General features: G+C 41.0%; 6 protein-coding genes across 38 annotated transcripts; 2 read left to right on the plus strand and 4 right to left on the minus strand.

The window, feature by feature from the left end:
* Positions 1 to 32,654: 32,654 nt before the first annotated feature.
* PRKRA (protein activator of interferon induced protein kinase EIF2AK2) lies at positions 32,655 to 51,505 on the minus strand. Of its 3 annotated transcripts, XM_041723076.1 has the most exons (8): positions 51,299 to 51,505; positions 50,677 to 50,846; positions 47,486 to 47,567; positions 45,305 to 45,383; positions 44,022 to 44,139; positions 42,293 to 42,387; positions 36,410 to 36,584; positions 32,655 to 33,336 (listed from the first exon to the last, which is right to left on the minus strand). In XM_041723076.1, exons 1-8 carry the CDS (start codon positions 51,361 to 51,363, stop codon positions 33,179 to 33,181), a joined length of 942 nt encoding a protein of 313 aa, XP_041579010.1. In that variant the 5' UTR covers positions 51,364 to 51,505; the 3' UTR covers positions 32,655 to 33,178. The 3 variants fall into 3 exon arrangements, with proteins under 3 accessions (XP_041579010.1, XP_041579012.1, XP_041579011.1); XM_041723078.1 differs by lacking the exons at positions 50,677 to 50,846; positions 51,299 to 51,505 and adding an exon at positions 46,297 to 46,406 and having other exon boundaries at positions 47,486 to 47,565; XM_041723077.1 differs by lacking the exons at positions 47,486 to 47,567; positions 50,677 to 50,846; positions 51,299 to 51,505 and adding an exon at positions 47,437 to 47,460.
* Positions 51,506 to 53,529: 2,024 nt separating this feature from the next.
* Positions 53,530 to 58,813, plus strand: PJVK (pejvakin). The gene is made up of 6 exons (XM_041722899.1): positions 53,530 to 54,143; positions 55,042 to 55,237; positions 55,964 to 56,105; positions 57,165 to 57,282; positions 57,903 to 58,001; positions 58,224 to 58,813. The coding sequence occupies exons 1-6, from the start codon at positions 53,933 to 53,935 to the stop codon at positions 58,514 to 58,516; spliced, it is 1,059 nt and encodes a 352-aa protein (XP_041578833.1). The 5' UTR covers positions 53,530 to 53,932; the 3' UTR covers positions 58,517 to 58,813.
* Positions 58,814 to 61,673: 2,860 nt separating this feature from the next.
* Positions 61,674 to 72,881, minus strand: FKBP7 (FKBP prolyl isomerase 7). 2 transcript variants are annotated; one of them, XM_041721885.1, is made up of 4 exons: positions 72,538 to 72,881; positions 70,697 to 70,848; positions 65,445 to 65,575; positions 61,674 to 62,002 (listed from the first exon to the last, which is right to left on the minus strand). In XM_041721885.1, exons 1-4 carry the CDS (start codon positions 72,744 to 72,746, stop codon positions 61,841 to 61,843), a joined length of 654 nt encoding a protein of 217 aa, XP_041577819.1. In that variant the 5' UTR covers positions 72,747 to 72,881; the 3' UTR covers positions 61,674 to 61,840. The 2 variants fall into 2 exon arrangements, with proteins under 2 accessions (XP_041577819.1, XP_041577818.1); XM_041721884.1 differs by having other exon boundaries at positions 65,445 to 65,578.
* A 2,730-nt stretch (positions 72,882 to 75,611) lies between these two features.
* Positions 75,612 to 103,640, plus strand: PLEKHA3 (pleckstrin homology domain containing A3). 2 transcript variants are annotated; one of them, XM_041721882.1, is made up of 8 exons: positions 75,612 to 75,946; positions 79,729 to 79,845; positions 86,536 to 86,691; positions 90,004 to 90,140; positions 91,615 to 91,779; positions 95,294 to 95,337; positions 97,872 to 97,987; positions 101,060 to 103,640. In XM_041721882.1, exons 1-8 carry the CDS (start codon positions 75,907 to 75,909, stop codon positions 101,185 to 101,187), a joined length of 903 nt encoding a protein of 300 aa, XP_041577816.1. In that variant the 5' UTR covers positions 75,612 to 75,906; the 3' UTR covers positions 101,188 to 103,640. The 2 variants fall into 2 exon arrangements, with proteins under 2 accessions (XP_041577816.1, XP_041577817.1); XM_041721883.1 differs by lacking the exon at positions 75,612 to 75,946 and adding an exon at positions 75,957 to 76,474.
* A 13,841-nt stretch (positions 103,641 to 117,481) lies between these two features.
* Positions 117,482 to 398,639, minus strand: LOC121501618 (titin-like). 28 transcript variants are annotated; one of them, XM_041773855.1, is made up of 321 exons: positions 398,433 to 398,639; positions 395,689 to 395,792; positions 393,115 to 393,318; positions 391,374 to 391,661; positions 390,778 to 390,863; positions 390,442 to 390,686; positions 385,670 to 385,949; positions 384,291 to 384,443; positions 383,520 to 383,660; positions 381,813 to 381,944; positions 380,477 to 380,611; positions 379,730 to 379,867; positions 379,064 to 379,201; positions 377,917 to 378,075; positions 375,431 to 375,724; positions 375,201 to 375,323; positions 373,734 to 374,015; positions 373,419 to 373,484; positions 372,268 to 372,526; positions 371,992 to 372,052; positions 371,665 to 371,880; positions 370,603 to 370,745; positions 368,514 to 368,719; positions 367,689 to 367,922; positions 367,343 to 367,587; positions 366,120 to 366,376; positions 365,833 to 365,997; positions 365,570 to 365,738; positions 363,773 to 365,466; positions 363,345 to 363,626; positions 362,483 to 362,749; positions 362,109 to 362,381; positions 361,717 to 361,980; positions 361,362 to 361,622; positions 359,164 to 359,424; positions 358,367 to 358,630; positions 358,014 to 358,274; positions 357,618 to 357,878; positions 356,922 to 357,182; positions 356,241 to 356,382; positions 355,986 to 356,151; positions 354,634 to 354,865; positions 352,485 to 352,769; positions 352,139 to 352,264; positions 347,133 to 347,321; positions 341,718 to 341,774; positions 327,727 to 330,513; positions 326,663 to 326,941; positions 324,331 to 324,894; positions 323,433 to 323,714; positions 323,058 to 323,336; positions 322,322 to 322,600; positions 321,944 to 322,222; positions 321,556 to 321,843; positions 321,162 to 321,440; positions 320,790 to 321,071; positions 320,416 to 320,694; positions 320,025 to 320,303; positions 319,645 to 319,923; positions 319,234 to 319,521; positions 318,825 to 319,103; positions 318,389 to 318,670; positions 317,999 to 318,277; positions 317,601 to 317,879; positions 317,210 to 317,488; positions 316,817 to 317,104; positions 316,296 to 316,574; positions 315,791 to 316,072; positions 314,239 to 314,517; positions 313,835 to 314,116; positions 312,324 to 312,602; positions 311,915 to 312,202; positions 311,473 to 311,751; positions 311,101 to 311,379; positions 310,714 to 310,992; positions 310,313 to 310,600; positions 309,893 to 310,180; positions 309,080 to 309,361; positions 308,543 to 308,821; positions 308,144 to 308,425; positions 307,715 to 307,993; positions 307,309 to 307,596; positions 306,848 to 307,126; positions 306,475 to 306,753; positions 306,091 to 306,369; positions 305,662 to 305,949; positions 305,233 to 305,520; positions 303,539 to 303,820; positions 303,005 to 303,283; positions 302,290 to 302,571; positions 301,897 to 302,175; positions 300,896 to 301,183; positions 300,494 to 300,772; positions 300,101 to 300,379; positions 299,732 to 300,010; positions 298,848 to 299,135; positions 298,424 to 298,711; positions 297,439 to 297,729; positions 295,163 to 295,450; positions 294,482 to 294,574; positions 294,060 to 294,345; positions 293,022 to 293,205; positions 292,748 to 292,837; positions 292,385 to 292,652; positions 292,021 to 292,281; positions 290,157 to 290,366; positions 289,868 to 289,945; positions 289,731 to 289,757; positions 289,264 to 289,323; positions 288,878 to 288,961; positions 287,149 to 287,217; positions 286,135 to 286,182; positions 284,877 to 285,281; positions 284,410 to 284,472; positions 283,909 to 283,986; positions 283,666 to 283,743; positions 282,969 to 283,055; positions 282,651 to 282,731; positions 281,551 to 281,634; positions 281,023 to 281,106; positions 278,962 to 279,045; positions 278,652 to 278,732; positions 278,428 to 278,508; positions 278,163 to 278,240; positions 277,759 to 277,860; positions 277,233 to 277,340; positions 275,308 to 275,388; positions 275,040 to 275,117; positions 274,729 to 274,806; positions 274,487 to 274,570; positions 274,123 to 274,206; positions 273,813 to 273,896; positions 272,991 to 273,071; positions 272,475 to 272,690; positions 271,461 to 271,541; positions 271,176 to 271,250; positions 270,875 to 270,967; positions 270,024 to 270,101; positions 269,656 to 269,820; positions 269,338 to 269,421; positions 269,074 to 269,151; positions 268,509 to 268,592; positions 268,166 to 268,249; positions 267,874 to 267,957; positions 267,344 to 267,664; positions 266,939 to 267,022; positions 265,787 to 265,861; positions 265,552 to 265,635; positions 264,924 to 264,998; positions 264,195 to 264,287; positions 263,561 to 263,638; positions 262,561 to 262,629; positions 262,186 to 262,269; positions 261,744 to 262,049; positions 260,802 to 260,882; positions 253,740 to 253,823; positions 253,350 to 253,433; positions 253,159 to 253,242; positions 252,968 to 253,051; positions 252,772 to 252,855; positions 252,569 to 252,652; positions 252,287 to 252,373; positions 250,264 to 250,347; positions 250,072 to 250,155; positions 249,881 to 249,964; positions 249,685 to 249,768; positions 249,490 to 249,573; positions 249,274 to 249,357; positions 249,054 to 249,137; positions 248,835 to 248,918; positions 248,626 to 248,703; positions 248,133 to 248,216; positions 247,364 to 247,453; positions 247,015 to 247,092; positions 243,767 to 243,880; positions 242,373 to 242,441; positions 239,670 to 239,750; positions 238,654 to 238,725; positions 237,951 to 238,043; positions 237,436 to 237,498; positions 236,534 to 236,623; positions 234,711 to 234,761; positions 233,771 to 234,172; positions 233,317 to 233,595; positions 232,685 to 232,960; positions 232,397 to 232,536; positions 231,966 to 232,092; positions 231,610 to 231,873; positions 230,494 to 230,760; positions 230,090 to 230,353; positions 229,862 to 230,001; positions 229,576 to 229,702; positions 229,186 to 229,452; positions 228,811 to 229,077; positions 227,723 to 227,989; positions 227,490 to 227,629; positions 226,935 to 227,061; positions 225,996 to 226,138; positions 221,781 to 221,904; positions 220,991 to 221,257; positions 219,228 to 219,325; positions 218,451 to 218,619; positions 218,088 to 218,354; positions 217,721 to 217,987; positions 217,354 to 217,632; positions 216,852 to 217,260; positions 216,623 to 216,747; positions 216,252 to 216,518; positions 215,218 to 215,487; positions 214,825 to 215,127; positions 214,431 to 214,733; positions 213,982 to 214,169; positions 213,766 to 213,880; positions 213,375 to 213,659; positions 213,120 to 213,271; positions 212,128 to 212,275; positions 211,798 to 211,975; positions 211,373 to 211,494; positions 210,991 to 211,278; positions 210,582 to 210,878; positions 210,235 to 210,421; positions 209,758 to 209,873; positions 209,362 to 209,661; positions 208,868 to 209,167; positions 208,673 to 208,778; positions 208,380 to 208,576; positions 207,991 to 208,296; positions 207,618 to 207,896; positions 206,744 to 207,043; positions 206,323 to 206,625; positions 205,847 to 206,209; positions 205,230 to 205,532; positions 204,794 to 205,093; positions 204,053 to 204,349; positions 203,664 to 203,948; positions 203,284 to 203,577; positions 201,757 to 202,056; positions 201,333 to 201,641; positions 201,048 to 201,238; positions 200,231 to 200,660; positions 198,766 to 199,074; positions 198,492 to 198,640; positions 198,369 to 198,401; positions 198,155 to 198,284; positions 197,557 to 197,856; positions 197,147 to 197,464; positions 195,907 to 196,203; positions 195,499 to 195,798; positions 195,096 to 195,410; positions 194,864 to 195,012; positions 194,391 to 194,541; positions 194,020 to 194,301; positions 192,374 to 192,676; positions 191,578 to 191,880; positions 191,196 to 191,477; positions 190,801 to 191,100; positions 190,407 to 190,709; positions 190,004 to 190,312; positions 189,607 to 189,888; positions 189,187 to 189,486; positions 188,807 to 189,100; positions 185,736 to 188,702; positions 185,096 to 185,416; positions 184,711 to 184,995; positions 184,314 to 184,613; positions 183,700 to 184,002; positions 183,178 to 183,453; positions 182,776 to 183,075; positions 182,381 to 182,683; positions 181,926 to 182,225; positions 180,941 to 181,228; positions 180,288 to 180,584; positions 179,895 to 180,197; positions 172,795 to 173,100; positions 171,625 to 171,912; positions 171,242 to 171,532; positions 170,864 to 171,151; positions 170,101 to 170,688; positions 169,905 to 170,009; positions 169,269 to 169,466; positions 168,875 to 169,171; positions 168,198 to 168,785; positions 167,804 to 168,106; positions 150,585 to 167,690; positions 149,629 to 149,925; positions 148,932 to 149,519; positions 148,536 to 148,838; positions 148,122 to 148,418; positions 146,495 to 146,782; positions 146,085 to 146,384; positions 145,524 to 145,826; positions 145,120 to 145,425; positions 143,233 to 144,999; positions 142,616 to 142,909; positions 141,635 to 141,922; positions 141,220 to 141,519; positions 139,071 to 141,137; positions 138,668 to 138,970; positions 138,237 to 138,542; positions 137,852 to 138,142; positions 137,455 to 137,751; positions 137,023 to 137,328; positions 135,371 to 135,676; positions 135,007 to 135,288; positions 134,223 to 134,816; positions 133,815 to 134,102; positions 133,416 to 133,715; positions 132,676 to 132,978; positions 131,793 to 132,095; positions 131,101 to 131,685; positions 130,669 to 130,974; positions 130,249 to 130,548; positions 129,067 to 129,642; positions 128,652 to 128,957; positions 127,681 to 128,274; positions 121,903 to 127,550; positions 121,413 to 121,569; positions 120,010 to 120,701; positions 119,752 to 119,905; positions 118,936 to 119,238; positions 117,482 to 118,802 (listed from the first exon to the last, which is right to left on the minus strand). In XM_041773855.1, exons 2-321 carry the CDS (start codon positions 395,777 to 395,779, stop codon positions 118,504 to 118,506), a joined length of 103,803 nt encoding a protein of 34,600 aa, XP_041629789.1. In that variant the 5' UTR covers positions 395,780 to 395,792; positions 398,433 to 398,639; the 3' UTR covers positions 117,482 to 118,503. The 28 variants fall into 28 exon arrangements, with proteins under 28 accessions (XP_041629789.1, XP_041629790.1, XP_041629792.1 ...); XM_041773856.1 differs by lacking the exon at positions 250,264 to 250,347 and adding an exon at positions 250,484 to 250,567; XM_041773858.1 differs by lacking the exon at positions 249,881 to 249,964.
* Positions 243,902 to 247,008, minus strand: LOC121501621 (titin-like). 2 transcript variants are annotated; one of them, XM_041773885.1, is made up of 5 exons: positions 246,759 to 247,008; positions 246,466 to 246,549; positions 245,203 to 245,286; positions 244,886 to 244,966; positions 243,902 to 244,363 (listed from the first exon to the last, which is right to left on the minus strand). In XM_041773885.1, exons 1-5 carry the CDS (start codon positions 246,826 to 246,828, stop codon positions 244,212 to 244,214), a joined length of 471 nt encoding a protein of 156 aa, XP_041629819.1. In that variant the 5' UTR covers positions 246,829 to 247,008; the 3' UTR covers positions 243,902 to 244,211. The 2 variants fall into 2 exon arrangements, with proteins under 2 accessions (XP_041629819.1, XP_041629818.1); XM_041773884.1 differs by having other exon boundaries at positions 244,337 to 245,286.
* Positions 398,640 to 414,251: the final 15,612 nt, after the last annotated feature.

The following is a 414,251-nucleotide window of genomic DNA, read 5'->3' on the forward strand; positions in this document are numbered from 1 at the left end:
AAAACCATATTTTATATTCTCATCAAGTGCTCTGCGTGATATGTCTTAGGCATTTGCCTTGCTTTTGGCAGAGATTAAAACAAACAAACAAACAAACAAAAAAAAAACAAGCTAAGGATTTTATCAATCCCAACAAAGGCAGGGTGGGGGTAGGGGCAGAAATATGCTTTTACCTACTTCAGGATTTGTTTTGTTTTTTTTTTTTTCTTCCAGTATACAGAGGCTTTTGTAAGAAACTTGCATCAGTGTTCCTGAGTTTCTGCACGTAGACGACTATATAAAAATGCCTGTATGTTTAAAAAAAAATCTCCTGATGGAGCTTTTCCTAGAGAATTAGAAAATGACATATATTTTATTCTTAGACTCTTACCATCGGATTTTAAGCGCTATTTTAAACTCTGATAACAAGGCTATTAATATCTTATATTTCGTTACGAGGTGTTGATTTTCGTGTTCTCTCTCCTCAGCCAAGCATCCCTAATCGGTGGCTAGTCCGCTCTCAACCACCGCTGCCCTGAGAGCCGGAGGGAGAAGCCTGCAGTGTCCACTAGGTGGAACGGTGTTTTAGTTTTGAAACTCATCCCTCCTCCTACCTGAGTGCCCTACATTATGTGTACCGTAGGGTTTGAAGTGAAATTTCCCTTCCAATGAACCCCCTAACCCCCAGACCTTAGCCTTCCACTGGAGCAACACCCTCCCTCGGATTCTCGATGCCTTTAATTTCCATTTGAAATCCATAGGTGGCTTGCCTCGAGGTAGTACAGTTATTCCCTTTGTTACTGATTTTTTTTTCCTGTGCATTCATCTTGAGGTCTTTTTTTATCTGCGTCCTGAGACCCAGGCCTTTAATTTTAATTAGAATTTCATCTGAATTCCGTGGTCTTCCCCTTGGAAGTCTGTCCTCCCGCAGTCGGTAAAGCTTTAAATATGTTTTAAAGTGGTTCTGGTCTGTACTTATTGGCACTTCCCTGAACAGCCTCAAAATAAGACAATTCTGCAACACAAAGGTACTGCAAGCAGAGAAGCAGGAAGGCCAAGCACTAGGTGACCACGGTCGCATCAGTCAGACGGTCAGACGGCTGAGAGAGGACCCAAGGCCCATCAGGGAAGCAACTGCTGTACCCCCACATTCCGCTGTAATTGAGGAAACAAGTGACTGCTAGAGAGGCCCATCGCTAGATAATAAGTTCAAGCTACAAATCAAGTAGGTAAATGTTGGTCAGAGCAAACCTGAAACTCTGATTGGGATTTCAAGATGAGGATGAGAAGAATGTCACATCATGGAAAGCACCGCATTTTATCATATCCCAGGTTTAGAATCTGTTTTGAGTTCTAGATATCCCGATTGGACTTCCAATTCAAGCAATCAGTTCAGTTTAGGTGATATTCCTATGATACCTGAATCTCTCTATTAAGTACTCACACCCATGTAATGGCCTCATCCCTACCCCCCCTCTTTTTTTTTTTTTAACTTTTTATTGATATCACCGTTTTAGAATTGTGAGACTTACTCTGTTTGGGATTGTCATCTGCATAATTTGGGGACTTTTGAGACTAGTTTAAACAGCAAACAGATAAAAAAACATTAGATCGTTCCTGATAAAACCTGACTTATTTCTTAGAATTGTAAATAAGGCTCTTTGTTTTAAGGGTACTTTTCTTATTTGTTTTTCCCTAAAACAATCTAAAATAAAGACTTAGTTTATCTGTATACCTCCGCCTTGATTTAGTCATAAGCTCCTTCCTTCATCTTTCTGAGCTGGTCATTAAGGAAAGCAGTGATAAGTGATGATGGTCCCATGGATGTGGCTAGACTGAACAGATCTATGGCACACACCAGCACTCATCAAGGTCGACCAGAAACTAATTATTTTGCTTCCACATGCTGCCACCCAGGGTGCAAATTTACTCTCAGATTTTGCTGTTACTGTTTTTTTTTTTTTTTTAATTAAGTCGTTGTTTTTCACCGGTTACTTAAAGTTCCCCATAAGTTCCAGGCAGTTGTAAAAATAAACCTCTTTTAAGATACCTTTTAATATTACCTATCAATTATATGTGATATGAAAACTACCAAACATATTTTCCGAGTAAGAGAAACCAAGGGGGTATCAATACAAAGGATGCCAGGCTGTTGATTTTCCAAACCTTTTGCTCCTCTTCATTCGTCTGGTCCTGTGCCTTGCAGCAATCCCACTAATCAGTCATTAGCCCCCTGCCCCAAGGGGTACTTGGAAGGCAGGGGTTAAAAAGAGGAACCCAATCAATGGTTTGCTTAGTTCTGTTACGGCTGTGACTGGAGAAGACTTTATAATCATAATCTAATGTATGATTTTGTTATTAAAAAAACTAATTATCCATCTTGTCTAATCTTGTTCCCTGTCATCCTAGATAATGAAGTGTTTGGGGGAGCAGAGCTCCTCACACGCCAGGGGGTGTAATAAATGTTTGCACTTGGTTCAAGTCGTTATATTATGAATGTGGCACAGTAAATAAAGTTTGTGTACAAAAGACTAGTTTATTTCTATGGGAGCCATTATGTTCAGGATATATATAATGTATCTAATTAAACAATTATGAATCTATTTTGTGCTCCAGAAATGTTCTTTTGGGGGATAGATGGAAAAAATGTAATTGGAGCTAAGATTAAAGTGTCTTCGGTTTTGTGGGGGTTTTGTTTGTTTTCAAAAAGCTTCCCAGTCATTTAGAAATACTGCTTATCAAAACATGATTAAACCCTCTAATTTTTAACTACACACCTCTTGTGCAGAATTGACAGCTTATAAAGAGTACATTGCATGAATCATTCTGTTAAGCCTGACTTTGTTCAGCTTTAATACATGACCATGAGGACACAGCTTACATACCCGTGTGAGAACTCTTCTGTGTCCCTGAATTGTAAGACTTCCATTGCAGCCTTCGCTATTAGAGAAGATGGCAAATTGCTTAAGAAGGGGTTAGCTTTAATTCTTTCCAAATGAGATCTAAAAACAGAAGTCTTTAAAAACCGTTGTGATGAAGCAGGATGCCCAACATATGAAGCAAGTGAAGCCCCATGATTAAGCCAACTTACATGTGGCGGTTTCCTGTTACCTGCATCTTTTTGTTTCCCAAAAGCCCCAACATTTTTCTCTTTCCTCTGGTCCTAATGTGCTGAGGGGGAGGGATACAATGTCTGTTCTTTTGCACTGTGTCATTGAGTATGGGAAGAATCTGCAGTATTTATGCACAGTTGCAGGGAACCACTGCATTTAGCCTCTGTGGAACACTATTCAATGCCTGTGGATTAAAAATTGCCCCATAATTATATATTATTTGTTTCCTTGGTTTCTTCATTGGTAAGAAAAAAAAAACGTAAAACAAGAATTTATTTTCTGCCATTTTTTTCCTATTATACCTTCCTTCTAAATATAGACTTCTAAATATAGATAAAAAGAATTCCAGTTTTCAGAAAATAAGGTATAATTCTATTTGAGTCTTCTTACTTTAAGTTAATAAGGTAAGCAGCAATTTAATGCTGTGAAACAGAAGAATGCTAAAACTATTTTGTCTTAGGCACCAACTTCCTGCACCCTGTGTTTGTCTTCATCCAGCTATTTCTTTAGGAAATGGTATGTTGCTAGAAATTTTTTTCAGTCACTTCAAACTTTTATTGAGATATCACTGACATGAGCTTTACATATATGAATAATTTGGTACATTTTGACATCTATGTACACTCTTGACACCATCACCACCAAACATGTCCTCTGCCCCTTTATCATGCCTCTTCTGCCCTCCACATTTGCCACCCTGAGGCAATCTTTGATCTGCTTTCATTGCTTCTTAAAGTCTGCATGTTTTCTTGTATTTATTACATATGGGACTTTTCTAGAAGACTGTGCGTAAAGGTATATGGATGCCTCCAAACTCCTCCCGTGCCACTGCCGCGGTGTCTACCATCAGCAGCGACACATTATGAGACGATCTCATTAAGTTATATGTCTGGTAGCCCCGTAGAAATTTTAGATTTTAAAAAGAAGACAATAATTTTTCATATCAAAATGGCCGTGTAAGTTAATGGATTCATTTCCACCTCTGCAGTGTGTGTGTGGGGGGGGGATGGTCTCCAAAATAATGGTAACAATGAACTTGTTGGCATTGCTGCATAAGCCCTGGGAAGTATTTTCCTCTTGTTTGTAAGGAACAAATCACTGACAAAGCCATGGGTATCCAGAATGACCGCTCTTGAAATGATGGCATCTTGATAATGATGACAAAGGAAGCAGGCTTTGCTGCTTTATTATTTGCCACATTGGAAAGTTCCAGGGCTCAAGGAGGCTAACTTCCCATCTTTTCTAATGTGCCTATTCCTCATCTAGAGATCAAGTTGTTAAACCTAACTTTCAGAAAGAAATGGAAATGAAGTAGCTGCGGTCCAGGGAACTTCTGCCACTGGCAGCTGTGCAAGTTGAAAGCTTATTCCTCATTTCTTGCCCCGCAAAGCCTATTGCTTAAAAGTAGAAAACTTTTCCAGAGACTCTCAAATACAGCATGATTGACATTAAATGCTACTGAAGAAAAAGTCAAGAATGAGTAAAAGAAACGGAATCTGAGAACGAGAAGTAGGCTCCCTGAGTGGATGGGTCCCAGAGGGCCAAGTTATCGCCTTGGATTTTTATTTATAAACAGATACCTGAGCTCCCCTCTGAAGATTCTGAGTCCCTTGATATGAACCAAGAATCTGCATTTTACCAAGCACCCATAGCCCCCAGGAAATTTTAAGGCAGAGGGGAAACCTCTATGAGCATGGGCTGGCCCAACCACCTACACTCCCTGGCCCCTGCTCCAATCTCAAGATTTTGGTTTTTTGTTGTCTCATAGTGACATTTAGGAGTCAACAAGAAAGTCTACTTCAGGCAATAAAAACTGACTCGAGCTTGGTGACTTGTGACTCACATTGCTGTGCTTGGCTTCTTGGCATTTTGATTACTTCTTTCCCGAGGACAGTGCTGTGATATGGAGGTGAAGAGGGAGGACAGAACTCTGAGATCTGAAAGATGAGGCTGCGTTAACCAGAGACCATCAAAGTCTGTTCTGGGGCATTCTGACCAACCCAGGTAAACAGAACTTCGCTCTTCAAAGCCATGGATCAACCTCTCCTGCCTCACCCTCCATTCCCTCCTAAATTTGGTTTATGTCTCCAAGGGAAGTTTCAAAATTGGGCTGAGGGGGTCTTCCTGGCTGGTGGAAGCCCACAGGGAAATTCCATGGCAAAGCGGGCTCTTGATCACCTGACAGAGTTTCATAACGAGGTATAGCAGCAAATTCTTTATCCACGTCAGCTTGTTGCCTGAAAATATAACATTTTTAAATTTTTCATTTGAAAAGGCTCCACTGTGAAATTATTCCACTTATAACTGAATGTACAAAGGCAATAGTCATACTGTTTGTTTGCCTATGGTCATTTTGAGATAGAAAAATTAAATTTTATCTTACATTAGGGGTAGAATTTCAGGCAAATTTCTACAGAAAAAAATAGCTTATAGTTAAATTTCCTATTTAAAGAGGAATTATTCATTGAAAAACATTGTCCAGTCTGTGTCACCTCGAAATAAGAATTGTGTCTCTTTGATGAATGCTGTGTACCCAGAATGTTACCTTTGTAAGAACACAGGAAACTCAACAAATTTTAAACTACATAAAGAGGCTTGAGTTTTGTGGGTAGTATGTGCTAATGACCTGACAAAATGAGTAAATATTGGTATCTCCAGGAAGAGACTTCAAGTTGGATTTAAAGAACATTGAATATTCTGACTGCATTTCCAGCTCTTTTTTCTTGTGGTAACAATGCAGAAACTGTTTTCCGATCACATACCAGGACAAAGGACTCCCTGAATTTTGAACTTATTTATACGAAGACCTAGAAAGCTGGTTTCAGCTTTCTATTTTGTTTCTATATTATAGGAGTAAAACTGTGTGTAGTTCTTAAAAGCTGCAGGAAACTCAAGCCCTCACAGATGAGTTTGTCCATTGCTGGGCTCTTGGGAAAGCTCCTAGGGATTGGCTTTTCCTCATCCAATTGTCCTCCCTCAGAAAAAGACTGTTCCTCGGCAGGATTTTCTGTCACTGAGGAAAGCCGTTCCAATAAAATAGTGACAGTATATTTTGTTTTTCATCATCGTACACATTGTAAGCAGAAGATTTCTCAGTCTTGACTTCCAAGTCTCGAATTTCTTATAAAGAAGTGGAAGAGAAATATTTTCAGAGGCGGTGTCAAAGCAATACACCAAACCTTTGGTCACTCGAATCCCCAGATGTTTCCTCTAAAAATATTGGCAGTTGGCCTATTTTCAACCCTGCTGGAATTTGCTAAGCACATAGGCCCTGGGACCTTTTCAAGAACCCCCCAAGAATGTCCCAAGAACGTTCATTGGGGAGCGGTCATGGGGTGGGGCCTTGTCACAACGCCGTCCAACCCCAGAGATGCGAGGGTCTTGTCGAAGCACCTCCTGGGGATGGGCTCACAGGATTACACTGAGAAACGTCCATGTGGGTGGCAGGAGCGCACAAAGAAACCTTCCTTCTTTGTGTCCTTCTCTGCGCACGCACCAGAAGTCCTTAACTAGACAGATGGAGGGAAGGAGGGAGGGAGTGACTGATGGAGATTTAAGAACTCCAGACGCCAAAGAAATGCCCCTCCCCTTGCTCTAGAATAAAGCAACCGGAAAGCAAATTGAGAACAAGTAGCAAAGAGACACAGTAGGTGAGACTTTGAGTTACCCTGAGTTTGTAATTGTATAATCATGGTGGCCATGTCACTTCCCTGGCCCAGGGATGAACTCACGCCAGAGAACGAACCTCTTACCAGTCACATAGTCCAGGGTACGTGACACTCCGGGGGTGGGGGTTTGTAGGTAGTGATTCTGTGATTTCATTTTAGCTTCCCAGGTACAAAAGTTAGATGCACACTGGGATAAACACTAAGGAGCACCTCACTAGGCGGCGACGTGGTATCTGATTACAGGGGAGATGGCAGGCCAGGGAGCACTCCCAGCATGGCCCTCCAGTCAGTGACGTTCTGCCCTGAGAGTATCAGCCCTGAGAGTTCAAGCCCCTTTTCTAAATTCCTCACAGTTTTGCCAAATACAGTGAATATTTAATGGAATATTCTAAACTTATTTTGTTCAGAAAAAGATGTTTTTTTCCACAGGCAGTCTAGCCAAACTGATGAAAATGCCTAGAGCTAGCATGGTTAGAACCCCTTAGATTATTCATTTAGATGCTTTATTTGTAATTTGTTAGCATCTGGGACAGATCCTGAGGACAAATCTATGTGGGTGGTATTATCTATGCTCTAACGCTGACAATTCTGGGAGAGCCTCTTTCTAATGCACCACCTCACGTGAGGCTGCCTTCCCAACGGATTTGAGGAAGCAGAAGAATTTTTCTTTTTTCTAGTCAGTGGGGGAAATTTGCAAAGCTGCTAATTTATGACAACATTAGTGATTGTAGAGATATCGCAGGCTCTACTTTTGTAAGTCACAATTATGAATTCTAAAACCTAGGCCTGTAGCTGTAGGAGTTTCCTATTGGCGCTCTAACAAATCACCATAAACTTAGTAGCTTAAAACAACAGATATTTATTCTCTTACAGGTTCTGGAGGGGCAGGAGTTCAAAATGAGTCCTACAGGGCGAAAACGAAGGCGTTGACCAAGCTGTTTTCTTTTGGAGGCTTCGAGGGCGAGCTTGTTCCTTGTCTCTTCTGGCTCCTGATCGCTGCCTGCAGTCCTTGGCTCGTGGCCACATCCTTCTAATCTCTGCTTCTGCAGTCACACTGCCTTCTCCTCTCACGTAGTCAAATCTCCCTCCCTGCTTTTATGAACACCGTGATTATACTTAGGGCCCACCCAGATAACCCAGGATAATCTCCCTATCTCAAGATCTCTAATGTAATCAGATCTGCAAAATCCCTTTTGTCATGTGAAGTAGCATTCACAGATTCCAGGAATTAGGACAAGGACATCGTTGGGAGCCATTATTCAGCCTACCCCCAACGGATTGACAAGCAGGAGGTGAATTGCACGATGCAAATGCAGAGGAAGTAAAAAAAAAAAAAAGCTATCATTGAATAATAGATTTTAAGAGTGAAGATTTTAAGATGTCCAGTGAAGACATCTAAAACGATTCTTTTTTTTTTTTTTAAGATTTTATTTATTTATTCATGAGAGAGACAGAGACACAGGCAGAGGGAGAAGCAGGTTCCATGCAGGGAGCCCGATGACGTGGGACTCGACCCCAGGTCTCCAGGATCACGCCCTGGGCTGAAGGCGGCGCTAAACTGCTGAGCCACCCGCGCTGCCCTAAAACGATTCCTTTACAAATCTACCATCATTCCCTAATACAGTGCTTGGCATATCGTAGGTGTGCAAGAAATATTTATTGAATGGATGGATGGGTGAATACAGTTCCCCCATGGAGACTGTAGACAGAAGAAAATGAAAATCTTTGAAGAAAATAACTTTGGTTTTTTTTTTTCCATTATATTGAAACCAAACAAGCAAGTATGTGTTGAAATCTTTTTTGTAAAAAGGATTTTCCAGTTCCATAAAAGCGATTAATTCAGTTAATTAAATGGGAAAATAGGATAGGTTGCAGTCAGGGGTAGGGGGCATCAGTAGCACCCAGTCCTGAGTAGACTCATTCAGTAAGACGTACACGTTGGTAGACACAGGGGGCACAGAAGACACCACATTCTCAGGGGTCCATGTTCAACGACAGCCTTGTCCCTGGGCTCTCCATCACACTGTGTGGCACCTGGCCGCTCCTCCTACAAGGGTGGGTGACTAGAGGCATGGCTCTAAAGTTAGACTCAGTGCAATGCCTGGATGACTTCATACAGCATTAAGTAGATCTGACTTTGGACCAGCCAACCTCTGCCTCAATTAAACCCTGGTTGTTGTTTTTTTTAATTTTTTATTTATTATATTATTTTTTTAAAAACCCTGGTTGAAAGCAGTATGGAAACTAGGCTCCTGTGACTTACCTAAGTCGAAAGGGGGAAAGATTTGCTTGAATCGGAGAAGTCCCATCATTTGTAAAGGAGGAAGGCTTCCCTCAGCCCTCCTCTCTAGGCAAACCCCCCTGGTTCATCTCCTGGGCATGTGAACTTGTGCCAAATGAGACCGTTGGGATGAAAAGGTGGCCTTGGACGGATTTCATTCTTGGCCTTGGATGGATGCACAAAAAATCACAAAGAAGCCTGAGAATTTTAAATAAAGCCCTTGTAGGTGAGAATGTACAGGTAGTGCGGGAGCCACCCGGTGTCCCAGCAGCCGGCAGCCGTCCAGGAGCGGAGTCCACTGCCAGTGTGCTCTCAAGGCCGGAGCCCAGAGTGGTTCTCGACGAGCAAGTGACATCTGTTGTCTCTCACCACGAGCAGAGATCTGAACAATTCTGCCAATACAAGTGGGTTTTGTTCTGATGACCCGTTGGTGAAACAAAAATCCTGATGTTGCACCAAAGTGGGTTTTTTCCTCTACATTTTTCTCTTGGCAAAAATCCAAAAGCCTTAGAAAATTGGCTTTTCCATTAATGACAGGGGCACCTGTCAGTCTGTTAAGCATCCACATCTTGATTTCATCTCAGGTCATGACCTTGGGGTCCTGAGATTCAGCCCTGCATCTGGCTCTGCCCTCAGTGTAGACTCTGCTTGTCCCTCTCCCTCCCGCCGCTTGCTCTTGCTTTCTCTCTCTCTTAAATAAGTAAATAACATCATTAAAAAATAAATGATAATAGAGAATGCAAGTGTCTATGTATTCCTTACCTTTCCCACTACTTTTACTGCCTACAGCCATCGTACTAATACATTTCTCTGTGGAGTCTCTTTATTCCAAGTGGAGTCTTTTCCATGCTGAAGAGTCAAAATGTGAAGTAGGAACTTCCATTTCTCAGGAAATTTGATGAAGAATATGTGACTTTGACAGGATGTTAATCAACATTTAGCCATCCACCATTGGCAATTTCATCCACCGTGGTGAAAGCAATGACCGCCTTGTGGAAATAAATGAAGCTCATCCACACAAGAACAGAGGCTGTTTATTCATAGTTTATTTTAGCAAGGGAGCCACCATCACTTGTGTCTGGCAGAGACCGACTCAAAGGCAGACAGGGGAGTTGGAATGTTCCATACTGAAGAAAAGCTCAGATATGCCTAGATGGAAAGGCATTGGCCTGGGGAAGATGGAGGTAGGCTCACTAGAAGCAAGATAGCGTGCGTGGTTAGCTTGGGAGGCAGATTTGGCTTTCTCTGGTCCTGAGTTGGAAACTGAGGCAAATATGGGGAAGCTGGAGCCATTGACTAAGTCCTGATGGTTCTGGGCCCATTGGGCCAATGGCTGCAGAGGTCCTAGGTGAGAGTTCTATTTTCATATGCAGTCTGGCTAATGTCTGTTTGTACATTCAGTCTTTCAATAGAGAAAGCCAGAATATTAAAAATAAAAATGACAAAACAAAACAAAACCCCAGAAGGTTCAAATCTGCTGAAGAGCCGTCAGCATATACTTGAAAAGTTAGTCGTTATTTTAAGAACATTGTGCCTGAAGATCACGACTTAACAAACAGCTGAGCAGAAAGTGCATTTTCATATTACTCTGCGAAACATAACTTTTCATTCAGGTCACACGTCTCTGCTTCTAAATTACTTTTACTCATTGTGAGTCCAAGTTTCTGTGTGCATGCTCACGTGAAGCAATAGCTGTTAGGGTGTGCGTTGGCCTCGTTAGCAATGACGATTTTATACCAGGGTCATAAGAGGCTGCAAGTAGAAAATCAATTGAGATAATTCCAAAAGCAGTTCAATGTTTTCATATAATTCATGTAATTGAAGTTAAGCCTTTAGGAGTTAATTATGTCAAAAGTGAAATACCTGACCCCCATTTTTTGTGAATGTCACTATAAATTCAGTTTTAAGGGATCCCTGGGTGGCGCAGTGGTTTGGCGCCTGCCTTTGGCCCAGGGCGCGATCCTGGAGACCCGGGATCGAGTCCCACGTCGGGCTCCCGGTGCATGGAGCCTGCTTCTCCCTCTGCCTGTGTCTCTGCCTCTCTCTCTCTCTCTGTGACTATCATAAATAAATAAAAATTAAAAAAAAATTCAGTTTTAAAACTCCATTTTCCTTTGAAAATGAAACTATTGGGGATTACAGTATTGTGATGACAAAATTGTTCTTAATAAGTTAAGAAATCTCCAGAGTACAGATAAGCCAAGAATTGGCTATCGTACAAATAGTTCATAATTGTGTTCAAACACATTGAGAAATTTTACCAATAAAAGAGTTGTCAAGTGGGGCACCTGGGTGGCTCAGTGGTTGAGCCTCTGCCTTCAGCTCAGGTCATGATCCCAGAGTCCTGGGATTGAGTCCCATATTGGGCTCCCTGAAGGGAACCTGCTTCTCTCTCTGCCTGTGTCTCTGCCCATCTCTGTGTGTCTCTCATGAATAAATAAATAAAATCTTTAAAAAAAAAAAAGAGCTGTTAAGTTTAGAAATATATCTATATATAGAGTTAAGGTAACTGAATTACAAAATTAATGTAACAAAACTGATGTTGAATTTTTTTAAAAATCCAGTTTTCAGCATGGTTATATGCCATTTACTATCTGTCATCAGTGGCATTTTAAAATGTCTAAGTGGTACTTCGAAGCACTACTTTGTGACTGATTGTAAGTATCCTACAATGTATTGAACATTTTTGTAACGAGTTCTTTAAATTTTGGTCGCACTATGCTCAAAATAAGTTGGAAATTGTTCCTATAAATAGTCAATGAGTAGAGTACCAAAAACTTCAGCTTTTGAAGTTTTTAGTGAATTGCAATTATTAAAAACAAAATTTCCAAACAGAAGACACTGGATTTCATCCCTTCAAGCACAAGGTAGGAACTTAACAAATTTAATGATGAGAACTCAAACAATGTAGTTGTTAATTCTTAAATTCTCTGAGCATTGGAATACCTAGACTTGAGTCTTTTGTCGGAATTCCTATTTTTAATTGGATAAATGTATATTCTTTACCTGAATGGAATGAACAAAAATACCCAATGGTTTCGCAGCATCTAAATTTGGCAAAACTTTCCACATAATCATAAATAGAGACGGTTTATTTGAGACATTTTGTCTTGTAAAACTTTTTCATAGGGGGGCCTGGGTGGCTGGCTCCGTCAGTTGGGCATTCGACTCCTGATTTTGGCTCAGGTCATGAGCTCAGGGTTGTGAGATAGAGTCCTGGGCTCTACGCTGGGCATGGAGCCTGCTTAGGATTCTCTCACTCCTCTGCCAACATCCCCTCCCACAACCACTCTTAAACACGTGTTCTCCCTTTCTAAAAAATAAACCAAACAAAAACAAACAAACAAAAAAAATCCACCACCTTTTTGTTGCTTGTGGCACTCAGATATCTGGTGCCAAATGGACAATAGCAGCCAAAATATTTGGGCCGAAATTTTAAACATTTCACAACAAAGAAGTATTCAATCTTAGAATATCCTTCACATAACAAAATCTACTCCAAATCTACCAAGTTCCTCAGCACTTAGAAAAAAGTTTCTCAGTTAAAAATATGGTCTATCAAGAAGAAGCAATTGAAGATTTCAATATAATCGTAAATAACCTACGACTTCAAAGAATACTGCAGGCAATTTTAAGAAAAGAAGAAAAAGAATTAGACCATACTAAAAAATACACACTTCAGAAAATGCCAGTGACTCAGTATTAGAACAAGAGATCTTTAAGAAACTGATTACTGTACACAAGTATATGCCAAAAATCATGGGTTTTTTAATGTGTACATAACCAATTTGAAGACATTTTAAAATATTTTTATTTAAAAGTACCTAGATACATATTTTGTAGAAAGAATGTGTAAAATTTTCTAGATTCTTATATTTTTAAAAAGAATCTTATTTTGAATTAAAATTTTAAAATTTTTTACAAGTTTTAATATCATAGAAAATACCATTTATGGTAAGGTAAAAAAGCTGAATATAATTATATACATAGAATCAAATCACAAATATGATTTAAAAATTGAAAAGAGACATCCTGGAAGTAAGTGAAGAAAAACATCAATTATGATTTTCTTGAGGTGGAAGATTTGTTTTTAAACTGTTTTTGAGTTGGGGCACCTGGTGGCTCAGTTAAGCATCAGACTCTTGATTTCAGCTCAGATCATGATCTCAGGGTCTTGAGATCAAACCCCATGACAGGCTCTGCTCTCAGTGTAGAGTCTGCTGGAGATTCTCTCTCTCTGCTCCTCCTCCCGCACTCACACGTGGACATGCGCTCCCTCCCTCTCTAAAAATAATCTTTTAAAAAATTGTTTTTGAGCAGAAGTATTTTATAGGTCCACCAATACAATAAAATAAATTTGTTGGTCAATAAATAAACATTTCAAAAAACATATAATTGTAATTACTTTTAGCACTCCCTTCTCAAATATATCCTGGTTTGGACAATAAATTATACAGTTATCCTATACAACTGTATCCCCCACTCTTTCCAAAATTAGGATCCTTGAAGCCCTTTCTTTCTGTTGGCCTTTGGTTTTTTTGAGGGTGTAGTCCTAAAATAGAGGACTTTTAGAAGATAAGAAGAAAACTTACAACTCAATAACAAAAACACAAACAACCTGATTAAAAAATGAGCAAAGGAAAAAATAAAAATAAAAAACAAATAAATAGATAAATTTTTTAAAAAATGAGCAAAGGACTTGGATTGACATTTCTCCAAAAAAACTACACAAATGGCCAACAAGCATATTAAAACATGCTCAGCATCACTAACTAGGGAAATGCAAATCAAAACCACAACAAGATGCCATACATACTTACTAGGATGGCTATTCTTAAAACAAAAAATAAAAACAAAATAGCAAGTGTTGACAAGGATATAGAGAAATTGGAACCCTCGTACACTGCTGGTAGGAATGTAAAATGATGTAGCTTATATGGAAAGTAGTATGGCAACTCCTAAAAAAAATTAAAATTGAATTACCACATGATCCAGCAAATTCTGCTTCTGAGTATACACCTTTAAAAGTTTGCTATGGCTGCCATAACGAAATGCCACAGACTGGGTGTCTTAAACAACAGAAACTTATTTTCTTATAGCTCTTGAAGCTAGAGGTCGAAGATCAAGGCATAGGTGAGTTTGGCTTCTTCTGAAGCCTCTCTTCTTGGCTACAGATGGTCACCCTCTTGCTTCCTCTGCACATGTTTATCTTTCTGTTGTATAGGCATGCCCCTGTGGTGTTTCTCAGTGTGTCCAAATTTCCTTTTTAAAAGGAAGCCAGTCAGACTGGATCAGAGCTCATCCTAATGGCTTCATTCTGAGTTAGTCACCTGTTAAAAGGCTTTCTCTTCAAACACAGTCACACTCTTAGATACTGGGGATTAGAATTTCAATATATGAATTTGAGGGGGACAAAATTTAGCCCCTAACAATACCCCACATAATTGAAATCAGGGTCTCAAAGAGATATTATGCATCCATGTTCATAGCATTATTCACATAGTTGAAAGGTAGAAGCAACACAAACGTTCATCAATAAATTAGTTGATCAACAAAATGTGGTATATGCATACAGTGGAACATTATTCAGCCTTAAAAAAGAAAGAAATTCTGATAAATGCTACAACATGGATAAAACTTGGGGATATCATGCATGCTAAGTGAATTAAAGCAATCACAAAAAAGACAAATACTGTATTCTACTTCTATGAGGCACCTGTAAAATTCATAGACATAGAAAGTACAAGGGTGATTGCCGGACATTGAGAAGAGGGAGGAATAAAGAGTTGGTGTTTATCAAGAATAGAATTTCAGTTTTGCAGGATGAAATAGTTCCAGAGATTGGTTGCACAACAACGTGAATGTACTAAACACTACTGAATTATACACCTAAAAATGATTAAGATGATACATTTTATGTTATGTACCTCTTACCACAATTAAAATTTTTTTTAAATAATAAAATGGCATAGATGTACACACACCTTGTGCCATTGTTAAATTTCCTTGATTTGATATGATGCAATCATTACGTAAGATGTAACCTTCTAGGGACATGGGGTGAAAGCTACTGGGAACCGCTCTGTACTACTTACTGTCTTTGCAACTTCCCATAAATCCCCAATCAACTCCAAAGAAAAAGGTTTTTTTGTTTGTTTGTTTGTTTTTTTGTTTTTTGCACTCTTGTGTTTACAAAGAGGGAAGTTAGAGATTGCCAGTTCAATCTCTTGGACCAGCATAACAGAACTTCACAGAGACAGAGATTAAAGAGCCTATTTAACCACAGCTTGCCTGTGAGGATAACTTTGATCGGAAAGAAGCTCACAAGCTGGGACTCAGCAGGACCAAGTAACCCATGTAATGATTATTACAAGTTATTAGCTGTCAAGGAAAGGCGAATTAACACACTGTCTCTTTGGCATTGGGACCTTGGTAATGGCTTCCTACTGAGAAGATTCCCCAACAATAATTCTGCATGTCGAATGCCTCGTTTACCCAACAGTAAACCATGAACTATAGCCCAGATTCTCTTCATGCACATCACTCAATATCACACTGTGAGGGCAGGTTCGGTACGTTGTTTCTAGCCAAGGCCGAAACGCAGTGGCAGGTTTTCCCCTCCAAACTCAGACACTAGATTTACCTCTTCCCTTGGAAAAAAAAAAAAAAAAAGTCTCCCTTCCCCTAAACTGGAATCCAGAAATGTCTTGAACTTATGGGGGCAATCTGTCTCAACTACTGACTTTCTTAATTAGGGCAGTCCCGACTTATTAATGACAGGATTGGAGGTGTTATCTAGGACTTGATCTCGTTCTCTCACCTATGATTCAATTCTCAAATTCTGCAGTGTAATGACTGCCTCTAGAAGAAGTATTCCTGATTGCCTGGCTCTGAAAAGAACTCTCCCATAAGGCTAGTTATAAAGAAAACTAAGAAGTTACAAAGAAAACCTTCTTTCAAGGCCAATAAACCAGGTTTGTTTCAAAGGCATAGGAAAGAGAAACATACTTTCCCATCCACCACAAAAAACATCCCCATAAAGGGCTCAATAACAGGGCTTAACAAAGAAAAATAGATGACCCATCACTTTTTTTTTTTTTAGGTTTTTATTTATTTATTTGAGAGAGAGGCAGAGACACAGGCAGAGGCAGAAACAGGCCCCATACAGGGAGCCCGATGTGGGACCCGATCCCGAGGCTCCAGGATCACGCCCTGAGCCAAAGACAGACACTCAACTGCTGAGCCACCCAGGCGTCCCTAGATGACCCATCTTGTGTGATCTTACAGTGCCATAGACTGAATGTTTGTGCCTCCCCCCACCCAGAATTCACGTTTGTTACGGGTGAGAGAGTCTGCATTGTGTGAATGGAGGTCTCAGTCCTTGGATTCCCCGTGAGATTTTATGGGGATCCGTGCTCAGAATAAGTGGACCATGGGATGCCTGTGTGGCTCAGAAGCAGGGAGCCTGCTTCTCCCTCTGCCTGTGTCTCTGCATCTCTCTGTGTCTCTCATGAATAAATAAATAAAATCTTAAAAAAAAAAAAAAAAGGAATAAGTGGACCAGGTGGAACCAGTCCCTAGGTTGTTTTGAGATCTGATATCTCTGGAAGGAGCTGTGACCTACAGTGGGGTGGTCTCTAATGGAGGCTGTTTCCAATCATTTGGTAAACTCCTCCCACAGGTTGGGTGGAGGGGGTTTGACCCTACAAGGTTTGCACCAAAGCATTATGGCAGCCTTTCTCCATAGGAGGGGAGGGTTGCAAAAGCATTATAAAGAGTCTAGGTGTTACCCTGGGGCAGAGGTGAATGAGAAGAGGACTTGTTAGGCATCTGTGGCTCTTGATCTGTTAGGCTCAGGTCTTGGAAGGCACAAGGTCAGGAGGTTGTGTCCTGGGGCTTTTAGTGTATAATGTATTTATCACGGCTCCTGCCTCCAGCTCCTGTCTCTATCATTCCCCTTCAATGACTTGGGACTCCGCCTCGGGGTATTCCTTCCTGCTTGTTCCTAGCTCCTACCTAAGCTGTTGAAACCGAATCTCCAAAGTGCTGGGAAGTAGGGGTGGGAGGTGATTAGGTCACGAGAGTGGAGCCCTCACTGATGCCCTTAAAATGAAGCGGGCTCTCTCACCAGCACCTGGATCTTGGACTTTCCAAGCCTCTTGGACTGTGAAAAATAAATGTCTATTGTTTATAGGCCACTCAGCCTAGAGTACTTTGTTATAGAGTGGCCCAAACTGGCTTAGACATGTAGCACACACACCCCGAAAATTAAGCAATAATACCTGGACTCTAATCACAAAGTTAAAACTAATCCTTGTGTAAGTGTTCAAAATAAACACTGAAAATTCTTCTTCGTTTTTTTTTTTTCTGAAAATTCTTCTAAAGCCACTTTAGGGCCTGCCACAATAATGTGAATTAGGCTTCCTTATCTTTCCGTCTTCCAAAGTATGCCCCCCCCCCACTCCTGGCGTTCAATATTTATACAATAATAATAATGATTATTAAAAACCTCTGCACCAGGTACTTCAAAACATTATCTCTAATGCTCCCACAACAGACATGGGAGGGATCATTAAAGTTATGGAAACTGAGGCTCAAAGAATTAAGTCATTTGCCCAAGTTCAAAAGTAGAAGAAAATTGAACAAGCAAACAAGTATGGGCAGTAGCGAAGGAAAATAGATTTTTTTTTAAAGATTTTATTTATTTACTTGAGAGAGAGAGCAAGAGCTGTGTTGAGGGGCACGGGGGAGGGAGAGGCCGACTCCCCGCCGAGCAGGGAGCCCCATTCAGGGCTCCATCCCAAGACCCTGAGATCATAATGTGAGCTGAAAGCAGACACTTCACCGACTGAGCCACACAGGTGCCCAGGAAGAAAAAAAAAAAAGGATTTTTTAAAATGATGTGTATGAACGTGGTTGCAACAAAAAGAAGGAAAACGGTAGATATAAAAGGAGACTAAAATTTTCAGTGCAAACAGCGGCAATTAGGAAAGGGTTTTTTGTTTTCCATTGTTGCTATATTAAAAAAAAAAAATGCCACAAAAGTAGTGGCTTAAAACAACACGCCTGTGTTATCTCACAGCTTCGCAGATCCGAGTCCCAGGTGATCTCACTGTGCTACATCCACTTCTCAGCAGGGCCCAACCCTTCCAGGAGCCCCTGGGCCGGATCCATTTCCAGGTGCTGGAGGCCCCTTTCCTTGGCTCGGGGGGCCTCTGCCACTGTCAGCCTGTGACGTTAAGCCAAATCCTTTCCTTTTAAAAGTTAGTTGACTGGCAGCCTGCATCCCATCTGTGAGCTTGCGTCCCCTCGGGCGGCCAGCATGCTGCCCAGACAGGGAGGCCTGGAGCCCCCGGATGGGCCTGGATGGGCCTGGTTGGGCCTGGATGGGCCTGGGTGTTCGCCTCCAGCCGCCACTATTGAGGGTGCCCTTCCGAGGCATCGGGAGCCATTCTAGGCATGAAACCACTCACCAAACTGAAGGGTCAGCAGGACTAATACCGTGCAGCTGCAACGTTTTACTCAGGCCCTTCCTCTTCTGCCCTTGGAACACCTGGCCGCATGGCTATGGGTGCCCTTCACGCAGGGCTCCCCCGGGGGCCGTGTCCTATCAGAGCTGCCTGAGGGAGTCATGGCAAGGTAAGATCCAGGGCGCCTGGGGGGCTCCGTGGTGAAGCGTCTGCCTTTGGCTCTGGGTGGGATCCTGGGGTCCCGGGATCCAGTCCCACCATCGGGCTCGGGAGGGAGGTGGTGGGATTAGTGCATGGAGCCTGCTTCTCCCTCTGCCTGGGTCTCTGCCTCTCTCTGTGTGTCTCATGAATAAATAAATAAAATATTAAAAAAAAAAAAAAAAGGAAAGGAAAGGTAAGATCGGAGCTTTGGAAAGAGAGGAAGTAGGATGAGCAAAATCAGCACATCCCTGACTCTCCCCCTGAGGGGAGGCTGGCACTCCGTCTCCTTGTCAGGCAGCCTCTCAAATAAACACGTCCCTTGCTGCAAACTCTGTGTCTCTGCACTTGGCTTTGCTCAATGGGGAGTCAACAAACTTGGGTCAGTTACTGGTGCTGCAGACAAAATAGACCGGGGGGCAGGTTGTTCTGTTTTCACTGGGTCTGCAGTAGAGTGCCCGAGCACTTGCAGTACAGCTTTAAAAACCTCTCTGTGAAAAGGAAACAGCATAGCCGTATAAATGACTTTTACTGAAAAACTTTAGCTCCCTGGGTTCAGAAGAGAAACTGCCTACAACTACCTTGTCTTACCCTGACCTGATCTGATTTGGTTTCAAGGTTACTTAACAGTAGTTGCCCCAGGATGGTAGTTGAATAGTTTTCATTCCCTCTATTTTCTGGAATGATTCTTATAAAATAGCAATGATTTGTTCTTTGAAAATTCGATTGAGCTCATCTCTGAAATTGTTCAGCCCTGGGTTTTTGTTTTGTTGAGGTTTTCATTCCCAATTCAATTTCTCTAGTGGTTATTAGTCTGTTCAGGTTTCTAAGATTTTGTTCTGGATATTTGTCAATTTCATCTAGGTTTTGAAAGTTATTGCTGCACCATTGCTCGTAATACTGGTTTATTCTTAAAATTTGCTGTGTCTGTAATTACTTCCCCCTTTTTATTATTCATTTTGTTTCTGTGCATTTTTCGCTTTCCTGGTTGGCTTTTTTTTTTTTTCTTAAATTCTGCCAGAGGTCTATTAGGGTTGTCTTTGGTTTCATAAATAATCCCCAATGTTTTTGGTTTGACTAATGAATTGCCTCAGCCTTATGTTTATTATATCCCTCCTTGTTTTCGTTGCTCTATTGTTTGGTCTTTTGTAATCTCTTATTCCCTAAGCTTATTTCTCGTGTTTTCAATCAAATATACTTAAAGCTGTACATTGCTCTTTAGGTACTGTTTATTGTGTTACACAGATTTTCATACACACTACTTTCATGTCATCTGCTCTAAATATTTTGGGATTATTCTCCTAATTTTGTTTTTAAACCAAATACTATATTTTTAAACTTCTGGATTTGTGAGATTTAGCTCTCAACCTGCTGTTGATTTCTAATTCTTCTTCATTATGGTCACAAAGAACAGTTTGTGTGATGCTGATTCTTTGGAATTTAGTGAGGTGATGTGTGTGTGTGTGTGTGTGTGTGTGTGTGTGTGTAATCATAGAAGTTTTCTGTGAATGTCCCACATGTAATAAAAGAGTGTGTATTCCCTAAAGGAGCTGGAGAAAGAACAGCAAATAAAGCCTAAACCTAGCAGTAAAAGAGAAATAATAAAGATTAGAGCAAGATCAATGAAATAGAAACCAAAAGAACAGTAGAACAGATCAATGAAACTAAGAGCTGATTCTTAGAATTAATAAAATTGATATACCCCTGGCCAGACTTATCAAAAAGAAAAGAGAAAGGACCCAAAATAAATAAAATCATGAATGAAAGAGGAAGGATTACAACCAAAACCAAAGGAATACAAACAAAAGAACATATTATGAGTAACTATATCCCAACAAATTAAGCAATCTGGAAGAAATAGATGCCTTCCTAAAGATGTGTAAACTACCAAAACTGAAACAGGAAGAAATAGAAAACCTGAACAGACCCATAACCAGCAAGGAAATTGAAGCAGTAATTGAAAAATCTCCCAACAAACAAGAGTCCAGGGCCAGATGGCTTCCCAGGGGAATTCTCACCAAACGTTTAAAGAATTAATACCTATTCTTCTGAAGCTGTTTCAAAAAATAGAAATGGGAGAAAAACTTCCAAATACTATGAGTCCAGCATTACCTTGATCCTCAAACCAGACAAAGATCCCACCAAAAAGGAGAATTACAGACCAATATCTCTGATGAATATGGATGCCAAAATTTTCACCGAAATACTAGCCAATAGGATCCAGCAGTACATTAAAAGGATTATTCACCACAACCAAGTGGGATTTATTCCTGGACTTGCAAGAATGGTTCTACATCTGCAAATCAATCAGTGTGATATACTACATTAATAAAAGAAAGGACAAGAACCATATGATCCTCTCAGTACGTGCAGAATAAGCATTTGACAGAGTACAGCATCCTTTCTTGATTAAAACTTTCACAGTGTAGGAATAGAGGGAACATACCTCAATATCATGAAAGCCATATATGAAAAGCCCACAGCGAATATTATTCTCAATGGGGAAAACCTGAGAGCTTTTCCCCTAAGGTCAGGAACATGGAGGGATGTCCACTTTCACCACAGCTGTTCAACAAAGCACTAGAAGCCCTAGCCTCAGCAATCAGACAACATAAAGAAATAGAAGGCATCTGAATCAGCAAAGAAGTCAAACTCACTCTTTGCAAATCTCATGATACTCTATATGGAAAACTCAAAAGACTCCACCTCAAAATTGCTAGAACTCCTACAGAAACTCACCAAAGCGACAGGATATATAATCAATGCACAGAAAACAGCTGCATTTCTATACACTAACAATGAGACAGAAAGAGAAATTAAGGAGTCAATCCTACTTACAACTGCACCCAAAACCATAAGGTACCTAGAAATAAACCTAACCAAAGAGGCAAAGGATCTGTACTTAAAACTATAGAACACTCATGAAAGAAATTGAAGAAGACACAAATAGAAAAATGTTTCATGCTCATGGATTGGAAGAACAAAAATCGTTAAAATGTCTATGCTAAAAAAGAAAAAAATGCCTATGCTACCTAGAGCAATCTATATATCCAATGCAATCCCTATCAAAATACCATCAACTTATTTCACAGAGCTGGAACAAATAATCCCCAAATTTGTATGGAACCAGAAAAGACCCTGAATAGCCAGCCAAAGGAATGTTGAAAAAGAAAACCCAAACCGGTGTCATCACAATTCCAGACTTCAAGCTGTATTACAAAGCTGTGATCATCAAGACAGTGTGGTACTGGCACAAAATCACACACGTGGATTAATGGAACAGAATAGAGAACCCAGAAATGGACCCTCAACTCTATGGTCAATTCATCTTCGACAAAGCAGGAAAGAATATCCAATGGAAAAATGAGTCTCTTTAACAAACGGTGTTGGGAAAATTGGACAGCCACATACAGAAGAAGGAAACCAGACCATTTCCTTATACCATACACAGTTTTCTTATGAGGAATTTTCCAGAAAGAATTACCTTCGCTGTGAAATGAGTACAGTAAATATCAATATTGTCCTGATAATCGCAGATAACTATAAAGTCTAGTATCCATAGGGGTTTTCCTGCAGCTTATAGGACACTATATAAAGGGCCAACACCAATCCTTCGATGGGAAATTGCTTCACAAAGGTACCTGTGTGGTTGTTGATTGATATAGTAAAGTATATCACCTTGCCTCACCTAACTTGGCTGGTGTTGACTCTCTCTGGCAGGGCCTGCCTTAGGGTCAAAGACTCATAATAACTATCCTTAAAAAGATGAAGGTCTGACATAAGGAAAGATGAGATTTGTTCTTGGATTCATAGAGCATAGAGGAATGATTAGTGAGAAGATATACAGAGTTTTTACTCAACTATAAGAAAGGATTTACCGTTTTAAAAATTCTTTCATTAAATTACACTGGAGGAAAGACTGACTTCTCTTTCTATTCTGTTTACAGAAAATATTACAAAACTGTGTCATTCAATGGGTTGTTTCTGTGAAGGTTCAAAGTGAGTTTGATTATTAGATGATTATTAGATTATTAGATTATTAGATGGGGTGTGGTAAAGTGGAACCCAAACATTAGAGGGGAATTGCACCTGATAACCTCTAAGTTAATAATTTAAGAGTGCTGGCTCAGAAATAAAACATACTTGGTTCAAATACCAGCTCTGCCATTTTCTGTCATGTGTAGTTTTAAGTAGTCTTCACTCTGAAAGTTAGAGACTGCATATGTGTTGCCACTCTCATTTTAATTATGGTGTTTAATCATTTATATTTAATATGAGTATCGATATGGTTGGATTTAGTTCTACACTTTTATTCTGTGTTTTTTGTTCCATCTGTTTTGTTTGTTTGTTTGTTTTTTGGGGGTTTTTTTTTTTGTCCTCTGTTCTTCTTTGCCTTATATTGGGTTAATTAAACATTTGGCCAAATACTAAGCTGCATATGTGCGAAGTGAGACTCTGCTAGGTCTAGCAGGGAACAAACAGCTGCTGGGGAGCAGTAGCTGAACAGAGATTCCAGAGGTTCCCCAGTGCTAGGAGACCTAGGCATTTGGACCAGCCAGGATGGAGAGAACTCACAAAACACCAGGCATTTACTTGGCATCTTGGAGGGACTGTACTTTAGGAGTAGAGCTACTCTAGGATTTAGAAAAGAGCTATTTTAGGCCCATGTTAACAAATCTTTATAACAGCCTCAAAAGAATCAAGGTGATCCATGAGTAAACTAACTGCATTCCAGAAAAATAAAAAGCATTACTCTCAAAACGAAGACAATAAAATCCAGATTCAATGCAGAATCATCCAAGTCCAGTGAGAACTGCAAAATCTTGACATGGACAATTTCATCCAAACACTCATCCACCTTTACTGAGAGACCTGATCAATGTACAATTGTCCATCCTTTCTCTGTCCCATTGAGATGTATATGAATCTGCCAAACCCCAGAGTTGTCCTTTTCAAGGCCCTGAGAGCCTTCCTTGGAAATGTAGTCATCCAGTGAGGGGGGCACTTGACGGGATGAGCACTGGGTGTTATTCTGTATGTTGGCAAATTGAACACCAGTAAAAAATAAATTTATTATTAAAAAAAAAAAAGGAAATGTAGTCATCAAGAGGGATAGGGCCCCTGTCTCCCAGGCCTTGTGCCAGGGTAGGGGCATATGTCAGTAGACCCAGATGGCCTAATCACTCCTTTAACCCCCTTCAGTGCTTTTCCTTTCAGCCTACTCCAGTGTTTAAAAGCCTTTTGCTTTTTGTTTCAGATGAGTAGAGCTCAGGTCATAGTGGGGTCTCCCTACTATTACAGCAGTACTAAATAAAATCTGTCTAACAGCCTTTAACTAGTGCTTGAGACACTAGTTTAGCAGCTAGCTTTGTTTCTCCTTGACAGCAGCATACTGTAGATTAAAAAAATTATGAGAGGTTAAAAAAAAAAAAAGAAAGCAGGAAATTGTGACACCTTCTGAATATGTGTCACATATGCGAGACAATATTGATCACCAATGGCTATGCTTCCCAGCACAGGAAGGCATTTGGAATCACTGTTCTCTGCTGGGCCTCACAGCATCTTACCCTGCACATGGATGCGTTGGTGTTTGGGTCCCCGTGCGGATTTAGAGGCTTCTTTCTTCAGCTTCCTTCCCTGATACCTGGCCCTACAAACTCTCACCAGCTCAGCCTCTCTGCTGTCTGGAATGTGCCCTCGGGCAAAAAGCTAGAGCAGCGGGGCTTACCTCATGCATTTACCCTCTCTCGGGTTAACAATCTGTGCTGTCATCCAATGTCTGAAAGCAGCCTTGGGTCTTCCGTGCAGTTTTATAGTTGCTTCAGTGGGAAGGCCAGCCCAGAATCTGTTGTCACCATGTTGGAAGCAAAAATCGATTACTCTTAGAGATGAGAAAACCGGGGAATGGTAAGGTTAAGCACCTTATCCAAAATCACACAGCAGTTTAAGTCCTGGAGCTGGAATTCAAACCTGGGCAATCTAACTTCAGGGCTGCTCACATAATTGCTGAATGAAAAATGGCCTTATATACGTAAGATGTTTGCTTCAGTATCGGAAAGCACAGCATGTCCTTAGTAAACTCTAGCTGTATTATTCTTAAAAACCCTAAATCGCAGTATGAATTTATATCAAGCCCAGAGCTTCAAAGCGGAAGTTGGTCAATAGGCCATTAGTAATACCAAATGAGTTGTATTCTTGATTAACACTAATCTTTATTGCTATCCTACCATTAGTAAATGAAAAGAGGGCATTTGCTTAAATCCTTTATTGCTTAAGTCCTGTTTATTTGCATGAACAAAATACTAAATCCTTAGTCTGCTTTCTTTTGCCATTAAATTCTACCTTTTTCATTAGAAATATAAGGCAAAACAAATAAAGCAATCCAAGCAATCAGGCATGGAGGGGGACTCCTTTCAATTTCTGAATTTCAAGTCACTAAATACTGTGCAGTACCACCCCCATCTGGCCATAAAGGAGATTGCAGCAGAAGGAAGATACAAGCCCCTGAATAGGAATGCAGATACTGGTAATAAAACCTGCTCTTAATCTACCATCTAATTCTTAATCTACCACTGAAATGAGTTCTAAATTTCCATCTTATACAAAAGTTATAATTATAATTCTTTAAGCCCTGCCTTTCCTTGGTTTTAGCCCATATACTTGAAAACGGTTTGCAGAAGACATGAACAGACATTTCTCCAAAGACATACACATGGCCAACAGACACATGAAAAGCTGCTCAACATCCCTCAGCTTCAGGAAGATACAAATCAAAACCACAATGAAATATCACCCCATGCCAGTCAGAGTGGCTAAAATTAACAAGTCAGGAAATAACGGATGTTGGTGAGGATGCAGAGAAAGGGGAACCCTCTTACACTGTTGGTGGAAATGCCAGCTGGGATAGCTACTCTGGCAAACAGTGTGGAGGCTCCTCGAAAAGTTGAAAATAGAGCTACCCTATGACCCAGCAACTGCACTACTAGGTGTTTACCCAAAGGAAACAAACGTAGTGATCTGAAGTGACACCTGCGCCCCAATGTCTATAGCAGCAATGTCCACAATAGCCAAACTATGGAAAGAGCCCAGCTGTCCATCGACCGATGAATGGATAAAGAAGATGTGGGGGAGACATGTAATGGCATATTACTCAGCCATCAAAAAAAAGGGATTTTACCATCTGCAACGACGTGGATGGAACTAGAGGGTATTATGCTAAGCAAAATAAGTCAATCAGAGAAAGACAATTACCATATGGTATCAGTCATATGTGGAATTTAAGAAACAAAACAGAGGATCATAGGGAAAGAGAGGGGAAAATAAGATGAAATCAAAGAGGGACACAAACCATAAAAGACTCTTAACTACAGGAAACAAACTAAGGATTGCTGGAGGGGGAGGTGGTGGGTAGGGGGATGGGGTAACCGGGTGATAGGCATTAATGATGGCACTTGATGTAATGAGCACTGGGTGTTGTGTACAACTGATGAATCACTAAATTCTGCCTCTGAAACTAATAACATAATCTGTTAATTAATTGAATTTAAATTAAAAACAGTTTGCCTCTGTCTTCTGCCTCTTTTTTCTAAATTTCAGTTATACCTACTAGCACAAAATGCAATAGACATGTTGCAGTTGTGTACTCAGTCTGATTAACCTAGGAAGGAGAACTACCCTGTTCAGGTCATCTTTCTACCCCATTCTTGCCCCAGACCACAAACAAAACAAAACAAAACAAAACAACTCAGACAAGCAAAACAAAACAAAACAACTCAGACAAGCAAATGAGGTCCATTCTGTTGACCCTGGCCTCTCTGATGTTCAGATTTACTAAGTAGCAGCGGTCTAACCACTGCACATGTTCTCTGTAAATGTCCTTTTGATAAATCTTAACCCTAAAACAATGGAAAAGGAAATGAAGAAATCAGGAAACGGTAAATTTAACATATTAAATCAAGACTTGCTTTACTGGTATCTTCCAACGAGCCCAAACTTCCTTTTCTTTTGTTCCTTTGCTCTTTTTAAAAATTGGGGTATAATCAACATATATTGTCATATCCATTTCAAAGTATAGCATAAAAATGTGGTATTTGTATATGTTGCAAAATTATCACAATACATCTAATTAATAACATTCATCATTACAGTTACACATTTTTTCCTGTGATAAGAACTCTTGTCTTAAAAAAAAAAAAACTCTCTTAGCAACTTTCAAATACAGGCGACAGTATTCCTAACTATAGCCAGCATGTTTTATATTACATTCCCATGACTTATTTATTTTCTAACTGGAAGTTTATAACTTTTGACTCCTTCATGAACTTCACCCACACCCACCCCTCACCTCTGACAACCACCAATCTGCTCTATGTATCCTCAGGTTCAACTGAACTTCCCTTTTTTGAAATCAACTTTACCTGGGGGCACAAAGCCACCATGATTGACCTGTGAATAATTCTGAATATGCGGTCAAGCTAATAAAATGTTCAGTGTGGACCACATCTTCAATAATTTCCACAAGTTTGCAATTTTTCAGGTAAAGCTATACTATAATGCATCTGGATAGATTCATTTTTCTCTCAATCTATAAGAGCTACTTCTTTGTTCTACTAATACTCAAATGTGTTCAGGCTGGGAATCTATACTTTTTAGAACTCCTATTACAGCATGGGTGCTTTCATGATTTTTTAAAACTCTTCTGTGGCCGTTGAAGTACATTATTCTCAATGTAGGCTTACGTGGTGGGCTTTGTCCTCAAATTAGGATCATTTCTATTTCATTTCCTACATATCCTTTTAGATGGCAAGAGGAATCTTTTCCAAATGCATATATGCCTCGCCATGGGAGCATATCCACAGACCACCCACAGAAACCCACAAAAGAAAAAAACTGCCTCCAAATTCATAATCAGCCCTTTCTGTAGAAATTTTAATCAAAGGCAAAAAATATATCTAAAGAGAAACTAGAGTAGTTCAGAGTTGTAATTTTGTGTGATTTGTAAATTGCATGATTGATCTGATTTTTTTCTATTTGTATCTTTTCTCACTAAGCTATACTCTCTTTAGTGGGGCTCCTGAGGGGGTGGACTCTGAGAAGGAGACAGTAGGGCTGGAGCAGGAGGTTTATTTAGGAAATGTTTTGGGGATCACCATCCCTGGAAAGAATGGGAAGAAACGGAGGTGGGGCAGAGGAGTTGGCTTGTGATATCGTCTCCACCAAATTCTCAGCTGATCCCATGAAAAACTCCGAAGCTAAACGGCCCCTCAGAATTGTCCCAAATTAGAGCAGGAGGGTCAGATCTTTGCCCATCATTGGATTCAGCCTCCCAAAAGAAGGAGATGGGACTAACCTTGAATGAAGTGACTCTTGACAACTTCTGAATTACTTCCCAGGGCTGACAGCCAGGGCCCGCGCCTTCATGGATGTGTGACTTGTGTAGTTGTGTGCTTACCAAGGCCTCACACTCCGTTTAATACTCTGCCGCCTCTGTCTTAAAATTTTTAATATTATTCTATCCAGGAGGCCCCATATTTTCATTTTGCACTGGGCCCTACAAATTATGTCATTGGTCTTATGCAGACCTCTTCTCCTTGGTGACCCAGACTCTCCTTTTAGTCAATGGGTCTGGGCCCAACAAGTGGCTTAGGTCTGGAAACTGGGCAAGAGATGATGTACAATGACCATCATTCTTGTACTATTTTTATAACTTTGGCCTTCATCTATCTACTATCTGTTCTATCCGTGTCTTTAATGACATAGACTCTTAAGTACTTTTATTTAGAAAGGAATATTCTAATCACCATCATAAAATGGAAAACACAAATCACTTGTCATAAATAGAAAATGACCTTAAAAATAAATACAATGAGGGGCACCTGGGTGGCTCAGCCATTGAGCGTCTGCCTTCAGCTCAGGGTGTGATCCTGGAAACCTGGGATCGAGTCCCACGTGGGCCTCCCTGCATGGAGCCTGCTTCTCCCTCTGCCTGTGTCTCTGCCTCTCTCTCTGTCTCTCATGTATGTATGTGTGTACATATTTATTTATGTGTATATATATTTATTTATGTATATATTCATGTATAAACATTTATGTATATATTTAAATACATAAATAATATTCTTGTATTAATATATTGTATAAATAATATATTTATGCATTTAAATATAAATACATAGATGTAAAATACATTTTATACATAAATATTTATTACTTAAATATGTATATACATTATGTATATACACAAATAAATACATACACACATAAGTACATAAATAATGAAAACAAAGTGATGTTATCAAATCCTAATTAGATTTTCCTCCCTTGCCCAAGGCTCAGAACCTGAGGTTCCCTTCCCCTCTGTTACAAAAAAGATCAACAACTGTATGGAGGCACTAAAAACTAGGATCAAAATGAGAGCGTTCTCTTCAATGCAGTCAGAATTGAAAGGGAGTCAAAAGGGGAATAATTTTCTCATTTCTGACTAAATATTATGTAAAGCAAAAAAAAAAAATTTTTTTTCTTTTCTTGCGGTGAGTGCCTTCGGCCTCCTGCCCGTCCATCCTGATTTGCCTTGATTGTACCGACTGAGCAGTCCCTTGCTCACTGAGCGCGTGTCACCACGTTCTGTCACCACGTTCTGTCTCCGTCTCCGTCTCCTCCCGCTGGCTACTGCTGTGCACCCTCCACTACGTGGGCTTCCATCATGTCTGTTGCTCTTAGGGGGCCCAAGTCTCTGATGAGTCTCTCCTCCTCATTCCTGGCCTAACACTTCCTGGGGCCCCTCTTGCTTGGGGGGGTGGAGTATCTCCGGGCTCCCCAGTGGGATGCAGCCATGGGGGGGTTCCCGGCCTTACAGTGTACTCACTCCCGCGTGTGCGCTCCTGCCCTGCGGTTCTGGCATTTCTGCCTCGCCTTGTGTGGGCTGTTTCTTCTAGAAGCCAACCTAACTGCAGGCTTGCACCACCACCCTGGTTCTTGCCAGAAGATTAAATCCAAATGGTTAAAGGTCTCCCTTCTCCAACCTGATATTTTGACTTTACCACCAACTTTAGCAATCTTACCTGATGTTTAGATATTACCACCACTCGGGTCTGCCACCCCGTCGTCCCTACCCTCACCCCCTCCCCTGACCCCCGCTGGTACGTGTCAGCGATGTCCTACAGCTCTTTGGGGGAGTATATTACTTTTTCCCTCTCTTACCAGGTCTACATGTCTCTGGTTGGGTTGACTGAATCCTTTTCATTGGCTTAGTTGTCAAGAGAGAAGGTGGAGGCAGATCCTCAGGCGTGCAAACGTTGTCCCGGGGGAAAGAGCTGTTTACTTTCAAAGAAGCGACATATTAGCCCTTATTAGGGAAGAAGGCACTTTTGTAGCCTTAGAAGGTTCAGGAGAACAAGGAGAACTGAGGATTCAAGGTTTTCAAGTGCATTGACCCAGACAGTCCCATCCCATGGGAACTCTTTCCTTTGGGCACCGTAGAGCTGCTCACGTCGAATTTTAACTTCTTTGGAGTTCTGCTGTGAATAGCAGTCCTGAGCTTGGTCCCCAGCTTTCTCTGCTCCCTGGCTTCAGAGGAGAGCCTCATGACACGCTACCTCGCAGGCCTTACACTTAGTTTTTAAATGCCAATTAATCACTTTCTTCTGTTATCTTTTTCCAAGACGTCAGTGGAGCTTAGCAGGAACAATCAATGCTACTGTCCTCAGTTACTGTTTCACTTCGTATTTCCCAACTGATACATTGTGCCCACCAGTGCTTTCTGGTCCGCTGGCATCTCGTCCCAGTTCACTACTGGTGATGCTGTTGTTAACTGCACTGTCATGTGTGCAAGGGGATATCTGTGTCCGGGGGAGTGGGGTGGTTGTCTCACCCTGTAAGCCAAGTGGCAGAAGAACCAGCTCCAAAATCCAGCTCTAATATCTGCTTTCCTGTAGCACTTCTGGTACAAGCGTCACAGGTTGGGTTCCCTGGAAAGCAGACTCTGGGATGGAGAGTTTATTGGGGGAGTGCTCTTGGGATTGTCACATGTGAAAGGAAAGGAACTCCACTGGGCAGGGGAAGAACATGGGTTAGGATGTAATTTCAGGAAGGCCTCAGCTGACCCTGTGGGATGGGTCTCTGAAGCTGAACAACCTTTTAGATCATCCCCAAAGGGGCGAGGGGACCATTTCTTGAATGCAGGCTGCTGGGAAGGGAGTGTGACACCGGGAAGGTTTGCCAGCAGCCCTCCCAGAGCCCGGAAACAAGCCCAGTACTAGAGGGGAACCTGTGTGGCAGCTCACAGCACTCCCGGAGAGCAGGCCAGTGGGTCCTTCTTACATAACGTGGGTCAACACTGAATCTCAGAGCCTGTTGTAGTGCCAGGCACATTACTGCTCATAATTTATTGAATTCGTATTATCATCATATTGGGCTATTGCAATCGTTATCATGTTTTCATCGCTCGGTGCCTATCACAGGTTAGAACTGATGCCACAAGGATGGTTGTGGCAGGGTTGCCCGTTCAAAGCCTATTTCGAAAATTGACCTAATGGGGTGAGTAGGTTAAGACCGACTCAATGGGCTAAGAGCCTTACCAATGGGGTAACCAAAGTGCTATCAAGGATCACCTGATGGTGCAGCCAACGCCCTAGAAAGTTCCAACAGAGGTGATATTTGAACAGTATCTTTAAAAATGTATGTTTCCTCCAGAGCCAAAAGCAGGGAAAACCTAGGCAGCTGGAAAGTAGGACTTCTGGGCACCTTATACTCAGATCCCATTGCATTAGTACTGTTTAGAACTGAATTATAGTCTCCTTTCCCCCACTTGGCTCTCTCCTTATTCTATTGCTTTATGAACTCTTTCCTCAATGTACTCTCTCCAAAGTCAGCATTGGGCTGCAGAAGACGTTCATCTCTAGCTCACTGTGCCCTTTCTACATTCCAGAGCGGTCATAAAACTCTAGTCCAATCTCAGTGACCCACAAGCTCCTGTTCATGCCTTTGTTTCCAGTCTGTGTAGTCCTTAACCACATCAAAAATAGTACCTAAAATTTCATGACCTAATTGACGTAGGTAGCTGATGATGTGAAACTAAGCACTCTTTAGAGGTTAAGTTACAGTGCATTGGGTTTATCATGTTATGCTTCTCAAAGGATTCCACTCAGGTAGGATTCTTTTTTCCAGACAGAAAAATACCTGTCACATACTTCCTGCTGGATTAACACTTGAGATTGTCAAGACCTACCTTTACTATTCAGAGCTCTCTCACTCTCTGAAGCTTTCCCCGAGTTCTGAAAACAGGCCTGAGACTTCCATCTAATCTACAAAGTAGTACTGTCCCCGGACACTGGCAGATAGAGGTCTTGAAGCGTTACAAGATGAAATATGGCAACATAAAAGGCAAACCTAAAATTTGCTCATGAGGCTGCTCTCCTTTCACTCACTCATTGCTTTGCTTGAAACATTCCTGTAGCTGAACTGAATGCCCTGGGAAGTTTTGTTTTTGTAATTTTTAAAAAATATTTTATTTATTCATGAGAGAGAGACAGAAACACAGGCGGAGAAACAGGCTCCATGCAGGAAGCCTGATGCGGGACTCGATTCTGGGTCTCCAGGATCACACCCTGGACTGAAGGTGGCGCTAAGCCACTGAGCCACCCAGGCTACCCTGTTTTTGTAATTTTTCTAATGCTTTTTCAACTGCTAACTCATTTAGTAGCGATGAAAGAAAAAGAAAAAGACAACATTGCATTTGCTTAGAGAAAATATGGAAGTGATTCATCCCATGTATTGGGAGATTTTTGCGTAGGCCGTGGGTTTTTTTTTTTTTTTTCCAACTCTGACTTTCAGAAGTACACTAGAGATAGCGAAGTCACAGAGCACCCGTATCACATCATGTCACTCCCAGAATGGCTAAAAAGAAGGGGCGAGTCAGGTCAGTAACACTTCAATTAAACGAGCAGAACCCGTTACAACAGCAGCTCTTTATTACATGGATTCAAAAGCACAGCAGACCAATCATGTTCCCTGAAATTCAACAATCACATTCAATGAACGCCTGTTCGTGCGTTCCACAAAACTCTAATTCTAAAGGGCTCCCTTCGAATTCCCTTTACAAAGATTTGCGCAAAGAAGAGGTTAAGCACCAGTAAGAACAACTGTTGCTAGCAGTAGTTCTGTTTCTTCGCCATCTTCCTCCTCCTCCTCAACATACATGCAATTTCTTCCCTCTGTGTACATGGCATTGTAACATGGGGGCTACACTCTGCCTATGGTACAAAGTTTATAAATACAATATACCAGTACAAAGTTGAAGCCATTAAAAAGAGCTTAGTAACTACTAGGAGATCCTTAAATCTGGAGTGTTGATGGAATCTAGGAAGAGATTTAGAAACAACACACAAACTCGAACAGTAAACATTTTACTTGGGAAGAGGTGAAAGGGGAACTTCTTATGTGCCACCGAGGGCTTTCGGAGTTGCTTCAGGCTCACTTTCTTTCTGCTATTATCTTCAAATACTGCAGGGCGTTGTGAGCGGCATCACTCTGTGCATTGCCACAGGAGATCCCGGAGCCATGGCAGACGGTGATGGGGCTGGTGGAGAGTTCAGCGAGACACTGATACTGTCCATTGGCGCTCAGCTCTTCTGTAATGATATATTCAAACATGAGAGTTAATGCCAAGTGTGTAGAAAGCGGATCCTTCACAAAAACAAGTCTTTACTGCAGTCTTCCTCTATAAATCTCAGGTCTAGGACTCCACTTCCTCATCACCTTTATCATTCTACAAACAAAAACCCAAACACAACTGCTCAACTACAGTAGTTCTCAAACCCAGCCCTGCTCCCTAATCATCTGAGGGAATTTAAGAGATGTGCAGGTGCCTCGGCCTCACTCCAGCTTGCTCAATTAGAAACACAACTCCCACAATCTGGGAGTAGCCAGATTCTTGCATTTTCTTCTTAAAGCTCCCATGGTGATTCTCATGTGGCCAGTTGAGCGGTGTTTGCAAACTGAACCACAACCAACTTTGCTGGAGAGGAAAAGACCATTTGCTAGAGAACCAGAGAGATTGTGTTTTTCACAACAAAGCCCAGGGTTTTGTTTTGTTTTGTTTTGTTTTTTTTCAGGAGACCTCTGAACCAGGAAATAACATGGCTCAGGGGCAAGACCTCTCTGCCTTCATGTTCTTTCATTCTACATCTATGCAGATAGTCTAGTTCCATACGGTGTACGGGTTAGGGTGTTTCAAAAGCAATACCTAAACCCAGGAAGCAAATGTTCTTCTCATTAACTGATGAACCACTGTCACTTAAGATGGTTAGAGGACACAGGGGAAAGAGGTAGAAACAGGTGAGTTACAATTTGTTAAAAGTGGTCATGATTCAATGTTATTTCAGCTAGTCAATATAATAGGAAACATCCAGATACAGTGCAAGTGTTTTAATGTGTGAAGAGGCTTTCTAGTTCTAGCCTTGAGGCTCTTTTTTTTCTCTTTTAAATTGAGTCAAAGTTCACATGACATAATATTAACCATGTTATACCATGTAGCATTTAGTACAGTCACAATGTTGTGAAACCACCACCTCTACCTAGTTACAAAACATTCTCATCCTTTCATTTTCCCAAGAAGAAACACTGTACAAGTCAAGAAGTTGATCCCTATCTCCTCTTCTCCAAAGCCTCTGGCAACCATCAATCTACGGATTAAACTATTTTGGTTATTTTATTTAAACGGTATCATAGAGCACTGAGGAAGGCACTTGATGGGATGAGCACTGGGTGTTATACTCTATGTTGGCAAACTGAATTTAAATAAAATATTAAAAAAATAAATGGTATCATATGATATGACCTTTTTGTGTCTTTTCACCTAGTATGTTTTTGAGGTAAATCCATGTTGTAGCATTATCAGAACTTCACTTCTTTTCACGGCTAAATATTTAAATTGCACACATATACCACAACTGACTTATTCATCCATCTGCTGATGCACATTTGGCCTGTTTCCACGTCTTGCCTATTGTGAATTGTACTACTGTGACTATGTACGTACAGGTACTTGTTTGAATAGCAGTTCACAGTTCTTTTGGGTACATACCTAGCAGTACAGTCGCTAGGTCATGTGGTAACTCATCTGAAGAGCTGTATAACTCCTGTTTTCCACAGCAGCTGGGCCATTTTGCATTCCCACCAGCAGTGTAGAGAGGCTACAATTTCTCTACGTCTTTGCCAAGACTTGTTATCTTCTATTTTCTTCATCATAGTCATCCCAGTGGGTATGAGCTGGTACCTCACTGTGGTTTTGATCTGCATTTCCCTGATGACTAATAATACTGAGCGTCTATTTGTGCTTGTTGGCTATTTGTATTTCTTTTCTGGAGAATGTCTGGGTTCTTTTGAAGGTAATTGCATAGAATTTAGCCAAACTGGCTGATTGTGGTTTTTAGACTGCTGTTCTATATTTACAAGAACTTAGTTCTTAAAATTGGTGAGATGTATTTCAAAGATGTCATTAATTCCATAATCTCAAAAGCCATCTCAAGTTCCCTTCTTTTCCTAGATTCAACCATCCACAGCCCTATTCATGACATGGCTTATTCATCTATGCATTTTAAACACCCAACAAAGTGTAGATACTTAATATTTATTGAATGAATGGTCTCCCATCAGCCACCTCCTGTGACCATGTGTCTGTGCTAAATTCCCACGTTCTGCATCATTCTCAGTAGGTTAAGACATTGCACCTGACCCATCATTCAATCCTAAAGCAGCAGAGAAAATCAGAAGTTCTCTAAGCACCTAAATGCCAGTGCTGGCAGCTCCTTCAAGCTGGGTCCCCACAGCCCACTGAGGATGGAACAAGGGATATCAAATTCTTCACAAATTACATTGATGTTAAATCAAGGCACCAACCATGCACGTGCATGTGCACACACACACACCAGCTTTATAAAGCAAATTAAAATCCAAAGTGACTTGCTTTCTAATCTAGCCACATTGGTCTATCTACATGATTAAGGGTTAGAGGAAATATAGAAGAGGATAGCTGGGACGGAATAAAGCTATAAGTATTTGTCCCCCCTGACGTCCTTGAATTGGTGAACGGTGACAAAGTGGAGAGAAGGGGTCTGACTCTCACAAACTTAGTGCTTGTTCTAGAAATGTGGGTGCCTTTTTATTTGTCAAGCTCTCCATCAGGGCTAGTCTAACAGACACTGTATCTGCAGGGGCTCTTCCCCCGACCTGACTCTACCTGACTCTGTTTCTAAACCTCTCTGTGCTTTACTTTCTTTCCTTACATGTAAGGATAATAGACCTACTTCACAGGCTTAGTTTGAGAATTCAGTTAGTTGAAATATGTAGTATCCTTAAAACAGGGCCTATAGTAAAAACTATAGATATTAGCTACTGCTTTTATTATTATAACTGCATAGATGTTAGCTATTATTATCTATAAGAATGGGATATATCAGTGCTAAATATTACCACTTTGCTAATTTTATATAAATATATAAATATTCTATATAGACATTATATATACATATATGTGTGAGGTGTATTATATATACATCATACATATACATATATGACATATATATATGCATGCCATTTCAGTATCCCTGGTCAACTAAATCAACTGTAATACAGGCTTTGTTTCTGAAATACATTTTAAAAAGAAAGTAGTTTTGAGGTAAGTCAGAGGGAAAAAAATCATACCTATATCCAAATATGTTATATTAAAACCTTGTTCCTTGGCGATTTCACTAAGCAGCTGGATGTAATCTGTATTTGGAATACTGAGGAGGCTCCTTTTCAGTAAGTTGATCTTTTCACCAGGAGAATTCCGCAAGGAATGCCAAGTACATCCTAAAGAATGTCCTACTACATTTGTCTGAAAAACAGAGATAAAGATTAAGACTCTTAACTCAGACTGAGTTCTAATGCTATAATTTATTTTTTTTTATTTTTTATTTTTTTTTTAATTTTTATTTATCTATGATAGTCAAAGAGAGAGAGAGAGAGGCAGAGACACAGGCAGAGGGAGAAGCAGGCTCCATGCACCGGGAGCCCGATGTGGGATTCGATCCCGGGTCTCCAGGATCGCACCCTGGGCCAAAGGCAGGCGCCAAACCGCTGCGCCACCCAGGGATCCCCTAATGCTATAATTTAAAGTATTTATTAGGCACTCACATTTAATACTCCATAAAGCATGTTTATCTTTTAAAAAGATTTTATTTATTTGACAGAGAGCAAGAGAGCAGAAGCAGGGAAAGGGAGAAGGCTCCCCACTGAAAAGGGAGCCCAATGCAGGGCTCCATCCCAGGACCTTGGGATCATGACCTGAGCTGAAGGCACACGCTTAACCAACTGAGCCACCCAGGTGCCCCTAAAGAGCATGTTTAAACGGATACCATTTGGTTAACTTTCCCATTTTTAAATGAGATAACACTAATAAGCACACATTTAACAAACACCACGACGTCAGAGAATAAAGAAGCACATGTGATAATATACCGGAACTATTTAAAAATACTTTTGAATGGGACAAAGGTCTCTCAGCCAAATTTTCTGATGGCCACATAAGATGTAGAAGATATTTAAGAGCAGTAGAAACCAACCTGCAAATAACTGAATCTGCCTAATGGAGCAATTTACAAGTTAAAATACAAAACGATTTTGTCTTTATGATTTCTTATATTAAATATCAACCAATCACTCTGACAGCTGTGAAGCAGAAACAAACTGCAGAAAAGGTGCAACGTACAAGTTAGGCTTGAGAAGAACAAGTCATTCAAATGAATGGTGAGAGGTCATAAAGTTCTCATCAGACTTTGCCCACAACCCAATTGAGCTTATTGTTTTCATTTTCTTTCTCCTTTTCCTCTTTTCTTTATTCTCGCCTATATCCTTCCCTTCCCACCTCTGTTCTTAGAATACTTTACATTTCCACGTTATTTTTCTCAAATCGCCTTCATATGTTATGCCAAAACCCCACAAAAACAAACAAACCCCACTCCTATCCTCTGAAGTAGAGCAACCCATTCGTAGTTTTATTTATTAATGAGCCTGGCAGCAGTTAAGGGATTTGCAAAAAAGATCACAAGGATGGCCGGTATATAGAATTAATAACCTGCAAAATTTGCTAAATAGAATTTTGTATTCCTTGGTTGGAACTTTAAAAATTTTTGGTTTTTAAAAACTGTAATGCATTGATAGAGTAACTGCAATAAGAACATATAATGAATAGTCTCTTTTCCTTACCACTCCTTCCCAGAAGACTTGTTTTACCCCCAAAAAATACCATTAAAACATTTCTTCAATATCCTTCTATAAGTCTAAATTCAAGCACACACACATAATCTTTTTATTTTTTTTACTTTTCCTTCCTTCCTTCTTTCTTCCTATCCGCCCTCTTTCTTTTACCTCCACACAGAAACATGGGGCTTGAACTCAGAACTCTGAGATCAAGTCACACTCTCTACTGATGGAGTCAGCCAGGCGCCACCATCATCTTCTTAAACAAAAATGATAGCTTACTCTTCTAGATCTTGCTTATTTTTCTCGTATCAATGCACATATAGGCACTATATTTATCTTACCAGTTTTCAATTATGGCTTTTGGGTTATTTCTGATTTCTTGCTTTTACTAATAATGTTACAATAAAACTCTTGCACTCAGATGACTTTATTTGTAGAATAATTTCTGGATGAACTGAGCCAAATGACATGTATACTTTTAATTTTGATAAATACTTTCAGACTGATTTTTAAACCAATTTAAACTACCATCAACAGTCTTGGAGGGTGCTTGTTTTCTGATACTCTCACCAACAGCAGGTACTATCAGTACCTGCTTTCATCAGTCTAAAAGGTGAAACTAGTCTCATTTCCATGAATGAAGCTGATCATTTTTTTTAACCCTCTGTACCACTTCTATCTGTTTTATTGGTGTGTAAGAACGTTTTATGTGGTACTGTGAACAGTCCATTTACAGACTGTTTAAAAATAGTCCATTTGCAGACCTTCTTTGTTTTTATTCTTGGTCTTATTTATAGATTTTTTTTTTTTACTGTGTAATAGGTTTTATATAGTCAAATTTAACTGTCTTTTATTAGTTTACATCTTCTAGGTTTTAAACTATGCCAAAAAGATTTTCCCTGTTTAAAAAGGAAAGCTCTTCCATGGTTTCTCATACTTGGTTTCAATTCTTATGTTCAAATTTGTGACCCTATCTGAAACTTATTTTGGTTTTTAAATTTTTTAAAAATATTTTATTAATTTATTCATCAGAGACACAGAGAAAATGCAGAGACATAGGCAAAGGGAGAAGCAGGCTCCTCACAAAGAGCCTGATGTGGGACTCGATCCTGGAACTCCGGATCATGCCCTGAACCGAAGGCAGATGCTCAACCACTGAGCTACTCAGGCGTCCCTGAAATTTATTTTGATATAAGGAATAAGGGAGTAATCTAAATACGTCACACACACACATTTCACTCCCCCGGAAATGTGGCTGTAAGTTGTTTCTATATCATTTACTGAATAATCTATCCTTTTGCCCTTTGAAGTCTCACTATTGTTATATACTATGCTCCTATGTGGATTATTGTCTATACCAATCCTCTGTCTATCCCTGTACCAGTACATGTGTTAATACTGTCGATTTATAGTATGTATCATTCTCTGGTAGTTATAATCCTGCCTCCTGCCCTCTTTTCAGTTTTCTTGGCTCTTCTTGAGAATTTATTTTTCTGGATAAACCTAGTAAAGCTGTATTGAGGATCCAAAATGAATTCTGGTAGATTTTGAGTGAAACTACATTACCTTTTTATATTTCAGAATATTGAGTCTTCCTATTGAAAACAGATAGCTTTACATTTATTCAATTTCTGTTAAATCCCTCAGTAGAGTTTTAAAGTTTTTTTCACATGGGTCTTGCACATTTTAAGTTTATTCCCCAACATATTATCTCTTTTCTATTATTGAAAACGAAGTCTTTTTCATTCTACCTCTTAATATTTGTAAACAGAAAAATTGATTTTTTTCTAGTACACCTTTTTAGAGCAGATTTCTATTTTGCTATGAAATGATCAATGTTACCAAGCTTCATAAATTTTGTTAATACAACACATACCACAAAAAGTCAGAGGACAGAATATAAAACAACAATCCTGAGCCTCATTCCATTCCTACCTTCAGTCCTCTTTCCAGAAAGCAATTTTTAACTTTCTTCTTTAATTTTTCTAGTGGTTACCTTCATAATTCTAAATATGAAAAGCTATTGACTTTATATATTAATTTTATGATCAGTTACCTTGATGAATTCTCTTCTAATAGTTTTTCTTTTACAGGGCTTTACAGGGATACAATCTTAGTTATTTGTAGTTAATGATCATTTATATCTCTTCTGTTTAAATTTTCAACCTGTTATTGTTTTTTTCCTAATTATATTAATTGGTACTTCTAAAACAAGATTTTAAAAATGGCATCAGTGGATATCCTTGTCTTTTCCCTGAAATTAATGGGAAGGGATGTAGTATGTAAACATGTAAATATGATTCTGATCTTTTTTGCAGTGTATGTCTTGAGTCACAATAAGGATATTTTATTTTTTTAATTCTTTACTGAAACTCAATTTAGTTAACATATACTGTATTATCAGTTTCAGGGACAGAATTTAATGATTCATCAATTGCATATAACACCCAGCACTTATCTCCTTAATGCCCGTCACCCAGTTACCCCATCCCTTCACCTATCTCCCCTCCAGCAACCCACAGCTTCCTAGAATTAAGCATCTCTTACGGCTTGCTTCCCTATTTTCATCTGATTTTACTTTTCCTTCCCTTCCCCTATGTTCACCTGTTCTGTTTCTCAAAACAATAGTTATTTTAAAAGTGTTTACCAATGACTGCCAAATATCTTTTTGGTATCCATTGGCTATTTTCTCCTTTCACCCATTAATGTGATTAATTATGGTTACAGATTTACAGAACCTATCCTTGTATTCCCAATTTGTTATTCAAATAAGCCCAATTTGTCTGTGCCATACTATTCTTTTACTGTTCTACCGGATATTTTATTAAGGTGTTAATAATCTCACTATAAGGGAGATTAATCCATAATTTTTTCCATTGGGATTTGCTATTGTTTGGTTTTAGGGTTAGTGTTATATTGGTTTTGAAAAATAAATTTAGAAGCTTCCCCTAGGTTTGATACTGCCTGGAAGCGTTTAAATAGCATTGGAAATTATCTCTCCCTTGAAGATTTAAAGGAATTCACCTATAAAACCACTTATAAATCTATCTGTGCTTTGTGATTTTGGTGTCATCTCTGATCCAATTTTGTAAGAAGTAAATGCACTGTTTTATCTTTTTCTATTAGGGTAAAACCAAAATTGTATTACTTTGTGTACAGTCTTTGATTTTTTTTTTCCTACAGAATGAGCCCTTATTATCATAAACTAGGTCACTGCTATAGTCATTTTTCATTCACCACCTAGTAAATGCTCAGATAACATACAATGAGACATACCTAACTATGAATATCATAATCTCAAATAATAATGTCAGGTGTAGCTCAGTCTCATAAGCTCTGTTTGCCTACCTGCCTACTCAGTACCTTTAGTTAAAATATTCTATATCAGATCCAATATATCCTACATTTAACTCCTTATCTTTTTTCCCTCAATCCCACTCATCTTCTGTGTTTTCCCATATTAGCTCAGTACAGGCCACCATCATTTCTCATCCATTTTCTGTAACAACATTCTACAGGTGTCTGACTCTAAGACTCATTTACTCACTACAGTGCAGCCAATGATTCCCCTTCTAATCCTGTCCTTCGTTGACTAAAATCCTTGTTTGTTTGTATTAACAACCAAATGACTCTGCTCTACCCTTAGGATAAAGTTCAATCTCTTGACTACAGAAGTCCTTTCCAGATTGAATCCCTTTGTCCTTCTGGCCTCATTGTTTGAGAAACCCTTCTCCAACCCTATGCTCTAGCCACACCAAACTATTTCGGGTTCCCAGATGGCATATACTATTTTACTCCTGATCTTTGTAGGTGCTCTTTTTTCTTTGAAATTCTTGTCCTCTGCTCTCATCCTGCAGGTCTTGGCTTAGATATTACCCCCTCCAAGAAGTCTTCCTTAAACTGCCAGTCTTGGTTGGACCTTCTTCTATGTTCCCAAGCCCTCTCTGTTAGGACCAGCCTATTGGGTTCTCATGGCAGACACTGCCTTATTCAGTGTGCACAGAACCTGGCACAAAGTTTGGCAGACAGTATGAACTCACTAAATGTTTAATGAGTGGATAAATTAATGAAGGCATTGTCAATTTGAAGGCAAAAATGGCACTACTGGCCTGTCATCTTTAGATCACATGATGTGATTCTGAATTTGACTGTGTCTCCCAAGCCCTCTTACCTGGTCACCCTTGTGACAGCTAAAATTAGGTCGTGTACATCTGGACAGTGAAGGGACTTTTTAAAAATTGCAACTCTACAGTGTCTATACAACAAGGAATCCAGCGACGTTTCCTACAGCATGAGATGCTTAATCATATTGACATCATAGGTGTTTTGATCATTACTCACTAAAGAAATGTGGTTCTCTGGAGAAATATTACTGAATTTGGCAAGAAATTTCTCAGCAGCGTTCCTCTTGGCCTGTTTTTTTGATGCCCCCTTTCCTAAATTAAAAAAAAAAGGAAAAAGAAATGGCAGGTTTAGAAAAGTATTAGTGTCCACAGAGAGTAATCAGATATATAAGGTATTATTTCTGCTCAGAGAATAACTTCATGATCTTTATATGCTCATCTTTGCTTATTGTGCTTCAAACAATGATTTTTTAAAATATTTATGTATTTTAGACAGAATACATACACCAGTGTGGGGGGAGAAGGGCAGAGAGAGAGTCCCAAGGAGACTCTAGGCTGAGTGCAGAGCCCAATGCAGGGCTCACAACCCTGAAACCACGAACTGAGCTGACACCAAGAGTCAGGTGCTTAACCAATTGTGCCACTCAGGTGCCCCAATACAACTATTAATTCTTACGTTTATGAAGGCACTTTTTTTTGACAGTTTATCTTTAGTAGTTATACTTTCTGTTTTTTTTAACAGGCATATTTCCTTATGCCTAGCTATAATGAATCATATTTGGTTTAATTCTAAGTATTCAAATCTATTTAGGTACATTTGAATCACAGCTCTTTCCTTCTTGATGTCTACTTCTTGCTTAAAATCTTCTATAAACTGACAACTATGTGGAATTCTTCTTTAACATGAGTAAGAAGGCATAGGAGATCTGTAATTAAAAGACAAAGTATTATCTACTTCCATGCTTTTTGTTTTACAGATTTAAAAACTGAGGCCTAGAGAGATTAAGTAATTTGCCTACCTTTGCAAACCAAGGGCTGCATCAAGAATGGAAGCTAGGTGGGGTGCCTGGGTGTCTCAGTCGGTTAAGCATCTGCCTTCAGTTCAGGTCAAGATCCCAGCGTGCTGGGATGGAGGCCTGCATCAGGCTCCCTGCTCAGAGGGGGATCTGCTTCTCCCTCTCCTTCTGCCCCCCCACCCATTCATACTCTTCTCTCTCAAATAAATAAATAAAATCTTAAAAAAAACAGAAGTTGGGGTTGCCTATGGTCCAGTGCTTTCTATATTGACCTGCACTGCCTCTCAAGGGGCTTGCTGATTACTTGCTTGATTACCTGAAACAGATAGCCAATTCCATTTGGTGCCATTTTAAGAATGCTAGAAACACGCTAGAGAAGCTACAATAGGAACCCTCACTAGTACTCTATTAAGTGACTTTTTTCCATAGTTTCTAGTCCTCACAACATGGAAGTTGCTATCATTATAAAGGATAATTTCTACTTTATTTTTATCTCACACTATTTTTTGCCATCTACCCTCTTATTAATCATCTTGTTTTCAAATGTGATCTTCTAGTCTTCCAATCTTCTAGAACAGCTGTTGAAACTTCCAAGATATTTGCTATTGCTTTTTTCTAAAATAATTTTTAAGCCACTAACACATCAATGCAGACTATGTAAAGTCAATTATTTACTTTGTTCTGTTACCAAGCTTTTCCATGATTTTTAAAACTATCAAATTAAGTGTAAGTATTCTTAAGCCAAATATTTTTTTAAGCCAAATATTTATACTTAAATTCTACTGCAGAAAGAGACAGTAGAATAAGAGTGTATCAAATTTTTCCCCACAGAAATATTTGAAAGGAAACCACAACAGAAATTTCTATGGTCATTTATCATCTGAAAATATTTCAAACGCCTTCAGTTGTATGAGTAAAAAGAATAACTACCAGTTTCCATAAATGACTCTAGCCTGCAAATTGTGGTATATTCTCTCTTATGAGCAGGTCCTCCCTCTTGGGAAAGGGTATATTCAGGAAGTCTCCAGCCATGATGAATAGCCAACTCCTAGAAAATGGAGATGAGGCTTCAGTAGTAATTTTTATTATGCAACAGCTTCATCACATAAATGATAGTCTTTCATGATTTCTATCCTATTTCTATTTCTATGTTTGAAAAGAATAATGATATTCTGCAATAGAAAAATGGGAGAAGACCCTGTATTTCCCACAAATATTCCTGCATTTTGTATCTTGCAGGCCCACAATACTGAAACTGAAGCAGTTTACTGCTAGGGTGGGAATGGTGTTCTTCCATTAAGCCACAGCGAGCAAATATCAAAGAGCTCAAAGAGAAAGATGAGCTACTATCGCCCTTTTGGGGAACATCGACAGGTCTCACTGTCATCAGTTCCTAATGCCTCTCCCTCCTAGCTACAGACTTCCTGCTCACAGCTGGCTAACTACTGCACTGGAACACGAGCAGATGAGCAAAGGCAGCAAATATACAGACTTGGACAATCAGGAAAGATCAGGGGAAGAAAACTATAGAAAAGACAGCAAGAAAGGGACCAAAGGCCTGGCTGGGTAACAGGGAGGAGAGTTGTCCAATAGAGCACATGGATAATCTGCAAGAAAGATATTCGGCATGCAGAACTTCAAAGCTGATTTTTTTTTTTTTTTTGGGTAGAATAAGCAAATAGATGACTTCCCCTTTTTTTGAGGTAGGTTACCCAATTTGGGTTTTTATTTATTTTTATTTTTATTTTTTTATAATAAATTTATTTTTTATTGGTGTTCAATTTGCCAACTTACAGAATAACACCCAGTGCTCATCCCATCAAGTGCCGGCACTGAGCGGGGCCAATTTGGGTTTTTAATAAAATCTTCTGTCTTAACAGAAGTGGAAAGAGGTTTGTCACAAGAGTGGCAAGAAATATTCTTAAAGTATAAAACACTCTACCCATGTGCACTGGGGTCCTGTTGATCTCAAATGAGAATTCCACAAACCAAAGGCAGATACTGTATATGGAAGAAAATCCAAAACATAAATAAACAGGAGAATAATTTCAAGTTAGTGCTGCAATATCCAATGATCATACTGGGAAAACAGAATATTATACATCTTATCTTTAAACTATCTGTTCCTTGTTTCAGCCCTTGTGATATTATTACTTTATGACACCTTTCTTCAATAGACAAAATGTTACAGAAGGAAAAACCATGTGACTTACCTGTAATGAACCAATAGGATTAAGCTGGTTCTTTGGTTGCTTAGAAGGGTCAGGCATTAAGGGGTCAGGAACTGCAAAGCTGAACATTTTTTTAAAGTGTTATAAAACAAAATAATTTTCTCCAAACTATTAAATAAATGAATGCATTTCTTATCTAATCTTCTACGCCTTTGCTCTTCTCCACGGAATGCCTTTCTCTCCCACCTCTCCTACGGAAATATGATCTATCCATTATCCAAGATGTGTCTCAAATGCCGCTTCCTCTAAGAAACCTGTTACTTGGAACATAATTTCCCCCTCCTCTGAACCATTATTTGCATTTAGGTTGACCCTTTCCTAGGCAAATTATTTTACCATTAAGTTATATGCTCTTACAAATACATGTGATTTGTCCATCCCTCACATCTGTCCTGTGTTCAGACTGTAAAATCCTTGATGGCAAAGCCTAGGTATTACTTACCTTCATAAGCTTTATAGTACTGTGCATATAATGGGTGCTCAATAAAAATGTATTTAAATAAAGCATACTACTGTTACAACTACACAAAAAGGGAAGACTAGCAATTAGTCAGGAAATTTAGTCTGGTAATGTGAATGATACAGGCCACAAAGTTGTTTTTTCACTCAGACAATTATGGAAGAAAAATCTATTTGATCTATCATCTGTTCCATGCTGGAAAAATCCTCCTAAGATTTATATGTATCCTGCATAAAATAGATGGCCTGCATGAACCTGGTTCCAGGATGTGGGGATTAAGATCAGGGAGAAAGAGAACAAGCTCTGTGAACTAGTTTGAAATTACTAATTAGTTGGGCGATGAGTGTCTAACCCTGAGAAAAGCTACGTTCAAGGTTACTTGAACCTAGGCGACAGAAGGGTCATTTCTTCCATGACAAAATAGGTTCAGTTATTGCCACTTCTTCAGGTTGCTTTTCCACCTGCTAGAATTTCAAGCTTTACATAGGCTGATGAGATATGAATATTCACTTACAATGTTGCACGCCGAAGCTACCCAAATAATTGTGATGGAGAAGTGAGAAAGTCTCTGTATTAAATCAGGCCACTTTAGGCCTGATTACAGCTTAGTAATTCCCATCTTATCTGTCAAGAAGCACAAATATATAGTAAAGTTTGTTAGCCTTTTTTGCTGACAAAGTGAAGTGCCCATGTGCAGAAAGGACACTCCAGACACTCATTTCTACAAATCTACTCAACACTTTGGGCTGAACTTTGGGCTGCACAGAAACAGCATGGTCATCACCAGCGAGGGGAGGAGCCACTACCTGCCATGCCATTTGGCGCGTCTACAAAGCCAGCATAAATCAACTATTAATGTATGACCTCAGAGAATCAAGCATCACTTTGTGAGATCCAAAGCTTGTCAACGCTTCGTTCTAAACTACTCAAACGGTTTGGAAGGGCTTAGAGAGGGAAGAAGCAATGCAGGAGAACCTAAGCATACGCCAGATGAAAAGTTTTGAAGCTGGAGAAAAACCTGTCCTAAGTTCCCATGGGGCTCTGCTGTCAGCTATGAGCAGATAAACCAGACTGTACTCCAGAATAACTGAGTGCATGGAAAGAGAAGAATGTAACGCTCAGCATGCTCCAGAGTGTGTCCATTAGAAAGCAAAGGACATCACTCCGGATACATGAGCTGCTCCAGGACCAATACTCTCCAAAAGCACCTAAAGTGACAACAAATTTAATTTGGAAAAATTCCACCAGGATTTTTAACACTCCACGTAACATCTTCTTGTAGTTGGTGTACATTCTATAACAAAAGGAAATCTGTCTCCTTCCAAATTAGAATTTTCCAAAGGGTATTTTCCATTTATCTTTTTCCACTTCATAACTTATTTTATGTGGTGTAGAAGTTATTACAATCTTTACACAGTAGAATATTTGCCGGAAAAACTGGGATTTTCTATTGGTGCATCCCACTGAGGCGGGGGAAATGCCTAGTTCGTGAGAGCTTTCATTTAACAGTTAATTGCTGGACTGAATTTCTTAAGGATAAAGCGGTCTTTAATGGAGGACAGTTATTTCACAAGGAAACAAGAATTTTGGAGCTAGATACTAGCAACTGTTCACTTTGTTGCTTTTGTGAGCACATTCAAACTTTTAATCTTACCTCAGCCATGATATTTTTGAGCTGCAGAATACAAAGAAATTTAGCTCACCAAATACTTGCATTGGCTTTCAAAATGTTTATGGCAGCCTCTGCAGCTCTATGTTTCGCCAGCTTCTTACTTGTACCTTCACCTGAATTAAGGTTAAGAAAAAAATGTCTTTACATGCTGTGAAAATGTGAGGCTTGCATAGATGTTTGCATAATACAAAACAAAAGCACTACAGTTTATATATATATATATACACACACACACACAAAGGTAATACAAATATATACTACGTTCTGTAACAAAATAGTCACCACATAAAATTCATAGTTTTATGTATAACTCCATGCATACCTACATTAAAAATCCTTGCTTATGTTATATATGTTTATTATATAAAATGGTAATAAAGTAGACCATGTCACACTTTCTGAAAAAAAAAATGCAACTTAGTATTTTACTCTTCCTTATTCCTAGAGGAAGAGGAAATTCCTCTGTAGCAAGAAGTTCTTTTAAGGGAGCCACTTATACCAACACTGACAGCAAACTGCACAGTTTTATTCTAATAGTTCATCCTATGCTGCACTAAACCCCTGTTTGGCTAAGCACCCATGGCTACACGTTGGCTACAGTGGGAGAAGGTTTATATGGGGAACGTGAGAGATTGTTATGTGTCTTCCATACAATCTGTATCCCTTACCTAAGTAGCTAACAGGGTGGTAGGGGATAGGCCCGACTAACCACTGAGACTGAAACCTAATTTCAGTAAGCCATCACACCTGTTAAATGGTTAACTCCAATCTTTTTCCTTTTGAGTTCAAGCTAGGTGTTGAGAACACTTCAAAAGTGGAACCAGAGTGCTGATGTCCATTTCTCTGGTGTGGAGGATAGAAAGAGGATACGGAATAAATTTCAACTGTGACCCCCACCCCCAAATGTCAGAGGACATACAAATCATCCGCCTTTATCCACTAACCTAGGTATGAGGGATACAGGAGAGTATGAAACAGAATCCCTGCCCTTAAAGAGCACACAGCCTAGTGCGGGATTTTGTCTGGAAAGATCCATCTGAAATATAGTCATGTGTTACAACAAGCCTAAGTGCAGGCTATAGGGGAGGCACACAAAAGGGGTCGCTCCCCTCCTCTTGGTAAGGATTGGGAAAGGTTTCACGAGGGAAGAGATAACGGAAGGAAGACATAAAAGATTAGTAAAAGCTAGTAAGGCAGGTTAGGAAGAACATTCCAGGCAGAGAAAATCAGCACCTGTTAGGGCTTAGAGGCAACACAGAGCATGATATTCTCCAGAGCCCCAAGCAGCTGGGTAGGTAGGAGTTTAAGGATACGAGCTCTGAGATAAAAGGCTACAGGGTTGGGAGGGTAGGAAGAGAGGTCAAAGAACCGCCTTCTAAACCTGTGCTTCTCAAATTTTAATGTGCATAGGAATTGCCTGGGAATTTTGTTAAAATGCATACTCTGATCCCACAGGTCTGGCATGGGGCTGGATATTCTAGAGCAGTTGCATCAAGTGCCCAGGTGATATTTATGCTGATCACATTTTGAGAGGCAAGCCTGTCAAGTCATATTAAGACGCCTGTATTTATGCAGAGGGTGACGGGCAAACCACCGGATGGATTTAAAGAGCAAGAAACACATGAGCAGACTTGACTGCCAGCATCCAAAGGGGAATGGCCAGCCCAAGCCTAGAAGCTGAGAGAGCAGCAGCAAGTGGCAGCTACGGTTTCAGTGTGAGACACCGATGGCCCAGACAACAGCAAGGGGAAGACAAGGTAAGCTGCTTAAGAAGTAAGACTTGGTGGGAGAGTGGGCAAGGGGTAGAGGGGGAGAGAAAAAGGTCACCAAAATGACAGCCAGTGTTCTACTGTGGGCAAATAGGTGATGGTGGTACCTTTAGGGAGCTAGGAAATGCAGGGGCAACAGACTTGAGGGAAGAGAGATGGAGTCAGTCTGGGACAATGAGAGACCGAGGTGGCTTTGGATCATCCAAGTGAAGATGCCCGGCAAGCACAGGTTGACAGATTGTTCTAGAACCGGGCTTGGGCTGAAGACAGATTTCAGGATTAGCAGCCTTTAGATGGCATTTGAAGCTGTGGAGGTACATAAACTTGCTAGGAAGACAGGACAGCGTGAGGGGAGAAGGGGATCCAAGCAGAATAGGTGGCTGCCACGGACTGTTAATTCCTGGTCTAAAACACCTTGAAGGAAAAAAAGACTATTTCTTTTCTTAAATTTTCACTGAATATTTAAAAATAGACCTGTTCAATGAGTAATGCAATGATTCTATGGTTCATTATGAGGAAACTTCCAGCTAGCACCTACAATCCACCTGCTTCATATAGATTGAAAAAGCCTCAAAATGTCCTTAAAGAGATTTCAAAGAACATAGTGGACTCCCGATTTTCAGGGACCTAAACAAATGTTGCCTTTAGATTACCAGATGGTGCAACTCTAGCCTTCTTGTCGAATTGTTTTCTTGGCATTCTTCCAAATTAAATTTAGTTATTCATTATTTTCTGTGTTTGCAATTAAATAGATACATAAGGCATAAAACGCCTACATTTGCAAATGGCCAACTTCAGTTATCATTTATTCAAGCTCACAGACCACACTATGGGGAGTCTGAACTCTGAAACTTCATTGCTATGTGACTTTGGATATGTTAACTGATAATCTCTCTGACCCTGTTTCCTCATGTGTAAAAAAGGGAGATGACATCTTAAAACCTGTACAGTCAGGAAGTAGAAGGTGCTATGAATTATGACATTTGAGCCATCTTTCTCATTTTGTTTGGGTACAGAATCAAGTGTGGTACAATGGGCCCCAAGTGCCAGATGAGCCCATACAAAAAGCATAGAGGCTCAGAAAATTTTGGGGTTATGTCTCCCAGCATCTTCTATAATCTATGAAACTTGTCAGCACCTACTGATCCCGCTATGGTTCCTCCAAGAACCTTCCCTGCTTCTCCTTCATTCTTGGAAGAACCCTAGGAGGATCCTAGGGCATGTTTCTGAGCTTCTCTTGGTATCTGGAGAAGAGAAAATTAGGGAGAGAATCAGATGAAGTTGGAAAGTCCCCATGACCTGAGATGGGAGGTCTCAGTTTCAAGAGCCTGCTCCTCACGGCTGTCCCTGGGTTGGAAAAAAAAGGGGGGGGGGGCACTTTTCCGAACTGAAAAGCAATACCAAGTCTTGCCGGCCCACCCACATGACCACGGGGCGAACTGTGCATACAGACCTGTGCAGGTTATGTCCCCAACGGTTACTCTGAAGGTGAAAGTGGGCACGTGTATTTGCACATCCGATCTTTCACATTCATAAACCGGGATGTTCTTGGTCTTCATGCCGTATTCGTGTAGTACCTGAATTGGTGTTTTCCCTGGCTTAGCTGTGATCATCTTCCCCAAACTGCAAAAACCAGAAAAGGGTGTGCTTTGCATGCCCAAGCGCGCAGGGAAGCAGGAGCAAACAGAGGCGAGCGGGGACTGCCCCGACGCCGATGCGGGGAGCGCCGGGATGGCGAAGCGCCCCAGGGCCCGGGCCCCGCTGCGAGGGCTCCGGGGAGCGGACGTGGGCGCGCGCCGGGGGGGCTGCCGGGGGGCTCCCTGGGGTCCCGGCGCCGCAGCCGCTCAGGACCCGGCCGCGCGCACCCCCCCCCCCCCCCGCGCAGCCCGCGGCCCGGGAGGGGCGGGGCCAGGCTTGCAGCCCCGGGCCCGCGCGCCGCCGAGACGGCGAGAGGCGCGGAGGGGGCTTTACCCAGAATGCCGCCGCACGCGCTCCCCCGCCCCGGCCCGCCCGGCCCGCCCGGCCCCGCCGCTCCCGGCCCTGCCCGCCTCGGCCGCGGCGATCCGCGCGCTGACCTGAAGGTCCCGCTGTCCTCGCGCTCCAGCGGCGGGGCCGCGGCGCGATGCCTGCTCTGGGACATGGCGAGAAGCGGCGGCTTGGCGGAAGAGCGCTGCGGAGCGACGTCCTCGCTCCCCGGGCCGGCCGGTCCCCCCCAGGAGCGCCCCGCCGCCGCCGCCGCCGCCGCCGCCGCCGCCTCCCTCTCCTCCCGGCTTGCGTCCCTCCCGCGGCGGGGCCGGGCGGGGGCGGAGCCTCGGTGCGGCGGCGGCGCCGGCCACGCCCCCTGGCGGCCCGGGCAGCAGCCCCGACTCCAAGCCGGGCCCCGCCCTCCGAGGCCACGCCCCTCCGAGGCCACGCCCCCTTCCCATTCCCGCTTCCCCCGTATCCCCCCGCCCTCCAACCCCGGGCCTCGGCGAGGCCGCAGTTCTCTGTCCTTAAAAGGAGGCGGCTTCCGGCCGCGGGGGGCAGCCTGTTGGGCTCCCAGCCTCCCGCTGTGTGAGGCCTGCCGCTCTGCTTCTGTTTCGGTGGCTGGGGGCGGGGGGTCGGGGAGCTGAAGGGGGTTAGGGATCCGGGCTGCATCCTTTTAAGAAAAAGACTTCAGAATCCTAAATGCAGGATCGCTGCGGAAGGTCCCGGGGCTCGGCCCCGGAGCTTGGGAGTCGCGGTCCGTCGGCCCCCGGGGCTGGCGTGGGCTCCCTTGGGCTGAGCCCTGCGTCGGGGGGTGGGGGGGCTCGCGGGGATGCCCGGGGATGCCCGGGGGCTGCACCCCCCGCCCCCCCAGCTTCTCCCGCCTCGCGGCTCCCATTGTCTCCATCTAGGCGTTCGCCGCGACAGGAAGGCTGGGCCGGCGCATCCGAGCAAGGCCCCTTAGGGGAGGGAAAACGCCTGCTTTTCCGTGGGCTCCCGTTAAATGCTGCCTCCGCACGCCTGTGTGGTTAGTCGCTGTTGCCTTCCCCTGGGATGCACCCCCCCCTTCGGCGGGGAGCCGCCTGCGACGGTAGATGTGTCGCCCGGGGGTTTGCTAGCCACTTGCAGAAACGGTGCCCCGTGCTTTCTCTGCGTCGTGGAAGGGGGCACGGTGCTGTCCACACAAAGGGACGTTATTAAAAACTTTTTTTGGGGGGGGGTTGGGGTTTGCTTTTTGGGGGGGTTACATGAGAGCTTGGTTGTATGACACCTTGGATCCTTGCAAGCAAATGAAAACAGCATCCAGAATCTAATCAAGGTGATTTATATTATTTGGGACTTGGGCCTATTCTATCTTCCACCCACTGTCCCCTCTGTGCATGTATCGAGTTTACTACCTGCTGTTAAGCTCTAAGGAGTATCCAACTATAAGTGAACATAGCTATTAAAAAAAAAAAAATATATATATATATATATAAACCTCCACATATAAACCTTATATATATATAAACCATATATATATATATAAACCATATATATATATAAACCATATATATATATAAACCATATATATATATAAACCATATATATATATAAACCATATATATATATAAACCATATATATATATAACCATATATATATATATATATATATATATATATATAAACCTCCACATAAGTATGGTAATGCAATATTTCAGCTCTCAGCTTGGTCTCTAAAATTTATTTTTTTGCCACGATATCTTAAAGACAAGCCCAAACTTCATATAGCTCTCTTTATTTTTTTATTTTTTTAAAAAAAATTTTGAGTATATAGCTCTCTTTAAAGGTTGAGCAACGGAGATAATGATGAAACAAGACAAGCCCAAACTTCATATAGCTCCCTTTATTTTTTTAATTTTTAAAAAATTTTTTTTGAGTATATAGCTCTCTTTAAAGGTTGAGCAATGGAGATAATGATGAAACAAAATAAATACAGCGCTATTTCAAAGAGTTGTCTGTGTGCCAGCTTCAGAATAAGAAAACCCCTAAGTCATAGTTATTTATATATGTATTAGTCTTATACAGTTATCTGTCTACGTGTTTATATGTGTAATATGGCTTTTGTTATTTCATAAAAATCTGGATACAATTGTTTCTCTATATTCTGTGAATTTATATTTTGTATTAATCATGAATAATTAATGTTTTACATTAATACAAGAAGGAAAGCATACAAGAAGGAAAATGAATGAACTGTATAGTATAAGGATTCAAAATAGCACTTGACTGTTGCCACAATTGGCATGATGAAGTGAAGGAATTCCCTTTGGACCATGTCCACTGTAGATGATATCCAGGGCCAATGTTAGTGTCTAAATTGCATTATTGCCATAGGGCTACAGGTGTCCTTAAAGCTGGCAAACTACTATCAACAGTAACCCTCATCAAGGACATTGGTCATGTTTTAAAATTAATAGTTTTCTGTATATGTTTTAGTGCTTATGGGCGGCAATTCCAAATTGACTTGCTTTCAGTATATCATTTTACACTGTTGATCTATAATTCATAACCTGAGCACACCAGGGGAGGCAGTGTTGTGAATTGTACACTGGCAAGCTACGTGGTGAAACCATGCTTTGTATTTTTAATGTGTTTAATTATATTTAAAATCAAGCAAGGCTGAGGGTTGTGTCTGGTTTTCTGTGAAAGTATGGATTGTTTTCTGAGGGTTGCAGTTGATGACGTTTTGATACCGTATTAATATGTTTGCTGCTGCTACCAAGAGTTTTGTCAAGCAAGTTGGAGATGGAGGGAGATTAGTTCCTGTTCCAAGCCTCAGTGAGGCTGACAAATACCAACCTCTAAGTCTGGTGGTAAAAAAGAAGCGATGCTTTCTCTTTCCTAGATATAAATTTACCTCAACACCTTTTACGCTGAAAGATATCCTTCTAGGAGACAGAGAAATTTCAGCTGGTAAGTTTAAATATCTGTTTGGGAGTGACTACTCATTCAGCTATAGTATTGATAGTCTAAACATAGGTTGTATATGCTAATATGTGTAATATTTGCACATTGATAAAAGCAAACTTATATGATAGTAGTAATAATACTAGGATTAATATATAAAATTTGCATAGTATCAAATCTCTTATTGGTTGAATAATTTTCCAACCTATTTGGTGAAATTATTGTATAATTTTATTGCAATTGCTTTATCGATTGTTTTAACTGAAACAACTTAGAATAGGACAAAATAATATATTTCTTCATCTATAAAATGGGATATTACGCTTTCCTATCTTACAGGGTCAAATGAAAGTAATTGACATTTATTTCTTATGACTCAGTTATTGCAACTGGTAAACTGAAATGTATTTTACAGGCTAGATTAGAAAACATTGATATTTTGACAAATAATTTGTTATAAACACTTGTTTTTCTTTCAGCCACTCAGTGGATCTTACAGCTTTGAGAATTCTTTTGGTGGAACAAAAGAACTTGAGTTCTCTTTTTAAGTACTCTATTTTTTGTTGTTATATGACTTGCTAGTTTAAGTCTTGGCATGAAGTGTCACCTTTCTCAACATCTGTGTAATGGAATCTTCAATAGTAAATTAATACATTATTATATGTAATCTGTATTAGATGAATTTGAGACATTTAAAGAAATATTGATTTCAGGGCACCTGTGTGGCTCAATGGTTGAGCGTCTGTCTGCCTTTGGCCCAGGTCGTAATTCTGGTGTTCTGGGATCGAGTTCCACATCAGGCTCCCCTCCCTCTGCCTATGTCTCTGTGTCTCTGTGTTTCTCATGAATAAATTAATAAAATATTTTTAAAAACAAGTAAAAAATATTGATTTCCTTCATAAAGGTATTTCATCTTATCAGTTACTGAATTATGAAGATGAATCAGATGTTTCCCTTTATGGAAGGCGAGGCAACCATATTGTGAATGACGTTGGGATTAATGTCACTGGATCAGATTCTGTTGCAGTAAAAGCTTCATTTGGTGTAGTGACCAAACACGAAGTGGAAGTATCAACATTGCTCAAGGAAATTACTACACGGTCAGTAGAATAATACTTAATGTACTTAAATGTGTTCATTAAGTATTTGGATTGTATGGACTTTGTTACAAGGAATTCTGAAAACATTCAGGTGATGTATATCATCTAATGTAATTTATTTGTTTTATTTTTTTGGAATACTTCAAATTAGCAATATATCCAGACTTTAGATAAGGGTAGATATCCAAAATCATTTGGCTTAAACAGAATTTTTAGGTGTTCCACAAAATTGCTTTGACCAGGTACACATTTGCTAAATTATTAGATTGAAAGAATACACTGGGGTGCCTGCGTAGCTCAGTTGGTTAAGCAGCCAACTCTTGATTTCAGCTCAGGTCGTGATCTCAGAGTCCTAGTTGGGCTCTGTGCTTGGCAAGGAGTCTGCTTGAGGATTCTCTCTTTCCCTCTCCCTCTGCCCCTCCCTCTGCTTGCACATGTGCTTCTCTCTCTCCAAAATAAAAATAAATCCATAAAAAAAAAATGCTAATCTGCTTGTAACAAATATACTAAGGGAGTCTCTTCCAACAGACTCCTATAATAAGCATGTTTTAAGAAAAGAGAAAAAAGAGCCAGATTATTAATGGCTTTTGAGCAGACTTTCTGATTTGTAGTAGACCTGCTTTGATTTACTTTTAGTTACAGTGCACAGGACAGCAAAAAAATGTACTCGATTGTATGTAACTGGGTGTGACAGATTCTTGTGAATATCTCTATTCTTTATTTTAGAAAAATTAATTTTGACCACAGCTTGATACGTCAGACAAGGAGCAACAGAAAGGCAGTATTGTGTGTGGTCATGGAAAGCATTCGGACCACTAGGCAGTGCTCGCTGTCTGTGCATGCTGGAATTCGCGGGGAAGCCATGCGGGTAAACCACACTCATTAGGTTTCTCTTACTAAAAAGGTGCATTGGGAATTTTTTAAAAGTTCTCAATTTCTAATGAGATGTGTGCATTTTGTCAGATGTTGAGATTAAAGAACTACCAGTGCATATAGGATTTTGCACAGTAATGGTTTTGTTTTAGAATTAAAAAAAAAAAAATCTGAGAAAACTTTGATCCTGAGTGTATAATATAATTCAAACAAAACATGAATCCTAATGAAGTAATGCATACTGGAGTCCTTCTATTACTATTTAAATGATGTTGGAAGAATAAAAGTTGAATGCTTATGTTGAATTCTTGATTTTAAGTAATGTGCTTTATACTTGAATTTTTAAAAGTTGACTTTATATTAATTTTCCTAAAGTAAGACCATAATGGCCAAATGTGCTTTATTCAATGTTAAATACTTTTAGAAAACTCTTGGAAATTATTCGTGTTTAGTTCTCTGGCTCAGTATTATTTGTCTTTGTTAATCACATAGTAATGACACATAATCGTCATGGTTTTATTAAAATCAGTTGTTAGAGTTCAATGAAAAACTTTTTGAATTTTTGCAAATAGAAGTTCTGTTCAGTGGCTACATTTAGCTAGCTGTCCAGTGAGTTGTTTAATGGATTATTTTGGGGGCACAAACAAACATTTATTTAATGGTTGGAGATTATTTTGGTAAATAAGTTGATTGCTTTGGAAAACTGAAAACTCTGGAGGCTTTGGAATAGTAGACATAGTAGGCTAAAAACAACTGTAGCACTTAAACAGATGGCTTGTGGTTGAAAAAAAAAAAAGGTGTCTGTGTCGGAGAGCATTACTGTTGTGGTAGCACTAATCATTGGCCCTAGTGCCAGTGTTCTGAGAAAGTGGTGACCCATTCCTAGATTGTGAGACCTCCTTGACCCGTTTAGACTTCTGGTCTAAACAGTTAAATTCAATGGGATAATTTGTTTTTGTTTTAATAGTAAGATTGTATGAAATGTTTTGTTTCTCTAAAAAGCTATCCTTACATATTATGCTCCTTAATAATATTATTTACTTATTTACTATAGTTTCATTTTATGGATGAACAGAATCCCAAGGGAAGGGACAAAGCTATTGTTTTTCCGGCACACACAACCATAGCTTTCAGTATTTTTGAACTCTTCATTTACTTGGATGGTGCCTTTGGTAAGTGAATGATTTGCATGAAACACTGAGATTATATTTTTAAGAATTTCATGGGAAACAAACACACTATGTAATTGTAGGAGAATGATACTGTCAGCACTGTCAATCTTATGCTTGGGTAAAGTGGCTGGGAAAGACCATCTGGTCCCTACTACTTACCCACTACCTCTTTTCTCCTTTTTTTTTTTTTTTTTTAAAGATTTTTAAAAATTTATTCATGAGCCACACAAAGAAAGAGGCAGAGACATAGGCAGAGGGAGAAGCAGGGAGGTGGATGTGGGACTGGATCCCAGGACCCCAGGATCATGACCTGAGCATGAGGCACATGCTCGACCACTGAGCCACCCAGGTGCCCCAGGAAGTCTACCCAAGAAACCTAACAGTGGTGATCTCTGGAGTGGAAAACTGAGGCTGGGGTCCAGGATAGACAGGAGACTTGTTACTGTATCCCCTGCTTGTAGTCTGGATTTTGTACCTTGTGACTATTAGCTTCTCCAAAGATACATAAAATTTAACTTAATGCAGCGAATGACATACACCAGAATTTTCCAACCACTAAAACTCCCAGTAAAATGAACCGTTCACGTTATAACATCTTCTAAAAAAATTTTTTTTTATAGACCTTTGTGTCACTTCAGTGTCAAAAGGAGGATTTGAGAGGGAAGAAACTGCAACGTTTGCACTGCTCTACAGATTGAGGAATATTCTATTTGAGAGAAGTATGTCCATTGAAGAGTATTTCAAATGTGTTTTTTTTTTTTTTTCTCCTTGGATTAACATTTGAGTTTATCTAGTCGGTACTCCTTCTGTTAAGGAGGAATTTAAATCTAAAAGCCAAATGATTTCATGACCGATGGTTTAGATTCACGTACTTACAATGCAGTTTGGTTCTGTGTTACTTATTTGACTTCTAACACACTTCTCTGTGTTTGTGCTTTTAGATAGAAGAGTGATGGATGCCATTTCTCGTTCACAGCTTTACTTAGATGATCTTTTTTCTGACTATTATGACAAACCTCTCAGCATGACGGATATTTCTCTCAAAGAAGGGACTCATATCCGAGTTAACCTGCTTAATCACAACATTCCAAAAGGACCTTGCATACTCTGCGGAATGGGGAACTTTAAAAGGGAGACGGTTTATGGATGCTTTCAGTGCTCTGTCGATGGGCAGAAGTATGTGAGACTTCATGCAGTTCCTTGTTTTGATGTTTGGCACAAAAGGATGAAATAAAATGGAAAATGAAAGTAGTGTGTTTAGGTGCAACTGTGCCACACACCTTTCCAAAATCACCTACATATGCTTTGGTGAATTGTGGCAAGTTAAAGAGGGAAAGAGAAACTCACCTGCCTGGGCATCATTTTCTTCATCCATAAGCATGGAGATGATAATGGTGGCTGCCCTATAAATTGTCATAAAGATTATATTGTTTATGTGAGGATGCCTGGGTGGCTCAGTGGTTGAACATCTGCCTTCGACTCAGGGTCTTGGGATCGAGTCCCACATCAGGCTCCCTGCGTGGAATCTGTGTCTCCCTCTGCCTGTGTCTCTGCCTCTTTCTTTCTCTGTCTCTCATGAGTAAATAAAATCTTTAAAAATATATATATATATAGTTTATGTGAAAACAGGTTTATATATAAATTTTAAAATATAAATGCTCCTCCATGAAATCTACCAGTTACTTTAGAATTATATTTGGGATTAGGTTATCATTTTAGATAATTTTACATGCTGATTTTTCCAGATATCAATTCTATTTTTAATTGACTTTTAATTCAACATTAAGAATGACAAGAGGTTAAAAGTGATGACTTTATGGTACTTTAACCATTGCCTTAGATCTGGTAAAATGAGAAAAATGTGTTAATAATTTAATGTAATCCTAAATGTTTAATTGTGGTATCAAATGAAAAGCACATTGAGCACAGCATGGGGTTTTGTGTACACAGTTAACAGGGTGATTCATAGTATGCCGTCCTGTAATATACACATGCTCACTAGTTTTGTCTTTATAAAAACCCACTACTGTCATTTTAAAGGTAAGGCAGCTAGGACACCTTTATCTTTCTCCTTTGAAAATGCTTAAAATCGGGGGACGCCTGGGTGGCTCAGGGGTTTAGCGCATGCCTTTGGCCCAGGGCGTGATCCTGGAGTCCCAGGATCGAGTCCCGCGTTGGGCTCCCTGCATGGAGCCTGCCTCTCTCTCTCTCTCTCTCTCTGTGTCTCTCATGAATAAATAAAATCTTAAAAAAAAAAAAAAAAGAAAATGCTTAAAATACTTAACATATTTAGTTCTGAGAGACCTTTTTCATCTACTCTGTAAGATATCTGCCATTTTTCGGGATCCCTGGGTGGCGCAGCGGTTTGGCGCCTGCCTTTGACCCAGGGCGCGATCCTGGAGACCCGGGATCGAATCCCACATCAGGCTCCCGGTGCATGGAGCCTGCTTCTCCCTCTGCCTGTGTCTCTGCCTCTCTCTCTCTCTCTCTGTGACTATCATAAATAAATAAAAAAAAAAATTAAAAAAAAAAGATATCTGCCATTTTTCATACACAACCTCAATTATTAATTCATTATACAGCCTTCTTAAAATAATTGCAAAAGTAATGAAAATTCTAGAACTCAAAATGCAGTGATAGCACTCACTACTAGGTATATATGCCTGTGAAAGCATAAAGCAAAAAAAAAAAGCATAAAGCAATTGTGTAAATACAAAATACCTGATTATGAATGTAGAATGATTAAAATTTTATTTAAATGTGATTTGAGTTTTAGAATCAGTCTCCATTTAATATCATCCATGATTTTTAAAAACATAACTTTAAAAGCACTTTGAAAACAATGGGACAGAAAGGATAGAATTATGAACAGTTTGCATTATGGCATGATTTCCACGTATACCTTCTTCCACCGTACTTTTGAGAAGAATATGTAAGTCAAATGCAAGTCTGAGTATACTGATTGCAAAATGCTCTAGTGACTTTTTTTTTTTTTAATGTAGAGGGTGGGGACAGTTTCCAAACCAAAACATATTATTGAGCCACCAACTTAGTTCAATTCAGTGGAGGTTTTCCTGAGCGAAGTCAAGGAACAAGAATTGTCAAATGAGCAAGTGAGGAGGAGTTACAAAATTGGGTACAGGCATGAAGCACTGTTGGGAGGAAAGAAAAGAGAGTGAAGGGTTTGGTTTTATGAAGTGTCAAACTCTGTGCTATGCATACGTGATATCCGTTAATCTGGTGGTTTTTGCATTACCCACCCCTGCACTTTTTAGATAATAGAATTTCTGGCAGTGTCACTAAAGAGGTTAAAAGATGAACACTGAACAATGATTTGGAAAGAGCAAGTTTCAGAAAATGGAAAAGCTTTGTTTTTAACTCATTTTGAGCAGAGCTATTTAGTGCCTGACCATACCTTGCTACATCCGCAGGGGGCAAAACTGTACATGTTCCAGTAAATAACATGCACTATCTATGGCACCAGTAGGATCTTCTACAGCATCTCTTACCTCCTGTTCTCAACAGGTTGGATGTCATGATTTGCCCATGACACAAAATTGCCATGGGAGCATAGATCCCCGTTTGTATCCTCATCTGATATCCTCACGTGTAAATTCTGCACGTTTCCAAAAATGTGACGGCGTACCAGTGTAATGCTCATTTGTGATCAATAACAAGAACATCATAAAATGTAGTGACTTCAGATAGAGGTACATAGGGAAAGGGAACTAGAAACTAAGAAATACCATGGCATGAATCTAAGACGATGAAGACAAAAAGTAGGGATGGTGGATCTACAGGCCTACAAGAAGGAAGAGGAGATAGCACATGTATAATGATGTCTGAAGGAGTACAGACTCCAAGCAGTATAGATTTTGTTATGTCTGCTTTACATGAGGAACAAAGTCTTTGGTCTGAGCAAAATATCTTTAAACATTCCCCACTGGAATAATGACCAGAGGCCAGAGCTTGCACCAAAAATTACAGAGACTGTGTTAAGACTCACTGTGGGACACAGCTATGCAACTAATATTTTCCTATATGTATGCAAAAGGAAGATTTGTTTAGTTCTCTGTGATTTTTATATCCTATTTGTAATGCTATGAAATATATAAACAAATGAAATGCTAATTCCTGGGTCCTCTTGAATATTTTTAAGATATAGGGCATTTTAACAATTAAAATGTTAAAAATTGGTTATTTACATACTTACTTATACATGTTGTTAAGGTTAGAGGTGGGAAGAACTTGTAGATTTTGACATAGGTGTCCTCCTATCTCTGGAAAGGGGAGAACTGCCCACTGAGACACAGAGATCTATTTTCGTGGTGCTGCAATTCGTGTTCACAGAATAAAGCAATAGGGAAACACAATGATACTTCTCCTGAAGGTTAAATTTGCAAAATAACACACATTTATTATGCCAAATTACATGTATTGAGGATATTAAAATATGTTCTCGTGGGAGGAAAACAGAAAATACAAGTTCTAGAGAAGGGACTTTGTTTTATATATAAAGTACAGTAAGTAGCTAAGAAAACTTAGAAATAAAAATATACTATAGTTCATCATGTTGATATACATTGTATTCCTTGGAAGAAATGAAGCCATCACCATCATGGTCATTCTTCTTGAAAATATCTTCTAAAACTGCATTCTGATATGACTTGTCACGTGGCTTCTCATCTTTTTCAAATTCCCTTTTCAGGTAATGATTTATCTAGAGGGCCAAAATAATGTCTTTAATACAAAGGTACCACAGTAAATTTTCAGTAACCTTAAGGAAATGTTTACATAAGGAAACTCTAAGCCTGCTTATAATAAGTGGTAAAAAAATCTTTAAAAACTATTTGAGGCTTTATTCTTTTAACCTTTGAAGCAATTTTCTGAAAAGAAACATCTTCAAATTAGCTTCCCCTGAGGTTATAGATGGTTAGTGGTACATACTCAAAGATTAACACTGGAATTGAATTTTGTTGAAACTAATTGTCTTTCAATAATCTATACTGTCTACATTATGAAAGGAAAATCATTCTTAAGGATTTCTACTAGTAAACTCCAAATTGGCATTTTTTTGTAATCTCTAAAATTAATGCATGTTAATGTATTATCAACAAAACTCAACCATAGGTTTCGAAAAAAAAATTCAATTAATCTTCCTACATTTCTATAACTCTCCTTAAAATCTACATAACTATGACAACCTCTATAATAATAATGTCAAATAAAGCACAGGTATTAAGTATTCTTTCTCTGTGTAATATGACATTTCTACTAGCCACATGGGGACTCTCAGCACTTGAAACTGGCTCGATCAGATAGAGACATGCTACTCTAAGGGTTAAATATACAACAAATTTCGAAGACAATAAAAAATAATGATAATTTTTACATTGATTTCATGTTGAAAGGGAGGTATTACAGATATACCGAGTTAGGCAAAACATAGTACTAAAATTCATTTCACCTGTTTCTTTTTGCTTTTTAAGATGTGGCTACTAAAGTTTGTAAATTACGTATGTGACTCAACTATATTACCATTGGAAAGTGCTAATATACGATAACTAAAAAAAGCAATGTACAATAATCTGGAGATAATATTCCACAAGGCTGGGCACTTGAAAGGCATGAGTATTTTTGAAAGTTAAAGTTGAATTCTGAGAGGTTTTTAGCAGTATGTATCCCAACTCAGTCCACCATGACTAGACTTTATTTTAGAAAGATCAACAGCTCTTAATGAAGGACAGATCAACTGTTCGCAAGTGGGACTTCAGTCCTATCGAGGAAGATACATTTTCTTCCAGTTGAGCTTTAGCAATCCTATGTAGGTGAAAAGAGTTTTAAAGAACCTCAAATATTCCTCAGTTGCTAAGCAAATATATTTTCATAACCACTATTACCGACTCTCAAGATGTATTTTTCTAGTACACTGTGGTGGAGAGGTACAAAGAGGCAGTGGGTAAGAACATAACCTTAATTTTGCTGGTGGTAAGTTCCATACTGTCTCTACTTCCTAATTTAATAAAAATACTGTGTTCCTCTCCTCTCCCATCTTACACTAAAGAAATAATTGACTCAGTCTTTCTGACAATGAAGGGAAGTAGTTTCTTTTAGTTCATGTTTCAAATCTAGGCTTTGTCTTGCACTCGCTGTGTGGTCTTGGACAAATAATTTAGCCTCTCTGGATCTCAATTTTGTCCTGTTTAATAGGAGGGAAACAGTATCTCGATGGTAGTAATGATGTGAAGATTATTTTAACATTTACAGATGTCAATAAAAGACAGCTATTTTTTTTTAAGTGATCAACTACAAGATACAGTTAAATGGGTACAAAACAACAACAACAACAACAAAACATCTCTTATTGTCTCCCAGAATACCCTAAATCCTGCCAGTAGGAATTCATTATAAGTATTCTCTTAAAACTGAAAATTGCCCCTGGGTAGACAACAATATAAATTAGCTGACCATTAATCATTTATTGACTATTTTCAAGACAGCTATTATTATTCACACATGTGGAAGTCACTCTTACCATCTGGTGATTATGCAGCTGATACCCGAGAGACATTTGGGCAGACTGCTGCTAAGCAGGTCACTGTTTTTGGACTTTCCCTACTTTTATTTTCCAGAAAGAACTACAGAGCCCATAAGGTCGGTCTACTGAAGAGTATTCTTACTGCAGAACATGCCCCTTTGCATTTGATAAGGGATGGTCTGTGTGCACAGGCTGAGCTCTTGCTACGTAAATTCATCTGCTGCTGGTCACTCTAAATAAAACTCATAAGGAGTCAACATGAAGTACGTCCTGGGATGAATATGCCAACACTCTAATTGTCCTTCTTAAGGAATGGGGGATGTTTTCATTCACATATCCCTCTTCCCCTGCTGAGCAACAAAGGAACTGCAGGGGACCATCCTTACTGATATCCTGGAGGAGGAAGTGGAATCAGGGTGGAGGAAGGACTACAGAGAGAGAGAGGAAAAAGAAACAGAACAAGGGGGCTTACTTGTCTCTTGAAATCAACTACTCAGGTGACTCAGGTACCGTCTATTACTTGGGTGATAGAATCATGCATATTAAATTGTCTCCAAACAAGAGGGGGGATAGCCGGTCACTCAACGTAGGCAAAAAGGGTATAGTCAGTGGGTCTAAGGAAGGCACCAGTCTTCAACAGTACAAACACTTGCCCTGAAACATATATTCTGGAAATTCCCCAAAAGCAGAAGGGAAGGCCACGGTTAAGAGCACAGTAGTAGGGCAGCCTGGGTGGCTCAGCGGTTTAGCGCTTTGGCCCAGGGCGTGGTCCTGGAGACCGGGGATCAAATCCCATGTTGGGCTCCCTGCATGGAGCCTGCTTCTCCCTCTGCCTGTTGTCTCTGCCTCTCTCTCATGAATAAATAAAGTCTTTAAAAAAAAAAAAAAAGCACAGTAGTAGAGCCAGACTGCCAGGGTGCGGTCTGATTTTGCCACTTAGCGTGGTGTGACCTTAGGCCAGTTACCTAACCTGTCTGGGCATCATTTCCCCACCTTCTGTAACATAGAGATAATGACAAGTGTCTATCTCATAAACTGTCATAAAGATTAAATGACAGGCTGAGGTGCTTATAGTAGTACCTGGTACTGAGAAAGTATGAAAGAATATTATTATTGCTATTTGACATCTTTATTAATCCCTCAATTCATACACAAGGCTAACTGGAATGCAGAAGCAGTTAGTGAACTCCTGGCTCCCACTTACTAAGTTTCTAATGCACACAATTCAAATTCTTGCTAGCTCTTTTCATTATCCCATGTAATCCCCACAATCCTGTGAGGTAGAAATTACTGGCACTGTTATAAATTCCTACGGTGCTGCTTGAACAAGATCTGTTCTTGTAGTCTAGAAGCTGGAAATGCCCTGTACAGATTAGCTTGGTATTTTAATGACCCTCTGGCAGGGAGGAAGGCAACTGAACAGGATGACTCAGTTACAAAGTTTTATATTAAAAAAGCAATTTTCTTTCTTCCTGAAGCTCAGATTTTTTTTAGCAACCAGCTCTATAAAAGCCAAATAATCAGCCCATGCTCAGTAGAGCTAAAAAAAATAACAGATGTAACATAGACGTATTTAAATTGTGATGAAACATTAGGCCTTACGCATTGAATTTGTTTGAATTACCTCAGTTTTAGAGAGTTGCCGGTCATTGTCCGTGTCTATCTGTTTAAATGTTTCAATGCTTCGTGGTCCTTTGGTCACCGCATAAAGTTCAATCTCAAAAATCAATGTTGCATCGGGTGGAATCTTGCCTTCTGCTAAAGGTATAATTTTTAAGTTTAATTTACATGAAGAAAATGTTCAAATATGCATTCATGAATAGCCATTATAGCATTATGATTGTTATTTCCTGTTTATAAAAACCGCTTACTAAACACTTTTAAGGAAAATTTTTCAATATTTTTAAACCAAATCAGCTTTAAGAACCTAGTGGGCCATTACTTCCTAATTGAATTAAAATAGATACCACTCGTGTAATTTTTATTAATATATCCTGTCATTATACAGAGCTAGTGCAACGAAGAAATTCATGGGCAGAAAAATTTCAAAGTGTAAATCAGTAATCTTTTAAAAAATGATACTGTAGAGTTACTTGGAAGCATAAAGAAAACATCTATTTCAATACACTTGTTTGTCCAATCCTTTACAGACATTAAAAAAAATGAGTGCAATGACAGTAACACTTTTATGAAATCTCTAATCACATAAAAAGTGTTAAGTATTAAGTTGAATAGTCCTCCTGAATAAAGTTAACCTATTCACTGATGTCACAGATGATCTTAGCAAGCTATGGGCTCTTTCAGATGACCATTTCATGAAAATAACCTGCAGAAATGACTCGCTAAGAGGCAGGGGTTAGCTTGTGTCCCAGTATTGCCTAGAGTTTCATCCATTACAGGCACTCAGATATTTGTTGAATGAATGCCCCTGTGGTTTATTTTTTAAATGGCTGTTTGTTCTTTGAAGGAAATAGGAACTTCTTTAGTGAAACAGTGGAGAATTCTTGCTAAAGTATTCCTATAACCCAAAGAGAAAAGAGCTTGAAAGCTGTAACCGAAAGGAGAAATGATCAGTCATCTCCGAAGCCAGGACATAGAAAAATCTGCCCATGCATCCTCTGACTAATGGAGTTCCAAGCAATGTACCACCTATTACCTAACTTTAGAGTAAAAGAGGCAGAGATTAATTCAATGATCATTTTTACAAAATCCATTCCTATTCTGTCCAATTACAATCTCCTTATGACAGGGAAATAACTAATGACAATAAAGACAACCTAAAAACACAAATTTCTTAAGAAAAAATAGTACAAGTACATACAAAGTTTCCCAATAACTCTACTATACACACAGAAAATACTGCCAATCAGCTTTTGTCTTACAGAGAAATTAGAGCACAGGAAAGAGAAAAAAGGTGAATTTGCTATAGAATTACCTGTGTTTAGAGAAGCAGATCAAAGGCGTGGGAGTTAATGTAAAGAATCTATACATACCAGGTGTACTGTTAATTAAGCACTAAAAGTCACATGCATTTCAAGACATGCAGGGGTGCTTGTCACGTGAAGCAAGGATATTGCACAGAGGAAAGCCTTCTTCAAGTACCACCTAAAATAAAGTCATGCTTGACGTTAGGTCTCAATAACATCTTATTTAAAAAAGCTTATTCGAAAAAAAGAAAAAAAAAAAAAAGCTTATTCGATCAAGAAGCAGTTTGTTAAGCAGTTACCTAGGGTCTCCACTCAACTTTTTCCTAATCTAATCCTACCTATTGTAATGCAGATAAGCCAGCAGTTAAGTATGTTCCAAAGAACATGCTTTTATTGGGCCTCAGTTTCCTTATGTGTAAAACAAAAGTGCTGGTGGTGTTACTAATGAGATTCAACTTTTTATGTTTATGAGCGACACCTCAAATTGAATATGAACTAACTTCCTCAGAGTACATCTCTGTAGCAAGTATCTGGTGTATTAATAGCTTAGGCAGTTTATTAATAGCTTAATTAGCTTAGATTACCTTAGCCTGGGCAATCATTCATAGCTAAGCATAAGCTAGTTTACAAAAAGGATAACAAAGTGGTCATTTGCTACAGGGGAAGGGGGCCCAAGAGGATGGATGAGCACCTACTGACGACGCAGGATGTGGTTAAAATGAGATTGAAGAGCCTAAAAGGCAAACTTTGCCTGTGTCATCTTGCCTAGGATCGGCCTCAACCTATGACAATATTTTTGGGCAAGAATTGCATTCAATTTAATTTATCTTTAATTTTTTTCTCTCCTTCTCCCAGATTCCCCAACAACTAAAAATAGGATAGATAAATTATGGTTCCATGGGAGCTATTTTCATGGGACCAAATGATTGGCTGAAAGCCTTGAGAATGAAGCTGTAGTTACCTGGAGCTGTCTCTCTCCATAGGAGTTTTTGGTCTGATTGGGTCTGTTTTGTGCCGCTAGCTTCCCTGCAATCCAATTTGGGGCAGCAATCCCCTCCTCTTACTCGAAAGAACAGGTAAGAGAATCACTACTATTAATAAGTTAACCAAACAGCTTCAAAGATGGTGTGACCCTTCCAACGAAATATTTGGGAATAATGACAATATCTCTTGGTAGAAAACTAATCCTTAACGACTTTAATTATATACGAAATATTTCAAATAAGTGGAGATAGCAAGGGTTCTAAATAGGTGAGGAGGGAATAATTCTTTAGTTTTCACAAAGCAATAGAGAGCAAGAACCTAAATGAGAATGCAAAGTAAAAACCAACCAGGCTGACCATTTCCCCCCCTTTAAACACTTACCCTCTTTATTCAGCTCCACTTTTAATGTTAGCAATTAAAGAAAATTTTAATTTTGGAAAAAAAATTTTTAAAGATTTTATTTATTCATTAGGGACACACAGAGAGAAGCAGAGACACAGGCAGAGGGAGAAGCAGGCTCCCTGCGGGGAGCCCGATGTGGGACTCTATCCCAGGATCACGCCCTGAGTTAAAGGCAGATGCTCATCCGGTGCCCCTAATTTTGGAAGAACTGATACATGCGCATGGCAAAAAAATTTAAACAGTACAAAATATTAGAGAGTAAGACATCTCCTTACCCTCACCCTCAGGCTTCCTTCTCAGGAACACTTAATGTCATCAGATGACTGTGCATCCTTCCACATATAATATGGAGAGGAGATTCATGATGCATATGTGAAATCCTGCCCCTCCCATGTAAGATCTTTGAGGATAGGAAGTTGTTTCTTCTTTGTACACGGCTTTATGCTCAAGGCCTGGGACAGGGCTTGGCACTGATGCTCAATAAAGACTCCTTGCATGAATACATTCTATCCCATTTCATTTTATTATTATTTTTAAGATTTTATTTATTAAAGAGAGTATGTGCGTGAGTGGGGGAGGTGGGAAGGAGCAGAGGGGGAGGGAGAAGCAAACTCCCTCCTGCTAAGCAGGGAGCCCAATGGGGGGCTTGATCCCAGGACCCTGAGATGATAACTTGAGCCAAAGGCAGAGGCTAAACTGACTGAGCCACCCAGGCGCCCTATCCCATTTTTCTTTTAATATATTAATATATATGGCTCTGTGGCATTTTTATTGGCAGCACCATAATCCATTGTACCAATATACCATAATTTAACAAATTCCCTAGTTGTTGTTTTTTTTCTTGTTGAAGATTTTATTTATTCATGAAACACACACAGAGAGATGCAGAGACACAGGCAGAGGGAGAAGCAGGCTCCATGCAGGGAGCCCCACGCGGGATTCATCCTCCCCCTCCTCCTCTGACCCAAGGATCACGCCCTGAGCTGAAGACAGAAGCTCTACTGCAGAGCTACCCAGGGGTCCCTTAACAAATTCCCTATTGATGGATACTCAGGTAGTTTCTGTTTTTTTACCACCAAATAATAGCCTGATGAATGTCTTTTATATATACCTTTGTGTAACATTCCTGTAAATGGAACTATTGGGTCAGAGGGTATGTGCTTTTAAATCTTGATAGAAATTGCTAGAAAGGTCGAGTGATTTACATTCCCAGCAATAATGCATGAGACTGCTACTTTTCTATACCTGTGCCAACTTTTCTGCCTTTGAGAATCTGATCAGTGAAAATGGTGTCTCATTTTGTTTTCTCTTTCTTTAATTATTAAGGCAACTAAGTATTCCCATAGATTTAATTTAAAGGTCATTTGTATTTTTTTAGGACTAGATCATTTTTATTACTGGTAAGTGTCTTCATAGTAGTTGGAAAAAATTTCCCCATTTATCTGCTCTACTTAGGTTCTCAGATCTTATAGTGGGATTTTAAAAATAGGAAAGATATTGAAAGAAGCAGTTCATTTTTTCCACATTTCAAGGCTGCTCCTGAATTTGGGTAATAGTGACTGGCAGCTTTTTTATATTTAGGTGTTCTTTTTTTACTACATTTCTGTGCTGTCCTTTTACTCTACAATCTTATGTTTCAGTTTCCTGAGTATTATGAATTTGACTTTGGTTCTGCTTACCTTAGGTATATGCTATAGACATTTATGTAATAATAAAATAACATGGACTAAAACAAGTAAAAATGACTAAGGTAGAGCTTATAAAATACACAGGATCTTTATGAGTACTGCCACTACGTGAGGGAAAGAACTCTGGCCAGAGATCTGTCTTCCAACAATGTCTTATTTTCTTTATTTGTAAAAAGTGGGGACCATGGTGGACTAGACTAGAAACAGCTAAAGTTTATAGCTCTGTAACTATTTCTCTGTGATTTTTAAAATATTTTTATTTTTCTTAGTCAAAAATTTTTTTTAATCGTGGGGAATACATGTAACGTAAAATTTACCACTGGAACCATTTTAACCATACAGTTCAGTACAGTTTCCTACATTCACATTGCTGTGCAACCAAACTCCAGAACTATTTCACCTTGCAAAGCTGAAACTATATCCATTAAACAACTTCTCTCTACTCCACCCTCTCCCAGCGCCTTGGCAACCACTTTTCTTCAAATTTCTTCAAATGCAGACTATCCTGCATACCTTGTACAAATGAAACCATACGGCGTTTTTTTTTTTGTGATTGACTTATTTCATTTAATATAATGTACTCAAGGTTCATCCGTGTTGTAACACGTAGAATGAATGATAATTCTATTTTATGTGTATACATGTTGTTTTTCCATTTATTGGTTAATGGACACTGGGGTTATTTCCACTTTTTGGCTATCTTGAATGGTGCTGCTATGAACAAGAGTTTACAAATATCTCTTTGAGACCTTGCTTTTCTTTTCTTTTCTTTTTTTTTTTTTTTGAGACCCTGCTTTTACTCTTTTGGATATATACCCAAAGCTATGATTTATTTTTAAATATAACTTAGAGATGATAATATTAAAACACCTTACCATAGCCTTCCTTTCCATATGCAAATGAAGGGGGTATAATCACTTTCCGTTTCTCTCCAGGGCACATATCCATCATCGCTATGTCTAGGCCTTTTATGACTTGCCCAACACCAAGAACAAACCATTTGGGGTGGCCTTCGTTTTGTGTCCGGCTATAATAAAAAACAACACTTAGGTAAGCTGATTTTAAGAAAAATAAAAATTAGGGACACACGGGTGGTTCAGGGGTTAAGTGTCTGCCTTTGGCTCAGGGAGTGATCCTGGGGTCCTGACATCGTCCTGGGTCATCAGGTTCCCTGCAGGGAGCCCACTTCTCTCTGCCTATGTCTCTGCCTCTCTCTCTCTTTCACGAATAAATAATTAAAATCCTTAAAAAAACAGAAAAAGAAAAATTAAACTTTAAAATACACGGGAGGGGCACCTGGGTGGCTCAGTTGGTTAAGCTCTGCCTTCTGCTCAGGTCATGATCTCAGGGAACTTGGCTGGGGCTCTGCACTGGCTCCCAGTTCAGCCAGGAGTCTGCTTCTGCCTCTCCCTCTGCCACTTCCCCTGCTCATGCTCGTTCTCTCCCCCAACCCCATCAAATAAATAAATAACATCTTTAAAATATATATATATACCTTGGACAGTTAGTTACAATTTAAAATTGGGAGTCCTCTCTCTTTCCCCATATTAACATTCATTCTGAATCCCCTGGCGGGATGTTTGGCTCAAACTTCTTTCATAAAGCCAGAAAGAAGTATGATTTGCCCAAAGCTAGTCATTAGGAGTCATGTCATTATCTTTTTAATTGCCATCTTCACAAATACTATTCAGTAGTTCCCTTTTTAATAGATCTCCCGCCTCCAACTAGCTGCATGGCTTTGTACAAAGAACTCCTTTAACCTTTCTGGGTTTGTTCTAAAAAAAAATGATGGTGCAGGTTTAGCCTCAAAAAGTCATTTGAACAATTAAAATTTGTAAAAAAAAAAAATAATAATAATTAAAATTTGTATCTTTTATTACATGTATCTATTTTCTTCCAAATGTAAAAACTAACTCTCTCCCAATCCTATCTCTATGGGGCAATGGCACAGATGAAGAAAAGCCATTCTTCCTCTGAGTAACAAACGATCAATTAAATCAGAGCAGGCAGTGATTGAGATTAAGGGAGGGGGGGTAGAGATGGGAAAACACAAGACCCAGAAGACACCAGGGGGCAAGTTATTGGTGTTCTGGTTTTTGGATACAGTTGGAAAGTGGCCCTGAGCCTGTAAATACCGTGCTTCCGAAGGCTAGATAAAATCTCTCAAACTTTTTCTACCTAAATCTTTATAAAGTGATTCCAACAGGGCTGCCTGGGGGGCTCAGCGGTTTAGCGCCGCCTTCAGCCCAGGGCGTGATCCTAGAGGCCCGGGATCGAGTCCCACATCGGGCTCCCCGCATGGGGCCTGCTTCTCTCCCTCTGCCTGTGTCTCTGCCTCTCTCTCTCTGTGTCTCTCGTGAATGAATAAATAAAATCTTTAAAATAAATAAAGTGACTCCAACATACGGCAAAAAAAAAAAAAAAAAAAAAAGTTGAGAACAGCCTTGCAGACAATACCTTGACTTCTATAGATCCCAAAGGTGGTCTGGGTGTGTGTGGCTGTACCGGATTTCCGATGATCTCTTGGGCCAACATTTTCAATAGTTGAAAAAGTAACCGTTCAACAGGGGACTGCATATCGTGGGAGTCCACTCTCCCCCCGGGTTGAGATAACAAGAACAAGCCAATCACCAACCACTGAGGCTTCTGGTCGGTAAAGGGGAGCCTGGGTTCCATGCACCAGCTGCGCGCAGCAGCAGGTCACAGCATTGCCTACCTGCAGTAGAATTTCGAGCCGTCGCTCGCCAGGTAGCCGTCGTAATGCGCATTTAGCAGGTCTCCCTTCTTGCTGCTCTTCGAACAGTTTTCTGGACGATGCAAAACTTCGATTTTCACTGCCTCTGTGCTCCCCTCTTCCTTTTGTCCCTCAGCAGTAAAAATGCCCCCTACATAAAAGAAAATGAGGAATCTGAGTGGAAACGGCATGATTCCCGAAGCTGACCCCCCCCCGATGACCACGGCGTCCCCCACGCGTGTCACTCGCGCTCAGCTGCAGCGGCCAGGGCAGCCGAGTTCCGACGCGTGGCAGGCATTGTTCTACGTCACAGAGGGCTGGGGGCGGGGCCCCGAGGGGGGCGTGGCCTCGATGGGGCGGGGCGACCCGGGGCCACGCCCCCTCCGGGCTGCGCGCTCCGCCTCGGAATCCTCAGAGGTCCGCCCTCGGTTCGACCCGCGGGGGCCCGGCGCCTCGGATGGTTGTCACCGGTCGTGGAGGCACTTGCACCACTCCTCGGAAAATCCACGTATTTTACGGACTGTTTCCTCGGGCTTCGGTGGTCACGATCGCGTTTCCTAAAATGAAACCGGCCGGAGACATAACACACACAGCCTGGGACTGGGATGTTGTAGTCAGAGAATACATTTCTGGGCGTAAAAGGTTTGTCCTCAGTCCCCCGGCCATCGGGGGAGGCTCTCTGCAGCTGGGGGGGGGGTGTCCTTGAAAGCACCTCCTCGGGGTGGAGTCACGCATTACGAGGTTCCAGGCTAAGCCACACACTATCTGACGCCACCTGGTCGCCAGTAAACAGCAGGTGCTGCAGCTCCTCGCCCCGTCAAAGGCGTTTCCCACCAGCCAGCTCCAGCGATGTGGGACCTGCTGCTGGTTTGCATTTCTTTCCCCTCCTCCCCACTCGGGGCCGCCCTTCATTTGAGGGCTCGTGGGAGATTGGGGGGAAAACTTGACGGGGTCCTTTCTCTTACCAGCCCTGCGAGCCTGGTGACCATCCAGTGTACACGGATGAGAAAATGAAGTAATTGGAGTCTTCGGCCCTTTTGTTCCAATCTCACAGCTAATATGCAGCCGGGGTTTGAACACAAAGCCAGTTTTAACCCCGCGCAACATTTTATTTAGTATGAAAAACTTCCAAACATACAGAAAAATGGAATTTTATTACCCCCGTCACCGCGGCCTTCTAGCCACCCCACGGATTGTCTGTCTCAGCAACGTGTGACTATATTCATGACACAGCCATCCATCATCTATCGGTCTCCCTGCCCTTTCACCCAGTCACCTGGTTTCCAACTGAATACCCCAACACTTTCTACAGACCAAGTCAGAAAAGCTTCGGCGCAGGCCTAGATCAGGCTCTGGAAAGAGAGGTGCCGTTCTAGCTGGCTCGGGGATGCGAGGCTTGGCTCAACGCTTGCAGCATTTCATAAGTCTGAATTATTGTCATATTTTTAAAAGATTTTATTTATTTATTCATGAGAGAGAGAGAGAGAGAGAGAGAGGCAGAGACACAGGCAGAGGGAGAAGCAGGCTCCATGCAGGAAGCCGGGTGCAGGACTCGATCCCAGGACCCGGGGGTGACGCCCCCAGCCCAAGGAAGATGCTCAACCGCTGAGCCCCCCAGGCGCCCCCTGAATTATTGTCATTATGTAAGATGATCATTTCTTAAAATGAAAGCTAGGAGAAAGCTATTTCTAGAATGAAATAAATCCCAAAGTCTGGTTCCCTGTTTTATATTCCTTTTGTTTTTTATTTTAAAATGTCCCCCCTGTTTTATATTCTAAATGAAGCAGTGGCCATCTGAGGTTACTTGTCGGCGTGGGGACCGTCCCCTGGGGCGGCGCCTTCCCGGGGGACCCTCAGCGGCACACTGCCCTCCCAGGAGATCATTTCCTGGGCCCCCCGAGTGTGAGGAGGCAAGGAGCGAACGAGAAATGCGTGGTCTTTGACGTTCCTGGAACGACCACCGACCACCGCGGCGGGGGGGACCGGGAAGCCCGAGAGGCCCGCGCCTCCTGCGGGACGTGCGCGCGGGCGGCGGGTCCTCGGGGTTCCCCGGGGCTGAGCGCGCCGCGGGCTGCAGGCCTCCGCCCGCCGGCTCCGGCCTCTCCCGGGGGTGGGGGGGGTGGGGGGTGGACGGGGCCGGGAGACCCGGGGCGGGGGTTACAGGGGCGGGGGGGGGCGGCGGAGGAGGAGTCATTGGCCCCGCGGGAGGCCTGTCCTGGGCTGCACCCCCTCTCCCGGCCCCCTCCCCACGGGGTGCAGGCCTCCGCCCGCCGGCTCCGGGCCTCTGGGGGGGTAAGAGGGGAAGACCCGGGGCGGGAGTAGGGGGGCGGCGGCGGAGGAGGCCCGGGCTGCACCCCCCGCCGCCCTCCCGGAGGGCTGCAGGCCTCCACTCGGCTCCGAGCCTCACCGGGGCAGGGGGCGGGGGTGAGACCCAGGGGGGGGTGGGGGAGCGGAGGAGGAGGAGGCCCGGGCTGCACCCCCCGCCCCCCTCCCGGAGGGCTGCAGGCCTCCACTCGGCTCCGAGCCTCTCCGGGGCAGGGGGCGGGGGTGGGGGGAGCGGAGGAGGAGGAGGCCCGGGCTGCACCCCCCGCCGCCCTCCCGGAGGGCTGCAGGCCTCCACTCAGCTCCGAGCCTCTCCCGGGCAGGGGGCGGGAGGGGTGGGGGGAGCGGAGGAGGAGGAGGCCCGGGCTGCACCCCCCCTCCGAGGGCTGCAGCCTCCACTCAGCTCCGAGCCTCTCCGGCAGGGCGGGGGGGGCCAGAGGAGGAGAGCGGCTGCACCCCCGCCCCCTCCGGCTCAGCCTCATCAGCTCCGAGCCTCTCCGGGGCAGGGGGCGGGGGTGGGGGGAGCGGAGGAGGAGGAGGCCGGGGCTGCACCCGCCCCCCCCCGCCCCCTGGCGCCCGGCCCCCTCCCCGCGGGGCTGCAGGCCGCGCCCGCTCCTCCGGCCCCGCCGCCGGGGAGGGGTTTCCCGGGACGAGCCGGCCCCTTTCATCCAGGAAGTGAAAGCGACGTCGGGGTCAATGAAAGCAAGCGGGGAGCCCGGGGCGGGGGGGGGAGGGCGCAGCCGCGGGCTGGCAGCGCGAGCCGGGGCCGGGGGCGCTGGTGCCTGTGCCTGTGCCTGGGCCTGGGCCTGGCCGCCGCCGCCGCCGCCGCCCGGGGATGCGAGAGCCCGCGCGGGGCGGCCCCCGAGCTGCACGCGGCGGCCGCCGCCCCGGCCTCTAGGGGCCGCCACGTCCCGGCGGCGCGGGCTGAGCGCCCGGGGAGTCGGGCCGGGAGCGGCTGCCCACGCTCCGCGCCACCCAGCAGCGCGGCGGGCGCCCGGCCGGAGGATGCGCGGCGCGGGGCCCTGAAGCATGGAGGGGGTTCTGTACAAGTGGACCAACTACCTGACAGGTCGGGGCGCGGGGCCCCGGGGGGCGGCGGGACAGCCCGGGCCTGGGCGGCCTGGGCGGGGGCGGGGGTGCACCTGGCCCGCGGCGACCCTCGGACCCCCGCGCCGGGTGCTGCGGGCTGACCCGGCGCCCGGCCCCGCCCCCAGGAGCGGGCTCTGCGGGGCCGACCTCCAGGCCGCGCGCCCTCCGGGGCCCCGGGGCCCGCGTCACCCTCCCGGTTTCCTCCCGTGGCTTCCGGGACAGTTTCCAGCCCCGCCGCCCGTGTGGTCGCCGCCTCCACCCACCGCACCCTGCGCTCGGCGCCCCGTGGCCCACGGAGTCGTGCGCCCTGGGGCCGGGGTGGCGCCTCTCGGATCCGGATTCAGTGTTAAGAAATCTCTCCTCTATTTCTTTTTTCTTTTCTTTTTTTTTTTTTTTTTTTAGCACGGTCATTTAAAAAGTTCCCTGTGGGGAGTTGTTAAACTGTTCCCAGATCACGTTCTCTTTTAGGAGTTGGTTGTCGGATACACCTTTAGGTTTTGGAATCCAGGTAAGTGTGTGAGAAGTGGTTGGAGGCCAAGTGCAAATACGCACAAGTGGACCAAGTCAAGTCCGTGTCCCCCGGGAAGTGGGTCGGAAGGAAAAATCTCTGAACTTTGGAGTTTTGCAGAAATGAGAGACCAGCAGGGCCGAGACACCAACAGCCTCGCTCATTAAAAGAGCCTTAATTCCGAGTCCTAGGCTCATCTCTGCCGATGAGCCATCAACCCACACTGAAGACCAGACTCCTACCGTCTTAAGATCTCAGTCTGTGAAGCACAGGATGAGCAGTTCGTTTATCTTGAGGGTCCAGGATTCTGTGATCTCGCCACAGTACGGGAAAGGAAATGGGTTTAAAATAAGGTTACGTAGCAAACAGATTTCTTGTTCCAGTATAACAGGTGTCTTGACTTGCAAACCACTTTCTTACTCTGCCTGGAGTGTTGAACCCCTTTGTAACTGCATAGTGCACTCAACTTGTGCAAAATCTGCACATAAATACCCTGACCTTGTGCAAAATCTGCACATAAATACTTTAAAGCATAAGCCTGAGCTACAGTTGCCCTTCCTTCCTTCCTTCCTTCCTTCCTTCCTTCCTTCCTTCCTTCCTTCCTCCTTCCTTCCTTCCTTCCTTCCTTCCTTCCTTCCTTCCTTCCTTCCTATCACTCTCTCTTTCCAATTAGTTGGAATGCTAAAGCCTGATCTGTAGCAGCAAATGCTTTGGCATTTATGATACGTGCATGTTTTGTTTTGCTCAACCATAAAACGTAAAACACTTTGTTTCTAGAAATAACACGTTTTAGTGGGGAATGTTTAGAAAACGAGGTATTTTTTTCCTTAAGCATTTTCCTTTGGGCAGTTGTGAGAACAGGCTGTTTAGTTGAGATACGTATTAACTTTAAAGATAGTGGTTTCCATGCTTTGAAATGCAAATGATCGTCTCACTGCAAACATTCATAAGCATAGTGTCTACAGTGTCTTGCGAGGAACCGCTTATGCCTAGCCTAGAGCAATGGGTGATTACTGAGATGAGTCATAATTTATTCCTGGAGCCAAATGTCTTTGTGGCCATCTTTCTCATCTGGGGCACTGAACACCAGCTGGTTGAGCTTTTAACCACATGTGCTTAAGCTTTTAGTCTTTGTAGAGCATTTAAGCAAACTGCTAGTATGCATTGTAGAAGCTTGCTGAAATGAAATCTTTGGTTTGAAAGAATTCCACTTTAAAAATATAAATTTGACTCAGTGGCACGCCGATTATTAATTTTAGTTCATCTTAGGTCAGAAGAGTGAGCAGCTCTTCATAATGAATGATTTCAGTTTCGTGACAGTGTTCTTTGAGAATCCTTTGTAGAGAATAAGGATTTCAGTAACATTGAAGATAAAAAGACAGTGTTTTTTTTTTTTTAAAGAATGCCTATGAATCTTTCACATGTAGCCCTCTATTATATACCTGTATGAATCATTTAGATTGTTTTAATTAAATATGTCTTTGAAAAGGTGTGTAGAGATAACAGTCTTAATTACTTTAATATATTTCACCATGGTCACCTTTCAAGTTGCTACAAATTCTAAATGAGTCATTTTGCTCGTTATTTGTTTTAAAGCAATGTTGAATCACAATAATGAAGGTTTACAAAATCATGATTTGTCTTATAGGCACACTACATCTGGGGTGGAGTGTACTTTTACCACTCTGCTTATAATTTGTTTGCTGGTGGTGAATTAGTGTTTGGAAAGATAATGTTTTCATCATTTCTCTGTGCTCCATATTACAATATACTTTCATGGAATATACAGCATATCTTTACTTTCATGGATAAAGTGCATTATCTCATTTTTCTGGTATTTAATCACTCATTTAATTGAGATATACATTTTTTTTTTTTTAGCACCTGTTATGTACCAGGCACCATTCTAGGTGCTGGGAATGCAACGACAGACCAGATAAAGCTGCTGTACCGAAAGAACTTACCTTTTAATTTGATAGGCCTCATTAGGGGTTATAGTGTTTCATAGTAAGATTTTTCCAAGTGTTTGAAACATATTTTAATTATTTTAGATGCCCATCTTTCTGAACTATATTATGACATTCCCTCTTGTGAAATTTAACCTCTTTATGATGACTCGATGCTGTCATTTCAAAAGTGTTACAGGAAAAGCCATTTGGGGAGATAAGTCCTGGGTCTGTATTAAGATGTAAGAATGAATCTCCCATCTGCCACTGTCTTGCTACTATTTGGCCCTGGAGAAACTGAATTAAGCATATCGTGGGCCACGTCTAATGTGAGCAGGCCAAATTGTGATTTAATAGTTACAGAAAGAACAAGGACAGTCACCCTGTCTTCTGTGAGGTACTGTGGGAAGAGTCCACTGTGTTATTAATCAACGAAGTGTTGTAAGTTAGTAGCATGCGTGTTAAGATTTTAGGGAACATTGAGTTTGGCTTGCAAGAGTGGCAGTTGAACTCTGGGGAAAGCCATCAACCTTGTCCTCAGGTTTGCTTTAGAGCCAAGTCTATGACAGTTGTGTAATCTAGTCCCTGAATAAACACAACTGAAATGAATGATCGCAGTTTCTAGCATTTGTGCCTGAGCTGTGGAGCAGCAGGGCAAGGAGAGAGGGATTGTGGGGAGTCCATGTTCTCACACAGAGTATGCAGCTTCCGAGGAAGAGGGTAGATAGAATTCATTCAGCACTTGCTTGTGCATGGCAGTTTGCTTAGGCAACGTGGAAGAGAGGGGTCACATTGCAGAATTAAAGGGCTGGGTCGCTGACACCTGAGAGGTCATCTTGTTCAATCTGCTCATTACAGAGACTGAGAATTTTTGCTATTTGTTGAAATGAAAAGATTTGTTTCAGCTTATCTAACTAAAGAGTGAGACTAGAGCTGGGGCTAGAATCTGCGTTTCTGTTGCCTTTTCCATTACATTGAAACACAACTCTGTTCCCTTCAGGAAAAGGGGCTTAGTCATGTTTTACCCTGTGTAGGGTTATTACTGAGGATGGGTCTCATGGGTTGTTACTGAGAAGGTTGTGAGCCAGAATAAAGGTATTACTCCCTATATTTTTGCTGATCTATAGATTTCTGCAGAAGTGGGATTAAGGCAAGAATGTTTTGGGTGAGCGTTGGCCATGAAAAATTTCATTGTCAGAATGTTACTTTTAGAGCCAAGAAAACATGGGTGGCAAATTTTGAAACCATAGTTTTCTATGTGATTAAAGTCATTTCTTAGTAATCTTTTGTTATTTATAATCTTTGTAGGTTGGCAGCCTCGTTGGTTTGTTTTAGATAATGGAATCCTTTCCTACTATGATTCACAAGATGATGTTTGCAAAGGGAGCAAAGGAAGTATAAAGATGGCAGTTTGTGAAATTAAAGGTAAGCGAATACGTGGAATTAGAGAAATTTGAAGTTAGGTAAGTAAAATGTTCTTCATTGTAATCCAAAAAGAGGGAAAAAAGGATTTCTAGTCCAGTAGGGATCTTCTAATAGCATTTATTTCCTTAGTAATTAAGAGTGGCACTTAGCATTGTTAAGTTAAGCACAGTTTTTTTTTTGCATTTCTCCTTTTATACATGTACTTTGAGTTGAAATGGAAAATCTTAGTGTTAGTCTTCCAATTTGGACCTGAAAAACAATTTCTTGTGGATGCTACTTCAGTGTCCATACTGAGTTCACAATTGTGAACTGAGTTCACAATTCATTCTCATTATAAAGGTGCTGTGAAGATTAGAAAACTGAGCTCTAAAGATGATGAGGCAGGGCGCCTGGCTGGCTCAGTCAGGAGAGCATGCAACTCTTGATCCTGGGGTCAGGAGTTCAGGCCCCATGTTAGGCATAGAGCTTATTGAAAAAAAGAGAAAGTGGAAGATAATGAGGCAAGCTCTGTAGGGTTTTGATAAAACATGAAGTCAGAGTCATAAACTCTGGTTCTTTGCTGAATTGGAGATAAGCTTTTCTGGGTGATGTCGATATTTTCCTTTTCTTGCAAAGGAGAAGAGATAAAGCAGTAGGTCATGCTATAATTTTCGTGATGGAAGTTTTCATGGACCATTGATTCATTTGTATGTGTGGTTGGGTTGTGTGGAGTGGAGGTAGGTAGGAGAGATCAGATAAGATGATAATGGAAAGTATTGAATTCTTCAGGGCATTGAAGGAAAAAGCACTAGAGGAGTGACTATCAAACACCAACAGGCCTTTTTTTGTTTTTCCTCTGTAGCTTGAATACTTGTCCTTCCTGAAGGGTGCTTCCTTTGACGCGGTGAGCTCTTGGTCAGAGCTATCAAATACTTCAGAGTAACCTTACCGCTCTGTGCATTTTCTTATTTATGTTAAACTAAAGCAGCAACTAATGTGTTAATGTACATTTTCTAGGGCTGGATTGCTAAATTTGTATGGTTTTGTGGTACTTCTTAGTATGATTTAGCCATGGAGACAAAATAGAATTTTCTTGCTTGCTACATATCTGGCTCTTCACATTCATGCAAGACGTGTTAACTACTGGGGCTCTTTCACCAGCAGTGATTCATAGCTCAGGGTAGATCAGTGTCTCCAGGGTGCTTTCTCCAAGATGCACACGTCTGCCAAGTGATTGTAACACGCTCATGTTAGTTGAGAATTACTTCTTTTCTAATGGAAGGAAGTCATGGCTATCTAAGATATAAAAACACTTCAGCCTAGTGTATTGTCATTGTGTCTTCCCTGAAATATATGCGGTATAGTTTTGTTGTTTATTTTTATTTTTATTTCCTCATTTATTTTATTTTTTTTAAAGATTTTATTTATTCATGAGAGACACACAGAGAGAGACAGACAGACAGACAGACACAGGCTCCACACAGGGAGCCCGATGCGGGATTTGATTCCAGGTCTCCAGGGTCAGGCCCGGGGCCGAAGGTGGTGCTAAAGGGCACCTGGGCTGTCCTTGTTGTTTATTTTTTAACAAATATACCAAAATGTGTGCCAGTAAGTGTTGGCTTTCCAGGTACTCATTTTTGATGTACTTATTTTTAATTGCACCACCATCACCCGTAACACTTTATAGCTCCTCTTAGAATTGCCTTATGAACCAGTCGATAAATCCCACAGGAAAAGCACAAAGTATGAGTTTTTATTTATTTTTTAATGGTTTTATCTCGTTGTATACCCCAGGTTTGATTCCAAATGATACTTGATAAGAATAAAAAAAAATCAAACTACAAAGTTCAAAGATTTGCCACTCTTGCGGATATTTAAAAGATTTAGTGACAGAAGCCTAAGGCAATTCTAAAATGTTTCAAGCTATGGGAGCATTTTTACTTTTGTTGTTTGTTTCAAGTAATCATTCTATTCAAGAATAACATACAGAAAAAAAAAGAATAACATACAGAAAAGAGAACATATCTTAAATATTCAGCTTGAGAATGTTTACAAAGCACACACACTTGTGTAACCAGTAATCCGATTAAGAATTAGAATATAATCAGCATCCCAGATGCTGGGATATTATCATGTCTCCTCAGCCACTAATCCCTCTAAAAAGTAACTATTAATCTGACTTGTATCACCATCGATAAATATTGCCTATTTTGAACATTTTATAAATGGAATAAATCAGTATTTTTGGGTGTGTGTTGGCTTCTTTCAACAACATTGTGACGTTCACCCATGTTTTCTGTGTAATAGAAATTCAGTCATTGTTACTGAGTTGTAGTTTATTTCTGTTGTGAATATCCTACAATTTAGCTGTTCATTCTAGTATTGATGTATATATATATTTTTCCATGTGCGATTACGAATAAAGCTGCCACTAGATTTTTTTTTCTTTTAAGATTTTATTTATTCATTCATGATAGACACACACACACACACACACACACACACACACACAGAGAGAGAGAGAGAGAGAGAGAGGCAGAGACACAGGCAGAAGGAGAAGCAAGCTCCACGCAAAGAGCCTGATGTGGGACTCGATCCCAGGACTCCAGGATCACACCCCGGGCTGAAGGCGGCGCTAAACCGCTGGGCCACTGGGGCTGCCCTGCCACTAAAATTCTTATATATTTCTTTTGTTGAACATGTGTATGCTGTTTCTCTTCAGTATATGTCTGGCAGTGAAGTGGGATTGCTGAGGCATTGGGTATTCCTACGTTAGGTTTAGCAGAATTAAGGAGAAAATGATTCTTGACGCCTGTTAGTAAGGCTGACTTTATTCAAGTCTCTCACGATAGGTATAGGGACTACTGCAGTGGGGTTTTGTAGTGGGGGAGAGAGATTGGGTTCAACTCCAAATACGATAAGGAAAAGTGGGAATTTGTAACTAAGGAGCCAAGTGGAGGGATCAGTGGATGGAAAATTGCTAAGAGGAAACATCAGGGATTGGGGGGCATTCTGGTTAAACTGACCCCCAGGATTCTTGCTGACAGCAGGCAGGGTGATCACACATTACCCAGGGGATGTTGGTGGTAGAGGAATTTGTTCAGACATGAGGCTAATCAGATACTGACGGTATAGGATTCTGGCTAGATAGACTTAGGAGAATTCTTGCTAACATTGGGCTCTACAGGGATATAGAGATGGAAGTCCAAGGTCGGGCCTAGTCAAGCAGAGGGCTCCAAGGAACCTGACTGAGGTTTGATCAGGGAGAGAATCTTCGTCACAGATGATGCCAAATTGTTTACTAAAGTGGTTGTACCAATTTATTCTTGAACTAGCAGAGTATGAAAGTTCCAGTTGCTTTGTGTCCTTGCCAAAATTTGCATTATCAATTTGAAGATTTTGAATATTTCTAGTGTGCATAGTAGTATCTATCTCATGGTGGTCTTAACTTGTATGTCTTCAATAACTACTGATCGGTTTTTTTTTTTCTGGATATTAATTAGCCATATGAACATTCTTCTCTTTTGGAGTCCCTAGTCAGGTCTTTGACTTAATTTCTAAATTGGGCTTTCATGTTGACTTGTAGGAGTTCTTTATATAGTCCAAATGACTCTCTGTGTTGTATCTTCTTCCAATTTAGTATTTTCTCTCTATTAAAGGTATCTTTTGATAAACAGAAGTTCTTAATTTTAATAAAGTCCAGTTTTTCAGTTTTTTAAACTAGAACTTTTTATGTCCTTAGGAAATCTTTTTTCTTTTTGAAGGCTTATTGTTTTACCTTGTTACTTAAGTCCTTGATACTTAAGACTTTTTTTTTTTTTTTTATTAGAGACTTAGAGAGAGAGGGACTGAGAGAGAGAGAGAGAGAGAGAAACAAGCAGAGGGAGAGGTAGGCTCCATGCAGGGAGTCGGACATGGGACTCGATCCTGGGTCTCCAAGATCACACCCTGGGTGGAAGGCGGCGCTAAAACCGCTGAGCCACCGGGGCTGCCCTGTGATTGACTTAAAATTTACTTTTATATACAGTATCAGCATGGGTTAAGATTAATATATTTTTTAAGATTTTTATTTATTTATTCATGAGAGACAGAGAGAGAGAGAGAGAGAGAGAGGCAGAGACACAGGCAGAGGGAGAGGCAGGTTCCATGCAGGGAGCCCGATGCGGGACTTGATCCTGGGGCCTCCAGGATCATGCCCTGGGCCGAAGGCAGATGCTAAACTGCTGAGCCACCCAGGGATCCCCAAGATTAATTTTTTTAGAGGGATATTCAGTTGACTGAATATCAATTATGGACAACAGCAGCCTTTCACCTAATGCACTGTAGGAACATCTTTGTCACAGAGTGAGCGACTGTGTGCATTAGGCCATTTTCTGGACTGTTTTTTGTTCCAAGGGCCTACTTTTCCATCCTTTTGCCAATATCACAGTCTTAATTTGTTTAGTTCTATACTTCTTAGTATCTGATAGTCTAAGTCTTCTAACTTTGTTCTTTTTCAGATTGTCTTGGTTATTATTGATCAACTCTGCATTTCCTTAACACATATTAGAATCTACTTGTAAATTTCCAAAAATGTCTGCTGGACTTCTGACTGGAATTGTATTGAATCTATACATTAATTTGGGGAGAATTGTGTTCTTGACAATATTGAGTCTTATAATCTATTTACATGGTATATTCCTGTATTTAATGGGGTTTTAAATTTCAGTATTTTACAGTTTTGCATATAGAGGTCTTGTCCATTTTATGCTAAGAACTTGATGTTTTGGGAGCCTTGTTCTCAAGTTTATTGTCTTCTCAGATGACAACTGTGAATGGGATATCCTTAGACTATTACACCAATTTTGGTATATTTAAAAAGTCATCTTCAAGTGCCTGGATGGCTAAGTTGGTGGAGCGTGTGACTCTTGATCTCAGGGTTGTGAGTTCAAGCCCCACACTGGGCATAGAGCCTACTTAAAAAAAAAAGAGGAGTCATCTTATTTTCATTTGTAGCAATAATTATTAGAAATCAGAGCTTTGTTTTCTTTTGAGGTAGCTATTGGTGCTTTCACTGGTATTAACGAGTAGCCAAACGAGGGTTACTCTTGGAGCCTGGGGATTTCAGTAGTTCTATCCTAGCTTGGAAATCTTTTGCACCCATCACTGATTGTTGCATGTTTATGTATTTCATTATCTACATCCAAGGTTGGCCTTTATAAGTAGAATAATAAGCTAGCAAAGCTTTTGTGGCATTATTTGCCATAGGACATCTGGTCAATATTTTCAGTAATTAATCATATAAATTAGGACTTGTACCAGACTTTCAGGGCCCCTGAAGATTTGGCTCAACTCAGCTTGTCCATTCATGAATATCATTACCATGTTGTCTTCTTGGTACATGTTATGTTTATTTCCTCATCTAGGCCTTTTTTTTTTTTTTTTTAAATTTTTTTTTATTTATTTATGATAGTCACAGAGAGAGAGAGAGAGAGAGAGAGGCAGAGACACAGGTGGAGGGAGAAGCAGACTCCATGCACCGGGAGCCTGATGTGGGATTCGATCCCGGGTCTCCAGGATCGCGCCCTGGGCCAAAGGCAGGCGCCAAACCGCTGCGCCACCCAGGGATCCCTCATCTAGGCCTTTTTAAATGCAGTTTCTCTCTTACCTAAATCGTACTATTGTCAAATCCTTCTTCCTGAAGCCTTAGTTCCTACCTCTTCTTACTTTCATTTTACTTACAAATGATGTCTCTGTACTAAAGAGTTTATCATTTAGTTATTTCGATTACTTTTGGTGTGTCAGTTTGTTTCCCTGGTTAAATTGTCAGGTCTGTTAGAGCAAAGACTCCTTTCTTTCTCCTCTCCTCTCTTCTCCTTCTACCAGGCACTGCTCTGAGCTGAGTAAATGCTTGTTGATTAAGGACAATGTAACACAAATTTAGTGTTACAACAAAGATTGAGGATGGCTCAGTATAATTCTTGATTAGTTCTCTTTTGTCAGAGTATTGGGGCAGGGGGTAGTCTAGGAGAGGAGGAGGAGGAGAACACTCCAAAATACTCTCTTATGATGTGCCCCTTATTTGAGGACTACTGTGCTAATGGTGGCCATAGGTACCATTTATTGTGCTGCTTCTGAATGTCAGGCACTGTCCTAGGCTTGGGGGATACTAAAATGCAGACTTTGCTTTCAAAGAAATCAGTAAGAAATTTGTGATAAGGGGCATCTGGGTGGCTCAGTTAGTTAAGTGTCTGGCTTCGGCTCAGGTCATGATCTCAGGGTCCTGGGATTGAGCCCCATGTCAGGCTCCCTGCTCAGTGGGGAGTCTGCTTCTCCCTCTCCCTCTATCCCTCCCCTCTGCTTGTACTCTCTCCCAAATAAATAAATAAATTATGTGTGTGTGTGTGTGTGTGTGTGTGTATGAAGTGTGATAAGTGTGACAATATCTGTGTATTTAAAGTAGTACAGACAGCCCCAAGAGAGGGAGCATTTGGTTTTCATTGCTGTTTTCTTTTTCTCTTGCTACCACCGCTTTGGCACCACTGTTATATGTAAGAATGTGGTTTTGAAGGTGCCACTAGATAGCGCCTTAGGGAGAGGCAATGCCTGCATCCTGAAGCTCAACTTCTTGTTTTAGGTGTCTGAAACCTCTAATACTGTAAGAGTGATTGTTTGATTTGCCCCAAATTACTTAAGTTTGTGACTGTATTTCTCCTGTGTTCATCATCATAGTCCATTCAGCAGACAACACCAGAATGGAATTAATCATTCCAGGAGAGCAGCATTTCTACATGAAGGCAGTGAACGCGGCTGAAAGACAGAGGTGGCTGGTTGCTCTGGGGAGCTCCAAAGCCTGTTTGACTGATACTAGGACTAAAAAAGAAAAAGGTAAATGGAATTTTTTCTTTGTGACAAGAATATATTTTTTTTAGAATATTTTCTTAGACACAAATGTAAATTGTCCTGTTCACTACTTTTAACAATCTATCCTAAAGAGATAAGTAGAAATGTAGAAGATAATATAAAATATTTTTATTTTATTTATTTTATTTATGATAGTCACAGAGAGAGAGAGAGAGAGAGAGAGAGAGAGGCAGAGACACAGGCAGAGGGAGAAGCAGGCTCCATGCACTGGGAGCCCGACGTGGGATTCGATCCCGGGTCTCCAGGATCACACCCTGGGCCAAAAGCAGGTGCTAAACCGCTGCGCCACCCAGGAATGCCCTGTAGAAGATAATATACATGCATAGATATTCATCATAGTAAACAAATTTGTAAACGATGCAAAGGTTTAAATTTAGGGGAATGATTCAATAAACTATAGGTTGATATAAGCTGATATGTAGCCAGTTAAATGTTTACAAGGAATTTTAATAATGTGAAAAAATGCCCAACATTAAATGATAATTGCAAAAAAACAGGATTCAAAATTACCTATCCATTCATTTGGCCAGCTCAGGAAAGATACATAGAATTGGTCAAGTTGTTACCTTTGGAAGGGTGATTTGTGGGAAGGAGACTTACTTTTCACTATATATACCCTTTGGTACCTTTGACTTTATCATATATTTGCCAATTTAAATGGATTGAATAAAAATCAAAAGCAAAGCAAATAATTTATGGTATTGGTTCAGTCATATGCAGATATAATGTGAAAATACTACAGTATTTATAGGGGTGCCTAAATGGCTCCATTGGTTAAGCGTCTGCCTTCTGTCCAGGTCATGATTCCAGGGTCCTGGGATGAGCCTTGCATTGGGCTCCCTGTTCAGCAGAGTCTCCTTCTCCCTTTCTCTCTGCCCCTGCTCCCCTTCATGTGCTCTCTCCACCCCCACCTCTCTCAGGTAAATCAATGAAATCTTTAAAAAAAAAAATTATATTTTGATAGTGAGTTTGCAGTTATTTGGTTTTTCTTTTTTATAGTTTTTTGATTTTCCAAAAATTTTCATTGAGAATATATTACTTTTATAATTAAAAGCTAGTAGCAGTTAGATTACTGAAAACAACTAAATTATGGGTATTGAAAAATGAAGGCCCCGAACTAAATTTAGAATCATTTAAAAATATATGAAAGAACATCATGGGTAGCATGTGGCTAAGGGTAGGATAAGAAGGAATGGAAATTCACAATAGTCAAAAGGTGGAAATAACCCAAATGTCCATAGACAAAGAGATAAACAAAATGTAGTATTATATATACAATGGAATATTATTCAGCCTTTGAAAGGAAGGAAATTCAGACACATGCTACCAAATGGGTAGATCTTGAAAGCTAAGTGAAATAAGCTGGTCACAAAAGGACAAATATTACATGATTGCACTTCTTGGGATACTTAGAATAGTCAGATTTTTAGAGACAGAAGGTACAGTAATGGTTGACAGGGGCCAGGGGGTAGGGGAGATGGGGCTTTATTGTTGAATGGGTGTCAAGTTTTACTTTGGAAAGATGAAAAGGTTCTGGAGATGGATGACGGTAATGGTTGTAGGACACTGTGAATGTACTTAATGTCCCTCAACTATCTACTTAAAAATGGTTAAAACAGTAGATTTTATTATGTGTCTTGTACTACAGTTGAAAAAAAAAGAAGGAATGGACTTAAATTTGAGTAGAAGTTAATTTATGTTAGGTCAAATGGGCAGATAAAGCTTGTTTGGTCCACTGTGGCTAGAGTGACGTAGTGGCTGGTATCATAAAGCAGTGCCACTGATTCATGGTATATGGAGAAATGCCAGGATCTACTATGTGTATTTTCCCCTGCTTCCTCTGCTGTTTATTTTATTTTATTTTATTTTATTTTATTTTATTTTTTATTTTATTTTATTATTATTTTTTTTTCCTCTGCTGTTTATACTGCTAGTTTAGAAGGTACTGGTCAGCAAATGGCTGAGATTAGGGCTGGATTTTTAAAAAAATTATTTATTTATTCATGAGAGACACAGAGAGAGAGAGAAAGGCAGAGACACAGGCAGAGGGAGAAGCAGGCTCCATGCAGGGAGCCCAATGTGGGACTCAATCCCGAGACTCCAGGATCATGCCCTGGGCTGAAGGCGGCCCTAAACCGCTGAGCCACTCGGGCTGCCCAAGGGCTGGATGTTTAGTGTGCCTGGACATATTAAGGAAAAGAAGGTAAACTCTTAACAAACCAATTCTGAAAATAATAAAATGTGAAAACAAAGTTATGAGAGGAACAGAAGAAAATAGATGTTTATATACAGTGGTTTTAACTACGTAAAAATTGGAAAACTTCTACATGTCAAAATGCACAATAAAGCAAACCGGAAGAGAGCAGATAGATCTGGAAAAGCACTAGCAGTATATAGGACAGGGGAAGGATTGCTCTCTTCAATGTGTAAGAACTTTTCTAAATTATTAATTTGGATATTATTAAAATCGAACATCAGAACTGGAAAAATATGTAAAGGACAGAGAGAAGACAATTTACAAAAAAAGAAATATAAGCACTTTTAAAATGAAAGATGAGTGATGGAATGGGAATATCCTATATAAAACATCCAGTTTTGGGGGCACCTGCGTGGCTCAGTTGGTTAAGTGACTGACTCTCAGTTTCAGCTCAGGTAATGATCTCGGGGTTGTGGGATGGAGCCCCGAGTCACGTCAGACTCCATGCTCAGCGTAGTCTACTTGGGATTCTCTCTCCCTCTGTCTCTCCCCCCACTTGTTTTATTTTATTTTTTTAAAATTTTTATTTATTTATGATAGTCACAGAGAGAGAGAGAGAGGCAGAGACACAGGCAGAGGAAGAAGCAGGCTCCATGCACCGGGAGCCTGATGTGGGATTTGATCCCGGGTCTCCAGGATCGCGCCCTGGGCCAAAGGCAGGCGCCAAACCGCTGCGCCACCCAGGGATCCCTCTCCCCCCACTTGTGTGTTCACTTGCTCTCTCTCTCTTTCAAAATAAATAAAATCTTAAAAAAAAAATCCAGTAGTCATCACCCTGCCTCTGGAAATTAATCTACCTAAACCTCATGCCAGATATATGACTCCTATTTTTTTTCCCCAATTATTTGAAGAGAAGGTATTTCTTCAAGACCCTTGTAACCTACTTCCAAGGGCTCCCACCTCTTAAGCTTTAGGTATTTCTATCCATTGCCTTACTTTTTAAATGATTCTGTTTTGTTTTATTGCCCCAAAAATATGAATGCAATCTCTAACTGAATGTTTATATATGTTCCTTTCAGAAATAAGTGAAACCAGTGAATCTCTGAAAACCAAAATGTCTGAACTTCGCCTCTACTGTGATCTCCTAATGCAGCAAGTTCATACTATCCAAGAATTTGTTCACCATGATGAGAATCATTCATCGCCCAGCGTAGAGGTATACAAAGATGATCCCTTCATGTCCGGTTATGCTTTGTAATAACACTGGAGGCTGAGGTTCTTCCCATAGGGTGATAGAGAAGCGGTTTCAAAACGAGCTGTTTTTTAGCTCTTCTGGCCTGTCCCTACTACAGATTCTGGATATCTAGGATCTTCTAGATGGTATCTGTGCAACCAGTGTAAAGCTGGAAGCAGCACATTTCTCCAGGGAATCAAGGCTTATTTTTGTAGCCACTTTGATGATTTGGAGGTTGGGGTGGGGAAGAAGCATTCTGGGCTTGCTTTCTGGGCTAGCTGCAGGAATCCTTGGACAACTGCTCCTCTCCTTCTAAGGTCCCAGTTTCAGTGACTGAGAGTTGATAATTTAGTTTTTATCAAATAACTTTTTAAAAAAGTACTCAGGACAGCAATACAGGAATCAGGTGTCAGATTTGTGGGCCTGGCTATGATATAGGGTCACACTTTCAGATAAAGGAGGATCAGTGGGCCCTGCTGTTCTTTGGTTGAGAGGTTGGAATGGTTCCCAGTCCCCTTTTACCTAACTTGGGAGAAATGGGACAAGAAATCTTCCTACTTCTCCTGTGGCCTTCTCCTGGTGGGGAGCAATCTTCTGTGAGGTCACCTTTAGTTGCAGGCACATTAAACCCTAAGGCCATTTCCTGTTTCATCACAAGCTCTTCAGAGGTAGGTGTCCTCACATTTGCTCCTGCTGCTCAGTGACAGTATCAAGGACCTGGGCTTGTTCTGTCCTTCCACTCTGCCATTCTTGGTGTATTTGATTTTTATGCCCAAGGTGTTGGGGTGAAGACCAAGGTCACACAGATACAGGAGGCAGTTAGAGGTAACCGAGGTGGAAAGAGATCTTCTCAACTTGCTGTCCTGGGTTTTATCCAGTAACAAAAAGTCTCAGCAACTCCTCGGCAGACTTCACATCTCTTTTGTCTGGGTCAGAGGAAACTAAGATACCAATATTTGACCAAGGGTCATGGAATAGCCATGACTGGCTTAGACCAGTCCGTATTCATCCCCCAGGGTCAGGACACATTACTGTCATTTAAAAAAAAGTGTGGGGTTTGTATCTTACCAAGGAAGGGGTAGATATGAATTGTGCCTGCCTCTAAGTAACTCTCAGGGTGTTCCACTGCTGTGACCACCTTCAGAATTTTGATACTTAGAAAATTACTGTTTGGGTTAGGTCATGTACATTGTTGTGCATAGTTTTTCAATATGATTCATATTTGGTTTAAATGCAAAAACTTCATTTTTCTTGGAAATGAATTTCATACATTGCTTGATAGATATTTCTTCTTCATGTATTGCTTTAATTTTCTGAGGTAGTTTATTTTAAGTAGATTTGCACTAACCTAGTAAGGTGTCTGTTGGAGATAACGTTTAGTCACTTGATTGTAACGTGGTGCGTGGTTGCATATAGCTGTGTGTGGGTCTGTTTAACTCAGTGTGTAATTTTTCAGAACATGAATGAAGCCTCTTCTCTGCTTAGTGCCACATGTAATACATTCATCACAACCCTTGAGGAATGTGTGAAGATAGCGAATGCCAAGTTTAAACCTGAGATGTTTCAGCTGTCCCATCCGGATCCCTTGGTTTCTCCTGTGTCACCTTCTCCTGTTCAAATGGTTGGAACTTGTTTTTCTTCCAGTGATGTTGCATGTTTGTTTTGGGTTTTGGTTTTGTTTTTAAGGGAGGAAAGTGGCAATGGGAGGGAAATAATCAACAGATGGAACTTTTTTTTTTTTTTAAAGATTTTATTTATTTATTCATGAGAGACATAGAGGCATACAGGTAGAGGGAGAAGCAGGCTCCATGTGGGACTCGATCCCGGGACTCCAGGATCACACCCCGGGCAGAAGGCAGGGGCCAAACCGCTGAGCCACCCAGGGATCCCCCAACAGATCTTTTTAAAGGTTGTACTCATGTTCTTTTTGGAGGCTTTCCACTTTTTGGACTCAGCATGTGCCGCGGTTCTGATCGCCTCCGCTTGGAGGACTGTGCCGTTTACCCCCGTGTGCCAGGAAAATATTATGCTCCGTGGGTATTGTGACATGGAAAAGGTTGGGAGCACTGCTCTACTTGGAAAACATCACAGAGGGGTGGTGTTTTACCCACAAAACGGTAAAATTAGGCAAGTCATAAAGGAGTTGTAGGGGGTTTGAAGCAACATGTTATAGGGAAAACAGTATTTTGTAGTCAGTATTTGGATTTGAGCCCTCTGAGTAGGCAAGTTACTGAATCTTTCTGGACCCCATTTTCTTCATCTGTAAAATAAAGTCTTTTCCATCAGCAGGCCAATGCAAAAGGGCTGACCAATTTAACACAGGTGCTTTGTGTTAGTTTCTTTCCTTCTGATTGCCCTGCACAACAAGTACCCTTTGCTGGGGGCAGTGGACTAGTTGTCCTTCCCAAGCTAATAAACTTGCTCAGGCAAACTGTGCAGAACTGTAGGTGAGACAGAGTTCGATGAGACTTTACATTTTTTTCATCTAAGTGTTTTCAGGAGCCCTTTTATAAAAGGAAGAATGCTACCTGGCTACTATTTTTAGCAATTACTTGAAGGCTTATTTGTTAGAAGAAACAATAGGGTACAACTTATTCCTACGTGCTTGTATCCACCCCAGCCTATTTAAGCTATTTGAGATTAAGTAAAAATCATCACCTTAATTAATTAACTGATTTTAAAAGTTTTTTTTAGAACAGGGAACATGAGTGGGGAGGGGGGCCAGAGGGAGAGGCAGACGTGGGGCTCCATCCCAGGAAGGCAGACGCTTAATCAAGTGGTCCATCCAGGTGCCTCTATCCTACAGAGCATTTGTAACAGAAGGCATTTTCCTTAGAAATTCAATACAAAAATGAGGTAGCTTTGAGGTGGTTTTATTGCATTTCACTCTATAAAGTCAACTATAGTTGTTTGTAATAAAAACAAAAAAACAGTGTAGCCCTTATATATCAACCTCAGGAACATAACACTCCCAACACACATCTAGGGCCATACCATCCTGAATATGCCCAACGTGGGAACATAACACCATATATATACATCCGTCTCAAAAGATCTTTTCTTATTCAACCATATAGGTTATTCCCTAATCCTAACCCTATTTAACAGTATAACACATCTACAATTATTTTATAAATAATTGTGTTGTCAAATTGTTCTACTGAACACTACAGTCCTGCGAGATGTTATTAAGAATATGCAAGAAGGGTTGTCAAATAAGTTTTAAAAACAATGCACAGCACTTCTTTTCAAAGATTCATGATACATGTTAGTATAAAAGAGGTTCTAGGAAGACCTATGACAGAGAAACCCAGTTCATTTAAGTTAACCTAGCACTTCCCAAACTAATAAAACCCATTTTCATACTGCGCTTGGCCCATCATACATTGGTTAGAAAACAGTGATCTCTGTGCTTGTTCTCTCTCTCTCTCTCTCTCAAATAAATAAAAAAGTAAAAAATCTTTAACAAACACTCTGTAGTCCAGAGTTCATATATGTATTTTATGTATAAGAAACTGTAATAATTGTCTATTTTAAACCAAAACCTTTATCAGTAGCAACATTACAGGAAAGTCCAATAAGCTAATCTGAAAAAGATCAGTTAGAGGTTGCTTATTTTTACTTGTTTTGCCATTTTGCTTCATATATAAAGCAAAAATTGTGGCTTATGATAATTAGTTCTGGAGACACAGTATGTGTCTTTTGGGAATTTTTTTTAATAATATGAGTATGAGTAAATTTTTAAAAATAATATGAATATATGAGTATATGAGAATTCTAAAACTATTTTATTTAAGCTGATTTTTGAACTACTTTATGTAGTTAATCTCACTGTGTACGCCTTAGAATAAATTTGCATTTTTTTTTCAAATCATAACGAAAATTCAAACAATTGTCATTTTGTTCCACAGGTTGAGTGATAATTGTAGTGGGGATATAATGTAATTTAGATGGGTGAATAATCCCAAAGGAAGTGACTTCTGTTAAAGGAGATGTTAATGTCCATTTGCATCTTAATGTCAATCATGTAGATGTTCCTGGACTGCAAATTGGCTTCGTTATATCTGTTAACATTTCAGCTGGGATTTCTCAGAGCAACTGGTGGCTCATGTTTGTAAACACAGCAGGCATTTACATAACACAGACATTAGACTTGGACTTATGAGACCTTTGAGCCCCTGCATATAAAAACAACTATCCTTAGCCCTAGTATAAACTTTGCTTTTCTGCTCCCTTGCTAAACATTGAAATAATCTGTTTTAATTGGGGGCCTCCTTCTATTTTTTTAGTGGAGTAGTTGGATCTTTTAAATTGTGTTTAGTATTTGTCATATTTATTAATGCTTTTTTTAAAAAAAGATTTTATTTATTTATTGAGACAGAGAGGAGAGAGAGAGAGGCAGAGACACAGGCAGAGGGAGAAGTAGGCTCCATGCAGGGAACCCGACTGGGACTCAATCCCGGGTTTCCAGGATCACACCCCGGGCGGCAGGAGTCGCTAAGCCGCTGAGCCACCTGGGCTGCCCCTTTATTAATGCTTTTAATCAGTTTTTAAAACTTTAAAAAAATATGTTTTAGAGACCTATTTGAAACTTGGTTCTTCTTTCTTTAAAGACTCAAATTATTAATGCCATCTTCCATGAAAACCATACGTTAGGACGTCTGTGTAACACCTACTGAATAATGGATTATAAAGAGAAGCTTTACTACCAAAGACTCTCTTCTTGGTCTTTAAAAAAAAGACAGGGAGAGATATTTATTAGAATATTTTCTGACTTGCTAGATACTCCTTTAAATAGTTTTTTAGATGGGTTATATACATGTTTTTCATATTTCTATATATGTGCACATACATATATATGGTACATGTAAAATATGAAATTTGGTTTTTATTATTGAGAAAAGAACCTAGCATGTTTTTGATATGCATTGAGAAAGATTTCAACGAATGGTTATTAGGGACAAAGCTTGACATTGTGCTGATAGTGTTGCTTGAGTATGTAAGAAATAAATTTCTTGGCCAGTCATCTTTTCCTCTGAGCAGATTTCTGTTAATTATGATAGCGGATAATAAATTAGAGCTGCATTATTCTACTTGACATATGGATCATGCTCATTTTCTTTTTAAATTTCTAGATGAAGCGTTCTGTTAGCCATCCTGGTTCCTGCAGTTCAGAGAGGTAAAATAATCTTTCCTTTTAACCAAGTTCTCTCAAAATCATACCTACTTAGGGCGATTTGGGGGCCTTCAACATCAAGTGGTGTGGGATGGAAACTTTCTGAGCAGGGCCTGGCAGGGCCTGGTTCTGATTTGCTTAGCATTCTACCGAAGTGTAGGGCCTGGCCCCAGTAGGTCGTCAGTGAAGATAAAACAAGTGAATAAATTAACCAGCAAGGTAAGCGCCTTGCCAACTATTGTACTTTTTATTGGTGTTTGATATTATATCAAATTATGGTTAGTAGAAATCCATTTTTGAGGTATCAAAGGCCCAAAGTTTAGGCTCACTTCACAACAGGTTTTTTTTTTTGTTTTGTTTTTAGATATTTTATTTATTTATTAATGACAGACACAGAGAGAGAGGCAGAGACATAGGCAGAGGGAGAAGCAGCTCCATACAGGGAGCCCGATCACACCCTGAGCATGAAGGCAGACGCTCAACTGCTGAGCCACCCAGGCGCCCTACAACAGCTTTTTTGTTATATTCATCCTAATCCATTGTTTTATGAGGAATTAAAGATCTTACTGCAAAGAGAGAAAAACTAATTGATGTTTTAAAGTATATATTCATATCAGCACATTTGAGACATTTACCTTCTAGTAGATCTTGCTAACACCCGAGGCTACTAAAGTGTTCTTTATCTCGGTAGGTAATAGTCTTTGCAGTTGCTCTGATTGTCTTATTTGGTTCTTTGGAAAGTGATGAAATTGTAGTGACATATGCTTTTATTTCTCTACATTAAGAAGAAGTGCTGACTGAGCCTTTACTATTGTCATTCTCCCCTGCACCCCGCCATGATTATGTAATCTCTGAATTATCATGTACTCAGAGGAGCCCAGTGATGTATATATATCCAGTCCTGTCAGGGAATGAAAAGTTTCATTGGTTGAGTTTTCTAGAAAAATAGAAGCTTGATCCCTTTTATGAACTTTTATTTTTATGATAGAAATTTTTCTGAACTGTATTTTATCCTTTCTGCCTTATCAAATAAAATACAATTAGAATTTTTTTAAAAAATTACTTACTTGAGAGAATGAGAGCCCGAGTGTGCAGGGGGGAGGCACAGAGAGAAAGGAGAAATCGTTTTATATTAAGCGGACTCTGTGCTGAGCACAGATCCCGATGGAAGGCTTGATCTTACAACCCTGAGATCAGAACCTGAGCTGAAACCAAGAGTCGGACACTTAACCAACTGTGCCACCCAGGTGCCTCAAATATAATTAGAATTTTAATATTACTTTTCTCTTGATGAGTCAAGATTGTCATTACTAACAGAAATGTTGGGCTTTCCATACAGTGGTAGCTGGTGTCCTTTGAGGGGTTATGATTTGGTTCTACATTGGATATTTTATTTTTTATTTTATTTTAAAAGATTTTATTTATTTATGGCGGGGGGGCAGAGGGAGAAGAAGGCTCTATGCAGGGAGCCTGACATCGGACTCGATTCTGGGTCTCCAGGATCACACCCTGGGCCAAAGGCAGGTGCTCAACCGCTGAGCCACTGGGGCTGCCCTACACTGGATATTTTAGATGGATTTTTCTAGTTTTCTGGTTTCTACGACTTCTTATTCATGTTTTTACTGTTTTACTTATTAATTTATTTGAGAGAGGCGAGAAAATGCAAGCAGGGGGAGGAGCAGAGGGAGAGGGACAAGCAGACTCAGTGCAGAGTGCAGAGCCCAAACTGGAGCTCAGTTTCACCACCACCCTGAGATCAGGATCTGAGCTGAAATTGAGAGTGGACGCTTACCTGACTGAGCCCCCCAGGTGCCCCACAGACTGCTTTTACACCAGTGTCTGTAGCCTCCATTTGCCATGTTTATTTGTTCTTGCTGGTGTCAGTGAGTTGACCTCTAGCATGTTCCTAACCTGCTTGCCCCTCCTCTTCTCTCTGTCATTTTTGATAAGATACAGATTGACACTAGATGTACACACTTGTGAAGTCATGACTTAGTTTTCAAACATTTGTTAACAATCCGATACATCTACTGTCTCGCTGGACCTTCTCTATAAAAGAAGTTGCTTTTTTTGTACCCCCTTTCCATGTAGTTTGGCTCAGAGGTCATATTCTTCAGGTTACCAGCTGGATTCTAAATGATTTGACTTGCCTGTGGCCTGACATCTGAAGGAGTAGAATGTTGCTAACATAGAGCTTTGGGAATAAAAATAGTTCCTCTTTCATTTGAAGAAGTCATTTAATACATCAGTTAATGGGCACTTGGGTGGCTCAGTCGGTTACGCGTCAGAGTCTTGATTTCGACTCAGGACGTGATCTCAGGGTCATGAGGGTTGACGTCACGTTTGTGCTGCATGTAGAGCCTACTGAAGGTTCTCCCTCTTGGTCTGCCCCTCCCAGCCTAACCCCAGCCCCGACTCATTTGCAGGCAAGGGCACGTTCTCTTAAAAACAAACAAAAAAACCCCACTCCAGTTAAATTAAGGGTATTATCATTTGTTTAAGGCCTTACAATGTAATGCTTTTTATTTAATTTGTAGGAGTAGCCACTCTGTAAAAGAACCAGTGTCTACACTTCACCGACTCTCCCAGCGACGCCGAAGAACCTACTCAGATACAGACTCTTGTAATGATAATCCTCTTGAAGACCCAGATAGTAAGTTGAATGGGGCTCTGTCTCTTTCCTTGGCTTAATCTCCAGAATTGTTGACATAAATGAAGGATACTGAGAGCGAACCCTGTACTTCGCCCTTGGAATCATTCCTTAATTTAGACCCAGGCAGACAGCACACAATCAACAACAGCTCGTATTTCCTCTTACAGACACCTTTGTTATTAAGAAGCGGTGAATACCTCCACGTAAATGCCGTATCTTTCATTTATGTATATAACATCAAAATGTTTTCTTCCCACTACATTTTAGTAATGTCTTAGTAATGTTCTTCTCCCACTATATTTACATTTAAAAAACATTTTATAAGAAAGCATGAGTTGTGGGTAGGATTCTAGGGGAAAATGAAGGCAAGTTCTAAGTTCAGAGGAAAAAATAAATCAGCATTGTTACTTAAATCATTTGAAATGGCCAAGGAAAAGAATCTTTTTCTGGTGGTGGTGGTGGTGAATTATAGTAGCAATTTATTCATGTACCTTTTTTATCCCATTTTCTTTAAAGAGGCGGCAGACCATGATTGAATACTTTAGGAAAGGTTTTGTGTTTGATGTTCAGATTTAGTTATTTTTCTCTTCAGAGAAAAGGCTCTGAAAGTATGTCAGACTGTCTAGTTAGATGGTAGTGACCGTGATTTCCAGTAAACATAAATAGAGTCTTACTATTACAACTCCATTAGGAGACTTTTGCTTTCAGAGTCTTTACTGTTGCCCACGAAGCGTGTGTGATAGAAATTACTTACAGTTCCTAGTTAGGGGACGGGTCGCATTCCAAGAATTTGTAAGTCTCTTTGTTTGGAACAAACAAGACTTTTATTTCTCTTCTGGAAATGACATGATAAATGGTGTTTAGATTTCTTTAGGTGGTTTAGAAGAGCTCAGCTAATTCACATTGATTAAGATAGAGTTTTACTGAACCAGAAGGTTAAACAGGTTTAATGAGAGGGGAACACAGAGTTCATGAAAAAGGGGACTGCTGGCCATTTTCAGATTTTTCGAAGGAGAGGGCATCTTTTTGTTGTCCATTTTTCTTACAGGACTATTTATTGATAGAGAGCACTACTTGATGCTCATCCCTATTTTTGAATTTAAATTGGGACGGTGGGTAAAAAATGAAAGGAAACGGGATGAGGGTGGGAAGGGGAAGGGAGAAAGAAACTTCCTGGGCCAATTTAGTACAGCTTGGAAGAGATAAGAGGAAGAGGGTTAGAGGTTAGGGGTGGGAAGGAAAGTTACTAGAGGCAGGTATCGTAATTCTGATTTACCTTCTTCCTTCTGCTTGTTTATATGACCCTTTGAATCTAGAGCCCATGAAAGAGTTCTCGATGCCACCGTATACTTTTCTCTAGATGCTACTTCTTTTTACTTTGAGAGGATCATTTACATTAGTGATGGCAAAAATAATTTTTAAAAAAATCCAGCCATTTTCCTTCACTCTCTTTTAAGCACCGTGGTTTTGAATTTTTTTTTTAAGATTTTATTTATTTATTTATTCATGAGAGATACAGAGGGAGAAGCAGGCTCCTCACAGGGAGCCCGATGTGGGACTCGATCCCCAGACTCAGGATCACACCCTGAGCTGAAGGCAGACGCTCAATCACTGAGGCACCCAGGCATCCCTGGTTTTGAATTTTTTAAAACAATTTTCATAGGCTTTCGGTGAACATGCCTTACTCCATTTCGCCTTCCCATGTTTGGCTGTTAAAGAGTGTAACAGAACTAGTCACAAATACCTGCACAAACACATGCATACTAGCATACATATTATATACACACAGTATATCCCAGTTCTCTAGAATGTTCTTTAAGTTGGGAAGTGTAGCTAGGTTAGAATTTTTATCCTTAAGTTTCCTTCTGTTTATCCTAACGTTTAGTATCTCAGTTGACAAAGCAGAGATTGAATTAGTGCTCTTCAGTGCTCTTCTTTAGAAACTACATGTTTTGTGGGGCACCTGGGTGGCTCAGTAGTTGAGTATCTGCCTTTGGCTTGAGTCCCGCATCAGGGTCTGCACAGGGAGCCTGCTTCTCCCTCTGCCTCTGTCTCTGCCTCTCTCATCTGTGTCTCTCATGAGATATTCATCCACTGAGCCACCCAGGTACCCCAAAACTACTTCTGCTTTTTAATAACTAGATTTTAAAAATTATGAAGGTAGTTAGTGTAAATTTACTAAATTGATAAATTGAAATAATATGTACACATAAAAGTGTACTTGTTTTAGAAGGGGGCCGTGCCAGTGTGTTTAGCAGTGTTGTTGGAGCTGCAGTGGTAGTTCTGTGAGTTGCATTCCAACTGGAAATAAGAGAACTTTCAGCGTGAGGTATCTTGTCAGCTTTGCTCAGAAAGTCTTCTGATGAAAAGAGCAAGACCTGAGTTAGTCTTAGCTCCATTGCCGATTTGTGTGATCTTGGGTTAGACACATAACCTTTTTGGGGTCTTGTTTTTTTTTGTTTTTTCCCCTACAAAACAAGGAGGATTCTAACAGCATTAAAAGCATCAGGCTGAAAAAGCAGTAGTTAACTAAAATTACATTCAGTTCAGCGTATATTTATTGACTGGTGCCAAACCTGGTTGTAGCAGTGAACAGAACAAGTATCTCTCCTTCTGATAGCTTCATAATTTATTTCATTAACGATGAAGTTTCTCCTTATGACTGCCAATAGTAGGAAAGTTAGATTTTTCTCTATTTTTTTTTTAAAAATATTTATTTATTCATGAGAGACACAGAGAGAGAGAGGGGCAGAGACACAGGCAGAGGGAGAAGCAGGCTCCATGCAGGGAGGGAGGGAGCCCAACATGGGACTCAATCCCTGGGACTCCAGGATCACACCCTGGGTCGAAGGCAGGTGCTCAACTGCTGAGCCACTCAAGCATCCCCTTTTTTTTTTTTTTTAATTAGATTTTTCTCTATAAGCAAACAACCAAAACATTAATAGGAAGCCAAAGGAATTGGATGTCCCTAAATAGGAAATTTAAAATGGTTTTTCATAGAGAACTGGAGTTAATATCGGTAGGATATTAAAAATAATAAATAAATATTAATTTTAATTAATTTCTTAATAGGACCTGTTCACTGTTCAAGAAATACACTTAATGGAGATTTGGCATCAGCAACCATTCCTGAAGAAAGCAGACTTATGGCCAAAAAAAAATCAGACTCTGAAGATCCTCTTCCATCCTTCTCTTCCTGAGGAAACGGAAGTGTCCAACTTCCTCTAAGTATTGCTATGCAAAAGCTGCTGTAATTAAATTAGGTTATAGGGAGTAGTTTTTCCCTTAGGATTTCTCTGCACTTTATAGAATACTGTAAAACAAACAAACAAAAACAACCCACATACCTTTGAAGTGTATTTTATCTTTATATAGTTTATTTGCAAGAGTATTTTCCTAATAACTTCACAGTATGAATGTGCATTTTTTTTTTAAATAAATGATGGTGTAACATTTTGACCTCCATAAGGACAAATGTAGATATTTTTCTAAAAAAACTGTGAGGGACTGACAGGTAGTCAGTGTGTATTGTAGTTTATAAACATGAAATCTTATAAGGTTTCAGTTTGACAGAAGTGTGATATATGTAACTTGTGCCATGGACCAAATGGTCACTTTACCCCAGCTAAAAATGAGTTACAATAGCAGCTTGATGGTGATTCTATTGTATTCCTTTGAGCAAAAAGGAGACATTTAATATTCTAAATATTTTTATCCCAAATACCATGACGTGATGAGGATTTTTTAAAAACCAGACTGTGCTGTCCTTCATATGTGAAGTTGACACTACTGATTTGTCAATACCAAATGTTGGATGAAAGTATTTAACTTTTATTTATTTATTTTTCTGTCACAGCAAAAAATGATTACATCCTAACTTTTATGACCTACCAAATTTAAGATGTGTATACATTGTTATTTACATTGTTCTAGAAAAGAGGTTAATGTTGTAGTGACGTTGCTCACTTACACCAGAGAAATAAACGCCTTTCAATGGAAGAGGATTTTAGTGCTTTTTTCCTGAAATAGACATTAAGCTGCTGTTGTAAGGTATTAATGTTTGCAGCTCTTTAGACTATCTAGAGACATTTTTTATTTATGACTATTTATATACAAAAATGAATTCTGTCAAGATGATTGCTCTACATCACTTGAGAATGGCATTATTTAATTAAAGAACAAATAGCATTTTTTGGTAGTGCCTGTCCATACCTATTGTCAGTGTTTGCCTTGTAAACTGTTTTTTTTTTTTTTTTTTTTAATTCACTTTGAAGTGATGGTTTTGTCCAAGATCTTGGATGAGGAGCACTTTAAAACAAACTGGTTTGGTGTTTTTAAGTTAATCACATGTTTAATAAATATATGGTTTTTGCATTCAAACTCATCATATAATACATTGTATTTTTTACATTGTTGATAGTCTGTCAATTTATGAAGTGCTATTAGTGTTCTTTATTGCTTTGATTTTGTTTGTGTATTTGGACCTCCTAGGGAGTACACAAAGGAGGCATATATTTAGTTTTGTGGCCTATGAGCTTAGACCAGTGCAGCCTATTTCACTTTAAATTTCTCTTAGCAGTTTATGTGGAAAATTTTTTTAGAGACTTAATATTTGGTATTTACTTCACTAAAATAAATCTGTAATTGTAAGTTTAAAATGGACATAAATAATCTAAATACATTAATATGCATTTAGATTAACTGTATGCTACTTAAAAGTCTTTGTGATTTTAAATAGCACACAGGTCATTAGATTATATGAAGTGGAGTTTTTTTTCTACTCCTATGTTGTACTTCATATGTTTAATTTGAGAAAAGTTTAATAATGTAGTAAGTTTCATGTTGAGTGAGTAATCAAACTTTTTTGCCTTTTTTTTTTTGTGGTAGTAAGAATTTGCGTAGTGATTAGATCATGAAAGTCAAGGTGCTACTGATAGGGAGTTTTTCAGCTAGGTTTTTTTTTTTTTTTTTTTTTTTGAACCAGTAGGTTTATAATGAACTATAATAGGCTTTTGAACTCATAGGAAATAAATCCATTTTTTATTGCTTTATCCAAAAAGATGAGTTCCTGAACAGTTTTCTGTAAATATTTTTTAAAATAAAATATTGTCATTTCTGGGTCGTATCATTTTTTTCCCCCTTGAAACAGGTGCTTTGAACAGGTGTGCCATATTCCTAAGTATGGCTTTTATTGTCACTGGGACCTGCTTTTTTCTCTTTGGGAACCAACACATTTGTGAAATCATTTGAGGGGGGAGCTATAAATGTATCCTGAATTACATCTAGGTTTTGATGAGTGAATTAATTGATAGCATGAAGCAACCTGTAGGCTTCAGTGAACTTTGCACTTTGAGGAGTCCCATGTATGTTCAGGTATGGCCTGACTTTTCTGAATTTTAAGAAAAAGCTAAACCAAGTAATAATAAGCCTGTAAGAATTTGAGCTTGTCAGAATTCTCTGTAATGTATAGGTATTTGTTATTCCTTTTTTGCTTTGTCTAGGCCTTGGGCTTATCGAGAAATCTATGTATCATTGATCTAAGCAAAGCCAGTGCTTACTTTTCACGTGCCTGGTTTCTGTTGTGTGGGAACCCAGGCCTCTGTGGTGAAAGTGACTTTGATGCGAATTCTTTTATAAATGGACTACATCTGAATTCTGTTATATTACATTGAATTATTGTGTTATTTTCAATCAGGAGAAGTTGAATTTAAGTTCTCCTGCTGGGAGTAAAGTATCTTCACCTCTACAGTCACCATGAAACCTTTGACCCTGAATTACAGTTGTTCACTATACGTTATTACACTTAGTATTTAGCACTCACCTTTAAGAGCTCAGGAAATACATCTTTGTAATATATGACTGCTATACTGCTGTTAATACTAATTCCACGTACATTATTATATCATTAGTTTGGATTTTATCAGTTCTTTGCTTTTTTTATTAAATGAAGTGCCTCCAAGTCTGTCCTTTGAGCCTTGCTGTTGTCACTTAGAATAGAGGGAGTGTCCTGGCCTGAAAGAAAGCCTGGCTAGGCTGCTGGGGCTCCTTCTAGGAGGTCTCTCCTGCAGTAGCCCAGGTCGGGTAGAGAGGTTGTAGCTGGTAGATCGGGTTTCCTCTTCATGTCTTTCCAGTTTCCCAGTTCTCCTTTCTTTGAATTCATATTAAATTTGTCAGTGAAAAACATTAAAAAAAATTTTTTTAGCTCTTTTTATTACAGTAATCATGCACATAGTTTATTATGAAAAGAAAGTGTACCCCCTCTCCCCAGCATAGCGCCCCAGAGGTAGTACTCTCAACGCTTAGTGGTTCCCATTTAAAAATGAATTGTGTTCCTTCTTCTTGATTGATCCATTTCAGAAATGCGTTCTTGAGTTTCTCTCAGGGCAGGCAGGCAGTTTACTTTTCTTATATCCCTGCCTCCCCCATATTTCTTCCCCATCTCTTCCAATCTCCTAGTGTAGGTGAAAATCCATAGCTATACAGTAGTTGCCCGTTCTCTGCTGTTTTACTCCGGTGGCTTTGCTTTCTCTGGCTTCAGTTACCCACAGTGAGTCGTGGTCTGGAAGCACGTGATTATCCTTATGTCATCAGGTCAGTAGTAGCCTCACCTTTCATCACAATGCCTGCATCAGTCACCTCCCTTTCACCTCATCATGTAGGCACTTGATCATCTCCTGTCATCACAAGAAGGGTGAGTACAGTACAATAAGATATTAGTGGGACTACGGTCACGTAACTTATATTGCAGTATATTGTTATGATTGTTCTATTTTATTATTTATTAGTTGTTAATCTGTTACTGTGCCTAATTTATAAGTTGAGCTTTATCATATGTATATATGCATAGGGAAAAACAGTATATATCGAGTTCAGAGCTATCTGCAGTTTCAGGCATCCACTGGGGGTCTTGGAACAGGTCTCCTGTGGATAAAGGGAGGGGGGACTACTATAAATGTTGGTCAGTAATGAACCCCATGGTGATCTATCATTATTTCTTCTCTACTAGTACCTTATTTCCCCCAGAATTCATAACTGCTGGATTTTAAAATGTGCTTAGTTTTTTATGTACCTATCACAAAGATTATCCAAAGACTTTTTTTGTAAAGATTTTATTTATTTATTCATGAGAGACACAGAGAGAGAGAGGCAGAGACACAGGCAGAGGGAGAAGCAGGCTCCATGCAGGGAGCCTGACATGGGACTCGATCCCGGGACTCCAGGGTTACAACCTGGGCCGAAGGCAGGTGCTAAACCGCTGAGCCACCCGGGGATCCCCTTTGAGAAATTTAAAGGCAGTGCTGCATTGTCTTTTTACATTCATTATTTTTGTGAGAATTCTGATACAATTTTTTACATAGACCTGCTTTTACACTCTGGAAGCTTTTAGCAGTTCCTCCTTACCCCTGACATTTCATGATGTTTTGCGGGTCTTTATTTATTCATGTTGGTGTGTAGTTGACTTGGTGGAGTCTTTCAATTTGTAGACTTGTCTACTTCAGTTCTGGGAATATTTTTGTGTTATCTTTCTGACAATTTTCTCTCCTCCATTTTCTCCATCTTATTTTTTCTAGAATTTCTGTTATTTGAATGTGGGAGCTCCAGATTGATACTCTAATTTTAAAGAATCTTTCCTCTTCGATTGGTCATTGAGTTGTATTATGTGATATCTTCCAGCTCCCTTGAAGTTTTTTTAGCTAATTTATTTTAGAGAGAATGAGAGAGAGAGTGGGGGAGGGGGAGGGCCAGCGGGAGAGGGAGAGAGAAAGAGAATCTCAAGCAGACTCCCTGGTGAATGCAAGCCTGACATGGGGCTTGATCTCACAACCCTGAGACTATGACCTGGGCCAAAATCAAGAGTCAGATGCTTAACCGACTAAGCCACCCGGGCGCCCCTGTATTTTAATTTCTCAGATTTTTTTTTTCTCTCCATTCCTTTTGTATAATATCCTGTTGCATTTCAGTGGAGATCTTTTCTTTGGAACGAGTTTCCCTGGACTCTTGGGTCAGTTGGTACTAGGGGAGAAAAAGAGGGCTGAGGACCCTACAGTTTATGTGGTGACTTTTACTTAATATCTTACTTTCAGCCTCCCTATGCACTGTCCAACCCCACCCCAGTCTTCTTCTGTGGTTGGTGACACTCAGGTTCAGTTTCTCTTGTGGATGGAGGTTGGGGGTGGGTCGGTTGGCTGCCTGGAGACAGGACCTGGGGGTCCTGTTGCTTTTTATACATTCTTCTAGTCCTATATTCAGTCCATACTTCACCCCCTTTTTCTGTAATACCTGGTACTTTCAAGTCCTGAACTTGTTAGGTGCTTGGTAGGATGTATTTATTGGCTTCTCTCTTCTGGGTAGTAAGGCTTTAACTTCCTCCACTCTTCTAGGTTAGTCATTACACCTTCTCCTGGTTTTTATTTTTGCAAACTTTGTTAAAATCTCATGGCTGTGTAGTCTGTTTTCTTTGTCTTTATGGATTAATACCATTTATATTCCTTTCATGTCTTTGGTGGGGTTTGGAGGTAGAGAAAATAAATACAAGTGGTCAGTCTACCATATTTAACTGGAAGCCTAGGTTTGAATTCAAATAGCATGTCAAAAATAAAATTCCTTGAGTATTATTTTGTAATTCATTGTTTACACTCTCTAATGATTTTTAGTTACTATGACCGATTTTACTGTACCACCTACCTCATAGGGTGCTGTGAGGATTAGAAGAGTCAATGCATTTAGAACAGTGCCTACCTGGCACACGGTATGTGATAAGTCAGCATTAGCTGTTGTTAATATTGTTGTCATTATTACTTTTACGACTATCATGCTTAATTCAGTAATCCACTTGGACTTGGATTAAGAGGTTTTCATCATAGGAAGAATTATTGATATATGGGAAAATCTAATGTTTGATGATATTGACCCTGCATTCAACTAGACTCCACATGAAATGTTCAGGTATTAAAGGTTATCTTTCTAAGACATATTAAAGCCTTAAAAATCCAATCAGTAGTAATTACTGTGTAAATTTTTAAAAGCATATAATAACAATTGTGGTATGTTTTTAAGCTTTATTGGTATTACATTTTGGTCATCTAAATATGATGTATAGAAAATAAGCTTATGGAGATGATTGTCTATTATGCCTTACCTACAGCCAGTAGATGTAATACTCTGAATATATACAGTATAGAAATAGAGAAATGATGGACTCCGGTCCCTGGATCTATGACCTTGTGAGTGGTTGTATAGTTTTCAGAAAATGTGGATTTATACATGAAAATGTCTATATTTGCTCAATCTCCTTTGTATCTAGATTGAGTAAATGATAACACTGAATTCTAATTCTTAGAGGTGAAGTGGGATTAGACGCTCACACTTGTCTGTATGCATAGCGGGCTGCATACTTTGGAGAAGGATTTTTGTTTATAAGGAGATTTGAATTCTCTCTCACTAGAGTCCCATGGTTGTGACAAATGGCTGTAAATATTAATACCACTAGAGATGAGGAATTTTTCTATAAAAGAAATGGCCAGTTTCTTAGTGTGAATAAACTTCTTTGCAGATTATCAGGTTAGCTTTGGTAGTACAGTGAAACAGGGAGACATGGCCGGGTTGCAGCAATGCCGGCAATATTAGCTTGCTGCTGGCATTTCTTCCTTCCCTAGATGTGAATATTATTATGCCCCTTTATTATTTGCTTTGATATTTCATCTCTGAAGCTTTGATGTCTGTAGCTTTAGAGCCCTTATGCTGCCTTTTCTCCAAATGCAGTAACTAATCTAGTATATTTTCATAGGATAGAATTCTTCCTTTCTGTCCCATAACATGCTTTCTCCCCAAAAGTCTTTGTTGGTCTCTTTGATAATAAAACATTTGTAATGCTCACTATGGGCCGGTTCCTTTACCTCGTTATACCCTTGTAACAAAGATATTAAAGTACAGGCATACAAAAACATCAGAGCCGGGATTAACTCGTCCATGACTGATCAGCATGATGAATATTTTGTGACGATACCCTGAAATTCTAAGTGTTCACGTTATCTGTTTATTTAGTGTTTTTAGTTCATATGCTTCTGGACTAGTTTTAGTTTCGGAATAACCCACAAAAGCCAGGATTTATAGCAGGATGGATTAGATTTTTATTAATTGTGATGAATAAAACAGATGAATTAATTACAAAGATACTAACAAATTTAGCAATTCCTCTGACATCATCAAAGGATTAGTTTTATATGGGTCATGTATTCAGAATGTCAACGATGAATAAAACATATGACTAATGAATTCCTCCTTAGTTTTATTCCGTCAGCGTGAGAAGAGGATGCTATTGATGTTCACAAAGATGGTTTTACCCACTGAATTCTCAATATAAAGTATATTACCCGGTCTGGTAGCAGGGGCACAGTTAGGAACAGAGGAAAGAGAATAGTGTCACAAAGGGGGTCCTAGCCACCATGAGCTGTACCCACACACTCTTTTCTTTCCCGGCCTCTTTGGCATTAGCAGGCAGAGGTGGTCATTTTGGATGAGATCAGCAATTTGGGCATAAAGACTAACAAGTTCTGTGCAATGAAAAGGAGGCTTTCCAGGGAAACTTGTCAGCTCCGCCCAGTGCCAGCGAACTTTGTCCCAGGACTCAGGACTTCAGTTTCTGAGAAAGCTGGGTGATTTCCCATCCGTTCTCTTATTTTTTTTAAAGTGGCACCTGAATATTTTCTCTTTATTAAATTATCATTTAGACAATATGAATAAAGTGAAATTTCGCCTCGACATCCCTCTTCCCCCTGAGATCACCACTCTTTTTTGGGTGTGTTCCCTTATGGACCGTTGCCCTACGCATTACCTTATATTTTGTGTAGGTGTATATGTGGTGGTTCGGATTAGCTGTTCAGCAGCAAGGTGGCACATCTATATGCTACAGCGGCTAATATAGAAGGAGGTAACTATATATCTTCACAAATATTTTTTTGCGTGTGTGACAGGAGAATAATTCTAGCCTCTGCCGTTGACCAACTGGCATTTCAGCTCTTTTATTTTCTCTTTAATCCCCCTATGCAAGGGACTATGAATTGACTGCTTTTTTTCTAGGCAGCTAGAATGAGGCCATTTTCTTTGGAAAGATAATCCTAGAATTCCTAGTGCTTTTCTTTATTTTTAAAAAGATTTTATTTATTCATGAGAGACACAGAGAGAGAGGCAGAGACACAGGCAGAGGGAGAAGCAGGCTCCATGCAGGGAGCCCGACGTGGGACTTGATCCCTGGACTCTAGGATCACGCCCAGAGCTGAAGGCAGGTGCTCAACCGCTGAGCCACCTGGGAGTCCCTCTAGTGCTTTTCTTTAGTTGTGTTCATCTCTGTCTGGAGGTGTGGTTTCTTGGTTGTGAACAATGACACCTTGAATTGTTTTTTATTTTGAGATAAACTTTACGTTTAGTTTCACAATTGATTTTACAAGTTTAGCTACAAAGGATAAAACAAGTTTGCTGGAGAAATCACCACGACTCAGTCAAGACAGAATTGTGTTTTTTATTCGTTTGTCAGTAATCCAAAGTGTGGCCCAGAGACAGTGTTAAGTATCCAGATTTCTGTTTTGGAATGTATATGTGTCCGCGTGATTAAAACCAATTTTATTTGACAAATTTATATGGCAAATGAGCATACAATAAATAACTTTTAAATCTTATCACCTGAATCAGACTGTACTTGAGTTAAATAGGAAATTTCTCTACCGTGTCCCTTTCTGTGGTATTGGTGACTGCTAGGAGTTGCTAGGCTCCCCAGGTACTTCAGCAGGCCTTCGGAGGTGGCACGCCCAAAAGACTGTCTAGAGTCCCTTGTATGATGCCTCATTTTGGGTGAGGCCTTACCATACAAGTTATATGTATAACTGGTATTTGGCTTATTATTTTTTGTTGGTTTGTTTTCTGGTTTTGCAGTGGTTGGCCAGAGAGAAGTGTGCGGCAATAAATCCCTGTGGTTTAGCATTGTGACCACGGATGACATACTGTCTCCCCCCACCCCACCCTACCTTCTGTGCCAACTCAGATCAGTTAGCTGTAGCTTCCAGGGGTTCTGAGTTGGGGGCTGCGATCAACAGAGAGTAACCCACCTCCTTGATTAATGATGGGTGCTGTGGGCTTGGTGGGAGGGTGTGGGGAATGGTGGCAAGTTATCCAGAATATAGGGCAGTGATTATGGTTGACTTTGCAGAACTTTGCTAGATTCCATTTTTTTAAGCGCTCGCAATCAACAAAGTCTAACAACTCGTAATCGATTCCTTGTTTTCGGTTTACACTGTCACACCAGGATGAACTTAACCATATGTATGTATTTTAAATGGAAACAAAACCAGTCCAGCACCTATTCAGGCCAACTGTGTATATGTGCATAAGTAACACACACAATTCACTTACTGGTGGTGCTTTTGCGAATTCGAAGACCTTTGCAACCTTGACGGGGTGCTCAGTCAGGAAAAAGACCCCAAAACCGTGCCATGCTTTTAAAAAGCTTTAGAAAGTCTGAGGTTAGCAAATGAAATTCAGTAGTCTACTAGTGCTTTATATAAGTCACCTTTTGTGTTTTAATTGCCCTCAGTCATCACTTGAGGAAAGGGTTTTAGTTCGTCTGCAGTTTTATGTAAGTAGCAGCCCTCCTTAGGTTGTCCCTTCTCCTTGCTGTGTTTTTAGAATAAGGGCTCTGGTTTTTGATGGTGGGCGGGGAGAGGGGGCATTTGTAGATTGAAACTTCTTTCTTGCTTTTGTGAATCGGGCCACATTGGCCAGTGTCCTTGAATGTGGCTTGGGTCATGAAGCCTAGCAAAATGCACCAGTGACATTTTTTGGCCTCATAACAGTATATTTCGAGGGCACGTAGCTTCCTTTACTATAATTTTTGTCACTTTCCAATTCAACTCCCGTAGAGGTTTTTTTCTTTCTTTTGGGAGAATGTGAAGTGACTAAGGGAGTGGATATAGTTTTAGATGAGGTTTTTGATAGTTGAGATTAATTACTACCCTGCTCTAGAGAAAATAAAAGACTCATTATGTGATTTCTCCCCATCCTTTGGTTTTCAAAATTCTGTTATCTCAACTTTTCCTTTTTGCCAGCTCTGAAGAAATCATGGTTGTATGTTATGTTATAAAAATCATGGTTGAATGTAAAAAGTAAGTTTCTAAGAGCTTTCCAATATTATCTAGCCAAAGAGAAAGTCATAGGAATTTTCCCATTCTGCTTTTCCTTTTTAAATATTCTTTTGTTCACCTTATCTGTTTCTCCATTTTTTAATGGCTCAAACAAAATAGAAGTTTTTCGAAAATTGAGATATAATTGACATATAACATTATATTAGTTTCAAGTGTTTAATGTAATGATTCGATATTTGTAACTTTTCTCCATGTTCGATTAATGATATAGAGTCCTCCCAAAAGAGCCTCCTCAGTATCCACGTTTTTTGGTGGACTGTTTTGAAAAACAAAAGAATCACTTGGGAAGGGTGGTGAATTCAAAGGGCACTTAAATTTAGGATAGTTTACATGTGTATTCAACTTAAAATTTGTTCAGTCAATATTCATTGTCTACTGACAATTTTGTTAGCATTCCTCTTTACTTTGTAATTCTTGAGTGCACTTAAAACTCACTGCTTTATTTTCAATAGGTTCAATAAATTGACATCTTAACCATAATCGGCTGTCCTAAATTTTCACCTTTTTTAGTTAACTAGATAATAAATAGTATTTATTATTCACATTTGTACAATTCTTATTTTACCTCAACATAGATAAGCAAGCATTGCAAAATATCATGGTTGTTTTAAAATAGCTTTTTATGTGTATAAATATTATTAAAAACATAAGCACATGATTTTTTTTGCCTTTGAAATGTTTTTATTTTGGGTTAGTCATAACTAATACACATCATGGTTCTTGCAACGAGAGTTTGTGGGTCTTTAATGAACAGTTTGAAACTCTAAGTTAAATGACTTGGAAATACTGAAATTGATAGAAAAACTAGTCTCTAAATAAAACTTAATAACCTTATATCAAATTTGGCTTTAGATTGATAGAACTAAGCACTTTAGTCTTGAAACATTCTTAGAATAGGATTTTTGTTCCCAGGAGAAAGATAAACTTCATTTTAAAGTATATGTATACTTACTTTGTGAGTATTCTTTTTTCTCTTCCAAATGCCAAAAGGTGTACTCTATATTTTTGATATGAAAACTCTGCTTGTTTAAAGTATTGTAGCAAATTTTGTAAATCAATAAAACTGAGCCATGTCAACAGTGTGGGGGAAGCTTTAATAAATTTGCTACGTCACTAAGAAAAATTTAAGGACAGCATGTACTGAAAGTTTTAGGAAGGGTAACTCTTTGCTTTTAAAAGAATATGACAGCTGGTTTGCTGCACCGTTAAATGTAAAAACCGGATTGGCTAAATTTAAGTGCTGTGATGTGAGAAAAGATAGTAGTAGGAGATTTAATAGTTAACCTTTAAGTGAGAACATTTAATGGATCACCTAATTTGGTGATCAGGGGTTTTCCACCTCAACTGTACATTAGAAACTCCCAGGAGCATTTAAACTTGCCGATGGTTGGCCCAGACCAATAACAGCAGGATCCCTAGGCATGGGGCCCAGTTAGTGGTGTTTTTTAAAGCTCCCCTGCAATTCCAATGAGTAGCCAAGGCTGAAAACCACTGAGCTAAGCGGAAGCTCTCTAATGATTGTTACATTTAAGAGGTATAGTAGATAATGTTAAAATTTGGGGCCATCATCTAACAGCCAGAAAGGCCAGTTTTCCAGGACCCTAGTAGCATGGCCTGAAGATTAGCAGCATCAGCTTTACATGGACGCACATTGGAATTGTCGAATGTCAGGCCCCCACCTCAGATCAGCTGATCCCCAGGTTATTCTAATGTACTTTAAAGCTTGAGACGCACTGTTGGAGGTGGTCTTAGGGTAAGTGTAGCTCTTGATGCATCCCGCCCTCCGCTGCTTTCTCTGGTTTGCTGTCCTAAGTAAGTCGTGATATTTTCATACAGGGTTGGAAAATGAATCTAGTACTGTGTGCTCGCGTCAGCAGGTTATAAGCTAGGGATGGTTTTTCTGATCTGGAGCATGTGGGAAGGAAACGACACCCGCGATCACTATCACCACCGAGCCCCAGTCTCCCCAAGAAGTGGAAAGAGGCACTTAGTGGTCCCTGGGCTGAAGGCTGTGCTCTTTCAATCCCCGCACGCAGCTATCTTATGTATCCAGGAAAAGAAGTTGTCCTTGCAAGGATACGTCCTCATACACATCTTTACTTTGATAGTTCTTCTTGGAAGGAGAAATTTCCCTTTAAGTAACAAATGTGCTCATCTCAGTCTCCAATGGAAATGAAGAAAATCAAATCCTCCAAGTGTTCTGGAATAATGCCTGTCCGGCGCCCAGCTCTCGAAAGCCTCTCTCACCATAGCTGGGGTCCTCTACCTTAAATACTCTGGAGCTCTCTGTTGGCTTCCCTCCTTGAAAGCACCCACTGAGAACCTTGAAGGTTGGAAAGGTTCCTTTCTGTGACTCCTTTAGAGCCCATAGCATGGTTTACAGAGAACTTTCTGCTCTCTAACCCGTCTGTTCACATGACGTGTTGTGGGGTCAGATGGGAACCCTATTTCCAGGCTATATTGCAGATGCCAGTGAAGGGTTCTAAGCTTTCTCAGAAGAGGAATTGGCTACACTGGAACCGAGGAACCTTTTCACGAGGAGTGGCCTGAGGGCATCGTGCTGTCCACCCTGTCCTGGAACCATAGTGACCCTGAAAGTAGAGCAGAACAGGCCTCCTTTCTGCCCTCTCACCCGCCAGCAGGTTTGAATTTTGGTGTTGTGAGGGGGTGGTAAGAGCACGTGGGTCAATGGGAACCTGGCTTTCAGTTCTAGCTCTGCTACTCTGCGGCTTTGGGCACGTTAGTCTCAGACCCTAGGTCTCAGTTCTCCCCCTTGTGTCTTTCTGGTGGGTTGGCCCCATGTCCTTCCCCGTAGTGGTCCTCCCGTTCATCAGACAGGGCCTCCCATCTGGTCTCGGCCTGATGGCCCTGGTCGTGCCCCTTCTGTGCACCTTCCTCAGGTGGCCGTAGGCAGGGGCAGGGGTAGAGGAGGACAGCCGGCCTCCCTGTAGATGCGGGCGAGGCTGGCAGCAGGTGGGGGGAGGGGGGTACCCGCGTGCCTCACCTGCCCACTGTTCTCACACCAAACTGGCAGCTGTCAACAAAGAGTTGATTTCACTCATGTGTTGCAGCTGCAGCGAGGGCTCGGCTGGGAGACGCTGTCAGCCTTCTCTCTACATCCTTAGAGGCTTCCCCGTCACTCAGGAAGTTTTTGTGCCTCCTCCGTCCTTCGCGGGAAGCATTTGTCCTGGAGGCTGCTGGTTTGGGAGGGCCCTCAGAGAGGTCCTCGGCCTCACCGGCAGGATGGCCATCCCGAGCGCCAGGCCCCGGAAGGGGTGTCCAAGGTGGGGCATCGCTGCCTCTCTGCTTGGGAGCCAGCTGTGGGGATGTCCCAGATGCCTTCGCATCTATCTGCCTGTTCCCTTTGAAACATGTAGGGCAGTCTTTCTTTCTTTCTTTTTTTTTATTGCAGTTCGATACCCTTCCTCTTGGGTGCCCACAGGATCTACCAGCCTGACTTTATCGTTGTCTTCCTGAGACCCCCAGACACCCTTAAGAGGGGCCTTTCCACAAAGTTCAGCCCCGGAGGTGCAGCTACAGGGCCACGGCAGCCTAGAAATTGGGTGGTAGGTGAATAGGGTCCCTGAGGAGGATGGGCTCTTTGATACAGAAAGGCAAATAGCATCATAGCTACCTGCGAGTAGCTAAGGACTTTGTAAAGATAAAAAGTTTGATTGAGTGGCTACTTTGCTTCAATCTCCTTCAAGTTTCTCTTTACCTCTTAGGAAAAAGCCCAAACTCTGTAATGTGGCTTATGAGGCCTTGTGCGACCCTACCCTGCCTCTTGCCCCCCAGCTCTCCAGAGGCTATTGTATCAGCCTTACTGGTTTTTTTTTTTTTCTACTTTTTTGAAAGCCGTGTGCTCCCCCTCACCCCAGGCCTCTGCAGGTGCTCGGCTCCTCCTTGGCCTGGAAAGCCCTGCCCCTCGTCCCTACTTCAGGTCCAAGCTTTGACCAGGCCCTTCCTCTAACCTGATAGTTCTGCATTTCTGACCGGGTCAGAGGCCCCAGCACTGGGCTTGCAAGCACTTTGGATTATTATTTTTATTTTTAACCCTAGCACTTAATTTCATTTCTTAGGTGATACTCAGTTCCTCCTGTGAAGGTGTAATTCTGTTCACACCTTCCGTGTTTCCACTTGCCATAGCCCAGCCGGGCTCAGCCCGTGAAAACTGGCCCTTCCATCATCAATCAATACAATTTGGAGAGCACCGTCTCACCTCTCGGGGAATCACAACCCTTCTAGCTCATCAAAGACGGAGAAGTCAGCAACACCGAGTACACAGACCCAAGTCCCGGGTTTATACGGCCATGGGAACACTTTTTTCACGACATCTACCAACATCCCCCAGGAAAAGGATTTGGGAAATACTGATCCAGAGACATCCTAAGGCATAGAGTTCAACACTAAGCCTTCACTTTTTGTAGTCTTAGGCTAAGAATTGACGTGCTAATCTTATTTTTAAAAAATTCTTCTATCTAGCACTCTTTTTGCCTATTACAAGGAAACTGGACTTTGAATTTTTCCAAGTTCGATTTGGGGCAGAGTCAACAAATAACAAATTCCTTTCTCTCTTTGGAGCACAATCCTAAAACATTACTCTTGTATCGGTCTCCACAGACACTGCCAATTGAATTTGCTGTTTTATCAGTTGTTTGGAATTGAAAGTATCAATTTCCGTCCCTCCCTACGTGGTTCATCTATATAATCAGATTGATTATATTGAAGGCTGGTATTGAAGGCTGGTAATAAGATCCCGTGGCTGCCCCGGCTACCTGCCTGGGCCACAGGCTTCTGCTAAGGCATGAAGAGAGGGCAGACCTGGCCCCCAGCTGTGGCTGCCCTTGGCTATTGCCCGGGCCCCCCTCTCCCTCCCAGGCCCAGGCTGGCTGGGAGCTGCTGAACCCTTTGGGCTTTAGCCTTCTCGTGAGCATGGACTGTGTCTCAGCCACGGATGAGACCCGTGAGAGTATTAGCATGTCGGGGCTGGGAATCGTCCTCAGGAATCACCCAGCAAGCTCGGCCCTCATTTTCAGGTAAGGATAAGCTTATTCAAATGGTGACATGATGTAGTAGATGCTGTTGGTACCGCCCAGGTCACACAGGGTAGGTGCCCCCCGACCAGGTTTCTTGAGTGGTGGCTGTTTACCTGCCTGAGGCTGCAGAGACTGCTCTGGCCAACAGGTACCCTTCTTTGTCTGGGAGGCTATTTCCCGATGATCCTCCCTCTGCCCCCCAAGCTCACAGCCTGTAGCCACTGGCTGGCTGATATGGGGGTATGAGAGGCCAGCCCCCTTGCTCCAAGGTGGAGCCAACTGTGGCACAGATGATGTTCCCTGTGGGCTGGGCCTGATGTCCACAGTGAGGTGCCACGTTAGCCTTCTTCCTCTGTTCTGCCTCCCTCTGTTTCCCCGATACCAGCCCCACAGAAAACCACTTATACAAGAATCCTTGTCTCGGGCTCTGTGTCTAGGGAATCTGACTTGAGACAGAACAGTTGCTGGGTAAGTTAATAAAGTCTCACAATTTTTGTTTTGAAGAATAAAAGTTGATAGTATAGTACATGTGCTTGGCTTTAGCCATTCATACTTATGTTTAGGAAGTAATTATACTTGTATTTATATTTCAGAGGTAATATGTTAGTCCAATAATCAATTTTATTGGATTACGATTAGGATTATCCAATGGAGTAGATAAATACAGATTTTTCTGTCACTAGATATTTTATTAAGCATAGAATAATTGTTTAAAAAAGCACGGTAGGAGTGTATCGCTTAAAACATGTATTTTAGTTCTAGAACCTTTATTCTGTCTCAGTTTGGAGCTGCAGTAGGCAATGTGGCTTCAGTTGCTCAACTGATGAATTCCCCTGAAGCTGTCATTTTCTCTTCACTACGTTCCTTTAGGGATAGGGTCTATCTTATCTTGTTCATCTTTGCCTTGTTCCCAATGGTGTCTAACACAAAAAATCGTGAACTGTAGATGTTCAAGATTTTTGATGGATTTAGTTGAATCAGTCCCCCTAAAAAATATTTTTCTTGATGAGTTTAGAAGATTTTAAGCTGTGATTTTGGGGGATTTTTGTTCACTTTTGAGAATAAATTTATCCATGAGAGTCAAACCCGTGCTTTAAAAAAACTGTTGAATATAGTCAACACAATTCAAATATGTGCTTTAAAGAATGTATTGATACGGGCCATTTTGAACTCGATTAACTTTACCTTATCTGTGATCATTTCCGTGATTTGTGAAGTCCTATTCCCCAACCCCAGAGTGTCACAAAAAAACAACCAACCACACGTTTTTGAGGTGCAGATAGCTTGCTTTATTTTGTTGTTACTATTTCTCAAGGAGGTCCAACAATTGTAACTAACAATTGAATTTATACCTGCATGAAAGGAACTATATCAAATTGACGTTTTGGGCAGTTAGTAATGGTGTAGTTGTTTTAAATTTAACGACAGCTTTATTTTGTTGTTCTTTATTTTTGTGCTGTGGCTCATTGCTTAGTTGCCCCAGTTTCTTAGGTTTAAATTTAGAGCTACCACACGAAGGCGTTGGCTGCACCCCAGAACCTCCAAGAGTTGACACTGCTCTGGCATAGGAATACTTGAATAGCTTGGTGAAATAAAGGGATGGCCAGGCGATGTTACTTTTCCAAGCTATTCCCGCACTCTCTATGGTCAGAGACAGTGTAGAATGAGCGAACAAAGTGTTGGCCGTTACACTCTGCTCTGGTAATATTTAAGTCATGATAATTTTGAATGTGACATCATCAGAGAAAATGTAAGACGTTAAAGTGTTGCTTACAGGAGGGTAAATGCAAACATCACCAATGCCTTACATTTCTGATTCAATAGGTTATCAGTGCACATGTCCGGTTATGTGCATGGCATCATCTTTTAGGTGGATAGGACATCTTCAATGGGGAATTTCTCAACCCATTGAGGCATACTTAGACATCAACATTATGTTGAGGCACAAAGATTGGTTAAGTGTTGAGCAGGGTATTCATTCCATAAGAAATTTTCTCCTACCAACAGTTTCAAAAGTTACATTGTAAAATGTCATAAAATAAATGGTACAAAACTTTATAACCGTTAATCCGGCTATATACAGTATGTACATGTCACTAGAAAATGTATAATATTCTTAGGTCAACAATTATGAAAGATTGAAATGCATAATTTTGAACTTTGACTCATTTAGATTGATACACAACTACTTTTTTTTTTTTAATATTTACAGATCAGAAAGATTAGTCCATGTGAATCATTTGTGAAAGGTTAAGAATGAGTATGGATATGAGGAGCACAGGCCCTCTTAAATGGATCTAATGTTTATGTTCACAGTGGCAGAGTCAGACCCAAATTCATTCCCTAAACTCAGGGTATAAAGTCCACCATCTTGTTTCTGTACGTCCATGATGATCAGAGTTGTCAGGTCATCTGTGTTTTCAATGTGGAATCTCCCGTGTTGTTCTTGGTTTTGAATTTTTCTTCCAGCACGGGACCATGTTATTTCCGGGGTAGGCTCCCCCGTAAAAGCACAGGCTACTGTTAAAACTTTGCCCTCATCGATGCTGATGTCAGAGGGAAGAGCTTCAATTTTAGGTGGAATTCCTTTATGGGACAACAACAGAAATGTTTTAGGATCACTGAAAACATGATTTGCTTTCTACTAAATTATGTGAACTAAAGACTATACCGTGTTACTAGACTTAATCTACCTCTACTGGTAATTTTTATTGCTCACCTCTTATGCCTGCTTTAAGCATTCTACTAGTTGAGCTTTCCAGTTGTGTCATACTAGATTTTCCCATAAAACTGCTGGAACTCATTTCTACAAAGGACTCTTGCATGGAGGACATGCTTTGGGCAGACATGCTTGCAAATTTCATTTCAGTCATGCTGCTAGCACTGCTGCTGCTGAAACTGCTGAAGGAGGCCTCCTGCTTAGAGGCAGACATTTGGACTGACTGAGACGAGAAGCTTCCTTGCAAGCTTGTGTCACCACTTGTCCTCAATACTACCTCTCTGGGAGGTTCTTCAACTAGAGCTGTGGAGCATAGCAGATACACAGTGAACAATAATGACATCTGGTTAATGGGTGACATCTGACATTGACTTGCAGAAATGGAAAACTTACACGCACACACACACACAGACACACACGCACATGAACATAACCCAAACAATTTGCTGTGAAAGCATAAGCAAATACATACATTTGTCAAGAGCTAGCTCAATGTCTCCAAGAAACGAATCTTTACATTTCTATCATTACATGACATGCAGGTGCTAGAATGACTAGGAGAAAAATGATTAGTCATATAGAAAATCACATAGATATTGTGCATTCTGAAGATAAATGCAACAGGGCACTTGGTGGCTTGGCTTTGAAAGTTATTTTATCCACATATCTGTTTAGCTGCGAAGAAACATTGGCCATAAAGATGAAATCACATGGGAGGCTCCTCAGAGTTGGCCGTGCTCAGAAGACAAATGCCAAAAAAACCCAAAAAATGTAAAGGCCTTAAACAAGTGGGGAAAATGGGGAAGATATACTTACGAAGGACTGTTAAGGAAGCAGTAGCTGAACACTGGCCACGGAAATTTTTGGCCTTCACTGTGTACTTCCCACTGTCGCTTACTGATGCATTTCGGATTTCGAGAGAATAGACGTTTCTGGAGCGACTTACACTGATATTTGAAGAAACAGAAATCTAAAATGAAAGAGGAGGGGGGAAAGAAGTGTTTCTTTGAGCTCTTCAGGAATAGATGTGGCATTTTCGATTTTCTTCGGTGATATATTCGTAATTAAACTTACCGGCGAGTTGTTTTTAAACCATTCGATTTCTGGGGATGGCTCACCACTGATTTCACAAGAAAAGACAGCATTTTGCCCTTCGTTAATATTTTGAGATCTGGGCTGTGAGATGAAGGCTGGAGCATTGGAGAGTTCTTTGCTCAGGCTCAGATCGTACTGACATTTGATGATCCCTTGGCTGGTTTTGCCTACGCAGGTGAGGATCCCTTCATCTTTGTGACCCGCCTGCTTGATGGTTAGGGTCTGATCGCTGCCCGAGACACCGTATCTGTACTCCTCAGAGTTAGTGAGCTCCACGCCATTCAGAACCCATTTCACATCAGTGGCACCAGCAATGTTGGCTTTTAAGGTCACTTTCTGACCATCGGTTATGCTCATGTGAGTAGAAGACGCTTTAATCTCGGCATGCGTTCGGATTTCTTCCGACGCCTGTGATGTTTTAGTGATTTCCTCATGGACGATAGATTTTTCCAGAGAGATTGCTTCTGATTTCTTGACTTTTTCAGAAATCTGAACCTTTGAAGCTTCCTCCTTGAGGGCTAACTTTTCTTGAGATTTCACCTCTGAGATTTTCATTTCTTCAGAAATTAGGGCTTTTTGGGAAATTTCCTCTTGGACAATGGCCTTCTTTTGTGACACAATTTCAGAGGTCTTTTGTGTAGATATTTTCTGTGCCTCAGTGTCTTTTACAGCTAAAAAAGAAACCTCTGTAAGGCAAACTTAACCGGAAAGAGGCCCCACCCTCTACTCTTTTGTAGATTCTGCAAGTAAGTCCCAAAGAAAGGAATGTTGCCTTTTGTATGCAGTGCAGGTAATATTTAATTCTTTCTCAGTCCTAGTCTTGGAAAGTTGTCATGTATGACTATTGAGATCAGTATAATGATTCTTTAAATTAAAGATGATTCTTGGGACTTGGAAAAAAAAAGTCTTGAAAAGAATAGTCAAAATATTTAGGATCTGTGTGGATTTAGGAAATTTTGAATAATAAAAAAAATTACGTTTTAGAAGTCTGAATGAAAGCAACCTAATTTTAATCGGTAAAGTAATATAGCTCTTTTACTAACTGTACTGCTTGGGAAAATTAGCAAGAGTGAAGGTTTCTGGAAGCACTACCATTTTGTATGTTAACCTGACCTCGTTCCTAAATATTCCTGGGAGCAGGGGCTGCCTTTTTGGAATCTTATATACCACCGTGTATAATTGGGCACTTGATAAATTCTTTTTCTGCTAATATTACGCTTCCTTTAGCTGTGTGTATTTCTACATTTGTGTATAAATGGCATTTTGGAATTTGGAAGAGTTTTACCTTGTGTGTCTGTGAGTGTGTGTAAGGGAGAACGTTTAGAAAAGCTTCCTTAATATCATGTTCTGAAAAATACAGGTAAGAACAAAAGCCAACCTACCTTTTATAGTTAATTTGCAGCTAGAGGACACAGATCCAGCTGAATTTGTCACTGTGCAAGTATAAAGCCCGCTGTCGGAAGTATCAGTCTTCAGAACTTCTAAGAGGAAAACTCCTTTGTCTTCAGAGAGTTTATATTTACTTCCTTGTGTAACAGCCTATAGAATGCAAGTGATTTAGAATTTTATTTTTTAAAGATTTTATTTATTTATTCATGAGAGACACACACACAGAGAGAGAGAGAGAGGCAGAGACCCAGGCAGAGGGAGAAGCAGGCTCCATGCAGGGAGCCCAATGTGGGACTCGATCCCGGGTCTCCAGGATCACGCCCTGGGCTGTAGGTGGCGCTAAACTGCTGAGCCACCTGGGCTGCCCTGATGTAGAATTTTAAAAGTAGGTTGAGTTTAAACATTTCTGGGGAGATGGAGGGGAGGAGGGAAGAGGTTAGCTTTTTAGGTGACAAAATTGAGAGACCTTTAAGAACAGGCTACCTTTCCATCCTTGGTCCAGGTGACGGTCGGCCGGGGTTCTCCGGTAGCTTTAACTGCAAATTTAGCGACACCGTCTGAAGAAGCGGTTGTATCCTGCAGCCCAGTGACAATGACTGGTTTTGAGGAAACTGGTTCAGGAGCTTTTGGTTCTATTTTCTTGGTTTCCGTTGACTCAGCGGTCTTCTGAGCCGCTTTCTTAGTTTCGGATATCCTTGACACCTGCTCATGGACACTCTTAAAGGCTTGTCCCATAAACTGGAAGCTCGTTTTAGAAGTGCCACCTTCACTCGCTATCTCACAAATGTATTCTCCACTGTCAGATTCCGTGAGGTTATGGATTTTGAGTTCATAGGTACCATCTGCTGAGTAATGAAACTGGAAATGCCCATTTTCCTTCAGTTTCTTGCCATCTTTATACCAGGCGACCTCCTTTGCGCATAATACGCTACTCTCGACCGCACAGGTCAACTTTGCCACGTCTTTGGAAGCTTCCGCCTTCAGCGACTGAGTTATCTTGGGTGGGACGGAGACTGGTAGCTGCTGAACTTTCTCTGTTGGTGTGGGTTTTGTCTCCGGGGGGGATACGGCTTTTGGGTGAGAAGTGGCTGGTTCCGGGGATTTCACCCGTTTTGGAGACTTCACGGCTTCTGGAGATTTCACTCGAGGCTCTGGGGACTTGACTCTCGGTGGTGATGTCACGGCCTTTTCGGTTACCCTGGCCTTTTGAATAGTCAGAGTAAACTGCGCTTCTTGCCTCCCGTCGCTGTTTTCCACCACCACGCTGTAGTTGCCCTCATCGGAGGCCTGGACTGAAGAGATCTCAAAGGTGGATTTGTACTTGGCCGTGGTCACTTGGTGGCGGGCGGAGGTACTCACCGCTTGTCCTCCTCGCAGCCAGGTCACAGTGGGGACCGGCTCGCCATCCGTGTCGCAGGAGAACCTTGCGGACTCGCCTTCGTACACGGTTATGGACCTTGGCTTCGTTAGAATCCTTGCTGCCAGCGTCGTCTTGATCTTCCTGCGTGTGGACTTTTCCTCCAGTGCCATTTGCTCCACAGCAGCACTTCTCACTTCTGCAGATGCGTGGTGCTCGTAGGCTGAGATGCTTTCCCTCGTCTCTGTCACCTGCGACTTCATCTCCCTGACTGCGGAAGAAGCTTCCATCTCAGCTGTTCTCTTAAACGACGAAACAGCATATTCCTCTGTTCTCGTCAGCTCGGGGAAGACCGAGGGGGGCACCTGCTCGTCTCTGCGCCGGGAGGCGTAGGTAGTGTAATCCCCGCCTGTCACGTCCAAGGTCGCGTAGTCCGAGGCCTCACCTTTGTAGTTGGTGCACACGGCGCGGTAGGTGCCGCTGTCCTCAGCCTGACAGTCCAGAATCTCTAGGGTCAGGACCCCGCTCATGTTGGTGTAACGGATCTTACTGCTTTCTTGGAGTTCGACGCCGTTGTGGTACCACTTCACCTCGGCAGTTGGCTTGGACTGGACGTTCAAGATAAAATGTGTATTTTGGCCAACGGGCACCCTGTGGGAGCGCATTCGCAGCGTGACCCGGGGGGCATGGTCCAGCGTAAAAGGCTGCTGACTCAAAACTTCATACATCCTTTCCGACGTCTTCTGAGTTTTCAGAGCAGCTTTCATGGACTCGTACCTGGAAAAGATATCAAATCTTGCAGACCTCTCAAATCTCGAGAGTGACCTCTCGCTGGACACGGGACTGGGGGACCGTGGGCGAGTTCTCTCTGGAGTAGGGGACCTTCTTTCGGTGTCCTCTTCGTATTCGTCCTCTGGAGGGATCCGACGTGGCCGGATCAGCTCGGACACCGGCCTCATTAGCTCAATGTAGGTGGGCGACAGGGACCGCCGCCGCCTCAGGAGCCTGGACACGGAGGAGGACTCGGACTCGGATGCTCTCTGGGCGTGCACGGAGGCCTCTCGCTGAGCGTGCTTGGAGATCTCGTACTCTTCCTCGATTTCGGTTATTTCCATCACCTCTCTCTGTCGCCTCGATTTCCTTCTAGACTTGTCCTCCCTTGACATGTGGTCCAGCTGGCTCTTGTACTCGGAGAGCCGCTGGCTGGTGGCGACCGGGCGCAGCAGCTCCTCGTCCTCCCTGTCGGCGAGCATCCTCTGCCGCTGCCCGGGCGGCCTGTGCGAGGCCTGCATGTGGCGCTCCCGCAGGGCCGCGTAGCTCGTGCTCGTGTCCGCCCGGGTGGGGACGTGGTAGGTGGAGGAGCTGAAGTCTCGCCTCGCCGCCTCCACGCCGACGGGAGCTCGCAGACTCGAGAGCTCGAAGCGCGGGGGGCTCCGGCTTGGTGGGGACGCGGAGAAGCCCAGCTCGAGCTCCTCTTCCAGCCGCAGCCTCTCTTCCTCTGTTCTCTTCATGGCCAGGTAGTCGTCAATGGGGAGGAGCAATTCTTCATCCGACACGTCGCCGAGGGAGCGTCTCCTGGGCCTGTAATAGAAGTGGTAGTCATAGTCGTGGTCGGGAGACGGGGTGCGGCGGCGGGCCGGCCTCACCATCTCCAGGTCGTCCTGGGACAGCTTGGGGAGACGCCATCGGGGCCGGTACTGATCCGTGATGCGGGGAAGGGGCATCACGTAGAACTGCTCCCATCTCGACAGGCGGATGCGCTTGGGCCTCTTCTGGACGATCCTGTCGATCTTCCCGGGCATTTCAAATTGGTCGCGAATCTTTTTGTACCACTTCATGTCGGACATAGGCACGAACTGCTTGATGCGCTGGTCCTCTTCCACGCTGCCCTGCTTGTACCTGCGGGGCTCCGGGACCTCGTAGGGCATCCGGAGTCTCCTCTCTTCCTTCTTCTCTTCCGTCTCCAGGCGGAACTCCCCCTTCACGGTCTTGGTGCTCACAGCCGGCTTGTAGAGGATGGCGGCTTCCCTCAGGGCCTCTTGGGCCACCTGGGTCAGGGACACCGTCTCGGTGCCAGACAGGATTTCGGCCATTCTCAGCGTCTTGTCAATTTGCCTCTGCACGTGGCGCTCACGCTCCTCCTGGCTCTTGAATTCTTGTTTGACGTACCGCAGGCGTTCCACCTGGAGGTGAGCCTGGCAGCTGGTGGATCCAGCTGTGTTCGTGGCTGTGACCCTGTAGTAACCCGTGTCTTCAGGCAGAGTGTCCCTGATGTGCAGGGCGTAATAATCCAGGCCCTCGTGGATAATTTCGATGTTCGGCCCGAGGGACAGTGGCTGGCCGTCTTTCTCCCATTTTAACGTTGGTGGGGGGATGCCAGACACTCTGATCTCAAAGCAGACGCTTTGGCCTTCCTGGCATTCTGCGTTCGCCAGCAGCCGTTTGAACATGGGTCTTAGGGTCGTGTCTGTTGGCGGTGGGTGTGGGGTCACGGTCAGTTTCGCTTTACAGCTGTCCTCGCCGTATTTGTTCCTGGCCACGACAGTGTACTCGGCATCATCATCTATAGTTACGTTGCTGATTGTTAACTGGTAAAGACCCTTGTCAGACTCGAATGTGTACTTCGCATCGTCGTCGCCTGGTTTGATTTTCTGACCTGATTTGTACCATGTTACCCGGGGCTCCGGGTGGACAGTTATAGTTACTCCAAACCGGACGTTTTCACCCACGTAAGCCGTCTTGTTATAGAGAGGCAAGGTAAATTCTGGTGGCCTTTCCAGGAGTCTCATTGTATCAGTTCTGCGCTTGATTTTCTTCATGGTTCTCCGGCAGTAATAGTCATAAGTTTCTCTCACGCCCTTAACAAACAGCTCTGCGTAAGAACTATCTTCCCCGTAGTCATTGACCACTTTGCATCTGTAGGTGCCATCATCGAATTTGGTAATGTCTTTGAGGTACATGGTGGCTACTCCATCTTGATAGGTGATTTCATATTTCTCACTGTTCTCCAGCTGTCTGACTCCAAAGTACCAGGTCACTTGGGTAGACTGATCATAATTTTCAATTTTGCATACATATTTGGCATATCCTCCTTCTTCGCCAACCGCGTGCATTATCTGCCCAGAAACTGGGCCAATTTCGATGGATGCTACCTTAACTTTAGCAACACTGACACCCTTCTGAGATCGAATTGCACCACCACAAGAGATTCGGGCCGCTGACACAACCATATTGAGGTCTTTCTTGATCAGAGTGTGGTAGTAACGCCGGTGTTTTAATGTTCTGATAACTTTAGTGCTGACTCTTTCTATCTTCTGCTTCAGCCATGGATGCTGGAGTGCCTCAGATGCTGTCATGCGAGATTTTCTCTCTTTCACTAACAGCCGGTCAACAAAATCCATGGCTTCGAGGCTAATCTCTTTGAATGCTTCTTCATCAAAAGTATATTCGGCGTTCATGATGTTCTCGATCATCTGTTGGTTAGTTTCAGCCAGGAATGGATTCATACCGCTTAACAGCACGTACACTAGTGTTCCAAGGGACCACATGTCTGTGGCGGTGCTGACAACGTCATGCTGGTGGACTTCAGGTGCATAGTACTCAGGGGCGGTGAACAGAAGCCTAAAGTTGTCCCCTGGCTTCAGCTGACGAGCTTGACCAAATTCTATGATTTTAATGATGGAGCTCCTTCTTGTTTGGTAAATGATATTTTCCGGTCTAATGTCAAAATGTCCAATATTATGACTATGTAAGAACTCAAGTGCTTCGCAGACCTGGCGAACGTAACTGACGATTTCTCTTTCGTTAAGTTCAAAAGCACTTGTGTTAATGCGCTCAAATATGTCGAGTCCTGATATGAACTCAAAGATCATGACTAACTCTTCCATGCTCTCAAATGATTCATGGAGGTATAAGATGTTTCTGTGCCTAGCAATGTTTAGAATGGAGATTTCTTTCTTTACCAAAACCTGATCAGTCCCCTTGACTTTAACAAATTTGGCCATGTAAGTCTTCTTTGAGGATGTTTCAACGCAGCGGTGGACAATTCCAAACTGACCGCGCCCAAGATCCTCAGCAATCATATATTTCTCGTAGAGTTCCTTAGTCGAGGAGTGAGATGCTTTAGTCATGGAAACTTCCCTGGTTTCATCTACCTCTTCGTCGTAGTTCATGGCTCTGGTCTTGTCTTCTTTGGTTATGGTTGGTTCTGAAGGCTCCGAAGGCTTGCTCAGGCCAAATTTATTTTCAGCTATTACACGGAACTGGTAGCTTGTTTTTCCAAATAAGTTGATCACAGTGTAACGTGTTTCTCGGGCCTGTCCTACACGAAGCCATCTCTCTGCAGTAGTTGCACATTTTTCAATGATGTAGTTGGTGATTTTGCTGCCACCATCAGAAGCTGGCTCAGTCCACGTCAAGTTGACAGAATCTCGTGAGACGTCACTAACTTTGACTCCTCTGGGTGGGTCAGGAACATCCGCCACATCCAGTTCGACGGTCTTCTGATCAATTCCAAATCTGTTCTTAGCACAGACCACATAGAAGCCAGCATCTTTTCTCTCTACTCCATTGGGGAAAACAAGTGATGTGAAGGATCTTGTGACGATAACTTGGTAGTGGCCATTGTTGTCAATAAGATCTTGTCCTTTCTGCCAGGTGATCACAGGATCTGGTTTGCCACTGAAAGGGATCTTGATGCTGACCACCTCACCTCGGAGAGCATGAACTGCTCCCATGCCTTCGAGAGTTTTAGGCAAGTGTATCTTAGCCGGAACTGTATCAGAATAAAAGAAGAAAGAATATAATTTAGTGAACTATTTAAGCGCAACAACTCCCCCCCCCAACCCTAATTAACAATATGTCACCTAGCACCAAACTGATTTTTATAGATTTGAGATATTTACCTTCTACTTCCAGGGAAGCAGTGCCGGACACAGATCCCCCTTGGTTGGTAGCTCTGACTTGGTAAACTGTGGCATCATCATCTGTGACACTTGCAATGATGAGCTGGTGGTAGCCACCCTTAAACTCTTGAATCCGGTACTTTAAGCCATCTGCAATGATTTCTTTGCCTTGTCTGTACCATTTCACAATAGGTTTCGGATGACCAGTCACTTTGCAGACCAAAGTAGCATTGCTCTGATATCTGACGTTTAGATTTCTCAGTTCCTCTTTAAAGTGTGGTGCCTGAATTGGGACATCAGATTTGGGAGTGGCAGGTTCTGATATTTCACTCCATTCACTTTCCCCACCCAGATTTTCACATTTCACACGGAACTCATATTCGAGACCTTCAATAAGGTTTTGCACTGAAAAGACAGTTTCTCGAATTTCTTCTGTTGTCACAGCAATCCATTTATTCTGCTTCTTCTCACGTTTCTCAAGGTAGTAATTTCTAATCTTTGCACCTCCATCACTGGCAGGTGGCTTCCAAGCCACGACACAGGAATCTTTTGTGAGTGCAGTGATAGTTGGTTTGCCAGGAGCACCTGGCTTTTCTGTTTCAAAGAAACAACAACAAAAAAGATTTGAGTCATGAGTTAAAACAAGCAGCTTTATTAAGAGTTTATTAGTTTTTAAAACCTAAATCTTACAAACCCAAAGTTCTAAGAATAGCTATTTCAGAAAAATGAAATGGATCTCTTTATGCTAAGAAACTTATTACCAAAACACAAAGTTGTTTTTTGAAGAATAGGGTTTATAGTTGTAGATGTGCAAAAAATTCAATTTAAGTGATATCAAAGGCACTTGTGCTTTATCTGAATCTTTGGCTAGTCCCTTTCAAAAGTTATTTCTGTTAGTAGGAGTTTTATGTAAGGATAGAATTTTGCATACGGAGATAGTAGAGGTTGTTTGTTCAGGAGGTTGTACTCACCAAATGGACTCTTAATGATCACAACTGAGGCAACCTCTAGAGGTTCACTGATGCCAAAAGTGTTCTGAGCTGAAACCCGGAAGTAATAGCCAGCATTTTCTGTGAGGTTTACAATTCTGCAGGTTGTCACTGAGATGGCTGAAGACACCAATTGCCATTCAGCCCCTTCCTTGGCCTCACATTTCTCCACCACATAGTTGGTGATCCAGGAGCCTCCATCGTCTGCAGGCGGTTGCCAGCTGATCACCACAGAGTTCTTCAATAGAGCTTCTATCACAAGTGGCCCAGTAGGTTTGTCTGGTTTATCTGTGGGGAGAAAATACAATTGTAGGGTTTTCTGGTAGTAGGTCTCCCAAGATCTATTTTTTTCTTGAAAAATTAAAAAACAATCCCACTAAAAGCTAAAATAAAATACCTTGTATTTCCACATCAAGGATGGAATCAACTGTTCCAAAAATATTGCTGAGCTGAACTTTGTATTTTCCAGCATGAGTCTTACGTTGGACATTCTTCATGACAAGATGAGTATAGTGCTCAGTGTTTTCAATAGTAATGTTTTCTGAGTTTTGCAAAAGTTTCTGGCCATAGAACCAAGTGATAGAAGGTACTGGACGACCAATGTACATAACGTGAAGTCGAAGTGTCGAACCCACGGCACCATAATATTTTTCTTTCAGTGGGTAACCAGGATGGAATTGTGGTGTTGCTTGCAGGAGAAGCTTACTACTAGTTTCTACTTCTCCAACCTCATTAGTAGCTATGCAGGTATAAACACCTTCATCTTCTTGTTCCTCTGTCATTACTGTTAGCGTATGTGTGCGTCCGTCTGAAGACATTTTGTACTTCCGGCTTTGTACCAGCTCCTTGCCAAATCGGTACCATTTGATGTCAGGCAGGGGCCTTCCAACAATCTGGCATGACAACTGAGCAGCTTCGCCCAACTTGGTGGTCACATCCTTCATTTCTTTGCGCACTCCTGGCGCCTCTCCAGCTGAATGTTATGAAAGATATTAATGCATTATTATTACCACAGAATCTGTAATCCTCTGTCCTTGCATATCAGGAATGAATCTCTCCTTTTGACAACACTTCATTAGATACCATGATTTACACATGAGTTTAGTTCTTAAAAATGTCCTAGTGCTTTTCCTGGGGTCTTGTGGAAAATAGGGATTCCATGAGCATATCATCACATTATTATGTAGTAGAATGACATTCTCTTTATAACTGGGAGACATCAACAATGTACAGGGGCTTGGGGAAACATGAATCCTCTCTATAAATCTGTAGTATCTTTGTCTTACTTAGGTTTCCCCTAAGTGCAGTACATTTGTTGACCCTCAAGTCTTATTAGGAAGCATAAGGAACAAAACCAAAAACCTAACCATTTCATTTGAAGGAGAAATTGCTCAAGAATGTGCTCAGGTCACTGCACCTAAATCTACTGAGGTTACGTGCTTGGAATGACTTCCTCTGGAGCATAGCCCTTGCTCTGCAATAAGCTTTTCTGGACATTTACTTAATATAGAAGAAGAATTAGCCATAACTTAGTTGCTTAAGTTTGTAGGTCATAAGCAGAGAACTAATAGCTACTTACATGTTAGTTTAGTCCTTATAGACATAGCAGTTCTTCGAGGTCTGCTAAGCCCAGTCTCATTCTCAGCAAAAACCCTGAATTCATATTCAGTGGATTCCAGCAAACCCCCTATTGTGAATTGTCTATCCTTGATGCGGTCCTTATTGCTCTTCTTCCAGGCGCTGTCTCCAGACTGCCTGTATTCAACCCAGTATCCAAGGATTTCTTTGCCACCATCACATTCAGGTTTCTCCCATTGTAGAGTGACACTGTCTTTGGATATTGAAAGAATCTCAAGTTCCCCAGGTTGGCTTGGCTTATCTGAAATATTTTTAAACAATTGAAAAGGGAATCAGCTTTCCTGCTGAAGTAAAAGGAAAACAAAAAAACAAAGATGGCTTGCCTCCTTGGTTTGAACCCTTTTAGAAACTCTCTCCTTACCAAATGGATCTTTGCAAACAACAGGTTCAGAAGCCGGGCTGGTCTCACTTAGCCCAACATCATTCTGTGCGATGATGCGGAACTGATACTCAGCATCAGGAACAAGCCCCGTGACAGTGTACATTGTGGTGGTTATCTGAGTCTTGTTGTGCCTGACCCACTTGTCAGTTGATGTCTCCTTGCGTTCAATGTAGTAGCCTGTGACCCGAGAACCACCATCGTCTTTGGGCCGGGACCAAGACAGGCTGACCGAACTCTTGGTCACATCGAGTACCTCTGGAGGATTGCTTGGAGGCTCTGGAGGATCTGTGGGTATAAAGTAGAAAACACGTGTTAAGAGTACGGTCCCGTAGCTTGTAAGCTGATGACTTTCACTGCAAAATGAAAGTACTGAAAGAGTTCTTGCAGTGTTGTAGTTGGAAGAGTACTTACTCAGCGGGGTTTTTGGTATGACTGGTTCTTCAGATTTCAGGGATTTGCTTATGCCAAACTGGTTTTCAGCTGAAACACGGAAATGGTATTCCACGTTCTCTTTGAGGCCCTTTACCACCAGGGATGTACCTCGGACTCTGGAATCAATTGTATACCAGGCGGCTTTAGACACTTCCCGTCTCTCGAGAATATAGCCTAAGATGTCAGCGCCACCGTCATCGGCGGGGGGTCTCCAACTGACCCTTACGGAGCGAGCTTGTATGTCGTCATATTCAAGTGGCCCTTCAGGAGGGTTGGGATTTCCTATCACCCTGACTTTGATGTAGACAGTCTTCTTGCCACACTTGTTTTCCAGAACCAGGTCATAAGTGCCAGAATCATCCCTGTCTGCTTCTTTGATGACAAGCTCAGTGTGTGTTTCAGAGGTCGCAATCATGGCACGCTTACTAACATCTTGGCCTTCCTTGGTCCATTTACATATTGGGAATGGTTTTCCTTTGATTGGTATGGTAAGTCTGATGACTCCACCTTGTCTTACAAAGATACCTTCTTGGTATCTTTCATCAAGTTCATAATCAGGATATTCTAGGAAAAAAGATCCAGTTACAATTAGCATTTTTAAAAGGGGGGGGCATGGTAATAAAGGAATCTTAAGGCAATTATAGCAGAAAGTAAATGATCCTATGTCTTACCAAGCATTTCAGTGACTTTGACTGTTCCTGGTACCTCAGCGGGCTCCCCAGGTCCACCAGCGTTACAAGCTAGGACACGGAATCTGTATTCAGCGCCCTGAGGTAGATGTGTTAGGGTATACTCCCGAATCTTGGTTGGAGTGGTGTTACATTTGGTCCATTCATGTTGATCTACTTTTTGCATTTCAATCAGGTAGCCTGTGACTTTAGATCCTCCTTCATCTTCTGGAACACTCCAGGCCAGGGAGACTGATGTCCTTGTCGTATCAGTAACTCTTGGGTTTTGCGGCTTTCCTGGAGGAGCTGGGGATAAGAATAAGACAGCAAGATATTGTTAAAGTTGCTGCAAAGCTGAAAACCAGTTGTGCCACCTAACATTCAATGAATTGTGTATATACAGGCTGTTAGCATTAGAATATATATATATATTTTGATTAAAATGTTATTCATTTTTATCAGTTAAAAATACTTAAAGCTCTTGCTTTTTTCCTTTGTCTTAAATGTGCTTTATTTATGATCACTACTACCATCTTACATTTATCATCAGCTTTTATTTATTTATATATCATCAGCTTTTAAAGAAATATTGTTCAAAAAAGGTAAAGACTGATCTAGAACATATAAGTCCCACTTTAAAGCATGGGGAATAGATTCGAGAGGAGAACATAAAAAGTTACTTGCCCAAAGCTGCTGGGGCCTGGGGTGGGGCGGGGTACCACAGAGAACTTTTTGGGCTGATGAAAAAATTCTGTTATTTTGACTGTGCTGGTGGTTATACACAACAGGACCTTTTCAAAACTTAGAATTATATATTTCAGGAGGATACATTTTCCTACCTTCAAATCATACCTCAATAAATTGACTTATACAAAAATGTATTTACCAATTGGATCCATGGCAACGATGGGTTTGGAAGGACGACTTGGTTTTCCCGTCCCTCTCACATTAATGGCTGTGACACGGTGTTCGTATTCTAAGCCTTCAATAAGGCCAGTGGAACGGTACCGCGTCATCGTCACTGGTACTTTATTTACACGGACCCATCGATCTGCTCTCACTTCTTTGCGCTCTATAATATATCCAGTCACTTGAGAGCCGCCGTCGTTTTCTGGTGGATACCACGTCAGTGTCATGCCATCACGGGAGACATCAAATATCTGTAATGTTTCTGGAGGCCCAGGGATACCTGCAGTGAGACAGAGGTAAACACATTACGGCAATGTGAATAAATTAAAGACTCCTACATTTCCATAAGTGTGTCTTAGCTTTTCAAATACTATGGAAGACTTGTGACTATTTTTCCAATCTTTTATTTTTGTACTTTTCTTGAGGTTCCTCATTCTCTTCAATTTCATAAACATTTATCAAACACGCATTCTGTATTTTTTTTTCCCTCACTATAACCTGGCCAGTCCCCCCTGCCTCCCTTGCTCCCTCCTTTTCTCCTTCCTCTTTTTCATTAAAAAAAAAATTAACCTCCAGGAAAATTTAGAAACCTTGGAAAGATCCTGGGGTTAATTTGGGGACCTCCGTTCACTTAGGACATAGTGAAACCAAACTCCTTTCTGTTAACATTGAGAATCGGGTGGGGGAAATGGTGGCTTGAAGGGCCCGAGGACTTACTGATGCTGCTGCGACATTCTATGACCTCCGACTGCAGGTAAGAGCCGATCCCAAAGCGGTTGGTTGCAGCCACGCGGAACACGTACTCGTTTCCTTCAGTGAGTCTGGTAAACTTAAATGTCTGTCTGGTCACTGATTCGGACACAGGCAGCCACCCTGGACGGTGGGCATCACGCTGTTCTACTACATAGCCGCTCAGCGGCGCGCCACCATCCAATTCAGGTGGTTCCCAGGAAATGGTAATTGAAGTAGCATCAATTTCATCAATCTTGATAGGCCCAGTGGGAGGACCAGGCTTATCTAGGAGAGAGAAAGAAATCCGGAAATTAATTTTCACTGCAAATCACAATTGGGCAGCTAAACATCAACAACCTGCATGTGTCTGTCACACATCCTTACCGAGAATGATAACTTTAATGGTCTCTGAAGTAGTTCCAGTTACGTTCTTCAATTCCAGGGTGTATTCTCCAGTGTCTCTGATAGTGGTTTCACGGATGGTTAGCTTAGCTACTTTAGTATGAGTCTCAACTGTGACGCGCTCTGATTCTCTTAGTTTAGAACCGGCAAAGAACCAGGAAGCAGCAGGAGGTGGGCGGCCAGCGATCGGTATCACAAGCTCTACTGGTCTGCCGGCTGGGACATGGATGGTCTTCTGAGGCATTGTAGAAAGATCGATTGTTGGCAACACTAGGAAAAAGAAAGTAGGCATTAATTCCTAAGCATTATTTCTCATGACAAAACATCATGAATTCTGACTGTTTTCTTTACTTCACTATTCCTGATGTTTTTTGGTGATTTGGTACATACCTCTGAGGTCTTGTACAGTCACAGCCGTGACGATCTCTCTCGGTTCCGACACACCTTTCTCATTTTGTGCCCGTACTCTAAATAGGTACTGTTCGCCTTCGTTTAGGGAAATAACAGTGTGCTCTAGGACCGTGGGTTTTAAGGTGACAACCTTCATCCATCTCTCGGTGCCAGCTTTGCAGGCCTCAAGAACGTATCCAGTGAGTCGGCTACCACCATCGTAGAGTGGTTTTTCCCAGGCGAGAGTGACAGTTGATTTGGTAACATCGACCACTTCTAGCTTTGTAGGCACCAGAGGTACTTCTGAGACCAGAACCGCATCAGATGTTTCACAGGGTTCCCCAATGCCATAAATGTTTTCTGGCAACACTCTGAAATAGTACATGGTTCCTTCTACAAGTCCAGAAATTCGGTAGAGTGTCTTGCTGCATTTGGTAGTTACTGTTTTGAATGCTCTCATGGCAGCTTCACGCTTCTCAATAATGTAATTGTTGACAGGAGCACCACCATCAATTGTGGGAATTTCCCAGGTAATGGTCACAGAATCTCTTGATACTTCTTTGACTCTCACCGAAGGACAGGGACCAGGAGTATCTAAAAAAAAAGATGTAAGAGCCATACTTATTTGCCTGATTGGTTGATAGTTTTTTGCTTTGTGTTTTGCAGGAACCTGTATTCAACATGGTTTCCCTCTAGAGAGGTGACCAATCCTAGGTCAAGGTGTATTTTTTCTAAGAAATCTACTCACAGCATAGTTGTGACATAGTTTAAGACAAAGACTTACCATATACTTTAACAAGGACTGTTGCTGATTTCTTGCCAGATTGATTTTCAGCTTCAATAGTGTATTTTCCAGCATCGTAACGGTTAACTTTGTCCACGATAAGTAAAGAGTAGCTGTCAGTGGTGTCAATAATTGCCCGGTTTGCAAGGTCAATGCCCTTCTTAGTCCATGTGATGACGGGAGGTGGTCTTCCAGATACAGACACCATCAGGCGCAATGAGGCCCCGGCTCTGATGGTCACAGTCTTCTTCAAGTCATCTGCAAGCTCTAGGTCTGGTATTTCTGGAAAGTAAATGTCAAAACTTAATTTATGAACAGTTGTGACGAGAAAAATGATTCACCTAAAAGCATATATTATAAATACCTAGTCTTTCCACGGGCTCAATTTCAGCAGTTGACTCGCTGTATTCACTCATACCCTTCACATTCACAGCAGCAACCCTGAAGGAGTATTTCTGGCCCATTTTGAGGTCTGGCACGGTGAATTCATTATTTCTTATTGTGGCATTGGTATGCACTCGGTACCACTGATCCGTATCCTTCTCTCGCATTTCAAGAACATATCCCGTGATGTCAGTGCCACCATCATACAAGGGCTTGGTCCATGCCAAACTAATGCTGTACTTGGTGGTATCCACAACTCTTGGAGCAGAAGGTGGTCCAGGGGTATCTATGGAATTTAAGAAGGCGGGATTCAGACATCATACAAATAAGGAAGTTTGAGGTTTGTATTTATGGTTTTCAAGATTCACAAAGCCATTATTGTTCTTTCTGTGCCCCTCCCCCAGTATTTCAAAAGGTCTTTTAATAAGATTTAGAGGGAAAAACCCTGTGATTTATTAAACTCAATATTTTATTTATTTATTTATTATTTATTTATTATTTATTTATTTATTTATTTAAAAAAGATTTTATTTATTTATTCATGAGAGACAGAGAGAGAGAGAGATAGAGACAGGCAGGCAGAGAGAGAGGCAGGCTCCATGCAGGGAGCCCTATGTGGGACTCGATCCCGGGTCTCCAGGATCATGCCCTGGCCTGAAGGCAGGTGCTCAACCATTGAGCCACCCGGGTGTCCCTAAACTCAATATTTTAAAAGGTCTTTTTATAGTGTAGTAAAGGATTGAAATTTTAAAAAAGAAGAATTCATTGAAGATGTATCCTTACCGGCCATAAGAAATACCTTTTGATCTCAACCCACAAGTATGCAGTCACCTTCCCCTCTGATTCTTCTACCCCCAGAAGAGTAAGGCATTACTCCTTGTCACACTCCCTGAGATAATCTGTGTAACCAGGCTCTTCTAATCTTATAGGATAGCACTGTATGCTATATCATTACCAACATCATTATTATTTTATTTTAAAAATTTCACTTCTTTAGAAAGGTAGATGGTTTTTTCCTGCAACTTTTGGCTAGCTGTTCTGGGTTCTTCTAGCTCAGTTCATTGCTTAAAATACCTGTTCTCTGGGACTTTTCCTTAGTTGCTCAGCTTTCACAGGGTTAATCTCTTGTTACCTCTACATTTCTAATGAGTATAGCAAGTGGCTTCTTCTTCCTCTATTCCGTCACAATGGTTTCTTCCTTTTAGTACTTGGGCTCAAACTCTGTACAAGGATTTGCCACTTATTCTTGAAGCTCTTGTAACAATAATTTTGTTAGGTACTTATTAGAATACTAACCTTTTGCTCTTTCTAAAATACTTTTTAAAAAATATTTTTCCCATTCTTAGGAATACTTATAAAATATATCTGTTTCATACTGGGAGTAAAATAATTTATTTTTTTCCCACAGACTGGAAAATACTGTGATAATTTTCAGCAATGTAACTGCTATCTTATCAACAGAAATTGTAGTTAAAATGTTCTGGCTTAGGTATATTTAAGATCCTTCTAATAGGCATATGCTTTTCTAGATCATTCATAAATTCTACAAGTTCTTGGAAACGGTATATGGAAAAATTATTTATAATTTGGTTTTGACGGGCATTAGGTTTATGTGTGATTCTTGGGACTCACATGATGGTTCTCTGCATGCGATAAAGTTGGAAGCTTCGCTGGGTTCGCTGTTACCAGCAGCGTTCACCGCGGTGACCCGGAACTGGTAATTACAACCTTCCATGAGGCCAGTCACCTTCAGCCTGGTGTCATATATCACATAGTCTTTGTTGACACGTGTCCAGCGCAAGCTCTTTTTCTCACGTTTGTCTACTAGGTAGTTCTTGATCTCATTGCCACCATCAGATTCAGGTTTCGTCCACTCAATGATGATATGCTCTTTGCCAGCCCCCACTTCTTCGGGTATGCCAGGTTGTGATGGGATAGCTGTTTATATTTTTACAAAAATGACAATGGTCAGAATCTCACAAATAACTATTGATATGGTCGTTCCCCTCTCCCCCGAGCCCGGTATATGTAACTACCAAGTTGTTTAAATGTGTCAATACTCACTGAATGAGTTTCTGGCTACAATTGGTTCTGATTCGACAGGCACACCAGGGCCGTATTTGTTTACTGCCCGCACTCGGAATATGTATTCGTTGTTCTTGATGAGTCTGGTAACTACATAGGATAGGGTCGGGCATTCGGCTTCAACAATCACCCAGTTGAGCCTGCTTGTCTCCCGTCTTTCCACGATATAGTGAGTTATTTCTGCTCCTCCATCTTCCTGAGGAAGGTTCCAGGCCAAAGTGCACTTCTCTTCCGTTATTCTGCTGACAGTGAGCTTCCCACATGGGCCGGGGGAATCTGAAACAGGTGTAAATGGTGAGCAACGATTAAGAGTTTTTTTTTCCCTACCCACATTTAAAAATGGGATAAAAAATAAAAGAACATTTGAGATGCCTACCAAGAACTTTGACCAAGACAGACACAGACTTGGTCCCACTGGCATTCTTCACTGTTAAGGTGTATTTTCCACTGTCACTTCTGTCACAGAACTTGATCACAGCGGTTGCTCGTTTGCCTGTATACTGCAAGGAGACTTTTTCACAGAGATCTAGTTCCTTGTCCCCTTTGGTCCAGATGATTTTGGGTTCAGGTTTGCCACCAACTGCAGCATCAAGGACCAGATCCGAGCCTGCTCTGATGGTAACCAGGTCACCCTGCAGTCTGGCATCCAGTTCAGCTTTGGGCGGAGCTGTCATAGACAAAATGGATATGAGTAGATACATGACAGTTTATTTTCACGTAAGTTGTGATAATTTAAAGGGAGAACTTTTTTTTTTTCTTACCGTATTCATCTCTGCAAGTGACAGGGCCTGTAGATTCTGATCCTTTGCTAATTACTCCTGCTGCATTCTTAGCCAACACACGGAATTCGTAAGTGTCTCCTTCACTGAGCGCAGTCACAGTGAAGAAATTGTCGGATACAATGGTATAATTGCACTTTAGCCAGCGACCATCTCCAACTTCGCTGACTGGCTTACGCTCTATGATGTAGCCCACAACCTTGCTGCCACCATCATATACTGGGGCAGACCAAATCAGGGACACTGTTGATCTTGTGACATCTGTCACCTCCGGTCTTCCTGGTGCATCTGGAAGGGATGCAAAGATAAAGTTGAAAAAAAAAACAAAAAACAAAAACACAACTCTGAATTCTAGTATCAATAACGACGATGATGATAATGAACAAATGTACCCATTAAATTTTGCTACATACCGACTGGGTTTTGAGCCATCATAGGTCTTGAAGCCTCACTGGCTTTGCTAACACCTGCGGCGTTGAGCGCGTATGTTCTGAACTGATACTCTAGTCCTTCAACCAAACCAGTCACTTTGTAGTTGCACTCTAAGCATGGCACTTTGTTTTCTTTCACCCAAAGAATGGTGTTACGTTCTTTCTTCTCAACCCAGTAGCCAATGACTTTACTGCCACCATCGTGGTAGGGTTCTTCCCAACGAATAGACATGGCATTGGCAGACACGTAGTAGACTTCAGGTCTGGTAGGAGCACTTGGTGGGACTATAAATATAAACAAAGGTATCGAATATGAATACAATTTTATAAAATTCAGGAGAAAAATATTTAAAAATGGAGTTTCAGATATTTTCATTTTCCTTACCGAATGGATGCTCAGCAATGATTGGTGCTGATTCTAGAGGCTTGCTGACACCAAATCTGTTCTCTGAACTGACTCGGAAAGAATATTCCATGTATTTTGTGAGATGAGTGACTTTAATCTGAGTGCGCTTGACACTGGAATTGATAAGCTGCCAAGCTGTTGTACCCGATTCACGCTTTTCAACTATGTAATTAGTAATGTCAGTGCCTCCATCATCTTTAGGTTCAGCCCAGGACAGGACACATGATTCGGCTGAGATAGATGAGACCTCAATGGGGCCAGTTACCGGACCTGGCCTTCCAATGACCACAACCGTGATGGTAAATGTTTTAACACCAGCTGTATTTTCCAGGGTCAAGAAGTATCTTCCAGAGTCACCTCTCATGCTATCCTTCACAGACAGGGTGGTTCTGTCTTTTGTTGTTGTGATACTCACTCGATCTGTCTCCTTAAGTCTCATTTCTTCAAGCTTCCATGTTACTTTGGGAGCAGGACGACCGGTGATTGGGACATCAATGGTAAATGTGCTTCCCGCTTTGCAAGTTATGAGCTGATTAGTAATTCCAGTGAGGTCAGCGGTGGGCTCGATTTGAGGCTCCTTGATGATGACGGAAGAGAAGGCTTCCCTGGGCTCACTGTAGCCAGCATCATTCTTGGCCTTCACTCGGAATTCATATTCAGTGTTCTCAACCAGGCGCTCCACTGTGAAAGTCAGCTGTTTCGTGTGACCAGCCTCGACCCAGAAGTCAGATCCCTTTTGTCTCATTTCAAGAAGGTAGCCAGTGATCCGGCTGCCTCCATCGTGGTCAGGCTTAAGCCAAGCTAAGACTGCAGAGGATTTGCTTGTGTCAATGACATCAAGTCTCTTAGGTGGAGCAGGCTGTTCTGTGGCTACAATTGGTTCTGGCATTTCATAGGGTTCACCAACACCATACTCATTTTCTGCAGAAACACGGAAATAGTATGGAACACCTTCTGCTAGGTCGCTGACCTTAAGGATCTGACGAGTGCATTTTTCACTGATCACCTGCCAGCTACGACGACTTGCTTCTCGTTTTTCTACCACATAGTGATGGATTCGGGCACCACCATCAAGGATAGGAGCATCCCACATGAGCGTAACAGATCCACGGGTCACATCCTTGAAAGTGATTGGGCCAGGTGGGCCTGGAGTGTCTAGCACCTTTACAGTGAAAGTGATTGACTTATTACCGCTGCTGTTTTCGACGGTAAAGGTGTATTTGCCTGCATCGTTTCTGTTGCAGTTTTCCACAGTGAGGGTGCTGAAGGAGTCTGTTGTATGGATATCAGCCCGAATGCTAAGGTTGGAGTCAGGTTTGGTCCACACAGCCGTAGGAGTAGGTCTACCCTGGTAGGCGATGAAGAGGCGAATACTGGCTCCAGCTCTGACAACATGAGTCTGCTTGAAGTTTGCATCGATATCTAACTCAGGAGCTGCTAATCGGTCAACTGCTTTAATTGCGCCGGTCGCTTCACTGCTCTCTCCTTTTCCAGCACCATTGATAGCACTAACCCGGAATTTGTATTCTTCGCCTGCTTGTAGATCAGTGACTGTATACCTTGTTTTCACACATGCCTCTGCATTCACCTTGTGCCAGTCTCCTAAGTCAGCTTTGCACATTTCAATAATATATCCAATTATTTCCATGCCGCCATCAAACACTGGCTTAGACCATTCTAAGCTCACAGTTGTCTTGGATGTGTCTGTCACTTTGACCACAGTGGGAGCACTTGGTGGGCTGACTGGCTCTCTACATTTGATTAGTCTTGAGATACCACTTGGAGGCCCTATTCCTGCAGCATTTTCAGCCATGACATGGAATTCGTACTCATTACCCTCTATCAGACCAGTGACTTTGAATCTCGTCTCGGAGATTGGTCGTTTGCTGATCACTTTTACCCATCGTGTGCTCTTCTTTTCTCTCCTTTCCAGGATATAATGTTGAATTTCATTGCCACCGTCTGATTCTGGCCTTGCCCATGTCAGGGTAATGCTATTGCCTGTTACATTACTAGGTTCTGGAGTGCCAGGGGCATCGGGAATAGCTGTAAAATGAAAACAAATTAGTCTTGTCGGTTGCAAGTTAATCTTACGACATAGTACCACTTAGTAAAAACAGATACTTACTGTATTGTATTTGTGCAACCACTGGGTCAGAATCAAGTGGCCGCCCAACACCAAACTTGTTAACCGCAGAAACACGGAACTGGTATTCATTGCCGGTTATTAGTTTAGTGGCAGTATAGCTGTGGGCTTGACAATTGTCCTCAATTAGTGCCCAAGCAAGTCTGCTGGTTTCCCGTTTTTCAATGATGTAGTGAGTGATGGGAGCACAGCCATCATTGAGTGGAGCGTCCCACCACAGGGTCATCTTCTCGCCAGTAATATTGGTGAATCTTATTGGCCCAACTACTTTTCCTGGTGTATCTATAAGAAAAAGGTTCCAGAGTTAGTTTATTTTTCCTTGTCCGTTGAGGTGCAATCAGGCATGTCTCTAACCCAAGTCCTGTAAATGGTAAGATGAAGAAGCTATTGGAGGTACCTTGTACTTTCACGGTAATTTCTGCTTTTGAGGAGCCAGATGCATTTTTGGCTTCCACGCGGTATACACCACGGTGTTCCCGGGTAGCATCTCTCACGAAAAGGCTGGTGGATCCTAGAACATCAGTTATTTCCATGTTCATCTTCTTTTCAATTTCTACTCCATCTCTGAACCAAGTTACGCGAGGTACTGGCCGTCCCTGCACCAAAGCTTTAATTCTGAGGCTCTCTCCAGACTTAATAGTGATACCATCAAAATACTCTGGGCCAAACTCTACCGTTGGTGGAACTATAAAGGAAATAGAAATAATATGTATTAGTTTGGCTTAATGAAAACAAACATGTTTTTCATTAGTACCACATCTTAAAGCCTGGAAGAGGGATGTTTATCCTGTGTTACCAAAGGCTACTATGAAAGCAGGATTGATAAGTGAGAATTTAGATTGTGGGGCTGAACATCTGCATGCTATTAGGTTATCCCCTTTTATGTCTGTCATGTTATTAATCTTGCATTGACATTTGTAAAAAGAAAACCACTTATAGACCTTTACTTCCTGATGCTGCTGTATATTCAAATTCCTGTAAGGGGTCATCAGTGGCACTCAAGCAAGGTGAGGACTGTACCATTGGGTGTACGTTGTATTTTAGTAACTTGAGTAAAGCTGGACAATTATTTTTGGGAGTGTTTTTCTTTATTATAAATGATGACAAAACTAAAAACCCATTCCCATTTGCATGCTATTTATATGGGAACAGAGTGAAACAACAGTCATGGTAAAAAAGAATTGATGCCAATTACATTATTATTTTTTTTTCTTCTCTTCATCTGAAAGGTAGAAAATCTAAGTTATCCACATAACAACCCTGGGTAATCTGTATGAAATGATGTTCCTGTTCCACTTTTACAGGCCAGGGGCCAAAAGTATATTTAAAAAATGTGAATGTTTTAAATCATATTTGGAGATCATTTGTAAATGCTTACCATTTTCATCTCTTGTCATGATGATGCCAGAAGACTGTGAGGGAGGACTTATAGTACCAACGGCATTTCTTGCAATTATTCTGAACTCATATCGATCCCCAGGACTAAGTCCTGTGACTGTGTACTGACATTCGCTGACATCAGTAAAGTTGCATCTGACCCAACGATCGCTCCCTTGCCGTTTCTCAATGCTGTAGGCCACAATCTTACTGCCTCCATCTCGCAATGGAGGGTTCCATTTAAGTGTGATGGTTTCCCGGGTGACATCAATGTAGTCAGGAGTGCCAGGCGGGTCTAAAAAGTTATATGGACATTAACTGTATCATTTCTGTAATCAACTTCTGTTACCAGTTCATTCACAATGGAAGAAAAAATGAATAAATCCCCCAAGCTCATTTTAATTTCAACTGTCTTTGTAGTTAAACTTTAAAAAGAACTTTAAATTACTGTAGTAGACTGACTTAAAATTATCCCCTTTGCTTTGCCTGACCAGCTCTCTAGTGACCAGAAGATACATGAGAAGGTGATATGTGGAAGAAAAGCAGTGTTTGATTTATTTGTTAGTAACGTATTCAGTTGCTGAATTAAATATATTTGAATAATACTCAGTTACTTACCTACTGGAGAAACAGCTAAAGTAAATTTGCTTGGGTCACTGGGTGAGCTTAGGCCAGCAGAATTTTCAGCATATACACGGAACTGGTAATCTAGGCCTTCCATTAGGCCGGTGGCTCTATATTCTCTTCCAGATATTGGTGATGTGTTAACTCTTTGCCAGAGGATGCTGTTTCTTTCTTTCTTTTCAACATGGAATCCAGTAACTTCTGAACCACCATCATAAACTGGAGCATCCCAAGTTAGTGACATGCCATCAGAAGTCACATTGTATATAACGGGCTTTCCTGGGGGGCCAGGAATCCTGAACTGGTGTTTTGCCACAATGGTGTTCGAGACGAGGGGCTGGCTGACTCCATATCTATTTTCCGCCCTAACCCTAAACTGGTATTCAGCATCTTTGACTAGATTAGGAACTTTGAAGGTTGTCCTGGCAACACTTGAACACACCATCTTCCAATTAGTTTGTGAAGCTTCCCTCTTCTCAATGCTGTAACAAGTAATTTCTCCTCCTCCGTCATCTTCAGGCACGTCCCATGACATGATGACACTGTCAGCCTTGATTTCATCAAATCGAATAGGCCCTTTGGGCTTTGATGGCGGGCCAAGTGTGATGATTGTAATGGGAATTGAGGTTCTACAAACTGCATTATCAAGAATAACGGTGTATTTCCCTCCATTCTCCTTCTTGACATTCTTAATACTCAAAGTAATCTTGTTTTCAGTTTTACTGAAACGAACATACTCGCTTTCTTTCAATGGCAAACCATCTTTCAGCCAACTGATAGATGGTTTGGGTTTTCCTTTATAAGGTAATTCGAGGTGCACGTTATGCCCAATTCTCACGGCGACTTGTGCCCCAGGGATATCTGACAGGTCAACGTCAGGTGTAATCACAAGTTCTTTCACTGTAATTGGCCCAATAGTGACAGGATCACTCAGTCCTTTATCGTTTTTGGCAAACACTCTGAATTCCAGGAGTGACTGTTCCTTAAGTTGGCCAACTTCAATTTCACAGGTCTTACTTATGCCAGCATGTGACCACATTTGTTCACCTTTACCTTTCCTTTCCACAACATATTCTGTGATGACGCTACCACCATCAAAGTCAGGCTTGGTCCAACTTAGGGTAACAGATGTCTTTGTTGAGTCTTTCATTGAGAGATCACGTATAGGAGCTGGGACTTCAGCAGCCTTCACTGGTTCTGTAGTTTCACAAGGTTCCCCAATTCCAATTTCATTTTCTGCAAGAACTCTGAAGAAGAATGGTGTTTTCTCCGACAAATCTGTTATCTTAAAGGATGTACTGGTACATTTGTGTGACACCGAAGACCATGTTCTCTTGGTGGCATCTCTCTTTTCAATGACATAATTAATTATGGGAGATCCTCCATCAATGAGAGGAGGATCCCAGAACAAAGTGACTGTGCCTCGAGAAACATGTTTAACCTGTAGTTTTTGGCAGGCGGCTGGTGTATCAAGCACTTTAACACTCACGGTTGAAGACTTGGGTTGACCAACTCCATTTTCTATTGTGAGAATGTATTTTCCTGTATCATTGCGAGTGACTTGAGGAATAATGAGTAATGAAGAAGAATCGGTGTTCTGGATGTTGTATCTGGCATCACTGCCAAGATTCTTCTCATCTTTTCTCCATGTGACAGTAGGTGGAGGTCTGCCTTTAAAGGGAATCAACACTTGTACATCTTCACCAGCTTTAGCTATAACAGAGGTTCTGAGAGCCACATCTAGGTCGATCTCTGGTTCCTCTGTAGACATAAAATGGTCATATATTTTGAGTTTTAAAGCAAGAAAATGTTTTCCTAGAAGCACTCTAATAAAAACAAAACAAAACAAAACAAAACACAGCCATACCCATAGGTACATACCAAGTATATCTTTAGCTTGTACAGGTTCAGTCATTTCTATAGGTTCTCCTTGTCCAGCACAGTTTATGGCAGATACCTGGAAGTAGTAGTTGACTCCAGGTTTCAGATTAGATACCACATATTCTGTAGTTCTGACCTCTCCCTTGGTAGAGACAACAGTCCATTCCTCTTCCTCTCCTTGTCTCATCGCGACAACGTATCCAGTAACAGCACTGCCTCCATCATAGACGGGCTTACTCCAGCCAAGAGTGATGGATGATTTGGTCGAATCTGCGACTCTTATCTTAGCTGGTGGGCCTGGAGGGTCTGGAATGGCCATTCATAATATAGTCATTACATAGTCATGTACAATTCAGTGACACAAAAGAGACACGGGTGAAGATGCTGCATTTATGACCACTTACCAATAGGATCAGCAGCTTTGTAGAAGTCAGATGGTTCAGAAAATGGACCCTGACCAGCAGCATTGACAGCACAAACTCGGTATTGGTAGTCACTGTTTTCTGTGAGTCCCGTCACTTTCTCTCTGGTGTCACGGATAGTCTCCTTTAAGACTTTAAACCATCCGAGACTCTTCTTGTCTCTTTTCTCAAGGTAATAGCCACTTACTTCACTACCACCATCTGCAACTGGCCTGCTCCAGACAACGGTCATTGAATTCTTGGTGATCTTTGTCACCTCTGGTATGCCCGGGGGCCCAGGAGTAACTGTTCAGAAAGGAAAAGGAAAATGAGTTTGAAGGATCAATATCATGGATCAATTCTACCTTTCAGTCTTCAGATCCTATGCAAGAATATTGCTTTCGCTGATTGATACTTTCCCTTGTGACAAGGATGACAATGAGGAGAGAAGTGAAACAAAAGAAAACCAAAATCATTCTAAGAAAACATGCAAGCTAGCAGAATAGTTTATTTGTAAAATTCTCAAGCATTTGAGTTCAGTTTCCTAATGAAATCTTGTCTCACCAAAGGCATTCTTTGCCACCACTGGCTCGGATTCCAGTGGATCACCAATTCCGTATTTGTTCACGGCTCGAACTCGGAAGACGTATTCATTTCCTTTGATGATTTTGGTGGTTGTGATGATGCACTCTTCCAAATTTTCAGACACCATAGACCACACTACGCGGCTTGTCTCACGTTTTTCCACAATGTAGTGAGTGATTTTTGCACCACCATCATCCGCTGGAGGGCGCCAGAGAAGAGTTATTTTTTCAGCAGTGACCCTCTTAAATTCAATTGGACCACCCGGAGGTCCTGGCTTGTCTGTTAATGAAAGAAGATGACAGTATGTCAGTTCTTTTAAAAAGGCTACTGATTTAAAATTGCCAAGTTTTCAACAAACAAAATAAGATGCTGCCCTATAGACCACCTACCAAGGATCTGTACTCTGATGGTGGCTGAGGCCGAGCCCATGGCGTTCCTCAGTTTTAATTCGTAGCTTCCACTATTAAGGCGATTTGCATCTTTGATGAGTACAGATGCAAGGTCGGTGGTATTTTCAATGCATACCAGGGCGTTGGTTTGTAACTCTTTATCATCTTTATACCACTCAATTGTAGGCTCAGGTTTGCCGGAAATGCCGGCTCTGAGCTTCACAGATGTACCGGCTCTGTATTTGACAACTTCTGTGTATTCTAGAGGCAAATCAATTACGGGTCCACCTGTAGGAAAAACACACGAAATATTTAAAAGCTCAGAAGGATGGAAAAAATAATTGCTGCTTCAAAGTGGGGTCGTTGGCTTTTCTGAAGTCATATGTGCATATATGGTGGTTCTAATTTTATGTACCTATTATTTCAAACATTCAAATTTTGCAAGCCACGCTTCTATCCCAGACGGGGAAGAAAGGTGGTGAGGAAGCTCAGTCCTCCAGGGATGCTGCACTAATGGCACAGGGACTTCAATGCCTTTGAAATGTATATTAATATCTATCAGGTGTTTAATTCCAGGGACAAAATGGAATATGGTAGTGAGAACATCCCCGGAGAAGCGGAATTATACATTTTTTTTTTCATTCTAGGTCCTCCTTTCTTCTGACTACCTCCTATTCTTGTTATTTTCCCTTCCCAGTTCACTGACATCCAAGTATGGGCTGTTCATGTCTGACTCTCAAAGTCTGAATTCTTTACTTTTAGAACTCTACATTTCACTAGACAGATTTTTCTGCCAGGCTGCTTAGAACAATTGAGAAACAGAACTAAATTTGTTGACTTGCTTCGCAGCCTCACAGCAAAGCCTGATTCATAAAGAGTGGCCCTGGGATTCTAAGCATGGGGACAGGAGTGGAGACTTTTGCTCAGATACCAGAAAGACTCTTTAGACAGAGGGTACTTTTGAAAAAGTGTCACAGGGTACCTAACCCTCATGAAATTTTAGTTTTGAATCCATTGTTGAGTTGAACGTGTTTGTGATTTTCCAGAATTGCCAACTATGTGTATTTTGGAATGACTGCAAAGCAGAGAGAGTTCTGGAGTCTCTTTGAATTTCCACTGTACACTAAGGAGCTGCTCCCTGTTGGGGAAGTCACATAAACACTCTAAACCTCAGTTTCTCTTCTGTAAAATGGGCTAATTAAGGGAGAGAATTCATGAAAAATATCCAGTAAATGTTAGCTACCGCTAATACTATCATCATTAATGGCCCCCTTTAGTCTTATTTAAGAGAAGGTTCTCTGGGCACTCAACCATGGTTTTAATTGTCGACTCTGATAGTTTAAAATAGAAAAGGGAGAGCACCAACTCGTATGGTCAAAGACTTCTAAAGGTTGAAGTTGGAAAGGACTTTTCGATATCCTGTAGTCCAAATCTCACATTTTACAGTTAAGAGAGCAGGAAGGATTAAAGAATTTTCCTGTGACTCCCAGCTAGTTCACATAATTTCTTCCAAATACCTAATTGAGATGCATAGTAAAAGATATATTCTATAGACTAGGACCAGAACAAGTATGGAGAAATATTGGGTTAAATTGCTACTGGGACTTGAATTTCTAAAAATGCTTACCATAAGAATCAATGCATGTAATGGGGCCTACAACCTCGGATGGATTGCTGACCGAACCAACGGCATTTCTAGCAAAGACCCGGAATTCATACTGGGAATTCTGAGTCAAGCCAGAGACAACGAATTGAGTCTCGATAACATTGGTGAAGCTGGCCTTGGTCCATCTGCCATCTGGAAGATCTCGCCTCTCAACAATATAGCCTGTAATCTTGCTTCCTCCATCGAAAGCTGGCTGTAGCCATGAAAGGCTGACAGAGTTCTTTGAAATATCAGTGATACGGACATTTCTTGGAGGTTCTGTGGTAATAAGAGAAAGCAGATCAGTGGAACTTGCGGCAACATTATTTTGCTTTGCAGAAATAAGATGTGCATTTGTAAGTAGTCAAAACCCTCCTTCTCAAGAAAAATACATACCACAGGCGTCAATGGCTAGAACTGGTTCGGAAGGATGGCTGGGTTTTCCAATACCAGCAGCATTTTCTGCATATACCCTGAATTCATAAATAAGTCCAGCACTGATTGTTGTGACTTTGAAGTGAGTTGTGCGGATGACCAATTTGTTGGCTTTTTGCCATAAAATACTGTTTCTGTCTTTCATTTCCAGGTGATAGCCTATAACTGCGCTGCCTCCATTGGACACTGGTTCATGCCAGGCCACGGTGATGCTTTCTCGAGTAACGTTAGTGACCCATGGTGTAGATGGTGGTCCAGGTGTTGCTACAAAAGAGAGAAATCCCTTATGTTAGCACAGACCTTTAAAACATTTATGTGAATGAAAACCTGGGATCTTTGAAACATTTGACAACTTACTGTATGGCAGTTTGACAGTCACACACGCTGAATCTATGTGATCACTGATGCCAAAGCGGTTTTCTGCCTTGATGCGGAACTGGTATTCTTCTCCTGTGGTCAGTTTCATGACTTTAATCGTGGTTCTTGCAACTGTGGTAGACACCTCAGTCCATACTGTAGTACTTGTCTCTCTCTTGAGTACGATGTAATTAGTAACTTGACTTCCACCATCATACTTAGGTGGCTCCCATTTGAGAGTCACGCTTTCTTCTGTTATGTCGCTGATAACAACAGGGCCAGTTGGGGGACCAGGCCTGTCCAGTACAATGATGTTAATGAAAGCTTTGGTTGTCCCACTGGAGTTGGCAGCAGTGATCTCATATCTTCCAGCATCAGTGGTAACACTTTCTTTGAGATTGATGGTCAGGTTCTCAGCGGTAACTTCAGTGTTAAATCTCATGGTTGCTTTCAGGGGCACACCATCTCTTGACAAGGTCACTTTGGGCAACGGTTTACCAGAAATTGGAATGTCAACTTTAAGGTTTGAGCCAGCTCTAACATATACAGTATGACTTGGGAAGTTCTTCATATCAATGTCAGGTGGTTCTAAAAAAAAAAAAAAAAAGTACAGCAGATGAAGGTGAAAAAAGAGTTTCTAAAAATTAAATCAATACAAACCATCTCAAATTTGGCTTCTATAGAAAAGCAGACATACCTAGTTGTTCCTTAATAAGAACGGGAAGCAGGAGCTCTCTTGGGTCACTCAGACCAGCTTGATTTTCAGCAAACACCCGGAAAAAGTATTCAGAATTCTCCCTCAGACCAGAAACAATGTGATGGGTTGACTTCACCACTGCACATCTAACCCAGTTTTTCTGTCCCTTTTCTACTGCTTCAACGATATAGTGTACAATTCTGCTTCCACCATCGTGTTCTGGCTTCAGCCAGGTCAGGGAAACACTGTCTTTGGATACACCTGTCACTCCAAGTTTTTCAGGTGGGCTTGGCTTTTCTAAGAAAGTAAAACATCAAAAGAAAGAGATTAGTACATTTTTTCCCATGTGTGTTCCTTCTGCATCATCAAAGAAAAATTTTAAATGAAGGCCACATACTTCCTTTCCTTTGAGTCTCCTCCTTTTTACATAACTAGTTTGACTTCTGAGCCAAGCAAAGCTTCCCTAAGCTTTGTCATTACATGTCATAGGATGTCATAGCATTCATATTCAAATTAAGTGTCAAGCGACTAGATTAAAGGGTAAAATTTATCTCAAATTTGTCATGGGTATAAAAGGAATAAGATGAACAGTTTTATAAGAAACTTCATACAATTTCTGCACACACACTCTATCTGCAGTCATATTCAGTTATACTTAAATTCAACTCCAGCTATGTAAATTTTTACATTTTTTTTAAATTAACAAAGAACTTTCTCTTAGAGATTTTGTGTCGTGCTATAGTATGAACTATCTGAGGTATGAACCAAAAGCCTTTAAAATTAAGTGAGATTTTTAGGTAATTCACAATCAGACACCATTTACCAGATGAGGCTTGTGTAAATAAATAATGACTTCAGGTCAAAAAAAAAAATTAAGTGAGAGTAATTAAAATGATACATAGTATTCTAGGAAAATTAATATGGATATATAGATGTTCTTTGTTCTTAGAACATACCTGTTATTTTTACTCCTTCCTTTGTTTCAGCTGGCACACCGACACCAAACTCATTCTCTCCAGAGACCCGGAAGTAGTAGATGGCCCCTTCTTGTAGGTTGGTGACTTTGTAGGAGAGGCGGCTACAGTTGTTGGTCACAGAGACCCACGATTTCTTACTGGCCTCACGTTTTTCTATGTGGTAATTCTTCACTGGAGCTCCACCGTCGTTTTCAGGAACATCCCAGGATAACACAGCAGATTCTTTGGTTATATCATGTACGGTAATATTGGCTGGAGGACCCGGAGAATCTAAAACTTTGACAACTAAGGTCAGTGAAGCAGCATTCAAAATATTCTGAATTGTGAGTGTATATTTTCCAGAATCATTTCGGTTGGCATTTTCAATAGTAAGTGACGTACGAGAGTCTGTGGAATCAATGTAAGCTCTGGTGCGGAGGTCAGTGTCTGGCTTACTCCACAAGACGCTAGGCACTGGTCTTCCCCGGAAAGGTACGGTCATGGTAAATGAGGAACCGGCCTTGACAATCAAGGTCTTCTTCATTTCACTGTCAAGATCAAATACAGGTTCTTCTTCTCTTTCTTTTGCGATTTGGGGATCCGAGCTATCACTGGGATCACTAGCACCAATCTTATTGACAGATCTTACTCTGAAAACATATTCGGCTCCTGTAGTTAGTCCACCTATAGTATATTCTGTGCCTCTTAAGTTCTGAATAGCAGTTTCCCACTCAGTTTCATCAGATTTTTTGTATTCTACGGTGTATCCAGTTACTGGGGCCCCACCATCAAACAAGGGCTTAACCCAGCTGATAGTTATATTTGTCTTGCCCGAGTCCACGATCTTGGGTTTGGATGGAGGAGATGGCAAGAACACCGGGTCTTCTGCCCGAATCAAGGGAGAGGTTTCACTTGGAAGGCTCAGGCCAGCAGCGTTTTCTGCATAAACCCGATACTCATATTCACACCCTTCCCGAAGTCCGGTTGATTTCACTCTCAGGTCATAAACTGGTTTTTTGTTTACCCGCACCCATCGTAGACCGTTTTTCTCTCGCCTCTCAATTATATAGCCAGAGATCTCACTGCCTCCATCACTCTCAGGTCTCGACCAGCAAAGGGTCATGAACTCTTTGGTCACAGATGTAATTTCCAAAGATGTGGGTGGACTTGGAACCGTAAATGGATTTAGTGCCTTTACCGCCATGCTCTCCAGGGACTCACCAACACCATATTTATTAACACCTGTTACTCTAAAGATGTATTCGTTGCCTTTGAGTAGCTTGGTTACTTTACAGGATGTTGTCCTTAACTCTCCTTCACATATCGTCCACGCGAGGCGGCTTGTTTCACGTTTTTCTACGATGTAATAGTCGATATCTGCACCACCATTTTCTTGGGGTGGTCCCCAGGAAAGGGAGCATTTCTCAGCCGTGAGGCCACTTATTTCAAGTGGTCCTGCAGGTGGGCCAGGCTTATCAAGTACCTTGCAATTAACTGCCATAGACCGAGTCCCTGCAACATTCTTCAGGGTTAGTACGTACTGCCCAGTGTCTCGTCGGACACAGTCCTTCACCGTTAGCACAGTGTTACAGTCTGTCGAGACAATTTCTGTTCTTGCTCTTTCTTCAATTTCGACCCCATCCTTGGCCCAGGAAATTACCGGCAGAGGTCGCCCTGCAATGTCCGCATTTATCTTCAGGACCTCTCCAGCTTTGACAACAATGACGTCTCGGAACTTGACATCCATCATAATTCTTGGAGCCTCGACATCGTCTTTCACTGTAATCGGCCCAGTGGATTCAGATGGCTCGCTGACGGAGTCAGCCGCATTCTTTGCAAAAACACGGAATTCGTAACGCTGGTCTTCAGTAAGTTCAGTCACTTCAAAGTATGTTTCTTGTACATTAGTAAAATTGCACTTCAGCCACCGGCCATCCGGTAGCTCTCTACGTTCGATAATGTAGCCTGTGATCTTAGCTCCACCGTCATAACGTGGTTTGGACCACTTAAGCGACACCGATTTTCTTGTGATATTTGTGACTTCGGGTTGTCCGGGAGGATCACAAGGATCCCTTGCAGGGACCGGTTCACAGGATTTACTGCATTTACCGATTCCAGCGATGTTCTCGGCGTACACACGATACTCATACATCAGTCCTTCATCGAGGCCGGAGACTTTCATTTGCGTATCGGCGATGAGGATTTTATTTGCTTTGGACCAGAGAATGCTGCTTCTCTCTTTATATTCAAGGTGATAGCCAATTACTTGACTTCCTCCATCATTAACTGGCACTTGCCAGCTTACGATCATGGTCGATTTTGTGGCATGCACGACCTTAGGAGTACCAGGAGGGCCCGGGGGGCTGAATGGATACTCTGCAACAACAGGTGCAGACTCGCTGTAGGAGCTCCTGCCAAAGCGGTTTTCTGCACACACCCGGAACTGGTACTCACTTCCTGTGGTCAGACGAACTATTTTAATGGATGTTCTTGCTACTGCTTGTGAAACCACGTGCCATGTGGTAGAAGTGGTTTCTCTCTTTTCCACAATGTAATTGCTGATTTGGCAGCCACCATCATATTCTGGAGGATTCCAAGAAATGGTTACATTGTCACAACTGACCTCATCGATGTGAACAGGTCCTGGAGGCCCTGGTTTGTCAAGGACGATCACAGTGATAGGAACGGTTATGGCCCCGGCACTGTTTGAAACACACAATTCATAAGTTCCGACATCTTCCCTTGAAGCTTCCTTAATGGAGAGTGACGTTACGGTCTTTGAAGAAGAGACATTGACCCGTGTCGTTTCCTTAAGAATCTGACCGTCCTTCTTCCAGCTTACGGTCGCTTGAGGTCTTCCTTTAAATGGAACATCAATCTTCAGTTGGTCTCTAGCCTTTACATTGAAAGTATTGAAAGGAAGCTCAACTGAGGGCTTTATTTCAATGTCCCGTGCAATTACCGGCACTCCAAGTTGTCTCGGGTCACCTCTTCCTTTTTCATTCACTGCAGCTACCCTGAAGGTGTACTCTTCTCCTGCAGTTAGGCCAGATACAGTCGCCTCCAGAGTCTTAACTTGTGTGCAAGTGCTCCATTTTTCACTCCCTTTAGTCTGCATTTCAACTACATAACCAGTAATTTTGCTGCCACCGTCACTTTCTGGTTTCTCCCACTTAATTGTAGCTGTATTGCGGGTCACGTCGACAAGGGTCACTCTTCCGGGTGGGAGGGGTGGTTCAGAAACTTTAACGGGTTCAGTTGTTTCAGCTGGCAAACCAATCCCGTATTCATTGGAAGCCAAGACTCGGAAGTAGTAAGAACATCCTTCTTGTAGATTTTCAATTTTAAATGTGTTCTTGGTGCAGTTGTTTGTAACCGTAGCATATGCTTTTCTTGTAGTTTCTCGTTTTTCGACAATGTAGTTTGTAATCTTCGCTCCACCATCGATAAGTGGTGGCTCCCAAGACAAGATCACCGAGTCTTTCTTTACTTCTCTCACATTCAAATTCACAGGGGCGCTTGGCGAGTCAAGAACTCTGACGTTAACGAAAGCTGTCTTAGAACCGCTGTTATTTTCTAGCGTCAGGTTATACCGACCGCTATCAAATCTGGTGACGTTATCAATGACTAACATTGTGTATGAGCTGGTCACCTCGATCTGGGCCCTCTCAGTGAGAATGCCTTCGGCCTTCTCCCACTTAACCTCAGGTTCCGGTCGGCCTTTGATGGTGACAAATAAGCGTAAAGTAGCACTTGCCCGCAGAACGACTACCTTTCTCAGGTCAGCATCGAGTTCTATTTCTGGTGGCTCCAGCCTCTCTTTCGCCACAACTGAGCCAGGTATAGTTGCAGGTTCACCCACACCTTCAGAATTGATGGCACAGATACGGAAGTTATACTCCGTGTTCTCTTTAAGCTTGGTCACTGTGAATTGCTTTCCTTGTAATCCTGTTGGTGGAGTGCAAGTTGTCCATTCATCCGCAGAAGCTTCTTTGACCTCAACGACATAGCCCTTAACGGGGGCACCGCCATCATAAATCGGCTTACTCCACGCCAGGGAGACAGAAGATCTGGAAGTATCCGTCACTTTTGGATTACTTGGTGGACCTGGTGGATACAGAGCATCACAGGCACGGTAGAAAACAGATGGCTCGCTTGGTTCACCCACGCCAGCTGCGTTTTCGGCAGCAACTCTGAACTCGTAGGAATGACCTTCGGTAAGGCCAGTTACCCTGAACCGGAGATCTGTTAGAGTTTTCTTGTTGCACTTGGTCCATCTAATGCCTTCCTTATCTCGTTTTTCAAGAATGTAGCCCTCAATTTCGGCACCTCCGTCATCCACTGGACGTGCCCATGTTACCACCATAGAATCTTTGGTGATTGCTGAGGCTTCGGGTGGTGAAGGGGGACCTGGTAGTTTATAAGGATTACGGGCTATCACGGGCTCGGATTCCAAGGGCTCTCCAATTCCGTATTTATTGACAGCCATGACGCGGAAAATGTACTCATTACCAGGAAGCAGTTTAGTGACTTTGTAGTTGAGGGCCTGGACCTCAGTGGAAACCTGGGTCCAGGAGAGTCTGCTTGTTTCTCTCTTTTCAATGATGTAATGTGAGATATTAGCACCACCGTCCTGTAAAGGCGGGTTCCACGCCAGGTAACATTTCTCAGCAGTAACTCCAGAAACTTTCAGAGGTCCTTCTGGGGGCCCTGGCCTGTCAAGTACCTTTACAGTGATTGGTATGGACTTTGTACCACCAACGTTGCTGAGTTTCAGAATATACTGTCCTCCATCAGTACGTATACAGTCCTTGACAACAAGAGTGGTTTTCTGAATAGTAGATTTAATTTCCATCCTCGCAGCTGTTTCTTCAAGCTCTTTTCCATCTTTTGACCAAACGATATCGGGTATGGGCTTGCCGCGGATGTCAGCTTCAAGGACAAAAGTCTCTCCTGCGTGAACAACGATTACGTCTTTATATTTGGGATCCAGTGAGGCGTTCGGTGCATCAATTTCATCTCTTGCAGTGATGGCACCAGTGCTTTCAGACGGTTCACTAAAGTTGCCAGCTGCATTTCTTGCAATTACTCTAAACTCATATCTCTGGTCTTCTACAAGTCCACTCACTGTAAATTCAGTCTCTAACACGTTGGTGAAGCTGGCTTTCATCCAGCGGCCATCGGGTAGATCCTTCTTTTCTACGATATAACCTGTAATTTTGCTACCACCATCATAAGCAGGTTTCTTCCATTTCAGTGTGACATTGTTCCTTGTGATAACAATGGCTTCAGGGCGGCCAGGTGGGTCACATGGATCACGAGCGACAAAGCATTCTGACACTTTGCTAGGCTTGCCGATGCCAACAATATTTTCAGCAGAAACTTTGAACTCATACTCAAGTCCTTCATCAAGTCCGGTTGTTTTGAATTTGGTGTCTTGAATGGGAATCTTATTTAATTTGACCCATAAAATGCTGTTCTTTTCTTTCTGTTCAAGATGGTAGCCGATAACTTTGCTCCCACCATCGTTAACTGGCTCATGCCACTGCACAATCATTTGATCTTTTGAAATTGATGTCACAAAAGGAGTTCCAGGTGGTCCAGGTTCTTTAAATGGGTATTGTACAACAACTGGTTTAGAATCGAGAGGGGCACTCTTTCCATACCTGTTTTCTGCAAAAATTCTGAACTGGTACTCTGTGCCTGTTTTCAGTTTGGTTACTTTAATCGTTGTTCTCGCAACTGTTGCTGATACCATCTGCCAAGAGGTGGTAGTTGTATCTCGCTTCTCTACAATGTAGTTGCTTATTTGGCAGCCACCAGTATAGGCTGGAGGTTCCCAAGATATGACCACAAAGTCTGCGCTAACTTCATCGAACCGAACTGGTCCAGTTGGAGGTCCGGGCTTTTCCAAAACAATAATGCTGAGATTTTCTGTTGCGGTACCTGCACTATTTGTTGCTGTTATAGTGTATTTTCCAAAGTCATCTTTGTTACTTTCTTTAATGTGCAAAATAGTTGAAGTAGCTGTTTCCTCAACATTTACTCTTGTTGTTTGTTTAAGAGGCTCACCATCTTTGACCCATGAAATTTCAGGTCTTGGTCGGCCGATAACTGGGATTTCGATTTTAAGATCTTCTCCAGCCTGGACGGTATATGTGTTAAATGGCAACTTAAAACTAGGCTGTATGGTCAAGTCCTTGGCTATGACAGGAACACCGAGCACTCTTGGATCGCTTTTCCCTTTCTCGTTATAAGCCTTGACACGGAACTGATATTCTTGTCCAGAACTCAAACCAGTAATGACTGCACTACAGACTTTGGATTCGGCAACAGTACTCCATTTTTCGGTTCCTTTGGGCTGCATTTCAACAACATAACCCAAGACTCTGCTACCACCATCATGTTCAGGTTTCTCCCACATCAGCGATGCACTGGTCTGGGACACATCCGTGAGTGTCACTTTTCCTGGCGGGGAAGGAGGTTCAGCAGCTTTCACAGCATCAACAGTTTCCACTGGAATACCAACTCCAAATTCATTTTCAGCCATGACTCTAAAGTAATAAATGGCTCCCTCTGTAAGATTCTCAACTTTAAAGCTTGTTTTACCGCATTTACTACTCACATTAGCATATGCTTTTCTGGTTGACTCACGTTTGTCAATAACATAGTTCTTCACCTTTGCACCCCCATCAATGATGGGTGGTTCCCATACCAGAAGGACAGAATCCTTTTTAACCTCTTTGACTGTCAAATTCTGTGGAGGTCCTGGGGTGTCCAGAACCTTCACAGTCACGAAAGCGGATTTAGATCCACTGCTGTTTTCCAGCTTGAGAATGTATTTTCCGGCATCATTTCTATCACAGTTGTCTATTGATAGTTGGGTATAGTTTACCCCCTTTTCAATTTGGACCTTATCTGTGAATTCACCTTCCTCTCGAGACCAAGTGATCTCTGGTGTTGGGCGACCCTTGAATGGAATGTGAATTCTGGCCGACCCACCAGCTCTGACAACTATTCCTTTCCTTAATTCAGAGTCAAGGTCAAGTTCAGGTGCTTCAAGTTTATCTTCTGGTTTCACAGTACCAGGAACCGACGTAGCCTCACCTAAGCCAACTTTATTGAGGGCAGAGACTTGTATTTTATATTCTTGGTGCTCAATGAGTTTTGAAATTTCAAATCGAGTGGCTCTCAGGCCAGTCTGTGGAGTAACTATTTGCCATTCTTCTTCGTCTGCTTTACAGAGTTCTACTACGTAGCCTATGATCTCACTGCCACCATCATAGATGGGCTTACCCCAAGCGAGTGTAATTGAATTTTTAGTGGTGTCCACAATGTGTGCGTTGGTGGGTGGGCCAGGTTTGAATATAGGATCGCAAGCCTTATAATAAACTGTAGCTGGACTTGGTTCTCCAACTCCAGCAGCATTTTCTGCAGAGACTCTGAATTCGTATTCATGATCTTCTGTTAATCCTGTTACCCTCAGACGCAAATCTGTAATGCGGCGTTTACTACATTTTATCCACCTGATGCCACTTCTGTCTCTCTTCTCTACAATGTAGCCGATAATCTCACTTCCACCGTCACTATCTGGACGGTTCCAACAGACAGTCATGGAGTCCTTGGCAATGTTGGTGACTTCCAAGCTTTTTGGTGGTCCGGGAGGCACAAATGGATTTTTCATCAGTACTGGTGCAGATTCCAAAGGCTCCCCAACACCGTATTTGTTGACAGCCATTATGCGGAAAATATATTCATTCCCTTCTAAGAGTTTGGTAATTTTCAGAGAATTGGTCACAACTTCTGAAGCAACCACAGTCCAGGCAAGTCGACTTGTTTCTCTCTTTTCAACGACATAGTGAGAAATGTCACTGCCACCATCTTGAAGTGGTGGAGACCATGTCAAAGAGCATTTTTCAGAAGTGACTCCAGTAACCTGGACCGGCCCTTCTGGAGGTCCTGGCCTGTCCAATACTTTTACATTTACTGGGAAAGACTTAGAACCTGCAACATTGGAAGCTCTTAAAATATACTGTCCACCATCAATTCTAATGGCATCCTTTACAATAAGTAAAGCCTTAAAATCTGTGTTCTTTATCTCACATCTGGCAGATTCTTCAATTTCCTTATCTCCTCGTAACCACTCAATGGTAGGAAGGGGCTTTCCGTGGACATCAGCCTCAAGCCTGAATGTTTCTCCAGCATTCACCACAATTGTGTCTCTGAATTTTGGATCCATTGAAATTCTCGGAAGTTCAACCTCATCCCTGGCAGTTATTGGTCCAGTACTGTCAGAGGGTTTACTTATTACACCAGCTGCATTCTTCGCAATGACTCTAAACTCGTATCTTTGATCTTCAGTAAGGCCTGACACGGTAAATTGAGTCTCGATGACATTTGTGAAGCTGGCTTTCATCCAGCGACCCTCAGGCAAATCACGCTTCTCTATGATGTAACCTGTAATCATACTTCCGCCATCATATTCAGGTTTGGTCCACTGTAAAGTGATTTCATTTCTTTTAACCATTATTGCTTCTGGGGTTCCTGGCGGGTCACAGGGATCTCTGGCTACGTAGCATTCGGAATTCTTGCTTGCTTTACCTACTCCAACAATATTTTCAGCATAAACTCTGAACTCATATTCAATGCCCTCTTCAAGATTGAGTGCTTTAAACTGAGTGTCATGAATAATAGTTTTGTTGACTTTTGTCCACAAAATGCTATTTCTTTCCTTCCTCTCAAGGTGGTAACCTATGACGGGGCTTCCGCCGTTATTGATTGGTTCATGCCACTGAACGACCATGGCGTCTTTGGAAATGGCTGTGACAAATGGTGTGCCTGGAGGGCCTGGTTCTTTGTAGGGATATTGAGCTACAATTGGCTCCGACTCCAGGGCAAAGCTTTGTCCGTATCTGTTTTCAGCAAATATTCTGAATTGGTATTCTGTACCAGTTTTCAGTTTGGTCACTTTAAGTGTGGTTCTGGCGACAGTAGCAGAAACCGTGTCCCATACCGTGGTGGTTGTGTCTCTTTTCTGAACAACGTAGTTGGTGATTTGGCAGCCCCCTGTGTATGTTGGGGGGCTCCAAGATATTGTAATACTTTCAGCACTGACTTCATCAAATTTAACAGGTCCTTTTGGAGGATCAGGTTTATCTAGAGTTATAACTTCAATGGATGCTGTTTTCTGACCCACAACATTAGCAACTGTGATTCCATAGTGTCCACCGTCATCCTTATGCGTTTCTTTAATGCTGAGTACGGTGAGGTCAGGGGAATCAGTAACGTTGACTCTTGTGGTCTGCTTCAGTGGAAGACCATCTTTAGTCCAGGTAATGGTTGGCTTAGGACGTCCAGAAATTGGCACTTCTATTTTCAAATCTTGGCCAACCTGTACACTGTAGTTGCTGAATGCAGGTCTCACATCTGGCTCGATGACCAGATCTTTCGCAACTACTGGAACAGCAAGGGACCTGGGGTCACTTCTTCCCTTTTCATTTACGGCCACAACTCTAAAGAGGTATTCTTCTCCCTGAGTCAGGTTAGTAATTACCGCTTCGAGGGACTTGACTCGAGCACACTCTGACCATTTCTCGCTGTGCTTAGCTTGCATTTCCACAATATACTGAATGATTTTACTGCCACCATCATGTTCGGGCTTTGTCCAACTCAAGGAAACACTGTTTCTGGTGACATCATCCACAGTTATTTTTCCTGGAGGTTGTGGGACTTCTGCAACCTTAATAGGATCAGCAGTGTGGGCAGGAAGGCCAATACCGTACTCGTTCTCAGCTGTGACTCTGAAGTAATAACTGCAGCCTTCCTGGAGTTGTTCAATCTTCCAAGAATTCTTATGGCAGTTTGTTACAACCGCAGCATATGATTTTCTTGTGGCCTCACGTTTCTCAACAATGTAATTTTTAATCTTGGATCCCCCATCCAGCAGAGGCGGTTCCCATGTAATTGATACTGAGTCTTTAGTGATTTCTGTGACTTTCAGGTTAACAGGTGGACTTGGTGTGTCCAGGACTCTCACAGTAACAAAGGCAGACTTTGTTCCACTGCTGTTTTCTAATGTGAGAGTGTATTTTCCACTATCGTATCGGTTGACATTGTCAAGAACGAGAGAGGTGAAACTGCTAGTGACATCAATTATAGCTGCATCTCGGATTTCACCATCCATCTTCCCCCATTTAACTTCTGGTGTAGGACGACCTTTAATGGGAACAAATAGCCTTAAGGAGCCACCTGCCCTTATGTTTATAATTTTCCTTAGTTCTAGGTCAAGTTCAATGTCTGGTGCTTCTAATTTTTCTTCAACTATAACAGGTCCTGGGACATCCGCATGTTCTCCAACTCCAGCTTTATTGACAGCACAGATACGGAAATTGTACTCATGCTTCTCCAATAGCTTTTCTACTTCTATATTTGTTTTATTGATTCCGGTTGGTGGAGTGCACATGGTCCATTCGCCAACACTCACATCACATTTTTCGACAATGTAGCCTTGGATTTCACAGCCACCGTCATATATTGGTTTGCTCCAAGAAAGGAAGACAGAAGATCTGGTAATATCTATGACTTTGGGATTGTTTGGAGGTCCTGGTTTATAAATAGGATCACAAGCCTTTTGGTAAGCAGAAGGTAGGCTTGGTTCACTAAGTCCAGCAGCATTCTCGGCTGAGACTCTGAACTCATAATTGTGATTTTCTATGAGTCCAGTTACTCTCAAGCGCAATTCCCCAATCAGGCGTTTGTGGCATCTTGTCCATCGAATGCCTTCCTTATCCCGTTTTTCAAGAACATATCCAAGAATTTCACTGCCACCATCAGATGCTGGTCTTTCCCATACAACAACCATTGAGTCCTTGGTCACTGTTGTGATTTCTGGAGCCTTTGGTGCATCTGGCACTACAAACGGATTCTTGGCAATTACTGGCTCAGATTCAAGCGGTTCACCAACACCATATTTGTTTACAGCCATTATACGGAAGATATATTCATTGCCTTCGAGAAGCTTAGTAACCTTGTAGCTGAGAGTCTGCACATTGGCATCAACCAGAGTCCAAACTAAGCGGCTGGTTTCTCTCCTTTCCACAATATAATTTATGATGTCACTCCCACCATCCTGTAGTGGGGGTTTCCAAGCTAGTGTGCATTTTTCCGCTGTCACTCCTGATACCACAACAGGTCCTTCAGGTGGCCCTGGTCTATCGAGGACCTTGACATTTACGGTAACTGATCTCTCCCCTGCGACATTTTTGGCCTTCAGTATGTAATTGCCACTGTCAACACGTACTGCATCCTTTACGCTGAGACTGGTGGCAAAGTCCGTGCTCTTTATTTCTAATCGAGCTGTATTTGAAAGCTCCTGATCACCTTTTACCCACTGAGTGGTCGGTATCGGTTTGCCGTGAATATCTGCGTCAATCTTGAATGACTCACCAGCGTGAACCACAATTGTGTCTTTGTATTTTGGATCCATACTTATTCGTGGTGGATCTACCTCGTCTCTTGCTGTTATTGCTCCCGTGCTTTCTGAAGGCTCACTAAACACTCCTGCAGCATTTCGAGCTATCACCCGGAACTCATATCTCTGATCTTCAACTAGGCCAGTTACTTCAAACTGAGTGTCAATGACGTTCGTGAAACTGGCTTTCATCCAGCGGCCGTCAGGCAATTCTTTCTTCTCTACAATGTAGCCGGTGATCTTGCTTCCACCATCATAAGTGGGTTTCTTCCACTGGAGCGTCACAGAGTTTCGTGTGACAATAATTGCCTCTGGCCGTCCAGGCGGATCGCATGGGTCACGCGCCATGTAGCATTCTGACACCTTACTTGGCTTGCCGATGCCCACGATGTTCTCTGCAGAGACTCTAAATTCATATTCAATGCCTTCATCGAGGCCAGTGGTCTTAAACTTGGTTTGAGAAATGGGCGTTTTATTCAACTTCACCCAGAGGATACTATTTCTTTCCTTGCGCTCTAGATGATAGCCGATGACTCTGCTACCTCCGTCACTAACTGGCTCATTCCACTGTACTTCCATGCTGTCCTTGGAGAAGAGCGTTACAAATGGCGTGCCAGGAGGGCCGGGGACTTTGAATGGATACTGGGCTATGACAGGCTCCGAATTCAGGTATGTGCTCTTTCCGTATCTGTTTTCAGCTGCGATCCTAAACTGGTATTCACATCCGGTCTTTAATCTACAGGCCTTGATTGTTGTCCTTGCAACAGTAGCTGATACAATTTGCCAGGTGGTTGTGGAAGTGTCCCGTTTTTCTACGATGTAATTATTGATAGAACTCCCGCCGTCGTACTTAGGGGGGCCCCAGGAAAGAGTAATACTGTCAGCTGTCACTTCATCCATTTTAACGGGTCCTGTTGGAGGCCCTGGTTTGTCAAGAACAATAACATTAAGGGTTTCGGTAGCTTCACCAGCCGAGTTAGTCAGTTTAACTGTGTAATGTCCAACATCTTCTCGGCAGGCTTCCTTTATTGTCAGTAGTGAATTATTTTCTGTGCTCTCCGCATTTACTCTAGTGGTCTGCTTCAGTGGCACGTCGTCTTTATGCCAGGTTACAGCAGGTGTAGGGCGTCCAATGAACGGAACGTCAACTTTTAGGTCTTCACCGGCCAGTACAGTGAAAGTGGTGAACAGGAGTTTGAAGGCTGGTGGGATGACAAGGTCTTTGGCAATTACTGGCACGCTCAGTTGCCTGGGATCGCTGATGCCCTTTTCGTTCTGAGCGGACACACGGAAAGAGTATTCTTCACCCTGAATTAATCCGGTTATGGTGGCTTCGGTGACTTTGACTGTGGCACATGTGGCCCACTTGTCGCTACCTTTGCTCTGCATCTCCACAATGTAGCCTAGAATTCGACTGCCTCCGTCGTGCTCTGGTTTTTCCCAAGAGAGTGACACGCTGTTTCTGGTGACATCCACCAAAGTTATTTTTCCTGGTGGAAGGGGTCGTTCTGAGGCTTTCACAGATTCCGCAGTTTCGGCAGGCAGCCCGATGCCGTATTCGTTCTCAGCAAGAACCCTGAAATAGTAACTGCACCCTTCCTGAAGCTGGTCTACCTTCCAGGACGTCTTGTGGCAATTTGTTGCAACAGTTGAATATGCTTTTCTGGTTGATTCCCTCTTTTCAACAATATAGTTCTTTATTTTCGAACCGCCATCAAGGAGAGGAGGCTCCCACGTCAACGTGACAGATGTCTTAGTGACCTCCTTCACCTTGAGGTCCTGCGGGGGGCCTGGGGTGTCTAGGACTCTAACATTGACAAACGCAGATTTGCTGCCCGAGCTGTTTTCTACCGTGAGTATGTATTTGCCGCTGTCGAATCTGTTTACGTTTCCGACGATGAGCAGCGTGTAAGAGCTCGTGGATTCGATGCTGGCTTTATCTAAGGACTCTCCGTGTTCCCGGGTCCACTTCACCTCAGGGGCTGGCCTGCCTTTGATGGGGACAAACAGTCTCAGGGTGCAACAAGCTCTTATGGTGACAACTTTGCGCAGGTCAGCGTCCAGCTCAATCTCTGGAGGCAGCATCCTCTCTTCAGCCTTCGGGGTCCCAGGAACCAGCGCAGGCTCTCCCATCCCTTCGGAGTTCATGGCATAGATGCGGATTTTATATTCCTGATTCTCTACGAGGTTGGTGATGGTGTAAGAAGTTGCCTTGAGGCCAGCTGGTGGAGTGACAATCTGCCACTCATCTTCCTCGGGCCGGGCAATCTCGACAATGTACCCAGTGATTTCTGAGCCACCATCGTAGATCGGTTTATTCCAAGCAATTGAAATGGATGATCTGCTTGTATCTAGAACGCGTGGGTTCCCTGGTGGGCCGGGTTTAAACACAGCATCACAAGCTTTATAAAACGGACTCGTGGAACTCGGTGCGCTAATTCCAGCGGCGTTTTCAGCCATGATCCTGAACTCATACTCATGCCCTTCTGTTAGTCCAGACACCTTGTATCTCAAATCAGTAAGAGTTTTTTTGTTGCATTTCACCCAGCGTTGCCCAGCTTTATCACGCCGTTCTACGATATAATTGATGATTTCACTTCCACCGTCGGAGTCAGGATGTCCCCAGCAGACAACCATCGAGTCTTTAGTGATGGCTGTAACTTCGGGGTTTTTGGGTGGATCAGGGGGTCTGAACGGATTTACCGCAAGCACAGGCTCTGATTCCAGTGGCTCTCCAACTCCGTATTTATTTACAGCCATGACACGGAATATGTATTCATTGCCTTTCAAAAGCTTAGTGACCTTCAGCTTTGTCACTTGGACTTCTGAGGCGACATTTGTCCACGCCAATCTGCTGGTCTCACGTTTCTGAACTATGTAATGTTCAATCTTGGCACCTCCGTCGTCCAGTGGAGGCAACCACGACAGTACACATTTTTCTGCTGTCACTTCAGATACAGCTAAAGGTCCTTCAGGTGGGCCTGGTCTATCGAGAACTCTGACGTTGAAAATGTGTTTAGCAAACCCACCAGGATTAGTTGCTGTAAGGATATACGCGCCGCTGTCCCTTCTTGTTGAATCTTTGTTTATCAGATAAGTAGAGAAATCTGCAATTCTTATTTCTAGCTTTGCTGTGCCTTCAAGCTCCTTTCCATCTTTGGTCCATTCCATCGTTGGAAGTGGGCGACCTGAAACGTCAGCTTCTAGCTTGAATGCTTCTCCTGCTTTTAATATTATTGTGTCTTTAAACTTAACGTCCACCATTATCTTTGGTGCTTCGATGTCATCCCTGCACGTGATAGCATCTGATGGCTCAGACGGTGGACTAACAGCACCAGCAGCGTTTTTGGCAATCACTCGGAATTCGTAGGCAGCATCTTCTGTTAGGCCGCTGACTGTAAACTCATTCTCCAGAATATTGCTGAAGTTGGCCTTTAGCCACCGTCCATTGGGAAGGTCTCTCTTTTCAACTATATAACTGGTAATTTTAAAGCCTCCAGTGTATTCAGGCTTAGCCCATTTAAGTGTCACTGTGTGTCTAGTAATATTCAGAGGAACCGGTTTCCCAGGTGGGTCAATGGGATCTAAAGCAAGCATAGGTTCAGATGGCTTGCTTGGCTTGCTTTTGCCTGCCAGGTTTTCTGCAATCACTCGGAATTCATAAGCAATACCATCTGTAAGTCCACTAGATTTGAAAATGTTGCCTGGCACCAATGCTTTGCTCACGGTCTGCCAGAGAATACCATTTCGTTCTTTTCTTTCAATGTGATATCCTAAAATGGGGCTTCCACCATCAGAAAGAGGCTCATGCCAGCTTATTGTCATAGAATCTTTGGTAACTGCAGTCACCTGAGGGGTCCCAGGAGGCCCAGGAACCTTAAATGGATAGTTGGCAACTATAGGTGCTGATGTGATGCCTGGTCCAACTCCGTATCTGTTTTGTGCTTTTACCCGGAATTGATACTCCACTCCAGTAGTGAGGCGAGTGGCTTTATAGGTAGTGCGTATGACGGTGGTTGCTAGTTCAACCCACGTAGTGCTGTCGGTCTGTCGCATTTCTACTATGTAGTTGCTTATGGGTACACCTCCGTCGTTCTCGGGCGGGTCCCAAGAGAAGGTTACAAAATCAGATGAAACTTCATCGAATCGGATTGGTCCAGTGGGTGGCCCTGGGATATCGTGGACTTGAATGGTGATGACATCACCAACCTCTCCTACAATGTTCCTTGCTGTCAATGGATAGGGCCCACTATCACTTCTTACACACTCGTTGATATTTAAGATGGTTGAAGTTGCTGTATTTTCAAAATTAACTCTCTGTGTCTGTTTAAGAATCTGGTCTCCTTTTTTCCACGTGACTGTGGGCTTTGGCCGACCAAGCACTGGAATTTCAACTTTGATGTTGTCACCAGCTTTGGCAATGACCAATTTCTGATAAATGCCACGCAGATCCAATTCTGGAAGCATTGTCTGCTCCTTGACAATGACAGGTCTGCTTTCTCTAGGGGCACTTCTTCCTGCACTGTTCACAGCCATCACTTGGAAGGTATATTCCTCTCCTTCTGTTAGATTCTTCACCACACATTCTAGCCCTTTCACGGTTGTGATGTGAGTCCACTGGTCAGAGCCCTTTCTCTGGGCTTCAATTACATAGCCAGTGATCTTACTGCCACCATCGTGCTTTGGTTTAGGCCACGCCAGGCTGACTGTGCTCTTAGTTATGTCCATAATGTTCAGACTATCTGGTGGTGATGGTGCCTCAGAGGCTTTCACGGGTTCTGTTGTTTCTGCTGGCTCACCAATTCCATATTCGTTTTCTGCCATCACTCTGAAGAAGTATTCACAACCTTCGGACAAGCCGGTAACCTTATATGTGCATTTGTGGCACTTCGTGCTGACTGTGGAGTAAGATTTCCGTGTTGCTTCTCGTTTCTCCACGATGTAGTTTGTTATACGTGAGCCCCCATCTATCAGAGGAAGGTCCCAGTGCAGGGTGACACTGTCCTTTGTGATGTCAGTAGGCCTCAGGTTAAGGACAGGTCCTGGGGTATCCAAGACTCTGACATTAACAAAGCCACTTTTCTTCCCAGCAGCGTTTTCGATGGTCATGACAAATTTACCAGTGTCATATCTGTTACATTCTGGTATAATGAGAAGAGTAAATGATTCCGTATTCTCAATGTTAGCTCGGTTTTTCAGGTTGATGTCGTCTTTGGTCCACGTCACTTCAGGAGCAGGACGACCTTTAATTGGCACGAATATTCTAATACTGAGTCCTGCTCTAACAACGAGTGTTCTTCGAAGCTCAGCATCTAGTTCAAAATCAGGAGCCATTTCCCGTTCGACAATTTCAACGTCGGGAATCACTGCTGGCTCCCCGATCCCTGCATCGTTGATGGCTCTGATTCTAAAATTATATTTTTCTTTGGTCTGCAGATCAGGGACAACAAATTGAGTGATTCGGAGAGCAGTTCCTGTTGTATCTTTTATCCAGGCCTCATCTCCTACTTTTTGATGCTCTACAACATAGCCGGTGATTTCAAGTCCTCCGTCATAATGAGGCTTGCCCCATGCTAAAGAAGCAGACTTTTTGGTAGTGTCGGTGACACGTGCATTTGAAGGTGGGCCTGGGGGATCTGAAACAGAAGCAAAGACACCAAAGTGTATATTAGGAGTTTGGCTTTTGGATAACTTGGCTGAGATACTGGCACTTCCAAATGAGTGGTGTGGAAAAAAAATAAATACTAACATGCTACGTCTTTCATCAGGACAGGATCTGAGGCATCGCTAGGTGGACCAATTCCGGCTTTGTTTTCTGCGCTGACCCGGAATTCGTAGGTGTTTCCTTCTTGCAGTCCTGTTACTTTGCATCTGAGATCCGAAACTGGCATCTTTGTTGCTCTCACCCACCGTAAGCTTTTCTTTTCTCTCCTTTCGATGTGATATCCTGTGATTTCACTACCACCGTCATCCACTGGTCTTTTCCAACTGACAGTGGCAGTGTTTTTAGTGACATTTGATACCTCTGGTTTTCCAGGAGGGCCAGGGGGACCTGAAAAGGAAGCATATTTATGAGAAATCCATGCTTTCATAAACTGTGCTGCAAATGTTAACGTGTCCGCTCCCTCATGTGCTCTACGTACCAAATCTGTCCACCATTTTGACAGGTTCCGACTGTACAGGCTCTCCTTTCCCATACTGGTTTACAGCTGAGACCCGGAAGAGGTACTCATTCCCTTGGATAAGTTTGGTTGCCACATGCCTGCAAGCCTGAATGTCTTCAGCAACCACTGTCCACAAAAGTCGACTGGTTTCTCTCTTTTCAAGGACATAGGACTTAATTGGTGAGCCGCCATCCTCCAATGGTGGTGTCCATGTAAGCGTTGCTTTTTCAGCAGAAACGTTACTGATTTCAATGGGACCTGGGGGACCAGGTACATCGAGGACTGTTACCTTCACGTGTTCCTCCTTTGTGCCAAAAGGATTGGTAGCAGTAATGGTATATTCACCAGCATCTTTTCTAGTGGCATACTTGACAGTAAGCATGGAAGACGTTGGGGTCGAAGATATCTGAACGATATCTGATGGTCTAATGTCTTTTCCTGCCCTAGACCAACTCGACTTTGGAAGGGGCTTGCCATGAATGCTAATGGCACTCAAAACAATGGTATCTCCTGCTTTGATTGTCAGCCCGTCTTTTATTGTGGGATCAAGGACAATGGTCGGTGCCTCTGCAAAGAAAAAAATACGTTTTAATCAGAAAAGGAAGGAGGCTTAATTTTCTATTTTTTTACGTACATGAAAAGTAAAGTAGACTCACCGTATTCATCCTTGCAAATAATGGCTCCTGTACTTTCTGAGGGAGCACTGATAGCACCTGCTGTATTCTTTGCTCTAATTCTGAATTCATATTTTCCACCTTCAACAAGGTCAGTTACAGTAAAGGCACAATCTGGGACATTAACATGGTTGGCTTTCGTCCAAGATTTAGAGGGTAGATCCCGCTTCTCCACTATATATCCGGTCAGCTTATGACCACCGTCATATTTGGGTTCAGTCCAAATGAGGGTCACTGAATTCCTTGTTACATTAATAACCTCAGGTTTGCCAGGAGGATCTAAAACGAAGCAAAAAGCCAGTCAAATACCAGTGGGTTTTTTTTTTTTTTTTCATGCAGAACACACACATGGGCCTTTCTTTGTGTAATGACTTACCAATCGGATCAAGTGCCACAACTGGCTCTGAAGGCAGGCTTGGCTTGCCTACTCCTGCTAAATTGATTGCCATAACTCGGAATTCATATTCAAGACCTTCAGTTAATCCTGTCACTTTGAAGTCTTTCATCCTGATAGGAGTCTTGTTAGCTCTCTTCCACAGAAGGCTGTTTCTTTCCTTGAATTCAATATGATACCCTACAAAATAGAGCCGGTGAATTTGTCAATTCAGGTAGGAAACACAAACGCCAACCTGATTCTTGAATACGTGTTTTTGCCCAGATAGTTCCACATAATATGGAAGAAATAGTCATTCTTGATAGCATCTACACTTTTATTAGCTAAGGACTATTTTCTTTTCTCTTGGAATCTATGCATTTATTGCACCTTCTATTGAAAAATTCTAACTTACAAAAATAGGTGTCACTCAGAAAGACTTTTCTTATTAACTATTAGGAGATTTTCACTGAAATCAAGTATTAGCTTAATTCATGCTTGATGTACTGAAAGGCAAAAACGTTACCATCTGTGTGGGTAGTGCTATAAATTAGGAGCGTACGTTCAGCGTCTTTTCAGGGAGGATGATTTAGAAGAAACACTAATGTAGAAGCTATAGGATTAGAGCAAATTACATACCTGTAATTGGGGAGCCACCAGTTTTCCTGGGGTCAGTCCAAGTTAGAGATACCGAATCATGTCTGACTTCCACGATATTAGGAGGTGGGGGAGCATCAGGCACATCTGGGAAAGAGTAAATGATGCAAGATTTAGGAGTAGGGCACTTCCTCAAAAACATATTTTGCTTTGTGTTTTCTGACTCTGGGATACTTACCAAATGGATGTTTAGCAACCACTGGGTCTGATTTCAGGCCTTCTCCTACACCGTATTTATTTTCGGCACTGACCCTGAAGGTATATTCCATGCCCTCGTGAAGTCTGGTTACTCTGAAAGTGGTTTTCTGGACAGCTGAGGCACACGTCACCCACTTGTTGTTTACAGAATCTCTCTTCTCTAGGATATAGTTGGTGATCTCAGAACCTCCATCATCCTTTGGAGGACCCCACTTTAAGGTTATGGCTTCTGCTGTGACTTCTTCAAATTTGATCGGTCCTGTGGGGATGCCAGGCTTGCCAACAACTTTTATAGAGAGAGTTCCTTCCTTGGTGCCGGCAACGTTCTTCAGCGTGATTGTGTATTTCCCAGCATCAGATTTTTGGCAGTCGTGTACCACAAGAGTTGTGTTAACGGCAGTGGACTCTACACTGACTCTTGTGTCAGTTGCTAGAGGATCTTCCCCTTTCTTCCAGGATACTGATGGAGCTGGCTTGCCCTTTATGGGGATCTTAAGACGGAAGTTGCTGTTTTCTTTAGCCAAGTAGCACAAATCAGGTATGTCCTTTAAGTCAAGGTCAGGAGCCACTGTTAAATAGCAGAGATGAATTATTCTCATTTTTCAGGCCAGATAATCAATTTCTTTAGATCATTAAAATTTTTAAAAGGATTTCTTTAAAATAGAAGCCAGTGAGTGGGCTCAAGAGTGCATTTTTGATGACAATAAAAGGAAATTTATAAAGATGCGTGGCTAACGGCTTACCAATATCATCCTTTGCCACAGCAGTGATTTCACTTGGGGTTCCTTCTCCATTTTCATTCTCAGCACTCACTCTGAAGGTATATTCCTTGCCTTCAGTCAAATCTTTTGCGGAGTACTGTAAGCTTAATGATTTCATAACACGTTGCCACTTATTGTCCTCAGTCAGGAAATCCACTACATATCCAGTAATTCGACTTCCACCATCACTGCGAGGCTTTTTCCAGCCAATGTTACAGGACGACTTGGTTACGGATATCACTTTCAGGTCCACAACTGGTCCAGGAGTTTCTAAAGCAAAGGAGAAATGGTCAGTGTAAGCCTCAGAAAACCAAGGTAAGAGGTCACTCAAAATGATGGGGTAGTAGCTCATTTGCTTACCGGAAGCTTTGACGGCATCACGTGTTTCACCAGGATCACCAATGCCATACTCATTCTCAGCAAACACCCTGAAGAAGTAGGATTTTCCCTCCTCCAAGTTGGACACTCTGAAGCTTGTTTTTGAGCACTCAGTTGTCACCGTAGACCAGGACTTCCTCTCTGCATCACGTTTTTCTACCACATAGTTTATGATGGGACTTCCGCCATCAATAATGGGAGGATCCCAGGTAACATAAGCAGAGTCTTTGGATATTTCCTTAACAGTGACATTGACAGGTGGCCCGGGAGTATCTGGACAGATCGTGGGTAAATGAGAAATGAACATATAAAAAATACACAGACTACATTTTTAACATACGATTGTTTTTTTCAAATAGACTTACCAAGCACTTTCACTACGATGGTGTATTCCTTTTTACCACAGCTGTTCTCCAGAGTCAAGATATATTTTCCTGCATCATATTTGTTCACATTTTCACAGCGCAAGAAAGTGTCAAAGTCTGTTGATTTTATGTCAAGTCCAATCCTTTCTCTTAGATTGACATTTGGCTTAGACCAAGTTATCTTTGGAGGTGGACGTCCTTTTACTGGTACATACAGTCTCATCGTAACTCCGGCACGTAGTATGAGAGTTTTCCTCAAATCAGCATCGAGTTCTCCCTCAGGTGGAACTGTTCAAAGTTAATAATTTAATGGTCAGGTGTATTTCCAAGGACTAGCCTCATCACTCCTGAAGTAAGGTTCTTTTCCAGAACTGATTTCTTGGTCTTTAAAAAATTCTTAGTATGATCCTCAAAACTTCTGTCAACTATTTCAGCACTCCATCCATCTTCCAACATTCTACTTATCCTACAGGCTAGAACAAATTTTCCCTGAAGGATCTGTACCTCCTCTCTTCCTCTTCTCACGAACCTTCCACACTCTCAAACTCTGTATGTTAAATGTAGATAATTGATTCTTGGCTCTTTTTCATTCTTGTTTTTCTTTTCTAGATTCAGTAAAGACTCTCTGCTCTATATTCTGCTCTCTTTCTTTATTTCATCATGGGAAGAATAATACATAGGGGGTGAAGTATAATACCAAATAATTCAAAATAAAAGAAGAAATGGTTATGGGAAATAAGCAAATAGAAGAAATGATGAGAAGGGAAATTAAGATGGAGAGTCTACAATTACATACTTATGAAGAGAGGGGTGGATTAGAAGAGGAAAAAAAAAACCAATTAGAATGCCAAGTAGCTCACTACGTTAGTTTTTTTTTTTTTAAAAAAAACCTCTTTATTTTCAGACTAAAATTCCTATATTCCATATTCTTTTGAAGACATGAATTCTCACGTAAGCATGAAAGGCTTTTCAGAGCCGCAGATAAGCCTGCATTCCATTTGGTCCGTATACAATACCTTAAAGTACCAACCCAGCTCTCCTACAACGTACTCTGAGAGCTGCCAACTCTAATGCTCATAAATAAACAAGTCTACATAAGGGACTTCTGTCCTGCCTTTTATTACATGACCAATGAGAAAAACTCTATTTCTCGTGGTCATAGACACTTACTTAAGATGTCCTTGGGACAGTGTTTGTCTGGCACATCACTGGGGTCGCTGTATCCAATCTTATTAACAGCATACACACGGAACTGATATTCTGTGTTTTCCATTAGGCCAGTAACCTCGAAGCGGGTTTTCTGTAGCTTCTGTGGCAAATTGCACCTCACCCAGTTATCAGAGTCAGCTCGTTTTACTTCGACAAGGTAACCAATGATAGGGCTACCACCGTCATAGGCTGGCTTGCCCCACGATAGACTCACGGAGCTGCGGGTGGTATCGTATACTTTGGGAAAAGCTGGTGGGCCAGGAGGATCTGAGGAGAAGTAACCGAAAAATGTCATTAAAATCTCATTGGTGGTTGTTCAGGGTTGATTATTACATAAGAAATGGGACTCTTGAGGGGGAGGGGCAAGATGGCGGAGGAGTAGGGTCTCCAGGTCACCTGTCCTCAGCAAATTACCTAGAAAACCATCCAATCATCCTGAAAACCTACGAATTCGGCCTGAGATTTAAAGAGAGACCAGCTGGAACGCTACAGTGAGAAGAGTTCGCGCTTCTATCAAGGTAGGAAGACGGGGAAAAAGAAATAAAGAGACAAAAGGCCTCCAAGGGGGAGGGGCCCGCGAGGAGCCGGGCTGAGGCCGGGGCGAGTGTCCCCAGGACAGGAGAGCCCCGTCCCGGAGGAGCAGGAGCTGCACCGACCTTCCCCGCGGAAAGGGGCTCCCCGGGAATTGGAGCAGGATCCCCAGAAAGGCGGGGACGCCCTCGGGCTCCCTGGGACAGTAACAGAGGAACTGCGCCCCGGGAGAGTGCGCCGAGCTCCCTAAGGGCTGCAGCGCTCGGCGGGACCCGGAGCAGCTCGGAGGGGCTCGGGCGGCGGCTCCGCGGAGGGGGCTGCGGGGCTCCGGGAACAGCTCAGCGGCGGCGGCTCGGGCGGAGGAAGAAGCTCCGCGCGGAGGGGGCTGCGCGGCTCCGGGAACAGCTCGGAGGGGCTCGGGCGGCGGCTCCGCGGAGGGGGCTGCGGGGCTCCGGGAACAGCTCGGCGGCGGCGGCTCGGGCGGAGGAAGAAGCTCCGCGCGGAGGGGGCGGCACGGCTCCGGGAACAGCTCGGAGAGGCTCGGGCGGCGGCTCCGCGGAGGGGGCTGCGCGGCTCCGGGAACAGCTCAGCGGCGGCGGCTCGCGCAGAGGAAGAAGCTCCGCGCGGAGGGGGCGGCGCGGCTCCGGGAACAGCTCGGAGAGGCTCGGGCGGCGGCTCCGCGGAGGGGGCTGCACCGCCGGGAGCGCGAATCCAACAGCGCAGGCCCCGGAGCACAGGGCGCCGGAACACAGCCCAGGATCCGGCCTCCCCCGGGACAGGCAGAGGCCGGGAGGGCCCAGGACAGCGAGGACGCTCCTGCCTGGAACTGAGCAGATCAGCGGCCCCGCCCCGGAGCCCCCAGGCCCTGCAGAAGGAGAGCTCCGGGGCTACTGCGGGGGCTGGATCCAGGGTCCCAGAGCTGCCCCCGCCACTGTGGCTTCCTCCCGGGGCCTCACGGGGTGAACAACCCCCACCGAGCCCTGCACCAGGCAGGGGCAGAGCAGCTCCCCCAAGTGCCAACACCTGAGAATCAGCACAGCAGGCCCCTCCCCCAGAAGACCAGCGAGACGGACCAGTTCCAAGGGAAGTCAAGGGACTTAAACTACACAGAATCGGAAGATACTCCCCCGTGGTTTTTTTTGTTTTTTGTTTTTTTTGTTTTTGTTTTTTTTTTTTTTTTTTTTTTTTGGTTTTTTTTGTTTGTTTGTTTGTTTTGTTTTGTGCTTTTTTTTCTCTCTTTCTTCTTGATTTCTGATTGCTTCCCCCACCCCCCCTTTTTTCTTTTTTCTCCTTTCTTTCTTTTTCTTTCTTTTTCTTCTCTTTTTCCCCTATTTTTTTCTTCTTTCTCTTTTTTCTTTTTCTCTTTTCTTTCCTTCTCTCTCTTTTTCTCCTTTTCCCAATACAACTTGTTTTTGGCCACTCTGCACTGAGCAAAATGACTAGAAGGAAAACCCCTCAAAACAAAGAATCAGAAACAGCCCACTCTCCCACAGAGTTACAAAATATGGATTACAATTCAATGTCAGAAAGCCAATTCAGAAGCACTATTTTACAGCTACTGGTGGCTCTAGAAAAAACCATAAAGGACTCAAGAGACTTCATGACTGCAGAATTTAGATCTAAACAGGCAGAAATTAAAAATCAATTAAATGAGATGCAATCCAAGCTAGAAGTCCTAACGACGAGGCTTGACGAGGTGGAAGAACGAGTGAGTGACATAGAAGACAAGTTGATGGCAAAGAGGGAAACTGAGGAAAAAAGAGACAGGCAATTAAAAGACCATGAGGATAGATTAAGGGAAATAAATGATAGCCTGAGGAAGAAAAACCTACGTTTAATTGGGGTTCCCGAGGGCGCGGAAAGGGACAGAGGGCCAGAATATGTATTTGAACAAATCCTAGCTGAAAACTTTCCGAATCTGGGAAGGGAAACAGGCATTCAGATCCAGGAAATAGAGAGATCCCCCCCTAAAATCAACAAAAACCGTTCAACACCTCGACATTTAATAGTGAAGCTTGCAAATTCCAAAGATAAGGAGAAGATCCTTAAAGCAGCAAGAGAAAAAAAGTCCCTGACTTTTATGGGGAGGAATATTAGGGTAACAGCAGACCTCTCCACAGAGACCTGGCAGGCCAGAAAGGGCTGGCAGGATATATTCAGGGTCCTAAATGAAAAGAACATGCAACCAAGAATACTTTATCCAGCAAGGCTTTCATTCAAAATGGAAGGAGAGATAAAGAGCTTCCAAGACAGGCAGGAACTGAAAGAATATGTAACCTCCAAACCAGCTCTGCAAGAAATTTTAAGGGGGACTCTTAAAATTCCCCTTTAAGAAGAAGTTCAGTGGAACAATCCACAAAAACAAGGACTGAATAGATATGATGACACTAAACTCATATCTATCAATAGTAACTCTGAATGTGAACGGGCTTAATGACCCCATCAAAAGGCGCAGGGTTTCAGACTGGATAAAAAAGCAGGACCCATCTATTTGCTGTCTACAAGAGACTCATTTTAGACAGAAGGACACCTACAACCTGAAAATAAAAGGTTGGAGAACCATTTACCATTCAAATGGTCCTCAAAAGAAAGCAGGGGTTGCCATCCTTATATCAGATAAATTAAAATTTACCCCGAAGACTATAGTGAGAGATGAAGAGGGACACTATCTCATACTCAAAGGATCTATCCAACAAGAGGACTTAACAATCCTCAATATATATGCCCCGAATGTGGGAGCTGCCAAATATTTAAACCAATTAATAACCAAACTCAAGAAATACCTTGATAATAATACACTTATACTTGGTGACTTCAATCTAGCTCTTTCTACCCTGGATAGGTCTTCTAAGCACAATATCTCCAAAGAAACGAGAGCTTTAAATGATACACTGGACCAGATAGATTTCACAGATATCTACAGAACTTTACATCCAAACTCAACTGAATACACATTCTTCTCAAGTGCACATGGAACTTTCTCCAGAATAGACCACATACTGGGTCACAAATCGGGTCTGAACCGATACCAAAAGATCGGGATAGTCCCCTGTATATTCTCAGACCATAATGCCTTGAAATTAGAACTTAATCACAACAAGAAATATGGAAGGACCACAAACACGTGGAGGTTAAGGACCATCCTGCTAAAAGATGAAAAGGTCAACCAGGAAATTAAGGAAGAATTAAAAAGATTCATGGAAACTAATGAAAATGAAGATACAACCGTTCAAAATCTTTGGGATGCAGCAAAAGCAGTCCTGAGGGGGAAATACATCGCAATACAAGCATACATTCAAAAACTGGAAAGATCTCAAATTCAAAAGCTCACCTTACACATAAAGGAACTAGAGAAAAAGCAACAAATAGACCCCACCCCCAGCAGAAGAAGAGAGTTAATTAAAATTCGAGCAGAACTCAATGATATCGAGACCAAAAGAACTGTGGAACAGATCAACAGAACCAGGAGTTGGTTCTTTGAAAGAATTAATAAGATAGATAAACCATTAGCCAACCTTATTAAAAAGAAGAGAGAGAAGACTCAAATTAATAAAATCATGAATGAGAAAGGGGACATCACTACCAACACCAAGGAAATACAAACGATTTTAAAAACATATTATGAACAGCTGTACGCCAATAAATTAGGAAATCTAGAAGAAATGGACGCATTCCTGGAAAGCCACAAACTACCAAAACTGGAGCAGGAAGAAATAGAAAACCTGAACAGGCCAATAACCAGGGAGGAAATTGAAGCAGTCATCAAAAACCTCCCAAGACACAAGAGTCCAGGGCCAGATGGCTTCCCAGGGGAATTCTATCAAACGTTTAAAGAAGAAATCATACCTATTCTACTAAAGCTGTTTGGAAAGATAGAAAGAGATGGAGTACTTCCAAATTCGTTCTATGAGGCCATCATCACCTTAATTCCGAAACCAGACAAAGACCCCACCAAAAAGGAGAATTACAGACCAATATCCCTGATGAACATGGATGCAAAAATTCTCAACAAGATACTAGCCAATAGGATCCAACAACACATTAAGAAAATTATTCACCATGACCAAGTAGGATTTATCCCTGGGACACAAGGCTGGTTCAACACTCGTAAAACCATCAATGTGATTCATCATATCAGCAAGAGAAAAACCAAGAACCATATGATCCTCTCATTAGATGCAGAGAAAGCATTTGACAAAATACAGCATCCATTCCTGATCAAAACCCTTCAGAGTGTTGGGATAGAGGGAACTTTCCTCGACATCTTAAAAGCCATCTACGAAAAGCCCACAGCAAATATCATTCTCAATGGGGAAGCACTGGGAGCCTTTCCCCTAAGATCAGGAACAAGACAGGGATGTCCACTCTCACCACTGCTGTTCAACATAGTTCTGGAAGTCCTCGCCTCAGCAATCAGACAACAAAAAGACATTAAAGGCATTCAAATTGGCAAAGAAGAAGTCAAACTCTCCCTCTTCGCCGATGACATGATACTCTACATAGAAAACCCAAAAGCCTCCACCCCCAGATTGCTAGAACTCATACAGCAATTTGGTAGCGTGGCAGGATACAAAATCAATGCCCAGAAATCAATGGCATTTCTATACACTAACAATGAGACTGAAGAAAGAGAAATTAAGGAGTCAATCCCATTTACAATTGCACCCAAAAGCATAAGATACCTAGGAATAAACCTAACCAAAGAGGTAAAAGATCTATACCCTAAAAACTATAGAACACTTCTGAAAGAAATTGAGGAAGACACAAAGAGATGGAAAAATATTCCATGCTCATGGATTGGCAGAATTAATATTGTAAAAATGTCAATGTTACCCAGGGCAATTTATACGTTTAATGCAATCCCTATCAAAATACCATGGACTTTCTTCAGAGAGTTAGAACAAATTATTTTAAGATTTGTGTGGAATCAGAAAAGACCCCGAATAGCCAGGGGAATTTTAAAAAAGAAAACCTTAGCTGGGGGCATCACAATGCCAGATTTCAGGTTGTATTACAAAGCTGTGGTCATCAAGACAGTGTGGTACTGGCACAAAAACAGACACATAGATCAATGGAACAGAATAGAGAACCCAGAAGTGGACCCTGAAATGTACGGTCGTCTAATATTCGATAAAGGAGGAAAGACTATCCATTGGAAGAAAGACAGTCTCTTCAATAAATGGTGCTGGGAAAATTGGACATCCACATGCAGAAGAATGAAACTGGACCACTCTCTTTCACCATACACAAAGATAAACTCAAAATGGATGAGAGATCTAAATGTGAGACAAGATTCCATCAAAATCCTAGAGGAGAACACAGGCAACACCCTTTTTGAACTTGGCCACAGTAACTTCTTGCAAGATACATCCACGAAGGCAAAAGAAACAAAAGCAAAAATGAACTATTGGGACTTCATCAAGATAAGAAGCTTTTGCACAGCAAAGGATACAGTCAACAAAACTAAAAGACAACCTACAGAATGGGAGAAGATATTTGCAAATGACATATCAGATAAAGGGCTAGTTTCCAAAATCTATAAAGAACTTATTAAACTCAACACCAAAGAAACAAACAATCCAATCATGAAATGGGCAAAAGACATGAAGAGAAATCTCACAGAGGAAGACATGGACATGGCCAACATGCACATGAGAAAATGCTCTGCATCACTTGCCATCAGGGAAATACAAATCAAAACCACAATGAGATACCACCTCACACCAGTGAGAATGGGGAAAATTAACAAGGCAGGAAACAACAAATGTTGGAGAGGATGCAGAGAAAAGGGAACCCTCTTACACTGTTGGTGGGAATGTGAACTGGTGCAGCCACTCTGGAAAACTGTGTGGAGGTTCCTCAAAGAGTTAAAAATAGACCTGCCCTACGACCCAGCAATTGCACTGTTGGGGATTTACCCCAAAGATTCAGATGCAATGAAACGTCGGGACACCTGCACCCCGATGTTTCTATCAGCAATGGCCACAATAGCCAAACTGTGGAAGGAGCCTCGGTGTCCATCGAAAGATGAATGGATAAAGAAGATGTGGTTTATGTATACAATGGAATATTACTCAGCAATTAGAAACGACAAATACCCACCATTTGCTTCAACGTGGATGGAACTGGAGGGTATTATGCTGAGTGAAATAAGTCAATCGGAGAAGGACAAACAGTGTATGTTCTCATTCATTTGGGGAATATGAATAATAGTGAAAGGGAATATAAAGGAAGGGAAAAGAAATGTTGGGAAATATCAGGAAGGGAGACAGAACATAAAGACTCCTAACTCGGGGAAACGAACTAGGGGTGGTGGAAGGGGAGGAGGGCGGGTGTTGGAGGGGAATGGGTGACGGGCACTGGGGTGGACACTTGACGGGATGAGCACTGGGTGTTTTTCTGTATGTTGGTAAATTAAACACCAACAAATAAGAAAAAAAAAAAATTAAAATTAAAATTAAAATTCAAAAAAAAAAAAAAAAAAAAAAAAAAAAAAAAAAAAGAAATGGGACTCTTTCATGAAAACTTACACAGAGGGTCCTGGGCATAAGCAGCTTTGGATGCATCGCTGGGTTTCCCTGGTCCAGCCTTATTTATAGCTGTAACTCGGAACTCGTATTCGGTGCCTTCTTGGAGACCTGTTGCTTTTATTGTTCTTTCTATAACAGGTTTCCTGTTGACTTTAGTCCAGTTAACTGCATGGGTTTCTCTCTTTTCTACCAAATAGCCAGTGATAGGTGAGCCGCCATCATCTGCTGGTGGTTTCCAGCTGACTGTCATGTGATCTTTGGTTATGTTGCTAATAACAGGAGGATCGCAGCGCCCGGGTGGGTCTGCAGAGATTGATCGAAAAGTTAATATGGCCTTCTAACAGGTAACCTCTAAAAAAAATAAAATGAAAAACTAGAGGAAAACATTCCTACCATATGGGTTCTTAGCAACTGCTGGTTCCGTGAAGATTGGATCGCCCACTCCATATTTATTCTCAGCACAAATTCGGAACTGATACTCGTGGCCCTCTATAAGTTTCTCCACGCTGCAGCTGGTGATGGGCACAGTCGCCGAGACCTGTGCCCAGTTGGGTCTGCTTGTTTCACGTTTGTCAATAATATAGTTGGTGATTTCTGAGCCTCCGTCTTCAAGAGGAGGTTCCCAAGAAAGCATTGCACGATCTGCATACATTTTGTTGATTTTAACAGATGCTGGAGGACCTGGTTTATCTGAGAAAGAATGAGAAAGGCAAGTGAAGTCTTTCACTAACACATGTGAAATGGGGAATGAGTAGATTGGAGGTCTGGAGACCTGGCTGCAGTCTTTCTATTATCATTAAGTTCCTGTGTGACCTTCAAAGGTACATAGTTTTTCAGAATCTTAATTTCCTTATATGTAAGCTTTGTAACTGGACTTGTAATGCTCTTTTCAGCTCTAAAATGCCATTGCCCTGTGATGAGAATAAGTCTCTTATTACAAAAGATACATCAGGGTATGTGTCTTTTCTCACATAGGATTTTGTAAATTCTATTACATCACATTAACCAAAGTAGAACACCAGATTCTAAATAAGCACTTTAGTTACCTAACACTTTAAGCTTAATGGTGGCTGATTTGGAGCCGCTTGAATTTTCGGCAGTAATGGTATAGTCGCCTGAGTCCTTTCTGTTCACGCTGAACAGCTCCAGGGTGCACAGGTTCCGCTGCATGGCCATCTTTATGCCTTCTGATGGTTTCAGGAGTGTGCCCTCCTTCTTCCAAGAGACTGTTGGCATTGGTTTACCAAAAACAGTAGCATCCAGGCAAACATTAGTCCCAGCTTTCACGGTAAGCAAAGATTTCATAGCCACACTCAGGTCTATCCTGGGAGGAACTGGAAAGAGAGAAGATAAGGATTTTAATTTAAGCAAAGTGACATTGTATCATTCTTATTAATAAAAGTAGGAAATTCATATGCTCAGTCTCTTTCAAGATGAGATTTTTACAAATAACATTTATTATAAAATAATATATTTAGGGGTGCCTGGGTGATTTTAGTCAGTTAAGCAGCTGACTCTTGATTTCAGCTCAGGTTGTGATCTTGGGGTCATGACATCAAGCACAGCATCAGCTCCATGCTCAGGGAGGAGCCTGCTTGAGATTCTCTCTCTCTCTCCCCCCTTCCCCCACTTGTGCTCTTCCTCTCTCTCTTTCTCAATAAATAAAATCTTAAAGTAATATAGGTTTAATGTAGAAGTTTGATAATGCTAAAAATATAAAGAAAAAAATATCTTCTGTAATTCCAACATCCTTAAATTTTCACTATTATCATTTGCTACATTTCCTTGTCACCTCTCTGTGCCCATGTATGGTTGAAATTATATAGTCCTCTTAGTTTTTGTGTCTGTTTTTTTAGTTTAACATGTCAATAAGATTCCCCATAATCATAATCTTTAGTTGTCTGTATACAAAGTACCTGTTGTTTGACTTGGTTACCACTCCCCGCACCCCCATGATGTATATTTAAATTAGGAGGAATATACATTATAAGTACTTTCCACCTTTGCTTATAAGACTCAAAAGAATCTTACCATTTTCTGCCTGGATGGTCACTGGATCAGAAGGTTCAGAGGGCTGGCTAATGTTTACTGCGGTCTTGGCAATTGCTCTAAACTGATACTGAGCATTTTCCTCTAAGCCAGTGACTGTGTACTCCTCCTGGGGAATCTGGTGAGGTGAGGTGTTGCACCGTACCCACTTATCACCAGGAAGTTTGCAAGCTTCTACAAAATAGCCAATAATTTTGCTGCCTCCATCGTGTTTTGGACGAGCCCAGATGAGGGATACAGTACTCTTGGAAATATCGATAACTTCAGGCTTTCCAGGAGGATCTAAAACCAGAAGAGGTATTTTCAGCATTTATCTTAACAGCAGAAGGTACGAACTTCCATATTTCACATTATAACCCAGAAATATTTAGAATAATCTTCAAAGACTCTAAGATTTAAATATGCTCCCATAACGCACACTAACACAAATTACTTACCAACTGGCATTCTTGCGGTTACGTATTCTGTTGGCTTGCTGGGTGGGCTGGATCCAGCTTTGTTTAGTGCATAGATTCTGAATGAATACTCAAGACCTTCTACAAGGCCGGCACAAGGATATTCCAGTGACCGGACAGGAGTATCATTAGCTTTCACCCAGAGCAAACTGTTTCTTTCTTTGCGTTCAATCAGATAACCGGTAATGGGACTCCCTCCATCGCTGTCTGGTCTGTCCCATGCCACAAATATGCAGTCTTTGTTGACTTTAGTGACTCGTGCATTCTTTGGTTCACTAGGAACATCTGGAGAGGAAGTCAAAGGAAATGTCAGGTGTTTTTCGTAAGTAACAGACTGGAAAGAAACAATTTTTTTTTCTCCCTGAAAGAAACCTTACCAAATGGGAACTTAGCTAGCATCTTTGGAGATGTGAGAGGCTCTGAAATGCCAAATCGATTTTCAGCACGGACCCGGAAGATATACTCCTGGCCTGGGATCAGTTTTCCAATCCTGCAGGAAGTTTTTGTCACCGAAGCTAGAGCTGTCACCCAATCACCTCGGCTCACGTCACATTTCTCTACTATGTAGTTGGTGATGTTACTGCCTCCATCCTCCAGAGGGATGTGCCATGACAGGGAGCAAGCATCAGCGTCTATGTCAGAAATGTCAAACGGAGGCTGAGGGGGCCCAGGAGCATCTGCATAAACCAAGAGAAAGAAACATAAGAACAGGGGTTTGAGAGGAAAAAATGCTTCTGATCTTCATATTTAGATAGCCATTTGTCTAATGTTTAACCTACCCATGACGATAATTTTGATTTTTTGAGTGTCTGTCCCAGAACTGTTCTCTGCAGTGAGGCTGTAGTAACCACTATCTTTCCTAGTAATATCTTTAATGATCAGGATTGAAGAGGTGTCTGCTTTGTGCACTGCCAGGTGGCTGGAAGTGACGACATCATCTTCTCCTTTTTTCCATTTACAGACTGGATGGGGCTTTCCGTACACGTGGGCTTCAACCCGGAGTTTCTTCCCAGCCTTAATAGTAATTTGCTCTGGCATAAGGATCTTTGGAGGCACTAAAAACAAAATGAAAATTCATTACGTTTGAGGGGAGACGAAATTTCCTCTGGTGGAGACTATACTAGTGTTTCTCAAACGGTAGGTGGCACCCATCAGTAGGTTGGAATTAATCTTTGCATTACAGCTAATATTCTTTTTTTTTTAAAGAGTAAGATTGAACCAAATAGATGATATGAGTGTTCAGTCTCTATGTCAAAAGAAAAACTTTTATCACGTGATACAATGAGACAGTGGCCACTTACACAGCTGTTCTTTGGCCTCATATACTCCTTCAGCTTCTCTTGGCAAACTGACTCCAACAGCATTTCTGGCCGCTACTCTAAATTTATACTTCTTTCCTTCCTTTAGGCCAGTGACGACCAGGCTGAGATCTTTTACCACTGAGTACTCTGTCCAGCGATCTGCAGGCTGTTCCTCTTCTCTGTAACTTATGATGTAGCCATCGATTTTAGCACCTCCATCACGCAGGGGAGGTAACCAGGCTAACGTAGCACTGTTCTTTGTCATTTCAGTAACTTCTAGCTTCCTTGGAGGATCCGGCTCACCTAGAAGAAAGATGTGATTTTGAAGAACTGTCCAGGTAAACTAATCAAATCCCTTTGTTACTACACCGAAATGTTTGAGTATGCCACTTGCTTTGAAGCACGTGGAAACTAGCTCAGTGTGGTGAAAGTGAATAGTAACAGGATGGGGCAGATTTAAAAAGTCTTTAATGAGTCAGTTAGATATTCACTTGTACTGTTTGGGTCTCTACGAATTAAAGCCCTTTTGATGTGGTAGATTAAAATGTGTCTGTATCTTGACCTTGCTAAAGTAGGAGACTGGAGTTAAGAGGAGGAAGATGGATAGAACTTACACAGAGGATCTGATGCAAGCACTGGTTTGGGGACATCTGCTGGCACACCAGGGCCATACTCATTGACAGCAGTTACTCTGAAGTAGTACTCGTTCCCAGGGACGAGATTGGTGACTTGGCAGCTCGTTTTCTTGACTTCTGGGTTAACGGTCGACCACGTCTTTCTCTCTGCTTCACGCTTCTCCACAATATAATGTGTCACTTGGCTCCCACCATCATTCTCAGGAGGGGCCCAGGAAATGTGGCATGAGGTTTTTGTGACATCTGAAACTTTTAAATCAGTCACAGGTCCAGGAGTATCTGTGAAGAGCCACACCATCAGATACATGTGTCTCCTTGGCCTTATTATTAACTAATGTGTTTTTGAAGGAGGAGAAGGAACTCATTAGTCACCCACCTAATACTCTGACATTCACAAACACGGCCTTTTCTCCTGCTGGGTTCACAAGCGTCAAGGAATATTTTCCTGAGTCATCACGGGTAGAGTTGGGGATGACAAGGAAGGCCATGGTGTCAACCAGATCAACTTGTCCTTTTCTGACCACGTTGTCAATACCCACTCTTCGCCACGTGACTTTAGGAGCTGGTCGTCCTCTCACTATGGCAAATAGTCGAATAGGGCATCCTGCTCTCACTGTGACCAGTTTCCTCATGCTGGCATCCAAATCAATCTCAGGAGGTTCTGCAAATGACATGAAAACCATTAGTTGACTTTTCAGAACATGGGAGAGTCATGTGAGAAGTGTAGAGTGAATGAGTCCCATGATAAAATAGGGTCTCACCTAGGATTTCTTTAGGTTTAATAGCATCCTTTAGTTCTGCAGGGCGCCCAATGCCAGCTTGGTTTTGGGCACACACCCTGAACTCGTATTCCTGGTTTTCATCCAAGCTGGTAACAGTGAACTCCATGCGAACAAGTTGTGCTGCAGCATTACACCTTTTCCAGCCTTCGTCAGGTGATGTATCTTCTCGTTTCGGTCTCATTTCCACAACATAACCAATTATTGGTGCGCCTCCATCATACACTGGTTTTCCCCATCCAAGAGTTATGGAACTTTTGGTTGTGTCAACCACTTTGAGATTGGTTGGTGGACCAGGTGGTTCTGAAAATAAATTACATAAGAATGAATTTACTGGTCGTTAACTCCTACTAGTGGTATTCCAATGTGTAGTTTTATGTAGTCCACTCTCAGTTAATCAAAGATAGGACATTCAATTTCTTCATCACTGAATTCTTATTTTCCTTCATAAAATTTGAATCTACCATTGTTTGTACATCTTAGGTGATTTGGTAAAAGATCTATGTAGAAAAATATCGGCTAAGGTAAAGTTTCAATGTCATGGATTTAACTTATTTATCTAATACCTCTGTTCTTGAGATTAAGATTTGGCGTGATATCAGAAAAAGCAAGGATATCATACCTATGGGGTCTTTTGCCACCACTGGCCTTGAGGGCAAGCTTGGTTCTCCGATTCCAATTTCATTTTCTGCCTTGACACGGAACTGATATTCATGTCCTGGGAGCAGGTTCTGTACTTTGAGACGTCTCTCAGGGATCGCACTCTTGTTAACAGGGACCCATCGTGTTGAATGCTTTTCCTTTTTCTCCAAAAAGTATCCTGTGATGGATTTTCCACCATCATATTCAGGTGGATTCCAAACCACAGTCATCTCTTCTTTGCTTACTTTGGTGACTTCTGGGGGATCCGGGCGACCAGGTCTGTCATATTTGGTTTTTGCAATGACCGGTTTACTTTCTGTTGGAGGCCCTGTGCCTATTTTATTTTCTGCACGGACTCTGAAAATATATTCATTTCCTTCTATGAGACGTGTTACTGTAGTACCAGGAGTTAAGACATTAGCAGAATAGGTGGACCAAACCATTCTCTTACTCTCACATTTCTCTAGAATATAATTTTGGATTTCACAGCCACCATCATCCTCTGGTGGATCCCAGCGAATAGTACACCGATCACTGGACACATCTGTAATTTTCAGATTTCTTACAGGACCAGGCTTATCTAAAACATTGACAGTGGCATAGGCCACAAAACTGCCAGCCGTGTTAGTTGCTGTAATCACGTATTTACCACCATCGCTTCGCTTTGCTTTAGTAAGAGAGAATTTGGATGAATCAGCGCTGGTATCAATCTTGACCCTTGGTGATCTTGTTAAGTCTGTCGCGTCTTTGTCTTTGGTCCATAAAACTTCTGGGAATGGTTTGCCTCTAACACCTGCCTCAAGTCTAATGGTGTCCCCTGCTTTGACTGTTAGCACACCGCTTAACTTCAGATCAAGTACTGGTTTCTGTAGGTCTTCCTTCACAACAACTTCCTCTGTCTTCACCCAGTCACTTTCCCCACCTTCATTCTTTGTTTGCACTCTGAACTCATAAATCTGGTTTTCAACACATTTGTCAACCAGGTAATGGGTTTCTTTAATGCTTCCTTTATGCACTCTTTCCCAGTCATCAGAGCCCTTCAGCCTCCTCTCAACATGATAGGACAGATTTGGGCTACCACCATCATAATCGGGCCGTCGCCACTTGAGATAGACAAACGTCTTTCCTTTATCCGCGATGTGAAGGTTTTCAGGCTCACCTGGCCTATCAATAGGGTTAATGGCCAGAATTGGAGTTTTGGTTTCAATGGTCGGTCCAACACCGACTTTATTCTCTGCACAAACTCGGAAATAGTATTCATTGTTGGCTAAGAGGTTGGCCTTAATTAATCGCTTAGTGGCATCTGAGGCAACAATTGACCAGCCTTTCTGGTTTGGTTTGCGATATTCCACTATGAAATTTGTTATTTCTGAGCCACCATTATCTAGTGGGTTTTCCCAAGAAATTGTGCAGTTCTCTTTGGTAACATTGCTAACCCTTAAGTTCTGGCAAGGCCCAGGTCTGTCAAGAACATTAACAATGGTGAAACCTTGGGCATGCCCACTGGTATTCTTAGCTGAGATAATATATTTGCCATGATCAGCTCTAACAGCTTCTTTAATTTGTAACTCAACACGAGGTAGGTCTTGAATTATGTCAACCCGCTTTTCTCGGACCAATACTTTGCCTTCCTTGGACCAAGTTATGTCTGGATCAGGTCTGCCTCTGACTCGAGCAAGAATGCGGATAGTTTGGCCCACCCTAACGGTAATAAGATCACGACAAGTAACATCAAGTTCTACTTCTGGAGGATGAAGGATGTCTTTTGCAATCACAGATTCTGCTAGTTCTCTTGGCTCTCCCTCCCCCACAATATTAGCTGCCTTTATACGGAATCTGTACTCATTTCCTTCAATTAGTCCAGGTACCCTAAAGGCACACTGCCTAATGAGTTCATCTTTATTAATCCTATTCCACTGTGTGGTACCAGGTTTCTGACATTCCACTACGTAGCCTAGAATGGGGCTGCCACCATCACTGAGAGGCTTTGTCCACACCAAGTCAGCTGTTTCTTTGGTCTTGTCTTTCAGTTTAGGATTAATAGGTGGTCCGGGTGGTTTGATGGGCCGGCAAGCTTTTATTGGGTCAGAACTTGGGGATGGATTGCTCAGTCCTGCAAGATTTTCAGCAAAAACCCTAAATTCATATGTGTTTCCCTCATACAGTCCAGTCACTCTAAACTTCAGGTCAGCAATAGGTGTTTTGTTGACTCTCACCCATTTGCCAGTTATTTCTCGACGCTCCACATAGTAACCAGTTATTGGACTGCCACCATCAGATTTTGGCAGAGTCCAAGACACCGTTGCAGCGTTTTCAGTAATGTCAGTAACCACCGGCTTCCCAGGAGGAGATGGAGGACTGAACTTATGTTTAGCAACAGTAGGCGTGGAGTCAAGGGGAGGACCAACACCCATCTTATTCTCTGCTCTGACTCGGAAAATATATTCGCAGCCTTTTTGCAGATGTGGAATTTTCAGCTTTGTCTTACTGCTTCCTGATGAAACAACACCCCATGTGTCTTTCCTTGTGTCTTGTTTCTCAACAATATAATTTATCACAGGGCTTCCTCCGTCATCCTTAGGTGGCTGCCACGAGATAGTCATGTACTCAGGGGTAACATCCAGAATATTAATAGGGCCTGTTGGTGGACCAGGAACATCAAGAACAGTAAGATGTACCGCTACTGTTTTGCTGCCAGCTGCATTGGAAACTGTGATTTGATATTCCCCAGTATCTCTCCGTAAGCAGTTCTTAATGGTAAGCACTGATGAGAAGCTGTCCGTTTCAACTGTGTAGTGTTCATCTGTTTTAATCTCAGTGCCATCAGTTGTCCACTTTGCAGTGGGAACGGGTACACCTCTTATGATGGCAGGGAACCTGACAGTAGTTCCAGCTTTTACCACGAGGCCTTCAATCAATTTCACATCCAGCTCCACAGACGGAGGCACTGGGAAATGAACATGAGATAAAATTAGATTTTTGATTTTCCACAATCTGAACATTCCCAACATGACTTTCAAAAAGAAATAAAAACACCCGTCCAAAAGTTACCTAGCTTTTCTTGGCATTCTATTGGGATAGTTGTGTCAGGGAGACCAAGACCCACAATATTTTCAGCTTTTACACGGAATCTATAGGTCTTTCCTTGTTGCAGGCCAGTAACAACACACTCTAAGTTTGTCACAGTCTTGAACTTAATCCAGTCTTCGGTGCCCTCTTCTTGGTATTCCACCAAATAGCCAGTGATCGGGGAGCCACCGTCACGATCAGGCTTATTCCAAACAAGGGAGACTTCAGTCTTGTCGACATCTACATGGTGTAAGTCTTTGGGTGGCCCTGGGGGATCTTTTCAAAAGAAGAAGTTATGATAAATGAATAATATTCTCAAAGACTGTCAGAGAAAACTTTTGTATCCAGAGAAAGCAACTTACGTAGAGGATCCAGAGCCTTGATGGGTTTGGGTGTTTCAACAAAAGGACCACGTCCGTACTGGTTTTCAGCAGCTACTCGGAAGAGATATTGATTGCCTTCATTAAGGTGTTTAGCTAAGTGACTCTTTTTCTTCGAAGTAGCTGAAAGAGGTGACCACTGGGCACTGGCAACATCTCTCCTCTCAACCACATAATTTGTAATAACAGAACCACCGTCATCTAGTGGTTCCTTCCAAGTAAGGTAACAAGAATCTTTCCTAATTTCACTGACTTCCAGATCTCTAGGTGGCCCCGGCTTATCTGAAAGTGTTAAATAATGAAGTTATAATAAGTCATTTAATCCAGGTAACAGCTCAAAATGTATCAAAACTTATGTATTTCATGTAATAACATATTAAAAATAAGTATGAAAGTTTGTACCTAACACGAGTACTTTCACTGAGACAGTTTTCGAGCCAGCTGGATTCTCCACAGTTAAAGAATAAGTTCCACCATCTTCATGGGCAGCATTACGAATTTCAAGCTTGCTACCAACCGGAGTAACATCAATTCTTGCTTTAGTTGGAGCCTCTCTGTCTCCTTTTTTCCAAGTTACTTTTGGGAATGGCACGCCTTTGATGACAGCACTAAGTCTTAGAGTGTCACCAACCCTTATGTGTTGTTCTCTTGCCATGTTGGCATCAAGAATCAACTCAGGGGGTTCTAGAATAAAGCAAATGGTGCTTTCAGATTTGATTTGTTAATGTATTTTACAATGTAGCTTACACAATGAGACACGTATCTTTTTCGCTATTACAGCTGAGAAGATTTTACTCACCAAGTCTGTCTTTTACGAGCACTGGCTCGGGAACATAAGCTGGGTCCGATTCACCCGCTTCGTTGACTGCCATTACTCTGAACTTATAGGTCTGACCATCCCGAAGGCCAGTGACTTTATATTTAGTTTCAGGACATGACTCGGGAGTGTGATTGGCTCTCTTCCACTCTTCATCTCCAACTTTCTGGTACTCAACAATATAACCCAGAATCTTGCTCCCACCATCATGACGTGGTGGCTGCCAAGTTAGATCAACTGAATTACATGTTGTATCAATTGCTTCAGGATTGACGGGTGGACTTGGTTTAGCTATGTAATAAAAGAAGAAACAAAAAGGAGTTAGAATATAGCCGAAAATAAAATTGGATAATGTGAAAACTGAATGAATGCTTTAATATTATACCAATTGGATCTTTAGCAAAGACTGGCTTGGATGGAGGGCTGGGATCTCCAATACCGATTTCATTTTCTGCAGAAACCCGGAATTCATATTGACACCCTTCTAGAAGATCAGGAACCCTGAACTTAGTGTATGGATGGATGGGCTCTTTGGTAACTCTAGCCCATCGTTTAGACATAGTTTCCCTCTTTTCCAGGATGTAGTTTGTGATGGGCTTTCCTCCATCATTTGGTTTGTTCCAGGTTACTAATGCAGAGTCTTTGGTAACTTCGGTAACAATTGGCTGGTCAGGTGCATCAGGAACCCCTATAACAAACATTAGCAGAGTGTGTTAGAAATGTAATTTCCTATGAACGAGCTTAAACACTGAATCACTAAAAAGAAATGTAATGCATACTGAAACGATCTCTCGCTTTCATTGAATCAGACACCAGAGGATCACTTATTCCATACAGATTTTCAGCATGGATCCGGAAAATATAATCCTTTCCTTCAAGAAGTTTAGAAACTTTGCATGTTGTTTTAGCACTTGCAGATGTCACAGGCATCCAAATGTCTTTGCCCACCTCCTTCTTCTCAATAATGTAATTGGTAATTTCACTGCCTCCATCATCTAAAGGTGGCTTCCAAGAGATAACCATGTAATCTTTGGTCACTTCATCAAAAATAACCGGTCCTACTGGTGGTCCAGGACGGTCTGCAGAAAAAAGAAATATCACAGCCCAAGATGTTATTTCCACTTCTGCTTTGGAAAGAACGGAGTATCTATTCTTTTTGCTCAATGATACTTACCAACAACATTGACTTGACAGAAACCTTTCCTAGAGCCTGTAGTGTTCTCCACAACCACACAGTATTTGCCAGAATCTGAACGTTTGGCCTTGATCTTCTCCAGGGCAAGTGTCGTTGGAGTGGTCTTTATGTGAGTGCGATCATCTTCTAGCACGTCAGCTTCATCTTTGAACCAAGAAACTTTTGGTTTTGGTTTGCCTGAGTAACGGCCAGTGAGGGCAAAAGCTTCACCAACCCGAATCGTGATTTTGTCTCTGAAGTCGAGGTCAAGCGTTGGAGGAGCTAAAATTTTAATTATAAAGGCAAGTCAGTTTTACTCATGTCTTATGGTAAATCTATAAGCGTACAAGTTTTCAAAGTATGAATTGCATCAGCCACATACCCAGGTCATCCTTGCAAGTGATTGGCTTGGTACAAAACGATGGTTTGCCTTGTCCAACAATATTCACGGCGCTGACACGGTACTCATAGGTATCACCTTCTTTCAAGCCTTTAACAGTGTATTTCCTGCTAAGCAAGTTGTCCTTTGTAACTTTGTGGAATTTCTCAGTTCCAATGAGACGGCTTTCTAGGACATAGTTAATAATTTCTGATCCACCATCATATTTAGGAGGGTTCCAAGTCAAAGTAACGGAATCTTTAGTAACTTCTTTGACTTCCAGGTCTTCAGGACGCTCTGGTACAGCTGCAAGTTAAATACAGAATTACAATGAAAAAAGTATCATGTTAAAAAAGTAGTACATGATAATAAATAGTGAATGATACTTTTTGAGGATTGCACTTAAACATTAAATTATTTGCTTTGATAAGTAGCAGAAGGCTCTCATCATAGAACTTAGTCTAATTTCTGATAGATGAGCAAATAGAGGTTCGTTGAGGCCAAATAATTTAAGTTCTCCAGAGTTGTTAGTTTTAGAGTTAGGAAAATATGTCATATTTATGCCATTGAGTGGGGAAATTAAAAATGTGTAGTATATATGGAAGGATTTGAAAAATCCTATATTCCCATAATGTCTTTCACAATCACATTCAAATACTACCAACATCAGGTATCGAGCATTTGTCTACTGAATGCTTGTCAAAGGAATGAAACATTTGGCATCTATGTACCTATTTTGTCACCATACTCTTTTATTAAATGAGTGATTAAGGATGAAATTGTTTCAACTTGCACTTACTTATTGGATCTCTGATTACGAGTGCAGTTGGTGTCTCAGTAAATGGGCCTATGCCAACACTATTTTCTGCTGCAATTCGGAAAAAGTAGGCTTTCCCTTGAATGAGACCCTGGACAGTAGCATTTTGCCGGGTAACTGTATATGTCACAGGGGTCCATGCTCTGCGGTCAGATTCGCGCTTTTCAATGACATAATTGGTGATTGGAGAGCCTCCGTCATCTTCTGGAGAAAACCAGGTCAGTTTGCAGGAGTCATTGGTTAGGTTGTGAGCCTGGAATGGTATTCCAACAGGACCTGGCACATCTGAAAATAAGAGGAAACAATTTCTAGTTGTTTGTTTTCAATGAATAACAGGGCTCAATATTTGTTACCCTCTGTTTTTAAAAATGAGACAAAAATATAAGATTTTGTGTCTATTTTTTTCTCCCCATCATCATCTATATTCAACCATGTTTTTAAATGAAGTATGTTTATAATAATTACTGTTTGCCACTGCTTTAGTAGAAGCTAAAGGAGCAGTAATGTGTGTATGTATACATAATGTGTATATTTATATATTTATGTATATAGGTGTTTTTTTTTTTGTAATTTGTAAATCAGATAGGAGGAGGCTGCTGGAAGGAGAATGAACAGGAGGAGACAGGACAAGGGGTGATGGGTGGCATGGCTACTTTTTGTGTCTAGTTTACTCTTCAGAAGGGACAGGGGGAGAGAGTTTTTCTGGGTGACTAGCGAATCAATAAGCAGCACAGGAGTTCACAAATCTCAGAGGGAACTTTGGGAGGGTTAGCATTTAACCTTGAAAGTGTACCAATTCTTAAGTTAAAACAAAGTGTGTTTAGGAGCTTGAAAGTAACCTAAAAGCTTGTGGGACTGTTGGCTCAATGAGATCTTTTTCCTCATGCCATTTTCATTTTAATGAAAACATAACAAATTTACATAACATTAGTTATGTTCAATAGAGAACCAGTTATTTTCACATAACAACTCCTTGTTTGGAGTATGGTTGGGCTTAGAGATGTGCTGAGAGAAAAATCTGAGTGGGCTGGCTTTACTTTTTGAGCAAATCACTGGAATAGAGCAGCCATCAAGAGGCATGAAAAAGCCTTGCAGAGTCTACCTCTGTATTCAGTGACTAGAAATGCAATATTGATAACTGAATGTGACGATTTCAATTAGAATACTGAAACCCTTCACAGAGATTTTTGCCTTATTATGAAAATTAGCAAATAAGAATTGATCAACCTTAGCAAATGATTAGGTATTCACGTACATTTGCAGGAGAGTTTCTTTTTAAGAAAACTATATAAAACATAGTAAGTGCTTATGGTGGCATGTTATATAAAAGGCAATATAAAAACTTGTTATATAAAACTGTTTTTATATAGCATAAAAACATGACTTTTTAATGTCATATAAAAAGGCAACATAAAAAAACTCTATAGGAGTACAACAATATAAAATATGTACAGGACAAAAAACCCAGGAGGAAATATTTTTAAATGCAAATAGTGGTCAGTGGGATTGCGGGTGATTTTTCTTATTTTCCAAAATATTTGTAATAGTTTTATTATAACATGGCTTTGCTTGTAGAGAAGTAAAATTGTTATTTTTAAAAGCTGCATGGACAAATTAAAGGTATTTACCTAATACATCAACGATAATTGTCTTCTTTCTTTCTCCTCCTGCATTCTTGGCGAGAAGAGAATAGACACCTTGGTGGCCCCTCTGGCAATTCTTGATGACCATGGAGGAGCTAATGGCTGTGGTCTCAATGGTAGCTTCCTGAGGTAAAGCTCTCTCATTCATGTTCCAGGTGACAGTTGGAGGAGGTTTTCCGGACACATAGGCGATGATTCGGATCACCCCTCCAGCATGGACCACAATTCTGTCTCTGACACTGGCATCTAGCTGAAGGTCAGGTGACACTGGAACACAATAGAAAATTACAGATGTGATTTTCACGTCCAATCCAAAACACAAATGTTGATAAAATAATAGAAATGTAAATAATTACCAATTCTGTCCTTCATTTCAATGACATCTGTCACTTCTCCAGGTTCTCCAATGCCAGCAATGTTGACTGCTCTAACTCTGAATTTGTAGAAAGCTCCTTCTTTTAACCCTGTCACAACAAGCTTTGTTCCTCTCACTTCTTTATCTTTACCCTAGAGAAGGATCACATGCATTCAGTTCTTTGTAGCTTCTTATTTTAATGGCTTTTTGAAGTATAACCAACAGCATATTTAACTACTTCGGGAAAATTGTTGCCAATTTAAGTTTTGGGGATCAGATATTACAGGGAAACCCTGAATGAAATGTCTTGCCAGGAACTGTATTTTACTAATGATAATATAACTTTGGATTAAATTTCTGTTTTTTTTCTCATTTCTTAATAAAAAATACAAATAGAAATTAATGGGATTCAGAATAACTGCTACACTTTTAGTTTATTCATAATATATTTCCAGAATGCCAAGTGTTAGTCACCTGTTCCCATTCTTCTTTTCCTTCTTCTTTATATTCAACAATGTATCCAGTTACTTTGGATCCACCATCTTTCAGTGGCGGAGACCACTCTAAATCCACAGATGATTTAGTCCAGTCCGTGACTTTGGGAATTGGAGGACCAGGAGGGGCTGGAAAGAACCAGTATATATTAGTATTCTTGACTTCTCCATGGCATTTTGGGGGGCGGGGAAGAAATGGTCTCAAGGCTTACCAATTGGATCTCTAGCAGTCACTGGGTCTGATGGCAGACTTGCTGGACCCACACCAGCAGCGTTGATTGCATACACACGGAATTGATAATCAGAGCCTTCAATAAGACCAGTCACCTTATAAGAATTACCCAAAGTCATGGCTTTGATAGGATCTCGGTTAACTCTCTTCCATCTCTTTGAAGTGGTGTCTTTCATTTCTAGCCAGTATCCTGTCACAGGAGAGCCTCCATCATATTCTGGCTCTTCCCAGTTGACAGTCATGGAGTTGCGAGTCACACTGCTAACTGTGGGTTTATCTGGTGGTCCAGGGACAGCTATGAAAAAGAAATCATGTTGATTTATAAGAAATTATGAAAAACAACAGATAAGAGTGATTTTATACATAAAACACGCCCTACTTACAGAAGAGGTTTCTTGCTGTTTCAGGTTCACTGTCAAGAGGCTCCCCAACACCAAATTTATTCTGGGCCATGATTCGGAATACATATTCATGGCCTTCTAGCAATTTGGGAATTGTGTACGTGCACTCTTTAGGTTCACTGGAGACATGCACCCATGTCTTCCTGTTAGCTTCTCTCTTCTCAATTACATAGTTTGTAATCTTAGACCCACCATCATCTAGAGGTGGAAGCCAAGATAATGTCATTTGATCTGCTGAAATATTTTCAAACTTTATTGGTCCCACTGGAGGGCCAGGACGACCTAAAATGGTTTAAGAAAGGGAAAAAAGTTAGAAGGATGATTTTAAAGCCAAATAGTATATTTAGGAACAGAGAGACATGTAGTTTTAGAAAGCCATGCTCTGTTTACCGAGGACATTCAGTCTCATCTCCTTCGATGCCGTTCCCAGATTATTCACAGCTGTGATGGTATATAAGCCAGTGTCACTCCTGCGAGACTGTGGAATAACTAACGTGCAGGTATCATCCACTACCAGTTTGTTGACGTGGGTGTCATAGACAACAGGTTCTTTCTTATCAGGCTTCCTTGGAGGCGCTTTAAACCAGGTGAGTGTCGGGAATGGCATACCCTTAATTTTGGCCACAATGTTAACATCTGTTCCTTCTCCAACCTCCATGAATTCTTTTAGCTCAATTGAAGGTGGGCCTAGATTATTTTAAAAAAAATGGTGGTCACTAGGGACAGAAAGTAGAATTTACAGCACCTACAAAGCTATTTGCATCTCCTATAGGCAGGCTGTGTAGCCCAATATGAAGAATGGATTTGACTTCAACTGATTTATACCAGCTTGGAGAGCAGGTACATGTAGTCATCATGCTTTAGTGGACCTACACGTGGCTATGTATCAGCTATTGCCTCTCTCTCACCTGGTGTTACTATGCGTGTAGATCCTGAAAAGGGGGCAGAGAGAAGTGGAGATTATAGTAGCTTAGGCTTAGGAATTCTTTCATGATAGTCCCTTTAATATGTATGCATATTCCCTTAAATATGCAGAGTTATGAGAGGACTTACTATTTTTATTCTGAGAGGGACTCTCTTTTTTAAGAAATATAACTGCTAGTAGAGGCAAAGCAATTTTCCATTTTCCATGAATCTAGTAGAAGAATATGCAAAGAGGGTAGTGACTACAACCCCCTCCAGATTTTAGAAGAACGATCCAAACACACACACAGCAGTAGGGATGGTAACAATCACGGAGGAAGAATTATTACCATATTTGCCTATTCATGGTTTATCTATTAAGATGGATGTATCTTTTCCTTAAATAGAGAAAAGGAAACTTGATTGTGAAGATAAATGGGTCTCAGCAGTTGCTGAGCAAATAACTGCTTACTCTCTTCCCCTTTTGAGGATCATACAGAAAATTACAGTAAGGAAACTCCAAACAGCATCTCTTCCAAATAAGGGAAAGGTCACATGTAAGGAAATGTGTTAATTCTGCAGAAGTTGAAGGAATGAGTGGTTAATATGCTCAACTCACAGTAGCCTCCTGACATACAGATATTTCTCTTTTTATTTTGGGCTAATATTAAATTTGTACGAAGGCATTCATAAAGGGGACCATCTCTGTTAATATGTTGGTACTTACACGTCTGGTCTTTGACAGTCACGGGGCCAACAGTGGCTGAAGGTTTGCTGACTCCTGCAGCATTGACAGCCTTGACCCTGAATTCGTATTGTCCACCCTCGATGAGGTCTTCAACAGTAAATTCCAGTTCTTCTACATCACGCTTGTTGCACTGTTTCCATGCTTCTTTCTTTGTCCCAGTTGGGTCCCATGCAAGGCACTCAACAATATAGTGGGTGACAGGGGAGCCCCCATCATTCTTTGGGGGTTTCCATGATAGGTGTACTGTGTTCTTTGTTATGAGACCGATCTTGAGTTTAATAGGGGGGTCAGGAGGATCTTTAAAATTAGGAAAGGAAGTATTAGGTATTGTTTAAAATGATATAGTTCAAATTTGAGAAACTATTTTAATCTCAGATGAAGACACTTACATATTGGATCTCTGGCCGTGGTCCTCTGAATGGTTTCTACGGGTGGACCAATACCAAAACGGTTTTCTGCACGCACCCGGAAGAAATATTGCTGTTCAGAGATGAGATCAGGAACCACAAATGAGGTGCTTCCACAATTTGGATTGACTTTAGTCCAGGCTTTTCCATCAATAGTCTTTTTCTCTATAACATAGCCCTTGATCCTGTCTCCTCCATCATCATCTGGCATCTTCCATGTGAGTCTGCAACTACCCCTTGTGATGTCACTGACTTTCAGATCTTTGGGCGGCCCTGGTACATCTGTTGGATGCAAATCACAATATAAGGAATGTCACTTTGTTTAAAGTAATTGGTTCTTATTCTATGGTCACTTTCATTTTATTTTATTTTATTTTTTTAAGATTTGTTTATTTATTTGTGATAGACAGAGAGAGAGAGGCAGAGACACAGGAGGAGGGAGAAGCAGGCTCCATGCCGGGAGTCCCACCGTGGGACTTGATCCCGGGACTCCAGGATCACGCCCTGGACCAAAGGTAGGCGCCAAACCGCTGAGCCACTCAGGGATCCCCTCTATGGTCACTTTTAAAGTCTTTCTTACCCATGACTTTAACTCTACAATTCGCTGTCTTCTGTCCTGCTTTATTCTTGGCTGTGATGCTGTATTTGCCTGAATGAGATCGTTTGCATTCCGGAATAATAATGACCGATGAGTTTTCAGCAGTCTCCACCTATACAAAGAAAATAGTAGTCATACATCAGATGAAATAAAAGCAGTACTGCAGTCCACTATATCTAAATCGCTTTCTTCTTACCTGTGCATCCTCGGGTACATCATGAACTCCATCCTGTTAGAAAAGAAGATAGTTGCATTGTAAATATACCTTAGAGTGATTCAGTGGGAGACACAGAAAATTAAATATATATATTTTTTTTACCTTCACTGCCTTCTTTGCCTTTCCATCAAATTCCCAAGATGATTTTGGTGTTGGGCGTCCCTTGATGACAGCAGGAATCCTAATTTGGGAGCCAGCTTGACAAACCAGAGAGTCTTGTGCTCCAATGTCAATAAAAACTTCTGGTGGCTCTGTAATACCATGAATAACATAACAGGATTTAGCTTACCTTTTTCAAAAAAGTAATTGACGTATCTTCAGCAAGTTACTTACATAATCAGATCAAATGAACACAAATGCAATGAAGGACTACTACCTTGAATATCAGTGGCAAGAATCTCTCCAGTTGTATCACTTGGTTCAGATTCACCAGCTTCATTGACAGCTTTCACTCTGAATCTGTACTTCCTGAGTTCTTTCAGGTTTGGCACCACACATTCACAGGTAGTCAGTAGTTTGTCTGGCTCATTTACTTTTTTCCAGTCAGTACTACCTTCTTCTTGCATTTCTACAATGTATCCTTTGATTGGACTGCCACCATCTTTGGTTGGAGGTTTCCATGCCAGTGAGATGCTGGACTTTGTTTTATCTTTGACCTCTGGGCAAGAGGGTGGCCCAGGTGGATCTAATAAGAAAAAAAAAGATTATCAAATTGTGAAGCCAGTGGAATGCTAGATTTAATCTATAAATACTAAAATAGGGACTCCAAAATAACAAATTACCTTCTAGAGAAGAGAATATAAGAAATAATCTCTTTTTATTTAGCATTAATGTGAAAAGAAAGCAAGCAACTAACTGGGATTAAAAAGACTACAAAATCTTTAGATCTGTATTCTGTTATACACAATTGGTGAAAAGCTAATTTTAAGATCCCTTTGAAGAGACTGCAAAATTTAATTTACTTTAAAATAAAAAAAAATCATTTCATCATTGGTTGGTAAACGTCTGAACACAAAATTATATGCCCTATAGGGATGAGGTTGATGTCTATAATAATTACATAACAATCTTCTACATTTCTGACAGTGCTTCACAATTATAGAAAGTCTTTTTAACCCTGGCTCTTCCTCTCTAGTGCGTAGCACAATTCCTTGTACATAGCACATGTTCAATACTAGCTTGCTGAATGAATGAATATTGCATTTTATATATATGCTCCATATAAAGAACTTAGATTATTTTAAATCTTCTTCTTAACAAATGGCTGAATTTTTTTTCTACAGAGAATCTCTATCAGATATATAGCAAATATAATTAATCATTAAGGCCCTGGTATTTTACTTTTTGAATTGATCTGCTAAATAGATCTTTCAGAAGGATTTTTTTTTCTTTTCTTTGACCTCATGGACTGTGCTTGAGAATCTTGTATCTTTGATCAATATATATTATTGAAAAGTTAACATTTTACTTTTTGTTGAACTCCAGCTACAGGGTCTGTTTAGAGATGGAGATAATTTCCATTGTGTCTAATGGGATAGGAGTTTATTTAAGGTATGGGAGCAGAGAGGAGCTTATAGTCCAGGGTCTTTATTATGAGTAATCATAGGTGATTACTCATAAATACTAGGCTTAAATCAACAACTTAAAAACTATATGCTTTTATGTATGTGTGTGTAGTGTATATATATGTATATGCACATAAATGTACTTCTGATACTTTAAGTATGGAATTTTTACTTTAATAAGTAATTTGGCATAGAAAAATACAAGAAATCTAAGAGCAGAATTATGCCTTTAGTGGTTTTGCTCTTTGTAAACTCCAGAAATGGGAGTGTACTTACAGATAGGATCTCCTGCAACAGCTGGATCTGATGGTTCACTGGGAGGGCCAACTCCCGCGGCATTTATTGCCATTGCTCTAAACTGGTATTTAACACCTTCAATCAAGCGAGGAACGTTAAATTCCACGCCTTTCAATCCCACTTTGGTTATCGGTGCTCGGCTAACACGTGACCAGTAGGCACCTCCCTCTTCTCTCTTCTCCAGCCAGTAGCCAGTAATTGGAGAACCGCCGTTGTCCAGAGGAGGAGTCCAGCTCACTAGCATCGACCCTTTTGTGCGCTCCAGAACTTTTGGTTTTCCTGGAGGTCCAGGAGGGCGGAAGGGATCTTGAATGACCACTTTATCTGATTTGCACTCATCACTGATTCCATATTTATTCACTGCCCTAACTCGGAACTCGTACTGACCATTGGGGATAAGTTTCCAGACCTAGAAATGAGATGAATAATGATTTCTTAAAAACAACACACTTAATGTTGATTTTACTATTTTAAAATTCAAGTTATTTTGGTAAGCAAGATTATGAAAATCTATAAAATCAAGTAAGTATATAGTTTGAAAATACATAGACTCAAATGTGAAGAAAGCATTTAAAAATATGTGTCTCTTGTACCTAGTAGTGGATCTCTCAAATAAAAGAGAATTGGCTTACCAAATAGTATTTACCGAGTGGCCTAACGTGCATGGTGCTAAAAATTACAATAAATCTTTTCATGTGCAGTTTTGAGTTTAATCATTAAATTCTAAGGTTTTGCCAGAAGGGTGTTAATTTAGGGTCATGTCTTTTTAATGGGTACAAGAAAATATTTAGTTTACCCCATATCTCTTCTCTACAGCAGTGTTGGTGACTTCCTCCCATTCACTTTTCTTCCTGCTTGCATCACGTTTGTCAATGATATAATGGGTGATTTCACTGCCACCATTGTCTAGAGGGGCATCCCATGTCAAGTAGCAGGATTCAGCTTTAATGTCAGTAACAGCAAGATTTCTTGGTGGTGATGGACGATCTGGAAAGGAACCAAGAGAGGAGAATGGGAATGAGAAGACAATTCTTAAATAGACCTTGGGCTTCATTTTGATCTGAGAAAACAGGTCCCTTACCATATACTTCCACATGAACGTTTCGGAACACTGAGCCCAGGCGATTGGAAGCAGTAACCGTGTAAGTGCCTTTGTCTTCCCGCACTGCTTTGGGAATGATAAGCTCCGTCTTTGCCTCACTCCGGGATACTTCTTCCTTAGTTATCTTAAGTGCATCGGTGGGCTTTTCGATCACAGTTTCATTCTTGGACCACTCAATCTTAGGCATTGGAAGGCCTGTCACATCTGCAGGGATGTTAACGGGCTCTCCCGCCTTAACTTTGATAGTATCTCCTCGAACAGACAGGCGCAACTTAATAGTTGGAGGCACTGCAATGAGAAGGGAAAGGAAGAGAAAAACAAAAAAACCATAAGGGATGTTTGCTCAACCTCTAAGATAAAGGCAGCACATCAAGTGCCCTAAAATCATGCTCAGATTGCACACCTTCATCATCTTGTATGACCACATTCAGAGGCAGGGATGGTTCACTTTCGCCAATTTCGTTGACAGCTTTGACACGGAATTCATACATTTGGTGCTCATCAAGATCTTCAACCAGAAAAGATGTGGTTGGGCAGAGTCGTTTGTTAACTCTTTCAAAGTCGGGTTTGTCATGACGCCGTTTTTCAATGATATAGCCTTGGATGGGGCTGCCACCGTTACTGCGGGGCTCTTTCCAGTCAAGGGTAATAGTGGACTTCGTCCTTTCTGTGTATGTGAGCCTCTCAGGAGACGTGGGAGGACCTTTAACCAGAGGCAAGTTGAAATGACAAGCATCAAGTTAAATATTCGCATAAGAAATAGTATTTCACTTTAAATTAATTATGTGAAAATCAGGTTTCTGTTTGGCATAGTAACCTTACATCCATCTTTAAAATCCTTCTAAAAATATATCAGTTACCAGAACTATAGGCATTCATAATAGGCAGACTTTTTCTTAGCAAGCTTTACAGCCTAAATTGTTGATTAAAAATAAATTGAAGGGCAATATGTTTTTGTTATCTTTAGCATTTTCTGTCTTTTACACATCTGTCACTGGGAAAGTTTCTAATCCTGATGAAGTGGAAGAGACAGTCTGTGGAGTTTTGCTTTGGATGACCAGCTGAGATCAAAGTGTTTCCATTATTAACAGACAGCAGATATGTCTACTGAACACGCTTTGAACCAAGTTGCCTCTAAGTGTGGGTTTAAAATGGAGTGGAAAGAGAATTTATGTAATGCCGCTGTAGTTTTGTGCCCCAAAGGACAAAACAAAGAATACATCTGAATGCTCAAACAACATCTAATTCTTTTCTATTGACTATTATTGCAACCAGAAGCAGAGCTTTGTGGTGGAAGCTCAGCAATCTTCTAATACCTCTGGTACAACTTGAGCTCCAGTGGACATTCTTGAGATGAGCTATCATGGTGAAGATAGAATTTTCTTTTTTTGGTTGGTAGGGAGGTGGTGGTGGAAGAGGAATAGCGCCTCTGTCTTTTGGTGAAATGGGTCATCCTCATAGATTTTTGCTTTCTTGGATGGGATGTTAGTATGCATTTATAAGGGTGTGCAGTTTGAGGGTTTCACATTTTTTCATTTTGCTTATGGAGATTTCCTTTGGTTGGATTTCTGTTCTTTTGAGAGCTAAAGGAAAACTGAGGCATTTATCATAAGGCTGTCATCTATTCTGTAATATTTTAAAAATAATGAACTCCCTTTAATTACTTAGGTATTAAATGAATTACTCCAGTGTATTCTATTGCAGAGAGATTCAGGTTTTTCAGTACACAAAACCATACATGGATTTGTGCAAAAATTACATTGAAATGATAGCAAATATGGTACTCTTATTAAAGTTGCTAGTTGTTATTTGTTTTACTTTTCTTATCACTCTCTAGCTATAGATCATTGGACTGTTGGGAGTTTGAAGCCATAAGGCTCAATAAATAAATGACAGAGCTAGAAGCAAACACAATGAAAGCTGCTTTTACCTAGTGGATCAACTGCAAGAATTGGTCCTATTTCAACAGGAGGGCCACAGCCAAACTTGTTCTTGGCAATCACCCGGAACATATACTCTTGTCCCTCAAGGAGACCTGTGATGTCACATTTAGATCGCTCGGTCTCTATTGGTTGTCTCCAGGTATGCATCTTCGCATCTTTTCTTTCAATAATGAATCCTGTGATTTCACTTCCTCCATCATCTGCTGGATCAGACCAGTTAAGCAAACACATCTTCCTATTTGTTACGACAGGTTTTAAGTCAAGAACTGGTCCAGGAACATCTGAGAAAAAAAAATAACATAAAAATCAATGCGATCAATTGTATCACTTCCAAAAACCCCATGAAAATCCATGTAACATTCCTTACCAAAGACTTCTACTCTGGCTGCTGCAAATTTGGACCCACAGCTGTTGGTAGCTGTAATCACATATCTTCCATGATCTTTTCTCAAGGCATTCTTGATAATGAGCTCAGATTTTGTTCCAACATTCTCTATTACAACACGGTCTTTATCCAGCTCCCCTTCTTCTATGGTCCATACTTTGGTAGGCACTGGACGACCAGTTACCACAGCTGGAATTCTAAGAGTCTTTCCAGCCATTATTTGTATTCCAGCCTTGACAGAAACATCCAGTTCCACAGTTGGAGGCTCTGTTATAAAGAGAACAGTAATACATTAAGCCCAAGAAAGGGGGCGGGAGAAATCCCATACTAGGAAAATATCCATAATCTTATTCATGTAACTTTTAAGTTACCTTGTGGTTCAGCCACAGTCACAGGTCCTGTCTCCCCTGGTGGTCCTTCACCTGCAGCATTGACAGCACTCACTCGGAGTTTATAATCGGCACCCTCTCGGATTTCTTTGACAGTGTACTGACGGACCTTGATCATCTTCTCCGTGCAGCGTGACCATTCATTTGTGCCAACCAGCTGCTTATCAACATAGTAGCCAACAATTTCCCCACCACCATTGAAAGCTGGGGGTTCCCATTCTAGATCAATAGTTGTAGAGCTTGTGTCAGTGACTCTTGGGACAGGTGGCCCAGGTGGAGCTAGAATAAATGTGGATACACAAATCAAAACTCGCTGAAGATTTTAAAATGCACAATACCTTACTCTATCCACCTTATTTCCAAAATGCATCACCTATAATATGGGTAAGTACTGTTTTATGAAACTTTCAAGTTATATATACTGATGTTTAAAATTTTTTATTGTAATCTTAATATGCATCTGTAGTCATTGTTAGTATTTTGCTTGATTTTTTGGGCAAGTTTAAGGTATACAACATGATGACTTGATACATATATTGCAAGATGATTACTACAATGTTAGTTTATACCTCCACCCTCTTGCACAATTACCATTTTTTTGGTAGCTATAACATTCAAGATCTACTCTCTTAACAACTTTCAAGCATACAACATAGTACTTAATTAAGTAATTTAATTATAGCACTGTGCTGTACCCTACTCTCTTTGTAAGAAATTACTTACAGATTGGATCACGTGCTGTTTTGGGATCTGAAGGAGGACTGAACTTTCCAGGTCCAGCTGCATTTTCGGCACATACTCTGAAGACATAGGTGAGTCCTTCTAATAGGCCTTCTACATTGGTCTTCAAAGAATTCAGAAGGCTTCTGTTGACACGAGACCAATGTGTGCTATTAACCTCCCGTTTTTCAAGCCAATAACCCAAGATGGGACTTCCATTATCTTTTGGTTCATTCCATTTCACTAGCATACTGTTGCTGGTAACATCTTCTACAATGGGCTTATCAGGTGCATCAGGTGGTTCTGATAAGAAAAAATGCATATTTGAATGAATTCTCCAGTGAATTTTGATATAAAAATTCAAGGTTATAAGCTATGATAATGTATATACCCATGCATACGATAAAAAGGCAAAATGTAGATGCTAAAAGAACCTTACCAAATGGATCTTTAGCTATAAGTGGCTTTGAAACACACGGTGGTCCAGGCCCAAACCTATTTTCAGCTCTTACTCGAAAGAGGTACTCTTTTCCTTCAATCAGTTTTGTCACTGAATATTTGCAGTGTCTAAGTGTTGCAGTGATAATAATCCACTCTGAGTCAGGTTTTGTCTTGTCTTTCTTTTCCAAAGTATAGTTTATAATTTCACTGCCACCATCATCGAGGGGTGGTTCCCATTTACAGAGGACGGAGTTCTTTCTAATATCTTCAAATACAAAGTTGATTGGTGGTCCTGGTGTATCTAATATTTTGAAAGACAGCAGTGATTAAAAATTTGCATAGAAATGGTTGCAATGGAAGATGTAAATGTTAGCATGCACCTTTAACATAAACTTCTGCTTTTCCTACATCTGTCTTTGTATCACATTAGCTAACAAATAATAAGTTTGGTTGATTTTGTTTAGATAGCTGGGAGGAAAAAATGGGACTGAGGAAACCTTGCTGAAGCTATTTCCTACTTCTCTCCCCTGGCCCGGCCCAAACCCCATTTTTATGTTTTACTAAAACTCTTCTATAGACTTTCTTCCATTGAGAAGTATAGTTTTACCTACTTACCTAGCACACTGACAGTACAGGGAGCTTTAGCAATACCATGGTCATTCTCAGCTTTGATCATAAACAGGCCATGGTCAGGTCGGATTGAATCTCGGACACGTAGCTGAGACTCTCCTTTTTTACTGTTGTCAATACTCAAACGTTCTGTCAGAGGCAGGACAAATGGTTCTTCTTCTTGAACTTCACCCCTCTTCCTCCTAACTGTGGGTGCTACTCGCTTCTTAATTTCTTCGGGTGTAATGACTTTTTCATCCTTTAGCCACGTAATAGTCGGGTAAGGTGACCCAGAGATGGTTGCATCAAGTGCAATTTCATCACCACGTTTCACTTCGAGACTTGTTCTCATAATGACCTTCGGGGCATCTGTAATGAATAAAAACAATAATTGTTTTCAATTCTGATCAAAACATCTGACAAAACATTATTCTCTTTTATTGTACATTGGGAAAACAGTAAGCCCATTAAACAAAACTCACCAATAGGATCTACAGCTTTGGTTGGAGGAGTGGCCCGAGAAGGTTCACTAATGCCAGCAGCATTTTCTGCTCGCACTCGGAATTGGTATTCCTTTCCCTCTTCAAGTCCTTTGGCTGTGTAGGTCAGGACTGGTACTAGGTGTTCATTGCACCTCTTCCATTTGTCTTCACCCTTAGCAATCTTTTCTATGATGTAACCCATTATTTTGCTTCCTCCATCGTACAAAGGTGGCTTCCATGTAATAGTCATTGCATTAGCTGTAGGATTATGAACCTCAACATCTACAGGTGGATCAGGGGGCTCTGGAGAATAAGAAAAAAAAAACCTGTTAATATGTAGCTGAATAATATAAACTCATCTTTTTAAAATAAAAAATTGCATAGTAATTCCCAGCTATATTATATCCATGCCCAAACTTACGCTTTGGATCTTGAGCAATGACTGGATTTTTCAGTTCAATATATTCGCCTCCACCGATCTTGTTGACAGCTTTAACACGGAAGAAGTATTCACCATTTGGTATGAGATCTTTTACAGTCCAAGACAGTTTGTTTTCACCAGACATGACTGGTATATATGTCCTCCTCCCAGCCTCTCTGCGTTCTAGGACATAATGAAGGATTGGGCTTCCACCATCATATTCTGGAGGTTCCCAGGTTAATTTACAAGAACTCTTGGTCACATCACTTGCTTTAATATCTTTGCATGGTCCAGGTAGGCCTATTAGAAATAAAATGATAATTTTTATTGTAAGATGAAAAGTCAGCATGTTATAGTACACTCTTTTTCTAAATGGGACCATCCACATCTTGGGTGGGATAATCTTTGATGTGCTGGAGTATCCCCCCTTTACACTGCAGGCCATTTAGCACCTTTGGCCCCCAGTTACTAATGGTCAGTAGGTTCCCCCTCCAGTCAAACTGCCCCCTCCTTAGATTCTGTATGGGACAGAGCAGAAAATGTTACTGATTCTGGTGAAAACACTGGGAAAAAAATGCCAATACAATTAATAAATGAATACTGGCAATTTAAGCATTCTTTGGGTATACTATATTTTTTATTTAGTACTTCATGTGCCAGTTATTACAACAGAAGTAAATTAGTTTAATCAGAATTTTACTAGCAATTTCACATCTGTAATTGCATCGTTTCTCATATGGAAAGAAATCATCTGGAAGGACACTTAGTTTACAAACGGTCAACTCACGAAGCCATTTATATTAACACTGCCAGGTGAACTAGTTTCCTCAACACGTGAAGAAGAATATCTGGTATTTCATCAAAGAATGATTACCTATGACTTTGACATTGATTGAGCCAGTTGCTGAGCCGAGCTTATTCTCCAGCGTAATGGTATAAATTCCAGCATCTGCATGGACACTCTTGGGAACTTCAAGGTGTGCGGAGATGTGATCATTCTTCATTGTTAATCTATCACTTGCTTTGACTTCTTTGCCATCTTTATGCCAACTAACAGTTGGAACTGGGACAGCTCGGAAGGGGACAGGAATGCTTAACTTTTCACCTTCAATAACAACAATGTCATGAGTCTCCATATCAATTGTTGGCTGGCCTGTAAGATATCCAAAAGAGGATAAAAGATATGTCAAAATAAAATGTGTAAGCAAGGTGTGTTTTAGTAATTATAAAAGAAACTGTGTTCTTACAGTCTGGGTCTTTGGCAACCACATTTTCGGAGATTTCAGATGGCTCACTGACACCCACAGCGTTGACAGCTCTTACTCTCAGGACGTACTCCTTGTCAGGAACAACGCCTTCTTCAACTTTGAATTTCAAGTCTTTTATTGGGCGAGAATTAACTCGCATCCATTTCTCAGTGCCTACTGGACACATTTCAACATGGTATCCTATAATAGGACTTCCACCATTTTTCTCTGGAGGCTTCCAGGCAATGGCAATGTGCTTTCTCCCAGCATCAGTCACATGCAAGTCAAGAGGAGGTGAAGGAGGACCTGAAAGAAGAGCGAAATATCCACATCCACGATCTCATCATCAAGCTCTAGACAATATCTTTTGTATAATCGATACTACTTACCTTTTGGATCTTCAATTGACAGGAGTTCTGTGGGTTCACTTGGGTGACCAACTCCAGCTTCATTTTCTGCCCGAACCTGAAATTGGACCTCTGTTCCTTCAATGACATCAGTTACTCTGAAGTTACAGTCAGGGCCTGCGGTCTTTCCAGCTTTCACCCAACGGGTACCTAACTTCTCTTTCTTCTCAATGATATATCTATTGAAGTACAGCATTTCATTAGGATTCATAGGGAAAACAAGGTTAAGAATTTTTAACTGAGTATAAATTATTCTTCATGAATTAAAATTTTACCTCTGTATTGGTCTTCCACCATCATTTTTAGGTGGTTCCCACTTCAGGTCAACATGTCTCTTGGTTACATCAACCACTGCCAGAGCGTAGGGTGGACCAGGGGTGGCTAGAAGCAGAATATTCAATGGTTAGAAAATCTAGAGGGAAAAGTGATAATCCACCAACAATGGTATTACAAAGATGAAGTTAGCATACTGAAGGTGTCTTTGGCCAGGACAGAGTCCTCAATTTCACAGTAGTCACTTTGTCCGATGGCATTTTCTGCAGCAACTCGGAACACATATAAAGAGCCCTCTGTCAGTGGAGTTACTGTGCACTTGGTGTCCTTGACAGTTGTGTCCACTGTTTGCCAGCCTTTTCGCCTCACGTCTCTCTTTTCCACAATGTAGTTGGTGATAGGGGACCCTCCATCTTTCTCAGGAACTGTCCACTTTAGGTCTGCTGTATTTTTTGTGATATTAATAACTTCAAGCCAGCGAGGTGGTGATGGAGGATCTAAAGGAGAAAAAGATAATTCGATTCTTTCTATTGTCCAATATTTAATCTTCACTGAATTCTCTCATAGTCACTAGGAAATCACATGGCAAGGATGAAATGATCTAGTAATGAGTTTTTCATATTTTCTCCTATTGTAGTTCTCAGATATGTTTCAAAGAATTTACACACCCTAAACATCAAGAGTAACTTACATAGTTTTTCCCTACAAAGCACAGGGTCGCTGGGTTCGCTGGGCTCACTTTCCCCAGCCTTGTTCACAGCTCTAACTCGGAAGGAGTATTCTTGCCCTTCCATGAGACCAGTAAGCAAATGCTGAGTGGTGGGAACACCTTCAGCCACTCGGACCCAGTCCTCTGTTCCGGTCTTTAGCATTTCAATGATATAAGAATCAATCTTTGCCCCTCCGTCATGTTCTGGCTTTGTCCAATTCAACATCAGTGATGTTTTGCCTACATCTTTCACAGTTGGTTTTCCAGGAGGCCATGGAGGATCTGCAAACCAATGAAATGAAACCATTTATTTAGGTTTGTCAAAAAAGGAATCAAGAGAAGCTTCAAAATAACCACAGAAAGATATGTAAATAATACCTATGGGATCCTTTATTAAGATTGGTTCAGTTGATCTACTTGGTTTTCCAGGTCCAGCGAGATTTTCAGCCAACACACGGAATCTGTATTTTTTCTTATTGGTGAGACCTTTCACTCTGAATTAGGGACGAAGTATGAATTAGATACCATGATAACAGAAACCTCTGTGTATTTTACATAGAAAGGACTAATTTATTTAAATTGTAAAAAAAAAAACTGATATTGAAATTTAACTGAAAATATTTCAACATAAATTTAGATTTGGTCAAGTGTACCAATGTAATTATAGTATCTATAATAATGGTCATTACCATAATATACTGAAACACCACTTCGTAACTTAAAGTCAATTATTTTATAGTAAAGAAACTAAGAGATGTGTCCTTGAGTGGAATTTGTATAATCAAAAGGAAAGGTAAAGAATGAAAAATAGTATATACTGCTATCTTAACATTTTGGTGGAGATATTGGACATACCTATATGTTGTATCCTTCACGGGCATCTTATTGCACCTGACCCATTTATCAGTGTCAGGATCTAATCTTTCCACCCAGTATCCAGTGATTGGGCTGCCGCCATCATCGTCTGGCTCACACCATGTGAGAGTAACTGCATCTTTAGTGATATCAGAAGGTTCTAGGCGAGTTGGAGGTCCAGGTGGATCTATAGGTAGTATGATGATTGATATAAATGTTAAATGTCCCATATATAGTTATGACACCCAAATTCAAGTTTGACAAAAGAATCCTTTATTTTTATTTTTTATTTTTTTACAAGAATCTTTTAAAGGAACTTTTTGGCCAACTATTAATGAGAAACTTACCAAACTGATATTTAGCTGTTATTGGAGAGGCCTGAACCGGTTCACCAACACCATACATGTTTTCTGCAGCGACTCTGAAGATGTATTCTTTATTGGGTGTTAATTTGGTTGCCTTATAGTTTGTATCCTTGACAGTTGATGAGAGCTTGTGCCACACTTCACTGTCAGTTGCCCGTCTCTCCACAACATAGTTTGTGATTTTAGATCCACCATCATCACGTGGTGGGTTCCATGTTAGAAGGCATGATTCATTGGTCACTTCTGTGACATCAAAAGCAGCTGGTGGTCCGGGTTTATCTGTGAATGACATTATACACTCAGGAAAAAAAAAAGCATTTTTAAATCATGTTCTATTTTAAAAAGTACCTGAAGTGAATTTGCCCATTTTTTAAATGCCAGCCTCTCTCACCTAAGACATTCACTTCGACCACAGCAGTGGCCCGACCACAGACATTTACGGCCTCGATGATGTATGTGCCAGTGTCGCTTCTCTTACTATCGAGGATGGTCACTGTGGATTTTTTAGGAACGTTTTCAATGGTGATTCTTTTGTCCTGCTTCAGAAGCATATCAGCCTTTGTCCAAGTTATTTTAGGTTCAGGTTTTCCAGTTACAGTGGCAGGAAGTTCGATCTTAGTTCCTGCTTTTACAGTGAGACCAGCAAGGAGCTTCACATCGAGGAAAATTTCTGGAGCCTCTAAAATTGGAAAAGATTATTTACGACATTAGCAGGTTCAAACAGAATTAAAGGTGGAGGCCTGTTTAAGGATACAAAAATCAAAAGTAAATACCCTGTGTATCCACAGCTTGGATTTCATCCGTGGGTTTGCTTGGTTTGCTAGCACCTTGCCGGTTCAAGGCCTTCACACGGTAGGCATACCATTGGCCTTCTTCAAGACCTGTCACTTCCATTCTATCAGAAAACAAAATAGAATATTTTACTATAATGCACATAACCTACTGTATTCATGATCTTTCTAAAGGTTATACCTACTCTTGATACAATGGTACTATTCCTTAAATTAATTCTGGATTGCTTCAGTATTGTAACTAATGAGAGCCTTCAAGAGGGGATATGTTCAACACTTTTTAAAACTGGATAGGCACACCACAGGAATTCTCAGTAAAAACAAAACAAATAGACTTTCTAAAAGAAAAACCCTCATTTTCTCAAGATGAAATATATACTCTTTGCCAAATAATTCTAAAAACTTACTTTGTGTCTGCAACTGGTTCTCCACAGGCAACCCATCGATCAGAACCACGTGGACATTTTTCAACTATATAGCCTTTGATGCGTGAACCACCATCATATTTAGGCGGATCCCATGTTAGGAAGATACTGTTGGCTGTTCGATCTCTCCATTTAACATTCTCTGGTGGGTCAGGTACGGCTATAAACATTTTAAAGATGGTCAGTCTTAGATAGGTCATCCATGAAATCTCCATATTGCCAACCTGTGCGTTTCCCCCATAACTTCAACCCCTGGACTAAAGAAAAAAACATCTAAGAGGCTGGATAAGAAAGCATCAAGAATGTACTCACTTGCAGGAGCTGACATATTTACAGGTTCATCAACATATGCAGGTTCTCCAGGACCACACTTGTTACAAGCACAGACTTTAAATAAATACTCTTTTCCTTGAACAAGATCAGGAACTGTGAATTCTAGGTCAGTCACCAAGTCTATAACCTGCGACAAAGAAATACAATTACTTGTTTCCCAAAAACCCTTTCTCCAAGTCAAACAGATTTTTACTGAGCAGGGATACACACAGAAATTGTTTTTGAATGATAAGGATTATTTATTTCATATTAGGGGGAAAGTTGCAGAATAAGACACAATATTTGAAATTTAATATATTAAGGTAAAGCTTTCATAGTCTATACACATTGAAAATGTGGCAAGTATTGATCTTTTCCACCAGATTTGTTTTTAGAAATATGATTTAAAGATTTTTTTTAACTTATTAGAGAGGGGGAGAGGAAAAAGCAGGCTCCCGGCTGAGCAGGGAGCCCAACACAGGGCTTGATCTCAGGACCCTGGATTATGACCTGAGCCAAAGACAGATGTTTAATCGACTGAGCCACTCAGGCTCCCCTAGAAATATTACTCATTATTGCTTTTTTACCTTGACTTAAAATGATAAGTAAATAATAGTAATAAACTGAGGAGAAAAAAATTGGGCTAATTAAGATAATCTAGTGCAATGAGAAGTCTGATCACCAGGGGGTCAGGTACTCAGTGTTCTTAGGATGGCTTATAGCTCAATAGGCCATTTTAGGTACTTACCAGGTACCAAATGAATAGGTTAAGTTTTATTTTTTTGTAAATTTAGTAGAAAATTTGGTAAGGCAACAAAATAAGGCAGTTATACCAAATCTTGGCTGAACTACTTCAGGTAGTTCATTTAAAAAAGAGCATTTAAAAAAGTTTTTGGTTCTTTTTCAGCAAGGCAAAGTTAAACCGTATAAGCTTTGCTGGGCTTTCCCCCACTCTTTTTTCTGAAATTGGTGTGTTGCTGCTTAAAACTCACTTTAGTCCATGTTTTCCGGCTGACTTCTCGCTTTTGAACAACATATCCAGTTAATGGACTTCCTCCATCATCATCTGGTGGTTCCCAAGTCAAGTGTACCGAGTCTCTGGTTATCTCACCAAATTTCAGTTCTTTGGGTGCACTTGGGCGAGCTGAAAAAAAAAATGCAGTCAAAAATCAATATTGGTAACAGCTTGAACCAGTATTTGTTAATACTGTCAAATCACCTTATGTAACAAAAATTTAGTTCCTTACCAATTACATTGACGTCAATCTCTCCAGAAATTGCTTTCACGGGATTTTCTAATTTTAGTGTATAAATGCCCTTATCTGGACGTTCACTTGGAGAAATGACAAGTTCAGCGTAGGCAGATATGGTTTTCATTTTCACACGGTCCCCTGCTTCTAGTACTTTATCTCCAAAAGACCAGGTTGCATGTGGCCTTGGATAGCCTGTACTTGGAACCAGGATCTTGATCGGATTCGGGACAATAACTTCCAGACCATCTTTAAATGCACTTAAGTCCATTGTTGGTTCAACTATCAAGAAGAAAAATTAATGAGTTTCCCGTACCATATTTAAGGCCCTGGTACCATGAAGTAGCTATGTGTTCTTCTCAAATCTAAAAATAAAATATTCACTTACCAAATGCATCATCAGCAGTCAGAGGACCAAGAATTTCAGATGGATCTGAAACACCAGCTTCATTTTCTGCAGATACTCGATACAAATACTTGTTTCCTTTTTGTAATCCAGTAACCTAAAGTTATGAATCAACATTTGTAAAAAAAACAAAACAAAACCCACACATTTAAGTCCATGATCATACACTGAATATTATTGTAGATGCAAATTCCCTACCTTGTAGGTCAGTTCAGGGACAAGTTTCTTATTGCAACGAATCCAATTATCTTTTCCTTCTTCGCATCGTTCAATTATATATCCCAATATCGGGCTTCCTCCATCTTTCAGAGGAGGCTCCCATGTGAGCTGAACTGATGACTGAGTCTGATCTGAAGAACTTAGGTTCACAGGAGGACTTGGTCTCTCTGGAATGGAACAAAGGGTTGGAGCACACCACTGAATTCAGTGACAATTTATTAAAATAATGTATGATCAATTCTATCATCTCCATTAAAATCTCTGGTTTATGGAATTCATTAAAAAGTAGGCACGGTCTGGATTTCTGTGATTTTGTTCACATCTTTTCTGATGTCTACCTTTTCATTAACTTCATTTTAATAACTAACAGGCCTAATTTCTAGATTTCATGAAGTAATTAGTTCCCTCCCTTTTTTTGATGGGCTTACCAATTGGATCAGCAACTTTGACAAAGGGTGTGGCTGCACTTGGTTTTCCAACTCCAATTCGGTTTTGAGCTCTGACCCGGAAACTATACTCCTGTCCTTCCACCACATCAGTCACAGTTGCAGAGAGGTCTTCAGCTCTCACTGTCATGGCAGTGTCCCATCGGATAGAAGTCTTATCTCTTAATTCGATAACATAGTTTGTGATCTCAGCTCCTCCATCATACTCTGGTGGCTCCCATGTCAGGGAGACCCCAAATCTGTTTATATCAGTGATGGCGACGTTCAAAGGAGGGCCTGGTACATCTGGATTTCATCACAGAAGGAAACACGGCTTTGGTTAAATCGGGTAAAAGCAAAGATCAGCTAGCTTGTAACTTACTGGAATACTTCTTACCATATTTACTCCTTGCTTCTACCGGGTTGTCAGTCTCTACTGGCTCACCAGTGCCGACTCTGTTCCTTGCACTGACCCGGAAGAGGTACTCGACTCCGCCTTTTTGAAGTCCAGTGACAGTAAACTCACAACTCTCTGCACGGTCCGTGGCCAGAACCCACGTCTTCCTTTTGATGTCACGTCTTTCGACGACATAACCGATGATTTTGCTCCCACCATCTGTTAATGGTTCTTCCCACCCGAGGCTTACTTCACCATCAAATGTTTCTGTCACTTCTAAGTTACGTACAGGCCCGGGGACATCTGAAATTTGTGTACAGAATATTTTTTTAGTGTGTTACCATGCTTTTAATTGTGCTTTGCCAATCAAGTCCAAATGATTCAAGGGCTTACCAATAACTCTTAAATTGATGAATGCTTCTGCTTTTCCATGTTTGTTCTGAAGCACAATTTTATACCTCCCTTTGTCTCCTTTCTTAGCTTCTAAAATTCTGAAAGAAGTTTGTTCAGCTGTAGTATCAACAGTTTTTGAAGACAGAGGTTCATTTTCTTTAAACCACTCAGCTTCTGCTTTAGGGTAGGCATCATAGGGCACCACCATCGTCAGAGGCTGGCCAACATCAACCACAAGATCTTGATCACCTGTCTTGATTTTAGGTGCAGCTAGAGAGAAAAAGGACATATGAGTGCTTTTGAGTTATGTCGTACAGCCCAGCTATACCATAGCTCCTTGACTATGCATTTGCTGGCAAATATTGATTACATATTGGAAGTTTATCACAATAACTTGAGAGCAGAGAACACTAACTGGCTTAAAGTTCTCATAGCTTCTTTTGCAAATTGTCAGACTCGAGAACAGAGGATTAAGGTGATATAAAACCATAAAATCTGCATTCATTGCCAAAAATAATAATGGAGAACTAAATATAGTGCAAAACACATTTGTTTTTTAAAGTAGGCACGTCATACTTAGTTCGAGATAAACCAGGCAAAGTTTTGAGGTACAGAGGGAACAGTAATGGCTTTTTCATAATCACACCCCATAAAATGTCTTGCAAGCTTGAGTGAGGATGAGAACACACCTAAGAGCCCCACAGGGGTTTGGAAAATAGCAGAGACTAGAGCTTTCTCTAGGTCTGAGTTTTTTGGGGATGACTTCCAGGGCAATATGTTAATTCTAGGAACTAATGAACAAGCCACCATGTGCCAGCACCTGCTCAAGGTTGTAGCATGGAAAGAGGAATGCTATCAATTACCCCTTACTTGGGACATTTTGTGATATGAGACGTTAGAATAGTTACATGCGGACAGTGCCCAACAGAAATAAAAGTCTTTCACAAGCATCATCTCATTAATTGTGGAATCTGAAACTCACAGAGTATCTGTGATATTGTGAGGATATTTGAAAATGAAAGAAAGGGATTTACCTGCGAGTTCAAGCTTAGCTCTGGCTTCTTTGTCTTTGGCAATAAATCTATATTCACCCTGGTCACGAGGTTGAATATTACAAATCTGTAGCCTGTGGATCTTTCCTTCACTCATCATCTGGTGTTTGTCGCCCTGAACAACCACCATGTTATTTCTTAGCCACTGAACTTCCACCTTATCTTTGTTGAGCTCAGCCAAAAAGACAACGTCGGTACCAGGGGCTTCCAGAATATCTTGGGGAGGCCTGATGATCTCAACGGGGATTTCTGAAGAGAAGAGGTAAAATGAATACAAACATGTTCATAGTTGGGTTAACAGCCTTGAAACACTGGTAGTAACATTAAAACTTGTCCTCTCACTCAGTACGTACCTTCCACGAAAAGTCTGGCTCGAGATTTTCTGTCTTCTACTCCACAAGCATATTCACATTCATCATCCAGGCGGCAGTCTTTAATAATGAGTCTATGTGTACTTCCTTCTTTTTCAAATTTGTATCTAAGAGAAGAGGTCGAATTATTGGTTAGCTTGCAGTAATGATCACTACGTTGTCAAACATACGCAGATGGCTACAGAAATAGAATTAAGAGGCTTTCACTTACTTTTTGCCTTCTTTGATTTCTCTCCCGTTTCTGTACCATTTCACATTAGCCTTCTCTCTGGAGAGCTGACAGGAGAAGACCGCATCATCGAACTCAGTGACTGTCTGGTCTTCTAAGTGTTCTATGAATTCCGTAGGGGCTTCTATGATCAGAAGCTCGGCAACAGATTTATCTTGTCCAGCAGTGACAATGTATTCACCCTCATCCGGGAAGCCACAGTCTTTAATGATGAGAGAGTGTTTGTATTTATCAATTCTGTATATGACACGGTTGTCAAAGGCCACCTCTTCTCCATTTCGGGTCCACTTCAGTGTTACATTGAGACGATTGACCTTGCACCAGAAGGTGACAGTTTTCTTCTCCATTGTTTCAATATCTTTAAGAGGCTCGATAATCCTAAGGTCTTCCTCTGTTGTAAAGGAGAATAATCCTGTTGATTTCAACTGTTTCCACAATAGGTACTGACTTAAAAATTCTTGTTAATTCCATATAAGTGACTTACCTTCTACTATTAGATTAGCAGCGCTCTTAACATTTTCACCTCTGTGATTGGTCAGAGACACACTATAATTGGCTTGATCATCTAACCGAGCATCTCTAATTCTGAGAGTGTAGACCAGGTCTTTTTGGAGAATAATGTATTTTGAACTATCAAATATGGCCTCTTCATTTCTGAACCATTTGGCTTTTGCACCTTCCGTATTGACTTCGCAGTTGAAAACGACTTCTTGTTGTTCCTTTACACGGGTGTCCTTAAGAGGAACTATGATCCTGAGTTTTTCTGAAAGCAACCAACAATTCTTATAGCATGAAGAAGGACCAAAGTAGAGACAACTGTAAGTAAACCCAAGAGGCAAAAACAAACTTACCAATCACTGTCAAGTGTGCTGCTGCTCTGGCGGCCCCAACCATGACTACATAGGTGCCCATATCTTGTAATGTGGCATCTTTCACGACCAAGATCCTCTTTTTGCCATCAGCAATAATGTCATATTTGTCTCCAGGTTCAAGTGTCTTATCATCCCTCTTCCACTGGACTTCGAAGTTCTCCTTTGATATGGAGCAGACGAATTCAGCCTTTTCTCCTTCAAGTACTTCAAGGTTTTGAGGCTTTGAGATAAATTCGGCAGCAAGTTCTGGAAAGAAGCAGTTGCACGGTATTAAAAACTTCAGCATTTGTACCGTAAGTGCATCAAGTGTGAATTCTGAAAATATTATTTATTATAGTTTTCATACCGTGTACTTTGACTTTGCCATCAGTTCGAGAACTTGGGAGTCGGCAGTTGTAGTTGCCAGCATCCTCAAGATGAGCATTCTGAATGATCAGGATTCTCTTTCGCCCATCGGTAAGTATTTCATATCTTCCTGTTTCGATTATCTCCTCATCTCCTTTGTACCAAGTCACTTCTGCTCCAGGCTTGGAGACTTCACAAACCAGTTTTATGGTGTCTGTTTCACTAACTTCAATGTTGCCAAGATTTTTTGTAAAGACAGCTTCTTCTGCTGCAAGAATAGTAACAAGAACAACATTAAGTCAAACTGAAAAGAAATTTTTTTTCCTGGAACATATACTTCTGCAGAGAAAGACTTCACTCTTACCCAGGACTGTGAGCATGCCAGAAGTTCTTGCTGTCCTTACTTCACAGGAATATTCTGCTTCATCATCCAGGAGACATTTGTTGATGACAAGAATGCGTACTGCTCCCTTAGAGATGATGTCATATTTTTTGCCCTTTTTAATTTCGGCACCATCTTTAAACCACTGGACCTATATTGAGATACACAGATGCTTTATCAGTTTTCTTATTGCTCCTTCATGTAGGTGTCCTTAGGGGGAACTAGAATCCTGAGTGCTTCTGAAAACTACCACCAGGACTATGTCATGAAGATGAACCAAAGTGGTAAATAAAAGTACAACGTAAACCCCACAGGGCAAGGACAAACTTCTTCAGTTATTGTTAAGTGGGCTGTTGTGGTTCTGATATCAGTTATTAAAGATAATGGTATCATGTAAGTTGAGAGCCATAGAGGGCTTTAGATATGCAGACTAAGTGCTTGTTAATGGGACATATGAAATTGCAGATATTTGTTCTTAGCCTAAGAAAATAGCAATTTCATATGGCCCAAACCAATAATATCTAAATCTTCTGATTGTGAGTCCATTGTTCTTCAAGTACTAGTAAATGAATAATACTACAAAGAAAACGATGAAATCAAGTATGTATCTCACACCAAAGTAATAATCTTTAATCTAAAGGCAAAGTGATAATCAGAGGTAGATTTGATTCACTTTCTTTTTTTCCCCCCTGTTTTGTCTAGGCCAAAAGTAGACAAGGTAACTGGCAACACAAGAGAGCAACCACACAAGTCACAGACCTTAGCATTTTCTCGGGAAATTTCACACTCAAACCGAGCCATTTCTTTTTCTTTAACTTGAAGATCAGTGAGTGGTCTTAAGAATTCCACATGAGGAGCTGTAAGAGAAGGTCATCAGAATTCAAAATGAGGTTTCTGGCAATTTACTCTGACATTACTGTGGTATATATTAAGAAAAAGTCTTTTGCAGGGCTTTTCCATCTTAGTAGGCTACAACGGACTTTGAAAGCACTTGGAGCTGCCATTCATGTATGTATGGTACTTTGCTCTTATATTTTGCATATCTCTGTAGGTTTTATAAAATTATGTGGATACTGTATGTCCAACTGATTATATCTGTATATCTATTACCTATCAATCGCTAACAAGGTTTTCCTGAATGATGGCTAAAAGAAAAATTCTCATTGATACTTCTTCAGCATTGGAAGCTGATATTGTCAAAGGAAATACCAGTAGCAAAGAAACATTATTTAAGGCAGGCTATACAATCTTTGAGAAATTAGCAGAATTTAATGATCACGCAGCTTGAAGTGCTATAACCAGTCTTGCCTATGGCTAAGAGGCATGAGTCTGCAATTGAAATCACACACACTTAACCTTTTTCTTTTCTTTTCTTTTTAAAATCAGTTTCAAAGATATCACACGTGAGTCAGGCATCTATTAGTGCAACAAAGCAATGTGTTCGTATGGGTGGGTGATTTTCAGGATTAAGTCAGCAGATGCATAGGATCAGAGAGCTGCCCCCTTGCCCCTCCTTTTAGGGCTTCTGGTGAGTCCTTCCCAGGATGATCATTCTTGATCAGTGAAATTCTGGGACACAAATGCTGGTCAATAGGCTTGAAGATGTGTTCATTGTGGCTGAGCCTTCTTGGAGTGGTGACAAAGTAGATGACAAAGGGATCAAGGAGACCCAAGAAGCTACTCTGTCAAAAGCTAAAAGCAGAGCGACCACAAAGACAAAAGAATAAAACACAAGAAGCATGGAAGCACAATCAAAGCCACTATTTTGTAGCTGTTGACAGATGGGAAGCAACTAAACCAAACAGCAGCTATAGCACAAAAATACACACTGATAAAATGTTATCACTGGACAAATGAATGAAAAAATGAGTTAATGTAACATTTAGAAAAAAGATGTATTTTTCACCAAAGGAAGAAGTAATACTAAAAACCATTAGAGTTCTCTTCATTCACAGGACTCCAAGAATCCAGGCTTCGCTCCATCTTATTATCCTTTCTTATTTTCAGAGATAGCATTGTGTAAGCGGGCTTTATCATATTATAGCAGACTTTAGCGTAATCCTATTCGAACTGAAATTTCATGTTCATTTTCTAGTTGTTCCTGACACCTGAGAATTCATTTCTTTCCAAGTGGAAATTGCTTTCTTTCCTTTTTTTTTTTTTCTTAAATAAAAACAAAATCATGACTCCTTTCTTGTCTCTTTCATTCAATTTGTCCTTATCTGTCAGGATATTCCTATAGTAGGTTTACACCCATAGACAAAGAGTACCTCTGCCCACTAGTCAGAAACATGGTAAAAGTGATCAATATGTCCTTATCAGACCAGATGGAGTAGAATGATTTTTCTTTTCTTTTTTTTTTTTTTAAACACAAAAGATCAGGTTATGTCAGTATTGATACTATAAGTTGCTAAGAGATGCAGTTAGGCCAAGAAGGGCATGCAAAACGTGGCAGGGCTTTTTTGTTGTTGTTGTTATCAAAGAGTTGCAAATGAAAAGTCCTGTGTAAGAAGAATACTTACGCACGACGTTCAGGTTACAGGAAGTCTTAAAATCCTTAGCATCACAAGTGTATGTTTTAATATCCTCTGGGGTACAGCCGTGTATAATAAGTTTTCTGACCCTGCCATCAGCAACAATTTCATACTTCTTGCTTTTGAGAATTTCTGTCCCATTTTTGAACCATTTCACCTTAGCATTTTCTCTGGATACTTCACACTCCAATACTGCAGTGGCTTCTTCTTCGACCGTCTGGTCCTCAAGGGGCTTAGTGAACTCAACGGGGGGTTCTGAAAGAATCACACTAATTAGCCAAGGTATTTTTCCTTTCCTTCTCCAAGAGTTTGAGCACCTCCTCAACTTTCTTCTGATATCGCCAGGCCTTTTTCTGTTTTTAAATTTCATTTGTAAGTTTTGATTCCACTTGGATGCTTTCCTCTAATAATGATGTTTCATCATTATTTATACATACAGAGGAAAGGTGTTTTAAAAAATATGAAACATCAAGGACATAGTAGCCGAGTCTTGGTTAATAAAGTGGTAGATACCCAGTTTGATAATAATTCTTCCTCCAGCCATTTATTGAAAGCCAACACAAATGGTGGGGATAGAAAGAGGAAGTAAGACATATTCGAGTACATTTTGACTCTCTCTCTCTCTCTTTTAAATAGTCTGTGAACTCTTTTGTTAAGGCAAAAAGTAAAATTTGGATATTTGGTGGATTTTAATGATCTATGGGTACTCATCATTGAGAGTTGACATCATTTCTGAATATCTACATTGTATGTGTTTAAAAATAAACCTTGTAATCACCTTTCACAAAGAGGTTGGCATGAGTTTTGAAATCTTTTGCTCGTAGTTGGACTTCTCCAGCATCTTCTAATTTTACATCCCTCAGTGTAAGGGTATGAACTTTTCCTTCTGAACGTGGGACCACCTAGTTTTTTTTTTTTTTTTGAAAAAGAAAAAAAAAGGTGCAGTTTAAGACTCTATGAAACAGCAACTCAATACAGACACAGACACATTTAATTCACTTAGGTCAATAATTTGAAATAGAGCTTTCTAAGTTGTTTTGTAATCACATATGGAGTGCATATGCCTTTGAAAATGATTTTAACTAGTAGTTTGGAATATTTTAGGGATGTCTTAGGCTTTCCTAGTTCCCTTACATAATTACTAGGTGGCTTTTTATGTTGAAATGCCCAGGCACATTTCTGTTTCTGCTTATGTATATCTATTTATATAGATAGGTAAATATTTTCTTCCATTCAGCTACTGAGTTTATATATATATATGAAAGAACTTTAAAAAGCTAAAATATGAAAGGAAGGAAAAAAAAACGACTGCATATAGTACTGGCTGTAATATCATGATCTTAGAATATTGAGACAAAGGCTGCCCAACTGTTAATATCTGGATGAGAAATTCTTGTTCTAAATGCAACCTTAGGTGGTTTGAAGAGGCCGTCTGTAGGAAAATGCCTTGTCCAAAAGAATACACCACATTCATATGGGTTGTCATTAGGTCCCATAGTCGTGGCTTGTACAACTGAAAATCAGCCTACAGATACAGGGCCATCTTCACAGTAATAATGCTAAGCTCATCGGAGCTTCCTCTAGTTCTACCCTGGGAAAGTCTTCAAGGTGCTGTGCCCTGTCACCGAGATCGATTTTGCGCTACTGAAGAGAGTTCATTTAGAGTTAAGAATAATGTGAAAGTTTTTACCAGTGAAACGATTTATTACGCTTGTGTGAAACAGGAGGTCAGGAATAAAGTTTCATATGAAGATTTTCCTTAATTAAGGGCATGGCTATTAATATAATACCTTAATAATTGAGAAAGGTCAAAAATGCAATAAGGGAATACAACCAGGAGGAGGTGATTAAGATATGTCCTAGCCTCATAGCTACTTATTCAGCATGGTGCTTGAATGGGAAAAAAAAATTATTTTTGTAGTGATGTTTCAAAATAAATTTGGTACTCTAAATTAAGGCTATTTTAAGGTATTTCAGATTCAACACATCCACAGATATGGTTTACCAGTTTACACATTGTTTTATCATTTAAATTTCTCTGAGGCTGCTCTAGACTACTCTGTTACCAAGAATTTGTCTCAGAACACAGTGGTTCTCAATAAATAGCTCATATCCAATGTACCTTGATTATGTTAAAAAAAACTAAACTGAATTTTATGGAGGTTTATGTTTGTAAAAATAATGTTAAGGGGTTATCCTTTTAAAATATTGTTGACCTATCATGGACGCGTATTGCCATCATAGGCATTATGACTGTGACCAAGCTGTTGAAGTTTAAATTCATTTTTTTTAAGATTTTATTTATTTTTTCATGAGAGACACAGGCAGAGGGAGAAGCAGGCTCCATGCAGGGAGCCCTATGTGGGACTCAATCCCGGGTCTCCAGGATCATGCCCTGGGCTGAAGGCGGCACTAAACCACTGAGCCACAGGGGCTGCCCTGAAGTTTAAATTCTTAATTATTAATGGCCATTTAGGACTTGGCAGTGTTTTCTTCGACTGATGGTCAAAGAGGGGGAGAAAAACCCTAATTTTCTCTAAAATTTTCTGTTTTGATTTCCTATTCCAATCCCCTGTATTTGTCTGACTGGTGTAGTTTTAGAAGCTAAACATTTTGCAAAATGAAGTTGAGAGGCCTGAATTAAATTGGTATTAGGAAGTTTGCTAGGACAGATTTAATTTAAACAAAAAATGCAAAATGTAATGCCTAGGCAAATTGTAAATGTAATAAAATTGCAAAATGTAATAAAATGACTATTACTCCACAGTTATATTTAAGTTTTCTTTTTTTTAAAGATTTTATTTAATTGGGAGAGAGAACGTGAGCAGAGGGAGCGGGGCAGAAGGAGAGGGAGAAGCAGACTCTCTACTGAGCAGGCAGCCCAGGGGGCTTGATCCCAGGAACCTGAGATCCTGACCTCAGCCAAAGGCTGATGCTTAACCAATTGAGCCACCCAGGTGCCCCTATTTAAGTTCTTTTGAAAAAAGATGACATACAAGAGCAAGTTCATAAACGACTGAAGTATTTTGGATGGCTAAAGTAAAGAATTAAAATTCCTATGCCAAGAGAGACACAAGGAGGCCCCAGAAAATTTTAGTAAGAGGATCTTTTTTGTTCTCAAAGAGAGGTTTAGTGACTACATATATACATATTTTTAAAATAAATGTGGATAAATTTTTTTAGGAATCTATATTTCAAGTTAAAATAGTTTTTTACATTAGAACTAATGAGACTGATCTCTTAATTTAAAAACTCTTAATTTGACCAAAAGATACTTAGTAGCAAAAGAATAATATTGTCTTTAAGCAGTGTAATGTATTGAAATTATGAGTTTACAAATGTCCAAAGGATCTTGAAAAGTCAACCAGTGTTTGGACATAAAAGCAACGAAAACACACTTCATAGATCAATGCACGTTTAGAAAAAAAAAGAGCAAACTTAAAGATGGAGATGTCTAACACTCAGTCTTTAGAAGACCTCACTGCAGGGAAAGGGTCCTCACATGTAACTTAATTCTCATGCTGCCATTTGAATGCACAGTGGCTTTTTCAGTCCTTGGTAAAAAAAAAAAAAAAAAAAAAAAAAAAAGAGAGAGAGAGAGAGAGAGACTGACTGGCTGCCACTGTCTGTGTAATGGGCAAGCTTTGTCCTCCTGATGACTGTTACTGCATTCCTCTTTAATTGTTCTGATAGAATATGGAATTTTTTGTTTGTTTGTTTTGCTACAATCGTTCAAAGACATTTGCCTTCTTTTTACTTACTTCACTCAACTTTGTGGCTCTTTGTTACCTGAATCCCTCTTAAATTATATTCCTTCACATCTTAGAAGTTTGATTTGTATTAAAGCATTGGTGCCATCCTTGATATTATTTAAGTATTGAGAAAAATAATGTCCTACAATAACGTACTCCCCTGTGCTTTATTTCCAACCTGTGCTGGACATTCTCTGTAGGTTTTAGGTCAAGAATTCAAAACTAATGGAGAATTATCAAGATGATTTAAGCACACAGACTGTTGTGGGGGTCAGTACAGATAACAGCTCAATTTGGGTAAACTGTATTTTGAGTCTATCTGAATGGGCATCTGAGTTTTTACTTACGGCTAAAATTTGGGGCCTAGAAGAGTTAACACCGAGAGCTAGTTATTTCCTCAAACTTAATGTATATTTGCTCACACATGCGGATAACCTCAGAGCCCTCCTTCTTGTCACAACTGTCAGCTGCACTGTAAATAGTCCACTTGGCATTCCAGAATTTGCACAGCTCAAAGCACTTGAGGGTTAAAAATAGCTTTGGAGAAATGCTTGAAGAGCAAATCTGCCCAGAAGTTATCTCAACTACTTGATCAACTGCCTGAAATGGAATTTCCATCTTCTCTTCTTAATCCCCTTATATGCAGAACACTAGAGAGCACAGAGAGAATTAGTCACAAAACTTAATGTGGGCTGTTGTTACAGGGCATTTGATCAGAAGGCCTTTGTGATCCCCTCCGGTCTTCTAGTTAATCAAACAATCACTGATAGCTACTGAGGGTTTGCCTTTTCCTCAAAAAGTGGAAAGCCTTATTGTACTTAAAATTATTATTTCCAAGGATGCCTGGGTGGCTCGGGGGTTGAGCATCTGCCTTCCACTCAGGGCATGATCCTGGGTCCTGGGATCGAGTCCTACCTACATCGGTGGGCGGGGGGGGGGCTGCTTCTGCCTATGTCTCTGCTTCTCTCTCCCTCTCTGTGTGTCTCTCATGAATAAATAAAATCTTTAAACATAATTTTTATTTCCATGTCGATAAAAATTCCATCAGTTTAAATCCAACAAAAGTATGACAAATCTGATTTACAATTTCAACAGAAATCGGGCTAGAGTAGGGAAGAGGAAGGGAGAGGATGGGGAAGGGACATTAGAAAGAGCAAAGAACAAGGAATGTGCAGGTGAAGAAGGAGATCATGCAAGGAAAAGGAAGAGCGGGCCATGGCAACTGCACGCCTGCCTTTTACCTTCTCGCTGGGCTCGAGTTTCTTCCCTTTGAGATACCATTCCACCGGGATGTCCTCGTAGGAGAGCTCACAGTCGAAGGTGGCTGTCTCCCCTGCGGTCACCGTGACATCCTTCAGAGGCCTCAGGAGACCAATTACTCGTGCTTTGCGAGAAGAGGGGAACAGCTCAGGGTCACTCATTTTGTAATTCCAAGAGAGTAAATACACTTAGTTAGCAATCTTCATGGCTGCTTTCTTCAAGAAGGAAAGAGCTGCAGGACTGGCCACTGTCCTAGCTCTCATGTGAGCGTGGCCCCTCAGTGCCGAGAAGGGGAGAGCTGGTGGCCAGAGAGCGGGTATTTGTAGGGGCCCTTTCGCTGTGATATACGAGGTCAGCAAGAAATCTGCGCTGCATCTGTCTCTCCGCCAGGCATCAGGTTCCTCTTGCTACATGTTGGTATGTGACTTCCAAAATAACTAAGACCGTGATTGGGAGAGGACGGGGCCCCGCCATCACATAGCCTGTCCATATCCATCAAACACTTTGCACCTTCCAAAAATGTTAGCCCACACACCCCGCCTCCCTTCTTGAGTCTGAAATGCCCACACAGCCCAGTTCTGCTGTGGTGCGATCACTGCACAGACGTCGAGGGATGTGGTCTTTAGGAGTGCTGAGCTACATCCTCATTGCGTGCCTGACTACTGTGAACGGGAGGAGTGCACAGGAGCAAAACAGGACCTAACTTTCTTTTGTTCCAAGGGCAAGCAAGGTCAGGGAAATTTCCAAGACTTTGGAATTCGAACCTTGGGTATATTGGGATGTCAAAGAGGTAAATACAAGAAAGCCAGTTTCTATAGTTTAATAATGTTTTCTAACTAATTAAATCATTCCAATTAATTTTACATTAATTTTCTGCAAAACTACATCCTGTCTTCTCACCAGAAACACATCCTACTTACGTTTCACCCGGAGGTGAGCGCTAGATTTCACGTTGGCAGCCTGGAAATCCACCCCGCCGGTCTGGTCCAGGCGGCAGTTGTGCAAAATAAGGAAGTGCATTTTGCCTTCTTCCTTGATCTCACAATCCTGTGCCAAAAGAGAAAAAAAGGTTTCGTAGGAGACGATGTTTGGCACTTTTTCCAGAGGCCACCAGAGCTTAATTAAAGGAATGTTACAAATAACTAGTGAGGAGATTGGATATAATTTTGAGCTCTTTTTTGTGAAATGAAGTTTGAAGGTACCATCAAGAAAGCAAGACAAATCCTCTCCATACAATTCAGAACCAACCGGCAGCCTCACAGAACATCTACAACCCTAGACCCCTACGCTGGGGCAAAAAGGAGGCAGGTGTGCCCGTGCCCACTTGTATATTCTGGTATCTCTCTTTGGCGTGAGGTCTGATGGAGAACCTGATACCATGTTTTAAATGCCCTGCATGCACTCTGACTCTCTGGCTGGCCTTTTTTATTTCACACAGCTCCTCTAGATGTTGACAAGTTCAGAAATAGCCTCACAGGTGTTTGGAGTAGTGCCTCTCCCTTGAGTTTCCAGTTGGCATGGATATCCTCTTCGGAGATTTCGGTTTCAAAGCGGGCCGTCTCAGTCTCCATCACCTCCACACTATGCAGGGGCCGGACCAGTTTGATTTCCCGATCTAGAAAAGTGAAGCGGCAACAGGTGTCATTTTGGCCTCTGGCAGAAATAACCCCAACGGCGCCAAGAGTGGACCTCACGGCGATCTCCTTACCTTCAATGTTAAGCTTCCCTGAGGTCTTATCTGTCCCACAGTCACAGGTATACTGTCCAATGTCTGATTTCAAGGCTTTCTTTAGGATGAGTATGCGCTTCTTGCCATCCGCCTTAATAACAACATTTTTAGATGGTTTTATTTCCTCCCCATCCTTAAACCATTTCACCGGGGCATCCGCTTTGCTAATTTCACACTGTAGGATCACTTCGTCTTTCTCTACGCCCGTGTAATCCTGAAGCTTTCCGGTGAAGTATGGATCTCCCTCTGCAATGCAAGTATAAGTGAACACATTTCGTTAACCACCAAGGATATGTGATCCCTTGGAAAGTTCAAGAGGCAGCTCGCTGATTTCTGGGCATATTTTAAAACTGTACCAAGCTTTCACTTATTTAACATGTTTATGTTCAGAAGTTCTCTGTGTTAGAAAGGGAATCACTGCATGCAATTTATCAAGAACTAATCCATTTATCTTATATTTTGAAGTATGTTATTGAGAGTAAAGACACTATGAAATTTAGCTTCAAACATAATTACGTGTTCCTTCATTACTCAGCTAAATTTCTAATTTCTTAGCAAATCATTATGCCCACCTTTAAGCTTTCAGATTCACATTATGAGTTTTTCTTATATCAGTAGTTTGCCATTAATAGTTTCTATATATGTTAGACTTCATATGTAATCTGCTTGATTACATGTAAAGTCTAAAGGGCCAATAAAAACAATGACTTTTAGTAATCTAACTTCTGTGTTTCCTCTTTTTTTAGAAGTTTGAAAACACTTTTCTGAAAAAATTCTGATAAAGCGAGGAGATGAGAAGTATTTATTATGTCCCTATTTTAAACATGACATGGCTCAATAATTAAGAATTTTATTTCTGATTTGAACTGGCTATTTTGTGAGCTGAGTCTTCATTATTTCAAAGTCCTCATATCTTCAGGTACAAATATTTTAGAAAGATGCCTGATAACATGTGATAGTTCCTTAAGGACAGGGCCCGCTTTCCTGCAATATAACCTATTTTATATGAAACTCCACAAACTTCTGAATTTCATGGAAAAGATAGAAAAAAAAAAAAAAGCACCTACCAAGCACAGTGAGTTTAGCTTCTGAACTTAGCCCCATGGCTTCTACTTTAATTTGAGACGTGTCATCAATGGAGAGGTCTCTGAACGTGATGGAATGAGTCTTTCCTTCATCATCCATCCAGACAGACCTGCTGGTGTGCAGGCGCTGGTCGTTCTTGAACCACTTAACTCGGATGTTATCGTGGGACAGCTCCACCGTGAACACAGCACTTTCCCTCTCTTTGGCTGTTACATCCTTGAGTGGAGTGAGGAATTTGAGTCGGATTCCTATCAAGGAAAGCAAACCTCATTAATTCCAGCCCTTCCAGAGGAACTATAAAACTAAAAGCAAGCCAAATAGTTAAATGTGGTCTGTTTAATAGAGAATATATTTACCTTCAATGATCAGTTTGCCACTTGTGTGTTTATCTTCGGCTTCAAATATGTATTTTCCTTCATCTTCAAAAGCGGCTGACTTGATCACCAAGGAATGCTTAGTGCCATCCTTTATAAGCTCAACTTTATCATCACCTGTGATTTCCTGGGTTCCTTTCAGCCAACGGAACGTTTTGGGCTCCCTGGACACTTCACACTCAAACTTAGCCTCATCTTTCTCAAAGACTTTAACATCACTGAGAGGTGTGATGAAGATGAGTGGCAGTTCTGCAAAGAGAGGATGGTGTGGATGAAGCCAGATGATGCTTCGGTTCATGACCCCTAATCAGTTCGGGGCCTTGAAGTCTTGCAAAGAAAATAACGAAAGGGTGGCTGAGAGCCAGAGCATACCTTTCACTTTCAGATTGGCTGCAGATTTAGCGTTGGCGGCCTGGAAGGAAACCTCCCCTGTCATATCCAGCTGGCAGTTATAAAGGACCAGAATATGTTTCTTCCCATCTTCGATGATTTCACAGTCCTATTCAGAGTGAGAGGGAGAAGGAAAAATGAAGAATTGCATTTTCATAACTGGCTATTCCTACCAATCATCAAAACATTTGAGACCGGAAGTCCATCTTTCTTCACCCCCAACAACCAAGCAAACCCGTGGCAGGGTGTTGGGCTGATCTTGACTTACAGGGGAAGCAGTTAAAGGCTCTCCTTTTAACTTCCACTGGCCGTGAACGTCTGGTTCAGAAAGTTCTATTTCAAAGCGAGCTGTTTCCCCGACAAACAATTCTACTCCGTACAGAGGTTTCTCCACTTTTATTAGTCGAGCTGGAATTACACAAAGGTTGGTTAGAACGACAGAACAGATAGGCTGCGTGCTCAGACAGCGTGAGCTGAAACACCTTAAGCAACTCACCCTCAACAGTAACGTTTGCTTTTGTCTGGTCGGTGCCACAGTCACACATATATTCGCCTTTATCTTTAAGTTCTGCCTTTTTGATTTTTAGGATGCGGCGCAGGCCATCCGTCTTGATAGAGTGTTTGGCTGAAGGTACAATCTCTTCACCATCCTTGAACCATTTCACCGGTACATCTTTGCTCACTTCGCACTTCAGAATAATCTCATCCTTCTCAACTCCAGTTTTGTCGTGTAATTTCACAGTGAAGTAGGGATCAGCCTCTGTAAAAGCCATTCAGCAGATCATCAGGAGAATGTGAGAATTAAAGTGTACTGGAATTACAAGTGGCAACGTATTTAATGACCACCCACTGTCGCCATCCCTAAACAGGCGCTATCTGGTTATAGTTGGTCACGTTTACCTAAGACCTTCAGGTTGGCGGTGGAGCTCAGGTCCTTAACTTGAGCTCTTATCTGGGATATATCATCCAGGGTCACTTCTCTTATTTCCAGTTTGTGAGTCTTGCCCTCAGATGAGATGAGTACGGTTCTGCTTGTGTGGAGTTTGGCATCATTTTTGAACCAGACGACATGCATTTTTTCATGAGAAAGCTCACAAACGAAAGTTGCTGTTTCTCCTTCTTTCACGGTTTGGTCTTCGAGAGGCGATATGAACTTCAACCTTATACCTGCAGTGTAAGCATGGAGAATGTGCTTAGAAACACACTCTACCTTCAGAAACATTCCACTCAAATCTGCCAAGGTCAAAAGGGTCCATTTCACAGAGTATTTATTTATTCGCCTTTTCAAATGGATCTATCCTCCATTAAAACAAAGGGGAGGGGGAGGGTTCTTTTGATGATGACGTGACAGTGTAGTTGGGGTACCAATTGTCACTTAGCCCTATTAGAACTTGGTGTTTGGGGCATGAGCTTTCAGAGTTAATTTGACTTTTTGTAATGCCAGTACCTGACTTAAGCTTTGACTGCTAAGCATCCACTTCAGAGATGCTAGCCACAGGCCTAGATAAGGTGCCAGGCTGGGCCTCTCCCCACCCCACCGTGCTCCTCAGGCTCCTCTGGTTTTGAGAACTTGGCCACTTGGGCAGCTTGCTTTTTTTTTTTCTTCCCTCATTTTAACTTCCTGGTTTTATGTCTTAAATTCCCTAACAAAGAGTGAGCCCATAAAATCATAGACCCCCACCTTCAACCTCAATAAAAGCAGATCCAAGCCCACTCTCTATCCCTCACATCCTCCTCCAAAACAAAACCCAAAACCAAAAAATACTCTGGCTCTGTGACCTCACGGGTGCTATGCAATTTCCAGGTCCTGTGAGTAATAAACTTTGTCTCTTTCAATGTTTCCTGATGGTTGCTGCTAAGGACATCTTGCAATCATAATAAGAACCACAAGGGCTGGTCCAGCCACCACATTGGTTCTTGATAGGCTGAGCATGGCACAAACAGCACTCTGTCTTTAAAGCATATATTTGTGTACTTAAATATGGGATATTAGAGCCAGATCTCATCAGCTCTTACCTGTAACAAATAATCGTGCTGAGCTCTTCTTGCCCTCTACCTCAGCAGTATAGACCCCTTCGTCATCAAAATGAGAATCATTGATAACGAGAATGTGTTTCTTTCCATCAGCAATGATATCAAACTTGTCAGATGCCTTGATTATATCAGGTCCTTTCGACCATATCACATTTGCTTCTCGAGTGAGGACACATTCAAATCGAGCTTGTCGCCTTTCTGGAACAGTGACATCCTTCAGGGGTACAGCAAAGTCAAGTTCGATTTCTGAAAAACCAAACATTAAGAATGAGGTTTCTGGAATGCACGGGGCTGTGAAATGAAGTCAAGCCCACCCCATATGTTCAAAAAGCCCAGACCTTTTACTGTCAGGATGGCAGTTGTAAATGCATTAAGCGCCTGGTAAAGGACTTCCCCGGCTTGGTCCAGTTTGACTTTGTGCAAAGTCAAGAAGCGTTTTCCACCTTCTGCTTTGATTTCACAGGTCTGAAAAACAACAATCTTGGTTAGCATTTGAAAGAGGGAAGTTCCTGCAAGGAGAGATGTTTCAGATACAGATGCCTAGAGATGTTTCACAAATTACTACTAACTTAAGTAAAAATGTTTAGTCATAAATTATTTAAAAATTGCCACAGAGCTGGCACAAATCGTGCATCCAAGTTCTTCCCCTCTCTGAGACTTTAGAATCCTGAAAGAGCTCCATCGTTATTGAACCAAATCTGAATGTCAAACCTGCATATAGAACGTGGATATTTTATGTGATAGACAACTTAAATGGGAAACGACTCACAGGAGAGGGCCGAAGAAGTTCTCCCTTCAGTTTCCACTGTCCAGGAATGTCTGCCTCTGAGATTTCTGCATCAAAGCTTGCACTTTCCTTCTCATAAATGGTAACATCCTCGATTGGCTTAAGCAATTCAACTTCGCGCTCTGTATTGGTCAAGGACAAAAAAAAATCATAATGCTTTAAACAATCTCACAATGCTTTCTTCCCTTTTGTGTGTGTGTATGTGTGTGTTATTTGGCCTTATTCACATTCAAAACTTATCTTTTAGAATAAAAGGAAAGACTTTTATACCTCCTAGTGTCAGCTTTGCGGGGTATCTTTTCCCTTCAATTTCCACCGCATATTCATCGATATCTTCCGGTGTGGCGTTCTTGACTTTGAGGAAGAGATGATTTCCTTCTCTTACTATCTCAGTCTTATCATTAGGTTCCAGGGGGATTTCATCATATCCTTTGAACCACTTGATGTTTGGAGTATCCTTTGCTATCACGCAGGCAAAAACAGCCGTGCCCTTTGGTTTCACGTGCTGATCCCGTATAGGCTTCACCAGCCAGTCTCTGATGACTTCTGCATGAAAATGAGGTCAGAAAAAAATAGTCATGACCTGAACAAGTAACGTAAATAGCCCCCATGGTAAATTTCAGAGGTAGAAAAAAAATTTCAAAAGTGGATATAATTCATCTGCTGTGATGTGTTCCCTTATTTAGAGAAGGTACAAGGCTGGGAAATAAAATGCTCTCTTCTATTTTGCTAATGCAACAAGCATTAGCATAATAGTAATATTAGTATATTACTAATAATATTAGTAACATACTAATAGTAATATTAGTATAATAGTAATACTATTATAGTAATAGTAATACTACTAGTATAGTAATAGTAAGCATAATAAGCAGGACCCAATCTCCCGGCCAAGTACGAACCTACTACTTTGACACAGGATGAACATTCCAGGTTGTTGGCGTTTTCCACGGTAACTGTGTATGTTCCAGCATCCTGGTCATCTGCATCGTTGATGGTCAGGGCTCGCAACAAGCCGATGACACCGGGCACAATTTTGCCAGGTTTCTCCACCACGATCTTCCCATCCTTCCTCCAGACCACATCGCGCTCCTTGTTTAGCTCACAGCTCAAGTACAGTGGCTGTCCTTTGACCACGGTGACCTCCTCCTCGAGTGTCTTTACGAAACGCACAGGAAGTTCTGTGGAGAATTTCATTATTAAAAATCTGCAAAGACTTTTCAATATACACGCAATATGTTCAATGATATAAGACTTGGAAATAAGCGGTTTTGTCTAAAGTTACAATAAAAATTGTGACTGCGGTTGGTTGTGTTAAAGTTTAGCAAGGACCATATTCAGCAGACTGGAAATTACCTTCCACAACAAGTTTGGCCGTGGAGGTCTTCTCCTTATTTCCCAAGCGTAAGACACAGGTGTATTCGCCGGCATCAGAAAGCTGGACATCCATGATATGCAGCTTTCTGTCTTTACCATCTGCGATGAATCTGTGCTTTGGGCTCTCACGGATATTGCTACCGTCTTTCATCCAGCTTGTAATTGCAGTGGACGGGGAGACCAGACATTCAAAGATCGCAGAAGACCCAACCGACTCTGCTTCAGTCAAGACAATGTCTTTGATCTCTTTCACAAACTTCAGTGGTACAGCCTTTAGCTGGTAGGTGAAAGGGGCCTCATCGGGAGGTTTCTCTCCACCACTTCCTGGTCTTAACTTTTTCCTTTCAACTTCTATTGGTGAAGGAGTCTTTTTGGGGATACCTAATTCAAAATAAAGTTAAAAGTTGACTTAGCATTTTCATAAGGGTCAGAAGTGCATACTTAGCCAAGTATGAATAAAACCAGCAGTGGAGCAACTTGAAGACAAGAACAGAAAAGTAAAGTCTAGGCAATTGAAAGGCCAAATGAATTTTTACTGCCTTCTTTCAGATAGGAAAACGGGATGGCATAAGGAATCCACAAATAAGAAATGTTCTTCATTTTCTCAAGTTTTAAACCCAAATATAAAATGTCCTGATTAATGTCTAATTATTTCATTGTCCCATATAAATATCATGTAGATGAAGAATGAAGCTGAGAATTTATAGAGTTCATTATGCTAAAATACAGTTGGTATAGACAATACTCATTTGAATAATATTAGAGGTATGTTACTTGAGATATCAGAAGACATATTAGTTTTATCAGAATCAATTATGAATAATAAAGATATTTAGAATTTTTGAAACTTTCTCCCCCTTGAATGTAAAGTTTCCCAGAATGAAAGGTTATAATTTAGGTGCAGGGAAATGAATCTTACCTTTGATGGGACCTTTCGGCTTGGCAGCCTCCTCTTTAGGTGCTTTGGCTTCTGAAATAAAAAGGAAAACTCAGCATTCAAACAATTTTCAGACCTATTTTATGCCTAGTAGTAAACCATGCAGGGTGAGTCATGTTATTATAAATATTAATGCATGAAGAGAAATTGGCTTTATGTATATGACTTCCATGGAAAATACTTTGATATTTCCAAGAAGGCATGTTTTGATCAGTATCATTCTGGTCAATAATGTGACCACCCTAAGCGACCAACATATTTAGGATTAAAAAATTACTTTCAGTAGGTGCCTTATTCTCCTCCCATTTCTGGGAGAAAACGTACTGTTGCCTAATGAGAAGTTTAACTCTTGCTCAGCTGTGCAAAGGATTCTATATATTTATGTATGTGTTGGTTAAGTGAACCTAGGAAAGAAGGTTCTGTCAACAAGGAGTTGATGTAGGAAAAGGGAAATGGCCCAGAAGTTACCAAAAGCCTATTTTTTTTTAACTGAGCAGACAAATCCAGTAAAGATTAGGGAAAGAGAAGGGGTCTATGTGCTACATACATATGGATTCCTTTGAAGATTTCTCTTAGACAACAAACTAAGGCAAAAAAGCAAGTCAGTTCCTACATTTAGAGTTTAATGAAATTACTAATGGGGGGCAGTACAAACTGTAGAACCAGCTCTCTAGCTTCAACCCCTGGGAATGTGAGAAAAGCTTTATTTTTACACGTACTTAATTAAGTCAATGACGATTATTATCCTTTTCTGAACTAACAAAAAGTATCATATTGAAATTGTAAAAGTTGAACAGAATAATGTCCCAATCATAAATTCCAGTGACAAAATATATCATAAATATTAAAGTTGAACTACAGCCCAAAGAATATAGCATATTGTCTCATGCCATTAGACATAATAAAAATTTTAATATCTCCATAGTGCTTACTATGCACCAAGCACTGTGCAGTTTTACCTTTATTTAATCCTTATAATAATCTTATGAGGCAGATATAATTATTCATCAGATTTTACAGACTAGTAAATTAAAACTTAGATAAAATAACTAGCTAAGGGTCAAATAATTAGGATATGTATTGATCATTGATCAAACTGATCAAATCACTTTTGGTTTTGAGATTTTCATCAACGTGATGAACTAATAGTTCATATACAACTAATAAGTATCATAAATTTATACCTGAGATAGTCAATGCCACTGAGTTAGTACATTTAAAAGAATTATTATTGACCTAGATTATTATATAGATTTAAATGCTGAAATATGAAGTCTCTCCCTTTTTAATTGTGGTAAAAAAAAACTAACAAAATTCACCATTTTAACCATTTTAAAGTATACAATTCAGTTGCGTTAAGTATATTCACAATTTGCAATCATCAACACTATCCATTTCCAGAATCTTTTCATTTTGTTAATATGCCGCCTTTAAAAAAAAAAAAAGGACAAATGATTCCTAGAGGGTAAGTGGAAAATTTGAATATCCAAGGGCTGCCTATATGTAAGGCTTTCTCCTTAGTTTTCATCAGCCTTGAACATATTCATTACTTAATTTCAAAAGCACATAAAGCAAAGATGCTTTGAAGGAATGAATATTCCGAATCAAAATACAATATGCACCCATGGGTGAGAGATTAGGTTAGGAAAGGACATCTGATGAAGAAACTTTAATCAAAGAATTTATTAGCCTCCCCCCAAGTTGATGATGCCTATGTCTCAACAAAAGAGGGCCTACAATGAAGTATGAATACTTTTATTAAGCCCCCCAAAAAACAAACAAAAAGAAAACTACAGAATAATTACCTGTTTTCTTTCCAACCACAGGCACCGTCACAGGGGCAGCGATGGGGGTCGGTGCAGGCTCCACAGGAGGTGGTTTGATTACTTTCACTTCTGTAGAGAGATGTCCATTGCATTAATGCATTCATTTGTTTCTTCCTAAAATCTCATTTGGAGGCCTATTTGCCTTTTCTGATATAACTTTGACATTTTCAAATCTCTAGTTTTACAGAGAAAATATATTCTAATTATAGCATGAACTACATATAGTATGATGTAGTAATATATCCCAATATGTTTAATTATATTGGGTAAAAAATAATATAATCTAAAAATATATTGGGATATTTATAAGTCATCTGATGCGTGCTGACTTTTATTTCCTTTTTTAAAAAAGCCCTACATTTTTGCTAAAAAACACACACAGACTCAAAATGGTATCACTTACACACAGACTCAAAATGGTATCACTTAGACTGAGTCCCCAAAATGAGACTTAATACCCAGTCTAATTGCAGTTTCAACCTTCCCCGCAGAAATGTGGTTTTAACTGGTCAGCCAGCATATTTTCTTTTCCATCAGCGCCAATGAGTCTGTTGGTTCCTCTCCATCCCCCAAAGAATGAAATAATCTGCATCATAAAACCCCCCTGCTTTTTCCTCTAGCAGACAACCTCCTCTGCCACCTTTTTTTTTTTTTTTTTTTGCTCATGACTTTCATGTCCTCACCCTCAGTCTATAAAAACCTTCCCTCTTGTATAGCTCCTTGGAGTGCCTCTCTATTTGCTAGATAAGGTGCTGCTCATTCATGAATTGTTTAGTAAAGCCTATTAGATCTTCACATTTGCTTGGTTGAATTCTGTTATTTGACAAATGGTGAGAAGCATGCAGGAATAGGCTGCTGACACTGAGGAGAGGCTTACTTACCTGGTTCAGGCTTTGGTTTAGGTTCAGGTCCAGGGAGAGGTATTGCTGGCTTAATTTCAGGCACTAAAAGAATTCACAGTTGTAAGCAGGTTATCACAGTATTTTTGAAGTTTTTCACAAAATCAGACCAAATTGGTAGATATAATTTATCTTGGGAGATATTAGAATTTAAACCCATATAGTCACCAAATCAAGTGTTTGACCTAAAGTTTATTTTGCAGTTGAGACAAAATATTTGGAAAATATAATAAAGCATTTTATAGGTTCTAATGTTGTTTTTCGTCTCATTATCCATTTTTTACCTAGTGCTTATAACATATTAAATTTAACAAATGGGTGGTCATTAGCCAAGTGCACCTAAGAGTGAAATGGTAAAGGAAATTAAAGCCATGTGTGATGAGTAGATTAAGGTCATGTGTTCAAATCTTAATGCCAGGGTGACAGTTTTTTAAATGATGCATATTCACATTTTTTTTTTTTTTGAGACAACTAAGAAAGTGCTTTTAAGTTTGTACCTTTTACTGGTTCAGGAACTTTCCTTTCCCTTTTTGTAACTGGAGCTGGAGGTACTTCAGCCTCTTCAACAGCTTTTGGAGGTGGCTCTGGTACTTTAAGATAATAAGATTATTTTCTAGTGTTAATTGAATACTTAGAAATCAACTGACCTGAAATAACCAGATCAGACTATTTTTCAAAGTTCTATTACTGGCTTTTAACGAAACCTTACAACATATCAATTAATTTCTATTTTGTCTCCCTGACTGTGCCTCAATTTATTTTACTTTCTCTTATTCCATCCCCTTGCATCCCAACTCTGTTAGCTCTCCCTTTCTAGATCCCTTCCATCTAATAAACACACCCTTTGAGAATAGGCTAATGATAACAACCCACCACCCACTTAAAAGCACCCCCAGGTCTGTGCCCCATTTGCTGAACCCTCCCATGAAGTTATTTTGCAGCCAATCTGATTAATTCCCAGTCACTTCTAGAAGAACAAGTGGTAAAGTAATCACAGTAAGGAAGTGCAGGAAAATACGTGAATGGATTTGGAAATTACTATAAAGATATTTAAACAGAAAGCAGACAATGGAAAGCACGAGACTATCTCACAGACGAAATGTGAAGCTATGTCTATATTTAACTCCAGAAATGTTTACACGATAAACCTTTTGTTAAACGTCCATTTCGTTAAAAGATAATTGTTGCTGAGATTCCTACCTGGTTTTTTAATTTTTTCTAGTTTTTTAGGTTCTACTTTAGGTTCTTCTTCTTCAGGTCTCTTTCTTAGAACTTAAAAGACAAAAAGGTTTATATGTAAACTAAGACAAACAAACTAATGAAGATGTTGAACACACTGGACAAATGCAAATAATGTACAAAGCAAGGAAAATGAAAAGCATGCAACCTAGTACACTGGCAAATCAGGCTTTATGCTAGAAGTGCTTGTTTTTTGTTTTTGTTTTTTTTTAAATAAAAGGTAGTTATATTAATTAGAATAACACTGGGAGTCACTTTATATCCATGTACAAAGACAAGCTGTTGTTCGGAGACAACTCTGTTGCAAAGATGACCAAAACACAAAACGAATAATTTGAATAGCAACAAATTCAAATCCTAATTCAACGTTGTAATATGAAGAGTATTTAAATAAGTATAAAGTTTACTTCAGTGGAGACAGCCAAAGAGTTTTGTCTAGACACCTGTAATTCTGTGTGAAAAAAAAATGTTAGATTTCCATTCCTCATCTGAGTATCCTGCTTACCAATTCTTCAAGATTTTTATTAGTAGAAAGAAATGCTCAGTTTTTTTTAAAAGAAATGTTATTTATTAGTTGTGATGATCCTGTATCACACTTTAAAACTGAATACTGAATTTAGGCTTAAGTAGTTTGCTCTAATTTAGAGTATTTAATAGGTTTAGTGTATTTTAACTATATAATTTGATTATGAACATGACAACTGTGGTCATTATTATTAGCTGAGAGTATGATCAGTTTAGTTACGTCTATGCATGTAAACTTCAAAACTGTGAATGCTCACAAAATTTCTGCCTTCTTTTTAAAAAAGCTATGAAAATGATAGCCTTCCCAATATTCAGTGCAACTATAAATGAATTTTGATAAGTAGGTAATTTGATTAAAAGATAACCAAAAGACAGAAACATTTTGTAAGCTTTCAAGTCTTTTTTTTTTTTGGCAAATTTAAAGCTAACAAAACAGTTGAAAAATACTATACCGCTTTTGAGAACAACTTCTTCCTTTGGTTGAGGTTTAGGTTCAGGAAGTAATTTGCGAACTTTCTTTTCAGCTCCAGGCACTTAAAAGAATATGATTTCAAATTTTGAAGTAAATTCATATAAAAAGTAAATTTCAACAAGAAAAAGATCTCTTTCAAAACTAGTTAGCTACAGTAATAAAAATTTTTGTTGCATATAAATATCACAGAATTTAAAAGCAATTAATACACTTCGATGCATTTTTTTTTTTTTGCAAACATCTTATATGGCCTGTGACAAATTCCGTTGCATTCATCGCAAGCAAATACAGTTATCTTGCGTGAGGGTAGATGATATTCTATATCAATTTTATGAATCTTTGATCATATACAGGGCTCTTGACAGCATCTTTTTTTTTCTTGTTTTTGTTTTTTTTTTTCTTGACAGCATCTTTGCCGCAATCTAAAATTGTAGATCAGTTCAAATCTACATTGGTATCTCCCCAACTCTTAATTACATTAAAATGGTAAGTGTTAGTGTCATTATTCAATCTCCACAGGCAGGAGAAGAAAGCCTAGGGATCTGGCTGATGACCTTGGTATTGGGGAAAGAGCACTCTCATTTTCTTAACAGAAAGGAAATATCATTTCTTAAGATCTCCTTTTTGAAATAATACTAACCTAAAATTATAAAACTACAGAATTTGAGAGCTTGTGTTGGAGCACATTTTTAATGAATCAGAAAAGGTTCTCAAAATTAGACTAAAAGGGACCCAAGGAATACTAAGTTCATTCTGTCCTGCATCTTTAGTGACTACTAAATGGATAATATTATCTAGAGCAGCCTCCTCCCTTCTCTTACAACCCTCATGGATTTGAGTGGAAAAAAAAAGAGAAACACTGGGTGATTGCTGAATCCTCTTACCTCTCTACTGATGTTAATGAAAACCAGTTTAAACCATTATTTATTTGTATCACTTAACATCCTTTTTATTTACTCATAAATCTGAGTTTTTAGATATTTCTACAAAATTTTCCATTTGGTGCTTTAGGCAATATATTTGCAACTCATTAAGTAGGTTTTTTTTTTTTTAATTTTTTATTTATTTATGATAGTCACAGAGAGAGAGAGAGGCAGAGACACAGGCGGAGGGAGAAGCAGGCTCCATGCACCGGGAGCCCGACGTGGGATTCGATCCCGGGTCTCCAGGATCGCGCCCTGGGCCAAAGGCAGGCGCCAAACCGCTGCGCCACCCAGGGATCCCTGTTTTTTGTTTTTTAAGTAGGCTCCACACCCAGCGTGGAACCCAACCCAGGACCTGAACTCGTGACCTTGAGATCAAGACCTGAGCTGAAATCAAGGGTCAGATATTTAATTGACTGAACCACCGAGGTGACCCTAAATAGGTTTTTATTTTTAATGTGGTAAAGATAACTTTGCATAACCTAAAATTTAAATATACAAAAGGTAAATATTTTAAATAATGATTTTTTTTTTGCCAGGTATTTTAAGTAAAATTCCACACTCAAACATTAAATTTTTTTATCCATGTTAGATTGTGCTGGCTTTCAATACTATTTTAGCATTACCAATATTCTCAAGGTATAACTATTTTCATTGATCAAACCTGGAAAGACAACCATGCATCTAATTAATGTGGAATGGCATAGATCTTTTACTTATACAATGGAAATAGTGGAAATGCATCTTCGCATTTGTTTTTCTGTATTGCCATTTTGTTTTTAAAGTCTTATTGACATTTGGGATTCAGGCACAGAACACATCATTGCAGCTATTATTTTTAAAGTTCTTATAATGTCAATCCATGTCATTTTAATGTTTAGGTGGGTTTCCCTCCATTACTAGCTAACTCCCATAGTAATATTATTTTGTAATCTCCACTTTACAAGTCAGGAAATGTATATTTAGATGGGTGATTTTTCTAAAATTCCAGAGTGAATCAAGAACAGATTCAGTTTCTGGATATGGATGTGTTGATTACTTAAACATAAGGCTCCCACCTATTTTACTTACTAGAAGAATTAATAATCTTATTTTTAACAGAAATTTTCCTAAAGCGTATGATCCATTTATTTTTGTTTGGGGGTCTAGGTTTAGATAGGGAAAATACAGTTTAAAGAGGAATGAATTTTGAGAAAGGACCTTCAGTGATCAGGAATGCTCCCTTAAACTCCCAGTAAGATCTGCACACCTGAAAGAACCTCTTGGAGTCAGTGACAAGAGAGTGACAGGAAAGCCACAGGAAATCCTTATAAGTCACCTCAATAGTATGGAAGGAGGACGTGACTTGTATGTAGCGCTTCTAACACTGTCTAAAATACTCTGTTCAGGTGAAATTCAAAAGCTTTCTACTATTAGGTCTCTGCATTTTAGCCTAAGATGTGTCTTGATACTAACTTCAGCTAACCAGCAAAATTTGATATTTTCAAGTTAAGGAAAATACAAGAAGACGTATGTAGATGAGACAAAGATAAACAATATCTATCCACAATGTATGAATTTGATGGGAGACAAAGGCAGCAACACTTATGAGTCAGGGCCATAAAAACTACAAAAATACAAGAAATAAATGAGACTACTCTGATTATGAAAGAAAGAAAGGAAGAAAAAAAAGAAAGACAGAACATTCTAGAAGACAGGAAGAGCAAGGAACCCGATGAAGGGATACTGCATAGAAATACATTTTCCAGACTGCGAAATACCTTTCAGAGGCTTAAGCTCTACTTTTTCTGGGACTTCAGGTTTTTCAGGAACTTTCTTCTTTGAAACAGCTTTAAAGAATATGATCTTAATGTTATTATTTGTATATTCAGACTAATCTGAAGTAAATTATTAAATATCTGCTCCAAGAGTAAAACCAAGCTTTGCTTACAGCCTAATAATAGCATTGATAACAGCCAAGAGCAGCCACCAAAGAACACACAAGAAGCACTCAAACCATGAAAACATTGCCCTTTTACTCTGACAGTGAGTAGTGAGATTAAGTCTGGTAGAGAAAGAAGATAATTTTGGTTCTTTACAGGAAGAAGAAATTTTCCTTTACGTGTACATTTATATTACATTTAAATTTGTATTAAATATGTATCTTTATGGACTATGAATCAATAGATGGGAAGCCTTTGAAGAGGTGCCCATTTTCCATCTGACTCGGAATGCCAGAAGTTACCCCTGCTGGCCAGGAAGGGTAACGAGGGGCAAGAATCATGAGAACTCAGTAGTTTACTCTGAAAGATACTGGCTTTGTACATGTGTAGGTGACTATGGGAAAAGTGCTCGTCTAAGATTAAATGTAGATATTTTAGATTGAGAAATCTCATGACACTACAAATAAGACGACATTGTATTACCATGAGAAGAATAATAGGCATTTGCCAGTTTATTTCAGATGTCATTTTAAGAATTAAGTAACATTGCATCAATTCAAAGAAATATCTAAATACTAAAAGAATGAAGGGAAATTTAATAATGAGAAGAGATGCTGGATATCAAATGTATTCATAATCACTCTTTCTGGTTATGCCAAAGACCACATAGGACACAATATGGGTTTTTAAGTTTCAAAAGAAAAAAAAAGTGGGGGGAGCAGCGGCAGGTCATTCATATGCTTTCCTTTGATGGTATATGAGAACGTATTAGCTATTGATGCCATAAGTTTATTACTTATAGCATATTTCAGAACACATGAAATTGTTTAAGAACAAAGCTTTGGCTTTTGTATAAATTTGTTACTGCAACATTCAAAGTTTCATGCAGGGTTTTCTCATATATTCCAGTGCGCAAGATCCCAAAGATATGCATGATAATCACACTCTGAAATCAGAAAACCCTTTCTCCATAAGAAGGTTAGTTGGGCCACGCTGCATCCATATGTCCAGGATGAAGCTAGCGATGAGCAATGATGCCCTTTCTTTGAGGCATGACCAGACAAAGCACCCTGAGGCAGCAAAAAACGCAGGTCTCTAAGCAACTCTCACGGCTCGATCATGTTTGAAAGCGCACACTTTAAAAAATAATACATTTCTTGCAAGCACCATTTCAGATGACTGAATAGAAGTGTGAAGCAGGTTAATAAAGCTTTGGAGTAGCATTTTTATACCTTTAAGTTGGAACATTTTCTCCTTCACATCTTCCTTTGGTGGAGCCGGAGGTGGTGCGGCAGGCTTTGGTTTGAGTTTTGGTTTCTCAACAACCTTCTTTTCAGGTTCAGGTTCTTGAAAGAGTATTTCAGGAGTGTTAGCACACGTGTATGCTAATTCGCATGTGCATATATAGTACATTCAGTAGAAATTTAAGCATATATGTGAAGCATAAAGTTTGCTTTTTACATTCACATTAGCGTCCAACATAAAACACAAAAATATCAACACTGTACACCGATGATGAGAAATATGGCAAAGGCACTAATAAAAACAAAGGAAGTATTCATGTAAGCCCCCCTGACATGAGATCGATAGCACAAATGACAGGGATACGTAAGAATGAAATGCACATTTACAACAGAGTATCTTACACACAGATGCAGAGAGACACAAGGAACAACATTAAACATACACACATATATATGTATGTGAAGATGAAGAATATGATGATAAAGAGCTAAGTCCAAGTAACTGAATACCTTGTATTGGTATTTCTTCTGGCTGTGGTTCAGGTTCAGGTTCTTCAGGCTCGATATACTTTTGAATTTCACGTTCTTTAAAGAATGTTGACAGAGGATATGAGATTGAAAAGTTCTTCACAAAGACTCATACAAATTTCACACCGATATAAAGATTGTAGTCACAAAAACAAAAACATACATTTCATACAAAGTCACTTATATAGAAAAGGAGGTAAGATTTCTATTAAACATTCTATTAACTATTTGATGTAGGTTGATGATGAATGAGATGACTTTTAAAATTTGACAAGGGGTAAAAATAAAATAAAATAAAGTAAAATAAAATAAAATAAAATTTGACAAGGGGTGACTGTTTGAGAATCCAATGCAATTATTCCAGTTTTGCCTTGTAAACAGAATTATTAATTACTATCAAGAATAATCAAATTAAAGATTCTACCTTAAAAGAAGTATAACTATTTGAAAAGTGAAGCAAGCAGATGTTGGAATGCTTCTGTATAGAATTTCAAGAAAGAACGTCACCCTATGAATAGTTTTTTTTTTTTTAATTTGTAGCAGGAGTCTTTAAGAGATTAAAAAAGTTTATGTTTATACCTTCAACAGGGGGAGTCACTTTTCTACCAATGGTTATGGATGCTTTTTCTTCATACATTATTTCCTCGGGAGGCTCTTCAACTTAAAAAACACAGTATCATATTTTAGACTGCATTCACAATAGAATCTTTCAACTGCTAAGTTGCAACATACCAACTTAGTTATACTCTCTAACATCTTCTTCAGATGGCCCCAAAATATCAACAATTTTACTACATAAGACCGACAACAGACAAATACATAAGATCCATCTACAACCAAAGCAAGATGATGAAGACAACTGTCATCTTTCCAAGATTTATAGAGCAGCTGTGTACCTTGAACAGGTGGGGCTTCTGGCTCTTCAGGAATAGGAACGGACACTTTCTTTTCTGGGATGATTTCCTTGGGCACTTGAGGCACTTTAAAGATATTGATTTTGTTTACTATTAAGAATTTAGAAGATGTACAAGATTCTGCAAACAGCAGGCAAAGAATACAGTAAAAAGAACTTTATCTTACAAGACTTCATGGGGGAATATTGGCTTTGGAGGCATGGCATCCTTTTGGGCATTCCAATTTTATAAATGAGTTTTCTCAGCCTTCTTCATTCACTTCTCTTCCTCTGAGTACCCTTAAATGCCAGTCTTCTCCACTGGCCTAACTCTGAAGCTTTAAAAATTTGACTCTACCTTCTGTGAGAAATCACTCTTGCACTCTCCACTCTTATTTCTCTGTGGACGACTTCTACATCGACACCTCCAGCTCTGATCTCTTTCCTAAATTCTAGATGCAGATTCCCAGCTTCTACGTTTGAAAAGTGAAAAAAACACTTTCTTCTTTCTAATATTAGTTAGGGACCCAATAAACCATTCTCACTGATACCTAGCTACAACCTCTATGATCATCTTGGGCTCCTCTATTTCGCTACTTGTTTCCATAATAGACACCAATTCGATCTCCCATCTCTTTCTTCTTCCATTTCTACTACGATTGGTCTTGTCCAACTCTTAAATAATTGCAGGGGCTCTTGACTATTATCACTGTCTTTGAGTAGCTGGAACTATTGCTAGTCATCTTTCTGAAGCCTGACCATTTTCTCAATTGCTATACAACATAAAAATCAGTCAAAACTTAAATTTTTATTTCTTTCATACAGTTTTCCCTGATGCCTCTGCCTGAAATTTATCTTCCCTTGCTCTGTGTTTCTGTAGCCCTTTATACTCTTGTAGGTGTGATTGCTTCCTGTCTCTATTAGAGTTGTACTGTGCTTTCTTCACACCATCTTTAAGTTGGTTGAAGACAGGACAAGAACTTTTTTTTGCAGGACACTGTTTGGTTAGTGGTTGGACATTCAGCAAAATATGCTGAATTGAGCTGTTCTACTTCTTGAATCAGAGGAGGTCCTTTGCTACCCCATGGAACCATGTCATAGCACAGCTGAATCTCATTTTTTCCCCTCCTGCTTATCATTTTTTTTCTCTTTGCCCTCACGATCTTCCCCCTTTTTATCTGTGAAATGTGGTTTTGCATAAGACCTATTATGAAATTGCTCAGATAGCATTCAGAGAAATATACATTTTTTTCTTCATGGTAGGTACCTTTTTTGGGCAGGACTTCTTGTTTTTTGGCAACAGGCACAGTTTCCCTCTTTACTGGAACAAGTTTCTTGGGCACCTCAGGCACTTTGAAGATATTAGTTTTATTTTAAAAAGAGTATTTAGAAACATCTTAAGTGTTAAGAATAAAGAATCTGTAATTAATGGAGCAGTATTAAAATTGTTGGAAATGAAGTAAGGACATTTTTGTCCATAGTTATGCAACAACAAACACAGATAACAGATAACTTTAAAAATGGAATGATACTAATGATATCAATGATTGACGTGAATACCTTCAGCTGCAGGTATTTCTGGCTTCTTAACCGTTGGGACTTTCTTCACTGGGACAACTTTCTTTGCCATCTCAGGTACTTTAAAGATATTAGTAGCATTTAATAATATAAAATCACAAGATACAACATGTACACATTAATTTGACAACAACATTTAGGTAACAGTTACGCACATAAATACGACACAATACATAATACAGAGAGTGTCAGATTTTAGCACACAAAAATGAAAAATGATTTATGTTACTGTAAGTACCTTTAGGAGGTGGAGCTTCTGGCTTCTTGATAACAGGAACTTTCTTCTCTGGAACAATCTTCTTGGGTTCTTCAGGCACTTGAAAGATAGGAATTTCTTTCAGTCAAATGATTACAATGAAAAGCTTTGACACTAATGAACGAAAAGAGAAGATCACACCCATTCCTTTGGTAGGCACACTGGAAAATTCCACAGCTTTGTGTGTGCAAATGACTTCTGTTCTTGCCAGTGAAGTCAAATTTCAAGTAAGAGGATAGAAGACTAACATTTTTACCTTAAAGAAGATCTCTAATACTTATAAAAGTCAAATGATGTATTTTCCCGTGTAGTACAGGATCCCGCCATGTACCTGCTGGTGGTGGGGCTTCTGGCTCCTCCTCCTCTGCGACAGGAACTGGCTCTTCCTCTTCAGGAGCAATTTCCTCAGGTTCTTCATATACTTTAAAAATATAGTTAATTTTAATTCCATGTATCGAACAATATTTGGAGATGCACAAAACACTGAACATAAAAACGAGTAACCTTGACTTCCTCCCTTGTTTTAATTAATACCTTCTCTTATTTTTGTGAAGATGAAATCTACCTTATTCGCGTGGACTTCTGTTTCTATTGATTTGAATGCTTAGAAAGCCTTTTTGGTGTTTAATGTCATTTACAGTCACTAGTCCTGCCCTACTTTTTGTGTGCATTAGAGAAACTTTAATATAGCTTATGATGTGTAGATGTCGCTGATTGAGAACCCAAATCAGCACTAATTAAGAATGTTTAAGACAAGTAATTACAGGATAGAAAGTGACCAAGAGACACTGAATAAGAAAAAAAGAGGAACAAGGCTTAAATTAGCAATTGTCATGAGTGGCAAGCTCGTTAATGGTCTTTTTTTTTTTTTTTTTTTTTTTTTTTTTTTTTTTTTTTTTTTTTTTTTTTTTTTTTTTTTTTATGATAGTCACAGAGAGAGAGAGAGGCAGAGACACAGGCAGAGGGAGAAGCAGGCTCCATGCACCGGGAGCCCGATGTGGGATTCGATCCCAGGTCTCCAGGATCGCGCCCTGGGCCAAAGGCAGGCGCCGAACCGCTGCGCCACCCAGGGATCCCCTCGTTAATGGTCTTATGTGTACCTTCTGGAGGAGGAGATTCTGCTTTCTCAGGGACAGGAATGGCTGGTTCCTCTTCAAAGACAGGTTTCTTTGGCACCTCTGGCACTTTAAAGATATTAGTTAGTTTTACTTCTGGGTAGTAGAGAAGGACATGAAATTTATACCACCTCTAGTTCACATCTAGGTCAAATAACCCAGAGATAAATCCAAGAATAAAATTCACAAGGCCAGTAATCTGTTCTGAGACCCACCCAGCAGGGAGGGAAATGTGGCCTACGAAGATTAACGGAACCTTGTTAGTCCACTTTTTGATGCTCATAATAGATGCATCAGTTTCTTGTTTATCTTTAAACCAATGATGTTATTTAAAAACATGTAAACCCTAAAAATCAAGAACGGCAGGTTTGTGATTGTGAATAAAAGAGGTTTGACAAACAACAGGGTTTCCTATAATGAGTAACTTTTGAAACCAAGGGGGAGTGCTTTCCCGAAGAATCTCATTAGCGACACATACCTTTAGGTGGCGGGACTTCGGGCTTCTTGGGCACCGTTACTTTCTTCTCTGCAACAACTTCTTTTGGAACTTCAGGCACTTTAAAGATATTAGTAGTTGAACATTATGAAGAGCCGCTAGTAAACATTCATCACATCTACATAGAACAAAATACTTTTTTAAGAGTTAGAGACTTTATCTTCCATCACACAGTAGTCAGCTGTATGTACCTTTAGCAGGTGGGACTTCTTCTTTTTTGGGAACCACTGGAGGCACCTTCTTTTCAGGGACAACTTCCTTGGGTACCTCAGGCACTTTAAAAGATAATGAGTTGTTCTTAGCTCATATTTTCCATGACATGAAAATCATTAGGTATAGCCGTGGAACCCCACCAACACTTTAAATAAAGACACATTTTTCTGTAGGAGGTTAGTGGCGGTGGGAGATACCTTTCACTGGTGGTGGTTCAGGCTTTTTGGCAACAATAGCAGGTGGTTTCTTTTCTGGGACAGGTTTCTTGGGTGGCACCGCCACTAAAGATATTAAAATTTATTTTTTTAGAATCCGTGAAGATGAATGAAAAATAAGACAAAAGTTCAAAACGTCCAGAATTTTCAGGGCAAGAGGGGAGGAACGTTTCCTAAGGTGACCTAGCTACTGGCCAAGTACCTTTCGGAGGAGGAGCAGGCTCTGGCTCTTCCACAGCTTCGGCGGGGGGCTCTTCCCAGGCAACTTCTTCAGGCTCCTCATGCACTTAAAAGAGACAAGCTCATTTTAATGCTAGAGTTGCCTAAAGTATTGGACATATCTTACAAAAAGATTTTTACAGCACTAAGTAGAGAGTTCTCTTTTAAAACAAAATGGTTTTGTGAGTTTGATTATTACCTGCAGGGGGAGGACTTTCTGGTTTGGGAGGAATCACTTCAGGCACCTTCTTTTCTGGAACAGCTGCCTTGGGCACCTCCGGCACTTTAGAGATATTAGTAATGTCATGGTTAGAGGGAGGGGAGGCAAAGGGACAGTATCAAACCCAGTGATGGTGGTGGGGGTGAGGGTGAGGGCCGGGGTGGGGGTGGCTACCTTTGGCTGGTGGGACTTCAGGCTTTTTGGGAGGCGCCGCAGGCACTTTCTTTTCAGGGACAACTTCTTTGGGAGCCTCGGGCACTTGAAAGATATTAGTAAAATTACATTTAGGAATCATGAAGACCCCTGGAACAAGACATTTTCAAGAGCAGAAGAATTATGCTTTTTTAAGCCTAACATTGGTGACAAGTACCTGTAACAGGTGGGACTTCTGGCTTTTTAGGAGGTGGCACACGCACTTTCTTTTCAGGGACAACTTCTTTGGGAGCCTCAGGCACTTAAAAGATATTAGTAAAATTACATTTAGGGATTACGAAAACTCCTGGAACAAGACATTTTCAAGAGCCGAGTTATCTTTTTCAGCCTAAGGTCGGTGACAAGTACCTGTAACAGGTGGGACTTCTGGCTTTTTAGGAGGTGCCACATGCACTTTCTTTTCAGGGACAACTTCCTTGGGAGCCTCGGGCACTTAAAAGATATTAGTAAAATTACATTTAGGAATTACGAAGACCCCCTGGAACAAGACATTTTCAAGAGCCAAGTTATCTTTTTCAGCCTAAGGTTGGTGACAAGTACCTGTAACAGGTGGAACTTCTGGCTTTTTAGGAGGCGGCACACGCACTTTCTTTTCAGGGACAACTTCTTCGGGAGCCTCAGGCACTTAAAAGATATTAGTAAAATTATACTTAGGAATTACGAAGACCCCTGGAAAAGATATTTTCTTTTCTTTTTTTTTTTTAACAAGATATTTTCAGGAGCAGAGATATCTTTTCAGCCTAAGGTCGGTGACAAGTACCTGTAACAGGTGGAACTTCTGGCTTTTTAGGAGGTGGCACACGCACTTTCTTTTCAGGGACAACTTCTTCGGGAGCCTCAGGCACTTAGAAGATATTAGTAAAATTACACTTAGGGGTTATGAGACTTCTAGAACAAAACATTTTTAAGTGCAGAAGGGTTATATTCCTAAATCGAAGGTGAGTGACAAGTACCTGTAACAGGTGGGACTTCAGGCTCTTTAGGAAGCACCACAGGCACTTCCATTTCAGGGACAACTTCTTTGGGAGCCTCGGGCACTTAAAAGATATTAGTGAAGTTACACTTAAGGGTTACGAGATGACTAGAACAGAACATTTTCAAGCACAGAAGGGTTATATCTTAAGTCTATGTTGAGTGACAAGTACCTGTAACAGGTGGGACTTCCAGCTTTTTAGGAGGTGGCACACGCACTTTCTTTTCAGGGACAACTTCTTTGGGAGCCTCGGGCACTTAGAAGATATTAGTAAAATTACACTTAAGGGTTATGAGACTCTTAGAACAAAACATTTTCAAACACAGAAGGGTTATATCTTCTTAAGTCTAAGGTGAGTGACAAGTACCTGTAACAGGTGGGACTTTGGGCTTTTTAGGAGGTGCCACAGACACTTTCTTTTCAGGGACAGCTTCTTTGGGAGCTTCAGGCACTTAAAAGATATTAGTAAAATTACACTTAGGAGTTATGAAGACCACTGGAACAAGACATTTTCAAGAGCAGAAGTTGTGTCTTTTTAAACTGAAGGTGAGTGACAAATACCTGTAACAGGTGGGACTTCCGGCTTTTTAGGAGGTGGCACACGCACTTTCTTTTCAGGGACAACTTCTTTGGGAGCTTCGGGCACTTAGAAGATATTAGTAGAATTACACTTAAGGGTTACGAGACTGCTAGAACGAAATGTTTTTAAGCGCAGAAGGCTTGTATCTTCTTAAGTCTATGGTGAGAGACAAGTACCTGTAACAGGTGGGGCTTCAGGCTTTTTAGGAGGTGCCACTGCTGCTTTCTTTTCAGGGACAATTTCTTGAGGAACTTCAGGCACTTAAAAGATATTAGTAGTTTTACATTTAGATTAATGGGGTCAGTGGACTAAAACTATTTCCAAGAGCAGAACTGGTATTTCTTCTTTCGATAAGGACTTGAGTGAATAATACCTGAAATTGGTTGGGCTTCTGGTGTTTTGGGTGGTGCCCTGGGAAATTTCTTTTCTGGGACAACTTCTTGAGCAACTTCAGGTACTTGAAAGATATTAGTAGTTTTAAAGTTAAGTTAATGAAGAGCAATGGGCTAAAATTATTCTGAAGAAAAGAAGATATTTCTTCAAACTGAGGTCAGGGCTAACATGTACCTGTAACAGGAGGAGCATCTGGTTTTTTGGGTGGTGCCTTGGGAATGATCTCTTCGGGGACAGCTTCTTGAGGAACTTCAGGCACTTGAAAGATATTAGTATTTTTAGAGTTTATGAGTGGCGAAGGTACATATTACAACGATGGTGAAGAGTACAAGATGATATTCTTTTCTTCTTAATAGGACAGTGTGAATAAATACCTTTAGCAGGTGGGACTTCTGGCTTTTTGGGCACAACCACAGACATTTTCTTTTCGGGGACAACTTCTTTAGGAGCTTCAAGAACTTTGAAGATATTAGTATCTTTTAGTTAGAGATTATAAAGGGGTTTTATTGCCAACACATTTACCCAAGCAAATGCAATTTATGAGACTGGTGGACACTCCTGTGACACTTCTCCCAGCCCCCTGAAATAGGTGACCAACAACACAGAAGGATAAATACCTTTAGCAGGTGGAGCTTCTGGCTTTTTGGGAGGAGCCACCGGTACTCTCTTCTCAGGGATGACTTCCTTGGGTGGTTCCTCAGGCACTTCAAAGATATTGGTAATTTGTGTTTAGAAACGGTGGAAAAAAATTGGTGACTATAACGTAATTATGCACTAAGATACTGTGGTTAACTTCTGACTTTCTTTAGAATTCTATCACGCTTATATGGTCTTATTTATATACATAATTTTCTAGCTAAAATAAGTTTTTGCCCTAGGATGTAGGACACGGACATTACCTGCAGGGGGAGGACTTTCCGGTTTGGGAGGAATCACTTTAGGCACCTTCTTTTCTGGAACAGCTGCCTTGGGCACCTCCGGCACTTTAGAGATATTAGTAATGTCATGGTTAGACGGAGGGGAGGCAAAGGGACAGTATCAAACCCGGTGACGGTGGTGGGGGTGAGGGTGAGGGTCGGGGTGAGGGGTGGGGGGGCACTACCTTTGGCTGGTGGGACTTCAGGCTTTTTGGGAGGCGCCGCAGGCACTTTCTTTTCAGGGACAACTTCTTTGGGAGCCTCGGGCACTTGAAAGATATTAGTAAAATTACATTTAGGAAATATGAAGATCCCTGGAACAAGATATTTTCAAGAGCAGAAGAATTATGCTTTTTTAAGCCTAACATTGGTGACAAGTACCTGTAACAGGTGGGACTTCTGGCTTTTTAGGAGGTGGCACACGCACTTTCTTTTCAGGGACAACTTCTTTGGGAGCCTCGGGCACTTAAAAGATATTAGTAAAATTACATTTAGGAAATATGAAGATCCCTGGAACAAGATATTTTTAAGAGCCGAGTTATCTTTTTCAGCCTAAGGTCGGTGACAAGTACCTGTAACAGGTGGGACTTCTGGCTTTTTAGGAGGCGGCACATGCACTTCCTTTTCAGGGACAACTTCTTCGGGAGCCTCGGGCACTTAAAAGATATTAGTAAAATTACATTTAGGAAATATGAAGATCCCTGGAACAAGACATTTTCAAGAGCCGAGTTATCTTTTTCAGCCTCAGGTCGGTGACAAGTACCTGTAACAGGTGGGACTTCTGGCTTTTTAGGAGGCGGCACACGCACTTTCTTTTCAGGGACAACTTCTTTGGGAGCCTCGGGCACTTAAAAGATATTAGTAAAATTATACTTAGGGGTTTTGGAGACAAGTGAAACAAAATATTTTCAAGCACAGAAGGGTTATGTCTTCTTAAGTCTATGGTGAGTGACAAGTACCTGTAACAGGTGGGACTTCTGGCCTTTTAGGAGGTGCCACAGGCACTTTCTTTTCAGGGACAACTTCTTCAGGAGCCTCGGGCACTTAAAAGATATTAGTAAATTATACTTAGGGGTTATTAGACGCCTAGAACAAAATATTTTCAAGAGCAGGAGAGTTCTGTCTTTTTCAGCCTAAGGTCGGTGACAAGTACCTGTAACAGGTGGGACTTCTGGCTTTTTAGGAGGCGCCACAAGCACTTTCTTTTCAGGGACAACTTCTTTGGGAGCCTCGGGCACTTAAAAGATATTAGTAAAATTACAATTAAAAATGGTGAGGCCACTAGTGCAAAATATTTTCAAGAGCAGAAGAGTTATATCTTCTTAAACCTAAGGCTAGTGACAAATACCTGTAACAGGTGGGACTTCTGGCTTTTTACGAGGCGCCACAAGCACTTTCTTTTCAGGGATAACCTCTCTGGGAGCTTCGGGCACTTTGAAGATATTAGTAAATTTGCTTTTGAGTCACAAGGATCAACACAGACAAGAACTGCATTTATACATCAAAAGAACTTTCAAGTCTAGCCTGGTGGTCCTTCCTATTGCCCTCCTACCCCACCTTAAGGAAAGGGTGGTCCAGAATGTACCTTTGGCAGGTACGACTTCAGGCTTTTGGGGAGGAGGCACTTTCTTTTGTGGGACAACTTCTCTGGGCGCTTCTGGCACTTTAAAGATATTAATATTTTTACATTGAGAAGTTATAAGACTCCAAACACACAGGAAGCACATTCATACCAGCAAAGACATTTCCCCAAATCGCTAAGCTTCCAAGAACATATACCTTCATCAGGAACAACTTCAGCCTTTTTGTGACGAATCACATATGTTTTCTTTTCAGAGACAATTTCTTGGGGAGCTCCGGGCACTTTAAGAAATTAGTAATTTAACATTTAGTGTCATGGAGATCACGAGGCACAGCAAAAATTTTTCAAGACAACAAGAGCTATCTCTTCTTTAGCTTGAGGGCATGGCCACTTGTACCTTCAATCGAAGGAGGTTCTCTTTTTTTGGAAGGAACTCTCTTGGCAGGAAAAACTTCTTGAGGAGCTTCAGGCACTTTAAAGATATTAGTATTTCACATTTAAGATTTAAAATGATTAGTGAAACCAGTAACCACAAAAAGTTAGCCGTAGTTTTCTAGAAGTCTCTTTTCTTCCTGTCTATTCTCGCCTTGCTCCGCCAATCAACTAAGTCTTAGGGGTTAGTAGGATCCTCAAGAAGAAGGGCTCACCCTCTGCCAGCACCTGGCTTAGTTCCTGTGACACCGTAGACCCTCCCTACTAAGTATTGGTTGAATGAGTACTTTAATAGAGGGGGTTTCTGCCTTCATAGGAACACCCACAAATATTTTCTCTTGAGAGGTTAACTTCTTGTGCAGCTTCAGGTGCTTTAAAGATATTAGTATGCTTACATTTAGGTGTTACGAAGAACATTAGTAAAGCATAGTTCTTAAGATCACAGGACGTATCATTTCTTCTTCAGTCTCTGTTCACAGGTATCGACATACCTTCTATAGGCAGAGGTTCTGGTTCTTTAGGAACATCCTCAGATACTTGCACTTCAGGAGCAAATTCTTTCACAGCTTCTGGTGCTTTGAAGATATTAGTATCATGCTTAGAGGTTAAGGCATCAGTGAAGACGTTAGTTATTAATTAAACCACAATGGTATTTCTGGCTACAAGAGTGCTTCTTCTAAAAAACTGGATGATGTATAAAGTTTGGAAGAAGGGAATCAAGTCTTAATTTTCTGTGTTTGTGGTTCCCCAGCTCCCTAGCATCACACACAAAATTGGCATTGATTAAACAAATGAAGGCAGGAAGGATAGAACGAATGATACCTTTACTGGAAGGTGTTTCAATCTCAGGGGAAGCAGCCATGGGGGTTTTCTTTACAGGGACAGTTTCTTGAGGTGATTCAGGCACTTTAAAGATAGTAAATGCACTGTACTTCAGGGTGATGAAGCGTTTTAGTCCTAACTCCGCCTACAGGAACGCCCCAGAATGGGAGACCTCCCTGTTCCTTATAGCTGATTCTTTAGGAACAGATGAGTGCTTGATTATCAGGAGCTATTTTCTTGGTCAACTCAGGTACTATCAATATTAGTAATTTTATTCCTTGGAATGGTAGGTATATAGAAAATTAGATCATGGAAAACTAGCTTCAAGTGAAAAAAATCGATTTTTTATAATTAATGATGTACTTTTAGCTATTAATTTGAGGAGAATAAAACAGCTTCTTTCTCATCTGGATAGGCTTCATTTTGTACCCTTGCCTTAGGCACTTTAGAAAGGGATTTGTTTTTCAAGTATTAGAGGAGAATGACCCAAAGATTCTAGACTGAAAAAATCATGTCAGTGTTTGGATATTCTTTCTTTCTTTATTTTTTTGGATATTCTTTAAATCACAGAATATTATGGATATCATAAAGAAATTATTATTCTGGGTGTTTTAAAACTTTCTCTTCTTTTGATTTATCTAAAAATATTCAAAGTGGACAATAAAAGGTGATGAGAAGGAATAATTAAGTACTCAGCACAGAATTCCAACTTTAACTAGTTTTAACTGCCTTAGTTTTAGAAGGCTCTCAGGTGGAGACCATAGCACAAAAAAAAACTGCTCAAAGTTGAATTTAATCTCTTATTGTCTTTATGTCATGTTTTTCTGAGAATATTTCTATATTTAAGTCCTATGGGAAAATAATGATTTCAAATGTATATGCTTGTGCTTAGTAGTATGTTTATTTTCATGGAAAAGCAATTCTAATAGGCAGTTATATTATCTCTTGAAATTTCAACCCCAGGGAGCATTGAATTACCAATTTACAGTCTGCAGCCAAGCACCTCTGCCATTTGATGGTACTGATTTCTGCCTTAAATGGGAATGAAACCAATCCAATCGAGTTTCAGGGATATAAATGTTATAAGTGGTCTTGTGTACATTTTTTTTTCTAGCTATTTTTTCTTCTTTCTTTGGAAACAGTAATAGCTATTTCTTATTGAAGAATCAATCCATCTGGGTCACAGCTACACATTATGTATCTTCATGTAATCCTTGGAGGCCTCACAGATAAAGTTTATAGCCTAAGCATCTTCCATTTAAATAAGTTGAAAATTTTTTTCCCTCTATTTTCTTTTGAATAACTCATGGGAACATGTATATACCCAGCTGAGCTTCTGCTTTGGGGGACTCACTTCTTTGGAATGACTTCCTTAGTAGCAACTGGGGCTTTCAAGATATTAGTATATTTACATATGTTAAGGACAACTACATTCCTGAGATATGGAAGCTGGCTTTCTTCTGGCTTGTACCTTTGGGTGGTGGTAGCGTTCTTCTTTTAGCAACGGGAGCTTGCCGCTCTGGAAGACCTTCCGTGGAGACTTCCAACTCTTTAAAGATATTAGTATTTTTTAGTTGAGAAAAGGCAAAGACATGAAGACACAAGATACATAAAAAGTTAGGTATATTAACAGGTATTGTAGCTTTAAATTAGAAATTTAATTTTTGTTCTAATTGTTTATCCTTGTACATTGTATGAGTGGCACTTGTTTTGGAGGGGGAGGCAAGCATAGAAAGTTTCTTGTCTTGGGTACATTGGGGGCCTTCAAGATATTAGTATTTTAGTGTTAGAGGTTCTGAGAACCTACACAAAACACAATGTATTTAGCAGACCAAAGAAGAAAGATTTTCTTTGGATTTTCATAACTAAGAATTATACCTTCAGTTGGAGGGTGCTCTGGAATTTGGGGAACAGCTTCAGGTAACTCCACTTCTGGAAAAACTTCTCTGGTTGTATCAGGCTCTTTAAAGATATTAGTAAGTTTACACTTAGAGGTTGTAAAAACAGTAAATTATATAACACGCAATTTTTGAGTCTTGAATCCAAAGATGTTCATCTAGGTTTGATGTTGTTGAAATGTACCTTTGGTTGCTGGTGTTTCTCTCTTTTTAGGAATGGTCACATATATTTTGTCCTCTGGAACGACTTTCTTGGATGGCTCAGGTGCTTAAAAGATATGAGTATAATTATATTTATAAACAGCGAAGGAAAAGATAGAGCTTTTAAAAGAGCTAAAAATAAATTTTCTTCAGACTAGATCATAGGTGTTATATACCTTTTGCTATTTTGACTTTTGTCTTTTGAGGATGAGTCACAAGAACTTTTTCTTCTGAGGTAGATTCTTCATATACTTCATAAACTTTAAAGATATTAGTATGTATACAAGTGAGGGCATTTCAAGGCAGTGGAAAAGAGTATTAAGAAAACATAATACATAATACACATTCATCACCCAGATTACCTGTAGTAATAGACACAAACTAGTGACAATAACACATTGGCTAAGAGAAAGCGTCATTCCCAGGTCTATCATAAGAACTCCCAATTATGATAATAATAAAATTGAGGAATTCACTAACAAGGGACTATATAATTCTTCTACTTTGTCTGCAGAAAGTTACTGGCAAAATTGTCCTTTGCTCTTAGTTTTGTTCATAAAGAACAGGGTTGATACTGAGTTGCACATTGAGAATTCTCCTACATTTGATCTACTGGAAATTCATGTAAGTCCTTCCCTTTTCCAGGAACCTAATTGGCCATAATTTCAAACCATATCTGGTTTATGGCTGTGTAGTTTAACAACCACTTAGGGAATGGAAGCAGAAAAAAGAAAAATAGTTAAATCTTTGAAAATAAGGCAAATGAAGAAAATAAAGATTTCCTTGGCTTTTAGAAAGGAAGACTGGCTGATGACAATAACCAAACTAAAACATGGAAAGGATACTTAATGGAGGAAGTCATCACATATTTTTATCCTAGCCTACTATTACAGACAAAAAATAAATAAATAGATAATGGGCTTACACAGGGAATTTTTTAGGTTAAAATAAATGGAAGAAAATCTTGACTACTGTCATTTTTACTATTCAGATTATTGAATATTCAGAATATTTTATTATTCAGATTATTTTGTTCTTCAAATTATTTAATCATAATTTTACATACAAACAAATAAAAAATGATTTGAGAATTCTTTTGATGCTGTAATGGCCTTATAAATCTATGGTCATTTGAGCAACATTGCCAAATGTTTCCAATGATGGCTGTGAAGAGTAAAAAAATAAGGGGGCATTTTGATTCTATAAAATCCAATTAAAACATTATGATGAAGTTAAAGTTACTTCAAGGCCTAAGAAAAGAAGTTGCTTCAAAGCAGAAGATATTTGCATACAGAACAGGTTAACAAGACAAGACAATGACAAATTCAATAAGCCAAATGATTTTTCTAAAATTAGACAATGTTATAAGTACAAGGCTATTTATTTTTTAAAATGGTGAGGAGACATACCTTGTTTAAGGCAAAGAACCATTCAAATAATTTAATTTTAGCCAAATATTTTTTGGCATGTTGGGCTTTTATAAGATATTAGTATATTTATTTTTAAAAGCTATGAAGACAAACACAAACACAAATGGAACCAAAAAGCACCACCAATTTTTCCACACTCACTGTACATCGCTGTGTCTTCAGAAAGAGCTTTAGATGATCTTTCTTCTTGAATACCTTTCTTAAGCACCTCAGGAACTTTAAAGATATTAGTATATTAATTGTTATAAATAACAAATATACTAAGAATATACAGCAAAATAAAAGAATTTAACATCATACACATTGACTTTAAACCACGGATAACTAAACAAAGAGTCATTTTGTGTCATGATTAGTATCAGTGTATACCTTTAGCTGGTGGAACTTCAGGCTTTTTAGGAAGAGCTTCACGAATCTTTTCTTCTGGAACAATTTTCTTGGGTACTTCAGGTGCTTTAAAGATATTTGTTTATTTTATTTTTAAAAATATCATAATTGGGTATAAAGCATCAGGACAAAAAGAGGATCTAACAAGAAGAATGCCAAGAATTCCAAAATCATAAGCCAGCTAAACACAGTCAATGCATCTCTCTAGATTGCCTTGTTGATGAGTTCTTGATCTGTCATATTAAAAATACTTTGTCTTTGGAGTAAAGCATCATTTTCTATTGTCATTTGGAATGTTTATTTGTTTTCAGAGCTCCTTGACAATAGCTTCCAAAAAAGAAAAGAAGTTGAGGGTCAATAATGTTTAATTATTGCTTAAGAAGAGGATCAACAAAAACAGTAACACCTTTAGGCTGATGCCTTTGTTTCTGGAGGGTCTTCACAAAAGAGAGGATTATGTTATAGAACATAAACTGAAGTTTGCATAATTCAGCTATATTGTGGCATTGAGAGGAGAATGATCTCTCTCTCTCTCTCTCTCTCTCTCTCTGTTTCATAGTAAGTGTATAAAAGAGGGGTTTATGATAGTGGCGAATCACCAAAGGCAGGTACCTTTAGCTGGTGGAAATGTGGGCTCTTCAGGAACACGTACTTTTTCTTCTACCACAATTTTCTTGGGCGCTTCAGGTACTTTAAAGATAGTAGTGATAATTTCTTTTACTTTTAAACATTCATAAAGGTTTGCAACAAGCACAACATAAATGTAAACACAACACATGACATAGTCACAAAATAAAACAGAGTTATCACTTTATCAGACATATTACAATATTAAAATGAGTTAAATTGTGATAACAAACATGACAGAAATCCAGAAAAACTTCCCGTGTTAGAATCGTAAGAGTTTGACAAGAAAAATTAACAAGACATCTTCAGCTGGTGATACTTCTGCTTGTTTTGGTGGAATGGTTGATACGTTCTCTTCAGTGATAATGTTTTTAAATGATTCAAGCACTTTAAAGATGTAAGTACATACTATTTATTAGATGTTTTTTATTTCTATTGGAAAATTCAAGAGGTTCCCAAAAATGTACAAAGCAGGAATACATAGTCATGGTATGTATTATTACTAAATGATTAAAATGAATAAAATAGGAAAACATGGATTTATCAATAAGCATATTAGTGAATATCCAATATCGAATAGTACCAAAGAAGGAAACCTAGGTGCACTATTTTGTCAATAAAGATACTTGCTTTGGGTATTTTAGATATAACTACAGTGACTTTCTATTTTGGTAGAACTTCCTTTGGCCCCTCAACCTTTTTAAAGATATTAGTTTGTTTAGAAATTCCAAAAAACACAAGACACAGAAGAAAAACATCAAGAATGCGAACTCGTAATATAATCAAGGTGCTTCTGTACATACAATAAGGTAAGTAGGTTTTCACCAATGAAATACCTTTAGCTGGTGGCTCTTTTCGAGGAACAACTTTAGTGGGTGGTTTTTTTGGAGGGATGACTTTCTCAGATATTTCAGGCCCTTCAAAGATATTAGTATTTCGATTTAGAATGACTTCTTTAGGTAATTGGGAGCACTACTAATAAAGTTAGTCCAGTGAGGGCTCATAAATGCTTTACCTAATTACATTTTTTGAATTCACATCACACTTCCAAGACAGACATGATTTCGCTAAATTTCATCTATATTGTAGACTTACTATGAATAAAAAGCACACATGCACACACAAATTCCTTCATATTACACACATATTAATTTGTGCAAGATTTGGAATGGTACCGAAGAGAATTTATTTGTATCATGGTTTATCCTCAAAAAAAACAAAAAAAACAAAAAAAAAACTAGAATGCAAGTGGTGTTACCAATGCTTCATTTGCTTCCTTACTGTTATTTTGCTAATGAAAATGTCAGAAAGTGGCGGAAGCTTTCGGTAAGCAATGATCAGTTTGTGAACAGCTGGCTCATGTTAACAAAGCAATGGCTGTTTTGCCTGAACATGTAAACTCCTCAGTTAACTGAGGAGCTTCTATGTCACTCAACTGACTACACTGGCCAGATATTTTGGCACCCATAACAATCCTGTAACAATCCTTCCTAGCTGGCTTCAAAAAAGAGTCCACAAATTCACACAGTGAGCTCCTTAGATAAGTAGATATCAAATACTATTATCTTGTCTGCTAAAATTATATGCTGTATGGTTAATCTCTACTCCACATTAATCTATGCATCAAATAGTTGCAGCTCATGCTTAAAGCATGCCATAATTTGAACTTGGAAAGTAAGTGGGTTTCTAGTATTCCAAACTGGACATGAAATGCACTTTAAAAAAGTGAGTTAGAGCAGAGTATAACAATTTGCAATAGCAACAGAATTCCCCTATACCTTTAGGTGGAGCTTTGGGTTTTTCATATACTTCCACTTCTTCTGTCTCTAAAAATTCTATTACCCTATGGACCTCTTCAGCTCTGTGTACTTCTTCCATTCTAGGTTTTTCGACTCTGATGAATTCTTCTACTTCATGGAACTCTTCTTCTTCAAAATATTCTTGAACTTCATGGAACTCTTCTTCCTCAAGAACTTCCACTGGTGTTTCCACTACTTCTAATTCTGTTCTTTCTCTTACTACCTCCTCTTTGTGGAAGGCAACTGATACTTTTTCTTCATAGACAGTCCTCCCTGAAAGAGCAGCTATTTTAATAATTTAAAAAAAAAAACAAAAGGAATGAAGATATAAATTCAAAATACAGAATGAAAACAACTGAAAGAAGAAAAGGCTTTCATGCAACAATACATGAAGGTACAGAAAAGGTCTTTTCAAAAATACCTTTAGCTGGGGGAACAGCTTCTTTTTTAGGCACAGGGACTTTCTTTTCTGCGATTTTCTTTTCTGGGACTTTCTTTTCTGGCACTTTAAAGATATAGTTTTAATATTTAGGACTATCAAGAGCAAATTTTTATACACAAAAGACATCAAAACAGTGAAGACACAGTCAAGACAAAACATAAACTTTTTAAAATTTTTAACTTTTTAAAAATTTTTTATTTTTAAGTAAGCTCCATGCCCAACAGGGGGCTTGAACTCATGTCCTATGATCAATAGTCACATGCTCTACTGACTAAGCCAGCCAGGTATCCCAAACATAAATATGTTAATGAAAAAATATTAACAGGAATTTCAGGTTTAAAACAGAATATGTACCTTTGGCTGGAGGTGGCTCTTTTTTCTGAACAGGAACAGGGACTTTTTCCTCGGGAACCTTCTTTGGCACTTTAAAGATATTAGGCATTTCAGTTAGTTAGTTATTTCATGACAATACTAAGTCATGAACATAAATAAAAGTGGCAAAAACATCTTTATACTAATCAAAGCGTAAGAAGTCACTCTACTACTGGACACCAAGTTTACAGATAATAAAGATACTTTCCCGAATCATTTATTTGTGCTAACTAAACCTTAGAAAAAGACACATCTGCAAGAACCTGTGCTGTTCTATTTGTTTTAAATAGCAGGGATTACCAATATTGGGCCTACTTCTACTACTTTTAATTTGATGAGGACTTTTTTGAAGTGATTATCACAGGAGAGTATTTGAGCCTTGACATAGGCATCCTGTTCCGCCGCAGAGTACTATTTTATCTGCTGGGGATGCCTACTGTGATAGCGACAGGGCATAAGCTTATCTGTTAAGAGCACTTCTGAAGCGTTAACCTAATTAGGAAGCAATGGGAAGGAGACATTTTGTAATAACCTTAAATGCTTAGGTCAAATATTAGAAAGGACATGAGGCTCTTTAAAATAGTTATTATCCCAGCATTAGAACAGATGTAACATAGCATACATAATTAAAATAACATGAGAAAACTCTATACAATGAAATAAATTTATGTATGAAATGTGGTGAAGAAGGATCTATTGTTATGTATAGAAGTATAGAGTGATGTACTAATTAACATTTAAAATGAGAAATTTCTGGAGTAATTTATATACACACAGCTATCTATTAACATAATTACCCATTAACATTCCCAAAAAGGCTAAAGATATGAAATGGGTTATGTTTTTTTACTGGTCCGTAATCAATTTCATAAATTTGCTACTTAAATGACTCTAAGAAAACCATCAAAGAAGAAATGTCTGTTTTGTTTTTGTTTTTTAAAGAACGTTAATTGGAATTTAAAGATATTGAGATTTGCTATACCTTTAGCTGGTGGTGCCTCCACTTTTTTAGGAACAGGAGTAGGTACTTCAGGTACTGCTTTCTTAACCACTTCAGGCACTTAAAAAATATCATACGGACATTTTGAAAAATGACATGCAGTGAACCGAACAACATCCATAAATGCAAAAAATAACACAAAACGTTGACTGATTTTTAAAAGATATTAGCAAACTAAGTGGTAATTATACATTTGAGTAGTGTCTCTAAAGGTAGAAGGCTATTACTTCCTCCTCCTGTTAGCAAATGTAGTTATCAGTTATGCAAAAGCTTGTCATAGTCTTCGGGGAAAATAGGCTAAGAATTAGTCTAAAAAGTAAACCACACAGAAATAGATTTCCCCCACTTTAATACTGCATAAAAACTAAAAACAAGGAACCAGGAGAAAGTGTTATAATAGGGTCTGGCTAGAAAAAATTAAAGTGCCAATAATACAAGAATTATAATACAGTAGAAAAGTTGGGGGGCATTTCAGGTACCACTAATTATTGATCTTCAATTTATCATTGATAAGACAAGAGAAAAGTATACTGAGGAATATTATATTTAGACTTATTCTGAGAAAGATCTGGACCACGATAGATTTTAAATTTCCAAGTCCTAAAAGCAGCTGTACCTCTAGGTGGAACAACCTCCTCAAACTCTTCTATGCTAGGTGGTTCTTCAGGGATCTCTTCTTCTGGAATAGGCTCTTCGGGCTCCTCATACACTTTAAAAAGATTATTATTTTGTAGATTAGAATTCTTCTGAATATTAGACTACAAGGATATATCTGAAGAGAGAGGTTGTCATAAACAGGTAATCCGTAGCTTAGCCTTTGCATTGTGTGTGTAAACTCTCTAGACCTTGAAAAAAAATGTACTGAGCCTTCAAAATACTTTAGGTCCTTCCCAGAATTTCAGAATTAGGAAGGACCGTCAGAGAGAATTTAGTTGAAATTATTATTATTCTTTTTAATGGGATTGGATTTGTTTCACTTGGGGTAGATGTCAGATTTTCTGTATCAACTACTCAGGCTTAACTGGAATTTCCTTTGAGCAGATTTATCCCATTATTATCAACTAAGTTATCTGATGAAAAATTCCCCATGGCAAATAGTTTCCTTTCAAAGACTGTCATTAAAATTAAACAGGCAAACAAACAAACAAATTGACTAAGCATGTAAGAAAGGAGAGTCAGTTGATTTCGATTTCCCTGCTTAATTTCTATTAGGTAAATAATGATTTCTTTTAGAGTCTGAATATGTTTATTTTCTGAAGCAAAAGGTGCATTTGCCTCCTTCAATATTAGACAATGATAAGACAATGATGACTTGGAAAATCTATTTTCTTAGCAAGACATCTACCTTCAACCAGTGGAACTTCCTCTTCTTCAGGGAGAATGATTCGTGTTTCTTCCACTTTCTTAGGTACCTCAGGAACTTAAAAGATATTGATCGTTTTAGGCACTTAAAATGCAAGAACCGGCGAAGAGTGCATAAAGACCAAGTTTCCCGTTTTTCAACACAAAGGAGTAAGTATCAAAATACACATGCATAAGATGAAACACTGAGATTTTGCAGAATCAATTAATGAAACAAAAATAAAGAGGTTTGTGATTTAAGACCAAGAGCCCATTTAAAGAGGCAGTCTGCTTCTTACTGCTAGAGTCTCTACTTTTTTTTTTTTTTAGGAAGAGCAAGGGGTACTTCAGGCACTGGCTTCTTAGTTACTTTGGGCTCTTTAAAGATGTATCAGGTTAGTGTTTCTATTTTTTTTAGGAAGTAACATACATAGAGAATCAACGTAAAACACACGAACACAAAGTGGAAAAACTGACACAGCACAAACATGGGTGCGACAGAGTCACAAACGGTGAATGGAAGTGACAGACCGATCACACAAGACAAACGTTTATGTTGAACGTCCTGTGTGGACAGCATCACGGTTCAACATGGGGTACAGCAAACACATCCCCGTTTGGGGGTGATGTACCTTTGGCAGGAGGAGGCACTGCTTTCTTAAGACCAGGAGGAGGCACTTTCTTTTCTGGTTCAGGTTTCTTAAGCACCACAGGCACTTTAAAGATATTATTTTATCATTTAAGTTGCATGAACATGGAGACAACTGACATACAAGTTAGCCTAACAAATGCTGGAAGAGGACGCTTTGACTTTTACAGGTGATAGAAAGAAATGGCAGTGTCTAGTTCACTTGGGAAGAGCAGTACCTGTGGCAGGAGGCGCCTCCTCTTTCTTATGAATGATCACTTTCTTCTCTGGCACTTTCTTCTTAACCTCAGGCACTTTAAAGACATCATTTCATGATAAGAATTTATTGTGAGGGACCAAAAAGAACGAATGCAAGAAGTTCACACACAGAAAGACCACATGCAACAGGTTGGAGACGTGGGGCAGGTCAGAGCCCCATGTTAGGGTGTAGTTTTGGGGAGCGAGGGACCTTCCACCTACTCGAATATCAGAGGACAGAGTCATTTCATCCTCTTAAATTTCCCTAGTGGTTTATTAAATCATCACCTGTAAAGTATTTCTGAAGTCTAGTAAAGGATCGGCTTCACCATTTCACTGATTATATGACTCTTTCGCTCGGTGGAAATGTTATTCTCATTTTAAGTAGTGATGCCATGACCTTTGGCAGAAAATACTGAAGCTTAAGGTCTAAATATACAGCCTTTGACTGGTCTTATGAACTGATCTGGATAATTCACTCCGTGATAGGGCACTTCCACACACCTTACTTTATTCTATCCTCACAATAATATCTGAGCCCTCTAGGACTGATATTAGTCTCCCCATTTTATAGGAGACAAATCTGAGGCTCAGTTGGATAAAAAACTTGCTCAGAATAAGACAGCAGGGAATAAGGCCAAGGCTAAAGTCAAAACCCGCTGGGCTACCACTTATACGTATGTATCAGACCACATAAGCTACTACTGAGCGTTTTGATAAATACTTCCATCTTTTTTTTTTCTTTCCATCCTGGTGTTATAAAAGCACCTCATATAAATTGCAGAAGGATAAAATTTAGGAAAGTTTATTCATGCTGATTTTTTCAGGTATCTTTTTGTGTAGATAATTTAGCTTTGCAGTGTATCTATTTGAAAATTACAAAGTTTACTCAGACTACAGGCAACCAGGTAGAGCTTCTGTGGCGATTTGGGGGACAATACTCCCTTTTATCTTTGTTCTTGAATACTGCTTTGTATCTAAGGAAAAGTGGGGGCCAGTGTTCCTGAACATTTGTAGAAATAAAGACGTAACTGTCTATCTTATACATACAACTTTCCCTAAAGCCGGTTGCACCATAATTTTTCTGGTGAAGCTATGGGTGAAGAGCGTGTATTCACTTTGGGGAGGTATACCTTTGGGGGGTGGAGGTTCCACTTTTTTAGGAGCCGGCGCAGGGACTTTCTTCTGTGGTACAGGTTTCTTTGGCACTTCGGGCACTTAAAAACATTCATTTTAAGACGTTAAAAATCACATGCACAGTATCACATGTCTAACAAAAAGACAAACGAGAAGACCACAAACAATAAAATAGCATTTCACACCATGAAATCTGAACAGACCTTCAAATCATTTACAATGTCAGACACACATGGCAGACACGGTAACAAAGGCACGCACGTCTGGGACGCTTTCCAAGATTTAGACAGTGGACGACGTAAAGAGCGAAGTATTAGAGATAAACTGGGGATGAAGAGAAAAAGATAGAAAGGCAGAAAACACAAAAGAGGCCTTGGTGACTCCAAGAAGAGTTGCCGTACCTCGTGCAGGTACTGGCTTCTTAGGTTTGATTTCTGGAAGGACTTGCTCTTCTTCAGGTTCAACTTCTTCTTCAGGAGGAACTTCCTCCTCCTCAGGTGGAACTTCTTCCTCCTCAGGTAGAACTTCCTCCTCCTCAGGTAGAACTTCCTCCTCCTCAGGTGGAACTTCCTCCTCCTCAGGTAGAACTTCCTCCTCCTCAGGTGGAACTTCCTCCTCCTCAGGTGGAACTTCCTCTTCAGGAGCAATTTCTTCCTCAAATGGAACTTCTTCTTCCCGAAGTAGAGCTACAGGAACTGGAACTGGCTCGCGTTTCTTCGGCACTTTAAAGATATTTATTCAATTGTTCAAGTGTCACTGTTAAGTACACTATTCATAACAATGGGACAACATGAAAAGCAGCTATTCTGTGATCACAGAGGCATCAATCATCATCAAATTCAATGTCATGAAGTATCAGTTGTGATTAGCAAGGCTGACTAATACCAGTTAGTTTTCCTTTTGGGCCTGGTGCTGTTAGAGATTCATGTACCTTTGGGTGGTGGAGCTTCTGCTTTTTTTGGAACAGGTGTTGGTTTCTTTTCCTCTGGGATGGGCTTCTTGGGCACCTCTGGCACTTTAAAAATATCATTTGTCTTTAAGAATGTGTTCTTTTTATATGTTTCAGAGCAATATGTATGAAAATAAACACTAAATATTTGTAATAAGACCTTTTTTTTTTTTTAAACAAACAAACAATGGAATGTTAGGGGGGAATTTGCGTGTGAATATATGTAACCAAAAGTTTTTCTCCCCCCATGTACTTAAATGATGAAGGAATGTACCTTTTGCAGGTGGAGCCTCTACTTTCTTAGGAACAGGAACTGGCACTTTCTTCTCAGGCACAGGCTTCTTGGGCACTTCTGGCACTTTAAAGAAATTATTTAGAGAAAAATGTTATATGACATAAAATTTTGAACTTAAGCATAGTCTCAAAAAAGATTAAGATATGGTAATAAAAGTATGACCAACGTAAATTTCAAGAAGCATTTTCTCTTTAAAATAGAATCTTTCCCTTTCCAATAAAGAAATATGAAAGAGTTGTATCCCCAAAGAGTACAGAATTGAAGCAGTTTAATTTTTACTTATTGCAAATGTGAAGTAAAACATTTTTGTGAGTTCATGTACCTTTGGCGGGTGGTGCTTCCACCTTTTTAGGAACCGGTACTGGTACTTTCTCCTCTGGTACAGGTTTCTTGGGTACTTCAGGAACTTTAAAGATATCAAGTGGGATTAGTGACACATTTTTCACCCATAAAAAAGAATCCAACAATTTTAGGACTTCACTGAAGCATCATACAATTTTACTTTAAGATTTATAAGAATAATAGCCACGATACAAAGGCCAGGCGATGCACAAAAATTTAAATAGAGAACACTGAGAAAACATAGACTGGTGATAAAGACAACATACAATGCCTGGTAAATAGTGATTTGGTCCATTTTGGAATTATAATAAGAATTTACTTTAAATGAAGAACTTTCCACTAAAGAGGGAGAGCCAAGCACTGAGCATCTTCATGGTTTGATGGCAAAATTCAGAGATGAATACACGGTAAACTATTCCTATAACCAGTTGGGTGGTCCCTGTCTTGTTAATATTGTCACGGAGAAAGAAATGATATGGCTCATCAAGTTCTACTAATGAGTAAATTATTACATTATCCCACTGATGGATTATAAAGAGATGTACCTTTAGCTGGTGGAGGCTTCTCTTTTTTAGGAACGGGCACAGGAACTTTCTCCTCTGGCTTCTTAGGAACCTCAGGCACTTTAAAGATATTATTTGTTGGTAAGTTCTAACTACTAGTGACAACACATTTGTATAAAGCACAATTCCCATTTCTAACAACAGAGAGCAACACACACAAGCTTGTGAATTCAGAAGATAGCTAACAATTTCTGTGCAGATTAAGGCTTTTTTTTATATGCCCATGTTTGCAAATGGTGGTTATACCTTTTGCTGGTGGGGCTTCCTTCTTTTTGGGAACAGGAACAGGTTTCTTCTCTTCTGGTACAGGTTTCTTGGGTATCTCAGGCACTTTAAAGATATTATTAAGAATTTTGGAAATTTGCACACAAGATAAAAATGTGAAAGGCAACTGCAGAAATCATACTTCAGCACCAAAAGTGTCTGGTTCTAAAATAAGCAGAATTGGTCACTGGTGCTAAAAAAAAAAAAAAAAAAAAAAAAAGCCCAGAATCTGACCCATTAAACACCCAGACTCTAAAGATGCTGCTAGGTAGGTATCTCTTTGTAGGAGACATAATCTACCTTTGACTGGTATCACTGGTACGACTTCTTCTTCAGTTATGAATTCCTCTTCTTCATGAATGTATTCTTCTTCTTCTTCTTCTTCAAAATATTCTTCTACTTGGGTTACAACTTCCTCTTCATAGACAATCTCTTCTAGTTCTTGCCTTTTTGGTACTTCTGGCACTTTAAAGAGATTATCTTTAGGTTCGACATTTACCAATGACTCAGCGAAATTAAGACCCATTAGGAACACAGCCATTTGTAACAGAAGAAAGAACAGGCTTTATCCTTCCCAGAGGAAAAAAAAAAACTTCACACAAAGAACTGAACATGAATTTTACAGCAATGAAGACAGACAACACATTAAAAAGAGTGGTATTATGTACCTCTAACAGGTGCTGTTACTTCTTTTTTAGGAACAAGCACTTTTTCTTCTGTGACAACTCTCTTGGGCATCACGGGCACTTGAAATGTAAGTATAAGTATATCTTATTGTCAGAAACAGGCCACCCAGGCAATGCTTGCTTTGTCATATATTAAGCAGACAGAAGAATTCTGCAAGCACCTCTCATGCGATAGATATACAACTGTTTGCCTATAAGAAACTTTATATGTTCCATGAAAAGGATTTTGAACCTCACTGGGATAAAAATATACAAAAATACTCAAGTAAGTTTGAAGTAGCAGAGCCCAGATGTGAAATGATGTTTAGTATTCAGGTATCTCTGCTTGTAGGAAATATCCTTTACTGAAAAGCTGAATTCCCTCTGAATATATATACTTCCGGAAAGTGCAGGAAGTTACTTTATAGTTAAAAAAAAAAAAAAAAAGACTAGTCATGAGCTTTTTTTGTTTGTTTGTTTGTTTGTTTTTTGGTAGCCTTTAAAATAACTTTAGAAAGGATAAACAGTTATGAGCTGTGGTCAACATTGTTCTATCATTACATGAATTTAGAGGAGTCAGGAATGTGCCAAATAGCCACCAATTTTAAATCCAAACATTCTGTTTTATGTGTATTGTAGCCACAGCTATTGTATAATAAGCTATGCATATATTTCAAAATAACTTTTTTTAAGGTAGCATTACCTTCTTTCCCTATGTTGACAGATTTTTAAGTCCAGTAAATCCTAATGAATGACTTAAAAGACATATATAGCAACAAAACAAAGCAAAACATAGCGACCTTAATTTTAAAAGAGACATTATAAAAGACCATGGTTTTGGAAGGAAATTATACCTTTAACAGCTGGCTCAGCCACCTGCTCTTTTTCACGTTTGGTAATTGAAATGTGTATTTTTTCCTCAACAAGTTTCTTTGATTCTTCAGTCACTTTAAAGATATTAATTATTGAAGAGCATTAAAACCAACTACACAAACACGACATACACAAAAATACACAAAAAAACTGCAAAATGTAAGAATCAAGACCACAATACATTTGGTAAAAACAAGAAAAAACAGCAGACAAGGTAGAAAGACACATTTATAGAACATGAGGAACAAAGATGTTTCTCGTAGTTCTCACTCTGCAATGTACCTTTGGGTGGTGGAGGTTTGAGTTTCTTGGGAATGGGCACTGGGACTTTTTCTTCAGGGACGACTTTCTTCGGCACTTTAAAATATCAACATTAACAGATTTAAAACCCTGAGCCAGATTTCTCAAGAGTAGTAAGAACACAAAGTTAAGAAGTCTGATGCACAACATCACATCCCCACCCCCCACACAGCTTGAGCGTTGCCACTTCAACATGTGTTTACGGTATGACAGACATGGAGGGCACATGGATCTCTCAGAAGCGATAAGGTTTTTTGCTCACTCTACCTTTAGCTGGTGGAGCCTTTGGCTTTCTGGGAACCGGTTCCTCTTGGACAGGCTTTATCGGGAGAGGCTTCTTGGGTTCTTCTAAAGAGTACATACAAGGTATTTAATGTTAGACTTTGGGACATACATTAAAAAAATGCTATTTCTTAAATGGACTCAAAGAATTAAATAATATATCTGTTATCTACAGTGTAGCCATAGCCCTTAGAGGTGAGTTAGAATCACAGGTCCAAGTAAAATCGGGACTAAAAGCCCCTAACCCTCCTGGATTTTTGATTCAATTAGGTCATTGTAACTCTCTCTTACATATGCAACAGTCTCATTTCACTTCAGGTAGAAAAAAATCGTGGTTCAAACTTCTTTCTATATAATATACGTTTTTAATGCTATCTGTACAACCACATAAAATGTTCTCAAAGTGAAGCTATGAAACATCAGAAAATGGGTAAGGGAAACAATATTGCTTCATTTCAAAATTCCAGGAGGGACTTATCGAATAAAATAAATGAATCACGTGGAACCAAAATTATACACCTACAAATTTGATCATCATGAGATATAACGTAATTGCTCGTGTTAGCTTTTTTTTCTGTCTTTACTTTGGAAGCAGGCTTTGTCAAGTTTTCATGACAGGAACCCTGCGGGAATGTAGTTTTCTATCATCCTTGATAATAAGCTTTAGACTAAGAGATGTTCAGCCATTTTTGGTCATGTATTAGAATGATCATGGGCACCTGCAGATTAACTCCCAACCCTTTTGGGAAAAGAACTTTGGGACACTTGCTATTTTGTGTCTAAGCAAAAATGAGGCAGGAAATAGATCATTCCCAGAACCAAAGTCTAATAGTAACCTTAAGATTCATAGAGACTTTTTCCCCCCTGGAGGTTATCTAAGAAAAAAAAATTGTGAATTTTCCAAAATAAAATTCTTTGTAAATTTCTTTGGGCATCTAACTGTTTATCCTACTCTAATGGAATCTGCATGTGGTGACAGGTTTGCAGTTTTGCTCATACCTGTGACATATTCTTCATGCTCTTTATACTCTTCGTAATGTTCAAATTCACGTTCCTCATATTCTTCGTATTGGTCATATTCTTCTGTTGGTTCATACTCCTCAGATTCTTTATATTCATATTCCTCGATTTCATCATATTCCTCTTCCCGTTCTACTGAAACAGTTTCTTCTTCATGGACGTAAGACCATTCTTTCTCTTCAGTTACAGTTACTTCTAGAAAGATATTGAAAACAGGCAGTATGTTACTTAAAGCCCATTTAGGAGTGATAGTGACAATGCACTTTGATTTCATTCTTATGTGATGGATTCATGCACTGGTTATAGGAGACCCTGCCTGTCCTTCTCTGGTCAAGGTCTGGTGTACATTTGCTACTTATGACTTCAAATGTTAGATTTCCTGCCTTTAGTTAACAATCGACCAATAAAGGGTGGGAATCAAATTAGGAAAAGTAGCAGACAAAAAGCTGTGTAGTTTTATGCTTCAGTTTATTATTTAGTGAGAGCATAATATACCTTTCACAGGAGGAGCTTTTCTTTTTGGAACTTCAATGGATACCTTTTCTTCTTTAACAGCTCTTTTTCTGATTTCAGTGACTTTAAAAAGAGTAATTAATAAAAGTGCATTACAAGATTTTGAATACATATGTGATCAGAGATACTGTGTACAAACAGTCCACGGACAAAGGCAACCATCACCATGCCCATCATTCAATTCACATTTTTCATCTACGTGGCAAGAAAAAGCAATGGACTTGGAAATAAACATGGTCTAATATACATAGAAATACTTTTTTTTTTCTAACTTCCTTAATCCTTCAGAGATACTGAATAACTTCAGGAAGATCAAGTAGTATTTATAAGAGAGTTCAAAAAGACAACCAGATAGCATCATCAGTGACTACCAAACAAGCATTGGACAGAAACTTGAGCCCCATAAATCATGTCTTCATCTGAATTCTATTGTATTTTCAAGAAGCTCCACTGGCACAATGTAGAAAACCCAGGATTTAAAAAATCTTAAATTTTATCAAAGATTGCCACACAAAACAATCCTTTGGGCAGATGAGTTTAGTATACAGACAATAACATATTAGTAGACAAGTACATTTTAAGGGGAAGTACACATCTGGGGGAGCTCCACACTTTTGTGGAAAAGAAAGAAGAGAGAGTACTTTCTGGTATCTGAAATGTTGAGCTTTGAAGTGATATGACATAGCATGTGCGTATTACTTATTTCATAATGTATTTGAATCATTTTTCTCTAAAGATCCCAATTCCACTAGATTAGTTTTAAGACCTACATGCTTATTTTGCTTTTTGAAAGAGTTAGTATACCTTTTGCTGGTGGTTCTTCCTCTCTCTTAGGTTTGAGTTTAGGAATTTTTTCTTCTGGAACAGCTCTCTTGGGTTCTTCAGGCACTTTAAAGACAGATTTCACTTTTTAAGAACTGTTTCCCTCATTCTGATCACAAAAGGCAGTTGTATAACAGTAACTCAAACATAAAGGACTGGACATTTTCATTATTTCAAACGCAGAAAACAACTATAGCAACAAAAACAATAACAACAGACACCCATAACCACTACATTTGGTAAAGAGAATAGGGTAAATACAATATTCCATGTATTGAAAGGTCACATGTACCTCTTGCTCTCGGAGGCTCCTCTTTTTTAGTTACAGCAACGTGAACTTTTTCTTCTTGGGTAATTTGCATGTGCCTCTCAGCCACTTGAAAGATAATTTCAGGATTAGGGAGTTGAGTTACTTAAGGTGGATTTTTTTTTTTTTTGTATTGGCCAGAAAGTACTGTGATTTTAGACTACAGCAATTCACAACATACACACAAACTTCACAACAACTAATACGCACGAATAGATAAGGCAGTAATACACCATAGCCTCCGACATACACCAATAACCTCCATATAAAAGGTGGGACCCGAGGACAGCAGTGAGAAGATCAAAGACGAGGTATGTTTCTGGTTTTTGCGCCAGAGGGTTTCATTTACCTTTGGTGGGGGGAGGCTCTTCTTCCTTAACCACTTTTGGAGGAACCCTTTTTTCTGGAACTGGCTTCTTTGGCTCTTCCGGCACTTAAAAGATATCAAGCAACACAGTCAAGCACACAATATGAAATACGTTAAACACAGGCACGCTGCTTTCTTGTTTACGTCATAAAAATTTGAAGAATGCACCAATTTAAGATGAAAAAGACAGATATTATTCAAGAATAAAGTAAAGCCCAGTATACCTGGTGGCACCTTTTCTTTTTTGGGAACTGCAGCAGGGACTTTCTTTTCTGGCACAATTTTCTTAGGTGCTTCAGGAACTTTAGAGAAATTACATGTAAGAATATTAGTTTGCATTACAGAAGAAGTGACACTTGGGGCTTAGAACTCATCTTTTGAACGATCATACGTATACACAAACATTAACGACTATATTCAGCAAAAATGTTTCTACATATGTGCTCACAAAACTCAGGCAGCATCCAAACTGAAGGCATTGATATAGCTATTAAGACGAAGGTCATCATATTTGTTTTTTGATAGAGAACTATACCTTTGGCTGGTGGGGGCTCCTCTATTTTAGCAGGAATTTTCGGTTTCATTACAATCTTCTTCTCATGCTTCTCAAGCACTTGAAAAGATTATAAAACACACTTGTCGCAATGCCCAGATTTCTTTTCAATAACAATGTAAGAAATCTGTTTACTTAGACACGATAGTCATCAATTTGCAATATAAGTGATAAACTAACTGAAGAAAACATAAAGAATGGGACAAGCCAAACACAAATAGGGCTAAAGTTAATTTAAGACTTGGTATACCTTCAGCTGGTTCAGCTTCCACTCTCTTAGAAATAAAGTGCGTCTTTTCTTCCACAACATATTCCTCAGGCTCTTCCATCACTTTAAAGATACCAGTTTTAAAGAAAAGTTGTAGTGCTTTTCATGTTTAATTTCAGCTATAATTTATTACTTCAAAGAGTAATTAAAATGATACAAAATTTAACACTTGCCGAATCCCCAATTGTTCCCATTTAACTGCCCCTCCCCAAAGTGCATTTTAATCAAAGCGTAAGCCTTAATAAAGAATTTGGGAAATAAGTTTCAGTAATTTAATTTTCACGTGTATCATAAAGATCATAATGCTTGTATTTGCAGGAAGAACAGGACAAGTACAAGACATAAAAACAATCCTAGTGGCTAAATTAATAAGAGCACAAGCATCCAAAGAGAAGTTTCAAAAATAACAGAGCACTCTAGATCTGAAGACTTTAGGGCAGAAACATACACTTGAGAAAACAACAATTGGGTTATAAAAAAGAAAAGACTTATATTACATGTGAAAAACCTACTGAAGACTTGGAAACGAGCGCCCCCCCCCCCCAGTTTTGTTGGGGGCAAGTATGAAAGAAGAGGCAGGTATCTTCACATGATTTTTGAGCCTATATGTATAAAGTTAATTATAGAATAGGAAGATCTAGTTACAGACACATCACTTTACACTAGAAGTAAACTTAACGGGCTACCCTTCTCTTCCCTAGATCTTTTAGGTTTAATGAAAACAAAGGGTTTCATAGAGTGGCTCTGCTTTTAGCTATAGTTCTGAAAAAGCTTGATAGTGCATACTGTCAAAAACAGAAGCCAGATTCACGCAATGAGAACTTCTCTTGTGTCCGTGTTATGTTTGGTTTCCCAAACACGTCTAGAAGGGATGAGGCCCTCTCTGACCGCTCAGGTGCCTCACTTGTGCCTAACACCTTGGCCTTTCCCAGGCAGCACAACAGATCCAGTGGGCCTCTGCTTGGGAGTCATGCCCACCTTGCCCTGTTCCAAGCCTTTCCATGAAGACCACACATCGGGATTTTACATGGAATGTTCTTTCATGTAGAGAAGAAGTGGGGCGTCTTTTATTAGCCAGAAATGCGCTCAAGGGCATCCACATATAGAATTCTATCCATCATTTTATTAGGAAGAGAGTTAATTTGTACACAACTTTATTGATTTTTCTGTGATGCGGAGCTACATTGGAACGTTCTTAGGAAAGTTCTTTCAGATATACAGCTTTAGCCAGAGTGCTGGACTTTAGCTGCAAACCTGGCGGTATCTTAATTCATCGCAAAGGACTGAAATAAAGCTCATTGCTCAATCCTTAAGAAATCATAGAGAGCTAGCCTAATGGGTATAGGAACATCTAAACAAGTTAATTCAATCCAAGATCTTACATGATTGTTTCCCCACAGGTGAGATATAAGAAAGACCCATGTGGTGAGTGCTCCACTCTCAAACATGGCCTTGACTTCTGGGATGTAATTAGGTAACAGAATTTCTTATTCATTTAAAAACTGAGTCAGGACACACTAGTGAGTTGTGCCCTCAACACTGCTTTTCTGTTACCCGCGTTCTAGACATTGGACTGCCAGGTGAAGTGTATGCCGGCCCGCCATGCCGAAACCAAGCCCTGCCTACTGAAAGGATAAGTACAGATGGAGATGTCTGTACCATTAATTACCTATAAATATGAGGCCTCCTATCCCCATACAGCCAAGTAAGAGAGGATAGACAAGCAGTACATTGAATTCGTGCTCTAATGGTCCTGAATCTTGTGTTTTGACCAAAAGATAACTCTAATGAGGCCTTCGGATATTCACTGAATTTATGTCCACTTTCATTAATCTGATAGACAACCTGTGAAAGAAAAAGAGCCCACCAAGACTCCAGGTCACCTCCAGCTCACTGGCATCATTTACCTTCATATTCAGTAATCTCTACTTCTTCTTCCTCCTCCTCTCTTTCCTCTTCTCTATAAACTGAAAAGGACACTCTTTCCTCTTCTTCTGAATAACTCCACTCCTCCTCTGTGGATATTTTAAAAAATAATATTTAATTTAAATCCAGCCCCCTGAAGTGCTGGTAAATAGCCATGTGTTCTCTACAGATGGAAAATGGTTCTTAAGAAGTGACTGCCGAGTAGTGCTTCCTCCTTACACGGAAGAGAGAGCTGATTTAAGATCAGGGGGCAGTACCGCCCAAGATGGAGAAGAGCATTCAAGTGATGCCCAAAGGGTGGCCACTTTGACAACCAGCACGTTTTCAGCACCCCAGGCACTGTCTTGAAGTGATCTAAGACCACCGTAGACATGAAAGACTGGGTCAGAAGGCCACGGCAAGTAGACACTGATAAGGACAACTTATGAAGTGAACAGTCACAACCAGAAAGAAAGAGTTGGAGGAAACACGCACGCCCATTTCTCCTCTCACTTCTGACTACTATACCTTCGTGTCGCATGAGTTCCACTCTCTGAGGAACCGCCACAGACAGTTTCTCTTCGGCAGCGAATCTTTTTTCTTCTACCACAGTTTTCTTAGAAACTTCAGCTTTAAAAGAGCATTAAAGTTGAAGTTTAAAAATCAAGAATCGTCACGATCCTCTTTCCCTAAGCGTGTGGGGAAGGTAGGCCACGTACGCCACTCCCACAACGCAATGGGAGAACCAATGAGGCAACAAACACCACAAGGACACACACACACACACACACACACACACACACACACACACAAATTCTATAAGAATCTATCAGAAGAGCAGACGGAAGGTCACACATGGGGACACCTGAGAGAAGAAAGCAAGAACTCCCAGACCAACAAGACTTTCGTCAGAGGCCTGAGACAAATCCTACCTCGGGGAGGAGGAGCTTTCTTAGCGACAGGAACTGGTACAGGAACTTTCTCTTCAGGGACGGGTTTCTTACGCAGAACTGGCATTTTAGAAACAGGCACTTTTAGAACTCCAGACTCATCTCACTGAAGCCCAGCCCCAACCACAGATATATTCCTGTCACCAAGCTAACAACGTGTTCAGATCACAAAGCCAACAAAACCATCATTTGCCTTCTTACATGGTGTTATACAAAGAAGGTTCTTGGAAAGCCAGAAAGACGATACCTTTTGGTGGTGGAGCTTCTTCCTCTATATGAGGAACGGGTCTTTTTTCTTCTGGGACTTTCTTCTTTGGTATTTCTGGCACTTAAAGAATAGCATTTGATTTTAAGATTCTCAGAAAGGCAACATAAATGAGCAACACAGGACTGGCATGCCCATTAGAGAAGGCGTGCAATTAAAGGAGGTTGAAGGCAAGACAGGTTATTTATGAAGATGGAATTAAGTACCTGCTGGTGGTGGAGATTCCTCTCTTTCAGTGACAATGGTTATTTTTTCTTCTGTGACAACCCTCTTCTGTACTTCAGGAACTTGAAAAGACATTAATTTTTAGAAATGACTTTCTGTATTTTCCAAGGCAGCGAATTCACAGCCATTTTGTAAGAAAGTAGGCAGGTGGACAGACACGTCTGTTGAATTATTACTCACACCATAAAACACTCGTTCTGAATTAAACTAACGCAACAGATAATTAAACACAAAAGTGTTTTGTACTCCAGACATAAAAATAGGGCTTCATTACCAAGCAAAGCACCGTACCTTTAGCTGGTGGAGCTTCCTTTTTCTTTGCAACAGGAACAGGAATCTTTTCTTCAGGGACAGGTTTCTTTGGCACTTCTGGGACTTAAAGTTTTTACAACGCAACATTAGTTCAGATGTACATCACTTTTGTGAATGGACGTAGGCACACACACCAATCTTTAGTAGTTCATTAATGTTGTTATAGGGTTTCTATGCATTGGCAAAATAATGCAGAAAATTAAACTGTAATGTGACAAAGGTCACAATGTAACAAATATCACAAGTAATGTTATAGAGGCATTCAGGCAAATAAAAATGAGCTATATACACAAAAACGTATGTATAAAATTCCATCTTTATGTATTGGTTTGCTTTTGATAAAAACTTGGTCAGTGACTACACAAGCAATATAGAGTGTAGATATAGAATATAGCAAAGTGTTAGGTTTTGTAGCAAGAAATGGAATCCATGCTAGCAATGGATTTAATTTATCTAAGCCTATCTTAGACTAAGACATGTTTAGAATCATTATATGTATATGTTACTACTTTTTTTTCCATTTCTCTTCTGATTTTGTTTGTTTTGGGGGGTACAAGTGTAAAACTTGGGAGCGCTCCTTCTAGAGTAGTCTTCTCAGTCTGATATCCACGTGTCAATGACTTTGGGGAGCTCTGTGCGTGAATTTTGTGAGCATATGCATATATGCTTTTCTCTAAGAGGCTCCATAGTTTTCAACAGGATCTCTGACCCGAAAAGGTTTACAATGGCTTAGTTTATCTATCCTAAGTGTTGATGATGTGGAATTTTTAACAGGCAGATGTATTTTAATACTATGCATTAGTATTGCATTACTGGCAATAATTGTTTCCATTTTAAGTAAGATAGCAGTTTTTGTGAACTCCTGCACCTGTATACTTGCATTTGTAATATTCTGATGTAATTATACAGATATATCCGTTTATATCTGTATAAATTATCTCTAAAGGGATGTTTATGCATACACATATGTTACTATGTATATGTGATTTTAATGGTAAGTGAGATATGGCCCTGTGTCTCCTTGAGGAGTGATCAAGTGGCTTGGTATTAGTAATGTGACCTTTCACCTATCTTATTTTCACTTAACCATATTTTAATGATTTGATAATCAGAAATCATGTTTTTTTAAAGACCCAGAATTCTGAAAGAGTCAAGAGTTTGAGAAAGAGAGAAACAGATTTGATTCAGGGAGAAAATGGAAAATGGGAAGTCAGGCAAAATGGGAACCAGCAAGTCTGGTTCCTACTAAATTGGATGATCCTGAATTCTTACTGAATCTCTCTCCGTAACAGACCAGATGTATGCAGTTTGTAGCCTTGTTGCATCCATAAAGTAGTGTCTTTTATATCACCACCACCACCCCAAAAAAGGAACAAACCAAATTCAAGAACCAAAATAAAGGATTAGCACATTTGAATCCAAATATACCTATATGAAAGGTCCCCTGGCTAGTTAATTAGATAATTGCAACGCTTATGGCAAATATTGACATTCAATTAATGTCAAGAAACGTGGTGAAAGTAAATGTCAAAAAATCAATGTTTCCAACTACTCTAGGCTTCCACTAATGAGTTTTGGGAAGAGTGGCAGTTACCAGTAGCAGTGTATGAATCTTTATCTAGTTGACATTCAGTTCCGTCAAACACTTTCCAGTTGTTACTCTTTTTAAACTCATCATAATTCATGGAAGTATTTTTCATTAAGAAAAATCTGATAGATGAGTAAAAGAGCTTTTCTAGAAACGTGCCTGTAGAAAATGAGTTTCACGAATACCTCTTCTTTCTCTAACAGGGGAAAGATAGTAAAAATTTAAGATAGCAGTTTGACACGGTTACTTCTTTTAATAACCCTTTCTTGGTGGCGTCTTTGGAATGTTCAGTGTCACAAACAATGTGTGTCAAGAGCGTGGCCCTGGAAGGTGACAAACAAATGAAAACCACCAGGGGCATCTAGAAGACACAAAATAGTAAGACAGCACAGCACACATATGAAGACCAAGTAAAGCAAAAGATGCGTTGGGCACAAAGAGTTCTGGTGTACCTTTTTGGGGAGCAGCAGGTTCCTTTTTGGGGACAGGAACAGGCTTTTTCTCCTCTGGCACAGGTTTCTTGGGAACTTCAGGAACTTTAAAGATATCATTGTTGAAACAATGTTGAGAATTCTAGTTTTCCCTCTGAGATTATTTAAGATCACACGAAAGCATAACTCCTCAGTAAGAGCGTAAGAATTTAGGAAGTAATTAAATATGCTCTACTTGTGGTAGAAATGTATGCAAAAGAAACCAATATCACAGAGACGTTACACATGTCCCATGAAGCAAACACCCCAGTTAGCATGGTCTAAAGTTACTGATACTTGTTTAAGTACCACCACTAATGAAGTCAACATACACAGAACACATTACAAATCGTTTACAGACGCGATTTCGTTAACACAAGGATCCCATAGAAAAAGATACAAAAAAGACAGACACTAGGAATTTTTTTTTCAAAAATATTATTCTAAAAAAAAAATAAAAAATAAATAAATAAAAAAAAATAAAAAAAAATAAAAAAAATATTATTCTACCTTTGGCTGGTGGGGGCTCCACCTTTTTAGGAATGGGAACAGCAACCACTTCTTCAGGGACTGGTTTCTTAGGTGGCTCAGGGACTTTAAAAAAAAAAAAGGTGCCATTTTTGAGAAATCATGTATTTTTACAACAAGGTGTATGTTGTTGCAGGACAGAATTACAATAAAGAGCGGTCATCTGTCTTTTATCCCAAATGAAGGCAAGAAACTTCCACGTTAGAAACAAGAGGAAAGGGAATCAGAGGAAAGGCTACTCAGAGAAAGTCGGGGTTGTTATGGGCCTTCACCTCCAGAAGCCTCCACTTTCCTGGAGCAGGTAGGAGCTGCCCTTCCTTGGACGGGCCAGCACCTCAGACACCAGCTTTAGAAACTTCACATTTATAAAGCAACTGCATTATAGCAATTGCGTTAGATTATCTTCAGTATTTTTTGTATCCCACATGTTTAAGGATTTGGGTGGGGTGTGCTGGGGACAGGGAGCTCGCATTTGCAGCAGCTACTAACTTCCAGTCTCTGCGGTGGTGCAAACACTCCCACCCTGGGGAACACACGAGACCTTGTCGTCACAAGGTTGGGAATATGCTCAGTAGCCCACTGTGTACTAGTACTTCCACCGCTTAGGCACGGTCAACATAAACAACCTCAGAAACAGAGATAATAAAATGCGGCAAAAGAAGTAATGAGGTTCGACTCTTATCACAGATTTTTCTATAATTTAATTGTGAGTTTACGTAGCTTGACTACACCCCCTAATCATGGGGTGTTAAACACTGGGTAGCCAAATTCCTGAAAACTTAACCATCAGCTCTGGTGAGTCGGCGTGAGCCGGCTCCAGGACATCAAATTCCTATTTCCAAAGAGCTGGTCACTAGATTGTGAGGTCCCTGAAGCAGGGGCCAAGCCTCCATTGCCTTTCATTCCTCTCTCCTGTGTGTTCCTCATGGGCTTCCCATCCCTCCAACCCCCGTAATGTCCATCGTACATAGTGGCTGTAGGCCTGCTGACCTTGCGGCCAAATGCATTATGCAATATGAACATATCTGGATGCTTAATGTAGAACTTTGAAAAGATTCTAAACCTGGGGGAACCATTAATACCTTTAGGTGGAGGCTCAATCTTTTTGGAAACAGCAACATGAATTTTCTCTTCGGTAACAGTTTTCTTCTGTACCTCGGGGACTTTGAAAAAAATGTATATTTTAATTACTGGTAGGCCATAGTACGGGTGGTAAGTATAATTCACAAAGAATACTGAACTACACATTACAACACAGACAAGCGTGCAATGAAACGCCGACAGAGAGCTACAAGGAGACAGAGGTGCCTACATAATCACAAATTAGGTATGAAGAAGAAGGATACAAATTCATCTAAAGCCCTTCTGGCTGAGCCCCCAAATTCAAATGTGCCTTATACCTGTGACTGACACCTCCTCCTCTGTGTGAGAAGCAAAGAACATCTTCTCTTCTGAAATAACCATCTTCTTTGTATGCACGGCTGGTACTTTAAAGAGAGTATTTCACATTTAGTAATTCTTTTTCTAGGTCAACGTACTTACTCAAATACATCGATTGCACATCACGTGTAAGTCCCTAGACACAGAATGATCGGGTTAGTATGAGTAGCTTGAGGATACATTTAGTATTGACAAGAATACAAACCATGTTTTGATATATAGGGACAAACGGCCCATGCAGCCTTTACCAAACATGATTAAACGGGAATCAAATAGACACAACTTCTTCACACGTAATGTGATGCTTTTCCGAATCCATTAGGGTTTACTCATAGAAACGAGAGGATAGGGAATATCATCCTATGCGACGGAATGCCTCGCATAGTAAAGTTAGAGGACTAGTGATTAAACCAAACCTTCCCTACATTAAAAAAAAAAAAAATTATGTGATTTTAAAGCAGAACTAGAAACAAAGGGGATGTTATCATTTCCTTCAATTATACAGATGTGCAACTCAATGTAAGATATATACTGTACAAGAAGGTCTGTATTTTGGTAGCTTCAGATTTGTGAATTGTTTAGTAATATTTGTACACATATACAGAGACATGAGTAAAAGTGTTTAAAACTTGTAGCTCGAAAGACAAAGATGTATACCTTTCACTTCAATAACTTCTTCCTGCACTGGAGTCCGAGAAGGTTTTTGTGGAACCATCTTCTTTGAAACTTCGGGTACTTAAAAAATATGTACAAATATATTTGTATTGTGAAGAATATCGCTTTGCACAAAATCTAAAAATAACTTAGTTTAGATGAGGCTATATGATAACACAGGGATATATATATCAGGAAATAGATGACGTGTGTACATGGTACTAGAAATGTTTTAAATCAGAATACCTTTGGTGACTTGAACTTTCTCTTCCTCCATTCTTCGAGAGGTCTTTTCAATTTTTTCAACTACTGGCTTCTTTACAACTGCAAGCATTTTAAAGAGATTGCAGTACTTTTAGAATTTCTGTTAAAATTCTCTTTCTCCCTACATGTCTAAGATCCTATATATGTATAAATATAAATATATATGTATACGTGCATATATACATATATATAACTTTTCAGAAAGAAACAAGTTTGGTACTCTGAACTTTACAAATTTCTGTACTTCAAATATTTTAGTTATTTCAAAAGATATTTATCATTACCATCTTTTTATCATCTTTTTAAATTTTTTGCATTAAATGAGATATTCTTAGGAAAATAAAATTCATTGATACAATAAAGCTTAGAGAAGAAGTTGTGCCTATTGGATTGGACTGGACTGGTGGTATATACATCTTTGCCAGACAAGCCATGATAATGATGTGGAAGTTCTGATCTATTTCAATAATTCCAATTACATACCTTTTGGAGGTGGCACTGCTTTCTTTTCAGGCACTTTGGCTGGAATTCTTCTCTCATGTGATTCTTTAACAAAAACAGAGGAATAAGAAAGGATGCTGAAATAGGTAAGTTCTGGTAGGTTGTACTAACTGCAAAGGAAGTAAGAGTGTATATGTGTGCAAGTATCTTAAAAAAAAAAAAAAAAGGACCCAGCAGAGATGCAGCAAGGCGGTGGAAGTAAACCCTGAATTTCTGCATGAGAAAGCAGCTCTTGGAATTTAGTGTTAGGACTAAATGACTCAATTTATAATGGCAAAGCCTGAAAGTGACTGCAGAAGCTTAGAGGTGACCTTTCTAACAAAGGTCTAAGCTTCAAAGGTCTAAATGGTCCTTTGGATGCTTTCTGTATCTATCGCAGATCAGATTAATAGCATGAAAATATAAGGAACCGAGGAAAAGGGGAAAAGAAGCAGCCCAGTGATATGCACCTTCGTAAACCTCCTTTTGCACTTGGATGACTTCTCTCTCTTGGTAAGTTTCCTCCCACTCTTCCTCCCCTTCGTCATAACCTTCTTCCCTTTCATAGTACTCCTGGCCTTCCTCGAAATCTTCCTCCCATTCCTCGTGGACTTCCCTTTTAGCTTCGACCTTGGTCTCCTCGTAGTCCTCATCCGGCTCTTCATAGTAAGGTTCTTCAAATGGCTCCGTGTACGGTTCCACTTCCAGTTCATCATAAGGTTCTTCCAAAGATTCGATGAAAAGTTTCTTTTCCTCGTAGACAGCACGCTTTTTCTCATACACAGCTTCTTTTTCTTTTTGAACCTCTTTCTTTCTGGTTATTGTCATTATTTTTACTTCTTCAGCCTTGGAGGATATATCGATAATTTCAGGAGCTGAAATAAATGAATGAATGAATGAATGAATGAATAAATAAACAGACAGATGGAAAATATTAGCACACTAGTGGCATCCATAGCATTACTTCATAAACCAATGTCTATGTTGTCAAACGGTATCAGTATCTTAGGTCTCAGTATTATGTTGATGATTTGTTCTGTGTATCAGTTCTGTTGACATTTTTGTTGGCTAGAGCATCAAGATGCACTGACTCTTGAGGATTTTTCTACTGTGAACAAAACGGCATTTCGCAAATATCAAATGGACACAGCTTCCATTGTCCAATGGGAATTCCAGTTTACAAAGCCCCTGGTGCTCGTGGGATATGTGAGCATCTGATCATTTAGTGGAATTCACGTGCCATGTTAACCTCTATTTAAGTTTCCAACTATTCTTTCAGAAACATTTCTAATTTTAAAGATATTTCTTTGATAGTTGAATGTGACTCACCAGTTTAATAAAGATAATATTTAGAATTATGTAACAAAATGAAATCAATTAGTTGCTTTTGTAACAACTTTTAAAAAAAATAATTAAGGCTAACATTGGTTACATGATCCTTAGCACCTGTGTTAGAGACACCTGAAATAATAAGAACGATGCCTCCCTTTCCACCCCTCGCCACTGCTTTCCCTGTGTCCAGAGCCACTAAGGCTGCATTAGCATCGGCCTGCGTTTCCCTTCCAGGGCTTGGAGCAATATGAAGTGGACATTTCTTAGTGCAAATTGTAATATGAGATGTCATAACTTTACAATCCACTAGAAGATTTCTATTTAAAAACAGAATACAAAGCAGAGATGCAAATCTCAGGAATAAATAAAAATATCCAACAATATCTCTTCATTTACCTTCAGCTGGAATCAAGGCAGTTGGACGCAGGGGCTTCTTGGCAACCTCTGGGATTTTAAAAATAGAACACATGTTTATTTTTAGATTATGCATTGTTTAATGTTTACTCATCCTGTGCACCTTTGCTAGTTATTTGTATAATCTGTGGCTATTGCTAACGTGCCAAACGCCTTTATAAATTCTAAATTTAGCTCACCAGAATTGCTATGCGATGCCGTATTAACAAAAAGGGGGAAAAGCTGCTCTGATTGATTTAAAACAATTCCAATTAACACAAAATATGAAGAGGCTATTCAATAAGCCTAGTGTTAACCAATTAGGGCATGTTTAATTTCTTCAGTGGTTAACTGTGAAGTTGAGGAGATATCCATGCTTCATGAGCTCCCTCTTCTACCATAATGTCTCACAAGTGACCACTCTGGGAAACGGTGACTTGTGCTCCTGGATCCTCCTCCTTCCAGGAGCACTTCCTTACTCTGATCTTAAACAGGTAACACCATTTGCTTTAATTTAGTTATCTAGCCTTTCCTCTTAAAACTCTCCCAGGATATAGGGGGGAAAATGGATTTTTTTCCCCATTTTTCCAGTAATTGAACTGATCCTCTTTCACAATATGTTTTGTTTTTCTGCAGGGACTGACAGCTCAGGGAGCCAGGGAGGTTCTGGGTTGGGCTGGAGTAGCCACTGGAAATTAGCATCAGTCCTTGGCCTCCTCTGGGCAGGACAGGATCCAGTGCAGCTGCGGTGCCGTCCAGAGATAACCAGAACTCTCTAGGGTTGCCACTGCCTGCCATGTGCAGGTGACAGGCACAGAGGGATGGGGAGGAAAAAAAAGGGGAGAGCTGATGAAGAGAAAGCGAGGGCCGAGTTCAAGGAGAGGGTGAGAATGAGCAAAGGGAGAGGCTTCATTTTGGGAATGCAAACTTTTTCCTTCCTCCACCCTCCACTACTTGGGGCTTAAAACTGTTAACTAGAAGAGCAGTAAGACTCAATTTTTAGTAATTCATTCATACCTTGAGGTGGCTCTTCTTTGGGCTTCGCAACAACTTTTTTGGCATCTTTTTTCACAGCTTTTTTGGTCACTAAAAAAATAAGATGTCAGATATAAACAAAAACAGTTTCAGGAAATGAAGAGGTTTATTCAAATGCGCTATTTTTTGCATATGGTTTGATGGTAATGAGGCTCTTGCAACATTATTTCAAGATACCTGGAAGGTCTTGTGCTAGAATGCAGAAGCTGTTTTTTGGATGGAGGTAGAATGTGTGGGGTGAGTCTACATCTTCACTGGTTTTATGCCCGCCTACAGTTTTCAAAACTTGGAGAACATGAACCCGAGTGATGCCATAAACAGAAAAGGTATGCACTTTCACCCTGTTTCACTTAATAAGAACACTTTAAATTTGTCAGGGTGAAGAATAACAAGTGAACTAGCAAAATTAAAAGTCCTGTCTATGATACCGTGGAAGCTTCCCTTTAGGTAGTCAAATTTCTCCACGTTGACAGTAGCACTCCAAGACTAAATCATTCATTAAGATGAATGATTAGTCCTGACAACAAATATAAAAGGAAATTTATGATTTTTGAATCTTGTTCCCTTTCTGCTATCAAAAGTAGATGAAATATATTTAACTATTCACATAAATTATAAAATGCTCTAGTTTGCTATTGAGATGCACTAGTCACAAATCTGGAGGTCTTTTTTTGTTTGTTTTCACTGAGTGCTACTGTCAATATGGCTAAATTCAACTCTGCACTGGGAAACTTGGGAAATTAAATCATATTCAAAAAATTAAAAACAGTGTTATTTACTCATGAATGTTAAGAGCCATAATTCAAGTTATAAGTAGGGGCCATGATCAAGGTATAAGGGTCGGCAATGAGAAAGAAAGCGTTTTTCACTGAATTTTCCCTGAGGCTGGCTGAAAACTGGCTCAAGTTCTTGACACCAAAGGTAGCAGATATTGGGGTACTAGGGTGCCAAATCCTGGAAACCGCTATGGAAAAAAAATCCGACTACGGAAAAAAATCTGACTTTGACATGCAGAATTGTTCCCTGATGCAAGGAGAATTCTGACAGTAATTCTCAACTACTCAGAACTCTAGAAAGTCCCAGGTAGCCCTGACTGAGTTGAGCAGCTTGGGGGGGGGGGGGTGCGGAACAAATGGTATAATTTGTCTATTGGAATACTCAAAAAAGGAAATTCCTTGACACACTCAAGAGCTCCTTGTTGGTGAGCTCATCCCTTAGCTAAAGAAAAAAAAAATCAAACATATCAAAGATATCGTAAATCACATTTTTGTAACGAAACAGCAAACTTAAAAAAAAGTGTAATACAACATTATGACAGGAAAAAAATGCCACAATTTGCAACGTGGCTATAAACAACTATGGTTTATTTCCAGAAGCTTCACTAGAAGTTAATTCTATTATTTTGTTTTATATATATGGTTATATAAATATAGCTAACATATATAAAATATGGAACATGAAATCAATTTTACATTAACGTTTCACTGATTACATTAAGATACAATATTTTAATATTAAGCAGTACCTTTGGTTTGATGATTTTCAGAGTTTTAATCACAAGGCTTACACATTTAGAGCAAATAATTTACATTTTGAAAGGCAATTCCACCTGTTGGGCACTAGAGGGCCAACACGTCGCATTAGACCATATTTTCCAGGGCTGCGACGGTCAATTATGTATTTTGACATTTAGGTAGGTAACATAAAATACCTTCAATGCGTTTTGCTGGTGGTTTCTTTTCTTCAGGTGATGGCAGCAACAGAGGAATAGGAGGAACAACCATCGCAGGGATTTCTGAAGAAAAGAGATGCCCTCATCACCCGTTGGGTTCTTACTTTGTGTGAAGGATAATGAAAAGCCCTATGCATTTCTTTCAGTAATCAAAGGTGTTATGATACCAATTCATCAATCAGGGAAAATAAAAATTGCGTATATTTATAATTGTTACTACTCTTTTGCTTTGATTTGTTATTCACACAGTGAGGAATATGACATGCGGGGATGTGTCCTGGCTCTCCTACGGTTTGGCCTTGCTAATTTCCTCATAGCACAATATTGTTGCTGCAAGCCCAGGGGGTCATGGTGCTGGGTCTCACCTTCCGGAGGTACTGCTCGGATAGGCATGGTTGGGATCGGGACTCTGGAATCAGGAATATCTGAAAAGGAACCATTAATGGTAAGCATAGAGGGGCTGAAACCATAGATATTTATTAGACCACTAAGATGTGTTGTCAGGCATTTCCCACCTCAGAATCGAATACAGACACAGAGATACTAGGAATCTTTTGTATGCAACCACATAGGCATGTTTATTCCCTGTGAAAATTGGGTTTGTTCCATGGCCACACAATTTTGGCATGATCCTGACTATCAGCTGAATGAGACCTTATTATCTCGAATTCCCCAAGCTCACAAAGCCTAACATTTATATTATTTCCTGAAGACTATTTTACTGAAAAAACTAAATCGTACTTTTAGACATTTCAATTTGGCTTCTATCATTTATAAAATTCTATTGGACATATTGTGAGTAAGGGTTGATTTTTTTTTTTTTTTAACTTACCGGGAGGTGTCATCTCAAGCTTGATTTCTGCAAAAGAAAAAAAAAAAAAAAGACATTTTTGTTTTTAGAATCATCCAGGCAGGATTCTTTGTTTCAAAGACTGCAATGTGGCTTTAATGTGGTGTTTTAGTTGGTACCTTTAGTTGTCAAGTACAGCTCTGCTGTGCTTCTTGCTTCACCTCTTGGTTCCAGTCGAGCAATTACTGAGTAGACACCTAAGGAGAAGAATCATCAAATTTTTGTTTTCTGACATGTTTGTAAATAACACTTCTTTATTTAAGTGCAGTGTGTATTTATTTATAATTCTCTTTCTTAAAAAAGCATTCTCTATAGAATCACACAGTGTGAGTGTAAACTAGGGTAGAAATATGTAAAACAGACAAGATTTAAGTTATATATCCGCAGGGATGCAGTCAACTACATTACCTTCGTCATCTGGGGTCACATTGTGGATGGTCATGTAATGGCAGCGACCATCATTCCTAAAGTTGTACTTCTGGCTTTCGGTCAGTTCTGTTGGGCCTTTGTACCATGTCACTATGGCATCATCAAAAGACACTTCGCATTCGAAGGTGGCAGACTGATGCTCACTCACCACGATGTTCTGTATGCGCTTCGTAAACTGAATTGGTTCAGCTGTTTAAGGACAAAGAAGACTCAGAGTTAGATTGCTTAGGGAGGGATTTTTTTCACTGTGCTCTCTCCTCAGATATTTAAAGACTCCACCTAGGTATCCAATTGGAAAAACACCAAAGGCTGAAAATACATAACAAAAAGAAAGTGCTCTTTTTTTTTTTTTTTTTTGCTTTAGTAACAAGAAATTATTCCAATACTTAAGTGTATTGCTTCAGGACCAATGTAGGAAAGTGAAAAGAAATCCCTGGGGGTCCTTAAAATATTTGCATAAAGGCAACAGTCAAAGGGGCTTATGACCCAAAAGTCAAATTAAGCTTTAAAAATGTTAGTGAAATTAGGGATTCAAACTAAAGGGAACATAAACTTAATTTTACTCTGTAATTTGTTCTCCTTTGAAATTCTTTCCTCTGTAAAATAATTTTTGCTATTCAGGACCCAGAATTGTTTATCATCTACTATGTTATAACTTTCCTTGTGAAATAATTTTGAACTCAATAGGAAGTCTGAACTTCCAAATTTCAGATGATTCATTTTTAGGAGTTCTGAAACCTGCTTTGTAAGCACCTGTGGACATGCACGAAGCAATCGAACCACTGGGAGTGAATAGCAGGGTCGTATTTCGTAGGAGACTGAGCTGCAGTAGAGGGTCCTTCTGTAAAATTTTATCTGGAATTCAGTGTATGACAGTATCAAGAACATCTTAGACATCATGAGTACTCTGGTGAGCCTTTTTTTTGAAGGTTCATATGAGAATGCAATTATTTAAAAATTGTTTTTTAAAAAGTGGTTTCGGCTGGATCCTTTAAATTGAAACCTACTAAAAATGTTTGAACTTCAAAATACAATCAGACATTGTCATCCACTTACAGCAAGTCAGAGAAGTTAAAATGTCTGTGTAAATAAGTCATATAGTTGCATTTCAACAACTACAAATGAGCACCAACTGGACGTAGATGCTACCATTAGAGCTAAAATGTTGCTCAGTACAGCCCAAGGGTGTCTTCAGACACCGCAGATAGATGATCAAGGGATTAGGAAATAAATATTATTTGCTCCTAAATCCTGAGAGTTCCCTTTATTTCAGAGAGTTAGAAGGTTGGAGTAGAATCCTCACGTGAAATAATTATTTTCGAAAAATAGCTGCTAATCACACACGACGCACGTTGTTACCTTTACCTATTAAGTTTCAGATAAGCAGATTCCAACTGATTTCTATAAACAAAATCGATTTTTTAGATCTATTACATATAACCAAGCTCTTGTAGCTATGGCTATGAAATCTGGTCATTTCCAAGATCTCTATCTTAGAAGGAGAATCATAGATGCGAGACCTACAGAATTTCGTAAAATTGTAAAGGATGATCGAAGTTAGCACAATTAGGGAGTTTAAGTAACTGTTAGAAAGTCCTGTCTTAGTTTAGGCCGCAAGCTGCCTTTGACCAGAGAGAACCACGCAAAAGAACCGGCCCTCGCGTGGCTGCTTGACTTTGATCCCGAGCACCTCTTGGGCCGCGAGTGGCCGCGGTGCACGCGGGTCCAGAGTAAGGACCTGGAGCACATCAGTCAACGCCCGGTGGCCTGGTGGCAGGGGGGTCCCACACGACCTTCGCCAGTGGCCCGGGTAGAAATCACCCCATCAGGGCCCCTCGCCCACCTTCAATTCTGAGCTCTGCCGACGTCTCAAGGTCTTCATATTTGCAGGTGTACCGCCCCTGGTCTTCTGCTCGAACATCTGCGATGGTCAGTTTGTGGACCTTGTGCTCCACTGCTGTCTGATGCCTGCCCTGGGGCTTCAGGAGTCTGCCATTTCTGAACCATGAAGATTTTACGTTTGGCACGGAAAACTGGCAGGTCATGGTGCAAGTCTGGCCTTCTTTCAAAGTCACATCCTGAAGATGCCGTTCCCAAGCAGGCTCTGTTGGTATGACACGCACAAAACCATTTTGTCTCCTAGCACACACAGGTGTGCTCAACAGCAAACTAACCTCACAACTTTCAATAAGATGCTTCTTACTTACCGATCACAGTTAGTTTGGCACTAGCGATGTGGGGACCACACACCAACCTATAATTGCCCTGATCTTTGAGTTGACAGTCTTTGACTCTGAGCGTGTGTCGATCACCATCAATACTTATTTCAAATTTATCACTGGGCTCCAGTTTTTCAGTCCCTTTGTACCACGAAAGCTTGATCTCTGGATAATTGATCTTGATGTCAATTTCGAACACAGCTTCGTCATCTTTCAAAACTGTCTGATTCTCAATATCCTTGATCAGAGTGACAGGCTAGGAGAATGAAGAATTAACACACATTAGTCACTCCTTTCATTATAATTCCCAATAACCATCTGTTGCTGTATCATCTTCACGATTCACTTTACCTCTGTCTGTGACAGCCTTTGCTGAATAAATGATACAAGTTCCTCAAATTCCTTTTCGTCCTTCTCTGACTTCTCTATTTCCTCAATTTCCTAAGGAGGAAAGAGCGTAAGTATTACATATGGGAAAAAAAAAAACTGAATTACAAGACACATGATTAGATTCAGCTTTCATTATTGATGCTGTTTAGGTTACACTAAATGAGTTCATAGAGTGTGGGGTACTGGGAATTTGAACATAAATTTTTAAGATGATGCTCTACACAAAAGATCTTACCAATCTATGTGTCTCCTCTTCTTGACTTTGCTTTAGCATTTCAAACGCTTGAAGAAGACCTCGGAAGTCAGTGATTCCATACATGCGGGCATATTTTTCATATTCTTTAGGATCAACATTTTTGAGAAGTTCCATAATATCGATTTCCTCCTCTTCTCCAGTTCCCTTCTTTAAGACTGGAGTTCTAAATGAAATCAGAAATAAACATAAATCACCTATCTTCTACTTATTTTGAATTGCTTATCATCATTTAAATATTATAAATATCATTACGGGTTTTTCCCCTCATGAAGGCATAGTGCTATATCCTTTGTTCAAGAAATATTAGTTTTACCACATTAACTGTGAAATGATAAAAAAAAAAATGTGGGTTTGGTGATGAGGTGGATCAAGACTGGACCATTGTTAGAAAGTACAGAAATTTAATCAAAGAGTTGAAGGAAGAATAACAGAAATATATTTGTAAACTTTACAACCAAGAGTCTAATGAAATCATGAAAAAGAATAGCAACAGGAGCAATGGAAAGTATTAAAAAGGGAAAGATATCATACATCATGGGAAAGATGTGTGGAAAGCAAATGTTAATTTAATAATCAATTATGTTGAAACATTATTTATGATGAAAGTATTGGTAATTATGGGAAATGTTTAAAGTGTTGATCTAGAAAAGAATTCAGAATATGACAAGTAATACAGAGAAACAAAAACTTCGTAATGAGACACATACAAATTTCTCCGCAGGCTGTTTCCTTTTTTTTTTTTTTTTTTAAATTTTAACTAAAAAAATTCACCTCATTCTCAAAACTTTCTCATGATTGTCCAGAAACCAATCCTCATGAAATGCTAACTTATGCTCCAACATTGGATGCTTGCTTAAATTTTTTGTGAGAATGCCTGTGTGCTTTTGTCCTTTCTCTGTCAGAATCTTGGAGGGGATGTTCCCTGCCTCTTGAGACATCTCTTTTGTGAATGGAAAATGATTGTGTGTGTGTATGTGTGTGTGTGTGTGCGCGTGTGTGCGTTTTAATTGAACTTACTTTTTCAGCATTGCTCTAAGATCTCCTTCAATCTTCTCCTGTTTCTTCCTTTCATCCACCTGCAGGTTAACATTACTTTCAATTTCACCGTGTTTATTAAACGCGACACACCGATACAATCCAGAATCGGTTTTTGTGGTATCTCTAATCTCCAGCTTTGCTTCGTCGCCTTTCTGGTGGATATGAATGCGACCCCCCTGGTTCAGTTGCCTCCATTTCCCTTTTGTCCATTTAACATTTGGGATTGGATCACCTCCAACTTTTGCAATGAATGTTGCAGTGGTTTCTAAGGAAGAACAAAAGCAAATGAATAATAATTTTTTTAAAAAACCCTTAATTTTCCCAAATCAGGTTCTTCCAACATTAAATCAGCAGTAAAATGTACTGGGTAGAGGTAGAGGTACTGTTCGCGAAGGACTTACTTTCTACGACTCTGATACTCTGAGGTTCTGACACGAAGAAGAGTCTCCCGTCGACTGCTGCTTTCTTAGCTGCTGGGACTGCGGCTGGTTTGTCTAAAAGACACATTTACATGTTTTGTTACTACAATCGCCTTAAAATTGGAGTAACTAATTCCTTCGTGAAGTGAGCTTTGGGAATTTGGCAATGTCAAAGATACCATTCACTCTAGGACTCACTATGTAGGAGGGGGGATTAAGGAAGATAAAGCAGTTTTATAGGCTTCTGTAACTGGTTGTAGCTCTCACTTGCAAGCTGAACTATAATCCTAAAAGCACTATCAAATTTATATTTCCATGCCTGGCTTTATTCTATGGCTTTCCTCTAGGACAATGGCATCAGATTCCCTCATGTCACATTTACTACAGCATTGTTTTTGGGGCTTAATTATACCTTCTTGGATATGGCGGAAAGTGGTGCAAGAAATAGGATGGTGGACACGGGGTAATGTCAGACAATTTGCATTGACATTATTTCTGTGAAATAATCTGGCCCTTCAATTAGAATAAGGAGGCTATAAATTGCTAACGAGCAATAGTCGATGTTTCTAAAAACCGAATTCCATTCTTATTTAAGTTGTAATAAGCCAATAAATGCGACCCGTCATTGGCTTCATTGGAGCAATGCCTTTGACGTATCTCTACCTTTAATGGTCACTTTTGATTTTGAAGTGTCACTTCCAGCCGCATTTGAAGCTTTGCACACGTAATCTCCTGAATCGGCTTTAGCCACGTCCTTCAGTTCCAGCACTGCGGTCCCATTGGCAAAGCTGAAGCTGCACCTGTCTGAAGGCTTTATTTCCCTTCCAGCCTTCAACCACTGGATCCTGATGGGCTCCGATCCCCGCACGTGGCAGCTGAGCTGCACAAATTCTCCTTCGCTTACTGTTACTGGAGTGAGGTGCTGATCAAACACAGGCGCCTTCTTAGGTTCTGGAATTAAAAAGATATTTTTAACCATGAAAGGACCACAAAGGCAAAAAAAGAGTACTAAATTCCAGAAAGGAAACAAATTTTGCCTCTAACAGGCGATACCAGTTGCTATAGCACACCTGAGTCAGTAACTGATTCAAGGGTGATTCCTCTCCGAAGGCAATAGTAACATTTGTTGGATTTTTTGTTTTTTAAAGAAGATAAAGTTCTCGAAACAAGCAAAGAGCAGATTGCCCATAAATCATGCGAGCATCTGTGTCCTGATCAAGCACTGCAAATGTTGCAACGGCCAGTTCCTATAAACTTGGGTACTAAGTAGCACAGTATGGATTCTCTAGAACCTGCCTGTAGCTGCATTTTTGCTGCCTCCTACAATCTAAGGGCCTACTGGGAATTCTGCTCCCCTAGAGCAGCAGGTCTTGCTGCCCTCTGGGAGAGAAAGCCAACATTTGAATAATCCATGAGCCCGCATCATAATATGTGATTTTTCTCTTGATATTCATCTTTAGCTATTAAATGTAGCTACAGTAGCATTTAAAATCTAATCTTTGCCCAAAGGAAACAGTAGTTGAAGCTCAGTGTTCAACTGAAAACCAATGAAGAATATACAGGTAACATGGTAGGAAGGCCATGTTATATAATGGTTTTATTCAATGGTTCTGAGAACTATATATAAACATAAGGCCATATTCATGATTTGTAGTGATTAAAACTTGCGATGTTTACTTTGAAAAGAACAATCTACAGAGACAGCCGCAGAATGCTAGAGAAAGTACTTACCTATTCAATGGCAAAACCACCAGGGATATGAATCATGAACACAAGCCACTTCCTAAGGTTATAGTTTTTGTCTTATTAAACATATTTTAAAACTAAAGGCACTTAAGTCCTATCAAATGAGTGTCTTTTAAGTTAAGACAATGGAATAATATTAGCCTATTAGCGGTATTAACCTATTTTCTATCTATTACACATGTGCCCTGGAATGGGCAACTATACCACATCAGAATTGGTCATCAAACTCCACGCAGCTCAAGAAAGTTGGCTTATAAAGTGACTGTGATGAATCTGCATCATAATCATCTGGATGAAGCCATTATATGGTCAGAGGATCAGAAAAAAAAAAAGATCTCCTTAAATGCTACAGTCTGTTTCTTTGCCTCAAGCTAGGACTGTATATTTAAATATGTCTTTCCATAATAACATGGAGCATCTTTCCTCTCATCTTTTTTTTTTCCTTTTGAGCAAATTTTACTTTTTTGTCTGGGATTAATATTCATTTATAGGCTAAAAAGCTTTGGGCAATCTATGTCAAACAATAATCCTTTAGAAATAGAAAAGAGAATGTTTCAGAATGTGCTATAACTTATAAGAAGCAAAGCTAATACAGTTTTCCATGATGAAAATTTAAGAATTTTTCAAAATAAACCTGCTTCATAAAAATTTATATATTACTGAGGCGTGAATTTCTGAGTAGACCTCTAAAGGCCTGAGAGAATTTTGGGATCTGATTTACAAGCTACAATTCTCGTCCATTTATTATACAACACCTACTTTGCTGGCCTTGTAAGTCAATTGCAAATAGTATGCATTTCAAGTAAATATATGTGGAATTATGGCAAGCCAGTTACATAACGTATATTTACAGTTAGCCCTTAAACAACATGGGTTCGAACAGTATGGGTCCACTTACACAGGGATGTATACTTTTCTCTAGCTCACTGTATGGTAAGAATGTATAACTGACTATTCATGTTATTGGTAAGGCTTCTAGTCAATAGTACACTATTTGCAAAGTTTTGGAGGAGTCAGAAGTGACACGGGGATTTGTTGGCGCTCCCAGCCTACAGTTGGCCAACAGTCAACTGTATATCTACCATAACTTGTCTGGCCGACAGAGTTAAAGAAGAAAGAAGGAGAAATGCACAGGGCCATCTAACAGACGAGAAGAAGAACACAAGAGGTGGGGGACCACGAAGATCACTGACCTTTGATGACAATTGAAGATGTACACAGAGCAGAGCCCGCGTCATTGGACACTTTGCATGTGTACAAGCCAGCGTCGCCCATGCCTGCCTTCTTGACGTGCAGCAGGAGGGTGTTGTTCTTGAATGTAATTTCGCAGTTAGAGGTTGGGTGTATCTCAACATTATTTTTGTACCATGCAACCGTTATAGGCTGAGAACCAGCAACACGGCCCTCAAGGCGGAACGAATTCCCTTCTGTTTCTTCAACTGTCTCAGAGAGTTTTTTAGTGAAACTTGGTGGAATTAGCCGCTCTGCAAGAAATTGCAAGGACAAATAAAATGGAAGTCAGAAGCAGGTTATTGATAGAAACCTTTCAAGAAAAAAAAGTCCTATTTTACATTAAAAGTTGATGCTAACTAAATACAGTGAATCGGCGTATGTTTCTAAACATCTCAGCCTCCCTCCACAAGCTTATTCTCTGATTTATGGGCAAGTGACAAAAAGAACTTATGGCCATTTACAGAACAGCATATTTGTAAAAAACAAACAAACAAATAAATAAATACCATGACCCTACACCATCGAGTCATGTAGATACGAAAATAAGGGGGTGGGGGGCAAAGTGTTTGTTCAGCGTCACAGATAATTAAAAACCACTAATAGTTAGGAGCACTTAATTTGCACCAGGCACTGAACTAATAGTTTTACATGATTTTACATTGATCATTTCAAAGACCCAGTGAGGGGTCACTGTTACAACCCTCTTATTTCTCACTGAAATAAGAGGAGGGCGGTCTTAGGGTTAAGTAGGATATATACAGTTTCAGAAAAATGTGAATTTAAACAGATCACTTGTTCTCTAGAGAAACTTATTTCTTCTTAAACATTTTTATGTCATTTGTTTAAAAGTGTCCTAAATTTCACTGTCCTAGTGGAAATTGAACCTTTAGGACAGAACGGAAAATTATTATGTTTTGTTGGACCAACATGCGAAATAAATGATACCTTTTATATTAAGTTGAGCTGTGCAGGAGTCCTTTCCCACTTCATTCACAGCATAGCAGGTATACTGTCCAGAGTCTCCCTTGTCTACTTTCAGTATCGTCAGGTGGGCGCTGTTTTCCAGGTAACTAATCTGGTAGTTTCCACCACTTCGTATCTCTCTGTTGTCCTTGGCCCAGGTGACCTTTATTGGTTGTGTCCCAGTAACGTGGCACTCGAAGTCTGCACTCTCCCCAACCACAGCATCCACAGGGGCCACGGGGATGTCAAAGAAGGGCGGGTTCTTCCCCTCTAAGAGCAGAGCAGAAGGACAAGGTTTCAGGCCCGATATCCACCCCACTTTATGGAAATCGTGGTCTTTTTCCTTTAATTTCAGGAATAGAAATTTCATTTACAGAAACAGAAAGATGTTGAAGAAGCCACAAACCTGTGAGGATGAGTCTGGCGCTGGAGGAAGCAGACCCTATAGGATTCGTAGCTGTGCAAGAATACTGGCCTGCAAGGCTCCGATCTGTTTTAAAAATATTGAGAGTGGCCACGTTATCTAAAAATGATGTCTGTACATTTGGGCCATCTTTCAATGGCTTGCCGTCTTTGTACCAAGACACTGAGATAGGCTCTGATCCATTTATGGTACATTCAAAGACAACGGGCAGTCCAACAGTTTCTTGAACATCTCGCAGTTGACGAGAAAATGATGGTGGAAGTTTTTGCTCTGTAAGAACAGAATTAAGATAATGAGAATTTCTGGATGTTTTTAATTTGCTGAATGTTCTTCTCACAATTATGGCGGTAGAGGCAATAGTAGGTCTATGACAACATCAGGAGGTATTACCATCTCTTGAATTAGCTTGGACATGAAGAAACACATATGAACTTTTGGAGCAACATTTTCACCCTGTGGTCACCTTAATTCACAGTGGGTTCAAAAATACGTAAGCCCAAAGAGAGATTGGTTGGCTTAAGGTACAGCTCAAGGCAGGCAGCAAATTCTCCTACTTTTTAAGACTGCCCTGTGGCAATTTGAATGGGACACTCATGAAGTGAAATTTGTAAAACATGGTTACGTGTTTTTTCCTAAAGATTTAATTATAGAGACAAGTGATTGCATGATCCTTCCAACCAAAGGTTTAGTCCTCTGATCTCTCCTGGCTACAGAAAAGGACAAGCCACTAACTATAGATAGGATGTCTTAAGAAGAACATCTTGCATCGGGCAAGATTTTCCTCAAAAAAGAAGGTCTTTGCCAGATATTTTAAATCTTGTTCAAGAGCAACACAAATTCATTCACTTTTAAAATATTGCAGTCACCTTGCACACTAAGGAAAGTTGATGAAGAAACTTCCCCCACACTGTTTTCAGCTCTGCAGATATATTCTCCGCTGTCATTACTATCAACCTGGTTGAAAACCAGTGTAGCCACGTTGTTCCTAAAATGCATTTTGTAGGTGGCAGTAGGTCTTAATTTTGTGTCTCCTTTGTACCAGGACACCCCAATTTCAGGGGTCCCAGCAATTTGGCATTGCAAAGAGGCAGAGTCTCCAACGGTCACTTTAACAGGCTCCAGCTGCTTGACAAAATACGGTGGTTCTGCAGGCAAGAGAGGTTAGTTAGTCAGGAAGAGACATGTCAGAATGGTTAACTTATATACGATGATATGGATGCAGGATCAGAACAAACCTAGTATCAGTATTTGTGCCGAGCAAGAATCTTTTCCAGAAGCATTTTCAATGTAGCAATTGTATTGTCCTGCATCCTCTACCGTGCTACTTGGAATTTCCAGGATTGCAGATTTTTCAGTTGTGGTTATATTACACCTCTGGGAAGGAGTTATGTTTATGCCATTTTTCTTCCATGTAACTGAAATGGGAGGAGTTCCAGTGTAGGTGCCCTCTAGAATCAGGGGCTTTCCTTTCTCTATGCTGTAATCATTGAGCCTCTTCACAAATTTGGCTGGGGCTATAGTAAACAAATGGAAAATACGAAATCAAACACGTGTACCTTTAGGTAGAGCCCGATCTATTACTCCACATATGTTAGGCTGTAAAAACGCAGACTAGCAGTCAAACAAACCTTTTACATAGAGGTGTGTTGTACAGGAAGCTTTGCCAGCTTCATTACTAACTATGCAGGTATAGTCTCCGCTTTGTGTTGTGTCTACACCAAACAACTCCAGCTCAGCAACGCAATCCTCCAGAGATACGTTACACCTGTCGCCTGGGGCTAGTTCACTGCTACCCTTGAACCAGCTGACAGTGAAAGGAGGTGTTCCTTTTATGATGCTTGTGAAAGTTACATTGGCTCCGGTTAAGACATCCATGGCCTCAGGTTTCTGAACAAAGGATGGTGGTTCTAAACAACAACAACAGAAAAATCACATATCAAAAGCTGTTTAATATTTTTGAATTTTGATGATGAAAATGCTCATTACCACGTTAAGAAATGCATTTCTATTTTACTGTATTTTGAACTGACCTCTCACAGTCAGAGGAGCACTGCATTCGTCAGAGCCGGCTACATTAGTAGCTATACACGTATAGTCGCCGGCATCGGACTCTTCTAGCATGTTCACGGTTAAAGCACAAGTGTTATCTGTCAGGGTGGTCTGGTATTTCCTTCCACTGCTGACCTCGTTTCCTTCGTGGAACCAGGAGACAGAGATTGGGGGTGACCCATAGACTTTGCACTCCATTACCACCGAGGAACCAGACAGACCATGCGTCTCTTTCAATTTTCTCGTGAATGAAGGAGGAACAATTCGGTCTGAATGTGGTGAAAATCAAACAAATAAGGGACATCAGTTATCAAATGATTTGAAAAGAAGAATTATTGTCTTTTTGGTGGACTATCCCTAGATCCACTTGGCTCTTTTGCAAGGGTATCAAGGAATTCCCCCTGGCTTCACACAGTGGAAAGCCCTGAGAATCCATGGGCAAGATGTGCTAGTTGAAGAGTTGGGGGTTTTGGTCTCTTGTCACTGTAAACCATGACATGCTGAATTATTTCAGCATAGGTGATAGTTAAAGACAACTTTATCCTTCTCTAGGGATTGAGTCTTAGTCCTACTGCTCTGAATTGTGGAAATTTCTCCATGAAAAAAGGATAAAACTTTTTAAAAAAAATATTTTATTTATTTGGGTGAGAAAGAAAGGCCACATCAGGGGGAGAGGCAGAGAGAGGGGGAGACACAGGCTCTCCACTGAGCAGGAAACCCAACGTGGGGCTTGATCCCTGGACCCCAGGATCATGACCTGAGCCAAAGGTAGATGCTCAACAAACTGAGCCACCAGGCACCCCAGGATATAACTTTTGGACTTCATTTTCTTCCAACCCTATGGGTACGTTACCACTGATTTTGCTGATGCAGAGGGTGTCAGTCTCATGTCATGCTGTAGAAGATGGAACTTCCCATACACGTATATGTAAATCAGGAACTACATCACAATAACATTAAGATAAAAGTCCAACCAACCAACCTGAAACTTGTACTGAGGCTGTACAGCTGTCTTTGCCAACAGGGTTTTGCACCTCGAAACTGTATACCCCACTGTCACTGGGTGCCACATTGATAATCTTAAGGCCAGATACTTTGTTGAAGAAACTTATTTTGTATTTGCTGTCACTCGTCAGCTCTTTTCCATCCTTAAACCACTTAGTACTGAGTTCAGGCGTGCCAGTGACCGTGCATTCCAAGGTACAGGTATCTCCTGTGGTAACTCTTATGGATTCTGGCTTTTCCACGATTGCCGCAGGTTCTGGAATGGGATATAATAAATTACATCCAAACTTTACGATCAAACTGCAAAGCTAAAGAAAACACAGATACAGCGTGTGCTTTGTATTCATGGTAATGTTCTATCTGGACTAACCGAGAACGGAGAGCGTGGCGAAGCACTCTTGCATTCCAGCATCGTTTTTGATCTGACAGGTGTACTTCCCGGCGTTGGCTGTTTCTGCTCTTGCAAACTGCAGGGTTGCAACGTTTTCTGAATAAGACACCCATATGTTGTCACTCTCTCTAACAATTTCCCCCTTATCTTTGAACCACACCACTGATATTGGCTCAGGCCCTTCGATAGTGGTCTGCAGCTGAACTTCTTCACCAACGATGGTAGAAATATCGCTGAGCTTCTTCACAAACCTTGGTGGTGCTGATGAGAAAAAGACAAATTGTTTAAAATCTGTGGGGCCAGTAGTACCTCCCTCCAGTCGTGCAATGCAATGCGAGGAATTACACTAGTGAGAATACGTTGTTTCCACTTCTTAAATAAGAGGTATTTTTGGTGAGTGGGAGCAGGGACGTGTCAGTTTATATTAAGCCAAAAGAGTCAGATGTCTTGCTTTCTCCAGCTTTCTGAGTTCAATGAAATCGACTGGAAAAACTGGCTAAAATGATATTTGGTAGGATTCAGATATGGGATGCACACTAAACATAAAAGGATTTGGCAGAGAAAAAAGGGTAAGTAGGAGACACAGCTAGTGATAAAGGGCTGGGCGATCGCTAAGAAGCCAAGAGAGCATTAAAATTAGAGGGGGGAGAAATCAGAAGGGGAATAGTAGACAGAAAAGAATGAGGCCACTCACCTTTCAGAGTGATAGAAGCAACACAAGTGTCGCTGCCCACATCATTGGTGGCTTTGCACTGGTACTCCCCTATGTCTGCAGCATCGACACCCAGGATGTGAATGCTCGTCAGGAAGTTCTCGGACATTATCTTGTACTTCTTGCCACTCCTAAGTTCTCTCTTATCTTTATGCCAAGAAACTTGAAAAGGAGGAGTCCCCTGAAGCTCACATTCAAGATGAACATCAGCTCCCTTCAGTGTCTCAACAGGATGAGGCTTTTTGCGGAAAACGGGTGGTTCTGCAATAGGAAGGTAATTGAGTTAGAGAAAAAAAAAATGAAAGAAAAGGAAAATCGGGCTGTATTCTGTTAGTATATAGTTTCAAGTAAGGATCAGTTTCCCATTCCATCGCAGAGACAGAACACATGACTTTCGATTTTTGATCATTAGGCTTTAAAAATGTTAAAACATTGCTGCGGAGTCACGCGGGGGACTGAGAGGACAACCAGAGAGGAGTCCAAGGTGAGCAACACAAAGGAAGAGTAAGCTCTGACCTTTAACTTTTAAGGAAGTGCTGCTGCTCGCACTGCCTGCTGCGTTGCGGGCCTCACACGTGTAGTCTCCGCTGTCCTCGACACTGAGGTTGTGCATTTCTAACACCGCCACCGAGTCAAGGAATGACATTCTGAATTTACTGCTCTCTTGAATTTCAGTCTCGTCTTTGTACCACAAAACCTTGATTTCTGGAGACCCTCCGATTTTGCATTCATATCTTGTGTATTCATCCTGTTTCACAATTCTTGAAGGTTCTAGCTTCTTAATGAACCTGGGTGGTTCTATGGAACCAAGAAGAAAAGACAAGGTAAGGGATGGAAAAGACACGTGTAACTCAAGATAAAGCGAAGAATGGAATCCCTCTGTCAGAGAGGTCTTTAATTCCGGAAAACATATTTATTTATTTGATGTGGTTCAAGGAACAATGGTTAATAATTAGTAGTTAAGAATGGTTAAGTTCAACCGAAGTAGAAATTTCTTAAAATGCATGTACTTCTGCAAGCAACCACATCAAATGCTGTTATAAACGGAAGGAGGAAAATACATTAATTCATATTGTGTGATCCTCCCAGCAAAAGATTCATTTCTTTAGCCCGAGATCAGAGGCAGGGCTATATCTGTTGTTTCAAGAACTCTGAAGTTCACAAGGAATAAGACAGTTTGACTACCTTCCTGTATGTGAACTAGTGGAGGTGTATCTCCTCCTATGGCTACAAAGATATCAGATATGTACCATGAGGAATGAGAATAACAAAACTGGGTGAGATATTTTAATATTTATGCCAATTGCTCTTAAAGACCTTTTTTTTTTTTGTGGTCTAAGGTATAGTCTTTATTTTATAATAATCATTCACTGTGGTGACTGAAGTCCTTAAACGGATATTTCTTCAACACTCATAATTTCCCTTCAACTGGGGAGAGCAAGGCTTTCTTCATTACTGAATCAAAAAATTCAAGCTCAGAGAAATAAAAATGATTAGGAGTATGTCATAGAGCAAATGGGCTGCTAAATACAATTCTATTTTAATTTCAAGAGATCTAGAAACCATCACCACAAAAATCCTAAAAAATTCTCTAATGGGTTAGATCAGTAGTTCATTGGGTTAAGTATTTAATCTCTGACAATGGCAGCCATGAACTTGCTACTGAAAGACACGGTTGCCTTCCACAATGTCGGATATTAATGTTCACCCTAGCCCTCTGGCTTCCACTCTTACTTAACTGGGACTAGAGGAGGGAGAGAGGTTAGCACAAGCTGAGTCTTCTTGAAGGGCTTATTTGGGATCTGCTATCCCCTGGAGCGATAAAATCCATTAATTTACAAACGACTGGGGAAAATAAGTCTTTTGAGATAGAGATAACTTCCTTTTTTTTTTTTTTTTTTTTTTGGTCTTAAGCTGATTTCTTTCAAATTTGGATTTTCTTGCAATCCTGTGAAAATCTGTTGTTCACTCTTTCCCTAGTCTTTATCTTTAGCCTTTAAAAATCGATGTACAGTCTGTGTTTTATTAGTTTTATATTTTTTAATAAAAAATTTTAAAACTTGATCCCGTCTGGAAGGCCCTAGATCCATTTGATCTCTCCTAATTACTTGACCATGGTCCTACACATAACTTTCAAGCACACCCTTCCTCCTGTATTTCAAGATATTGAAAATGTAAAAGAGATGTTGCTACGTGACTGGAACAGGTACCTTGTACACCCAGGTGAGCAGAACAAGAGTCTTTTCCAGCGACGTTGCTTGCGTAGCAGGTGTACTGCCCAGCATCGCCTTTGCTTACTTTGAGAACCGTCAGAGTTGCAGTATTTTCAACCAAAGTCATCTTGTAGTTGCCTCCAGGGCGAATCTCTCGGTTATCTTTGGCCCAAGTGATTTTGATGGGTGCAGTTCCAGTTACATGACATTTAAGAGAACCACTTTCTCCAAGAGCAAGATCTACTGATACGGGCTTTAGATCAAAGAAAGGAGGCACTTCGTGCTCTGAAAAGGATGAAGACCAACATGGTGACTTCAGTTTTCATGCTCCCAGACATGGAGCAGAAACTGAGAGGCACCAGTCCTTTGGTGGCCCACAGCAGTGAAGCTTTTATAATGAAGAGGGTAGCGCGATGAGCTACTCACCTGAGAGAATGAGCTTGGCACTAGATGAAGCAGTTCCAAGAGGATTGGAAGCTGAACAATTGTACTGACCAACGTGGCTCTGGTCAGTTTGCAAAATCTGAAGGGTTGCTACGTTATGAACAAAAGAGGTTTGCAAATTAGCATCGTCTTTCAAAAGTACCCCATCCTTGTACCAAGACACTTGAAGAGGTTCTGAGCCATTGATGCGACATTCAAATGCGACTGGGAAGCCAAGGGTCTCGTGAACATCCTTCAGCTTTCTTGCAAAGGAAGGTGGAAGTTTGCGCTCTGTAAAGAAGTTACAGATAATCCTCATTCACAAGAGAGAAAACATCCAGGACGCACTTCAATCCATTAACATTGTGATGTTTTTAAGCAAATGGGTCTGTTCAGCACACAGCAAGCCTTGGGAAACAAAACCATCATCACCTTTGATAACGAGCACGGCCGAAGAAGCGACTGCCCCCACACTGTTCTCTGCCTTGCAGGTGTACTCTCCTATGTCACTGTGATCCACTTTGTTGATAACTAAGGAGGCGATGTTATTTTTAAATTGCATTTTGTACGCAGGAGCTGAGCGCAGCTTTGTGTGTTCTTTATACCAAGCAATTCTAATTTCTGGGGTTCCATCTACTTTACATTGTAAAGTCGTGGGTTCTCCAATGGCTGCTTCTACGTGTTGCAGAGGCTCAATGAAATAAGGCGGTTCTAGGGTACAAAGGATGGCAATCAATCAATCATGCTGCCTTAAAGAAGATGTTGTAAGAGAAGGAGAAGACAGCAATAAGAAGGGGAGGTAACTGATTGACACACCTAAGACAGACACCAGCGCGTCACAAATGTCTTGACCGGCCTCATTTTCTATCAGGCAACTGTACTGTGCATAATCCTCTACGGTGCTCTCAGTAATTTCCAGTATTGTGGATTTTTCCGTCGTGGTAATGCTGCAATTCTGCGACTGGGACAGCGGGGACTCATTCTTCATCCAGCTCACGGAGATGGGAGGTGTGCCCGAATAGGTGGCCTCGAGCACTATGGGGCTTCCCGTCTCCACGCTGAAGTCAGCCAACCTTTTCACAAAGGTGGCTGGTTCTGTGCGGACAAAACAGGAGGGTCAAATCGGCATCTTCAAGCCAAGACGTGGAAAGACACGGCAAAGACACACGAGTTGGAGAAAAGAGCAAACCTTTCACAAAAAGGTGCGCGGTACAGGAGGCACTGCCCGCCTCATTGGTGACGAGGCAGGAGTAGTCCCCGCTCTGCGACGGCTCCACCTCCAGCAGCTCCAGCTCGGTCACGGCATCCTCCAGGGAGATGGTGCAGGACTCCCCCGACACCAGTTCCCTGCTGCCTTTAAACCACTTGACCTTGAATGGAGGGGTGCCTCTGATGACACAGCTGAATATGAGGCTTATTCCAGGCAGCACTTCCACGGAGTCGGGGACCTGTTCGAAGGACGGGGGTTCTGGATACCCCAGGGGAGGGAGAGAGCGAGAGGAAACAAAGAGATAAGAGATCCAGGTGAGATGCGCTTTTTGGCCCTTGAAGGAAAGGGAACTAAGGCTTCAAAGGAGACACGACAAAAGCTCCCACGCGCGGCAGGTGCCAAGTGGCGCCGGGCAGCCGCGGCCTGACCCGCACACTGACCTTGCACGGTCAGCAGTGCCGAGCACTCGTCAGAACCGGCCACGTTGGCGGCCACGCACGTGTATGTGCCTGTGTCGGAAGGCTCCAGGAAGCTCAGGCTCAAAGTACAGACGTTTTCCGAAAAGCTGGACTGGCATTTAGGCCCACTGACGACCTCATTCCCGTCCTGAAACCAGCCGACTGAAATGGGGGCCGAGCCGGACACCCGGCACTCCAGAACCGCCGAAGCCCCCAGGATGGCGTTGGTGTCCTTCAGCTTGCGGATGAAGGAGGGGGGCACGACTCGATCTATGTGGGAGAAGGGTGATTCTCTGTTTAAAGAGAAGCTTGCTTGCTTTTTTCTTTCTTTTTGTTTTTTTTTCCTCCAGGAAAACTGATAGATCCATTAAAACCTCATACTACTCACCCGAGATGTGGACGGACACAGAGCAGGTGCTTTTACCAACACTGTTCTTCACTTCGAAGCTGTATAACCCCTTGTCACTCATTTCTGCACAAGGGATTTTAACCGAAGCCACTTTGTTGATGAACGTAATGTGATGTTTGCTGTCTGCAGACAATTCTCTCCCATCTTTGAACCACTTGACTGAAAGCTCTGGTGTTCCAGCCACCACACACTCTAATGCAAAAGGATTCCCAGTAGTGACTGTCATGGGTTCTGGCTTCTCTACGATTCTGGCTGGTTCTAAAAGAAGAAGTATAATGCGTTGAAGATAAAGTCACCTCCCAGACTGAGAGTGTAATCAACATACAATGGGATAAGATTAATATTTGTGGAAGACAATCGTGGGCCAGTCGTTCTGATTTTTTATCCAGGTTGTCCTTTGTTACTAACCTAGGACTGTCAAGACTGCCGAACATTCTCGCATCCCGGCATCGTTCTTGATCTGGCACACATATTTTCCAGAATCAGATGCTTTTGGGCTCCCAAGTTGGAGGGTTGCGATGTTATCGATGAACGAAATCCTAGTGTTTTCACTCTCTCTGATGACTTCACCTTTATCTTTCAGCCAGACCACAGAAATTGGCTGGAAGCCTTCCACCACAGCCCGTAACTCAACAGCATCCCCAATAAGGGTTGAGGTGTCGCTTAGCTTTTTCACAAATCGTGGAGGCTCTAATGAAAGAAATTTGTGGTTAGGGGAAGAAAGGGAATCACAGCCACCTAAATTATTAGCTAAGCAAGAAAAGAGGAAAGGAAGAGACATCTATTTTTGTGCCCAGGTGTACAAACCTTTGAACTTGACAGAGCAAACACACGTGTCGCTTCCCACCTCGTTAGTGGCTTTGCAGTGATACTCTCCTACATCGGAAGCTTCGAGATTAAGGATATGAAGACTTGTATCAAAATTTTTTGACGTGATTTTAAATTTCTTGCTGCTTCGAACTTGCTTTCGGTCTTTAACCCACACCACCTCAAACGGGGGGGTTCCCGAAATTTCACATTGGAAGATAACGTCAGAACCTTTAAGAGCTCCTACTGGAGAAGGCTTCTGGGTGAAAACAGGAGGTGCTACCGGGGAAAAAGAAGATAAATGATGAGAACATTTGCTTACTGAAAAGGAGAAAAAAAAAACATATTTTAGAATCCACAATCCACTAGGAGCAATTGGTGTGACCATAGGCCAGTAGGCTAACGCAAGAAATAACAATTCCTGCAAGCTAGTTAAGAATTGCTCCCGCGGTGAGCCTTTTTATTTTGGAGCTCATCACGTCGCTGAGAAAGACTCAAACCAGAGGAGAAGAAAGCAAGCAGCTTAGCGTGTCTAACCTTTCACGGTCAGGGCTGTGCTACAGCTGGCATCACCAACACCATTATGAGCTTCACAGATATAGTCTCCGCTGTCCTCAGCGCTGGCTTCATTGATGGTAAGCAAGGCCACAGAATTAACGAATGACATGTTGTATTTCCAGCTTTCGTGAAGTTCGCTGTCGTTTCGGAACCACTGAACTTTGATTTCCGGGGAACCACTTATTTTACATTCCAGCTGGATGGATTCTCCCTGCTTTGCAACTTGAGAAGCTTCTAGTTTCTTAACGAACTTGGGAGGTTCTAGTAAATCAAAGGAAAAAATAGCTTGTGTTTGTGGCTGAAGATCCCATAAATACGTAACTTAAACGTGCTTATTAAGAATATACTTTCTGATTATTTTGTGATGAAATGTTATGTTTGCCATCAAATAAGCTCCCAATGGAGAATTTAATTGGTAAGTTTAATTTTTGCAGTTTGGATAGGTAAGCCAAAACATATAAGTTAGTGTATTATAGAGGTATTTGGTCAAAATTTAGTAATGATAAATCAGAACGCCACATAACAGAAAATAATATGAGACTGGATAGTTGAAACAATACTTCACAAATTTCAATTAGACCACACTATCTGATAGGATCACACTTAGAGTTAACACTAGAGAACAATATAAAGACAAAACAGATCTTCGATTAATGCTTTCAACACTAAAGTACAAATTCTAACATGACCCAGTTAGCTTGTCCCAAACACTTAAACACTAAAGGAACTTTTAGAAGACCGTTACGTAAACGTGGGAAAGAACAAATATCAGTAGATGCCGCATAATGATACCTTTTACACTGAGTTGAGCTGAGCACATGTCCTTGCCAACATCATTGGTTGCCTGGCAAGTGTACTGACCAGAGTCTCCTTTGCCTACTTTAAGAATTCTCAAATGGGGAGTGTTTCCCACACATGTGATAGTATAATTTCCTCCAGGACGTATCTCCTTGTTATCTTTTGACCAAGTGATTCGCATTGGTTGAGCACCAGTGACATGGCACTCAAAGTCAGCACTTTCCCCAGCAATGACATCTATAGATACGGGCTTGATGTCAAAGAAGGGAGACTTCTTAGGTTCTGGAAAATGAAAAGAAAAGGCAATGTGTGTTTTGTTTGTTTGACTTTCGTCACTGGCTGTTTCTACTCTGACAGTGAATAAGAAGTCACGGTTTGGTTTTTGCGAAGAGAAAGATTAACATGGGAACAAACCTCTCACTGCCAGTCTAGCACTAGAAGATGCTGTTCCAAGTGGGTTAGAGGCTGAGCAGGAGTACTGGCCAGAGTGACTCAAGTCAGTTTGCAAGATTTTTAAAGTTGCCACGTTGTCTACAAATGACATCTGTAGATTTTCGTCGTCTCGTAAAAGTACCCCATCTCTATACCAGCACACCTGGATGGGTGCGGAGCCATTTAATCGACAAGTGAGTGTCACTGGCAACCCAACCGTCTGTTCGATGTCTTTCAATTGTCTTGCAAAGGAAGGTGGGAGTTGGCGCTCTGTAGGAAGACAAGCAATACTTGAGTCATTAGTCCATGAGGAGAAAATTTCTCCCCAAAGATAAAAGGATTAATTTAAAAACACTTCTTAATTTCTAAAATAATATAATCACCTTGAATTCTGAAGACAGTCTTCGAAGCAGCAGTTCCTATACTATTTTCTGCTTTACATGTGTACTCTCCACTGTCATTAATATTCACTTTATTAAAAACAAGCGTGGCCACATTGTTTGTAAAATAGGTCCTGTATTCAGGAGTTGGCCGTAACTTGGTGTCTCCTTTGTACCAGGACACTGTAATTTCTGGTGTCCCAGCAACCTGGCATTGTAAAGACACCGAATCTCCAACCGATGCCTCCAGAGGTTCTAGCTCCGTAACAAAATAAGGTGGTTCTAAAGAAGAAAGGATCACATTCAGCAACTGGAATTAAAGAACACCAAACAGACCATGCTTTGTCTTACAGGAATGCCGACCACTGAGGAGAGAATAAGACAACACACCTAATGTAGATACCAGAGCTTTGCAGACATCCTTGCCTGCCTCATTTTCAATTTCACAGGAGTACTGTCCTGCGTCTTTTTTGGTGCTATTCAGGATTTCTAAGATGCACGTTTTCTCTGTTGTGACTATGCTGCATCTTTCAGACTGACTTATGTTGAAACCATCCTTTTTCCAGGTAACTGCAATCGGAAGTGTTCCGGTGTAGGTGCTCTCCAGAATTATGGACTTCCCTGGTTCCACGGAGTGATCACTTAGCTTCTTCACAAATGTAGCCGGTTCTGGTGAGTGACAAAGCATGGCAATTAAACCCAGGAAAAGCACATAGATGGCCCCATACAGAAAATCAGAAGAGCAAATGCACTCGAGCAAACCTTTCACGAAGAGACGAGTAGTGCAGGATGTTTGGCCAGCATTGTTAGAAACCACACAAGTGTATTCCCCACTCTGAGAGATGTCAACATTAAATAATTCCAGTTCTGCCACAGTGTCTTCAAAGTAGATGTTGCACTGGTCTCCTCTCACTAGTTCTCTGGCACCTCTGAACCAGCCGACCTTGAATGGAGGGGTTCCTCTAATGACACTTGTGAAAGTGACATTTTTGCCTGGCAGTATTTCCAGAGGTTCAGGCTCCTTCACAAAAGAGGGTGGTTCTACATGGACATGGAGGACAGTGAAAAGAACCTGTAAGTTTCTAATTTGGTTGCAACTCTGAATCTAAAAATGAAGAGCCCTTTGGAATGTGTGTCAGGTGGGTACCATGATGTGCACCCAAAGAAGAATTTGTGCAAAATGGCTTGTGTGTATAACACTGACCTTGTACAGCCAACGCTGCACGACATTCATCAGACCCAGCGGCATTAGCAGCCACGCATGTGTAACTGCCCATATCCGACGAGTCCAGAGAATTCAGCTGCAACGTGCAGACATTATCTGAGAATGTGGTCTGGTACTTTGCTCCGCTGACAATCTTCGTTTTCTCATGAAACCAGGCAACAGAGATAGGTGACGATCCAGCTACTTTGCACTCCAAGATGCAAGAAGTACCCAGCACCCCAACAGTATCTCTCAGTCTTCGTGTGAAAGACGGAGGGACCATTCGGTCTGTGTGAGGAAAGGCAAGAGATCACCACGATTTGAAAGAGCAGAAGAGCTGTGAGAGAAGGCAACTGCTGAAGGAATCCGCAGAAGCAATGGGGGGTGGCGGGGATAGAGCGGAACTAACCTGAAACATCAACCACAGCTGTGCAGCTGCTTTTTCCGACGTTGTTTTGAACCTGGAAAGTGTATGTGCCTGCATCTTGCCTTTCAACAGAGAGTATCTTTAGGGTAGAGATTTTGTTGTAGAAGCTGAATTTGTGTTTTTGGCTGCTGGTCAACAGCTTCCCGTCCTTGTACCATTCAACCGAGAGTTCGGGAGTGCCGGCCACCTTACACTCCAGGGTGCATGTTTCTCCCACAGTCACTGTCATTGGCCCTGCTTTCTCAACAATGACTGCAGGCTCTGAAATAAAATGTGATAGCCATCTGTCAAAGTCCGTTACCTTTAGCATGATTCTACTCTCAAATTCACTAAGATTGGTTCTTCCAATGGTTTGGTTACGTTAGGGCGTTCTCTCTCTCTCTCTCTCTCTCTCTCTTTCTCTCTCTGGAGTGATGATTCCACAATTACATGTCATGAATTTATGGGGGGGTTATTATTAAGTCATATGTTTCTGCACTAGTTGGCTTCCAAAACAATTCAGACAATGTATATTAGTATGTACTGATTTGCCCTTGACCCTCTCTAGAGCAAAGGATTCATGTTTTGAACTACTTGATATCTTTGCTTTATTTTAAGGGGCTAAAGCCAGTATTTTTCCAAGCTGTTATCCAAATAATCACTAAATTAAAATGTCCAAAGATGCAAGTGTAAGTCTTTCCTATCTAACTTTGATCTTGGGAGTTCTTGTCAACATGAACAGCTAGTACTTTGGAAACAAAATTTCCTTGTGGCATATGCTGGCTTCCAATAAGTTTTCATGCTTAAATAAAAGAAAATCATGATTCTATCTGCTAATCCATCAAGAAAAGTAGTAAGTAAACAATGAAACAGATGGCTAACTTTTGTTAGGATCACAAAAACAGGAAAGAGTGTTTGAAAGATCGATTAGGGGAAAAAACGATTAATTAGGTCTTTTCTCTTTTTTCCTTTTTGTTCTTTTTTTTAATTTTTATTTATTTATGATAGTCACACAGAGAGAGAGAGAGATAGAGAGGCAGAGACACAGGTAGAGGGAGAAGCAGGCTCCATGCACCGGGAGCCCGACGTGGGATTCAATCCCGGGTCTCCAGGACTGCGCCCTGGGCCAAAGGCAGGCGCTAAACCGCTGCGCCACCCAGGGATCCCTTCTTCCTTTTTGTTCTTAAAGATTTTATTTATTTATTTAAGAGAGAGAGAGTGCTCAAGAGCACAAGCAGGGAGAGGGATAGAGGGAGAGGGAGAAGCAGGCTCCCTGCTGAGCAGGGAGCTGGACACGGGGCTGGCTCAATCCTAGGACCCTGGGATCATGACCTGAGCCAAAGACGGCTCCTTAACCAACTGAGCCACCCAGGCTCCCCTCTCCTAAACCTTTCAAACAGGTATGGACTAATATAATTCCAGAAGAAATTCAGAATCGGAGATTCTACTAGTGACTCATCTCAGTGGTTGGTGCCACCTTCTCTCAGGGGATCATTGTACTATATTGTACCAACCTAAAACAGTCAATGTGGCCATGTTCTCTCTCATTCCGCCATCATTCTTGATTTGGCAGATATACTTCCCAGCATTAGCTGGTTCTGCTTTTGCAAACTGCAGAGTTGCAACATTTTCTACAAATGTAATTCTGATGTTTTCACTTTCTCTGATCACTTCTTCTTTCTCTTTAAGCCACTGAACAAAAATAGGCTGGGCTCCTTCTATGGATGCTTGTAACTCAGCGGGCTCGCCAGCTACAACGGTGAGGCTGTTCAGTTTGGAGACAAATCTTGGTGGTTCTGAACAAGGAAAGATGAGCGGAGATTGTTGAAAACATTGTCCATATAATGGAAGAGAAAGAAAAAAAACAGGTGTCTTGCACATTCCTGCCATTTCTGCCATGTGCAGGAAATACGCTTACCTTTTAATTTTACAGTACAAATGCAAGTATCACTTCCCACTTCATTCTGTGCTTTGCAGTGGTATTCACCAATGTCTGAAGTTTCAACATTGAGAATATGAATACTTGCATGGAAGTTTTTGGATGCAATCTTGTATTTCTTGCTACTTCGGAGTTGCCGCTTGTCTTTGTACCATATCACCTCAAATGGTGGTGTTCCCGAAAGTTCACACTCAAGACTAACTTCAGTATTTTTAAGGGTTTCTACTACAGGAGGAAAGCTGCTAAAAACGGGTGGTTCTGTAAGAAAACAAGAATTTCTAATGAGTTGGGCTATTTAATTTCATAGAATGTTTTTATTTCTTTGTTGTTAAAATTGGAAGAGTCAAGATACTATAATGTGGAAACGGTGTCCAGAACTATCACTTCATTGTTGAGGAATAACAGTTTTGGAGAAGCCATTAGCCTTTCCAGAATCACTCGCTTCCCTGGCAGAGAACCCAAACTAGACCCCTAGATTTCCTTGCTGAGGACTTCAACTTTCTATCTACCTTACCTTACTAGTTTTTCTCAGATGATAAGGACTGATGCGAAAGTTGTAAAACAAAAACCAAACCCAAGTACCGTTAATTAAGATGATTTGCATGAGGTATCAAATCCTAACTTCAGGGATGAAATTTTTTATATATGCTCTATAACGGAAATACTTAGAAGCCATGATGACACATGTGATCTAAGTCTTCCATGTCACCAACTTTTATTGAAATAATTGCTTCACACCATGACAACCTTGGACTTTGTGATAAAAATACTGGAAAGTGGCTACAGAAAATACTGGTATTAATTGCACCAAGGCATAGTGATATAATTTTTAAAAAATAGGAAGCAATTCTTGAGAGAGAAAAAAATATGTATATTGCCCCTTTTTTCCATATATATAGGTATATATATTTTTTAAGTAGGCATCACCTGAGTGGAGGCTAGCTTGGGCTTGAGCTCATGAGCCTGAGATTAAGACCTGAAATCAAGAGTTGGGCACTTAACTGACCAAGCTGCCCAGGCACACCTATAACTGTCCTGTTTTAAATGTAAGGTTAAAATCTGTATTGTTTGCACCATATATCCCCACATATACACACATATATAGTAAATATTGTTATTAATGCTAAAGATCATAGTGAAAATGATGATATATTCATAAGTTGGCTAAAGGTAAAAATGGATTTTAAAATGAATCCTTCCTTCCTTCCTTCCATCCTTCCTTCCATCCTTCCTTCCTTCCTTCCTTCCTTCTGGTATGTTGGTGAACATCAGATTTACACTGCTTGGTCAATGTATTGGGGTGATCAGAATTATGACATTGGAATAACAAGAAAAATATCCCAGAATGATTGGCTACATGTAAGTAAATCTTAAAAAATAACAAAAAAAGAGAACTAATACTAGTTGGGGAAAATATTCTACAATCTTAAACGGAAGCTAAAGTGATGGCAAAAGAATAAATAGCTGTGATACCCCAGGGGAGAAGAAGGTGGGCGTCAGGTAATGAAGAACAGAAGAAAGAGATTTCTACCTTTTACGATAACCTTGGTACTGCAGCTTGTGCTGCCAGCAGGATTTCGAGCCTCACAAATGAAATCCCCACTGTCCTCAGTACCGAGATTGTTCATCTGTAGGACGGCCACTGAGTCAATGAAAGTCATTCTGTATTTATCACTGGCTTGGAGTTCATGTTCATTTCTGTACCACACAACTCTGATTTCGGGGGATCCAGTTATCTTGCATTCAAGTCGTGCTGAGTCACCTGCTTTCACTATTTTAGATGCTTCTAATTTCTTTACAAACTTGGGTGGTTCTAGAGAGTGAAAGAAAGGGGAGATTATGAGGGAACAGATAAATATAACAAAAGCAAAATTAAGTAGTATACAGGAAAGAGGAAAAGATGAACAGTGCCTGGCAAATCCAGTGCACTGTTCGAGAGAAGCGTACTTTCTTGATTGGGTGGATGCATGGTATAGAAGGGAGCCACAGGTCAGACAGAAACGTAAAAACAGTGTAAAACAATCAAACGTGCACACCTGTCACAAGCAACATTGTAGTACAAGAGTCGCTACCAACGTCATTGGTAACTTGGCAGGTATATTGTCCAGTCTTGGAAGCATCCACTGAATAGAGATTTAAGAAGCTAGTTGACCCTTCCAAGCCAATGAAACAGGTAGGTCCAGAGGCAAGTTCCACATCATCTTTAAACCACTTTATTTTAAATGGTGGTGTTCCTTTCAGTACTGCTTTAAATTCTACTGTGGAATCCGGTATGGCTTGCTGTCGCTCGGGTTTCACTAGGAAGCTTGGTGGTTCTATAGATGTTAAGAGAAATACTTAATGAGACTCCTCCTAGTTAAGCTATGTTGACAGTCTTATGGACATGTAAGAAAACACTCTGAAAAGAGGCAATGACTGTGTATTTCTTGAACTCAATAAATATATATCTAAAGAAACAGAATTATTGAAACTCTTAGGTCTAAAGAGTACAAGGTAAGAGTGGCACATTTAATAAGCAATCACACAAAGAATGAAGAAGAGGAAAAGAAGTTCTAACCTTTAACAGTTAGGATGCCACTGCATGCGTCATCCCCGGCTACATTGGAGACCTTGCACGTATAATTCGCAGTGTCTTCCAATTCCAGGTTATTAACTTCCAGTGACACCGTGTTCTCGTGACAGACAAGTCTGTATTTTGCACTTGTGGATATTTCTTTTCCATCCTTAAACCACTGAGCACTAATAGGGAGTGAGCCTGAAACCTTGCACTCCATACGAATAGAAGTGCCCAGAATTTTATCCATTTTGGTCAATTTTTTGGTGAAAGATGGAGGAATATCTTGATCTATCCAATGCAAACAGCAAAACACACCCATCAATATGTTGCCATTTGTTTACAAAGGATATAGGTAAAGAAATAAGGGGAGCCCACTCAGGCCCAAATACAAACCTAGCACTCTCAGGTAGGCATCACAGCTACTGCTTCCAAAGTCATTTTCCACCTTGAAAGTATACTGACCACTGTCTTGCTTCATTACTGACTGAATCCTAAAACTGGCCACGTTATTTTCAAAACTCATTGAAAAATATCTACTGGGCACAATTTGCTTTCCATCTTTAAGCCATTTCACTTTGAGTTCTGGTGTTCCAGCCACAACACACTCCAGAGTCACTGGGTCTTTCTCAGTAACATCAACAGATTTAGCTTTCTCCAGGATTTGAGCAGGTTCTGCGGTAAGAATTAAAATGCAAATCAGTTGTGTGGCTAATTCCACCAGAAATAAGGTGGGCCTATGGAATCATCCCCACAGGCTAAGGCCTCGACGGAAAAGCCTACAAACCTTGTACTAAGAGGAAAGCATAACACCTCTCAACTCCTGACTCGTTCTTGGCTTGACATGTGTATCTCCCGCTGTGTCCATTGTCCACAGCCCTGATCTGAAGTGTGGCCACGTTGTTCACAAACGAAATATGAACATTATCATCTTCCTCAAGAATGTGGTCATCCTTTAGCCAGGTGATAGAAATGGGAGGCGAGCCTGCCACGGTGCTCTGGAAGGTGCCAGAACTTTTCAGAACGGTCGTGACGTTTTCGATCTTCTTAATGAATGATGGTGGTTCTGTGATCAAATTAGATGGTGTGAAAAGAAGAGGCATATTTGAGCTTCTTGTAATCACAAAATTAAAGAGCATGACCAAATTTTTAGGCCGTAGCCTGCTTCCTCTGGGTACAACTGACCTTTCAGGGAGACCTTAGTACTGCTAGAGCAGCTGCCACCTTCATTAGACACAATGCACTGGTAGTCACCAGTGTCTGAAGGGTCACACTTGGTTATATGGAGGCTAAACACTGACACTCTGTCAGTGAGGGTATATTTTTTGCTGCTTCGAATTTCCTTGTTGTTCCTCAGCCACGTGACTTCAAATGGAGCTGTTCCTGCAACTTCACACTCCAGCTGCACATCACTATCCTTTACAACCTCCACGGGCTTCAGTTCCCTGATGAAGGTGGGAGGCTCTAAAGATGCAAAAGGAAGACAGAGGCTAGCTTACTCGAGGGACGACCAGAGCACAGCCAGCATGGCCAGCAGCACAGCCCAAACATGCAAAAACAGAGCCAGCAACGAACCTTTCACTTTTAATTCAATGCTGCAGCTTGCCGTGCCCGCGTCATTACGGGCTTCACAGACGTAAGTCCCACTATTTTCTACCCTGGCACCAGAGATTTGGAAAGTGGCTAGGCCATCGATGAAGGAAATGCCATGTTTCTTAATGGCTGTTATTTCATTCCCATCCAGATACCAAGAAACTCTGATTTCAGGGGTGCCTGTGATTTGGCACTCGAATGTCGTAGATTGTCCATTTCTCAGCACTAATACCGGGCTGGGCTTCTTAATGAATTGAGGAGGTTCTAAAGATGGGGAAGAAAGGGTCACGTTGAACATGTTTTTTTTTTTTTTTTAAACAAAGGCTGAAATAGCTTTCTTAAGCCTCTTCCTCCCCCCACCCCCAACCCAAGAAAATCTAAGACAAGCAAGCAAGAGAGGTGAACGTAGAGATCAGACCTTTCACAAAGAGAGTGGCTTTACTGGTTGCTGTGCCGACATCATTGCTTAGTTGGCAGATGTAGGTCCCAGAGTCGGCAGCTTTGGCTGAAAAGAGCTCCAGTATGGTGGAGGTGTCATCTTTCCAAACGGAGCGAGCTGCTCCCGAGTGCAACTCTTTGTTATCTTTGAACCACTTTATTGTCATGGGTGCAGTGCCACCCACAAGTGCCTTTAACTGAACCCTTGTACTGGGATTGACATCTTGTGACTGTGGCTTTTCCACGAAGTAAGGGGGTTCTGGGATGAAAGAAGAAGAAGCAAAACGAGAAAGCAAGGTTTACTTAGGAATGGAGCAATGAGGGTGAGAATTAAGAAATGAGAGAGCAGACGAGTCCTTGACAAGTGTAGATTAAAAACAAATGCCGACCTTTGACCGTGAGATGGCCACTGCACTGGTTGTGTCCTGCCTTATTAGTGGCGGAACAAGTGTACGTCCCACTGTCTGAACCTTCCAGGTGACTGATTTCCAAGAAGGCAGTATTGTCATGAAAAGAGAATTTGTATTTTTCACTAGCTGATATTTCTTGATCATCTTTGAACCACTGGATGCTTATGGGATGTGACCCAGCCACTATACATTCTAAGTCAATAGAAGACCCTTTAATGCTGTCCATTTTCTTCAGCCTCTTGGTGAATGAGGGAGGTATGATAAGATCTATGCAATAAAAAAAAAAACAAAAACAAGAAACCACGAGAAAAAGTTAGGTCAGCGCAGCAATTTGTATTTTCTGTAAAACTGGGGGACATGGGCATAGAGGTGCCCGGTTTCAATACCAACCTAATACATTAATGCTAGCCTTGCAGCTGCTTCTTCCAACATCATTTTGGACCTCAAAAGTATATTCGCCACTATCTCTCTTTTCTGTAGAAATAATCTTCAGTATAGAGACCGTGTCGGTGACACTGATTTTGTATTTTTGGCCCAGGGTCAGTTCTTGGCCATCTTTAAACCATCGGGCTGTAATCTCCTTAGTCCCTGAAAATTTAACCTGCAAAGTGGCTGGGTCCCCTTGGGTGACATCTATAGACACAGCCTCCTCGGTGATTGTTGCAGGTTCTGTAGAGAACAAAGGGACAGGTGTGGGTTGCGAGTCACTCCGCTAGAAGGCCTACATCTGCACTGTTTCCTAAAGCCCATGGCAAACTTCCCGAACCAACCTTTAACTGAGAGCAATGCCGAACACCTCTGTATTCCTGCATCATTTTTGGCCTGACAGACGTATTTCCCATCGTGCTTGACTTCGATGCCACTGAGGTACAGACTAGCCACGTTGTTCTCAAAGGTCATTCTTATATTGTCATCTTCAGTGATTTCATCGTTGTCTTTCAACCAAGTCACGGTGATGGGCAAGGAGCCCTTCAGGGTGGCCTGGAAGGCAGCCGTGCCTCCACGAAGGGAGCTGGTACTCTCGATCTTTTTTACGAAGCTTGGCGGTTCTATCAGAAGAGGAATTCTCAATCAATGTCAGCTTTCTAGCAAGACTGGATTTTTTTTTTTAAAGAGCTCATCCTACAGAAGAGCCGGGGCATCCTTTGGACCGACACTAACCTCTTAGGGTCACCCTGGCACTGCAGGTGCTGCTGCCCACCTCGTTGGTCACCCGACACTGGTATTCGCCAGCATCTGTGGCCACAAACTTGAGGATCTGCAGGCTAACCAGCTGGTCCTGAATGAAGGTCTTATACTTCCTACCGCTTCTCAGCGTCGTGTTGTCTTTGAACCAAGTGATGTCAAAGGGAGGCGTGCCCGCCACCTCGGCCAGCAGCATGACGTCATACTCCTTCAACACTTCAACTGGCTTAAACTCCTTGGTAAAGTAGGGCGACTCTACAGTGGGGGAGGAATTACCCTGCGTTAGCGAGCGAGGAACGTGTGCCACGGACTGCAGTGCTGGTGACACCGGGGGCAACGTGGCCACAAACCTTTGACTATTAAGATGCTCCCACAGTGGTCGCTGCCGGCCTCGTTTTGAGCCTCGCACATGTACTCGCCACTGTCCTCAGTGGTCACCTCTGTAAGGCTCAGGACTGCGGTGGACTCCACAAAGGACATCCTGTGCCTGCCGCCCTCCTTAAGCTCTCTGTCGTTGGCAAACCACGTTATCTTAATCGGGGGGGTACCGGCCACCTTGCAGGCCAGCTGCGTGCTGTCGCCCTTCTTGAGCAGCTGCGAGGGCTCTAACTTTTCAATAAACGTGGCCGGCTCTGCGGGAGGAAGGCGGCGTTAAGGAACATCGAGGGGAGGACGGACTGAGGGGTGGGGGGGTGCAAAGATGTCAAGAAAACGAGGCCAACCTTTCACAAATAAGTTTGCACTGCACTCCACGCTGCCCGCGGCGTTGCCGACCTGACAGGTGTACGTGCCCGAATCAGAGGTCTTGACCACGTACAGTTCCAGGGAACTTTCCGAGGCTTCTTTGGTGATATAGCAGCTTCCCCCGGAGACCAGCTCCCGGCCGCCCTTCAGCCACCTGACGGTGAAAGGGCCGGAGCCCCGGAAGGTGCTCTTCAGGCACACGGCCGAGCCGGGCAGGACGTCCTTTGAGGCCGGCTTGGTCACAAAGCTGGGTGGCTCTAGGGGGGGAGGGGGGAGAAAGGACGTGCAAGAGTTAAGAGGCACGGCCCAAGGGACAGGGCCCGGGTTCCAACACCGTCCCTACGGGAGGGAGACGCCAGGTCTCCAGCCAACCTTGCACCACCAGGGCCCCGCTGCTGTCTTTGCTGCCCACGGAGTTGGTGGCTCGGCAAGTGAAGGTGCCCGCGTCGCTCAGGTCCACGCCGTGGATCTCCAAGGAGGCCGTGCCTTCCACAAACGCCGCCCTGTACTTGTCCCCAGAAGCCAGCTCCCTGCCGTCCTTGAACCAGGCCACCCGCATCGGGAGGGAGCCCGCGATCCTGCAGTCCAGCCTGCAGGCGCTGCCCACGACGCTGGCCACGTTGCGCAGGGGCTTCGTGAAAAACGGGGCGATGTCCCGATCTGTTAGTGGCACGGGAAGGGAAGAGGGGTCAGCACGGGGCAGGGCGCCAGGCGCTTTGGGCCTTGCTCACCGGTTGGCCGGGGTCCTGAAGATACTGACCTAGTACAGTGAACGTGGTCTCGCAGGAGCTGCTGCCCACCTCGTTGGAAACCTCAAATGTGTACTGGCCACTATCATGCAGCTCAGCCGAATAAAACTTGAGTTGGGCGACGTTGTTTTTGAAACTTATTCGGTACTTTTTACTGGCAACCAAAGGCCTACCATCTTTGTACCACTTGGGCTTGAGTTCTGGGGTGCCTGTGACTGTGTACTCCAGCGTGGCTGGGTCTCCTGCTGTCACCTGGACCAGTTCGGCTCTCTCAACAATTTTGGCAGGTTCTAGAAGGGTATCAAACAGTTAGCGTGACCAAGTGTGCCTTGTGGTTTCACCTTGAAATGGAAGCAGCGACTCTTAAGTTAAAATGTTCCTACACGAACCTTTAACGATTAATTCCCCAACAGACGTTTGGCTTCCGGCCTCGTTTTCAGCCAGGCACGTGTACTTGTCACCATGACTGATCTGAACATCAGGGATTATCAGGGCCGCGACCCCATTAGAGAAGCTCGTTTTGATTTTTCCATCTTCTTTGAGGATCTCTTGTCCTTTCATCCATGTGACCGAAATGGGTTCTGACCCTCTCACGGCAGCTTGTAAGGTAACGGTTTGACCTGCTAGCGCGGTAAAATCATCTACTTTCTTAACAAAGGTTGGTGGTTCTAGTTAAAGAGAACAGACAAGACCCGTCAATTCCCAAACACTTTCAACACCACACCCATGTAAGCGTTTTACCTAGACTACATCGCTCTGGTCTAACACTGCCCTTCCGTAGCGTCAGTTGATGAGAAGAATAAATTAAAATTTAAGAAGAATTACACCTCCATCCAACAGAAAGAAGCACAAAAGATACGCGGTTGTCAGCCGACCAAATGGTCGTAAAAGATTATTACATGACCCACTTTTGGTATCAGAGATTGAGTATTTACAGTGACCTCAGATTAAAGACCCGATGAAGGGCACCCACCGGCTTTGTCCCCAAGGTCCCAGGTTGAAGCAAAAGTGAAACATATTTTCACAGGTTAGGAGGAGAAGAAAGAGGGCCCGCTTTCCTTCCCTGGGTTAAGAAAGCTATTTTGACAATTTGCTAGCAAGGCATCGTTCCGTTCGAGCACTGACCTTTTAATAAGTGTGTTGCACTGCAGCCACACTTCCCAACTTCATTAGCAACAACACATTCATATTCACCAACGTCTGCACTATTGAAAGAGAAGATCTCCAGAGACACAAGAGACTTCTGAGAAATCAGCCTGTACTTTTTACTACTTCGAATTTGCTTCTTGTCTTTGAACCAGCTAATTTCGAATGGTCCAGTGCCCGAGATTTCACACTGAAGGAGGGCATTTGTTCCTCTCACTATATCTGCAGGCTCAAGAGTTTTGATGAAAGAAGGAGGCTCTACAAAAGCACGAAAGCAGTGTGTCAGTAAGGTGTCACAAGCAATGAAAAAGAAAACCTTTTCTCAGAAAACCAATGGACTCGGAGTAAACAAACCTTTGACAACTATTTCAGCACTGCAAGTGTCACTGCCGACGTCATTCACCGCTTCGCACGAGTAACTGCCACTGTCTGTGACTTTGACATCCGTCAGATCAAGCACAGCCTCAGAATTGACAAAAGACATTCGAATGGTATTACTCTCATTAAGTTCTTTGTTATTTTTAAACCAAGTGACCTGGATCACAGGTGAGCCCTTCAGCTTGCAATGGAGGCGCGCTGATTCACCTGGCAGCATTAAGTAAGAGGGGTCCACCTTCTTCACGAAGGATGGTGGCTCTACAGGAAGTCAACAACAACAAAAAAAAAAAAAAAAAGGAAGAAAGAAAAAGAAAAAGGAAAGAGAGCTGAAGCATCAACTTCACCAAAGAAAAATGGACATGTGCCACAGAAAGACACAACACACATAAAATATCCCAATGAGATTTCTGAAAGGGTTGTGGTGCACTCGATAGTTCTCCAGGCTTCCCGGTAGGATTTTAAAATGCTCTCCCAGTCTCTCAACTTAAACAAACAAACAAACAAACACAAAACAAACTCTTGCCTTACACAAAAAAGCAAGCTCCTTGTCTTATACACACACACAAAATTGTATGAGAGCAGATAGTCAAGCATTGCCTAGACATGTGAAATTCTTTTTTTTTTTTTTTTACGTGAAATTCTTAGAAGAAATTTTAAGCTTGTTAATGGCAGACGGTTTTTAAAAGAACAGAGTGGCTTCTGAAGAAGATTGAAAATAAAATTAAAAAAATCAAACGATGCCAAGATTTCCCCAAACCAAAACACGTTCACTTGGATGAAATCACTTTAATAATAAAATGTACAGACTGCACCGTCAACAGTTGTTCCCCAGCGGCATCCTTAAAGAGAAAAACAACACTCACACATGTCTTACCTCTGATAGTAACTGTTGCTGAAGACGAGCTGCTCCCAGCCTCATTGGAAGCTGTACAAACATAGGTTCCTGAATCTTTTAGTTTGGCCAGAGGGATCTCAAGTGATGCTATTTTATCTTCAAAATAGATCTTATGATCTTTCCCAGGGGGGAGTTTTTGCCCATCTTTATTCCATGTTACTGTAACTTTTCTGTCTTCATCTACTTGGCACTCCAGGCGGATCTTCTTATTGATAGCGGATTGCACGGGTTCTAATTCTTTGATGAAATGCGGCTTGTCGATTATGATTAACTCAGCTTGGCAGATGTCAGCTCCAAACTTGTTCGACGCTTTGCAAGAATAAACTCCTCTATCTTGAATTGTAAGATTTGAGAGTTCTAAACTGTGTTTATTTTCTGCCTCTGAAATCTTGCGGTTAGGGGAGGGTGAGAGTGCAGCACCATCTTTCTGCCAAATGGTTTCAATGACGGGGGTGCCTAGTACTGTGCAGAGGAACTTGGCTGTCTTACCCACAAAAGTTGTAACGGACTTAGGTCTGGAGTAAAATGTTGGTGGATACGCCTCTGCAAAAGAAATTTTTTTCAACATTATATTTTGACCCACAGGAGCTCTTGCCAGGATTATATATTCTAAGAAAGAGAAAAGATGAGTTGTATCTTTAGAGAGACACGGGACACTATGTGAAATAGGATAGTTAATTAATTAGATGAAAAGATTTGCCAGAGGAAAGGGATGAGAGAGTTCTTTACAGAGGAGCGAGACAGCCCTTTTAATGTCTCTATTAAAGGAAAGAACAAATGCGGCTTTGTCTGGCAACATTAACTTATTATTGTTAAAGATTCGTCCGCTTTAGTAGCGGATTAGTCATCTGAACTACTTGATAAGTAATTCAGCTGCTCCCTTAGTTCGGTGAATTAGAAGACTGTGTAAAGAAGATAAAGAAAATACACTTGACTCTTCTGAAGAGCAGGGACATTAAGTGAAAAGATCGAGTAGTTTTGTGAAGTCTCTCTAACCTTCACATCAACCATCAGCAAATCCTTCAATGGCCCAACTTTGAATCAGTCACCTAAGTCGTTTCAAACGTGTAAAAATACTGAGAGTGGTAATTTCCCATTTCCATTCTGCATTTTGAAGCGGGCCTTTGGGAATCTCTTCCCCATTTAAAAAGAATTCTCCTCCTCCTTCTTTCCCTCTTGTTATTTGTGAGCTCAGGTATTGATCCCCTCAAGGAACTGGCCCAATTTGGATGAAGAGGTTTCCAAAAGTGTTCTTAAGAATACTGCTGTGCAGCTGGTTACGTGGAGACTCTGATCACAAAGTGAAACCACTAGAGGGGTTGCCAAGGGCCTGGGTTTCAGATTTTTTGACATATAAAAGAGTGTGGGGGTACGGGAGGCAGGTACAGGGAACCCTGACTCTTCCAAGTCAAAAAGCTGTGCTGTTTGCCTTTCCCCTTCATGCTTCTATTGGAAAAGACCAAGGGCCTGTCCCACCCCGATATTTAGTGCATGGCTTCTCTCCACAACACAGGTAATTGCTACCCCAGAGTTTATATTTACACTTTCCCTGGGAAGAAGAAAGCCAAAGAGACAGAGACAGACAAAGAAAAGGAAAGTGCTTCTGATTTTTTTTTTTTTTTTTTTGGCTAATGAGGGAATTCAAACACCTGATGGGTATGGGCTGCTCAGAAGTCATCCTGTTTGTCGGTTGGGAAATTGAGAACAGAATATTTATGTAGTTGCCCCCTATTTTTAAATTAGTCATAAAGTCTAGGGTGAGAATCCTAGCTTGTAGTCCTGTGTAGCTCCCTGCCTTGTATTAGGATTTAACTGCAGTCTTATGCTTTTTTTTTTTTTGGTTTGTAATTCTGTTCTTAACTGGTTAACTGATTCCAAATGACTAAATACATTGGGATGTTATTTATTTTTAAGGAGCAACAAACGGTCCTGAAATGTTATCATATTAAGTGCCATGCCGGGCCATGAGGAGTTATCCAAGATATTTCCCCCAGGCTCATCATTTTAAAGAGGGAGGGAGAGAACAAAACAAAACCAACAAAAAAACAAACCCCAAACCAAACTTTCAGGTGCCACTGTTCATCTGATTCCTTGACATTGTTTTCGAAATAATGAGCTATTTTTATTTTTTCTTTAGCTGCTCTTAGAAATACGACTGTAAAGAACGATTGCTTGTCCCACATAGACACTGCAATACCTAGCCATCATGTCACAGCTTGGCTATTGGTCTCTCCACCTGGTAGGCACCTGTACGAAAAGCAAAAAAGGCAATAGTATGAAATGGGCCAACCACCTCGACGTATGGCATTACCTGTCACAGTCAGTGTGGCTGTACAGCTGACGCTGCCATACTCATTGGAGGCTTTGCAGGTATACTCGCCGCAGTCAACAACCTGGGTTCTCAGGATTTCCAGGGTGGAGACATACTTTGAAGATCGAATAGAACACTTGTCACTTTCATAAATTTCTCGGCCAGCTTTGAACCACTGGAACCGGACATTGGGGGCAATTTGGACCTCACAGGTGAATTTGGCGAGGTGGCCCAGAGCTACTTCCAGGGGCTCGATTCTCCTTTTGATCACTGGGGCAGCTGCAAAGGGAAGCAGAGCTCGTCAGTATGCCTCCTTGTCACAACCCCCCCAGTTTTTCTTTTTCTTCTAACTTTTGTTGCTGTTAATGAAGACAGTTGAAATTGGGGAGATGGATTGCAGCAGTTTAAGACAAGTGACTGGAAAATGAGAACAATCACTGAAGGTAAAGGGAGACAATGAGTAGCTTTTAACATATTCAATCGTTACTTTGCGGTGGATTGTGAAAAAAACGTGATTAAAATGGGATGCTGTGGGCTTACATGCATAACAACATGATATACTCTATAACTATAAACCATGCTGCCTAAGAACACTGTGCACAGCACTTTAAAAAGTGAGCTGCTAAATACAGTGATGAAGTGAAACATCAAAAAAGAAATACAAGTAAGAACCACAAGGGGACAATTAATCATGGTTATTCTGAATTTAGGGATGAAACTGGCAATTTCAGACAGCCAGGCATCCATCCACTGACGGCTTTTATTACATATCATTATTTTCAAATAAACATAAGCTAAAAACATATCGGTATTATGGGACATACGAAAACAATGTTTTACTTTAAAAATAACTAGTAACGTAGACGTGAGAATGTACTACCCCATAAGGCAGTGAGGACAAAGGAGAAGGATTAATAACCATGACTATGTCTGTGGTTTCACGCTCACTCTCCACACATCGCAGTCTGGCAGAGGCAGGTAAGTGAAAACTCAGTGACGGAAACTAAATCATTAACGACCCAGTGAACGTTAGCGCTCGATGCCCCTCATCTGAAAAATCCAACCTCTTTTGACTACAGTGAGTTTGGCTGAAGTTGATGCATTTCCCTTGGCGTTCAAGGCCTCACAGGTATACGCTCCTTGATGCTCTTCTGTATTGACTCCGTCGATAACTAGCGTATATGTATTTTGATCTTGTAAACATTTGAACTTTTCATCTGAATGCACCAGTTTGCCCTCAAAATACCAATTCACCTCTTTGGCATTTGTTATGGATGACGTGAGGTTTACAACGTCACCTTCCTCAGCAGTAGTGTCCACCAAGGGCGTGAGCGTGACAGGGTCATCCTCTTCGACCACGCTGCCCTCAGCTTCCTGTGCCTCTCCCACGCCACCCTCCCGGGCACCACCTCCAGGGAGCTTCTCTTTTTCCTCTGATGGCTTTGGTATCTCAGCCTGTTTTTCATCAGGGCTCGCAGCTGGAGTGACCCCATCAGGGACGGCCGTGGTATCCCCAACTTTGACCTGACTTTCTACATGAAAACAGCTGACCTCTTCCACCGAGACAAGATATTTAGATTCAACTTCTGGTTCCCAGATGGCCTCAACCTTCTGTGACTCTGAGGAAGGACCCATTTCTTCCGGCAGGCCTGTTGTGGCTCCCTTCTGGATTCTGGGATCCTCGGCTATTAAGATGTTTATTTCCTCACATATAATAGAGCACAGGGCATCCTTCAGTTCAGTTGTCAAGTCAGCCATTTGAGGGTCAATGCCTTCAATGGCAATGGTTAGTTCTTCCGTTAGAGTCTTCACTGAGGTAATGAGGTAGGTACACATAACGCGTTTGGGCTCCTGGGTGAAGTGGATGGCCTTCACCTCCACCTTTTCAATGTTGCTTAACCATTCAGAGAAAAGACTTGGTTGCTCACTGGCCACCGCTGCTTGCAAAGCCCTGCGGATCTGAGTTTTTAGGTTCAATCGTTGTTCTTCTGGAATTCCAGAAAGCAAACTTTCCTTAGAAAGAGTGTCACTTGCCTGCACCTCTGGCACACCATTTATCACCATGGGCTCTTTTTTATACTCACTGGTTTGGTTCAGGGGCACTGCCAGGTTGTCAGAATGCTCTTCCTTGAGCAGTACCTGCTTTTCCTCATGCGCTAGCGGAAACCTTAAGGACTTGCCTTCCTTGGTCCTGGCTGCAAAATCTTGCCCTGCGCTTTCCAGTTCATCTGTGCTTTCCATCACAATTTCATCTTCTGTGCACGTGTGTTCTGAAGGGACCTGGGGTTCACACTGGACCTCAGAGATGATGACATCAGCACCCTTTAAACTTTCCATGTTCCCCTCAGCTAAGCTCTGACTCAAGATGGGAGCACTTTGTTCCTCTTGCTTTGGAGGGGGCAGGGTTTGCTCTTTGTCCATTGCAGACACTGTCTTTTCTTTTGATAAAAGTACTTCCTCAGCCACAGAGGTTGAATATGAACGGGCTGGAGCTTCTTCTATTGAAGACTGTGGATAACTCCCTTCAGGTTCAGCTAGGAAAGTTTTCATAGACTCCACCATTAATGAACTAATTTCTTCTACAGACATGGCACTTGGGAAGATTTTTTCAGTTTCTGATAGGACCACCTGGGACTCGGGTTCTTGAAGCATTAGGACATCTTCCTTGGGGAGGGTTTTCTGGGACTGGATAACCTGCAGCTGTAAATTGGGAGATGGTTCCTTGATGGGCTGAACATGAATAGTGCCATTGATGGAAAGACGTGCCCTGGTGCTTTCTGCATTGGCCCTATTCTGCTCCAACGTGACTGTGGATTGCAATTGCTCAGCCACTAAAGTTACTTGACTACTCAGTTCACTGGTTTGAACAATACGCTCATGAGAAAGCTGCTGGCTTTCTTCTGCAACTGAAGCAGCTTTCAAAATGGTGCTGTTTACAAAAGCTTCAATTTCCTGCTCTGAGTCAGATGCCTCAACTGCAGGACCCTTTAATGACATCTCTGGAAAATCCTTAGTAGCCTCTGGTGTGGGCTTTGCTTTGCAGGGAGCATCTGTCATGTCCGTATCTTCTAGAAGCACAAGCAGCTCTGCAGTGCAGGTGGACTCACCCCACATATTCTCTGCTTTACAGACATAGAGGCCACTATCTTCCCTCTGGGGGTCATTAACAATGAATGTTCCAGAACCATCAGGATTATGAATGATAGTGTGATACACATTGGTGCAAAGCTGCTTGCTTTCTTTGAACCACGTAACAGTGGGTGCAGGCTCTCCAAGTACTACGTACTCAAAGACTGCTGGGAGCCCCTGAGCACAGTGAATTGGTTTAAACTCCTTAAGGAAGTAAGGGGGACAAGGACCTTCAAACTTCTCCAGAAATGTTTCCACTGGTTCTGCTTCTGTCTCTTTGTGGCCTTCTCCTTTGGAACTTATTTTTAGAGAGGCACTGCACACGGCCTGTCCGTATTCATTACTGGCAACACATGTATACTCTCCCTCATCCTCAAATTTGGTGAACAGAATGATCAAACTATGATCATTGCCGTCAAAAACAAATTTGTAGTCAGCAGAAGGGGTTAACATCACTCCATTAAAGAACCACTGAATTTTAGGCTTGGGAATGCCAGTGACAGTAACAGACAGTTTAGCCACATCCCCTATGCTTATTTCAGCATTTGACACTTCTTTGATGAAAACTGGAACATGGCCTTCCTTTTTGGACTCAAATGTAGTTGAATGAATTGGAGGTGCAGACAAAAGTTCAAGTGTTTCATTTCTATTAGATAACTGAAGGCCAGAGCTATAGGTTTGGAATCCTTCTTCCTCAGCAGACAGAAGAGAACTAGAAAACTCTGTATGGAGAAAAGTGATTATTATTTTACAACAACAAAAAAATAGAAGTCAACGAACAAGGCACCAACCGATGACCTTCTTCTGCTTTATTCCTAGAAGCATTAGATTATCTTGAGATTTATTTTAAAAAAAAGCACATTTCTAAATTTTTAATCTTAGCTCATTATAGCATATTATAGAACCATAAATACCGTACTCACGCAACTTTCAATCCACTTCAAAAGTTTTAAATCTGTTCTAGTGGTTTTCTTTTTGATATAAACCCAATTCTAAAGTTCGAAAAACTGCTGCCTATATATTTGTAATAAAAGAATCCAGGATTATTTAAATCAATTTCTAAAAAGATTCAGAATTGCTGTTTATGTTTAAAATTTTCTTGAGTTAAGAATGATAGCCTTTGCCAAATTGAAGACTGATGATTTCCAAAATAAAACATTTATGTTTCAGTTATTATTTATAAAGTCATTATTAAAAAGAGACTATAGGAAATATTTCATTTGAATTTGTAAAAGAACCATCTTTTTTTTTTTTTTCAGTTACTAGAAATTGAGGCCTCATTTGGCCATGTAAATCACCATATTATGTCAACAAAGCTTTTATAATAAGACTTTTGTTAAATCAAGAAAATGAAGGAGCAGGAATGAAAGAAGATAACTCCAACATTAAAAATTGTATTGTACTTTATTGTGTGAGAAATACCTATACAGCATTACTGAACAGAAAAACAAAAGAGTGAATAACAGATATTCTTTAAATAGTATCATGGATGACTGGCATAATATGATATGAAAGAACTAGATTTTTCATTAAATCTGGTAGGAATGTAGAATAGCTCTCTTAATAATAGTTTTATTACCTTCCCCCAAAGAAATATTATTTTATTAATTCACTCCCTTTGCATCACATGGAATAGTCATGCCTTAATTCCTCTTCTAAAGCATAGAAGCTTTAGAAAGCACAACTCTAGTTTCTATTGCCTATGAATGTACTGGCAAAATTTATCTATGGCATGTAGAATATATACTCAGTTATTTACTATTTCAATTAGTAAGCCACAAAACCACAGGTTAATTTCACATATTAATGGTGACCACTTAATTTTACATTTAGTACCCATGTCCACTCTCCCTTTACTTGAACTCCCAAAACATCTGGAAAGGGAATGAACATGAATATTTAAAATACCCCAACTCACTAATTCATTAAAATATTTTCAGTTGTTTTCCTTTACTTCCAACACGGCATATCGACTATAAAAAAATACAGTAAATAAAATTCAAATGCACTGAAACATGAAAGGTACAGTTAAAAATGCATGAAGTAGAAGCGGCTAATAATTATGTCTAAACTCACTACATATAATACAATGAATTCTTTATCCAGCAACAGATAAATTAATATTTCAGGCTTAAGTTATGTGCCATTGAATCAGAAAAAAATTCCATTTAATTATCTACAACAATAAGTAAGCCAAGTAAGGCAAGGCTTGTTTTTCCTTATTCAGTCATTTTTATTCAAAATATCCTCAATTCAATGCATTGAGACTAAAAGAATTCTAATGAGCAAATTCAAACTCTTCCTTCTTGCAAATTCAATAAGGCATTTCAACGTTTTTCCCTCTCCTCCCCTCCTTCCTTCTTTCCTTCCTTCCTTTCCTTAAACAGGTTTTGAACTGTTACTATATCAGCTATTGTCATGTTTGTCATGACCAGAATCTCTAATTCATTGAAACATCCATTTTGTTACTAGGAGTAGAATAAATCCCTAAGTCCTTACACTAGAGAATTAGTTTTATTTCAGGGATTTATGATGAGCTATATTACACTATACCTATACTGCTTATCACAGATATTGTGTGCTCCCTGGTTGAAACAGAAATGATTGTTCCACAACAGTATATCTATCTGGGTGAGTAATGATGACTCAAAACAGGTAGAAGAGATGTTTGGGGGAGGAGGGGTAGTGGGAAGGGGTGTAAGCCTGTCTGCTCTGTCCGTATCCTGCACATTCTCTCAATTATTCCTTCAATTTGGAAGGCTTGAAGGGAATCCTATTGTGGGAATAAAAAGCTGATAGGTGAAAGAAACGAACTTTGAATATATGAATTCTCATGAAAATTAAATTTAAATTGTTTAATTTTTTAGAATCAAGAACAATATGTTTAATATGAGCATGGTATATAAAAGTTGCCTGATGCAGGGGAAAAAATCCAGCTATTAGGGAACAGTGAGTAATTTAGAGCTGGAGGGAGTAAAGATTCCTATCTCCATTACTATATTCTATTAAATTCTCATCATTTGTTACAAAACTAAAATTTATCCTAAGTTATATTAAGAAAAGTTACCACTGGAACAATACCGAATCATAGAATTAAGCAATCATCTCTGAGGTCTTTTGGCCCAACCCCTCATTTTCTGATACGAAAACTGATTTTTTAATATTTATTACATCTTTTGTGAGAAGATTCAGGTTTACAGTGATACACAGATACATTGTTAAGAATTTTATAAATTTATTAAGAATTATAATTTTGGAAAACGAAGTCGCTTTAGAGATATATATATCTTAAATTTGAATGTTTCTTAATTTCTAATTAGTTTTAAAAATTTCTAATTTGTTTAAAAATGACAGGAAGGCTTACTATCCTGTTATTTGCATATAATCTGAAATTTCATAATCTGAAATACAAATGACCATATTGCTCAATACTAAAAATGTCCCACTTTCTATTTCCTAGTGCTAAAGATTCTGAAATTGGACTATGGTTTAAAAATCTCTGGGTGACGGGCATTGAGGTGGGCACTTGACGGGATGAGCACTGGGTGTTATTCTCTATGTTGGCAAATTGAACACCAATAAAAAATAAATTTATAAAAAAATAAAAGAAAAAAATAAAAATCTCTCTATAAATGTAATATTGTAATATTCTCTCCTCTCCAGGCCAATATCAAATGAATGCTGCATTTAACACCTGACGATATTTTAACAATCGAGAAAATGGAGTATTCTCAAAAGTGGAAAGATCTTTCTCTGCATATTTTGCCAATGTCCAAACGTCTAGCTGAACTCCACCCACAAAGAAAGCACCATTGGTCCCTTCAAAGCCAGCGAGAGTTATAAACACTTAGGAAGAGGGATATTAATAGTGAAAATATTTTTCGAAGAGCCGAACAAATATATTAAGGTCGCAAGGTAAAGCAGATTATAGGGTTAGTGATCAGCTGGGTGAAGCTGGTTTCTGCCGTTTGTCTGTTCTAAGTCCAAGTCAGTAAGCCTGGATTTGGATACGAAGGGGCGACAATTTCAAAAATGACTTCTACTCAGAGCAGAGGGGAGATTTACCTTACCGATTTGTCAGCGTGGTCATCTGACCCGGGCTTCCATCCTATGTGTTACTTTACTTAGTTTATCTGCTAAAAGAGAATGCATTCTACTGAAACTCTTTCGTGGAAGGCGAACGAGGGTAAAGCAGTGGGACAGACAGGTAGGTAGCCACGGAGATTTTTAATCGTGCTCGATGATTCACAGCAGAGGTGACACAGTGATGGTTGCACAGTTGGGATCACAGGATATTTACATGGGCTACAAACAGGAGAGTTCTACACAGAGAAAGTATTTTCCCAGGGATTTTCCAGGTATCAAATTCGGGTCGAGTGGGCCTATTTGGAAATTCACTGGATCTACAAACTTTGGAAAATCTGGAAGCGCTCAGATGGGATTAATAATTACTGAGGCAGTGACACGTTGCACTAGAAACTAAGTCAGGGTGAGGGCTGCACAGGTCTCTGCCATCCCTGACTTGTTCGTGGCCACGCACCTGTACTCCCCTTCGTCATCTTTCCCCAAGCTCGTTATGAACAGGTTGTGGAACCCTATGCCACTTTCCTCGGCACTGAACCGTGCTCCTTGCACCAACCTCCCATCTTTGTACCAGTAAACCGTGGGTCTCGGAGAGCCCCGGACCAAACACTGGAAATAAGCTGCTGTGCCTAACGGTGCGTAACAGTCAGAAATCCCTTTGATAAACCTGGGAGGCCCTTCCACCACCTGAAATTCAAAAAAGCTATCTGAGTATTTGCTCTTTAAGACCAGTTCTTCCTTCAAGCTGCTTAAGGTCACTTTGCTCTTCTTGGTCGTCAGAGCAAACCTTTCAGAATCTCCCATGGTGAGGAATCCCCGGCAGATGGCCTCCCCTGCACAATTCACAGCCCTGCACCTATAGGTCGCGCTGTCAGATGGACAGAAGTTGCGAATTTTGAGGGTGTGACTTCCAGCCTCCTCGCTGATCTCATATTTGACATTATCGGGTTCAATGCACATGTATTCCTTATACCATCTCACTTCTGGGCTTGGGATGCCTATGACCGAACATCGGAACACAGCGTCTGAATTTTCGGGAATTTTAAAGTCACAAATGGGCATTATAAAGCGAGGAGGCATTTCAAATACTTCTAAATCAATTTTTAAATCTCTGTCTTCTTCCTCCCTTGAAGCCATACTTGGATCCGCTAAATTCAACGGTAGAACATCCAGACTCACAATCATGCTTTTATGATCGGGAGTAAATTCAGGGACTGTGACGATTTTCACTTGCTTCTCAAATTCTTTCACATCTTTTTCACTTAATTCCACTTCCAGGACAATCTCTTGAGGGGACGGAGTTCTTGACGATGGTGTGTTTTCCAAATCAAACTGCATGACGTGCTGATGTGTGACTGGAGGCGGGAGCGCCACCGCTCTCTCTTTCTGGGGCACGACGTCTACTTTTGCAAAGCTCTTGGCTTCCCCTATGATGTTCACAGCATGGCACATGTACTCTCCGCCCTCGCCTTTGCGAAGGTTGGAAATTTCCAAAGAACACACATTGCCCACCCTTTCTATTTTGATTCTTTCATCTGGCTCCAGCAGAGACTTATTTCGATACCATTTCACACCAGGAACTGGAATGCCCTCAACTTCAACAATGAAGCCCAGTGTTGTGTTCTCGTAGATCTTCCTTCTGGTCAGAGGTTCGATGAACGACGGGGGCGTTTCATTGTCTTTTGGTTCGATGGCTTCACTGGGGGTGCCGAATGAATCGGAGCGCCCCAGTTCGTTAGCGGAGCTCCTCTCTCCTGTGGGAGTATGGAAATGTTCATTTGGTGTACTGTCCTCCCTTTCTATTTTTGATGGATACCTTTTAAGGTTTCCAGTGGGATTTGGTCCTCCAGTAGGAATAGGATGTCCTTCAACTGTTTCTCCTAATGGTGTGGAATATCTCTCCAGGGCCTCCCCTGGGGGTGTAGTATATCTCTCCAGGGCCTCCCCTGGGGGTGTAGTATATCTCTCCAGGGCCTCCCCTGGGGGTGTAGCATATCTCTCCAAGGCCTCCCCTGGGGGTGTGCAATATCTCTCCGCTACCTCGCCTTCGGAAGGTGTGGAGTACCTCTCGCCAGCTTCCTCTAAGGGTGTGGCTCTTTCCATGGTGTCACCCCCTGAATTCGTTGCGGACTGTCTGGTTGTGTCTGAAGGAGTAAAATATAAATCAGGAGCCTTTGGAGTCTCAAAATGTTCAACAGAGGATGGTGGCGTATAAAACTGATCTAACTCTGAGATTTCTTCACTGCTTATACTTCCCACGTCGATCGAAATGTCAGATTCAGGAGAAAACGGGCGGCCTAATGAGTCCTGTTGTTGGCTGTAGTATTCATACACGGTGTGGAAAGTTACTTCTTCAACCTCCATCGACATGACTGACTCACGCTGGACAGGCTTTGCCTTGGGTTTGGGGTCTTTAGTTTCAGGAACTTGGTGCTTTCCAGCAGCAAGTAAATATTGTGCTAGAGAGGCCTCAGGGTCTATTGCTTCTGTTGTATGTGCCTCATCTGGTTTAGGAAGATTTTCAGAAAAACCAGTTTCTATCTTCTCTCCTTCAGTAGTGGACAGAGAAATTTCTTTCCGAACTTGAACTTCTTCGTAACATTTTTCCTGCCCAAAGGCATCAAAGTTTGCCCTTATTTGTTCATTTGGATTCTGCTGTTGCTCGTGAACATCCCCTTCGTTGTCTCCCAAAGTTCCAGTGACATACCCCTGTGTCGCTCCATCCTGGTCCTGAAACGACGCCAGCTCGGGTGCCAGAGTGTGCTCTTCCTTCTCGTGGACCTGTAAGAGATTTTCCTCACTTGCTGCTTTTTTCAAATGTGAAATGAAACTTCTACCTCCGTTTTCCAGAGAACTTTTTCCCTCAGAAACAGAAGCCTCTCCCACATCAGCAGAGGAGGTTTGACGTAGGGCATGTGGTTCACCGTGGGTTTCTTCAGAAAAGGATTTAAGGGGAATATCAGGATTTAAAATTTCTAAGTTATGTTCCTCTATGTGTTTTTCCAAATAAAGGGTATTTTCATCAAAATGACTTTTCTCTATCGCAGTCCTATCTGAAAACTCCTGACCGGAAGACATTTCGGGGGTGGGAAGTGTGTCACTTAGCACACTTTCAGAGGTATCTTGTGTCTCAGGTTGTAATGCTTCTGTGCCAGAGATTTCTTTTTTATAAGGTGTCTCCTGTTGCCTGGTCTCTGGCCCTTGGAACCCCATAGCTGCATCTCCTAGGTGAGAATACATTTGTTTTAGATCAAATACAATGTTCCCAGTATCAGCTACTTCAGAAGCAGGATGTTGGATTTTAGAAGAAGCTGCTCCTGGTTGGCCACCAGCTGAAGCTTGGAATTCTAGATCTGCACTTTCTACTTGAGAGTAGAACTGCTTCAAGTCAAATGTAATAGCTGCTTCGTGGTCAGCCCTTCCAGAAATTGCAGACTGATCTGTAAGACCTAGTTCTTTCTCTTGTTCCCTCTCTTCTACTTCAAATTCCTTCCAAGTCTGAGAAGAAAGTGGCTTTAAATTCATTACAACGTCAGATGAATCGGGTTCGGCGTTGGGAGACCTTGTGTCTGCCCGATACATATTTGCATTTAGGTTACTGGATCCCGATTCTCTTCCTGGTAATGGCAAGTTCCTGTCACCAAGCTTCCTCTGAGGGGGACTGACAAATGATTTCCTGGTAAGCCTTTTTTCTAGAACTCCTTTTTCTACGTGTTGTAACTTTTCAAATGCAATGATTCTATGCTTCACCTTTTTCCCTAGGTAGTGTCGCTCTTCACCAAGGGGTTCTTCATACTCCAGAGATGAAGCTGTTGGATTGTAACTATCAGGAGTTCTCTCAGACTGGCTATGTCGTAAAGAGTCACTTTGGGCATATTCTTGCACATTTTCCCATTCTGCTTCACCAGGTTTTCTGAAATCGTTTTTTACCTCTTGCCTAATTTTTTCAGCTTCGCTGAAATCATCGACAAATGGATAAACAGTACCTTCTGCTTGGTACAGCTTGGATTTTTCATTTCTGCGTCCCTCTCTCCCCTCACTCTGACCCTGTATGAGTTTGGCTCTGACAGGCTTGTTGATTTTTATGGCTCCAGCAGCACCTTGCATAAATCTGGGTAGTTTTTCTCTGGAATATGTGCAATGAACCTGGCCTTTCTGGTCTATCTGTCCAACTGTCTCCAGGCTTTGAAAATATTCCCTTACAGAATGTTCTTGTATCCTGGACTGGGGAATAAAAGGACCAGGTGGATGATCATAAAAATGCGCCCTTACAGATTTTCCCTGAATTTGCTGATCTTTGGAATATTTTGCATAAATCCCACCAATGTTTTCTAATTGACTATACTCCCTATGAGTGACAGGTTCCACTGTCAGATTCGAAACACTCTCAACGGTTCCTGAACTGTTTTCAGCAACACATTTATATTTTCCAGAATCTTGAGAATTGATCTCATTAATATATAGCCTGTAGCTAAAATTAATTTCTTCAAACTGAAACTTCTGGTCCTGCTTTAAAAGGAGTCCGTTTTGAAACCACGTTACAACTGGTTTGGGCTCACCAGACAATAAACATTCGAATACGATGGAATCCCCTTCTCTACATCTGGTATGCTTTGGCATTTCCTGTAACATTTTTGGTGGCTCATTAGTGATATCAGCTGAAAATATAAATTTGTGTTTTGGTGACTGAGGGGCCTCATCTTGAGATGTTGCTTTAGTTTCTGATTCCTCAGCGTGAAACAATTCTCTTGACTCTTTCTCATGCTCTGGGGTCGGAGTAGCTGCTGTTACCTGAATTTCTACAGGAAAGGAAAGCAATTCTGCGTCTGCAGAGGGAGGAACTGGGGGTTTGGTTTGTAACATCTGGAGATGTTTTTTGCGCTTTTGTCTCCAAGGCGGTTGGATGTCTTTTGTTTGGTCAAACACCATCACCAACTCTTCTTCCTCATCCGTATACTCGTGCAACACTGGTACCGAATGTGCTTCGACACCATGCCCTTGCTTTGCCATCACTCTAAGTATACCCGTTGTTTTTACTGTTCCATATTGGTTAAACAGCACGCAGGTAATAGAACCTTCATTTTGAGGATGAACAGAAGAAAAAGTTAGTATTGAGTAGTTTTCTGAGGTCTGCGCGATAAAGCCTCTGTTGCGTGGGATTGGTATATCATTGTTATACCATGTCACTATGGGTGGAGGGTATCCTTGAAAGTGACACACAAATTTACAACTGTCACCTTCATAAACTTCTTGAGATTCGATTTCTTGAAGAAATGAAGGTGGGCAACGTTGCGGATGCCTTTGGAACGAGCTTTCCAAAAATCTTGTGGTTTTTCCTTCTCGCGCAGTTTGGAATTCATCGGTTTCCATGGAAGTAGAGTGCTGCAATTCGCTCAAGTCATCCTCTCTTATTCTCTCACTATCCAGTTCTACATTTTCTTTAATATTCATAACTGCCCCAAAAGCTTCACTGGCATGTGGCATAATAAGTTGGGACACCTCTTCAGGTGTCTCATATAGTTCCTCGTTCTTATTTATAGCAGTGATGTATCTAGATGATGCTCCAATTTCAGTTTTGGTCATAATTCCTTCAAATTGTTCTTCTGCTTGGGTTTCCTCACTTACCAGAATCCTACCATAAAAATGGTCTTCTTGGGGACTTTCTCTTAAAAATAGCTCTTGGCTCATTCTTGTTTCAGTCTGGAGGATTTCTTCATCAACAGTGGTTTGAAAGTTTATGGGAGGCTCTCCAGATTCTACATCTTGGTCCATTTGATTAGGAAGGACCTGTGGATTTTGGACAATCCCCTCGCATGAATGATCCACCCTATCCCTATTTTCGGCTAGATCAGATACAAACCTGCCTTCCATCTCCTCTCTAGAGCACAGAACGTCTTTATCACTAGCTTCACTTCTCAGAGTTCTTGAGCTTATTTCAGATGGCATATCTGAAAAAGGTAACTTCTTTTTCTCCATTAACATTTTTCTAGCCTCCCGTAAACGTTGCAACTTTATTTTGGTCTCCTCGTCCAGGAAGCTTGCCCCTACATTCAGCCATTCCCTTATGTCAGATTTACTTTCTAAATATTCTTCATCACACAGAAAGTCAGTTTTCTTGCCTGGACTTACTGTCTTAAAGTGTATAGTTCGCACCATTCCCATCTGTTCTACATCCTGTTTTTTGTTAAAGGGAGAGCCAGTAAACCTCAGGCCAACTTTTATCCTCTCTTCTCTCCTTTCAGCTAATGCCTCCATATTTCCATGTGTCTGTTCTGCCCTTTTTAGAAATTCTAAACATTTCTCATCTTGCCCTTTTTGCATAACAAGCAATGAGGCTGTTGATTCAGCAGAGCCTTCACTATTAATTGCTAACAATCTATAACTTCCCGAATCTCTGTTTTGGACGCTTTTAACCTCTAAGCTGGATGAGTGATGATGTAAGTCACTCTCAGTTTTTATAACCCGTCGAAGACCCGTTGGAATAGGTCGATTGTTATGAAACCAAGTTATTTCTGGAGTTGGACAAGCAATTAATTTACATGTAAAAACAACGGGATCACCCTCTAGAACATACTGAAACACAAGTTTTTGGGTAAAAGAAGGCTTGAAATATTCAGGCCAGGAGCTTGTAGAGGATATTCGACTTGCATATCTTTTAGCCGCCATGGAGCTATGGCCCACGTCTTCAGAATCTGAAAAGGCATCGCGTGTATCTCTTTCTGAATGTTCAGATTCCCCCTCGGAGAACAACTCTGAAAAAAAAGTAAATTATAAAGCATTTTACTATTTTCCATAGTCCTTGAAAAAGTTGAAAATAAATGAAATTGCAAAATAGGAAATGAAATAAAATGCATGCTACAGATTCTCACAAATCCATAAAAAAGTTCACTCACCATATTTGTTCGAATAAACGCAACACCATGCTCTGTTTAAAAGATTCTGACACGAAAATCGTTCGTTGTCTGGTCTTTTCTTCAGACTGTTGAAATTTCTTCTTGAACAAGCAAAAATGCATTTCAAAATAACATGTTCCTGTGCATGTTTGTTTGGGGAGCAGGAAAACTTTGTTCTTTTGATGGCTAAGAGGAAAATCTTACCTGACTTGCAGAGAGTGGAATAAACGCCCTTTCTGATCCTTTTGATTATAGAGTAAATTATTATATTTTTGAGAATTCACTATTTAAAAAATATCTACAAGAACTATAACCATAAGTAATTAGCTAAAATAAAATGAGAAGGCGTTTATTCGAACTAATACAGCCATAAAGTCACAATGTTATGCAAAGAAAAGCAGGCAATAAGGATCACGTAAGGCAGCTATCTGCAAGCCAGTGTAAGAGACATATCAATGTTAAGATGATGTATGTGCGTGAAGTGTCCACCAGAATGGGAATGTAACATTTTCACACACCCTAAATAAAGTCGCATTTCAATCATAATTCATTCGTGACATTGCATTCTGAGAATGACAGCTAGGTTATTGCCTATTGTTCAATTTAATTCACCATGATTTCGAAAACAAACTTTTACTTCTTGATTTCATGCATTAAGATGACAACTTTTTCTAATACGCGCTTTTGAAAATGGCTGCAAACATGAAGTGGAATATGGCTGATAAATTTTAAATATAAGACTTTAAATTACCATCAAACAAATTACTGTGAAATGCATGTAACCATCAGCATACTAAACCAGGCATGCGACATAGTAATATATACTCTAAGAGATATATTTGTACATCTATGTCATTTTTCTCAATATTACTAAGGGGAAATAGGCAGCTCAAGGATTCTATTAATCCTTCAGAATTTCTACTTAAATCTCACATCCAATATAACAATACCTTTCATCTCCACCTCAATCTGTTCTTCAATCCTCCCGTGCAAAATTGATTCTGGGGCTAAAATGGAAAAACATATATGGAGATTTTAATGATTAATGCCATATACTTCCTGCCTCGAATCATACATTCATACAATTACAATTTTCTCTTTATTCTGGTAATTGAAAACTACATCCTCTAAATGCACCCCCAAAATCCATGCCAAACAAATCAATGAACTGATAGAGTACATGACAATGTTGGCAGAGAGATTTTAAAACATTTTTATTTTAGGTTCTCTGTGAAATTACCACTTTTAGTTCTATAATTCCCCATGCCTTTACATGCATTCAAAAAAGCAATCCACAAACTACAGGAATATTCTTTTTTTTTTTTTTTAAATGTCCTATCAACTGAACATTTGCTAAGAGATGGAGTCACACAGAGAAGGAACATGCATTTTCTAACTTGCCACTTTTTGCCGAGGGCTAGTCTTAGGTGTTCCTGCAGAATAAAGTGTTTCCTGCTAGTAAATACTCCTTTGATTTGGGACACGTTTAAAAGTTTAAACTACACAAAGTCTGATTACATGTTAAGGAGTAAAACAAAGAGTCTTCAACTCAAAAAATGGCTTTTATTAGATAGGGAAAAGGCGCAGGCTTTAGACGCAATCATCTCTGGAGCAGCTTCTTGAGCAGGGCTGGTGCCCTGGTGTCCGTCAATCTTCCGTCCACCTGTGAGGCACCACGCACAGGCTCCCCGGCTTCTCCTTTCCTTGTGGGCTTTGGCATGAAGTGAACGACAAACTTGATGTTTTCTTTGATGATTCTCTCTTTACTTCATGGGTTGTTTTAATTTGTGACGCTTTGAGTGTTTTAATACTTTTAATGTCTGAACCATGGGCAATTTTTGTAACTGCTCTGGTTTGCGATTCTTTTGCTAGGTGAGAATAAAGTTAGGAAAAGGAATACATTAGCTGTGTTTGTAAGAGTAGATCACATGCTGAATTTAGAGAAGGTGACATGTCATTAGGATGAGAAGGAAAGCAGCATGTTAGTCCCCAAACTAATATAGGATATACCTAGGCTTATTATGCACAGAAGAACCCTACTTGAACAGACTTACAGGGTTTTACATTCCTACTTGATCGTAGATAACTGTGCAGCCTACATCAAGTTATAAGGCCAAAGTAAAAAGAGGAACATATAAGGACTGGTCTCATGTTCAATAATTAGACAACTGTGCCCGATCCTTCAGTCTTCAAATACTTAAATGGCATTATCTTTCAACTCTCTTAAGTACAAGAAAGGCAGCCTGGACTTTCCAAGAGAAAACTGCTCATGTGCCAAGAACACTTTAATAATGTAATTAATTAGGACCGAGTGAACTGGCCACCCTGTGGCAAAAATGTCCAGCTCAAATCCACTCTGGCAACATGACGATCAAACATGTACTGTGGCCCTAGATTCCTTAGGAAGCAAGTTGAAAGACCTACATTACTCCTACTTCCACAACACAGCCAACCCCCAATTATATGGCTGCAGAAACTGTCACAATTGGCACCTGCGTCACCTCCAGATAAATTGTCACTCCGTGTGATTATTGCAGTAGCCAGCAGCTATGGTGACAGTGAGGGTCAGCTCTCTGGATGGTAGAGTTTTCCAATTAATTTGCATAACTAGACCTCAGTTCTTGAGATATTGGAGGACTACACAAATATTACCAGAAATAGCTACAGAGCAAAATGTCAGATTAAGAAGGAAGAAAGACTCCCGTGGGTGAGTGAGGATTACAGATATATTAAATGATGCATGAACCTGTTACAAAATTCAGAGCCAAGATGGCTGTCACATGGCAGGGTACTTATCCCCTGCTCATCCCTAACATCTCAAAAATGGTATGGACAGATCAGGAAAGACCTTGAGGCCACAGTTCGCCATGGACCTCTAGAGATGCTGGAGTGTCTTCCATCAGCTTCCTTCCATGGGACTCAGTGAAGATCCTTTACCTTGCCGACATACAGCATGAGGTTTTAGCCCCTGAAGAATAACTTTCCCATTCCATTAGTATCTAAGAGGAAGTCCATGGATAAAAGGACAATTTTCCAAGACAAATTGATTCATGCCCTTTCAGACATGGTGGCAAATCTAGTGTGATAGCAACAAAAAACAATAATCTTGCCTTGAGATAACTCTACAATTCCAGGGGAACCTGAGACTGTAAAGCAGTATCATCTCTACTGAGAAATAGCTACAGACTTCTAATCTTGGCCCAGACAGGGCCCTGGCATTTTAAGTGCCCAATTTGCTATTTTCATAACCTCTTTGTAAACATCTAGAACTTCCAGATCTGCAAACAAAGGGCAGATGGGACTTTTTGAGCCTCCTCATGTTAAAATAATTAAATTTAAACTCGGCACAGTATCAGGCACAACGATCAATAATTAATACTCGATGAATGATAACATCTTGACCTTCTTCAGTATACTTTGTAGGCAGCACGTTTGGTAACTATTAGGAAAAGCAGCACATGTGAGAAATAAACTCTAACCTTCTGAAATGAGATTTGATAGTTAAACTTCCTTGAGTCTAGACTGGGAAGGTAACTGTTCGTCACAAGCCTGGCCACCAGTGACCAGGCCACTTATCCGCAGAGTGCTAAGCTAGGGCTGTGCTAATGAACATTTTCATTGACTTGATTTGCATGGCAGAAAAGCTGCGTAAAGCGATGGGGATGAGATGAAGCAAGTCATAGCTAAACAGCAAAGAAGCACCTTCTATGCTTAGTCGGGCCGACGAGGTCTCCTGGCCATAGTCGTTGCGGACCAGGCAGCTGTACAGCCCTTGGTCTGCCCGCTGAACGTCGCTGATGGTAAGAAGCTGAATCTTCCCACTTTTGGACGGCCTCACTCTTCCAGAGGCCTCAATCTTTACGCCTTGGTGAGTCCACGTGACCTCAACAGAAGCTTCGTCTTTTAAAACACAGAGGAATCGAGCAGCGTCGCCGCATCTCACGGACAGATCCTGCAGGTGCCGGAGAATCTGCGGGGCCTCGCCCGCCGCCCCCTGGGCCTGGTTCCCGGGGCGTGCAAGGGATGCTCGGCGGCGCAGCGCTACACTGTGCACCGATGCCGCTGTGTGGGTGGGGCTCTGAGACACACTCTCAAAGACCTGGGATTCGTATTCGTATTCGAATGATGATCCTTGACATGACTTAATTTCGCTTTGGGACATTTTGCTCTCCTGCTTTGTGAAAGCGGAATCTGCCACTGCCTGGCACTTGGTGGGCTCTCTTACATCTTTCCCAGAACTCTGCCTACCTAGGGCTCGCACTGTATGATCAGGTGACAAGAAAGAGAAAAGAATATTAAGATCTAAGCGGTGGTACGTGGCTAGGTTAGTAACATGAAACGGCATGGAAGATGAGGATGAAAGATGTCATTGTCGCTTGGAAGCAGCATGCCAGATGCAGTGTGCTCCGGGATGTCTGGTCACACGAAAGAAAGTCCCTTCCCAGTGATCCAGTGATGAATGGATGATGAAGCCTCATGCGGCCGCCATAGGGAATCTGGGTCCTTCTTTCGGTTGTCACTGAAGCTAACCAGAGTGACACAGTCTCTCTTTCTTTCCCAACCCCCCCCCCAATACCATTTATCCCCTTTCTTCCATATACTGTATAAACATCATACAGCAAATGGATCATTAATGATCCAACGGGTGAGATGTTTAGAAAAGTAAACACATCGAGCAATGTTGATGCCTAAAAAAATACTAATGTAATGCACAGAATACATAACGTCAGAGAGATTTAAACTGTATAGGTTAACCTATAATTGAGAACGCAGGAGGGCTTGCTGGGTGTTACTAGATTAGTAAATTATGGACTGACCACAATATGCGGTGAGACAAACAGCAGAGACTCTCATTAGTAACAGTGGAAGTAGGAGGCATGAAGCAAACCCAAGTCTTTTAAAAAGCAAGATGAGCTTTACCTTTTGGAGTCACTGTGAGTGTAGCTGCACAAGAGGCTTCCCCAGCACTATTGGTGGCTTTGCAAGAGTACTGGCCAGCATGCTCTGAGTAAGCATCAACTATAAGCATTAAAGCCATGCCTGTGGACTCCTCAAAATGGAAAACTACATCTTTTGTTGGTAGAATTGGGTGCTGGTTATGAAACCACTGGATTTCTGGCCTGGGAATGCCAAAAACCCTTGCGTGAAATCTGACTGTCTCCCCGCTGTGCACCCTGAGGCTTGATAGAGGCTGGATGAAGATGGGCTTTTGGCCAAGGGACTCCTTCTTAAATGAAACTGATGAAGAGACATGCCATTGGGAGTTTGATGTAACTTCTTCAAATTTGCTAAATCCTGAAAAGAAGCACGCCAACCTTTAATGTCTTACTCTGCATTGAAACTGGAGCTCATTTGGAGTTGTCTACAGATCTGCTGCAAATTTCTATGGTGGACTAGAATCCAGCCCAATCCTAATTATCTTGTCAACATATGTCCAAGTCACACACGTTCACTTCCACTTTCCAGGCAAAGAAGCCAAGACATAAATAGTCTAAGAAAGTTCACTATATTGTTTGTGAAGGCAGTCATGAAGTACACAATTTGGTTCAGGTATTCCTAGTCTCTGTTTTTATTTTATTTTTCCCCCTCTGGTTGTAAAATTACATTTTCTATTTTGTAAACCACTTTCAATTGATTAAGAAAATATATGATTATTATAGTGTTTAAAATGAAGAGAAAACCCCAAATTTCCCTTAATCCTGATGTATTTGTACATGATTCATAATACATAGATTAAGTTAGCCCAGCAAAAATAGTCTGTATAAAAGTAGTGTTATCTTGTTTTGAATCAAAGTGCCCTCCACTACCAGGGAAGTGTTTCTGATTGCTTTTAAGCCCCATCAGAAATGCTAAACCATCTTAGGACTGGGCGCCTCAACCTTCAGGCATTCTCTGACTGATGGTGAATACACCTAGCTGGTGTACAGACCTGAGGTCATCCTCGGCAGCCTCTGTGAAATCAGAATAGTGTCAGGACAATGGGGGGATAGTAACGCTTACATTATACATTTAAAAAATTTTTTTCATCCTAGCTAAATGAGAAAACAAATCTACCTTTTTCTTTAGCATGTTTCTCTCCAGTCTGATACATGCTGATCAGAAAGCATGAAAGCTGGTAAGGAGAGCAATACGCTACAAAACATCATAAAGACAAAGCAGGGCAAAATAAGGAATGATGGTTTGTGATTCTATAATAAGATGGGATAAATGGAAAGTGAGAATGTAGCATATAACATGGAAACAATTAGTTGCATTAAAAGAATTGTAGGGCCAGCGATGGTTTACATGGAGTCTTTAGTGACTGTTACTGACGTTGTAAGATTAGATCCATATTTAAATATGGTTCTTAAGGTTGTTTACTGTACCTGCCAGTCTCAAGTTGGCTGTGCTTGATACTTGACCCATAGCATTATTAGCAACAAAAGTGTAAGTTCCTTCATCCTCTGGATAAGCTTCAGCAATTTCCAGCTGGTATGTGTCTTCAAATTGAGTCATTCTAAAGAACCTAGATGGCTTGATTTTCTTGTCTTTGCTGTACCAAGACACTTTTAGATCTGCATCACAAAAGGAATAAAAAAGACATTTAAATCACAAAAAGTGGTGGATATTTTTACCTGCAAACACAGTATTGATTGTATTGGTGACTACATTTCATATTCATCTTAATGGCTTCATATTTCTCTTCTGGGGCATGCCACATCTACTCTTACAAGATTTCTTCTCATCTTTAAGAAAGAAACATGATTTTAGAAAAATCCAGCTTATAAGCTGGTTGTAATGTTTGAAATTTTAAAATTTTAGTTATATTCTTTTTAACCACATGCAGGTCATGCTGTGGAAACAGGGACAAGGTTTTGATATAGTTAGAGACCTCGAGAAAAAGATAGTCATCATGATGGGTCTGATCTAGGATTGTGGTCACCTACTGGGACATGAAGTAAGGCAACCTGTGTTTCTGGTGGGTACAAAGATAAAAAAAAAAAACAGAGCTGAGAAGGTCAGCATTCCCAGAAGTCTAAAACAGACACCCTATAGGCTGAAGGAAAAATTTCTATATTTTCATTACCAATGAGCAAATCTTGAAAGGTCTTAGCACGGCAAAAATAATTTTTAAAACTGAAAGAAAGAGTAACGAATTTGGGCATGTTAGATATCGTTGGCTTTTTTCATCATAGCAGTAATAATAAATAATAATAAAACTAGCTCTTCTCATACAAAGAGTTGAATCATCTTAAAATGGTGGAACATAACCCAAAAGCAAAGATAAAATAATATTTTGTTGTTACAGTTTAAGGTGATGAGAACTTAAAAAAATATTATACTTCTGTTGAAACAATCACCCTATAAGTCAAGAGGGGATTTACATTTATTCAGTCACTAGTTCTTAAAAGCCACAACCCAAGGCTTTTTGCTTTTGGAGTATGATCACTGCGTCACTTCCTTATCTCGATACCACCCATTGGGGGGGGGGGGATTCTCTAGTAGTCCAGTCAGCTAGCATTTGTTTGCATTTTAGCACAGATACTGACTGGTTTGTGAAGGCCCATGAGGGTAGTTGTTTATAAACTACAGGTTCTCCTTTTAAAGACACAAATCTCTTCACTTCCTTAGGTGGCAAGGTAAGGAAGAAAATGGAATCCCGATACCACAGTTTCCCAGCTGTGTGATCTTAGACCCATCATTTAATCTCTCTGGACCAATTTTCTCATTTGTAAACTGAGATGCATAATAATTCATGAGCTCTTCATTGCAAAAGCACTGCTGTGTGATTTAAATGACTTACATGCAGGAAGGGCTTTATAAACTACCGGCACAAGTCAGGCATTAAGCAAGAATGTCTAACCCCCCTCCCCAAGGGATCAGCAGTGCCTTCAATAATTTGCCCCAAGACAGGGCCATGGAACATAATAGAGAACTCCATCACATGGAATTTAACAATCATTCTACAACCATTTAGTTTGTCTGTTAAACCCCAATTGAAATGAAATGATGAAGAGTTGGTCCGCCTCCTTATGGGGTTCTCCACATATTCCTACAACAAACCCTTTGGTGAACAGAATGAAGCCCTAGAACAAGCATGCATTGCCAACAATAAATGAGCTAAAAGGTGAGACCTCTCTCAGTAATGGCTTTGGTGCTTCTGACTGGGCCGCCACTCTCTCTGTTGGTCACTGGCCTCTTTTGGCTTCTGTGAGGCCACCCCACTGCCACTGCTCCCCATTCCATCACTCCATTGTATATGGTCTTTAAATTCTGTTCATTCTACTTCTTGAATTCTCCCACAATCTACACCCTTCTTTCTCCCAACTCCCCTAGTTGAGGGCCTTGTCAGCACTCTCCAAGCCTATTAAGATGACCTCTCCCTTGGTCCTCACCTGATCTCACCTCCCACATCTGTCTATCCCTCTTTTCATTATCACAGCATTGTCCCTGGAGAGCAAACCTGATCGTGTTACTCAGAGGCTTACAAATCCTTCAGTTGCTCCTCAGTGTAAAGACGACAAAATCTAAAATCCTAAGCACAGAATACCAAACCCCTAGGATCTTGCCCTTGCCCTCTTTCTGGCTTTCTCCTTCACTTATTACATAACTTTCCAACCATACTTAAACCACCGTCGTTTCCAGCACATGGAGTACTCTTGTAGGCCTTTCTGACTTGTAAATGTCATTCTCTGCCTAGAACACCATTGTGGTCAATGATCCTGTTGACTCGTCAATGCCCAGTCCATGCATCTCTCTCTCTGTCTTGCAAACAGACAGTACTGAGTACATGGCTTGTTATAGCACTTACAATCTTGGGATCTAATCTCCTCACCCACACGCTGAGCTCCAGGAAGGCAAACTCGGGTCCTGGCAGCCCTAGCAGCTAAAGTGATGTTTCAATAGCAAGAACGCTGACATTGGTAGAATAAAACTGAAGAGCTACTTAAATGAACAATGAGTAAATGAATAACGAATAAAACTGAAGAGCTACTTAAATGAACAATGAGCATCCATCATTGCTAGACTAATTATTTATCATTTTATTTAGCTAGCTGTTGCTCGGTAAGCCTCCAAATGATACTGACTGATAACATGTAAAATAAATATTACTTAGCAAAAAACTAGCTTTATTACAAGTTTTAAAATTCTACTTTCCAAATTGCTTTTGCATCAGTAGGTGGCACCAGAGACCTTCAACAGGCAAAACTTTCTCATAAAGGTACCACCAGATTGCACAAGGCCAATCAAGTTTCACACTTAAGCAAGTATTGAGTTCCAAAAAGATATGACTGGGATTTCTGAAGACACAAAATTTTTTTTCCAGTTTGTAGAAGGCAGGGGTGGATTTACTCTCCTAGGGTAATACCTGGTCAGAGGAAGTTGTGTAAATATTTTCAGTCCCAGGGGCATTTGGTAAGCTTTTAAAAGGACATTCTACTATGAACTTAATTTTTGCCATATAGAAAATAAATTTGCAAGAGGATGCTCAAGCCTCTATGTGTGTTATAAATAGCACCATACATAAATAGTAATCCACAAATTTATAAAGTCCATTTAAACAATTAAAGATGTCAGTCATATAGAAAAGATTTTTTCTTTCTACCCCAACTGGAGTCTTATAAAGGCTTTGAACATATTTTTGCAATACTTTAAAGGTAAAACTATAATGTTATTTATAAACAAAAAACACTATGTAAAGATGTGCTTTAGACAATCCATATATGTGTATATGGATTTGAAAACTTGCCTCTCAAAATGCAAAGGATAAATTTAGTGAGTTTGATATTAAAACCCCATTTTTATTGAGTTAGTAGGATATTATCAAATAAATCTCTATTTCTTGATATTTAGTACTTCTCAAACTCTGTGTTTTGAGTCACCAAGTCTATGGTGTTTGTTCATTTTGGTTACTGAATACTAGACTTTCATGTTTGTATAATTCCCCTCTACAGCTATAATAAAATTAATGTACTGAGCACCAGTCACTTGCCAGCCATGCCTATAGGTACTTTACATATATAATATCTTTTAATTATGTCATAAAAATCAAATAGGTCCATTTGGTTTCTAGATCAGCATCTCCATCTCAGAGGGGGAAATCATCAGGTCATAGAACGTCAATTGAAATACTAACTTGTTCAGGAAAATGGCTCATGGCAGAGCAGAGATTGAGTCATAAACTAATGGTAGAAGCATGATGATGATGATGATGATGATGATAATAATAATAATAATAATAACCACCCCACAGTTACTAGGAATGCTGTGAGAAGCCCAAGCTCTAAGGCTTTCCCTTTGGTGATCATACATAAAGGCCAAGCAAATGAGAGAGTGACTTTCATTTGGGATAAACTTGATTTACCTTTTCCTTATGTAAGGTAAATTTACAATCATTATCAGCTTGAAATGGCTGCAGACATTTTGTTCCATTCTACCAAGACCAGACTCCTGGGGTTGGGGGAGGGGCAGGGATATCTGGGAAGCATGCCCCTATTATAAAGAGCATAACAGCTAACCCACACGCGGGTTACTACGTGATAAACACTGGGCCATGAGCTAGTGTGTGTTATCAAGCACAATCCTGATTGGTGTTAGTCATTTTACAATCATTCTTTTGTCCGGTTAACAGTTACTCATTGAATATACACTATCTATGAAGCTACTCTAAGACAAGGACCCACCCTTGCTGCCAAGGATCCTACTTTCCAGTAGCTATTGCCTTTTTAGGCAATACATTCTAGGTACTAAGACAGACTCCCTGCCCTTGTGAAATGTATGTTCTATGATTAAACACAATGCTATCCTTACTTTATTCATGAAGGAAAGAGTAGCATAGAAATCTTATCTTTGCCTAAGTTCACACAGGGGAGCCAGGATTCAAATCCAACCTCTGATTCCTATTTTTGATATTATAGGCTACTGCCTTGCAAAGGAATATACCTTTTCACACAAGCACTGTCCATAGACTGAATAATGCCTTACATATAAATAGACTCTTCTTTTGAAATATATGTAGGTACTATTATATTAATAGAATAATAATTGTAGTTTTTGTTGTATTTTTTTCACGAGATAACAAAAGTTATCTAAGGGAACATGACATATTTTGAACATCAGAAAACACCAATCAAGTTCTTTTTTTCATTGTGGTTAAAAAAAAACCCCACATAATATAAAATTTACCACCTTAACCATTCTTAGATATACATTCAGTGGTAGAAAACATGGCCTATTCCTTTATTCAGTAATTCATGTGAGTCTTCTGCAAGATTCCCATTAAAATCAAATTATGCATGAGAGATGTTTGTGATGGAGGGAAAGGCGAGAAAACTTTCCTCAGACCGTTCTTTGTAGATATTAGCAATGAAACCTTTGCTCATAAACCTACCTGTTCCAGAAACTCTGCATTGAAAACGGGCTGGCTGTCCCTCAGAAGTGACAGTGTCCTGAAGCGGGGTGATGATGGCAGGAGGATAAACTGGCATTTCCTGATCTGGAGACACGACCTCTGGAACTAAGAAAGGGACCACAGGATTTGTAATGATTAAGCCACAGTCCCCAGCAGAATGGAGAATGCTGATTTATCTTAATTCACCTGGCAGTGGGGCACTTTCTAAAAGTTGGGGAGCAACCTGATTTTATGAGCTCTAAATTGTATTTACAAACACAGAGAACACAAAGGCGGGTTTCTTAAGGTTTCATATTAGGCTGAGCGGTAGCCAAGGCATTTCTACCTTCCACTGAGAGTGAGGCTGAGGTTGTGGCAACTCCATAGTCATTCTTGGCTTCACAGGTATAAACAGCCGCATCCTCTGGGAAGGCTTCAATGAGCAGAAGTGTGTACTCTTGCCCATCGTGAAGAAATTTGCACTTGAAGCCAGTGGAAAGCAGCTGCTCTTCCTTGTACCAGGAAATCTTGGGCTGTGGTCTGCCAGATATCACAGCACAGAAGCGGGCGGGCTTGCCAGACTGCACAGTTGCAGGCTGGAGCTCCTGCAGAATCTGGGGTGGTTCTGGCGCTGGGGGCGAATGAAAACAAACAGCTGGTGAAACAGTGTGACAACATGGGAGAATGTGTGAAAGTCTATGTTCATCCGTGGCCAGTGGTGATGTGTTCAGAAACAAAACTTTGGAATTGTGAGATCTTTACTTGTGTCAGAGTATTAGAACATTCTTGGTGCTAAGAGGGAAGAAAACATTTGGAATGTTGCCCTCAAAGAGAGAGAACAACTTTTTTTTTTTGGTATATTTTTTTTATTGGAGTTCAATTTGCCAACATATATAATACCCAGGGCTCATCCCGTTAAGTGCCCCCCTCAGTGCCTGTCACCCAGTCACCCCATCCTCCCCCGCCCACCTCCCTTTCCACTACCCTTGTTAGTTTCCCGGAGAGAGAGAACAACTTTAGAAAAAGATGTTTCTGGTATCCGAGGTCTGGTAAGGGGGTGTCGTTCAGAGTGTTAAGCTTGTCAACATAATATGATCACCCCTTTCCTTACTGGGGTCTGGGCGGGGGTGGAGATGGGCAGTAGTCTCAAGAATGTTAGAACAACTGCCACATGCTACCTGTTTTACATCATTTGGGCAAACCATGTGGCTCATCACGTCCAGGATTGTTTGTTCTGCAAGTATTTGTGTATATGTGAGTCATTTCTTTATGTACAGATGCTAATGAGGTACAATCAGTAAGTATGAAACAAAGAAGTGTTATTCCAGATCTAGTTCAAGGCAATTAAGTAGACTTAAAAAAAAAAAAAACCCTCACTTTCCCGCTATGGTAATTAAAGCATCTTCTCAGTGTTGGGATGAGTGAGGGGAGATGGGTAGTTCATGGAATACAGAAATGGGGAGAAAGGACTTCTGTGAGGCTAGTTTCTGACCTTTACTTTTTTGTGCCTCAGTCTCCCCACTATTAACATAGAAATAATAAGAACTGGATGCCATGATGATTTTGTCTTCCTTCTAGGGATGATGGGAAGTTTGGCAATATGGCTCATTTTTATTAACTTGAGATGCTTGCCACTGTTCTTTCATCTGCTTCTGGGGTATTTGTTCAGGGACGACTCAAGGTTAATATAGGGATGGGCAGTCCTTTTTCTTCTGTATTTAGGTTAGTCTCACTTCTAGGTCAACCTCAGATTCAGCTCTAAGTTTTCTAAAGAGGAAAGTGGATGGTTTAATGGCACTCCTCTGAGGACTTGGAATCCCCCGTAAAAGTAAGAGCCTCTGGTCCCAGGGTGTGGGGCAGAGAAAACCTGGCTCTATATTGCCTGCGGCTCTCTAGGCCCCCTGGAGTCTCAAAGAAGACTTCTGGATTTTCCCACTACACAGGAGAGGCTGGAAATGCCCCTGGGGCTTGGTAGCATTGCTAGTACTTAAGCAGCTGGGGCGAAGCGCAGACCAGCTGAAAGCTCTATCTGGAAAACCCACGGAGGGTCTATTAAAATTGATATACTGGGGGATCCCTGGATGGCTCAGTGGTTTAGTGCCTGCCTTCAGCCCAGGGCGTGACCCTAGAGACCTGGGATCGAGTCCTACATCAGGCTCCCTGCGTGGAGCCTGGTTCTCTCTTTGCCTACGTCTCTGCCTCTCTCTGTGTGTGTCTCTCATGAATAAATAAGTAAAATCTTAAAAAAAAATTGATATACCATGGAGATTCAACAATGTTGACCAACTAATCCACTAGGCACTTTCTAGAAATGACATCTTTACAGTCTTTAATAGCAGCTATCCCTTTACCATAATGTGAAAGTAAATGTGGCTGCAAACATATGAGTATCATGGCTTCTTTAGAAATTGCTTAGAAACCATTGGAACTTTAGGAATTTAAAGGGGAGGATTATTCCAGAAGGATCCACAAAATACGTTAATATCTCTACTTACCATTGACGTAGAGAGTAACAGAACTCCTGTTCCTTCCTGCCACGAAGGTGTATTCACCAGCATCGCTATGCCTGGTCTCAGAGATAAACATCCGGTGGATTCTTCTCTCCACCACATATTGGTGTCGTTCTTGAATTTGGAAATTGATTTCAATGCCATCTTTATACCAGTGGGCATCAACATCGTCTTCATTGACTTCAAACTCAACGACAGCACGTTGTTTCTCAATAACCTTTCGACGGAGCAACATAAAAAGAGAATTGAAGCCTTGCTTTCCTTTCAGTTTTAACCTGTCTCTAAACCTGCTCATTGCAAGAGCGGTGCTGAACCTATACGTTATGATATAAAAAGTTGTCTGCGGGTAGCACATTCTAATTTGTCCTGCATGACCTTAGACAAGTGGCGCCCTAACTTCTTCTGTAGAGGATCATGCTTACACCTGCACTGAAGAGAGACGATTTGAATCCTTAAATGTTAGCTTCCTAACTAATAATAACTGAAATAATGACACCTTCCATCTGTGGGCTTGTTATTTTTGTAAAAGCTCTTCTACTCTTCAATTTGATTTCATGTGGTATGAACTATAACCTCCCGGGGTAGGCAGAAACTATTAGCCTCTTTTTTAAAAGTGAGGAAATCGACGTTCAGGATTGGACAGTAAAGGATAGAAGACATATTCAGGTCGTCTGCATCCTCACCGAAGGCTTTGGCATCACCACGGCCCTAAGGCCTGTCACGCCTGCTTCTAGCGGAGCAATATGATAAATCTAAATTCAAATGATATTTCTCTTAACATGTCATTGCCATGACCGCATTTGGGAAGACAGGCACTCGTGAGAACAGGCTCTGCACGTGTGGAAGAGTGAAGGGGTCCGGCTCGGCACCCTTGCTAGGAGTCCAGCTTTGTTCAAACAGGCCCACCTCTTGGACCTCCGGAGCGTTCCCAGCCAAGGCCCTACATACCTGCCTCTCCACAGTAGAGGCCTCCGAGGAGGTGCCACCTCATCCTACATTCCCTCAATTCTACTTGCTGTGTCAGCGCCACAACTTCAATTTTAGTTCTCTTCTGGTTTGTGGGGCTTGGCAGGTGGCCATTTATTAGACAGTGAAGTTTCTACAGCTGCTTTAATTAAAGTATCTCGACAGCTGCTGAGGACACACTATTTCCCTAAGTGAGGGGAAAACTGTGACTGAACGGATGTTGGATTAAGAGTCTAAGCCAGTTGGGATCAGCTGTTTTCATTCTTTAGAAGACTGGGGTTAGAAAACTTTAAAGTCAAAAAATTAAAATATCAAACTATGGAGTCTGAGCTATTGATGACATGTCCCCAAATTCAGCATGTAGACAATACCTGAACCTCCCTTTTAAGACTTCGGATGCGAACGTCTCTGCCCTCTACATAGAGGTTAGCAGTGGACATGTTGCCTCCCGCCACCACCGCGTACTGCCCGGCGTCAGACATCCGGGTGGATGGGATGAAGAGGCGGTGGACGTATTTCTCTTTCTGTATCTTTATTCTAGGAATGAAATGGAAATTGCAGTTTAACATATGGTCACTCAAAGCAAAGTGGGAATTACTAGAATGTAGCAAAGCCAAATGACCGACCTATCCATGCTCGGCAGTTCTTGGCCGTCTTTCATCCACTGGACAGTGATGTCAGGTTCAGAAACTTCACATTCAAACATGGCACGCTTCTTCTCGAGGACCTTAATGTCCTTAATGTGTTTCCTAAATTCTATATGACGAGCTGGAACACAGTATGCACAAAAATGAACCTTTCTAACAGTTTTAAGACATAACTCACAGAGTGCATAATCCACCCATTCAAAGCACTCAATTCAGGGCCTTTCGATGTAGGCAGAGTTGTGCACTACCCCCGAAAGACCACACACCCCTTAGCCATCACCTCAATCAATGTTAGAAATATTCTCATTACTCCCGAAAGACCATCCACCCCTTAGCCATCACCCTCCAGATCCCTCCTATGGTCTCCCCTCAGATTTAGGCCCCAATCTACATCTCTACAGATTTGTGTATTCTGACATTTCCTATAAATGGAATCATACCATATGTGGTCCTTTGGGGCTGGCTTCTTTCACTTAGCATAAAGTTTTTAAGGTTCATCCACGTTGTGGCATTTTCAGCACTTGCTTTTCATTGCTAACAATATTTCATTAAACGTAGACCACATTTTATTTTTCCATTCATTAATGAATGCACTACTTAGTATTTTATATAGTGCGCCTGACATTTATTTTTATGGATAAGACATTTGTGAAACCATACCTTCCACATAAAGGGTGGCTGTTGATGTAGCTTTTCCAGCCACAAAGGTGTACTCAGCTGCATCCCCAAAGTGAACGTTCCTGATGTTCAGTGAGTGCGTAAGCTTCTTGGTTCGCATCTGACACCTGTCAGTTGATTTGATTTCCACGCCATTCTTTAACCATTTGTAAGAGATGCCTTCATAGTTCACTGTTACCTCAAAGGTAATGGTGTCTTTCTCTTCAGCATTGATGTCCTTCAGCATGGATGTAATCATGATTGCTGCAAGGGGGGAAGGAAATACACCCCAGGAGGCTTTGTGTCAATACGATGGGAGTTATAACCAGCACAGGGTGCCAACTAGGAATGTGTTCAGTATGTCTTACAAGGTGATTAGAGCTCAGGAAGGTGGGCTATGACATCCTCCATATCTTCCAGGGACCCCTCTACAGGACAATATCAGTGACAGAGGAACAGAAAGAGCTAGCAATAGATCCTAGAGCCTCTTTTACAAGTAGCCTTTCAAGGCTACTCTAACCAGAAAATTTTATCCAGGTGGAGATGCGGGTGCCTAACTTAGGGTGAACACACGGTAGATGTTTCAGTCAAGGATTTTAGGAATGGATTAACTGGCCAGGAAGGAATCGTGTAGGATATGGAGTAACAATGAGGTTACCAAGTATTTTATATCATTTTTTTTTTTGTTCGTTTACTTACGGGTCACTTTCAGGGTGGCGCTGACTTGGTCATTGCCACAGACAAATGTATATTCCGCTGCGTCCTCCGTGCTGGTGTTCATGATGATCAGCTGGTGGAGTTTCCCTTGCACGACTATCTTGAACTTTTCACTCATCTCTATCTCCACGCCATTCTTTAGCCACATGGAAGGCACATTGAAGTGGGATACCTCACACTCGAAGGAGGCAGTTTTGGTCTCAGGTACCTCAATGTTTTTCATGGTTTTTGTAATATGTAATGCTTGGGAAAATCAAAAGCACTTCAGTAAATATATTTTATTTTAAAAAATGGGTAAAACCAACCAACCAGCCAACCAACCAAGGAGCACATGGGGATCATCCAGGGAAATGCCATAGGGGGCCGTCTAATACTTACTCTCCACAAAAAGTTTAGCTTTGCATTCCAATTGCCCCACCACAGCTGTATATTCCCCAGCGTCTGCGGGGGAAATATGCTGCAGCATCAGCTTGTGGACCTTCCTTTCTGAGACCAGTCTGTGCTTGTCACTTGGCTTAATCTCCACATTCTTGTGGAACCATTTTACTGGAACTGTGTCATGGGAAACACTAACTTCAAAGGCAACGGTGGCATTTTCCAGGGCGGTCACGTCTTTTGGCTTTTTAATGATCTTGACAGCTGATGAGGAAAATTAAACCAGTTCAGTTACACGGTTAACTTTGCAGTAACCATATATTGGCTACTTGTAAAATGTGTCTAAACCAACTTACTCTCAACGTGTAGCCTGGCACTGGCTCCCAACTTTCCAAGCTTGAAGCCATATACAGATTCATCCACAACAGCACAGTTTTTAATCCTGAGAGTGTAAACTGTTCCTTTGACCGAGATGTCGTACTTGTCATTGGATTGCAGCACAACCCCATTTTTGATCCACTGGACGCCTTTTACATTAGGATGAGTAAGCTCAACAGTGAAAACAGCATCCTGCGTCTCTGTCACTGTGAGGTTCTTCAGAGTCTTCTTAATTTTGACAGCTGAAGACAAATTTATGATTCGTTTAGGAAATAAAGATGGTATGATCAAGTAAAAGAAGTGCTGGAATAAGATCATTAGCTGGTCATCTTGCAAAAGAACGATTATCAAAAATTTTGCAGTCATGCAGCACCTCTATTTTAAAAGACACCTTGAAATTATTTAGGAAAACCTGAGATCCAGTTTGAAATGTACACTGCACAATGATTTTTCTACATTTGAATGAGATGAAGTTTGCATAGTCAGATACTAATAGCTTAATAGACTGGGGAAGAGCAAAAGAGGGACAGAGAATGAGTGTCTAATTAGGCATTCCTCTGAGCTAATTAGGCTGTTCCTCAGAAATGGCTTCTTCACAGAAACACATCTCAAAAGCAATGTTACACCTTGTGGTACATGGCTCAGGAAGTTTTGAGAGTTTATAATGATTTTGTGAAGTCAAGATTTTTGGCATCCCGAATGGTTATACCATTGACTTTTAAAACGATAACTGTCAAGAATGATGCGAAATGAATAAATCTGTTATATCACTAACCTTCAACTTTGAGTTTGGCAGATGTTTTGGAGGTGGCCACCTTGTAGGTGTATTCTCCGATGTCATCTAATTTGGTGGCAGCAATGATAAGTCTCCTTTTGTGGCCATCAGATTCACTTCTGATGTTGTTACTCAGTGGTAGGTGTTTGCCATCCTTCAGCCATTCACCTTCGGAATCTGGGTTGGCAACTTCACATTCAAACACAGCTTCCTGCGATTCAGCCACAGTCTGATCTGTGAGTGGTTTGGAAATGGCGCCCCCTTTGGAACAAGAAAAGTACAAATGTGAGTCCTTTAAAAAATATTTAATACACAAAGATACCTTTGCACAATTAAATATAAAGTATCACATTTTAAAACATGATTTTGAATATCATGAAAGGTCTAATAGAATTATTTTTGCTCATACTGAGATGATATCACAAAACCCTATTCTACTGAGCATGATTGATAACCAGGGAAAATACTGGAATCAGGAAGGTTCTGCAAAAGGAAAGCAACTGTTAATATAGAATTTTGAGAACCGTACCACCTGGATGGCCTCTAACTCAATGTCTCCTTCAAAAGTATTCTACTTAGTTTTCTAACTATTGTTTGCTGCAAATATGTCTAATATTTGATTGAGAAAAGAAGTGCTAAGCAAAGTGTTCAGACATTAATATTTCTTCTAGTTTAGACTCTAAGATTCGATCCTTACATACTAAAAATCATTGTTATTTTTCAAGATTTAATTATTTACTTGAGAGAGAGGAGGGAGAGAGGAGGAAAGAGGAAGGGAGAGAGGGGGATGGGGGAGAGAGGGAGGGGGAGGGAGGGAGGGGGGGGAGAGAGAGAGAGAGAGAGAGAGAGAGAGAGAGAGAGAAAGCACACACACAAGCCATGGTAAAGGCAGAGGAATCTTCAAGCAGACTCCACACTGAGCACACAGAGTGATGTGGGGCTTGATCACAGGATCCTGAGATCATGACCTGAGCTAAAATCATGAGTTGGCTGCTCAACTGAACCACCCAGGCACACCCGCAAAATCACTGTTTTGACATATGTTATCTCTTTTGTGAAGCTTCCTTCCCCTATTGCCTCCATGGCCATTATCCACTGGCAGAAAAAAAAATTACTTCTTCAGCAAGTTAGTTGCTGATGTATCTATCCCTTTTTAAATTGTGAATTCCTCAAGAAAAAAATATCCTACTTATTCATTCTTGTGTCCCATGTTTCTAGTAGTGTCTTGCCTGTGGTAGGTCCTTAAAAATGTTGAGTAAAATCACAGAGAGGCTCATAGTTTTTCCTTGTTTGCAACACATTTAAAAACATGCAATCAATATTAGACACGTCAAAGTGCAGGATCTAAAATTTTGAATCGGAAGTTTTTTCCATGGTCAAATATCTGAGGAAATACTATAATGTAATGAAGTATAAGCCACGAAACTTTCACATAAAGTAGGACACACAATTCCCATATGGACTTTAAAATTTAATCCTGATGTCATAGCTCAACTCCTCAATAGTTAAATTGTAATGAACCAAACAAATTAATGATGACTTCTAGTTTTTCTTGACAATTGATTTATGCTTTTGGTTTTTCATTTTGAAGCAAGGGATTTCTGCTGAATGAGAATGGTCTACTTCATGTCATAAGAAAGAGATACACTGAGTTACATTTTAAAATACTCATTGGGTTCATAAAACAAATATGAAGGGAAGAAAGGAAACAAAAGTTAGAAACAAGAGTGATTTTTAAAAAAGACATACACCTTTAGAATAGGAAATTTTAAATAAATCTCAGCTCAACAAATGATTATTGATTATCTATCATGTGCAATATGTTAGAGAACACAGATGAGAAAGAAGCAATTCCAGATTTGGGGAACTTATACTCTGATGTGAGAAGATATGGCAATAACCCAAGTATGTGATAAGGGTTACGGAAGAGACACACAAAAAATAATCCTGAGGTTGGAGCAGTAAGATCTTACTCAAATGGGAAGATTAAAGAAGTCTTCACAAGAAGATGGCATTTGAGGTAGGTCTCTGCCCAAAAGAACATGGTGGGGACAGTGTTGAGGTAACTATTGGCTTCGAGAACAGCAGAAGCATGGAAGTACAAATTGATGGGAATTTGAAAGGAAATGGGCCACAATTTCTTGAATTAAAACAACTGTCCCACATAAGAACTTAGATTAAATGATAAATGTACCAACCTGCCACAGTAAGTTTTCCAGAGGTCATATTTTCTCCGGCAAAAAATGTGTATTCTCCTTCATCATCTTTCATCATATTTAGAACTGTCAACTTATATATTTTTCCATGAGCTTCGATCTTATATTTGGAACTGGGTTTGATTTCCTTGCCCTTAAAATTCCACAAAACATCAATTCCTGAGTGGGACAGCTCAACTTCTAAGACCACGTTTTGGGTTTCTGTACAGGTAAGGTCACGAAGACCTCTGATAATTTTAATTTCTGGGGGGAAAAAAGAAGATAATCACTTGGTGACTATTACACTGGGAAAACAGAAGGCTTAAAACACCGATAAATTAAACGGAAGAATCCTTACTTTCCACAGAGAGATCACAGCTCGTTTCAACCCTGCCAACCATCAGCTTGTAAGGTCCTTCATCGGAAGCGTGGGTCCGGTTAATCACTAGACGCTGCTTAGTGCCTTTGACAATGGCTTGTACGCGATCATCAGGTTTGATTTGTTCATCATTTAAGTACCATTTAACAGAGGTCACATCAGGGACCGAGACCTTACATTCAAGCACAGCCTTGGTACCCTCAAGCACATTAACATCCTTTAGGGGTGTTATCACATCAACACCTGCAAAACCACACACACACACACACACACACAAATAAAAGATTTGTGAATGTGCATTTTATTTTAAATGCCTGCTTATTAAAGTTTTCCACCTCACTTAACACACAAAATACGTAAGCTGCGCTCACTGTAGACAGAGACGCGCCCACTGGTTGATAGTCCGAGGGATGGAATGGTGAAGGAGTAATTTCCGGCATCCTCCTTGGTCATGTCTTCAATAAGCAGCATGTGTGACTGTTTGTCTATCACAATGTGAACCCTGTCGCTGGGCTGCACTTCTTGGCCATCTTTCATCCAGACACCTTCCACGTTCTCTAAGGAGACCTTCACTTCAAGCTGAACGATGTCACCTTCGCAGACTTTTTGATCACTAAGTCCTTGTAGGATAGCAATGGGGCGGGCTGTGAAATATGGGGAGAAAAAAGAAGCATGTGATGATCACTTCTTTATCAATAAGCCTTAACGATGTTCAGCGAAGGCCAAGAGGAACAGGGAGGCTTACGTTTCATCTTGAGTTTACAGGTTGTCTTTTTCCCATCGACAACAAAGCTATACTCCCCCTGGTCCTCTTTGGTCACATCCTTAACCGTGAGGTTCTGGCGTCCTCGGCGAGATGTAATTGTGTATTTGCCATTGGATTTCAGCTCCACGCCATTATGATACCATTTGCCTTCTATATTTTCTGGGGATATGACGCACTCTAACTCTCCTGAGAATGATTCCGGAACTTCTATGTCCTGAAGTTCTTTCACAAACTCAACCACTGCACCTGAGGCATAAGATAAGAGAAGTTAATTTCTCTGGAGAGTGAGGCATCTAGACTCAGGGTTGAAAACATTCCTTGTAAATCTCTTAAGTCCCCCCAAGCTATCAGGAATATTCTTAAATATCTAACCACTGATAGGCTGAGAAATATATTGTGAAGAAAAGGAAGCTATTTTGATTTTTAAATTATCTTTTGTTTATTTTTAAAAGATTTTGTTCATTTGAGAGCAAGAGAGAGAGAGAGAGAGAGCAGGAGAAGGGCAAAGGGAGAGATCCCAGGACCCTGGGATCATGATCTGAGCTAAAGGCAGATGCTTAACTGACTGAGCCAGCCAGGTGCCCCTAAATTATTTTTTGAAGCACAGAATTTTATTTCGATATGAACATTTAAAAAACGAGACATCAAAATAACCTTGGTTTTTAAAAACTCAAATTGTCAATATTCTTAATTACTGGTGTAAGTTCAGGAATCCTGCCATAGAGCTTATATCCGATTCCCAAATAATTCCTTTTATGAGAGGAAACCTGCAAAGCTACCTTCATCCCATACTAAGGGTGACTTTAGAACTTAAATAAATAGTGAAATTATTATTTATTACCTTCGACAATAAGTTTCGCTGTTGTTTTTACATTTTCATCTTCCACGAGGACGCAGCTGTAGTCTTCGGCGTCGGCCGTGTCAATCGTCAGTATGGAGAGGAAGTGAACCTTCCTGTCAGAGTGCATCCTGTACTTATCTCCCGCATGAACCTCCACACCATCTTTGTACCACTTCACTTTGACAAATGGCTCTGAAGTTTCACATTCAAAGGTTGCCATGGTGTCCTTTTCCTTAGCAACCACATCTTGTAATTCCTGCGTGAAAATGATCGATTGCTTGGCTACAAGGAAAGGGGGGAGAGAAAGACATCACATTAAATTAAACCCACAATTTGAATAATGGGAAAAGAAAATCAAAAGAAATACACTAATGGATATTCACGGATAAATAGAGACAGATCCGTCAAACCAAAGACATTCAAATTACCTTGGACAAGTAAGAACGCATGGCTTGAGGTTTCGCCGGCTATGTTGATGGCTTTCACCATGATGCTGGCCGAGTCCTCAGGCGTCACGTCTCTTATGACCAGTTCGCAAACGTTGTCTTCAGGCCAGAACCAGTAGATTCGGTCAGAGCGTTCGATCTTGACACCATTTTTGTACCATTCACATTCAGGATCTGGTTTCCCCACCACTCTGACCCGGAAGTGTGCATCAGATCCTTGGCCCACTGTTTGGCTTTGGATCCTTTCAAAGATTTTCGGCGCCTCCATGCTGGGACTCAGTTCAATTTTATCAGGTTTAAATGTCGGGATAGTGATCTTGCCTTCTTCCATGAGGGCTTTCTTCTCCTCTTCAGTTAATTCTTTGGTCCAGTGGAGAAGCTCATCTTTTGTCTTCCTGAGGAGCTCTTCATAGGATTCATCCTTCTTCCGAGACTTGAGCTCCACCGCGGTGATGGCTTCATAATATCCCTCCTCGGTTCTGCGCTTGAACTTACTGCGCAGCTCTTCTGACTCTTCAGATACTTTTTCGTGGGTAATTCTTTCGGCCCTTTTCAATTTCACAACTTCCTTGGCTTCGGTGGTATCAACAGGCCTATCTACTTTTTGTACTTCAAACTGAAGTTTTCCAGGTTCGTGTACGTGGAACTCGGGCTTTGGTTCCGGGGCTCGCCTGAGAACAGACCTAAAATCTTCCCTCTGCTGGATCTCAAGTTTCACCTTATGCTCTATTACCCCTTCGGGATTTTCGGCGGTGACCTTGACCTCCCCCGTATCGTATGATTTGCAGTCCACAATGTCCAAATAATGAATGCCATCGTAGCGAACTCTGAACCTTTTGCTTTTGCGGATCAGCTGTCCATTGAGGTACCAGTTGACTTTGGGTTGAGGGTAACCTGTCACCCGGCAACGGAATCTAGCGGTCTCCCCTTCCAGTACTCTTACTGGCTCTGGGAACAAGACGATGTCTGGTTTTTGCTTCTCTTTCTGATCTGTCGTTACACCCGTCAGCGCACCTTCGTGAGCCATCCTCTCTAATTCTTCAATTCTCTGTAGGCCTTTCCTCCCCTCAGGCAACTGAGATTCTTCCACAAGACTCTTTTCATCTTTAACGATAAGTGTGGCAGATGTGTGATCCGTCCCATATTTGTTAGTAGCTCTGCAGGTAATGATACCACTGTCTCTGGAATATGCAACTCCATAATCAAGGCTGCAATACCCAAACTCATTGATCATACGGAGCCTGTTGGCTGCTTCAAGCGGCTTTCCATCGTGGAGCCATTCCACCACCATCGTTGGGTCACCAATGGGTGTTAGCCTACACTCGAAGTGGGCAGGCCCAAAGCGCTTGAGTCTCAAGGAAGTGAGTTTTTTCTTGAAAAATGGTTTCTGTTGTTTCTCTTTATCATAGAGGTCACCCTCTTCCCATTGCTCCTGACCATATCGCAGATGGAGGGGCTCCAGTTCTGGGGCTGCAATCTCCTTTGCTCTGTACGTCCCTCGTGGGATGATCAATTTTCTCTCGGGTTCAGGCTCTGCAAACTCAACCTCAACATTCACTTTGCATCTCGTGGTGTCTCGGCCAGCCTTATTAATGGCAGTTGCAGTATACCAGGCCGAATCCTGGCTGACGGTGGAATCAATTTTAAGGGCGGCTTCTCCCTTGGTGCCTTCAATTCTGCAAAAGGTGAAAAGGAAATCAATACAGAAGTAGTGACTGCTTCCTTGGCTATTGGATTTGTATAATGAGCTTAGTTTTTATTATTTTCAAGTAAACTCACCTGATTTTGGGATATTTATGAGGTACAATGATGTCACTGTTTTTCAGCCATACAATATCAGGGTTGGGATTACCCGTAGCTCTGACCTTCATTTCAAGTCGAGAACCTTCCTTTATATTGACATTTTTAAGCTTTTCTACGAACATCGGTTTTACCTGATGTTCCACAGCTGGAAGAGAAAGGTTATGATACAGAGTAAGTAGGACTGAAATACCTGTTTATGACCCAAGGGATAAGGTAGTTTCTTTTTTAAGAGCAAATACCTTCCACAGTTAAAATCACTGAAATTGAAGATTTGCCTGCCCTGTTTTGGGCAACCACGGTCCATTCCCCAGAATCACTGGGCGTTGCAGGGACAATAATCAGCGATTGGGTACCATCTTCTTTAATGACTACTTTATGGGTATAATCATTGACAATTTGCTGGCCTGTAAAAAATCAAGTAAAAAGGAAAACACATATCAAAATAATTGTTTTTAAAGTGTTGCAACACATCTACAAACTTAATTTTGCATTTAATGATCTACAAGTAAAAACTCATCATACTTACCATCATGAAACCAGAAGGTCTCTGGCATAGGTCTACCAACAACTTTTAAGTCAAATCTGGCAGTCTGCCCTTCTAAACATTTGAAAGAAGCAGGCTTTAACACAAAGACTGGCTTATACAGTCTCTCAAGTTGTGACTCATCGGTTTCCTCCAGCCTACGTCCAGGGGACATCCTTGCAGGGGACATCCGTGCAGGGGACATCCGTGCAGGAGACATGCGTATAGGAGATCTACTCACTGAACGTGGAGAGATAGATCTGAAAAACAAAGGCAAAACAGAATATTTTCATGAGGCATAGAGAAAACACAGCAAAACAAACCTGTTTAACGTTCTTTTAGAATTGACTTCATGTCCATATTGCAAGGCACTTCAAAATCATTGGGACCCAAAACAGAATATATTATTATTGCCCCCAAATCTATGTTTTTCATAGATCCTCAATTCCAGTCAGTAGTTCTTCAACCATAGCCAGGTACCCAGCCTTAAAATCTTAGAGCAATTCTTCCATAGTTTTTCCCCTCACCCCCTGCATGTAATTAGTCACCAAACCCTTTGGATTCATCTGCCAAAACATCTCAGTAAATATCAGTTGGTTAAATAAGCCAGTGAATACATTTATAGAAAAAGAAAAATATAATTTTTTAGCCTAGAGAAGGGAAAATGTAGAAATTGTATTTGAAGAAAACCCAAACCCTACTTGCACATCACAGTCAGACTGGCTTGGATTGAATTTCAAGTGTTGGCACCACCACTTACAGGGCGGGTAAACTAAGACAATTTTCATAGGCTCATAGAGACCAAATGCTCCCACTTCTAAAGTAGTAATACTAATACCTACATTGCAGACTCCCTACCGAGCAGAGAGCCTGACTCGGGGCTGGATCCCAGAACCCTGAGACCATGACCTGAGTTGAAGGCAGCCGCTAAATTGACTGAGCCACCCAGGTGCCCCAACCTATATAGTTTTTAGAGTATTAGTTACAGCACTGGCAAAATGAATAGCATGCTACACTAATGAAAATGCCTTGCTCACCTTACACAGGGGCAAGAAATAACAATACATAGCAATCATCTGTATTGTTAATGGCAAATTTCTGTGCTTTCTGAGCCTTATTATTATTATTATTATTATTTATTATCTCTGACACAATAGCAATTTGCTACCGGGATATTTGGGGTTTTAAACAATTTAAATCTTAACCCAAATTATTCTAAGTATTACCTGATTCTGGTCACTGGCTCTGGTGTGGGTATGTAAGTCGGAGCACCAAGAGGCGCAGCAGGCTCTACATACAATTTCCCTGAGCAAATTGCATTTCCTTTCATATTGCTGGCAAATGCAGTATAGATGCCTTCATCTTCTGGAAGAACAACTGGTATGCGCAGACTAGCTCTGCCATCTTGCAGGAATTCCATTTGGTATCTCTCTCCATGCTTGATGCGCTTGCCATCTTTGTACCATGCAATCTGCAAATAATATCATGTATAGTTGAAAAAAATTAGATCAAATTGTTATTGTAACCAATCTGTATTTTATTGTAGTGTGAGGTATGACGTCTATATTTTACCTTGGGTAATGGATATCCAGACATCTTGCAATGAAAAGTGACACCCATCCCCTCAAGAATTCTATAATTCTTGATTCTTAAGTCAAATCCTGCTTCAATAGCTTCAGATTCAGAAATGTCAACTGCCATCTTTTCTTCTCCGTCTTCTTCAAGAAGTTCTTCTAAGGTAGTCTTTATTATTCTGTATTCAATTTCTTTGATAAGCCTCTCTTCAAAGGAAGAAATATGGAATTCCTATATAGTAAAAAAAAATGACAGTTTGTTAAAAAATATTTATCCTGACTGACAGAAATAATCTTTAGGACTAACTATTAGTTTCAAAGATAAGGACTGATTATGGTTTTTGACTGGGAGAAAATTCTAGAAGCCTTTTTGGTTTTGGTTTGTGTGTGTGTGTGTGTGTGTGTGTGTGTGTGTGTGTTTTCTTGGTTCTGGTTTTTAGAGAGAATTAGATGAGTCACTCTTGTTTTTTAATCTACATTTTCATCATTTTTCCCAGTTCATGTTGGGGAATCTTGGGACAAAGATATTCACAGGTTACATTTGGGATGTTCACATCCTACAGATGAAAGGATCTGGGCAATAGTGAACTTGGTCATCCTAATATTTGTCTTTTTCTACATATATGAGTCCCTGTTTCTAAAGCCACATTGTGCAACATTTCATGAAGATTAAGGAAACTCATCAGCATTGAACCTGGACACACTAATTGTAGTCTAACCTTGACCCCATCCCTGGGAAATGAAAATATTAAACAAAAAGAGGGGCATTGTGGGAGGTAAGTGTAATTTATGAACTCAATTACTTGGTCATTCTTCTACTCACCTGTTCTTCTACAAAAGTTCTGACCATTACAGTATCTTTGGCCATTTTTTTCCTAATTAAGGCCTGTTCCTTTTCATACTCTTTTTCATAATCAGAGTATAAAAATCCAGGTGCCATTTCTCCAACTTTGGGTTCTTGCACAAATGCAGTCATTTGTGTCTGGTAAAGCATTTCTTGCTGGGACTTCATCAGTGACTCATATTCAGCTAGGAGTTAGGAACACAAGTTAGTTTTTTTTTTTTAAGTTTTTATTTAAATTCCAGTTAGTTAATATACAGTGTAATAGGAGTTTCAGGCACGCAGTACAGTGATTCAACACTTCCATACATCACCTGGTGCTCATCACAAGTGGATCCCTTAATTCCCATCACCTATTTCACCCATCCTCCTGCCCACTTCCCTTCTGGTAGCTTTCCGTTTGTTCTCTATAGTTAAGAGTCTGTTCTTTAGTTTGCACGCTCTCTCTCTCTCTCTCTCTCTCTCTGTCTCTCCCCCAACCATTTTGCTCGTTTGTCTTAAGAACATGAGTTAATTTTTGGGATCCCTGGGTGGCGCAGTGGTTTAGCGCCTGCCTTTGGCCCAGGGCGCGATCCTGGAGACCCGGGATCGAATTGGGATTCGATTCCCGGTGCATGGAGCCTGCTTCTCCCTCTGCCTGTGTCTCTGCCTCTCTCTCTCTCACTGTGTGCCTATCATAAATAAATAAAAATTAAAAAAAAAAAAGAACATGAGTTAATTTTAATGTTCTTATGAATAAGTGTTCATGCTGCTTTATTCAGGCAAACCCAACACTAGGGAAAATTGATAACCAAAAGCTGGATTTTCCACATGCACTTATTAAAGTGCTCAACCTACATTAGATTGAATTTCAAAACCAAATTTTCATTAACAAGTCAAAGTAGCACTACTATTGTACTAAAAAAAAAACCACCCTTTATTAGCAGTCAGTTCTTTAGGATCTATCCTGGTAGTCTTCCTAATTTGCTGTGTGGTTTTTGGCAACTCATTTATCTTCCTGGGTCTTGAGTGTTCTATCTGCTAAATGAGGAGAATATCCTAACTTTCTCAAGCGGGTCTTGTGCAGATCAAATGAGACAGAACATGGGATGTCCGCTGTAAATGTGAACAATTAAGCAAAATTAAATGTGACCCACAGATATATTTTGTTTGGCCTGAATGCCATTATACTTTTGTCATATTACCTTGAATACCGACCAATCTTGATTTCCAGGTTTTCTTTTTCTTTTTAAGATTTTATTTATTTGAGAGAGAGTGAGCACATGAGAGAGAGCACAAATGAGCAGGGAGAAGGAGAAGCAGACTCCCCTGCTGAGCAGGGAGCCTGACATGGGGCTCGATCTTAGGACCCTGGGGTCATGACCTGAGCCAAAGGCAGACACTTAACTGACTGAGCCACCCAGGGGCCCGTCTTTGTGTGTGTGTGTGTGTTTTAAAAGATTTACTTATTTATTTCAAAGAGAGAGAGAGAGAGTGCCTGCATGCACGAGCAGGGGAGGGGCACAAGGAAAGGGAAAGAACTTCAGGCAGACCCCTCGCTGAGCATAGGGCCTGATGCAGGGCTTGATCTCACAATCCTGAGATTGTAACCTGAGCTAAAATCAAAAGTCGGATCCTCAAACGACTGAGCCAGGTTTCCTTTAAAAATATCAGAAACTCTAGAAACGTTGAGCCTGGCATGTGTGTGCCTGGCAACAACACAGTGGAGGTAGGGAGCTACTAGACCCTTCATAGTTTCCAGTTTGCCACTGTCTTCATTGCACTCACTAACACTATCTGCCTGGATCTCGAAGGCCACTGGGTTTGGAATCCCTGCGTCTTCAAAACATGCCTGCGCCAGAGAGAAACTAAGGGCTAGAATCTTGAAGTTTAGCACCAGTATGGCTTTTGAGGCCATGTGGTCTAAAACATTTCCTTTACAGTGAAGGCCAAAAGGGGGCAGCGACGTGAGACAGAGCCAGGATCAGAACGCGGATATTTTAACAGGCCTTTTGACAAACACACATCACTGCCACTTCTCCATATTTCCATTCCTATCAGGCCCACAGAAACTACTCAGGGCTGCATTTACCTTCTTCAAGCAGGGAGGCAGATGCAGAAGTCTCGCCATGCTTATTACGAATAACAATAGTATATTCTCCAGCATCATCGGCAAAAGTCATCGAAATCACCAGTCTGCACTCCCCAGTTTGCTTGTTGTAACTCACTTTGTATCTAGAAATGAACATACATAAAATTCAGTCACAAATAACGCTGTGTGAATAACCCTCATGTCGATCTGTGGTATGAAATTCAATGATCTTAAATATGTGACTAAGCTCCATACAGAAAATAAGATTGCTGATAATTGAGGAAAATGCACATGAGTCCGTGCAATGAAACAACTTAAAATTTTCATTGTAAATATTTCATTGAAATATTTCATATATTCTTTGAAATAAAAAAAAATGAATATAATACTACTAGAATCAGCCATATGGGAAGGGCTTTGGTGCTTAATGTTAGCAAATGATGAGGTCAGTTAAACACTTAGATATTCCTCTTTGTTCATTATTTTGCTCCCATGTGAAGATCAAATGAATAATCAAAATAATAAATTCCTTTAAACATTTCAATAGTAAGCCTCTGGTATGCTATATTTTTTTTCTTACTAAGAACAGCTACAGTTTTTGATTTGTTATTAAGTTGCAGAAAATTCAAAGCTAAATTTTACATCCAATTATAGCAAATTTATTAGCATAGATGTTCATACATAACTCACTTCCTTCTTCACTACAGGACTCTTATTCTTTTATCTTTTAGTGACTTAATTATTATACATTTTTATTGAACGCTGTCTTGGGTACTTTCTAGAACACATGTGCGTAAACATCCACATTTTCTCTATTTCACCAGCACTATACACGAATCAAACTAGAATCCAGAAAACAGTATATCTTTATCTATTTTTGGCACATAGCTTTGTTTCTCAGTAAGACTTTGTGCAAAAATGTAAAAATCCCTCAAAATATCCTCTGAAGTTTCCATAATGAGGGCGCTTACATTGGGGGTTGGGGGTTAAGCCTATTTCTCTGTAGGCTTCATATACATATCATACAAATCACAAAGAACTGCCAGTCCGCCGTCAAAATACCTGTATCCCGTGGTTAGAGGGACACCAGATTTTTTCCAGTAGACGTGGGGCTTTGGATTGCCTCCAACTTGACATTCAAACACAATGCTCCCACCTTCCACCAGTTTCTGGACCACTGGTTTTGTAATAAAGAAAGGAGCGGCAGGTTCTCCGGGCTCTGCTTGTTCCTCTGTGATGCTAGTATCCATCATTACCACATCTCTTGACTCTACAAAGCTGGAAAAAGAATTCCCTTCATATTAGCTTCTGGGGTTGCAATCTGCCAATGGGACAGGGAAAAAAAAAATTTCAAAACTGTACTAGAACAAAAGCCAAAGACTGTTTTACCGTTTCTCTTCGGTGGTCAATTTCTCAGTCACGGTTGTTTCCTTTTCAAATTCTTCTGATGCTAGAAGAACAAACAAGTTTTTCATCTAAGTCAGGCATTTAGTCCATTTTGTTAGTGACCTCTGCTTAGCACGATAGTTAAGTTGGCCCCCTAGTCTCCCCGCACTTCCCAAAGGGGCCACCGTTACAAGGTGAGCAGAAACCGTCCTGTGCAAGGAAGTGTCAGCTGAGAGCGATGGCACGTACGCAAGGGCAGTTGGGAGTGTGGCCACCAACCTTGCACAGCTAGATAGCAGGATGTGCTGACGGTCCCAGCCTCGTTCACAGCACTGCAGGTAAATCGTCCACTGTCTTCCGCGAAGGCTTCGCGAATCATAAGACGAGCAATTCCACTCTGGAAGGTTATCTGGAAATCAATGGAACTTTCTATTTGGTAGTCTTCTCTGTACCATGTCACTTTGGGGGATGGGTATCCAGAGATGTGGCACTCCAAGGTGACGGATTCACCTTCTATAACAGTCACATTTTTTAAGCCCTGAGGAGAGAAGAAAAAGGAAATACAGATAAAGTGTGGATAGCCATTAATCATCTCTATGGGTTTTGAGAAGCAGAGGGGTTTGAACTTGCACATTCTTATGGCCATGAAATATCCTTTTAAAGGTCAAGACTCTAGAAATATTAGTAAAGGGACTCCTTGGAAATTGAATATTCCTAAGTCGAAATAAATGTCAAAGGCTTCCAAGTTCCTAAGGCAGAACCGTATTAACACCATGTGATGGGGCAACTTTGTACCTATTGTCACATAGTTAAACCCTAACAGAACTTGAAGGCTCAGAAGCAAATGTTGCCACTTCAACAAAGCTTTCCCTTGGGGCAGCCCGGGTGGCTCAGCAATTTAGCGCCGCCTCTAGCCCAGGGCGTGATTCTGGAGACCCGGGATCGAGTCCCACGTCGGGCTCCCTGCATGGAGCCTGCTTCTCCCTCTGCCTGTGACTCTGCCTCCCTCTCTCTGTGTGTCTCTCATGAATGAATAAATGAATGAATAAATGAATAAATGAATAAAATACAAAAGCTTTCCCTGTTATTCCCAAGTAGAAGTGCTCTATCCTTCCCCTGCTGAGGTCCTTATCACCTTCCATATAATGCTTATCGCCTTCTATCTGAATGCTTTTCTCTGATGCTAAGGCTAAGCTATCAAAGAGGGTTAGATTGGTCGTTAGAGCTCCATCACTCTCCCAATAAGGCCTTAAACCTCATCGAAACTCCTTAAGTCTATTGACGGTCGCCACACACAATTCCCCTTTCTCTCGCCAGTTAGTGCATTGTCCTACCACTAGCATTTGTGAACCCACTGAGGCCATTTGAGACACTGATCCTTGCGTGCATTAAAGCTATGTGACCAGACAGGCGGCACCTTCGTTACTCACCGAGACCAAGGTTGGTGGAGTAACCGGGATTTCAACAGGCGCGGGTACTCTCGCCGTTTCTGTTACCTGCAGGGTTTACAGAGGATGTTACAAAATGCCCGTGGAGCGAGGGGCAATCCCATGAACTCGTAGCACATGCAACAAAAGTAATTCGAGGAAAAAGAGCTCTGATCCACGCCAGACTCAAAAGAATGAAGTCTGAACGTGGTAAAGGAGAGAGGCAGGAGGCCCGGCCGAGCACGTCTGTGGCAGAAAGCGGCCGTGGCCGGGCCCCGCTGGACAGCAGCAATGCATCAAGGGGCAACGGTGACTGACCTTGGCTTCGTGCTCGCGGCGTACTGTGAAGCGCTCTTGATGGACTGCGGCACCAGTGATGCTCACCCCTACCTCCTTTTTCACTTCAATGCCAGCCTGGCTCTTGTAAGTGTCCGGCGTGTCGGCGAAGGGGAACTGCGGGGACGGGGTGGCTTCTGCTCTCACTCGAGCCTCAGCAGGCTTCACCGTAGGTGCCTTCACCGACTTGGTGATCTTCTGAGCAGAAGATGTTGCTGACAACTCTTTCTGTAACGTGGCGATAGCACTACCGGCTATCGATGCCTAGATGGAAACGAGGCAGTCTGGGTCATGCCTCAGAAGCGCCCCCACCGTCATTCGCTCCGTGGTGGGTCTGAGTCTGCTTCTAGATGGTCTGTCCTCCTAGGCCCTCACTACCACTCTCAGGGTTAGGGAAGAGTCCGTTAGAGACAAACCACTCACAAAGTTCGCGGTCATTCCCACCAGTTTGCAAAAAAACTTTTTTTTTTTTTTTTGCAAAATGCATTTGAAAATGCCTGTCTTCAAGAGTTGTAGTTAGAGCTCCTTATTTTATGCCCTTATCAGAAAGGGATGCAGGGTCTTCTAAAGCTCAGTCATGACGTTTCACTTAACCATCCGAAAAATAACTACTGTGGGAATTTCAAAATCAAGAAATTATGAAAACATTTGGGAAATTCCTAAGAACTACTTAAAAATAGCATGGTAAAGTTTCAGCCTCAAATCTGTGTGGAAGGTAAAAATGGAGACATTCAGAAAAATATTTTGAAGACTTTCCCACTCTTTTTATTCTGCCATTGTCTATGGTTATTATTTTTTTTTTGTCTATGGTTATTTGATTTCAATAGTAATTTGGGACTATTCCAAATATAGGTATTAAATGTACTTTTCACTTCTTTGAAGGCACAGAGGATTTGCATTCTTTGTCTTAGATGTGTATAAGAAGGACAGCGTCCAATCTGAAGGGTTATTATGTGCTGTCAACTTGCTAACGTTTAATGTATTAACTTGCCCCTGACCACAGAGCTAATAAGAGGCAGAGCTAGGACACTCACCCAGCCTGTGTGACTCCACCATCCAACCCAACTACCACATTTACTATCTCTCCATCTTGTTGTACTGAGTATATCATTATATGATTTTTCCACGTCTGACTTTAGTCACAGCCTGAAAAGTCTCACAGCAGAAGGAAAACTAAACCGTGCAATACACCATCTTTTTACAAAATGTGAAACAGAGAGAAAGCTGTATGGATCTGTGTCTTCTCAGAGGTGTACGACAACCACTAGCCTGCTGGGCAAATTTTGGAAGCCAGACTCCTGGGGCTTCAGAGTCCACCCTGAATGCGAACAGACATCACCAGAGAGAGGCCCACGCTGGCCCTACACCGAAGACACTGTGTACACCACACATTAGGTACTTATTTTCTTCGAGCCAGATGTCTCTTTGTCAGGCTCTTTAACTGCTTACCTCATATCCATGTTCTGTCTTAGGGACGGAAATTTTTGAAACAGTAAAGTGAGGGCTTGCTGTGCGGGGGCGTTTATCCACATGGACTAATCTTTCAGTTGTTATATCTGTAGTTTTCTTGATCTGCAATGAAAAGAGACTCAGTGATGCCACTGTTCACTGGATGACCGCCAACAGCTAAGCTTGTTTTCCCCATGGATAGGGTGAAAATCCAGCGGGTACAGACCCACCTGTGATGAAATGTGCATTCCCATTTGATCAGTAGTTGTGATATGAGTCTCAGAAGGAGCCTGGATCACTCTAGGCTTGACTGCTTTAGGGACAACGTGGGGTTCTGAGGCTGGACGCTGGGGATGCTCAGCTACCTTCGTGGCAGAAATGTGCTCCTTGTAGCCATACTCCAAAGTGGTCTGCTGAGCGTATGATTCTCTAGGAGGCCCGGGCTCCCTGGGCTCTCTGACACGGGCCTGGTCTACTGCAGCGACAACTGTTGCTACAGCTTCTGCCTTTTTCCCAACGTCCACCTGGAGATAAGGTTTCCAGAATTAACACACAGCAATGTCAAAGTCAAGCTAAGACATCTCCTCCGCGGATAGTCACCGAGAACAAATGCCTAAAGGTGTCGTAGGCAGATGGCACCCGTGTTATATGGCTCTGTTAATGTCTCCAGAAATGTGGCTCACAAGACACATTTAGGAACTTAATATTTCATTGATGATTATAATGTAATGGACAGCTAGTTAGATATCCTCTCTATATACCTGCTTAATTAGACTAGACATTAAATCACACACACACACCACATGGGACAACACAGTACATACATAAAATAGGAAGGAGATTTTGAGTTTTTCTAGGATTTTGTCAAGGCAGTTAATTAGCACTTGGGAAATCAGAACCCTGGGGCTGGTTATCTTCATTGATTATTTTTATTATCCTGTCAATCACTTAGTCTAGTGTTGCTGCAATGACAGCAATGATAAAAAAATACTCAAAACCATCCTAGACCTATCCAGAAAAATCAGCTGCTACAGAGTTGTACAGTTACATGCAAATCTGAGATAATGTGGAAGCTCATGAAATCATAGTGAGCATATTAATTTTATGATTATCTAGGGATAAGAATTTTTAATCTATTAGAAAGTATCTTTCTTACAAAACATGAATGAAGAGATTCTGATTAAAATGAGAGTGTTAATCATATTTGGAGTCAAGAGAACAACCTTCCACAGCGAAGTTCAATTTACTTTCGTTATTACTGGGAGGTAAAGCAAAGAAAAAAGCAGAAATGTTGTTTTCTCATTTCCATGAATCTGATTAACATAAATGAAAACACAGTCTGCAAAGGTGTTTCTCTTTTAAAGAAAGCAAACTAGCTGATGTGGCTTACAAATTATGAGTCTATGCAAGACTTGGAAATAGCACATCCTAAAAAATCACATCACCATGTCCATCAGTGCTCTTTAAAAGTAATGCTGGAATATTTTATTAATGTCCAGTTTTCTCTTCTGCTGCTGTGAATGGAACCTAGATCATATCTGAAATGCCTTTCAAGGATGCTACCTATATATCTGTTAAAATTGTCCTCTGAATCATTTAAGATACGAATGAGGGTTTTTTTCTGAGATGAAATTGGGCTTCAATTCCTTCCTTCCAGTAAGCCACGAACAATCTAATCTTCCTTGAGGGATTGCAAATGCCGATTTCACTTTACCATTGCATCTTAGAAGAAACCGTAAAATATACATGAGGCTTAGTTAAGTTTGTTCATCTGTTTTTCTTTTTTAAAAACATATAAGAGGCTATTAGTTGATTTGAATTTTACAGAGATTTTAAAATGTTACCCATCTTTACAGATAACACAAATATATATGTTTAATGTATACTATATGTATTTAATGTAGACCAAAGATTCAAATGAGATGTAATGTAAATGCAATCATTCAACAAGCCAAATAATATCAATTAAGTATACATAGACTTTTAATATATATGTAAAGGCTGATATACCATTCTCTCTCTTTCTATATATATACATATATGTGCATATATATTAATATATATTACTTTGCTTGTAGAATGATTGCATGACATTATATCTCATTTGAATCTTTCAACCAGCCTGTGAGTTAAGCAGGTTGAGCTTTAAGTTTTATTTACCTTAACAATGAGAAAACCTAGGCCCACAGAAATTAGTTGCCAACTAAAATGTACAAATATACAAATCTTGTTCTTAATTTAGAACTTATGTAAAAAAAAGTATTTTAATTATGGGTAGAATATTTCAAACTGAAGAAGCATCTATGTATTTTTTCCTGAATTAATACATATCAAGTTCCTATCCATATGCCATTTGGTGGACAGCCACAGGTACGTCCTCTTGGCTGGTACCATTTATTTTTTTATTTCTTAGTGGACTCACATCTCTCATAGTTTTAGAACCTGGATCAGCAGGAAGAAGAATTGGAGAAGGAGAACCCAATTCAGACCAGTTAAATGCTGAGAATTAATTTAGGAGATGCAAACGAGAGGGTTATTTAATCTGGTTTTTCATGACTAGAAACACTAACAGTTGCACTGGAGGAGTTGGATGGGGTCTCATGGCTAATGCTTGTTGACTACTTCTGCAATTACATGGAACTCTAGAGCACAGATTCATGCTGGATGAAAAGTTATGGGTGCTGATGATGAAATGGGATGAAGCCATGCTTTTCACCTTCACGGCATCAGTTTTCATCTCCTCATGAGAAAGATGGATCTGTTCCTGCTTAATAGCAAGTTCTTCTCTAGTCCTGGGCAGTATGGCTAGGTCAGTAGATTTTGCGGTGGTAACTACTACTTTGGGTGCAGATATTTTCTCAGCTTCCATTCTTAGCTAATTTTTAACAACAAAAATAAGACAGTCAAACTGATGTGATTCAGAACACACAGCAACCATTTAAATATAATCACTGATGAAGTATGGTACATATTGGAATTTCTGTCACCAATGAGATTTCAGAAAGGCTGATGTGCCATTCAATATCAGACTTGTGTAAAGGCTTAGAAAGTTGATCTTAAATCCTGCCTTAGGAAAAAAAAACCAAAGATGCGGAGGTAGAAAACAACACTAAGAGAAATACAGACAGGACTCAGCCACGGCGCTAAAGAAATTTAGTTGCTAATTTCCAAATACTCTATTGACAGTAAGGAATAAAATTAGGTTAATAGCTTATTTGGGGTAAATAACAGAGTCACAGTAAGTTGGTTAAACCATGGAGATTTCATAACTATAAACAGACGCTACAAATAAACTTTTTCATGGCTTATGTATATCCTGGTTGGGTGGTTCCTTCTCTAGATTTTAATACTGCACCTTGTTTAGCTGTAGCAGAAGTTATTATGGCGGGCACTGTAATTTTCTCATTCAGTTTTTATAGAATGAACAAAAGATAAACTTTCACTTGAAAAGAATTATGAGTAATTTCCTGAAATAAGTCCACACTTTGTGATGTAAGATATTAAATTTATGACCCCTCAAAGCATACATCATTGTGACAGTAAGATTCATCATTTACTTTTACTTTTTTTCTTGAGTCTTTATGGAATATCTTAAAAAGTCAGCCTGCATGCAATTTCAATCATCAACTCCCAGAGAACTTCTAGATGTTAATAATTTTTTTACAAAAGGAAAATAGTGAAGAAATCAGTGGGGAGAGGCACATGTAGTAATATTAACAATAATACTTGGTGTTTTAGTTTCTAGTCATTTAATGATCTAAAAAAGAAATGAGGTTAATAGTGTCTCATACATAAGAAATTCTGAGATTGGGATTAATGTATTATACAAGAGGGGACTGCACACTTGGAATAGCGAGCATCACCTTTCCATGAGTAACTTGAATTTGTTCTTGTCTAGTAGCCATTCCTTCTCTAGTTCTCAATATTGTTTCTTGTTCTTGGGCTTTAGCAGTAGCAACTGCTATTGTAGACAAGGCAGTTTTCTCAGCTTCCTTTCTCATCTGATTATTACAGTAAAATCAAAGTTGAAGTTGCACAGGGCTTTACACACATGGTATAACCCCTCCCACCCTCCTAGTATGGATGCAGGATGAAGTTATTCCGGGTTAACAACACAAAAGAAGTTACTTGGCACTGTCAGCATATACCGAGTGGGAATTACAAAACTTAGAAAGGTTAACTAAAAAAAAAAAAAAAAAAAAGGAAGGAAAGAAAAAAAAAAAACTTCAGATGATTCCATGTATTACTTTTTAAAAATCAGGCTAACAATGCTCATCTTCATGCAAAGAATAATGGTGGGATAAAATGAATCACAAATGTTACAGATGGATGAAAATCAAATGTGGAGATAAAATTAATGGTAAGCAGTCACACATTCACCATTTTCGTTTTAGTCTGGGATTCAAAAAGGAAAATACAGACTAATAATTCATAGCACATCATAGTTAATGGTTTACTCGAAATTAGTTTAAAGATGAACTTTCGAAAAAAAAAAGATGAACTTTCGCATCTCAAATATGTGTATTCACCTTTTCCTGAGTTATTTGAACTTGCTCTCTTTTGGTAGTGATGCCTTCTCTAGTTCTTGATACTAAATCTTGTTCTTTGACTTTGGGAGTGGCAACTATGACTTTAGGGACCACTGTTTTCCTAGTTTCTTTCATCATCTGGTCATATGATAAAAAGAAAGGTGAGAAAATGGTCATTAAACTTCATACAGCCTCCAATAAAAGAAACTTAAGTCAAAACTGAGAAAAGAAGCAAATTTCTTTCTGTTCATGGACACTTTAATCACACTTAAACATATCATATGAGTTGCTTTGATCGTCTGTACTGTTTCATTGTTAACAGTATCAGAATCAGTGCAGTCTAAGAGAAAAATGTGGAATCAGCAACATAAGAATAAAGGATGCACTTCTCTTTCTCACATTATTATTATAATCCATGGGAAATTCCAGCACAGCCATAATCAACACATACTTTTGCATTTTATCAATTGACTCGACAACTGGAGTCTACTGCAACAGGAAGATATTAAAGTGAAGTATGACACCACGTTAGTAACAATCCAAAGGAAGTTTGAAAGTTAGGAATGAAAAGTGGCAGTGAAAGCTGGAGAGGTGGCAAAGGGTTCGTGAGAGATTTTGAGGGAGTTTTCTATTTGAGTTATAAAAAGAAGAGGTGAAAAAGTGATGAGTGAGACCCATGATGAACGTGTAGGCAGCTTGCAAATGACACGATGAAGAGTGAATTGCACAGCAGCAGGAAATCATCACCTTTTCCTGAGTTACGTGCATTTGATCATGTGTGGCAATTTCTTCTTGAGCTCCCAGCATTGTTTCTAGTTTTGTGGGCTCTGCAGTGGCAGCTACCACCACGGACGCAGCAGCTATCACAGCTTTCTGTATTATCTGATTTTCAGAGTAAAATAAAGGTTTGAGATTCAAAAGGCACAAAAGAAATGGCAAGATACCCTTGCAACATTCCGAAGAATGCAATGTTTCGTGGTCAGTGAGAAAGTAGCACGCTTCTATTTCATGGGCCAACGCTTCATGTTTAAAACATAGACTTAGGTTTTCCTGAGGAATAGGCTTCATTCCTGTCCACCTGCTCCTTAGTCAATTGTCCTAGAAACTGAAAAATCTCATCTTTGAGACACGTTGATATATGAGGACACCCGGGGAGTGGCCACTGGCTGGCAAATGGCTGGAAAACTCTAGTCGGGCTGAACTTGCCGGTGGCTGGCATTGCAACGGCCACAAGGTTTCTATGCCCTTATCAGGCCAAGTAGGGTACGCGGACATTCAAGGTCTCTCACTCACTCTGAGGAGAAGGGAATTCATTCACTAGCCCGTGGCCAGCCTTCGCAGAGTGCACAGTGTTCTCAGCTAGACCTTTTAATAAAGTACCTCCAGGATCAGCAGAGAACAGCAGGTCAAGATAGGTAAGTGCAGGCACCCTCCCGAACAAGAAAGAGTTAGAAAATAGATGCCTCTCTCCTGACACTTCAAGACTGGGTGTCACACATGGAAGACAAGGGGATTTTGGTGACACCGAGATTGGTCGCATGTGGCTCTACAGCACAAAAGCAGCAAACACTTCTAGGTCACTGTTTGTCAATAAGGAATTAGGACATTTTCTTGAAGAAGTACTGGTGTTTCCTATAATGTCCAGCATTTCCTCACTTTCCCATGATATCTGCTTGGAGTGTTCACGGCTGGTGTGTGTCTGTGTGTGTGCATTTGTCTTACAACCTAAATGACTGAGGGCTCAGCCTATGCATTAAAAAACTGCACTGGGGGAAATATCTTATCTGCCCAATTGAATGGGCTGATATATATCTTTCAATTAAATATGCTCTAGAAACATCATAGATGTGCCCCCAAAGCATTCCGATACACAATCTCCCCAAAACTGATCAACTGAGTGAAAAATTGTGCAATGAACACAGACTTTCCACCATGAAAGAGTTTCAGAGGAACAACAAAACAGAAACAACAGATAGACACAAAAGTCTCCTGCACGTAAAGGTTCTGGTAACAGGGTACACACAGCTGGCTAGAGGGTGTTATGTGTCAACGAACTACAGCATATTTACAAAATTGGACTTACTGTTTCTTGAGTTACTTGTTTTTGTTCTTGTTTTGTAGTAATTTGTCCAGAAACTCTAGTTTCTTGCTCTTTGGCTTTAGCTGCAGAAATTATTACTTTTGGTACAAATGCTTTTTCAGTTTCTTTTCTTATCTGAAATCAATGATAAAAACAAACTCTTATTGTCTCCTGATCTCTAGTGGAAGTGACATAATGTTTATTAAATATAACCAAGTTGGAATTTGAAGAAAGAAGTAAAATCTTTTTTTTTTTTTCTGGCAATATCACTAAATAAATCATCTCATTTTCCTTAATAGGACCATGCTCTTTCTCTGTCTAAACCATAATTCAGGGATCCCTGGGTGGCGCAGCAGTTTAGCACCTGCCTTTGGCCCAGGGCACGATCCTGGAGACCCGGGATCGAATCCCACATCAGGCTCCCGGTGCATGGAGCCTGCTTCTCCCTCTGCCTATGTCTCTGCCTGCCCTCCCCTCCCCCCTGTGTGTGTGTGTGTGTGTGTGTGTGTGTGTGTGTGTGTGACTATCATAAATAAATAAAAATTTTTAAAAAAACGTAATTCATGCAGCTCAGGGGAAAAAAAAGTTGGGTTCAACCCTATTTAATTGAACTGGAGTATTGCCATCTTCTTTGGAAAGACTTCCAATTTTCATAAATGGATAAATTCCATAAATGGAATGGGCAATTTTCATAAATGCCCATAAATGGGCAACACTATTCTATGCCACTCCTGTCATCTAAAGGTGATCTTAGAGAATAGGATATTAGAATGGAAGGCCTTAGAAGTAATTTGTCTGACCCCTTACTTTTATGTAAGAGAAATCAAGTATGGCCAATTTACAATCTGCATTTATATGATATTTTTGCTTCGGAAATTTTCCTAATGATGATGGCTTGGAATATCAAGACTTACTTTACTAAAATTGAAACATTATGAGGAGGAAAGTTTTGTACCCATCCCAGGCAAAATGTTTCCCAAATCCTTAACTCTTTGAAGGAGGCTGTTTGGATCTGGACACCTAAGGTGTATGTGTAGGGGGGGGAAATGGAGCGGGGAGCAGTTTTCCCCCATTCGCCTCTTTCCCATTCTCAGACGTCATCTCTGACATTAAGGATCTCGGGCTTTAAAAAAAGACTTGAAAGTTCATCTTCTCAAACCACCCAGCTGATTGGCTCCACTGGCCAAAAGCCTTACCAACTGGCCTTATCTAATTTGTCCCTGAATGCCTCCAATCATGACTGTCTTCTTCACTCTTTGGGGGGGTCATGTGACCTACAAAACCCACTGCTGTCCATTCCACTTCTATATTCAGAGGTTCTCCAAAGGGCTCAGGGAGCCGTTGTCACGTAATCTTCAAAGCTGTGCGTGCCCACTGTCCTCCTCTGTTCCTCCTCTACAGCTACTTTTCCTGGTTTTACCTCACTTGGGGTCACATATTTAGTTAGCGCACCTTCACAGCAACAGAGATGAAACCCGCTGTTTGTGTTCAGAGAGGTCCCCCTTTGTCTACACAAGCAAAGCACTTGGGGACTCTAAGGGACCTTGGAATCTGGTACCCAAGAATGAATACACAGATCCAAGGGGATTTTAATAGTGTGATAATAGTGTGATTTTGCCCCAGAAACAAAACCCTTCATGGTAAACATGGATTACATGTGCTCACACCGGGAAACAACAGCAGTAATTTCACGTCAAAACCCATTTTCACCTGTTCATGAGTTACGTGCACCTGCTCTTGTTTTGTTGTAATTACTTCTCTGGTTCTGGATTTTAATTCTTGTTCCTTGGTTTTGTCAGCGGCCACTACTACTTTAGTTACAGCCGTCTTCTTCTCTGCCTCTTTTTTAATCTAAAATTTCAGAGGGGAAAGGAAGGAAATCGTTTCATGCACCTTATATAAAAGTTCCAATAATAAATCAGGATGAAGACATAAATGTCACACGAGAGAGGATCAGGAGGAAAGCCGGAGTGATTCTAAACTATATATAAAAAAAAAATCTTTTCAAAAATGAGGTGGGAAATTATCTTGGATTTATAACACTCCTCAGCCATGAATCAAGTGTCACATTTGTTTTGAGGAAAGTAAAAGCAAAGGTCTTTGGGGGAAGCTTGGAGAAAGGTAATGTCTGCCCTGCAATCACGGGCCCCACCGACACCCCCGGCTCTCGGAGCAGCTGAGCGCTGGACTGAGCTGGAACCACGAGGAAAGCACGTGCAATCTCTTGCACAGCCGACTCTCCTGGCCGCCCTTTGCGCACACACCCCGCCGACCCAGGACCACTGTGACACACACACACCCACACCCACCCCAGGACCACTGTGGTACTTGAACTCCTTCTCTGACCTCCTGTGGCTACTTTCCCAAGCTGAACTCTTGCCTGCCGACCTGTCTGACCCAGACGGGACCCTCGGGTCCTCCGGATCTCCCACCCCTTGGGACCTCGGAAGGCCTCAGAAGCCTGGGCCCCGCGGTGCGCACCTGTTCCTGAGCAGGTTGGACGTGCACAGCAGTCGTGGTTGTCCTCTGGGCAGCCTGCTCTACAGCGCTGGTGACCGGTTCTCGCACTCTGGCCATGTCCACAGCAGCAACGACGGTCGCGACAGCTGCACTTTTGTCAGTTTCTTGTCTCACCTGGATCGGAGAGGCCGAGTCCTCACACGCTGCCCGGCCGCCTGGGGACAGCGCGGCCTCGGCCACCGCAAAAGCCTTCCCCCGGGCAGGAGGGTCTCGCGGGGCGGGACCAAGATCTGACCCCTGGTTCGCGCAGCACCCACCCCGCGCTGCACCCAGGACCCCGTAGCCCCCACCCCGTGGCACCCACCGCGCTGCACAGATGCTGCGGCCCCGACCCCGCAGCACCCAGGACCCAGCAGGCCCCACCCCGTGGCACCCACCCCGCGGCCCGACCCCGCAGCACCCACCCCGCAGCACCCACCGCACTGCACAGACGCCGCAGCACCCACCTCGCAGCACCCAGGACCCCGCAGCCCCCACCCCACTGCACGGACTCCGCAGCACCCATCCTGTAGCCCCCACCCCACAGCAACCCAGGACCCCGCAGCCCCCACCCCACAGCCCCCGGGACCCCGCAGCCCCCGGGACCCCACAGCCTCTGGAACCCCGCAGCACCCAGGACCCCGCAGCCCCCACCCCACAGCCCCCGGGACCCCGCAGCCCCCGGGACCCCGCAGCCTCTGGAACCCCGCAGCACCCAGGACCCCGCAGCCCCCACCCCACAGCCCCCGGGACCCCACAGCCCCCGGGACCCCGCAGCCCCCGGGACCCCGCAGCCCCCGGGACCCCGCAGCCTCTGGAACCCCGCAGCCCCCGGGACCCCGCAGCCCCCGGGACCCCGCAGCCTCTGGAACCCCGCAGCACCCAGGACCCCGCAGCCCCCGGGACCCCGCAGCCTCTGGAACCCCGCAGCACCCAGGACCCCGCAGCCCCCACCCCACAGCCCCCGGGACCCCACAGCCCCCGGGACCCCACAGCCCCCGGGACCCCGCAGCCCCCGGGACCCCGCAGCCTCTGGAACCCCGCAGCACCCAGGACCCCGCAGCCCCCGGGACCCCGCAGCCTCTGGAACCCCGCAGCACCCAGGACCCCGCAGCCCCCACCCCACAGCCCCCGGGACCCCGCAGCCCCCGGGACCCCGCAGCCCCCGGGACCCCGCAGCCTCTGGAACCCCGCAGCCCCCGGGACCCCGCAGCCCCCACCCCGTGGCACCCACCCCGCGGCCCGACCCCGCAGCACTGAGGGCCCCGCAGCCCCCACCCTGCAGCAGCAGGACCCTGCAGCACCCAGCCCCGGCACCGACCCCGCAGCCCGTCCCCCCCCCCCCCCCCCCCCCCCCGTACCTCCACGGCCCCCGCGGCGCCCGCGGCCCGGCTCACGGTCACTTGCTCCTGCAGCCCGAATCTCCCCTCCCATCTCTCCTCCGTCCGGATCTGGGTGGCGCTCGTCACCGTGGTCTCTCTCATCTCGGCCTCCGACGAGGCCACAAAGCCCTCCTGCTTCCAAGGCGGAGGCACCTCGGGCCCCGGGGTCACGCCGGGCGCCTGGGTCTTGCGGACCAGCAGCGGGGACTTGACGGACCTGATGGGGGACGTGGAGATCCTCCCCGCCGGGGACACGGATCTGAAAAGCAGACGGCGGAGGTCACGGGGCGAGAAGCACCTGGGACTCCTGTGCCCGGGTCGGGGGGGGGGGGGGGGGGGGGGGGGGGGCTGAAGGCCGCAGGGGGCATCTGGTGCCCCGAGGCAGAGCTTCCAACCGTGTGCCCCGGGATCGTGGAAAGGAACTTGTAAATCTTGGTGTGTGTGTGTTCTTTTAAATTTATTCACGACACACACACACACACACACAGGCAGAGACCCAGGCAGAGGGAGAAGCAGGCTCCAGGCGGGGAGCCAGACGTGGGCCTCGATCCGGGGACCCCAGGACCAGGCCCTGGGCTGAAGGCAGGTGCTAACCCCCCCGGGCTGCCCTCTAAATCTTGGTCTAACCTGCTGTCACTGCAGGAGAATCGGCCTGAATCCTAAGCTGAATTTTGTGCCCTGCTCCACCTTCCCCCATTTAAAAAAGTCAAGACAGTAAGAAGGTCTTAAAAGACAGCAACAGAGCCCAATGGCCAGCGCCGTAGTCAGAGCTGGAGACGTCTCGCAGGGAGGGCACGAGACCTTCCCTGGAATCCAAGGGCCTGTGCAACTCTGGGCTAAGGAAGGGACACGATTCTCCTTTGCCTGGAGGCCCTCACAGCTTTCCCCAGGCCCCCAGGCCCTGGGAACCTCCCGGCCGCAGGAAGCTTCCCTAGGCCTCTCGCAGAGCTTGTTTGGGGGTGTGGGCTGTGCCCTGGTCATCATGTTGGGAACTGCTCTTTTTAATTTCCTCTGTGATTACCCTCACCCTCATTATGTTGTACTCTGGACTTCTTTTAATAGCCACACAGTTACTATGGCAACTGGCTATTTTGAAATCCAAGCATTCCACAGTTTTCCTATTAAATTGATAAAGCGCTCCTTCTAAAATAGTTTTCATTGCTTTTCGTGTGTATCCCAAGCACCGCAGCATCATCTGAAGACTCTGGGTGCTCAATCCTAACATTTGTGGCAAAAAAAAAAAAGACAGTCCCTGATCTACACCAATAATTCTAGGAGTTGGCTGATTATTTTAAGAGAACAATTTCCCCGATTTCATTCTTGATCAGTTCGTAATCCATTTTCCCCTCTAGATGGCAGTATTGCCTTATCCCTGAGTATAACTACTGCCTATGGGGAAATCGGGATAAATGCAGTGGCGTTAACTTAGGCTGATCATAAATGAAACGACTCTTCTAATTAAGGTTCAAGGTACCACTGGTATCTGCTCTAAACGACAGAGTAACTTAATAATACGCTCCACCGTAGCCAGCTTCATGAAGAAACGTTTGTGTTCTTGAAGAAGGGGTTTTGGGTGAAAAAAAAAAATCAATTTACATTTCATAAATGAAGTCGTAATCAAGTGAAGGGAAATCTAGGGGGACATGCCTCTATTTTAAAAAGGGACTGCCTTAGAAATATAACAAAGACCTAGAACATTATTCTCAATGTAGGTAGGGTCTACACCAACTGAGGAAAAGCAGGGTGACGTGTACTTCCAAGTTGCAACCTGTGCCTTACTACTCTTGCTGTTCATCATAAAGTGGGTTTATCTCAAAAAGAGTTAAAGACATGATTAGCATGACATGAGTGATTAGCAGCAGGCTGCAGGTAAGCCCATAACTGTGAAAAATCAATGTAATTTGAGTCATTAGAGGAAAGTGCTTATTTTTGCTCTTACAATAAAGCATAATCACCTGGGCACAGCTAGATCCATGTACCTTATTCAAAAAAATGTGTTTGCCTTACCCTATGACTAAAATCAAGATTAAACCATTAGACATTTTAGGAAGTAGTCTATCTTGGATAGCCATTATTTTCTCCACAAATTGCTATTTTTATTTCTTATTTTAAAGCAAATTTCAGGGTCTAAGTAATGGGGATTGTTATTAATGAACTGCCAGCACTGCTAAGACGGTCAAAATGCTCCACGGAATCAGGGAAGCTCTGTAATTTTAAATGACCCTTAGGCTTGGATTAAAAATACAGTGGGGTTGTTATCTCCCCAGAAATCACATTTGGCCCGTCTGGTGATTTCATGGTGTGCAAACTTGGAGCTAGTCTAAGAACGCTTTGTTTGATAGATAGACATGTTTTTAAAACGGAGCTTTTGGGTTCAAGTCTTCCTTCCTATTACTGTTTGCTGGTACCTTTAATTTTCATAGTGGCCAATATAATAAAAATTAGAAGATATCAAGCATGTTTTGTATATTTATTGGACATTAATTTACATTGCCTCTTTGTGAAATGCTTGTCTTCTGTTCCTTTTTCCCCCCATTTGTGTTGCTTATCTTTTTCTTTAAAAATCAATTTGTGAAAAAAAAATAAAAATAAAAATAAAAATTAATTTGTGGAAGTTTTTTAAAATACATTTGCTACTTAGTTCTTTGTTATAAATGTTGGCAAACATTTCCCCCCAGACCTACTGTTTGCATTTGCTTCTTTATGGGGTCTTATGGAACATCAGTATATACAGTCGGGTAAGATATGCAGTGTTTTTAGGCTTCTACCATTCATATTGTAGCCATCGTATATTTGATATAATACTTTTATGGCAGGAGCAATGAAATATCTTGAGGAAGAAGCGCTTTTAAAATCTTTTTACAAATGCACTGTTTGATTTAGCAATGACCTTATTTTCGCCATATATATTTTTTTATTTTTATGTAGTTGAATCTCTAAATCTATTTTGAAAAGCTCTCCCTACAAGTGTTTTCCCAAGTATTCTCTTTTTTTTTTTTTTTTTTTTTTTAGTTTTTTCTTTTTAATTTAGCTTTTTTAGTCAGGGTGAGATTTATTTTGTAAATGGAGGTAGAGGTTTATATTTGTTTTCTTCCAAAAGGATAGCTAATTGGGCCAGCATTCTTTATTGAGTAAAATATCCTTTCTCCCACTGAACTGAAAGGTCATTTTGATTAAAAATGGAATCTACTGGATACTTGAATCTATTTCTAGATGCCCTGTTCTGCTTCTCTAATGTATTTTTTTTTTAAGATTTTATTTATTTATTCATGACAGATGGAGGGGGGCAGAGACACAGGCAGAGGGAGAAGCAGGCTCCCTGCGGGAAGCCCGATGTGGAACTCGATCCCAGGACCCCAAGATCTCTACTCGAGCCAAAGCAGACACTCAACCACTGAGCCACCCAGGCGCCCCTCTAATGTATTTTCTATCCACTTACTAATATGACAGTGTTTTAATTTCAGTAAACTTAAGGAAATTTGAATTTTTTTTTAGGTCAACTCTCTGCTTATTATTCTCCTCTCAAAATTTTTCTTGGCTGGGGAACTTTCCCTACACTAAAAACAATCACATAAATTGATTAGGAAACACTATTCTTGTATACTCCAAATTTTGTACATTTTTCAGTTCATCATATTATAAACCTCAGCAGGTTAAGCCACATTCCAAAGTTTCAAATTTGCTATAGATGATTTATACTTGGTTATAGAATTTCTGAGCCCTGATGATAGACACTCACTTTCTAAAATATAAAATACCTGCATATTAACTAAGCATGGAAACCCATTTTAGGGGCACCTGGGTAGCTCAGTGGGTTGAGTGTCTCCCTTCAGTTCAGATTGTGATCCCAGGGGGGTCCTGCATTGGGCTCCCCGCAGGGAGCCTGCTCCTCCCTCAGCCTGTGTCTCTGCCTCTCTCTCTCTCTCTCTCTCTCTCTCTCTCTCAAATAAATAAAATCTTAAAAAACCCACTCATTTTATTTTCTATGGAAAATGATATAAGGATATGCAAAACATTTAGAAGGTTTTACTTATCAGAAAATAATTATACAAATGCTCTTATGTTCCATTTACAAAGCATCTTCAACTGATTATCTCACTGAATCCTCACAACACACCCTGGGGTCATTCTAATGGTGATTTTCTTTAATGTACAAATGGTATGACGGTATGACGGTATGACGGAGACCCTAGGCAAATTATTTACCTCCTTTAGCTCCACTCACCTATCTCTAAAATTGGGGATAATTCTTAAAGGTTGCTGTGACTGTTTAAGGAGGTAATATACGTTGAATGCCAATCTGATGTCTAAGACAAAGCGACCAATACAGGGTAGGGTCTATTTTATCGTCACAATTATTTCCCTAAGTCTCACTGTGAGGAAATGGTCCAGCTGATGGGACATAAGGCTTCCAACCCTAAATTCTCTTCTATTTCACTGCTTTCTGTTGGCCCCTAAGGCAGACATTTGTTAAACGGAATGCAGAGAGGAATTCAGAAATAGAGTTTATCAACATCCTCCGATTTACCTGTAGACAGTGAGGATTTGTGAAAATCATACTCAGGGCCCTTTGGCTTTACTGCCTTTATCACGTGCTATGGTTTTTATTGCTCCCTTCTATTTTTCTTACTGGATGAAACCTAACTTAAGAATGCAAAGTGGCAAAAAAATAAATTGATTAAATTAAAATTAAAAAAAAAAAAAAAAAAAGAATGCAAAGCAGCTTGCTCTCCTTGCAAAAGGCTTTTTACCTGACTGGAGAAGGGGTCGGGGCCCGCACGTGGCGGACGGGCGACGGGGAGTGTCGTATGGGCGATGGGGACTGCTGGCGGGCCAGCTGTGCTTTGGCCGCGGCCGACGGCGGCGTCGGGGACCTGGACTTGGGCTTGGGAGGTATCCTGGGAGGGGTCTTATGTGGCAGCTGTTGCCCAGTGGCACCATCCAGGACCATCTCAACTGTTGCGATTGATCTGGCATCAAAGTGGGCTTCAATCTTCTGGAAAAGATGAAAACAAGGCCCATGTGGAGGAGGAGAAGCTGGTGAAGCAACGATCTGAAGGGTGGGAAAACCAAGTACAGCAAAATACCTTTTCAATTCGGGTTTGTCTTGTTTCTGAAATCTGAGCAGTCGAAACAATGGTCTTTGTCTTCTTAGCGGGTACGACATCCTCACCTGTGGGAAGGGGGGCCGGGTGTTTGGGGGAGGCGGGGTGGGCCCACTTCTAGAGAGACCATGTCAGTTCTGACCACAAAGCTGATAACATTTTCTAGCTGTCCCGGTGGAGGAAAATGCAAAAAGTTTTCAATTATGTGTTCAGCTAAATTAGGTTCTAAGAGAGAGTGTGTTCATTATGGGATAAGAATTCACCTAGAACCATTTTTAATCCATTATCGGTCAATAATTTGAAAACAGAGATGACTTTTTTTTTTTTTTTCTTAGAGGACTCAATTGAAATGCTTCCCAGTTTCTAATGGGCTTAAGAAGCACCGAGGTCTTCAGTGCTCCTGAGCTCCTGCCTGGAACCCCAAACCCTTTGCTCTTCCAGGGAGTTGGCGACCAGCTTCGGTCCCAGCCCCCGGCATCCCCGAGGCCCCCGAGGGAGGCAGCAGGACCTCGGCACCCGCTCTGTCCCCCGCAGTAGCCTCTCCTGGTCTCCCAGCTGCACCTTGAACCCGCACGTACCTTGAACCAGCAATTCGGCCGTCGAAGTAGCTCTTCCCACGCTATTGGTGGCATTTACCGAATAGGTCCCGGAGTCTTCGGGGTATGCTTCTGCAATCACTAGGCTGTAGAGGTCGCCTTCTTGGGAAATTTGAAAATCAAGGGAGCTCTGGATTTCTGCTCCGTCCCGGTAGAACTTCACCACAGGTGTAGGGATTCCGGTCACTCTCACTTGGAGTCGAACTTGGCTTCCTTGTCTCACGGTCATGCTCTGCAGTCGTTGTACAAAGTTGGGTGGCGCGGTCTCTGCTGCAGGGGGGACGGCAGGCAAGTCAGAACTGCCACCCTGGGTACTCCCCAAGGGGTATTTCTAAACAACCCCAAGTTCTGTTTCCCAAATGAGGCGATGACTCCTGGAACCAACCACCCTTGACTGCCCTTGAGGCCCGTTCATGCGTGATGGCAAGAAAGGAGCCAGAAGACGGCAGCAGGCCATCCTGCCACTACCTTTTATTTTATTTGCTTTGTTTGGTTTGGTGGTTGTAGGCCACCACCTTTTTTTTTTTTTTTTTTTTTAAAGAAAAAGCCTAGATCTGCTTATAACATTTTTAGAGAATCCTTCAGACATTTCCTCCCAACCTCACGTCTAGCACCATCTTAACCTGGGAAAGTAATTTGGCATATATTCGGTAAGTTGAATTAAAACGAATTCCGACGGTTGGTTGATAAGTGGACCCGTGACTTACAGAATCATTATTCACTCTTAGTGTTAAAAACCCTAAACAGTCTCCAAACTGATCAGTGGTCAAATAACCCAAATATTTACTTGCATTTAAAATCAAAACACTGACATGATTTAGTGTTAGTTATGCTACAGAAAGGGGACTTTTTTGGTTCATTATGCTGAAAGAAACTTGTTAGGAATGTGAAGAGACAATGGGATTAATTTTGACATGTTTTCGAGTAATAAACAACCCGTCACCCCTGTGTGTTTTCCATATCTGAATTTTTTGGACATATGTTCAAGTTCACACGTGACGCTCCCAGATGCATCCACAAAAGCCCTATCCTTGAACAGTGCTGCTGGCAGAGTGTATTGGCTAGTCATACACTGACTCCCGTAGCTCGATATGCAGGCACTGGTTGTCACATGGCAAGTACCACAATGTTCTGTGGATCAACGTCTTACCAGGGAGTGAAGGATGGAAGGAAACGGCAGAGATTGGTGGCAACTTCTCGGAGGAAGCTGTCATGGATTTGCCTTTGTCTGTGTATGTCCATGGTGTAAATTTTTAGAAATGGAGAGTAAGTAAAAAGAGTGATTGAACGATACAGGTAAGAGCAGTGTTTCTTAAATGGGTGGTCTGTGGGGCACTCGCATCGGAATCACCTAGGAGCTTGTTAAGGTGCAAGTTCCTGGTGATGCACCTGTCTCCTTGTAGGGCTTTATTGACAAGGCCCCAAGCCTTTCCACTTGCTCAGAAGCAGGGTTTTTTAATATTCCCTTAATATAATCCCTTAATATACTTTTGAGTGTTAACGATGTGTATAGAGGAAACATTCTCAGCCCCTTTTGTGCTGTATTTTGAGAGGAGAATTAAATTTTACATGGCAAACAACTTTGCTACCAGTTCAGCCTCCGGGAGGCGCGTCTCTAGATTTCAGCCTCATCTACTCTTTCCTCAGTAGCTCTTCCTGGACCTTCTTGCCCAGGGGCTGCAGAGGCCTGGGGCAGAGGATGGGCAGGTCCCCCCCAGCCTACCTGTCACGAGAAGCTCAGCAGTACTAGTCGCTTGTCCAGATCCATTGGTGGCTCTCAGGGAGTATCGTCCACTGTTGGCTTGAGTCACGGCGGGGATCGTCAGTCTAGCGCGGCCTTCGCTAAAGGAGATCTGCACGCCGGGCAGAGTGGACGTGGAAATTGCCTGGCCATCCCTAAACCAGCTCACCTCAGGAACTGGGAAACCTGGAGCACAAACACAATCCATCTTTATGGCGGAATGGGGCACTGCTAAGTCACCCGCTCTGTCCCACCAGGTCCACTGCCTTGTCCTGACCCCAAGTGGAAGGCCATCCAAGGCTAAGGAAAACGGGACGGCCACATGACAAGGGGTCCACCAGCAGACACTAGGGAGGTCAGTGGGTTCGGGTGGAGGCCAACACCTTCATTTAATAGGAAACAGGCCAGAGGAGGCTCGGTGACTCTCCAAGGCCCCTCTGCTAGCTGGGCACACGGAAGACTAGAATTTCTACCTCCTGCCTTCCCGTCCCAGGTTCTCCTTGATGCAATTTAACAGACATGGTTAAAATCATAGAAGGGATTTAGAAAGGCATAGAATGCCAAAGAAACTTCGAAATAAAAAGCGACCATTGTCCTCTTCAAAAACAAGAGCCAAAGTGGCCAAGGATTAAGAGTGCTGCCCAGAGCACAAGAGGACACCCATCTGAGTCCCTCCTCTGTAGCTGCGAGGACACCGTGTCCTTGAACTCGCCTGCCTTTCAAATGTGTACTCAGTAGAAATGCCACTGAGCAGAGAGAGAAGCGGCTTCTCCCAGAACAAGACACAAGCCAGACCTCGTCTTACAGAGCAACTGGTAGAGCTGGAGTTGCAGGTAGAAAAGCCTAATTCTCTTCAATCACCATAAATTATGGAGCTAAGGGGACTCCTGGGTGGCTCAGCAGTTGAGCATCTGCTCAGCTCAGAGCGTGATCCCAGGGTCCTGGGATCGAGTCCCCACATGGGACTCCCTGCAGGGAGCCTGCTTCTCCCTCTGCCTGTGTGTCTGCCTCTCTCTCTGTGTCTCTCATGAATAAGTAAATAAAGTCTTTTTAAAAATCATGGAGCTAAGAACTACATGTACGTGGTTTGATACTTTAAGTATATTAAAATTCTGTACATTGAGAAGGCTTGAAGCAAATTCAGAACAGGGTTTATTTTATATTAAAACTGAGGAAGTAAAGAGAACCAAGAGAATACTTATTTTCTTGTCCTTACATTAACCCACCTCCCACCATGGCCAAGTAAAGAGTTTGAGTAATTCATGAATGTCAGATATTTTCAGTGGTGTTTTCTTAAGACTTTATAGGCACATAATGTGAAGGAACAAGAAGCTATGAAGAAGCAAGGCTCCAGGACCCTGCATATAGGCCAAACTCCCACTGAAGCCAACTGTGTTCTGCACAGTTCAAAAGTTACCGAGCATTACAAGATACGTAAGTGTAGTATTGAAAAGTCAACGTCTCTCATGTGTGAAAAGAATGGAATTGGTCTCTATCTGCATATACAATAGACAACGAAGAATGATTATATGATATTTGTGCAATGTGAAGGTCTTATCCAGTTAGGAATAAGATGGGCACATAAAATAAAAAAACGAAAGGAGAAAGGAAGAGGAAATCTTATTTTACATCTTTATTAGAAGCCAAAAACTTTTAAAAAGTGACAGTGCAAAAAAAAAAAAAAAAAGGAGGGGGGGGGGACAGTGCACCATGGAGGTGCTAGCTTGATGTTCGATTAGCCTATGCCAATTTAATTGACAGTTGTAATACTGCGGTGGAGACAATATGAATTAAATAATTTAGAGATTATTACAATATAGTTTGTAGCTTACCCCCATTTTTAGTAAGTCTTAGAAATCATACATTTTTTGAACCGCCTCTAAACTGAGTTATGAAGAAGAAAAAGAAGGGAAAAAAAACCCCAGAACTTTCTTCTAAATAAAAATCTAAGATATTTGTTTCTCTTTAATATAAAGACCAGGGTGGCATATATTATTTTTTGTCGTCATTTCCAAAGATTGGAAAATCTTCTAATTCACTAGAACCACTTAATAAAGATTGAAAAGACAAGAATAAAATAGTTGGGAGTTAGTGCAACGCTGACAGTTTTCTGCTTCGTAGAAAAGCCCCTGACTTTGTTATTTCCCACTCTCGGGCACGGGGAGCAGGCAGCCCCAGCCTCCTTGTCCCGAGGCAGCGTGTCTGACCCCTACTGGGCTTGGGTTCTTGGCTTCCAGTCTGGCTCTGCAGCTGAACCCAAATATAGAATGACCAAATTTGGTCGTACTTAGCTGCTGGATTCTGACAGCAATTTTAATCCAATGCTAATTATTTTGCTTTGTGGAATTATAAATATGAATAAAACATTTCCAAGCCATTACATTGTCAGACTTTGTCAGTACTGCGAACGGTGTACCCTTACCGCGGCCCTTCCATCCAGCTGGACCCATTTTAACCGAGCAGAAGCAGGGCTTACACCTGGTGTCAAGTCCCACGGCTAAGTTAACACACTGGGGAGGGGGCGAAGAGTAGGGACGTGTGCAAGGGCGAGCTTACCACTAATGTGAGCCTCAAAGGTTGCGGTACTACCCTCCAGTACCACAACACTTTGTAACGGCTGCTTAAACGTCGGTGCTTGAGTTGTCATCTTTTCAGGCACTCTGAAAAGGAAGAGAAAAATAAGTTACCGGGTCCCAGCTAAGGGCCACTCCGGAGCTACTCCGTAGATGGCAGAGACACGTTTTCCGAACAGGTTGCTCTTTAGATCATCTGTGGGCCTTCTCCTCCGTGGCTTCGGTTTGAACATGGGCCTCTGAATTGACTTGAAGCCTAACAGAGTAGTAAGTGTAAACGGAAATGGGGGGAAAAAAGAACATTTTAGGAAATTAGAGCAAGGAATGTCCTCTAGTGGTCGAGGAGGGAAATTCAGTCTTCCCAACGATGGGCACCTGAGTGAGAGATGGAAAGAGGAAAGCTGAAATAAGTGGGAGTCGAGAAGAACAATGAAAGATGTGTGGGAAGAATAGAATGAATCTAGGGGCGCGAGGGTGGCTGAGTCGGCCTTTGGCTCAGGTCATGACCTCAGGGTCCTGGGATCGAGCCCCGCATTGGGCACTCTGCTCAGCAGGTAGCCCGCTTCTTCCTCTCCCTCTGTCCCTCCATGCTGCTTGTGAATTAATAAATAAAATCTTTTTCTCAAAAAAGGGAATAGAATAAATCTGTGCATCTGTTCAATGGTTGAAAGATAATTATTAAAGATTTCCTTCCTCCCAAGATTTTTCATTCACTCTATATTTTTTTTCCACTCTGTATTTTTAAAGTTGGTATAGATTTGGGTATTACTTGTATTACTTTAAGCAATCCAGGTGGCTGCTTAAAATTGTCACCGCAAGTAAAAAATTTTAACTTTTTGATTTCTTTCCTTACTTGGAAAGTTCTTATTGACTGTGCAAACCTTTTATAGACTGTATGCTGTCTTCTTATGAATATTTTGAATATTTCTTCATATTGTAACTGCTCAATAAATAGTGCTACTGCTCTAGTTAATAGGAAATTTTAAACTTACATGAGTAGGCCAACTGTTATCATAGAGCTGAAAGAAAAATACTGACTTGAGTACTAGGGACCAAGGTTCAAACCTGACAAAGGGAACACTGCTGTGAAATGTGAAAGAAATGAAAAGCCCTGTGCTTTTTCAATACAGATATTCAAAAATCAAAGAAAAGAATATGAAATTTGCAGTGAAGTCCTTTTAAGTGGAAGAAAGTACTCTGTCCATCAGTTCCAGGGAGATGATGGGAACAATTTTCTGATGCACAAATACCTTATTATTTAATGCAACCAACCCACTATTCTGATATAAAGAGCAGATTCTCAATTGTCGGTTACTTCATGACTGCTTTTCACAAAATCCTCTGTTCACTAAAAATGTATGGAATGCTAGTTTTTCTACTGATAATTCTGTACCATGTTGTAACTTTTTACTTAGTTAAAAAGAAAATGAGGGATCCCTGGGTGGCTCAGTGGGTTAGCGTCTGCCTTTGGCTCAGGGCATGATCCTGGGGTCCCAGAATCGAGTCCCACATCGGGCTCCCTGCATGGAGCCTGCTTCTCCCTCTGCCTGTGTCTCTGCCTCTCTCTCTCTCTGTCTCTCATGAATAAATAAATAAAATATTTTTTAAAAAGGGGGAAAAAAAAGAAAAGAAAACCAGAATTCCAAGACAATAAAATTTATATTTGGAAAATTCAAATAGTACCAAAAGTTTTTGTGAGTCTTTTGTCAAGAACTCCATAGAGCATGTTCTATTTGGGACAAATAATTTTTTGTGTCTAACCCTCCCTGTTTGCCACCTAGTTCACTTTCTAAAAATAGTTGTATTCTTTGACATCATTTATGTACTATATACCAATGCACTTACAGGCATATGTGATTAGTAATCTAAATCCAGGAAGATGGAAAGTCAAAGGGTATTAAAAGTTAATAGATATTAAAAGCCTCAAAAATTAAAAAAAAATTTAAAAAAAGTCTCGAAAATACTTTCTTATCCTTAATACCAACGTTTAGCTCATATCATATCATTTGCTTATGGGTTGAAATAAATAATGAGATGCTGAGTATTTTATAAAACAATTACACATTTACCCTCCCAATTCCTAAACATATCACAATCCACTTGTCTGAACTGGTCATTTATTCCTACTGGATAGGCCAATCTTGTTGCTTGAGCACTTGCTCTTGAAAGGCCTTTGTGCAATTAGGGCCCAAGGTATGCATCTAAAATGTCATGCTCCCAAAATAAACTTTCCACTGTTGACTGACAGCAGGCAAGTGTTCTCTCACTGTCCCGCAACTGATACCTCAGCAGTTGATTCCCTTAAAAAGTCATCAGGACACCCTGATACCACATGCCTTTTATCAGAGCTATTCTTGGTGTGTCTCACTTTTTCACTGAGTAACATAACCTTGAACGTTCTCAGCAGACAGAAAGAGTCTGTAACAGAAGCAAGCATTTCTCTTACCATTTCTGACCTCGACTTCAACACTTTTAGCCCATGAGGTGGAGTCACACGATTGGAAACGTTGACTGTGCTGACCTGCTAAAGCACCCAACTTTTTAAAGGAGATGGAATGAGCAGATTGAAGTAATGGATCCGCAACAGCAACGAGTAGTTACACAAACACCTGTGCCCAGGCGCATCACACATGTTGGAATAAGAAGTTCTAACTGGGAACTAGAAATCAATCAATAAGGAAGAGAATCTATTATTTAAAAAAAAAAAAAAGGAAAGATGCCACTCACCTGATTTCTCAAGAGTGCCCAAAAAGGGTGGGACAAAGCCCCAGGTTGCTTCTGAAACGACGTCCTATCCGGAGCTGGTTTTGTCCACCATCTCCGACATGAATCGGTGAGCCTCTAAACTTAAAAAACAAAACTACACAGTCGGGACTGTGTAGTTTTGCTTTTCTATGCAATCCCTACACCCGAGGCGAGGCTGGGAATGCACGACTGCTCGAGAGCCAGGGCTGGGCTCTGGCCTTTTATTTGCCAGATCTGCTGACAGCCCCACATCCCTGGGCAGGGCCCCGGCTGATTGGCTGCCTTGGGAAGCTTGATGGGAGACGGATCTGTTTGGTGGTGTCACACACCACCTGTTCTCCTGATTGGCAGTGCTAAATTTAGCACCTCACAAGAGGCTTTACCAAGGAAATGGAACCGTATTTAAAGAATAACTGTATGGAGGCTCAGAGAAGAGCACTGTTGCCCATGGTTAGCATCCGCAAGCACTGGGCTGAGGACACTTTGCCACAGTAGAAGGTATTGGTGGGCGCTTATATGGAACAGCCTTTCCACCTGAGGGCCCTGCCCTGAGAGTCAGGCCCCACTCCTCTTCCCTTCCCCCATGCGACCAACCAAATGCACCTGTCAATCATGACGGCAGATGAGGGAATTTATCTAGGGCCTAAGACTTCACTTTCTTTGAAGAATGAGTGCCTCTAACCTTTAGTGTTGAGAGAAGCGCATTTATGTTACCTACGTTCTCCTGAATCTACTTGTACTTTAGGGAGAATTAAGTCAATGTTAATGAGCTAAGGGTTTATACAGCCCTGCAAGAAATAATGTTGAAAGACAAAATCTGAACTCAGCTGAGATTTAATCCATACAGTATAATGATTTCGCTTTTTGCAGATTTTCTTTCTTTCTGGCTTTCATACTTACAAATGTGCATGCACCCTTTCTTAACAAGTAGCCAATTCTTATGTTTTAAATCATCCATAGGGTTCTTTTTCCAGACACATGAATGCTGCTTTACTTATCTCTGAAGTTTGCTCTTACTAATGGGAAGTGGTTAGGAGATGATATAGTCGCTATTTTAAGACTGAATTTAATTTCAAGCAAGAGATATTTCAAATACAAAAGAGTATACCAGAAGATCTTTATAATGGTTCAGCCGAGAGATTTGTAAACCTTCACTAAGAGGGAGGAAAATTGTCTTGTTGATACTGGAAAGAGACTTTTCTTAATAAAATAGACTAAAATGTTAAGACTTAAGTTCAATTTATTTGTGTCTATAATAAAAATCTTCTGGGTTGTGGAAGAACTTGGCCATGCATCAGATTTTTTCACTTCTTGAATATTTCAGACTTTGTGATTATTTAGGTAGTGATTTACTAACACTGAACAGAGCTAAACTATACTGCACAACTGGTGTAGTACAATCATATAGACAAGTTGACACCATGTATTTACTTAAACATCGTCTCCGAGGTGATACCGTATTGGTGGCATCATTTTCCCCTCTGTTGACTCTCTCTTCCTTGATCCTGTTTGATTGATGGATTCAGAAACCACTAGCTTCATGTCATACGTCTTAAAAAATATTTCCAATTAGAGACTCATGTTACAGGCAAGCTGCCAGTCATAAAGCAAAGTAAGACTAGAAATGTGTGATCCTTCTGATTCGGGGTGTTCACCAATTGGCTATCTACTTAAACTGTGTTTGTGCATGTGTGTGTGTGTGTGTGTGTGTGTGTGTGTGATGTACTGTGTGTGCATGTATGTATACTTTTAGATTTGACCTAATGTGAAGCATGTTAATGTCTTGTTATGTTTGTTGGAACCAAAGTCAAAGCACTTTATTTCTTATGGGAACTGGAGGGAATGAGTGAGTAGAACCTTCTAGTGCAAGCTGGTGCAATATAGAGAGCTCAAGGGTTGGGAAGATGGACCATATATCATAAACATAAGGCCAAGTGTCTGGCTCCAAGCTGCTTGTCTGTTCATTGTTCTTGAACATTTCTAAACTTTGCGGTATTATCAAGATCCTTGCCTTTTGCCATTTCCATCCTTCTATGCCAGAGTTAAGAAAGACAGGAAGGAAAGAAGAAATTAGGAAAGGACTAGTTAATAAATAACATACTACTCTAGAAAGAAGCCATATCATTGGATTAGTGAACCGTAGTGGACTGCACAGGATATCATGGTAAGCATTAATTTTAAAATTAAGTATGCCCATAGTTGGAATATTGTAAGCTTGCCCAGTGGAAACCAAATACTACTCAGATTTGGGGAGTTTGCTGATGCAGTAAAATCTTAATTTACCACCCTAAGAGTGGGGCTGAGTCCCACAGATAATCCCAAACAGCTGATAATTCAAATATAATGCCTACTTAGTTTTGAAATGCCTGGTGTGATCCTCTTTTTCGACATCAGTCAAGGCAATTCATTAAACGTTTGTTAAGCACATGCTCAGCACTGAATACTGTGCTAAATGATAATTCTAGATTTTGTCATCCCTTAGTGACTCAACAGATAGCTACTGAGTGGTAACTTTGTGTCAGGCATTTTGCTAGACGATGGGCCAGACTGCCATGACCAAGAAGATAGCTGTGGTTTCTGTACCCTTGGGGATTGCAGCCTAATAAATTCTAATAAGTTCTCAGTGTCTGTGACTGAGACCTACACTACGATATGCATCAACTCGTGCAGTCACTCCATCCGCACAGTTGTTGGTAGTGGCAGACTTTATTTTTTTAAAATATTTTATTTATTTGAGAGAGAGAGAGAGAGAACATGTGAACATGTGGGAGGAGGGGCAGAGGGAGCGAGAACCCCAAGCAGACTCCACGCTGAGTAGGGAGCCTGACCTAGGGCTTGATCTTAGAATCCAGGGACCATGACCTGAGCTGAAACCAAGAGTTGGACGCTCAACAGATTGAGCCACCCAGGAGCCCCGGTGGCAGACTTTATTTATACCGCTTAGAACCACTTACCAAAGGAAGTACTCACTGGGGACTGAGAAGTCGGTACAGTTTTTAAAGCTAGTGTAAGAGTCCTTTCTCAAAAGAGTAAAATTAAGGTATTTATAATCCATTAAATTTTTTGGTGTGTGGGCTCTTTATCAAATACAGTTCAGGCACTGGGATTATAAGCAATGTGCACGGCAGACAAGAATCTCTGCCCTCAAGGAGTTTGCATTTTAGTAAGAACAGTAGTATCTGGTAATATTAGATCTATAAAGTCTACAGATTTATCTATTCTCAGAAGTATTTCAAAGCTGAAATATAAGCTCATCACTGAGCTATTAATACACAAGAAAGTAGTAAAGCAAATTCAGGAAGTGCACAGGGAAGAGCTTGTCACCCAAACAACCCGTTTTAATGTACTCGTGCGTGTGTCCTGTGAGTTAGAACGGGAGGCAAAGTCACACTGGGGATATGCGAGGCAAGAGAGTGCTGGTTAAAATTCAAGAGAAGACTTCTCCCCATTCCTCTTTTACTAGCTCCAGTTACAATTGCTTTAGTAGCAAGATCGAGTTGATTGATTTCTAGTTATTTATAGGTACACTAATAGCCACTAACACAGTTTATGCCACATGAAGTGCAAAAGGATTGTTTTACACACATACATCTACCAAAATAAGAAAGATAAAAAAATTTAGCTTTGCATTTCTCAGTACCACTCACTCCAGGGGCACGTTGAATTTCACTCCCACCCTACGTGGGTTTTAGGCAACTCACCTGAATCCCTGAGTGTCAGATCTTTCTGTTGTAAACTGGGGCTTATAATACCCACTTCGAAGGGTCATGAATGTGACCGTGCCTTGGACAGTCAGCACTGGATACATGGTGGGCATTTTGTTTGTTTGCTACTGCCAAGTAGCAAAGAGCTTTGCTCTTTGTGGGATGCGAAAGATCATCATTTTTGTGCTTAGTAATATTTCTTTGATCTATTATCTAACTACCTGGATAAATATCCAGGATAGTGTTTTCTAAGAAATCTTAGAAATGTCCAAAGTGAACTCCCAGAAACATATGCCACGTTCCTTCTCTGAGTAACCTCAGAAGGTGACATGATATTTACACATACAATCAAATTACTGGAAACTTTAAAAAAATATTTTATTTATTTATTTGAGATAGGAAAGAGAGAGAGAGCGTGAGTGGGGCTGGGGGGCAGTGGGAGATGGAGCAGCAGGCTCCCCCCTGAGCAGGGAGCCCGATGCGGGGCCCGATCTCAGGACCCGGGGATCATGACCTGAGCTGAAGGCAGATGCTTAACTAACCGAGCTTCCCATATATTTTAATAAGCTTGATATGTTAAGAGGTGGATCCTCCAAAAGCAAAAGAGCCCGTGTAAGACAAAAATCTAAAAATGAAGGCAGCTCTATTGTATCAAAAAGCTGAACTTTGAAATATTTGAAAGACCCTTTGAGCGTTAAGTGATGGCTTGTGTTCATTCTGAAGATTTTGTGTGTCTCTCAGGCTTCTTACTTCTGTGTTTTACCCCCATCTAATTCAAATAACCCTCCACTCCATTTCCATCCATAATTACAAATATAGAATCCTTCTGAAATAAGCCCTTACTGTGAAAGCAAAGTGTGGGTGCTGGATGTTCTCTGCTTGCCCTTCTAGATACGACCTACACTCTTCCATCCTATCCTGTGCCCCTAAGATCAGAACCCTAGAGGGGTCCTCCCTTGCCTCTGGCTTCTGGCACTGGGATTAGAGCAGCCAATGGGAAATGCTGGCAGGAGAGTTTAGGGTATGAATTCCCTAGGATGTCTCCTTGCCTGGCTGTGGTTTGGCCATGGCCTTCATTTGCTGTGGCCATGCTCCGGTCAGGGACCCCTTTCCTTCAGGTACTTTCTCGTACCTGCTCCTTTCTCATGTTTCTAACTAGGGCTTTGTGCTGTTGCCATTCCCAAAGCTCTTTGCCATCCCTAGTGTTCATGAACCTGCCTACACCTTGTAAGGGTCCTTCCCCAAACCCTCTGCCTTGACGCTATTGAGTTGCATGTGCTTCCTGCCCTACGACCTGACCTTGTATGGAGACAATAATAAACACTTCTCGCCCTCTTAAGGTAAACCAACCTGAGCATTTATCTTCATTGCTAGATAATTGCCCCAATTCCCAATAGACTTCTTCCTCAACCCCTTTTCAGACAGCTCATATTTTTAACATCAAGTTCAGACTTCCATTCCTCTCCTCCTCCCGCCCTCCCTTCTTCTTTCCTTCCTTTCTTTCCTTCTCAAGTGATTTTCGAGTGTCTTCCATGTACCAAGAGCTATGGGGGTTACCCGAAAATGTCATGTTTTTCACTTAGATGTTAGTTGGGAAGACAAGAGAGCTATGTAACAATGCAAGGAGACACAATGAAAGGAAAGGGTCAAAATGGTTGCTAGAAACACTAAGTTCTCAGAAACAGCGATGGAGGAGGGCAGGACAGGGTATAACAAAAGTAGAACTTCTCATGGAGAGGGTAACTTGGGCTGGTATTTTTATTTCAAAAGAATTGAAGTATTTCATCAAAAGCAAATAAAGTAGATAAAAGAGAGATGGAAACAAAGAATACCTTTCGGAGCAAATAGGGACAAAGTAAAAAACAAAAACCATATTGAAGAACAACATAATTTGCAAACCACGATGGCCATGATTTGTGCTGTACTTGAACTTCAGGTAGGAAGGGGAATTGCCTGGAAGTTAATGAAAGAAAAGCCACCTGGGTGGCTCAGTCAGTTAAGCATCTGCCTTCAGCTCAGGTCATGATCCCAGGGTTCTGGGATCAAGCCCCATGTCAGGCTCCCTGCTCAGTGGGGAGTCTGCTTCTCCCTTTCCTTCTGCCCCTTCCCCTTGCTTGTGCGCTCTCTCTCTCTCTCTCTCTCTCTCTCTCTCTCTCTCGCCTGCTCTCTATCTCAAATAAATAAATAAAATCTATTAAAAAATAAGAGAAGCATAATTCTCGATATAGAGAAGGAAGCATACCAATTTTGTGAGGAAGTGCAATTTTTCTAACACTGAATTTTAAGGATAAGTCACGTACAACTTTACAAGAGGGGGCACTGAACCATACGCAGAACATACACATTTAACGATATATTTAGAGCAGATGCACTGACTTAATTTATATGTAGATATTTTTGGTGAAAGCTTTTAACAAAGTCCAGGGCAAAACACTAAAAGGCAATTCACTAAACACAACTGAAAGAGGGACTAAGGAAATATAGTCCGAGTTTTAAAAAATAAGAACAGGAGTGGGGCTCTAGCCCCTGATTCATGGGTATGATTTACAATATCCCAAAGATCATGGGTAACTCTCCCCTCTCTCAAGTGTTGCTCTGATAGGAATTGAAACTGAAAGCCAAGGGGACTCTGGCTAGGATCCTGGTGTTGTGGGTGGTTGATGGGCAAGTGATTGTTATCTTAAAGAGTGTTTAACAAAGGTCACATTCCCTGTTGTAATGTAAAGGTTTCCGCAGTTTCTGGCTGGCATTAACAACAATCACTACTTTACACTTACCAAGTAATTTATGTATTTGTAAAGAAATCCACTTCCGGTTTGATACTTATGGCCTTGGAGTGTAGAATATGACTTTAGAATGGTCCTTGGAAATATCGAGTGGATCTTCTCTTTGTAAATGTGTAAGAGGCAAGCAAACACCCGGGGGAAGGTCAACACGAAGTGCAAACACACCTGTCCCAATGTCAGAACCCGCTGCTCCATGAGAAGGCTGAAAGGCACTTGCTACACGTTTTTCAGGAATCCATGACACGAATTGGCTTTGAAGATGAAGCCATGTCATGTGTCAGTGTTAGAACCAGCCTGGTTCAAGATGACTGCCTCAAACCCCTCTTTCTAAGACTTGTTTAAAGACGTTAGGGGCTGGGGCACCTGGTGGCTCAGTGGTTGAGCATCTACCATTGGCTCAGGTCATGATCCTGGGGTCCTGGGATTGAGTCCCCCCCCCCCCCCGCAGGGAGCCTGCTTCTCCCTCTGCCTGTGTCTCTGCCTCTCTCTCTGTCTTTCATGAATAAATAAATAAATAATTTTAAAAAAAGACATTAGGGGATAGAATATGGCAGTAGGTTTGAGCAGAAATTACCACTACAGAAAAGAAATTCAAGGGATTTATCAATTTAAGCATTTGATCTTTAAAGTTCTGAGGGTCAAAAGGCTGTGCCCATCCATAGAATAAATCCGTAGGGTGCCAATTGTTTACATAAGTAGGTTCTAGACATCAAGAGATTTGACATTTGTGAGTTTGACACAGTGTAAGTATATTCACACAGTTGGAGTCATGGATGTTAATTGTGGGGAAATGTGAATTTGAATCATGTGTATACTACCACTGTGTACCAGAGCGTCACTTGCTAATAAGTGAGCCTATAGCAGATCAGAGACACATTAATGTGTGGCTTTTGTTCTCTACTTGTGTTACATAAATTATATTACATGCTAAAAAACACTTGTTCTAGGAATTTGTAGTAGAAAATATTCACTGAAAACAACTTATATGTCGGCCAGTGGGGAGTATTTATACTGATATAATAGACCATTTGGCAACTAATAGAAAACAAGAATAATGGTAAAAGGGAACTTGCCTTACCAGAAATTACAACATACTATAAAACTATAGCAACCAAACTGCAAGGTATTGACACAGTAATTTAAAAGTGAATTATTAAGTAGAGTGTCCAGAAACAGGTCTAAGCAAATCTGAGGAAGTAATCTTATGATGGTTTTGTTCATAAAGGTGCTGATGTCACTGGATATTTATTGAGAAGAAAGCACCTCACACCATGTAAAATAAATCTCAAATGGATTAAATATCTAAAAGTAAAAAGTAAGTAATAAAATATAATAACAACTTATAGGAAAATGTCTGTGGAAATGGACAGGCTGGGGAAACCATTGTAAGCAACACCGGAAACTCAGATGCCTTAAGGAAAAGACTAAGCCCTGCACCAAGAAAATAATTTTGTAAGGCATAATCTATCTTAGTCAAATCTTAAAGATTGAGGAATATTTGCATGTCTATGTCAGTAGAAGGTCGAGTGCCACAAAACACAGAGGTATAAGCATAAAAAATGGTTTTCTAGCACTGTTTGAAGTGGACAAATTTTGGAAAGAATCTGAATGTCCGTCAACAGGGAATGACTGAATGATTTACGGTAAAACCATGGTAAGTCTGTTAGCCAGCAATTAAAGATGAGTTAGACCCACATACTGGCCCAGAATGATGGCTGTGACCATAGGTGAAGAGCGAGTTGCACACTGATACACAAATGCACATCATTCCAGGTCACGCAATCTGTTTCAGTCATCTGATTTGTTTGTTGTTGTTTGTATGTTTTGCTATTTTCTTGATTATTGCCTGATCCTCTCACCGTAAATTCTCTAAATTTCTTAAGCAACAAAAATCAGTGTAGTTGGCCTTGGTACTCTTGGTACAAGACAGAAGATGATCATTACATAAATGTTTAGTGAAAAGTCATAGGGAACTTCTGGAATGATGCAGAAAAACTGTTAGGAGTGATTTTCTTTAGAGAATTGGGCCTACTTGTCCCAAGGCAAGGGTGAAAACCTTTTATTTTTTACCTTAAACCTGTCTGAATTTGATTTTTCGCCATAAGCATGTATTACTTTCATTTAAAGAGGCTAATTATTAGGGCAACATATCCAAAACCAGCCGTGAAATTAAAAAAATTAAAACTTAAACAAATCTAGTTAATGAGAACGGATAACAAACAAAAAGTCTTCTCCATGAAAGACACCCCACCACCCCGGAATGGCTCTTCTGTGGCTAAAAGTGACTAAAGGCTGAACCCAAATCTAAACAAGAGAAACTATAATCATGAAGGGAAAAATGACTGGAAGGGAGGCCTCATATACTCAAGTATTAGATAGGTTAATTGGGTGTGTGAATTACTTTTATAAAGAGAAAAAAAAATCAAGCACTGACAAAAGGCAGTCACAACTGTCAGCAACAGAAATAAGACAGTTGCAGAAAATGTGTCTTCTGGAAAAATCTTTCTTTGCTGTAGGTGCTATGTCTGCCTTTCTTGAACCTGACCTTACCTTCCCCAGGCCCTCTGGAAACTCCATGCTGCTGTAAACAATTATTTTATTAAAGTTTTCATTTAATTTTATAACTTTACATCTGTTTTCAATACATAACATAATGGTTAGTCTTTGCTTTTTCTTTTTTTCTTTTATTTTTTTTAAAGAGCCAGTTGCTCCTTTTTTTTTTTATTTATTATTTATGATAGTCACAGAGAGAGAGAGAGAGAGGCAGAGAGAGAAGCAGGCTCCATGCACCGGCAGCCCGACATGGGATTTGATCCTGGGTCTCCAGGATCGCGCCCTGGGCCAAAGGCAGGCGTTAAACCGCTGCGCCACCCAGGGATCCCAGTCTTTGCTTTCTCATAGGACAGTATGTAGTAAATGCTCAATGTGGAAGCTGCTGAGAGATGTGACCTGCACGGCCTTTTCTACACCTTAGTCATACCGTTCCTGTCTTACAGGTCTTCGATGACATTCTCTCCCACTCCAACAATGCTTTGCATCTTGTCCTCTCCAGGTCTCTTCCCGGGGTTGCTTTTCTTCATCAACAGACTAGGTGAAGCCACATCTCCTATAATCACCATTATTAGGGGCAAAGCTAAACATGCATTCTCTAACCATATGTAAACTTATCTTTTTTCCTCCAGTCAGGAAATGGGTCTATTCCTCTTCAAGGTTGGACCAATATTCTGGATCCTTCTTCTCTTTTCCCTGCCAAGACTTACACTATTCCATTTAATCTTCCCTTTCTAGAAGCTTTTGCCCCTTACCTCTTAAATATATCATAGTCTTTTTTGTCTTAAAAACCAAAAATAATAAAAGATACAACTTTCTCATGACTCGGCATTGTCCTCTGGGTTCCACACTCTCTCTCTTCTTCCAATAACCACTCCAACTATGAGAGCAATCTGCGTTAATTGAAGACCTGTCCCTATTGTGTGCCAGCCACCAGAGCTGATACACCATATATGTTTTCTCATTTAATTCATTGCTTCATTTCCTACTCACTTCATTCCCTCATTTAGCTTCTCTTCTCATCATTCTTCTCATGCTACTCTCATTAAATATACCAATGTCTTTCTTATTTCTAAGCCCAGTGGGATTTTTTTTCTTTTTTTGCTGCATTTTTGGTTGTCACTTGATACTAATTCCTGACGCATCCCTAGCATGTTCCAATGGGCCTTTAAAAAATATTTTTATAATGTATAATAGTATATGCTGTACTAGAGAACTTCAAATAAAATTTACTAAAGGAAAACTATATTGAGCGACTGAGAAGTCGGTGAGTTCACAGCACTGAGCATGAACTACTCCAAGACTGAGTCTTCCTTTGGCTTCTGATTCTTTAATAAGACATTTTATCTATGAACACGTATGTTTTCCTGCATTTCATCACTTCACCACCGCATCCACTAACTTTTACACTTCCTCTTCTGAGAGCTTTCTCCAAACTCAAATCCCATGATATCAGTGTCTCTGAAGACACTCCTGGTTCATTCGTGAGCAACTCTTCTTCCTGCCTCTCCTTAAGTATTGGTTTTTCTCAGGTTTTGCCTCTTCTTACTCTGTTTTCCTTGTATTAGCTTATCTACCTTCAAGGCTTCAACTACATCTTGATGACTTTGAAACACTATCTCTGGCCTTCTCAACTCTTACGAGCTCTAGAATCACTTTTCACTGTCTACTTGGTATCTCCAAGAGAATCCTAAACTCAAAATACCTGGATTGGGCTCCTTATGAATCTGTTCCTCTTGATTTTTCTATCTGAGTTAGTAATGTCACAATCTACCCAATCACCCAAGTTAGAGCACTGGGAGTTTTTCTCGCCCTTTCTCTCATAACTGCTTCTGAGATGTCAATAACTTGTTTTAGTTCTGCCACCTAAATATATCCTGAATCTTTGTGGTTCTATTGCCATTGCCACCCTCAGGTCTTTATTTCTCACATGTCTGATTGGATTTAGTTCTTAACTGTTCTTGGCCACCTCCAATCTAAATTCCACACCAAAACCCAAATAAGCACTCCAAAATACAAGTTTCTATCACTTCCCTGATTTAAATCTTCAGCAACTCTTGGGAACTCTGCCTTGTTTGAAACACTAAATCCATTTTCCCCACTTATGACCTTCTGCCTCCCCGTTTTGACTTTGCCCAGCTCATTGTCAGGTGCCGTGCTGCCAAACAGTGATTGGCATGCAGTCAGTGCTTGTTACGGGCTGAATTGTGTCCCCCTCCCCCTCCACAGTTCATATGCTGAAATCCTAACCACTAGTAGTACCTCAGGATGTCACTGTCTTTGGACATGAGACTTTAAAGAGGTAATTAAGTTAAGATGAGGTTATAAGGGTGGGTCCTTATCCAATATGGTGTCTTTATAAGAAGAAGAGATTAGGATACAGACATACACGGAGGAAAGACCAGGTGAAGACATGGGAAGAAGATGGTGATCTACGAGCCAAGGAGTTAAGCCTCAGAAGAAACCAACCCAGCTGACACCTTGATCTTGAATTTATAGCCTCCAAGACTGTGAGAAAATAAGCTGCTGCTGTTTAAGCCACCCAATCTGTGGTACTTTGCTAGAGCAGCCCTCACAAACTTCTACATGCTCAATGAAATATTTCTGGAAGAAACGAACAATTTTATTAGAGAAAAATGTTGATGACTATTTGGGGACTGACTTGCTCTGAAGCTTGCTTTAAGGGAATGAGGGCAGCAAGCTGGAGCAGATGGGCCTTTCCACCTGCCAATTATAATATTCCAGTAGCAAAAGACAGCCCAGCTTTTGGCCCTCACTTTGGTCTAAGTGTTAAATGTTTACTCTCCCATTTAAAAAGCTAAAGCATTAGCAGTAGAGTTCTACCTTTAGCAAATTCTTTACATCTTTAGAGTGAAGAAACACTTCGCACCTGCATGTGTGGTAATAGTGTGTGGTGTGGGCTGGGGATGCTCTAGAGGCTCAGAGGAAGAAAGTTATTATTCACCCTACAGTAACTACACTCATTAGAGGTCAGTGGAGTCACAGGTATAAGGTCTAATGTAGGCTTAGAAACCTGCTAAGCTTTGAGAAATAAAAAGCAGTCCTGACATCCAGGAACTCACAGCTAGGTCTTTCTGTTGAACATAAACAACTTCATGGAACAGCAGCCAAAAAAACCCAACTCTGGAACCATGATGGGTCAAGACACGGATAAAACTGCTCCATCATTTTGTCTGAACACAAACACGAACATTGCCTAAGCCACAAAAATGACCCAGCAATCCCCTCGTCTGGCTCAGGTGACTGACTGGTGCTTCTTGCTAGTTTATAGCTCTTACCTCTATCCAATCTTCCTGTCCTACAGATAAAATGAGTAAGATACTGAAACATGGACTTACCCTCTACGTCCAATCCATGGCAGTGTCTTAAACGCTCCCCAAAGTCACCTAATGCAAAGCCTAAGTCTGATCATAAGTTGTCTCTGTTCCAGTTACCAAGGTGCTCTGTGGTTCCTTTTTTGCGACAAGCGATACCCCAAAATGTTTAACCTGGTGGTCTGTGGCTGAGAGGCATGGATGTTTTATGTTTACAAGTATGTGTGTGTGTTGTGTTCACAACATAAAGCCTGGAAATATGAAGAACATGCTAGTAGTTCTGTCTCTGGGTGGTAGATTACAGGTTAATTTGATATTCTTATTTTTTGCCTATCTATATATACTCTGATTTTCTACAAGGAAGATTACTGTTGTGTATAATAAGAGGAAGAAGCTATGTAAAATAGAAATGTGACATGCAAGAGTAGAATGGAAAGACTATTTTAATAAGTCATGAACATTTTGTTCAGAAATGGAGCGCAGAAAAAGGAGTTCCCAAAGCAGGGGTTGGCTCTCCTCAGCCCTTCTAGCACCTTCTGAAAGGAGGCAGGCACAGCAAAGTCTGAAAGGCCCATGTCCACTGAACCCCCATCATATTAGTAGGATAAGCACATCAGGCCATCTGAGCCTAATGAAAATGAATTCAAACACATCCTGGCTCGGTGCTCACAGAGCCCCCTTTTGAGTGGTAATTCGGCTCCGCTGGTAGCTTGTTATATATGCAACTGATGAATAACTGAACTCTACATCTGAAACTAATGATGTACTATATGTTGGCTAATTGAATTTAAATTTTAAAAAAACCCATTGTCACAGTTTTAAGCAGTGATTAGTTTCAGCAACATATCATCTGTCACATTAATGAATGCTGATAGATATTTTTTATTGCTTTTGTTTCCTCTTTGGAATTTTTGGTTTCCTAATTTTGTAAAAATAAAGGGCTTATTTACAAATTTAAATAATAAAGTATTAAAGGCAGTGTAAAAAAATTCTTGGGACCTGCAATATATTTTTCCTTTAAAATAGATTTATTATTAAAGCCTTGAGAAATGGGATCCCTGGGTGGCGCCGCGGTTTGGCGCCTGCCTTTGGCCCAGGGCGCGATCCTGGAGACCTAGGATCGAATCCCACGTCGGGCTTCCGGTGCATGGAGCCTGCTTCTGTCTGCCTCTCTCTCTCTCTCTCTCTCTATCTCTCTGTGTGACTATCATAAATAGATAAAAATTAAAAAAAAAAAAAGAAAAAAAAAGCCTTGAGAAATGATGTCACAACTGAAAAATCTAAGTGATGCTTAAAACAGTGACTCCATTTATGTTTAAGAACCATAATTTGATAGGCCTCACATCTTTCTCACTTTGAAAATTAGCTAGTTTTAGAGCATTTTAAAAAACTAATAGATTTTATTTTTTAGAGAAGTTTTAAGTTTACAGCAATATTGAGCAGAAAGTTTTGAGAGCTCCCATGTATTCTCTTTCCACACCTACAATTTTCCTTATTATTAACATCTTGCATTAGCATAGTGCATTGATCCCAATTGATAAGCCAGTATTCCAGATACTGCGGTGTGGAATCATATGTCTTTCCTGGAGGTGGGCAGGTTCAAAGCATTCCAGGAATGTTGGAATTTTGTCTAGTACTAAAAAAGAAAAATACATTTGAAATTGCTGATAAAAGGCACACATGTGCAATATTTAAAATGTGTTCATTTTCAGAAGCATTTATAAACAACGTCAATTTTTTTTTACTGCAATCTCACAATCTTCTAACATCTACCAACACCAACAGTTTCCTGAACTAAAACCAAAACAAAACAAAACAAAAAGCAAAAGTAAAGCCCAAACCCATTAAGCTGAATTTATCTGAAGAATGAAGTCATCTTGTTATACTCTACTTTCCTCACATATAAGGGGGAGAGAACGACCTGATAGGAGGGGGACCTTTTTCTTAAGCTACTAAATTTCTATGTTCTCCGGGGGATCAAACAGCAAAGGGTTTCCAAAGTAAAAAGCCATATTCTTGGAGAATACACCATAGATACAAATTTCAACAGAATTGATATTGATGATATTTAGAACCAAGTAAATAATCTTTGATTGCAAGATGGATCCAGATTTTGCATCTTTTTTTTTTTTTCAATAAAATATCAGGAGAATGTAGACTCCAATCAGATGAATTTGTGGGCTTCTATTTGATATATTTGATTAAGCATTATCATTATCATTAAACTGGGAGGTGATATGTCAGAAATTTAGCTCTCATAACAAATTTTTTAAACTAAAACAATGTAGTAATCTACCTAGGATAGGAGCAATCCATTTAAGAAAAAAAACTGATAAAGGATAAGGCTAAATAATGAAGTAACATTTTGTGAAGTCCACATTAATTGGTGGATTTTATTTTCCAAAGCGCCAGTGTTTGATCCTGACCAAGGCCAGGCTAACTTGTATTTTTAGAACAGTGATGTCCAACCAGAGATGATTTTATGCTGGGGATATTTGGCAATAGCTGGAGGCATTTTTGATGGTCACATCTGAGGTGGGGCATGCTAACAGTGGCTGGTGGCTGGGGGCCAGCAATGCTGCTAAACATCCTGAGATGCACGGGATAGCCACCCTCAAGTGTTTATAGTGCCAGGATTGAGAAACTCTGCCTTGGAGGAATATACCAGGAAAACCACATTTTTCTTTATTTCTCACTAACTTCAATAAGTATATAGATACCCTATGGAAGGCTCTTCTCAAAACCCAAGCAAAATGGAATGCTCACATAGAACTTTCTGGTCAATGTGCACATCAGCTGGAAAGATTTTAAAACATGCTATTACAGTAAAAAGCATAAGTGGAATATATTTATTGCATATGTTGAGTAAACATATCGGTAAGTATATTTCCCAAGTAAAGCACACCAGCGATACCCCCTTGCTCATCTGATACGTCATAGGACACTAAGACATGATTTACTGCGGTTGGTACTCTATCACAGGGTAGCTGTTTAGAAAGATGTAGTGACTTCCTTTTGAAACTATAGCTGCTGCTCTGCCCTCTGGCTCACTTTGAAAATTGGTGGTTCTGAAAGCTTAAGATACTATTTTTACTCTTTTTATTTGGCCAGGACTTGTGCAACTAGGTTCCTGCTTCTCATTTTCCTTGGCTTGGTCACACTGGTGGAGAATGAATGTGTGTGTGTAATGTGTTTAGGACAAGGGGAGGGGTTGTATTTTCCTCAGACGAGGCTCGGATAATTTCTCTTTCAGGATTAGCTTCTCTCGGAAAACCAGGATTTATAATTTCACAAAATCAGATTTTCCTTTCAGGTATGTATTCTTAATTAAACATACAACAACCTCTTCCTTTAAACACCTGAAGAAGAAGGAAGGTGATATTTGAATATGAAGGGCACTAAAAAATATCTAGGCCTAAGTTCAAT

This window comes from Vulpes lagopus, chromosome 11 (genome assembly GCF_018345385.1).
Source record: "Vulpes lagopus strain Blue_001 chromosome 11, ASM1834538v1, whole genome shotgun sequence".
Classification (NCBI taxonomy): Eukaryota; Metazoa; Chordata; class Mammalia; order Carnivora; family Canidae; genus Vulpes; species Vulpes lagopus.

Coding starts and splice junctions, on each gene's coding strand:
- PRKRA (XM_041723076.1), bottom strand. CDS start 51,363: ATGTCCCAGAGCAGGCATCGCGCCGCGGCCCCGCCGCTGGAGCGCGAG. Junction 47,568..50,676: donor TGGGGACATAACCTGCACAG/GTCTGTATGCAC, acceptor ACCTTAATTCAG/GTGAAGGTACAAGTAAGAAG. Junction 44,140..45,304: donor ATCCTATTGGTTCATTACAG/GTAAGTCACATG, acceptor TCCATTTTCTAG/GAGTTGGCTATTCATCATGG.
- PJVK (XM_041722899.1), top strand. CDS start 53,933: ATGTTTGCTGCTGCTACCAAGAGTTTTGTCAAGCAAGTTGGAGATGGA. Junction 54,144..55,041: donor AGACAGAGAAATTTCAGCTG/GTAAGTTTAAAT, acceptor TCCTTCATAAAG/GTATTTCATCTTATCAGTTA. Junction 56,106..57,164: donor TTCGCGGGGAAGCCATGCGG/GTAAACCACACT, acceptor TATTTACTATAG/TTTCATTTTATGGATGAACA.
- FKBP7 (XM_041721884.1), bottom strand. CDS start 72,746: ATGCCGTTTCCACTCAGATTCCTCATTTTCTTTTATGTAGGGGGCATT. Junction 65,579..70,696: donor ATATGGAAAGGAAGGCTATG/GTAAGGTGTTTT, acceptor TTATACCTTTAG/CAGAAGGCAAGATTCCACCC. Junction 62,003..65,444: donor GGCAACTCTCTAAAACTGAG/GTAATTCAAACA, acceptor TTGGCCCTCTAG/ATAAATCATTACCTGAAAAG.
- PLEKHA3 (XM_041721882.1), top strand. CDS start 75,907: ATGGAGGGGGTTCTGTACAAGTGGACCAACTACCTGACAG. Junction 79,846..86,535: donor GGCAGTTTGTGAAATTAAAG/GTAAGCGAATAC, acceptor TCATCATCATAG/TCCATTCAGCAGACAACACC. Junction 91,780..95,293: donor CACCTTCTCCTGTTCAAATG/GTTGGAACTTGT, acceptor TTAAATTTCTAG/ATGAAGCGTTCTGTTAGCCA.
- LOC121501621 (XM_041773884.1), bottom strand. CDS start 246,828: ATGGCAAAGAAAGTTGTCCCAGTGAAGAAAGTCCCAACGGTTAAGAAG. Junction 246,550..246,758: donor AGAAATACCTGCAGCTGAAG/GTATTCACGTCA, acceptor ATATCTTCAAAG/TGCCTGAGGTGCCCAAGAAA. Junction 245,287..246,465: donor AGAAGTCCTGCCCAAAAAAG/GTACCTACCATG, acceptor ATATCTTTAAAG/TGCCTCAAGTGCCCAAGGAA.
- LOC121501618 (XM_041773855.1), bottom strand. CDS start 395,779: ATGACAACTCAAGCACCGACGTTTAAGCAGCCGTTACAAAGTGTTGTG. Junction 269,821..270,023: donor AGTAACAGCACCTGTTAGAG/GTACATAATACC, acceptor ATCTCTTTAAAG/TGCCAGAAGTACCAAAAAGG. Junction 169,467..169,904: donor TGGTGGCTCCCCAATTACAG/GTATGTAATTTG, acceptor TCTATTTTGTAG/GGTATCATATTGAATTCAAG.